The following is a 576,716-nucleotide window of genomic DNA, read 5'->3' as shown; positions in this document are numbered from 1 at the left end:
ACCTTATGCATGGTGCAATTACTGCAATGCCCAGTACTCAAACAGTCATACAGCCATAAACATTCCATCCCAGCAGCAGTCATGGATATCAAAGTGTGTAAGTGTGTGTGTGTGTGTGGAGGGGGGGGGGGGGGGGGTAAGTGATGCTGTTATTGCCTTTAATGCTGGCAGCATTGGTAGGATGAAAGTGCTACACCATATCAGAATTAATCCTGGAGCAAAATGCATCAGAGTACTAGAAGGCATGGACAAGGTTCGCATTAATAAAGTAGTGTATGCAGCACAGTTGGCCAATAAGGAGCCCAGAAAGAAGAAAAGAAGAAAAAACTTGGAAAGGGTTCAAAAGGATTATATACAGAATGGTGCAGGGTCCTTCTGAGTGACTAAATATAAAAAATTAAGCATATATTGAGTTACACTCTTTTGAAACATTAGAAGCCATTCCTGAAAATTTACATTTCTTGTTACGTTTTTCCTAAATCTCAGAAACCACTTCGAGCTGAATATTCAGATTTTCAGGGAGTGATACCATACATATCCTGAGTCTGCTGAACTAAAAGAAGAACGTAATGTTATATATAATTAACATTATTTAGGATAAAGTACAAAAAGGTACACAATTTTAACTGTGTAGTTAAAAATTTTATTTCAGACAGCAATGGCTGAAATGCAATTATTGTAGTTCAGTAGACTCAGAACATAATGTTTAATGTCCTGTTAAATTTTCATGCCAATGGCTACAATGGTTCCTGAAATACAGGGAAGCCAAGACACTAAATTTAACATTGTCAGCATATGGCGTTCCAACTCCCCTTAAAATTTTTTCAGTATCTGAAACTGTTATTCTCAAATCTGAGATTTTGTTCTTACACTCGCCTACTATTTCAGTTTTCAGAGAAAAAGTGTTTTCATCCACCTTCGTCACTACCAAAGGTTCTCTTTCTTCCTGCATTTTAATGATTTCAACATCGAACCTTTCATTAATATCATTAATTTCTCCGTGCATATTAGCCATGTTTTCATTTATGGAATTAATTTCATTTTTCATTTCAGTGACAGTAGAATTTAAAGTACCCACTTTTTGATCTACCTGTTCAATCTGTTGACTTAATTTTCTGTTATGAGGCTTCGATTGACTTTAGAGATCGCTAATCCGTGTTTTAACTATTTCAAGAGTAGTAATTTATGTTTTAAGCGGACGTTCAAAATGGCTACCTTGGGTGTGAAGCTGGCTTTTGAGATTGCTACCTCGTTTTTGATTTAATCATACGACATTTTTAAATAGTCAGTCACACTCAACGGTTGTCTAGTTTCTTGTTCTACCGAACTTTCGTACTCTGATTCTACCTCATACACTTATTTCAGTTCTTTCTCTATTTGTGTCGAATCAAACATGTCAAATGATTTGTTCACATAACTGCTATCGTATACAAAGTCCCCATCGTTTGGATCCTCTATTTTTTCTTCTTTGATTTAGGACACTCGCATCATCTCAATCTGTCCATTTACCTTTTTGTGATATTGTGTGTAGGCGAGCAGCCTATCACTTGCACCATCTGTTACATGCTCACGTGAGCTATTGATTCTACCGGTAGAATTGCCCATGACCGCTGACACTATTTCTTTTCGTTCACTCGCTTTAGTTACTGCTCTCACACCTTTGTCCATTCTCATTGTATATTACAATTTACTTTCGTACGCAACGTCTACTGTTGTTCACTCTACAGGACTTTATTGCACCCTCGCGCTACCGGATATTATTCAGCCATCGAACCACACCAGTTTTTCGCTAGCTCCTTATTGTATTTTATTATAGAGAACAATAAAGGTCCTGTGATGTGGCGCCAAGTATAACGTTACCACCGACGACCTTAAAACGGCAGTCGATGCTGACAGTATAGCTCTGCGAGGAATTTTTGAAAGTTGTGACCATGAGATAACCTAATGGGAACAGAACAATCAAACTAAGATTCGTTTCCGAAGCACTCCCGTGAGACCCACATTCCCAACTGTCCACAATCTACATACGTAATGTACCTAATAGATATTTGCCCATCCAGTCATTACTCGCGCAAACTAAGGTGACGCCTCCCGTAAGAGTTCGGGCAACCTGTGTACATTCGCACAGACGAAGGTCAATGGATGGGTAGCCTTTAACTACATGTATGAAGATACTAACTGTTCTGAATGAACAGATACCATTGCTGACTGTGCAGCTTCTCTACAATAAACGATAATTAATTGAAACCCTCCGCTGCCGACCGGTGTTGTTGATATACCTCGATGGGTATAGCTGAAAGTGTGTGCCCCGCCCGGGACTCGAACCCGGAACCTCCTGTTTACGTGGCAGACGCTCTATCCATCTGGGCCACCGAGGACACAGATGAACAGCACGACTGCTGGGACTTATCCCTTGAAGGCTTCCCGTGAGACCCACATTCCCAACTGCCCACAATCTACATACAATAATGTACCTAATAGATCACAGTTTATCCAAATTTACAGAACAGATAAGTTTCCGAACCACATGTTATGTGAAGAGTCGTGGACGTCCAACCATTTAGCGCCTAGTGGTGGTTTCACTGTTCTTCTAGCTCTTTCGTAGATGTTCAGGACTGTAGCTCTCGAACATTCGACCGGCTTCGCCGTTTCCGAGATACTCATTCACAGGCTCTGCGTAATAATAACCTGTCATTTGTCAAAGTCCATCTGCAGCCCTATCCTCTCTGGGCTGATCCCCAGTCCATGACTGCTCCGCTTACATGCTTTTGTTACCACGTCACGTGTCCGCAACCCCACGAGGCGAAGTACAACGTCCCCGTGGGCACTGGTATTAGGAAACGGGATTCAGGAAAACTGTCAAATAAAGCAGTAGCAGTTCGTGAAGTTTAAAATAATTTCCACTGTCAGATATGAACGACAGATCGAACAAAAAACAACATTTATGGGACCAAAACCTTTCGTTAAAGCTATAGTGGATCAGCATGGTGTTGAAACTGAGGACAACGCCGTAATGAATTTGAGATCTAATTTGAAATCCGTCGGGCCGGGTGCATTCTTCACTTTGTATAATCTTAGTAATTTTGAATACAGCTGGTCACTACATGAACAACACTGAAGTGAATGTATCCCAATGCGCGTGGTATTTTTTAATGCAATATTTAATATTTCTACGTTCTGTCTGCTTTTTCAGTCTCAACAGCACTTCTAATCTGGAAGAGCTTGTGGGGTCCAAAGACACATATTAAACTTGTAGAACTTGCAGGTTTATTTTTCTTCAGTAACACAGTGTGCTTCTTTGCTATAGCTAGTACCATTCTAGAGGTAAGCGTCCCTGCTTATTTTCATGTTTTGTTGTATGATCGTCACTTAACGATTTAGAATAGGTCACTATTCGCATTCCCATATATGGTAGTTGTTGCTAAAATGTCGGAACCACCCTCACGCTGGAGCTGCCAAAACTCTAGCCCGGTTTAAATCCTGGCTGCTCGTTTTCGGGGAACTCGATGTTAATTAACACTTCTTTTAACTACAATTGTTTGAATGCGTGAAAATTAGGGAAATAGCGGGCGTTATTACGGAGCTTTGAAGCCAAATCAAACACAGATGCACATTTCGTGTGGGAAATATTCCGCATTTCACCCGCATGGTTCCAGCCTGCTTGTTGTCAACACGAGTAACATGATTCCATATTTCAATTTGGTGACACACGCGGCTCAGCTAAGACGAAAAATACGAGAATAGAAAATCACTGCAGTTTGTGAAAGAGTCGAAGTGATAATAAATATTTGGTCCGGCAACGATTTCGTGTTTCTTTCGAAAAAATAAGAGTACTCATTTAACTATCATTGTTAATTACGATGATATTCTGACATGTTTTCTTTCTGTGTTCAATCTTTGCAAACGCTTCTCGGGAAGAAAATATCGCAGTGAATATCTAATATCGGCTTTACAGCTTATTTTTGCTGAACAAGTTTTTTCATATCGAGTGTCACAGTCACAAATCTATTCACACGGTCCTATTTTCCATTTATCTCCAGTGTGATCGTTATTATTAATTTCGCACCGTCAGGTGATTTCAGCAGTGCGTCGGTTTCAAGTGTTTGCTCATATCTTCGTAGTTTTACACAGTCATCATGTGTGTGTTGACAGTGTACTTATGTCCTTAAAGTACGTTAATGCTGTCAATAGAATAGAACAAGAAGAACGTGCCAGACAGCGTAATTAATTTGATGTGCATGTTTCGACGATTTTAGCAGACAATTTGAGGAATTTTTCCGACATATTCAAGGAATTTTTAACGTTTGTAACCAGTGAAATCAAGACTGAATGATGGAGAAAAATGCGAAGTTATCGAAAAATAATTGTCGTCGAAAGTACTGATTTATCTTCTAGAAAAGTCAAATCAACATTCGGTGACATTAAATGTAAGGGTATCAGACATTAAGAGTACAAGAGGAATTCCATTGTTAAATGCAGAGGAAAGAGCACAAAAGTGAAAGAATTACTTGAAAATAATATTCAAATGTGTGTGAACTCTTATTGAACTTAACTTCTAAGGTCATCAGTCCCTAAGCTGACACACCATTTAACCTAAATTATCCTAAGGACAAACACACACACCCATGTCCGAGGGAGGACTCGAACCTCCGCCGGGACCAGCCGCACAGTCCAGGACTGCAGCGCCTCCGACCGCTCGGATAATCCCCCGCAGCAATTACTTCAATATGGCTTCTACAAAGAGATTTGTGTGATAACGTAACAGAAGAAGAAATGGTAAGGAAGAAATATGAGATCCACTATTAAAATCTGTCTAACAGAACTTTGAAAGACTTGAGATCAAATAAAGGAACAGAGATTGATAATATTCACTCGGATTTACTAATGTGTTTGGTGGAAGTGGCAAAAAATAACTATTGGGACTGGTATACGGGATCAACGGGAACAGAGACATATCATCAAATTTTCGGAAAAATATCACCAACCAAATCCTAAATATTCAGAGGACGATACGTGTAAAAAGTATCACAGTATCAGCTTAACCTCTAATGCATCCAAGTTAATGATAAAAATTATATTCATCTCAACGGAAAAAAAGTTAGGTGATGTTAGTTGATCAGTTTAGCTTCCGAAATGATAAAAGCACCGTAGGGGCAGATTTTATGTTGCGCTTGTACTTTGATCATGACCTACTTTCGCATCAAAAGTGTTGTCCAAATCTCAGTGTAACTATTAAAAAATTGAGAAAGAGGCACTGGCTATTGTGTATAGTGTCACCAAATGGCTCCACTATTTGTAGAGCAGAAAATTGTACTTAGTAACGGATCACAAGCCTTTGAAGTCTTTCTTTCTCCCGACAAAACCGGTTCCTGTTCGAACTGGCCCAAAATTGCAAAGATGGGTTTTGTTGTTGTCTCAATACCAGTATGAGATTGTGTATTATCCGACAGCTTAACATGGTAATGTGGACGCCCTTTCAACTTTTCCGGTTGCCCTGATACAGACTTTGACGCTTCTGCTGCACCTTGTTGTCACATCGATGCTGGGGATTTTTAAATTATTCAGCCTTTTCCGCTGCATTATAGGAAAACTGCTCAGGCCACGGTAGCTGATACAGAAAGGATCATTTTGCTAACGAACATTCGCACTTCTTACCTCGTTCCTTGCGTAGCATAAAGAACTGTAAAGTGCGTCTACTCTTTGCACGTCGGCATAGCATCGCTATACAGAAGGGTGTGATTATTGTTCCAAATGACAGTGAACAGCCACGCTTGTTGATCCCGAAAGCTTCGCAAAAGGACGTGTTGCCTGGCGGGATTGTTCATACGAAACAGTTAGCGCATCGACCCTGTACTTGGCAACGTATGGACACCCTCACAGAACTGAAACGCCCGCTAGAGCCGCTGGGCAGAACACGTGATTAGGAATGTGGAAAGGTCCAAATCAGGTTCGGGTCAGTTTAACCTTAAAATTGTAATTTATTGTAATTTAATAACATATTTACAACCGAAGCGGCACATAGCCGAACTTTTAAAACTATAAGTTTCTAACTTCAAATCTTTCACGACTAAAGGCCTCCAAACAAGAGATCTTAAAGATCAATAAGGTAAATTTCGACTGGAAACCGGCAGTTACATTTACAAATAAAATACTTACTAGGCTAAAAGACTCAAGGCAAGGATGGATAGACAAACATAAACAACGTGCTGCACAATAGGACCACAATAAGGTTTTCAAGATTTTAAAGTAAATTACCATAACCTTTCAACGGCAGAAGGCCACAATGTTTAAGCTTGAAAGGTAATTTTAAGAATAACGTTCCAAGATGCAATGTTTAAGCTTGAAAGGTAATTTTAAGAATAAGGTTCCAAGGCTAAAGGCCCACAGTGAACTTCCAAAAATTTTTAAAAAAATGTAAGCATAAACTTTAAGTTTTTGGTTTGTGAAACCGGACTAAAAGAAAAGAAAACACAACGGCAATAAACTTTCAGCAAATATCCACTTTCCGCAAATTTAAACTTACATAAATAACAGTAAAATCAAGATTTTTTAATCATTGGCTATGGTAGATTGTAAACAGACAATTAAACACCAGTGAGAAAGACAGTAAAGACAACAGCACGCACAGAAGACACTTAGGTGAGACAGGTGGTGAGCCCAACTACACCTGATCCGTCGGAACCCAACCCAGGGACAGCCACGGGCAGAGGGACAAACGACTTGCTTGCCACCATTTGGTACATGAGAATTCGAACACAAAATGTTACGGGCGTGATTATCCAGAAGCAAATATGTATATGTATTAAGCTGTCAAAACTACACACCGTGTTGGACAAGGACAACAGGTGAGGAAAGGACGCTGCCTGAAAGTACGTTAGCGGCCAGGGCAGGTAACCGGAACACTAACGACCACAAGGCAGAAAATTCCGCTGGTGCACTTGAATTGTGGTCAACCAATATAGATAATTCCACCGCGTGTCTGCTAAATCGCAGCAATACAAACAGTCGGTGTTGCTCACAGGAAAACCTCTGCAACAGTGAACCACCGAAACGAACCACACAAGATGAATCGACGTGGCTTGGGTACTTAAAACACCACTCAACTTTGACGTCCTGGGACGGTAAACCACGAAGCTCGTAGTGATCGGGGAGCTCCACACACGCTCCGACACTGCGCAGGGACCGCCAGAGGACCCAGCCGATTGCACGGCGCGGAGATAACTTCTCTGGTCCGCAGCAACCGACCGACTCCTCTCAGAATGCCGACAACATCTAAAATAGTCGTCAGTGGAAATAACGCCAACTACACACACAACCTGACAAACAATTACAAGAAGACCGATACGCAGCAGTAACTAAGCACGTCTGAAGACTAATCTGGAGTCGATGCACACACACACACACACAGCCGACTGCCGAACAATCGGCAGGCCAAATCCAGCAGAACATGGCCCTGCTGAAATAATGTTTGGCGTCTACGGTTGAGTGAGCCATGTCGACGCAGACCTCATTGCTACTCCAACCCGACTGCGCTTTGCAACTCCCCGACTGGCAGGTCCGGACTGCGCAACTGACTGGCAGCCCGAACTCGCCACCCGAACTGCCTTACGACAGACAACGACCGGCAAGTAATAGCAGACGAGCAAAGCTACTGCGAGACGGGATATATCGATACACGCTTCGTAACGCCGCTCACGGTCAGGCAAAGCAGCAACTCAGTGAGAGCAGTAATTTAAATTAACGTAGTGAGGTGGAAGTACGTTAAAAGCTGGGTGTAAAATACATGATGCGGAAACATGAGCCACGCACGGCTCAAGAACAGATGACATCACAGTATAACGAATATGGGGAAAATCAACTGGCTCCACCACAAAAATTCTCTGCCTGGCCTAAGTCGCAATCACCATGGTAACGTGTGCACATGGCGTTGTGGGACCTTTTAGGGAACATTTGTTGGTTGATTGCAACTGACTCGTATAGTAAGTTTCCTTTTGCTGTGCCAATGAACTATAAAACGTCACGTAGCGCAGTTCGGGTGTTGTCTTTTATTTTTTGGAAAAAAACTGGAAATTTGTCGTAAATTTCTATGGGACCAATATGCTGAGGTCATCGGTCCCTTCTTAATCAAACTTAAACTAACGTACGTTGTGCACAACACACACACCCATGATTGAGGTAGGACTCGAACCTCCGACGTGGGGAGCCGCGCGAACCGTGGCGAGGCACGCAGACCGCGCGGCTACCCGGCGCGGCTACCCGGCGCGCCCTCTGTTTTTTGCGTCAGAGGTTTAACTGAAGTCATAGTGTCAGACAACAACCCTCAGTTCACAAATGAGTCCGAAACCTTCTGTGAACGCAATGGTATACAGCATCTTCCCAGTGAACAGTTCCATCCACAGTCAAACAGCAAATCGTAGCGTTTTTTCAGAATCTTCAAGCACTAGATGGCCTAACTTCGCTCCGCACACACCAGGGATCTAACGTTACCACTGTTTCACGCCTCCCATCGTTTTCACCAACGAGATGAACCATCGCCCGTGGAATTGCCTCACAGCCGCCGCCAACGAACTCTGCTCCACCTATTCCACCTTCTTCAGCACCCGCCGTCCAAGGAAGGCCGCAAGTATCGCAACGCGCCTCATGAAATTGTCTTCTACGGAGTTTTTAGTGACAGAGACGATAGACCGTCCGTCGACTTGGCGCTTGCAGAGGGTGTCATCTCGTCACTATGGAGAGGGAGCCTTCGCCTCGTCCGACCCCCCTGGTCCTACAGATGGAGATGGACCCGCCCACACCGCAGCAGCCGTAACCTTTTACAACTGGTCTTTGGCCTCACGAGGTGGACGCATAACCTTCTGGTCGTCTTCCGGGGAACGTTTCCGCCAGAGCAAAGGCCGAGTGGCTGGGTACGACCGGAAGCTTTACACGTCTCCTGCAGCCACAGCTTCCGGTCCAGACAGTGCAGCGTCCACACTACTGCCTTCCCCGCCGCTATCCGCCGACGATCCGTCGTTTTCGGGGGGGTGGGGGGGGTGGGGTGGGGGGGGGGGGAGTGGGGGAGGGGGGGGATGAGGCCCGACGATGAAAAACGGAAGTGTAGAGAGGGCTGTGAGACGACGTCAGTCAATAGTACTCTGACTAGGAAAATACCAAGACAGGAGCGGCCTCTACACGAAAAGAATATAAATTCAGCTCCGCCTAGCCGCGGCAGCAGAAGACGAGCCGTCATACACTCCTGGAAATTGAAATAAGAACACCGTGAATTCATTGTCCCAGAAAGGGGAAACTTTATTGACACATTCCTGGGGTCAGATACATCACATGATCACACTGACAGAACCACAGGCACATAGACACAGGCAACAGAGCATGCACAATGTCGGCACTACTACAGTGTATATCCACCTTTCGCAGCAATGCAGGCTGCTATTCTCCCATGGAGACGATCGTAGAGATGCTGGATGTAGTCTGTGGAACGGCTTGCCATGCCATTTCCACCTGGCGCCTCAGTTGGACCAGCGTTCGTTCTGGACGTGCAGACCGCGTGAGACGACGCTTCATCCAGTCCCAAACATGCTCAATGGGGGACAGATCCGGAGATCTTGCTGGCCAGGGTAGTTGACTTACACCTTCTAGAGACGTTGGGTGGCACGGGATACATGCAGACGTGCATTGTGCTGTTGGAACAGCAAGTTCCCTTGCCGGTCTAGGAATGGTAGAACGATGGGTTCGATGACGGTTTGGATGTACGGTGCACTATTCAGTGTCCCCTCGACGATCACCAGAGGTGTACAGCCAGTGTAGGAGATCGCTCCCCACACCATGATGCCGGGTGTTGGCCCTGTGTGCCTCGGTCGTATGCAGTCCTGATTGTGGCGCTCACCTGCACGGCGCCAAACACGCATACGACCATCATTGGCACCAAGGCAGAAGCGACTCTCATCGCTGAAGACAACACGTCTCCATTCGTCCTTCCATTCACGCCTGTCGCGACACTACTGGAGGCGGGCTGCACGATGTTGGGGCGTGAGCGGAAGACGGCCTAACGGTGTGCGGGACCGTTGCCCAGCTTCCTGGAGACGGTTGCGAATGGTCCTCGCCGATACCCCAGGAGCAACAGTGTCCCTAATTTGCTGGGAAGTGGCGGTGCGGGCCCCTACGGCACTGCGTAGGATCCTACGGTCTTGGCGTGCATCCGTGCGTCGCTGCGGTCCGGTCCCAGGTCGACGGGCACGTGCACCTTCCGCCGACCACTGGCGACAACATCGATTTACTGTGGAGACCTCACGCCCCACGTGTTGAGCAATTCGGCGGTACGTCCACCCGGCCTCCCGCATGCCCACTATACGCCCTCGCTCAAAGTCCGTCAACTGCACATACGGTTCACGTCCACGCTGTCGCGGCATGCTACCAGTGTTAAAGACTGCGTATGCCACGGCAAACTGGCTGACACTGACGGCGGCGGTGCACAAATGCTGCGCAGCTAGCGCCATTCGACGGCCAACACCGCGGTTCCTGGTGTGTCCGCTGCGCCGTGCGTGTGATCAATGCTTGTACAGCCCTCTCGCAGTGTCCGGAGCAAGTATGGTGGGTCTGACACACCGGTGTCAATGTGTTCTTTTTTCCATTTCCAGGAGTGTACAAGCGCTACAGCTGTGACTCATGAACTGTTTTGTTGTGCTTGCATTGGAATCGTATGTACCGAAGGACATTGATTATTTGCCCGTCGCCATTTGGTTGCGACACAACTTTGTGAAAACATAAAGTATTGTTAATTTAACTTACTGTAATAAAGTACATTAATACGAGTTGCTTGAACTGTTGTGTAGCGATCCGAGAAAACAGCTTGCTGGGCACCCTATATTAGACGAGTGGGCAGGGTACTACACTTCCAACATGATAATTCTCATTAAAGCAGACATATCGTGGGAGCATACAGTGATAAGGGTATATTTCTAGCTTATTTCTGACAAATCAGTCTCTTAAGTACCATTTCATGATATATGACTGTACTTCCTATTATAGATGCTACACAATTTGCTAGTCGTCAAATATTGCAATGAAAAACAAAGTACTGGGATGGAGGGGGGGGGGGGGGTTCGAAATAAATGGCTTTTTCAGCAAATCTGGGTGCACCGTTGTAACGTATATTAGAAACGATAGAGTTTGCTTTTAAAAAAAAATTGTACCTGTAATTGTTTCAATAGTATTCATCGAGAAAAATTAAAGTCAATATTTTTCAATGGGTTGTTTCATCCCCTTAACGGCCGTACGGGCATGTATAAAAATATGTGTCTGCTATTTTCCTCTGCACTATAACATATTCAGAGACAATCGAAACTGAAATGTATCCTTTGGGTAGGTTTACTTGTTAGTTGATCGTAGGACAGCGCTAAAGACTTGTTATAGTTATCGCTCTAGAGAGTTCAACAAAACATGACTTCGTCCACTTTTTTTCATGCTGGCTCGCATTCGAAGAGAAATGGCCTAATTTTAGTGCGATTTTTACAGTCTACTTTAGCTCATTAGCACATGATAACCGACCGCCACTGGCCGTAAGTTTCTCTGTTGAGCCTGCGTGGAAAAACTTTAGGCCCTAACAAAGAGTCACGAACAATGCCGGCCAAAACATTGAGAGAGAAATATTTGTTGATGACGCGACTGCACAATTTTGTGAGGATTCTCAATGGGGATTCTCAACAACCCTCCATGTCGTGGTTGTGAAAAAGCCTCATTTGTGAATAGCGCGTTTGCACACAATTACCGGTTGACACATTGTTGAATAAACCATTTGCAAAGGTGTACCTGTGCACGAAAATCAGTTGCTGATATGCTTGCACTCGCTGTATGTGGTGCAGGTACTGGCGGTTGTCGTACATGACTCCACAGACAGTGATTTGGTCAGCATTATTTCTGGCAGCTCAGTGTTTTGGCTGCCACTGGGGTTGTCATTGGCTGGACGAAGTGGTCCCTCCTCCAGTTGAGGTGTCCCCCTCATCTTCTACCCCCCCTTCCCCCTCATCTTCTACCCCCCCTCCCTTCCTCCTTTCCACAACACAGTCTCGCATTCGGCAGGACGACGGTTCAATCCCCAATCCCGCGTTCGGCCATCCTGATTTAAGGTTTCCGTGATTTCCCTAAATCTCTCCAGGAAATGCCGGGATGGTTCCTTTGAAATGGCACGGCCGACTTCCTTCCCCGTCCTTCCCTAACCTGATGAGACCGATGACCTCGCTGTCTGGTTTCCTAGCTCCCCCCTTCCCCCACCATAAACAACAACCGAACCCAGTCACCAACAGTTGGCATAAACGTTGGATACTCAATAAGACGGCGATCAAGAGCTTCAAATGTCCACGCGTCGGGGCTCATCGTACTGGAAATCTCTGCCAGTATAAATGTTGAACGCTGCGGCTAATCCGTAGGACAAATGGGGAGCCACCAACTACGCATTTGGATAAACATACATTGCAGTGTACAGAAAACGAAGCCTGTGATGACTACTAAACAGCTGATGGTACGTGTTTGATGTTAAGCGGCAATGATGTCGTTGCGTGCCAAAACAAGCAATGAAGTGAGTCACATGTCAACGTTACATTCGTTTAGTTGGAATAACAAACACTGGGACTGAAGCCAAGAATCACGTAACTGTGTAATCTAATCAAACTTGCCGAAGTGCGTATTTTGAATATTTTAAGTAAGAAAACGTTACATGCGATGCTCGCACGTTCTGTTTCTGCGTGTTTCTCGTAAATAATGTGGTTGTCAAGAGAAGTAGAAAATGAGCTGTAATGTGCAAATAAAGCGTTTTAAGACGCATATTCTGACAACACGTTTTATTCCCCTGTGCGTGATGAACGTTTTCTAAAAATTTGGCCACACCCTTTGGTTACGCCCTGTACGAATTATACAGGGTGAGGAAGCCGAGAGAGACCAACTCTCCCACTATAAATACAGTTAGAACGAGTGAATATATTGAGGTATGGGTGTGACTAATATGGCGGCTGCATGGCGAATGTTCTGCAATTGCGAAAGTAATTTTGGACGATTGTAGTTAAGGAACTACGACAATGACTTTTATTATTTATTTATTTGTTTTAGAAATGGAGTCATACAATTTTTTTGTGTGCCTATAAACAGGACTTAAAAGTCACAACGGCTATGGAACCTAATGAAACAGTATCAAGACAACAGCGCTTTCAAGTCATCGTCACAGCGTCAGGAGAAGAGGTCATGCAAACTTTCTCCTCACTACTGTCATAAACATAGCGAAAGGCGAAACAGCTAGACACGCTGGTCATCTTGTCGCAGAGCACAAACTGGTGGGCATGAAGGGCCCAAGTACGTACACGAACCGCACCAAAGAGTACATCCACATCATTTGATCGAACTCTACAAATTTTATGTCTTTCAAATTCTTTCCGAAGACTCTTCGCATGGCAGCAGAAAAAACGTATATGGGCCCATTAAAACTGTCGATGACACACCAATGACGGAGTGAGTAAGGAGGACATCAAAAGCAAACTAGCGATGGCAAAAAGAGCATTCTTGGTGAAGAGAGGGCTACTAGTATCAAACATAGGTCTTAGTTTGAGGAAGAAGTTTCTCAGACTGTACATCTTGAGTACAGCATTGTATGGTAGTGAAACTTGGACTGAGGGAAAACCGGAACAGAAGAGAACCGAAGCATTTCAGTTGTAGTGCTATAGACAAATGTTGAACATTAGGGGAGCTTAGAAGGTAAGGAATGAGGAGGTTCTGTGCAGAATCGGAGAGGAAAGGAATAGGTGGAAAGCACTGATAAGGATAAGGGACAAGATGATAGGACATCTGTTAAGACATGAGGGAATGTGGTTGGCACAGGAGAAGAATGCGTGGCGGATCGCATCAAACCAGTCAGAAGACTGATAACTTAAAAAAAAAGACAATCCCGAAATGACACTAAAGTTCTCGGTTATGGCCGTATTTTTGACGTTACACTGGTGGTTCGTCGTGCACGGAATGAAACGGGTCAGACGGTGGCACACTGGAAATCTTTCAGAGAGGAACACCCGTAATTTTAGCTTAAGAATCCTCGTAACTTTGCGCTGGGTGGTGACTTCAACTTAGTGTTGCATCCCTTTGACCACTCTCCTCGATTTAATTATAGTCATAATATTCATGAGCTGATTCGTACGATGCGTTTGAGGAATGCCTGAGAACGTAAATTTCCGACGTTGGTGAAATTAACGTTTTTTACTACTTCATCTGATAGCGGAACAGATAGGTTTTATTTTATGGATTGTTTGTGTCATCAGATTTTTGCAGTCGACGTAATTCCTGCGGCTTCAGTGATCACTGTGCAGTTGCAGCTATCAAAACGTATCCCAACTACCCATAAACTATTGTCGTGCATAGCGGGTGCTCAATTTTTCTATCCGTTAATGCAACTATTGGTGCTGAGTGAGAGTTTTGACTCCTCGTGACAGTGTTCCCCGTCCTTATGGGGATGGTGGTCTGAGCACGAAACGTGGAGACTCCGTAAAACGCTGATATGTCATTGCCTGTAAGAGCGAGAGACTTTCGGGACACGTATGAGTTTTATTATACCGTTCTTCGCAAATTATACGCACGAGCAGTTTATTCCCCTCTGAGGATCACTGACGTTCGGCGGATGAGGTCTAAGTTTCTGCTGGTCTAGAGGCAATAGATTGAAAGGTTAAGAGTGAAGTCTGAGCCACGTACTCTCCTCAACAACGAACTGGCATCCGTGCCCACCACGCTTCTCTGTCACACCCGTAACCTTCCCACTCCTGTTACCTCCGTCACCGCTCATAACGGCCGTCAGTTGACTACTCGAGGTGAGGTAGCTGAAGCTTCACATCTATACTGCGCACAGTTGTATGATGCGGGTGACACCGTGGATCCACCTTCCTAAGCTAATTTTACGAACCTCTGATACATGATTACTCGTGACCATAATATTGAGTGTTACCGGATTTTCAGAAGGATGAAGTGTTACATTCTATTGATAATTCCTCCTCCCATAAATCCCGTGGTACGGACGGCCTTCCGAGAGAATTGTAGTTACATTTTTGGCGTCTAATAGCTTCTACTTTTATCTTAGTTTTGAAGGAAATGGAAGTGAGCGACGAGTTGGCCGTTCCAGCCACTTAGTGATACAGATTAGCAACGTTGCTTGCAGATGAAATTGCTTCCATGTTAATAAACGTATAACTAATAGCAACCATATATTATGGCACTAGCAAGAACAGTCATCATGTGTAGCTTACTTCAGCTTTCATTATCAGTAGTTACTCCAATCAACGAGAGACAGTTATTTCCGCTATGCCCCTATAAGAGACGCACAAAACATGCGTCTTTCACAAGTCTCGTAAGTTCCTCCACTATGTTACAGACTAATGAGCCAAAACTTTATGACCACTTTAATTTTTGAAACACAGTGCAGCAGCGATTATTCGTGAAATGGATTCGACTAGTTCTTGGTAGGTTCAAGGAGTCAGGCAGACAAATGTCCATTCGCAGTTCACGGAATTTTCGTAAATTGTGGTCCAGTGTTCTGCAGGCGCAGATGTAATGTCTCGTGGCGTGGTGTCTGGTACACCAACGTGAGTTCACTGTCGTGCTTCTCAGACCACAGCAGCACGATTCTGGCATTCTGGCACTGACAGTTATCCAGCTGGAAGATGCCACCACCGTGGAGGAAAACGTGAGTCACAGTGAGATGCAGGCGGCGCACAAAAGTCTTCAAGTAATCCGCAGCTGTCGATGTGCTTTAGATTTCTACCAAATGCCATCCACTACTTAATAATCTCACATCAGTTGGCGTTTGTGACGGGGTACATGTTTCGACTAGCCGACCGCTTGGATGACACCGCATCCGGACACGAACGTCTATCTGGTGTAGTTACATACGAGTATGTGATTTTTCCGAACCGGTGACACCTTTCCATAGGTCCCAAGTCCAGTCTCGATCATCCTCTGTCCATTACAAAGGTAACTGGCGATGTCGATGGGTCGACAGCTGGTCGCTTACTCGTATTTTCAGCGCCCGTCAACCATTTTCCATAGACCTCTACGACAGCAGCCCTTGAACAGCCGACTATCTCCGACATTTCCACAGCTGTTCTATGCCAGGCGCCGGCCGATAACATTCTGTCCTTTGTCGAAGCAACTTACGTCAGTCGATTCCCCTATCAGTGGTCCGTGTCAACGTTATCCATCATCTGTTTCTGCCTCGCTTATACACTTTCCTTGCCACGTCACGTGACCGCATCCCCATGGTAATTAATCCCACTGTGGTCAGTGGTTATAATGTTTCCGCTCATCTGTGTACGTCGATATTGTTTCGTAGGCACAGCAACCTTCATAGTGTGCATGTTAAGTTTTCTTACAATTACTTAATCGTCTTTCTAGTTTGAACGCCGGCTTTCGATTTGGTAACCTAGTAAAGGCCCGCTCCTCTCACGGAGCTAGAGTTCCTTTAGGCAGTATCGGGTCACGACCTTTGCATTTGAAGAGCTTTGTCGACGTCGAGCAATCCGCTAAGGGTTCCTTCACAAGGCCGTCCCAACATACAGCTCGGTGCCTGCAGCTTTGTAGCGAGCAGAATTTTCCGTCCGGCATGCTGCAAGTTTTCCCGCGTCCACAAGAGCGAGCGTTTGCCCGTGCTTGCTACCTGCCGTCGCTACGTCTCTATTCTCTCTGTTCCACGCTTGTGAAAGACATTCTTCTGAGAACTGTGTTGTTAAAAGCTTTTCAGTTCAAACTGTTACATGTTTCCGCTCCTACATACGAGGGTTATTCGGAAAGTAAGGAACGATAGGTCCCGAAATGGAAACCACAGTGAAAATAAACTGTCTTATTTGCATCAGTTAGCTACAACTTCCAGCTACTTATCTCCATAGTCGCCGATCCGACTTAGACGTTCGTCGTAGCGATGTACCAACTTTCCAATACTCCCATTATAGAAGGCAGCCGCAATGCTTTCCGCCAATTCTCTACGCTGGCCTACTACTCGTTGTCTCTGCCAAAATACAGAATGCAAAATATACAAGCAAAATATTCATAGCCAGCGGTTCATGTGAACAGAGATGAAACTCAAAGGGAGCCATATTACAGGCTGTACTGTGGGTAATCAAACATTTCCAATTGAAAACTATGCAGGAGAATCTTCATTGCTACTGCAGAATGCGGCTGAGAATTGTCTTGAAGAAGAAAACGCACAATAGTTATGTAATGTTGGCTGCATAGCTTCAGGCGATATTTCTCACAGGCCCTCGTATTTGGCGGGTGACACTATAGTTCTAGGTATCTTTATGTACTCCCTGTGTGCCGAGAAACAAGAAGAATGACGTAATGCGATCGACGGGCATACACAGATACTACCCAACACAATCGTGCAAAACTTCATCGGATTTTCACTGTGATTTCTCGACCGATCGTTCCTTACTTTCCGAATAGCCCTCGATACAATTTTTTCACAGGTGCTGCTGTTCTTAATAAACTTCAGTATCGTTACAAAAATGTTTCTGAATAACATCAGAAGAGCAATGAAATGTCATGAACTTTCTGAACATCATTTCACACAGCCAACTGCACTTCGAAGGACGTGACGTAGGCAGTCTCTGGTAATCCAGTACAAGAGAACGACCATCTTGCAGATAAAAGGAACGGACCACTTATCGGACTAGATTACACTGTCTTCATCATGATCTCTCGGTGTCTTTGCACCGTATAATTGAAATTTTTCGATGCTAATGCGTTCTTTGTGATTGTCTGTCATACACAGCATGGGACGTTGGGATGAACGTACAGTGTTCGTTCACCTTACATTGGCCATTCACTATAAAAATGGGTTGTCCCTGCTACTTTTTGAATCCTGGAGTGATTGTTGTCACAAGTATTGCGTATATTTCTGTGACAGCTATCTCACAAGGTCATTGGTCATATTTCGTGCGTCTTTCATTCAAGTAACTTCTTGGTTGGTACTTCTGCCATCCATATCTCTGGATGCCGTTACTCTACATGGAAGTCCCCGGAATTGGGGTTCCGAATAAGTAGTCAAGGTGCCAATGTGTCGAAAACATACGTTGCACAGACTGTCGTTCACCATGATCTCAGTTTCAAGGTACGATAATGCAGCAGTGGTAAATGCCGGGAGAGATCTTAAACGTCACGTAGGAAATATGTGTAATTGCAGTCATGTTTGTTTTGTGTCTATCGAAAGTGCATGTTGCTTGTAATGTTACGATCAAATACAATGTTTATGTGACATCTTACTTCAGTGTGCCAATTACTGGGGAGCACGCCAGTGACAAGAGAGAGTAAGCGTAGTGTAACGGGACATCCTCCTCTAGGAGCAACAGTTGTTCGATATCAGTATTGTTTTTCAAATTTTCGCTGGGTCAGTGTTATCTCTGCTGCTTTTCTGAAACCTTTTATATAATTTTACACACAATACGTTACATTTAAAGGTAAAATTTATGAAAAGGAATTAATTTATTTTCGATGCAGGAATCGATAAGTGCTAGCTCTGAATGTAAAATTATTAACTACACAATCTAGTACTGTTTGTTATTTTTATTTCTAGATTCATTTATAAAAAACAATTGAATCTAATAGAAATTCATTTGTAATGGAAACTTATAAACCCTTTGGAATATTGTAGTAGTAGGCATGCCTGTCATGTGATCGGACGTATTTTTGTATTTTAGGGGAACAATGTAATCTCGGCTTTGTTAACGTGAAAACTCAAAAGCCTGTATGATATACTAGAATATGACAAAATATATTACCTCAACAACAAAGAATTGTGCAAAAACAATCTTCAAATTTATTTAGATCGATTCAACGATGAGGACCTAAAATGTGAGAATTTCAGATTCAAACATCCTTGGACAAAAAGAACTGGAGCCAACTCTGCACGGAAAGATAAGCAAACTAGAAAGTTTATTGTAATCTCTCAAATTTTCATAACAGACTATACTTATTGTGGACAATAACTGGAATTAGAAAGAAGGGGGGAGATAACAGTAGGAAAACTAAAGCGAAGTGTTTGCCGGAAAAATTTAAGACATCTGAAAGGAATGTTGGCCGAAAGGAGAGACCCAGCATACAAAAATGTCGAAGAATCATTCCTTGAAATAAAGAGTAAAAGGCTCAAAATTAAGAGTGCAGGATTCAGTACGGTCTTAGGAGGGAGAATCAATTATTAACCATGTGACAGAAAACGAAATGCGAGTCTGTATGCAATATTTAGTAGATCCAGTACTGGAGCCAGTAGAATTTAGAAGAATTGCTATCCAATAAGACAGAAGGCATGGGTAATATTCCTTCGGAACATCTAACACCATTAGGGGGATCAGCAAAACGGCTACTCAGATTAAAATGTGCAATACATACCCTCCTACTTATTGAAATATATCAACCACGTACACTCTAAGAAAAGGAAAAAAAGACGCGCTACGTGAGTTATGCAATTCGGCCACAAACTGATGTTCATAAAAGCATTGATGGAAAATGAAATATTGTAAACTTTGACAGGCGATGGATGAATCTGTGCTCCGAGTACTCAGTTGGGCAGGAATTACATCTCGCAGACAGGTACTTAGGCACAATGTAATTAGACGAGCGCATTTGCGAGAGCATGTGTAATTTGACTCAAAAAAGCTTGTTGGAGTAGTCGGCGATTCGCTAGAAATTTGAATAGGAACGGTGCCACAATTCGACGACGTTGCCAGGAATGGAGAGTCACGGCGAAACGCTGCGTCAAGAAGGATGCAGTTAACCTCCAGAGAAGACAGGACACGAGCACCGAGTAGTCGTTAGAGAGGCACTCAGAGCCTCAGCGCCCAGGATTCATTATTATCATCGCTCCGAAGTGCAACTGGCGTATCAGCCACCTCTTCCGCCGGTTACCATTGAGCTCTGTACATCAAAACCGTTTGCAGTTGTCCGGCACATTCAGCCTGGAGCCTCATTCACTAGATTTGTCTTCAGTGATGAGTTCCGCTTCGAAATGAGTCCCGATGATCAGCGAAGACGTGTCTGGAGATGCCCCCTCCAGCGGTGTGATATCAACATGACTGTCGCCCGCCATATGGCCCAATTGTCGCACTGGGTATGCCCTTGTGATGGTTTGGGGTGCCACTTCATTTCACAGCAGGATCCCTTTAGTTGTCATCCCCGGCGTGCTTACACCACAGAGGTACGTCGACGATCGATATTCTACGCACCGTTCTGTTGGCCTTCATGCCAACCCAACCTGGGCTTACTCTTCAGCAAGATAATGTCCGCCCGCACACGGCGAGAGTTTCACTCCCCAACTAGGAACATTTGGAGCATTATGGGCAAGGCACTACAACCAGTTAGAGATTTTTTCGATGTAACGTTCCAGTCGGACAGAATTTGGCACGACATACCTCAGGAAGACATCCAACAACTCTATCAACCAATGCCAAAACGAATAATTGCTTGCATAAGAGGCAAAAGTGCACCAAGGGGTTATTGACTTGCTCAATCTGTGAAACTCTTTCTCTTGGATAAAGCATGCAGTTTTTCTTCAATTGTAATCATTTATTTGTCCCTACATGTACATCACATCTGCCAACTTCGGCGCCATTTTGATCATTTATTCCATCCAATCGACCTCGTAAAAATCGCAATGTCTTTGCTCTGTTTAGCAAATGAATTTCTATAGTGGCTTCCCTGCAGAGTCTCTAGAAAACTTCCTTTGTTTTATTTTTTTACATGGGCTGCTCGTCGGCTCACAGGCCGGAGCTTTCATCATTTTCCTGTTATTCGGCGTTATTTCTTGGATGGACATATTCAGCCCTCTGTTTGCCTGCCATTGTTTCTTCTGCGTAGTAATTATAGTGCAGTGCTTTCTGTTGCGCAGTGTTGAACGCAAGTTTTCTTACAACCGTCATGCTTAAACTGGACTTCATTTCCTCAAATGTGAGAATATTTCTTGTAATGGGTTTTCAACTTCGTTGGAAAACTGTTTATATAGCCAAAAATTTATTTACTGGTAGGTTATTTTGTTTTTATTTTCAGCCACATTTTATACTCGTTCGGATTCATTCAATCCACTTAGATCATACTGTTATAGCTAAATGCAATTTATCTGTGCTTCACTTTCCATAACACTTTACTGCATCATACTGCAATATAAAACAATTATTTAATTAATAATTTAGGAAAAGGTAAGCATTAGAAAATTACACACATCATTTGAAAACATTATGTTCTTCTAACAACGCTAAAAACATTTTAAAAGCTCATTTAACTTATTACTGTAATTCGCTTCGGCATATACACAATAATTTATATGAAAACTACAACAAGATGAAAGCTGTCCTCGGCCGGTATGTATCTCAACAGACAAAAGTCATACCTGACAATATCGCTGCATGATGACTCCTATAAACGTCGGATGGTACAAATTTTATACAAAATATATGGAACTCTCTCCTAGTCTCCACTAACAACGTTACTACCCTCAGTGAAAGACAAAACAATTATCTGCAGGGACCTGTTGATTCAAACTGGGATAGAAAGTCAACCGCAGAGAGACAAAAGTAGTGTAGTGAAGCAAAAATGAGAGTAACGACAAACTTAAAACCAAAATGGGTGAACACAAAGCAAAATAAGCAATTCTGCCAACATCGAAACAAAACAACACATGACAGACGAAGACATTGGGACATAAAAAGTAGACTAGCCAGGCAAAGATGGTACTGAAGTCCAAAAGAAATCTTCTAATATCATATGGTTCAAATGGCTCTGAGCACTATTCGACTTAACAGCTGAGGTCATCAGTGCCCTAGAACTTAGAACTACTTAAACCTAACTAACCTAAGGACATCAGACACATACATGCCCGAGGCAGGATTCGAACCTGCAATCGAAGCGGACGTGCGATCCCTGACTGAAGTGCCTAGAACCGCTTGGTCACAACGGCCGGCTACTAATATCAAACCTAGGGCTCAATTTGAGGAAGAACTTTCTGAGAATGCCTTTGGAACACAACAGTGTATGGTAGAGAATCGTGAGCTATGGAAAAACTAGGAGTGATGAGAAGTGAAGTCCTTGAGATGTGCTATAGAAGGATGTAGAAAAGAGGTTGACAGAAAACGGAAAGAGTGACGGAGTTCTCCGAAAAAGCTGTGACTAAAGGAATGTATGTGGAACAACTTCAAGAAGTGGGAAAAGTTTATGAGACTTGTGTTAACATTATGGTACTAGACGGAGTTGTAGCAGGTGAGAACTGTTGAGAAAGGCAGAGATTGGAATGCGTGTAATAAATAATCAATTACTTTCGCTGCAGGTGCTAATCTGAGAAGCACGGATTCGCACAGACGAGGGAGGCGTTGGTCATCGTATCAGGTGGACCAGAAATGGACCAGAAAACTGATGGCCCGAAAAAATAGTTGATAGTAATGTTTGAACTGAAACCGTCCTTAAACCTACAACTGTAAACCTCTGCCAGCGCAGGATCAGATATCGTTTCGAGATTCCAGTTTAACCGGCCGGTTAACGAGGGTAATCACTGCATTGTGTTGCACTGTTCTCTGTTTGGTTAAGCCTTCATGATAATTAAGTTTTGTGTACATGCAAGAATCTTCACGAAATCTTGCAGGACCATTAGCCGGGCGGTGGCTTTTATTGAAGCAACGTGCACCTGTCTCACGTGTTTCCTACTCTTTACTCCAGCGCAGGAGTCACGTTCCTTTGAATACGTCCTATTTTCGCTTCTGGAGTGAAGCCTACCTACCGACGGAGTATCGATCGGGCCAGTCACGTGCGCCCGAAAGAGAAAAGGTGCCGTTCCGTGTAACAGCAGTGCACTGGCGTAGTAGTGGGGGTCGAGCGTTTCCCAGTCCTGTTGCAAGTCCACCCAATCCGTTCGCTGTCCCACTCTCAGATTCTTCAGGAATTTGGGCTAACGCTGCGTCCCGTGTGGAAATGACGAGAAAAAGAGTCTCTCCGTTGACAAAATCACAACTTTCTGCAGATCATCTTTCGAGTTCGTATTACCACGACAAAGCGCCTTTATTCAAAACAGCGCATGATTCTTTGATTGACGCTGCACTCCGACACAGTGAGCTAGTCTTCCCGAGGCGAATACATCTCACGCGAAAATCATTTTATTTAGCAGCTCTGCTGCGGACACATTCAGTCAGTTCTCTACATGTCTGTGTAGGAATGGCAGCCCATTCTTCCTGAAGAGCCGAAACCAGAGAAATTAATGGTTGTCGACGCTGGATTCTGGAGCGAACTCGCTATCTGAATTCATTCCAGATCTGTTCTATCGGGTGAGCTAGGGACTCTCGATAGGCCAGTCCATTTCAGGTGTGTTAATGTCCATAATCCACAGTCTCATACTAGCTACATTATGACAGTGTGCATCTGCATGCTAGTACAATCATTGTATACGAAGTCTACTACGTTCACTACATAGCTGTAAAATGTGTTCGTAACCTTCTTTACTCAGCGTTTTCTTTAAATCGATAAAATGACGGCTTCCTAACCGCAAAGCCGCCCCCACCCCCATACCGTAGCACCATCGTTTGCGTACATTGGCATTACACATGATGACAGATGAAGTTCTCCAGTCACGCACTATATCCAAACCTTTCCACTGGCCTACCACATGCCATATGGAAATTAATCTTTCACCAGGCACCCAGTGTCCAATGGCGGCACTCTTTATACCATTTCTGACTACGTAAGTGAGTGGTGTCTGGGGAGATGCTCGACAATTGCACCAAAAACTTTGTAGCTCCCTGGAGTGCTGGTCGCAGCTTGGAACTTACAAGTGGTTTCCTTTCACTGATTTCGTGCTATTTCTTACAGTGTGTAGTAAAGCGTCGTGCCCGTCGGTCCCTCTCCGTCTACACACGAGGTCTGTCAGGTTGCGGTTTAACTGTGTCTGTTCCTTCACATCACCAACAGTCAACCTTTATAAGGGTTCAAATACCTCTAATCAATTTGTTACTCGGTGACATCCAATGACTAGTACACGGTGGTGGTAAGTTCCTATGGGACAAAAATGTCTACTATACGTTCAAAGTCACTGAGCTCTGTTGAACAACCATTTGTCTGTTACTGCTTCTCTCCTCATAACACCCTCTTTTATGTTGGTGGGTTCGCCTCTTGCGACATTTGATTGTCAAGTACACTTTACATAGGGGTTACCCGGCACTTTTAATCAGATAGTGTACACTTTACTTCCCGATGCTGTGTAAAGCGTATATGAAAAATGCACTGAAGCGCCAAAGAAACTGCTACAGGCATGCTTACTCAAATATAGAGATTTGTATAGAGGGCACAATATGGTGCTGCGGTCGGCAACGCATATATAACACAACAAGTGCCTGGTGCAGTTGTTGGATCGGTTGTAGCTGCTACAACGGCAGGTTATCAAGATTTAAGAGAGTGTGAACATGGTGTTATAGTCGGCTCACGAGAGATGGGACACAACATCTCCGAGGTAGCGACGAAGTGGGGTTTGTCCTGTAAACGACCATTTCACGAGTGTACCGTGAAGATAAGAAAACCAGCCAAACATCAAATCTCGGACATCACTGCAGGCGCAAAAAGATCCTGCAGTAACGGGGCCAGCGACGACTGAGGAGCATCGTTCATGGAGACAGAAGTGCAACCCTTCCGCAAATGCTGCAGATTTCAATGCTGGGCCATGAACAAGTGTCAGCGTCCGAACCATTCGACGAAACATCTCCGATATGAGCTGATTATAATAAAATATCAACAAAATTATCTAAAGAGCTTTTTGAGTTTTAGTAATATATTACTTTTCATATGCAATCACTCACCCATCGCTGAAGCGTTTCTCGATTCTCAAAAAAATTCTGAAATGAAACGTCTGTGCCAGGAAAGAGATACTTTGAAACTTTTTTACTTCTGAAATACTTCTTTTGAGGTGTAACAGTGAAGTGTTTCAAACGAGGAAGATTTTTCCCATACTATTCTCCGAATTTTTCGAAGGACGATTTTATACGTATAAAACGTGAGGAACACCTCAATGCTAGAGCTGACACTATACGTCAGCTGGGGGAAAGTTTGAGCTATGGCTGTGATTTCGCACCTGTCAAACCACCTCTTGAGTACTGATACCTATTTGTTCTTCCGATGTTCAGCAGTTTGATGGAGCTGTACTAATAAAAGTGACGTATTTATGTGATATGACATGGCACATAAATAATATATGAGCATGCATTTTGTGCAAATGTTTAGTAATAGAAAATGATAGTGACATTCAAGGATGTGTGGACAGCTGATGAAATAGTTCATAAAATGCACAAAAAATATTTAAAAAGGAAATGTTGATACATTAAAACACATTATCTTGACAAGTTTGAACTACGGTACATAATTTCTTAAGTAGCGTAATCAGATTGTGTGTTATCAAATAACATTTAACTTCATAACTTAGTGGTGTGACTTTAACATTCGATCCCAAGGTAATAGTCCTTAAATTCTGCGATAATACTTAACCTCAGTACTTCATTGAATATCGCTTCTGCTTCACAATTGTTTCCAAATGTTTTTCTTTGTTGCTAAAGTATTTCGTTGCAATTCGAGTACAGGCCAAATATCCACATTTTTGTACTGCTGTTCAAATTTTGGTACAGGGTATTAAAATATTTTTCCTTATCTAATGTCCTTTAAATGGGAGCAATCTCTCTCACACCAGGTGACGAAATACCATCCCACACCAAAAACACCTGCCCGCCATGTTTTACGGTAGATTGCAAATAGTTAGCCTACCGCTCGACAGTTTGATTTCGCTATACCATAGTTCTTCCACCAGTGAAAAAGGAGAATTTGGTCTCATCAGTAAACAGAACGTAATTCCACCCCACACACCCTTTTTAATGTGGATCCATGCGAACTGGAACCTACCGATTTTCCTTACCACTCTTCATCCTTCATCATTTCAGTCCTCTGGACAGCTGATTCACTTACTTTCTCACTAAATTCTTGTAGCAGATGGACTGTAGATTTAGGAGCGCCATGTCGAGATTTCAGCTTAACTTTTGTTGTTATTGATGCCCTTCCTCTTTCATTTAGACTCCTCAAACGTTCTTTATGAGGACCACATTTATGCGATCGTCCTCCTCGGATTGTCATAAGACTCTCAAAGGTACTTCGGCGAAGGCCCAGCACACTAAAAATTTCTGGGTGAATGGAAACCTTCAGTCGGTGAAAGATGCTGTCCGACCGTTGTGCTGGTTCCCTTACGTCCGACTGCGGTGTTTAATATCACGCGGAGCAAATTATAGAAACGGAGAAAGAGGCTGTATATTAACGTACACAATGCGCATCATTTATGCTAGCAGCATTCCCGCATGAGTTACTTTTTTTAAAAAAAATGTTATTAACCAATTAATGCGCTACACGCCACTTCGTTATTTAACAGCTATCTATTAGTCCGAAGCATTTCTTCCATGATTCATAGTTACTCACAAAGAAAACTTCGTTAAAATCATTGCCTTCCCTAATACTAATGACGGCGTATCTATGTACTTTTCATTACTTCTTTGTCATCCAGTTACATGGTCGTCAATCTGTTCATTATTTACGAAATGATCCTCGTATCACCACATTCCAGATCACTTGCAATAATAACGTTTCGATCAATAACAGTCAACTCCTTTTACCTAGAATTTAAAATCACTTCCTTTTCGCAAATAACTTTAAATCAAATACAAACTTTTCTGGTGGGGAGGACCTGGATTCCTTCCTCTCCTTGTTAGTCGTTTACTTCAAGGAAATTTTCAGTAAATGATAGCAGGCACTTTGCTGGACGTTTCCTGCAGCTGCGGTCTGAGTAGAGTTGTCACGTGACGGTAACACGACATTTGTGCGTCAGAGGTCTTTTGTCAGCTTGCGCTGCCAAAATCCTGTTCGCTAGGGGAATATTACGCCGTATTCCTAACTTTTCTTCTTCCTTTTCATGAAACGCAAAAAGTCAAACATTCTCACTTCGAGGGAAGCACCATTAGAAATTTCTTCTAATATAGCAGACTAAGTACCGACCCATTCTAAAGTGGCCAACAGCAGACAGTATTCGTCGCTTATCAGTATCGAAACTAATGCTTATAACCCGGGAAATGGATTAAGGACATTTTCTTCTTTGTCATTTCTCTGTCGCACACTTGCAATGGACAGAGGATCAAGCAATTAGTGCTCGCAAAAGTTATGTATAGCTATTATATCTTTCAGTTCCAAGCACGATTAGGATTCACGTAAATATGAGAGGAAATGTTTTGAGGTACTAATTTTTACAATGTACTCCAAATCCTGAACCATAAGTAACGTGTCAGAGAGATTTTCATGTTACCGACATGAGAAAAATATTAAATTTTTACAAAATTCCCTTTTGTTCTTTAATGAAATGTGCCTACATAGAAAAGAAAATTGAAGATTTGCTAGATGATGATCGATTTGGCTTTGCCAAAAGTAAGGACACAGAGAGGCAAATCTTACGTTACGAACGATAATGGAAGAAACAATTCAGAAACATCAGGACTTAGGACTATAGTTGTAAAAAGCTTCCGCAAAAGTATAGTGTTCGAAGATGTACGAATTTGTGATAAAAATCGGAGTAAGCAACAGCTGTGATGGAACAACAAGAATTTCCAGACCAAAGAACCACCACTCGGATTAAAAAGTTTGTAATCCAGGAGTGTATACTTTTGCCATTACGGTTCAATCTATACATCGCAGAAGAAATGATGGACATAAAAGGAACGTTCAAGCGTGGGATTAAAATCAGGGTGAAAGGATATGAATGGTAAGATTCGCTGATTACGTTGCAATCTTCAGTCAAGGCGATGAAGAACTGCAGGACGTATTGAACGGAAAGAGCAGTCTCATATGTATAGAATATCGCTAGAGAGTAAACTTAAGGAAAAGCAAATTAATGGGTAGTAGCAGACATGAGCCGCGCGGGATTAGTCGAGCGGTATAAGGCATTGCAGTCATGGACTGTGCGAGTCCTCCCTCGGGCATGGGTGTGTGTGGTTGTCCTTAGGATAATTTAGGTTCAGTAGTGTGTAAGCTTAGGGACTGATAACCTTAGCAGTTGAGTCTCATAAGATTTGACACACATTTAATTTGATTTGAGTAGCATACATGAGAATACCGAGAAACTTGACATCAGAATTAGTGATCACGAAGTAGGTGAAGTTAAGGTATTATGCTACCTACGCAGCAAAACAACCCAAACGAACGGAGCCAGAGGGACATAAAAAAGCAGAATGGCACTGGCAAAAAAGGCATTCCTGGCGAAGAGAAGCCTGGTAATAGCAAATATCGGTAGTAATCTGAACAAGAAGTTGTCGACAATTTCCGTTTGTTAGTGAATCATGAACTGTGGGAAAACCGGGAAAGTAGCGAACCGAAGAGTTTGAGATGTGGTGCTAAAGAAGGATGTTGACTGGTAAGACAAGGAATGAAAAGGTTGTCTTCAGAATCGGCAAAAGCAGGAACAAATGCAAAACACAGGTAAGAAGAACGAACAGGGTGATAGGACAGCTATTAAAACATTAGGGAATAGCTTTAGTGGTACTAGTGAGAGTTGTGGAGAGTGAAAACTATAGGGAAGGCAGAGAATGGGATACATCGAGCAAACAAATGAGGATAGTGGTTAAAGGTGCGACTGTGAGATCAAGAGGATGGCGCAGGAGAGGAATTTAAGGCGGGTCACATCGAATCAGTAAGATAATTTAAGCCAAAGTCAGGTTACAGTTTCACAATGGCGGTTTCAGCTTCGTTCTATGGTGATAAACAGATCAAAAGAGTCACTGTGGCAGGAGGGCCCTTGTGTGCCTACACTGATCGGAAGATGGTCGTTGTTCGTGTCTGTCACCGACATTATGAAAATAAAGCAAATAATTATAGTGAGATATAGCGAAAGTAGGAACAGAATCTTTTTCAGTCAACGCCTTTTATAAAACAAGAAGTAGCATTCGAAAACGACCTGTTTGTATTTACTTCCTGCATTTAGGTGAGATGAAATATTTTTAAAGTATATAGTGCAGTCTGTCTCTTTTCCCGTGCAATCATTTCAACAGTGTACCGTGAGTAGCAGGAATCCGGTAAAACGTCACATCGCTGAGGCCGGAAAAAGATCCTGCAAAAACTGTACCAACGACGACTGAAATGGAATGATCACATAAAGTTGATCGTCGGTAAAGCAGATGCCAGACTGAGATTCATTGGAAGAATCCTAAGGAAATGCAATCCGAAAACAAAGGAAGTAGGTTACAGTACGCTTGTTCGCCCACTGCTTGAATACTGCTCAACAGTGTGGGATCCGTACCAGATGGCGTTGATAGAAGAGATAGAGAAGATCCAACGGAGAGCAGCGCGCTTCGTTACAGGATCATTTAGTAATCGCGAAAGCGTTACGGAGATGATAGATAAACTCCAGTGGAAGACTCTGCACGAGAGACGCTCAGTAGCTCGCTACAGGCTTTTGTTAAAGTTTCGAGAACATACCTTCACCGAAGAGTCAAGCAGTATATTGCTCCCTCCTACGTATATCTCGCGAAGAGACTGTGAGGATAAAATCAAAGAGATTAGAGCCCACACAGTAGCATACCAACAATCCTTCTTTCCACGAACAATACGAGACTGGAATAGAAGGGAGAACCGATAGAGGTACTCAGGGTACCCTCCGCCACACACCGTCAGGTGGCTTGCGGAGTATGGATGTAGATGTAGATGTAGAAGAGAATCGCTCAACGTGACACAGATGCAACCGTTCCGCAAATTGCTGCAGATTTCAATGCTGGGCCGTCAACAAGTGTCAGCGTGCGAACCATTCAACGAAACATCGTCATTATGGGCTTTCGGAGGCAACTCGCGTTTAAAATTGTATCGAGCGGATGGACGTGTACGGGCACGAAAACAACCTCACGAATACATGGACACTGCGTGTGAGCAGGTAACTGTTCAAGCTAGTGGAAGCTCTGTAATGGTGTGAGGTGTGTACAGTTGGAGTGATATGAAATCCCTGATACAAGAATCCATTCTTGTCTATTGTGCATTCCGATGGAGAATTATAGCAGGACAATGAGACACCTCACACGTCAACAGTCTCCTCAGACCTGAATATTATTGAGTATATCTGGGATGCCTTGCGACGTGCTGTTCGGAAGACATCTCTCGTACTCTTATGGATTTGTGGACAACCCTGCATAATTCATGGTGTCAATTCGCTCCCACACACACACACACACACACGAGTACTTCAGCATGGGTATATATGGTACCTCGAAAGAACTTGTGCTACTGATCTCTAAAAGCAATAATTTCAGCCGGCCGGTGTGGCCGAGTGGTTCTAGGCGCTTCACTTTGGAACCACGTGACCGCTACGGTCGCAGGTTTGAATCGTGCCTCGGGCATGGCTGTGTGTGATGTCCTTAGGTTAGTTACGTTTCAGTAGTTCTAGGGGACTGATGACCTCAGGTGTTGTCCTATAGTGCTCAGAGCCAGCCATAATCATTTCATGTACTCCATATCACTGTTTCAACAATAAATCTGGAGTTCATTATAAGTATCTAAAGGGGTGTGCTATTTATTACAAAAGTATGTACAGGGTGAACATTAATAAAACTGACAAACCGCAGGGACGGATTCCTGGTTACAAAGGATGGAAAAAGTTTCTAAGAACATGTGTCCGGAGGTTCATCGTTGCCATGGCAGATGATGCTGACGTACGGCAGTTCCTCTGACCGAATGCTGTGTGCTCCTTGTGCGTTGCAGGCTGTGTGATTGACTGTAACCAGCAGAATGGTGGAACAAGCGGAGATGGTTTTTGTGTATGGCCAAGCAGGTGGAAATGGCAGAGGCAGCACGCTTATACAAAGCCAAGTACCGAAAAAGGCACGAGCCACATCAGACGACGTTTCAAGCTCTTTCTGCTCTTGTATGTGTGATCACGGGTCCTTTCAGACTGACGAACGTCAAGGGAGACGGAGGGCTGTGTGTATACGAGATATGGAGGACCAGGTTCTACGGATATTAACTCTAGTACGAGCTCCAGGCAAGTGGCCTATCAACATAGCGTAAGCCAAAGTGCGATTATCCCTATTATCTGCTATTCTATGGAGCCCACTTTGAACACCTGTTGTGATGTGCATGCGATGCAGTTCTGTAGTATGTTCCACTTCCAGGATGAAATGATGTCACTGTATGCACACCATTCATAGCTGGACACATGTTCACAGGCCTTTTTTCCTACATTTCCAGTCAGGAAACAGCCCTTGAAGTTTGTCAGTATTATAAATGTTTCAATCAACATTCTCAGTGAGAGGATAATTAGACCATACATTCTTCCATTCCACCTCGATGGACAGAGATATCGCATCTTTGTGGAATATGTGTTTACCAGAACTAATGGAAAATGTACCTCTGAATGATACATAAAGGATGAAGTTCCAATACTATGGGGAACCAGTTCATTTTGGCATTTCTATGAGAAATCATGTGAGAGCCACCTTCCACAGGTCAACCAAGATGTCCTTGTGGCCTGGCCACCAAGATCACGTGACTTCACATGTCAGGATTTGTTCCTCTGATATGCCAAGAATCATCGAACGGATACCACAATCAATGGCGTAACGATATACTGCGTGTATGCAAGTCAATGGTCACGCATTCACCCAGTTCCTTTGAGTGCCACTGTTGCAAGTAGCATGCTAAATTACCTTCTGTATAAATCGTTCTAGCATCAGTAATTGCTGTGGCTCTCTACCTCCTGTGTTACTTTCAATGAATAGTTTCGCAACACCTTGTATCTGATATATGAGTACGTGAGTGAAGCCACGTGATAGAAATTGCACAGCAAAAATAAATAAAACATAACCTAAATTGTCCTCGTGCTGATGTCAACAAGGCTAGCGTCCGACGAGCAGCTGGTGTGCAGCAGTGTCGGCGTAATCATTCTCCTCTCCAGCTCATTTTTCTTTCTCCTGATGCAGTCATATTTATAAGGGGCGCGAACTTTAGCCTTTTTGTCTCGGTTACGGTGAGCCAAAGGCAGACGTCAAGGCCACGCGAGGGCCATTTTTGTGTCGAGGGGACTCCTCGGCCATCGATCCGAGGCAAGTGGGCTCCGGCACGTAGCTGGAGAAAGGGCTTCTGCTAGGTTGGCAGGCCTGCTGGTGGGAAGAATGGATGAAAGGCAGGCGAAGGAGGAGGCACGCGGTCTGCTTGCTCCTCCAGTGACTCGGCAAGAGACATTTATCTCTCAATGAATATCATCTGGGCTTCTTTGGGAATGCGGCAGTTCAAGAATTGCTGCACTGTATATATGAAAGTCATAATTAAGCTGGATATGGATTAAATGAAGACTAATTTTAGGTTGGAACTCTTGCTTCTAGATTTGCCAGGCTGATATGTGATATATTAGTGGCCATCGAAGTTGGTGAGGAAAAAATGGAGGAAGGGGGTTGGTAGTCATGCAAGAATACAAAGTAACATGAAAACTAAGCATGTACAAAATACGAAGCATTGTAGAAAATTACGAGGGGTATTTAACAGAGAACACTGGGACTAAGCAAAAACATAGAAGCACCACGATAAATCCATGGCTGGACTTAAATGCAATTGCTAGCCGAACCAGCAGGTTGTGCCGTCGTATTGGACCACGAACGGCAACTGGGCAATGTCTGAAATACGCTGCGAGTCAGTCGTGGTCCAAACAGCGTTCTGTATAGTTTTGATTGTATTACGTCGGAGTAAATTTGATCTTGGAAAAATTGTTGATGCTCTATCGTGGGTGCATCCGTAACCATTAAAAAAAAGTTCAAATGTGTGTGAAATCTTATGGGACTTAACTGCTAAGGTCATCAGTCCCTAAGATTACAGACTACTTAACCTATATTATCCTAAGGACAAACACACACACCCATGCCCGAGGGAGTACTCGAAACTTGACCGGGTTCAGCGGCACAGTCCATGACTGCAGCGCCTGAGACCGCTCCCATAATCGCGCGCGGCTGCATCCGTAACCAAAGTAGCCGAAGTGTTTTGTGTTTGAAGAGCCACCGTACCGAGGATTTATATCACACATAACGAAAGGGAAAAACATTATCCTCTAAGTCACGACACGGAGAAAAGTGTGAATTGAGTGATCGTGACACTGCGGAGGTTTGTGATGAAGAATAACAGAACGACAGCTGACAAACTCACTGCATAACTGAATGTCGCTAAAGCAAAGAGAAGCAAAAAGCAAAGAGAAGCACCAAAAGAGAATATGAAGAGAGTTCGATGAGCTGGGAATCGCAGGGCGAGTTGGAGTTCCAAAATCATTCATCAGTCATGCAAATTACCGTAACAGGAAGATGTAGTGTTGAAGTCATTTGGGTAATGGATCAATGGGAAAAAAATTATTTAGTCAGATGAGCTTTGTTTCACACAGTTTCCAGTTTCAGGTCGCTTTAAGGTCCGAAAATGAAACATGGCATGTATTCGTTTATAATTTGGACAGCCATATCGTGGTATTCTATTGGTCCCCCGTTTACTCTGTGGGATCGGAATACTGTCAAAGATTATGTGACAGTTTTAGCTGATGAGCTCAATCCCATTTTCAATGTTTGTTCCCTTATGGTGATGCTGTGTTCCAAGGAGATAGGGCCCTGTTCACGCTGCTGCCATTCCCCAGGATTGGTTTTGTGAGAACCAGCATGACTGACGCATCTCTCCGCCGACCACGGCCACCAGGACGTAATATTATTGAGCATCTGTTGTTTGATTTTGACAGAACGCTGCACGCACGTCCAAAGAAACTTCACATCTCAATCAGAATAACACAGGCTCTGCAATATCGTATTTATCTGTCGATACCAATCAAGTAACTTTCAGGTAGGACGCGTGATCCGCCCAGGAGTGTACATAATGGATGTACTCGTGCGAATACAGGCCTTTGACGCGTGGGTGATGACGTATGGAACTTTTGGTCTGGCCGTGACTCGCGCGCGGATAGCCAGCGGGTGAGGCGACCGCTCAATATAAGCGTCAAATGCTGTATCGAGTCCCGGTCCTTAACAAATGTTCATTGCCGTCATTTCAGTCTTCAGTTGACTATTGTCCTTATGCATGCTTGTCCGCATAATCAGAATAACACAGGCACTGTAATATCGTATTCTCAAATTTGTTTTTGGTGTGCTGTAATTATTATGCAGTGGGATTCTTAGTTTTTGATATTACAGGAAAATGGTCAGTACTAACACTATATCCTGTGTAGACTCTGCTGTTTTCTGTTAATGGCATGGCTTTCTCATTTGCAATAAGGTAGTCTAATATAGATCTAGTACCCCTAGCAGTCCACGTAAATTTATAAATATCTTTATGGGGAAAAACTATTTGCTTTCCTTAAGCAGCTGAAGGCAGAAAAATATTCTAACTGATCACCACTATAGTTTTTAGTATGTTCTCCATGTAGCCCCACTATTCCGTTAATGGTAGCGTTAGCTATCCTTACATTGAAGTCTCCTGCAATTATTAAATATACTGCTTTTGGTACTCTGTTAATCGTAGTCAGCATGCTTTCCTGGGATGCATGTGTTTTCTCTCTCTTTCCCAGCTCTGACACATGAACAGCAATTATATTCAGCAGCTTCTCCAATATCTCTAGCCTTAAATGTATCAGTCCTTCATTAATGAACCTTTATGATTGCAACTAATTTCATAACTGCAGCTCCAGGGCTTGCTGACTCAGATCTGCTTACTCCGCTGTATGTCATAAATTACCATTAACTTACTTAAAGCCTTGTAGTTTCTTCTTTTTGTTTCTGATATTACACCCGTATCAGTTTCTACAGTATTCAACCCCTTTGTTGGTAGTTCTTGTTTAGTGCTCATTCCTCCCACCTTTCATGTGACTACGTGTTTTCAACGTTACAAGATCAGCCCGTTTTTCTACTTGATTTTTGTGTGCAGTATTCCTATGACCCCATTACAAGACACCGACCTGCAGCCAGGATAGCGAGGTGGTGGGGATGCCACCTTCAGCTGTCTCAAGATACCTTTTTTCTGTAGACGGTGTCTCCCCTTAGATGGATGCCTTCACTAAGGCTATGGATACATGACTGCAGGTTTCGTAGAGCCTCCTTCCCTATTTCAAATAGAGGTTTTCTTCTCTAGGAGGGTCGGCTTGCCTATGCCTAAGAGCACACCCTCCCTCCCCCCCCCCCCCCACCCTTCTTCCCCTTAAGACCTCTCTGGCTAGGGTGACCCTGCCAGGAACATGCACTCCTCGCAGCATAGCCGTCCGAGTCACAGCAGAGTGCACAAACCTCTTCGCCGTGGTATGGCTGCAGTCTCAGCAGAAAATAAACAAACAAACAACAAGAAGACTGATTTCTAGAATGTATTCGGGAATGGCCGAAATGGACAGTATTATCTTCATTTCCACCGTTTCCACACTCGTACAGCCGTGGTCTGCACCATGTCTGTGGTCACAATGTAGCACCTAGTGAAGTACTGGTAATGGTGAACGCGAGTTTTTGTTTTACACTTCTTGAACTTTGATGTTGTCAAAGTTGCAGAAATGATTCATGAACCCCTAATAATTTCGGCGAAATGTTTTTCAAATACGGTAGTTTATTTCTCTGGTTTGCGACATGTTGGTACTTGCGCTATATTACATTTTTTTACAATCGTATTGACCAACTAGGATCACATTAACCACCTCAGTTCCTCATCTTCCTTTGCTGTTGTTTCCTATTTTTCCAGTATTCCCTCATGTTCTCCCCAAGAAGTCTCTTCCTTTCGTCTGTCCATGTTGTTCCCGATTTTTTATTTTTTCTGCTTTGAAAGCCTTCAAAATTTAGTATTTTGTTTTTCACACGATTTCCTTCTGCTGTTTCTGATTCTTTGATGTTGTTTCTTCAACATCTTTTATTACTTCTGTAATCCATGCTATTGTCGATTTCTTCTTCCAGAAATATAGGAGTATTTGTTTTGTTAGTCTATTTCCATTCATTCGGTAGAGATGTCCAAAAAAAGTTAATCTTCGTTTGGCCATTACTTCAGATATTTTCTCTATATTTTTGTAGATGTCCTCATTACTTCTTATTTTCCAACCATCTGCAGTTTTCATTGCACCCATTATTTTTCTAATAATCCTTCTTTCCAGTCCTCTAGTTTGTCCATCTTATAGTTCATCGTTAGGCATTCAGATCCATATAAACATTCTCGTCGTACCACTGTGGTCTAGTGTTTCAGTTTTTTTTCTAGATATTCATTTCTTGTTGTAAATATTTATAGCCAAACCATATGCTCTTTCCATTTTGTTAATTCTTACATCTATTGCAGATTTTTCTAGTCCATTTTGTTGTATAGTTTCTCCAAGATATTTAAATTTATTTACTCGCCCTATTTTACCTATTTGTGTTTCTATGTATTTTGGTGCATTTTTTATATTTGTCATGAATTTTGTTTTTTTCAGCTGAAATTTTGAGACCAGTTCTGTTTGCTAATTTTTCCAGAATGTTTATTTGAGTAACTGCTTCTGTCAGGTTTTCTGAAAGTATTGCGAAATCATCCGCAAAAGCCAAGAAGTTTACCTTAATTCCATTTGTTTTCCTTCCCAGAGTTATTGGTTCAATTTTGTGATTTTTAGCTCCGAATTCCAGATCCTTACAATTTTTCCTAAAACACAGTTAAATAGTAAAGGTGATAAACGATCACCTTGTCTAACACCAGCTTTATTTCAAAAGGCTGAGATACTTCTCCCATAAATTTGACTTTAGATACTGTACCTCTTAGTGTTTCACGAGTTATGTTTACTAGTTTTAACACCGAATTCTCTAATGACCTTCGTTTCTCTGTCTATACAATCAAGTGCTTTCTTGAAATCTCTAAATGACACTAGTATTGGTTTGCTGGTTAACATTCTATGGCGAACTATTGACTTTAAATTAAAAATTTGGTCTGCACAGGATCTTCCCTTTCGAAAACAATTCCTATATTCTTCTAGTTGTTTGTCTAAAGTATCTACCACTCTGTTGAAGAGAATTTTTGATAATATTTTGTATGCCACTGGCAGATGTGACACTCCTCTGTACTTACTGACATTTTGTTTGCCTTCCTTTTTATGTAGCAGGTGGATTAATGCTGTTTTCCATTCAACTTTAATCTTTTCAGTTTTCCAAATATTCTCAAAAAGCAGCTGTAGATCGTTAATGATTTTTGGTTCTGACCACTTCAATAATTCTGCTGTAATGGAGTCTTCACCACTTGCTTTATTGTTTTTGAGTGTATTGGTGGCTTCATGAATTTCTAGCCCTGTTGGCGGGAAATCTTCCTCTTGATTTTGAGGTGTCACTGGAAATTCTAATTTATCTGTTGTAACTGGACAGTTTAACAATTTTTCAAAACAATTTGAAAAAATTTCAAAATTTTCTTTATTATTTAATCCTATTTTGCCATTTTCATGTTTGAAACAAATATTTGGTGCCTGATATCCTTTAAGTATGTGTTTAAAGGTTTGATGACAATTCATAGAATTATTTTTCGTGAAATTTTCTTTTATTTCAATAAGCTGACAATTTTCTAAGTCCCTTTTGCTTTACCGGATTATTTTTGTTGTCTGAATTGTTCAAGGTCTTCTTGTTTTTTTGAACATCTCCATTTTCTCCATTTTTGAGCTCTTTGTAATATTAGCTGTAGTGGAGTTGTATCTGATCACTTTCTTGGTCGCCGTTTATGGTTTAGATGGGAGAAATTTTATTTTAATCTTAGAGAGATGATGATCTAAATCGAATTCCCCATTTCTGACTATTTTAACATTCATAATTTCTACATCTACATCTACATTTATACTCCGCAAGCCACCCAACGGTATGTGGTGGAGAGCACTTTACGTGCCACTGTCATTACCTCCCTTTCCTGTTCCAGTCGCGTATGGTTCGCGGGAATAACGACTGTCTGAGAGCCTCCGTGCGCGCTCGAATCTCTCCAATTTTACATTCGTAATCTCCTCGGGAGGTATAAGCACGGCGAAGCAATATATTCGATACCTCATCCAGAAACGCACCCTCTCGAAACCTGGCGAGCAAGCTACACCGCGATGCAGAGCGCCTCTCTTGCAGAGTCTGCCACTTGAGTTTGCTAAACATCTCCGTGACGCTATCACGGTTACCAAATAACCCTGTGACGAAACGCGCCGCTCTTCTTTGGATCATCTTTATCTCCTCCGTCAACCCAATCTGGTACGGATCCCACACTGATGAGCAATACTCAACTATAGGTCGAACGAGTGTTTTGTAAGCCACCTCCTTTGTTGATGGACTACATTTTCTAAGGTCTCTCCCAATGAATCTCAACCTGGTACCCGCCTTACCAACAATTAATTTTATATGATCATTCCACTTCAAATCGTTCCGCACGCATACTCCCAGATATTTTACAGAAGTAACTGCTACCAGTGTTTGTTCCGCTATCATATAATCGTACAGTAAAGGATCCTTCTTTCTATGTATTCGCAATACATTACATTTGTCTATGTTAAGGGTCAGTTTCCACTCCGGGCACCAAGTGCCTATCCGCTGCAGATCTTCCTGCATTTCACTACAATTTTCTTGTGTTGCAACTTCTCTGTATACTACAGCATCATCCGCTAAAAGCCGCATGGAACTTCCGACGCTATCTACTAGGTCATTTATATATATTGTGAAAAGCAATGGTCCCATAACACTCCCCTGTGGCACGCCAGAGGTTACTTTAACGTCTGTAGACGCCTCTCCATTGATAACAACATGCTGTGTTCTGTTTGCTAAAAACTCTTTAATCCAGCCACACAGCTGGTCTGATATTCCGTAGGCTCTTACTTTGTTTATCAGGTGACAGTGCGGAACTGTCTCGAACGCCTTCCGGAAGTAAAGGAAAATAGCATCTACCTGGGAGCCTGTATCTAATATTCTCTGGGTCTCATGAACAGATAAAGGAAGTTGGGGCTCACACGATCGCTGTTTCCGGAATCCATGTTGATTCCTACAGAGTAGATTCCGGGTTTCCAAAAACGACATGATACGCAAGCAAAAAACATGCTCTAAAATTCTACAACGGATCGACGCCAGAGATATAGGTCTTTAGTTTTGCGCATCTGCTAGACGACCCATCTAGAAAAGTGGGACTACCTGTGCTCTTTTCCAATCATTTGGAACCTTCCGTTCCTCTAGAGACTTGGGGTACACGGCTGTTAGAAGGGGGCAAGTTCTTTCGCATACTCTGTGTAGAATCGAATTGGTATCCCGTCAGGTCCAGTGGACTTTCCTCTGCTGAGTGATCCCAGTTGCTTTTCTATTCCTTGGACACTTATTTCGATGTCAGCCATTTTTTCGTTTGTGCGAGGATATATAGAGGGAACTGCAGTGCAGTCTTCCTCTGTGAAACAGCTTTGGAAAAAGGTGTTTAGTATTTCAGTTTTACGCGTGTCATCCTCTGTTTCAATACTATCATCATCCCGGAGTGTTTGGAGCTGCTGTTTAGAGCCACTTACTGATTTAACCTAAGACCAGAACTTCCTAGGATTTTTTGTCAAGTCGGTACATAGAATTTTACTTTCGAATTCACTGAACGCTTCACGCATAACCCTCTTTACGCTACCTTTGAGATCGTTTAGCTTCAGTTCGTCTGAGAGGTTTTGGCTGCGTTTACACTTTGAGTGAAGCTCTCTTTGCTTTCGCAGTAGTTTCCTAACTTTGTTGTTGAACCGCGGTGGGTTTTTCCCGTCCCTCACAGTTTTAATCGGTACGTACCTGTCAAAACGCATTTTACGATTGCCTTGAAATTTTTGATAAACATGCGACATTGTCAGTGTCGGAACAGAAATTTTCGTTTTGATCTGTTAGGTAGTCTGAAATCTGCCTTCTATTACTCTTGCTAAACAGATAAACTTTCCTGCCTTTTTTTATATTCCTATTAACTTCCATATTCAGGGATGCTGCAACGGACTTATGATCACTGATTCCCTGTTCTGCACTTACAGAGTCGAAAAGTTCGGGTCTGTTTGTTATCAGTAGGTCGAAGACGTTATCTCCACGAGTCGGTTCTCTGTTTAATTGCTCGAGGTAATTTTCGGACAGTGCACTCAGTATAATGTCACTCGATGCTCTGTCCCTAACACTCGTCCTAAACATCTGAATGTCCCAGTCTATATCTGGTAAATTGAATTTCCTTGATGTACCTTTTAGATATGGCTATGCGAACCAGTTGAAATTCGCCTAGGTTTGGATTTGGATGTCTCCAGGTTTTGGCTTTTCTTGGCAGTTTGCGGAAATGTGTGGACATGAGTTTTAAGTAGAACATTTTACACATGTTGATCAGTCTTTCACCATTTCTTTTTGTTCTTGAATGTGCTGGATATTCACCAACAATAGTTCTAAATTTCTTTTCCCTCACAGTTTGCGCATTGAAGTCACCAAGAAGTATTTTAACGTTCTTTTTAGGTATGATAGAAATTTCAGATTCTATCTGAATTTATTTACTTTCTCCAGATTTCTTCTGTTGTCAACATTTATAGGTGCATGACAGTTTATGAAGGTGTAACTTTTATTCTTGCACTTCATTGTTAATATGGATATCCTTTCTGAATTCGATCTAAATTCTGTAACACTATCTACGATTTTTTTGTTTACATAAAATGCCGTTCCAAACATCGGCATGTTTTACGTTATTCTCACTGCTGGTTTCCCTTTATAAATTCTGTAATGTTCTGTATCAACTACATCCTCATCTAAAAATTGTGTTTCCTTAACTGCTATAATCTGTTATTATTATTATACGTATTAGTGTACTGAAATTACGATTCGTATCTTTATTTTATTTCTTCTCTGATGAACCAAGGACCACCTACCAGCTCCAGTTACATTCGTTCCCGTTTTCTTTCACCTGTGCACTATTTTTTCTTTCTTCCTGTCTTCTGACCATTTCAGAGCACTTCAGTCTCCTATCTTTGAACCCTTCCATATTCAATGTTTTTCCTACAAAAGTTTCTCTGTCAGTGATTTCTTGACCTTTTTTTTTCTAAATCCGTTTATACTTTTTGAATCCAACTTGTTGTTGACTTTTCATCCCAGAAATATTTGAAGACCTTTTAAGTTGATCGGCTGCGTTGCATTCGAAATAAATTTTCAAAAAAATTATGCTTTCTCTTATTATCTTGGTAAGTTTTCTGTGCTTCGACACATTTCATTCTTACTTCGTAATTTGCAACTTCCACAATTGTATATGGATCTAATATGTTCCTTGTGATTCGCGATCTACTGTTTCTAATTTATCTACATTATAGTGTAATACTAGAAACTCGCTTGCATCACGGGTTCACTACTGTACCGTACTACCTTATATTTGCATTTTAAGGCCAGGGAGTTTCTACTGTCAAGGACTTCAGTTACACCAAATGTCCTTCATCTTCTGTTCTATAGAACCTTTTACTTGGATTGTCCCACCAAAGTTTTTAAATTATTCTATTTGAACAGTACCTGTTTCCAGAAATTTCGGTGAATTTTTAATGTTAGCTAAAAGTTGTTTTCTTTTTGCCGTATCCTAATGTACGTCCTTTAGGCTGTTTCTTCCACAAAGATTAAACTGTTTTAAAGCATTTGTCGTAGTGTAAGAATCTATAGTGAAGTCATTTGCAAATGCGAGACAGGGTATTTCAGTGTCTTTGTTTCTTCTTCCCAACTTTATGTTAGTAAAATATTATATTCATTCAGTTTTTTATTCAAATTTATCATTGTTTTTTTCCTAGAACACAATTAAAAGACATTACTATCTTTTTTTAATAGTACAAAACAGCCCACACGGTAACAAAACAAGTTCGTATTTTTCTTAAATTTCGGCAATCTGTTTCCGTCCTTACTATCATCATCAGACCAGAGGCTCTAATGTTGTGAGGAGCCGATGCACAAAGCTGCTGTTAGTACTAGCTGGAACCCGTGACCAACGAATGAACAGTTGGTTCTTAGTACCTGTGTATAGTAACAGCAGCTCCGTGAACCGACTCATCGCGCCTTCTGATCCTCTGGTCTATGGTGGTCGTATGGACCGAAACCGATTACCGGAATTAAAATTAAAAGATCTACTTACATCTGGACAATTTTGTGCTGTTGAAATTTATTATTATTATTATTATTATTATTATTATTATTATTATCATGCATTTTCAAAGATTAGCAGCAATGGCGGGTAGGAAACTGTAACTAGATGTAACCTCGCTAGATCTGAATCCTGGTTTCATGCATGGTGTAGTGGCAAGTTTCTCAGCAGACCAAAGGGTGAACTACACTCGGCGAAAACTGGGGATAACATCTCAACTGCACACTAATTTTAAAACTTCGAAGTATTGCAACACCTGTACTACCTGGATGTTGAAGATCTTGATATGTTATTGGGAATTGCACCCGGAATTACGTATTTCATGGGCGATGCCCTCATCGACAGTACACTCCCCGGGAGGCACACGACCAGCCGTTGAACTTTTCACTGTCCTAGTTCACTCTTTTTTGTTATAGTATTGGTTTCAGGCAAAGCCCATTTCAACAGACAAAGTTACTTCACGTAATGATAGAAACAGTTCTTTGGCATTCCATTACAAAATATAAAACGCCTTTGAACGAGGTAACTAGTCTAAAATGTTCGTAGAATGTTAATTAGTCTGACTTCACCACAACAACAAAAAGATCGAGACTTTGGAATGAAATACAATTATGCAGGTACTGGGTGAGTAATGTAAGACGTGGCACCCCATTTATTTCGTGAGCAGTTCTAGATATCAATGCAAATCACAGTACGCTAAGGGGTATGAACGTTGGTAGTGAAGAGTGGTTTCTTACGATGACAGTCGAAGGAAAAACCTTAAATCCCTTGGCACAAGATACACTAGGAAGATTTACCAGAGCGAAGGAGATGCGTATAATAACTCATGTACAAAGGATACCACGACATGTTATTACGGACAAGTAACATGGAAGATCAGGTGGTGAAAATGGTACAGCACTGACTTCCCACCGTACTGTGATTCTCGCAGTTGACTCGCCATTCAAGAAAAAGCGTAACGGACAATAATATTGGATGTCGACCGTAACATGAAAGGAATGTAATATTGGGCGATTCTGCAACAGATTCGATGCCAGTCTTTGTTCTCAGCTCGGCTCTCTCGGGAAATTTTTACTGTTAATAGATCAAGCGCTAAAAAACTCGAAATCACAGATTATTTTGAAGGACAATGTGGGCAATGAAGGAAACCAATTGATCCGGCTTCTGTAGAAGATGTGGCCACAACATTGCAGGGGAGGTGGAGCCGTGGTTTGCAATCTGCCGTACACCAGAAACTGAGCGAAAGTTGGACATGCCTGCGAGCACGATGCTTAAAGTCCTACGAAACGTCCTGCATTCCTATCCGTACAAAAAAACCGATGTTCACGAGTTTCTCCCTGCTGACTTGTTAGCAAGGCAAACACTCGATCTGAATTTCTTGTTCGCATGGAAGTGGACAATGAATTGTCACGGAGCATTCTGTGGACCAAGCCGATTTCCATCTCTAAGAATATATCAATACGCAGAACTGCAGAATATGGGCAAAGGAAATCTGCACACACGTCAATCGTTACCACTTCAGTCTGAAAACGTGACTACGTGGTGTGGGGTGGTACCATCGTTTATCGTTTATCGTATTTTTTCGAGGAGGTGAGTTGTGAGAGTCGTGTCACATGTATCCTGTTACCTGTACGGTCAGTGCTGAACGCTATGTGAGTCTTTTGTGCAACAACGTCATTCGAACCCTTAAACAGCGTGAACACGTTGGTATGGAAGATGGCGCTCCTCCGCACATTGGCCACCTAGTGGGGCGGCTGCCGCACAGAGATTTCAGATATCCTAGAATTAGGAGCAGTCATTTCCCTTCAGCCTGGGCGTCCAGGTCACCCGATCTCAATCCACTTTACTTCTTGCTCCAGGATTATCTGAAAGATATATTCATTTCTCCACATACGAACGTAGATTAACTGAAGGCATCCATTGTGCAACGCATTTTGAACATGGCCCTTGAGACACTCAAATCTGCTGAAGAACATTCTGCTTCCCGATTTCGACATGTAGCGGAACACGGTGAATAGCACACTGAACATGCCTTGCACCAGTCTCACGACGATTTTAAACAGATGTCATTTAGATTTTTATGCGCTTTTTGACCCCTCGCAATTAAAAAGCGATTTCATTTTGCTTTTGATGAGATTTTTGGCCCCAGAAAATTAGAAAGCGATGTCATTTTGCTTGTAATGTAACTTTTTGCCGCAGGAAAATTGAAAATGATTTCTCCCATCCGAATGTGGTACGACCTTGTCATAATGGATGGGATTCTGTTGAGTACCGTACTTGTGCAGTCAAGTACACAGAACAGTAAGAATGGTGTAACGTGCAACTCAAACCGTAGCTGACGTATTGCAATTGACCTTCCATTTGTAGCTGATGTCGTTTGCGTTAAGACGATTACAGTGCTATGTATAGCAAAATTTTCATTAGTTGTTTTTCTTCCATGGCATTTTACCGTGAGGCAATAATACGCTCTTTAAATTTGACGTCATCTGCGCAGCGGTTCTCTTTCTCCGGCGTTTTGAAACAGGAATTTCAATTAAGGACACCATTTGCCAGTTTATTACAGCGGACAAACAGCGATTCTTTGCTTCTCTTATTACATTGACAGAGCTCTATCCCACAAGATGTTGATAGTCGAAGTATGCTGTTTCAAGTACAATTCAGGGTTTCTCTGTGCCTTTGTCGTAAGGATATATCGGCTCTCCTTTCTTTGTCCTCTCTCGCTTCTCTAATCTCTCAAATCTACACAATACTTTTCTCTCCACCTCCCCTTCGTTCCTTTGGACGCTGTTGTCCCTGGACGGGACTTACCTATGTTACTGGAAACATTTGCTCTTCTTGACCATTCAAGGAAATTGTTATCAATAGTGGGTGTAGGGCTAGGCGTAAAGGAAACATTTGTAGCAAATATATCGCACGCAATGAAGTGTTAGGAGCACCAGTTGCTCAATCGGTATGTACAGTGTCTGGTATTTTTGTTCACTACAATTTTATTTTGGCTGGATAACGCTCGAAATGGCTGGTGGTGCAGTTTTCCAGTAATGTGTAAACAATGTCTGAGGAAAAAAGGCTGTTGGCATTACTAATAATCTGCACGTCGTGGTTAATTACTGGATAACTGATTTTCGACCATGAAAAGTGTGCTTACGCTGTGTCGTTACGTCAGCATCTTTCTACTTATCGAAATTGAACAACCAAATTACAACATGAATCTACTTGTTTCCATTCTGCCGAACAACGAAAACAGCGCATTAAAGGACAATGTTTCATTGCCATAAGTCAAAGGCGATCGTACACATAGATTGCAAATATTCGGTTTCAGATACATTCGTGATTTGAAAGTATTTACTTGTTGAAAGCAGATGAACAGAGGAAAGAAAACCTGTAAATGTTATATAACGTACGCTGCCGAAAAAGAAATGCACCACCCTCTGGTACGAGGTCATTTCACTGACAGGCTAGGTGACAGGTAGTTCATCATTGTAGGAGCATGTCATAACAAATTCAGACCAAAAGAGACACACATGTCACAGTAAATGGTCCCCAAATAGTCGCATCACTACAGAATTTTCAGTATTCCGGCGGGAACGGGATCTTGTATACTCACAAGCAAGCGAACACAAAGGTACCTAGTGGAATACTCCTCCTTTTTTTTTTTTTTAAAAAAAAAAGGTCCTGGAGAACGCAGAAGTTCCAGGTTCATCACGTGCCAGATATGTTCATTTGATGAGAGAGTTGACGATCTTTCTGGCCAGGCCAACTGTACGCGATGAACAGCACGCTGCGTCGCAGCGGCGATGTGTGGAAGCGCATTGTCTTGCTGAAAAAGCACATCACCTTCCTGTCGAAGAAACGATAGTGGCCGAGGATAACAGTTGGTGAAGTGTAGCGGGCGCTTGTTACTTTGCGATGCAAAAACACCAAATGTGACTACGAGTTGCAGCAGGTGGTGCTCCACAGTATAAGGCCAGTGATGGAGCTTGTGTGTCTTAGACGAGTTAACTCTGGAGCAGGTAGTTCACCAGGTCTACACGATTAACGTGTGCTTCCACCACTCGTATACAGACGGAACCTACTCTCACCACTGAAAGCAACAGAACGCCACACCACTCTCCAGACGACTGTCACAACACCAGATCAGCCGTGTTTGGCGGCTTCGTGGTGTCGGTGGTGGCTGAACGAACACGTGGTCTTAATCCTGCTGCAGGCAGACAGTTCCCAATGGCCCCAGCAGGTGCAACATGTGTCCGTATCTCGTCCCTGGGGTGGCTGAACGAACACATGGTCTTAATCCTGCTGCAGGCAGACAGTTCCCAATGGCCCCAGCAGGTGCAACACGTGTCTGGATGCTGTTCTGTCGACCATCGCTACTCGCACAACGCGTCCAATATGACTTGTGTCTGTACTACGCAGACATTCAGAAATTGGTCTACAGGTGTGAGAAAGTTACACAGACCACTGCTGATAGCAGCGATACACCATCCATACATTATGCCTAGCACGTGCGGCAATGCGTCGATATATCCATTAGTCTTCCCGCATTCCCACAATACCAATCTGTTCAAATGAAGCTGTTCAATAGAAATAAGGGCATGGTTGTACCCTAGAATTAATATTGCAAATAGTGTTCACCTGTAAATTGAGCATAGTGGTAGCTCGCAGAGGATGCAGAGACAAGATTGCTGAGTACCATTTGATCACCGATGACAGTGAAAAATGAATCACTAACACTAAAATCTCTCAACACCCATGCGTTAGACCCTGGTGCCACTCAACGTAGTCCTTGAGAGTGATCCTTTTTTCCAGCAGTGTATAAAAAGGGTAATTGTGGAAATCAGTTGATATATCCGCAGATTTATTATAAGATAAAACTAAACTAAAAGTAGAGTCCTCCCGAACAGGCTATGAAGGTCCAAAGGCACCGACCGGCCGCCGTGTCATCCTCAGGCCACAGGCGTGAGTGGAATCGGATATGGAGGGGCATGTAGTCAGCACACGGCTCTTTGTATCTAATTAAATTTTACATACACTGAAGAGCCAAAGAAATTGGTACACCTGCGTAATATCGTGTAGGGACCCCGCAAACACGCAGAGATTCCGCAACATGACGTGGCATTGACGCAACTTATGTCGAAAGTACTGCTGGTGGTGGTAGCTGACACCATGAAACCTGGAGGGCTGTTCATAAATCCGTAAGAGTACGATGGGTGGAGATCTGTTCTCAACAACACGTTGTAAGGCATCCAAGATATGATCAATAATATTCATATCTGAGGAGTTTGGTGGCCAGCGGATACTTTTAAACTCATAAGAGTGTTCCTGGAGCCACTCTGTATCAATTCTGGACGTGTGGGGTATCACATTGTCCTGCCGCAGATCATCGCAGTTTCGAGCCGCACCGCTGGGTGCAACTCCGCTGTCGTGGTGTGCTGAAGTTGTTTCTTTATTTTGGCTTTGGGTTACATGGGCCATACAGCCAACAACAGTTATTATAAAGTGCCCAAGAAAGATAGTCGCAAAAAATCAGAATAACACAAAATTACGAAGTTAGCATACAAACACACTGTTAATGTGAAATAAAAGCGGACTTAAACACCAGGCAGCCGGCGGCTGTGGTGACAATGACATTAGAGCAAAATTACACACAGCACTGTAAAGCAACATTATGACAAACACAAAGTAAAAGATTCAACATTTAAGGGCAAAGCTGACACTTCAAACGCGGCCGCTGCTTGCTGCTGCCGCACGTGTGGCAACCTCACGCTGCTCTGCACGCAGAGGCATGTCGTAGCAGGAAGATTCTTGAAGTGGCGACTTACAGCGTAATACCAAGGATCTTCATTCTCTTCAGCACTTCAGAAGCTGCTTCCCGCTTTGTAACGATACAACTTTCACCGTAGCAAAAAATGTGATATTATGGCATTATTATTAGCCTTATTGTTAGCATTATTATTATTAAAGTTCAACAAAAGTTCAAAAACATTTCAAACACAGTTCTAAACCTAATTATCACAGTTACTCGTATTACACAGTGCTCTCGTCATACACAGCTTACTGAACTCTGTCCTTACACAGTATCCTGGACGATTACAGTTGACAGTTTTCGCTAATAAAACTTCGCCTCACAATTCGATACCACTTCGACTTTCAGGATATTCCCGGCAGGGATGACATATGAAGAAAGAAAGAAAGAAAGAAAGAAAGAAAGAAAGAAAGAGAGAGATTTTTGTGTACATGATAAATACCTTTCCTCGAAAATTTGCTTCCTTCGCACGTCCTCTGTGTTAGCATAGATAACTTGTCAAAGATATTATTTGCATGAAGACAAATACACGCTAGGTTCCTAGTTGCTTCCACGCACTGACTGGAAACCGTATGTTCTGAGCCATGTTCACCAACCTACAGTCTCCTATAGTTATTGTCACTTGCGCGGAAACAGCACGGAGGTCATGAGTGCATTATCTTGAGGGTGCAATAAGCTTTTATTAAGGAAGTGGTATTGTAAAAAAATTAATAAATTTTGAAGCGATTTACTTAAATGGGATGCCACACGCTTTTTTATTAGCAGAATAGGAAGAACTGCACAATTACAGTCCACCTAACAAATCACAAATAATTTCCATTCTTCCCATTTTCACAGAGAATAAACAAAATAATAAATTGTGGCTCTGCGTAATTACTAAAACCATATCTCAATTACATGTCCAGCCGCTGTGACCGAGCTGTTCTAGGCGATTCAGTCCGGAATCGCGCTGCTGCTACGGTCTCAGGTTCGAATCCAGCCTCGGGGATCGATGTGTGTGATGTCCTTAAATAAGGTTAGTTAGGTTTAAGTAGCTCTAAGTTTAGGGGACTGGTGGCCTCAGATGTTAAGCCCCATAGTGCTTAGAGCCATTTGAACCATTCAGTTACATGTTGAAAACATCAGGTATTGCTAATTAAGTTCTGAACCAAAACCGATAAAAGCAGAAAACATGTCTCTCCTCTGGGACTGCCAATCGAGTTGCCACATTTAAAAGGTAGAAATTGCAAGTTAAATCTCAACTGATACTGACCGCTGGAGACAACATGTCTGCCCATAGAATTCTGATTTTACAGCCGAACCACCTCGCCTGCCATTCAAGTTAGGTGAGACCCGAAGATCTCCGAAGTGTTTCGTCTGCCTTTTCGTGTAGCAATTGTTTGTTATTCTGCTGGTAATTAACATTTTTGAAATAATGGAATGATAGTCTGCTATTGAGACATGCTCGTATATAAAAAGCAAGTACACTATTGGCCATTAATATTAGTACACCAAGAAGAAATGCAGATGACAAACGGGTATCCATTGGACATATATATTATACTAGAACTGAATGTGATTAAAATTTTACGCAATTTGGGTTCACAGATCCTGAGAAAAAAAATGTTTAAATGTGTGTGAAATCTTATAGGATTTAACTACTAAGGTCACACACTACTTACACACTACTTAAGCTAAATTATCCTAAGGACAAACACACACACCCATGCACAAGGGAGGACTCGAATCTCCGCCGGGACCAGCCGCAGAGTCCATGACTGCTGCGCCTTAGACCACCTTTCTTTTGGTTCAAATGGTTCTGAGTACTACGGGACTTAACAGCTATGGTCATCAGTCGCCTAGAACTTAGAACTACTTAAACCTAACTAACCTAAGGACATAACACAACACCCAGTCATCAAGAGGCAGAGAAAATCCCTGACTCCGCCGGGAATCGAACCCGGGAAGCCGGGCGTGGGAAGCGAGAGCCTTTTTTTTTTAATCTCATTCTGTTCGCTTTACTTCGTTGAATCTGCTCGGGGAGGACGTCGTAAGACATCCGTTTAAGTACGTTGTTGACCGATAAACGCAGTTTTTTAATTTTTTTAAATTTTTAATTTATTTTTTATTACAGAGGGCAGCTAACCCTCTGACCGAGCACGCTGAGCTACCGTGCCGGCGTACTCGGCTGATCCCGCGCGGCAGGTCCTGAGAAACCAGTACCAACGCCTCTGGGCATGATAATGGCCTTGATACGCCTGGGCATTGAGTCAAACTGAGCATGGAGGCGTGTACAGGTAGAGCTGCCCATGCAGCGTCCACTCGACACCACACTTCATCAAGAGTAGTGACTGGCGTATTGTGACGAGACAGTTGCTCGGACACCATTGTCGAGACGTTTTCAATTGGTGAGAGATCTGGAGAATGTGCTGGCCAGGGCAGCAGTCGAACATTTCCTGTATCCAGAAAGGCCTGCACAGGACCTGCAACATGCGGTCGTGCATTATCCTGCTGAAATGTAGGGTTTCGCAGGGATCGAATGAAAGATAGAGCCACGGGTCGTAACACATCTGAAATGTAACGTCCACTGTTCAAAGTGCCGTCAGTGCGAACAAGAAGTTACCCAGACGTGTAACCAATGGCACCCCATGCCATGACGTCGGATGATACGCCAGTATGGCGATGACGAGTACACGCTTCCAATTTGCGTTCACTGCGATGTCGCCAAACATGAATGCGACCATCATGATGCTGTAAACAAAACCTGGATTCTTCCGAAAAAATGACGTTTTGCCATTCGTCCACCCAGGTTTGTCGTTGGGTACACCATCGCAGGCACCCCTGTCTGTGATGCAGCGTCAAGGGTAACCGCAGCCATGGTCTCACAACTGATAGTCCATGATGCTGCGAACGTCGTCGAACTGTTCGTGCACATGGTTGTTGTCTTGCAAACGTCTCCGTCTGTTGACTCAGGGATCGAGACGTGGCTGCACGATCCGTTACAGCCATGCAGGTAAGATGCCTGTCATCTCGACTGATAGTGATATGAGGCCGTTGGGATCCAGCACGGCGTTCCGTACTGCCTTCCTGAACCCACCGATTCCATATTCTGCTTACAGTCGGAAACATGGTGGTACGCATTTCTCCTCCTTACAAGAGGCTTCACAACAGCGTTCACCAAGCAACGCCGGTCAACTTCTGTTTGTGTATGAGAAATCGGTTGGAAACTTTCCTCATGTCAGCACGTTGTAGGTGTCACCAGCGGCGCCAACCTTGTGTGAATGCTCTGAAAAGCTAATCATTTGCATATCACAGCATCTTCTTCCTGTCGGGTAAATTTCGCGTCTGTAGCAGGTCATCTTCATGGTGTAGCAATTTTAATGGCCAGTAGTGTAAATTAACTGTTTATTTTTTCCCATACTAATAACATAAGTTTGTAGTTTTGGTTTACACACCCGAACACTTCAGGCAATCGTGCATTATCACAATCTAGGCGATCTTTCTCGCGATACATGTACCATATAAACATGTCACTGGTATCTTAAACCACATTACGTCCACTTCCCACTGTTACCTTCTCGATTGTTCTAAGAAGAGCTTCTTCTAGCTGAATATGAATGCTGTAAAATCAAAAATATTATAACTGTTGTCGAGTTAATTAAGAAAGGCATAACACCCAGGACAGAATTCTAATAGTTACGATCAGATTGTCTGAATGAAAAGATATTATTTATTTTCCGAATGGATTGTGATAAAATCAGGTATCATTTATAGTTAACTTTATTACGGTTACCTGACATGATTATTCAGTGCAGGAAGAGATCTGTAATTTTGTCTTGTAGTCGTCTTTTGAAAACTAGTATATTTGTTATGATCGCTACGTTAAAACAATTACTGGATTACTAGCTTTGGCAGTAAATGCAGATCTATAAAAAGAAAATATTTTTAAGTACAGGCGTACAGTCAAAACTAAAAATGTAGTAAGCCATACATAACATCTTAATGACGAAAATTATATAACCATAAAACTGGACACTAGTAATTACACCACACGCCATGCTTACACCACCTCGTCATATGAAGACTACACAGTATGCTATAAAATGACAACCGTCACAAAATTCTGCTGTTATGGACGCGTATAATCCATTTCAACGTGTAATAACACCTTGTTGCATTGCAGTGCGTCCATTTTTATGGCATGTTTTCATTGTTGTAAGTTGATTTTGTCACTGTATCCGACCCTAGGAGCAGAATTTTATGAGAATTGTTATTTTACAGTATATTGTATAGTCCTCATGTGACAGAGTGCTATAAACATTGTGTGATGTAACTACTACTGCCCAGTTTTAAGAGTTTTCGTAATTGAGCTGTTGTGTACGCCGTACTACAGGCCGAAACCGGTACTCCAGTAACTCTGTTATCATAGCGCCTTTGTAAATAAATTTGTTTTCAAAAGAAGACTACGATACTTAATTTTATTGTTGAATAATTATTTTCATTGTTCTTCGTCGCAAATAGCAAACCGACAACATTCATGTGTGACATCCAAACTATTCGTCAGAATATATTCACCTTTGTTTACAGTCATGAACCTACTCTAACTTCAAGATTACTTTGTAACAAATTATTTCAACAAAAATTTACAACTTCAACCAACAGTCAGAAACTAACCGGAACTGTAACGATCTGGTACTCCTGCGTAAGTAGCCACCGTTGTATAAATAAAGACGTAACAATAGACAATTGCAAAAGTATTATTGAAACAGTTACTTTAGTTAATTTACTATGAGAAATTATGTGGTAACCAATTTCCAAATGTCATATAATGGTTCCACAAAAAGAGAAATAACAGCCTAACATAAACTGAACTTTAAAAAGATTTTAATTTCTGTGTAAAATTTCGTAAAAGAATTTTCGTAAAAAAAATTCTTAACAGTTACTGTACAAATGTAAAAATTACATTTAAGATACTTTTTTTTGTTACAATCTAGAGTAGTCTGAATGCTGGAGCCATATTATTTGCTTCATCTAAATGTTTTATGAATCATGTTCAAGATCAATACAGACAGGACTATTTACAATTTCAGTATTAGATTCTATGTTGCTGAAAGTTTTATTTTTCAGAGCTTTCCATTCGTTAATGTGACATGGAATCAACTAGTCCAGATAAAACTAGTCAGTACTCCTCCAGATCTGACGCCCTTTATTCACCCAATCAAAAACTCATATTCAGGTTATTCCATATTAATCTTTTGTTTTTTTGTAATTTTCATATTGACACATTGAGCTACACGTCAAGGGGCATATAATTCAAAATTCTTCCAGGTAATGTTCAGTAATGTAAGTCTGACATGTGGTCACCAAATAATAATAACAATAATAATATAAACATCGCAATGGAATGTATCGTGTTATCCATTAGCCAGATGTACTGCGCAGTATAATAATAGTTTTAGTCTGTTATATTGCACCACACTGCAGCACTACATTCTGATTCTGTTGCTTGTTTATTGACACTGTGGACTACCGTTTTTTTCTAGGAACCAAATTAAGACTGATGTCCAGTCTTATGCAAAATTGTAGAATGTTCCATGTAATAAAGATTCCTGCTATCGGCATAATGTACCGCAATGAGTGTCCCAAACACAAGAAAATTAATTCCATTTTGAATTGTTGTTTCTCTGAATCCAAATCGTAAACGTGGACATAGCTTTATTTTTTACTAGAGTATGTTGCTACAGTCTTAAACACGACCCATAAAAACAAGGGTAACACAAATAATGTCCAATAACTGTCTACATTACATGTTTATACCTCTTTATAAACTACTTTTACCAGAGAATATTATGGAAATAGAAGAGGATGTAGATGAAGACGAAATGGGAGATACGATACTGCGTGAAGAGTTTGACAGAGCACTGAAAGACCTGAGTCGAAACAAGGCCCCCGGAGTAGACAACATTCCATTAGAACTATTGACGGCCTTGGGAGAGCCAGTCATGACAAAACTCTACCAGCTGGTGAGCAAGATGTATGAGACAGGCGAAATACCCTCAGACTTCAAGAAGAATATAATAATTCCAATCCCAAAGAAAGCAGGTGCTGACAGATGTGAAAATTACCGAACTATCAGTTTAATAAGCCACGGCTGCAAAATACTAACGCGAATTCTTTACAGACGAGTGGAAAAACTGGTAGATGCAGACCTCGGGGAGGATCAGTTTGGATTCCGTCGAAATGTTGGAACACGTGAGGCAATACTGACCTTACGACTTATCTTAGAAGAAAGATTAAGAAAAGGCAAACCTACGTTTCTAGCATTTGTAGACTTAGAGAAAGCTTTTGACAATGTTGACTGGAGTACTCTTTTTCAAATTCTAAAGGTGGCAGGGGTAAAATACAGGGAGCGAAAGGCTATTTATAATTTGTACAGAAACCAGATGGCAGTAATAAGAGTCGAGGGGCATGAAAGGGAAGCAGTGGTTGGGAAAGGAGTGAGACAGGGTTGTAGCCTCTCCCCGATGTTATTCAATCTGTATATTGAGCAAGCAGTAAAGGAAACAAAAGAAAAATTTGGAGTAGGTATTAAAATTCATGGAGACGAAGTAAAAACCTTGAGGTTCGCCGATGACATTGTAATTCTGTCAGAGACGGCAAAGGACTTGGAAGAGCAGTTGAACGGAATGGACAGTGTCTTGAAAGGAGGATATAAGATGAACATTAACAAAAGCAAAACGAGGATAATGGAATGCAGTCAAATTAAATCGGGTGATGCTGAGGGAATTAGATTAGGAAATGAGACACTTAAAGTAGTAAAGGAGTTTTGCTATTTAGGAAGTAAAATAACTGATGATGGTCGAAGTAGAGAGGATATAAAATGTAGACTGGCAATGGCAAGGAAAGCGTTTCTGAAGAAGAGAAATTTGTTAACATCGAATATAGATTTATGTATCAGGAAGTCGTTTCTGAAAGTATTTGTTTGGAGTGTAGCCATGTATGGAAGTGAAACATGGACGATAACTAGTTTGGACAAGAAGAGAATAGAAGCTTTCGAAATGTGGTGCTACAGAAGAATACTGAAGATAAGGTGGATAGATCACGTAACTAATGAGGAGGTATTGAATAGGATTGGGGAGAAGAGAAGTTTGTGGCACAGCTTGACTAGAAGAAGGGATCGGTTGGTAGGACATGTTTTGAGGCATCAAGGGATCACAAATTTAGCATTGGAGGGCAGCGTGGAGGGTAAAAATCGTAGAGGGAGACCGAGAGATGAGTACACTAAGCAGATTCAGAAGGATGTAGGTTGCAGTAGATACTGGGGGATGAAGCAGCTTGCACAGGATAGAGTAGCATGGAGAGCTGCATCAAACCAGTCTCAGGACTGAAGACAACAACAACAACAACAACCAGTGAATATTTCAACCACTCACGGATCTGACCAAACTGGTAACATATATTTCGCAGGTGACAGAATACTTAATCCTGTTATTCTCATTCTTCAGCGACTTATTATTTGACTCATTTCCCTCTTGCTTCGGGCGATGATTAATGTGTCAGTATAACAGCTTTAAAATGACCTCCATGCTTTTTCCCACTAACATCACTCTGAATTAACCTGCCAAACATCGTTTTCATTGTTTACTCTCTCTGAATATGACGGAATTAAAGAGCCCTAAAATGCAAATCGAGAGAGCAAGAAACAGCCGAGTGAAAAATAAGTTCACTCAACATTTTGTATAACTTGAAGAAAGTCGTTCCAGCCAGCATATATCTAGAGTACAGCTTTCAGCTGAAATGAGGTGACGGTGAACTCAAATATGGTTCAAATGGCTCTGAGCACTATGAAACGTAACTTCTGAGGTCATCAGTCGCCTAGAACTTAGAACTACTTAAACCTAACTAACCTAAGGATATCACACACATCCATGCCTGACGCAGGATTCGAACCTGCGACCGTAGCTCGGTTCCAGACTGTAGCGCCTAGAACCGCATGGCCACTCCGGCCGGCGACGGTGAACTATGAACGGTATAGGCAAGAAGAGAACACTTAATATCGACATCAAAAGAAGTTTTCCTTCATCCCAGTTCCCAGAACTCCTGAAGATAGACGATGACTGTGGATACCGTATCACAGACATAGTCCCTCTGACTGTTCAGAGATGTCACTAAAACCGCCCAAAGATGTAAACAACCATGCATGTTGAACTCCTATTAGACGGCGGGGGTTTCAGTCGTTCCACCAGAAAGGAGATGCATGTTGCGTGTTGTCTGTAGTTCAACCGTGTCTAGACGGTCAATACTGTGGACCGATCGCGTCCTCATTGTTACGCTGTGCCAGGAAGGGCATTCAACATGGGAAGTGACCAGAATTCTCAGTGAGAGCCAAAGTAATGTTGTTCGGACATGGAGGAGATACAGATATAAAGGAACTGTCAATGACATACCTCGCTCAGGCCGCCCGTGGCTACTACTACAGTGGATGACCGCTACATACGGATTATTGCGCGGAGGAACCCTGGCAGCAACGCCACCATGTGGAATAATGCTTTTCGTGTAGCCACAGCACTTCGTGTTACGATTCAAACTGTGCGCAACAGGCTGGATGATGCGCAACTTCACTCCCGACGTCCACGGCGAGGTCCATCTTTCCAACCTCGACACCATGCAGGGCGTCACAGCAACATGCCGAATGAACCGCTCTGGATTGGCATCAATTTCTCCACCGATGAGTGTTGCATATGTCTACAACCAGACAATCTTCGGAGACGTGTTTGGACGTGACCCGGTCAGGCTGATTACCTTAGACACACTGTCCAGCGAGTGCAACAAGGTGGAGGTTCACTGCTTTTTTGTGGTGGCATTATGTGGAGCCGACGTTCACTGCTGATGGTCATGGAAGGCGCCATAACGGCTGTACGATATGTGAATGTCATCCACCGACCAATAGTGTAACCATATAGGCAGCATATTGGCGACTTATTCGTCTTCATGGACTACAATTCGCGGTCCTGTCGTGCACACCTTGTGAATGACTTCCTTGAGGATAACGACATCGCTCGACTACAGTGGCCAACATATTCTCCAAACATGAACCCTATCCAACATGCCTGGCATAGATAGAAAAGGGCTGTTTATGGACGACGTGACCTAGCAACTACTCCAAGGGATCTACGCCGAATCGCCGTTGAGGAGTGGGACAATCTGGACCAAGAGCGCCTTGATGAATTTGTGGATAGTATGCCACCACGAACACAGGCATGCATCAGTGCAAGAGGATGTGCTCCTGGGTATTAGAGGTACTTGTGTTTACAGCAATCTGGATCACCACCTCTGAAGGTTTCGCTGTGTCGTGGTACAACATGCAATGTGTGGTTTTCATGAGCAATAAAAAGGGCGAAAATCATGTCTATGTTGGTCTATATTCCAGTTTTTTTGTAAATGTTTCGGAACTCTCGGAACTGAGACGATGCAAACCTTCTTTGATGTGTGTACTACAGAAAAATGAAGGTTAAAGGGTTGATCATATGATCAATGAAGAGGTTGTCAATAGAATGGGTAAACGAGAGGCAAATGATACTGTCTAAAAGAGAAAAATACGAAGGGAGGGCATGTTCTGAGGTATGAAGCAATAGGTAATTAGATACTGGAGTATGAGAGTAAAGTCTGTGGATATCGAGATTCATTACCGCAAACAGGTTTAGACAGATGTGGGTTGAACAAGATCATCAGAGAAAAAATGACACATTCCTAGAGAAATCATTTCAAGCATCATTGAATACCGTTTAACCCACTGTCCCAACAAGTTCCACATATTTTATGGTGTTCAAGTCAGGTAACTTTAAGGCCAATCGCCGCATCTCGTGGTCGTGCGGTAGCGTTCTCACTTCCCACGCCCGGGTTCCCGGGTTCGATTCCCGGCGGGATCAGGGATTTTCTCTGCCTCGTGATGCCTGGGTGTTGTGTGATGTCCTTAGGTTGGTTAGGTTTAAGTAGTTCTAAGTTGTAGGGGACTGATGACCATAGATGTTAAGTCCCATAGTGGTCAGAGCCATTTGAACCATTTTTTTGGCTAATCGAAATGTAAAAGGGTGGAGGAATGTTCAAAAAAACTAGTTAAATACACTTCCGTTAAATAAACTTCGCGGTTGTCGCCATGAAAATTTGGGGTATTGACAACATTCTCATCACACTTATGTTGACTGAAAGACAAATCTGATCGTTCAGAATGGTTAAATAATCATCCTGTTTCATGTTAATGGTCACCTCAGAGAATGGGTCCAATTCATCATAAGAAAAATACCCATAAAACCGCCACAGACCCCGGCTTGCACCTGACCTTGCACACATTCAAGATGAAATGCATCATTTATCATTCCGTTTACTGGACGACGTGCACCATTTAAGTGTAGGCAAAAACGTCATTCTTCAGCTCACATTACGTTTCGCCAATCAGCTACTGCTAACGTTCGATGATTTCTAGTCCATTAAAGCTTCATATTTTCATTTTCCTGTGTGAGCATTGGGATCACATTCACGGTCTAGATGTTTTAATGAAAACGTCCTCGGACCCGTGTTCAAATCCCTCCTCAGCTTAAAATCTGATTAAAAATCATGACTAATGGCGGTCGAAGACTTCCAGCATAAGCAGGTCACTCCCGTTCTGTCAATGGCCTTGCCAATGACGGCCGAGGACGGGACAGAGGTTCAGGGCACCCTTTCGCTCTTGGGGTGAGAAAATTCTCCTAAAAGGCGGAAGAAACAACAACAATCAACGGCATTGGTATGCATTAAAGTTACATAATGTGTACCCAAAGGTGATATGACCTTTAACTGAAAAAGTGTGATGATGATTTCTCCGTTGGCAGAAGATTCCTGAAGCAACACCAATTTGTATCTCTGTGACGGGACTGCAATGGAGAGGGAGGGGACCATAAGAACGAGACTGAATAAAGGATAACGTTCTACGTGTTGGAACGGGAAATGTCAGAAGCCTTAACCTGGTAGGGTAGCCGGGAAAACTGAAAAGGGAAATCGTAAGTTCAATATATATATAGTTGGGGTCAGCGAAATGAAATGAATGAAGACAGGGATTTCTGGTCGACTGAAAAGGGAAATATCAGCAGGAACAGAAAATGATGTAATGGAAGTAGGATTTGCTACGAATAGGAAAGGAGGGCAGAGAGTGAGTTACTGTGAACAGTTGAGTGTTAGGGTTGTTCTCATTAGAATCGACAGCAAACCACCACCGAAAATAATAGCTTAGATATACATGCTGACGTCATAAACAGAAGGTTAAGATTATATTGAACGGGTGATTCAGTACGTAAAGAGAGATGAAAATATAATAATCACAGGGGATTGGAATGGGGCTGCAATATATTTCAGATGATAATAGAGGATATTCTGTTCGAGAACCACTAGAGGAGGAGACACACATGGGAAAGACACAGAGGTATGGGAAGAATTCCGTTAGATTATATCATAGTGACATAGAGATATCGAAATAGCAACTATATTCAAATCACAATTTAGTAATGATGAAGAGCAGACTGAATTTTTAGAGACTACTCAGGAAGAATCAGTGCGCAAGTAGCAGGATACGGAAGTACCAATAACCAAATTTCTTTGAGGCTATAGATACTGCGACAAGTAATAAATCAGTAGGCAGTTCAGTTGGAGAGGAATGAACATCCCTGAAAAGGGCAGTAGCGGAAGTTGAAAAGCAAAACATAGGTACAATGAGGATAACTGCAAAGAAACCATGGGTGACAGAAGAAATACTCTAGCTGATCGATGAGACGAGAAATTTTTTTTACAGAAATTTAGGAATACAGACGCACATGTCTCTTAGAGATGAAATAAGAAGGAAATGCATGGAGGCTTAGGCGGAATGGTTGCACGAAAAATGTGAAGAAACCGAATAAGAATTGATTGTCAGAAGGACTGACTCATCTTTTTAAAAGTCAAAACAGCCCTTTGTGAAACTAAAAGCAAAGGTGGTAACATTAAGAGTGCAATGGGAATTCCGCTGTTAAAAGCAGAGGAGGAAGTGGATAGATGTAAATAGTACATTGACAGCCCCTATGATGGGGAGGCCCTGTCTGTTGACGTGGTGGAAGAAGAAACAGGAGTCGATGGAAAAGAAATAAGAGAGTCAGTATTAGAATTAGAATTAGTCTTCTTAAGATAAAATAAGGCAGAAGGGATAGATAACATTCCATTAGATCTTCTAAAATAAGTGGTGGATGTGACGATTATTCATATAGGTATTTAGAATATATGAGACCGGCGATATATCACCAGACTTAGGGGGAAAATCATCCATCAAATTCTGAAGATAGCAACTGCAACAAGTGCGAGAATTATCCCAAAACCATCTTAAGAGCTAATGCATCCAAGTTGTTGACAAGGATAATATACAGACATTGGAAAAGAAAACTGAGAGTCAGGTGACGATCAGTTTCGCGTTAGGTAAGGTAAAGGCACCAGAGGAAGATAAGACTAAGGAAAAATAAAGATACTTTCAAATGATTTTTTCGATGTGAAGGAAGAGTTGCACGATGTTAAATGGTGCTAGATGTTCGAAATTCTGAGAAAAATGTGAATAAGCTACAGGGAAATACGGATAATATACACTGAAGGGCCAAACACACTGATATGGGCATACGCATTCAACGATTCATGTTTGCGTGTGCATTGATGTGACGAATTTCTTGTCTGGTGAGCGTTGTTATCCTGAGATGAAGAAACTTTCCAATCTACCTTCAGACTGAAGACAACACCACCAACAACTCCTACCTCTTGCTTTCATAGGAAACTATTTTGAGAATGCGAATTTGCTCTCAGTTGGGAGTAGTCTAGGAGATTATAGTGAGATACAGTGAACATTAAGTACACTGGAGTCAGTAAGCTGAAATCTGGGACCACAAATCCTGATTTAGGCTCCTATGGATCTATCTATCTTTCTCATCGTGGCTGCAGTATGTAGGATTCATTTTTGAGACAGCAATTTACGTCCGTAACGCTGCCCTACAGACCGATGGTATTTATTATGTCTGCGCGACTGTTTGGATTGATCTGTGCAGCAATCTCTGTCAACACATAAATTGCATTCGCTACTTTCTGTTTTAATTAACAGTGCACTGGCTGTTACGACCGCGTCCTGTATCACGCCTGTGGTTATTGTCAGATTTTCTTTCACCTCTTGATTTCAATGCCCAGAACGGAATTAATTAGTCCGATTACACGCTACTTGTTTACATCGAAGTTCCATTCATTATTTCACAAAATAACAAATCAGGCATCGCCGAACCACTGCGTAACAGGCAGCTGGGCGTTATCGACGTCTGCTGTACCTTAATCTGGGGTGGGCACAAACATTTGAAACGGGTGACAAGTTTGGCGCAGTTGTTTAATTTCCCACACGATGCGAAACTTTCTGGGTATTGTGCAACGGCATATACCAAGGTGAAAGTGGCACATTGTGAATTCACTCTCTATCAGTTTCGAATTATGTTATAACCACATTTCCCTCCGACAGAAATTTTTGTTGTGTCGCATACTACCGTATTTTATGGTAAAATATTTAATACGAATACTCTTATCAGTTTCTGTCAGAGGAGTGTATCTGTGAGGGTTTTTTGTGCGTAGACAAAACTACGTATCAACTAAAATAATCGTTTTGAGTGTTATTGCTGAAACAGCAGGCTCTTAGAGACGTGGCGCTTTAACCAGATTCAGTTTCTCTTGGTTAATGTGAAAGATCCGCCACATAAATCTGACCTCCCCCACACCTTAACAAGTATAATTTAGAAATATCCAAGACGAACAACAAAAGAGTTTCAAACTATTGTAGAAAATACCAATAGAAAAAAAGAATCCGTGTATACATAATTTACCTTCATTCCTACCCAGATGGACCACCCTTAATAATAATAAAAAAAAAGTTCCGTTCAAATTGGCTCTTGTATGTGAGACGCCGTATCATCCTCAGCCGATAGGCATCACTGGTGGTGGCTGCGGTTGCGGAGGGGGGGGGGGGGGGGGGGAGGGGGGCATGTAGTGAGAAAAACAGTCTCCCAGCCGTTGTTAGCTCCGCTGACTGGAACCTGTACCGGTACATCTTAATCAAGAAGCTCTTCAGTTGGCCTCACGCGAAATGAGTGCACCCCGCTTACCAGCGGCTCTCGGATACGGACGGTGACCGTCCAACTGCCAACCGAGCCGGACAGCGCTGAACTTCGATGATCTGACCAGAGCAGGTGTTACCAATGCGGCAGGGCTATTGGATTGGATTTGCCCTAAATAGACCTCTAAATTAAAGTAAGACGGAACTTAATAAGCAATAGCTGAATCCTAATTTCTGTTTCACAATCTCTGTCCATAGAGGACGACTGCTCCATAAAAGCAGAGAAATAAATAAAATATAAAATATGAGGTAGCTTCATATATTCTCTAATGTATAACAAATTTCTCCTGCTGGCCATTTTCGCAGCAGCTGTACATAAATTATAATAATGAAAAGAAAAACGCATTTTGCGTATTACACAGGAAATTACACTCCTGGAAATGGAAAAAAGAACACATTGACACCGGTGTGTCAGACCCACCATACTTGCTCCGGACACTGCGAGAGGGCTGTACAAGCAATGATCACACGCACGGCACAGCGGACACACCAGGAACCGCGGTGTTGGCCGTCGAATGGCGCTAGCTGCGCAGCATTTGTGCACCGCCGCCGTCAGTGTCAGCCAGTTTGCCGTGGCATACGGAGCTCCATCGCAGTCTTTAACACTGGTAGCATGCCGCGACAGCGTGGATGTGAACCGTATGTGCAGTTGACGGACTTTGAGCGAGGGCGTATAGTGGGCATGCTGGAGGCCGGGTGGACGTACCGCCGAATTGCTCAACACGTGGGGCGTGAGGTCTCCACAGTACGTCGACGTTGTCGCCAGTGGTCGGCGGAAGGTGCACGTGCCCGTCGACCTGGGACCGGACCGCAGCGACGCACGGATGCACGCCAAGACCGTAGGATCCTACGCAGTGCCGTAGGGGAACGCACCGCCACTTCCCAGCAAATTAGGGACACTATTGGTCCTGGGGTATCGGCGAGGACCATTCGCAACCGTCTCCATGAAGCTGGGCTACGGTCCCGCACACCGTTAGGCCGTCTTCCGCTCACGCCCCAACATCGTGCAGCCCGCCTCCAGTGGTGTCGCGACAGGCGTGAATGGAGGGACGAATGGAGACGTGTCGTCTTCAGCGATGAGAGTCGATTCTGCCTTGGTGCCAATGATGGTCGTATGCGTTTTTGACGCCGTGCAAGTGAGCGCCACAATCAGGACTGCATACGACCGAGGCACACAGGGCCAACACCCGGCATCATGGTGTGGGGAGCGATCTCCTACACTGGCCGTACACCTCTGGTGATCGTCGAGGGGACACTGAATAGTGCACGTTACATCCAAACCGTCATCGAACCCATTGTTCTACCATTCCTAGATCGGCAAGGGAACTTGCTGTTCCAACAGGACAATGCACGTCCGCATGTATCCCGTGTCACCCAACGTGCTCTAGAAGGTGTAAGTCAACTACCCTGTCCAGCAAGATCTCCGGATCTGTCCCCCATTGAGCATGTTTGGGACTGGATGAAGCGTCGTCTCACGCGGTCTGCACGTCCAGCACGAACGCTGGTCCAACTGAGGCGCCAGGTGGAAATGGCATGGCAAGCCGTTCCACAGGACTACATCCAGCATATCTACGATCGTCTCCATGGGAGAATAGCAGCCTGCATTGCTGCGAACGGTGGATATACACTGTACTAGTGCCGACATTGTGCATGCTCTGTTGCCTGTGCCTAAGTGCCTGTGGTTCTGTAAGTGTGATCATGTGATGTATCTGACCCCAGGAATGTGTTAATAAAGTTTCCCCTTCCTGGGACAATGAATTCACGGTGTTCTTATTTCAATTTCCAGGAGTGTATCTTATCTTGTGGGCCCAGATTAGTTTTGCCTTAGTTACAAAGTGTCTTCAGGGGACGTCAGATTCATCATTCCTAAACCAAACACCTTCCGGCAGGTGGCAAACTTGTTGAAAGTTTGCACTTTTCCTTTTAGTCACTGTTTTCAACATACATCAGTTTAATTGTTATTTTCTTTGAGTCACTTTTAATTATTATAATTTATCTCTAGAATATACACTCCTGGAAATGGAAAAAAGAACACATTGACACTGGTGTGTCAGACCCACCATACTTGCTCCGGACACTGCGAGAGGGCTGTACAAGCGATGATCACACGCCAACGCACAGCGGACACACCAGGAACCGCGGTGTTGGCCGTCGAATGGCGCTAGCTGCGCAGCATTTGTGCACCGCCGCAGTCAGTGTCAGCCAGTTTGCCGTGGCATACGGAGCTCCATCGCAGTCTTTAACACTGGTAGCATGCTGCGACAGCGTGGACGTGAACCGTATGTGCAGTTGACGGACTTTGAGCGAGGGCGTATAGTGGGCATGCGGGAGGCCGGGTGGACGTACCGCCGAACTGCTCAACACGTGGAGCGTGAGGTCTCCACAGTACATCGATGTTGTCGCCAGAGGTCGGCGGAAGGTGCATGTGCCCGTCGCCCTGTGACCGGACCGCAGCGACGCACGGATGCACGCCAAGACCGTAGAATCCTACGCAGTGCCGTAGGGGACCGCACCGCCACTTCCCAGCAAATTAGGGACACTGTTGGTCCTGGGGTATCGGCGAGGACCATTCGCAACCGTCTCCATGAAGCTGGGCTACGGTCCCGCACACCGTTAGGCCGTCTTCCGCTCACGCCCCAACATCGTGCAGCCCGCCTCCAGTAGTGTCGCGACAGGTGTGAATGGAGGGACGAATGGAGACGTGTCGTCTTCAGCGATGAGAGTCGCTTCTGCCTTGGTGCCAATGATGGTCGTATGCGTGTTTGGCGCCGTGCAGGTGAGCGCCACAATCAGGACTGCATACGACCGAGGCACACAGGGCCAACACCCGGCATCATGGTGTGGAGAGCGATCTCCTACACTGGCCGTACACCTCTGGTGATCGTCGAGGGGACACTGAATAGTGCACGGTACATCCAAACCGTCATCGGACCCATCGTTCTACCATTCCAAGACCGGCAAGGGAACTTGCTGTTCCAACAGGACAATGCTCGCCCGCATGTATCCCGTGCCACCCAACGTGCTCTAGAAGGTGTAAGTCAACTACCCTGGCCAGCAAGATCTTCGGATCTGTCCCCCATTCAGCATGTTTGGGACTGGATGAAGCGTCGTCTCACGCGGTCTGCACGTCCAGCACGAACGCTGGTCCAACTGAGGCGCCAGGTGGAAATGGCATGGCAAGCCGTTCCACAGGACTACATCCAGCATCTCTACAATCGTCTCCATGGGAGAATAGCAGCCTGCATTGCTGTGAAAGGTGGATATACACTGTACTAGTGCCGACATTGTGCATGCTGTGTTGCCTGTGTCTATGTGCCTGTGGTTCTGTCAGTGTGATCATGTGAAGTATCTGACCCCAGGAATGTGTCAATAAAGTTTCCCCTTCCTGGGACAATGAATTCACGGTGTTCTTATTTCAATTTCCAGGAGTGTATATACCGACCTGAACGTGGTCTGGCAGTTCGAAATTCAGCTGCCTCAGGAGATGCAAAGAACAAGCGTAACGCGTCTAGTAATTTGTGTATTTATGCTTCAGATCATACAAAAGACTGTTGTGTCAGTTATCTGTGAGAGCTAACTTAGACCACAAAGGTCCCGTGTACATAAGTTCTTGCTTCATTATTATTGGAACGAGAAGTCATTACAACCAATTATATTACAGCACATTAGGAATATTAAGGGGATAAGGCAAAAATGAGACGTTGTTCTCATATATCAAGGTATACAATATAAATTTGTATTTAACTGCATTTCATCAATGTTAGTGTAGATGTGTTCTTTTATGCTACACTTTCAATATGACATTATATAAAATATTTAGCTCATAATGTTAAAGCTGACTGTCACAAATGATCCTGTGGCATATTACTTTAGCGTACATTCTGTTAAGCTTAAAAGAAGTTTTCGAATGGTGGTCTACCAAAGGTCTACCATTACACATGAAATGAAGTGGACTGGGAGCGCCATCATATATAAACAACACAATGTGCTGCATTTTTCACTAGAGTCACTGGTACAAGTAGTGTAGGTCTCACGGCGGTGGTCCATTCAGTCACTGATGCTACGTCCGTCAGCCGATGACGCAGTTAATGATATTACCACACCCATATAAAGCCGGCCGCTGTGGCCGAGCTGTTCTAGGCGCTTCAGTTCGGAACCGCGCTGCTGCTACGGTCGCAGGTTCGAATCCTGACTTGGGCGTGTGTGTGTGTGTGTGTGTGTGATGTCCTTAGGTTAGTTATGCTTAAATAGTTCTAGGTCTAGGGGACTAATGACCTCAGATGTTAAGTCCCATAGTGCTTTGAGCCATTTGAACCATATGAACACCTACACAAGATCGCGGTTGATCAGCGAACACCATGTCAATGGGATTGAAATCAGTCATTGTATAACTGTATTGGGTTGAGTCACCTCATCTAACTGTGGTCTTGTGAGTGAGCAAAGCGTTCTCAGCTGACATATTTGATATCACATTTGTGCTATTTAAAAGTGACTTTGAGCGAGTTCATTTTTTGTGCGTTCTTTGTCGGGCCTGCAAACTCAGTATACAAACAAATTTTGTCGTTTAACGAGCAATGGAAGCAGATTCTCTGGAAGTACTGTTTTGGTTGAATCTGCCATTATGATACGATAACAAGTGAATTCAGTTATACGATTTTCCCCAAATCCTCTAAATTACACTAATAATATTCATCATCGATGTAGCGATAATGTTTATTGGCTCAAGTAGTTTTAGGTGTGCATGTGTGCATCAGCAAGGTCTGTTGTTGAAGAAAAAAGCTTTGGTTTCTAACTGACACAGTGAACATTTCTTCGTGTCATCCTATAGTACAATTAGTGACGCTAAGTCCCCTCATATGCTCACAGGCGTGATGATTACCATTTTTAACGTAAACCTATTACCTCTTTGGTAAATCTGAATTGAATATCAGTAATTCATGTGTTGATCGTCATCGTTCTTCCTACGCATAACGTCCATAAAACTATTGCAGTGAAAAGAATCTTCTACACTCTCGAAAAAAATCGTACGCCTGGAAACACGACGTCTATTTCTATACGATGGCGCCACATGCCACCTGGGGGTTAGGAGACGTACTGATAACGGTTTCAACGTCCTCAGCCAACACATAGCGTAGTTCATAGTCATCAGAGCGCCATCTGTGTCTACCCTGCTCACAGGCAGATGGCTCAGTGTGGTGCCGACGTGTGGAACAAGCAGGCAACTATACCACGGTGACGTACTCGTGCTGCCTACTGTCAACTGAGGGAGTTTGGAAGGGGTCAAATTATGGCCTCCCAAGTGGCAGGATGGTCGTTTCGGAGAACTGCCTCAGGAGGTGGACGGGCTGGGACCGTTGTGTCACGATGCTGGTATCAGTGGCCACGTGAACATTCTCGCACTCGTAGATCAGGATCTGAACGTCGACACAGCTCAGATGCCCGCCAGGACCGTCGTACTTTAAGGGCATAAGTGGCAGACCTTACAGCTACCACAGCACAGATAAGAGGGCTTTTGAGCCCAGACATGCCTGCGCGCACTTTCGAACAGGATATTAGCAGCTGGACTGCGCCCACTCACATCTCTAGCTTGTCTTCCACTCGAAGTGGACAGTTCGACTTGTGCCTTCTGAAGATCACATGGAGGATGGGCGCCTTAGTCTCCGGGGATGAAAGTGAATTCTTCCTGCACGCAAGTGATGGTGGTCTGTGCGTTCCACGTAGATGTAGTGAGCGCTATCTCGTAAAGTGTATTCGTCCAAGACCAAGTGGTCTCAGCCCAGGTCTTATGGTCTGGGGTACGAGAAGCTACAACTCTCGTTTATCTTTGGTGCTTCTTGAGAGAGCGCTAATCCACGCCCAGTACGTACGGGTTGTTTTTAGGGTCACTCTTTCACCGTTCTTGCAGCACTAACATGATGTGGTTTTCCAACAGGTTAATTCTCGCCCACCACTGACAGTAAAACACAACGTGCTCTGCAAGTTGTGCAGCAACATCCCTGGCCAGCTTGATCTCTGGACTTCAGTAGAACTGTCAAGTCCCCAGAGGATTTAATTAACAAAATGACATAGCTATTCTTAGCAACACATAATGTAAAGGTTCTGCCAGTATTTCTTACGCGGACGCCGCGCAGTGAAACCCAAAGTTCCGCAGACAAGGAAGGGAAAGTGTCACACAGTACAAATAGCCTGAGCTATGTCGAGGATACGAACAGCGCATCTCTCGGACCTTAGAGGGCGAGAAGGAACTTTCCGCCCCGGACATATCGAAACCAATGTAGGTCCACAGCGACGAAATGTCCGGGAAGACCGAAAAATAAGTTAGAGAAAGTGGACGGGAGGGCTGCATCCGAGCAGGGCAGACCTTCAAAATGGGTATTTAAGGGCATCCACGAGCAGCAAGAGAGAGAGTCGTCGCAGAAGTTGAACAGGACACAAGCAGACGAGGCCCGGCAGCGTCGAGAAGTTAGCAGCCGCTATTGATGAGTCTGTAGGAACCGCAACTACGAGAAGATGGTGTTGCTCTGGTGGAAGTAAACACAACTATCAGTTAAGTAGAAGTTATGCATTGGAATAGTTTTGAACAGGGACACCTTGTCTCTGTCTCAAGTAGCCTCTACAGTTAGTTTCCGCAATAGAAGGAACAAGCCACTGGCTGGTGCTTGCCTCCTGTGGGATAGGACAAGGGTCCATTATTTGAACTAAGAGTGCATTCAAAGGTGGTAGTTCTCGTGAGTAGTGGAGATTTTGCCTGAATCTATAGAAGTATACAGAGTAAGGGGAAGGGTCTGACCCCTCACATGTCCTTTGTGATTCTAGTTCAATAAATTGCGTTAAAGGAGAAATTTCATCTTACTGTTTTGACAGATCAGTGCTGCCAATTCCCCCCTTGTACCCGCTATCTGTTCAAAGTATTGTCTAATATATCTACACCTCCTACACGCCCTTAGACAGTCCAGAAGATTCTACTCCCTCTAACCTCCTTCTTAAAGGCTAGTTAAAGGGAACCACAAACCCATAATTGTCGTCAACTTTCCGATTGCACCACGCAGTCTCGATCAGCTCGATATTGGTATCCGGATCTGTGCCGGGACGCGACAGAGCACATGTGGGATATGAAGGGAGAAGAATAGATTCGTGCGACTTGCAAATCCACAACTCTTAGAGAACTACGTGAATAGGTCGAGCAGGCGTTGCATAAGTATCCAAGGACAATACTCGTCATTTGTACGACCGACTGGATGCCAAAGTCAGCGACTGCATTGCCGCCCATGAAGGCTACACCACGTACTATCATGGGTGTTGCAGTAAGGGGCGGTACCTGGTACCACAGAACCGCCTGTGCTGTTCATCTGTAAGTACAATCATTTCATTTACTCCATATGCACTGTTGCAACAAAAACTCTTTCCAAGCGTTGTATCTCTTCCTGTTCTATTGTCTTTCCTATACTACGTCAGTAAAACCAAGTACGTTCTTTGGGAACGGTTTGACGATATTGCCGGGACGTCATTGACAATTCCTATTAATCCAATCACTCAGAAAAAAGTGAATTCTCGCCGGATACTGTGTGTTACAGATTTAAAATAACTCTCCAAACATCACGTTTCTGACACTGCGCAACGTCGTGCGTCACCCGCGCACTCCATTGAGAGTAGCTGGCAGACCTCAACCGGGCAACACGTGAGGCGAGCGCGTGACGGCGTAATCCCGCCTTTGTGGAGGTGGACCACGTGTCGGCGCCCCGAAGCGTGCGCCGGCTGCACGCGCTCCGCCCGTCATCCACGTGATCCGCGGAGCCACCTGGCGGCGCTCCGCATTACGCGGACTACCTGCCTCTTGTGGGAACAGCGACAGGTGCCAAAGCTGGGGCCGCAGGCAGCCAGCCCACACGTGACGCGGGCACAACACCCCCGTCTCCGCCATCGAGCAGTGCTGGTACCTAGCAGTACGTAATTCAGAATGGCGAGTGAGGGGACCTGTTCTTTTAGCGAACAAGTCTCTCATCACATTATCACCTTACCCATGGCGATGCATGGTCTGTTAACGATTCAGTTTTCTACTCACTGATAGCAGGCCACCGTTTTTCAGTCATCCCTCACAACTACACAGCTTTTTTTTTGTTTTTGTTTCTTGAGTCATTACGTTCGTCCCACGCAGCCCACTACGGATTTCCCTCCTGCAGTAGGATCTTTACCTCAGAGTAGCACTTTTACCCTAAGTGCTCAGTTAGCTGTTCGAAAATGGTTCGAATGGCTCTGAGCACTATGGGACTTAACAGCTGAGGTCATCAGTCCTCTAGAACTTAGATGTGGATGTAGATGTAGAACTACTTAAACCTAACTAACCTAAGGATACCACACACATCCATGCCCGTGGCAGGATTCGAACCTGCGACTGTAGCGGTCGCGCAGTTCCAAACTGACTCGTCTAGAACCGCCTGGCCACTCCGGCCGGCTCAGTTACTTCTTCCGTACATCACACACTCTGCCTCTGCAGCTCCCTATAATATTGTGGAAGTTACTCCCTGGTGCGTCCTGACATTCTGTCCCTTCCTCTCGTAAGAGTTCTCCATACATCATTCCTTTATCTATTCTGTGGAGAATCTCTTCATTCTTTCTCTTAGCAGGGCACCTAACTTCCAGCGTTCTGCACCACCACATCTTCGATTCCCTCTGCTGTTCACCAAATTTTCGTAGCCCGACGCAGTAGGGACGTACCAACTTAAGAAGAAGTGGTGCCGACTTAAGGTTATCCGATTCTTGGTACACGAGCAGCTGTGTGTAGGAGTCAACCGCCGACGGGTCAAGTTGAGATTTTTTAGGTCTCTGTGCTTGGAGACAGTACAGAAACCCTTGGTTGTTCGGCAAAGGAGCTAGATGTGGATATGAGAGTGAAAAGAGACTCTGTGTTTACTTACTGATCTGATTTTCATTGATTTTTCACATGTTAACAACGGAAATTCAGAAGAGAAAAGACACTGGTTTACAAAAATATATTTACCAAAAAAATGTAATATTTGTTACCACCGATCACGATCCGTCGAAGTGTCAGATTATATTGTTCTAATTTAACCCGTAGGCTCAAGTACTCTTCACAATGAAAGTGACACAGACACACTGGCACCTGTAGACCAGTGTTCCGAAGAAACCAATAACCCTAATCCTGAAGTACTCACAACGAAGCATTTGCAAGTCCTTCTTAGGGTGCAAAGTTACTTGAGTTTGACACTAACTTAAATGGTATCTGCTGTACGTCTCAATGTAAGTTACAAGGCTTACAACTTTGACGATTTTCTTTTTGACATCCCCTCATGACTCAGTCATGACACAGGTCATATATGATATCACTAGACCTCTTTTTCAGGAATACTTACTTCACCTGCGTTAATCTTCTGTTAATGGCTTCCTTGCTTCGTCCGTCAAAGCCAGCAGAATTGCTTAATCTACATTCTCGGCAAAAATTATGGTGATTAGCATACCGATAACCACATTTCTCTTTTTCCTCATAACTTCCGTCTCTTTCTTAAGTTTAGCCTCAGTCCATATTATGCACTCATCAGACGATTCCTTCCAGTTAACACATGCTCCACTGTTCTTTACTTTCACTAAGGGTAGAGTATCGTATGCCTTGTGCTCTCTTGTCCATGTGTGAGAAGACGTGAATTGTTTTCACCGTGGCGCCAGACATGTCATCTGACGTCCTTTCCTTCAGATCGGCAGCATCTGTTACTTTTTCCCTCTTGTGTGCACAGCGGAAGTCTGCGAAGTCATACGCATCAGTGCATGGCAGCATAAACTGATCGCCAGCAGACTGCGTCTGTTAATCTGATCCACTACTCTAAAAATGATGGCCAGGATAATGTAATTATTAAATACTTGCATTTAATTCTGTTATTTATTTCACCGACTAGCGTAATTCACCAGTCGTAAAAGCTTAATCATAACTTAGCACATACACATAACTCTTACTTAAGAACTGAAGCTGCAGTACCTGCAGAAAATTAAATGAGCTCATCCTACGTGCAACCCAGATGGTCAGCCTCTTGCCAGCACTAGTGCCACAAAGAGTAGGGGAGAGTGCTGCACCTAGAATATAGTACACTTTGGAGCCCATAATCTGTTCTAGTCGGTGTTGGAATCTAATGATTTTTGGTGGTGCGAGACGTGAGATTGTACTTGTGCAGTGTTTGTAAATGTTACGGGCTCTACCTATGTAAGCGCTGCTTATGATATTAAATCTATTTGAAGCATTTTGTTACTTCTTCAGAAGCAGAATTTTATGGCGAGTAAAAGTCAGTATATTTTTAAAACTAGTTGCGTGACATGTGGACAGTTATGTCATACTTCATCATTCGTGCACCATCTGGCACCTTGAAATGAAGACGTTGTTCTACCACCGAATATGTGATACTAGCAAGTGGACTCAGTTTCTTCAACGACTCAACAACTTCCGGTGTCCCGAAAATGGAAACTTGGGTTGTTGTCCATTCTATTTCACAATGTTTTCAGATTTAACGCGTTTTTCACAAGACTTCCCCTTAATTTGATTTCTTACTGATTACTGGTGTGCAGTAGTAAAATAACACATAAATTATTAAATACAGTACTGGCAAGATTTTGTCGTTAGCAACACTTTTAAATTTGAACAGAATACTTGTTACTAGTTACACGACCAAGATGTACCTTGCACAGTTTTTGACACTTGAAAAAACCCTGTATTACCAGATTAATATTTGTAATTTCAGAAAAAAGTCTGTAGCACACATAAAGTGAATGCTGTCGTTGAAATGGAATACAGTGAGGTGACAAAAGTCCTGGGATTCCTTCTGATATCTTGTCGGACCTCCTGTAGTCCGGCATAGCGCTGGAACTCGACATGAAACGGACTCGACAGGTCGCTCGATGTCCCCAGCACAAATATTCAGCCACGCTACCTCTACAGCCGTCCATAGTTGCGAAAGTTTCACTGGTGAAAGATATTGCGTACGAATTGACCTCTCGATTTTGTCCCATGCATCTTTTATTGGATTCATGTCGGCCTATCTGGGTGGCTAAATCATTCGCTTGGATTCCCCAGAATGTTCGTCAAACCAATCGTGAATAACTGTGTCCGATGGCAGGGTGCACTGTCATCCTTAAAAATCCCATCGTTGCTTGGGAACATGAAGTCCATGAATAGCTGCAAATGATCTCCATGTGGCCGAACATAAACATTTCCATTTAATGATCGCTTCAGTTGTATCAGAGGACCCAGACCATGTAAACACAGACCACACCATTGTGGAGCCACCACCATCTTGCACAGTACCTTGTTGACCGATTAGGTCCATGGATTCGTGGGATCTGCGCCACACTCGAACCCTAACATCAGCTCTTACCAACTGAAAGTGGGACTCATCTTACCAGGCCACGATTTTTCGCTGTGTAGGGTCCAACCAATGTGGTCACAAACCCAGGGAAGGCGCAGTGCATATCGGAATATTGAATTCTCTAACGATTTCAGAAATGGAATGGCCCGTAGCTCCAACTAACATTCCGAGTGCAAAGTCTGTTAATTCCAGTCTTGCGGCCATAATCTCGGCGTAAACCGTATCCCATGAATCTCCTGAGTGCAAATGACAGACCCGCCAACGCACATTATTTTATACCTTGTGTACGCGGTATTATCCCCATCTATGTGTGTGACTATCGCTATCCCATGACTTTCACCCCCCCCATTGGAAGAAAATATATTAAACCTCTACTGCATGGGTGGCTAGAGGCGAAAGTATGAAAGGTGTTCCAAGGTAATACACTCTGCCCTACAATTAAAAGTACGTCTGCTCTCCAGCCTGGTCTGTAACGACGAGGCCGAGCTGTGCCTCGTCTCTACACTTAGCTGCCTGTTTTGCAAATTGAGATTCAGGGCAATGATCGGCCTGACTTCTGTTGCTTGTTTGTATTTTGACAGAGGTACCTAATCACTGCCACAGAGATTACAGTCCATACGTTTGAGTTCCAAGTTCACTTGAGTCTAAGTAAGTATAAGCTTCGCACCTCAGCGTCCTTTATCAAAGCCGGTCGTCTGCTTTGTCTTGGTGTAAGGGATGGGTGAGCTAGGCTTTACTCCAACCGTCAGCTACACCTGGCCCTTTCAATGTGTTTTCCTTCCGACTGTGCGGTATCATGCCGACAAATATTCGTAGACTCAAAGCTTTCTCGCCTCTAGCAATTAGATTACATTTTTCTGGTACCATCTCTATCCACAATTTTATTACGTGTTCCATCTATATTGACTACTGTCAACTTAATGAAACAGCAAACTACGTGTTTTCTCTGAATAGCAATTTCGTCAGCGAATCTTATTACTGATACCTTTTCATCCTGAGTTTTAAATCCCCCTTTCTTTTCCCGGCATAGTTCCTTCCGTGTCCAATTTGAACAGTAGCGGTGAAACCCTAAATCCTAGCTTCCATTCTTCTTAATCTTAGAGCTTTGTTCTTGGTCTTTCATTTTTATAGTTTCCCATTGGTTGTTGCTGACATGGTATATTTTCCAGATTTCATTCATTACTATTCATGTGACGCACGTTTTCAAACATTACACCCGAAGAAAGATTCGCACATGAAATACTGACAATTATGGATAAAGGAGGAACAGGCAGATTCCATATTCCTACACTATGTGATCAAAAGTATCCGGACACCTGGCTGAAAATGACTTACAAATTACTGGCGCCCTCCATCGGTAATGCTGGAATGCAATATGGTGTTGGCCCACTCTTTGCCTTGATGACACCTTCCACTCCCGCAGGCAAACGTTCAGTCAGATGCTGGAAGATTTTTTGGGGAATGGCAGCCCATTCTTCACGGAGTGCTGCACTTAGGACAGTTATCGATGTCGGTCGGTGAGGGCTGGCGCGAAGTCGGCGTTCCAAAACATCCCAAAGGTTTGCAAGGTAGGAGACGAGGTACTGGAGGAATTAAAGCTGTGACGACGGGGAGTGAGTCATGCTTGGTTAGCTCAGTGGGTAGAACAGTTGTCCGCGAAAGGCAAAGGTCCCGTCTTCGAGTCTCAGTCCGGCACACAGTTTTAATCTGTCAGGAAGTTTCATCCCATAGCTGTTCTATTGGATTCAGGCCAGGACTCTCTGCAGGCCATTCCATTACAGGGATGTTATTGTCGTGTAACCTCTCCGCCACAGGGCGTCTATTATGTATAGGAGCTCGATCGTGTTGAAGTATGCAATCGTCATCCCCGAATTACTCTTCAACAGTGGGAAGGAAGGTGGTGCTTAAAACGTCAACGTAGGCCTGTGCTGTGATAGTGTTCATCATAGACAAGGGTATTGTCAGGAGTGACCCAAGGAAGTGTCATCGGACCACTGTTCTCCCCTATATGTATAAATGAGTTGGAGGACAGAGTGGGCAGCAATCTGCGGTTGTTTGCTGATGGTGCTGAGGTGTACGGTGCGGCGTCAAAGTTGACTGACTTTAGGAAGATACAAAAGCCGAAATTTCCATCTGGTGTGACGAATCTAAGTCGATGTAGATGATCGGATAACGGTCTGATACAGTGTTACTAGTGTCCTGCTTGACACAGTCCAGTCGTTTAAACATCTGGGCGTGACGTTGCAAAGCAAACATATGAGGACTGTGGAAGGGAATGGGAATGATCGACTTCAGTTTATTGGTAGGATTTTAGGAAAGAGTGGTTCCCCTCTAAAGGGGACCACATATAGGACGCTGGTGCGACCTGTTCTCTAATACTGCTCCAGTGTTTGGGATCCGAACCAGGTCGGATTGAAAGAAGACATCGAAGCTTTTCAGAGACGGGTAGGTTCAAACAGCACGTGTTACGGAGATGCTTCGGGAAGCGGAATCCCTGGAGGATAGCGACGTTGTTTTCGAGAAACACTATTGTGAGTGGATCAGGAAAGGAAATAACTAGTGGTGGTACAGGGAACCCGTCTGTAGGCAGTGTACGGTGACTTGAAGAGTGTCTGTGTGGATGTGGATGTAGAAATACGGGGTTGGGGATAGTCATTAGGTTTAAATTATTACGATCGAAAAATTGAAGCTGCACCGATGAAAGTTGGTGCTAGCCCTTCTCTACATATTGAACCTTCAACGCCATGCACTGTTGTGAACAGTGGTTAAGCTGTCTGAGATCTCATTAGAAGTTCTCCTTTAATTTCGATTACTTTTCGAATTTCCCTTAAAGACACTGGAGTCATCGCCTAATGACTGAATGTTTGTGCTACTGATTTTCACATACATTGCAATGCTTCCGCGCTTCAGCTGAACATACTCAATTCCTCATTTCCGTTCAGAGAGTAATAACTAATGAGTCTTGCTTTTAGTTTGCTATCAGCTTGCATATAGGTTACACGTTGGTTAGAAAAAAAAGAAAAAAGCGACATTACTGTCACATATCCCAATACAATCAAGCTAACACTTGGTTCAAGAATCATAAAAGAAGGCTGTATACATGGAAGAAGCCTGGAGACACTGACAGGTTTCAGATAGATTATATAATGGTAAGACAGAGATTTAGGAACCAGGTTTTAAATTGTAAGACGTTTCCAGGGGCAGATGTGGACTCTGACCACAATCTATAGGTTATGATCTGTAGATTAAAACTGAAGAAACTGCAAAAGGTGGGCATTTAAGGAGATGGGACCTGCATAAACTGACTAAACCAGAGGTTGTACACAGTTTCAGGGAGACCAACTGACAAGAATGGGGGAAAGAAATATAGTAGAAGAAGAATGGGTAGCTCTGAGGGATGAATTAGTGAAGGGAGCATAGGACCAAGTAGGTAAAAAGACGAGGGCTAGTACAAATCCTTGGGTAACAGAAGATATATTGTATTTAATTGATGAAAAGAGAAAAATATAGAAATGTAGTAAATGAAGCACACAAAAAGGAATACAAACGTTTCAAAAAGGGATCGACAGGAAGTGCAAAATGGCTAAACAGGGATGGCTAGAGGACAAATGTAAGGATGTAGAGGCTTATCTCACTAGGGGTAAGATAGATACTGCCTACAGGAAAATTAAAGAGACCTTTGGAGATAAGAGAAGTACTTGCATGAACATCAAGTACTCAGATGGAAACCTAGTTCTAAGCAAAGAAAAGAAAGCAGAAAAGTGGAAGGAGTATATAGCGGGTCTGTACAAGGGCGATGTACTTCAGGACAATATTATGGAAGTGGAAGAGGATGTATATGAAAATGAAATGGGAGATACGATACTGCGTGAAGAGTTTGACAGAGCACTGAAAGACCTGAGTCGAAACAAGGCCCCCGGAGTAGACAACATTCCATTAGAACTACTGACGGCCTTGGGAGAGTCAGTTCTGACAAAACTCTACCATCTGGTGAGCAAGATGTATGAAACAGGCGAAATACCCTCAGACTTCAAGCAGAATATAATAATTCCAGTCCCAAAGGAAGCAGATGTTGACAGCTGTGAAAATTACCGAACTGTCAGTTTAATAAGTCACAGCTGCCAGATACTAACGCTACTTCTTTACAGACGAAAAACTAGTAGAAGCCGACCTCGGGGAAGATCAATTTGGATTCCGTAGAAATGTCTGAACACGCGAGGCAATACTGACTCTACAACTTATCTTAGAAGCCAGATTAAGGAAGGGCAAACCTACGTTTCTAGCATTTTAGACTTAGAGAAAGCCTTTGACAATGTTGACTGGAATACCCTATTTCAAATTCTGAAGGTGGAATGGGTAAAATACAGGGAGCGAAAGGCTATTTACAATTTGTACAGAAAGCAGATGGCAGTTATAAGAGTCGATGGACATGAAAGGGAAGCAGTGGTTGGAAAGGGAGTGAGACAGGGTTGTAGCCTCTCCCCGATGTTATTCAATCTGTATATTGAGCAAGCGGTAAAGGATACAAGAGAAAATTTCGGAGTGGGTATTGGAATCCATGGAAAAGAAATAAAAACTTTGAGGTTCGCCGATGACATTGTAATTCTGTCAGAGACAACAAAGGCTTGGAAGAGCAATTGAAGGCAGTGGATAGTGTCTTGAAAGGAGGATATAAGATGACATCAACAGAAGCAGAATGGGGATAATGGAATGTGGTTGAATTAAGTCGGGTGATGCTGAGGGAATTAGATTACGAAATGAGACACTTAAAGTAGTAAAGCAGTATTGCTATTTGGGGAGGAAAGTAACTGATTATGGTCGAAATAGAGAGGATATAAAATGTAGACTGGCAATAGCAAGGAAAGCGTTTCTGAAGAAGAGAAATTTGTTTACATCGAGTATAGATTTAAGTGTCAGGAAGTCGTTTCTGAAAGTATTTGTATGGAGTGTAGCCTTGTATGGAAGTGAAACATGGACGATAAATAGTTTGGACAAGAAGAGAATAGAAGCTTTCGAAATGTGGTGCTACAGAAGAATGCTGAAGATCAAATGGGTAGATCACATAACTAATGAGGAAGTATTCAATAGGATTGGGGAGAAGAGAAGTTTGTGGCACAGCTTGACTAGAAGAAGAGATAGGTTGGTAGGACATGTTCTGAAGCATCAAGGGATCACCAATTTAGTATTGGAGGGCAGCGTGGAGGGTAAAAATCGTGGAGGGAGACCAAGAGATGAATACACTAAACAGATTCAGAAGGATGTAGGTTGCGGTAGGTACTGGGAGATGAAGAAGCTTGCACAGGATAGAGTAGCATGGAGAGCTGCATCAAACCAGTCTCGGGACTGAAGACCACAACAACTACAACATCCCAATACAATATCAGTTCTTTTTTAGCCACTATTTTGCAGTCTTATTTGCCAACACTGGAACAGTATACTCGGAGAGGAAGCTTCGCATCCTCCTAGTGGTACAGACGCGCCCCGTACGATCCCGGGACACCTTTGTTCGCAGAGGGCAGTCTGTGAATCTCATTAGGTGAAGCAGGTCTCCATGGAGTTTTGGGCTACTGTCGCAGAAGTCAGGCTGTGGCCTGCCCCGCTGCGATTGTGTGAACGCGACCGACGCCGTTCTGAGTGCTGGACAGTGAAGGTCGCGCCCATCTTGTCGTCCTCTGCAGTTAATATCTCTCGCTGCTTGGCATACTTTGCAGGTGTTGAGGAAATACAAGTTTTCGATCTTCACAGAAGTTCGATCTGCAATCTGAGCAGCCTGCTTCACATATGTTTGTGAAATGCTATTTGTGCTGCAGTTTTAAGTCGAATTTGTGTTTTATTTCGATACAGTCGGATCTGCGTGCTGCACATATAAGAGTATCTGGGTGCTCTATTCTCCATTAAGTCTTTCATTAGTGTTACTTATTATACTAACGTATCGCCTTGGGAATTTTATTTGTAACTCAGTTAACCTTGTTTCTCTGACAGCTGTTAATAAACATTAGTGGAACTGAGTAAGTGAATCTCCGTTAAAGACAGACTTAACTTCTATTACAAGATCCCAAACCTTTCTTACACATTTCCAAGTTAGGATTCCTTGTAATCAATATAGTTATAAAAGTAAGGGTACACAGTGAATGCCACTACAACGCACAAACCAGTCCTATTACAATCAGAGGAGTTATGTGGTATGGTAGCCCTCTATCCCCCAGGAACAAGGCTCCGATTTTTACCTGAAGGACGTGCTTTTGAATATGTAAGGGCTGGGAAGTTTCGCCCTCTAGAAATTTTTAGGACGTTCCAGAACATTAGAGAGTATTCGGGAACATTCCATAACATTCTATAGTATTCGAGAGCATTCTACAACATTCCAGAAAGCTCCGGAATGTTCCACAATGATCTGGAATGCTCTGGATTGTTCGGGAATAGTCTCGAACATTTGACAAGATACCAAAGTATTCGGGAGCACCCCAGATTATTGTGGAACATTCCAGAACGCTCTCGAAAGTTGTGAAATGTTCTGGAACACTGCGGACCAATCGAAGTCTTTTTGGTATGTTCTGGAATTCGTCACTGGGGGGGGGGGATCCATTGGCAGAAGTATTTTATAGCAAGACCGGTCGTGAATTCGAACGTCAGTTTCTTATTAGTGACGGAGAGAGGTGCCGAAAAGGCAGTACAGGATTGAGTAAAAACAAACAGTGAAGTGTGAGCAGTCAAAGTGATACAGTGGCTGAATATAAATCAAAAATAAAGTGTGAAAAGTGTGTAAAGTTTAATTAGTGTATTTGTTAATGAGAAGCTGATTTGGTTTATTGGCTGAAGCGCCAAAGAAACCGGCACCGGCATGAGTATTCAAATACAGAGATATGCAAACAGGCAGAATACGGCGCTGCGGTCGGCCACGCCTATATTTGACAACACGTGTCTGGCGCAGTTGTTTGATCGATAACTGATGCTACAATGGCAGGTTATTAAGATTTAAGTGAGTTTGTACGTGGTGTTATAACCGACGCACAAGCGATGGGACAGAGCATATCGGAGGTAGCAATTAAGTGGGGAATTTCCCATACGACCATTTCACGAGTGTGTCATGATACCCGGTAAAACATCAAATCTCCGACATCGCTGCGGCCGGAAAAAGATCCTGCGAGAACGGGACCAACGACAACTGAAGAGAATCGTTCAACGTGACGTAAGGGCAACCTTTCCACAGAGTGCTGTCGATTTCAAAGCTGGGCCCTCAACAAGTCTCAGCGTGCGAACTATTCAACGAATCTTCACCGATACGGGCTTTCGGAGACCAAAGCCCATTCGTGTACTGTTGATGACTGCACGACGCAAAGCTTTATGCCACGCCGGGGTCTGTCAACATAAATATTGAGCTGTTAATGACTGGAAACCTGTCGCCTGGTCGGACGAGTCTCGTTTCAGATTGTACGAGCGGATGAACGTGCAAGGGTATGAAGACAGTCACATGAATCCATGGACCCTGCATGTCAGTAGGGAAGTATTTAAGGTGGTGGAGGCTCTGTAATGGTGTGGGGTGTGTGCAATTAGAGTGACATGGAACCCCTGATACGTCTAGGTACGACTCTAACAGGTGACACGTACCTAAGCATCCTATCTGATCACTTGCACCCATTCACGTCCATTGTGCATTCCGACAGACCTGAGCAACTTCAACAGGACGTTGCGACACCCTACACGTCCAGAATTGCTACAGAGTGCCTCCAGAAACACTCTTCTGAATTTAAACGCTTTCGCTGGCTACCAAACCCCTCTGACACGCACATCATTGAGCATATCTCGGATGCCTTGCAATGTACTGTTCTCATTCCCCCCGTACTCTTGTGGATTTATGGACAGATCCTGCAGGATACATGGTGTCAGTTCCGTCCAGCACTACTTCAGACATTAGTGGAGCTATGCCACCCTTCTGCGTTCTCAATATTACGCAGGTGTACCAGTCTCTTTGACTCTTCAGCAAATTTTAGACAATGTCTAAACGTAAAAGAGGAGGAGATCTGGCGTGTTCGGAAGCAAAAAGATAAAAACAAAAAGAACGTTGGAGGAAAGAAATAGGCGAAGAGCACGAACAGCGTGTTAGTTCCCAACGGACGACAATGAGCACCGTGAGAAGCAGAGACACACAAGAACAACGAAATGAACGAACTTGAGCATCAATAGCTGCGACACACTCTAACAATAAAAGGTTCATACTTAAAGCCACCCATGGAAATTGGATGAACAGCAAAAGCCAACAAATGATGCATTCCACTGCTATCCGAGGAAAGAAGATAACAAACACAAACACATCGTAATCGGAAAAATGAATAAAATCTGCCAATTTTGGAACTTGAAAAAATTTAGTCGCGAAAACACGAGGACGTCGTTGCATGAACGGAAAAATTCGATTAGCGTCACTGGAAGAACCTCCTCTCGCATTTTTACAACACGTGATCGGAGAAACTACACAATCAAAACAGATTCTTAAAAATATAAAAGCGTACTACGCTTGCTCCCAAATGATTTCGTTCCGTGTCACTTCGAACAACACTAACAGAGATGAAATCGATTATATTTCTTCCGTCCAAGGACAAATCTATCACAAAATGGGATCATAACTACCACAACAATCCGAAGACCATAATTTTCTACAATTATATTTAATAGGAAATAAGAAAAAAACAGAAATTGACCAGCGAAGCACAAATATCAATGGACTGAGATGAGAGGTAATTCAAGATGTACAGAGGATCTTACCCTAATACTCACACGAAAAAGAGTTTTGCGTCGACCCGTTTCCTAGACCTCCTAATGACAGATATTTTCTGTCGATATTGTATCACAGACACCGTCGCTTTGACTGTTCAGATATGTCACTAAACCTGTCCAAAGATGTAAACAACCATGCATGAGCAGCGCATATTAGACGGAAGAGGTCCAAGAGGCGATACTCCTGTCATTCCACTAGGCAGGAGGTACAAGGAGCGTGTTCTCTGAAGCGAAACCATACCTAGACGGGCAATACCACTATTCGATGGCGCTTGCTTTGTTATTTTGTACCAGGAAGGGCTCTCACCAATGAAAGTGCCCAGAAATCTCGGAATGAAGCAAAGCGATATTTTTCGGACACGGAGGAGATACAGAGAGAGAGGAACTATCAATGACATGCCTCGCTCAGACCGCCCAAGTGCTACTAATGTTGTGGATGTCTGCTACCTTCGGATTATGGCTAGAAGAAACCATGATAGCAACGCCACCATTTTGAATAATGCTTTTGGTGCAGCCACAGGACGTCGTGTTACGACTCAAACTGTGCGCAATAGGCTGCATGATGCACGACTTCACTCCGGACGTCCACGGCGAGGTCCATCTTTGCAACCACGACACCATGTAGCGCGGTGCAGATGGACCCAACAACATGCCGAATGGACCGCTCAGGGTTGGCATCATGTTCTCTTCACCGATGAATGTCGCATATGCCTTCAACCAGATAATCGTCGGAGACGTGTTTGGAGGCAACCCGGTCAGGCTGAACGCCTAAGACACACTGTGCAGCGACTGCAGCAAGGTGGAGGTTCCCTGTTGTTTCGGGGAGGCATTATGTGGGGCCGACATACGCCGCTGGTGGTCATGGAAGGCGCCGTAACGGCTGTACGATACGTGGATGCCATCCTACGACCGATAGTGCAACCACACCGGCAGCATATTAGGGAGGCATTCATCTTCATGGACGACTACTCGCGCTCTCATCGTTCACATCTTGTGAATGACTTTCCTTCAGGTTAACGACATCAAAAACGGCTCTGAGAACTATGCGACGTAACTTCTAAGGTCATCAGTCGCCTAGAGCTTAGACCTAATTAAACCTAACTAACCTAGGGACATCACACACATCCATGCCCGAGGCAGGATTCGAACCTGCGACCGTAGCGGTCGCTCGGCTCCAGACGGTAGCGCCCAGAACCGCACGGCCACTCCCGCCGGCGATAACGACATTACTAGACAAGAGTGACCAGTATGTTCTACAGACATAAACGCTATCTAACATGCCTGGGATAGATAGAAAAGGGCTGTTTATGGGCTATTTGACCCAACAACCCCTCTGAGTGATCGAATCGCCGTTGTGGAGTGGGAGAATCTGGATCAACAGCGCCTTGATGAACTTGTGGATAGTATACCACCACGAATACAGGCGCGCATCAATGCAAGAGGATGTGCTCCTGGGCATTAGAGTTATCACCACCTCTGAAGGTATCGCTGTGTGGTGGTACAACATGCAATGTGTGGTTTTGATGAGCAGTAAAAATGGCGGAAATCATGTTTATGTTGTTCTCTATTCTAGTCTTCTGTAAAGGTTTCGGAACTCTCGGAACCAAGATCATGCATAACTTTTTTGATGTGTGTACTATCAGCTGACTCACATATTCAAAACAGCTCTAGACCAAATGATTTCTGATGACTACAAAGCTATAATTAGAGCCGATAAAAGACCACCAGGAGAACACGAACGTCGATTTAATGTGGTTCAGATAGACGAAGTCACCATCGTAATTGTGGACAATGAAACACTAACAAGTTCAAGATAGAGAAAAACAAAATATATCTAACTGTTGCATTGGGTTATGCCTATAGTGAGGAATGTGTTTCATTATGGGAACAGGTAGCATCCATAAGCATGCAGCAAACATATCTGAAATTATATCTCCTGTACCTGAGGAGAACGACAGACGTGATATCTGGGTAAACGTACGTACTAAGAAAGGGTTCTGAGGTAAAAATTCATTTATTTTTCATCCAACTTAAAAGTAATTTTACATTTTCATAAGAAGACACAACACTATTTTCACGCATCTTCTACTTATTGAGTCGATGGAAAGCAGGACACTCATTGAGTTCCTAGTCTTGAATGCCAGCAGACTTGAAGGTTCGACGAATCTAAGTGATCTCATCCTCACCTTTGTCAAGATGAAGATATCTGTGTGGTCGAATAATCAAAGTGATGTCACCATATCTTTATAGTGTATGTATCATCGCTGTCAATCCTATGGTAAAAATGTGTTTCCACTTAGCACTCCTCCATATTTTAGCACATTTCACATCCTTGAAATACCTCAGCAATCCAATGCTTGCTGAGAATGTCTCTATTTTACAAGCATCTTCTGTGTATGCTATGAATGCAGTACTTTCGAATGTGAACTGCCTGCGCTCATTACCATAAAAACTCTGAGCGGCTGCAAATGATGTTTACGCCCTGAGACGCCATTGAGAAATACTCTGGGTATCATTGAGCACTTGTTCATTTATACAGCCTGTTGCACAACACCTGTGAGTGGGCAATCGTTAATCACACAATCACGTAGAACTAAGGCATATTCTGCAGTGTGTTCTGGAAAATTTGCTGAAGATGCAAATTCACTTAGTACATCTATACGTCCATATTTAAGTATCTCATTAAATTTTGAGCCGCCTATTACAATGACCTGCGCCAGACATTTGAATTTCTGTAGGCTTAGTGGACATTATTCAACTTCATAATAAGAAGCATGGAAGTTTTGCTGAAATACACACATAAAAAAGAGTTTAGCATCACCCAGCACACAGACCTCCTGAAGATAGGAGTTGACGGTGGATATTGTGTCACAGACACAGTCCCTTTGACCTTTCAGGGATTTCACTAAATCTTCCCAAAGATGCAAACAATCATTCATGAGCAGTGCCTAGTACACGGAGGATGTCCGACAGCCGATGAGTTCCAGTCATTCCACCTGGAAGGAGGTACATGGCGCGTGTTGTCTGTAGTTCAACCATGCCTACACGATCAATACTGCGGTTCGATCGCGTCCGAAATGTAACTTTGTGCCAGGAAGGGTCCTCAGCAAGGAAAGCGTCGAGGCGTCTCGCAGTGAACCAAAGCGGTGTTGTTTATACATGGACGAGATACTGAGAGACAGGAACTACCAATGACATGCCTCGCTAAGGCAGCCCAAGGGCTACTACAGCAGTAGATGACCGATACCGACGGATTGTGGCTAGGAGGAACCATGACAGCAACGCCACCATGTTGAATAATGCTGTTCGTGCAGCCACAGGACGTCGTGTTACGATTCAACCTGTGCCCAATAGGCTGCATGGTGCACAACTCCACTCCCGACATCCATAGCGAGGGCCATCTTTGCAAACACGACACCATGCAGCTCTGTACAGATGGCCCCAACAACATGCAGAATGTACCGCTCAGCATTGGCGTCATGTTCTCTTCACCGATAAATGTCGCATATGCCTTCAGTAAGACAATCGTCGAAGAGGTGTTTGGAGGCAACCCTGTCAGGCTGATCGCCTTAGAAAGAGTGTCCATTGAGTACAGAAAGGTGTAGACACAGTGTCCAGCGAGTGCAGCAAGGTGGAGGTTCCCTGCTGTTTTGAGGAGGCATTATGTGGGGTCGACGTACGTCGCTGGTGGTCATGGAATGCTCCATAACGGCTGTACGATACGTGATTGCCGTCCTCCGACAGATAGTGCAACCATATCGGCAGCATATTGGCAAGGCATTCGTCTTCATGGACGACAAATGGCGCTAACATCGTGCACATCTTGTGAATGACTTCCTTCAGGGTAACAACATCGCTCGACTAGAGTGGCCAGTATGTTCTCCAGACATGAACCCTACCGAACATGCCTGGGATAGATCGAAAAGGGCTGTTTATGGACGACGTGACCCACAAAACTCTCTGAGGGATCTCGCCGAATCGCCGTTAAGGAGTGGGACAACCTGGACCGGCATTGCCTTGATGAATTTGTGGACAGTAGGCCACGACGAATACAGGCATACCTCAATGCAAGAGGACGTGCTAGTGGGTAGTAGAAGTACCGGTGTGTACAGCAATCTGAACAACCACCACTGAAGGTTTCGCTGTATGGTGGTACAACATGAAAAGTGTGTTTTTCATGAGCAATAAAAAGGGCGGGAATTATGTTTATGTTAATCCATATTCCAATTTTCTGTGCAGGTTCCAGAACTCTCGGAATCGAGAGTGATGCAAAACTTGTTTTGATGTGTATATTTACTATTCTACCTGGGAGAGACTGTATTGTGTTTCAACCTAGATCCTAACGTATTCATGACTTGGTTTTGTGTCTGAAAAGATCCAGGACAAGTTTTTAAAAAATACAAAATTGTACTGATCCGACCTCCTATCGAAACAGTCCCAGTGGATACCTATAAACAGTTGCCAACTTTCCTGCAGCTTTTGAATGCAAGCAGGAAAATTTGCCACTGCAGTGCTTGTAAGCTCATAGCTCAGAGCACGCTGTGTATCTGCTATATCTTGAAGCATTGCTTTCAGTCACCTTTTCACCTGTGAAAACAAGAAAATATCGCAAAGTGAGATGACGGGCGAATATGGCGGATGTGGGATGGCAATAACGGAATGTCTGGCCAGATACTCGGCAACAGATAAAGCAGTGCGGGATCTTGCATTCTCATTCAGTATGATCCAGTCCTGGAAATTCCGCAAATCAGGGTGGCCACGTCAAATTGCTTGTCGGAAACGTTTCAAGACTTCGATGTAAAGAGTTTGGTTCACTGCTTAACCTACAGGTACATACTCACATTGAACTAATCCTTTACTAGCAAAAAATGAGATGGTCATCGTCTTTGCCCTCGAAGGTGATTGCCTGACTTTTTTTGAGCCTGGAGACCCAGGACCCCACCATTCAGCACAGTGACGCGTCATGTAGGGGTCATACGGGCAACACCAGCTTTCGTCTCCAGCAGTAATCTTTGACAGAAATGTGGGATCACGATTTTCTCTATCCAGTAGTACAGCAGAAATTGTTTGCCCTTCATCGGTCTGTTCGCCCCTTAGCATGTGAGGGACCACATTTGCGTTTACTTTCCATTTCCCTAAATCTTCGCATAAAGTCTTACGACACATATCACGATTCGGTTATATTATTCTGATATCGCACGCCTAGTTACATGACGGCATTACTGCAAATAACTGCCTTTCGCACTCCATTTTTGTGTATGCTCTACACGGTCGACCAGCTCTGGGATTATCTTACTCTGAATCTCTGCCTTCACAAAACCTTCTGTACCACTCAAAAACACGACTTCTTGAAACTGCCACTCCTGCATATGCTTGCTTATCCATCGTCCACGTTGCACTTGTGGTTTCCCCGAGCGTAACGCAGAGGCTAGTGTTCACTCTTTGTTGACAATCAGCATCATTGCGTCACCGTAACTAATGCGTCAAGAACCCAAACAGTGAGTTTCTAAGCACAACCCTACCATCTAGCGAGTTTGCGCGGAAATATGACCAAGACATGTCAAGGACGCACACATACCAGGTAATGTAAAAACGACATTTTTTCCTTTTTAGTACTGCGAACTCAGAAATAAAAAAATCGTGTCCTGTAACTTTTCTGACAAGGCGAGTAGATTTATCTTGTGTTTGTACATCCATTGCGTCATTTTGCCAGTGAGCATTGGCAAGTTGACATCTTGCCGAGTTCTGGCATGCAGGAACTGTGGTGTTTCACAGCCCACTTGTGGCTGTTTGGCTGTTCGGGGGCGCTGTCTATACTGGATCTGCGGCAGAACAGCAGAACAGCGGTCGCGACTGTTATTATCGACTGGCCGGCATTCACGCGCGGCGCGACAATTGATCAGCAGGCGTAAATCCTCGCTCCAGGGCTGATTGTGAAGCGGAAGGGAACCGCCGGCTGTGGCAGCGGCAGTGTTAACGGGCAGTGTTAACTGGCTTATTAAGCGGGGCGGAAGCCTCGGCTTGCGGCCTGCGAAACCAGCGCCTGCGCAAACTGTCTGCTGAGAGGTAAATACGCTATCTGATCAGAAACATCTGGACACGCGCACGTAATCTAGAAATGCCACTAGCTGGCACGACAGACTGGCCCTCCCGTATGAAATGACTCTGGAAGTATAGTGTGTCCCTTCCAAGCCTCCTACATTTCAAAGGCCCAAGAAAAACCCTACAGTAGACATGTTAAACAAATTGAACCATTACTAGATCACTGAATTATTTCCACCTCTAAGAATATCGAGTCGGTATTCAGTTTCTTACCATGTTCTTCGTAACATGCCTTCTGTCGCTGTTGAAATCGCATCAGTGGTACGACTTTTTAACATAGGAATACCGTCCGCTTTCATCACATACACGCGCTCCTTCGCGAATTCTCACATGTAGAAATCCACCTGGGGCAATATCAGGGAAACGTGGTGGGCAGGCAGCGGGCCACCTGCATCCGATCCAGCGATTGGGAAATTTGGTATCCAGGAACTTGCGACCAGCGTTTGGTTCAAATGGCTCTGAGCACTATGGGACTCAACTGCTCTGGTCATCAGTCCCCTAGAACTTAGAACTACTGAAACCTAAGTAACCTAAGGACATCACACACATGCATGCCCGAGGCAGATTCGAACCTGCGACCGTAGCAGTCGCACGGTTCCGGACTGCGCGCCTAAAACCGCGAGACCACCGCGGCCGGCACCAGCCTTTGTTCCATGCGGCTGAACACTTTGTTGAATGATGATCTTGGGTTGCATGTCTTTCATCAGGGTACACGAACAGCTCCGTTATATCCAGATACACTGACGAACTCATTGCGTGTTCTGCAAAGAAGTACACTCCAACAATCCTATCGTGTTTTAGCTCACGCCGCACTTTAAGTTTAGGGCTATCACGATCTCGTTCAGTGATAGTGTGCGGAGATTGCAAGCCTAAAATCCGAACATTATGTCGATTAACCATTCCTCACGGGTGTAAAGTTGCGTCATCTTAGAGTAAACATCTATCAAGGAAGCTAGCATTCAAGCCAACACGCTGGTGGAAATCGGTACCATATGGCTCGGAGGAACACTGAGAGCTACGCCATCATGTTGAATAATGCTTTTCGTGCAGCCACAAGACGTCTTGTTACAACTGTGCGCAATAGGCTGTATGATGCCGAACTTAACTCCCAACGTTCATGGCGAGGTCCATCTTTGAAACCACGACACCATGCAGCGCAGTACAGATGGCCCCAACAACATGCCGAATGGATCGCTCGGGACTGTAATCACGCTCTCTTCACCGATGGGTGTCGCATATGCCTTCAACGAGACAATCGTCGGAGACTTGTTTGGAGGCAATCTAGTCAGTCTCAACGCCTTACGAACACTGTTCAGCGAGTGCAGTAAGGTTGAGGTTCCCTGCTGTTTTGGGGTGGCATTATGTGGGGCCGACGTACGCCGCTGGTGGTCATGGAAGGCGCCGAATTGGCTGTAAGATACGTGAATGCCATGCTCCGACCGATAGTGCAACCATTTCGGCGAGGCATTCGTCTTCATGGACGACAATTGGCGCCCCCATCGTGCACATCTTGTTAATGACTTCCTGCAGGATTACGACATATCTCGGCTAGAGTGGCCAGCGTGTTCTCCAGACATGAACCCTATCGAACATGCGTGGGATGGATTGAAAAGGGCTCTTTATGGACGACGTGACTCACCAAAGACTCTGAATGATCTACGCCGAATCTCCGTTGAGGAGTAGGATAATCTGGACCACAGTGCCTTCATGAACTTGGGGATAGTATACGACAACGAATACAGGCTTGCATCAGTGCAAGAGTACGTGCTACTGAGTATTAGAGGTACTTGTGTATACAGCAATCTGGACCAGCACCTCTGAATGTCTCGCTGTATGGTGGTACAACATGCAATGTGTGTTCCTCATGACCAATAAGCAGGGTGGAAATGATGTTATGTTGACCTCTATTCTAGTTTTCTATATAGGTTTCGGAACACTTGGAACAGAGGTGTTGCAAAACTTGGCTGTATATGCGACCTTCACAGACCTCGAATATTCCATTGACAGGGTGCAGGTGAATACTCTGGTGGGTACCTCGAACAGGAAGGTGGACGAGAAGACTAATTGTCAACCTATGCTTCAATGCGACAGCAAGGATACGAATAGAAAATGAGACCTCGGATGGCAATAAGGTCGGGAGGTGAATCAGACAGGGTTGCTGCCCTTCCCCGATATTATTTAACGTTTATTTGGAGGAAATAAAGTAGTTTTGATAGGCAGAAGGGTTCAAGATATGCGGCTGAAAAATGTAGTGCATACGATTCACATGTTGCGATATTTGCAAAAAATATGCTATGTGACATGACTGTAACCTGTTACCGTACAGAAATAAAAATAAATAAAAAGGAAACCAATGCTTGGTTATAGGCTTAAAGAAGATTAAAGCGAAGTTTAAGTTTGGGTCAGAAACCATAGAGCAGGCGAGAAATCGGATTAGGGAACAGGACGTCAAAAATTGCGATGGCGAAAAAGACATTTCGAAAGCAAAAAAGAGTCTTAGCTAGTGATTTGGACACGTAATTAAGGAAGGGAGTAGTGAACTGCGTGATAACAAGGGTAGCCAAGTAAACAGGAGAACGACGGACGTTCAGAAACAGTAAGAGAGGAGAACTGAAGCTTCTTAGATGTGGATATGGTGCAGAATGGAGATCATCAGCTGTACTGAAAACGTCAGGAATGTGGAGTTACTGAGAAAAGTTGGAAAAGTTCAGAGAATGTTGCCGACAGTGAGGAATAGGAAGCTAACTGGATAGGACGAAATTTGAGACGAGATTGTCTTCTAGTAAAGGGAATTGGAAATTTCATTCTGAATAAGACAGGGAACGGCGGAAGAATATACCAGATACTGGATGACGTCATTAGATCGCAAGCAACGTACCAAAGAATGAAGAGTTAAGAACAGGACGGCTATGAAGTCCAAACCTGCCACAAGGCAGGTATTCCAACGATGATGAGTCAAGAAGCAGTAACTGTAGAGCTTACTCCTCAGGACAGATCAGTGTCTTCAAACGCGGACTACACGTTTGGTATCACCTGAGTTACAAGCCTAACAGGGACGTATCATTCTAAAGTAAGTACACTTAGGTGATCTGACTGGGGAGTGAAAACGCGAAGGAACAACCGAAGCGAAACCAGTATTGGACAGACCTCGTGTACTGACGGTCAGAGACCGTCGAGCATGTGGAAGGCAGCTGTACTAAAATCGCATGAAATCAGCGGAAGGAACAACTCGTAAGTTCCAGAGTGCTGCCAGCAGTCCATCTGGATTAGGGAGCTGAAGAGAATGGGGTGCAATGGTGGAACAGCTCCTGGTATGATACACACTTCTATAGTGAATGATGCTAAGTGACGCTTGAGGTGGTGTAGAGAGCAATACTACTGCACAGTAGATTACTGGAAACCAGGTAATTCGAGAGGTGAATTACGCTGTGCCCTGCCACTATCCGATGGAAAAGTGTGGATTTAGTGAATGCCTGGAGAACATTACTTGCATGGTGTAGCACTGACAGTGAAACATGGAGAAGGTGGTGTTGTGGTGTGGGCGTGGTTTTCAGGGTCTAGTCCCTTTATTGTGCTAATTGCTGAAGGATATGAACACATTTTACAGCACTGACACGGTGAATATTTGTTTTGGCATGACAATGCACTCTGTAATAAAGGGGCATCTGTGAGACAGTGGTTTGTGTAGAATCACTCTCCCTCTATCTCTCTCCTCTTTAGTGCTCAGCCCTAAGGTTTGTTTGTTGCTGTACGTTAATTCCATCTTCTGTGTGCCCTCCACTTCCACTTGAGTCCAAAAGTAGAGCAAAAAACAGAAATTGTGCTAGATTGCGGTTACTTTGTCACAAAGCAGTATAATCAGGTGATAGTAAAGTGGAAACAGTATAAAGAACACGAAACGTAAACAACTGTAACATGCAAAAATGTTCCTCGTTTCTTCCAACTTAACGGATTTACACACAGCTGTGAATGCTGCCCTTCAGTCTCATATTGTGACAATAACTCCCCATTCTTCCTACACCGCTGCTCGCAAGTTTTGGAGAATGGTTGGTGGATGCTGTTTGATGCAACACATATACCTAGTGCATCCCAGACGTGCTCTATGGGATTCAAATCGACAGACCGAGCAGGCCACGCCATGCGTGCAATATCTTCCCTTTACAGGGAAACATCAACCAGCTGTGCTCTATGAGGTCGAGCTTTATCGTCGAGCAGTAAGAAGACTCGGCCCACGGTACTTCTAAGCAACCGCACATGAGGTTCCAAGATCTCGTCACGATACCTGACAGCAGTTAAACATTACGGATTTGACAGCACAAATTCATGAAGAGAAGTTCGAGTGGTCAACATAATCAATGCCCGCACCATTGGGGACCATCCTCTATATCAGTCTCATTCCACAATGGCTGGGTCCCGAAATCGTTCTCTCCAGAAGCGAATCCGTCGAGAGTCACTGCCCAGACCATATCTAGAATCATCTGTGAAAAGAACATTGGCCCACTGATGCCATGTTGGCGGCTCCACTCTAGACGTTCTCTTCCGTGAAGACGCGTCAGAGGCACACATACAGCAGGTCTCCGACAGTGAAGGCCACTCTGCCCAAGCCTTCTGTACACGGTTTACCTCGATACAACACGTCCAGTGGATGTTGCGAAGTCAGATGCCAGTTGCTGTGCAGTGCTAAGGCGCTACCTTCGTGCCCTTAGGGCCAAACAACGGTCATCTCATTCCGATGTTACATGTGCTCGGCCATGCCCTGGTCTTTGGGATACAGTATAGATCTCTATAAACTGCCGCCACATTCGAAAAACATCGGAACGATTCACATTAAGCCCTCGAACCATATCAATTTCCGACTTTCCTGCTTCCGTTCTTCCCGTGGACCTCCATTGCAGAGAGCCTCGCAGGCGTCTTCTCTGTGCCATACTGCACCGTCTGTGAGTGTGTACACAGCGATTGTGGATGTGGGACTACCCAGCCCACACCATCCCGTTAGAAAGGTGCCCTGACGTCATTACGGTCGTGGTTGTCCATTGACCAGAATGCGATCTATCATGCAGGACCCGATCACACGGACATCTGCTGACAATTTGTATGATTATATCGTGAATCAGGACGGAGAAATAGTGGTTTGTTGGTTTAATTTTGGACACTAGTGTAATTTACACGTATGATGTGCATCCCACGTAATGAATATTCGGCTGCAGGTATGACGTTTTACGTTGTCCCCGGCGATCCTTTCCCTCAGTAGCTCCTTCAGCTATTTTTCCAGTGACGCCATGTCTTAGAAAGTGTCCTACGAGTCTGACCCTTTTTGTTTGAACGCGCCTCCGAAGAGATCTGGTTTCCTGTGATCCTTCCAGCACCTCTTTATTGGTAACCCTGTATTTCCAGTTGATCGTCACGCATCTGTAGAGCCAAATCTATAGGGCTTCTCTTGTTTTCTATTTTCCAAATTTCACACCCGTGTAGAGCCACACTCCAGACAAGTGCCTTAATGATCCGTTTTCCTATTTTCAAACAGGTGATTCTGCTCTCAATTTCTTTTAAGCTTCTATCATCCCTTGTAATCCTACTCCCCATATATGTAAATTCCCTTATCATCTGTAACTTCTCTTTTCCAATTCTTGTTCTTAAAGGTTCATACACTTTTTCATTTCTGTGTAATGTCATTTTAGTCTCTCCTTGTTCATTCTCATATCGTATTGGTTACAGGAAATCGTTTCCATTGAGCTGAGGACCTCCTCTAGATCTTCTTTCGTCTCCGTCACCACAGCAATAGCGTCTGCTTTACGCAGCACGTCTATTTTCTGCTCATGAATACTGATCCTTAGTTCAATAATTATATGGGCAATAACATTCCTGAAGTGAACTGATCTGACCAAGTCACTACCAGAATCTAACGGAATAGCTTTGGGATGGGTTACAACGTGGAATTCTCTCAAGATTCTATCGTCCAAGACCACTACGTTCTCTGCGTTTGGTTCTAAAGGAAGGATGGTCTGCAATTCGTTTATAGATATGGAAACCCTTCACTGAAAGTGTTCCGAGTTGCGTTCAACCGTTATAAAGTCTAAGGGTGAACAAAACTCTCAATAATGCGCCCAACATCTGTCCGGATACTTTCGACCAGAAAGCGTATTTGTTTATAGGTAACTTTTGAGATTAATTCCTGCTATATCTGTTGCCTATACATACTGCTCAAAAGAAGTTTTTCACCACTCTTATAACCTCCGTAGCTTGTGTTTCTTTGATCGTACATCTCTTTATCAGCACGCTTCTAATCACAGGTATTCACTATACCATTTGGAAACTGGGTGTAAAAGAAAGCATGAATTTGTGAAAAGGTGAAACAGCGTGTACTTGTCCTGACCGTGCCTTAAGCATCGGATTCATCTCCCAATACAGGCGTGACCCGGCGTTGTTCCAGTCCCACAAACAGGGAGTACACCAGGAGTGAAAAGAGGCTGAGGGTCGAAGGCAGTAGCACAGATCTAATTAAATTACAGTCGTCTCAGATTCTGTTAAGTACGAATATTTAGGAACCTCCAGAATGATGCAAGAAAACGGGCCGGCAACTAATTTTTCTTAAATCTACTATTTGTAATACTGTCGGAGTTACAATGAGAAATATCTGTAATTTAAAGGCACGGCTTCCATTTTCAAGCCATCGCCTATAAAGAAATTGGCGCAGTTCTTATAAACTTTCCTTAAAATGAACATTTTCACATACACTTGCTTTTACAAACAATCACTTACATTCTTTTATCGTAAGTCTTGAATTATAATACAACCTCTACATTTGCAAAGAGCCAGAAAGGGTAGTCACGAGTAACATCTACAACATATTATCAGTGCTTCTTGCTCACAGCGCTAAGAAAACTGATATAAAAGGTTACAGCAGTTCAAAGGTAACCTAGCCAGAGGCCGTTGGTAGTAGCATGAGAACATATCGGGCAATTACCTATAAAATGTTATTACTACATACCATCAACTTAGTAATACACTTAGTTCTCAAAACCTACACCTAATTACAGTCTACTAATAAGTCATAAAATGGCTATCACGCGTAGTGTCATGAAAACAACAACCGGATCAAATGTATAACGCCATACTCGGCGCAGCTGTAGTCCCATATCAGTACTCTTGAAACAGCCAGACATGCATCTTACAGTAAAGCAAAAAGCTTATTTTCAAACATGTTATAAGAAACGAGAAATGATTATGGAACGCCACATTATGGCATAATCTATCGCTTATTAAAATCTGTAGTTAATTGTCATTTATAGTTTACTTTAAAGACAAAAGGATAGTTGGTGGGACACATGTCGCCAATTTTTCATACGCACAGATGTACAGTAACGAGGGAACATTCCCTATAGACAGTCGATTTTATTTATGTAACATATAAAATGACGTCATGTTCCAGTTTGTAAGACAGAAGTAAAGTTAGAAAACAAAGTTTCTAACCACTGTTATACAATTGTATTACAGCTATTGCGTATACTGCAGAAAATTTTGTTTTGTGGGTATCCACAGTTGTAGGCTTGTCTCACAATGGAAACGACCGCTTCAGCTATAAGATAAATATCGTCCACCAAACTAGTTGGATCTTAAATAAATATTTACCATATAGCTGAAGCGATCGTTTCCATTGTGAGACAACCCTACAAGTGTAGATGCCCACAATACAAAATTTGTGCAAACTGGACTACTGATCGCTTGACGGTTGAAAATTCTTCATGGCTAATTGGACAGAGAAGGTTGGGTCATCTACTGGTTATCGTTTGTACTAACGCCACGAAACTAGTTGGGTCACAAATAAATGCTTATCATGCAGGAGAAGGGGTCTTTTTCATTGTAAAATATGTATATCTTGATAAATATCGACAAATGCTTTAATGATACAGTTCACATCTTTGTACTAGGTACAAAACAGTATAATGGATGACAAGAGTACGTGGCTACGAGGCATTTATTACCTGGACCATGAGACAACTGTCAGTCAGTCAGTCAAGAAATATCACAGGTGTAAGTACTCAGCCGACAAGAAAAGAATAAATGATACACGAGAAAAGACGAGTGTTTGCCTAATAATGCCACGCGTTAGCAGAACGTGGCAGAGTACCTCAGCGATGGCACGGAGGAGTCGTATTTGTCAGTTTCCATCTTAATTCTGGATGATCCGACTATCTCAGCTATACAGCAACAAACCAATATCTGTTTCTCCAACTGATCCACTATCTTCGGTTGATCCTTCTGCTGCCCTTAGGACGCAGTTAAATTGTCTCAGTATGGTGCCAAAATGGTAGGTCACTTCTTGTGGCATTAATTCTACCAGGCACAGAAACTCATCCTGATGGTAGAACCCCAATTTCCAGGGAAATGGAGCTCTTATTGTGGCGGTCTTTTAAAACCTCAAGGAGCTAAGAAAACGGCCGACTGAGCAGAGAGCTCCGCTTTTGATAGCCAGCCATACAGTATTCATTTCGACAATTTTGAATAGACTGGCGAGTCACGTTAGATTGCTAGACACTGTTCCTGTAACAGCCAACACTGTTTCTTTGGCTTCTCTCCGGTGTATTCATGAGGGAAGGACCGTTCAGATTTTTCCCAAAGTTCTCTCTTACAACGGAAAACACCATATAGGCAAAAACTATTAATTAATTGCAATTACGATCAGCCAAAATCATTGACGATAGGGGCACCATTACTCTCGTGTAGTCATTCCAGTCTCAAAACGCCTGAAAGGAAATCCCTGAATGATCATTTTAAAAAATCCAAAGAACAGAGTCCAGTAGGCCGTACGAACACCAAAGGAGCATCATCTTCTCATGTCCAAGACCAAACGCCAAGTACTAATTCGATTAAATTATCGTGTCCTTTCCTCTGACGTGCCCACTCTCCTTTTGGGTTATCCCTTGCGTGTTCAAAATATTAGTCAGTAAATCTTACTATTAACTATTAAATTAAAACTGTCGTAGATTTCTTTGTTTATATCTGTGGGCCTCTTTTTTTCTACTGAGATCATATGGGGATACCCAGACGGGGAAGGGCGAGCCTGTTACAAAGAAAGGTTTTTTACGATTTCCCCAGGGCAGGTCAAAGAATGTTTGAAGGAGAATTAAAAAAATAACACAATTTAATAATGTGCCACCGTGTCTCAATGAGTAATCGGTGTGTTACAAGTTAAGTTGTCAGTCAGGTTCGGGAAACGTTTACCATGGGTCTACGGTCGGTTTCTGTGAAGATTGCTCGTATTTTAATGTACCGAGCAAATTTCAAGGAAAAGATAATCGAGCAGTTAAAAGCTGCCTAGGAAATAATTTTTGGGTGGTCTCGTGTAAACTGCGAGGTCGTGTGTGTCATTTTGTAGAGACTTCTTGCGGTGGTCTAAATTTAAATAGATCCTGGAAACTTTGCAGTGAATAACAATGAGACTCGCTCTCAGGACAGTTTCTCGTTTTTTGATTGCATGAATAGAAATAAAATCAAGTGACATCCCTATATTTATCAAATTTAATCCAACACCACTGAATTCTGTTCCATTTCCCATTTCGCTATGTACCTCATACTGCTTGCCTGCGGCCAGCGGAGAAGAAACTAATCGGGATATCAGATACGAGACATCTTTCGAGGACATGAGGTAAGAAGTTGCCTCCAGCTGTGCTACAGATAGTGATAGCGGGTATTATTTACTAAAATTCACCTTTTTTTTAAATCGCCGAATAACTTTATGGTGGGAAGCGTCCGACTGTTCAGTTTACGGTGAGTCATTTACTAGTTTAGCATGAGAATATATTTTTCTAAATCACCCACCGACCCTCATATTCGTTACACTTGGCTCCCCTGTTCGTAGATTTGTATTTAATACGGCGGAAAAAATTATTGACAAGTGCAATCCCCAAAGTAAGTATTCCTTACAACAGAAGAAAGTTGATTGTGCACAATGTACAATATCTGTCTTCCACCGTCACTTACTTCGAAGTTTATTATAGTTAATTCAGTCACTCTCCACCTTAGTTAGGCTTACAAAATGAAGTGTGGCGTTAGGAAATTTTTTTCATATGATTAGTACGTGTTTGTATTTTACCTGACATATGCATTTGTGCTCTAAGCCGGCGTATCATTCTATTCATCTTATTTCATACGTCAATTTCATGAAGCAATATCTAAATGTTCTCTTTTACTTAGATTTCCCTTATCATTTACTTGTTATTTAAATGTATTAGCGTGACCGACATTGTGCAGCCATTGTATGATCGTGTAATGCAATACGCAGCCTGTGGATGTACAAATGGACATGTTTTATGCTTTCATATAATATCTCACACCAAATATAGCTTTCAGTATCATTAATTTTACATATCCCGGTTTATCCCTGCATTATTCTGTAAATAAAGCAAGTGTGAGGCTGTTGCAACTGAGAGGGACGCTGTGCTTGGTTCTATGGATGTGTGTAAGTTCACTGTCTCATGTTTGAGTGCTATTACAGGTAGGGGTTGACATGCCCACGGTGCACTAACTGACTATAAATGAAGTTACTAAAACCTTTTCATTATTGCTCAAATCTTAGGGACGAGTGTCAATATCGACTTCAGTTCAAGTTCCATTTGCTATGCCTACTATTAACTGTAGCACTCCTAAAGTAAGTGTGAACTACTTACACTACTTTCCCTTTTCTACTGTAGTTACATAGCGTTCGTAAATAAACTGAATGTGTCGTAGCTGTAATATGATACGGCATAGATTTCCATATCATGGCGTTTTAGGATTTACTTACCCTAGTAATCCAATTTAAAATCAGCAGTCACTTTACAAGTTGTGTAAAACATGTCAAGATAAATGGTATGATAACAAAAATGGCAGAAAACAGTAGCAGTATAACAAATATTTTAGCAGCTTTGTGGTGGTATACGTAATAAATGCCATATTTATTACTGTTATGTAAACAGACAAAAGTCCAATATAGTACGAATACATGACTACGGATCAGTCACTGGAATAAATCACATCCGGGAATACCTGCCCAGAGAAATTTTAAATGAAATGACTGTAAATATCTCGCCGAGGGAGTGATACATTCTTGGCTCAGAGTTTTCAAAATAACCATAAAACTGTCTAATTAACTGCTAAATGGTGTCGTTTACAGTATTTTCAACTCTACCAATTTTTGAATACTTGGATCCTTTCAAAGTTGACAAGGATATAGAGGAGATTCAAAGACGAGACGGTCGATACAATATTGGTGTGTAAGGTCGTTGTGAGAGCATCTTAAAAAATTCTCAAGGCAGTTCTCTGGATGAAGTTATGCATTATGGAGAAATTGACTTTTAAAATTTTCGAGAGCCCACTATGCAGTGTGAGTCAAGGAACTGTAATGGTGCTGCACGGTTGGATGTCATCAGACGCAAGGATGGTTTTCTCAGAATGGAAGGTGCACGGCAATGGGCTGCACATTACCAGATTTGCACTGACCATGGAATTAGAAGAGCTGAGTTAGCAACGACATTCTTTGTTCATCAAGACGCTGCTGTCGACCGTCTGTGCTACAGTTGCTGCCTCAACACAGAATACGACAGTGCGACGGTGGAAGATCAGGCGCATGCGTGCTGCCTCAAAAATGTTTGATATGGCTCTGAGCACTATGGGACTTAACGTATGAGGTCATCAGTTCCCTAGAACTTAGAACTACTTAAACCTAACTAACCTAAGGACATCACACACATCCATGCCCGAGGCAGGATTCGAACCTGCGACCGTAGCGGTAGAGCGGTTCCAGAATGAAGCGCCTAGAACCGCTCGGCCACAGCGGCCGGCACCTGCTGCCTCAGCAAAGAAGAGTGCCCGCAGAATAGAGTGGCTGGTAGGTTCGGAGACAGCAGACCAAGTGTAGGGAGAGCGGTTGTGCTGGGGGCTGCGGGCAGGCGGTCAGCGTGCTTTAGGGGAAATGCTGAGCACTGGATAGGAAGTGCTTTTCTAAACTGAAGCCTCCAGTTTTTTTGTAAATATCAAGTGGGACCCTCCAGGCCCACACCTGTGCTGTGACCACTGTTAAAGGTCTGCTGTCACCTCTGCTTTGGTAAATATCTAAAAAGAATTCCGCTGAAATTGCAGCAAAAGAAGCGATTTATATTCACCTGATTTGTTAACCATTTGGAACTTCGGAGGATCTTCATAAGTGTCGAATTGTGAGCAAAACCTACATTACTCTCGCTGCCATGTCAAAATTAGCTTCTTTCGCTTAAACACAGTGAAGTTTGCACAATGAGACACTACTAATACGTTGTGCATACGTAACTTCGAGAGAATCTGGAACAGTTGTTTATTACTCGTAAATATTTTTTAGTGACGAACTGAGCGCAAGTCATCTAAGTACATAGTTAATGAAAAAGCACTCCCTCGGTACAAAAGTAATCGTGTAATGTCTTGACTTAAGTTGCTCCAAAAGCCACGGCAATTCTAGTTTTATCGGCTATCGATGAGCATTAAAAATTACAGTATTTCGTCTAAAAAGTCTATAATTAGTGGAATAACAAGCTGCATAATGAAGTCTCTCATCATAACGACTAACAAAATACTCTCCTCTTTGTTTGCTGTCATTTACCGAAATCTTGTTTCCATATCTCAAACCATTCATGAAACTTAGGCAATGTTACGGATATTTTATTCTGGCCTTATCACTGGCGCACACGATAGCAAATGAGTTCTCTAAACATATGATCAGTTTTCTCGAGATTGGTGACAGATAGAGACCTAAACATAAATCTAAAGAAAAATTCAATGGTTAAGATAAATTTCATATGCAGCAACATATCATCTAAAATGCACCAAGCACAAAATCATAGCGACTGCAATTTGTATTACAATATTTTTCCAATTTCGTGCATTGTTTAACTTAAATACAGATAACACTGTAATTATGATCATTAATGAAATTATGAGGACGCCATCATGAATCTGAAAGCTATAACCAACGTAAAAACGAAACTTTTTTGCCAAAAAGTTTCTGGAAAATTATTTGACAATGTTTACAGTGCCTGTGCCTCGATTCTGCCACCGCGCCGGCCGCTGTGGCCGAGCGGTTCTAGGCGCTTCAGTTGGGAGCCGCGTTGCTGCTACGGTCGCAGGTTTGAATCCTGCCTTGGGCATGGATGTGTGCGATATCCTTACGTTAGTTAGGTTTAAGTAGTTCTAAGTCTAGGCGACTGATGACCTCAGATGTCAAGTCCCATAGTCCCCAGAGCCTTTTGAACCATTTGAAGTCACCCTGGACGTCTGCCGCTGTCGCTGGGGTGGCACTGTCTGGTAACCCACTACCGACAAGTCTGATAGCGGCTTGTAGAGGACCAGGTAGCAAAAGGTGCAGTTAGACATAGTCAAATCTGACCACCTGTGACCAAGGGCTTGATCGAAATATGTCTCATTGTTGGTAGAAGCAGAAGACAAGGTACTGCTACAGTCACAGTAAGGAGTATTTAAAGTTACTCTGTCCAGTTGTTTGTGACAGGGCCGACCAAACCAGGGCATCGTCGGCCAAGGCATTTGGAAATTCATCTCGCCACTGTGGCGGTGAATGCCCTCTTGAGCTTCTGATAATCTACTTTTATGTCCTCCTTGCTTTATCTGTCATGGATTATTTTGCTTCCAAGATAGCAGAATTCCTTAACTTCGTCTACTTAGTGACCACCGACCCAGGTGTTCAATTTCTCACTATCCTCATTTCTGCTACATTTCAGTACTTTTTCCTTTTTACTCTCAATCTATATTTTTTCGTCATACGACTTCACTTCATTAAACAGATCATGTACTGCTTCTTCACTATCGGTGAATACAATAATGTCATCGATGAAGCTTATCGTTCATATCCTTTCGCCCTCAACTTTAATCCGACTCTTTAATGTTTCTTTTATTCCCGTCGTTGCTTCCTCGATGTATATACCGAACAGCAGGACAATTCCTTCTCGTGGCTGGGAAGTCAGGTGACGAAACAGCGGGAAAGAAAAATGTACCTGTATTTATAGACTCTTAAGAACTGAACTTAGTCTTATCTTGGACACCAAATAAACCCTTGAGTTCTTTAACGCAGCAGACTTGTTCGTGATTTCTCCATAGAATGGCTCTGTAACTGCACAAGAAGTTCTTGCTAAATTGAAATATTCACTAAAGAAGAAAGCCACTCTTTTGAAACTGCTGTCCTCGTGTGTGTTTTTACACGTTTCAGGCAAGTTGCATCGTTCCGTAGTAGAAGAGATGAACAGAACGGAGAACAGTTTATAAGTATCCGTTAAAATGTCGTTATTCTTCATTAAGCATTTCTAACATGTTTGCGGTGTAGATCTCTCCGTACTTCCCATCGGCATACAAACTAGGGAATTCGATTTGAAGCATTATGTCTTGCAGAATACAGGCCCAAAGAAATTTTGCAATTTTACAAATATACCAAATGGAAAAGAGTGTAGTATTCATCAAATTTTATTTTATCGGAAATGGAAACAAACTGAAATTTTCGTCCGTTTCCATCAAAACGTGATCCCAATCTTCGTAATACAATGCTCGATAGAAAGTGAAAAGGAGGTTTCTGATCAAATACGCTTTACATTATAAGCAGGATTCTCATTTAAAACATAAAGATAAACGCACTGTAGATGGAATCGTGCTGTATGCACGCAACATCCACTGCCTTACATTCGTCCGTCTGTCACTGGAAGGAGCTGGGAGTAAAATTTCCATCTGCCTCACCGCCTGCCCCCTCCACAGACAGCTATACAGTTATGCTCGGCCTATGGTTCCACACACGTTGAAATACGAGTAACGGAAAGGTTTTTCGTTTTCGCATCGTCAGGATTACGCGCTTGATGCTACAAGAGAGTTCCAGGCACTACAAAACAGGAAAACGTTTGGAGTAAAAACCAGCATAAGTGATAAAATGAAAGGCTTTAAAGCTTGGTAAAGCAAAGATATTGGTGAAGTGCCACTTCACATACTACCCTCTCTAACCGCTCCTGCATTAGGCCCGAAAGACAGCACCATTTTTAATATTAGCGGTTAGTTCTTGTTTTTTCAGTCTTACTGCCCCCTCCTGTAAACATTTTTTAACCGTATTGTGCTGTATCTTATACCTGTTTTACTAAGGATTTAGAAAATCTTGCATCATTTCACATTATGGAATGCTTTTTATAATTTGACATATCCGGTGAGCATATCTTGATTTTTCTACAAGCTTGCTTCAGTTACCAAGCCCGAAGTCGTAACTGCTTCTCTGGTGCCTTTGACTTTCTCAAACTAAAAACCGATCTTCTCCAACAGATTCTCAATTTTCTTTCCTTTATGCAGCTAGATGTAGTCCAAACGGCCACGGGATAGATGGCTAGAGTAGAGTATGTCTCGGTTTTAGTAGTAACTGAAAAGTAGGTACTTCTAGGGTCTGAGAGGCGAGTTATATAGCCCAGTTGTATTGTGACAGGACGCCACCTTCGGTCAGTAAGAGTCCTCGTACTTGGGGACAAGGGTGGAGGCGTCCCCTGCCTCGGTGGTGGGTCCCCTCCCCTCAGCTCTCAGGGAAAGGAAAAAAGTGTGGCGTAGCTAGATGCTTTCCTTTCAAGAAAGTGGTTTAAAATCGGTATTACGCAGGTTTTTAATATAGTAGGAAATGTAACATTTTTAAGGCTATCTTTCCAAAAAATTAAAAATTGTGGTGTGTGTACTGAAGGTCTTACAGTACACACACCATCAGATTATTTGACTCTAACGAAGTAGACGAGTATCAGCAATATTTCTCGTGGTCTTATGGTGGCGTGTTTATCTTCTGCTGTTAGATCAGACGATAGAGATGCCACTTGCAGGCTTAGAGTAGCAGATTGACGGTGACCAACTGTAAATAGAACTTGATTAATTTTCACACACATTTATTAAAATAATAACAAGCATAAACATTACTTGACTTGGTTCGGGATGTTATTTACAATTGACAATCTGAAGTTCCTTTGGTATTGGTACGTTAATCCTATTCTCACATATATCTCTGATACTTGACAAAGTGTCTATACATTTATCTTCATGTACAGGAATATGGTAATCTTATTAGGCGCAGACTGAAACTTCAGACTAATGCAGACAAATGCAGACTGACTAAACAGAGGTCTGTACGCTCGTTATAATACCTCGCGAGGAGGAAAGGTTCTACGTCAGCATCAATCTCACTGGTTGCGTTACGTATTAATACGCGGATCGGCGGAAGCAGAATTTGGTCCGTCTCTAAGACAGCGCCGCCTCGTAGTGCGGAGACGGAGGAGCGCTGCGCCTGCGCTGTTGTGCTTAGCGGGGCGCGCTCTAGTGGGAAAGTTGTGTACGCGCTGACTACGCGGAACTATGTACACAACAAAAAATAGGGTGATCCTGTAGGTCACATACGGACGACCAAGGCTGAGCAACACTGGCCCACGGCGACGACTGAGGCACGTTACCACGCTGTGACAGCAATAATCCTGCGCTGGTGGCAGGACTTCACAGACAGCTCGCTTGCCCGTCTTCTACAGGTTGCGTTCCGCACGAGTGGTTCTGCCACAACATTCCCTCCCCTCTTAGGAAGTTTTGGTCCACCGAATCTCGGGTTGCTGCGAAACCTACTAATTACTGAAAATAATGTGACTTTTGCACTCTATTACACTCTTCTTTACAATTTCCACAGTGACTGTCATTTTCTTTGTCTGTTCCTTCACATGATGTATGGAGACTGGAATATCCACAACCGCTCAAACGTTAGGTGTGATCCAGTCAGTATTGGACAGAATTCCAGGAGGGTGACTGATTCTCTGACATTGACAGACATAGGCTATACAAGCGAGGACAAGAATTAAGGCATTATCCGACGTCGAGACGTACTAACAACACAGTAATGGGACTGTCTTGTTACCTACTATGGTACTGCAGAATGTGTTTGAGTATCTGGTCCGCCTTAATGCGCACCTTGTGTGCTGCTGTCAGCTCGTCGAGAGAGACGAGTATGGTGGCACCCAGTGTATTAATCAGGCAGATAAGGTTCATGGTTGGTGATTTTTAGAGGATTGTCGCACAAATGCAGCAGTGAATACATTAATCACAAAAAGTCGCTATACTGACTACGAACGTATAATCACATATATTGGAACTTATATGGAGAGTTAACGACAGTGATAATTTCGAGGTACGTACTGGAAGTTGGTGGGGGTGGGGGGGGGGGGGGCAGCAGCGGATGGTGGTAGGGGGTGAGTGGTGGGGAGATATTGATGATGACTGTTTCCTCCGCTACAACCTGAAGAGCTATTTTCTGAGTACATAAAACTGCAATTACAAGATCTCTGAGCCTTTTCTCCCTTTGTAGACCAGTACTTCGAGACGCAAGCAGGACAAGTTGCGGCTACACGCAACAGAGAATTCTTCAGAAAAGCACGGTGCGACTGGAGCCACGGAATCAATCTACGTTACCTCTTCAGTGGAACTGGAGCGGAAAGAGATACGTGCAACTGCAATACGGAGCCAATAATGTGTCGGCATTGCGAGGAGAAATAAGGCGACAGCTCCACTTCTAGATGAAGAGTTGCTTTGCAGTAAGCAGTATATGATGCTTGGAGGTGAGTCTTTAAGCTCGCTGATTCAATTCCAAATGCAGCGTTGTACATGAAATATTACAACAGCTATAGCTCAAGCATTAATGTGACTGACGATTATCCTTGTATTTACTAGCAAGCAGAACACAATGTGTCGCTCTTGAAAGACAACAGTCATCTAAAAGGAATTTAGGCGCTACAGCAACAAACCGTCCAGGACCATTATAGTTCATAATATGTTTCACTGGCCGAGTAAAATACCTGGAAGGCTATTTGTGTGTGGTGCTGTTGTAAACAGAGCAGCTCACAATGATAGAAAACTGTGGTGATACGCAGGAAGACCAGCGGGCGATCGCCGCTTAGTACAGCAATATGGCACGTGACCCTCAACACAAAAAACCCTTTAGCTACTGATCAAATAGTGACAGTAGTCTCATTGGTCACAAGAGTGCCAGTCAGTGGCTGCGAAAATTCGTGACCTTAAATATCCGGGAGAATTTGGACAGAGTGATTGAAAGTGGAACAATTACATTATACTAATCGAAGGAGAGATAAACACCACACAGATCTGTTAAATTCCTTAGCAAGTCTAGTACGTGAAGGAGCATTTACGTAGCTTATAAATCAAATCCTCCCCCCATGAACCATGGACCTTGCCGTTGGTGGGGAGGCTTGCGTGCCTCAGCGATACAGATGGCCGTACCGTAGGTGCAACCACAACGGAGGGGTATCTGTTGAGAGGCCAGACAAACGTGTGGTTCCTGAAGAGGGGCAGCAGCCTTTTCAGTAGTTGCAGGGGCAACAGTCTGGATGATTGACTGATCTGGCCTTGCAACATTAACCAAAACAGCCTTGCTGTGCTGGTACTGCGAACGGCTGAAAGCAAGGGGAAACTACAGCCGTAATTTTTCCCGAGGACATGCAGCTTTACTGTATGATTAAATGATGATGGCATCCTCTTGGGTAAAATATTCCGGAAGTAAAATAGTCCCCCATTCGGATCTCCGGGCGGGGGCTACTCAGGAGGATGTCGTTATCAGGAGAAAGAAAACTGGCGTTCTACGGATCGGAGCGTGGAATGTCAGATCCCTTAATCGGGCAGGTAGGTTAGAAAATTTAAAAAGGGAAATGGATAGGTTAAAGTTAGATATAGTGGGAATTAGTGAAGTTCGGTGGCAGCAGGAACAAGACTTTTCGTCAGGTGACTACAGGGTTATAAACACAAAATCAAATAGGGGTAATGCAGGAGTAGGTTTAATAATGAGTAGGAAAATAGGAATGCGGGTAAGCTACTACAAACAGCATAGTGAACGCATTATTGTGGCCAAGGTAGATACGAAGCCCACACCTACTACAGTAGTACAAGTTTATATGCCAACTAGCTCTGCAGATGATGAAGAAATTGAAGAAATGTACGATGAAATAAAAGAAATTATTCAGATAGTGAAGGGAGACGAAAATTTAATAGTAATGGGTGACTGGAATTCGAGTGTAGGAAAAGAGAGAGAAGGAAACATAGTAGGTGAATATGGATTGGGGCTAAGAAATGAAAGAGGAAGTCGCATCGTAGAATTTAGCACAGAGCACAACTTAATCATAGCTAACACTTGGTTTAAGAATCATGAAAGAAGGTTGTATACGTGGAAGAACCCTGGAGATACTAAAAGGTATCAGATAGATTATATAATGGTAAGACAGAGATTTAGGAACCAGGTTTTAAGTTGTAAGACATTTCCAGGGGCAGATGTGGACTCTGACCACAATCTATTGGTTATGACCTGTAGATTAAAACTGAAGAAACTGCAAAAATGTGAGAAATTAAGGAGATGGGACCTGGAGAAACTGAAAGAACCAGAGGTTGTACAGAGTTTCAGAGAGAGCATAAGGGAACAATTGACAGGAATAGGGGAAAGAATTACAGTAGAAGAAAAATGGGTAGCTCTGAGGGATGTAGTAGTGAAGGCAGCAGAGGATAAAGTAGGTACAAAGACGAGGGCTGCTAGAAATCCTTGGGTAACAGAAGAAATATTGAATTTAATTCATGAAAGGAGAAAATATAAAAGTGCAGTAAATGAAGCAGGTAAAAAGGAATACAAACGTCTCAAAAATGAGATCGACAGGAAGTGCAAAATGGCTAAACAGGGATGGCTAGAGGACAAATGTAAGAATGTAGAGGCTTATCTCACTAGGGGTAAGATAGATACTGCCTACAGGAAAATTAAAGAGACCTTTGGAGAGAAGAGAACCACGTGTATGAATATCAAGAGCTCAGATGGCAGCCCAGTTCTAAGCAAAGAAGGGAAGGCAGAAAGGTGGAAGGAGTATATAGAAGGTTTATACAAGGGCGATGTACTTGAGGACAATATTATGGAAATAGAAGAGGATGTAAATGAAGACGAAATGGGAGATACGATACTGCGTGAAGAGTTTGACAGAGCACTGAAAGACCTGAGTCGAAACAAGGCCCCCGGAGTAGACAACATTCCATTAGAACTACTGACGGCCTTGGGAGAGCCAGTCATGACAAAACTCTACCAGCTGGTGAGCAAGATGTATGAGACAGGCGAAATACCCTCAGACTTCAAGAAGAATATAATAATTCCAATCCCAAAGAAAGCAGGTGCTGACAGATGTGAAAATTACCGAACTATCAGTTTAATAAGCCACGGCTGCAAAATACTAACGCGAATTCTTTACAGACGAATGGAAAAACTGGTAGATGCAGACCTCGGGGAGGATCAGTTTGGATTCCGTCGAAATGTTGGAACACGTGAGGCAATACTGACCTTACGACTTATCTTAGAAGAAAGATTAAGAAAAGGCAAACCTACGTTTCTAGCATTTGTAGACTTAGAGAAAGCTTTTGACAATGTTGACTGGAATACTGTTTTTCAAATTCTAAATGTGGCAGGGGTAAAATACAGGGAGCGAAAGGCTATTTATAATTTGTACAGAAACCAGATGGCAGTAATAAGAGTCGAGGGGCATGAAAGGGAAGCAGTGGTTGGGAAAGGAGTGAGACAGGGTTGTAGCCTCTCATTAAAATTCATGGAGACGAAGTAAAAACTTTGAGGTTCGCCGATGACATTGTAATTCTGTCAGAGACGGCAAAGGACTTGGAAGAGCAGTTGAACGGAATGGACAGTGTCTTGAAAGGAGGATATAAGATGAACATTAACAAAAGCAAAACGAGGATAATGGAATGTAGTCAAATTAAATCGGGTGATGCTGAGGGAATTAGATTAGGAAATGAGACACTTAAAGTAGTAAAGGAGTTTTGCTATTTAGGAAGTAAAATAACTGATGATGGTCGAAGTAGAGAGGATATAAAATGTAGACTGGCAATGGCAAGGAAAGCGTTTCTGAAGAAGAGAAATTTGTTAACATCGAATATAGATTTATGTATCAGGAAGTCGTTTCTGAAAGTATTTGTTTGGAGTGTAGCCATGTATGGAAGTGAAACATGGACGATTACTAGTTTGGACAAGAAGAGAATAGAAGCTTTCGAAATGTGGTGCTACAGAAGAATACTGAAGATAAGGTGGATAGATAACGTAACTAATGAGGAGGTATTGAATAGGATTGGGGAGAAGAGAAGTTTGTGGCACAACTTGACTAGAAGAAGGGATCGGTTGGTAGGACATGTTCTGAAGCATCAAGGGATCACCAATTTAGTATTGGAGGGCAGCGTGGAGGGTAAAAATCGTGGAGGGAGACCAAGAGATGAGTACACTAAACAGATTCAGAAGGATGTAGGTTGCAGTAGGTACTGGGAGATGAAGCAGCTTGCACAGGATAGAGTAGCATGGAGAGCTGCATCAAACCAGTCTCAGGACTGAAGACAACAACAACATACAATCAAATACCAAATTTGGTCTATTACGTACTATGCCCCAACAGAACAACTAGCTCTGTCACGGAAAATCCACGTATAAAACTATTGTATGCTACTGCTGTACCATAACCTTAAAGTTGGAGACAGGTTGAGAAATAATCTTATTAAAACAATTTTGGTATAAAGCAACAGCGCAGTGTTACCCTCTAAGAGGAATTTTGTTAAGTTGACCATGTTGTACCTAACGGAGGTGGCTTATCGGAAGTGAAAGTCAGAATTACGTAAATGTTCAAACAGTAACATATAAGGTTTTACTTAGCTATGCAGTTTAAAGAATAAAGGAAACTGTCGCCAGTCTAATTACGCAAGAAAATGATTAACATTCTTGTTTAAGAAAACAGTTATTAGTAACTTTAACGGACAAACACAACCTATTTTACCACACGCGAGTGCTATGAACTCTGACACCTGCATATGTTCACCGTTAAGATTGGAAGCTCACAGAGCAGGAGAGACTATTTGCATAAATATAACAGATAACGAAACACACTATTACTTTCAGAGCTTATTCAAACTGCTTGGTCTTTATAACATTACCATTAATATTTACTGCAGAATCATTAATTGGACATAGTTTCAGTATTATTGTTCAAACATTTTCCTAACTGACATAAAATTATGAATGTAGTTCACTGCAAAATTATGAACTGGTCACAGGTTAAATATCTCTCAACTAAATACTATTCTATTTAGGATGAAAGTTAAATGCAATTCACTAACAAGTTACTTCTCACTGCCTTTTGAATAAAGAAATTATGGTTTTCATAAATAGTGATCTTCCCGTTACTTGTTACCTAGCATTAGCACAATAGACAAACTGTGGATCCTGTTATACTATTAATATGCACTTCCAATACGCAAGAGAGACAACCACTTAGCAATCATGAACATATAATGTTCTACTATTGCAGTTTTCCACTTTTACTACAGTGAAACACAATGTTGAAAAAATTGCAAGAAACTGATTCACCTTTTAAATTTTACTACAGGCAACAAAGTGATCATTTACTAAGCAAAACTGTATAAGCCTCGGTTTTATGAACTTTTAATCTTTAAAAGAAACAGCAAATTGTCTTTATTACCATAGTCTTCTGCTTGCAAGTAAATGATTAAATAGGTGACTTTGAAACTCCACAAAACTATAAGTTGGACTATTTCCATCACTGGGAGGCTTTCACAAAACTACATTTACTACTTCCCACAATTTCATGAAATCCACAGTAAACCTAAGTACTCTCTTATTACTAAAGATCAAAAAACATCATTTAATGTTTTGAGGCTTTCATTCTTTCCACAAACTAGGACACTCGGTAATCATAGTTTAAATGGAGAGGAACCTGAAAGGTGTTGTGATAAGAAAAATATCAAGGTAGGTACATAGATTCACTTATACCTTACCACATATTTGAGCACACTAACACATCCAATAAGCTGATCCTTCACTGTACATCATTATAGTATTCCGTTACAGTGATTGCGCAATGTGGTGGCAACTGCATGTTGGCAGGTGGATTTGGAGGCAGAATTGCTGGTATCTGTCCCTTCTGGGTGGCGATGATGGATACCAATTCCAGAATCGTTCCAGCTACTTATCCATCCATCCGAGGCATTGGAAAGTAGCAGAGAAAGCCTCTCTCAGAACCGGCACAATATGCATCTTTTACATGGCAGTGGACAGTTTGGTAGCTCGTCCCCGAATGACTCTTGTTCCTCCTTTTCTACCTAAGCCAACCACAATTTGCGTGCGCTACACAGTTCCGTTCCCGAGGGGAATCACTACACCTTTTATACACTAAAGAACTAAGAACCCTAAGTGAGGATCAGCAGTTTACATAACAGCAACCAAATACATTAAATAAAACAGAACATTTGCACATATTGACATTCAACAAAAAATTATTTACACAGAAACTACAATATATTAAGTTTTGTTCCCTCCAAATGGGACCAAGAATTAAACTGACAGATATACTAACTTGCATAGAATCAAATCATAACATCCGAAGTTTTTACAAAGAAAGGAGTATAAATTTTGTGTTATCGATTCAATCAAAAAATATTTACAGATGCTCAACGATGCAACATTAAATAAAACAAAAGCAAAATAAATCTGTACAGCAAAAGAGCTATGGTGTTACAAGTAGTTTAGATAAACTGTTTTTTTGACGGATACTGTCACGTTTTTTGTGCTGGGCCCTAACCAAATGGGACTGATCATGGAAATGGAGGAGGTGCAAAAAACGGAGAGGCACCTTTCGTGACAGGTTCGCTAATTAGAGTGAAAACATCGTAGAGATACTAATCCGACTGCAATGGCACGCACTGCGATAAAGGCGTCGTGCACCATGGCGTGGTTTAGTGGTAAAATTTTGAATGTATTGGGTTTCAGAATAGTCTATCATCATACCGATGCATCCAAAACACAATGTTATAAATTGGTTATACAAAAGCAACCTCTAATTAGGCAAAGAGCAAATATGTTACAGAAATATTTGATAGAGCACTGAATGCAGTGTGTTCAAAATGGTTCAAAAGGCTCTGAGCACAATGGGACTTAACATCTGAGATCATCAGTCCCCTAGAACGTAGAATTACTCAAACATATCTAAGGACATCACACACAGCCATGCCCGAGGCACGATTCGAACCTAGGACCGTAGTAGTCGCGCCGATTGCAGTGTGTCTTCAAGTTTTATTCCCGCCTAACACTGTTAGTTCCCGACGTTTCCATTAGGTAGAATGGGCAGATGAGTTATTCCAACAGCCAGCCATCACGGTGTCGTACAACGGTCAGAGCACGCGCAGTGTTATTTATGGTTTAACGAATCCGAATCAGATGCAGCAGTTCAGAGACAATTGAGGATCAAATATCGCAAGCCACCTCCTCAAAGGCGAACTATTAACAACTATTGCAGTAGTTCCACCGAAAGTGGCTGTTTGTCACATACTTCTAGGGCGCCGTGTCAGGATCGGCCAGTAGTATCTGGTGCAGCAATTGAACACGTCGGACATCACACACATCCATCTCCGAGGCAGGACTTGAACCTGCGACCGCAGCGTCACGCGGTTCCAGACTGTAGCGCCTAGAACCGCTCGGCCACCCGGCCGGCTGCTCTGTCTTTATCAGTCCTGAAATCTATTAGTTAACCACTCAGCAGTGTGCCCAACACCCTACGCAGTCACCTACTTCTCACAGAATGCTACAGCAACGCCAACGTAAGATAGCAGTGCGTGCACTCATAATTTCTTGGCGTAATATGATGACGATTGAAGGCTACTGTTTGAAAACTGTCCGTAGTACAGCTATGTAGTACGACACACTGAATGAAAAGTGGAGCTCACATCACATTGCTTGAATACCAACAATAAATGAGAAACCTCAGAAAAATTGTCGTCAGCTGCAGCATTGAAATAATTTATTACATTTAACCCGTTTCATTAGGTGAAACTATCATATTCAGAAGTTCAATGATGCTTAACGTCAGAAGTATCACTCATACGCTATCTTGCGTTTGTGTTTAATGGTGGCGTTTTTTGATCAAATATTTCCATTCAGAACTTAAATTGTCCCTAACGAGCTAATTCTTTGCTCCTTGTTGAAGCCCTTCTTATCTGAAGGTACAACTACGACTATCCAGTCAGTATCAACAGTTTAAAATGTATTATGTTATCTCAGCCTGTACAACGTAATAATAGCTTCACCGTACAGCAGCCGCGCTGCCTGCTTTCTGTCTACGTTCAGACTGGTCACCTTACAATCTACCCACAGCACTGCTGCGTGGTTTCGCTGGGTGTCGCCGTACGTGTGTTCTTAAATTACTTCTGACCTTGCGAGCAAGCGCTGGTGCCAGTCGCTCGTGGACATCCAGCGTTAAACTCCCAATATATCGCGCTTTACTATCGCAGTGCAGAGAGAATTATAAAGCCTAAGTGATTTTGTATTATCACATAAGAATAGTTAGTTCCAAATGTAAATGAAAAGAACAAACACGATTTAATAGATAATTTTTTTGTAATTTTTACACATATTTTCCTTTGCCTTTACGTTCTGAGTACGCATTCATCTTCCTTTACACCCCCAATCATGTGATTAAATGTTAATATTTTAGTGATTTCACCTTGTAATTTGTACACTGTAACTACGTTTTTAAAACCATGGAAGTAAATTTTCCGATGAAATGATTTCCCAGTGCCATAGGAGATTAGAATAAACGTGTAATCGTCCATTCGCTGTGATCATCTGGCAAATCACAAAACTTGTCACGTCTTTCAAAGCAACTACCTAAACTAACATCACCTGTAAAATATTTAGCACATGATAGATACTATCAGAGTACCAACAGCCTTGACACCGTGGTAACACTGGTTCGCATCATTTTACCGAAGTGAAACACTGTGGCGCTTGGGTAGCACTTGGACAGGTCACCGACTGGGTCTGCTGAGTGCTGTTGCAAGCGGATTGCACTCAGCCCTTGTGGGGTCAATTGAGGAGCTACTTGATCGGGAAGTAGCTGTTCTGGTCTTCTGGTCACGAAAACTGACAGTGGCCGGGGGGGGGGGGGGGGGGGGGCGCTGTGCTGACCACAGTCTCAGCGTATCTGCATCCTGTGATGCCTAAGCACTGAGGAAGACACGGCAGCCGGCCGTTACCGTATGCTCTTCAAGGTCTGTGCGAACGGTATTTGTTTTAGCATCTGTTAGAAACAACTTCTGCTCGTGAAATCATGCCTTTCTATTTGCAGAACTGATGTCATGTTAATCTCGCTAGATCGTGCAGTGGTCAGCGTGTACTGGACTTGCTTTCGGGAAGACGACGGTACAAATCCGCGTGCAGCTATCCTGATTGAAGTCTGCATCTGTATTCTGAAAGGTACTTTATAGTGTGTAACACTCAATTCCATAGTTCACTGATACAGTGGCTCATGGTGCGATGGTAGAACTACGGTTCTTAATCCAGCGTGTGAACTCGTATAACTGTAATTTTTCGCTGCACAGTAGTTCGGTGACATATACAGAGTGTTTATACATTAGTTACACAAAAGTAACCTTTAACTGTGGAAAAAATTAAATCACATAAATGTTTGAGACAGCACTGAATGCAGGATATCTTCAAGTCTTGTTTACAAATGTTCAATGCAGCCACCTTTAGTAACAGGAAAAATGTCCCACCTATAATGAATCTCCTGTGAAACCGTATGAAGCAAGTCTTGACGTATGGTGGCAGTTGCTTGTGTTATCCGCTGTCGCAGCTCGTCGACGTTTCCCTCTTGTGGAGGAACAAAACTGTGTCTTTAATGTAGCATCACTGAAAGAAATTCATTTAAGTTAACTCAGGCGATCATGATGGTCAGGATATTTTTGCACCAAGTCCAGTCCAAGTCAGGCACATTCCTAGGGAGATTGCGTCAAACTCACGATGATAATGTGATGGCGTGCCGGCTCGTTGCAAAATAAATTCTGTACCCACATCTCGCTGCAGTTCAGGTCCTAGATAATACTGAAGCCTATCAAGATACGATATGCCAGTTACAGCTGACGCGGAAAAAGGGAAGGACCGTAAATCTTGTTACAACTTTCAGTGCAAACACATTACACGAGTCCCGTATATGTTCGATTTGGTGACGTGTGGTTTCTGGACATCGATATCCGAACATTATGCCGACTCACTTTGCCGCAGGTATGGAAGGACCTTAGTCACTCAACACGATTTTATTAAGGAAATAATTTTCAGACTGCATTTTGTTAAACATTTCTACATAAAACTAAGCACGTTTTGCTTTTCCACTTTCTCTTAAAGCTTGCAACACTTCCAGTAATAGCGTTCGAATGACAGGCTTCCCCGTAATACCTTCTACACTGCAAGACTAGGCACATTCAAATTGAAGCTGGCATCTCTCGCCCATTTATCCGGACTGCGAATGTAAAGGCGGGTCCACGCCGTGCCGCGTCGCTCTGCGCAAAACTGCTGTGCGCGGGTGTGCGCGTCCGGTGTGGGCGGCGAACCGCGCCGCGCCGTGCCGCGCCGTGCCGCGCCGTGCAGTGTTCCGGCTGTTGTCGGTACATCAAAGGGAGTGGCGCGTGCGCGCGCTCAGTTTTGACGGGGCTTCGGCTGGCGGGCGCGGTAGTTTATTGCGTGCGTCAATTCGTGGTGACAGGTCGTGTGTTCTTGCGTATGTGTCCGCGTTATGGGCTGGGACCGGAAGCAAAGTGAGGACCCCCTGGATCTGTATTGACAAAGGTGGGAACTGTGGGACCCAAAACACAATAATTACCACGTTGTAGGGAAGCAGCCTACTCACGCCGTATAAAATTCACATCAGTCTTTCCATTGTGTGCCAGCCAGTCCGCTGTAACTATCTCTGACGTTATAAATGTTGCGCAATACTTTAAAAATCAAGTAAATAATCTGAAACGTTTCTAGCATGCCAGGAGTAATACTAAATCAATATGTGTTGAATATCAATTCAATAACTTTAACCATTTTCGAAATTTGGATGTTTTTCTGTAAAAATCATTGGCGCCACAGAAAAGAGATAGAAACTTCAAAATTTATATTTAGATTCCTTTCTCCTAATAATTTAGTAGAAACAGTATTCTGGATCACACAAAGTAAAATTTAAGTTGAAATTCATGATTTTCTGGTTTTTGTCTTAAAAATTAAGAAAACAAGACATGTTAAGTAGGCGAAAAAATAAAGGTAGGATGTTCAAATTAAAGAAGAAGGGAGATCCGCTATAATCATAAAGATGTGAGAAGTGTCAACTGAATAACTATAAAACTATAGGTATAGCGTATCTCCAAAGGGCAATTTCAGAGCTCGTTTACTGCGTATAGTGTAATTAAAATAATTCTCTCGCCCAAAATATTTGACTTAGCCACGTCAGACTTTTATTATGATTACTTATCTGTATGCTGATTGCACATTTAAATTGAGAGCTTTATCGGCCATCAGCAAAAGAAGGAATGATTTACTAGATAACTTAAAGTGGGGCATTACTAGCCCAGCAGTTAGTCGGGAGAGCGGATTTGATAAGGCGTTCCCTTAGCCGTCCGCACCGCGGCTTTATATATGTATGAACGCTGCGCGAGAAAAAAAGGCCCCAGTTCTCTCCAGACGCTGATTATTGCACCACCTGTGCCGGGAGTCGCGTCGCGTCGGTATCATTGTTACAAACAGCCTCAGATGCCGTAATAAGTTACTCGGGATACGCGTAACCATGAAATCGTTTTCGATTGGAGTGTTGCCTGTAACATTATGTGTTTACCGTCCATAGCAGCCTGGCAATGGGGGAAATTCCATGTTTTATCAAATTCCTCCGAACATCGTTTCCATTCTTCTGTAGTACTCGGCAACTGAAAAGAAAGAGTTTCAAAGAACATATCTTGTATTAAAAACTGAAAAACTGAAAAATGTCTTTGTTACATAATCGTGTAAAGTGTGGTTGAATTAAGCGTATACAATGGGCAGTTCCAGACTGAAAGCTTGCCATAACGAGAATTTCTCTTGGGAGGGGCCCACAGTGATAAATATTTTCTGAAGGAAATCATGGCGCCTTTGACTGTTGACAAATGTTTAGTATCATGTCAGAACTGCAGTTTCGGCGTTAAGCCATAGTCCTGTATTTTGCATAGAATTTTCTTTCCATATATGAAATTCTTACTGCAATATTTTATGCTCAGAACAAGTGCATGCCGGTTACAATGATATAACTTAACATATTTCGAAATTCAACTTAACGATGGCTTACGGCCGAAACTGCAGTCGTGACATTTTTCAAAGAACATATCTTGTATTAAAAACTGAAAAACTGAAAAATGTCTTTGTTACATAATCGTGTAAAGTGTGGTTGAATTAAGCGTATACAATGGTCAGTTCCAGACTGAAAGCTTGCCATAACGAGAATTTCTCTTGGGAGGGGCCCACAGTGATAAATATTTTCTGAAGGAAATCATGGCGCCTTTGACTGTTGACAAATGTTTAGTATCATGTCAGAACTGCAGTTTCGGCGTTAAGCCATAGTCCTGTATTTTGCATAGAATTTTCTTTCCATATATGAAATTCTTACTGCAATATTTTATGCTCAGAACAAGTGCATGCCGGTTACAATGATATAACTTAACATATTTCGAAATTCAACTTAACGATGGCTTACGGCCGAAACTGCAGTCGTGACATTGGAATAAGAGTTTGTTAATCAATGACATCATGTCTGCCTTCAGAAAACAGCCGATATCAATCCATCGACCATTGTTCGCAAATTTAACCGTATTTGTCACACTAGTGGAATTTCCGAGTTCGCGAAGAAATATTGCTACTTGTAGAATCGATTTAGCTTTATAAGTGAATTAAAGGAAAAGAAACTACTTCGTACTGTATCATAATGAAATAGAATTTTGGCTGTGGCATTTACCGCCAAACCTAATACATTATAGCCTAATGTTTCATTTCAGAGTTGTGGTGATGAAGAAAGCCAACAGGATTATACGGTAAATGTCGCCGAAGAAGTTTTACATCTAAATGACTAATCCGGAAAATCGTGGCGAGTCACCTCCTATTAACAAGGAATAAGGAGTGGCGTACAGGGGAAAGGTATTCCAGTCCCCCCCCCCCCCCCCCCTCCAAAAAAAAAGGGCCAGTAAACGTAAGAAGAAAGAAGATTCGATGCACATGAAGGCCAATAGCATTTCAACTTCGGGGAACATATTGCAATGAAGCTTCGCAAATTCGACACCCGCAGGCGATCAGTGCTAATGCACAGAATAAACAATTTGATGTTCGACCCCGAGACTGATTTGAATGCACATCATCTGACATCAGATAGTTCTCTCCTCCTGTCGCCTGTTCTCCCCAAAGCAGTCCTGTTCCCCACCCACCCCTCTCCAAAATGCAGTCCTGTTCCGCAACTTCTCCTACGAGTCACTCCCAGTCACCTGTGCTCGTCTCTCATAAAACGTTGGCCCTACCCAACCAAGCAGCAGCAATGAACATCATGACTATCTCGCTCCGTCTACCAGATTCAGCTCTGCTCCAAGAACCTCCATCATATACTTTTTTGTAGAGCTTCATTTGTTTAAGGACATTCTGTTAACAATATCGTGTTTCAGACATTTTTATTTGTATGTGGATATTTACGTACATTAAGTTGTAACGAATAACAAAAATGCAGCCAATAAATAATTGTTTGTAAGGAACTTTATTTGATGTAATGCCATCAGCCCTCACCCTCTTTTACCTTTTACGCATTTGACTTCGGACAGGTAACAACTTTATGCAAATAACTACAAATCCTTTGAAAAGGATGGTTTCATTTAAAGACAATGAACAATAATAACTTCTTACCTTCACAAAGGGCTTCAGTGTATTATTGAGAGCGGTGCAAACTTCGATGGCAATCGTTGATATGCTTTGTTTAGATATTTTGAACAGATTCATCAGACTTGTAAAGGAATCTCCAGTTGCCAGTCTCTCTTTGGTAGATATGGCACGTCTACAATTTGCGTCTTTCTTCATTATTTCTGGTTCGATCACTTTCAACAGATATTCGAAGTCTTCGAAAGACATTCGATAAAAGTTTTCGAACTGTCCACTGTCGCCTGCAAGTAATTCACTGAAAAGATCATTTCCACCGTACAATGCCCTACTCTTTAACACTCGTGTTATACAATGAAGACGATTCTTCCCCTTCTTCATTAACTCATGGTACAGCACAATAAATGCGGCACTCATAATCTCGGTTCGCTCTATCTTCAACGTGCGCGCGCTCCAACTGGAACCACAGTGGGCGCCTCGGAACGGCGGGGCGTGGAGCGGACGGCCTCATTCTACTGTGCCACAGCAGTGCGCTGGCTGCAGCGGCGCGGCGCAGCACGGCGCTCAGTGTGGATCCGCCTTTAGGAAGTTCTAGGGGACTCATGACCTCAGAAGTTCAGTCCTGTAGCGCTCAGAGCCATTTGAACAGAGAGTATGCTGAATTTTGGAAACATGATTAATTTGAGAAATATGAAAATTTACAGGTTATTTTGTTGTAGCATTGATTGCCAGCAGGTAATTCAGTATAATTTTGGTTAACGGAAAGTTTAGTGGGATTTTCCTTTCTTCCATCATGTTAGTTTCATTGTGAAAGGAGTGTACTGCGACACACTTGTATGTGGCATCAGAATAAGATAAGAATATTAATAAATTAAAATGAAAGTAGTGTACTATAAACAATTAATGTTTCTGCTAGACTCGATAAGGTGGATCGCTGACTGTGCGGGACCTCACAGCCAAAGATACTGTACTGCTTTTTTGGAGTAAAGGAGCGCTGGGCGCACAGTTGTAGGCAGCAATCTCTGAGGGAAAGACGATGGAGTGGCCAGCTTCTGTGGTGTGCCGTGTGAAGCCACCAAGAGTCAGATTAATGTAGGTATGTCACTATTGTTGAACCTGGAAGCAGAAGTATTCAGGCAAGTAAGGTAAAGATTTAAATAAATATGATTTCTGTTTTTTCCAGAACATTGGTATAGATGAGTTGGCTGATAATTTTTAACTGTTGAGTAACCCCATAATGTACGTAAACTGTTTTGAGAAGAAGACTAGTTAGATATTTCATTTTTGTAATGCTTTTAAAATTTGTTAACAGAGCTATGTTTAATTTGATGATTTACATTTATGTTGGACTAATGCAGTTAGATAATACTTGCTGTTTATGTCTCATTCTTTGTGAATCAATTCTGAGTAATGTAACTTCAGTTTTCAGATGTTTTTGAAAAGCCAAACAACTTGTAATATAATTTTGCCAAAAATGTCGGTACCGCCTCACAGTCCAATATTTTTCAAAGAAGTTTGAATTTCTTAAGTGTTCTACTTTATCACTCAAATGAATTTCATGAGCAGTTTAAGTATTATGGCCAGCATAGCACACTCCTGAGCCTGTAATTAGCATATTCATATTTTTATGAGAGACCAGAATATATAGCGTTGCTACATTGCTGCCCTGGAGGTAATACAATTCAAATTATTCGTTATGTGCACAGGGACTAAAGTTATCAGTTTTGAACAGGACGAGATGATCCAGTACCTAAGGAGTTGAATGTATTTTGCAGTGACTGTATTTTGTTATTTGTACTGAGAGTTGCATTGCCCAACCGATTCGTCTGAAGTTTAGCTAACAGTAACACACAGTAAGCACACCACTTGCAGTTGCAACACGCAACACTGTAATTCGTGTTTTGTATCGATTCCACAGATCAGACATTCATTCAACGTAGTCGTAAAGTTTACTATTTCATTTATAAAGGACGTTACAATTGTTCTGAAATGGTTAAACGATGTTATCTGTTCACAAGGCTTGCACTCAGAAACCACATATTTACCACTCCTTTACCATTCTATTAGCTTATTTCATGACAGTATCGTATTTTTTTTTATAAAATGAAGGAAGATGCTTGCAAGTGTTAAAGAATCAAAGTTAAAATGTTGTTTTTGAATGTTATTCTCTCTTCTACATCATTTGGTAAATGCAGTACGCTCCATCGCTTCCTCACGACAATTAGAATTTTTAATTGCCTATCGCAGGAACTGTACTTTCCAGAACACAGTGGCTAAAGTCAGAGATTAATATGGGTAGAATAGCTGCACATCCTGGCATTTGCACTGCATCAGACTTTCCTTTTTAGGCAGTTTAAAATTACAGTAACGACACATTTAACTCGTTCTCAGTCATGAGTTGCATCTCAAAATTAAAATCATCATCAGGTTCAGTTCAGGTTCAGTTTAGTGCACATGTCACGTACTTTGTCAGACTGACTGAGTCTCACATTGCAGTGTTTCAGTTGGTTTCATTGCGTTTGCAATTTTATTTACTTGAGTTTGCGTAAGTAGAATCACAGACCATTTTTGGGAAACGGGTTTGGATATTTATTCTTTTTGAAAATTCGTTTTGTAACTTCATGAACTATTGTATTTTTGTTCTGTTAGTTGTGTGTTGGTAGTGTAAGTCACGTATTCTAACGTCACGCATTATAGCACTGTCCACTGAGCTGCAAAATACAGAATACTACAGGATCGTTTCTTTAATTTGCAGGTTTGCTTTTCTGCTTAATTTGGTTGAAGTTAATGACAACATTTATACAGCTGTAGATAGTTTTGCGACTCATTTTATCAGATAGCGTCTTCGTAAGTATACCACTTGCAGAGTTACAACACAGGCACACGAGCGTACACTCTCTCTCTCTCTCTCTCTCTCTCTCTCTCTCTCTCTCTCTCTCTCACACACACACACACACACACACACACACACACACACACACACACATATACACACACGAAGTTAAATATAGGAAAGCAGTTCAGCACAGCAGAGTTATAGCTCACAATATTCAACTTATTGCATTATTTACAATAATATTCATAATTTTCGAAAAAAGATGTGCTGGCTTATATTTGCTTTTAATGTACAGAGAGAGAGAGAGAGCGCTGTGTTAAGTTTTTCAGTGAAATGTTTCGTTAACATAAATAGAAATGCATTGAAATTTGAAGTCCGTTATCACAACACAGTTTCACTATTGTTATCTGATTCATACGGTGTGATTGATACAGACTCTGTTGTGGAGGTATCTCTAATTTGAATAGTTTCTTGCTGTATGAACATTATAAAATTGATGTTCGATTTGTACACTCTGGATAAAATAAAACTGTACAGGAAAATATTTAATGCGACATAAGAAAGGCACCCCACGTGATATCATGCGCGCCCAGGACCGATGAGGTAAGTCGATTTGCTTTCCTTGAGAGTCATGAAATATTTTCCGAGTCTTTTTTATTTTTCCCACCCCGTGGCTGTCTATATTTCACGCTGTGCTATGGTAATCGATTGCTCTTAAAGCTAGCGTAAGTGCAGATATTGCAATGATACATAACTGAGTTTTGGTAGATTTAAGTGAAAAATTATATTTTTCATATTTTTAACGAGGCTGCAGTTCTCAGCACGGCATGCAGTACTTTCCACACAGCGTTCCACATCGAGGAGAGAGGCATTACATACATTATCTATAGTTTCCCTGAGATGCTGAATTATACACAAAACGTCCAATGTTCTCTGAAAATAAACGGCAGGACCTCTTACATCTCGGCAAACTGAAAAGTTCAAACGATGGATCGTGCATAAAAATACAAGTATGAAAGTAACGAAATGTTCAAGTGTGTGCGAATTTCTAAGAGACGAAACTGCTGAGGTCATCGGTCCCTAGACTTACACACTACTCAAACTAACTTAAACTAACTTATGCTAACAACAACACCCACACCGAAGCCCGAGGGAGGACTCGAACCTTCCTCGGGAGGGGCCGCGCAATCAGTGACATGGCGCCTCTAACCGCGCGGCTGGAAGTAACATCATTTCAAGTGAAACTGTGTAGTGCCCGAGACATTTTCAAGTTTAAAACATCTGTGATGTATATATGCAGACTGAAGCAATGAATGAAAACTTGTACGAAGGCCGGGTTCAAACCCTGGCCTTGGTACAAATTTTCGTTCGCCCTTTTAATCTGAATTCATCGTTTGTCCAGAATGTATCTTCTATGTATTCAATCGTTTATGAATTGTCGTAGGTGTGCAAGTACTCGAGTCACGGTTATACTACGGCAGAGCAGAGCACTTGCCCTAACTAAAACTAGGGATCACATCCTGTTCCGCAGCACCGAGCGACATACGAATTCGGCATCAGTATTGCTAATCCAATAGTATGTATGATCTACCTGATGCGATTCGTCGCCACCATTCTTCACAACAGATGATGCTACGTACGATCATCTTAGATGAAAAGAGACTTACCAAAAGGGAATAACCAGGCATGAATGTCGAGCCACATTTACATAAATGAAATTTGTCATTATTGATAATTATTTGATGCTGCCCGCCACAAATTGCTTTTCTGAGACTTCATTTTAAGGCTTCTACACACACCGCCACTGGAAACATATTTCCGTTGGAAACATGTTTCCTGCGGGTTTTCGCAAGATGTTCCGTCTTTGTTTCCTGTCACGGTCTCTCTCCACACCGACGAAAAACATTTCTGGTAGTATACTCCCACCGTCTGCAAAGCTATTCATCATCATCATCATTTAAGACTGATTATGCCTTTCAGAGTTCAGTCTGGAGCATAGCTCCCCCTTATAAAATTCCTCCATTATCCCCTATTCAGTGCTAACATTGGTGCCTCTTCTAATGTTAAACCTATTACCTCAAAATCATTCTTAACCGAATCCAGGTACCTTCTCCTTGGTCTGCTCCGACTCCTCCTACCCTCTACTGCCGAACCCATGAGTCTCTTGGGTAACCTTGCTTCTCCCATGCGTGTAACATGACCCCCACCATCTAAGCCTGTTCGCCCTGACTGCTACATATATAGAAGTCATTCCCAGTTTTTCTTTGATTTCCTCATTGTGGACACCCTCCTGCCATTGTTCCCATCTACTAGTACGTGCAATCATCCTAGCTACTTTCATATCCGTAACCTCAACCTTGTTGATAAGGTAACCTGAATCCACCCAGCTTTCGCTCCCATACAACAAAGTTGGTCGAAAGATTGCACGGTGCACAGATAACTTAGTCTTGGTACTGACTTCCTTCTCGTAGAAGAGAGTAGATCGTAGCTGAGCGCTCACTGCATTAGCTTTGCTACACCTCGCTTCCAGATCTTTCACTATGTTGCCATCCTCTGAGAATATGCATCCTAAGTACTTGAAACCGTCCACCTGTTCTAACTTTGTTCCTCCTATTTGGCATTCAATCCGTTCATATATCTTTCCCACTGACGTTACTTTCGTTTTCGAGATGCTAATCTTCATACCATAGTCTTTACATTTCTGATCTAGCTCTGAAATATTAATTTGCAATCTTTCAATCGAATCTGTCATCACAACTATGTAATGCGCATATGCAAGACTGCTTATTTTGTGTTCACATATCTTAATCTCACCCAGCCAGTCTATTGCTTTCAACATATGATCCATAAATAATATGAACAACAGTGGAGACAGGTTGCAGCCTTGTCTTACCCCTGAAACTACACTGAACCATGAACTCAATTTACCGTCAACTCTAACTGCTGCTTGACTATCCATGTAAAGACCTTTAATTGCTTGCAAACGTTTGCCTCCTAGTCCATAATCTCGTAGAACAGACAATAACTTCCTCCTAGGAACACGGTCATATGCCTTTTCTAGATCTATAAAGCATAGATACAATTCCCTGTTCCACTCATAACACTTCTCCATTATTTGCCTTAAGCTAAAGATCTGGTCCTGACAACCTCTAAGAGGCCTAAACCCACACTGATTTTCATCCAATTGGTCCTCAACTAATACTCGCACTTTCCTTTCAACAATACCTGAGAAGATTTTACTCACAACGCTGTTTCCATGTTTAAAGATTGGTGTGATTACAGCTTTTGTCCAGTCTGATGGAACCTGTCCCGACTCCCAGGCCATTTCAATTATCCTGTGTAGCCATTTAAGACCTGACATTCCACTGTATTCGATGAGTTCCGACTTAATTTCATCCACCCCAGCCGCTTTATTGCACTGCAATCTATTGACCATTTTCTCCACTTCCTCAAATGTGATCCTATTTCCATCATCATTCCTATCTCATTCTACCTCGAAATCTGAAACATTACTGATCGTATTTTCACCTACATTGGGCAACTCCTCAAAATATTCCCTCTATCTGCCAAAGGCATCCACAGGATTCACCAGCAGTTTTCCTGACCTGTTCAAAATACTTGTCATTTCCTTCTTACCTCCCTTTCGAAGACTGCTAATTACGCTCCAGAATGGTTTTCCAGCAGCTTGACCCATAGTCTCCAACCTGTTTCGTAAGTCTTCCTAAGATATCTTCTTGGATGCTGCAATTATCTGTTTGCCTTTGTTTCTCTCTTCAACATAACTTTCTCTGTCTACCTGAGTTCTAGTATGCAGCCATTTTTGATACGCCTTCTTTTTACTTTTACAGGCTGCCTTGACTGTGTCATTCCACCAAGCTGTTTGCTTCATCCTACTTTTACACACTACTGTTCCAAGACATTCTTTAGCCACTTCTAGTACTATGTCCCTGTACCTTGTCCATTCCTTTTCCAATGACTGTAGTTGACTACATTCAACTAACTTTCTGAGATCGCTGTTACGTACTTGTGCCTGATTTCCTTATTCTGAAGTTTCTCCACACTTATCCTCCTACATATGGACCTGACCTCCTGCACATTCGGCCTGACAATCCCAATTTCACTGCAGATTAAATAATGATCAGTGTCATCAAAGAATCCCCTAAATACACGTGTGTCCCTCACAGCCTTCCTGAATTCCTGATCTGTTATTATATAGTCAATGACAGATCTGGTTCCCCTGCCTTCCCAAGTATACCGGCGAATGTTCTTATGTTTAAAAAAGGAGTTTGTGATTACTAAGCCCATAGTGGCACAGAAATCCAAGAGTTGTTTCCCGTTCCTGTTGGCCTCCATATCCTCAACCAAATTTACCCGTAACCTTTTCATACCCTTCTGTTCGATTTCCAATCCTGGCGTTAAAATCACCCATGATCAGAACACTGTCCTTGCCCTTTACTCTAACAACTACATCACTGAGTGCCTCATAAAAACTATCCATCTTATCTTGATCTGTCCCTTCATAATGCGACTATCCTGACACAATCCTAATTTTCTTGCTAGACACAGTCAAATCTATCCACATCAGTCGTTCGTTTACATACCTTATTGCAACTACGCTGGGTTCCATTTCTTTCCTGATGTAAAGCCCTACACCCCATTGTGCTATTCCTACTTTGACTCCTGCCAGGTAGACCTTGTATTCTCCCACTTCCTCTTCTTTCTCACCCCTTACCCAAATGTCACTAACAGCTAAAACGTCCAGCCCCATCTTACTTGGAGCCTCTGCCAGCTCTACCTTCTTCCCACAGTAGCCCCCATTGATATTAATAGCTCCCCATCTCATTAACATTTGTTTGCCAAGTCGTATCTTAGGAGGCGCTATTTGTCGTATTTTTTCATGTCGTCTGCAACATAATATCTAGAGATGACGAAACTGTAGTATTATGCGGTGCTGCAATAATAATACTTGAATCTTCACATAAAAATATTTAAAGCCATCTGCGTCATTGGATTAACCAACATATTTTACAGAAGAATCAGCGGGAATAGCTTGCTACGGGAATGGAATATGGAAGACAGCTCTGTTTACCATAATTGCCTCGGATATCATCTACTGATTTTGAATTTCTGCATAATGTGTTAGCATATTTCGAAAAGCAATTACAGTCAATCAATGACTTGCTGGTACTCTTTGTTTCTTGGCTACGGGAGATTCGTTCAAAAGCCTTGCGTATTTATTTCACATTTCGAAGTGTTGTGTACATAGTTCCGCATAGTCAGCGCGTACACAACTGTCCCACTAGAGCGCGCGCCGCTAAGCACAACAGCACAGGCGCAGCACTCGTCCGTCTCCGCACTACGAGATGGCGCTGCCTTAGAGATGGACCAAATTCTGCTTCCGCCGATCCGTGTATTAATATATAACGCAGACAATGAGATTGCTGCTAACATAGAACCTTTTATTCTCGCGGATCACACTCGCAAAGTGATACCTGAACGCTCGAGGTATTATAACGAGTGTACAGACCTCCAATTAGTCTGCGTTAGTCTGCATTTGTCTGTATCAGTCTAAAGTCAAGTTTCAGTCTGCGCCTAATAAGATTATCATATTCCTGTACATAGCCATGAAGAGAAATGTATAGATACTTTGTCAAGTATCAGAGATATGTGAGAATAAGATTAACATACCAAGACCAAAGGAACTTCAAATCAAGTGCTGTTTAAAGTTGGTCATTTCTATCGTATGACCTAATGGCAGAAGATAAACACGCCACAATAAGACCACGAGACATATTGCTGACACTCGCCTACTTCGTTAGAGCTACAAGTCAAATAATCTGATGGTGTGTGTACCGAAGGTCTTACAGTACGCACACCACACGAAGCACGCGGCATCAAAATTTATACCTGAGTTTTGGGACACAGACGGAAGTCCTGAAGGAGTGCGAAAATCAAGTCAAATGAAAAACATCGTTAAATATACATATTATCTACTTTTTATTCACTTGCAATGATTTAACACAGTTCATCGAAAATTAGTTCAACAGTGTCGTCAGTTTCGGGGTGTTTATAAATGTGACACTACCAGACGTAACAGAAAATCTCAACATCAACGTCATTTTTCGTGCTGTTCTTGTGCTGCTTGCTTCGTACATTGCACAAGCAGTACTCAGACTGGTACAGCAACAACGGCTTGACAAACTGCTGCCTCGTCCACTTCATTTTTTTAATAAAGCAAGCGAAAAAAGAAAACCTGGAAACTCTATACAGTAAACGACACAACACAACATATAAACATACTCTAGCGCTGTGCAGCAGTGACATGTGATAACTGACCTGAAACGTGTTTTCTCTTAACTGTATCTGCACTGATACGTATACATGTTTCCGAGTTTCTAAAAACGTTTTCAGAAGCTGTCCACATGTTTTGAGAAAATGTTTCAAGCTCAGCGTGTACGCATCTTTATCACTAGCTGAAATTTATTACAGAACTCAATATTTTTCGTCTCTGCTACTACAGAACCCATTTTCCCCAATGACTCTGTATTTCTTTCCTTCCCCTGCTCCTGCGTCCAAATTACTCATGAACATTACATTTTCATCTCTCTTTACTTGTTAAATTACACGTTAAATATCCTCAGATATTTCCTCTATCTCTCCCTTATTTGGTTCTTACATGGGGATTTATTCCTGAACTATTGTTGTTGGCGTTGATTTGATGTCGATCTGATGAGAGTAAGACTGATCTGTTCCCAGCACCTCACTCTCATCCCTACCTTACCAATAATGGCACGTCCCATTCTACCATTTTCTGGTTTGTGTGACTAGAAATGCTTATCTTCTTTCCATTTATAATCCGCTCTTGCATTTCCTTTTCTAGGCTTCCTGTCACACTCATAAATCCGACATTACTCGGTCCGACCCGTAAAATGTTATCCTTTAGGTTGTCATTAAATCTTTTTCTCGTAGTCATCACCCCTTTCACAGACTATTTCAAAGATCCATATGGGGAACTAATCTGGATTACAACACTTTTTCAGACAGGGGTCACATGACCTGTGGATAAACATTGTGTGTCTTTAATGTACTAGCTTCCGTTGCCTTCTGCATCCAAATACCGTTCATCACTTCTTCCAATTTTAACGGTGATATGCCAGCCCTGGGACAAGAAGGCTGCCCTGAAACTCTGCCCTCTCCTCAGCCTTCTTTGACAAGGTCGTTGGCAGAACGAGGATGACATCTTGCACCGGAAGTCCTCCGCAGCCGTTTCTGGAGATTGGTATTCAACACTGAAGCAGTGGCTATGGTGGAATATGGGACCAAGTATACTACCCCTAGATCACCACTAGACGATCAGTTATTCATATAATTGCATTGGTTGATGCTATCAGGAATGGAGAAAGTGAGCCTTAAGTTATTTTGATTGTTTTATGTATATTTGATCTAAACATTAAGAGATTTCTTTTAGATTTTCACTAATTCGTACAAGTTGACGGTAGAGCATTTTCAAAGGTAGGAGGTAAACTGTTTTGAAGCTGACCGTCTGAACTAAAATCCTGCAACACACACAGCTGGATCTTACACCTCAGTAAGTGAGAGGCATGTCTGCCTCCGTAGCTGAGGTGTCATCGTAGATGGCTGCCAAGCGGAGATCCCGGGTTCGATTACCGGTACTGCTGAGGGTTTTTCTTGGTGGGAGGACTGTAACTGGGTGCACTCAGCCTTGTGATGACAACCGAGGACTTGCCTGACCTATCAGAAGCGCCTCCACTGTCTCTAAAGTCTGCATAAAGGTTGAGAGCGGTGTACTGATCACTCCACCCCCCCTTCTCACCCCCCCCCCCCCCCCCCACACACACACAATCACCGTATCAGCATGACGCCGCAAGGCAGTGGATGATACGGCGGCTGATAGATGTTCCTTGGACCTTCGCCCCCTGGAGAGGAACTCGATTTAAGAGAGAAGCATGGCAACAGCTCAATCTGATATAGCTCGAACGACTCCAAAACTGCTCGGTGGCGAAATACCTGAAGTCTAAACAGCGTTTCATCAACACCAAAGTCAAGGTACGACCAAGAACAACATTATCAGGTCAGTGATGAGGAGGGCGTCGAACGCCGCTCCCCCGGTATTGCGGACGTCAGTTGTGGCTCTGGGTGCATCTGCTGCAGAGTACGCTGCGCATCTATGGAGTCAATCTGCACGTTTGAAGAAGATGGACAGAGCTGGGAACGAGCTAAAGACAGGTAAAGAGAAAACTGTCGTCAACCAGAAGGACGGTTTGTTCACCGCTGAGCTTTCTAAGGGATTTTTAAACATGTCTGCTTGGTTCAGTGACCGTCTATAAATTAAAGTTTGACTAAATAAGCCCTCGGTCACAATTTTTAGTCTTTTTGACCATGTTTCAACACTGCTATGAGTGCCTTCATAACATAAATACAAATTGATGGCAATTTTTTTAAAATTCAATGTGCAAGTACTGACTAACACTACGAGAAAGAAGCAGTACTTACATGTCATGGATAAAATGGATATCAAACCAGAAAGGCTTTGGTCACAAAAATTTTAAAAAGAATACATGAAAGGCGAGCCTCTGTGGGCTGCTCATACCTATAAAGCCACAGGCAGCTAGCAGATTGAGCCTCCCGTGTTAGCTAGTGCGGGCAGGTGAACATTACACCAAGAGTGCCATCTGGTAGCCGTAAATATAAGTAGCTACTTAACACTTAAAATATAGACAGTTGAATGTTAAAATAAACAGAATTTAGTGCATGAACTCACAGGCAAAGTTTTATTTGACAACAGCAGACAGGGAAACTTTTTTCTTATGCGAAAGCATAGAAATACAGTTCGAATACTGAAAACTGATTTACAGTACAAGAAGAAGAATGTATAAAATAAATCGTGAGCGAAAAAGCTTTTAAAATGCAACACGTGGAAAGCAAGCCTCTACGTGCTGCTCGCATATCTCAAGCTACAGGTAGCATGAAATTGGGCGCCCGCGTTAACAACTTCGGGCAGGTGAACATTGCACCGAAAGTGCCGTATAGTAGGCGCAAATGCAACTTGGCTACTTAACATTTAAATACAGACAGACGAATATTATGAGGAACATTTTTCAGTACATGGTGTAAAAGGCAATATTTTGTTTAATAGTGGCAGATACAGTAACATTTTGTCTTCGTCAGAGATTAGAAGTACAGTTTAAAGTATGAAAACATCACAAAAACGACTGAATGACACAGCCTGTAGAATAGGATACAAGATGAAATACAACCATTAAATCAATTAATAAACGAAAAATTATGAGCTGACTTAGATGGAAAAAGCATTTCGGTAACTGCACGAGGAAACCCAAAATTAAATGTCAAGTAACGACTTTATACCTTTGAAGAAATTTTTATCACGCAACTACAGCTGCTCATTGAGAATGAGGCTATCATTTCGAGAAATATGTTAAAAAATCTCCGATTCTTTAAGAATATCTAATCTACGCCCTTTCTTCTCTATGTGCAAAATGTAGATATCGTGAATAGCTTTAGACACGTGACCTGTAATCAGAAGGTGGTCGGCAAAGAATAATTTTGGGTGCTAGTGCCATTTTTCCTTAAAAGACGTTCTTTATATCTGCTTGTAAAGGCACGTCCTGTTTGTCCTATGTAGTAAGACGAGCAGGTGTCGCAGAAAATCTTATAGGCCACAGAACTTTCCAGAAAGTCGATTTTAAATTATGAGTGAAGTTCTTTTTCAAATTGTTATTGGCAGAAAAGGCAACGTTGCAGTTGTATTTATTACGAAGAAGGCTTTGGATCTGATACAAGATGGGCCCCAAGTAAGGAATAGAAAAATAATTTTTTGGTTTTATTCACTGATAGAGGTGCCAAGCTTAGTAACTCTACTACCTTTTTTTCCTTTTTAAGGATGTCATCTACTACGTCAGGTTCATATTCGTTATTAACTGCTGTTCTTTTCAGTAAATTGCATCCATCATTGAATTTTTCTTTCGAGAGATGAAAAGAAGTAGGTGAATAGCAAAGAGAAAGCGTTTTTATGAGATTGTGGATGCATGGAAGACTCAGGTACTATCTGATGAGCGTACATTTCTTTACGAAAAATATTGAATGAGATTTTAGTTTCTATTACTGTAAGCGTCAAGTGAAGAAAGTTTAGGTGGCGAGCCTCGTTTCCGAGTTTGATGGTGAAAGATATTTTCTCATGAAGTTCATTGAAGAGATTGAAAATACGGTCAATGCCAACAACAGGTCCCTTATAGATGACTAAAATATCATTAACGTGTCTGAAGTGGGAGAGAATGCCTAGTGCTGTAGCGGAAAAACAGCTAATTTTTTTTTTCTTCTGGGGAGCTGATGAAAATATCAGCAAGAATAGCAGCTAAGGAACTTCACATAGCGACACCGTCGGATTGCTGGTACAATTGTTCAATGAATTCAGAATAGTTGTGTTTGACTACGACTATAATGAGATTCGTTAAGTCAGTGATTTGTTCATCTGAAAGACCTTTTTTGAAATGACGTAAATTTTTTTCTACGCTTGTAAGCGTTTCTTAGACATTTTGGATGTCTAATGAAAACAGCTTGGTATCTGAACTGCAGTCTAAATCGTTATTATACAATAACTTACAGTTCCACCACGGCGCCATTCGACATTTTTTAGGCACCAGAGTGAAAGAAGTGATAACAGATAAAATTTCAACGACTGGCTGGCCCCGGACCTTAGACCTTGGACCTGTAATCTGCCCAGAAACTTTTCTGTGTTTTATTTAACAAGCAAACAGTTTACACAATCACAACACAGTACCAGAATATCCACTCATTTCATAAATTGTGTGGATTGTAAAACATTACATTTGATTCTTCAATGTTGACAACATTTTAGTAAATTAATTCTTTCTTAATCAAGTCCTTCGATGGCGGGATCGTATGTAATGTCTCACAATGAACTAGGAAGTTTCTGCGTCCCCTAGTCATATGAATAGTTGCTCATGAAAGAATAAATCCAGTCCAGAACAGGAAATAATTCGTTCACGAATTCCTGGTCTGTGCAGTGCTTTGGGGACTTGCATGTCTAACACACATGTGATAACCAGATTTCTCATGGAACGTAGGCCATGATATGTGACCGAAGATTTTCACGATATCATCTATATAGAAATCTGTTATCAGCTTTTAGACACGGCAAGAAAACCAAAAATATTTGATATGTGATGCAGCAAATTTTGTAAATTTTCGTTGCTCAGATGAAAAATCCCGAAGATAATATACATAAGTTCTGTGAGCGCTTGGCAGCTTTGTTCAAAAATTCTGGTCATAGACACTTGTCCTTCTGCAGTTTTATTTAAATTTACCGTAAACTTTACTTTTAAACTACTTCTTTTAACATACTGCCACAATTGTTGTTCTGAACAAGTCTACTATATTCTTCAGAATTCAGACTTGATGTAAGTTTTGTATTCCTCAGTTAAGTCTGAACCTCATTTACACGTCACTTTTAATAAAATTGCCATTGAGCCACATAATAACATTACTGTTTTCTTTTGGAATTACAGGTTTATGGAAATGGAGGAAGTTTAAATCAGTAAGTTTAGTGTCAACCACTATTGACGAAATGACGCCAAGAAAATAATCTAAATGGAAGTCGAAAGCGATTCCAGCATCCAAGAGAAGAACACTCACATGGTTCATTTGTTGTTCTATAAACTTCTTCTTCAAAGAGGGACAAGAATATATAAATGACCAGAAACAGCGCTTGAAGAACGAAATACAAGAAATCATGAACAATAAAAGGCAAAGAGAAAAGTTCTTGCCATTTATACATCCAGTGTGCATGTTATATTTTAAGTCAATATAAGGGTTTTATGATAACTGTTGATAAATAAATTTATATAAATTAAAAGAAAATTGCATAGCTTAATGGTTAAGGTACTGGCTTCGCATGTAAAAGCCTCTCGCCTCGAATTTTGTTACGTGCAGTCTTAGACATAAAAACTGACCGCCACAGAGACTAAGTCCGAGGCGTTCACTTCAGGTGGCCAATAAAACTTTGACAGGTGAATAGTCTCGCACTAGACTGTGGAATAAAAAAATCTGTGGATGGACAACTGAGATGATCGCTTCTAATGGACAAAGTACATGACTCAGCAGGCGACAGCAAAGTACGGCAGCTGCACCTTCAGAACGAAGGGACGGATTCACCAAATGCTGAAATTGGGTTTATAATGTAGCGAGGGTGGCTCAGTAACCCACAGGGAGAGAACCCTAGCGATGGGGTTGACTTTTTCAAACAATCTATACAGTGCTTTTATCTTTTGTTTTATGACAGACAGATCGTCATTTTCAAATGAATTAATATAATGATATATAAATGAATGTAATGAAATTCAGATGCACAAAGATTCCAAATGGATAAAGAATAGCAGGAACAAAAAATTAGAGGAATTGAAGAAGTTAAGACACTGAAGAGATTGATGTCAAGGAATACAAGTAAAAGAAATTGCGTGTAAATTAAATACTTGAATAAAAATAGTGATCGAACTCATATCGGCAAAGATATCGAAAATAAAGAAAATCTCATTGTACAGTCTTAGACATAAAAACTGACCACCGGCCGGCCGCCACAGAGACTAAGACCGAGTCATTCACTTAAGGTGGCCAATAAAACTGACCGCCCTGACAACTCTAAGTCCGGCCATCTGCACAATCTGACAACACTGTAAGATGCGGATGTGTCAGGAGGAAGTGTTGTCTACTTCCTAGATGTTGTTGGATTGTGTGAGCCCATGGGTTAGTGGTAATTGTCGAGTACTCTAAACTTATGGTCGCCTGTTCGCGTCCGACTGAAAAGTTTTTGTTTGTTTTAAAAATCGCATTTCGGACGTGGTTTCAAGTTATGAGTCTGACTGAAACAATAAAAATCAACTTAGTGACTATTATTGAGCGACATCAGGTCGCTCATTGAGCATTCCTATGTAGTACTGTTGCTGGTGACGAGTTATGATGCCTTTGTCGTTAACGTCCTAAAAAGAAATGAATTGCTGAGCCCCACCAAAAGACAAAAACTCGAGCAAGGAGTAGTGTGAAGATAATATTTTACATCTGATAGCTCCAAAAATTTGTTTTGGGCTGGAATTTGTTGCCAACAACTGAGACACCTATAGGTCGCAGTGTAAAAAAATCGACCGACAAAACTAAATCACATGTGCTACTGCATGATAACGCACTCTGTTGATTTGAGGAACAAAACTATCCAGGAGATTGATAGGAAAATCGTCTCTCTGGCACTTGTGTAGATAGGAAAGTCTCGAGCACCTGTCTCTCTCATCATATACTCGTAAAATTTTACCTTTCCCGCTCTTGATCGATCAACCATCAAGGCAGTTCATTTCTAGACGAAAATACTCTTCTAACTACACTGGTTTAATGACATCGTTAGAACCAGTAGAAAACAAAATGTTTCAGGAGGAACAGTAATTCAAAATGTTTCATATGGTTCTGAGCACTATGGGATTAACTGCTGACGTCATCAGTCCCCTAGAACTTAGAACTACTTAAACCTAACTAACCTAAGGACAACACACACATCCATGCCCGAGGCAGGATTCGAACCTGGGACCGTAGCAGTCGCACGGTTCCGGACTGCGCGCCTAGAACCGCGAGACCACCGCGGCCGGCACACAAATAATTGTCGCATTGATTAATTTATGACATTTAGTTTGCACTCAGTGCATCGATGTATTACAGGTAATTACTCCTTAGCCCCTAAACCTAGTTACAGGGATGCGAATAAGACTGAGTGACATATAATGAGGATATTGCGACCCTTGCCACTCGCAACTTTGAGATGAAGCTAAAGTCACTTTCGAGGTCCCTCACAGAACACATCAGCTGGTATTCTTCCTGGCAGTATAACTGAAAGTTGGCAACAGCGCAGAATATGATTGGCAACTCTGTGACCGACGAGTTACTTCCTTGATGGCACAGAACTAGTCTGCTAAATTCACTTGATATTATACTGTAATTTCAATTGAATAATGTGATTTTCTCTTGAAATGTGACATAAGGATATCAGTTAATGCTTTTGAGTCAACGAAAGTCATTCCACACGGGAAATAGAAATAATCTTTTCTCTTATGTTGCCATTTATCTGCCATAGCGGCTACTGGACCAATAAGTAAGTCAAAGACACCCCACCTGTTCGCTAACTCCTAGGTAACGTGCTCACCTGTCATGTGTACGCTGCCTTTGGTCGCATTCTAGACTCGCTGATAGCCAGATTTTTAATTCTTTTCTAGCAGAGATACAAGCAGGCACATACAAACTCAATAATGGAATCCTAAGGCAACGCTCGAGCAAAATTCGTCTTGCTACTTTTAGTACCTCTTCGTGTCAGAGCGAAAACCTTACGGTACTGCAAAATTCATAATGCCATTTTTGTTTTCTGCCGACATATTTTTTGTTGTTGTGAGTACATAATTTTATATATGAACTGCCACATTTTTACAATACTTGCTAATGACACAGGACATGAAGTAATTACAGCCCTTTTCGAAGTCGAAAGTCGATAGCATCCTACTAATTCGTGTTCAAATAGGCTCAATCGTCTTACAGATACGTAATGCTTTATTAAGATAGACTGCCGTCTTGATGTTTCCGTAGTAAGCGGAATTTGATTTCTATTAGTACAGTGACTGTTTTAACTGCGTTTTCCATTAGTTTACCGAACGCAACAGTAATCATCAATGAGAAATTAATCAGCAGCACAATTTCCATATCTAAAACAAACTGACAATGATAAAGTAGTTTACAAATTCTACGCCCGTAGAAACCTAATGGTTCTAATGATGTCATTAAATCAGTTTAGTTAGAAGAGTATTTTCGTCTAGAAATGAATTGCCTTGACGGTTGATCGATCAAGAGCGGGAAAGGTAAAATTTTACGAGTATATGATGAGAGAGACAAGTGCTTGAGAGAGGACTTCCCTACCAATACACAAGTACCTGAGAGACGACTTTTCTATCAGTCTCCTGGATAGTTTCGTTTCTCAAATCAACAGAGTGCGACATCATGCAGTAGCACAGGTGATGTAGTTTTGTCGGTCGATAGGTGTCTCAGTTGTTGCCAACAAATTCCAGCTGTGATGCACACACCCCTTGGGACAGAATTCGTAGCCCGAAACACAATTTTGGAGCTATCAGATGTAAAATATACTACTGTCCATTAAAACTGCTACACCGCGAAGACGACGTGATACAGACGCGAAATTTAACGGACAGGAAGAAGATTTTCTGATATGCAAATGATTAGCTTTTCAGAGCATTCACCTACAACGCTCTGACATGAGGAAGGTTTCCAACCAATTTCTCACACACAAACACCAGTTGACTGGCGTTGCCTCGTTGTGATACCTCGTGTAAGGAAGGGGAAATGCATACTATCACGTTTCCGAGTTTGATAAAGGTCGGATTGTGGCCTATCGCGATTGCGGTTTATAGTATCGCAACATTGCCGCTCGCGTTGGTGGAGATCCAATGACTGTTAGCAGAATATGGAATCGGTGGGTTCAGGAGAGTAATACGGAACGCCGTGCTGGATCCCAACGGCCTCGTATCACTAGCAGTCGAGATGACACGCATCTTATTCGCATGGCTGCAACGGATCGTGCAGCCATGTCTCGATCCCTGAGCCAACAGATGGGGACATTTACAGGACAACAACCATCTGCACGAACAGTTCGACGACGTTTGCAGTAGCATGGACTATCAGCTCGGAGACCATGGCTGCGGTTACCCTTGATGCTGCATCACAGACAGGAGCGCCTGCGATGGTGTACTCAACGACGAAACGGGGTGCACAGCATCATGATGGTCGCATCTGTGTTTGGCGACATCACGGAGAACGCACATTGGAAGCGTGTATTCGTCATCGCCATACTAGCGTATCACCCGATGTGATGGTATGGGGTGTCATTGGTTACATATCTCAGTCACCTCTCGCTCGCATTCACGGCACTTTGAACAATGGACGCTACATTTCAGATGTGTTACGATCCGTGGCAGTACCTTTTGTTCTATCCCTGCGAAATGCTATATTTCAGCAGCATAATGCACCAGCGAATGTTGCAGGTCCGGTAAGGGTATTTATGGATACAGAAAATGTTCTACTTCTGCCGTGGCCAGAACATTCTCCAGATCTCTCACCAATTTAAAACGTCTGGTCAATGGTGGCCGAGCATCTAGCCCGTCACAATACGCCAGTCACTACACTTGATGAACTGTTGTATCATGTTGAAGCTGCATGGGCAGCAGTACCTGAACACGCCATCCAAGCTCTGTTGGACTCAATGCCCAGGCGTAAACAAGGCCATTATTACGGCCAGAGGTGGTTGTTCTGGGTGCTGATTTCTCAGGATCTATGCACCCAAATTGCGTGAAAATGTAATGACATGTCAGTCCTAGTATAATATATTTGTCCAATGAATACCCGTTTTTGATCTGCATTTCTTCTTGGTGTAACAATTTTAATGGCCAGTAGTGTATTATGCTCACACTATCCTTTGCTTGAGTTTGCCATTTGGTGGAGCTCAGCCTTTCATTTCTTCTTAGGAAGTTAACGATAAAGGCATCATAACTCGTCACCAGTAACAGTATTGCATAGTAATGCTGAATGAGCGACCTAATGACGTTCAATAATAGTCACTATTTTACTGTTTCGAATTAGAGCATGCAGTACTCCTACACCAGACTTCTGAACTTTGCCTGTTCAATGCAAACGTTGCATGATGGTTAAATGGTAAGCCATTACATATATCAGTAGTCGAGACTTCCTTAATGTGGAAAACATTCATGCCACAAAGATCTTTGTTGAAACAAGAATATTTTTTTCTGGTCTATTTTTTCCAAAAGCACTCGCTCCACACACAGTTCAAATCTTTCCAGCTAGCTCCTGTGCATTCACCCAACGGTAGTTCACGATTTTCAGGTATACAAAGTCCAATTCGAAAATGACAGTTGATACATACACTGACAGCGTTGCGCCGCGTTCACCTGGGCGGTGCCGGATTTCAAGCGGCGGGTGGCGTCTGGCCGGTGGCCGGTAGCCTCTGCAGCGCGAGGAAACGCTCGAGCGTAAGCTGTTCTGATTGCGACGCAGCCACGAGCTGTCCTGTGGAATTGTTTCTGGAAGTACTTGTTATTGCTGGTGGGTAGAATGTTAACGGAATTATCTTTAATGTTCAGTCAGACTCATAACTTTAGACCAGGGCCGAAATGTGGTAAAAAAAAAAAAAAAATCTGGTGGACGCGAACAGGCGACCATAAGTTTAGAGTACACGACAATTACCACTAACCCATGGGCTCACACAATCCAACAACATCTAGGAAGTAGACAACACTTCCTCCTGACACATCCGCATCTTACAGTGTTGTCAGATTGTGCAGATGGCCGGACTTAGAGTTGTCAGGGCGGTCAGTTTTATTGGCCACCTTAAGTGAATGACTCGGTCTTAGTCTCTGTGGCGGCCGGCCGGTGGTCAGTTTTTATGTCTAAGACTGTACAATGAGATTTTCTTTATTTTCGATATCTTTGCCGATATGAGTTCGATCACTATTTTTATTCAAGTATTTAATTTACACGCAATTTCTTTTACTTGTATTCCTTGACATCAATCTCTTCAGTGTCTTAACTTCTTCAATTCCTCTAATTTTTTGTTCCTGCTATTCTTTATCCATTTGGAATCTTTGTGCATCTGAATTTCATTACATTCATTTATATATCATTATATTAATTCATTTGAAAATGACGATCTGTCTGTCATAAAACAAAAGATAAAAGCACTGTATAGATTGTTTGAAAAAGTCAACCCCATCGCTAGGGTTCTCTCCCTGTGGGTTACTGAGCCACCCTCGCTACATTATAAACCCAATTTCAGCATTTGGTGAATCCGTCCCTTCGTTCTGAAGGTGCAGCTGCCGTACTTTGCTGTCGCCTGCTGAGTCATGTACTTTGTCCATTAGAAGCGATCATCTCAGTTGTCCATCCACAGATTTTTTTATTCCACAGTCTAGTGCGAGACTATTCACCTGTCAAATTATAATGGCAGTGGGATGATCAGTTAGTATGACCGTTCGCAGACTGGTTGGGTGTAGCTCAGAACCTATATTTGTGACCGGCCTACTGCGTATTGGTCTTTCGCAGTGGAACCCCCACCACTACCGCTATCTCCTGCCATACCACGCCGCTTGTACTTTGACAGACCAGAATTATTGCGTAAACGTTTGAATGCCTATTATTCTGTTGTAAAATTCTAATATATACCAGAATTTATATATAAATGTATTTATCAGAATTTTATATATATATATATATATATATATATATATATATATATATATATATATATATATATATAGGCCCTATATATGGAACATATGTCTGAATATTTCACTTTTTAGCCAAAACTATTCATTTGAAGGAAGAGAAGTTAATATCTGTGCGTAATAATAATGAATGTGCAAATATGTTGGAGCAAAGAGGCCCAAACCTAAAAGCATCTTTTCGCGCCCCCGTTTAGTGTCGAAAAGACGAAAGATGGCGCGCAAAAATAAGTGTTCCGATAAAATTCTCAACGAAGAAAACATAATCTAACAGAAGAGCAATGTGAAAATATTAGGGTGACAGATCGGAGAAGAACGAAGTCTAAATAGAAAAATAGGAAAAAGGTGAGGTAGCAATAAAAGTGATGAACAGAATACAGCTGGATAAATAATCTTCACTTAGGAAGTCAGGTCGCAGCACAGTCATTGAAACATCTTCAAATTATGGATACGCAAGGAGACAAGGACGTCACTGCCTTAAAAATGAGGAATTTCATTACGATCCAACCAAAAATATAATTAACATCGGAGAATAGCAATCGAGAGATATACTATGTAAATATTGTAAGGCGAAAAAATTGAAAGGAGAAACACCAAGTATATGTTGCCAAACTAAAATCACCTCCACCTGAATTCGTTGAATATATGAAAGGCGAAACACTGATATCGATTGACTTTTTGAAAAGAAAAAAAAATCACTATGAGTCACGCTTCGAAATGACATCATTTGGAGGAACGGCAGTAACATAAAGGAAGGTTCGCAAGAGAGCTTCTGTAAAGTTTGGAAGGTAGGAGACGAGATACTGGCTGAAGTACAGCTGTGAGGATCGGGCGTCAGTCGTGCTTCGGTAGCTCAGATGGTAGAGCACTTGCCCGCGAAGGCAAAGGCCCCGATTTCGAGTCTCGGTCGGGCACACAGTTTTAATATGACAGGTAGTTTCATATGAGCGCACACTCCGCTGCAGAGTGAAAATCTCATTCTGGAGGAAGGATTTAATCCGGTGTTTAGAATCGAATGACAGGTGTATCGTAAAACTGGATCATTCTTACCATTTCCAAATGAGAAGCCGAAGTTTTTACAAGTTTACTTTATAGGAAACGAAGGTGATGCAGCTCTCTTTCAACACTACTGGGTTGCATCGAGATATAATCCTGGATCTACAACGTTTGATACATAAAACAATTGGACTGGTATGAATTTTAAAAAATCAAAACTAAAAAACGGTCGCAGATAAATATAAAATAATAATTCGAGCTGATAAAAGCCCACCACGCGAGCACGAAAAACGGTTTAACGCACCTCAGTCAAACGAAGTGGCCCGAATAATTGTGAACAATGAATTTAATTATCGTGATAGTGATGTACAGCGAAGAAAACAAAATGAAAGAGTCTTTCACCACAATTTTTTTTGTCCATAATTACATTTATAAAACTAATGGCACAAAACTAAAATACCGGCTACCTAGGGAGAAACGAACGTCGTAATGAAGTCAGAGGAAGCAAAGCTTGCACGCAAAGATTTAATTATTCGTTTTTACCGTGCTATTCGTGCGTCTAACGGTAGAGAAATATTGTGAAGGTGGTTCCATCAAATTTCTACCAGGCACTTATTTGTGAATTTCAGAGTAATCACGTAGACATGGAAAACAGTTAAACAATTGTCCCCGATTTTCAGCATATTTTCAGCCGTGATTCCCTGATACTGCAGTCTGACTCGGAAATGCGAATGACAATGTTAGTTCCATTTAAAAGCTTCTGAGATGAACAGATTAATAAGTTAGAACGAGGAATGCTGCTGCAGTAATGCAGACCGGCGTAATAAGCTTCATTTAGTAGATATAACAAATGCAAGGCAAAGTGCTTTCCTCCTGCATTCTCTGCAACTAAGAACCTAGGACAAGAACTTCGAATCCTACAGAAGAAGAAATGTATGTTGAAGGGACTGATACGAGTACGGCAGTGTTGCGAAGTGAGTGCGTCAGTAAATCAAACCAGACCGACTTACTTCATAGCTGTATTCATTACGAAAGATTGCAGAGCAGTGCGCGGCGAATTGAATTACTTTCATATTGAAGCAAAACACTTGAAAGGTGCCATGTACAGTAAGGAAACACACTGTCGATACAAACATACATAGTCACGTGACTGTGTGTCCAAACCCAGGATACCTTTAAATGTAACGAAAAGCCAGCTGTAAACTGTAGCAGGAACATATTATAACGTTTCAGGTGGTTCTCTGCAGGATAGACAATCCCGTGCGGGGTGTGTACAGATTGTCTGAAACACCGCACAGTAACGATCACTAGTGTCGTTATTTAACAAGATCAAAAATAATACAATGAAATCGTTTTACCCTACTTTTAGTTGAAAGAGAGTCTGAATGCCACCAGTGTTCGTGGATGTGTTAATCGCAACTGGATAACGCTACGTACTTGGTCTCATTATTCCGAACTGATCACAAAGGAATGTTGGTTTTCATTAGTGTTGGAACACATAGGCAACGCAAGAATTTACCCTGAATATAAATGACTCAAAAGCAACAGAATCTGTAAGAAAGGAATTAATATCCCTGAAACGCATAGATTGAGAGACCAAGTCGCTCAGTTGCATGAAACAGTATTTTGAAATTGCAGACGTGCGTTATCCGTCTTAAAATTATCACCGGAGCTTCCTCACAGTACAAAAAGCAGAGACCAGAGTTGTTTCCTGTTACGACCATTGTGGCCGAGCGGTTCTAGGCCCTTCAGTCCGGAACCGCGCTGCTGCTACGGTCGCAGGTTCGAATCCTGCCTCGGGCATGGATGTGTGTGATGTCCTGAGGTTAGTTAGGCTTAAGTAGTTCCAAGTCTAGGGAACTGATCACCTCAGATGTTAAGTCCCATAGTGCTTAGGGCCACTTGAAACATTTGTTGCTACCACGTTCACTCAAAATTTTCGCGGCGAATAGCTGATTGGCTACCTCAGTGCAAAATCGTTGAACTCCGCAGGACATACAGTCCAAAGCTACACAGAAGGAACTGCGATACACGGCTATGCAGTGCAGCCTGTAACAATTATTATAGCTTGTAAGGCCACAAAATGCTGACGCGCGGTGCACTGGCGCTCTTAGGAAACAAGTCAGCGCGGATTCATGACGCCTTTGACACTCCAGCCCTGTTGTGTCTGGTGCTTAATAAACACAGTTTCGTAATAGATTTGTGTTTTATTTTGTTGGACTTGGGATGCTTTTCGTCCATCAACCCTCATTACTTGAAAGCACTCCCCATTTCTCTTATGCCACGTCAAAGGTAACTTCTTCTGCGAGGCAGACTAGCTAGCGCCCATACTCACGGGAATGTGTCGAGAGTTGGCAGCGCTTTTACATAGCTTCCAAGCTTTCCGGTAACGTTTCTCCCTGTCTTGCCCTTTAAACAAAAGCCACAGAGAGCCGATGAAAAGCAAACGGCGCGCTCTAATTGCATCCAAGTATTTCTTGTGATTTGAAAACAGACAGCAATTAGCACGGAAGACGTCTACATGTACATCTACATTTATACTCCGAAAGCCATCTTGCGGCATGCAGGGAGGAGGGAGGGGGGATCGTGGTGCCCAATTGGTGCCTGGCAAGAACGACTACCTACTCTTTCGTATGAGTTCTAATTTATACGATTTTCAGGTCATGGTAATTTTGCTAGATGAATTTAAGAGGAGATACGTTCTGCGATTCTTCTGCGAACTACACTCTCGGGATTTCAACAATAACAATGTCAGTGATGCATAACATCTCTCTTGCAGCAACCACTAGTGGAGGTTGTTGAGCATTCCCGAAACGATCTGAGGTATTGTTAGCGATCCCGTCACAGATCGTCCCACTCTCCCTTGAATCTTCTCCGCCTCTTCCGTTTAATGGGGGACGTGTGCAGCAGTGACCGAAGATTTTATTCTTCAGTTTCCTTTTTGCACTCAGTAGTAAAATCTTTTTGTTTAATTCATAGCTAAAATCGTTTGGGAAGTCATGAAAAAACTATGTTGTTCGATTTTTTTCCTGCTACACAACTGCTTGTGGGATAATTCCTACACCCACAAGTAATGCATTCTTGAATGTGTAATGAATGCTGTCAAGGCCAAATTCAGGTTCCTGGCAAATGCTGGCCAACTGAGGGAGTGGGTTCATGCCAAACCACAAAATCCAAATCACTCCCTGAATGCAGTTATCAGGAAATGTTGCCCCAAGGCGATATTTTTATCATCTACAGTTGTAAAACTTACAACCTATGATGTTGTAATTGAAGGTTGGTGATTCACTCCTTAGCGTTACTTTATCATTGTAGTGTGTCTACTCAGGAGCCAGTAGAGCAAACAAGACAAAAGAAAAGAAGTCCTGCAATATTCTGAGATGGCATAATTGAAGACATAGAATTTTATCTTTCAATTCTTTTTGTCGGAATGAATACTTTGTGACAACTACGAACCTTTTGCTGATGACATCTCCGACATAGTGCCTTGATATTTTGCCCACACGTTTCTCGTGGTGTAACAAACAAATTTCTCGTGGTGTAACAAACAAATGCACAGAGCTGATTTTTCAAATGCATTGTTTAAGCAAAGATATGTCGATGAAGTTGGTGAAATTTCTCTAATTATTACCACGAAAGATATGTAAAATGCTATAATATCTTTTTAAAATTGTTTATAAAAATTGTTTATATGGTTGTAGACATGACATAGTTTAATTTTGGTAGTGGTTTCTTTAATGCGATATGAGAATCAAGAGACAGTGATAATTACAGAAAACTGATAATTTTATAATTTCTTCATCCCAATAAAAAATTTCAAAACTGAGTTTAAAGGTGCTTTGCACCCTATTGTCCACCAAATAGATATTTAACAGGCGAACTGTTTGATAACGTGAGAAAAAGCTTTTCATGCACATCCTCCCTTAATCCTCCTACGTGAGCTCTCGAGCTAATGAACATACTTCCGGCCGATCGAACAATTTGTAACGTGGCTGTGTCATTTTTTTATTTTTGTGTGTCATCGATGAGCACTTCAGAGAGTCAGTAAGTTACGTTACTGTTAAACAGCCTTTGGTCTTGCCGTGGCATTGTGTTAGCCTCTGCGCAGTCGATACGTTTTTATTTGAAGTATGGTAGGTGATGGCCTTATTTAGTAGTGCTGTGCGGACCTCTTATTGCATCTGTTGGATAAAGAAAGGACATCAAGGATGAATGTGATATATGCAATGGAAGGTGGAATGAATACAAATTTTGAATAATGTGGTTGTTTTTGAAGCGAAGAAGTTTCAGGTAAGACAGCAACACTGCGTACCTAATTTTTTGGAATGGTTGTTGTCAACTAGTTAACTTGCTCAGAGATGAGAGAAGGATCACCTCACTTCCATGAGTCACGTAGTAACATATTAACTGATTAATCTGTTTGGCTTTTTAAATAAATTCTCTGTTAACATTGTACCCTTTATAATCAGTGTTCACTTTGTTAAGTATAGTCTTGTTCAGAATTACGTTATGTGTGAAGGTCACTCGAAGTTGTACTCTGCGTTTTTCAAGTACGTAATTTATTTCAAAATACTTGTCTTGGAGTCTCATTTCATAGGAACAGTTATTCTCAGCACTACACTGTTTATCATTACGCATTACCACATGCAACAGTTTGAATATGTATCTAGAAATAGTAATTTAGCTTAGCCGCTACCGGCCTCCTGTTTGCTGTTGTGCCTTCGACATATCTGGAACAATATTCTCAAGACGGGAATTTTGATTAGGGCCAGATAATTGTTTTACTTCTGTTGCGCATTTAATACAAAGACAATCTGCATTCAGATCAGTTACAGTCCAGTTCAAATTAGGTTATGTTTAATCAAAGGTTAGAATACGGGTGTAACTTGGACTACAGTTTGTGGATACTCAGTTTTGGTACTACATAGACTTTTAAAGAGGGGAGGTATAGTTGGGCTGAATTTCAAACAGAAAAAAAATATAGTGGGGAGGTTACGAAGTGTTTTGTGAGCCACTTCTTTTTCGATGATTTACATTTACTTAAGCTCTTTCCAACTAAACCACCTGCCATTTGCTTTTACTACAGTTATTGCAATGTCGTCATGCCACTTCAGGGAAAGAAAACGACACCCTCCCAGTTCCCACGTCACTAGGGGAGCACATCATCTTCAACCTCAATTGGCTGTCCGTGTAACAGAACAACTGCACGGTTAAACGCACCCAGTCGACTCGTAGGCGCAACTTGCGTCTACCTCCGCGACCGCTGCCTTGGTACCTGTGTCGTGAGAGTCGGGCTAGCTGCGAGTGGTAGCCGCGCGGTCTGGGTCCCCTACCACGGCCCGGGCGGCTTCCCCCCCCCCCCCCCCCCCCCCTCGCTCGGGCATAGGTGTGTCCTTAGCGTAAGGTAGTTTAAGTTAGATTAAGTAGCGACCGATGACCTCAGTAGTTTGGTCTCATAGGAACTTACCACAAGTTTCCTAGAGTAGGGATTTCGGGTATTCTGTAACAACGTTCTGTAAGTAACATATGAAGTTTACATGGAACAGATTCTATCAAGTGCATTTTTGATCGGAACTCTCTGCGTCCTACAGCTTACATTTACAGTACTTAACCAATAACTTATGGTAAGAAGCCACATATGCCCCTGGAAATGACTGAATTATGATCTGTGTCAAATTCTACAGGTTGGTTTGTTTTTCATATCTTTCCACCAGTATATCTTCTCTCGCTATTGTTTCTTCACTTCCCTTTCCTTGTATAGAATTACAGTCCTCATCAAAACTAAATTTTAATCTATTTTAATTATGTAAATAATTTCTCTACCTCATCTGTTCCGGCGTAAAGTTAAGCGCCAGCAAGCCTGTCAGGACAGTCACAGCAGAGAGGGCTGTTAGGAAGACGTCAGCCAATAGTACGCTGACCGACCCTCTCTAGGACGACAACGAGACAGCAGCGGACTCTAGGCGAAGAGGACATAAGCACCATGCCTCCTGGCCGCTTGCCAGTTCGCCGTCCTCCACAGTGGCACCAAGAATAGGCACTTGAGTAGCAGTAACTTAGAAACTGTATTACTTCACTTGTATTACGAATTTTACTTGCTGAAGAGTTTTTTGGTTTGTCTGTCGCCCTTTGCTCACGACACGTCTGTATATCATAAAGTCAACTATTATAACCATTTCCTTTTGTAATAAAATTTAGTAATACGATTTGCGTGAATTATTGTCTGGCGATCCGAGAAAGCAGGTATCCTACGCACTGCACATTTGACTAGTAGGGAAGACACATCATCATACTGAAAGACGTGTCCTGTGATAAAAATCAATGGCTACTCCCACAAGTAGGGGCAGTTAAGCACTGAAAGCTATGCAAGAGTAGAATTCGTATTCCCAATAAAATTATTTCTGAAAGTTCTCTGACTAGTAATGTTTAACAGATATAGTCTCACACACGACTTTCTTCAAACTGCGTGAATAAGAGATCAGTTTTCATAGCTAATATTTAGGTATTACAGAGTGAGTACTGATTCGTAAAGACAATGATCAAACTAAACAAATGTTAGCTTTCTACCTGTGACTTACTGGGGATATCTCCTCAGATTTCAAATAACAGATTTTTAATGCCACGAATTTTTAAATAATCTATATCAACACACAAACCATGAACATATACTTTGTGTTGTCGCAGTAATGTGCAACATCTTCTAACATTCTGCGTGGTGTCTGTTTATTCTATATAGTGTCTCCCTACCACTTTCGCGCAACGACGGTCTGAGCGTATTTTTTAGGGAATTGACTAGTTTGAACCTGGGACCTGTTGCTGGTAAGGAGACGCCAGACCACACATGACATGTAGAATTCAGAATACTTAATGATTTCAGCGTCAGCTCCACTGCACTCCCTGTAAAAGAATCTTAATACTAACTAAATTTAGTGGAAGGGGTTCAAGGCTTTCCTATTTTTAGCTAGCTGGTAAAATAACGTCGAAAAAGCTGTTAAGTTTACCACTGGAAATTTTATTCTACTCATAAAACATTGTTTATAAATTGCACTATTGATAAAAGGAAATGTTTCAATACAGGACGGTAAAAACCAACTGCGTTCAACAAAAATATGAACGAATATTGCCGGAATGGGTTTCCAAGTTCTACAATGGATCGAAGGATGACCTATGCCATATCACATCTATAATCTAGGTTTAAATTAAGTTTCACAAAAGAGAAAACTATTAAAATGGTCTAGAGTGACCCTCAATTATCTTTAATTACTTATCTAACTTGTCGTAAATTACAGTGGCTGATGTGGCTTCTCAATAACTATATAACAGAAAAATCATCGCATTTCAGATTTTTACTTCAAGCGGCAAATGTGAACACCATGAGCTTTAATTGACGATCGACACTAGTATTACGCAAAAAGGGGGTGTAACAGATGAGACTTCTGCCGTTCTGAGTGAAGCTTTATGCGCTGTTATGCGGCATGGCGTGCGTTGATTACCTTGTTGGTGTTCGTCAGGGGGCGGCGGGCAGCACAGCTCCGCTCACCTCGCTGTCTCGGAAGCAACTTTGTCCTAACTTCTCCTTACTACCATTTACCGAAGTTGGTTTAAAAAAACAATCTGGCTGTGTTTTCATCTGACCAATCACGGTCTCAATGTTAACCTTAAGCTCCGCCTACAAAAATTCTGTCTATCCAAGGATAAACGTTATACATTTCGTGGTGGGGCAATGTTTTTAAAGTATGCAACGTAACAGAGACGCGAAAAAGTCTCATGCTAAAACTTGCAGCTGGTGTGGTTCCTTAGTGTTATCGTAAGATCTATACTGTTCTTCTGGAGGGCTCTAGCTTTTAACATGGGCTGGGGGGTGGTCCTGACATAACAGAGACGCGAAAAAGTCTCACGCTAAGGCTCTATCTTTTAACATGGGCAAGTGGTGGTCCTAACGGTTAGCTGGCGACGTGGGTGTCCAGTCCGTCCCTTATCGTAGGGCCTTCTAGCTTAACACGGATCTGCTCTCGGCTTCTATTCTCGTTTCTCCCCTCGGAACTGCGTCTGTCTCATAGTGGGAAGGTATGACATGCATTTAGGCATTCTTGTGTTAGTCTGTCGTATTGCATTTGCTCACTCGTTACTCGTATTAGTTTGGTTAATTTAACGTCACCATTTATTCGGAGCTATGCGACATACTTAGCATGTCAGGGTTTTCATGGAAGGTGTTTGATTTGCCTGACACCTTACAATCTTTTAGCACAATAATTAACGAACAGCAAAGGGCGAAACAGTACGTGTAGATCTGTCTCATCTGCAATTGGAACCTGGAAGTGTGCAAAGGAAAAGTACTCAGTACTAATGTGTTCTGATTGCCAGTTACTATGCACCGGACTATTCAAGGATCGTAAGGCGAAAACAATATATAAAACCAGATAGCTACCAGGCAACGTGACTCAAGATTTTGCATTAATAATAAAGAATGACGAGGTTTGTATCGAAATAATTCTGAAAGAAATACACTGACAAGCAGTTATATTGACTATTAGGGATTCTATTTATTAATTAAACGAGACGTCAAATAGGAAGGTGAAGAATCTCTCCTCAGTGAACTCATTAAGATGTACTTATTAAAACAATTTTATTACAACATTTGTGAAATAAGAAAAAATATCAACAGCTGAATCACTTCATGCGTTATCGGGCTGTCACAAACAGTGTCCCAGAAAGTGATGCACGGCTGCTGCTGGTTGTGCGCTGCAAGACATTATTTACTCATTGTGCATGAAAAGTTTATTTGTAACGTACGTAAATATCTTGCGTGTCAACTGCAGAACGTTCATCGTTGTGGGCTTCACGACTTTGTGGACGGGGTTTCGTTGTATCCACCAATTTCAACTGCGTCACCTAACAGCTTGCCTAAGATTGCACATCCGAGTCTCGCATAGTAGCAACTCATTTGTGACAACTGTACCCAATCAAGAACCGAAGAGTCTTTTATCAGTGCACTGGATCTAACTACCTGAAGTGCAGATGACTAGTCAGCACAATTCCACCAGTCAGTGATATTTTCCAATGTGCTGTGATCCAAATGGAACCCCTACACTGACTACAATCTCAGTATAACTGAGTTCAGTACCGTAGCCATAGCGAGAGCACTTGCAAAAGCTGGTTTACCTTTAGCTTTCTGTATTAAACTGTAGTATAGACATTTTGTCTAATGAGAAGTCGTGTTTTAGAAAGTTTGCTTTAGCCTGGGGAAATGATGCTTCAGAGTATGTGACGTATGCTACTTAACTCTCACTAGCACTTGTTTTGTATATAGCTGTCTTTTAGCATATTCATCAAATTTTTGAATATTTTAGTCGCAGGTTTTCGATGAGGGCTTACAAAAAGAAGTACGACAGAGCGACGCATTCTGAACAGACATTGTAGCTGATGCATCGTTACAGTTCTTTCATTTCATTTTCCAGTGACACAATTATAGCTAGCGCACTAACAATGGGACCTCTTGAAACCGAGGTCGCAGGTTCAATCTTTAGTAAGGCTTATTTGAAATGTTGTGTTCACAATTATGACAGGAAAAATATTAGCTGCTAACGATTCACCATGTGCATCAAGAGGGGGAGAGAAAATTAGTGATTGAGAAGTGCAGAAATTAGCAATTCGTGGGGCGAATGTATTAATTTCACAATATGAACGTTATCGAAATTCAAGAAACGTTCAAATCAAACCATTAATTTAGCACCATGAACACAGAATGAAGATTGGCGTGCCATAGTGATTACAATGGTACACACCAAGATCGAAGGACAACTCCTTGGGACTTAAAGACCGCGCAGGACATTAAGCTAGATAAGCACTCTTAAAGAATGCATATAGAATCATACTGGTATAACAAGTTGAGGAAAGTGTTGGGATGTGACAAAACTGTGAAATATGAAAACCGCACTTAGATCCAATGATCGAGGTACTTTGTTGATGAACAAGAATCTGGGATTGATGTCTCCCTTATTCGATTTGATTTTTATGCATATTTTCTTTGTACGTGGTACTTCACTTTATTTGACTTCTATTTTGATAAAATAACATTATCATTACCTTTTCTGCTTTGCATATTGAAATAATAGTTTTTGTAGTTAATAATTTACGTTTATTTCTCCGATTCTGTTAACCACCAATCTGTACTAACTTACCCCAGGTATATACCTACTTGCCTGACAGATACGATGAGTTCGTACAGTTGCGTCATGATAGTACACTTTTTTATTAATTCAGAATAACATTTTAGATGATATTTTCGTCATTAATTAGTAGCCAAGGAGTAACATTGGCATCTGCAGCAGTGACGCAAGCAGTAAGTATAACAGGGAAAAACGGAAAAACAAAGAACCAAACTATGCCACCAAGACCCGGGCCCCCGTAACGCCACACGGAAGGGAAGCGTTTTATCCAACACTTCAAGAATGGCATAACTTTGATATTGCTGGCACAGAACATGGCAGGAAACTATGGGTTAAACTGAACAGAGCTCGCAGTGGGCACGCACGATGCCCAGACTCTCTTTGCAATGGAGTGCTACAGAGTCTCCAGTTCGTGACTGTGGGGCTGCGAATCACACAGTCACGCACATTACAGATGCATTCTTTTGTGTTCCTACCAGGAAAATTGGAATGACCTCATGAAAAGCTTATAATACGGCTCTGATAAGGATTAGGAACCTAGATATTGACACATAGTTTTATATATAGTTTTGTATTTTCATATTCCTATTATATATGGTATTAGTAATGTTACATGCCTGTAATTTTAAACAGCATGTGAGCCATACGAATAAATAAATAAGAATGGTATAGAAAATTTGTAGGATAAATAATGTGCACAAAAGTATCCGTTTAGTGTTGCTGTGAAGGAGGCTTTCAACAAAGTAAGAAATTCTAGGAGTGACTCTACGTAAATTGTGTGTAAAACATGAGTTTTAGCACAGAATCATATATGAGGAGTTCAATAGTCAGCTACCAGTTTCATCTTGCTACAGTTGGTACTTCCTCTTGACTCTCTTCCGTGTGTGTTAATTCATTTGTGAAAACTTTGAATTATAGAATTTTTTTTCTTTCGTTGTTCTCGATACAGTCACGTTTTGACACGTATTGTCTTCAGGGAGTTTCGTTACATTTTTTGTAAAATATGTTGTACGAAACCTTTCTTCAGGTGTCTGGTTTAAGCCTGATAGCTGTAACTCGTGCATTTTATTTTGTTGGTATTGCTACACTGAAAAAGCATTAGTGTTCAAGAACGGATTGCACAGATTGGCCACATTTTATGCTCGTTATTGCTTGATAACACCTCATCTCCAGATTAGTTGTAAAAGTATATTTTATTATACCCTGAAGTGCCAGAGAATCTCGTGTAGGCATGCTTATTCAAATACAGAGATATGTAAACAGGCAGAATACAGCGCTGCGCTCAGCGACGGCTATATAAGACAACAAGTGTCTGGCTAAGTTGTTGCTACAATGGCAGGTTATCAAGATGTGAGTATGAACGTGGTGTTATAGTCGGCGCACGAGAGTTGGGATGTGTCTCGGAGGTAACAATGAAGTGGGGATTTTCCCGTACGACCATTTCACGCCTGTATCGTGAATATCAGGACTCCGATAAAACATCAAATCTCCGACATCACTGCTGCTGGAAAAAGATCCTTCAAAAACAAGACCAACGACGACTGAAGAGGATGGTTCAAGTGACAGAAGTGAACCCTTCAGCAGATGCTGCAGAATTCAATGCTGTCCATTAAAAAGCGTCAGAATATGAACCATTCAAGGAAACATTATCGATGTCCTCTTTCCGGAGGCCCACTTGATGCGCGACACAAATCTTTACGCCTCGCCTGGGCCGTCAACACCGTCATTGAACTGTTGATTTCTGGTCGGACGAGTCTCATTTCAAATTCAATAGAGCGGATGGACATGTACGGGTATGCAGACAGGCTCATGACTCCATGGACTCTGCACGTCAGCAGGGGACTGTTCAAGCTGGTGGCGGCTCTCTAATGGTGTGGAGCATGTACAGTTGGAGTGATATGGGACGCCTGACACGTCTAGATACGATTCTGATAGGTGTCACATATGTAAGCATCTCGTCGGATCACCTCCATCGATTCCTGCATTCCGATTTGGGATATTCCAGCGGGTCAATGCGACATCCAAAACGTCCGGAATTGATACAGAGTAGCTCCAGTAACACTCTACTGAGTTTTAATACTTCCCCCGGCCACCATTCTCCCCCGATATGAACATTATTGAACATATTAGAGATGTCTGGCAACGTGCTGTTCTGAAGAGATATCCATCCCCTCGTACTGTTACGTATGTATAGACAGCCCTGCTGGATTCATTGTGTCAGTTCCCTCCAGCACTGCTTCAGACATTAGTCAAATCTACATCTACATCTACATCCATACTCCGCAAACCACCTTACGGTGTGTGGCGGAGGGTACCCTGAGTACCTCCATCGGTTCTCCCTTCTATTCCAGTCTCGTATTGTTCGCGGAAAGAAGGATTGTCGGTATGCTTCCGTGTGGGCTCTAATCTCTCTGATTTTATTCTCATGGTCTCTTCGCGAGATATACGTAGGAGGGAGCAATATACTGCTTGACTCTTTGGTGAAGTATGGTCTCGAAACTTTAACAAAAGCCCGTACCGAGCTATGGAGCGTCTCTCCAGCAGAGTCCTCCACTGGAGTTTATCATCTCAGTAACGCTTTCGCGATTACTAAATGATCCTGTAACGAAGCGCGCTCCTCTCCGTTGGTTCTTCTCTATCTCTTCTATCAACCCTATTTGGTACGGATCACACACTGCTGATTAGAATTCAAGCAGTGGGCGAACAAGCGTACTGCAACCTACTTCCTTTGTTTTCGGATTGCATTTCCTTAGGATTCTTCCAATCAATCTCGGTCTGGCATCTGCGTTACCGACGATCAACTTTATATGATCATTCCATTTTAAATCACTCCTAATGCGTACTCCCAGATAATTTATGGAATTAACTGCTCCCAGTTGTTGACCTGCTATTTTGTAGCTAAATGATAGGGGATCTATCTTTCTATGTATTCGCAGCACACTACACTTGTCTAGATTGAGGCTGAATTGCCATTCCCTGCACCATGCTTCAATTCGCTGCAGATCCTCCTGCGCTTCAGTACAATTTTCCATTTTTACAACCTCTCGATACACGACAACATCATCTGCAAAAAGCCTCAGTGAACTTCCGATCTCATCCACAGGGTCATTTATGTATATTGTGAATAGCAACGGTCCTATGACACTCCCCTGTGGCACACCTGAAATCATTCTTTCTTCGGAAGACTTCTCTCCATTGAGAATGACATGCTGCGTTCTGTTATCTAGGAACTCTTCAATACAATCACACAATTGGTCTGATAGTCCATATGCTCTTACTTTGTTCATTAAACGAATGTAGGGAACTGTATTGAATGCCTTGCGGAAGTCAAAAAACACGGCATCTACCTGGGAACCCGTGTCTGTGGCCCTCTGAGTCTTGTGGACGAATAGCGCGAGCTGGGTTTCACACGACCGTCTTTTTCGAAACCCGTGATGCTTCCTACAGAATAGATTTCTAGTCTTCAGAAAAATTATACTCGAACATAATACGTGTTCCAAAATTCTACAACTGATCGACGTCAGAGATATATGTCTATAGTTCTGCACATCTGTTCGACGTCCCTGCTTGAAAACGGGGATGACCTGTGCCCTTTTCCAATCCTTTGGAACGCTACGCTCTTCTAGAGACCTACGGTACACCGGTGCAAGAAGGGGGGCAAGTATCCCATCAGGTCCAGCGGCCTTTCCTCTTTTGAGCGATTTTAATTGTTTCTCTATTCCTCTGTCGTCTATTTTGTCATCTGTGCGACAATCTAGAGAAGGAACTACAGTGCAGTCTTCCTCTGTGAAACAGCTTTGGAAAAAGACATTTAATATTTCGGCCTTTAGTCTGTCATCCTCTGGTTCAGTACCATTTTGGTCAAAGAGTGTCTGGACATTTGGTTTTGATCCACCTACCGCTTTAATATAAGACCAAAATTTCTTACGATTTTCAGCCAAGTCAGTACATAGAACTGTACTTTCGAATTCATTGAACGCCTCTCGCATAGCCCTCCTCTCACTATATTTCGCTTCGCGTAATTTGTTTGTCTGCAAGGCTTTGGCTATGTTTATGTTTGCTGTGAAGTTGCCTTTGCTTCCGCAGCAGTTTTCTAACTCGGTTGTTGTACCACGGTGGCTCTTTTCCATCTCTTACGATCTTGCTTGGAACATACTCATCTAACGCATATTGTACGATGGTTTTTAACTTTGTCCACTGATCCTCAACCCTATTTGTACTTGAGACAAAACTTTTCTGTTGAGCCGTTAGGTAGTCTGTAATCTGCTTTTTGTCACTTTCGCTAAACAGAAAAATCTTCCTACCTTTTTTAATATTTCTATTTACGGCTCAAATCATCGATGCAGTAACTGCTTTATGATCGCTGATTCCCTGTTCTGCGTTAACTGTTTCAAATAGTTCGGGTCTGTTTGTCACCAGAAGGTCTAATAAGTTATCGCCACGAGTCGGCTCTCTGTTCAACTGCTCAAGGTAGCTTTCAGATAAAGCACTGGGTTCTTTGTCCCTGCCACCCGTTATGAACGTTTGACTCTCCCAGTCTGTATCCGGCAAATTAACATATCCACCCAGACCTATAACAATTTGGGGAAATCTGCTCGAAATATTTTCCAAATTATCCTTCAGGTGCTCCGCCACGACAGCTGCTGAGCCAGGGGGCCTATAGGGACATCCAATTACCATGTCTGAGCCTGCTTTAAGCGTGGCCTTCACCCAAATTATTTCACATTTCGGATCAGCGTCAATTTCCTTCGATACTATTGCACTTCTTATCGCTATAAACACGCCCCCCCCCCCCTTTCACTGTCCAGCCTGTCTCTGCGGTATACATTCCATTCTGATTTTAGGATTTCATTACTGTTTACGTCTGGTTTCGTCCAATTTTCTGTCCCTAGTATATAAGGGCGTTGTGACCGTTTATTAATGAGAGCAGTTCTGGAACCTTTCTATAGACGCTCCTGCAGTTTACTATTTGCACATTAATATTGTTATTCCCTGTTGCATTTTGCCTACTCCTACCTTGCCACGTCTCAGGAGGCGTCTTGTCGGGCCTAGGGAGGGAATTCTCTAACCTAAAAAAAAAAAAAAAAAAAAAAAAACCATATGCACTCCACACGTACTCCGCTACCCTTGTAGCCGCTTCCAGAGTGTAGTGCACACCTGACCTATTCAGGGGGATCCTAAATTTCTTCACCCGATAGCGGTGATCGAGAAACTTGTACCCCAGATCTCCGCAGAATCGTCTGAGCCTCTGGTTTAAGCCTTCCACTCGGCTCCAAACCAGAGGACCGCGATCGGTTCTGGGTAGGATACTACAAATAGTTAGCTCTGATTTCACCCTGCGAGCGAGGCTTTCCGCCTTCGCCAATTCCGCCAACCGCCTGTACGAACTGAGCATGACCTCTGAACCCAGACGGCGGAGTCATTGGTGCCGACATGAGCAACAATTTGCAGCCGGGTGCACCCAGTGCTCTCTGTCGCCGCCGGCCGGGTCTCTTCCGCATCTCGGATGAAACCCCCCAGTAAGCAGACAGAGTGAACACTGGCCTTCTTCCTCGACCTTTCCGCTATTTCCCTATGGGGCTGCATCACCCGCCTAACGTTGGAGCTCCCTATAACTAATAAACCCCTCCCCCCGTGTGCCTGCTCGGACCTTGCTGAAGGAGCGGCCACATGTCCACTCACAGGCAGAGCGGGTGATGCCACACGGCCAGCCTCCACATTTACCCTCCGCCTCGTGCGCGACGAACGCCGCTGAACCCGCCACTCCCCTTGGGGAGAGGGTGGCCCAAACGCGCAGATGCCTCGACAGCAGGGACAGTGGGTGAAGCATGTAACACCTGGGGTGTACCACGCGACGCACCAGACTCCCCACTGTCGCTACACTCCGAGGCAGCAGCCTGAAGACGGCTGAGCGCGGCCATCAACACTCTCGGCAGTGCGCGAAGAGTGGCCAGCTCCTCCTGCGTTCGTACACAGCAATCACACATCCTATCCATCCTAAGAAATCAATTTACTGTAGAGAGTTAATCAACTTTTAACTAGACTGCTAATTCACTAAAGGCGGCTGATTGTTGACTAAACTGTGGTTGCTGGCCACTTCTTGTAGAAAACAATGAAAATAGCACTACCTGTCTCTGGACTGTATTCAAAACAAACACTAGCACTACTGGCACTATGGCTGACTAAAGGGACTCTCTCTGACTGTATTCAAAACAAGCACGAAATCTATGGACCACTATTACTAGCACTCGACAATTAAAGCTTCCTAAAAGCAAAAACACACGGAAGAAGAAGTGACAAGTAAGAAAAATACAGTTAATGCTTAAATTAAGGTTGCTCGCTGCACAGCAGCCGTGAAGCAGGCGGCAGTTAAGACGACATTGACACTACTCAAGTCCATGCCAAGTCGTGCTGCGGCACTTCTGCGTGCTCCCGGGCTTCTACACGATATTAGGCACGTGCACCAGTTTCTTTGGCTATTCAGTGTATTTATTCAAAAAGGAATCATTTTCCCCTCTTTTTTCCGAGAGCAACAGTAGTGTATGTTCTGCAATTACGTTCCTCCGACCTACTGTGCAAATTACTTTTATTCTTGTAGTTTTTAATTACACACGTTTTTTCACACCTGTTCCCCTTCTGTTTCACATGGCATATCGTGTGTTCTTGTATAAAACGAAACTTAGGAAAGTTGTGTCTCCACACCTATCGAAAAACACTCTCGGAAAATTGCAGTATCTTCAAGGACTTTGTTCAGTGTCATCAGGTCATATGTGCATATTGAGGGGATGTAATGTTAGTGATTCATTTGTAACGGTCATTGGAGATCAAATGGCAAGCTGGTGGCGTATCTGCGCACTCTCTGATTCGGCACTGCAGGCTGAGTTTAATGGCGAATAAGTGTTTGCAACATTCATTTGAGGGTGCAACGATGCTCCACTGTCGATAATTTGGAAATTTGTCTTATGTTCCTATGGGACCAAACTGCTGAGGTCATTTGTCCCAAGTCTTTCCCACTACTTCATCTAACTTAATGTGCCTTACGCTAAGGACAACACACACAGCCATGCACGAGGCAGGACTCGAACTTCCGACGGGGGGCAGCAGCGCGAACCGTAGCAAGATGATTGAGACAGCGCGGCTACCCCTCGCGGCCCTCACTATCGATTACGTACTTCTGTCGAACAGTTTCAGCCACTTTCACGGGGTCGCATATCGGACCAGCGGTAAGTTGGATGTACGTACCGATACATTGCCGTACATGTTGGCCCAGTGTAGGGGTTATGAGCCGCTGCGTTCAGCAGTGGTCTGTGGGTCGTACCCACACCTGTAGGCCACGTTCTGGACATCCGCGTAGTGCAGAAACACATCAAGGTAGACACACTGTCGAACAGCGCAAGCCGACCAAACGTTATCCAGGGCGGAATCCGAGCACACAATGCATCTTCTATTTTGCCAGAGACCATCTACTTGCGACATAATTATGATCATGTGTGCCTCTCACCAAGCTACTGCTAACATCAGAACACCGCTGAGCGTGTCTACTCTGGCATCGTAGTAGATTTTAGTGGAGAGTGGATTGGCGCCTAATTATCTTCGGTGATGGGTTGACGAGAGTACGTTCTATATGTATGTGTATGTGGTATAATTGGTGGGATGTCTATTCGAGAGTAGATTCGCTCTACATACACCGACCCCATAGTATTCTTCATAGTGTGTGGGGTTGGTGTGAGGAAGGAGGCGGGGGGAGGGGGTGTATCATTTACAGCTCACGGTCACATTAGGAGTAGCTTCAGAGTTAACTAGTCAGTGCGACAGCAAGGTGATGTGCTTTTTCAGCAGGACAATGGACGTCCACATACGGTTGCAGCGACGCATCGTGCACATTCTTGTGTACAAATGGTTCAAATGACTGAGCACTATGCGACTTAACTTCTGAGGGCATCAGTCGCCTAGATCTTAGAACTAATTAAACCTAAGTAACCTAAGGACAGCACAGACATCCATTCCCGAGGTAGGATTCGAACTTGTGAAGGTAGCGGTCGCTCGGTTCCTGACTGTAGCGGCTAGAACCGCACGGCCACTCCGGCCGGCCCTTGTGTACAATTGCTCTGGCTAGTGAGATGAAAATGAAGTTGAAAGAATACCACACAACTCACAAAAGGTAAAATAAACTCGTACATTCCGAGTAGCGACAGAGAATGAGATATCACGTAAACCGGAGCGTCGAAAGCTCCCCGAGGTTGTTCACGGACAATGGTGTTCTCTACAGTGTGGATGCAACACCAAAAGACTGTAGCGAAATACTCGTACAACAAGACATGCCTTAGGTGTCCATTCCCCCAACTGAAGACTTGACTCAAGTACTGCTTTCCAATACAGAGATACGTAACAAGCAATAACAATGCCATGGTTGTTATTATTATTTATTTTAATGATTATGTCCTTCGAGAAGTGTTCCGTCAGTACAACTAAACACAAACTGTTAGATTTCGCAGTGGTTAGCACATTGAACTCGCGATCGGGAGGAGGACGGTTCAAACACTCGTTTATCCATCCTTATTTAGGTTTCCCGTAATATCCCTAAATCGCTTCAGGTAAATGCTGGGATGGTTCCTTTCTTCCCATCCTTCCCTAGTGCAGTAGGACCGAAGACGACGCTGTTTGGTCCCCTACCCAGAGGGAGGCCATACGTATTTCGCTTTCTTTTATCTGCGAAGAATCCTCAGTCTAACATATTACGTGCATACGTATAACAATTTGCTTGCAGTTATATTACTACGTCCCAGGTCTTCATTGCTTTTTGTTAGGTAAGAAACGAGCACTTGTTTCTCAAGGTTGAATTGCTATTTGGTTCTAATTTCGATTTTTTTGAGATCTCATCAGCACACGTGTCGCCTTGGAAAGATACCTCGTTTTCGTGTATAATCCAGGAACTCAAATTTCTCGAGTTTGCGAACACATTTCTTCAAAATATTTTACTGTTAATGTGTGTGTGTGTGTTTTTTTTTCAAATGGGTGGTGATTATGTGTGACTGTTGCTTACAGTGTTTAAACTGATGCCAAGTGTCACTGGATGTTTTTCGCTCCTTTTTGTGGAGTTTGGTGCATGAAGTAATTTTCGCATTCTTTGTCTGTCATGTATGAGAGTGAGTTCTTGAGTGCGTTTGGGGATGACCTGAACAAAAGGGAGAAATGAGTGAAGGAAATTGGATTTCCTTTTTTAGTTTACAGGTATGACGTGTCAGTGAGGGGTCATTGAGTGCATTTAACAATATGTCACACAAGTGGAGACATAACAAAATATAATCGCGAACCATACTTACGATTTGGAACGTACATCACAATTTTACCTGGAATTCCCCATGTTCTGCCTAGGATAAATAGCCAGATGCTTCCAGACCAGGCTGCAACGGGCTGATTTGACGGGTCTAGTGAAGCAGGGGATACAACATGTCGGCTTTGACCAATGACGTCAGATTTTTGCCACAGAGTATTTATGAAACAGATGGAAGAGCTGACTAGAATGTTCGGAAACCAAGGAATACGAGAGACGAAAACTATAGTTGACATACATATAAAGGCCAGTTGTATTTTCACGTTAAGCATATCGCGTGTTTGTAGCGTATTATTTCTTTGGAAAATGAAAGGGAAAAAATGGATGGAAAATGTTGGTAGCCAAGAATACATCACGTCACATATATATATATGACTTGTATCTCGAACCTCATTCTAACTGTATTGCTTAAGTGGAGTACGGGATAAAAGTTTGGCGTACGTCGAATTCTTCGTTTTCAATAGCATTAGTGTCCTGCTGTTAACTATGTACCCACTGCTTCACTAATCCCTAAATGAGGTGCGGGATACTAATTTTACATGTGTTGTTTGTTTCGCATCCGCTATCACTAAGTCTGCTCTTACGTAGATATAAGTACTATCGATGGCAGAACGAGCTACGTACATAATATTTGTATACCATACTTCCGTTGACCTCTATTTTTTTTAACCTCCCCACAATAAATTGATATGAATAATATTCACATTTAGTGTAACCTCCCAACAGAAAAGTTCCATAACCTCCCAACAGTAAAAATATAATATTTTATAGTATTCAGCGTAACCTTCCATACATAAATTCCGTAATCTTGGAACAATAAAATGTGACTAATCTCCCAATTAAAAAAATGTCACTCATAGATAACCTTTCAATAATTGACTGTGAACTTAACTGGTAAATTTTGGACGTCAGAAGTGCTGCGTCATGGCCCTGAAATATCGTACTGAATAAATTGAAAATTCTTACCTCAAAAAGTCGCCGGATAACGCATATATATCTGCACTTATAATAAATTTTTCTGGCACCGCGCCGTGCAATGCCGGCCGATAGACTTGTCATGTATAAAAGGAAACAAACGATTTTTGCCCTCCACACTGCCGTCCAATACTAAATTGGTGATCCCTTGATGCCTCAGAACATGTCCTACCAACCGATCCCTTCCTCTGGTCAAGTTGTGCCACAAACTTCTCTTCTCCCCAACCCTATTCAACATTTCCTCATTAGTTATGTGATCTTCCCATCTAATCTTCAGCATTCTTCTGTAGCACCACATTTCGAAAGCTTCTATTCTCTTCGACCATCATCAGTTATTTTGCTCCCGAAATAGCAAAACTCCTTTACTACTTTAAGCGTCTCATTTCTTAATCTAATTCCCTCAGCATCACCCGACTTAATTCGACTACATTCCATTATCCTCGTTTTGCTTTTGTTGATGTTCATGTTATATCCTCCTTTCAAGACACTGTCCATTCCATTCAACTGCTCTTCCAAGTCCTTTGCTGTCTCTGACAGAATTACAATGTCATCGGCGAACCTCAAAGTTTTTATTTCTTCTCCATGGATTTTAATACCTACTCCGAATTTTTCTTTTGGTTCCTTTACCGCTTGCTCAATATACAGATTGAATAACATCGGGGAGAGGCTACAATCCTGTCTCACTCCCTTCCCAATTACTGCTTCCCTTTCATGCCCCTCGACTCTTATAACTGCCATCTGGTTTCTGTACAAATTGTAAATAGCTTTTCGTTCTCTGTATTTTACCCCTGCCACCTTTAGAATTTGAAAGAGAGTATTCCAGTCAACATTGTCAAAAGCTTTCTCTAAGTCTACAAATGCTAGGTACGTAGGTTTGCCTTTCCTTAACCTTTCCTCTAAGATAAGTCGTAAGGTCAGTATTGCCTCACGTGTTCCATTATTTCTACGGAATCCAAACTGATCTTCCCCGAGGTCGGCTTCTACTAGTTTTTCCATTCATCTGTAAATAATTCGTGTTAGTATTTTGCAGCTGTGACTTATTAAACTGATAGTTCGGTAATTTTCACATCTGTCAACACCTGCTTTCTTTGGGATTGGAATTATTATATTCTTCTTGAAGTCTGAGGGTATTTCGCCTGTCTCATACATCTTGCTCACCAGATGGTACAGTTTTGTCAGGACTGGCTCTCCCAAGGCTGTCAGTAGTTCTAATGGAATGTTGTCTACTCCCTGGGCCTTGTTTCGACTTAGGTCTTTCAGTGCTCTGTCAAACTCCTCACGCAATATCGTATCTCCCATTTTATCTTCATCTATATCCTCTTCCATTTCCATAATACTGTCCTCAAGTACATCACCCTTGTATAGACCCTCTATATACTCCTTCCACCTTTCTGCTTTCCCTTCTTTGCTTAGGACTGGGTTTCCATCTGAGCTCTTGATGTTCATACAAGTGGTTCTCTTATCTCCAAAGGTCTCTTTAATTTTCCTGTAGGCATTATCTATCTTACCCCTAGTGAGATAAGCCTCTACATCCTTACATTTTGCATTTCCTGTCAGTCTCATTTTTGAGACCTTTGTATTCCTTTTTGCCTGCTTCATTTACTGCATTTTTATATTTTCTCCTTTCATCAAATAAATTCAATATTTCTTCTGTTACCCAAGGATTTCCACTAGTCCTCGTCTTTTTACCTACTTGATCCTCTGCTGCCTTCACTACTTCATCCCTCAGAGCTACCCATTCTTCTTCTACTGTAGTTCTTTCCCCCATTCCTGTCAATTGTTCCCTTATGCTCTCCCTGAAACTCTGTACAAAAACTGGTTGTTTCAGTTTGTCCAGGTCCCATCTCCTTAAATTGCTACCTTTTTGCAGTTTCTTCAGTTTTAATCTACAGTTCATAACCAATAGATTGTGGTCAGAGTCCACATCTGCCCCTAAAAATGTCTTACAATTTAAAACCTAGTTCCTAAATCTCTGTCTTACCATTATATAATCTATCCGATAGCTTTTAGTATCTCCAGGGTTCTTCCATGTATACAACCTTCTTTCATGGTTCTTAAAGCAAGTGTTAGCTATGACTAAGTTGTGCTCTGTGCTAAATTCTACGATGCGACTTCCTCTTTCATTTCTTAGCCCCAATCCATATTCACCTACTACGTTTCTTTCTCTCCCTTTTCCGACACTAGAATTCCAGTCGCCCATGACTATTAAATCTTCGTCTCCCTTCACTATCTGAATATTTTCTTTTATTTCATCATACATTTCTTCAATTTCTCCGCCATCTGCAGAGCTAGTTGGCATATAAACTTGTACTACTGTAGTAGGTGTGGGCTTCGTATCTATCTTGGCCACAATAATGCCTTCACTATGCTGTTTGTAGTAGCTTACCCGCATTTCTATTTTCCTATTCATTACTAAACCTACTCCTGCATTACCCCTATTTGATTTTGTGTTTATAACCCTGTATTCACCTGACCAAAAGTCTTGCTCCTCCTGCCACCGCACTAATTCCCACTATATCTAACTTTAACCTATCCATTTGCCCTTTTAAATTGTCTATCCTACCTGCCTGATTAAGGGATCTGACATTCCACGCTCCGATCCGTAGAACGCCAGTTTTCTTTCTGCTGATAACGACATCCTCTTGAGTAGTCCCCGCCCGGAGATCCGAATAGGGGACTATTTTACCTCCGGAATATTTTACCCAAGAGGATGCCATCATCATGTAATCATACAGTAAACCTGCATGCCCTCGGGAAAAATTACGGCCGTAGTTTCCCCTTGCTGTCAGCAGTTCGCAGTACCAACACAGCAAGGCCGTTTTGGTTATTGTAACAAGGCCAGATCAGTCAATCATCCACACTGTTGCCCTTGCAACTACTGAAAAGGCTGCTGCCCCTCTTCAGGAATCACACGTTCGTCTGGCCTCTCAACAGATACCCCTCCGTTGTGGTTGTACCTACGGCACGGCTATCAGTATCGCTGAGGCACGCAAGCCTCCCCACCAACGGCATGGTCCATGGTTCATTGGGGAGGGGGGGGGGGGGGCTCCATTTGATATATATTGGTAAATATATATTGATATATATTGGTATATCTCATCAATGTTACATATGTCGTTCTTTTCGAATACCTAGTGTCAGTGTAAAGGTCATCTGAAGGACGGGATACAAATTTCAGTTGGGTCGGCCGTTTCGCCTGCAATATTGCTAGTACAGATTTGAAAAAATCATACTGATACTAGTGCAGGGAAACGAAAGAAGAACGAAAGCTGCGAAATTTCTATTGCGTACTGGACTACACGAAAATATAAGTATTTGTCTAATACAACAATGAAATACGTCAAAATAGTCAAATGCAGTAAAAGAAGAAAATGGAAAAGTTAAATTTCCAGACGGGAACTTCCTCAAAGAATAGAAGCTCGCCTGGAAAGACATCAACAAAAATCACATACCCACATTCACAACAAACACAACTTTACGAAAACACACACACACACACACACACACACACACACACACACACAGACGCACGAGCGCTCTCGTACACGCACAAACACACACATTCACCCCCATCCCATTGTGAAATTAGCTAACATATTTCGGACGGTCCTTTGCCCAAAATGTTTAATGAAACATTTAAACGGGCAATATGTTCGGAGAATACTATGTCTCCGCGAATACTCGTCTAGGTCACTTTGAAGTGTAGAAATCTGGTGTTTCCCTTTCCCTAAAAAGATTTCACAGATGACCAATAACCCTCTATGCTATTTGTGCAAGCCCCTGTGGATAATGATCTAAAATCAATATTATGATTTACTACGAGGTGCTGATAACCGCTTTCCTCTAAATCCCAATATGAAGAAAACCCGCCTGAAATTACAATGGAACCCTCTGCAGCGTGATCTTCAATGAAGCTGACCAAAGCTTTCTTCTTTCTATTGGGTACTACTTTTAACACTACACCGTCACACTGCTGACCTGAGACTACTGCCCCCAAACCCATAATCCCACCGGAGGTTCCGCCTGTTGTACTTCCTTTTGCCCAAAATGTGATTCGTCAGTTTCGACCATAGCACCAGGCCCCTCCAATGGCCCCGCTATATTTCATGTACTATCCACACACTCCCCAATCCACAACTGTACGCCTACTTACACGACATTCATGCACACACAGCCACACAGGATATTTGAAACATAAACAGTAAGTGATTTTCATAATGTCTCTCAAGGCGAGCTTAGATTTTTCGAACCACGTCCCTCTTCTAATGGATCGCCACAATCTATCTCTGCTCCAGCCCCATACGAATAACTCTTGAGTACGGCGACGAGATACACTTGTGTGGTGCATATGTTCGCCGCACTCACGACAACAACATGATCAGCAATGAGCCCACACATTTGCAAAAAACAAATCGTAGCCAAAGTGTCTTCGCCCATAGCCTCTCGTAAATCATCAAGGCTCATCGCAACGGATAAAACCATACCTACAAAGGAAAATGAGACACTAAAAATTGTTCTAAGATAAGAAACTAATAGCCCAAATTACCTCAGTATCACTACGAATGAAATTAAGTATCGAATGAATTAGAAACAACCAATTAATTTAATAAATGCACACGAAGAATATTTTCAGCAATATGAGACGATCTCCTTTAGAACTACATTCAATTATTTTAATGTACAATGATAGCACTTATCCGGAACACAGAACTGTTTTACTAACTATGGCTCGAAGTGAAGACATTACTATTTATGAGTAATGTATGACGTCATTCATCAAAGGCGGCGGGTAGTATCCCCTGCTACACTAGACCCGATTTGACATACATTATTGTATTGTACATATACTGCTACTCTCGATTAGAGTCCAGAAAAAACATTAATGAAGTACGTACATATTTTTATCTCTGTAATTTTCTTCTCTGTTAACATTGATTATATTAAATTGTACCGACTTCTTGTGTACAGATGGCTGTAACGTATTATGTTAATTCAGTATTGGTATCTACTGTGTAACTTTATTTCCAGGTAAGTACGTAATTTCGCTGTAATTTTAGGATCTTTGGAAAATTAATATCTGTGAATAATATTACGAAGAGACAGTTGAGGAGCGATGGTGAGTTACGCGCAGTGACAACTGTGTGTGGAGATGAATACCACGAGTAAAAGTCGCTGTCCTTAATAGAGGCAATAAGCTGTGCATTATCTGACTGGGCTTGCTGAGAACTCGGTAATTTCCAAGAAAGATTGCCTATCGAAGTTGGAGGGGTGCAAACGATACATATCGAACGTGCGATAGTAAATCCATTATGGAAGTCTCGTGGCGTGTTATGATCAATTATTTGTGATCGTCATTTTTATCAGTTTTCCGTTGTTTCTTCAGTGCGTGTACATAACATTCCGGCCGTAATAATTTGTGATTTGAGTGGGAAACCCAAACGATTTATGTTGATAGCAAGTGTCTGCTGCTTCTCACGTCTCTTCTGCGGATTGCCTGACATGGGAAACTCTAATTCCATGCATATCCAGCATAGACAAATGTTTGACTTTTTGTCGCAAATATGGTCTTCTGCCGTACGAAGAAAGGAGGAACTGTGATGATTGCGGAGGAACTGTGATGATTGCGGTGCTGCAAAGTCTGTAAAACTACGTGGGAGGAGTGTGGACACCGCGATTCCGTTGCAGTTTCGTTGCAGACTTTGCGGAAAGCAAACCAGCATCAGGAAAAATACGTGATTCGAGTCCTCCAAATTATCGATTCAGACCAGAGTAATATTATGTCGCGCTTGATTCAAGATTACACGTTGCAAGCCATAGCAAGAGAAACTGTTATCAGCATATACCGTGTGTAACTGTTTCGGGTTTTCTGAGAACTGTGTAACGTGGTAGTGACAATTGACAGTGTGTCAATTGGTGGACCGAATAAAATAGTAGAAGTAGACGAATCTCATATTGCTAGACGAAATAACCATAGAGGACGACCTTCTAAAAGTGAAGTAGATCATATTTGGGTTTTCTGCCGGATAGAAAGAGAGTCCCGCAAGTGTTTCGTTGTGAGGGTATTGTCCTGAGAGAAGGTGATTTTAGTGCGTCTCATAAAACACTTCATATTACCTGGAACAAAAGTCATCAAAGACGGGTTTCAGTAGCACCAGATTCTGAAAGCTGAAGGGTTGGACCACGAATTCATGAACCACTCTGTGGACTTTGTCTCTTCGATGACGCCAGTGTCCACACCCAGCCTATCGGACGGCTGTGGAAGTCTGTCAAGTCTACCATAAAAAACAGAAGGAGTCCAGGACAGAGGGACGAACTGTGCTTTTCCAGTACCTGTACCTCCACAACTTGCGTTTGCAGGGGAAAGTCGACGCATGCGACTCTGGCGATATTCCTGCGCGATATTGGCAGAGTTTACTCCAGCTATGGGCAAAAAAGGAATTGCCTCTGTAGCTTATACATCACACGAACTGTCACAAGACGATAACACCGACAACGAGTAAGGTAAGCCGTCTCCTTTGAATTTCCAAGTGCTTCTCTAACGCATTTCCTTTGTTGTTGCTGTAGTTACAACTTGAAACATACTCATAACGCGCGCGATTTACTATCGCACGTTCGATATGTATCGTTTGGACCCCTCAAACTTCGATAGGCAATCATTCTTGGAAATTACCGAGAACTCAACCGGAATCGATGTGCGTACAGGGCTTGAGAACAGTTTAGTTTTGGTGATCGGCAAATAAACGGGTGGACTGCACGTCAGGGTTGATATTGAACAAGCCGTGAATTCTTGCTTCTGAAAATTTACATTCTTAATGTTCAGTTAATCGACCAACCCCGTTCCGTTTCGTTTACAGACTGTTTATTGCGGTGTATTTTGAAGGACCAGCGATCAACGACTAACGGGTCATCGGTACCAGAGATCCTACAGCAGCCTCTCAGGTAGGAAGCTGCCGCACGCACATTTCCGTAATCACACTGTCGACTGCCAACCGACATTCCATTGCTGAAGGCATATATCACTAAATTATGTTACAACCATTCAGGCCCGCGTTTAGTTTACCTTTTCTTTCTCCTCCAGTAACACCTTACATTAAAACTGCATTTGCGCTGTTACGGGGTATTTCAGAGCCAAAACTTGTCGTAGTTGTCACATGAGGAAGTTTGTTCACGTAACGGTTATTCTGAGGACACTGGTTCTCTGTTACTTTGTCAATTCGTGGTAATGCCAAAACCATAATTTAACTAAGGATATTTTGAAAACACTGGGGATAAAGATAGTGCCCTTGAAGAAATATAGGCATTTATAATCACATAGCAACGACTTGAAGTCGGAACTATCCACAGCTACTTCATTTCAAGCCAGTTCACCACTTATTCCTCAGTGATGACATTAACTTTATTCCATTCAGGGCTTGTTTAGTTGTTTGTTGATTGCACTGCTTAATGAATAAAGTTTCTCACTAAGGACGTTCTGAATACTAACAGATCAAAGTTTCTGCCAGATTATCCAGCACACGTCAGTTTATCGGCTTAGTGAAGGATATTTTCGTATAACAAAGTATCCATATGTCCACCTTCATTAGCAAACAGTAATCCGAAGTTAATTATTGCGACAGTAGCACCTACACTAATAATATTTGTGCATTTTTCGTCTGTTTACGTGTGTCACTTATGTGTATTTAATTTGCCTGTGAAAGAAGTGTACTTGTGACCCGTATCAGCGGACTCAATCTACGTACTTAGTGATTTATTCTAGCTACTACAAAATATCAGATACATATTAGTTCACAGTAGGAAAACTCTGATTACGGTTGGATTAAATGGATAGGTACATGGTGCTTTAATCGCCACGTTTTAGGAGGTGTTTTGGTGAACGTTTCGCCACAGAAACTCCGTGAGTTACGTGCAGTAAAATGCATTCAGATATTTCAAGCGAATTGTCTATGTGGAGGAAGGTACGCCACTGTGGAAATCATTATAGAACACGTAGATGAATGACAGCCTCTTCAGCTTTTCATAAAACACACTTAATGGAACAGCCGTGGTAAATCGTATTCATTCAAAGTAAAGTAGAAGTTAGGACACAGGGCATATTAAAACATAAACACACAACAGACTCACATCATCGGCAATAGCCACACGCAACACAACACAGAGCACTCATTTGGAAAAGTAGATCAAAATACCAAAGTACTTCACCGATTAAACAAAGGTCATGAAATGAATTTGTTGGAAGAACTGCAGACATAAGCACATCACAAAAAATGTAAAGACAAAATACCAAATGAAAAACTGGAAAGTGGATCAGTGAATTTCCTCAGATACTTCCATAATCAGCTGAAATAAAAATACCGATACATATAAGTAAGTACCTTTAACTATGTGACGTAACAGTACATAATATAGTGGGCGTCCTATACCGCTAACTCTGTTGACTGTAAGTAAGAAGAGGTCTACCTTTGTAACTGTTTTCTTTCTCTACGTCTGATACTGTTATTATGTGCTATGGATAGAAAAATGTGTTTGATGCTTAGTACGTGTGAGTTTCTGAACAAGTGGACGGCAAGAAAACCGTAAATAGACGTACTTTCCTGATTCTCCATAAAAATCGATCATTGATCAAAAAGTAAGCGCGTTTTTTTAGTAAAGGCAACATGAACATTGCAGTACTTTGCACATCGAAAATTTCACGAATAAACACCATCGAACACGAAAAAAGCTCTTTATAATGGGAACATTTCCCAAACACGCAGTGCAAAATATTCTTAAAAATAAAGTCATAGCTGCTAGCATAATGAGTTATTTTGTATACAAATCCATTGTTATCTTGTTCGCAACCTTTCACCAGACATCTAAAATGGATAAAATAAAAAGTTATTTAGTCTGATTTAATCCTATATTACGGATTGTCATTGTTTTTTTGGGGCAACGTGAACAGTAATTTCTTACTTATATTAAATTCTGTAATGAATACTGTAACAATGTGCTGTAGCTTCGCGCGATTTTGTATTTACTCGACAAATCAACATTGTCAGTTACGCAGCATTAGTTCTTTAAAGGCGAAATGCAGCTAGTAAATTTGACAGCTGACAGCAAATTTCAGCTTTACGTTCACCTGAAACTAGAAAGCAGGTTACCATTAGGATAATTATTGTTACTGGAAGCGGTTGCATGGGATTGTTTTCATTTCCCGACTGCCCCCCCCCCCTCCCCCTACTTTCCGCCGCGTCACATTCCCGTCTCTGGACCCTGCCTCCCTTGGCGCAGCTCGGCTAAGAGTTCCGCACCACTGCGCATGCGTACGGAGTCTGGACTGCCCCCAAGTGGGCCATCTGCCCCCACCACCGCGCTTTCGGTCGCCTACTCAACGCACGGCGCCAAATCGAATCAGTCGCTCGGCAATTGCCGCGCAGTTTAGGTGGTATTCGTGCTGCCTTCCCTCTCCACTGGCTGCGCACGCGGCTGCGGCGTCTGTCAGAAAGCGGGACACCAAGCGTCCCCGAACGCTCCACTGAAATGACAGTTTTTTTCCTTAGTTACTATTTCCGTTTTTGATTCATTTGAGCTGAGGCAAATTCTGTGGGTAAGCGATACTTCAGTACTATTGCAAATCTCAGTAGTGGCTTTTAGCTAAAACAGCAGAACGTTAGCATTGCGATTCATGTCGGTGACCAATATTTTTTGATTGTTTTGAGCGGTTTTGAATTAATGATGTTTCAGGGTGTCTTTAACATGATTAGGTGTCGACTAGTTCAATAACATTTTCCGTAAAACATTCAGTCATTAAATAACGTAATACCACCGTAACAGCTCTTACTGATCATTTTATATATACTGATCTGGAAAATAGCATGTTAGTCAAAAACAGTTGGAAAGTATGACCACTTATCTACTATTGAATGCTTCTATAGTGACTGCTCCTTACATTCGTTACATGTACCTCTGACAGAGGCATAGCCTACATTTTTTGATGACGTGGAAGACACCGCAAACAAAATATTTCTTGCCATATAATGTTTAGTGGAAAGTGTGTCGTATACGTCTATTCTCTGGTGTATTTTACATTTTCAAATGCAAGTAGCAGCTGACTTAGCATTAATGAATCCTTATTTCTTGACTATAGTTGGAATACATTTTCTTTTTAGCAAAATAGTGTTCCTCAAATTACATTGTCCAGGTTCTGTCCAATATCAACTGAAATTTCAACTCAAAATGTTACCTATATGTGTCAACGACATTTATTCATGCGGTTATTTCACGTGACAAATAATTTGATTGCTTGGGTCGGTTATATTTAATCCTTATCAGTTTAAAACTGCAGTATGCAGTGTTCATGAGTAATAAGTAATAATAATAATAATATTAATTATAATAATAATAACAATAATATAGTAATAACAAATGCAGTATGAACATATAGTATTTCAGCAATTTGTCTAATTAGGACAGTCTTAAGAGACGTCTTTTAAACTACACGTTTAATACCGCAGGTACTTTACTGTCCTCTGATATTATTCCACCGCTCCACGTTGACTGTGCACTCGTCGCGATACTGACTAATCAATTCCAGATTTTGATTTCAGCTGAATTTATTTATTTTCTATCACCTACTAACACAAAATTTCGCCCCACAAACAGTAAATTATACACCAACTTCGCGAAAAAGAAAAAACATTCCTTTCCGACTGTCCTTTCCGTGTACGCGACTTTTCTCACCTTCGTTTAGATCATTTACACCACCACTTACTGGAACAATACTTAAGCGCTGAAGGAGCGGGAAGTCAAGGATACTCCCCAAACCTATCGAACAGCTACAGAGCTTTTGCAGAACCACCCAGGAACATAGTATAGCAATATTTATAGGCTCGGCTTCGTACTGTCATTTGCGATGGTTCAGTGTTCTCTGCGTTCGTCTGTGATATGTCTCATGGCATCTTGCAGTTATGTGTAGCAGTAGCACAGAAGGAATCAAAAGTGGAGAAGAAGTTGTCTTGGCAGGGGAAGGGAAGGAAATAATAGGTCAAGATTTACAGATGTGACGCAGGAAAGGAAACAGAAATGGATAGGGAAGAAGAAGAAAGCAAAGCGTGGATAGTATAGAAATGTTGTAGGTACTTTGAGTTACTGGAGATGGTTACTAGGTTATGCCGAGAGTGAGGCTACGTAGATAATAACACCTGAAAGTATAACCTCCGTTTTAAGGCAGTGATATTTAGGGTCTGATGCAGGTCATTGGATAGTATGTTACAAAGCCGTGTGAGTGAAATTGAGATAGAGAAAGTCGAGCGAAGATACCTGAGATGTCCGATTTTATATAGCAGTTGTGGATTAATGATAGGCATCTGATAAACCTTGAGAGATCCTGTGGATGCCAGTAACCACGAAACATGTCACGTCACCTATCTCGTCACACCCAGCCTATCTGAGCACAGAGAGAATTGACGTGATCTGTCGTAAAGTAAAATGAAGATTTTCCTTGAAGAATTCATAAGGCGTTGCTGCAGTGGGATTTAGTTACTCACCTCCTTTCGAGGCCCTTCCGCACTCTCAAATCAAGCGAGTATTGTCATGCTGTGTAGCTTGCAGCGACGTACACAGCCGTCGCGTGCAATGGCGGCGTGTCTGATCTGTGAGTTAACTGCATCAACGAGGCGACACCTCCATTGGAGGGTATTGTTCCTGCGCTTGGGAAGGCACCCGCTCCAGTCTCCTTGTAGCTCTGCCCACGGGAGCGTGTACACCTTATAGGCCTACGTGGAAATTACGACTCTTAAAGAGGAATGTTCTGTGTAGCCCGCTGCTAAGAATTTGAAAAATGATGTGAATGGTTGGCGCATAACTGTTAGAAACTGACTGGACATTTTGAGACACATACCTGGTAGCAACTTAAGACGTTCTTGAAATTGTTTTTTGTGATCCGGACGCAGCAGAAGCCATGAAATTACGTTTGACTTTGCATGCCAACAGACTACTGTTGCGGGGAGGTCTCGGTTCGAGTCTTAACGTGATACAAAGTCTGGCGAAAGGAGGATGTGTTTCGTTCCAGACTAATGATATTCATTAATCTCAGAGTTTGTTACCAATAACGAGTTCGATTTACGAAGTGAGAGCCATGTTTTTTCTGAATAGTTCCTAGGTATTTTTGGGCTACGACACAGAAATTTTCCCCACTGCTAGCAACAAGAAATCCTCACAACAGCTTTCCTTTCTGTTTCACATTCTTTGTAAAATATTTAAAGTTTAAAACCGTAGGCCCACAAGGGGCTGCGTTCCTTTGTCGACAACTAAAATTTATTGGTACAGAATGGCTAGCTAGTTTCACCATTAGAGAGCAATTTCAAGTGACAATATTCTTGCTGTCATTAGGATACTCACCGTCACACGATGTGCAATTAAATTTTGGTTATAACAACAGTTTTAAGCAGCTGTGGAGCCATGGCTTGGAACTTTGTATTCTTCACATCCTTTCCCTCTCGAAAATTGGCAGCATTTATAAGAATTCAGTGTTTGTGGCTCAAATGATGCGCTGCATGTCGTTCTGGCACAGCCTGCAGCTGAGATTCTGCAACAGGCGTTTCCTCGGCCCAACAATCTGAACCTGTGATTAGTGGCGGCTTATGTAAAAATGAATGAGTAAGGAAAGAAACCCTGTGGAGGGTAAACAACAGACCACTAATTTCAACCAGACCAAACGTATCCTACGCAAATCAAATGGCTCAGAGCACTATGGGACTTAACATCTTAGGTCATCAGTCCCCTAGAACTTACAACTACTTAAACCTAACTAACCTAAGGACATCACACACATTCATGCCCGAGGCAGGATTCGAACCTGCGACCGTAGCAGTCCCGCGGTTCCGGACTGCAGCGCCTAGAACCGCACGGCCACCGCGGCCGATCCTACCCAAATATTTCGTAACTGAAATAGGGATGTTCGGAATTTTGATCTGAGATTTTAGCGCATATAGTGAACAGTAGATGCGTTCCATAACACCTTCCCCTCTTCCCTCTGACCAAATAAGGCAATATATCGGACACCACATCATGTAAATTTTGAATAATCCGCAAAGTGTATGAGTCACACTAATGTGAGAGTGGCAGAATACGAAAAGTGTCAGTGCAGTTTATGAAACTGATCTGAACTACAGCAATCACTGTCAGACTCAAGCGACTACGAATACATCTCATCTGCATCTACATACATAACTCTGCAAAACATGTGGTGCATGGTGGAGGGTACCACACACACTACTAGTCATTCCCTTCCCTGATCCATTTGTGAATGGAGATACGGGAAGCGTAAGCCCACGTAAGAGCCCTCATTTGTTTTATTAAACTGTTGCAAATGCCGGTTCTCTAAACTTCCTCAATAGCGTTTCGCAAAAGGAACGTCTTTTTCCCTTCAGGAATGCCACGAAACGTCACGGATCATTTCGGTAGTGATCGTGAATTGAACGAAAATAACTGTAGCAAATCTAGCCGTACGCGTCTCAATTGCTTCCCTGTATTGCTTTAAACTGATCTTGTTCGCATTCCAAACAGTTGAACAGCACTCAAGAAAGTATCGCTTAGGTGTACTGTATGATGTCTGTTGTGTTTTGTATGTTGCCTTCTATACACATCTACATAAACATCTACATTTATACTCCGCAAGCCACCAAATGCTGTGTGGCGGAGGGCACTTTACGTGCCACTGTCATTACCACCCTTTCCTGTTCCACTCGCGTATGGTTCGCGGGAAGAACGACTGCCGCAAAGCCTTCGTGCCCTCTCGAATCTCTCCAATTTTGCATTCGTGATCTCCTCGAGAGGTATAAGTAGAAGGAAGCAATATATTCGATACGTCATCCAGAAACGTACCCTCCCGAAACCTGGACAGCAAGATACACCGAGATGCAGAGCGCCTCTCTCGAACAGTCTGCCACATGAGTTTGCTAAACATCTCCGTAACGCTACCACGCTTACCAAATAACCCTATGACGAAACGGGCCGCTCTTCTTTGGATATTCTCTATCTCCTCTGTCAACCCGATCTGGTACGGATCACACACTGATGAGCAAAAACTCAAGTATAGGTCGAACGAGTGTTTTGTAAGCCACCTCGTTTGTTGATGGACTACATGTTCTAAGGACTCTCCCAATGAATCTCAACCTGGCACCCGATTTACCAACAATTAATTTTATATGATCATTCAGCTTCAAATTGCTCCGTACGCGTACTCCCAGATATTTTACAGAAGTAACTGCTACCAGTGTTTGTTCCGCTATCATATAATCATACAATAAAGGATCCTTCTTTCTATGTGTTCGCAGTACACTACGTTTGTCTATGTTAAGGCTCAATTGCCACTTCCTGCACCAAGTGCCTATTCGCTGCTGATCTTCTTGCATTTCGCTGCAATTTTCTAATGCTGTAACGTCTCTGTATACTGCAGCATCATCCCCGAAAAGGAGCATGCAACTTCCAACACTGTCTACTAGATCATTTATATATATTGTGGAAAGCAATGGTCCCATAACACTCCCCTGTTGTACGCCTGATTTTACTTTAACGTCTGTAGACGTCTCTCCATTGCTAAAAACTCTTCAATCCAGCCACACAGATGGTCTGATATACCGTAGGCTCTTACTTTGTTTATCAGGCGACAGTGCGGAACTGTATCGAACGCCTTTCGGAAGTCAAGAAAAATGGCACCTACCTGGGAGCCTGTATCTAATATTTTCTGGGTGTCATGAACAAATAAAGCGAGTTGGGTCTCACACGATCGCTTTTTCCGGAATCCATGTTGATCCCTACAGAGTAGATTCTGGGTTTCCAGAAATGTCATAACACGCGAGCAAAAAACATGTTCTAAAATTCTATAACAGATCGATGTCAGAGAATAGGCCTATAGTTTTGCGCATCTGCTTGACGACCCTTCTTGAAAATTAGAACTACCTGTGCTCTACTCCAATCATTTGGAACCTTCCGATCCTCTAGGGACTTACAGTGCACGGCTGTTAGAAGGGGGGCAAGTTCTTCCGCGTACTCTGTGTAGAATTGAACTGGTATCCCGTCAGGTCCAGTGGACTTTCCTCTGTTGAGTGATTTCAGTTGCTTTTCTATTCCTTGGACACTTATTTCGATGTCATCCATCTTTTCGTTCGTGCGAGGATTTAGAGAAGGAACTGCAGCTGAATTATGTTTTCTTAGAATGCTTGCAATAAACTGAAGTGGACCATTCGCCTTCCATACAACCGGCTTAATTCGAATGTCACTCCCCAGGCTACCGTATCTATTGCTTCTGGTTAACAGTAACTTCAGCTTACAGTTATTATCATTTACATGATAGTGTAAGATTAATACGATGTTGTCCGCCCCGGTAGCTGAATGGTCAGCGTGACGGATTATCAATCCTCTGGGCCCGGGTTCGATTCCAGGCTGGGTCGCGGAATTTTCTCCACCCAGGGACTGGGTGTTGTGCTGTCCTCATCATCCTATCATCCTAATCGACTGCAGGTCGCCGAAGTGTCGTAAAATTGAGAGACCGGCACCCGGCGAACCGCCTGCCTCTCGGGGGGCCCAAGCCATACTATTTCATAAATAAATACGATGTTTAATTAGAACTATTACTTTACTTCTGTTATCAGTTGTAGACTAAATGTCCATAAACGTAGATGAGTTAATGTTTCTCAGATCAAACATAAGAGGATCCGTCCATTAGTTCGGTTCAGGACTTCTTCATCGCTGCGAAACTGACCCCTCCAGATTCAGCTGCTGTTTTGGGAGAAACGTCCAGCTGTAAAAGGAAAAGCTGATGCTGTGACGCTCTGGATGCTTCTAGCTGTCTTACGTAACACGCAGCTCTAATAAGAGGAGTGGGCATTTTTCACAAGGTTATCACACTCCCGGGAAGGATATTTTAAACGACAGACGGTATCGAACTGGAGTTCGTGTCTTATTTCTGAAAAAAAGTTATCAGCTACATCAAGGTTTCACAGACGAGAATGAGTAGAAATACATGTACTAGGAAAGCGGCAGGTGGATTTATCTGTGTTACGGTAGAAAAAATGGTGCCGCTGTAATCCAGTAAGAGGCAAGAACGTTGATATTTCAATAATGTCATAAGGGGCCAATAACAACAATTGAATCTGATTCACAGGTAGAGAAAACTACTTTATTAACAGAATTAATTTTTACAGCGAAAACCTGATGATACATTTATTTTCTTTTACTTTATCGTAGGCATAGTTTGTACACCCTGAATTCACAAAATTTTAGTACGCAAGCAATGGAATATACCAAATTTCCAATGAAATACGGTTGATAAAGACCACCATCAAGAAACGTGGGGCTCTAAGGACGGATAGTCATCTTTCTCCTGAAGTAAACAATACACTCACCTGCACAACAAAGTGTGACACTATGCGCATTCATTTCGTTTGACATATGGCTATTACGTTGCACAGTATGGTCAGGATATACGAAACCTACACTCCAAAGCGCAGTTAAAAAAAAAAAAAAAGTCGGGTAAGAATGTGTTTTCTGTTGGGCAAAATATCAAAATGAGTAAAGTAAAACAAGGGTAACGAAATGCAGATGAGTTAGGTATCTGATGCACAGAATTGGATTTCAAAACGGGGCACAAATAGTCGCTATTTGAATAGCTGACCCCTATTTGAATTGCTGACTGTAGTCAAAATAGAGGATTATAAAACGTAGACATGCATTGTCAAAAAATGCATTTATGAAAATGAAGCATTTAAGGGTTAGGAAGTCAGTTCTGAGGTATTTGTCTGGAGAGAAGCCTTGCACGGAGGTGAATCAGCTGAAACGTGCTGCTACAGAAGAGTGCTGACAGTTGTATTCAAGAATTTAAATGTGCTGTAAAACTACTCATTCGATACTGGGAAACGAGGTTGCGTTTGAGACAACTTGATTAAAAGAACTGATCTATGGGTAGGACACGTACTGAACAATCAAGGAATCATTAGTTTTATTTGGCAATTGAAGGAACTGTTCGTCTGTGTGTGAGGAGAGCGGGGATGGGCTACAATTTTAGAGGGAGACTTAAGGCTTGAATGTAGTAGGCTGGTTCAGGTGGATGTAGATTGCGATAGTCATTCAGAGATGAAAAGACTGGTACGGGATGCACGAGCCTAGATAGCTGCTTCAGACCAGTCTCTGGACTGAAGACCACAACGAGAACAACACTGGTCACGAAGGATATGGCAACAGACTTGACCACCCTTGCCACATACTGGCAAGTTATGATGCATCTTGGAAGACACGGCTGCAACAAGGGAAGTAGCCACGATGTTTTAATTTTATTATCAATTTTGTTGTGCCTGGTGCATGTTCCATTTTAGCGAGTTTCAACAGGCTCTTTTACTTTTTATTATTCTGATGATGGAAGCTTGACTTCCGAAACGCGTCAATCTTAGTGTTTTACACTATAAACAAGTGGTTGAGCCGATATATTTTTAGCATTGACTTTCGCAACTACGACCTCTCATCCAGTATGGATAAGATCAAAGCAGGAAAACCAGCAGAGAATCGAAAGTGATTCCATGGACTGGCAGGTGTCCTGAATGCGATGGTTGGTTTGTGGGCCGCTCAACAGCGCGGTCATTAGTACCCGTACAAAGTCCCAATCTTTACACAGTCTAATCTGGCCCCTTTCATGAATGATGATGAAGTGTTGAGGACAACACAAACACCCAGTCCCCGTGTACAGAAAATCCCCAACCCGGCCGGGAATCGAATGCGGGACACCATGATCCTGAGGCAGCAACGCTAACCACTTTTCCTTCATTTCGATCGTTATTGTTCGTTGTATTTGGTCGTAGTGGACGTCACATGACATCTGTTCAAGTTCGTAGTTGGTCCCTTATCTCAGTTTTTCTATCACAGAAACCAGACAGCTCTTTGACCGAACACGCTGAGCTACCGTTCCGGTATCCACTAGACCATGAACTGCTGTTACCTATAGCACACAGACTTAACGAAACATCAATTACTGTTAGACTACGCTAGTGACGATGAATCACTGTAAATTGGAACTACCATAAAATATCCATGAATTATAGGAAAAAACAGGTATCAGGGTGAGGTTCGTTGGAAGACTCTTTTAAGACATTTCATCCAAGAAATAAATAGGTTACAAAACACTACTTCTACTGAAACTTGAAACTTCCTGGCAGATTAAAACTGTGTGCCCGACCTAGACTTGAACTCGGGACCTTTGCTTTTCGCGGGCAAGTGCTCTACCATCTGAGCTACCGAAGCACGACTCATGCCCAGTACTCACAGCTTTACTTGTGCCAGTCTCGGTCGGGCACACAGTTTTAATGTGCCAGGAAGTTTCATATCAGCGCATACTCCGCTGCAGAGTGAAAATCTCATTCTGGAAACATCCCCCAGGCTGTGGCTAAGCCATGTCTCCGCAGTATCCTTTCTTTCAGGAGTGCTAGTTCTGCAAGGTTCGCGGGAGAGCTTCTGTAAAGTTTGGAAGGTGGGGCACACAGTTTTAATCTGCCAGGAAGTTCCATATCAGCGCACACTCCACTGCAGAGTGAAAATCTCATTCTGGACTGCTTCTACTGATTGTTGCCTGTCAATTTGGGAACTTTGAGTTTGGATTGGTGGAAGAGCTGGAGATGATCGGACGAAAAGTGGCTTGTTTCGTCATTGGAGAGACGACGTAACGGACATGTTCAACATGAAGAATTTATTGTAGAAATTCCTCCCACATACATCCTGAGATGCGCCTCGGACCCCCCCCCCCCCCCCCAAAAAAAAAAAAAAAAAAAAAAAAAAAAAAAAAAAAAATTAAAAATTAAAGCTTAAATTAGATCACACACGGGTGTTTCCTGCGAGTCGTCCTTCCCATCCACCATTCGCTACTGTGAAACGTTTCCTTAGAAAATTTTATGAGTTACTGTTCTGGTAAACCCCTTACCTTATTTGATTTTCAAACAGCTCAGCAAAACTGAACGTACTTGGAAGGAGAGACAGCGTTGGTCGTACTTTGTTGTTTTATTAACCGCAAAATCGATTTTCGGTCACTTAGTGACCATCCTCAGTGCTATAATATACAATTTACATTGGTAGGCACTGCTGTCAACAAGCTTAGAGCGATCACGTGTTTATGTGTGTGTTGACAGCAGTGCCTACCAATGTAAATTGTATATTACAGCGCTGAGGATGGTCACTAAGTGACCGAAAATCGATTTTGCGGTTAATAAAAGAAAAAAATACGACCAACGCTGTCTCTCCTTTCAAGTGTATCCATTACCTGGTCGTGGTGCGCAGGACACTACACAGAGTCGCCAATCAATAAAACTGAACGTACTCAGAAATTTCTCTCTTTGCTTATTCTGATCATCACTAAACTGACACACAATGTTTTTAGGGCAACGCAGTCTGATTTTCAGTAATCCCTAAAAAAAGAATGGTCCTGACTAACAATAACCTAAACCTTTCATGAATCACTTACCTCACAAAAATCTTCGTTACTCGAACTACTGCAATACAGCGAGCGCCAACACTGGCAGCTAAATAAAGGATTCTAACTCCTGAAGGCACTAATTACTGATAGGCATAGTTGGAAAATGAACGATTTTGATATAGAACAAACAATGTATTTACCTTAATAATGTTCAAAAGTCACCATATATATATCAGTTCATGAAATACAGTATTATAAATTTACTCTTTGTGATGGACATACGTCCAGATCGTCCGCTCTCAAAACTCTGCCAACTCTCTTCCCATATCCGCCACTGCTGACGGTTCACCTCCAACTGCGCAACGCTACACGCTGTTCACATCCAACTGCTCAACACTACAATAGCAAATATACCAACAATGCAAACCAGCCACAGACTGCACACAATACGGTCAGTGATTCTCATACAGAGTGCTACGTGGCGTTACCAACATAAAAACCTAATTACATAGCAAATAGCCTACTTACAACTGATACGGATTCAAATGGCTCTGAGCACTATGGGACATAACATCTGAGGTCATTTCACACACATCCATGCCCGAGGCAGGATTCAAACCTATGACAGTAGCGGTCGCGCGGTTCCACACTGAAGCGGTATCCAGTACTGACGGCCACTGAGGCACGGATGAGGAGCCACAGAAACAAGCGGTGCATTTGGTTAACTGTACCGTAAAGTATACCAAAGAAAGACGAAGTTGGATGAGGACTTACAAATATTTTATTTTCCTTACGAACTATTCGTCCATATACACTCCTGGAAATTGAAATAAGAACACCGTGAATTCATTGTCCCAGGAAAGGAAAACTTTATTGACACATTCCTGGGGTCAGATACATCACATGATCACACTGACAGAACCACAGGCACATAGACACAGGCAACAGAGCATGCACAATGTCGGCACTAGTACAGTGTATATCCACCTTTCGCAGCAATGCAGGCTGCTATTCTCCCATGGAGACGATCGTAAAGATGCTGGATGTAGTCCTGTGGAACGGCTTGCCATGCCATTTCCACCTGGCGCCTCAGTTGGATCAGCGTTCGTGCTCGACGCCCAGACCGCGTGAGACGACGCTTCATCCAGTCCCAAACATGCTCAATGGGGGACAGATCCGGAGATCTTGCTGGCCAGGGTAGTTGACTTACACCTTCTAGAGCACGTTGGGTGGCACGGGATACATGCGGACGTGCATTGTCCTGTTGGAACAGCAAGTTCCTTTGCCGGTCTAGGAATCGTAGAACGATGGGTTCGATGACGGTTTGGATGTACCGTGCACTATTCAGTGTCCCCTCGACGATCACCAGAGGTGTACGGCCAGTGTAGGAGATCGCTCCCCACACCATGATGCCGGGTGTTGGCCCTGTGTTCCTCGGTCGTATGCAGTCCTGATTGTGGCGCTCACCTGCACGGCGCCAAACACGCATACGACCATCATTGGCGTCAAGGCAGAAGCGACTCTCATCGCTGAAGACGACACGTCTCCATTCGTCCCTCCATTCACGCCTGTCGCGACACCACTGGAGGCGGGCTGCACGATGTTGGGGCGTGAGCGGAAGACGGCCTAACGGTGTGCGGGACCGTAGCCCAGCTTCATGGAGACGGTTGCGAATGGTCCTCGCCGATACCCCAGGAGCAACAGTGTCCCTAATTTGCTGGGAAGTGGCGGTGCGGTCCCCTACGGCACTGCGTAGGATCCTACGGTCTTGGCGTGCATCCGTGCGTCGCTGCGGTCCGGTCCCAGGTCGACGGGCACGTGCACCTTCCGCCGACCACTGGCGACAACATCGATGTACTGTGGAGACCTCACGCCCCATGTGTTGAGCAATTCGGCGGTACGTCCACCCGGCCTCCCGCATGCCCACTATACGCCCTCGCTCAAAGTCCGTCAACTGCACATACGGTTCACGTCCACGCTGTCGCGGCATGCTACCAGTGTTAAAGACTGCGATGGAGCTCCGTATGCCACGGCAAACTGGCTGACACTGACGGCGGCGGTGCACAAATGCTGCGCAGCTAGCGCCATTCGACGGCCAACACCGCGGTTCCTGGTGTGTCCGCTGTGCCGTGCGTGTGATCATTGCTTGTACAGCCCTGTGGAAGTGTCCGGAGCAAGTATGGTGGGTCTGACACACCGGTGTCAATGTGTTCTTTTTTCCATTTCCAGGAGTGTATTTCACATTTGATAAATTACCATGCACGGTTGTTCGCTGTTGCGCTACTCAAGAACACCGATAGACTTTATGGACAGATTCCTAATACAGAAAAAAGTAAAAATAAGTCTAGTAAACATCGGCTCTAAAATGCATACCTTACAAGGTATGAACACTTGCCCATCTTAGGTATTATGAAACACATTTCCTATACCTTCAACATGTTAGCTTTCCATATTTCCGGAGGATGAAATACTGCCGAACACAAGAACAAATGTATAGTAAACATGGGGACTAAAATGCATAGTTTAAAGAGCTACGAGCATTTCTTGATCTGCAGTTGTATGAAAGACATCTCTTTTATTGAACACGAGCATTTCAGAGCCAATGTTTACTAGACATGTTATACTCTTTTTGGTCTGTACTGCATCCTCCCAAAATATGAAAAGCAAAGCATTTGCAGTAGAAGAGTTGTGTTTCACAGTATCGAAGATGAAAAAATGCTCATATATCTGAAGGTCTATGCTTTAGAGACCTCGTTTACTAGACTTCTTTCTTGTATTGGTATAAGGAACCGGTTTCTAAAGGTTATCGGCGTTTATTTAGGACACCCTGTGTAGTCGACGACATTTTGAAAACCAATCACCCCAGAATGAAAACTTGCTGCTATTTTCATAACAGCTTTTTTTATTGCAATTTTCAATACGTAAATGCAGTTTGATATCATGCTGGTACATCACCTTCATTTGAAACTGAAAGTGGCTGACAGTTGATCCTAGTATTTGCTACATGGTCGCCCCCCGGTAGCTGAGTGGCCTGCTCGACAGAATGTCAATCCTAAGGACCCCGTTTCGATTCCCGGCTGGGTCTGAGATTTTCTCCGCTCAGGGACTGGGTGTTGCGTTGTCCTAATCATCATCATTTCATCCTCATCGACGAGCAAGTCGCCGAAGTGGCGTCAACTTGAAAGACTTGCACCCGGCGAACGGTCTACCCGACGGGAGGCCTTAGTCACACGACATTAATTCATTTGCTACATTAAGGCCACGTGTTTCAACCACTCTGTAAGTGTTAATTATTGAAACAATCAATGAAATTGTATCACAATACTCCACTCCATCTCTAAACCGCTATTAACATTATCATAATCAAGGCAGACATAATCCCAGCACCCACCTATCAAAGTTCACATGCCTTCAACCGCCATATATAATGAAGAGATTGAAAGAATGTATAAGATAAAAGGAATTATTCGTATAAAGTAATGAGAGACTGGAATTTGGTAACAGGGATAGCTAGAGAAAATAGTAAGAGAACATCGCTCAGGCGAATGAATGAACGGGAAGCCGCCTGGTAGAATTTTGCACAGAGCATAATTAGATCATCGCTAACACTTTGTCTAAAAATCATGGAACAAAGATGCAAATGAAGGGTCAGAGGAAAAATCAAGTTAAGTCACTTTCTTTCCGTAACTGAATTATTGTCACTGCTCGATTTGGATAATAGGCATCTGCTGAAAGGTTGAAACCGAAAACAAGCGATTCCAGAGATATTAGCATTCAAAGTTTTGATGGAAGGTGAATGAACCAAACAAGTCAGTTTTTCAGGAGAAAGAAGCAGACTGGAGACTTATCTGGTTCCTAGATCGAAGTATAAACAAAATTCTGATACAGCCTCTGCCCCCCCCCCCCCCAAATTCCCCAGTATACCGGAGGTAACAGAAAACAAAAAGAAGGTAGCTATCTGCAAATACTGTGCAAGATACTATATTTCTCAAATATAGCGACTGATGACGTTTACTTTAAGCAGAAACTTTCCATGTATTCGTTCGACTTCTGTGTTCTTCCAACACACGAATCTTTTTTTATGTTTATCCCGAATACTTTGTGATAAAGGGCACAAGGGAAGTGATGTTATTCCTTCCTCACTTCATGACTCATGCGATGGATGAGGGCACTGAAGAGCGCTATACATGGTGTCCCAGATCAACATACAGGACGTGATAGGAAAAACCTTGCAGTAGAAGAGCTTATTTTCACAGTGTGGGAGACGAAGTGCCGATAGCTCTTAAGGTATGCATTTTAGAGCACATGTGCACTAGAATATTTTGCTTCGAATGATCTTGTCATGTCTCTGAATATTTACCAATCCTCCTGGGACGTCAGTTCCAGGTTCTGCCAGTGGTCAAAACAAAAACTTCACTGTCTTCTCCTTTACTCATTATGTAACTTTCAATCAAATTAGTGGCTTAAAGAAAATAAAAGTTATATTAATTGTAAAAACAAGAATGTCTACGAGGATAATGCAAGGTTGCTAGTTATTCCTGCTTTGCTGGTTTGCACCTGTAAAAGATAAATGGGGAGCACAGCGAAAAGAAATTATAAATAAAGTCTCTGGAACAAATGGAAGCAGATGTACGAATATGAAGAGCTCAGATAGTAAACTAGAACCAAGCAAAGGAGAAATGGCTGTAAGATGGAAGGAATATGTGGGGCAAGGGGGGTGGGGGGTGGAGGGGGAGGCGAGAGAAACTATACAAACTGTGAAATGTCTGAACAAGCGAGGCCATACTGATCTCTACAACTTGTCTTAGAAGACATACTGAAGAAAGGCCAACCTGTGTTTATAGCATACGTAGATTTAAAAAACAGCTATTGACAATCTTGACTGAAATACTCTCTTTGGGATAGAACTCTGGGACACAAGATATTGTACAACTTGTACACTCCTGGAAATTGAAATAAGAACAACGTGAATTCATTGTCCCAGGAAGGGGAAACTTTATTGACACATTCCTGGGGGCAGATACATCACATGATCACACTGACAGAACCACAGGCACATAGACACAGGCAACAGAGCATGCACAATGTCGGCACTAGTACAGTGTATATCCACCTTTCGCAGCAATGCACGCTGCTATTCTCCCATGGAGATGATCGTAGAGATGCTGGATGTAGTCCTGTGGAACGGCTTGCCATGCCACTTCCACCTGGCGCCTCAGTTGGACCAGCGTTCGTGCTGGACGTGCAAATCGCGTGAGACGACGCTTCAGCCAGTCCCAAACATGCTCAATGGGCGACAGATCCGGAGATCTTGCTGGCCAGGGTAGTTGACTTACACCTTCTAGAGCACGTTGAGTGGCACGGGATACATGCGGACGTGCACTGTCCTGTTGGAACAGCAAGTTCCCTTGCCGGTCTAGGAATGGTAGAACGATGGGTTCGATGACGGTTTGGATGTACCGTGCACTATTCAGTGTCCCCTCGACGATCACCAGAGGTGTACGGCCAGTGTAGGAGATCGCTCCCCACGCCATGATGCCGGGTGTTGGCCCTGTGTGCCTCGGTCGTATGCAGTCCTGATTGTGGCGCTCACCTGCACGGCGCCAAACACGCATACGACCATCATTGGCACCAAGGCAGAAGCGACTCTCATCGCTGAAGACGACACGTCTCCATTCGTCCCTTCATTCACGCCTGTCGCGACACCACTGGAGGCGGGCTGCACGATGTTGGGGCGTAAGCGGAAGACGGTCTAACGGTGTGCGGGACCGTAGCCCAGCTTCATGGAGACGGTTGCGAATGGTCCTCGCCGATACCCCAGGAGCAACAGTGTCCCTAATTTGCTGGGAAGTGGCGGTGCGGTCCCCTACGGCACTGCGTAGGATCCTATGGTCTTGGCGTGCATCCGTGCGTCGCTGCGGTCCGGTCCCAGGTCGACGGGCACGTGCACCTTCCGCCGACCACTGGTGACAACATCGATGTACTGTGGAGACCTCACGCCCCACGTGTTGAGCAATTCGGCGGTACGTCCACCCGGCCTCCCGCATGCCCACTATACGCCCTCGCTCAAAGTCCGTCAACTGCACATACGGTTCACGTCCACGCTGTCGCGGCATGCTACCAGTGTTAAAGACTGCGATGGAGCTCCGTATGCCACGGCAAACTGGCTGACACTGACGGCGGCGGTGCACAAATGCTGCGCAGCTAGCGCCATTCGACGGCCAACACCGCGGTTCCTGGTGTGTCCGCTGTGCCGTGCGTGTGATCATTGCTTGTACAGCCCTGTGGCAGTGTCCGGAGCAAGTATGGTGGGTTTGACACACCGGTGTCAATGTGTTCTTTTTTCCATTTCCAGGAGTGTATATTAACCATACTGTATTTCTAAGACTTCAATGACTTGAAAAGGAAGCAGTAGTCGAGGAGACCTAAGTAGAGAAGATGTAAAATGAAAATAGGCAGTAGAAAAAAAAAATTTAAAAAAAAATAAAAAAAATTCTCAGGCACCAAGAAATAGTCAGTTTAGTAATGGAGGCAAAATTAGAGAGAGACAAAGGTTTAACAACGGTGAGTGCAGGTTGCAGTGGTTATCCAGAGGTGTGGAGGCTTACACAGGATAGACTTCTGTGGAGCGATCTGTCAACATAGGATTCAGGCTCAAGACTACAACAAGCAAAATGGTGAGAGGAGTTTCTTTTTGTTGACGCAGACCAGCAACAACTAGGCACAAACAACAAAGAAAATTGTGAGACGAATTGCTTTTTGTTGACGCAGGCCAGCAACAACTAGACACAAACAACAAAGAAAGTAGTGAGACGAATTGCTTTTCGTTGACGCACACCAGCAACAACTAGCCAGCTTTGATTAACTAGGTCAGTGATGTGTTAATTGCCAGAAAATTTATTTAATGTAGAATTTAGTACGTACCACTTGTGATGTACTTCAAAATACATTTCTATTACTCACTGCAAATACCTTTATATTAGGATAAAGTTGCGACTTGTGATGTAGTTTCCTTATAGCGTCAGTCAGAAAATTATACTGTTGAACTACTGTGTTTGGCACTTTGCAATATGTGTCATTTTGGGTAAGATATAAATTCCTTCAGGAAATAAAAACCAATGAGTATTTCCATGATTCAACGCATTGGGGGTTTTCAAACTGTGAAGGAGTCATCGATGACAAACATATCATAACGCAGTTCTGCAACTGCATTACGTATTTGGTGCAGGGGAGCCTTTTCCGCTGACTTTAGATACCAGATGGACATTCTGGGGCCTATTAAAGGATGCACCAGCGCAGCTTGCAAATAAACAAAATGCCTTACGCAAAGACAAGTAAAAAATACTTGTAGATACTTAGATCATCCACCAAATTGGTTTTGATTTAAGCTCTGTAGGTGTGTATGGAATATTGTAAATATTAACGTGCTCCATGTTACTGGGATTCTCGTTTCTGCAACGGTCGCAGGTTCGAATCCTGCCTCGGGCATGGATGTGTGTGATATACCGTTCATAGTTCACCGTCGCCGGCCGGAGTGGCCGTGCGGTTCTAGGCTCTACAGTCTGGAACTGAGCTACGGTCGCAGGTTCGAATCCTGCGTCAGGCATGGATGTGTGTGATATCCTTAGGTTAGTTAGGTTTAAGTAGTTCTAAGTTTTAGGGGACTGATGACCTCAGATGTTAAGTCCCATAGCGCTCAGAGCCATTTTTCTCTCGTTTCTCGTGTTGTCAAATCCACTTAAAAAGTAGGTATATCCATAGTAGAAAGCTATAGGTACTTCCATATCTTGAGAGATAAAAAAGTTACCCATATTTATCACGTGACAAAATGCGTGACTATTTTTATTTTTCATGAGTTATCATTTGCAAAAAACCTCGTTTCGGTATCTTGAACTTTTTACGAAATTTTGTGACTGTTGCGACCGCATGACTGCCGACGGACGGGGAAGGAACTCGTCACGCCGCTCGTGACCCACCCGTGCACATCCACCGACATATGGTTCAATATATCGAGAACTGTTGTTATACTCTCACCGGTAAACACAATTTCGTCATCTTAGCTACATGTCATATGCAATAATGTATCAGCTAAAATAAGCCGTAAGCGCAGTGTACGAAGTGCGATTTTAGCTCTGCAAAGTCAATGAAACATCCTGTAATTGATTACTAAAAAAAGAGCTACAGCTAGTAAAAATGATGAATAGTGAAAGAAATTCTTTGTTTTATTGAGCAGATATATCAGGTTGTAAAATATAGAGCAATCAAACTTCTTTCACAAATAATTTCCTTGAAATTGTGTGGTACGTATTTCACACCGTCTGACTGATTGCGCCAGCGCTACGTCGACAGTTCCGTGTGCCCCAGGTTCTAAAGCTGACATCTCAGTGCGGTGCGCGGCAGCGGCAACGGTTCCACAGCTACGAACTGCGATGCTAAGCCTGCTATACTGCTTTGCTGAGGAAGTTTCCATGGCAACTTGACGTTGCCGCAGGGTTTCGACGCGTGGCAGTTCCTAATGGTACCCGGACCTTATATCATTCATAAAGCACTGTCTCAAAGATGCTGCTGCATTACGACAGGGAGCAATGTCACGTTAACACAATCATTGTCTCCAAACAGTTCCATTATTCAGTACCCAATACTGTAAAACATATTCGTTTCCATCCGAATATAGTTTAGTCTTAAGCACAATAAGGGGATCACAGGATGGCCATGAAATACATGCTCACACCTTTATGCAACCTCTTCGTTGCTTCAGTCTTGCCATTGCACCTTCCATGGGTTGCCACCGGCTATAGCTTGCTTCATAACTCCAAATCACTCATAACGTCATTCACTGTCCAGTGGCATCACTCTTTGTAGCATCTCAAGAATCACTTGCCACTGAGTTCAGAAATGTAAGGTTTATTGTGAGCTACCCATCCTTTACACTCCTTTTGATTTAAAAGCCTATGGATACTGATTGGACTAGCTTGACTCTTTGTAGCTCTTTGGAACTCATGAGCATTTCCTCATGCTGGCTTTAAGCGATTTTTAGAGCTACACTTCACAATGCTTGATGGTCTCTGGTCTCTGTCCATCATTATGTGAGGTTTGCCGTGGTCTTGGTCTCACTGTGGCTGATTCTTTGCATTTACACTTCACAGTTATATCACCAACAGGCGACGTGCAGCTTTAGAAATACCACTGATGGGTTTGTGATTTACGTCACTTCCAGTAATTATTCCATGTTGACTGAGCTGTCCTTACTGACCTACTCCGCTGTTTCTGCTTCTTTGCTGAAAACACAGTACTGGCCATCTCCTTTTATGCTTGTATGTCGGCCTGTCGTGAGATCTAGTGTTCAGTTCCGCACTATTTAGGGGTTTGTGAATACTTTTGTTAGGATGTAGTACGTGCAGCTCTTAATGATACTGTCATTTGTAAGTATTCTTATGTATGCATAACCACTACAATCTACAGCCATTTGAATCTACTTACTGTTGTCTGGTCTTGTTTAAGCGGCATTAATTCTTCATCTGTTACAAATATAGGTCTGTATTGTTTATTGCCTATGTTTCTATTTCATGTACTGCTGTGCTACATGCGAATACCTTCAGGAGAGATACCGTAACACTTTCATTTATTTTCGATGATAACGTACTGCTCTTTTCACATAGCTTTCTCCTGTCCTTCACACTACACATTTACAACATTATGTCTGTAACGTTCCATTATTTTGTTCCCCAAATAGAAAACATACTATTCTATTGCGTCATTCCCCTACCCAGTCCCCTCTGCATCGCCTTCGTTGATTCGATTGCATTCCGCTATCCTTGTTCGACTTTCATTGATGCTCATCATATAACCTCTTTTTGAGACAGTATCCCATCCAAGTTCTCGGTCGTCTCTGAGAAAATTATGATGTCATGATCTATAGATTAAACGCAGTATTATTAGATAAACACAAGAATAATAAGGTTGTCGTAAGTTCCTATGGGACTAAACTGCTGAGATCATAGTTCCCTAGTCTTACACACTAATTAGTCTAACTTAAGCTAACTTACGCTATGGACAACACACACACCCCTGCCCGAGGAAGGACTCGAACCTCCGATGGGGGCAGCCACGCGAACCGTGGTGAGGCTACTCCGCGAGGCAACAATAAGGAACTAAACGGAATAACTCAAGCAGTAGAAAAGCACTGTGTCTCAATAATCTCTATTTACAAAATTGAATAGTAAACTCCAGAAAGACAAAAATATAACGAGCTAAATAAGTAAAGAAAAACACCATACAAATCGAAGGAGCCTCAACACTCACAACAACCACGAACACCAATACCACTAAGGACATCACACACATCCATGCCCGAGGCAGGATTCGAACCTGAGACCGTAGCAGTCCCGCGATTTCGGACTGAGCGCCTGAACCGCTAGGCCACCGCGGCCGGCCCTCTTGTTACTACTACATAAGGACGATCCAACACAAAAGGTCAAGAACAAGCTCATAAACATTGTAATATAGAAACAAACTGACACAAAGAACGAAAAACTTCTTTAAAAAGCAAGGGATAAAAATAGCATACCGAAGTAATAACTCATCACATGTATGTTTAAAAAAGGAGGATGACACTGATGTATACTAAAAGATCTGGCAATTAGCAACTTCATTGTAACAGCTGTGATACTATTTCCTTACAGAACAGCAGAACATTGGTACAAGATATAAGCAGCATAAATGAAACGGGGACAGCATCAGTCATTCAACATTTGCCAAATACCTCTGACAAGAAAACTACCTCAGCATGACAATAGAAACAAATATGAAAATAATCGTATTTAGCACCAAAAACCGTCTCCTAGCGCGACAAGAAAACTTCCGAATTTGAAAGACAATCACAGAAAATAAATACATAATTAACCGCCAAACAAGCATTAACAACCTAATCTTATTGAAACTAATAATGTAAATAGTAGACAGATCTAAATACCACTAGCCACCACAAAAACGGTGTCAAACAAGGCAGCCAACATACTCATCCATGATTACCTTCAACAATACTATAGCAAAGTTCCTTTAACGAATTTACACTTTGTCCACACAGAAGTTAGGATCTCTCTCTCTCTGTCTCTCTCTGTGTCTGTCTCTCTCTCTCTCTACCAAGCACCCCCCCTCTCCCCCCCCCCCCCCCTCTCTCTCTCTCTCTCTCTCTCTCTCTCTCTCTCTCTCTCTCTCTCTCACACACACACACACACACACACACACACACACACACACTCACCAAAGTCTCTTAATTTTTCTTTTCTGTTCTTATAGACTGCAAGGCCATGTTCAGTTCCATAGACAACAGTCTTTCAGATCATGATGGACAGCTGAGGATGATTAATTTCATGGTGAATGACATGGACAGTAATAAGTGGAAAAGTACAGAGGTAATAAATAAAAAAGATATTAAGCTATTCAAGAGTGAGTGTGATATAAAGACTGGGCTAGTGTGCATAATGCACCTGAAGTAAATGAAAAACAGAATTTTCTCGCTGCGACAGTTGTAGCAATCTATTAAGACTATTGTCCAGAAAAATTAAGCTGTCTTCATAGATTAAATATTCCTAACCTCAGTTGCAAACTACTTTAGAATATCATTCAAAACTAAGGCTAGCTATTTCCGAAACAGGAAGAGACATATACTCATATGAAGACAGGGCCACTTCTAACTTCAAACTGGGCTGAAAAAATTAAATCAGAGTTATCAAAGCGTCAATAAGATTATATGTCAGAGAAAAATAAATCCTTTATTAACAAGATATGAGTGAAAATCATTTGGAATACAGTAAAACGTGAAGCAGGGAAAACAGTCAGGAAAATTATGAAAGTTCTACAAAGTGAACATATCATCACAAAACTTCCGACACAGTTAATTTTTTTTCTTATTCATTTTTAGAGCAGATGTATATACTTTTATTTATTTAATAACCCTCCGTTCCAGCAAAAGTGTCACAAAACCAATCTTATAATATTGAACTACATCATGAGTCTCTAAAATAGTACCTCATTGTTACGAATTACCTTAGACGAAAATACTGAATTTTTAATAACAAAATTCATAGCAAGCTTATGGAATGTCCTTCAAATTTGGTTTGTAAAATATTAAATGTTTTGTTATCATGCATCATTTCATAGTGGTGTTAACCATGTCTCAAGTGTGTGGTTGTCAAGCCATGCTACAAGGAAGTAGATACTACAAGAGGTCATAATTACTCACTCGCAGCTAAAATTGTTACAAATTTTTGCCAAGATCATATAGAATACGATTTTTAAATATTAAGTACATAATAATGGTCTCCATAGCAAATATTATGTACTTTGGTAAGAAATTTCACCTGAATAGACTGGTCTTACTATGTCAAGTGGTACACTATAATCAGTGAATCAAAAATGGTTCAAATGGCTCTGAGCACTATGGGACTTAACTGCTGTGGTCATTAGTCCCCTAGAACTTAGAACTACTTAAACCTAACTAACCTAAGGACATCACACACATCCATGCCCGAGGCAGGATTCGAACCTGCGACCGTAGCAGTCACACGGTTCCGGACTGCGCGCCTAGAACCGCGAGACCACCACGGCCGGCATATAATCAGTGAATCAGAAGATGTACTAGGGAATATTTTTCTTTGGTTAAAATCTTTGGTTTCTGTTCACCATGATTTCCCAGTGTCAGTGTTAGAAAATGCTAATTTTGTTCTGTTAGGAGATAGTAATGAAAAAGGAACAGAAGTTAGTAAAGACCATCTTACTAAAGAGGTTTCTTTTGACAACGTAATTCAAGAGAATCGAATTATGATAAAATTTTGAGAAGATTCAGTATCACAGTTCTGACGAAATAAATTATGTGCAAGGCATAAAACGTTTCCAATTACAGTCAAAGCACGAAGCTAACTGGTAAATTTATTGATTCAAAATGAGATTCATTTTTACAATGAGTAATAACAATAGGTGATTTAAAAAAAGAAACTCGATTACGCTGGACATTTCCATTCATTAACGAGATAGGGAACAACATTTTGGGGCAACATAGAATACAGAAGTGTATTATACATTATGATTGGTTGCAGAACATCCAACGGAGCATTATACAAAAACCATGCCATTTGGCAACTGTTTCATAGTGCGTATATTATTTACTGAAAGAAACTGGTATTTGTCCCACCAGTACTTGGCTTTTCCGAAAAGGTACAGAAAGGAATCAGACACATGAAATCAATTATATTCCGCCATCTTCCAGAACATCTTAAATGTTTTGTAAAAAATGTGGTGTAGTTTAACACTGAAAGATCTTTCTGGGACACTTCATCGACCAGATTGAAGAGTACCTTCTAAGAAACTCTGAAAATAACTGTTTTAGGCCGTTCGTAAAGTAATGTTTTATATTTTGCCAAATAACATTTCATACTGTTGATTGGTTTCAATGTATTCCACTTCAATGAAATCACATTCCTGTCCCATGTTCGCACTTCACTCACGTTTTCCCGGAATCCACAGAAAATATATGCGTTGATTACTTGGTTGTTGATTTAAGGTGATGACAATTATTCCTCTTTACCTTAGTCTGAGATCTCTCATGGCGGAACAAGCTTGTATTGGAATGTCGTGTACCACTATCATTGTTTCCGTATCTCTTGTCCAGTGCTGCGTATTCTACTGGAAACAACGACAGCTGGTAACATCTCTGTTTGAGAGTTTTATTTGTAGGACGTGTATGCAAGTATTTTGATATCGTTTCCACAATGTCTGTCTCCATAATTTTGGGTTGGACAGGTAACTTAGTAGGAAACTAGATTTTGTTCTTTTCTAATGACTTCGTCGTTGACGGGTTGTTATATAATAATTTTCCATGGGGTTTCTGATACTGTATTTTTCTGAAGCTGTTTCAAAGAGCAGAAGAAAACAGACCGAAAACGAGCATAGTTTCATGACGCACGCTCTCTTTTCCAGGCGTCAACGCAAATGTGAGGTCACGTTTACATTCGTTTCAGGGCACGAAACACTGGTGTTTCTAGTTGGCTCTTTGTGGTGAAAATAAGAGGTTGTCGAATGAAAGGAAACTTTTATGATGCCTGTCGATGCAGAAAATTTCTCGTGCGACAAACGAGAGTATTCGTCCATGAAGGGAGGTGGTGCTTTTAATAAATTGTTCCGCTGTTTCATTTTCGCAAGTTCAAACACAGTAACAGCATTGGGTTTTCACACCGTGAATAATGTAATTGTTATTTGTATTCCCCAAAATATACGGAAAAAGCTCGTGCTTCTCACATTTGTGCTTCTATTTGTTAGGGCCGGTATTTTTACAAGCGAAGAGGTAACAAGAATCATATGCAGTAGGAGCCACAATTTGCAAAGCGAAAATATGGTCATTTATTAGAGGTTTCTAAGTAATCCATAGGACACAGATCAGCAGAGCAGACACTCGTATGGTGAGTTTCAAATGCCTTATTTCCAGATAACGTTACCCATATGTAAGTCATGACAGAGCTTAGGGACTTGATGAGTGCAAATACCTGTCAGAAAATAGCATTGGAAGCATTGGAAGCATTGGATTCAGCTTGGAAGCATTGGATTCAGCTTGAAAGTCTGCCTCTTGTTGCTCAAATGGTGCAAATGGCTCTGAGCACTATGGGACTTAACATCTGTGGTCATCAGTCCCCTAGAACTTAGAACTACTTAAACCTAACTAACCTAAGGACATCCCACACATCCATGCCCGAGGCAGGATTCGAACCTGAGACCGTAGCAGTCCCGCGGTTTCGGACTGAGCGCCTGAACCGCTAGACCACCGCGGTCGGCCCTCTTGTTACAAATTGAAACATAACGGCAGCAATGTCAATCTCAAAAGACCAGCTGGTCTTCGTGCTGTGAATGTTACTGTTGTGGCTGTGCCCTCTTGAAACTTTTGTTGTACCTGGCTTGATGAGGAGAGGGTGATATGATAGATGGATGGATGGTTAAAATAGACTTTATTATAGGAACCAATTGAGTACTTAGTTCAGTGATGGCCATTCTGAAGTTCTGTGGTTCACAACAAACAAATAACATGTACTAATCCTTGAATCTTGTCCGTTTCCATATCCCAACTATATATCGTGACTGACGTTCCCTCACAGCGAGTTAAGTTATGAGGAGACGACTGTGGTAGACTAGAGCACAGTGCGACCTATCGCGGTGCAATGCGAGCTGAGTCCCGATGCGGTGGACTGAGGTACTGAGAGTCGGAGGCGGCGGCTTGCATGCACGCTACCCAGGGGCCGTTATCAGAGAGCAGCGTGGGGGCGTGACTTCGTCTCCTCTCGTCATAGGCGCGCTTAGTTCAGCGCCTGCTACACAATGTTCCCTAGTGCCGACCTGTGCGCTGGCGAAGGCGTACGCAGCGCGATTACAATGTCTGTTCAATAAATAATGTCCCACGAAATTTTTCTTAGGAGTTTGACATTGTGACAGTATGAATGTGCTCCCTGCCGCCGTTGGATAAGCAGCTGCCAGCAGAAAGTCGTATACCCCTAGCTCACTCATTTGTTACATAGTTTAATTCTTAAATTCTTTGCGCGTTTTTCGTACTTACATTGTTTACTTCATAAATTTCGGGCGTATTTGAGAGTTGTACCATCGCGTTTTAGTACCTGAATAGTGTAAAGTCGCGTAGTCTCCTTCCGCCGCCAAGCAGTGTGTCAGCAGTGCGCAAGTAGCAGCATTACTGCATTTACTAGGCAATCTTGTATTTTAATAACTGTCAAAATTTTGTGCCGATTTGTTTGTGCTCTCTGTAGATTAATTCTGACGTTCTTTGCACAACCGTTTTTTAGCATGGATAGGGACTGCAACTGCTGTGTTCGGATGCAGGCTGAGTTGGCATCCCTTCGCTCCCAGCTTCAGACAGTGTTGGCTTCGGTCACACAGCGTGAGGCTCTTGCCAATGGGCATCACTGTGGGGGTCCGGATGGGGGTTTGTCGGGGACGGCCAGCTCGTCCCACGCATCCCCCGACTGAACTACGACTGTGGCTGCCCGGGATACTGCCCACAATGAGGCTGATCCCTCACCTGTGGTAGAGTGGGAGATCATCTCGAGGTGTGGCAGGGGGCGAAAGACATTCCGGAGGGCTCAACGGAAGGCCTCTCCAGTTTGTCTGACGAAGCGGTTTCAGGCTCTGTCTACGGCTGATACTCATGTTCAGCTGGAGATGGTTGCTTGTCCTGTTCCAGAGGTTGCCCCTCAGTCTGCAAGATCCGGGCAGTCGAAGAGGGTGGGCTCACTGGTAGTTGGGAGCTCCAACGTCGGGCGCGTAATGGGGCCCCTTAGGGATATGGCAGCAGGAGAGGGGAAGAAAACCAATGTGCACTCCGTGTGCATACCGGGGAGAGTCATTCCAGGTGTGGAAAGGGTCCTTCCGGATGCCATGAAGGGTACAGGGTGCACCCATCTGCAGGTGGTCACTCATGTCGGCACCAACGATGTGTGTCGCTATGGATCGGATGAAATCCTCTCTGGCTTCCGGCGGCTATATGATTTGGTGAAGACTGCCAGTCTCGCTAGCGGGATGAAAGCAGCATCGTCCACAGGACTGACTGCGAACCTTTGGTACAGAGCCGAGTGGAAGGTCTGAATCAGAAGCTGAGACGGTTCTGCGACCGTGTGGGCTGCAGATTTCTCGACTTGCGCCATAGGGTGGTGGGGTTTCGGGTTCCGATGGATAGGTCAGGAGTCCACTACACGCGCAAGTGGCTACACCCGTAGCAGGGGTTGTGTGGCGTGGACTGTTTTTTTTTTGTGTTAGATGGCCTCGGGCAGCTACAGAAAGGGCAACAGCTTCAAAGGATGTGGGGCAAAGTCAGGTCATGCGGGGATCAAGCAACAATCGGTATTGTAATTTTAAACTGTCGAAGCTGCATTGGTAAAGTACCGTAACTTCAAGGGCTGATAGAGAGCACCGAGGCTGAAATCGTTATAGGTACAGAAACCTGGCTGAAGCCAGAGATAAATTCAGCCGAAATTTTTACGAAGGCACAGACGGTGTTTAGAAAGGATAGATTGCATGCAACCGGTGGTGGCGTGTTTGTCGCTGTTAGTAGTCGTTTCTCCTGTAGTGAAGTAGAAGTGGATAGTTCTTGTGAATTATTATGGGTGGAGGTTACACTCAACAGCCGAGCTAGGCTAATAATTGGCTCCTTTTACTGACCTCCAGACTCTGCAGAATTAGTGGCAGAACAACTGAGAGAAAATTAGGAATACATTTCACATAAATTTCCTCAGCATGTTAGTCTTAGGTGGAGATTTCAATTTACCAAATGTAGACTGGGACAATCAGATGTTTAGGACGGGTGGTAGCGACAGATCATTGAGTGACATTATACTGAGTGCACTATCCGAAAATTACCTAGAGCAATTAAACAAAGAACGGACTGGTGGAGATAACATTTTGGACCTACTGATAACAAACAGACCCGGACTTTTCGACTGTGTAAGTGCAGAACAGGGAATCAGTGATCATAAGACCGTTGCAGCATCCCTGAAGATGGAAGTTAATAGGAATATAAAAAAGGGTGGAAGGTTTATCTGTTTAGCAAGAGTAATAGAAGGCAGGTTTCAGACTACCTAACAGATCAAAACGAAAATTTCTGTTCCGACACTGACGAGGTTGAGTGTTTATGGAAAACGTTTAAGGCAATTTAAAATGCGTTTTAGACAGGTGCGTGACGAGTAAAGCTGTGAGGGACAGGAAAAACCCACCGTGGTTCAACAACAAAGTTAGGAAACTACTGCGAAAGCAAAGAGAGCTACACTCAAAGTGTAAACGCAGCCAAAACCTCTTAGACAAACTGAAGCTAAACGATGTCAAAGGTAGCGTACGGAGGGCTATGCGTGAAGCGTTCATTGAATTCGAAAGTAAAATTCTATGTACCGACTTGACAGAAAATCCTAGGAAGTTCTGGTCTTACGTTAAATCAGTAAGTGGCCTGAAACTGCATATCCAGACACTCCGGGATGATGCCATTGAAACTGAGGATGACACGCGTAAAGCTGAAATACTAAACACCTTTTTCCAAAGCTGATTCACAGAGGAAGAACGCACTACACTTCCTTCTCTAAACCCTCGCACAAACGGAAAAATGGCTGACATCGAAATAAGTGTCCAAGGAATAGAAAAGCAACTGGAATCATTCAACAGAGGAAAGTCCACTGGACCTGACGGGATACCATTTCGTTTGTACACAGAGTACGCGAAAGAACTTGCCCCTTTCTAACAGCCGTGTACCGCAAGTCTCTAGAGGAACGGAAGGTTCCAAATAATTGGAAAAGAGCAAAGGTAGCCCCAGTCTTCAAGAAGGGTCGTCGAGCAGATGCGCAAAACTATAGACCTATATCTCTGACGTCGATCTGTTGTAGAATTTTAGAACATGTTTTTTGCTCGAATATCATGTCGTTTTTGGAAACCCAGAATGTACTCTGTAGGAATCAACATGGATTCCGGAAACAGCGATCGTGTGAGACCCAACTCGCTTTATTTGTTCACGAGACCCAGAAAATATTAGATACAGGCTGCCAGGTAGATGCTATTTTACTTGACTTCCGGAAGGCGTTCGATACAGTTCCGCACTGTCGCCTGAAAAACAAAGTAAGAGCCTACCGAATATCAGACCAGCTGTGTGGCTGGATTGAAGAGTTTTTAGCAAACAGAACACAGCATGTTGTTATCAATGGAGAGACGTCTACAGACGTTAAAGTAACCTCTGGCGTGCCACAGGGGAGTGTTATGGGACCATTGCTTTCCACAATAAATATAAATGACCTAGTAGCTAGTAGATAGCGTCGGAAGTTCCATGCGGCTTTTCGCGGATGATGGTGTAGTATACAGAGATGTTGCAGCATTAGAAAATTGTAGCAAAATGCAGGAAGATCTGCAGCGGATAGGCACTTGGTGCAGGGTGTGGCAACTGACCCTTAACATAGACAAATGTAATGTATTGCGAATACATAGAAAGAAGGATCGTTTATTGTATGATTATAGGGTAGCGGAACAAACACTGGTAGCAGTTACTTCTGTAAAATATCTGGGAGTATGCGTGCGGAACGATTTGAAGTGGAATGATCATATAAAATTAATTGTTGGTAAGGCGGGTACCAGGTTGAGATTCATTGGGAGAGTCCTTAGAAAATGTAGTCCATCAACAAAGGAGGTGGCTTACAAAACACTCGTTCGACCTATACTTGAGTATTGCTCATCAGTGTGGGATCCGTACCAGATCGGGTTGACGGAGGAGATAGAGAAGATCCAAAGAAGAGCGGCTCGTTTCGTCACAGGATTATTTGGTAAGTGTGATAGCGTTACGGAGATGTTTAGCAAACTCAAGTGGCAGACTCTGCAAGAGAGGCGCTCTGCATCGCGGCGTAGCTTGCTATCCAGGTTTCGAGAGGGTGCGTTTCTGGATGAGGTATCGAATATATCGCTTCCTCCTACTTATACCTCCCGAGGAGATCACGAATGTAAAATTAGAGAGATTTAAACGCTCACGGAGGCTTTCAGACAGTCGTTCTTCCCGCGAACCATACGCGATTGGAACAGAAAAGAGAGGTAATCATAGTGGCACGTAAAGTGCCCTCCGCCACACACCGTTGGGTGGCTTGCGGAGTATAAATGTAGATGTAGATGTAGATGAATTGCACATTTCATTTACATGTACTGTTTTTCTACAGAATCTATACGCGTTCTATGGAGTTAAGCTAACGTTGTGTAAAAGTATACATTCGCTGTTGGTAAAAGCTGTAAGTGATGCGCCCACATTTCACCACGTATAACTATTCATGGCAGAAGGATTTCTGATTAGGCCTCTAACTCCTCCAACAGCTGAGACAAAATGGTTTTTTTCTTTGAAAGTTGTGACCTGTTGTAATATCGTTGAAACCATATTAAGCACACGTTTGAATATCCAATGGTCTCCATCAACACACATGCATTCTAATGCTTGCCAGTAACTGTAGCTATAATTTTCTAGTTGCGATGCTTCCGTCTGCCTGAATAATGGCATCCGCTCGTTTCGCCACGTATGTAGAAGGGGCTGTGATAGGAGGTCACTTACGTGACCGATCATAGAGCTCATTTTCTGTGCTTCCTGAGGATTTAACTGTGTTTACTCATGTCCAACAATAATCTTGTCGAATGCTTCATTACCACACACTGCAAGCACACGTTTATGTATTTTAGCCACGGTATTTTTTTCCGCATTCAAGAATTCAATTAGGGCACGTTGCTTATGTAGACGCCATTTTGGTCACAACGACTCTGCCACCAACGGGAATTGTTCGCACCTTTCCACAACTGCAGAAAACATCGGATTTAAGTCACCTAAAAGCGTGTTTTCTATGTACAACAGGTGATCAGAAAATTTCCATTCAAAGGCCGTACAGTCCACAATCGGTATGCCAGCAAGCAAAATCGCCGTCAGCACTGAGCCAGTCATCCCACCGACGCACCATTAGACTTCTGGGTGAAGAAGTCCATAACTGACTTCTACACACCCTCGGCCCACAAGAACGATCGACCGTCCAGGCCATTTTTCAGTGACCAAAGGTGTTATACTTTCATGGGGAGGGATCAGGACTGTAGGACAGGTGTTCGAGTGTCTCCCACTTAACTTCTGCGGTGTCATATTTGCGACATGGCGTTACCTTGAAGCTGCAGCACCCCCCGGCATGCACCTTTCAACTATGGTGGCGCTCGACAGACATGCTGTCCCATACAAGCTCTTTATTCTCCGATGGTTGCCTACCGGTGTTTGTAATTTGGCAACCAAGAAAAGAAAAGCATCACGATTGTCCTGTTTGGACGCATTTGTAACAATGCTAATATCTCGGTGAATAGACGAGAATATCCGCATCAGAGTCGTGCTGCAGCTAAGTCCCCTAACGGATACCTTTTGATCGCCACTTATATATTAAAGGATGTAAAGCAAATGCGGCGTCATTTATCTAATTACCCTCGTAAATGAAGCTGAGCTTAAACCAATTTGAACATCACTTATGTGACTTATAATCCATAGGCAGTTGAGTCCTTGATTCCGAACATCATCATCATAGCTTACTACTAGAAGATGCCCTCACATGCAGTGATTTTAATTTTTGTTTTCAATTCTGTCCGCTTGCTTAACTGATTGATAACGTGCTTGCTTCCCATGCAGCGGGGCCGGGTTCGATTCCCGCCCGGGTTGAAGATTTTTCTCCACTCTGTGGCTGGGTGTTGTGTTATCCTCATCACCAGCAACTGAGTCGTCCAATGTGCCGTCGACTGGAATAAGAATTGCTAGCCGAACTTCCCCGCCATACTATAATTTTATTTATTTTCCTATGCCATGAGGCTCCATAAATAGTGGGATGGCATCAATGTGTATTCAGTTTATTCATCGGTATTTACTGATTCGAAGAAAGAAGAGAGAATTAGCTCGAGTTTCTCAATGAAGGAGTGTGTGTGTCATTAATTCTACATTTATTGCCGGCCGGAGTGGCCGTACGGATCTTGGCGCTGCAGTCTGGAACCGAGCGACCGCTACGGTCGCAGGTTCGAATCCGGCGTCGGGCATGGATGTGTGTGATGTCCTTAGGTTAGTTAGGTTTTATTAGTTCTAAGTTCTAGGCGACTGATGGCCTCAGAAGTTAAGTCGCATAGTGCTCAGAGCCATTTGAACCATTTTTTCTACATTTATTCAAAAGTTTGGCAGACGTACTAGGTTTTGCTGATAGGATTACCATTCGGAGGTTGTACAATTACTCATTACTCTGCATTAGTCAATCCTAATTTCTGCTACAGAAGACCTCAAAATACAAAAGTGTCGTTGCATGACCCAAACGTTTGTGGAAATTATAGAGAAATGACCGCTCTGAACATGTTGAGTAGATAAAGGAAGTTTGCGATACGAATAGCGATACGCTACAGGCAATAGATCGACTGAGAGCCTACGTATATCATTTGATGGTTTGATGGTTCGACACACAACAGCAACACCACGAGAAAAGTATCAAACTCAGTCGCTACCGGTTGGCGAGTGGTTGGCAATGCAGTCATGACAAAATTAAGAACTGAAACAAACACAAGAAGGCACTACCCATACGGCACGTAACAAGCATCAGACCACGTCGGTTGTTTACCAAAAGAGAGTCTTCGGTTGGAACTGGTTCCCGAGAAAGAGCGGGAAACAACTTACGTCTCGGTTTGATTCAGATTAATTAACAGTATAACGTCCCACAGAACCTACTCGACGTCACGAACGACGTAGGACACGTGCAGTTAGTCACAAGGAGGGAACAGTTAATTACGAAAAATTACTTCTCTGACTCAATGACAAGGTAAAAGAACTTCATTGGCATGATTAATCTGAAAGAGGAAACACTGTGGGTTCATTTAAAGCTAGGAGTTACACGGATCACTGATTAGGAGCACGTGGAGGGAGTCCACGTAGAATTCTCGGCCAGAACTCTTAAATTCGGGAACGCGAACATTATGAATGTTGCACCGTGCTAACCTGACTGATACTACAAGCCATCACAAAAACGCACATAATCACTTGTGGTAACGCGAAACTCATCTACAGATTAAAAATCACAAAACGAGAAATAAATAACGTAATCCTGCAAACATAAAAACCACAGGAAGAGAAAAAGAAATCTTGTAGCAAATTCATATTTCCACTCCATGAATACACAGTGAGCCTCAAGGGAGACTGGAGTGGTTTCTTTGTAACCGCTGACGCCGACGCTCTCGCAGCACGTCAAAAATGTCGGCGGTCGCTCTGTCCCATGTGACACTCACCTACCTCTGCTGTTCAGCAGAAAACTTTTGACTTCTCAGGCCAACGATCTGCCTGTGTACAGAACCAAAGATCTTCCATTTCGGAAGCCAAGTGCAAAGTGGTGGCAGCTTGATTGCCACATTACTGCCACATCTTACGTACATAAAAACCTGGGAGTATCATGCCATCTACTTACATATACCAGTCTTTTCTTTCATTCGCAGAAACTCCCACGTTATCAGAAGCAATTCGCTGATTAATCTATCACCTAACGAAATTATTTTGCTCAAGTCTTAGCAGGAATCCACCAATACTGCATAAATAGCAGAGACACGCTGGTACTCCGATGACAGGTGGTTAAGTCACTCATTTCGTTTATTGTATTTTCCCAGCTTCGGATACACACACAGTACGATAACCAGTGTCGACCTCTAAGAAATTCACGATCAGACAATCTGTTTAAAAACAAAGATAGAAGGTGATTAACAAAATACTGAACTTTGAACTCAAATCAATTGCTGAGCACAGTTACTTGAGGAAAGAGACATGCTTACGTCAGCTGCAGGGTGCCATTGAAACAATTCAGTGGCGACAAGTGAAAAATTGTGCCGGTCCAGGCCTCGAACCCGAATTTTCCACTTGGCATGAGCGGTCACTTTAAGATGTTCCCGTCCAATCTCAGTTTCCGACTTGTCGCATATTACTTCGTAGCGCCACGACGCCGCTCTCTTCGCGTTCTCTCTCCCCACCCCCCTTCCCTCCCCTTCTAGCCAGTACACCATCCACATTGTTAGCGTCATTTAGCGTGTTGCCCGCAAGAGGTCGGACCTAGGGGACATCCATACATCCAGACTGAAGATATCATGAAATTTCGTCAGTGCTTGTTTATCAATACTATAAGTGCGGTGCCTGTTCTTTTGGACATTTCCAAAGGAATAGCCACCATGCTTAAAGTAGTAATAGCTGAAGTTAGTCTGCCTTCAGTACGTTGCATTGTTACTCGTCAGAATACAACTGAAAAGTTCCTCTCATCGCCGGTCTTGCAGGGTACTGCCTCAATGGAAGCAAAACTGCACACCGACTGGCGAAGCTGAAAGCCACAGTTAACTGCGTAATAGTGCTTCGAGTGCTCATACACTGCGTAAAGAGACAAATGAAAGCTGCTGTCGTTGACTAAACACTGATTTTCAAGGCTCTGTGACATTAGTAATCACGAAATCAGCTATGTTTTTCAATGATTTAGGTGTTCCTTTTAGTTTTCGATCATCAATCTTCTTACTGGTTTAAAACTCTTCTCCAGCGCCAATCTCTTCATCTCAGATTAACAATTGCGCCCAACACCAGCAATTGCTTATCTCTGTCTCCCTATACAGATTTTACTCTCTACAGTTCCTTCATATTACGTTGATGTTTTAAGACATGTCCTATCATCCCGTCACATAATTTTACTTCACATGTTCCTCTCCTCGCCGGTCTTGCAGGGTACTGCCTCAATTCTCATCAGTCGAACTGATTTTCAGTATCTTCTGTAGCCCCAAGTGTCAAAAACATCGAGTGTCACCGTCTCCTATTTTCCCAGAGTTCATGGTCCCCTTTCACACAACGCTGCGCTCCAAAGGTTGTTTTCATCGATTTAAAGCTCATATTTGACAGCAGTAAGTTCCCCTTATTGATCAGGTTTTCAATGACTGTAAGTGATAGTTTGCATCGCTCTGATGTATTAACTTCCTCTCGAGATAACAAGAAAATTGAAAGTTAATCTCATTTCTGTTTTACATGTGCCTGAACACTTCCTGTTTCCTTAAGTAACGTAACTATCCGGCGAACGGTCCGGACACTTGGATGATGTCGTCCAGGATACCGAGCAGCATACATAGCACACGCCCGTTGCGCATTTTGATCACAATAGCCATACATCAACACGATATCGACCTTTTCCGCAATTGGTAAACGGTCCGTTTTAACACGGTTAGTGTATCACGAAGCAAATACCGTCCGCACTGGCGGAATGTTACGTGATACCACGTACTTATACGTTTGTGACTATCACAGCGCCATCTATCACAAAGCGAAAGAAGTGGTCCAAATACAACATTCATATTTCTTTACGCACTACACGAATATGTAATAAAAATGGGGGTTCTTATTTTTAAAAAAAACCTGTTGATACTCGTTTGACCTATGGGAGCGCCATCTAGCGCGCCAACCATAGCGCCATCTGGTTTCCCCCTTCAAGCTATAGAAGTTTTTTTCTTTGTAGTTTTTTCGTTTGACGCTTATTAGTCCCGGTCACGATCAATGGACCACCCTGTACACTTATGGTCCCAACTATTGTTCCACTAGGACGCCGGATACCAAGGACGTACAGCGTAAGCACCACACGGAATTGTGATCTGCTTCACTAACATGTGATTCCAACTCTGTCGGAGGTAGATGCTCGCGAGGTCACTTGGTTACTCTGTAACACATTTGAAGAAAACCGAATCAATGGCAGAGTCTTGCAGTCTGCTCGGCCACCGAAATCGCGAGATTTGAACCCGTGTGATCTCTGGCTTTGGCGTTACCTGAACGACAGGGGCTATGACCCCGACTCTAACATACTTCGGAGGCTGCAGATGAACGTGTCTAGGGAGGTAAACAACTTCCGACCTGAGAAGATTCGCGCAGCAGCAGATATCCCTAGTGCGGTTTGAGGCTGTCGTGAATGTACGTGGTCTTCACACAAAGCAACGTTTGTAACCTGGCACGCAATCAAGAAATTCGGTTTTTCCACTACCCATTAACTTCTAGGAACCTCTGCAGTTTTTCCAATCTGTTCTAGGCAATCTCGTTCCTATCTCACTGAGTCCTTTGACACAAATGAGTATTGAACACTTTATAAAATTTTGGCACAGCATTCGTTTTTAGTGTGATTTGCGGTTTGTAATTTTTAACGCTAGTTCTTCATTCACAAAAAATGGTGTCATTTTTTCAGTAGTAATGTAAGTATTAGTACGATTGCCCCTTCGTGGATTGGGAAGCGCAGCTGACTGAATAAATGAGAGTCCAATATATATTTGTTCCTTTGTGTGAAATTATTACTATAATTCTAGACTTTTATGTAAACTACTTGCGCGTAACATCCGTTGTTAAATGGACCGGTATTTTCTGCGACAGTAGTTAAATAGTAAATTTTGACATTCGTATGCCTTTGGTGATACCAGATCAATTTGAAATTTCAGTGGCACTTTATTTACTCAGCCCCAGAGAAAGCCTTGTCATTAGCTGCCAAAATCACAGTAACCCTATTTTATTTCATTAAATGTTATTCCGGTTCCCATATTCCTGTAGGACTTCATTTGTATTACTAATAGTCTTATAACGAATCAATTTGCAGTAGCGTATATCTTTTCTTTCTGCAAATAACAAATCCAGCAACGATTAGCTGATCAGTGCGAGATTGTAAAACTAAATTTTGTCATTTTTGCCCTCATGTTATTGAGCTGGATCTTATCCTTTGTGAATGGATGAGAATTTTAGATCTTCTGTTAATTAGGAACAATCTAAGAATGTAGGCCAAAATATGTCATCCATGTCCTTATAGGGGGCAGCTAATCGCAAAGACCTGTTGTCGACTTATGACAAGAAATGTTTCGCTAGATAGAGGAACGAGAAATCACAACATGCCCGAAGCCACATACAGTGATCAAGACGAACATGAAAATCAGAACAAATATGTTTCGAAAACCATGTCAGAAAAAATAAATAATCAATTATTGTTACAACTATTACATAATGTACCGAAACTAACGCTGTAAATTGATTTTTATCAAAAATATCGAGGATACCTTAGGACGTTGATGTACAGCATGAGCAAAATAAAACTGGCCGTGAAAATACACTCCTGGAAATTGAAATAAGAACACCGTGAATTCATTGTCCCAGGAAGGGGAAACTTTATTGACACATTCCTTGGGTCAGATGCAACACATGATCACACTGACAGAACCACAGGCACATGGACGCAGGCAACAGAGCATGCACAATGTCGGCACTAGTACAGTGTATATCCACCTTTCGCAGCAATGCAGGCTGCTATTCTCCCATGGAGACGATCGTAGAGATGCTGGATGTGGTCCTGTGGAACGACTTGCCATGCCATTTCCACCTGGCGCCTCAGTTGGACCAGCGTTCGTGCTGGACGTGCAGACCGCGTGAGATGACGCTTCATCCAGTCCCAAACATGCTCAATGGGGGACAGATCCGGAGATCTTGCTGGCCAGGGTAGTTGACTTACACCTTTTAGAGCACGTTGGGTGGCACGGGATACATGCGGACGTGCATTGTCCTGTTGGAACAGCAAGTTCACTTGCCGATTTAGAAATGGTAGAACGATGGGTTCGATGACGGTTTGGATGTACCGTGCACTATTCAGTGTCCCCTCGACGATCACCAGAGGTGTACGGCCAGTGTAGGAGATCGCTCCCCACACCATGATGCCGGGTGTTGGCCCTGTGTGCCTCGGTCGTATGCAGTCCTGATTGTGGCGCTCACCTGCAGGGCGCCAAACACGCATACGACCATCATTGGCACCAAGGCAGAAGCGACTCTCATCGCTGATGACGACACGTCTCCATTCGTCCCTCCATTCACGCTTGTCGCGACACCACTGGAGGCGGGCTGCACGATGTTGGGGCGTGAGCGGAAGACGGCCTAACGGTGTTCGGGACCGTAGCCCGGCTTCATGGAGACGGTTGCGAATGGTCCTCGCAGATACCCCAGGAGCAACAGTGTCCCTAATTTGATGGGAAGTGGCGGTGCAGTCCCCTACGGCACTGCGTAGGATCCTACGGTCTTGGCGTGCATCCGTGCGTCGCTGCGGTCCGGTCCCAGGTCGACGGGCACGTGCACCTTCCGCCGACCACTGGCGACAACATCGATGTACTGTGGAGACGTCACGCCCAACATGTTGAGCAATTCGGCGGTACGTCCACCCGGCCTCCCGCATGCCCACTATACGCCCTCGCTCAAAGTCCGTCAACTGCACATACGGTTCATGTCCACGCTGTCGCGGCATGCTACCAGTGTTAAAGACTGCGATGGAGCTCCGTATGCCACGGCAAACTGTCTGACACTGACGGCGGCGGTGCACAAATGCTGCGCAGCTAGCGCCATTCGACGGCCAACAACGCGGTTCCTGGTGTGTCCGCTGTGCCGTGCGTGTGATCATTGCTTGTGCAACCCTATCGCAGTATCCGGAGCAAGTATGGTGGGTCTGACACACCGGTGTCAATGTGTTCTTTTTTCCATTTCCAGGAGTGTATTTATAAAATTGACGCGGAAGTGACATTCGTTAATGAGCAGCACAACTGTCCATCACAGAAAACGCTGTATAGCATGAATTCGATGCCTCAGTCAATCGGTTGCTGTCACATGTCTGCGCATGCGCATCTCCCCGTTCCCTGTCCCAATTACTTATCTGTGTCATCATGTTTGATTGAGTGACCAGGTGTGTTTAGAGACCAGTGGAACATAATAAAAAAGTGCGATCGTGATGAAATGGCACGTGTTCATTGTCGAGTGTCATTCCAAGTGCAATTGATGGAACACGTGTACGAAGTTGTTTGTACAGGGCTTAAGACTGCAAATGTCTTGCCAAAATATTAGCAAAATCTGCAATACAGACTGGACAAAATTACGCTAAACAAGCTCCGTAAGGAATAGAAACATTTACTATCTGAAAACATTGTTCCAGAGAAGGAAATCCTGGAACAGTGCTCGACGAAATCTGAACGCCGTCCATTTCTGCAAGTGGGAATTAAGAGATCTTCGTGTAGAAAAATTGTCTGATGGCCTGCACCTGTTTGCTTACAGATGAACTGTTATGCGTTAGTTAAATTGTCCAGACGAATTTTGTGTGTTGAGCTCTACCGGTGGTTTGTTAGTGACGTGGAATGAGGACGTTTGGATTCTTAGTTTTTCGTATCTTCGGTTGAGACCTGGTTCAGCCTGTCAGTGTATATGAACTTACAGAGCATGCGCCATTAGGCCGCAGAAAATCCCCGTCATTAATTTAAAGAGCTATTTCGTAATCAAAATATTGGTGTTCGGTGCGCAGTGCCTGGTGCCGGTTTCGTGAAACGATTCTTTTACCAAACTTTTTATGCCGACTTGGCCGCACAGTGTGGCCGAGCGGTTCCAGGCGCTACAGTCTGGCACTGCGCAACCACTACGGTCGCAGGTTTGAATCCTGCCTCCGGCATGGATGTGTGTGATGTCCTTAGGTTGGTTAGGTTTAAGTAGTTCTATGTTCTATCGGACGTGACCTCCGCAGTTAAGTCCGTAATGGTGCTCAGAGCCATATGAACCATATGGCGACCAGTGTGACCGGAAACTTGTTTCAGCCGCTCCCTCTCCCCCACGGTCTCAGGGATTGTAAAATATGAGAACGGGCGAATGTATGATTTGGGAGAGAGAGATGACTCGCATCGAAGCGTGCAAATAGGTGCCGGCCAGTGAGTCTCAGACTTTATTGCATTGAAGGTATACAGCCGGCTGACTCCTTGCAGGCTCCGCGCAGCGCCAATGCCAACGCCGGAATCTGCTGCGTCGGCGTCCGGTCGCCCAGCCCAGCCTTGCAGACGTAGCGCTCCTGATCACGCCACGGGTGAGAAGCCGCCGCGTGTGTTGTACGCGCCAATAGCCCGGAACACGTCTGTCTGCTCCCTCAAGCGCGACTCCTGAATGCTATGTAGAGCACCGAAGGCAAACAGCCGACCGCCGTCGTTGCTGTGAGCCTTAGCAGCTCCGACCGTCCATCCGTGGCAGCTCGATCAGTGACAGCAGACGGCTCTGCGAGCTCGGGTCCCCACCCTGCCTCTGCAGACGGAAGCTTCCAGTCCACCGGACGAGGTCACCGAGAGAGCGGAGGCCGACAGCCCTCTTGCTCCCGCGCCAGTTTAACTCCTAGGTGCGCTCTCCGTTCACGCAGCCGAGATTGGCGGCAGGTTCATAAGGCCGGTTGTCCGCCGATATCCATAAGAGGTCGTCGTAGATGGCCGATAACTTGAACAATCGTCGTTTTCTCCTGTTCTAAATGCGAACAGAATGACGAAACGACTGCCTCCTTTGAACCTTCGGGCTCGTATATTATACCTCTTTTCCCTACGCCTCTGCGTAGTTCATCTGGTGGGGACAAGTGGAAGTGTTTCTTAATAATTATACTTGCAGACAGTGCCCGCCGGGGCGTGCCCTCCCAGCTGCGAGCGGTGTTGTAAACCTGTCTGGCATAATCGGTTGCTAAATATCAACATCGCCTCATCCGATGTGCCAATGTGCCCCTTAACTACCACCTTCCAGCCACAGCTGCGCAAAAATGATAAGAGTTCCCCAAATCCACGCCTGTACTTATTCGTGTCGCAGCAAACTGCTGAATCTACACTGCTGTTCAAAATTAAAGCAGCCAACTGCCATTTCCGCACCCTGTGGCTAATTCACGACATAATCATACAAGCGGTCAACAGATTTTACGATAGCGTTCTGCACAGAAATGACAACCATGCCTCCAATCACGTCAGGGCACCAATCAAGGGGGGGGGGGGGGGGATAGTGTTTACAGGGTAGTCCCACAAACGCAACCGCTGTGTACACGGTCACATGCGGTGCTGTATGCCACAGAGAAAAGCCTACGGACTCTCCACCGTGGAGGGCAACAGGAAGAATGGAAGCAGGACTGTCGCAAACTCACGTGGCCCAGTGGCTTAATGTGAATCTTTCTATTGTTTCTCTGATGAGGCGACAGTTTATTTGCGTATCCCGTAAGCCAGGGCAGAGCCGACCACGTGTGACATCAGAAAGAATGGACCGTTATTGGCTGTAAGGGCACTACAGTACCGCCTTAGTGCTGCGCTGCAACTGGAATCTGATCTTACAGCATACCCTGGACTTGTTGTATGGAGGCAAACGGTCTACAGAAGGCTTCAACAGAGTGGCCTTTAATGTTGGAGACCTGCTGTCTGTTTACCGCTGGCGCATCTTCACAGCAGGTAACATCTAGATTGGAGCCGTCAGCGTCCACCTGGACGCTCAAAGAGTGGGCCTGTGTTTTTTTCACAGATGAGTCCTGATTTTATCTGGAGAGTGATTCTCGACTGATTCGCATCTGAGGGGCACGTGGAACATGATTTCGGGACCCAAACATTGAGGGAAGAAACCGATGTCCACAAGGATCCCTAATGGTGTCTGAAGGGATTATTTTGACCACTCGAACGCCTCTTCATGAAATGGTACGGATGAATAATCAAGATGAGGAGATCTTGGGATTTTATGCGCGGTTGTTGCGAAGTGCTGAGGGCCCAGACGTCGTTGTGATGGACGATAATCCTCGACCTCACAAAGCACAGGTAGTTGATGTTTTTTTGGAAATGTGGCCTGCTCGCTCTCCCTATTTGAATCCTATAGAGCAAGTCTGGCATGAATTAGGCAAACGGGTTGCATCACATCAGCATCCGCCAGCCAGTCTCCAAGACTTGTGAGCAGCTCTGCAGGAAAAATTGGGCGTCATTGACTCAACATGAGATTGACATCGTTTACAGCATGTCAGGCCTGTATTGGCGCCAGAGGTGGTCACACCCCATACTGAACACATTAACCAGTTTTCAGAGCGTGTGTGCAAATCCGTTAAGTTGAAAAGAAAACGAAGAACACTTTTGTCTACCGTTATGCATGTTGCAGTTGATTACGTTCTGTATTCTTTATATAGGTTCTATTTTACTGTTTATACTTCTTTCTGGCAAAATAAACGCAACATTGCAAAATTTCCGTATCCTGCTTTAATTTTTGACAACAGCGTGTAAGCTGATCAATAAAACGAAGATGAACGACTGTATACAACCCTTCATCAACTCAGAGCGTCTGAAAAAACTGCCTTTGCAACCTCACCACGTGTGCGTGTGGTGTTTGGTGAGGCGAGGACGATCAAAATAGTCAGTGCAGTTTCCTAGCCACCTCAATCGCCAGATCTCCCTTATTGAGTTTTTTACCTGTGGGATAAATTGGTGGGCTAGGTGCACTCAGCTAATCCCAACCAACTCGAAGAACTACAGGGGAACACTGAAAATGTTTTTGCTGCTCACTCTCAGGCGGAGCTGTTAGACGTATCTCACAGTTTGATGGATTGAGCCCGGAGCTGAATTAATGTCAACGGTACCCATTTCCAGCATCAAGTGTGATGTTTATTAACAAGGGGCAATCTCACGTGAGTCTTATTGTAAACATTTTCCGAACCAATTTGATCTTTTCCGCTCTGTTATATTCCCAGTTTTTGAGATGAGGTCCGCTTTGTTTTTACGTAACGCAGCTGCTGAATATGCGCACGTGTCGTGGGGTTTCCCCAGCGCTAGGCGTAGCCTGCTCGGGAGTCAGACGAGCGGGGTGGCTGGAGACTGCTTTGCTAATGGCGGCAAATGGGGCAGTTAAGTTGTTAAGGACTCCCGCACTGCATTACTATTGAGGCCCGTCACTCGGGGAGCACGACAGCCGCAGCGTGCTGACTCATATCATTTAGGCAGCAACCGCCAGAGTCCTCGATCCGAGTTGAACGGCCAGTCACCAATTCCCGTCGATCAGTCTCACCTGGCGTACACTGCCTAGTAATGGTTTGAAATCGGTTTATTCGTATTTGGTAATTCCTCGTCTAGGAGAGGTAACTGGAAAGACACAGTTCGCGCGGGCTCTCCTGTCGGAGGTTTCCAGTCCTCCCTCTGGCAAGGGTATGCGTGTTGTCCTTAAAGTAAGTTAAAGTTAGCTTAAGTAGTGTGTAAGCCTAGGGATCGATGACCTCAGCAGTAACTTACCACATATTTCCAAAAACTTAACTGGAAAGAGTACACTGAAGGAGTGGACTTGTCTGATGGCGTGATTGAGAAAGAAGTGGGATTCGATGCGGAAGGTACATTAGAGGTTGACAGAGCTTTCGAACACTTGTGGTCAAGTAAGGCATAATAAGCTCATAACATTCCTTCTGAAGCTTTGAAATTATTGGAGGGGAGGGAGTACTGCCTATTAAGCGATTATTAAGTTGATATCTAGATTCTATTAGTCTCGAGAGTCTCGAGACACACCGTCAGACTTCTGGAAAATTGTCATCCACACAATCTCGAAGAAAGGAAGGGCATATATTGTACGTTAACATTGATTTCTTAGAAATATGCTTTTGCAGTATATGACTTCAACAAAGCTAAAGATGATCGTGACGTTTAATAACTTATTAATTAGTACGTAAGTAGGAAGCATCCACTGTGCGCGCTACAATTTATGAATTATGCAGCAGGCATACACTTAGAAGAACTAAAAACTACAGTTACTCAGATCGCCTCTTTTCTTACAGAATTACTGAATGAAGCATCGCTGCTAGGTAGTGCTAGGTAGGGTCCCAGACATGTCCGAAACTGCGAACGTAGTAGTAGTAGTAGTAGTAGTAGTAGTAGTAGTTGTTGTGGTCTTCAGTCCTGAGACTGGATTTATGCAGCTCTCGATGCTACCCATACAGTAAAGTTGCATGCCCTCGGGAAAAAATTACGGCTGTAGTTTCCCCTTGCTTTCAGCCATTCGCAGTACCAGCATAGCAAGGCCGTTTTGGTTATTGGTACAAGGCCAGATGAGTCAATCATCCAGACTATTACCCCTGCAACTACTGAAGAGGCTGCTGCCCTCTTCAGGAATCACACGTTTGTCTGCCCTCTCAACAGATACCCCTCCATTGTGGTTGAAGCTACGGTACGGCATCTGTATCGCCGAGACACGCAAGCCTCCCCACCAACGGCAAGGTCCATGGTTCATTGGGGGGGGGGGGGGAAGGTAGTAATCAGGAAAAGAAATCGGAGTATCGGAATCCAAAAGACTTAGAGACGTACAGGCCCATCTGCCACATGAACACAACGGCTAAGATTCAGGAAAGGCTCCTCTGTAATCGACTAGGCACACAGCAGGCTCTTCGGCGTTAGTCTTTAGACCTAGAAGTTCAATAGACGGTTCAGTTAAGCGAGTGCTGGAAACAATTCAGGGTACACTAGAAAAATTCGCAATAACAACAGGAATACACATACCCGGTGCCTTGTTCGCGAGGCTACGAGAGATGCGGAAATAAACAGTACTATACAATTTACTCGATTCCTTCAAAGATAGGATGGCTTAATGTCAAGAACGAAAAGAGAAGGTTACCAAGAAAACAGCTGAAGGATGCCTACAAGGAAACATATGAAGGCCAATTTTCTGGGATATTGCCACAGAACCACGACTAAACAATCTGGACGAAGATGATAGGGTTAACGGTATAGTAGCATACGCCGACGACTTACTAGTGGTAGCAACTGCAAACTCGAGAGCGCAACTTGAAAGCAAGGCTGCACAACTCTTTGTAAAAATAAGTAACTGGTGCAGCCACAACAAGCTCACAATCGTGCCAAACAAGACAACATATTTACTCATGAAAGGGCCACTACGGAGAAAAGATACCCCGCCGTAAGACTGATCAGTACTAGCATAATGAGAAAAAATATAAAAAGATACCACGGCATATACCTCGACGAACGATAACATTCAACGCGCACGTAAGAATTCTTAAAGCGACAAGAACACTGCATAAACTTGCCCCGCTAAACTCAGTTCACTACAGACTGACACTACAGACGCTAAGAATGTATCAAACATCCCTCATTGAGTCCATTACGTGCTTTGCAGCAAATACCTGGCCACATCGACCGTCAGTCACGTCCCACAAAATTGCTGTGAGACGTGGACAAAGACGTTTATTGCTCAGGATGTTAGGGGCATTTGGTACCACGTCCATGGAAACCTAAGCGTTGTACTTGCAAGGTACCCCGTTGACATAACCATTAAAAACAGATCAGCAGCATACTGGCTCAAACAGGGAAGACTGGGTGCTGTACATGAGATAACTGAGGAGCGTATTACAGAAAAACATCAGTTAAATTTTAGGAGAGTTGAGACATGGGAAAGAGAATGGGAAGCGTATGACAAAGTTTGTCCGGTCTTCTTCTTTCCGATCATCTGGGAACGCTTAAGGCTCAGACATGTTTATCCGAGTCGCGATATGTTACACTCCCTGACGGGCCATCACGCCATGACGCTTGCCCTACACACCTGCATCGCTTTGGCCAAACATAAAGTGATACATGTAAATATGTGAAACAGCGAACCCTCGAACACATAACACTAAAATACGACACACTCCCACACCTAAGGACAGTGAGAGAAATCGAAGACAAAGGGCAGGCTTTAAGAGGACCTGATAAATGGAGCATGTCTAACCGGATCACTGATGGAGTGCTGCACTAGATTTATAAGCAGCAAATACCATATACAAAACCACGACAACCCACAAACCATTCACCACAGCATGATACACGGGACAACAGAGATTCAAACAATGAATCACTTCGAGTGATAGTATTACCGGATACAGGTACATAACCGGCATAGTAGCAGATCACACGACTGCAACTATACCACAGTTTATATATGAACCAAATTTAGAGATAAGTTAGTAACAAGAAACAAAAGAATGAATTTTCATGTTTGTACAAAGACAACAAATAATTATTTAGTTTTTTCGATTAGTATTTTCAAAGGTGTAACTGTGCAATATGTAAACTGTATAAGATACAAAATTTAAAACATAAATATACGTATGCAGTATCGTAAGACTGAACTACACAAACATGAACGCAAAAGATAGGTAAGAAATGCCTTTCTGGAAGGCGACGTCACCCTGCCAAGGCTCGTCTTCCGCTTATGGCGCGGGTAAAATGAGGAAGCAATTGTAGCAGTTAACAGTACTGCTCAACGTCATACACAAACTACGCCGAGTAAACCTCACGACGTGCGTGCACGCAAGAGTGAGCATAGTGGAATGGAATATGCTAGTCCAGGTGAGACAGGCTCCAAGTGTTTACCGAAGCCCTTCCACTTGAAATATTCAGGTAAAGGGGCCTCTTTAGGTATCTAAATCGTTCCTTTTCCTATTATTTCTTCTTAAGAATATAAAAAAAATTTTCTTTCCCAAAACGTACTGTGTGTATCACATGTTTTATAATTAACAATGTAATTACGTAATCATCATCATCATTTAAGACTGACGATGCCTTTCAGCGTTTAGTCTGGAGCATAGCCCCCTTATAAAATTCCTCCACGATCCCCTATTCAGTGCTAACATTGGTGCCTCTTCTGATTTTAAACCTATTACTTCAAAATCATTCTTAACCGTATCCAGGTACCTTCTCCTTGGTCTGCCACGACTCCTCTTGGGTCTCTTGGGTAACCTTGCTTCTCCCATGCGTGTAACATGACCCCACCATCTAAGCCTGTTCGCCCTGACTGCTACATCTATAGAGTTCATTCCCAGTTTTTCTTTGATTTCCTCATTGTGGACACCCTCCTGCCATTGTTCCCATCTACTAGTACCTTCAATCATCCTAGCTACTTTCATATCCGTAACCACAACCTTGTTGATAAGGTAACCTGAATTCACCCAGCTTTCGCTTCCATACAACAAAATTGGTCGAAAGATTGAACGGTGCACAGATAACTTAGTCTTGGTACTGACTTCCCTCTTGCAGAAGAGAGTAGATCGTAGCTGAGCGCTCACTGTATTAGCTTTGCTACACCTCGCTTCCAGTTCGTTCACTATGTTGCCATCCTGTGAGAATATGCATCCTAAGTACTTGAAACTGTCCACCTGTTCTAACTTTGTTCCTCCTATTTGGCACTCAATCCGTTTATATTTCTTTCCCACTGACATTACTTTCGTTTTGGAGATGCTAATCTTCATACCATAGTCCTTACATTTCTGATCTAGCTCTGAAATATTACTTTGGAAACTTTCAATCGAATCTGCCATCACAGCTAAGTAATCCGCATATGCAAGACTGCTTATTATGTGTTCACATATTTTAATCTCAGCATATTTTAATCTCAGCCAGCCAGTCTATTGTTTTCAACATATGATCCATAAATAATATGAACAACAGTGGCGACAGGTTGCAGCCTTGTCTTACCCCTGAAACTACTCTGAACCATGAACTCAATTTACCGTCAACTATAACTGCTGCCTGACTGTCCATGTCAAGACCTTTAATTGCTTGCAAAAGTTTGCCTCCTATTCCATAATCTCGTAGAACGGACAATAACTTCCTCCTAGGAACCCGGTAATATGCCTTTCCTAGATCTATAAAGCATAGATACAATTCCCTGTTCCACACATAACACCTCTCCATCATTTGCCGTAAGCTAAAGATCTGGTCCTGACAACCTCTAAGAGGCCAAAACCCACACTGATTTTCATCCAATTGGTCCTCAACTAATACTCGCACTTTCCTTTCAACAATATCTGATTAAAGAAATACCTCTGTAGTTGTTACAATCTTTTCTGTTTCCATGTTTAAAGATTGGTGTGATTACTGCTTTTGTCCAGTCTGATGGAACCTTTCCTGACTCCCAGGCCATTTCAATTATCCTGTGTAGCCATTTAAGACCTGACATTCCACTGTATTTGATGAGTTCCGACTTAATTTCATCCACCCCAGCTGCTTTATTGCACTGCAATCTATTGACCATTTTCTCCACTTCCTCAAATGTGATCCTATTTCCGTTATCATTCCTATCCCATTCTACCTCGAAATCTGAAACATTACTGATTGTATTTTCTCCTACATTGAGCAACTCTTCAAAATATTCCCTCCATCTGCCCAAGGCATCCACAGGATTCACCAGCAGTTTTCCTGACCTGTCCAAAATACTTTTCATTTCCTTCTTACCTCTCTTTCGAAGACTGCTAATTACACTCCAGAATGGTTTTCCAGCATCTTGATCCATAGTCTCCAACCTGTTTCCAAAGTCTTCCAAGGTTTCTTCTTGGATACTGCAATTATCTGTTTGGCTTTGTTTCTTTCTTCAACATAACTTTCTCTGTCTACCTGACTTCTAGTATGTAGCCATTTTTGATACGCCTTCTTTTTCCTTTTACAAGCTGCTTTGACAGTGTCATTCCACCAAGCTGTTTGCTTCTTCCTGCTTTTACACACTACTGTTCCAAGACATTCTTTAGCCACTTCTAGTACTGTGTCCCTGTACCTTGTCCATTCCTTTTCCAATGACTGTAATTGACTACATTCAACTACCTGGTACCTTTCTGAGATCGCTGTTACGTACTTGTGCCTGATTTCCTTATCCTGAAGTTTCTCCACTCTTATCCTCCTACATATGGACCTGACCACTTGCACTTTCGGCCTCACAACCCCAATTTCACTGCAGATTAAATAATGATCAGTGTCATCAAAGAATCCTCTGAACACACGTGTGTCCCTCACAGCCTTCCTGAATTCCTGATCTGTTATTATGTAGTCAATGACAGATCTGGTTCCCCTGCCTTCCCAAATATACCAGTGAATGTTCTTATGTTTAAAAAAGGAGTTTGTGATTACTAAGCCCATACCGGCACAGAAATCCAAGACTTGTTTCCCGTTCCTGTTGGCCTCCGTATCCTCTCCAAATTTACCCATTACTTTTTCGTACCCTTTTGTTCGATTTCCAATCCTGGCGTTAAAATCACCCATGAGCAGGACACTGTCCTTGTCCTTTATTCTAACAACTACATCACTGAGTGCGTCATAAAAACTATCCATCCTATCTTGATTTGTCCCTTCATAATGCGAATATCCTGACACAATCCTAATTTTCTTGCTAGACACTGTCAAATCTATCAACATCAGTCGTTCGTTTACATACGCTGGGTTCCATTTCTTTCCTGATGTAAAGCCCTACACCCCATTGTGCTATTCCTACTTTGACTCCTGCCAGGTAGACCTTGTATTCTCCCACTTCCTCTTCTTTCTCACCCCTTACCCAAATGTCACTAACAGCTAAAACGTCCAGCCCCATCTTACTTGCAGCCTCTGCCAGCTCTACCTTCTTCCCAGAGTAGCCCCCATTGATATTAATAGCTCCCCATCTCGTTACCATTTGTTTGGCAAGTCGTATCTTAGGAGTCCCTGGTTTGTCAGTTAGAGGTGGGACTCGGTCACCTACAAAGGTCCGAGGCATTTTGCTCTGATTGTTGCCAGCATCATATTTAAAGTACCAGGGAAGCAGGTTGCTAGCCTTACTGGCCCCGAGTCCCATTGGGTATTACCCCTAACGGTTGAGGGACTAACCGGTGGATTTGGTAGTCTTTGTCGTATGAGCACAAAGGTGACCACGACTCAGAATATGCCCGAGATGCCCAGCCTTATTCCAAAGTAACTGGTATCCCGACTGTCGGGACCACTTACTTGGCCACTCATACGTTGCCCGTGGTTCATGAACTAGGACATGACAACAGGAACCCATACCATTTATTACAGTATTGTGTAAAAATCTGAAGAACTCATTCATGAACTTTTTGAGCCACGTTTACCCTTTATGTACAATATATATATATATATATACATTTACATACTACATACATAAAAAGAATACATAGCCTATGTCCAACCAAAAGAATATTAGACTGTCAGTAAAAACTTGACTCAGTCAGACAAGAAATTCAAGGTTTTTGCTAATATATTTTCCTCTTTTTGTATTATATACATATTTACATATCTTATATATTAAAAGAACATGTAGCCTTATTTATTAGAGCATTGTGTAAAAGTTTGAAGTAAATTAGTCAAAAACTTTTCATGGTTATGTAAAGCTACAACTTGTCTTTATATGGTAGTATTAGATTTTCTTGGAGATATCATTCGTCTACGCAACTAAAAAAAGGTAGTTTGTTTTTATTCTACATACATTTCACTTCTATTTATGAAGCATCATCAGTGGTGTGTAATACATGACATTTCATAAATGAATTCGGTTGTTCAGTTAAAACTCTTCTGAATTTAACTTTTCAACTCAGTAACAGACACGTACAGACAGATCCCAAAACACGTAGCTCTAAGAAAACTTCATAAATCAACGTCAGCATAACATACACCCGTACATCTTCCGACGTAAGTACGTAAAAGACAAGAAAATAACAGTGCCGAGAGAAGCTGTGTAAAAGATGAAGAGCCTGTCACTGCAGCTTGTTACCAATTCGTATTAGCAAACGACCTTGTTATCAAGGTGGTGGTTCACTCAGTAACATAAGTAAATAAAAAATAAATTTGTGTGGATGGTGCGTGAGCAAAGAGCAGCAGCATGCACTGACGTGAGGTAGAAGGGGTCATTTGCTGTACGGTCCCATTTATGCTTTGGGGCAAAGACTTTGTTCTATCCTGCCGGAATGGTGGAGTTATCACCTCGATGAATTACGTGGTAGTCGGAAGACGCACGGGTATATGTTATACTGACGTTAATTTATAAAGTTTTCTTAGAGCTACGTATTTTGGGATCTGTCTTTACGTGTCTGTTACTGAGTTGAAAAGTTAAATTCAGAAGAGTTTTAACTGAACAACCGAATTCATTTAGTGCATGGAATAGTTAATACTTTCCTACAGCACCACCCCGTCACTAAACGAAGTCCACAAGAAGCAGTTCGAACACGGCTATGGGACGGATTAGTCGTAGCACAAGAGTAATGCACAAAAGTAACCATATGTTCACAAGATTTATTAAAAGTCACGTAATTGAGGGAGTGACAGATACAACGCGAACGTATCACAGATACCTGTGTAACTTGCGTTCCACCGTAATACATGTGTCAATTGTCGCACCATCACCGTAATAGCTAATGCATACAAACTGGTCAGAATAGTGATAAACAGCAGAATGAAAAATTAAATTACACGGCGATCACTTAGGCATCCGGAAAGCGAGGCAGTTCTACCGTTGTGATTGATAAATGAAGTTAAGTCAAGACACGTGGAACTAGGGAAAGCTTTACACGATTTAAAGTGTTTCAAGATGTACGAAAACCTAAGAAAGCCGTAGGAAATGATAGATAATTTTGTGCAGTAACGAAGAGGGATCGATAAGAATGGAGGACCAAGAAGAAAGTGATCATAGTAAAAAGGGTGTAAGAAATGGACGTAGTCTTTCTCCCCTGTTGTTCAATCTATACGTCGAAAATGAAATGACAGTGATAAAAGAGTACTTCATGACTGGGAATAAAATTGTGTGAAAGGATATCACTGGCCAGATCCTCAGATGACATTGTCGTCTTGAGTGGAAGTGAGTATGAAATATAGCTCGTGTTGAATGGAATGAACAGTTTAATTTATAGAGAGTATGGGCTGATAGTAACCCGAACAAACACGAAAGTAACGAGAAGAGGGAGAAACATTGTTAGCAATAAACTTAACATGAGAATTAGGGATCACGAAGTAGTAGAATCGAAGGAATTTTGGTATCGAGGAAGCAATTTAATCCAGGAACAAATTAATCATCCGAAATTAATTCGCTAAAGGCAAATCAGCTGCATTAAGTATACATCTGCCACCCGATTGTAACGTACTGAAATTGGTGCCAGGCCGGGACTCGAATACGGACCGATCCAAACTTCCATATGCCATTTTTGTCTACAACCTTATACTATGATCCACTGACGCTGGTGTCAAGGCATTTGCTTTCAACGAATTATTTCGCACAGCTGTGGATCGTCAACGTGTTTGTTCTCTCAGATATTGAAGTACGTAAACTAACATATGACGGACGAGACAAGGAGGACCTAAAAGGCGTATTAGCGAAGGAAAATAGTGCATTCCTAGCTAAGATGTGTCTCCTTAATACAAAACATCATCCTTAACCTGAGGAAGAAATTCCTAATAACATACGTTTGGAGATGGATGTTGAAAGTGTAGTGACCTGGTAAGTTGAAGAATGAGGAGATGCTCCGCAAAATCAGCGAAAGAAGGAAGTATGGAAAACAATGTCGAGAAAAAGTAACAGGATGATTGTACACGTGCTAAGACATCAGGGAATAACTTCCATGGTACAACAGAGAGCTGTAGCGGGTAAAACCTGTAAAGGAAAGAGCTGTTGAAATACATCCGACAAAGTGTAGTAACAGCTCTTGTCCGGTAAGTTCCGCTGTCTTATACCACCCGTCCTTCCACGTGCTGAATAACAAACAGATAAAATAGCTAGCACAGGAAACGTACATTGCAACAAATACGAACGAGACTCCAAGGGGAGAATACGGTGTCCTCTCATTTGCTGTGAACTCCGACTGCCGCAGAGAATTTCTGTTGGAGAAACCTTTCAACGTATCACTGTGCTGCTGCTTTGCCCCTGCCGTCAACTTTGCCGTAGGAAGCAGCACGACGGTTATTTAGTTGCCTGTGCACTGGTACAAGCCGTAATGCTGTGAACAACGTCACGGCAGTGGTACACAGCAAAGCTACCCAATTACCTAACGACTCGCTAGAGCTTTTGCTCTATCACTGACACTACCAAAGTCACCGAGGGAGGTGCAGGAGACGTTGGCACGCTGGCCTCACATTCGGGAGTACGACGGTTCAGATCCATGCCTGGTCATACTGGTTATCCGTGATTTCCATAAATATCCTAAGGTAAATGCCGGAATGGGTCCTGTGAAAGGATACTGCAGGTTTCATTCTCCATCTTTCTATAATCCGAGCTTTTTCTCCGACTCTTTGGCAACGAGAGGTGAACCTCTAATCATCCTCCAACTTCTTCACTACCGAGTCCAGAATATTAAAAGCTGTTTATACCTATAATACCCGTACTAAAAAAAGAGGCGTTCAATAAGTAATGCAACACTTCTGTTTTTCTCTGCCATTTTTGGTTGAAAACATGCGGATTGTTGTAGGGCTTCGTAAAATATTCCCGCTTGAGTGCCTAAAGTTCCATAATGTTTTGATTGGCGGCGACGCCATTCGTAGCCTTCAAAATGCCTTCTGTAACGGAATGTGTTCCACACAGTGAGCTGTCATTGAGTTTCTTCTGACGGGAAACCAGAACATCGCAGATATTCATAGGCGCTCACAGCATGTCTCTAGAGGCTTGGCAAGTGAAAAAAGCAGGGTGAGTCGCTGGGAGAGGCGTCTGTCGTCATCGCTACAAAGTCGTGCAAATCTATCTGATCTCCCACGTGCCACTCTGCCGCAGACATCTGTGACTCCTGCAATGCTGCAACGTGCCGACACTCTCATTCAACGTGACCGACAGATCAGAATCAAACACCTCGCTGCTCAACTGGACGTCGTAGTTGGTACTTCTGACACACTCGTTCACCAACTGGGGTAGTTGTGTGCCCGGTGGGTTTTTCACCACCTTACAGAAGACCATAAAGTACAACGAAGGAATATCTGTGCGGAATTACTTCCGCGTTCCGAGGTTGATCATCACTTGTTTTCCGTCGAACTTCGTCACAGTCGATGAAAGATGGGTTCATCACTTAGAACCGGAAACAGAAATGTAATGCATGGAGTGGCGTCAAACTACCTCTCCTCCGAAGAATAAGCTCAAAGCCCCATCCGCAGTGGGTAAAAGTAAGACGACGGAGTTCTGGAATTCTGAAGGGGTTATTCTGTTTGTTGTCCTCGTTCAAAGTGCCACGATCAGCTCTGAAGTGTGTTAGTCGCCACAAAAATGTAAACGAATTTCTTCATCTCCATGATAACGCAAGGTCTCAAACAAGTCTACGTGCCCGAGAGTAGCTCACAAAACTTCAGTGGACAGTTCTTTCCCATCCTCCCTGCAGCCCGGATCGCCCATCTTCCACATTCCATCTGTCTGACCCAACGATGGCTGCCCTCCACAGGGCGCTTATTGGTGCAGCAAGACGTTGGCTGAGACGTTCACCAGCACAGTGACACCACGGGGTCATACAGGTCCCCCACAGTAAGGTGCCGTATGGTCGTCACATTCTAAGGAGATTGTATTAAAAGATATGTATCTGTAGCCAAACGAGTGTGGAATAATATGTTGTATGGGAAACCTGAATAACACCAAACTGCCTTAAGAAATGTGATGCATTATTTATTGTACGCTCCTCGTGCATTCTGCAGATCATAAACACGTTCAGGAATTACCCTCCTTGTGGAATACCTCCTACAAGAAATATATCTAATCAGTTGTTTGGTCCTCCCTCACCTGAACACAAACGGAAACAAATACATTAGTGACGCTGTGAACAATTCCGCGATGACAATGAAATCGTATCAAACAATGCAGTTATATGACGGAGAAATGGCTGTGGCAACGTTTCGAAGAGAAACCGCAACAGCAACAAAAAAATTGAGAGAATCTGCTTAATTCTACGTCTGACAAGGGTCATATAATGAAACTGTCGATTTTTATAGGAACGCTGGTGAATCCGGCAATGCTTCAAAATTGGTAAATACGTATGGGAACTGGATGTGGGGAATAATCTGCGGTATCCCTGAGAATTGTCCCACGACACAAATTTTTGGCTCCTCGTTGCTATATTGAAATCAAAATTATATTTAGCACATATAATATGATTGAAAAAGACTCCATTGTTTCCGTTTTTATTATTATTGTTTTAAGTTCTTTTTAATTTTTTGTGCGCAATACAATTACAAAACTTCAGAATACACAACATTTTTGTTCTTTCGATAATCTGAGGTAAGAATACGAACTGGTTTTATGAATTACCAATTCGTGAAAGGGCAATATGTCAGCCGAAAAATTTGTCTAATTGTTTAATTGTCATGCTATCGTAGTTAAAAAGCCGGCTGCTAGATATAAGAAAGAAACGCACTTCTATACTGCATATCTCTCCCATTATTTATGCATAAAATTTTTGCCGAAAAATATAGCATGTGTTCTGATACTAAATGGTATAGTTTCCGTTTTAGGGGTACAGTGTGGTAAAATTCAAACCATCCTCCCGAATACAATGAAAGACTGCTTAGAACAGCTCTACATCATTCGGTTTATCCCCGGTTTATCCCTCAAGTGCAATATTGCTTCATAAAAAAATTATTTAGTACAAACTGAGGTATCCGGCTTCGCTCAAGGTGTTTATATGAGATTGTGTCATAACTGGGATACAAGGATAAACTTTAAAACTGTAAGAAATAACAAGAATTTTATTGAAAGCATATTCTAACTATTTACAATACTTGATATTAACAACATTTTTCGGTTTGTTGTCCGAGGTACATGTAGTTGACCGTGAGAGAAGCAGGAGTATTTTAGGTTGATGCGGCAGCATGTTAAAGTTTCTCCTTCCACTTTGTTGAATGTACAATTGTAGGCTGATTTGACTGGAAATTGAAGTCTTTTAAATTGGGTTCTCCGCGGTGGCCGTGCGCTTCTAGGCGCTGCAGTCCGGAACCGGGGGACCGCTACGGCCGCAGGTTAGAATCCTGCCTCGGGCATGGATGTGTGTGATGTCCTTAGGTTAGTTAGGTTTAAGTAGTTCTAAGTTATAGGTGACTGATGACCTCAGATGTTAAGTCCCGTAGTGCTCAGAGCAATTTGAACCATTTTCTTAAAAAATTGGAAATTATGGTTCAGTAGAGATCAGTGGTATTCTGGGGATAAATAGTGTGTGTCCTTGGTATTTTCCAGTCATAAATTCGGCTTCCATGATGTTATTAGATGGCTGTTTGACAATCACTCTTGTGCCAGCACACGGTTTTGGTGAGTTGATATTTGTGAGTAGTAAGGTCTGATATCCAGTTTTAAGTCGGAGACACTGTAATGGCATTCCTGTTACTTGCAAAGAGTTTAGAAATTCTGTAGGGAAGTTCACACTTTCTTCAGCCTTTAGCAACGTGTTGATCGTCTGTGTATTCTCTCTTCACCGGGAATTTTCTTCTGAATACTAAAGTTTATATCGTCGACAATATTATTTTTACTTGCCAAAATAGCCTTTCAGATAGCCTGTCCGGATTGGTATAGTTGTGAAGATTGTTTGGATAAATTTGGGCGATGAGTTCGATTTCAACAGTGACTGTGTTGCAGAAATCACAGTTGAGTTTAATGAAGCCAAAATTTGCTCCTGCTTCGTTTTTCGACAATGCAACTCTCATATTTTTTGTTAGTCGTAGTATTTGTAAGTGTGGACAAGGATTTGAATCTTTTAAGCGTTTATTGATCTTGTGTGCTGATGTTGACTTGGGGATAAGTGGTTGTCGAAAATCTCCTGAGAGTATGAATAGAGTTCTTCCCATCACATCAGAGTTTCTTCGCAAGTCATGTAATGTTCGGTCCATGGATTTGAATGATTTTTGTATGTGCCATCATGCATTCATCCCAGTTCATAATTTTAGCTGAAGATGCTCTTGAGATTTTACAAACCGGGAATTTTTCTTCGGCTGTATTCAATGTAGCTGAAATGCCGGATGACGCCTGTGCACCTGCGGTGTGTTGTTTGTCACGTACTCCCACCAGTAGTAGATTTATTAGAAACGCTTTATCGGTGCCACCTGGTGCGTCCAAGTAAATAATCCCACCAGTGTTGTTGTCAGTCCACTCCATGATAACTTTGTAAATTCACTTTTGACTACCATTGAGGAGTGGTTTGTTGTGAGCGATGTATTGAACTAGTTCGTTGAAGTTGCAGCTTTATTCCTTTGTAATTTCGCAGTTTAGCTCACTGATAGCATCTTTTCGTGGTGCTTGCATCCCATGTTGTGCAAAGGTATAGGTGTTCAATGCTAAACTTTTTTTTCTGGACGGATCAGTTTTTCATTGAAGATGTTGTTGTTGAATTCGACGGTCAGTTCAGGATGAGCTTGTCAGATTTGGTGCAGTATGTAATCGGTCACTCTCTCTTTGAAGGAGTCCATAGCTGTTTTGGATTTGATGGGCTACATGTTGTTAGAATTATGACGATCAAATCTCTCATCTGTTGAGGTGAGGATGTTGTGTGGCTTCATGTAGTGTTAATTCCCAATGGTTGTCGTTTTGGTGCAATACTAAGCGTTGGCATGCTCCTCTGTACGCCAGTGATAGGTAACCGTTGACAGTCTTGAGGTTTGTGAAAGTTGTTGGTTCCCGTATTGCATATACCAACATTCGGTGTTGTTCGGATGTACGGTATAGTATCGGCCTAGTGCGTCAGTTTTCATGATTCCTCGGTGATCTTCTACTGGAGTGCCTTGTTTTCGTGGCTGAAAGATTTTTCTTGTTGCTTTCCACGTGCAATTGCTAGAGACGCCGAATTACAGTAATGTCTCCGCTAATGGATCCGTTTGGTGTAGCTGGTAAAAAGCTGTTAATGTTGTGTTCTGAGGTGATTTGCTTTTAATTTTTCTGGCGGTGTCTTTTGTGGAATAAACTCTCTGTCCATTCTTAAAATGTACTTTTAAATGCTGCACAGCAGGTTAGCGTTCCAGCATGTGACAACAAAATCCGCCACACTGCTTCGTTACTGTCGGTGTATCTACCCGTTTGGTACGTGAGGATGTCGTCGTTTCTGTTTCGTTGTTTGCTGTTATTTGAAGTACTGCCATTTCACTACATTTGTTCACATACAGGGTGAAAATTATTGAACTATATGAAATATAATCGTCATAACTTCTGAACGGTTTGCTTTAGAATGTCCAAACTGCACGGTTGGCCGCGGGACGCGATGGTAATTAGTATGGTTTGGTTTAGCGATGAAACCAATTTACATTTAGTTGGGTTCGACATTGAGCAAAATTGGCACAATTTGATGACTGAGTACCGCTTTTCGCGATCGAGAAGTCTCTTCAACCTCAACAGGTGATTGTGTAGTGTCAAATGTCCAATCACGAAATAGTTGGTGCGATATTCCTTGATGGCGCTGTGACTACCGAACGGTACGTGAAGATTTTGGAAGATGATTTCGTCCCCCACTGTCCAAAATGAGCCTGATTTCGACAAGACGTGGTTCATGCAAGACGGAGGTCGACCCAAAGAAGCAGGAGAATGTTTGATGTTCTGGAGGAGCACTTTGGGGACCGCATTCTGGCTCTGGGGTACCCAGAGGTCACTGGCCGTGGTCCTCCATTGGCCACCATATTCTCCAGATCCGAACACATACGACTCCTTCTTGTGGGGCTACATTAAAGGAAAGGTGTACAGCAATAATCCCAAAACCATTGCTGGACGGAAAACAGCCATTCAGGAGGTAATCGAGAGCACTTTTTTTCCGACAGTTTGGCGGCTCATGCAGAATTTCCCTATTCATCCGCGCCGCACCATCGCCAGTGATGGCAGGCATATCGAACATGTCGTAACCTAAATCCTAATATCTGAAGTGACGTTTAGGTGTTGAATAAAGTGGGTGCACGACGTAGTAATTAACGTTTCTTTTCATATTTTAATAACTGTCACCTTTTACTTACAGAATATTTGATGGGTTTCACTGAATTGCAGTATTCTACGTTTATGCGTGCTTGGCACAGTTTCTAAAGCAGTGTCTTATAATGGCCTACGTACTGATTATCTCTTTCTAGTTGGTCGCTTCCACGTATTCGTATTTTAGCTGTGACGCCACGGTTTTGAGTGATCGTATTACGTATTTGGGTCAGAAATCGAAACTCGTTTGGGTGTCGTCCAAGTATGATCACTCATACATGGCTAATCGGGATTTAATTGCTCGCTTGGTCCGTGAATCGTTGTTCTCTCTTATGTCGTACAGTTACGGATCTTCTTGTGGATTGGGAAGTCGTGCTTGGATGTTTTTGGTCGATTTGCATGGGATGAATCCTGTAATGTAGACATATGAGACATAAGACATTGTATCAGTGAGGCAATTCTCGTTTTTGCCGTTCGACTGCGTACATCCAGGAGCTAACGGTTCCAGAGATGTGGTGTTTCGTGATGACTTCAGTACGTATCGATGCATGGGAGCTTGTCCGTATCTTAGTTGTTCTTTGATTACTGGCCACGACGAGTTGCATGTGAACATAATAAAGAGGTCAAGTTGTCCATATTTTGTTATGTAGGCCTTGGCATCTTGAGCAAGTTCGCGCATGTGTCTCTGACTTCCTATATATTATTAGGGTAAGATTACCATTGTTCCAGTGTCGTCAATGTTTCCGCAATTTGTGACTGCGTCTCGAAGGTGGATGCGTTCCTCAGTGCGTGGTTTCTTCTGATTCAGTCTTCTGTAAAACATCCGTTCCGATTGTATTTGTGCATGTATGTCTACCACTAACTGTTGGAATAAACGGCGAGTGTTTGCGATGTGGTTCCATGTTTCATTCTCTCTGATCATCAGCCTGTGCATAGAACTCCTTCCAAGTGAGTTACTTGTTTGTTTCTACACCTGATTCAGGTTGGATTTGTTTGACATTAAAATGATATCCGTCCTCTCAGGGATGAGATTTGAAAAGATACTGAAGGGCATCATATTAACTGTGTGTCTCTGGGATGCGTAGTAGTCGTTCTCCTCTTCGTTGTACAAGTACGTCACAGCTTGTATTCTCATTGTCGCAATTACGATGGCGACTTTGTCTATCTGAGGTGCATTAAATTCACGTCGTGTTCTCCAGACAGTCTTTTGTGGACTCGAATGACTTTATAGTCATCAGAAATCACTCGGTTTAGTGCTGTTTTGAATATGTGAATCAGATGATTGCATTTGTGTAAGATCCTCTGTACGTTTGGGACTACTTCTCAACTCAGTCCACTGATATTTTTGCATCGTTAATCAATTTCTGTTTCTTCATTTCCGGTTATATAAACTTATAGAAATTTATGATCTTCGTCGGATAGCGGCAGTAATGATACAATTTGTGATAGGTTTGACTTTCGACGGAAAACGCATGATCGATTTCAACTCTGTTAGTGTTGATTGAAGTGACACTGAAAGAGGTCATTTGGAAGCAGACGTTGTACGCATTTACATTTTGAAGAAAGTGTTCTGATTCTACAGTTTCCCCGGTCATGTAATGTAAAAATTCCAGCAGATGCGCTTCCAGTGGGGGTAATTGCATTTTTCCATGCATGCAAAAGAATCCTGATGTTTCTCTACTGAATTTTTTTTCGCGTTGCCGAATTGGTAGTTGTTATTAATTTTTACGATGACGACGTATTTGTGTTTGTGATATTCTGTCATCAGGTCGTAGTGGAATGCCTCACTTGTTACATTGTACTGTTTTCTTGTCCCCGTCCGCGCTTACCGTAACGTGTTATTTTCATGGCTGGCTTCAGTTCAAATTCTTTCATTATAGGAATCGTACCGAAATTCTTGGATTCGAAATAATTTCACTTCCTTGTTCGTCGGTTTCTCTGTTTCTCACGGCGCTCACTACGGTTTGCTGGAAACGTAAACTCTTCGTTCGTTTCGTGTTTCGCTGTTCTTTTTGCTTTCGCTGTTTTGCTTCAACACTGATAAGATCTCCTCCTCTTTTACGAGTGGACATTATCTTTAATATAAACCAAATCAACTTTTTAGTAACAAAATACACTACGTACGCGTTACACAATTTTCACACTTTATTTTCGATTTATATGCTGTAACTGTATCACTTTGACTATCACACTTCACTGATTGTTTTTATTCGCTCATTGCATTACTTTTTCGGTTCCTTCCTCCGTCACTGATTAGAAACTGATGTATGAAACCAAGACGGGCCTTGTTTTATATACTCCTACCACTGGGTAGCCTCACAAGTAGCGAATTTCATAACACACAAAAAGGGCTTGGAATGGCCCACATTGTTCCAGAATACTCCACAACATCAGTGTGTCTTGATCTGCGATGTTCCTGGATGTTCCCGAAGATTCTTGAATCTGCCCGAATGTTCCAGATTATTCTTGAGCATTCCAGAACATCTCGAACTTTCTGGAATGTTGTGGAATGCTGTCGTGCGCTCTAGAATGTTGTGCAATGTTCTCGAACACTATCAAATATTCTGGAATGTAGTAGAAAGTTCTAGAGGTGGAAACTTCCCAAACCACATATCTTCAGGTAATGACGGGAATCTTCTCCATGGGTGGGGGATAGAGGGCTGGCTACTACACCATATAACTCCGTTGATCGTACCAGGATTCGTTTCTGAGTTTTTGCGGCAGGCACGTTGAACACTTGCTTTTATAATACGTACATTTTATACAAGGCTGTTTCATTCATTTCTCTCTTCCAGCCACTGTGCTCACTACAGACACGCCATAAGGGAGACTCATGCCTAGATCGTAGTGTACGCAGGAACATGTGATGGTTCTCTATTTTTTAATTAATTAATTTTTTATTAGTGTCTCAGTCGAGTGACAGATTCAAGAGTCACAGGAAGATATGCGCACTAGAGCCCCTCATAAGTACTTTCCGACATTTCCTGCACTTTGTTGCATGACTATTTTGTTGTTATTGTTGTTAGACGCTTCAGTCTCAGGTTAGAATCCTGCCTAGGGCATGGATGTGTGTGATGTCTTTAGGTTAGTTAGGTTTAATTAGTTCTAAGTTCTAGGAGACTGATGACCACAGATGTTAAGTCCCGTAGTGCTCAGAGCCATTTGAACCATTAGTTGTTAGACGTGAGGTTCTGTCCTGTGCACCATTTCTAAATGTTTCGCATTTTACACGTTTACGTGCTATGTATCATAGGGTATAACGGGTATAAGTGCACATATTTCTGTCTGTGGCACTTCAATACGTACAAAAATAATTACTGCAGCCTACACGGAGGTAACAAAAGTCATGGGATACCTCCCAATATCGCATCGGGCGTACTTCCCCCGGCGTGGTGCAGTATTTCTGTGTGGTATGGGCTTAGCAACTGGTTGATAGTCCCCTGCAGTCCCACCTGTCCATAATTTCGAAAATGTCAGCAGTGTAGGATTTTGTGCGCTAACTGACCTCTCTATTATGTCCCATAAATGTTGTATGGGGTTCATGTCGGACGATCTGAGTAGCCAAACCATTTTCTCAAAATATCCAGAATGTCCTCGAAACAAATCGCAAACAATAGTGGCTCGGTGACGTAGCACACTAGCAACCATAAAAATTCCATTGGGAATATGAAGTCCACGAATTGCTGCAAATGGTCTCCAAGTAGGGCAAGATAACCATTTACCGTCAGTGATCGGTTCAGTTGGACATTCCACACCGGTGGGGATCCACCACCAACTTGCACCATGCCTTGTTGACAACTTGGGTATATGGCTTCGTGGAGTCTGTACCACACTCGAACCACACTGTCATCTGTTAGCAACAAAAATCAGAACTCACCCGACCAGGCCACGGTCTTCCAGTCGCCTACGGTCCAACCGATATGGTCACAAGGCCAGGAGAGGCGGAGCAGGCGATGTCGTGCTGTTGGCAAAGGCACTCTCGCCGGTCGTTTCTTGTCATAGCCCATTTACTACATATTTCGCCGCGCTGTCCCAAGGGATGCATTACACAGGCATTCATAACCAGTTCCAGGCACCATTATCTTTCCCCAGAAAAGCCTTGCGCGATACCATCGTTGTAGTCCATAATTGGAAATATGAATGTTTTTACAAGTAAAACGCGTAATAGCAATGAAATCGAACAACTTTGCCAACGTAAAAATTACGCAATATAAAATAGAAGTGAGAGCTCATTTTTAACAGTATTTGTACTGTAATTTTCAACGTAAATCCGCAGATTATTTCAATGCGAACATGCACCCGAAGGAAGGGGTTTTTTCATACGCTTCCGCCTGGGTTCAGGAAGTCAGCATTTGTCTAACACGTTTCTTATTGGAGGGTCCTTCTCTTTCTGTCTCGCGTTCCTGTAGCTTATCAGTCCTACCTTAGGTTCACAAACAGTGCCGGGTTTGTTGTTAACAGCGAGTCCGCCCAGCCTGTGGGTGATGTTTTCCACAGCCGGTCACGTTGCAAGTCCAGCCACACACACCACTCCTAAGACAAGCAACTCAAAAGTGTCCTATGCAAAACACAGCCTATAATTTTCCAGGATTTATTACCATTTTAGAGGTCTTTGCTTTTCATTTTACCTTATTCTCCAAAATGTAAGTGAGGAATTTGGGAATTTACGAATTTAAAAATATAAATGCTTCTGGTAAAGTGTTCTTGCATAGAAGGGAGGAGGGGCAGAATATAATCCACTTGCTTCCATCAGTGGGTCTGGCAATTAGTTTTATGCCTGCAGACAAAAAACGTTTAGGGCTCTAACGGTATAAAGAAATTAATTTTAAAACGAATACAATTACAAACTGGCAAAAAGTTATCAATTGTGTTAAGGAGCTGGTTTTGCTTTTAAACCACTGGGACAAACAGTTTTCAACCATCCATGATTTCATGAGATATATTTAGGCTGTTTCGAATGTTTCCTAGACACAATCACACATCTTGAAACTTTAGTGAATTCATAAAGCCTAAAACAAATTATAGTACTAAGTAAGAAGGAAAACTGAGCCTCAAATTTAATAAATTTATATCAAGCTTACGTACTGCTCAAGTAATTTCATGTCAAAATCACTCATAAAAGCTGTAGAACAAGCTTAAATTTACGTTACAATACCTCTGGGTATACTCACTGTCAATAATCTCCTCAATACCATTACTATAAAAAAAAAAACACACGTGACGATCTCCTGCAATCACACAGCACAATCTCTGGCTGACTGTTGCATTGCACGTTGTACATGACTGCCACAACTGTTGTAACGCATTACGTTCGTAGAAATACCTCAATATACCACTTGGCACTGATACTTAAAAAAAAAAGAAAGCTCTCTCTCTTTCTGTCTGTCTGTCTGTATCTCTCTCTCTCTCTCTCTCTCTCTCTCTCTCTCTCTCTCTTTTTCTGACCACCCCCCCCCCCCCCACACACACAACACACACACACACACACACACACACACACACACACACACAGTGATGGAAATTGCCCTAGTACGTTGTCCTCAACAGCACAGTCATTTTAAATGTAGTTACTGACAAACAGAAACCATGCGAAATGAAAGCAGCTGTTGAAAGGTCAATGAGAGATTCTTTTAACGAATTTGAGAGCAATATTTTATCTGTAGATTATGAAAATAACACCAAAAAATTTTTGTTGTACATAAAATCTATGAAAGCTACCAATAATTCAATTACCTTCTCTTGCTGACAGTACGGGTAATGTAACGGATGAAGATAAACAGAAGGCCGAAATTCTAAACCTAGCTTTCAAAAACTCGTTTACGGTAGAGTACTACAGCACGATCCCCACTTTCTATTCTCGAACAAACGCAAGGATAGCTCACGTGGTGTTTAGTGTAACTGGGACTGTAAATTAGTCAAGATCCTTAGACGCCAGGGAGGCATTTGGCACAGACGGTATCCGAGTAAGATTATATGTTGACTATGCTATAAATATAGCGCCATTCTTATCCATCATCTATCAGAGATAACTGTAACAGCGGAAAGTTCCACGGGACTGGAAGAAGACCCAGGTCACAGCAATCTACAAAAAGGGTAGAAAATCGGATACACATAATTACCGACCAATTTCACTCACATCGATTAGTTGTAGAATTATGGAACATATTTTGTGTTCAGTCATAATGACCTTTCTAGATGTTGAGAAGCTCATCTGCAGAAACCAGCACTATTTTAGGAAACATCAGTCATGCAAGAGACAGCTGGCCCTCTTTGTGCATGATATACAACAGGTTCTAGATACCGGCTCCCAGGCTGATGCCATATTTCTCTACTTTCGAAAGGCGTTCGACTCAGTTCCGCACTGTCGCTAGATCCAAAAAGTGCGCGCTTACGGTCTATGCGATGACATATGCGGATGGATAGAAAGTTTTCTAACAGACGGAGAGTAGTATGTCGTCCTGTATGGGGTGACTTCAACAGAAACAAGCGTAACCTCACGTGTGCCCCAGGGCAGCATAATAGGTCCACTACTTTTTACGATTTACTTAAACGATCTGGTTGATGGTATTGACAGTGGCATTAGACTGTTTGCAAATGATGCTTTAGTCTACAGGAAAGTAGTGTCACACGAAAGTTTTGAACAAATCAATGACAATTTGCAGAAAATAAATGCGTGGTGTAATGACTGGCAGTTATCTCTCAATATTAGTAAGTGATACCTACAGCGTATAACAAGTGGAAAATCCCCATTAATGTACAAGAACAAAATAAATTCCCAGTCTGTGGAAGCGGTAACATCCGTCAAGCACCTGTGTTTGACTATTCTAAATGATCTCAAATGGAATGATCAGATTACACAAGTAAAGGGCAAGTCGAACTCTATATTGCGGTTTATTGGTAGAATCCTGAAGCGATGCAGTCCTTCAACACAGGAAACTGCTTACAATACGTTAGTTGGTCCAGTCTTAGACTGTTGTTCGTTTGTATGGGACACATACCAGTTTTGTCTCATTCATGAGATTGAGAAGGTGCAAAGAAAAGAGGCAAGATTCGTGACTGGTACGTACAGCCACCGCGAGAGCGCTACAAACGTCATAGATAGTGTGAAGTGGGATACACTTGACGCTAAACGGAAGAGGTTGCTCACTGAATTCCGAAATCGGATCTTCGCCGAGGATACAGAGCATATATTATTATCAAAAACTTCCAAATCGAGCAATGATCACAATTCAAAGATAAGTGAAATTAGAGCTCGTACTGAGGCGTTCATACAGTCGATTTTCCGTCTTGGGATCCGCGAATGGAACACAGTGGTGGGGGGGGGGGGGGCGGTACGGGGGGGGGGGGGGATAATATGACTTTGGAGCGAATTGTGCCCTCCGACACACACCGCTTGGTGGCTAGCAGAGTATGTATGTAGGTGTAGGAGGGCATTCATCAGAGACAAGTATAAGGTAAGGAGTGCTCCAGGGAAATTTGACAGGACGACCATTGCTTTCTGTATACGTAAATAACCTGGCGGCCGGGGTGGGCAGCAATTTGCAGTTGTTGGCTGATGGTGCTGTAATGTAGAGGAAGATGTCGATATAGAGTAACTCTCGCGGGATGGCGATGATTTAGAATTCCTAGTTGGTGTGATGAGTGCCATATGGCTCTAAATGTAGGACAATGTAAGTAAATGAGGATGAGTAGGAAAAGCAAACCCACGAAATTCAGATGGAGCATTTATAGTGCCCTGTTTGCTACAATTGCGTAGTTTAAAAATGTGGGCGGAACGTTGCAAAACTTTGTGAAATCGGGCCACGCTGTGTTTACGGTGGGAGGGAAGGTGAATTGTCGGTTTCGGTTTACTGAGACTGTAAGAAAGTGTGGTTGATGTAAAGCAGACCCCATGCAGGATACCGATGCGATCTGTTCTTGAGTACTGCTCGAATTTATGGGACCCATACGCAGGTTGCATTAAAGGAAGACACCGAAGAAAATCAGAGACGGGATTTCAGGATGTGTTACCGGTAGGTTTAGAACGACACACAGCTTCGGAAGCTCAAACAGTAATCCCCGAAGGTAAAGAAACGCTCTTTTCGAGAAATACTATTGAGTAAATATAGAGAAATGGAATTTGAAGCTGCTAGCAGAATTATTCTACAGCAGCCAACATAGATTTCGCGAGGATATGAGAAACTCGAGCTCACACAGAGTCATATATACTCCGGGAAATGGAAAAAAGAACACATTGACACCGGTGTGTCAGACCCACCATACTTGCTCAGGACACTGCGAGAGTTCTGTACAAGCAATGATCACACGAACGGCACAGCGGACACACCAGGAACCGCGGTGTTGGCCGTCGAATGGCGCTAGCTGCGCAGCATTTGTGCACCGCCGCCGTCAGTGTCAGCCAGTTTGCCGTGGCATACGGAGCTCCATCGCAGTCTTTAACACTGGTAGCATGCCGCGACAGCGTGGACGTGAACCGTATGTGCAGTTGACGGACTTTGAGCGAGGGCGTAAAGTGGGCATGCGGGAGGCCGGGTGGACGTACCGCCGAATTGCTCAACACGTGGGGCGTGAGGTCTCCACAGTACATCGATGTTGTCGCCAGTGGTCGGCGGAAGGTGCACGTGCCCGTCGACCTGGGACCGGACCGCAGCGACGCACGGATGCACGCCAAGACCGTAGGATCCTACGCAGTGCCGTAGGGGACCGCACCGCCACTTCCCAGCAAATTAGGGACACTGTTGCTCGTGGGGTATCGGCGAGGACCATTCGCAACCGTCTCCATGAAGCTGGGCTACGGTCCCGCACACTGTTAGGCCGTCTTCCGCTCACGCCCCAACATCGTGCAGCCCGCCTCCAGTGGTGTCGCGACAGGCGTGAATGGAGGGACGAATGGAGACGAGTCGTCTTCAGCGATGAGAGTCGCTTCTGCCTTGGTGCCAATGATGGTCGTATGCGTGTTTGGCGCCGTGCATGTGAGCGCCACAATCAGGACTGCATACGACCGAGGCACACAGGGCCAACACCCGGCATCATGGTGTGGGGAGCGATCTCCTACACTGGCCGTACACCTCTGGTGATCGTCGAGGGGACACTGAATAGTGCACGGTACATCCAAACCATCATCGAACCCATCGTTCTACCATTCCTAGACCGGCAAGGGAACTTGCTGATCCAACAGGACAATGCACGTCCGCATGTATCCCGTGCCACCCAACGTGCTCTAGAAGGTGTAAGTCAACTACCCTGGCCAGCAAGATCTCCGGATCTGTCCCCCATTGAGCATGTTTGGGACTGGATGAAGCGTCGTTTCACGCGGTCTGCACGTCCAGCACGAACGCTGGTCCAACTGAGGCGCCAGGTGGAAATGGCATGGCAAGCCGTTCCACAGGACTACATCCAGCATCTCTACGATCGTCTCCATGGGAGAATAGCAGCCTGTATTGCTGCGAAAGATGGATATACACTGTACTAGTGCTTACATTGTGCATGCTCTGTTGCCTGTGTCTATGTGCCTGTGGTTCTGTCAGTGTGATCATGTGATGTATCTGACCCCAGGAATGTGTCAATAAAGTTTCCCCTTCCTGGGACAATTAATTCACGGTGTTCTCATTTCAATTTCCAGGAGTGTAGATAAACATTATAGTCGTTTTTCCTCACTCTGTTTGCGAGTCGAACAGGAAAGGAAATGAATATAGTGCTACAGAGTACCTTCCACCACGCACCATACGGTGGCTTGCGAAGTATGTATGTAGATGTAGATGTATAAATAGGACCGCAGAAAGAGTAGTGCATTTAAGTACCCTGGGCCAGATACTCTCCAACACACTTAATCCTCCAAATTAAAAGCGTATGCTGCGTAGTATGGATAGCCTCAAGAAAGAAATGAAAGGAATTATCATACCCATTGGAAACTTCCTGGCAAATTAAAACTGGGTGCCGGCGTGGGATTCGATCTTCGGATCCTCCTCTTTCGCGGGCAATTGCTCACCGACTGAACTACCCGATCACGACTCACAACCCGCCCTCAGAACTTCTGTTCAACCAGTATGGTGCCTTTCTATTTTGGATCTCATTCGTTTGTTTCAAGAAACCTTTCAACTCTACAAGCACGATGACACCAATGCATGAAAATGGAGAGCATCGGGTTAGGTGGATGCTGGATTCGTGCCTTACGGAAAACGAAGACCACAGTTACCTAATGGCAAGGCACAACAGTAATGGTCACGGAAAATCCCAACTGACTGAGTTAGTAACGTATAAACTACTCCACCAGCAAGAATGGAGGATACATAATTCTTGAAAGATCACATATACCAGTGGTGGTGAAACGTCAGAGCCGGCCGGTGTGGCCGAGCGGTTCAAGGCGCTTTAGTATGGAACCGCGCGACCGGTCGCAGGTTGGAATACTGCCTCGGGTATGGATGTGTGTGATGTCCTTAGCTTGGTTAATTTAAGTAGTTCTAAGTTCAAGGGGGCTGATGACCTCAGATGATAAGTCCCATAGCGCTCAGAGCCATTTGAACCACTTTTGAAACGTCAGAAACTATCTGATCAAAAGTAACCGACCATGCATATGTTACGCGTAATTGTCCCCAAGACGTTGTGGAAGGCGGAACCACCTGTGTTAAAAGAGACGGACGGTATTCTGTTGTCAGTGGAGACGTAGTAACAGCAGAGTGTGTCAGCCAGGAGAGGGTCAGTGCCTTCTTCCATTGACTAGTCGTTAGATGTCACTTGAGTAACAGAGCCCTCCTAAACCTGCCCATTCGACTGCTAGTGATGTGATTGTGAAGCAGAAACGCGAATTCAAGTCTAAACAGAGACCAGGCAGGCTTCAAGTACAGAAGGATAGGAGCAGTACACCGTTGCGGAAGGTGGCTGTAATAATAGTATTAAATCAGGGCAAGGAAATACTCGTGAGTTACAAAGTGCTCTCAGCATTCCAGCTAGTTTAGTGACTGTGGGTAGGGAGTGGTACAATAGGTCCAATGATCGAGCAGCTCCTCATAAGCCATAAATTACTAAATGGCACTTGGCGTGGTGTAGAAACCGATGCCACTCATCACTGAATCACTAGGCACTAGAGATTGGATTGGGATTCAAAAATCACGCTTTACCCTGTGGCAATCCGATGGAGAGTTTAGGTTTGGCGAGTCCTGGGAGAACATTGTCTGCCACCATGTGCACTGACGACAGTGAAGTACAGAGGAGATGGTGTTATGCTTTGGAGATCTTTTTCATAGTTAGGGTGTGGACCGTGCGTTTAGGAAGAGGCTAAGTAGGGAAGGATATGAACACATTTTATGTCATTATGTTCTGCGTACAGTAGAGGAACGGTTTGCAGATGATGATTCTACCAGCATAATAATGCATCTTGTCAAAAAGCAGCGTCTGTGAGACAATGCTCTGTGGGTAGTAACGTTCCTGAAATGGACTTTCCTGCCCAGAGTGTCAACCTGAACATAGTAGAATACCTCTGCGACCTCGACGACGCTGCAGACGCCCGCGTCCAACACCACGACCTTCTCAGGTCTCGGTCTAAATCGCAGACATTCAGACAGATACTTGAAAATGTCCCTAGCAGTGTTAAAGGTGTCAAGAAGGCAAGGGGTAGACACACACCACATTAAGGTTCCTGACGTGACCATCAGAATGGAAGTTATTATAACGAAGAAGGGCAGGCCTGCTGCTCACTACAAAGGTTACGCGTATCTTAAACAGAGGGAATCTAAAGAAGGTGTTGTTACATGGCGGATTATTGCTTTCGAGGACCGGAGAAGTGTTGAACGTATTAGAACATCTCTGTGGACTACCAGACGGTGCGGCTCTGAAAGTGAGAAAGAAGGGGAAAGGCCGAAGGGAAGGTTTCGAGAAGAAACTACACAGTTGTCTGAGATATACGCGGATGAAATGGGAAATTTACATAATAGAGTTTATGACTTTGTTACAGTGATGCCTAGTTCAGAATCTATGAAGAGAACCATGCGACGTCGACTCTTATGAAATTGATCTTCATGAAGATCTATTAAAAATGGGAGATGGCAGTAGTTTTCTTCTGGAAGACGATAGATAAGAGTTGAGAATATTGATTTTTAGTGGACGCAAAGGAAAAGAAAGTTTAAAAACATGGTGCCATTTTTTATGGATGGAACATTGAAGAGATGCAGCAAGCAGTTTGCACAGATCTACACCATACATGTAGACTTCGGAGGCCCGATTAAAGAAACAAACATTCTTCCTATTGCATTTGCTCCCTAATAAGAAGAAAGACACATATGTTCGTCTGTTTCGTCTGATGAAACAGGCATTCACTGAGTGGCGTCCTAAACAAGCAAAGGTGGACTTTGAGGCAGCTGCGATATCGGCCATTCGTCAAGTTTTTCCCGCAACTGAAATAAATGGATTCTATTTCCACATGAAGAACAGTTTATTTAAACAATTAAAGAACAGTTTATTTAAACAAGCAAAGGTGGACTTTGAGGCAGCTGCGATATCGGCCATTCGTCAAGTTTTTCCCACAACTGAAATAAATAGATTCTATTTCCATATGAAGAACAGTTTATGGAGAAGAATTCGAGTTCTCGGTCTAACTGAGGATTACCGCTAGAACGAGGATTTAAGGCTTCACGTCAGCAAGTGTGCAGCGCTTCCTGTTGTACAACCGGAGGACGTAAGCTTGGATTGAGATTCATGCAGAAGCTCCTGATAACGGAAGGTTCTCTCAATTTTTTGACTACTTTGTGGATAACTGGCCAGAGAATGAGGATATCGCAATAGAAATGTGGGACCGTTACGGAACAAGGCACTGAACGACCAATGCTGTTGAAGGGTGGCACAACAAAATAAATAGTACCATTGGAAACCCTCGCCCTAGAATCAACTATTTGGTGGAGTGCTTGAAAAAGAGAGCAGAGCTCACAAGCTGGATGTACATGAAATTGGAAGCGAATCTTGAAGGTAAGAAGAGGAAGAAGAAGTACTTGAAGCTGGACGACAGGATAGAGAGAATCGTAAGGAATTATGGAGAGGCTGGCAACATTAGGCCTTGCTTGAAATCCATTGCCCATATTCAGAAACTGTACTAAAATATTTTAAAAATAATGTATTAAAAAACTATGAAGACCACTGAGTCCTCGCAGATTACTGAGATAAAATTATTAAAACATTGAAGTAGCATTATCGGCGATAGTATTAAGTTGTAATTGTAAATAGAGTGTACATTAGTTCAGTGTGTTTAGTCTGATTTTACAAACGCCAGAATGGTAAATGGTCATTTATCATTTTCACAGTCCAAAGCCTGTGCAAAGTGTGATGCGAATTAGACTTTAATGGAAAAATTAAAAAGTGTTTCAAGCCTCACAAAAGTATCTCTATTATCTTCTGGTAAACCTTCCGATATGTAAGGTCGTGGTCCATGAAACTCTTCAGCTCCTAACGTTTTGTCCAGAGCTGCGCTGGACATCTTGGCGACCCGTGAGTCGGCAAGACTCACCGGAGGAGAAACACCCCTCTGAAGATGTCCAGCGCAGCCCTGGACGAAACGTTAGGAGCTGAAGAGTTTCATGGACCACGACCTTACATCCAGGACGGTTTACCAGAAGATATGTCATCCGGTTGTGAAAGCCTTCATACTAGTATCTCTATTGCTGTCACGTTAAGATAACTTGTTTCTACCTTCCAATATTATGGCCGTACTCCTAAATAATTGTGAGTTCCAAAATTGTTTTCTGAAGCTTCAGAATCGCAACTACCACCTAAAATTTCATGGTTTGTTAAACTGATAGTATACGCTTTTGTAAAAGAAAATGGGAATTGAACCTTTGAATTGCAGCTAAAAGTGACATCCCAAAACTGATCTGATCCTAATGTTGACAATTTTGGCATCTCAAATATTTTTTATTTAAGTTTAGCTGCAAACATTTATAGTAGATGTAAATCTACTTAAGTGCTTTTAGATATAGTCCTTTAAAAAATAAAATTTCATACTAAATTGTTGATTATCATTAAACAGTTTAGTAAAAGCAAGGAGCTTACTACTGAAAATTAATTGTTACTAAAGAACAACAGAAACAAATATATGAGACCTACTTTTCTTATACATTAGAGACTTTCTGAAAAGATATTTGATCATTTCTCCTGTCACTGACGGTGTAATTTCCGTTGCTTTGCAACACCAGGAATATCTACTTCTAAATTATGTTTGCAGCTGTTCTCATTTGGAATTCTGGAATATTTACTTCGTCTTCTTTGGAGAAGTAAATTAGGAAAATGCATTTACTAACTCCACTTCAGTGACACTGTCATCAGTAACATTACCGTCGCTGTCGCGCAGTAAAGGTACTTACTGAGCCTTTCCGCTGGTTTACTTAACATGGACCAGTATCTCTATTTGATTTACTGCCACATTTCTAGAGCGAGTTTCGTTGTGGAAACTATTAAATGCATCTCGAATTAAAATCCGCACCAAATTTCGAGCCTCAGTAAAACTTCACCAATCTTCGAGATTTTGCGTTCGTCTAAATTATACGTGCCTTTTGCGGTGCTCCTGCAACAGCTTTCTGTTGTGTTTTGTGTACCATGGGGGATCAGTTCCGTTTCTTATTAATTTATTTGCTTTGAATATCTCGAGTGCTGTTGATACTATTTCTTTGAACTCAAGCCACGTATGGCCTTCATTTACATAGTTTGGAAGGATTGGAGACAATCTGTTAGAAAGACGTCACCCGAATTTTTAGCTGCTTTTATAAATTTTCTATTTTGCGTTTAGTTTTGGTGAATTTCTTTGTTACGGAGGGGACACTCACTACGACTGCGTGTTCACTAATCCCTGTATTCGTCGTGGTGCTCGGATTATTTGTGGCCAAGAGGTCAAGTTTGTTTTCGTAACCATTTACAGTTTGAATGGCTTCGTCAACTAATTGTTAAAAATAATTTAAAAAAAGCGTTTTGAACAATTACGGAAGTTGTTTTCTATTTACATTAGGGTATGAAAATGTATTTTTGTCAACATGGCGGAAGGTAGATTGAAGTAACTGCCAACTAATTGTATGAGTAGGGTACCTATTTGTGATGAGACTCAAGTTTTCTTTGAACTGTTGAGCAACTGTTTCATCTGATAAAGGGGGTCGGTAAAAGAAGCCAGCTCTTAATTTATTCCGGTTGTCGAACATACCCTCTGCCCATACTAAGTCACAGGAACTAAGTGCTTCAAAGTCGATTGTGAGCTTACATTTTTTCCTTAAGTTGTCGTTCTTTGTATCTGTTGTAGTGCAGATAATTACAATTGCGGCTTTTCCCTCCAGAACCCAAGATGCTTTCCCTGTGATCCTGTAAATACCAGAGCTAAACAATATGGAACAACAACATACGTCAACAAGCGTAGCATTCTGTATTGCTTCATTTCCTTATTTCTAACATTTTAAAATTGTAAGTCGACTTTAGATGACATGTCATTCATACATGTTCTTAACTCTAATTAGAGAACGTGTCTTAAGTTATGTTTTGAACATTGTCCCGCTCCACTTTATTAAGTAATGTTTTTAGAGAGTAAATTAATATGGTGTACGTTCTCTTTTCAAACATTCACATACAATTTATTCTTCCCCTGTTGTCTTTTGGGTATGCAGTTGTAGTAATTAAAGTAGGCACAAATGCAGTGATCAAAAAGAAATGATTAGCGTACATTCGCATTCTCGTTACATCGTTCCATTCTTATTGCTCCCATGCCGATGGACTGTTTCTATCGCAATCATTAAGCGTGAAAGGAAGCTACCGTACAGACAGATTAATCTATATTTATACTTGTCAGAACTAATTACATACTGACACAATCGTCCGTATTGCTTTCGTTTCCATAAAGTTATAAATATTTCGATTTCTGAAAACAAGCTCTGTATTTGGCCAAGAGGTCGAAGAATAAGGTCCCTTACGTAATGGTTGTAGCGAGTAAGAAGTGGAGACGGCGGTTTGAAAGCGGACAGAGGTAGTACGGGGAAGGGCGTCCCTTACCTGAGGGATCGCTACTCAAGCTACCTGGCGAAGGGGCAAGAGTGGCAAATGTCCGGCATTCATTCTTGATCACAAACCGTATCATCAAACAACCGTTGGCGAAAGAACTCCATACAGACGCCTGGAGGCAATATGCGTTCATCCATATTTATTCTTGCCCTTCTTGGAGTAACTAAAAATTATGAAAGTATTCTAGACCAGTATTAAAATTATATATTTAGTAAAGTTGTAAAAGATTTTACATTATAATTTGTATACTACAGATCTACTGCTAGATATGTAAATAAAATAATCTTTTCCGCATGATAATTTTACATTTCGAATGTCCTTTTATTCCAGTTTCTTGATTGCTGCAATTTTGCTCCTCTATCCATTTCCTAGTGATTCTGTTGCTATGGTAATTAGTAACATGATAAGCAACATCTGGCAATGCTAAGTGCATATTTCATCGCTGACCGAAATGTAAAGCCCCATTTGTCATTGGACGAAACACATATATGGCATTAACATGATGTCCGCTGTATGATCAGATGTCGCATATGTGTTCTTCTGAACATATATAACGGTCTTTAGTGAAACTGTCGTAGGATAATATACACACCTGGAAATTGAAATAAGAACACCGTGAATTCATTGTCCCAGGAAGGGGAAACTTTATTGACACATTCCTGGGGTCAGATACATCACATGATCACACTGACAGAACTACAGGCACATAGACACAGGCAACAGAGCATGCACAATGTCGGCACTAGCACAGTGTATATCCACCTTTCGCAGCAATGCAGGATGCTATTCTCCCATGGAGTCGATCGTAGAGATGCTGGATGTAGTCCTGTGGAACGGCTTGCCATGCCATTTCCACCTGGCGCCTCAGTTGGACCAGCGTTCGTGCTGGACGTGCAGACCGTGTGAGACGACGCTTCATCCAGTCCCAAACATGCTCAATGGGGGACAGATCCGGAGATCTTGCTGGCCAGGGTAGTTGACTTACACCTTCTACAGCACGTTGGGTGGCACGGGATACATGCGGACGTGCATCGTCCTGTTGGAACAGCAAGTTCCCTTGCCGGTCTAGGAATGGTAGAACGATGGGTTCGATGACGGTTTGGATGTACCGTGCACTATTCAGTGTCCCCTCGACCATCACCAGAGGTGTACGGCCAGTGTAGGAGATCGCTCCCCACACCATGATGCCGGGTGTTGGCCCTGTGTGCCTCGGTCGTATGCAGTCCTGATTACGGCGCTCACCTGCACGGCGCCAAACACGCATACGACCATCATTGGCACCAAGGCAGAAGCGACTCTCATCGCTGAAGACGACAGGTCTCCATTCGTCCCTCCATTGACGCCTGTCGCGACACCACTGGAGGCGGGCTGCACGATGTTGGGGTGTGAGCGGAAGACGGCCTAACGGTGTGCGGGACCGTAGCCCAGCTTCATGGAGACGTTTGCGAATGGTCCTCGCCGATACCCCACGAGCAACAGTATCCCTAATTTGCTGGGAAGTGGCGGTGCGGTCCCCTACGGCACTGCGTAGGATCCTACGGTCTTGGCGTGCATCCGTGCGTCGCTGCGGTCCGGTCCCAGGTCGACGTTCACGTGCACCTTCCGCCGACCACTGGCGACAACATCGATATACTGTGGAGACCTCACGCCCCACGTGTTGAGCAATTCGGCGGTACGTCCACCCGGCCTCCCGCATGCCCACTATACGCCCTCGCTCAAAGTCCGTCAACTGCACATACGGTTCACGTCCACGCTGTCGCGGCATGCTACCAGTGTTAAAGACTGCGATGGAGCTCCGTATGCCACGGCAAACTGGCTGACACTGACGGCGGCGGTGCACAAATGCTGCGCAGCTAGCGCCATTCGACGGCCAACACCGCGGTTCCTGGTGTGTCCCGTTGTGCCGTGCGTGTGATCATTGCTTGTACAGCCCTCTCGCAGTGTCCTGAGCAAGTATGGTGGGTCTGACACACCGGTGTCAATGTGTTCTTTTTTCCATTTCCAGGAGTGTAACATCACCTTAAAATGTCAAGAGAGCCATAATTGCTGTAATGTCCAAGGGAAATAAAACCATCAAACATCGAAAGTGTTTTCGTGTGTACACTTTTATTTGACCTTCATTTTTCAAAACAGAAATGTTTCATTTTACACTATAAGTACGAATCACAGCTTTTTGTGCCTAAGGATTGTTTAAGGTACTGGGCAGTGCCAAGTAATCAAGTTGTGTTCATGCAAAAAACTTATTGTTCAACTGCCATATGTAATTTCATAGCCGGCCAGGGTGGCCGAGCGGTTCTAGGCGCTACAGTCCGGAACCGCGCAACCGCTACGGTCGCAGGTTCGAATCCTGCCTCGGGCATGGATGTGTGTGATGTCCTTAGGTTAATTAGGTTTAAGTAGTTCTAAGTTCTAGGAGACTGATGACAGATGTTGAGTCCCATAGTGCTCAGAGCCATTTGAACCATTTTGTAATTTCATGCTAATATTCGTTTCTTCTTTCTCTTTTCACCTGTGCTTTTCCTGACTGCTTTTTCTCTGATTTATTGCAGACAGCCAACGATGAAGAACGCACTTAATGGCTTAAAACGGCAGAGAAAGCGTTACAAGTACGCTAGCACAAAAGAAACAAACCAGCAGTCCCAACTGAAACTCTTCAAATGAGTAGTGGAGCTGCTCAAAATAATACCAAGGAGTCATGTACATCAAGATGGTGCTGACTTTCCGTGACAGAAGGTAGAATAATGCAGCATTCGCTCTTACTTGTCAGGCTGAGAATAAGACATTCGTCACAATGCGAGTCTGATAGAGTGGAGTTCATAGAGCTGTGACAAGAGGTGTGGTGACTATCCCATCCGATGGATAGTGCTGCGAGGACTGGGAGAGTCACCAGTTTCGACCTGCTGCCTCCTGGTGACTGCAAATGATGGAGAAGGCGGGAGGCGCCTCCTCTGAGACTGTGCTCAACACCAGCCTAGAGAGCTGCATCCGCAAGTACCAGGACTTCGTGTCGCCCAATGGTGAGTCCGGCAAAGCGCACTGCTCTTAGAGCTGCTCGTGATTCTGCGATTCTGTTGAATATCTAACTCACTTCTTCAGTTTTTTATGTTTATTAACAGTTTTTTTACAAAAACACATTTCTACATTTGAATTTTCAGTATTTTGTATTGCGTCCTTAATTACGAAGATATTCTTCAGTTCTTCTGGCAAAACTCTCCGCAAGCAGTGCTGTCTCTTCAGAAGCGATTGAGTTCCATTCCTTACAAATATGCAATATGCTGGTCCTTACTACGTGTACGAGATTCTACGAAGACTGCACCATGTAGCCTGGCCCACCCAGTCGTCCCAAACTATAGCGAGTGTTCTCTTCAGGAGTACCGTTGTCTGTTTGGTTGTGGGCGTGGTGCTCCACCTTGCATAAGAACAGCACTGTCTGAGTTTGGGAAAACACCGTTCAGGAATACTTGAGCACAGAAAGAAACAATCTTACCCTATAATAATCACAACTTATGTTCTTTTTGCGTGCCAGTGGACTGGGGAAATTTTTTATAATTCAGTTGAACCGTCCAACACGTTGGTCACGGTGCGACCGATGTCCTTCTTCATTGTTATGGTGGTATGAAGGAGATTAGTACCTACTCTGCACGTATAATGAAAAAAAAACGTGGCGAGTACTTTTTACTCTTTTCCCGGTTACTGGAATAACGAGACAATTTTTACGAATCTATGAGAAGAAGAGGGAAACGTTCTATTACACACTCCAGATAATTTATGCTGTCAATGAAAAGAAAGATAACAAACACACTGGACAGTTTCGAATAGCTACAGTAAAACATACATTTGTCAGTTGATTGTAAAATTAATATCGTGCAGTGAAAAAGACAAACATTAATTTTGGAATAAGACACTCTGAGAACTCAGTCCATTGACCAGTAAAAAGACGTACACCACCTCATGTCAGAGAATCACCACACCACTGCCATGAAACACCGGTAAGCTATAATAATAATTCGTGAGCAGCTAATTCCCACCAACCTACAACTAAAAGTGATCGACTATGGTAAAGTTAAGATTGAGAATTGATTAAACCTCCTTCCTAAGTTGAACACACAATTTTTTGATGTTTTAATCTAGGACTAAGATTTACTACACAAATATTATGTGTATTGCATACGGCATAGTGCAAGCACGAAAGCACATGGCCGGACGGTGTGGCCGAGCGGTTTTAGGCGGTTCAGTCTGGAACCGCCCGACCGCTACGGTCGCAGGTTCGAAACCTGCCTTGGGCATGGGTGTGTGTGATGTCCTTATGTTAGGTTGAAGTACTTCTAAGTTCTAGTAGACTGATGACCTCAGATGTAAAGTCCCATAGTGCTCAGAGCCATTTGAACCATTTGAACCAAAGCATATGCATGAGGCTGAAATGGCCATAGAGCCACAGACGTACACAATATAATATAAAGCAATGTTCAATTAGCTATTAGTAATCTTTTAAGTTGTTCAAACATGTTTGCAAGAAGTTGGTGATTTCAAACGGTAGATTGCGAGACTGATCACTGTTATTAGGACTGATTCCGTGGTGACGATACAAACTTTCAGGTGAAATGCAGAAGGATAAACGTGGCAATCTGAAGAAAGGGACCCAGGTACTTAAACGTCCGAGTGCACTGTTACAAGAGTAAATGTCTCTGATATCTCTGACAGTGGATCTCTTCTACAGTACGCACTTTGCTCTCCATATTTTAGGAGGCGGTACCATGGACCAAAACAAGAAAAAAAGATATTGAGTAGCTTCGGCTGTGAAGTGCATACCTTAAGAGCCAGGAGCACTTGTTGATCTTTGCTTGTAATTACTGCGCAAGTTGCAGTACGTCGTAGCTGGAAGTATGAAGCCTGTAGAATGAGTTTTGAATAACACAAAACATGGTCAGAAACACACTCGAGTCATTTAACATATTCAGCTGTACATGAAAAATCGAGTACTGTTCGTCTGTATAGCTGATCACACTTGTGTGACCAAAGCAGTCCATTAATCGGCAAACGTCGAACACACAAACCGTGGACAATGTCGCAACGTAGTACCGAAAATAAAAATTGTAAATACGGGATGTGTACTGTTAGCTAAGCCATCTTTAGGCCAGATTCACAGCACAGTATGGTAATACTGCGAGGTCTTGCTGAAACGTAACGCCTCCGGATTTTTTTGTGTGAAAATACTTACATATTTATTAATAAAACAAACTTCATTAAACTTTTACATCTTCATTCTTCCAGGCTGCATACAGTATATGTTCAAGAAACATATTCACCGTGGCGACGAACACATTTCTCCCTATGAGAAATCAGTTTGCTGATAGCATCACTGAAAAGTGAATTTGACGGTGACATAACCTCAGTTGTTATAGCATCGCTTCATCAATATGATAGTGAAATCCTCGAAGGTGTTCTTCAAGCTACAGAAACAGATGAAGAGGGAAAGTCGTCCTGGTTGTATGGATACATGTAATGAGTTAACCGATAGTGACAAAGGAATAAAATTTCGGAAACGTTACTAATCAGCATTCTCTGGTCCAAGCCCATGTATCGAAAATGATTCGTGTATAATTGTACGTTATTATTGCAGATGACAGCGGGTTTCAGTTATAATCAGAGTCACCTCACTTCCATAACGATACTTTCACACAACTGATATGACCCGTTACGACTTCAGAGCGGGACTTTCACGCCTCGTCCTCAATATGAAACACTGTGTCCTGAAGAACTCCGTGTCTGCTGAACAACCTCGTCCGACCGCAATCGCCTACCCTTCACGGCGTGTTTTTAAGGCCCCGAAAGCGTGATAATCGCATGGGGACAGATCAGGTCTGTAGGGCGGCTGCAGGAAAGTCTCCCACTTGAGTTCGCGGAACTTCAAGTCGCTTAAATTCTGGTTAAGTATCAGTATAGGTGCCGAAGACTTCAAGCATAAGAATTCTTCCTCATTCTGCCTGCTTATGGTGCTGCACACTTCTACAAGAATGCCAAGTACAAGCAGAAACAAAAACGGCAATTTTAAGCAAAACACAAATTTTCTGTACTTAGGTACATGTAACATCCAAGAGAAATATCCTATTGCTTTCAATCTTGGTATGCTTATTGAAAACGAACTCCTTAATGCAAAACTCTAGAATTTTCCAAATCTATTAAAAACTTTGTTAAAATGGAGATAATTAACTATAAAATTTGAGTTTTTTGTAAACTGAAGTTTAAAATGAAATAACTCATTCATTGTTTCGTAAATGAAATGAGTTGAAACCCGTGTAGGTATGGTTTGTATGCTGTACTAAATTCATCGAAGGATCTCTCTTACTTATGAAGAAAAGTATACCTATAGCATCAAGCCAACGGTATGCGAAAAAATGATGAAGTTCCACATGGAAAAAAAAATATTTTATTAATTTTTTGAACTTCCTCTGCTATGAGTATGGATCCTAAATCTTTCCTGATCACACTGACATAGTTTTATGAATTTATTTGTAAAAGTATAGACAGTGGAAATTAAAATGTCCATCAGAATTTCGAACATCGTTGAGGGAAGTGCCAACAAACCGACTATTTAAGTTGGTGTGTAGACTGTATGTGACTGGCGACATACCATCAGAGTTTCGAAAATATATCATCCACACAATTCCGAAGACTGCAAGAGCTGAAGAGCTGACAAGTGCGAGATCTATCTCACAATCTGCTTAACAGCTCATGCATCTAAGTTGCTCCTAAGAATAATATACGGAAGAATGGAGAAGAAAACTGAGAATGTGTTAGATGGCGATCAGTTTGGCTGTAAGAAAGATAAAGACGCCAGAGAGTCAGCTCTCATGCTGCTATTGATAGTGGTAGCATGACTAAAGATAAATCAAGAAACGTTCATAGAATTTGTCGACCTAGAAAAGACATTCGGCAATGTAAAATGGAGCAAGATGTTAGAAACCCTGAGAAAAATACGTGTAAGCTATAGGGAGAAACGGGTAATATAAAACATGTACAAGAACCAAGAGGGAATTATAAGAGTGGACGGCGAAGAACGAAGTGCTCAGATTAAAAAGGACAGAAGACAGGGATGTAGCCTTTCACCCCTGCTAATCAATCTGTTCACTGAGGAATGAATGATGGAAATAAATGAAAGGTCGTTGAGTGGAAATAAAACTCAAGGTGAAGGGATATCAATGATACGAGTAGCTGATGACACTGCTGTCATGAGTGAAAGTGAAAAAGTGTTATATGATCCTGTGAATGGAATGAACAGTCTAATTAGTACTGTATATGGATTAACAATAATTCGAAGAGAGTTAAAAGTAATCAGAGGTAGTAGAAGTGAGAACAGCGAGAAACTTAACATCAGGATTGATTGTCACGAGGTAGATGAAGTTGAGGAATTCTGCTACCTAGACAGCAAAATAATCAATGACGGAAACAGCGAGGAGGACATCAGAGCAGACCAGCACTGGCAATAAGGGCATTCGTTGACAAGAGATGTCTACTGATATCAAACATAGGCCTTGACTTGAGGAAGAAATTTCTGAGAATATAGGTTTTGGACGGTTTCTTAGTGGGACAGGAACTGTGGGATAACCGGAAGAGAAAAGAATCGAAGCATTTGAGATGTGGTGCTACAGATATTGAAAATTAGATGTATTGATAAAGTAAGGAATGAGGAAGTCGTGCGCACAATCCAAGAGGAAATGAATAACATGGAAAACACTGAAAAGAAGATGCGACAGGATGGTAGGACATATGTTAATACCTCAGGGGATGACTTCAATGGTAATAGAGGGAGCTGTAGAGAGGAAAAAACTGCAGAGAAAGCCAGAGATTGGAATACGTCCAGCAAACACTGTAGAACGTAGGTTGCAAGTGCTACTCTGAGATGAAGAGGTTGGCACAGGGGAGGGATTCGGGACAGATCGTAACAAACAAAGCAGTCAAAAAAACCAGTCAAAAAAACCAGTAAAAAAAACCCCTGCGTCACAACATGTCCGTTACAGGGACGTGCGGTATCATAAAGCACCAACACATCTTGCAGTAATTTTCTCTTACGTTTGTCCTTAATTGAACGCCGTTATTTCTCCATCGTTGCGCAGTACCGTTCCACGGTGATGGAGACACCAGCTCCTTGAAAGCAACAACCATTGTGCTCCGGTACTCAAAGAACGTGGTGAGCAGGGATGATACCACGACATCGTCGAAACTGTTGCTGACCAGCTTTCACCTTCTGCAACGCTGCGCTGAAGAAACGTGTAGCCTTCGGCACTGCCTTCTGTTCAACATTCAACACCCGGGGTATCCATTGGCTCCAAAGCTCTTGGTAGCCCAACTACTGCTGCGTAATGTGTTAAACGCTGTCGAAACTGAATCGAGATCCTTTGATAGCACACGAATGCCTCTGCGCCGGTCCGCTCTAATTCAATCATCGACAGCCCGCTGGTTGTTGTCCGTAGTGGATGAAGCTGGCATCACAGATGGACCGGTGCCTCGTATCGAACCGTTACTAGCACGCAACTTGGCGCACCATTTCAAGCGGGGTTTCCGAAAGAAGTGTTGGCCCATACACGTGCATCGTTCTCCGGTGGATATCTACCCTTGTTTGTTCTTCAGCAGCCATGAAAAGAATAGCAGCTCGTCGGCCTCGTTTGGAAACATGTGGTAATAACGCCACCATATTTTATGTTTCTGCACTAACTGCATGAGCAATGGAAAGACACGAATGCCACACTAATCCATTTCCTACATGTCGGTAGTTATATACCCTGATTGGAGTCGCTCTACATTGCAGATATGGTGCTGAACGCATTAAAACGGAAACTTTATATCCTCCCTTACATTATAGTCTATGTCTTGTTCTACGGTTATGGTCCTCCACTGCTGGCTGCAGTAGCAAAGACCTTACCCGCTGATGATGTAACACAAGTTCTGTTCCTTCATCCAGTCATTCTTTTCCTCACATCCTTTCCTCTTTGGATCCACAGATGACCTACTAATTTCTTAATTCTTTCAGCATTCTTCCCTAACACTACAGTTCAAACACTTGTCCAGTGCCTGTGTCTGCACAATTTTTTTTTCTGGTCATCAGTCTACTGACTGGTTTGATGCGGCCCGCCACGAATTCCTTTCCTGTGCTAACCTCTTCATTTCAGAGTAGCACTTGCAACCTACGTCCTCAATTATTTGCTAGACGTATTCCAATCTCTGTCTTCCTCTACAGTTTTTGCCCTCTATAGCTCCCTCTAGTACCATGGAAGTCATTCCCTCATCTCTTAGCATATATCCTATCATTCTGTCCCTTCTCCTTATCAGTGTTTTCCACATATTCCTTTCCTCTCCGATTCTGCGTAGAACCTCCTCATTCCTTACCTTATCAGTACACCTAATTTTCAACATTCGTCTATAGCACCACATCTCAAATGCTTCGATTCTCTTCTGTTCCGGTTTCCCCACAGTCCATGTTTCACTCCATGCTGTACTCCAGACGTACATCCTCAGAAATTTCTTCCTCAAATTAAGTCCGGTATTTGAAATGCCTTTTTTGCCAAAGCGAGTCTGCTTTTGATGTCCTCCTTGCTCTGTCCGTCATTGGTTATTGTACTGCCTAGGTAGCAGAATTCCTTAACTTCATTGACTTCGTGACCATCAATCCTGATGTTAAGTTTCTCGCTGTTCTCATTTCTACTACTTCTCATTACCTTCGTCTTTCTCCGATTTACTCTCAAACCATGCTGTGTACTCATCAGACTGTTCATTCCGTTCAGCAGATCATTTAATTCTTCTTCACTTTCACTCACGATAGCAATGTCATCAGCAAATCGTATCATTGATATCCTTTCACTTTGTATTTTAATTCCACTCCTGAACCTTTCTTCTATTTCCATCATTGCTTCCTCGATGTACAGATTGAAGAGTAGGGGCGAAAGGCTACAGCCTTGTCTTACTCCCTTCTTAATACGAGCACTTCGTTCTTTAGCGTCCACTCTTATTATTCCCTCTTGGTTGTTGTACATATAGTATATGACCTGTCTCTCCCTATAGCTTACGTCAACTTTTTTCAGAATCTCGAACAGCTTGCACCATTTTATATTGTCGAACGCTTTTTCTAGGTCGACAAATCCTATGAACGTGTCTTGATTTTTCTTTAGCCTTGCTTCCATTATTAGCCGTAACGTCACAATTGCCTCTCTCGTGCCTTTACTTTTCCTAAAGCCAAACTGATCGTCACCTAGCGCATTATCAATTTTCTTTTCCATTCTTCTGTATATTATTCTTGTAAGCAGTTTCGATGGATGAGCTGTTAAGCTGATTGTGCGATAATTCTCGCACTTGTCAGCTCTTGCCGTCTTCGGAATTGTGTGGATGATGCTTTTCCGAAAGTCAGATGGTATGTCGCCAGACTCATATATTCTACACACCAACGTCAATAGTCGTTTTGTTGCCACTTCCCCTAATGTTTTTCGAAATTCTGAATGAATGTTATCTATCCCTTCTGCCTTATTTGAACGTAAGTCCTCCAAAGCTCTTTTAAATTCCGATTCTAATTCTGGATCCCCAATCTTTTCTAAATCGACTCCTGTTTCTTCTTCTATCACATCAGACAAATCTTCACCCTCATAGAGGCTTTCAATGTATTCTTTCCACCTATCTGCTCTCTCCTCTGCATTTAACAGTGGAATTCCCGTTGCACTCTTAGTGTTACCACCGTTGCTTTTAATGTCACCAAAGGTTGTTTTGACTTTCCTGTATGCTGAGTCTGTCCTTCCGACAGTCATATCTTTTTCGATGTCTTCACATTTTTCCTGCAGCCATTTCGTCTTAGCTTCTCTGCACTTCCTATTTATTTCATTCCTAACCGACTTGTATTTCTGTATTCCTGTTTTTCCCGGAACATGTTTGTACTTCCTCCTTTCATCAATCAACTGAAGTATTTCTTCTGTTACCCATGGTTTCTTCGCAGCTACCTTCTTTGTACCTATGTTTTCCTTCCCAACTTCTGTGAAGGCCCTTTTTAGAGATGCCCATTCCTCTTCAACTGTGCTGCCTAATGCGCTATTCCTTATTGCTGTATCTATAGCGTTAGAGAACTTCAAACGTATCTCGTCATTCCTTAGAACTTCCGTATCCCACTTCATTGCGTATTGATTCTTCCTGACTCATGTCTTGAACTTCAGGCTACTCTTCATCACTACTATATTGTGATCTGAGTCTATATCTGCTCCTGGGTACGCCTTACAATCCAGTATCTGATTTCGGAATCTCTGTCTCACCATGATGTAATCTAATTGAAATCTTCCCGTATCTCCCGGCTTTTTCCAAGTATACCTCCTCCTCTTGTGATTCTTGAACAGGGTATTCGCTATTACTAGCTGAAACTTGTTAAAGAACTCAATTAGTCTTTCCCCTCTTTCATTCCTTGTCGCAAGCCCATATTCTCCTGTAACGTTTTCTTCTACTCCTTCCCCTACAACTGCATTCCAGTCGCCCATGACTATTAGATTTTCGTCCCCCTTTACAGACTGCATTACCCTTTCAATATCCTCATACACTTTCTCTGTCTGTTCATCTTCAGCTTGCGACGTCGGCATGTATACCTGAACTACCGTGTCGGTATTGGTCTGCTGTCGATTCTGATTAGAACAACCCGGTCACTGAACTGTTCACAGTAACACACCCTCTGCCCTACCTTCCTATTCATAACGAATCCTACACCTGTTATACCATTTTGTGCTGCTGTTGATATTACCCGATACTCATCTGACCAGAAATCCTTGTCTTCCTCCCACTTCACTTCACTGACCCCTACTATATCTAGATTGAGCCTTTGCATTTCCCTTTTCAGATTTTCTAGCTCCCCTACCACGTTCAAGCTTCTGACATTCCACGCCCCGACTCGTAGAACATTATCCTTCCGTTGATTATTCAATCTTTTTCTCATGGTAACCTCCCCCTTGGCGGTCCCCTCCCGGAGATCCGAATGGGGGACTATTCCGGAATCTTTTGCCAATGGAGAGATCATCATGACTCTTCTTCAACTACAGGCCACATGTCCTGTGGATACACGTAACGTGTCTTTAATGCAGTGATTTCCATTGCCTTCTGCATCCTCATGTCGTTGATCATTGCAGATTCTTCCGCCTTTAGGGGCAATTTCCCTCCCCTAGGACAAGAGAGTACCCTGAACCTCTATCCGCTCCTCCACCCTCTTTGAAAAGGCCGTTGGCAGAATGAGGCTGACTTCTTATGCCGGAAGTCTTCGGCCGCCAATGTTGATTATTTATCAAAGTTTAGGCAGTGGCGGGGATCGAACCCAAGACCGACTATTTTTTGATTGTGAATCAAAGACGCTACCCCTAGACCACGGTACCACTAATACTGCACCTTATATCCACCCCATGTTGTCTGTCAGGCGTCGTTCTTCTTCCAAGGTAGCAGAAAATACTTCGTCTACTGCATGCTACCCAAAATTGGTAAGTAAATCGCTAATGTAATTTCCATTACTCCAAACTACTTTATTATTTCTACACATTTTTCTCTCTTAATTTTTTCGCACATTATACTGTTCATGAGAGCAACTTGTATTATAACTCGTTCTCATTTTCATTGGGGCCAGCAAAACGTTTAACGTGGTAAATCACTGATAGCCTTCCATACTTAATTTTAATTTAATTTTACAAATTTACATTTAATTATAGAAACCTACTTTTATTTCCGTCATTGGTTGTTCGATATGCAGAATGCACAGTAGGTGACAAACTGTGCATACCTACACTCCGTGATCAAAAGTATCCAGACAAATCAAAAAACATACGATTTTCGCAGTAGTCATTAGATATCCTCAGAGAGCAGAATGGGGGACTCCGCGGAACTCACGGACTTCGAACGTGGTCAGGTGTTTGGGTGTCACTTGTGTGATACGTCTGTACACTAATAAACATCCCTAGGTCCACTGTTTCCGATGTGGTAGTGAAGTGCAAACGTGAAGGGGCACATATAGTACAAAAGCGTACAGGTCGACCTCGTCTGTTGACTGACAGAGACCGCTGCGTAATGTGTAAAAGGCAGACATCTATCCAGGCCATCACCCAGGAATTCGAAACTGCATCAGGATCCACTGCAAGTACTATGACAGTTAGGGGGGAGGTGAGAAAACTTTGATTTCGTTGTCGAGCGGCTGCTCATAAGCCACACATCACGCCGGTAAATACCATATGACGCCTCGCTTGGTGTAATTGCGACTGAACAGTGGAAAAACATAGTGTGGTGGGACGAATCATGGTACACAATGTGGCGATCCGATGGCAGGGCGTGGGTATGGCGAATGCCCGGTGAACATCATCCGCCAGACTGTGTAGTGCCAGCAGTAAAATTCGGAGGCGGTTGTGTTATGGTGTAGTCGCGTTTTTCATGGAGGGGGATTGCACACCTTGTTGCTTTGCACGGTACTATCACAACACAGGCCTACGTTCATGTTTTAAGCATTTTCTTGCTTCCCACTGTTGAAGAGCAATTCGGGGATGGTGATTGCATGTTTCAACACGATCAAGTAGCTGTCCATAATGCACTGCCCTTGGCGGAGTGGTTACACGACAGTAACTTCCCTGTGATGGACTGGCCCGCACAGAGTACTGACCTGAATACTACAGAACACCTTTGGGATGTTTTGGAACGCCGACTTCATGTCAGGCCTTACCGACCGACATCGATATTTCTCGTCAGTGGAGCACTCCGTGAAGAATGTGATTCCATTCCTCAAGAAACCTTCCAGCACCTGATGGAATGTAAGCCTGTGAGAGTGGAAGCTGTCATCGAGTCTCAGGGTGGACCAACTCCGTATTGAATTCCGAAATTAACGATGGTGGGCACCACGAACTTGTAAGTCATTTTCCGCCAAGTGTCCGGATACTTTTGATCAAATAGTGTATCTTACACCCTTTTTAATTCAAAAAATTCTCTCTTGGTCTTCCATTGTTATTCCTTGCTTTGGTTTTTGTGCGTATTGTAGATTACCCTGTTTTTCTATAGCTTACATTATTTCAAACATCGTGTTCCATCTGTATAACACATTTTTGAGGTCAGAATATCCTATGAAGATGGCGTGATATTTCTGGCCTCTATTATCAACAGCAACGCCAAAACTGTTTGTCTGATACCTTTACCATCCAAACAGAGCGTCGTGTAACAGCTTCGAGATTTTCTTTTCTTACATTGTTATTGTAAGCATCGTGGATGCATACTCTGTTAAGCTGATTGTACAATCGCGCATTTGTCCCTCCTTGACATCCTCAAAATTATGGGAATATAATCTTTCGAAAAGTCCTATGATATTACTCCAGTCTCAAGCTCTACAGTCTAACCCTAATAATCACTTGAGTGTCACTGTCAGTAATACACGCCTGGAAATTGAAATAAGAACACCGTGAATTCAATGTCCCAGGAAGGGGAAACTTTATTGACACATTCCTGGGGTCAGATACATCACATGATCACACTGACAGAACCACAGGCACATAGACACAGGCAACAGAGCATGCACAATGTAAGCACTAGTACAGTGTATATCCATCTTTCGCAGCAATACAGGCTGCTATTCTCCCATGGAGACGATCGTAGAGATGCTGGATGTAGTCCTGTGGAACGGCTTGCCATGCCATTTCCACCTGGCGCCCCAGTTGGACCAGCGTTCGTGCTGGACGTGCAGACCGCGTGAGACGACGCTTCATCCAGTCCCAAACATGCTCAATGGGGGACAGATCCGGAGATCTTGCTGGCCAGGGTAGTTGACTTACACCTTCTAGAGCACGTTGGGTGGCACGGGATACATGCGGACGTGCATTGTCCTGTTGGAACAGCAAGTTCCCTTGCCGGTCTAGGAATGGTAGAACGATGGGTTCGATGACGGTTTGGATGTACCGTGCACTATTCAGTGTCCCCTCGACGATCACCAGAGGTGTACGGCCAGTGTAGGAGATCGATCCCCACACCATGATGCCGGGTGTTGGCCCTGTGTGCCTCGGTCGTATGCAGTCCTGATTGTGGCGCTCACATGCACGGCGCCAAACACGCATACGACCATCATTGGCACCAAGGCAGAAGCGACTCTCATCGCTGAAGACGACACGTCTCCATTCGTCCCTCCATTCACGCCTGTCGCGACACCACTGGAGGCGGGCTGCACGATGTTGGGGCGTGAGCGGAAGACGGCCTAACGGTGTGCGGGACCGTAGCCCAGCTTCATGGAGACGGTTGCGAATGGGCCTCGCCGATACCCCAGGAGAAACAGTGTCCCTAATTTGCAGGGAAGTGGCGGTGCGGTCCCCTACGGCACTGCGTAGGATCCTACGGTCTTGGCGTGCATCCGTGCGTCGCTGCGGTCCGGTCCCATGTCGACGGGGACGTGCACCTTCCGCCGACCACTGGCGACAACATCGATGTACTGTGGAGACCTCACGCCCCACGTGTTGAGCAATTCGGCGGTATGTCCACCCGGCCTCCCGCATGCCCACTATACGCCCTCGCTCAAAGTCCGTCAACTGCACATACGGTTCACGTCCACGCTGTCGCGGCATGTTACCAGTGTTAAAGACTGCGATGGAGCTCCGTATGCCACGGCAAACTGGCTGACACTGACGGCGGCGGTGCACAAATGCTGCGCAGCTAGCGCCATTCGACGGCCAACACCGCGGTTCCTGGTGTGTCCGCTGGGCCGTGCGTGTGATCATTGCCCCTCTCGCAGTGGGTCTGACACACCGGTGTCAATGTGTTATTTTTTCCATTTCCAGTAGTGTATTAGAGCTTCTGATGGAGTCTATCCCTTTAGATTTGTTCGACTGCATGTAATTTAAGGCCATTCCACACCTCGATGTTGGAGCCCTAATGTCATCCAAATCGACACCCACGGCAAGCTCCACCATCCCTTATTGATCCTCACTGCACTGTCGTAATGTATTCGCTCTGATTTGTGCTTAACCGTGAAATTATTGTCGTACTCCCAATGTTGATATCCATGTTGTTGATTCATCGAGCATTATTTTCACGTTTCTACATGCCTGTCTCTCCTTTCGACGACCATTTCCGTTTCGAGTTTTCTGTATGCATTTCATTCTTGCCTCCCTGCCAATCCTCTTGATTTTTTTTTAAATTCACGTGGTGAGAAAACCTGTAACATCAGCAGAATCTGTGTGACGTTCCATGTACAGTGTTCCACATTTCGAGCCGGTACTGTCTCTTTACAGGCTCAGATTTTAGTTGACTATCTGGCTCCTGTCACGTCTGGCTATGAAGACTCACTCGTGCAACAATACCTCACGCTCGTTGCATTAAATGTTCAAATACTGTTTAAGATGGAAACACAGTACGATCACAAGGAAGTGTTGCAGATAATCTAAATTACTTTGGAAATGTCTCGCTAATAAGTAACTGGAATGGTGGCGAACCTTAGCAATAATATAGCATTCTGTATTCGGTAGTATAAATACTCCGAACTGTTGCAAAATACTGGTTTCTCGCACAGACTTCTGGGTAAGTACAAATCATTGCTTCGTCTCTGTTTATTGTTTCAGTTAATCTTCAGGCCCACGTTTACGAAGGATAGTGATTTGCTTAAAGAAGTGTGAGTTAAACACAATATGGCTCTCGTACGGATAGAAGTACTTAAGACACAGCGCGACTGCTACGGTCGCAGGTTCGAATCCTGCCTCGGGCATGGATGTGTGTGATGTCCTTAAGTTAGTTAGGTTTAAGTAGTTCTAAGTTCTAGGGGACTGATTACCTCAGCTGTTAAGTCCCATAGTGCTCAGAGCCATTTGAACCATTTGAACTTAAGACAATTTCACATCCCTAGCACTGGACACTGAAAAAATGGATGTGTTGAAGGGTACCAGACAGCTTTGCTTGTAGGTTTGTCGATAGCTAGTGATAATGCTTGGTAACGTGCCAATTAAAAAAAAAACATGTACATGTCTCGGAACAAGATTATCGAATTATGTATAGTTTGCTTAGATGCATATTATACATCCAGATCAAGATAAGACTTTAAATGGCGCTCTCATAGCCAACACATAAGGTCTTCTGCAGGTCTGTGTGTTGGAGATACAGACATTACATGCAGTCGCAGTATCAACGTCCTTCAGTATATAGACGAAGTTTGTATATGCTACCAGTCACCACGTTTTAGGATAACAAAGTTATGGCTAAACAGACCCTGTGAAATGCTTTTCAAATGAGAGTAGAGCAAAGGACTTACTCTGTCGCCAGAAAAATCCGTAGTGCCACACGATTTAAAAATGGGATGGGCATAAACGACGGACTATCGAATGACATTGGCTGGAATGCGCTTGAATACAGGGTAGTCAGAAACCGTCTGAAAAACTTTTCAGGGTGCTGCAGGGTAGCTTCTGCTGAGAAGTAATTGTTAAGAACAAAGTTCGATACGTTGCGCCGTTTCGAGTCACTTACCACTGAAGTTAGCCAATCAGGCAGTTGCGCTCACAAATTCATGCAGCCCGCCAGAGAAGATGTCACCAGGCGTGTTTTTGCGTTTCCTTTCAAAAACCCGAACAAGAAAGCGGTACAAAAATAGAACCTGGGGCGGCACTAAGGATCGAATCCGAGGGAAGCTAAGCAGTCTCGTGCGCTACCATCTATCCTATGAGAAAAGCTGATGCTAATTGTAACAGGCGCGCCCCCTGAATTCGCGCTCGCGTCGGCCAGATTGGCTAACTTTAATGGTAATCAAAGTTTTTTCTTAACAATTTTTCTCAGCACACGCTACCCTGGAACAGACCGACAAGCTTTTCCGGCTGTTTCCAGCCAGCCTGTATCCACAAAACAGAACACGGCATGAGAAGCGCCTTCTTTATCTCCTCTAACTTACGTATCAAATGATAGCACTTCCACATGAAACTTCTATCAATGCACCATAGCTTCTGGCCATGAGCGAGGACATTTATTACGGCGCACGGAAATTTAAACTTGATATGGTAGCCATGGACTCCCAAAGCGATATGCAGAAAGTGTAGAATCCAAAATTCCACTGGCGATTGAACAAATGTTGGATACCATCAGAGAAGTCTACTTGTTACGGATAACGGAACATCACAGAATTTCACATAACGAAATAGTCGCAAACCTGACAAAGAGAAGCATTACCGAACTTCGTTTAACATCAATCCCTAGCACTGGTTTGCATCCTACGACCAAGAAAGCAGCTTACCATCACTGAAAGAGTGAGTGGTGTGCGTCTCAGCGACACGCTCAGCGGCCGCACAGTCGAACATCTCTCCTCGATCGTGGTTCGGCAGTGGGAAGCGGAGTAAACGTCGTGTGACGGCCATCGTTTGCAAGATACCAAGATGAGAATGTTACCCTGGATAATTGCATTTTTAGACATTGTTATCGGTCTCAAACTAGGGATCAGCTTTGAATATTGTAAAAATGGCATTCTCTGACTACGAGGAAGTCAAAGAAGTACAGTTCAGGAAAGTGGTTGCAAGGGGTTTTCCGCTACCTACAAGTGTCACCTTCTCAAACTATAGACTCGAAGTAAATGAGTACAGTTTGATAACGATATGCTAAAAGAAAGTTGAATACATGTTTCAGTTTTGAACTGCAAGACTGCGCGTCTCAAGTAACCTTTAGGAGCTTGGTTCGAACAATGCACAATATTTATGGATGAAGTCTTAAATTATCGTTCCTTAGTGTTTTTTTTTTAAATTAAGAACTTGCACATGGTAACTGTCTTTCATAGGATACTTCATATGGTATCAGTGTAAGAACACATAACATGTATTTCCAAACGCGACTGTGAACCACCATGAGCTGTATAATGGAATGAGCACATGAAAAGGTCTCGAACCCACTTGTCGCCAGCGGTCGCCTTATCTGCAGGCTGTCAGGCATGTCCGAAGGAACATTGTGTAGTACTTCTGAACAACACAGGCAGTGCAATAGCCCCTAGTGTAAGAATAGACTTACGAGTATAGTATTTAGTATACTCTACTATCCACAACGCTAAGCTTGTTCTGTCATTCTACTTTTACTCAAACACTGTGTAGTAGTTAAGTCTGTTCGATGTATGTCAGTGTTTCCTAAATCCCAATTTAAATAAAAAAAGTATAAAACAACGTTACACAAGTGTAGAAAACAGATTAGGAACCACACTGGGGATAACTGATGATCACGCTAATGGTAGTCAATCAGGCGCCTCAATTGGTTCAGTGTGTCCTTTACAGGAATATCAGAAGCTGTAGAGCCGTTTTATGAATGATAACGATTCACTGGCCAGCAGTACAACGCCGTTGGCCCAGAAGCTTTACTGCTTTGGATATATTTTATACTTTAACATAACATTGCAGATTTCCTAGTTCATAATTTTCACATTTTATGTCGCGAATGAATATTTATATATGCTAATAATCTTCATTTAGATCTTAATATAAATAAATACGGGGATACGTAACTCATAAATCACACACGCCTCGCACGCTGGTTAAGAGAAACACAGCTACCGTTCAGTACACGAAAAGTCCCGTGTTGTTTTATTCCACCTTCTGGTCAAATAAATGGTCTCGCATTAGGTTCGATTTCTCAGACAGCGGTCACCTAACAATATGAACCAACCCATTGTAATTCGCCAGAGTATAAAAATGGTTCAAATGGCTCTGAGCACTATGGGACTTAACATTTGAATCATCAGTCCCGTCCCCTAGAACTTAGAACTACTTAAACCTAACTAACCTAAGAACATCACACACATCCATGCCCGTAGCAGGTTTCGAACCTCGGACCGTAGCGGTCGCGCAGTTCCAGACTTTGAAGCGCCTAGAACCGCTCGGCCACAATAGCCGGCTCGCCCAAGTATAACTGAAAAAATATGTGACGGGTGTGAAATGTAATAAAAGAATATACTCATAAGTCTTCACAAATTATTTTCCCAGTTTTAATTAACCATTAAGGTAAACGTCTTTGCCCGTCTTATTAAAAACCGTGTTAAATTAATTATGTGCTCCTATTAATACAGGCGACAAAATTTTCTCGACTAATCGGTAGTGGCAATAGCACACCTAAATTACTCGTAAACCAATTACTTTGTATGCACAGACTGTCGGAATGAAAAGTTGATTGAATGAAGAAAACAGAGAGGAACCAATTTGTTTCTAATTAAATTTTGCGTCGAAGTAAAACTTTTTGTTTTCGGGTATACAAACGGTATATTGAAAACACTAAGAAGGAGGGAGTGAAGTTTCCCATTACGGAGTCTTTTTTTTTCCCACTTCACCAGTTTTGTACGTCCTTCACCTTTGGGTATAGCGATAGAATTCGCTGCAAAATGTGAAACTTTCTTCCTTAAATTGAGATGATCCCGATGTTTGGTCCGCTCCACCGAATCAACCAACCAGCCACCAAACTGAGCAGTGTGATTGTTTCATGGTTTTATCTGAGATATCTAGCACATACAGAAAATCGTAACAGTCGAGAATGAGCACGAAAGAACGGAAAGTGCCCAAGCACTTCATAAATACAACGTATTAGCCATGGGTGCATTAATGCCTTAGTTACTGACGAAATTGAGTCAGCTCCATTTGTCGATATGATAAAAAAGTTGTCCATTTCTTTATTGCTTTTTGCTCTGACGAATGTTTGGAGCCTGTAGGAACTGGTGGGATGTTATAATTTAACATATCACAAATTATAAGACTTTCATGGTAGAGCACTAAGTTAAAAGAACTTGTGAAGAAGCACCGTCTCCGCCTTAATGAAATAATCATTGGCCTCAAATCTTAATACTGTAGCCTCATGGACAAGTAAATTATTCCTGTCATATACGAATTCAGTGTTTTAACCACTGCGCAGTAAGCTACAGTTTTCAGGCTTTCTGGATAGAGCGTGGACAGTCTGCACCTGTTACAACCGTTTTATTGTGTGCACAAGTACCTATACAGAATTTCAATGCGAAAAGGGAAATGCGTCTTCGCTTCCAATCGACAGCGAGCCGATTGTGAATCATTAAGATTACTGAATAAAAACTGTTTTCTTACGACTCAGTTGATCGAACATTGATGAGTCGTTGTAGTACATCTTCATTCTTTAATTCTGCACGAATAAATTATCAAATTTTAGATTTTATCTGGAACTTACGTGGGACAAGGGAGTACGTGAAGGCAAAATTTACAGCCTAGAAATGGTCACACACGTAGCAACGACAACCGATTACGCTGTCTTTTTGAATGCACGTAAAAGGCTGTGTCGATACTGACAGATGCGACCGGCGCCACACGATCAACATTGACTCTAAACGTCCACTTCGAACAAATATAAAACCATCCCCTTTTCCCTCAACGCAGTTGTGCAAGACGAATGTGTGTAACACCTGCAAGGGAGCCTAGGTCAGTGGCATTAGGCTCTCTTACCGATGAAGACACAATTCCTTTGATCCCTGTCGGTCTCCTCAGAAGATCGTGGCGGTGTTTAGGTACCAATAGATGCCTCAGATATATAGCCCTACGGGTTCAGTGGGGACGTGGCTTAGTCGTCTTGTATGGCGGTATCATGTATGGCTGTCGCGGTCTTGTCGTAGCTATCGAGGGCAGTTTCCAGTGTGGGGAGATTATCATTCGACCTTTCATGCAACTATACAGCCAGAGTTTCGTCCACTGGTTCATCTTTCAAGACTACAGTTCGGTGGCGTACCGCGCCTACATCCTGAACACGTTCCATCGGAAGGCAGTATTCAACAGAATTGAGTGACTTTCCGTATCTGTTAGAAAGCAGACTACAAAGTAACTGAGCAACCATTATTAGTACAAACCATTACGTCCAGATGTATTATAACTATGCAGTTATAGTCAAATTGATGAGCCAATATATCAATTTTGTAACGGCATATAATTTTAATAATGGCGAACGAAATTAAAGGAGTAGCTCACACTTGCATAAATCGCGCAACGCAGCGTATGGGCAGCCGTATTACGAACAACTGAACATCAGTGAGTGTAAAAATCACTCGTAAGAGCCCGTCAGGGTCACTAAAGCGTAGTAATGACCAACGTACAATCGACTACTGCGCAGTGCGGAACGAGGCTCCTTTATGAAGCTACAGTAATCGATTTTGAAAAGTGACTAACTGATGGTAATACGTCTCAAAATAATGTGCGTAGTGTGCAGTTCGAAATATTTGAAAATTATTAATATTATAATTTAGTAATATTTGACACATCGACATAACAATCCCTAAACAGGCGAAGCTATTCGAGATCTGAGCTACTTCGTTAACTGTTTCATGTACGGCATTTCGACAGGCAGAAGGTGGCACCTCGCATCCCGTGAACACGAAACGGCGGTGGACAAAGAACACACACGTAAGTAGCTAAATATTCAATAAATGATTAAGGAAAGTGAAATTGAAACAGAATATGCCGTTCGATCCTGTAATTGTTTTCAAAATCATGTTAGCATCGGACACAAGACATGTGATATCAGAAGATCACGTGTACCTGAATTAAAAGCACACGGAGACTCAGATGTCTATATACAACATCAAGAAACCATAGAAGACTGAAACTGAAGCAGACAGTGACTGAACTGAACGCACAAGTCAAATTCCATAACCGACTTCAAGCTTGCTAAATTCATTACAAGTTCAACGCTGAAAGTTAATGAAAAATAGCCGTGGGATGCGAACACCACGCGAATGAATGAATGGGAAAACTTGTATATGAACAACCACATAGAATAATCTCAAATAGGTGAAACGTTCTCACCAGAACAGCACACACGCTGCCACAGCATCGAAAACCACGTCCAGCCATAATAATAAGGTCAATTTATGATCAACAGAGCCCCTACCGGGAAAGCTGTAGGTTAGTTTCGATTTCTTCCATTATAGACTATGTCAGGATGCTGTATGTCACTCCGAGATTTCTCAACAAAATTTCAGTTTTTAATTATAAATCCGAAACTATCAGCGTTAAGTAAATAGCTTCCCTATCCCAAAATGGCAGTAGATAAAATGTCAAAATATCAAAATATCTCACTATTTAGATTTTCATCTTAAACGAGGCGTTGGAACGAAAGCGCTAGTTGAAAAACTCCGTATTTCCACTGTCTTCGCATAAAACCATTTTTCAAACTATAATCTCTAATTTGATATTAAAGGCTGTAAAATAGTGAGCTCTTCCTAGTTTTAAGTTGCATACAATGTAGACTGGTTTCATCTGCTAAGCTAGGTTCAGTACAAAAAAGAAAAAAAAGGATTTCTAGATATTGAAAAGGCTTTGCGCACAGTTCCATACTGCGGCTTCTAATTAAATTCTTTTTCTTTGCAGTATAGTCTCAGTTGTGCAACTGGGTTCATGAAATCCTGTAAGGAAGTTCACAGTTCTCAGTAATTGACGGAAAGTCATCGATTAAAGCAGAAGTGATATCTGCAATTTACGTTAAGTCCCATAAGATTTCACACACATTTGAACTTTTTTTTTCGCGTCACTCTAATGTTGAAGTCCGGTTACTCTTTGACTTTGGATAATGTCGTCGTTTATCACGAGTGTCATTTGTTACTCTCCTTAATAGAGCTGACCATGGTGCCCTTTGTTTGGGTGCGTCGCGTGCTGCAAGGTGTTGCTGCAGCTTGTGCTCTCTGTAAGACGTCTGTAAGAACGTGAGCTCTGTGATCTATGACTCCTTGGGTAACACATAGAGGAAACTCTTCAGTCACTTGTCTTAGTGTTTGCCAGTTTGCTTGCGCAGCAGCAACCTTGGGTGCTGCAATGTGTATGTGACAGTGTCTATGTTTGTTTGTTTTAGTGTATAAAATTATTGCGTTTTGATCACTGAGTGTTCTCTTGTCGTCCACCTGCCAGTTCTATACCCGTTTGTCAACGAAATGTCTACGTTGCTGCCTGCTTTATTATTTCCGTGGTAAGTTGGTGGCTGAACTTGTTTGTTCAAAACGAAAAGATTATATTCGTTTACAACGTCGATTTTTATGTGTCGTCTGGCGTCCGTTCTGTGAGAGTGCCACAGGATTGACCTAGCATTTATGTCCGCTAGGGTAAGTAGTCGTCTGCCATTTGCAAATCGAGCAATATCTGTTATTATTTCACCAAAAGGCTCTATATCAAATGAGTACTGGGCGTTTATCGACGAGATGATCCATGTTTCCCTGCCTACAGTTATTTGACTGTAACCGTATGCTGTGGGCATTATAGAGTAATTTGTGTAATTGTAATGTTGTTGTTTACTACAATGACTGCAGCCTTGGACTTGTTCGTGGCTGTGATTCGCATGTACTGCCTCGGGAGGCGTGGAATTCTTCCATATCGTGTGTACGGATCTTACAGACACATTATGTCCGCGCATAACCCGTTCGCCGCCTACCAAGCTCTGCGGCCACCGTCATGTTACCCATAGTTTGGCTGCAAGAATTTCGCTATGGAAACAAAGAACTTCGACCTGCTCTGGCTAAAATCGAGGTACACGCGTCCATGCGCTCTTATCAGGTCCTTGTGGACGTTGTAAAGGTTAAAGTCTTTATTTCTTCTTTCACATGACTTACGTAAGAGATTGCAGAGCTTATTTGTTGGTAGGGTTTCGTCTCGTAGAATCATTGTGTCCGTTTCATAGTCGTGGGGTTGCATATACTGTGGCCCAATGGGTGATTCAGTCTTGTTACTAGTGCTAGTGCAGTTTGAAAAACTCATTTCTTTTCCAGTACACTTAGGCGCAAGTTATCTTCGATGTCATCGTGGTCTATTTTGTATCATACTTCATGGTTTTGTAGCTCTGTTTGATCTACTGACTCGTTTTGTTTGTCGCTTCTGGTTTTGACTGATGTGATGTGTTGTCAGTCGAAGTTATTGTGATTTTTTAGTGTGGCCTCCTGTGTGCAATGTTGTTTTTATAATCCATATGGTGTGTGGTCTCTTTTTGTTGTTTCAAGTTTTCTCCTTGCGTTTGTTTCTCATTGATATCAGCCTCTTGCACCAGAGTTGTCTCTTCGTGCGTATTACCACCTTAGAAGAAACGTGTAATTTGCACATATTGTTTACATTTTGATGTATCATATTCACACTTTTCTGAAGTAGTTGTTCATTATACGGTAACCCATGCTACGGCGAGGGAAGAATTAATTTAGGTTGATGTTGTTTCGGTGTGTCCAGATGTACTGGTGTTGTGCCTGTGTCATTATTCTGTTGTGGATGGGCTAGACAGTGTCTCGGACGTCTGTTGTCATTGTTATGTACTTCTGTTAGGTGTGGTGTGTTGTGTTTAACGACTGTGTAATGGTCCTGTTCTTGGGACATGCCCGTATCTTGGATGTCTATCGTCATTTTTATGTGCTTTTGTTGTGTGCAGTGTGTTGTTTCTAAAGACTTCTTCACTCAGGGCTTCCTCTTCCAGCTCTTCTACTCTAAGAAAAGTCGCCGTTGGGAGTGTTGCCCACTGGAAAAGTTAGCGTTTAGTCTACCTCGCAACATTGTAGTCCATGGCAATGTAGAAACACACATCTTCGATCTAAACTTTTAGGCTAAAATCTTTTTCTTGCACAGTGTGGCAGCTATTGAAGGGATTCGTGTCTGTTGGAGAGTCTGTTGCCAGCATCAACCCAAGTTAATGATTCCAGGCTACTACACATCGCAACGCTCTTGTTTTGGTTGCTGGTGATTTGTGTTTGCTTCTGCGAGGTGCGATGCTGGTGTTCATATCCGTGTTTTGTTGAGAGGAATCCGTAGCTCGTGGTCGTGCGGAACCGTTTTCGCTTCTCGCGCCGGGGTTCCCGGGTTCGATTCCCGGAGAGGTCAAGGATTTTTCTTTGCCTCGCGATGACTGGGTGTTGTGTGACGTCCTTAGGTTAGTTCGGCTTAAGTAGTTCTAAGTTCTAGGGGACTGATGACCATAGATGTTAAGTCCCATAGTGCTCAGTGCCATTGTATATTTTCGCAGTTGATGCTTGTATTCACATCTCTACCTAGATATCCAAAAAGTGTTGTCTCCTGCTTTTGTTTTTGTGTGTGCTAGTTGACATTGTTGTTTTTTCTGTTTGTCTAACCTGTTGTTGTTGTTGTGGTCTTCAGTCCTGAGACTGGTTTGATGCAGCTCTCCGTGCTACTCTATCCTGTGAAAGCTTCTTCATCTCCCAGAACCCACTGCAACCCACATCCTTCTGAATCGGCTTAGTGTAGTCATCTCTTGGTCTCCCTCTACGATTTTAAGCCTCTACGCTGCCCTCCAATACTAAATTGGTGATCCAGTGATGCCTCAGAACATGTCCTACCAACCGATCCCTTCTTCTGGTCAAGTTGTGCCACAAACTTCTCTTTTCCCCAATGCTATTCAATACTTCCTCATTAGTTATGTGATCTACCCATCTAATCTTCAGTATTCTTCTGCAGCACCACATTTCGAAACCTCAAAGTTTTTATTTCTTCTCCTATTCCAAATTTTTCTTTTGTGTCCTTTACTGCTTGCTCAATATACAGATTGAATAACATCGGGGAGAGACTACAACCCTGTCTCACTCCCTTCCCAACCAGTGCTTCCCTTTCATGTCCCTCGACTCTTATGACTGCCATCTGGTTTCTGTACAAATTGTAAATAGCCTTTCGCTCCCAATATTTTACCCTTGCCACCTTCATAATTTGAAAGAGAGTATTCCGGTCAACATTGTCAAAAGCTTTCTCTAAGTCTACAAATGCTAGAAACGTAGGTTTGCCCTTCATTAATCTAGCTTCTAAGATACGTCGTAGGGTCAGTATTGCCTCACGTGTTCCAACATTTCTACGGAATCCCAACTGATCATCCCCGTGGTCGGCTTCTACTAGTTTTTCCATTCGTCTGTAAAGAATTCGTGTTAGTATTTTGCAGCTGTGACTTATTGAATTGATAGTTCGGTACTTTTCACATCTGTCAACACCTGCTTTCTTTGGGATTGGAATTATTATATTCTTCTTGAAGTCTGAGGGTATTTCGCCTGTCTCATACATCTTTCTCACCAGATGGTAGAGTTTTGTCAGGCCTGGCTCTCCCAGGGCCGTCAGTAGTTCTAATGGAATGTTGTCTACTCTGGGGGCCTTGTTTCGACTCAGGTCTTTCAGTTCTCTGTCAAACTCTACACGCAGTATCGTATCTCCCATTTTGTCTTCATCTACATCCTCTTCCTTTTCCATAATATTGTCCTCATGTACATCACCCTTGTATAGACCCTCTATATACTCCTTCCACCTTTCTGCTTTCCCTTCTTTGCTTAGAACTGGGTTTCCATATGAGCTCTTGATGTTCATACAAGTGGTTCTCTTATCTCCAAAGGTCTCTTTAATTTGCTGTAGGCAGTATCTATCTTACCCCTAGTGAGATAAGCCTCTACATCCTTACATTTGTCCTCTAGCCATCCCTGCTTCGCCATTTTGCACTTCCTGTCGATCTCATTTTTGAGACGTCTGTATTCCTTTTTGCCTGCTTCATTTACTGCATTTTTATATTTTCTCCTTTCATCAATTAAATTCAATATTTCTTCTGTTACCCAAGGATTTCTAGCAGCCCTCGTCTTTTTACCTACTTTATCCTCTGCTTCCTTCACTACTTCATCCCTCAAAGCTACCCATTCTTCTTCTACTGTATTTCTTTCCCCCATTCCTGTCAATTGCTCCCTTATGCTCTCCCTGAAACTCTGTACAACCTCCGGTTCTTTTAGTTTATCCATGTCCTATCTCCTTAAATTCCCACCTTTTTGCAGTTTCTTCAGTTTTAATATACAGATCATAACCAATAGATTGTGGTCAGAGTACACATCTGCCCCTGGAAATGTCTTACAATTTAAAACCTGGTTCCTAAATCTCTGTCTTACCATTATATATTCTATCTGATACCTTTTAGTATCTCCAGGTTTCTTCCATGTATACTGCCTTCTTTTATGATTCTTGAACCAAGTGTGAGGTATGATTAAGTTATGCTCTGTGCAAAATTCTACCAGACGGCTTCCTCTTTCATTTCTTAGCCCCAATCCATAATCACCTTCTATGTTTCCTTCTCTCCCTTTTCCCACTGACGAATTCGAGTCACCCATGACTATTAAATCTTCGTCTCCCTTCACTACCTGAATAATTTCTTTTATCTCATCATACATTTCTTCAATGTCTTCCTCATCTGCAGAGCTAGTTGGCATATAAACTTGTACTATGGTAGTAGGTGTGGGCTTCGTATCTATCTTGGCCACAATAATGCGTTCACTATGCTGTTTGTAGTAGCTTACCCGCATTCCTATTCTCCTATTCATTATTAAACCTACGCCTGCATTACCCCTATTTGATTTTGTGTTTATAACCCTGTAGTTACCTGACCAAAAGTCTTGTTCCTCCTGCCACCGAACTTCACTAATTCCCACTATATCTAAGTTTAACCTATCCATTTCCCTTTTCAAATTTTCTAACCTACCTGCCCGATTAAGGGATCTGACATTCCACGCTCCGATCCGTAGAAAGCCAGTTTTCTTTCTCCTGATCACCTATAGAACATTAATTACCGTTCTTCTCCCTTTCGTACTTGTTTTGAAATGTATTTTGACTACTTGTTGAAATTCCTCTTTGGTGATGAGGTCGCTGAGATTTATTTCAAAGAGTTCTTCTAGAAAGTCTTGATCCGTGAGTGTTGTTGGAACGCTGTGTACTGCCAGTAGCGGCCTTAGTTTTCTAGGTTCTTCGCATCGAATGTCCTTTAAGTTTGGTGTTTTGCAGTAATCTTCCTCTTGTCTCTTTGTGTCTCAGTTTCAAAAATTACTGTGTTTACTGTATTTGTTAATACTTTTACTTTTATTTTGTGAATTCTAGGGTTCATTGCTTTATTTCAGGGTTCCGTTGTGGCTTTCTCATCGTGGTTGTTCTCTGATTTAATAAAAGAGGGCAGTTGCCTGTTTATTTTTTGCCAATCCAATTTGTTATTGAACCCTAGATTTTGGCTTGGTGACAGAAGAACTACCTGCCGCGACTGCAGTAAAGGTCAGTAGCTTTTGCCTCGTTTCACTAAGTAATTTTTTAGTTTCTTCCTTTACGGATGCGATCTCCGCTTCCAAACGCCGAATTCTGTCTATTGCGTCAGGGACATTTGCCACCGCTTACTCATTACGCAGTCTTTCGTTTTTAGTTCTTAGTTCGTCACTTTTTCCACGATGTCTGATTGGCTTAGTGCTAATGCCCATATTTTGTTCCTGCCTGGCGCAGTAACTGTTGTGGACACCATTTTCTGCTTTATCTTCACTTGAAAATCCGCCAGAATTTCGCCTACACATGCTATAATTTTCGATTCCGTGTGTGTGCGTCTAAATGTTATGTCCCCTGTTGAGCTTGTTCGTCTGATCGCTCCTTGTTCCCGTGCTGCTGTGTTATCATTCCAGTTTCCTGCTGGGTTTACTGTAATGGTGTGAACTTGTTACAGACAGTCAGTAACATTGTATAATTAGTGCCTGGATCTTAAATACGGACTTGATAGTCTTTTCCTTGTTTTAGAGGCAATAAAACAACTAAAATTTTAGACATTTTTTTCCAGTTAGTCATGGAAGAATCCCGAACACTCCATAGTTTCAATAACTCTCAGCTACTACCCATGGACTGGGGTTCTGTGGTCTTTGCGTGGTACGTATTTAGTAGAATTTTTGTCCAGACTGATTTTGTCGGTTAACATCGGAGACTACCTGAAGCTTATGCAGGTAGGTGGACAACTTGTTTATAGGATAGTGAGAGACCAACCCGCCCCGCCACAAACAATGACGAACATGTTTCGAATAAGTCCGCAGCAACATGATGGTGTAAGGAATAAGAAAAGCTATGGATATCGAACGGAGGGCAAGGCGCACTTGTTACAAAAACTGGTTTTTCCGCTTTTCAAGGATGTTCGATACGATTTACAGGATATGCAAGATTGTGACGAACTACGTGATGCCCTTCAAATCGCGAGCTACATACATTATAGTGATTTCAAGGGAAGCAGTGGATGGTTGTATAACTTCAAAACAGTGTTACAGTGTTGGAAGACGTAAGAGAACGAAATTTCAAACAAAGCGTGAACTTGACGATGGACAGCAAAATGCGCAATCCACCCGAAAATTTGTAGGTGAGACAAACAAACTTATTCCATCGTTCAGGAAGGACTTTGTTTTCCACTGCGAGTAATCAGGATTTGAAGAAGAAATGCATATGAAAGAAACTCTGGAAATGAGATGTAGCAAGAGTTTCGTATCAAGATTAACTGAATTCAATACCTCAACGCATTTGTATACAATTATGCCGACTGTTAATACGGATGGTAAATTGGCTGGAAAGTTATTCAGTGTGCTGCGAGAAGTTGGAGGTGCTTTGCCCTTCCTCCCCCCCCCCCCCCCCCCCGCCCCCCCAGTAATTCTCTGTCCTGTCTGCGATCCTATAAGGGAGTAGCGATTATTTGATTATTTAATTCACAGTATGCAAGAGCGTGAAACAGGGCATAGGAGAACTGCTGTTGTATTATGAGCACTGATTTTGCCAATACTGGTCAAAATAACTTGCTTTTGCCTGATTCCTGGTCTGAGTATAAACATCATACTCCTTTAGAGCAAACCATCCACCCTGAAAAGTGTGTGACATTGCAGTTCGAATCACCAGGAACCAATGAACAAATTTAGCCTCTGTATATATATTTTTGTCCGTGCCTATAAAACATATAATCGCTTCTTCTGCAGCTACGCCTTTAAGAACAGCCACTTTCACGACAGGCTCAGTGACGTACTGATCCGCATTCGGTTGCATGCCAACTCATTCCATCAGTTCCCATCACCCTGTTACACCAATATTGTTCTACATCGATTCCTTAAGAGTGAGTACCTAGCTGACTGTACTGCACAGTTTGTAGCTCCCGAGGAATTCGCCTTCGATGTTGATGGTGCATACCTTTGTGATCACAGCGGCGCGCCAGTCTTCATCCGGTGTTTATGGTGCAGGTTACTGGGCTGTTTTGAACGGCGATATCCATGCCGTGCGATAGAAGGCTGATCTCTACACCTCCCGGACGCTCATTATCGGTCGCACTCCTGATATCTTAAAGTCTTACTAAAGGTTGAACTTGCTATATCGCACTCAAGCGGTTCGTCGCCAGTTTTCTGCATGTCGGCCAGTGTCTTGTCGTTCTCGCCTAGAGGACTTTGTTGTTGGTTTCTTCTCTGGCGGCGGCGTTCTCTGCCCGCACCATGATGTCTTTCGAGTCTCTAGTCATGTTGAAACAGGCTCTTTAGAAACTAACGGCTGACTGTTCACACTATTCAAGTTACATCTGATCAGGTAAATGCTGCTTTCTTTGATTTTGTTTTGCGTGCATTTTTGCGAAGTTGAAGATCCCTCGCATATAGTCTCTCGGCTTGGGTCCCCGGTGGCGTATAAACATCGTGGTAGTTCCCATAGTCCAGCCTTTCTTGCGAATGCGAGGATCGAGTATACTCCGTTTAAAGTTCCCAATCTTCCACCCGAATCGGACGACTCGTTTCATAAGGCGGTGTGGCTTCCTTTTCGAATCGTTCGATGTATCCGGCGCGAATGCCGGTTTACACAACATCACCTGAAACGCCACAGTGGCATACGAATCGTAGAAATGTTTCTGATGGAATGTCAACTTCGGCAACTGTTGTTGTAGATATAATGCAGTGTTTGCTTTATTGAACGTTTCTATTGCTCTGCTTTGTGTGTGTAAGAGAGGGGGGAGGGGGGGGGGGGGGGGGAAGAAAATCTAAGCGTGCTTGCCGCTGGGTTTTAGGGTTCTGTAGCCCAGTTGGTAAAAACTAAATCCTTATATGGTAGATCCGACTGTCTGTCCATTTGTTAAGACCTATATTTTTCAGAAGATATCAAGGTGGAATTTATGTCTGTGGTTCCTTGGCGGTGTAAAAAGTTTAAGCTTCTAACTCAGTGCAATCAAAAGGTACAGTCATCTATGTCACATATTTTGATAACTGTAAACTAAAAACCTGTCGGGTACTTCCCGTTGACCTACAATCATAAAATTTGACAAGAAGCAAGGTTCGACGGTACAAGCGAAGGAGAAGAACTGCAAATTTTTAATTTGTAATTATATCAAGTAAAATGACTTTTTGTTTTATTTTGACGTTACTTGTTCGTCTATCTATCTCTCCTTTTGTTGAGACAGATTTTCTCAAAAACGGGTAGAGGCGTCTAGATGAAATTTATGCCATATAGTAAGGTCTACAGTTTCTTGGAGTAGCAAGAAATTTAAGGTGCTAACTCAAAGAAATCAAAACACACGTCATCTGTAAACCCCTTTTTTCTGAAAAGGGAAAAGATTTCAAGACGAAACTGCTGTTACATACTGAGGTCTCGGTCTTGACAATGTAAATAATTCAAGCTTATAAGTCAGTGCAGTTAAAATATATGACCATTTGTGTCACATGTTTTGATAATCGCAAAGTCACTCAAAACTCTATGTGTATTAAATAGTGAGGTATATATCGGCAAGGTCGTCAAGCGTAAAAGCGCGTGCCTGGAACCCGTGAAGTCGCAGGATCAAATCTCGGCCGGAGCTCCCATTTTTCAGTTTTTCAGTTTTAACCTGGCCTTCAGCTCTCAGCGTTGTGATAGAAAGACTTGGACCAGGCCAAACGAAATTGTTATCAATATTTATACAGGATGCTCGGAAATTCCCGTTAAAAACTTGTAGCACTTGTGTAGGGGAGAGAATGGGGATCATTAGTAAGTTGCGTGCTATATTTGGTGTGGGGTTCCCCAAAATACGCGCAAAGATAATTAGAATCTACGCTAGAACTCGCACATTGATTCGTTTCCGCTGGTTTTCATTAAAAGTCAGGGAAATAATATCTGAAACAGCTTGTTCAAAAACCGGGAGAAAATGGCATATGTGATCACAATAATTAATTCAGTACGTAGTCCAACTGTCTTCTCAATGTTTGTATCTAGGTACGTACATTTTTGAGGTAAAGACGCGCGCCGTGTCATTTGCTTTTGAGCGGCAGCTTCCATCCTGAAGTCTCAAAGTCAGCCAATGGCAGAGCAGAGCGCTACCTGCCAACCTTATTAATTATTATCCTTGCTCGTAATTACACTATATCAAAGACACACACACACACACACACACACACACACACACACACACACATACATACATACATACATACGCACACACTCACACACACGTGCATACACTCAACAATACTTACAATAGAAGTATGACGTTGAACGAGTTGTCAAGAATTTGGTCGTGTTGTTTGCATATACCAATGAACTCACAAATCAACATTATTTATACTGGCATTGTACTTACAATAATTGTGTATACGGTTCCTTCGCGGTGTAAAAAAGCGGGGGATTTTGTCGCTTGGCCGTAAACTGGCCAAGTATCTCAGGCACGAAGAGAGCAAACGGACGTCTTTCGAACTGCCATATTTGACATTCAAAGCGTCAACAGCATGGCGTATGCGCCAGAACATAATGCTACAGAACCTACAGTATTTCTGTGCAGTTAACATACTAGAATTGTGTGAAACATTTAGGTACAGAATAAGAAAGCTAAACTCTTTAGCACTTCAAAGCTGTAGGAACAAATTCACGTTATCAGCACTCAACAGCATGTGACTGTGTACAGATCAATACGCAGTTATTTTAAAATTGTAATTTCTAAGTCAATGTAATCAAATGTAAGGCTTACAACCGCATAAGGTAGATAAAATGCTTTCAGCATTAGATCAAGTGCCGGCCGGAGTCGCCGTGCGGTTCTAGGAGCTACACTCTGGAGCCGCGCCACCGCTACGGTCGCAGGTTCGAATCCTGCCTCGGACATGGATGTGTGAGATGTCCTTAGGTCCTTAACTATATTTGCCGGCTGCGACGTCTAAGGCGCTCGCGCTACCGCCACATACGAGCTTGCGTCTGCTCCGAATAAGATGCGACAGGCTATAAAATGTACTACGCTCCTTCCTGCTATGTTCTACAGTGGGCACTGTTCGTCCTCCAGAAGAGTCTCCGCACCTTCAGAGTAACTTGTAAATCAGGGTCTTCTGAGACCTGGCCCCTTTTCTACTCGTCTCACTAGTTTTTCACAGACGCCCAAAGATAGATTTCATTTGGTTCACTTCAGCAGTCCGCACAGCTTACATAACACGAAGCGACAGAACGCCAATAATGCAAACTCCCTGCTCCTGGTCCTGTCGTTGGTGTTATTGCGATTCTTTCCTCATTTGGCGATAGCCGCACAATTTCTCCATAAAAACTTCACTTTAGGCGGCACACTTCATGGGACAGGTCTGATATTTATCTTTCATGTTGTAACAAAGATTGCTTTATCAAGGGGCGTTTCTTTGCAGGATGATATACATTTCGGTGTGCGCCGATGTGGACGCAGTGAACAACGCATCTATCATGTTTTCAGCGAACAAGGACGTCAGGGAAGTCTGAAGAAATATCATCGACTGGTCTGATGCAGCCCGCGACGAATTCCTCTCTTGAGCCAACCTCTTCATCTCACAGGAGCCCTTCCAAACTTACGTCTTCAATTATTTCGTGTAGAGGTTTTGCCCTGTGCAGCCCCCCAATAGTAACATGGAAGCCACACCATGATGTCTTAACAGATGTCCTACCAGCATTCCCCCCTCTTTGTCAGTGGTACCCAGCTATATCTTTCCTCTCCGATTCTGGACAGAACCTCCTCATTCCTTTCCTTATCAGTCCATGTGACTTTCAACATTTGTCTGTTGCACCACATCTCAAATAGCAGCAGAGCTCAAATATTTATTCTCTTCTTTTCCGCTTTCCCCACAGCCCCTGTTCCACTACCATACAATTCTGTGCTCAGAACACATTCACAGAAATTTCTTTCTCAGTTTAAGGCGTACGTTTGATATTATCAGACTTCTCTTGGCCAGGAACTCCATTTTTTGCCAGTACTAGTCTGTTTTTGATGTCCTCCTTGCTCCATACGCGAGTAGTTATTTTGCTGCCAAGGTACGTAACTTCATCTACTTTGTGACCATCAATCCTGATATCAAGTTTCTCACTGTTTTCATTTCTACTAGTTCTCATTACTTTCTTTTCTTTTTCGATTTACTCTCAAGCCATATTCTGTATTCGTTACATTATTCATTCCATTCAATATATCATGTAATTTTTGTTCACATTCACTCAGGGTAGCAATGTCATCAGCGAGTCGTACCATTCATATTCTTTCACCTTGAATTGTAATTCTATTCTAAAGCTTCCTTTTATTTCCGTTTTTGCTTCTTTGATGATGCGCAGATCGAACAGTAGCGGAAGGAGGGATTGGTGGGGGGGGGGGGGGGGAGGGGGGGAGGACGAAAGACTACATCCCTGTCTTACATTCTTTTTAATCCGAGCACTGCTTTCTTGGTCGTCCACTCTTATTATTATTTCTTGGCTCTTGTACATTCTCAGAATTTCGAACATCTTGCACCATTTTACACTGCCGAACGCTCTTTGCCGGTTGACAAATCATATGAACGTGTCTCGATTTTTCTTAGTCTTTCTTCCATTATCAACCGCAACGTCAGAATTGCTCTCGGGTGCCTTTACCTTTTCTAAAGCCAAACTGATCCTCATCTGGGAAATCCTCAATTTCCTTTCCCATTCTTCTGTATATTATTATTGTCAGATACTTAGATGCATGAGTTGTTAAGACGATAATTCTCGCATTTGTCCGCTCTTCCAGCCTTCGGAATTGTGTGGATGATATCTTTCCGAAAGTCAGATGGTATGTCGCCAGACTCATACATTCTATATACTAACGTGAATAGTCGTTTTTAGAAATTATGATGGAATGTTATCTATCCCTTCTGGTTTATTTGATCATACGTCTTCCAAAGCTCTCCTAAATTGTGATTCTCATATATATCCCCATCTTTTCTAAATCGACTTCCGTCCCTTTTTCTATCACATCTGACAAATCTTCCCTCTCATAGAGGTCTTTATTGTAGTTTTTCCACCTATCCGCTCTGAATTTAACAGTGCAGTTCCCGTTGCATCCTTAATGTTGCCACCCTTGCTTTATGTTCCATCGAATTTTGTTTTGACTTTGCTGTATGCTGAGTCAGTTCTTTGACAGTCATTTTTTTTCGATATCTTAACATTTTTCATGCAGCAATTTTGTCTTAGCTTCCTTGCCTTTGCTATTTATTTCCTTTCTCAACGACATGTATTTCTGTATTGCTTACCTGAATTTCTTTGTATTTACTTCTTTCATCGATTAACTGAAGTGTTTCTTCTGTTACCCATGGTTTCTTCTCATTTAACTTCATTGTACCTATGTTTTCCTTTCCAACTTCTGTGGCTGCCGTTTTTAGATATGTCCTTTCTTCTTCAACTGTACTGCTTACTGAGTTATTCCCTGCTGCTGTATCTGTAGCCCTACAGAACTTCAACCATGTCTCATCATTCCTTAGTACTTCTGTATCCCACTTCCTTGCTTATTGATTCTTGCTGACTAATCTCTTGAACCTCAGAAACTCTTCATCACTACTGCATTGTGATCTAAATCTGTGTCTTGGTACGCCTTACAATCCACTATCCCATTTCGGAATCTCTGACCATGATGTAATCTAACTGAAATCTTTCCATATCATCTGGTCTTTTACAAGTACATCTCCTCCTCTTGTGATTTTTGAACAGTGAACAGACCAACTGCTGTTACTAGCTAAAATTTATTATAGAACTCAATTAGTCCTTCTGCTCTCTCATTAGTTGTCCCAAGCCCATATTCTCCGTTAACCTTTTCTTCTAGTCCTTCCCCTACAACTGCACTCCAGTCCCTCATGACTATTACATTTTCATCTGCCTTTATCTACTGTACTACCCTTCCATTATCCTTATATACGTTCTCTACCTCTTCATCTTCAGCTTGAGACTCGGCATCTATACCTGAACTATCGTTGTCCGTGTTGGTTTTGCTAACGATTCTGGTGAGAACAACTCTATCACTTATCCGTTCACTGTGTTACACTCTCTACCCTACTATCCTATTCATAACGAATCCTACTCCCGTTATACCTTTTTCTGCTGCTGCTGATGTTACCCTATACTCATCGGACCAGAAATCCTAGTCTTCTTTACATTTCACTTCACTGACCCCTACTATAACTAGATGGAGCGTTGGCATTCCCCTTTTCAGATTTTCTAGCTTCCTTACCATTTTAGACCTTCTGACATTCCACGCCCCTACTCGTAGAACGTTATCCTTTCATTAATTATTCAATCTTTTTCTATTGGTCAACTCCCCCTTTGACGCTTCTTCAATTACATGTCGCATGTCCTGTGGATACGCGTTATGTGTCTTCAGTGCACTGGTTTCCATTTCGTTCTGCATCCTCATGCCGTTGATCATTGCTGATTCTTCCAGTTTCCCATACGATGGACATGAGGGTGCCCCAACCCTCTTTCCTGTCCTCCGCCCCCTTTGACAAGGCCGTTGTCAGAACGAGGGTACTTTGATGAAAAAAAAGCACAAAAGAAATATTTTTATTATGTAAAAAATGAAAATGGGAGAAAATAAAAATGGGGGAGAAATGACTTTAAATATTTATGTTATTTACTCTTTCAGTACGAACTTTGTTGTACAATCCCTTATTTACGTGTGGTAATAAAAATTCATTTAGACAGAATTAAGCACATTTAAAATTACGTGAACCTTAGAAACCCTTTCATGCTGATAAATTCAAACTAACTGATTAATAACATTTATGACTTTGAAAATTATTTAAATTAAATTTTTTTACGTAATTCGGCCTTGGCACACATTTTCTAGATGCAGTGGGTTTTTAAATATTTACTGTATTCTTTCCCGGCGTTAGCTATAGAACACAAGACTGTCTCTGTTAGCATAAAATGGTTAAATATTGCCAAGCCGACCTGAAAGTTTAATTATCATTGACAAAACACACTTCACTATACGTTTAAGTTATTTGCTTTAGAAATGGAAAGAACCAACAGATTAACAACTTCAACGTTAATTATCCGCCTATGAACGCACAAATGTACAACCAGTAATAAATTCAGTCAGCCTCAGGATCGCTGAAAAAGAAAAATATTTCGTAATTCAATGCTAATTTTACCTGCTCCCGATTTACGGGTTTGGTTAATTTTATAGCGGAACAATTTTTTAAATGTGCCGCCGCTGCAAATCGTTCGGTCGCGGCACAGCCCAGCAACACCAACGATAATCGCTAAAAGTGCTGAAAATTCTTTAAAGAAATATTATAGACGACATGGGCAAGCTAATTTACATCAGTAATAAACAGTTTTTATAAATTATAATGTATTTAGACCATAACAATAATTGAAATAACACACCTGTACAATTTCTCCTCTAATGGCGGCTAAAGATAGATACAGACAAACGAAGTCTACTCATTCATATAATGCTCCGTCACGGAATCATCTCTCTCTCCGCTCTAGAGGAAGACGACCAAGAATACACATTATGTAGCGCTTTTTATACTACTGATGATTCTGAATATCTCTTTGTAATTTTACAACATTATTTTCATCTGTGGCTATATTTTACATTTTTTCATCTCAGATATTAACATATTTCGTAATTACATTATGAGTATAGAGATAGTACAATCATAAATACATCGAGAATATTATTACAGAAAATATTACCATAATAACCAACGTCCTTTAAACAAAATTAAGTAACATTTTTTGTTAAACAATTACAGTACATTCGAATTGCTTCATAGCGGCGTACATAGTACAATTAAATGTCATTTCATTTTATTAATATTGTATGTGCTGCCAGGGAACGTTACAGTACCTTATGCTGGATGTCTTCGGCCGCCAAATGCTGATTATTAATCAAAATGTAAGCGATTGTCGAACACGGGACCATTGATGTTTAGATTACTAATCAAAGACGGTAGATCTAGACCTTCTTTTATTTAAAACAAAAAATTACCTTTTTGTTGGTATTACAAAATGAGATAAAAAATTTCTTTATATATATATATATATATATATATATATATATATATAAGCTGAAAGGACAACTAAAACCAGACTCACGTAAAATTAACATTGTGATAAGTAGTAAGCTTTGGAAGGTAATCATACTTCAGAAACATAAAACACAATAAGAAATACTTCTCCAACTGAGCTTCAAATTTCAGTAAATATCTTTCACAAATTAAAGCAAATCCTAGTTAACATATAACATTTAAGTGAAGTTAAATTTCGGTAACAACCACTACCTTGTCATACCACAAATAATATTCCTGTATTGTTTAAAGCTAGTAAACTGAAGATTATTCAAGCATTCCAGAAAGAAAAAAAACACATTCGCAATGGACAATCCTATTTCCAATCCCGCCCCCCCCCCCCCCCCCGCTGTTCTGTCACCCGTGTATGTCATCTCGTAAGTACAATGTGTCCACCGATGCGCCCTGATCGCCGTTCCTTAGAGGTGGCGTCGCATGACGGATATAATTTTGGTCTTTGCCCGTTGTACCGCCTCTTGCCGCTCCGAGGAAGGCACTCGTTCGGCGCATTCCCGTAAGACCGTGAAATAGAAGTCCATCGTCTGACGTCACCAAACTGCCAGCTCACGACCATATGACATCACTGCACGACGCAGCACAGCGCCGGTTTGGCGCAACCCATCCACCAACCTGGAGCCGTGGGATACGACTGAATTCGTCGTTCGCAAGAGTCCCGAAGGTGGGCGGCGTTCATTTTCCAAGGATCACCGCTACGCCACACTCTCTGCCGCCGGAGGGAGATTGTACATAAGAGTACTGCATGGTCGGCATAGGCTGCACGCCACAGGTTTGCTTCCAGGACGTCAACGTCACATAATTTGTGACATACACTCCTGGAAATTGAAATAAGAACACCGTGAATTCACTGTCCCAGGAAGGGGAAACTTTATTGACACATTCCTGGGGTCAGATACATCACATGATCACACTGACAGAACCACAGGCACATAGACACAGGCAACAGAGCATGCACAATGTCGGCACTAGTACAGTGTATATCCACCTTTCGCAGCAATGCAGGCTGGTATTCTCCCATGGAGACGATCGTAGAGATGCTGGATGTAGTCCTCTGGAACGGCTTGCCATGCCATTTCCACCTGGGGCCTCACTTGGACCAGCGTTCGTGATGGACGTGCAGACCGCGTAAGACGACGCTTCATCCAGTCCCAAACATGCTCAATGGAGGACAGATCCGGAGATTTTGCTGGCCAGGGTACTTGACTTACACCTTCTAGAGCACGTTGGGTGGCACGTGATGCATGCGGAAGTGCATTGTCCTGTTGGAACAGGTCTAGGAATGGTAAAACGATGGGTTCGATGACGGTTTGGATGTACCGTGCACTATTCAGTGTCCCCTCGACGATCACCAGAGGTGTACGGCCAGTGTAGGAGATCGCTCCCCACACCATGATGCCGGATGTTGGCCCTGTGTGCCTCGGTCGTATGCAGTCCTGATGTGGCGCTCACCTGCACGGCGCCAAACACGCATACGACCATCATTGGCACCAAGGCAGAAGCGACTCTCATCGCTGAAGACGACACGTCTCCATTCGTCCCTCCATTCACGCCTGTCGCGACACCACTGGAGGCGGGCTGCACAATGTTGGGGCGTGAGCGGAAGACGGCCTAACGGTGTGCGGGACCGTAGCCCAGCTTCATGGAGACGGTTGCGAATGGTCCTCGCCGATACCCCAGGAGCAACAGTGTCCCTAATTTGCTGGGAAGTGGCGGTGCGGTCCCCTACGGCATTGCGTAGGATCCTACGGTCTTGGCGTGCATCCGTGCGTCGCTGCGGTCCGGTCCCATGTCGACGGGGACGTGCACCTTCCGCCGACCACTGGCGACAACATCGATGTACTGTGGAGACCTCACGCCCCACGTGTTGAGCAATTCGGCGGTACGTCCACCCGGCCTCCCGGATGCCCACTATACGCCCTCGCTCAAAGTCCGTGAACTGCACATACGGTTCACGTCCACGCTGTCGCGGCATGGTACCAGTATTAAAGACTGCGATGGAGCTCCGTATGCCACGGCAAACTGGCTGACACTGACGGCGGCGGTGCACAAATGCTGCGCAGCTAGCGCAATTCGACGGCCAACACCGCGGTTAGTGGTGTGTCCGCTGTGCCGTGCATGTGATCATTGCTTGTACAGCCCTCTCGCAGTGTCCGGAGCAAGTATGGTGGGTCTGACACACCGGTGTCAATGTGTTCTTTTTTCCATTTCCAGGAGTGTATATTCGGGCGAGACGACTAGTGTAATGGGTCGTATGAGTGTATTCAGGACGAAGGCCACGGACATGCTACCAGCGGTCAACCAGATGGATGCTCTGAACTAACTTTCGTAATTCTGGGCACGGGGTATATCGAGGAAATTGGCCGCCTAGTATTAACCGGCCGTGTCGACCTTGGAAGAGCGGGTCAATTTCGTCTGCGAAGAAGCAGGAACGCTCTCGCCTCCTGTTTGTACCGGGTGGTGCATGGATACTGATGAGTCGTACAACAAGTGCTGTCATTGCTAATCCCCATGCCGTGATGCCTTCTTGAAGAAGTGTTGCTATGCCGCTGCCAGTTTCGGAGGCGTGTGATACGTACATGTACAAGACAGGAAATTCATCGACGTATACTTGTACGAGGACGATGTCGATGTCCGCTGCTTGGAGGATGTCTTTGAGTAAGGACGTCTTACTCTGCGACCGTGTGTTCTTGATATTGACAGAAACAAGCCGATATGCTTGTCTTCGTTCCGAAGCATATATATTGGCCATGGGAGCTTACGCCGTTTGCTGTTGCGTTGCTACGTTACGTGACCCCGTTCTGCCCGCCATGTAATCAGCTGCGACTGTTGGTGGGTTTCCTTCGCAGTCATCAACCCAGTCTCCTTGGTACAAGTTTTCCGTGGACCGGGGCTCGCCAGCCCCGTCTCCCTGTGGCTACTCTTTTATACTTGGGAGTGGCAGTGATCTGCAGGTTGCCGTGAGTTGTCAAGTTCTTCAGGTCGCTCTTGACGTATGCTGCTGTCGAGACGGTGGATGAGGAGCTTCGCGACCCTCTGTAAGTTGGCGTCTTCCACGGTCGTTTCTTGATCGTCGTCCTGCATTCGTAGTAACGAGTCGTCCGACGGGGTTAGATGTCGTTTCCTGCGCCGTTTCGGAGACGGTTGCTTATGCGTGTGCGCTTCCGTATCAGAATGTGGGCGAGTGTCTCCGTCACCACTGCAGGCGGACACGAAAGCAGCCGTTGGCACTATTCCACTGTCGACGACCTTTTGCTAATCCGAGCTCTGTGCTGGTGGTATCGGTCGGTGTTGCTCGGTCACCATCACCATGCTCGTGTCATCATCCGCCGTCGTCGGCTTTTCGACTGGCCTGTCCAGCTGTTGGGCGCTGTCACTGTTCAGTGGGGCGTCCTTCCGGAACGCGTCCGCATATGTGAGGGAGAGACGTCGCGTAGGTGTTACTGAAGTTTCACCTGTCGGTATGTGAGCAATTCTTCGTTGAAGACACGCTGAGCGAACGTGGCCTTCTTGTCCACAACCTGAGCAACTTCTTGATTGACCGTCGTAAATGATTGTCGCCCTGCAGCCTCCAGTTCTGAGATAAGACGGCACATGTTTTGATAACTCGACCCGTATTTGTCAGATACCATTGAGTACCGGGTACATGGTAAAGGTTGTCCATATTTCTGCTATGTGGTTAAGTACCCATCCGTAGGGTTGTTGCGCATTAACCAAGATCTTAGCCGGAACCTCAAATGGTAGCTCAAATACAGTTCTCAGTCCAAGTCCTGCATGATGATTTGCTACCGTTCCGACATCGCCGTCTGACTGTTTAAATTTAGGTCCATTGAAATCTGGTAGTCAAGGGAATGCAGGATTCGGTTACGATTGTGGACGGGGCCGTAATCAGACACTATTGGTTGCATTTTATTGTTTCGCACAATTTATTTTAACCAGTAATTCCAGACTGACAATAAATAAAAATACCACACGATATTAATTAAGGAATAATCAGCTGTGTAAATAATGGAGTTTTCAGTGAGTTATAATTTAGCAAATCATCATTAAATACAGATACAGCAGATAATGTTTTAAAAGCAAGCCACTGTGATCTGGGAAGAAGGCATTACTCGCCAGGTATGACAATAGATTAAGAATCTCTGCAACTTAGTAATTACTGGTACTGAAATATTAAAGGTAAGTCGCCACGAACACAGCAGAAGGAATCCGACGCCAGGAATCGCGGTAAATAAGGTTTAAAAGGCTTACTGCGTAAACACAAATACTAAATTAGAATTTTAAGCAACTGACCAAAATCATGGCTGAAGGCCTTACACGCCTACACTCCAGGAACGGCAATAACATAAAACATTTAGAAGCCTGCTGTAAAACAGCAAATACAATAACAAAGGTTAATTAAAAAACAAGCAACTGATCACCAAATGGATTAAATAAGATGATGGTAAACTTTGTAACCAACCCTTAACATATACTGAACGCTACACTGCTACATTTATTTGAGAAGGCGACCATAACTATTAACCAGACATACATAATATTTACTATAGGCATTACAAGGTAATGAAGGTAATAAATAGTACAATAATAAAACACAAGTACCAGACCCTTAAAGGGTACTGAGGCAGATTATACCCGCGGAAGGTCTGGGCTGAAGGAGCGTTACTCTGAACTACTGGCCATTAGACCTCTTTTTAGAACACACATATCTTACAACAATCAAAGGGGCCCCAGACGGTGCTCCAGGAATTGACCTCTGAGATGATCCGGCAACAAACACTTTCGCGGCCGATGAGATGGGCTGCCATGAGTTGCTTTCACTTCACAAGATGGTAACTCAGACTAGTGGCAGTCTAACAATGAGTAATGATAATCTTGCTGAAGCCACCTGACGTGCGATAAACCAAACGCAACGATGGAACAATACGCCAAAAGTGGAACCGGTGGTCTCCACTACGTCTCCAAAATACTATGTTTAGAGCTACCGGAACGAGAACGGAATCACTACGACCAGGGTAAAAGAATCACCAGCCGGCCTACAGTCAAGGATGCTGTCAAAACTACACGCCTTACCGGACAGCAGCGGCAAGGCGAGGAAAAATACACTGTCCTTACACACTCTAATCCCCAGGGCAGGTAACTGGGGCGTCAGCGGCCACCAGGCAAGAAAAATTACCGCTGGTTGAACTTAACAAATTGTCACAAGTTGAACGCAGTAAATAGCAATAAGAAGTCGAGGAAAGAAAATCAGATCCTCCTTCCCCAATACCTCAACTCGCTGCTCTTAGCCTCGGCGACACTACGAACAGCAACACGGACCCAAGTCACTGGAGAATCGCGAGATACCAGTGGTGAATGTTTCTCTACTTGGATTGAAATGCACTCATCTTAAAGCTAGCTGGATCCTCGTGACCACAGCCCTTCCATCCGGCAGCTCATGCGTGCCGCCAATGTCCCGGCGTGTTCTGGCACTGCGCGGACTTGGCTCCTCCTGAGTCTTCAACCGAAATGGCCCACTGACAGAACCAGGAAAGCCTCGCGGGAGTAGCCGAGCGCTCTTAGGCGCTGCAGTCATGGACTTTGTGGCTGGTCCCGGCGGAGGTTCGAGTACTCCCTCGGGCATGGGTGTGGGTGTTTGTCCTTAGGATAATTTAGGTTAAATAGTGTGTAAGCTTAGGTACTGATGACCTTAGCAGTTATGGCCCATAAGATTTCACACACATTTGAACATTTTTTTCGACCCGGAGAAACAACGACGTCTCACAAAGATAGACCAACAGTTAGTACATATGGATAGCCGCCGCTGCTGCCACTACTGGACAGATAACGCTTGTGAAACCGAGTGGTGCCTGTCAACACGAGGAAAAAAACACCTCAACCATGCCAACTAAACGATACCGTGTGGCCTGTATCAGAGGGCGGAAACCTACAAACAGCACCAACGCGGGCCGCAGCACGGCTCATCCATCTTTATGGTCGCGTACCATCTTGCCATATACAGTGTCGTTGATCAGTTTGACGTAGACCACACTACTTGTGATAGAGAAGTGGATGCAAGCCATGTTTTGTGGTTGAATTTTAATTTCTTCAAATGCCTTCAGTCTTGCAAATTCATTATTGAAGCTGATCTTGATAGTAGATTGTCGGTACAAGTGAGCCATTCTAGTTCGAAAGTGGAAGCACTAGCGAAGGCTAATACGAAGGAAACAACCGCGTACGCGCTAAGCACCGCGACAGGGAAGTAAACAGACGTCCACGCCGCACGACTGCGGAAAGCAGACTGACCCTGATTGATTGCTTAACGTCTGCAGACACGTCTTATCTCTATGTCCCTTCTATTTCTAGTGGTTTCTACATGTTCCTCTCACTACCAGTTTTACAGACAACTTTCTCAATTCTTACATTACCAGTCCACATGATTTTCTACATCCTTCTCTAGCAGCATTTCTCAAACGCTGCAGTTTTCGTCTTCTACGGTAGTCCCACAGTTACTAATTGACTACCATACAATGCTGTGCTCCAAACAATCATTAAAGTAGATGTCTGTTGTATCAGTAGACGAGATGGCAATAAATACAGTCAGTTACCTACAAAAAGGTAACATATTAATAAATGTATTTACTCAATCTATGTTTAATAATTGAGTTATAAATAACTTTGGACGCTGTAGGTTCTTTAGTGGTGCAGAATTATAAGCAAATGATGGCAGTGATCTGGAGAGAACCAACTAGAATGCTGAGTCGTGCCGGCCGAAGTGGCCTAGTGGTTCTAGGCGCTACAGTTTGGAACCGCGCGACCGCTACGGTCGCAGGTTCGAATCCTGCCTCGGCCATGGATGTGTGTGATGTCCTTAGGTTAGTTAGGTTTAAGTAGTTCTAAGTTCTAAGGGACTCCCATAGTGCTCAGACCCATTTTTTGCTGATTCACATGCGTAAGATGCTGAACGTTAGTACAATACAGTAGAATAATGTTACGTTGATATACGGTTACTCTCTGCAGTCTTCACAGGCCTGTAGGTGCACGTGATATGGGGAATATCTGAATTGCGGCTGCTTAAAAGGATGCATCGGCCATTCAGAGTCGTGTGCTCTGAGATCATGTCGTTTGATCGTCCTCTGTCGGCGCGTTGCGTGGACACGCCACGGAGAACAGCGAGCAATGGAGGAAGCTCGCCCGGCGCTCACAGGCCCCCAACGAACTTGTGACGTCATACTAATCGCCTTGCCTGCCATATTTCGCGAACACTCGACTCCGTGCAGGGCCAAAGGCAAATAAATATGAAAATAAAAAGGTACCCACTGCAGACCTTAACTTTGTGTTATGTTATCGAGAGCTTGCTTGTATTTAAACACACAGTTAACACTTATTAAACTCGTCTGAAACATTCACTCGCTCCCCGCCAGAGATGAACACTGGCAGTGTGCTGCGGATAGTTCAAAGATGGTGTCACTAGTGTAGCTGTGAGATGCGCGGTCGATGGATATTTTGTCGATACCGCAGTGTCTGATTACAGCAGACTTCATTTTCCCAGGAATATCCTGTTTCCCTGTTCCTTTCTACTTTTTCCATTCTATTTACTTCGTCTACCTTGAGTCATTTTGCTTCCAAAGTACCAGAATTCTTCCACTTCGCGTACTTTATGATACCAGTTTACTTTTTAATTTTATCGCTAATCATTTCTGTACTTTTCATTACCTTCGTATTCACTGAGTTCACTCTCGATTAGTTTTGTTTACTCGTCAGACTATTCATTCCATTCAAAATGTCATGCATTTCCCATTCAGTTTCACTGCTTCACACAAATTTTCATCAACTTTGACCCTGAACGTCAATCCCACTCATGTTTTCTTTATTTCTCTCACTGCGTCTTTGATGTATGTATTGAACATTATTACCGAAAGACTACATTCCTATTTTATATGCTTTGTAACGAAAGTACTTTGTTTTTTCTTTTCTTTTTTTATCCTCTTGGTTCTCGTACATGATGTATGTTATCTTTTTTCCCAGTCTTACGTTTAATCTGTGTGTCAGCATCGAGTGTGTCCAGAACTTTTCCGTATATACTGCCATCTTTCTTAGAGCTTAGACCATTTGTTGGCAATGATTAAATTTCATTTCTTTTCCCAATTTATATTCTCCAAATTCCTTTTTCCTCTCTTTCTGTACTATCGAACTGAGCTCCCTGACCATAATTACATTTCTGTCTGTCTTGAATGTATGAACAATTTCTTTTTTTTCATCACACATTTCTCGAATATTTTCACCATCTCTGACATCCAGCTAATCAAAATCACTCACTGAGTAGTATTCATTACTTCCTTGTTCCACTCTGTTCACTGTAACATGCTTTGGTCCTCACTGGCGTCTTATCCACTCATTTATAGTTTTAGATCACTTTTTATCTTGGCGTACAAAATATGTTCTTCCAACATAACAAGACACGCATTGCTGCGCTTCTTCTTCATCATACAAACAATATACTCAGTCTGTAATGACATCCTCGTTGATGGAACGTTAAGCGATAATTCGGTGCTCCACTACTAAAAGTAGAATCTACCTGGAGCTGGTTTTTCATAGTCTGCATCAAATGGTGACCATTACTTTGTTATTTCTGCCTACTGTTCACTGAACGCTTCTTTTAACTCACCAGTTCCTTCACATACCCAAAATCAACCTACCATATGTTCTCCTTTCTTTTGTTTTTAGGGTCATCTTCTTTTGACAGGTTCTATGTGGCCTACCGTGACATCCTCCTCTGTGGCAACCTATTCATCTCAGTGTGGCTCTTAGACCCAATCTCATCTATTATTTGCTGGAAACATTCCATTCTTGGTCTCCCCTTACCGTTCTCTCTGGTCTAACAGAAGATACACCTTGATGTCTTAAACTCCTGTCTTTCAATCCTGTCCATTCTTGTAGCGTGTTTGCCATATATTCATCGACAATTCTGCGGAGGACGTCCTCATTTCTTGTTTCACCAATCAGCTTCATTTTCAGCATTCTTCATGGCACCACATATCATACGCTTCGATTATCTTCTTCTTGCAGTCTCCCCAAAGTCTATGATTCTTGTCCATACTATGATGTGCTCCAGATATACTCCCAGAAATTTCTTCCTTGAAAACCCAGGAATGCCCTCATTGTTTGCTCGATTCTGCTTCTCACAGCCTCCTTTATTTTGTCCATCGCGTATTATTTTGTATCTTACGCCTTTATCTACTTCGTTGTTCGTAGTTTTCGTGTTACGTGCATCGCTAATCTCAGTTCTGATATTCCTTATTTCTTTCGTTATTCACTCGTCAATTTAGAGTGCATGTTTTGTGCTCAGTATACCGTTAATTCCACTGATCAGGTCTTGTACTTCTTCCTCACTTACAGTCATATTGCACCTATACTGCGGGTGACAGATATGTGATAGGCATTTTGTAAACGAACAAAGCATCTAACCAACTTATTGACATGTCAGTTCTCTGTGAAATATTGTGTAAACGGGAAGCTCTACACCTGATGTTTTGTTCATCAAACGCTTATGACACCTTGAATTGTTTCACGGGTAAGTGCCTGTTTAATTTGATTCTCGATGTGGTAATATATATCGGTGTGTGCTGTGATTGCAGGCGGCCTGTACTGCAACTGGACGTGGGACCAGGTCCTCTGCTGGCCGCCAACCAGGGCGGGCACCACGGCCAAGCAGCGCTGTCCCAGCTTCAACGGGCTCGACCAGACCAGTGAGTGTGACCGTAGTATACACAGCAGCACAGTACGACAGCAGGAAATCTTACTCGATTACCTCATCAGACGATCAAAAGTAAGAAACCGTCGGTGACAGGAATTGACGTTTAGAATATTACGAATCCCGCAAAATTTGAATAAAGTTAAAACGCAATACGAATGAGCGTATGCTCACAAAAGGATTCTCCACTGTCATTTCTTAACATTTTGTAACACACTGGCTTTGGCCCGAAAATAACTGGATTATGGATATACCTTCTTCACAACTTTTGCATTGTGCCGTTCAAAATACTGCCCTCTATGATCACTACAACCTGATGTGAAGACCTGTACAGGTGTTTCTTTGTCGATTCTTACAATATGGGCCAACTCACAAATATGCGACATGCGGACTTTCCTGATCAAATCTCCGTTATTTTTTCGGTGTTTTTGTCCGTTGTTGACGTGGCTGCCGCAAGAGATGACACATCTTCAATCGCTTTTTGTCCGTCTTTGAACGCTTACACTACTCTAAAGCTTGAGTGCGTAGAAGATATTGCTCATCGTCCCTTGTGGCACACTTTCCACTTTTCACGAAAAATTTCACATTAATCTATAATTGTTTGAAAACTCTAATCAATTTTTAACTGGCTGTAGATACACAATTTGACACAAACAAATGCAAGGGCCCGATTGAGGTGTTGGCAGTGAACGGATAACGGGAATAGAGAGGAGAGATGTTTCGTATTCGGCAATGTAACGTTTGACCTTAAAGCCTACCCTGTCTGTCGGTAAAAAAATTGGCCAAACGTCATTTACTTCATTGAAGTACAGTCAAGTGAAAGTATACCACCAGAATTAATCCTTTGGTAGTATGCTCATACGAAGAAATGTAGTCATGAGGAGGAAACGGTTTGCTGATTAGAAAGGAGAGATCAGACCCTGCAGTCCATGGATTCAGACTTGTTTCGCCCTAATAACAGTTTGAGATCTCTCGTAAGTTACTCTTGCGAAAGGGTGCAGGTCAATACGCTTTTATTTACGAAAAAACTAACGTTCAATTCTCGCGACGAAAGATCCGTTTCGGTTGAGATGAAATCGTCACAGCGCTCGAAAAGAAATAAATGTAATCGTATGTATAAGACACGATAGTTTCACACATTGAAGGATTAGTGGCTCAGATCTATTGCTATATCTGACGAAGAAAGTGATTGCTAACCGGAGTGTGGCCAACTTGTGAATTTCCTCCCTTCGCGTGAGCTGGAGTAATCCACAGCTGCTGAGCACAGGCTGACAAACAGGCATCAGTGAGAAAACCTTCAACCATGACGGCGGATACAATCTTAACGGCGAATGGAGGTGAGCTCTCGATGCAGGGAAGACTCGTAGATATTGGTCGCAATGTTAACGCTAAGTGCGAGTAGTGGCGCCACCGTCGCAGACGTTGGCACCATCTGCGATAGCATGACGTAACTACCGACGAATCAGAAGCCGTCTCTGTGCTACATATGGTCACCACAGCAGCGATGTCGACATTGAATTGCTCCTGAAGGTGACGATGGTGGAAATCGTCGAAATCTCCAGGCTATACCCTGAACTGACGTGGCAATAAGTCCGGGAATGTTTTGTACATACATATCGTAACTTAGTTATGTGTTTCCTTACATTTGGGGTAGTAGGCTAGATGTTTGTAACTTCTTTTCCTGGTTCATCAGTGGTTTGCAGCGCTGTTCCCTGACTAGTATACCAAGAAATAACGCACTTATTACATCGCGGAAACACTCTTCGAAAGCTCTTTCCAATATCAATGCCAAAGGGAAAACGTAAAGTTTCAGTAAATATTAAAAACCACATGCCTGTATGCGAAATTATCACATTCTCCGGTGTAACTCAGCAAATATCAGAGTTCCACATCTTTACTCAGTCTACATATATACCGTGTGTGGCCTGTCTTAATTTCGTCGACATTTTGTGTGTAGAAAATACCATTACGTTTCCTATATAAAGTCCTGTTTAGAAACCAGACTAGCGACCCACACGGATAGCACCAAGTATCCATGGCGGGACGGTTTTTCTGGCGTAGCATTAACGTGCTGCATACGCAAACATTGCTTGTGAATTAGCCAATCATTAGGGAAGACATCCCCTACAGTAGTTCCTGAGATTAGCTTTCAGATCCAGACAGAAAAATTCATCACCGTTTAGCCACTTTGCACCAAATGTTTGGAAATTAAGTATACGAACCTTTCTCATGATAAGAATATCTATTAGCCTAAGCTGTACGAAAATCCCTGCAATGGTTCCCGAGATTAGCGCGAACGCTCAGATATAAAAACGCGGTGCAGCCCTTTAAATTGGTAATTTTTAGCAATAGCTAGCAAGAATGACTCAGAACTGTAAGATAAAGCACGTATTTGAGTAAAGTATGAATGCATTCTCTCTGGGCAATATTAAATACTAAAATCTTCTTCGACTTCCAGATATGTAACTTGGTTAAAATCCTACGAGCTTTCGACTGAGCCCTCCACGGCCATTCTCAAGAGGTAAGTGACTGCCGTGTCGCCGCTGCCTCACCGTTGCTCACTGTGACGTCACTGGTTCTCTCCTCCTCGCGATCTGTGGTAATGTTTACGTCCGGTGTCTACCGCGAGCCGCCTCGACCTCGCGATGGCCCAACCTATACTGAGCTGCAAGCCCCAGTCCTTACTGATGATGTTTCCAGATATTTTAGTTTTAATGGCCGAGGAGAGCTCGGTCGAAAGCTCGTCATATTTTAAACACCTGACGGAGCTGGAAGCCCTAAGTAATTCACATCGCTGCAAGACCGTCAATTCATACATTATGTACGTGCATGGGGAGGAAACGTGGTGCAACATTAAATGCCGGGGGCGCGGGGTGGAGCTTCGTGTTAAGGAGGCTAACCTATTACGCTCTCTAGTCTTCCCTGCTACGCTGCCGAGATGGGAACACAATTCCACGATTTGCCATCGTGAGCCATCACATTACCACTTCGGAAGCCAGAAGTATCCATCGTGGTTCCAGCTGTGCCCCGCTGCTGGTAAGGTTACATTTCACAGGATATCCACCTGCAGTTGACAGAGGTGCTCTCTTGACTAGACTGGGAGTGGGTGGACGCTGCCACTATGCACAAGAGGAGTCACCCCAAAAGAAGACCACGATGCACAATGAAAATCACACAACTAACTGTGATGAATACGATGGAGAGACTTATCATCGCGGTTGCTATTTCGGCACTTACAAAAGCTCTTAATTTCATACCAGCGCCTCGGAGTATTACTGTCTGTGATATTGTTGGGTCTTACCCACTCGTATATGGTGCCTAAGGAATGCACCGTTCTCGCAATGTTATACATCAATTCAAGTAAATAAGATCAATAGTTTTATTTCTATAAGGCAGATTGGCAGTACTTAACTTGAATGTACAAAGTGTTGCCGCAAGCGAGGGGCGACATGCACTGTAATTCAGAGACCTTTATTATATGCAGTTTTCCTGAAAGTTGACACACGTCACTGATACTGTTCTGTGCATCCTCTCCACTAATGTCCGGCCGAGGCTGCCTGGAGTGGCGCTTATATTCTCCTTTTCTAGAGGTCGCTCCTGTTGTGGTGCGGTCCTAATCAGCGCACCATCGGCCGACGTCGTTTCACCGCCTTCCCTGGTCTTGCGTTCTTCATCTTCGTTCCGGTGCTTGTGGTAATGCCAAAGCACATATTATCAGTTGAGCAGATCAAGCATTCCGCAAAATGCCTAGTAATAGCGCAGTCGAAATTCGTCGCGAAGCGTGCCGGATTATTTCACAACCTTGGTTAGGGATGGACGCAACTGACTTCACACAGTGTGCAACGACCCCCTCATCGTGGTTCTGCAAGCTGACAAGAGCAGTGCCTCCGTCGTACTGAATGAAGCTGACTACGACGCTAAAACTCAGTTAGTTAAGGAGGAGGATACCTACTGGAAACTGTGACGGGACCCAACGTCGAGATTAACGATGAAGACATCAGAGATCCTAAAACAGACATTACTCGAAGAGGCCGTTATTAGGAGTCTGCTCCCACAGGCGCCGAGACTGGCTACGCGACGGCCGCGGTGGTCTCGCGGTTCTAGGCGCACAGTCCGGAACTGTGCGACTGTTACGGTCGCAGGTTCGAATCCTGCCTCGGGCATGGATGTGTGTGTGTCCTTAGGTTAGTTAGGTTTAAGTAGTTCTAAGTTCTAGGGGACTGATGACCACGCAGTTGAGTCCCATAGTGCTCAGAGCCATTTGAATTGTCTACGCTTTGTGCGCTACTGAAGACCCACAAAACGGATTCTCCTCTTCGCCCCAGTGTCCGCACCATCGACTTGCCAGCTTACAGACTACCTAAACATTTGGCCAGACTCCGTTCACCAAGTTTAGATCACTGTGTGCATCACATTAATAAGACCAATGATTTTGTCAAGCGAATTAATCGTCTGCGTCTTGGGCAAGGCGATATACTGGTCAGTCTTCCTATTTGCAAACAATTACGAGCAGCAGGTTAACAAATTACAAGCAGCAGGCATTTTCGGAGATTTTTCACAGGCATTTGATTGTGCGAACCACAACAACCTTTTAAATGAATTAGAATTTCATGGGGCCACAGGCAGTGCTGCTAAATGGTTAACGTCATACCTCGCTAACAGAAAACAAAGGGTGTCAGTGCAAGAGACTAGTGAATTAAGTCATCAATCATCATTGGAATGGGAAGAAATTACATGTGGTGTCCCACAAGGATCCACCTTAGGGCCATTGCTTTTTCTTGTGCACATTAATGATCTTTCATCAGTTACACTGCCAGAAGCAGAAATCGTTTTGTTTGCAGATGACGCAAGTATTGCAATAAATATGATGTCTAGTGTAGTTCTAGAAAGATATGCTAATGATATTTTCATGGATATTTATAAATGGTTTAAAGCCAACTCACTGACATTAAACTTCCAAAAGACTCACTACGTGCAATTCACTATATGTAAGAGGTTTACACCCAGCATATGCATAAAGTATGAAGAAGAGCAGATAGAAGAGGCTGACAGTCTTAAATTCCTGGGATTACAACTAGATAATAAATTCAGTTGAGACGAGCACATTACATCTACATCTACATCTACATCTACATCCGTACTCCGCAAGCCACCTGATGGTGTGTGGCGGAGGGTACCCTGAGTACCTCTATCGGTTCTCCCTTCTATTCCAGTCTCGTATTGTACGTGGAAAGAAGGATTGTCGGTATGCTTCTGTGTGGGCTCTAATCTCTCTGATTTTATCCTCATGGTCTCTTCGCGAGGTATATGTAGGAGGGAGCAATATACTGCTTGACTCTTCGGTGAAGGTATGTTCTCGAAACTTCAACAAAAGCCCGTACCGAGCTACTGAGCGTCTCTCCTGCAGAGTCTTCCACTGGAGTTTATCTATCATCTCCGTAACGCTTTCGCAATTACTAAATGATCCTGTAACGAAGCGCGCTGCTCTCCGTTGGATCTTCTCTATCTCTTGTATCAACCCTACCTGGTGCGGATCCCACACTGCTGAGCAGTATTCAAGCATTGGGCGAACAAGCGTACTGTAACCTACTTCCTTTGTTGTCGGATTGCATTTCCTTAGGATTCTTCCAATGAATCTCAGTCTGGCATCTGCTTTACCGACGATCAACTTTATATGATCATTCCATTTTAAATCACTCCTAATGCGTACTCCCAGATAATTTATGGAATTAACTGCTTCCAGTTGCTGACCTGCTATTTTGTAGCTAAATGATAAGGGACCTATCTTTCTATGTATTCGCATCACATTACACTTCGCTACATTGAGATTCAATTGCCATTCCGTGCACCATGCGTCAATTCGCTGCAGATCCTCCTGCATTTCAGTACAATTTTCCATTGTTGCAACCTCTCGATACACCACAGCATCATCTGCAAAAAGCCTCAGTGAACTTCCGATGTCATCCACCAGGTCATTTATGTATATTGTGAATAGCAACGGTCCTATGACACTCCCCTGCGGCACACCTGAAATCACTCTTACTTCGGAAGACTTCTCTCCATTGAGAATGACGTGCTGCGTTCTGTTATCTAGGAACTCCTCAATCCAATCACACAATTGATCTGATAGTCCGTATGCTCTTACTTTGTTCATTAAACGACTATGGGGAACTGTGTCAAACGCCTTGCGGAAGTCAAGAAACACGGCATCTACCTGTGAACCCGTGTCTAAGGCCCTCTGAGTCTCGTGGACGAATAGCGCGAGCTGGGTTTCACACGATCGTCTTTTTCGAAACCCATGCTGATTCCTACAGAGTAGATTTCTAGTCTCCAGAAAAGACATTATACTCGAACATAATACGTGTTCCAAAATTCTACAACTGATCGACGTTAGAGATATAGGTCTATAGTTCTGCACATCTGTTCGACGTCCCTTCTTGAGAACGGGGATGACCTGTGCCCTTTTCCAATCCTTTGGAACGCTTCGCTCTTCTAGAGACCTACGGTACACCGCTGCAAGAAGGGGGGCAAGTTCCTTCGCGTACTCTGTGTAAAATCGAACTGGTATCCCATCAGGACCAGCGGCCTTTCCTCTTTTGAGCGATTTTAATTGTTTCTCTATCCCTCTGTCGTCTACTTCGATATCTACCATTTTGTCAACTGTGCGACAATCTAGAGAAGGAAGCACAGTGCAGTCTTCCTCTGTGAAACAGCTTTGGAAGAAGACATTTAGTAATTCGGCCTTTAGTCTGTCATCCTCTGTTTCAGTACCATTTTGGTCACAGAGTGTCTGGACATTTTGTTTTGATCCACCTACCGCTTTGACATAGGACCAAAATTTCTTAGGATTTTCTGCCAAGTCAGTACATAGAACTTTACTTTCGAATTCATTGAAAGCCTCTCGCATAGCCCTCCTCACACTACATTTCGCTTCGCGTAATTTTTGTTTGTCTGCAACGCTTTGGCTATGTTTATGTTTGCTGTGAAGTTCCCTTTGCTTCCGCAGCAGTTTTCTAACTCGGTTGTTGTACCACGGTGGCTCTTTTCCATCTCTTACGATCTTGCTTGGCACATACTCATCTAACGCATATTGTACCATGGTTTTGAACTTTGTCCACTGATCCTCAACACTATCTGCACTTGAGACAAAACTTTTGTGTTGAGCTGTCAGGTACTCTGTAATCTGCTTTTTGTCACTTTTGCTAAACAGAAAAATCTTCCTACCTTTTTTAATATTTCTATTTACGGCTGAATTCATCGACGCAGTAACCGCTTTATGATCGCTGATTCCCTGTTCTGCATTAACTGATTCAAATAGTTCGGGTCTGTTTGCACCAGAAGGTCTAATATATTATCGCCACGAGTCGGTTTTCTGTTTAACTGCTCAAGGTAGTTTTCAGATAAAGCACTTAAAAATATTTCACTGGATTCTTTGTCCCTGCCACCCGTTATGAACGTTTGAGTCTCCCAGTCTATATCCGGCAAATTAAAATCTCCACCCAGAACTATAACATGGTGGGGAAATCTACTCGAAATATTTTCCAAATTATTCTTCAGGTGCTGAGCCACAACAGCTGCTGAGCCCGGGGGCCTATAGAGACATCCAATTACCATGTCTGAGCCTGCTTTTACCGTGACCTTCACCCAAATCATTTCACAATTCGAATCTCCGTCAATTTCCTTCGATACTATTGCACTTCTTATCGCTATAAACACGCCTCCCCCTTCACTGTCCAGCCTATCTCTGCGGTATACATTCCAATCAGAGTTTAGGATTTCATTACTGTTTACGTCTGGTTTCAGCCAACTTTCTGTTCCTAGTACTATATGGGCGTTGTGACCGTTTATTAATGAGAGCAGTTCTGGGACCTTTCTATAGACGCTTCTGCAGTTTACTATTAGCACATTAATATTGTTATTCCTTGTTGCATTTTGCCTACTCCTGCTTTGCCGCGTCTCAGGAGGCGTCTTGTCGGGCCTAGGGAGGGAATTCTCTAACCTAAAAAAACCCCATGTGCACTCCACACGTACTCCGCTACCCTCGTAGCCGCTTCCGGCGTGTAGTGCACGCCTGACCTATTCAGGGGGACCCTACATTTCTCCACCCGATAGCGGAGGTCGAGAAATTACACAACTGCCGAAACGCCTTAACAAATCTGTATTTGTAATTCGAGTGTTAGCAGACAAAGTCGGCTTAAAAATGAAAGATCTTGCATACTATCCCTACTTTCATTCCATAATGTCCTATGGTATAATATTTTGGGGTAACTCTTGAAGTCAAACAAAAGTTTTCAGAGTCCAAAAGCGTGTAATACGTATTATTTGTGGATTAAATTCACGGACGTCCTGTAGAAACCTCTTCAAAGAACTGGGTAAACTAATTCAGTATATTTACTCCTTAATGAAATTAGTCCTAAATAATACACTCCTGGAAATGGAAAAAAGAACACATTGACACCGGTGTGTCAGACCCATCATACTTGCTCCGGACACTGCGAGAGGGCTGTACAAGCAATGATCACACGCACGGCACAGCGAACTCACCAGGAACCGCGGTGTTGGCTGTCGAATGGCGCTAGCTGCGCAGCATTTGTGCACCGCCGCCGTCAGTGTCAGCCAGTTTGCCGTGGCATACGGAGCTCCATCGCAGTCTTTAACACTGGTAGTATGCCGCGACAGCATGGACGTGAACCGTATGTGCAGTTGACGGACCTTGAGCGAGAGCCTATAGTGGGCATGTGGGAGGCCGGGTGGACGTACCGCCGAATTGCTCAACATGTGGGGCGTGAGGTCTCCACAGTATATGTTGTCGCCAGTGGTCGGCGGAAGGTGCACGTGCCCATCGACCTGGGACCGGACCGAAGCGACGCACGGATGCACGCCAAGACCGTAGGATCCTACGCAGTGCCGTAGGGGACCGCACCGCCACTTCCCAGCAAATTAGGGACACTGTTGCTCCTGGGGTATCGGCGAGGACCATTCGCAACCGTCTCCATGAAGCTGGGCTACGGTCCCGCACACCGTTAGGCCGTCTTCCGCTCACACCCCAACATCGTGCAGCCCACCTCCAGTGGTGTCGCGACAGGCGTGAATGGAGGGACGAATGGAGACGTGTCGTCTTCAGCGATGAGAGTCGCTTCTGCCTTGGTGCCAATGATGGTCGTATGTGTGTTTGGCGCCGTGCAGGTGAGCGCCACAATCAGGACTGCATACGACCGAGGCACACAGGGCCAACACCCGGCATCATGGTGTGGGGAGCGATCTCCTACACTGGCCGTACACCTCTAGTGATCGTCGAGGGGACACTGAATAGTGCACGGTACATCCAAACCGTCATCGAACCCATCGTTCTACCATTCCTAGACCGGCAAGGGAACTTGCTGTTCCAACAGGACAATGTACGTCCGCATGTATCCCGCGCCACCCAACGTGCTCTAGAAGGTGTAAGTCAACTACCCTGGCCAGCAAGATCTCCGGATCTGTCCCCCATTGAGCATGTTTGGGACTGGATGAAGCGTCGTCTGACGCGGTCTGCACGTCCAGCACGAACGCTGGTCCAACTGAGGCGCCAGGTGGAAATGGCATGACAATCCGTTCCACAGGACTACATCCAGCATCTCTACGATCGTCTCCATGGGAGAATAGCAGCCTGCATTGCTGCGAAAGGTGGATATACACTGTACTAGTGCCGACATTGTGCATGCTCTGTTGCCTGTGTCTATGTGCCTGTGGTTCTGTCAGTGTGATCATGTGATGTATCTGACCCCAGGAATGTGTCAATAAAGTTTCCCCTTCCTGGGACAATGAATTCAGGGTGTTCTTATTTCAATTTCCAGGAGTGTATATCTCTTTTTCCAACCAACAGCCCAGTTCATACATACAATACCAGGAACAAAACTGATCTGCACAAGGACTTAAAAGCACTTACTTTAGTTCAAAAAGGGGTCCACTACTCAGGAACTCTCATCTTCAAAATTTGCCAACAAACATAAAAAATTTAGTTACACATAAAGATCGATTTAAAAGGAGCCTGAGAAACTTACTAGTGTCCAAGTCCTTCGACTCCATTGACGAATTTTTTAATAGAAACAAAATTATATTGCATATAATCATACTATTAGTATTGTTATTTCAGCTTTAAGAAAAATTATTTATTGTATATACTCATATTATTAGTACTGTTATTTCAGCTTAAAAAAATGACATGTTCCACATCCATGAGGATCTCCTGAGCACGGATCTATGGAACGAAAAACTAATCTAATCTAACTAGCAGATTTGAAACTTCATTCACGGGTCTGTTTAAGCACACGTTGAAATGGTCGTATTTCCTACATGACGGCCAGTATTTCGACCTCTTGGGTTGCGTGGCGATGTTAAATGTGTTAGCTCTGTCCTTAGCCAATCTGTTTATGAGGAAATTGAAGTAGCTTTCGACACGGCTTGAGCTGAGCCAATTTCTTCTATCGTTACATCGATGACTCCTTAACAATGGGACACATGGGCGTGATAAAATCGGATAATGCTTAAAACACTGGAAAGGCATTCACGACCACATTAGGTTTACGGCGGAAGTAGAGATGGATGGTGCATTCTCATCCCTTGACAGCGAAAAGCCAAGGGCACCTCAGTCACAGTGTCTACAGAAAACCAAGGGCACTTCAGTCACAGTGTGTACAGAAAACCAAGGGCACCTCAGTCACAGTGTGTACAGAAAACCTGCATACGTGGATCAGTAACTGCACGCTCTCAACCAGCATTATCCGGCGCAAAAACGTGGCTGTCTGAATACCCTTGTCCACGGACTCAGCCACTTTCGAAAAGTCTTGAGGGACAATGGATACAATCAACCCCATTTATCACAGAACTATTTCTGGTGAGACATACAGGCGAAACACCACCGAAGAAGAGATCAACGAACTTGCGTTTTTGCCTTTCTGTGGAACAGTGTCGGAAAAGTTTTGGGGGCTCTTGATGAGACAAAGCTTTTCATCATTCTTCAGGCCCTCAGCAAAAATACGACAGCCCATCAGGCACGTGAAGGACGATCAAGGGCTTAGTGTACAAAACACCATGCCAGTGTGGCCGCTACTACGGAGCTAGACAGTGTCCACTGTGGAGCAACGCCGGGGGCAGGGCGGAAAACGAGAGGTGCTTACGCCAACATTATCAGGAAAAATAACCGTCGCGGAACGGGCTTTAGAAAACAGACACCGAATACTATTCGAAGAAACATCTGTCATTATTAGGACGAAGGGATTTTGGGATTGCGTTGTAGAAGAATACAGAGAAATAAAAAAATCTGAAAACAGAATCAGTGAGGATGTCGATTTGCTCCTCTGCACAGCCTGGGAACCGGCCATCGGGAGGAGAAAACGGCTGCGATGGATGTCGGACGCAAACATAACCACATTAGGCAAAGAAGAAGCGTCAGTGATGTCACAGCGGGCAGCGCGGGTATATAGCGGTGAGCCCACTGCGACACAGCAGTCATTTACCTCGCGATAGTGGCAGAGGAGAACTCGGTCGAAAGTTCTTGAGATATTAACCACCTGTCGCGGCTGGAAACTTCACTGAATACAGATTGAATAATGGGAGTTATGGTTCAAATGGCTCTGAGCACTATGGGTCTTACCTTCTGATGTCATCAGTCCGCTAGAACTTAGAACTACTTAAACCTAACTAACCTAAGGACATCACACACATCCATGCCCGAGGCAGGATTGGAATCTGCGACCGTAGCGGTCGCGCTGTTCCAGACTGTAGCGCCTAGAACCGCTTGGCCACATCCCGGCCGGCAATGGGAGTTAATCACATCAATAAATGTAAACACAAAAACGCAAATTAAATGCAGCGAATTGTCTCCGTGATCGAGGAACTGCGTATTACGTACTAAGAATATTGTATTTGTTGCGTGTCTTGTGCTTACAACGCTAGGAAGCAACAGCAACGAAGAACTGGGGCTTGTCACAATCAACCCATGTGACAACGTACCCAGGTCTCTCCTAACACCGACATGCTGCTTGTCCATTACCGCAACGCAACTGCAATGGAATTACAATGCGACTGCAACGTAACTTTGTGGCTGCAGTTGGATGAAAGTGGCTTTGCACGTTCTCCGTCTACATATGAATATTTTGCGACAGACGGTCGACTCAGAAGCGTGGTTTTTGTCAGCTGGCTTCAGAGTGGCAAGGCACACACTCCATAATATTCTCGTTTTGTACCGGTATGCATGTGACAGCAGGCGTACCTAAAACCTATCTTCCAAAATCCGTTTATAAAAACTAGATTTCCCGTTTCTCATAAAAAAAGTTGGGTCAAATGTCATGGATAACCCTTGGGCTAAGGACCGGATGTCTACACAACAGAAGTATCGTCCTAGCGTCACTAACCTACAGTACAGGGTCAAAGGACGGAATATTACACACTTCCACCTGCTTACGCAAATGGAGTAAGTCGGTTGCTTCTTCTAGCGTTTGATATGGTCTCTGGTGGGCTTGATGAGACTCATGGGGGAACGTCAGTTCATGTGCCATTCCTTTAAACCCCTCAAAAAGGTTTGTTTCACTATATTTTTGCCGTCACTAGCAGACTAAAACCCACACGAGGATCCCAAAATTTTTATTCACAGTAAATGGCTCGAACAGCCTTGAAACGTTTCTTCACAACTTTGTCAGTTTCCAAGATACAGAACTTCAATGTTACTTTATTTCTGCGCATAAAATTCCATGTCAGGTAAAAATCAAACAATAAATAACCACAGAATGTTGCTCAAATTTTAACCATACATTCTCTAGACATATTTCTGGAAGTGCTATCTCCCAGTTATCAAAAATCTTTATTCTTTATCGGGAAACACCGCAAATATCTTTTTAGGTACCAATCTCAGCCGCGGATTCCAAGACGGCTATGCACAGTAAAATACAGAGGACCAACGTTACCTTACTTGCACACGTAAAATATGCACATACCGTCACATGTGAGGCAAAAACAAAGCTTATGGGGTGACATGGAACGGAGAAATATACCGGAAAGTGTCCCCGTTATGATCTGGAAACTCCATGTTGTAGAACTGAAGCAGTTTTTTTTTTGCACACATAATCCAGTCTGATGTGTAAAATTAGTTTTACATTCTTTCAATTCTCTGCGTTCTTCCAATTTTATGTAAATACACTATCCAGATTTTACTGACCAGTACATTTGTATTCATATGAGTTACATGCCTTATTGCCTCAGGGAATGAGGAATAAAGAGAAAGAGGAGAGTTGTTCTGAGCCAGTAATAATTAGAGAGAGAATATACGTCATTGACAACGAGGAAGAGAGAGATAGTGACAGCGAAACGAGACAGTAGCAGCAGGAAGAAAATAATGAAATATTAGCATCAAGAGAGAGCAAGAGGGAGCCAGTGAGAGCGAGAATAGGCTGCCGTAGCATGGCAGAACGAGAGGGTCATTCTGGGTATTATTAAACTTGTTCAGTTGTACTTATTCCTGTATTACTAGGTCTAATAGTAAAAGAATAAAAACAGCTGAACCGATTTATTAATACTCAAGACGAATACTCACAGCTGTGGTTGCCCTGCCAACATGGTTGTCTGCAAAAGATGGGATATCTTGTCTGTGACGCACGACACAATGACAGAGAGACAAAGAGGTAATGACAATGAGCAGGGCTGAATGAATGAGAAAGGACAACTGGGAGTGGATGGGTATGAGTGATTTACAGCAGTGGACTAGTGGGTGTGACTGAGTTACCGTTAGGGGAGCTTTTGGGCTTGATATGAGTTGCAAGTAAAAAAAAAAAAATTAAAACCGCGATTAGGGACATTTTCCTCTTGGTTACTTGAGTAATGTTTAAAGAAAAGCGGAAATTTTTCACTAATGTTCTCATTCACGATAATCAGAGGCGTTCAGATTTTCTATTAGCACTACAATTTTTTTAAAAAAAGACAACTTGTAAGGAATTTTTAGGATGTCGAAGAGATTGTTTGAGAAGTTGGCTCGAAATTTTCATCGAACCATTACAGTAAAGGACAGAGAAACCAGAGGAAGAGCAACTCAGTTGAAGAAAAAGTAGCATATTTCTACTTACTACGAGGTAAGTTGCTTTCTGCTAGTCATAATAATGTGTAGCAGAAATAGTGAAAAACATATGAACCATAGAAATTTATTATGAACCAAATTAAACACATTACGGTATGATACCACTCTATTTCAACAATTTCTTAAATATAAAGGAATGTACGAGTCAAATATCGATTTGAGTTCTCAGACCTAAAAGCCTGGGCTGTCAGCATCACAGTGCGAGCAATTAACTGATGGATGCTGGTAATCCTGGTTAGCGGAATGTGACATTGGTAACTCTGATTACACGTATGTATGTATTATACCGAAGAGGTGATGCATATGCAGTCATCTTCTCGCGTCCGTCAGCTGTCGTAATTTAATTTATTGTTCACCCCACAAATTGATTGGTAATGGTGATTGTTGGCGACTTACGTGGTGGGCCTTAATCAAAATGATATTTCATTCAATTTTGATTTACAATTAAATGCTTTTGTAAAGTTCTCTTTTTTCGCAATATTAATCTTCAGTGGAAAGTATTTGTTACGTTAATAAACGTTAGACTCGCTGAATCTTTAAACATGAGCATATAAGTTTAACAATTGAGTAAACTTTTCATATTAATTTCCTCGGCTAGTCAGTTCATTTTAAAGCAAAAAATCATTAGTTATTAATTACAATTGCGGCCCACACACAAGCAAGCGTATTTTTTCTTACGTCCGTGAATCATTGGATTGTAATCGGAATCCTGTCTCTGGCTCTCGGCTGTTGTGCCGAAAATAAGAATCTTAACGTATTTTCTGCAACTTCAGGCGGCTGTGGAGAAAAATGTATATTAGGTTACTAGCGGGCGAATCTTTCGCTTCCGCTAATTTTTATAAGTTAATATCGCCACGTAATGGCGTCGTTGGCTGCATCGGCAGCTGCGATTGTTGCACTGTAAATTACTAGAATACAGCTTAATTCAAGGAAGGCGGACATGAAATCAGGATCACCTCCTACAAATTAAAGGTGAACAATAATATTACATCAATATATTATCTGCTTAGTTAGTACAAATATGCTTACATTTCCCAACACTTGTAAGATGTCCGCCTACACGCAACCAAGACAAGAGAAGAAGTAGAAGATGACTAAAAAATTAATATATTTCTTTGCCCTCGAATCTTACACAGAGAAATTATTATAATGCATATACATGAGAAAAATGTATGTCCGCCTGAGCGGCTGGTGTACACTTATTATTCAATTTTTAAAGGTCTCTTCTTTATAAATACCGTTTTAAGTCTTTTCTTTGTGTTTCACTGGGGACGGTACAATATACAGGAATCGTGATGATCACCGTGATGAGTCTGAGAGGTCTGGAAGCCTGTCAGCCAATTCTAGCACTAAGATTCTGAAGCTGTTTTCTTCGCAGAGTGTTTGGCGTCAGTTCAGATAGAACAAGTTGAAGCTGAAGCTTTTTGTGTCGTGGTGGCTAGGTTGCAGCTGTGTTGTTTGATGAAGCATGTTCGTTTGAAAACTACTCACCAACTTCTCCATCTGCGTGGGGAATCGCACCAGAGTCGCTCTAGAGTCTCGACGCAGTAGCCATAGTAGCTGCATCGGAGCTGGTTGCTTTGCATGTTCGCTGCAGCTACGCGAATGGACGAGTTACAATACCGGGTCAGACTCTGAGGTGTCTGGTGGCGGACGCTCGCGCGTCATTGCGTCGCAGCTGGATGGCGCCTCTGGACGGACGGCAGTGGTGGTACGTATGTTGGATCCTGGGGTGTAGTTGAGGCGCCGGTGCCGGCGCTGGCGGCTCGCAGTAACCCCCGGCCGGCGGCACGTGGCCGGGCTGACCAGCCGCCCCTCTCCCTGGTGTGGTGGGCCTCACGCCTCCCGCATTCCTGCCGGCGGCCGCTTTCTCGAGAGGGCGCCTCCTCCCAGCAGGGCCCTCGAGGTCTCTCTATTCTCTACCGCAAGGCGCGCCGCGGTGCCCTATCTACATCGGCCTGGCCTGCTGGCGGTCAGTGCCGGCGGCGGGGGCCACTCCGTGTAAAGCTGACGTGCTCGGCGCTCCCAAGATTCCGCCTCTGCTAATTTGAGTTGAACAGGTAGCACTCCAGCCCGCGGGGTACGGTTCTTCCTCAGACACCGTAAGAGGAGAGAACGGGTTTGCTAACATCATTCTGCCATCATTGCACAGTGATTTCGATGGAACTTCACAGTGGACTGAAATTTGAGGCTAATTAATAGCATGCTGCAGACACTTTCTCGTTAAAAGCAGCAACAACATGAAAAGAAATAGCTGAAAAACTGTCTACCTGCAGGATTTTTTCTGGCTCCCACTTCACTCAATTATCTGCCTAACACTGCTGCAAGGAAATTTCGGTATGCTGATGACATAGGTTGGTTTAGCTGTCCAGTAAAAAAACTGTGAAATCACCCACACAATTTTAACAGTAGATTTGTCCAATCTGAATGAGTACTTTAAGTAATGGAGCTTCATCCCAAATCTTAACACCGAAGGTAGTTACTTTCACCTAAGTAAATTGTCAAACGCAAACCTCTTTTAATAACTGAGTGCTTAAGCTTCAAAAACTCCTTAAATGTCTAGGACTGACTAGACAGAAGCTACATACTGTTAGTACTACACACAATAAAAAAGGACCTAGTAACAGAAACTTAGAGGCCCCACTTGCGGAGCTCCAGCAAACACATTACTAACCGCAGCACTATGCCTTACAGGGTATACCACTCCCAGTGACTACTGCTCACTCCAAAGCAATACACTTTCAGTTAGATACGACAATCAGCTTGGTTACTGGCTCCAACTCGATTCCACTACATTGGCTCCCACTACTACAGTGGCGGATACACAATTTTATTCCGTGAAAGGTGGGTCGGCCGAAGTGGCCGAGCCGTTCTAGGCGTACAGTCTGGAACCGCTCCACCGCTACGGTCGCAGGTTCGAATCCTGCTTCGGAAATGGATGTGTGTGATGTCCTTAGGTTAGCTAGGTTTAAGTAGTTCTAAGTTCTAGGGACCCCAGAAGTTAAGTCCCATTGTGCTCAGAGCCATTTGAACCATTTCTGTGAAAGGTGGGGAGGGTGTGTGTGGGGGGTGGGGTCGTCCACATGGATTAGAATTAATGATGAACCTTTACTTAAGGGTTTTGCGAGACTAATTTTAAGATATATATACACACACATGTCGCTTCTATGAGTCGTCAGGCGATTTTTTTTTCTGGTGTTTCGGCCGTTATTTGCAGTTTCATTCCTGCGGCATGTGGCTGGAGCTAGCCCAAACAGAAACTACTCATCACGTCCTTCATGTGGCGCCCAACATCAATAGAAAGCGTCGGTTTGATTCCAGTTACAAATAAACGATTTTCTAAATGGAAGCTGATTGATTGGAGAAGAACTCTTCAGTGATGATTCCCGCGTGTAACTGATCCCAATGACGAGAGAAGACGTGTCTGGAGAAGCCTCGGACTACATACAGTGGGATATCAGTCTGTATTTCGTCATACAGCCCGACAACCAGGAGTGATGGCCTGGGGTGCCACTTCATTTCACGCCAACCCTCAGTCAGTCATCCGCGGCGTCCTTATAGATCAGCGGTACGTCGACGATATTCTGTAATCCCGTTTTGCTGCCCTACATGACAAGCCATCGTGGGCTTATATATTAGCTGGCTTGGCCAGAATCTCTCACCAGATATGAATATTTACAGAATCATAGGCAGAACCCGCCAACCATTTCGATATTTTTGCGACCTAACGCACCAGTTGGACAGATTTGGCACGATGCCCTTCACGATAACACCCAACATCTCTGTGAATCAACACCAATCCAAATAACTACGTAAGGACAGATAGTGAACCAATGCGTTATTGACTTGCTCAACGTGTGAAGCCTTTTTTCTTGAATATTCATCCAATATTCCAAAAATTGTAATTATAAATTGTAATCATTTGCGTCTTGTCACATGTACATTACATCTACTGCTTTCCGTTCCATCCCGATTAATTACTTCGTAGTGCGTCGTTTTTTGTCTTATTGTGTATTATAAATTAGTTTTATTGAACGTTGTGAAATAATTTTAATGCTGTCATTATTGCATGTAATGTGATGAAAGTTTCATCTTGTGTTGCCTACAGAAAATATCTCAGTGTTCATCGTTGATGCAAGATCTTGATGGACATACATGAGTCTTCATTTAAACTGCCTTCGTCATCCTGCTGCGAAGATACGTGTCCATCCGGGGTGAGAGTGAACATCTCTCCGCACTGCTGGTTGTTAAAGGAAACGGACACAACAACTGGAACAAGATACTAATATTTGGCAGCACTGTCGTTCTTTTATAGGCTACCGGAGTTTTTGCCATCTTGTCGTCCATTTGTTGCCAAACTTGTAGCTCTTACTTCAAAGCTACAAAACGAGGGATATCGTTTGTGTATGCTTAAGCAGTTTCCAGAACATGCTCTATATATTTTTTACTAAATGTCCTAGACAGCAATTCACAGTATTTGAGTTGTAGGGATTCTTAATGACATCGAGAGAGGGTATGAACATTCACAGACGGTTGTACTCTTTTACAGACTGTATGTGAAAACTGAACCTGTTGGTTTGGCAGTTCGCTAGCGTGCGGACTGTGATACCTGTGCCAATGTCATCTGCATTTTAAATGAATCTGTGCTAATTACGTGCTACTTTCGGAGGCTTTTGTGGTTGCGTTGACAAGCTTCGTTGCCGGAAGTCAAACAATTTCCAAAGCTTATAACGATAAAGAAATACTTATTCCCAAAACGTCATCGAAGATAACAAACGTCTCAATGAATTCCGGAGAGATTATAGCCAGGAGCAGTGGACATGCAAGTGTAACACGTTTTTCTCCTTCACCAGCCACTTGTATAATTTACAGGGAGAACTGGAAAGAAGTATAAAGATGTTAAAATCGCCTCATGTATTTCCACCTACCTTATCTCACCTATTCTTTAGAATTCTTCTTTGACGACATGCATTCTTCCAGTTGACTCATGTAGAAAGGTTGCCACAACTGAAATAACTCCCACAGCATTTTTTGTGCTAGCTACTGTGCATGCAGTGCTGATGGGTAAGTTAAGTTGGTGCCTTGCACAATAAGTATAGAATGCGGAAGGTAAAATACTGGATATGCACAACTGAATACCTTTCGTTTTACCACTCAAATTGATGGCGCCATCGAATGCGTACGACTGGCACGGTGAAATGTCAAGGTTCAGTTGTTACAATTGTATTGTATTGCAAGGTATGTTTTCACCAGTAAAAAAAAAAAAAAAAAAAAAAAAAAAAAAAAAAAAAAAAAAAAAAAAAAAAAAAAAAAAAAAGAAGGCTCTGAGCACTATGCGACTTATCTTCTGAGGTCATCAATCGCCTAGAACTTAGAACTAATTAAACCTAACTAACCTAAGGACATCACGCACATCCATGCCCGAGGCAGGATTCGAACTTGGGACCGTAGCGGTCGCTCGGCTCCAGACTGTAGAGCCTAGAACCGCACGGCCACTCCGGCCGGCTTTCACCAGAAAGATCCACAGTCCGGATACACTTCACACATAATAAAATCTTCTTTGATTTCATTCATATCCACATTGAAATACCGAATACAAATGGAGAGATGCTGACTCACAGAAACATCAGTAATCTCATCAGCTGTAGTAGAAAAACATTTACACTGATGAGTCAGAACATTATGACCACCGACCCACTATCGATATAAGACCGTCCATGCACGGTGCATGTAGTATCAGTGAGCCTGCTGTCAGTATGTACGATGCCAAAGTCAACGCAACATCGGCGACTATGACAAAAATGAGTACTTGATCATTGGCATTGGACGTTGCGCAGTACCAGGGCGTTGCATGGTCCGATGAAATGTCATACCATCTTCATTATGTAGATGGGACGGTGCGAATCCGTCGTCTTGCAGGGAGCAGCTCCTCGCCACCTGTACTGTGGGATGAGGAAAGCTGACGGCGGCTCCAGTATCCTGTGGGGAACATTCAAAATGGTTCAAATGGCTCTGAGCACTAAACATCGGAGGTTATCAGTCCCCTAGACTTAGAACTGCTTAAACCCAACTAACCTAGGGACATCACACACATCCATGCCCGAAGCAGGATTCGAACCTGCGACTGTAGAGGTCGCGCGGTTCCAGACTGAAGCCCCTAGAACCGCTCTGTCACACCGGCCGGCGGGGAACATTCAGTTGGGCGTCTATGGGTCGCGTTGAGCTCGTGCAAGACGCCAAGACGGACAAGAAGTATTGTCCACTGGTTGCAGATCACGTACGCCCTCATGTTTCCTCCATGTCACAAGGCCACGAATGTGATGGAGTGGTTCGAGGAACACAGTGAAAAGGTCCATTTGATTTATTGGCCCCCACAACTCGTCTGGTCATAACCCGACTGAACGTATCTGAGGTATGATTGAATATTACGTTAGAGCTCATCGCTCTCCTCCCAGGAATTTACGGGAATTTGGTGACTCATGTTTTCAGATGTGGTGCCTAATCCCTCGAGCGAGAGTTCGAGGTCTAAATGCTTCCATGCTAAGAACCGTCGTCGCTGTTAATTGTGTCAGAGGTGGACATACCGGCTGTTGGTTTGGTTATGATATTCTTAATGATCAGCGTACATCTTTTAACTTCGGCTACTTCTTTTTTATGCATTGACCGCAGCTCTCAATTAATTTATTTTGCCTCGATGTGCTGATGTTTTCACGTGTTCGAGTAGTATTTCATCTCCAACATATATTCGGAAATTCGACAAAGCTATGAAGTTGACTTCTCCAGGAGATCTTCCTGATTCTAAATCACCATCACTTTTGCATCCTTGTAATGGAATGTTCTGCATTCCACAAAATTTAATCGTTTCATAATGGGTTAAGATTGTTTACGACGCTTTTCTATAACCTTGTTCTTCAGGGATCTCATTTGGGCAAAGAGCATTGACTTCCCTTCTATTATCATAAGGAAATTGTGTGAGGCTTGTGGTATTTGGTGTTGTCTTTATTTTTCTGCCCAAGTTTATCTGTGGGGCAGGTGTCCTGGTGATTCCGTCCCCCTCCCCAATGAATCCGCCCTTGGCCTTGTATCTCCACCCCATCTGCGTCACTTGTAAAAGAATACTAGAAAATTATCAATAATTCTGAAATAACCACACACGAGGACAGCCTTCGGTCAAGAAATTGGCTACAACCTCGATACCACACACAGTTTTCTCGCTCAACAGTTCAATTTCAGTCTCGACGTCATTTGGCTAGAACTGTGGATTCAAAACTCTCTCTGCTACCTACATTGGGTAATAATTCCATTGGAAACGGCGAGAGGTCTCAAACTCCTCGACATATGTGTAGAAGTTGAAATAGAATATTTATTTTGGTTTCTCTCTTTAAATGTCTCATAATACTATTGCGCCAGACTCTAAATATACAAATCGTAAGTGGACTGAAAGATCACTCGTTCTGATCCAAGTGTGTATTGTCTTAATTTGAAAATTTACAATTACACTTATACAAAGATTAAGCTCTTCTAAGTTTTCAATTTTTTTCTCTGACCATAATGCTGAGTTTCATTTGCTCATGCTGTTGGTCTAGTGACCATACACTTATCTATGTAATCACCGAAAATACGGGCTACTATAAATGGTTCCTTCGTTTCCAAAGGTCTATATTTTCCAAGGTAAGAGTGATACTTGAGTAGAAGCATAATTTCACCAAGTTCACGTTTTACACTCTTCAGAATATGTCCTATGTGTGCCTCTCTGGTTACGCGACGCGCGTCCAAGTGGTAGTCAAGTTAGTTTCATGTTTTATATAGAACCATACTATCAGTGCCATCACAGCGGCATAGATGGATTCCCTGAGCTCTTCCAGTGTTCTTGGCAGTGGCTGTACGTAAACGCGGCCCAGAAAAGAAAAAAAACATCACAAGACGTAGGATCTGGTGAATGACCACATATCGCACAGCGGACAACTGCGAGACGTGCAAGAGGAGATTTAGTCACGTTCTGGAAACTACCGTCAGGATTTTGGAGCAACACTGACTCCAGTGTCTCGGCCAGCTGGGCTAGTTGTCTCGCTTGAGGATTCATGGCGCGAACAGCACGATCGAGGTGGTCACACAGAATCCCGATTGGGCTAAGATGAGGGGAGTCTGGTGGTTAGAGGACCACAGTAAACTCAGCCTGGTGCTCTTCGAAACAAGCTCGTACGCTGCGAGCTGTGTGACACGTGGCATTGTCCTGCTGGTATGTGGCACCGCGCCTAGGAAAAACAAAATACGTGTAATGGTTGACGTGGTCCCCAGGGATAGATTCATACTTACGTTGAACAACTGTGTTTTCCAGGATAACGAGATCTAACAGGCAAGGCCACGAAAACATTTCTCTGACGACAACACTCCCTTCTCCCGCCTGGAGCCTTCCGGCGATTGTTTCAGGGTGTTCACTTTCAGACGTTTCACTACGTACACGCCAACGGCCAGTTGTGAGATGGAATATAAAATTTGATTCATCTGAAAAGGCTACTTGTCACCACTCAGTGGACGTTCAATTTCCTTCGCCTCCGATCAACAAGAGTTAGCATGAACCACGCGCCTGTTGCGGCGGACCGGACCGTACGCAGCAACGTGTTCGATGAACGTTCGTTGACGACACACTGGGATATCATTGACTGGAATACAGTTTTCTACAGTGTTGAGTCCCGCTTCGAAGTGAGACTGACGACCAACGAAGACGTGTCTGTAGCTACCCAGGCAACGTTGGGATACCACTCTCACCGTGGCCCGGCGTACCGCCTGACAGCGAGGAGTGTCGGGGGTGCCACTACATCTCATAGCACGACTCTTATGCTGGTCACTCGGGTATCCCTACAGCGCAGCAGTACGTCGACGACTTTCTGTTCCCTGTTTTGTTGCCCTTCACGACAAGCTTACATTTCAGGTAGGTAATACACTCCCACACAAGGCGAAAATTTTACTGCTTGACTTCGTGCTTGCCAAACCCGCCTTTGCCAGCAAGGTCGGCGGATCTCACCTCAGTAGAGAAAGATTGGAGCACTATCTATGGACGTTGGTGATTCAATGCGCCAGTTGGACAGATTATGGATGGCATCCTATAAACCTATTAATCTGTGCTTACCCGAACAGCCGGCCGGGGTGGCTGAGCGTTTCTAGGCGCTACAGTCTGGAACCTAGCGACCGCTACGGTCACAGGTTTGAATCCTGCTTCGGTCATGGATGTGTGTGATGTCCTTAGGTTAGTTAGGTTTAAGTAGTTCTGAATTCTAGGCGACTAATGACCAGAGCAGTTGAATCCCAAAGTGCTCAGAGCCATTTGAGCCTTACCTGAATAACTGCTTGCATAAGGGCCAGAGCTGGACCAACGAGTTGTTTACCTGCTCAATTTGTGAATCTTTTTATTTTGAATAAGTGATCCAGTTTTTCTAAAATAGTAATCTGATCTCTGTCTGTACATGTACATCACATTTACTAGTTTCCATTCCATTCGCGTAATTGCTTCTTTGTGGGTCTTTTTTTTCTTGGATTCTACTAACAGAAATAAATATTATTTGTATAAGTGCACACAAAAGAGAAATATCATTTATGTCACCCTCCAATAGTACACGGAAACGTAGCATAAAAAGCTGCTATGCGCAAAATGCAGAAGTCGCTCAAACTGGAAGATCGTGTGGTTGTAACGCAAGTGTTCCTATTGTTAATACAAGCTACGAAGTGACAGTGACATACTCCCCAATATCGTGTCGGACCTCCTTTCCCGCTGTAGTGCAGCAACTTGGTGTGCCATTGACTCAACAAGTCGTTGGAACTCGCCTGCAGAAAAACTGAGCCATGATGTCTGTATAGCCGTCGATATCTGTGAAAAAGTCACCGGTGCAGGATTATGTACACGAACTGACCTCTCGATTATGTCCCATAAACGTTCGATGTGATTGACGTTCGGCGAACTGGGAAGCCACATCATTCACCCGAATTATCCAGAACGTTCTTCAAAATCAATCGTGGATATTTGTGGCCCGGGTGACATGGGACATTGCCATGCATTATAAATTCCATCGTTGTTGTGGAATATAAAGTGCACGAATAGCTGCAAATGGCTTCTAGTTTGTCGGAAATGGCCATTTCCAGTCAGTGATGGGTTCGGCTGGAAGAAGAGCACACTCTATTTTGGAGCCACGAGTATCTTGCACAGTGCGTTGATTGTAGCTCGCATACATGGCTTCGTGGCTCTGCGCCAGACACGAGCCCTACCATCACGTCCGAACATCTGACATCAGCACTTATCCGACCGGGCCACGATTTTCCAGTCGCCTAGGGTCCAGGCGACATGGCCACTAACCTAGGAGAGGCGCTGCAGGCGATGTGGAGCTGTATGCAAAGGTACTTGCGTCGGTCGTCTGCTGCCCTAGTCCATAATCGCCAAATTCCTGTACTAATCAATATGTTAGTTTTATGCCCCACATTCATTTCTGCTGTTATTTCAGGCAGTGTTGCTTGTTTGTTAGCACTGACAACTCTACTCAAATGTTGCTGCTCTCAGTCATTATGTGAAGGTGCTGTCCGTGGTGAGAGGTAATGCCTGAAGTATGGCACACTGTTGACACTGTGGACCTTGGAGTTATGATTTCTCTAACGATTTTCGAAATGGAATGTCCCACACATCTTCCTCGAACTGGCATTTCGCCTAAAAGTCTGTTAATTCCCGACGTGAGGCCATAATGACGTCGGAATCATCTGAATACAGACGACAGCTCTGCCAACACACAGCCCTTTTATAAGTTCTGCACACGATGTTATCGCTATCTCTATATGTGCGTATTGCTGTCCCATGAGCTGTTACATCAGTGTATTTGTCGATGCTTCTAACAAAAAGATTTCGGTAAATCACATAGGAACATCTAAGCTACAATGGACTATGTATGTGTCTGTGTTAAGTGTCAGAATAGTGTAAATTAATATACGATTACAGACTGAAACCAAAACATTAAAACAGCAAGAACACTGTGAAGGAAACAAAATAAGTTGCAAGAAACATTTCATAATATAAGTAAAATTTGGAGGCTTCCTCATGAAGATCGAGAGGTAAAATCAAAACTCATTTTTTAGCATATTATGCCTTGCACATAATTTTCACAACACATTAAATATTCGCGTTGACTATGGAGATACGTTTTCTGGTGCGCCGCTATGGTGAACCTGCTTCTCACGTGACTGTGACATCGTTGTGTGAAATAATCTGACTTGCTATATGCCACCTACACGTCTGTTGTCTGTCGTCCTTGCCTGGTGTGTGCCACAAACCATGTCCCTGATACCGTGTGTCGAACGTAGACTCGCAGACGCCACAGCGTCCTGCTGTCCTCTGGCCCCATGCGAAGGCTGGTCTGCGGTACGCCAGACGTGTAGCCGCTGCTGCCGCCGCTGAGCCTTACTCCCCTCCTCCCCTCCACCCCCGCCGGCTCAAGAGCGGGCCAAGGCCGCAGCCGTGGCCGCTGTCCCAGTTCTCGGAGCGATCTCGGCCAGCATTGCCGATAATGGACTCTGCTGCTCCTACAAGCTTCTTTCTACACTGTCTGTACTACAGCTGAGACGGGTAGTCGTGTGGTCAGACATAAGATGTCGGTTTTCGGTCATCTTACAGGGTGCCCCATGAGAAGCGGTCAACTTCCAGGCATAAGGCAGGAACGCTGATTTAAGGTAGAAAATTTCATGTGGGCTTGTGCCCTATTCCAAATAGTTTACGAGGTAGGACACATTCAATCTGTATTTTGCTTCTGGCCTAGTCGCCCGCAAGTATGTGTCTCGCTCGCCAAACCTCTTTGACGATTTAATCCTGCCAGGCTACCTTGTTGCTTTCAACCAGTTTGCTCGGGATATCTTTCTGACATAAGAATAGCAGTGGACTAAAAACTGAACCATGTGGATTCTGTTTGTTGTTTCTCCCCAGTCAATAAAATTTTCTGTCATTCCGTCATCGTTTGAATGATTCAGCACAAATTTTTACATTCAGTTTGTTAAGTATGATTCAAACCACTTGTGTGTAAGCTGAGCCATAAATAACAATGTACATTAAATACTTACTATCTCGGAAGCCATTACGAACAGGGTGTATACCAATATGAAGTTTTTCATTCAAGTGAGGGTACCTGTCATACGAGTATCCCAGAGTGTTGACCGTTCGTCTTGGGACGACCTACATAAACCTGATATCCGGAAGCCGGATAGTCGTCCGAACGTTGCCACGGAGAAAACGTCTGAAAGAGACCGCGGAGGACTCGGCTAACGGTAGGAGCGGATTCGGATAGATTCGGTGAAGTGAGCAAATGACATATAGATTCACTCAAGGGTGGACTGACACCGAGAGAATAAAAAGACAGAGAAAAGAGAGAAAAAGTGATATAAAGAGAGAAAGACAGTGAATCTCGGCATAAACACAATTTTTACTTAGGGGCAGCATGTAATTGGCAGTTTAGAAATGCAGTAAGTCTGGAATTAATGGAACGTAAGTGTGACTTTTTGTCTTTAAGATTTCTTATTTCTTTCTTCGACAGAATTTACGATACAACTACAATAAAACGTTACGTCATTTATCGTTTCGTGAGTGTGTAAGAGAAGTATTGTGTTGGTTTTTACAGGTTATAGAACTTAAGTTAAACCTTTCACTTTGTGAAAAAAATTTACATTTCTAGGATTGCTTTCAAGTTCACACATTCAAATAAATATTTGATCGCTGGGGATTCTTTTCCTACTCTGTAGGAAACACCACTGCCACATTTGATTTTCCGTAATCGTCATGCTTCTTACAGTCAGTACATTTGTTGTTCTAGGCATTTACGCAAAGTCCTGTTGTTGGAAAATGGCACCCTGTGTCCTGTTTGGCGCTCTCCTCTGAGGCAAGTACCGAGCCTGCGAGACCCTCCCGGGAAAGTAGCTTCGCCTGCCACCAAGCGAGGTGGCGCAGTGGTTAACACACTGGACTCACAATTGGCAGGACGATGGTTCACACTAGCGTCCGGCCATCCCGATTTAGGTTTTCCGCGATTTCTCGAAACCGCTTCAAGCAGATGCCGGGACGGTTCCTTCGAAAGGGCACGGCCGACTTCCTCCCCCACCCTTCCCTAAGCCGATGGTACCCATGACCTCGCTGTCTGGTCCCCTCCCCCAAATCAACCATAGAACCTCGGCTGCCGGCTAGTGCCGACTCGTGCCGCCCGGTCAGCCGTTCGAGCCGCTGTGGAGCCCTCTGGGCAGAGCGCTACCGCGCCCGTGCACCCGTGAGGCTCAGCTACTCGTCCAGCCGTGCCTCCCGGTCGCAGCGCTATGGCGGACGCGATGGAAATCTCTGAGGCCCGTTTCCAAGAAGTTCCTTACTTCTCACAGTATTTACCGACACTGTACATCACCTCCGGGCTTATACGAGGGTCATTCAATATTTAAAGAGACAGATTGGTCTGGAGGAAGGAAGTATTTATTTTTACAAAAAAATACTTTTCCAACTTTTCAATACAATCCCCTTGAACATTTATGTACTTGATCCAACGGGCTACAAGCTTTTTTATTCCGGCTGCAATGCACTCTTTATCTTGATGTTAGAAGCAATTTCCCACAAACTTTTTCACGTACTCGTCGGGGAGCCTCTTCCCATTCAATGCCTCCTTCAGTGGGCCAAACAAATGAATATCACTAAGTACTAAATGAGGACTGTAAGTGGGATGAGGCACTAGTTCTCAGCCTATTTTGTCGTTGGTTTCACAGGTTATTTGAGCAATAGGAGGACGTGCTTTGTCTTGCTGGAGAATAACACCTCGCCTCTCAGATCCACGACATCTCTTTCTCACTGCTGGCTTCACCTTGTTAAAAGCAGATCCGAGACATATTGGCTGTCCATTGTATACGCTCTTCGAGATAATCACAAAAAACTGGACCTTCAGCATCCCAAAACACCGTCAACATGACTTTTCTTCCTGATGCTTGGGTTCTGAATTTTTTCTTGACAAGTGAGTTGGTGTGCTTCCACTCTATGTTTTGTCTTTTTGATTCTGGTTCATAATAGTGAACCCAGATTTCATCATAAGTTAAAATTTTGTTTAGGAACTCCTCACCTTCTCTCTCATAACGTTCCTTTAACTCTATGATTACTCACAAACTTATTTCCTTATGTAGCTACATCAACTCCATTGGGACCAACTTTGCACATGGTTTGGTGTACATTAGCTTGTTACAGACAATGTTATGAACTGTACCAGTACTAATTTGCTAACTTGAACTTTATCAACTATCGCACACTTATCATTCACAAGGAGGGAGCCACGAATATTGTCATCAATTCGACTTTCAAGTGAGGCAGTTGAAACTGCAACTGATCGGCGAGAACGATGTTCAATAGTAACTGAGTCGCGACCATTTTTGAACTGCACTACCGACTTGTTTGCACGAGTCATACAACCTTTGCCATAAACTACAGACATTCCAAAGTATATATTCACTGGTTTCTCGCCTCCAGCAACTAAAAAAACGAATAACAAGACGTTGTTCAACTAATGTGAACGTTTCAAGCGGAATCGCCATGAAGCGTATTCGCTATCAGACCAACTTAAAGCTATAAAAGTACCAAACTTGCCCTACGAACATCTTTTTTTCCCTAGACCAATATAATTATCGAATGACCCTCGTATTAAAATAACCGATGGTTTAGCATCAGCAAGAAGATGGTTTCTTAAATACCTACCTTTACTTGTAACTGTTAAATGAACTTATAATTACATGCTTGTGAAATACCTCTGTACCTTACGGTGCGAAGAAAACAGTTAACTTTACTAATGGTTGTTAGACTAATTAGCAAATTTAAGTAACAGTCATGTAAATATTTAAAAGTTTTTATAGACTCACATGAATGGAAGTTGGTTGTATTATGGCAACTATTCACATATCCTATGACGTTTATCTCCTTCTGACCAGGTACACCTTTCCTTAGGCATAGCCTAACTTCCGACTGAACCTTATTTGACAGAAATTTATTGAAAATCAACAGTTTGAATTTATTACATCAGGGATCAGGAAGATCTGCAGCGGATAGGCACTTGGTGTAGGGAGTGGCAACTGACCCTTAACATAGACAAATGTAATGTATTGCGAATATATAGAAAGAAGGATCCTTTATTGTATGATTATATGACAGCGGAACAAACACTGGTAGCAGTTACTTCTGTTAAATATCTAGGAGTATGCGTGCGGAACGATTTTAAGTGGAATGATATTATAAAATTAATTGTTGGTAAGGCGGGTACCAGGTTGAGATTCATTGGGAAAGTCCTTAGAAAATGTAGTCCATCAACAAAGGAGGTGGCTTACAAAACACTCGTTCGACCTATAGTTGAGTATTGCTCATCAGTGTGGGATCCGTACCAGATCGAGTTGACGGAGGAGATAGAGAAGTTCCAAAGAAGAGCGGCGCGTTTCGTCACAGGATTATTTGGTAAGTGTGATAGCATTACGGAGATGTTTAGCAAACTCAAGTGGCAGACTCTGCAAGAGAGGTGCTCTGCATCGCGGTGTAGCTTGCTATCCAGGTTTCGAGAGAGTGCGTTTCTGCATGAGGTATCGAATATACTGCTTCCTCCTACTTATACCTCCCGAGGAGATCACAAATGTAAAATTAGTGAGATTTAAACGCGCACGGAGGCTTTCAGACAGTCGTTCTTCCCGCTAACCATACGCGACTGGAATAGAAAAGGGAGGTAATGACAGTGGCACGTAAAGTGCCCTCCGCCACACACTGTTGGGTGGCTTGCGGAGTATGAATGTAGATGTAGATGTAGACCAAATACATAATGCTATGGAATCTCTCGAATAATTCATTGAAAGCCTTGTAGTTTGGGAAAATATGCCTAAATTTCAATCGAATTGATACTCTTCAGGATTTCCTAGTGAAAATGTCAAGAAGAAAATTATGCAACATCTGAAGCGATTCGGAAAAAGTTTTAAAGAGTATTTCCCCCCCTATCTAATAATAACAATGGGATTCGCAATCGATTGTAAAAGACAATAAATTTGAATCCATATGTAGTGTAAAGTCAGATCCACCTCAGTGAATTCAGAGGAAGGGCTGAGCCACTTAATACCGTAATGAAAACTTGTAGATTAACTGAGAAGCGTTAATTAAGTTAATGTTGCATACTACATCTTTCCACTGCGCAAAAGCTTAACCAGCCCTTCTGATGTAGTTACAGGTCGGATGTAAAGCATTATAAAAGCATTACTGCTATTAAGCTAGTTTAAATGAATTATGAATTTAGTTTATTCCCATGTCCACGGTGCACACTCTGTTATGTTACATCGTGTTTTTTTTATGTTACGCTCTATTTTCCCTTGTGAAGGATCGAGAGCGACCTGTTGCTGGCCCTGTTCCGCACTTTCCGCCTTCCCAACGCTGTCTGTTCCCCAGGTGCAACGAGCCCTGCTAGGGCGGCTTCCCTAAAGCCCATCGCGACTCACGCACTCCGTCCCTCGCACAGGACCGAGCGGTCGGCCGCAGCCGGTTTCGCACTGGTAAACGAGACGCGATGCACGGTTCTGGTTTTCGTCGGGAACCTGCGAATTTCAGTCGCGACGTATCACTTCACTTCCTGCTGAAAGGCAGCAACATTATAACCGTGAAAGTAACTCTGTCATCTTTTCGCGGCAGAACCACTGAATCAAGGGAAGGCAGAAAGGTGGAAGGAGTATATAGAAGGTTTACACAAGGGCGATGTACTTGAGGACAATATTATGGAAATAGAAGAGGATGTAGATGAAGATGAAATGGGAGATACGATACTGCGTGAAGAGTTTGACAGAGCACTGAAAGACCTGAGTCGAAACAAGGCCCTCGGAGTAGACAACATTCCATTAGAACTACTGACGGCCTTGGGAGAGCCAGTCATGACAAAACTCTACCAGCTGGTGAGCAAGATGTATGAGACAGGCGAAATACCCTCAGACTTCAAGAAGAATATAATAATTCCAATCCCAAAGAAAGCAGGTGCTGACAGATGTGAAAATTACCGTACTATCAGTTTAATAAGCCACGGCTGCAAAATACTAACGCGAATTCTTTACAGACGAATGGAAAAACTGGTAGATGCAGACCTCGGGGAGGATCAGTTTGGATTCCGTCGAAATGTTGGAACACGTGAGGCAATACTGACCTTACGACTTATCTTAGAAGAAAGATTAAGAAAAGGCAAACCTACGTTTCTAGCATTTGTAGACTTAGAGAAAGCTTTTGACAATGTTGACTGGAATACTCTCTTTCAAATTCTAAAGGTGGCAGGGGTAAAATACAGGGAGCGAAAGGCTATTTATAATTTGTACAGAAACCAGATGGCAGTAATAAGAGTCGAGGGGCATGAAAGGGAAGCAGTGGTTGGGAAAGGAGTGAGACAGGGTTGTAGCCTCTCCCCGATGTTATTCAATCTGTATATTGAGCAAGCAGTAAAGGAAACAAAAGAAAAATTCGGAGTAGGTATTAAAATTCATGGAGAAGAAGTAAAAACTTTGAGGTTCGCCGATGACATTGTAATTCTGTCAGAGACAGCAAAGGACCTGGAAGAGCAGTTGAACGGAATGGACAGTGTCTTGAAAGAAGGATATAAGATGAACATTAACAAAAGCAAAACGAGGATAATGGAATGTAGTCAAATTAAATCGGGTGATGCTGAGGGAATTAGATTAGGAAATGAGACACTTAAAGTAGTAAAGGAGTTTTGCTATTTAGGAAGTAAAATAACTGATGATGGTCGAAGTAGAGAGGATATAAAATGTAGACTGGCAATGGCAAGGAAAGCGTTTCTGAAGAAGAGAAATTTGTTAACATCGAATATAGATTTATGTATCAGGAAGTCGTTTCTGAAAGTATTTGTTTGGAGTGTAGCCATGTATGGAAGTGAAACATGGACGATAACTAGTTTGGACAAGAAGAGAATAGAAGCTTTCGAAATGTGGTGCTACAGAAGAATACTGAAGATAAGGTGGATAGATCACGTAACTAATGAGGAGGTATGAATAGGATTGGGGAGAAGAGAAGTTTGTGGCACAACTTGACTAGAAGAAGGGATCAGTTGGTAGGACATGTTTTGAGGCATCAAGGGATCACAAATTTAGCATTGGAGGGCAGCGTGGAGGGTAAAAATCGTAGAGGGAGACCGAGAGATGAGTACACTAAGCAGATTCAGAAGGATGTAGGTTGCAGTAGGTACTGGGAGATGAAGCAGCTTGCACAGGATAGAGTAGCATGGAGAGCTGCATCAAACCAGTCTCAGGACTGAAGACAACAACAACAACAACAACAACAACAACACCACTGAATCGAATTTGATGAAGTTTGGTATGGAGATAGCTTCTATCCTGCTTGAAAACAAACTGCTTACAGAAATTAAGTCGGTAGCCAGAGGTGACAATAGTCGCTAATGGTGGATCAAGACAGCAAAATCCTTAATGGCAATGCACTCTTGTGTGCAATACATTGCGTAGACGATAACAACTTTGTCAGATTATTAAGTACGAAATTATAAGTCCACGAGAGCATATGCTTAGCTTTTACAGGCCATCCATAATAATTTTGGTGTTCTCATGGCACCTGGCCGGCCGGGTTGGCCGAGCGGTTCTAGGCGCTACAGTCTCGAGCCGCCCGACCGCTACGGTCGCAGGTTCGAATCCTGCCTCGGGAATGGATGTGTGTGATGTCCTTAGGTAAGTTAGGTTTAAGTAGTTCTCACTTGTACGGGACTGATGGCCTCAGAAGTTAAGTCCCATAGTGCTCAAAGCCATTTGAAGCATTTTTTATGGCACCTGGCGCAGGGAATCCTGAAGACATAACAAAAATGATTTTGGGCGAAACATAAAAGTTAACGTACAGTATGTTCTCAAGGAATTATTTAGTAGAGATTTGCCATGTTTATGTTTGATATATGGCACCAAATTATGTACCACGTATTGATCAGGCATCATGTGCTGCCGGCAAAAATAGGGAAACTGATAGAAACTTCAAAACTAGATATAAAGAGCACACCCGAGAAAGTGAAAACAACTCATCCATATTGTTTCAACATTTACAAGCAGAGAAACACGACGTAAAACCCATAATCGAAGCACTAGAAATTCTCCATATTACGCAGAAAGGTACATTCATTACGTTCCGTGAGGAAATAGAGAGATATTAATATGCATACAGCATCCCAACAAATTTTGCAGCAAAGAACCTCAAGTTCCACATGAAAATGTCAAGTGTCGTTTTGGTTCGATGTGACTACCTTTTGTGATTCGACGAACATCCCACCGCTAGTAAATTTCTGCACACACTCATTACAGCAAATCGGGCTAAGTTGTGTAGTGGCACTGTAGATTCGATTGTTCAATAAGGGAGAAACATGCGCACGGTCTCTAATGAAACCCCAGAGAAATAAATCCAGTGGCGTCAAGTCTGGGTACGAGGTGGCCATGCGACTGGCTCTTCGCGGGCAATCCACCGACGTGAGAAGAGAGTATCTAGAAAACCGCAAACTTCGGTGAGGAAACGAGGTGGTGCACCGTCTTGCTGGGAGTAAACCATTCCATTTTGGTCACCTTCATCGATCAGTGGAATTAGAAAATTTCAAAGTTAACCACGTACCGCGACCATGCTCGGGACCAGTGAAATGAGCCGTTTTAACTTCCCCAGAAGCTGGCGTTGCTGGTGGCGGGCGCTTCACACAAGTGCCGGGATGCTTTATCTGAAAGGCCACTGTCGTTCCCCACCCTTCCCTACTCCGAACTTGTGCTCCGTCTATAGTGTTCTCGCTCTCGACGGGACGTTAAATACTAATTCCCTCTCCCCCCCCCCCCCCCTCCCACTACCGCCCCCTTAGTGGTGGGCTGGGATACTAATGGACTACGTGAACAGAACTTGAAGTTGTTTGCTACAAAATGTCACATATACCGATTATGTAAGTTACCTCGATTAGCTGCTATATCAGTTCAAAGATGGAAGGTCCTTCTTGACTCACTCTGTATGTATGCGAGCTATAGATTGCACATGCTGTCTGTTCTTTCGGACAATTACGTTTTACCTCCTGCGGGAATCTCAAAGTGACGTGCATGCAATACATGGATGTGGACTGCGGATGGGTGACGCTCGGCGGCTGGTTAGGTCGGGAAGGAGGCGTGTCGATATAGTGCGCGTGGTTACGACCGACAGTGCGCCCGTTCAGCGAAGTGCTTCAGGCCATTGGCTGGTATGCAGAAGATCTCGTGTTCGAATTCCCGTCTGGTTTGCGTTTTCATTTATCGCCGCTGATTTCGCATATATTCCCTATGTAGCTGACACGGTGTCAGCTAAAAGAAGAAGACGATACGAAAACGAATCAAAGTGTCTCACAAACCTAACGGCAAGATATGGATTGCTTTAACGAGATGACAAAATAATTACATTCAATATGACGGACTAAAACCGAGGATGACTACTATCCGAAGAGAGTGAGAATCGATGATAACGGCGACTCTTATTGTGTGTGCTGATCTAATGCGAGGCAGTACCCGAATCTGACTAAGGATGCCGGAATTTATATTGCAGCACCTTCCTTCAGTGTGTATAGAGACTTTTCTCTGCAACTGGTCCTGTTTACCAAGACAACTGGAATCGATTAGTACTTCTTAATGCAGAGTAACTGATGTCCATTCACCATAATTTACCTTTTTCAGTACAACTACTGATTTACTCTTTCGTTATAACCAATAATGAATAGTATTTTTAGTATTTTTATATAATGATTTTTCTGTCTTACAAGTGTTTACATGGCACTAAATAAACTTGATTTAACGAATTTTTCATAATTTACTGAAGATTCGGTATCTGTCAAATATTTATGTGCTGATGGTATCTGACGAGATAATAAAATTTGGCCGGATGCGGGATAATTGCCGAAAATGTCTTTCGTCTGCAGTGTCTACCGAAGTGAACTTACCGGCACGCGACGCGTTCGACAGAAGAAAAATAAAATTTCTACTCCCTTTGTTAATGTACCATACATACAAGTTGCCCTTATCTCAAAATTGATGGTTTCAGTGTCTATTCTTTCTATTTTTGTCCTCCTCATGTTCTCTCTCATTACCTCAGCTTCGACTCGAAGCACTCTATTCTTCATCTCACCGGCGTACTACTCGCTACGTCTTTGTTATTGTTTGGCAACACCGCTGAGACGACAGCGGTTTTTTCCTTTCGTCTTACTAAGTCCATTGCATTTCATTTTTTTGTTCATTGTGCTCTTTCCATCAGTTGCACTGACCTAGCAGTTTGGTGACACATTCATTTTTGCAATTTTCTTACGTATTAAGTTACAAATCTTCTTCTGTCGCCTTTCTAAGTGTTCGTTAACATAGCTTTTTTGATGCATACTACTTCTGCGGTGTTTGAATGCTCCGTTCTTTCAATTTCGTATTACTTCTTCATATTCTGTGTGGAGCTGCTTCGTTGTTTGACTTAGGTGTCTCGTGCCCAGGAATATTACGCACACGTTCAGCTATATCAGATTTTGGTATATTTTCACAGCGTATCTCCTTTGTTTTTGCCTCAATTACTTCTTACCTCTTTTTCAGTATCATCTTCAAGGTGTTGAATTTAATCTGCTCCGAGCTGTTTGTTGAAACCTGCACATCTGCTTGTGAAGCTCTCTTATGTTCCTCTTGAATATTATGCTTTACGTTTTCTGTACGTTTGCTATACTTACCGAATGTTGTGCCATACTATTAGTTCTTGTTTTAATTCCCTGATTATACTTCCCTTGATTTTTTCTTTTAATTCTTCTGGATCCCTTAGGGACTCTAAAATATTTCTGTGTCGAACGGCCTGCCTCTTCTGGCCTACTGCGGCAATCCCCCCTTTTCTGTCGCTTTTTTTCTTCTCTTGCTGCTGCTGTCTCTTTCTGTACGCCGGATCTGGCGTACTGCAATGCTCTGCTCAGAAGGTGTTGTTCAATGTTTCCTGTCTCTATTTATTGCTCCCTACAACCAGAAATCTTTTCATTCATCTTCGAAATCTATCTTCAACTCCTGTAACTGGTCGGCTCTGCCACTAACAACGCCCCTCTCTTGCTTCACATTGTTAGCCATCATACGTCCTACACACAAATCCCAGGTTCATCACGCGCCTAACATCACACTAAAGCACCCACACTACTGACATAGTAAGAAAGAACGCTATTCAAAAAGTTCTACATCTGCTGCTACTATGCCAAAAGGATTTCGACTACGGTGACACTTACTTTTTGTCGAATTTAAGACTGTAGTACGGTGTGGTGTTTTCTGTGTCGTGGCTAGCTGTTGGCCAGAAATCTTGCCTATTGCTCCTCTGTTCGGGACTGTTCACCAACTAGGTACACGTGACGTGCTTCCTGTTGCATGACTGACATTGTTTGCGAGGCTGTATTGTTCTCTAGCAAAGTTTAATCTGCTAAAAGCTCTGTCGTGAAGACTGACACTATTTTCATTTAACCGTAGACCCCTTGCTTTCTGCTTTTACTAATAGCTCATTCACATAAGAACAAGAGTTCTGTCACCACAAAGCACATGTGAACTCTTTACTAGTAAACTGTTATCACCACTTAATTAATTTTCATCGATTGGACTTTCTAATTAGTAGGGGCACTCATATCCTGTGGACGTGATTGCGTGTTCTAACAAATAGCAACACGGTTAACGTCGTTATAACGAGTATGTACTGTTAATGACTGGGAGGTACTCAAAAATAACGGCTGAAGTCAAATTTTTCAGCTGACGGACTTTGTATGCATAAACTTTTGAAATTTAATTTCATGGAATGAAGATTGCTGTGATTTTAGAAGTTTCTGGTGATGAGTGCATGTAGCATCGAAAGGCACTAAATTAGTGTTTTTGCATTGAGCACGGCTGAGCACTCATTTTAGCTTTTAAATTACACACAAAATTGGACAGTAGAACGAGTAACTAATAAAGGGATGCTAAATCGAATTTAGAAAAGTATTTAATCAGTTTCGACCCCACACAGGTGACCGTGCTGTCTGACTGGCAGGCAATCGACGCGGTCTCCTGCCTTTCGAACGATCTCCGTCTAAATGAGTGGTTCCCATGAGCAGGGCAGCGGACAGCCCCAGCGGCAACCAAATAAGTGGAAAGATCGTTTAACTCGTTCTACAACAATGACAGCATACGTGCGCGGATTGTAGGCACCCAAGTGAATGTTTAAGAATTGCTGAGAAATGTTAGTACGTTCCATGAAAGTTCGGGAAACATTTCTGCCTCCAACATTCCTCTCTAGCAACGACAACCGTAAAAAAAATGGGAGAAATTAGAACTAATAGACAGGTTTAGCGACAACCATTCTTCCCTCGCGCCATCCGTGAATTGAACAGAGTGTGGGGAAGGGGGTGCTGGGGAAAATCAGATAGTGACACCAGAAATATGCTATGCCTAACACTTTCAGATAGCTTGTAGAGTTTTAATGTAGGTATAGAAGAAGAGGAATGTATGAACCATCCATGACATCACCGCGTTTAAGCAGAGGGATAGAAGAAAATTTCTCAGCGATGCTACAAAAAGTGGGAGAGTTGTTGTCTGAGAGAGTATAGAAGAGGGGTGAATAGAGAAGCAAAAACGTTTCGGACAGTGGAAGAAGTGCCTGTTCATTGCAGAGCTTTCTTATTACGTGTCAAAGTGAACTGAAAATCTGACCAGGATGGAAACGCTATCATGTCTGCGCCTCCAGTGTTACTACAAACGGAGTGCTGTTGCAAGCTATACGCCTGTACGCCAGTGCCTTGCCCGGTTGAAGAATCAATCGCTGACCGGCACTTGCTGACAAGACAGGCAGAAAACGTTTATTCATAATCTAACGAGAGTGACACTGCATTTCATTTGAATAAATTACTGTCTGCCTTAGTTATTACATGGATACTTTCATAGTCCATTATTTTCACACATTTCTTGCCAGCTTTGCAGTCCTGTTTTGAGATACGAAGACTGAAGTTTTGTTCTGTGTAGTATTTCTTTGAAGTGCCCCTAATGTCGTAGAAATTCCTGCTTAGTCACACTTTTATGCAAATCGTCAGTGGGACATCTCTTATGTGCACTTGGTTGAAATGGCTCTGAGCACTATAGGACTTAACATCAAGGAGGTAGTCCGGAACCGCGAGACCGCTAAGGTCGCAGGTTCGAATCCTGGCTCGGGCATGGATGGGTTGATGTCCTTCGGTTAGTTAAGTTTAAGTAGTTCTAAGTCTAGGGGACTGATGATCTTAGATGTTAAGTCCCATAGTGCTCAGAGCAATTTGAATTTTAGCACTTAGTGCCCTTAGGGTATTAATACTTTCAAATTCTTTTCTGCTGAGCGCCGAGTTGGAAACCAAGTGTGGCGTAGAATCTGTAGTTGAATCGCCCGATTCTAGGTGCCTTTGTGTTACGGTCCATATATTTCCAGAAGCTGGTGTCCATCATCTCGTTGATATTAGTAAAAAACCACATTATCACTCCTTCAGCTGCTGATAAAATTTTTATTTAAAGAACCAGTTTAGGTCGAAAGATCATCAACAGGAAAACAGTGATCAGCTGTGCAGTCTCTTTGGTATGAATCTGTTCAGAGCTGTTGAAGCACATTGCTGAGGTAACATCACTGCCTATCAGAGTTTATATACGCGATTACTATATGACAACAATGACAAATTCTAGATTTTTGTGTGATGCTAGTGATTACCTTCGCCTAACATGATACTGAAAATTAGTTTAAGAACTTGAAGATGGCCAGTCGATCGAAACCGGTTGTTTAAATAAAGATTTACCAGCATCTTAAGGCGCTAATCATGACAGTTTTCAAAGTTACGGTCCATGCCCACTAGCCTTGTCCATTCTGTTTTTGCCTCTTTTACGAATCTGCTATGAAAGTCACTTTGTGCTTTTTGTAAGTCAGTGGGTACGGGATGCTGCACTATTTTCGCCAGTTGATCTGCAGTTTCGTTGTCCGCAATAGCAACATGTCCCAGTTTCCGGTGTAGACGAATGAGTCGACGCAGTTCCTCCGTTCGACTGAGATTCGTATCATATTGTGTGACAAGGTATTTACAGTTTTTCTCCCGCTGCCCTTAGGAGACTGCAGGTCACTTGTCGAGTCAGTATTAGAATTTTGTCGACTTTAAGTAGACTATGAAAAGAGTAGCTTGGTGAATAGCATAGATCTCTGTGGTTAATGTCGACGCTTCTTTTCGCAACCAGAACGATTTTCTCCGCTCTGTTGTGTCATTTACAAGTGAGACTCACGGAGAGACAATTCGTTTCTACGTCTACATAGATACTTCGCAAGCCACCGTACGGTGCTTGGCAAAGGGTATCCTGTTCCACTGCCTGCACCACTACTTATCATTTCCTTTCCTCTTACACTCGCAAGTAGAGCCTGTATGGCTCCGAGTGAGCCTTGATCTTTCGTATCTTTTATTCATGGTCCTTGCGCTCAGTGCCTGTAGCCAGCAATAGAATTGTTTTTCAGTCAGCTTCAAATGGCGGTTTTCTAAATTTTCTAAATAGTGTTTTACGAAAAGAACGCCGCCTTCCTCCAGCGATTTTTATTTGAGTTCCCGAAGCATCTCCGTAACACTTAAGTGTTGTTCGAACCTGTCGATAACAAATCTAGCAGCTCGCCTCTGAACTGCTTGGATGTCTTCGTTCAATCCCACCTTACACTGATCCCAAACTCTCGAGCAGTGCTCAAGAACAGGTTGCACCAGCGTCCTGTATGTGGTATCTTTTACAGGTAAGCCACACTTTCCTAAAAGTCTCCCAAATAAACCGAAGTCGACAATTCGTCTTCCCTTGCACATTTCTCACAAATCGTTGCACCTCATACTGCATTGAAAAGTTACCCACAAATTTCTAAACGACTTTATTGTGCCAAGCAGGACACTTCTAATATTGTATCCGAACATTGCAGGTTTTCTCTTCGTACTTACATGCATTCACTTACATTTTCCCACATTTAGGGCTAGCTGCCATTCATCACACAAACTGGAAGTTCTGTCTAAGTCGTCTGTTATCTTCCTGTAGTCACCCAACTTCGACGCCTTGCCGGCCGGAGTGGCCAACTAGTTCTAGGCGCTTCAGTCTGAAACTGCGCGACCGCTACGGTCGCAGGTTCGAATCCTGCCTCGGGCATGGAAGTGTGTGATGTCCTTAGGTTAGTTAGGTTTAAGTAGTTCCAAGTGTAGGGGACTCATGACCACAGCAGTTAAGTCCCATAGAGTTCAGAGCCATTTCAACCAATTTCGACACCTTACCGCACACCACAGTATCATCAGCAAACAATTGCAGATTGCTTCCCACCCTGTCCGCCAAGTCATTGGTGTATATAGAGAACAGCAGCGGTCCTGTCACACTTCTCTGGGGCGCTTCTGATAAAGACTCGCCGTCGAGGACACCATACTGGGTTCCATTATTTAAGAAATCTTCGAGGCACTCACGTATCTATGAACTTACTCCATATGCTTGTACCTTAGTTAACAGCTTGCAATGGGGAACCGTGTAAAATTGTTTCCGATGGTTTTGGAGCCATCTGTACAATTTGTTCCAGTAATGCCAGTTGCAATCCAATCTCAGCATTGTGGAGGCTCTCAGTTGACTCTGCAAAATTGATTCTTTAGTTATATGATCCTAATACAAAGCAAGGTGAATTTCTGGAGAGACATCGATTGATTGACACCACATATACCGCTGTATCCGGGTCTGGTATTCGCATTGACAAGTGATATTGTATTGGTAGAGGGCTTTCAGTTTCGTGTTGGGCGATGTGGCCAGAGCCGCCTGACTGGATAAGCACCAGCTGTTGTGGTTGGCAGGAGAGCCAACAACGTGTTACTAGAGGAGGCCGAAATGCACGCATTTTAGCTCACGCAGGCTGACTTGAGGTCGGGAAAAGGACCAGGAAATTAGAATTTAGAAAAACGGGCGTAGCTGGTGGAATACTTAACTTTAATCCATTAATGATGAACGTCGGTCTTGACGGTACATGATTCACAATATCAATAGTAACTGATAATGGCGCCTTGCTAGATCGTAGCAAATGACGTAGCTGAAGCCTATGCTAAACTATCGTCTCGGCAAATGAGAGCGTAGAAATCAGTGAACCATCGCTAGCAAAGTCGTCTGTACAACTGGAGCGAGTGCTAAGAAGTCTCTCGACCTGCCGTGTGGCGGCGCTCAGTCTGCAATCACTGATAGCGGCGACACGCGGGTCCGGCGTATACTAACGGACCGCGGTCGATTTAAAGGCTACCACCTAGCAAGTGTGGTGTCTGGCGGTGACACCACATTCCTCCCCCGCAAATCGGCGTACGGTTGTGGCATAAGGCTTCCGTCCGCCGTGGGGAGGACCCCATGTTGACGTATGCGACGAGGTGGGGGCGCCCGTTGAGGGACAGAAGGGGCCGAAGGGTCGACCTCCATCGGGCCGGGGTACTCGACGGGCGAAGACGATATATGGGTCGGTGCGGGCAAGAGTTCCATGTCGGAGGACAACTGGTCACGGGAAGCGATCGGCGGCGCGTGACCCAGGGAGGTGACCAACGGCTGTAGCGACGCGTCCACTGCGGGCGTCGCCGGCGGGAGAACAGGCGGCGGCGACGGCGGCGGCGTCGGCGCGTTGCCATGGGGCAAAATGGAAGGCAGCGTCGGTAACACCTGGGGCTGAGGCGAGCCAGTAGATGGGTCCCCAGGGCGCTGACCGGACGGCAGGGTCGCTGAAAGTAGACGGGGAGCGGCAGAACCCGTGCGACGACGGAGGCGCAGCTGATTGAGATGCCGACGCACCTCACCAGAGGCCCCCAAAACCAGATACATAGCGCGGCAGAGGCAGGAAGAATGCGCCCTTTAAGCCAACGCCGTGAACCACGATAGTGGCGATAGTAGACAACGTCGCCTGGAGCAAAACCAGGTGTCTGCCGCTGCATAGGAACCTGATGCGGCGGATGTAACTAAGACATCAAGGTTCGATGAGGACGACCGTGGAGCAACTCAGCCGGCGAGCGACCATCTCGGGACTGAGAGCGATATGAGGACAAAAAGAGCAATAAAGTGTCCTCCCGAGAATGGGACTCTTTTAACTTCAACATCTGTGACTTGAAAGTCCTGACCAATCGTTCAGCGGCACCGTTTGACCGTGGCGAAAATGGCGCGGATGTCAGATGCTGAATACCATTGGCCTTGCAGAATGACTGAAATTCTGCGGACATGAGTAGTGGGCCATTGTCGGAAACAATAGTCTGTGGAAGACTTTCAATGCAAAAGATATAACGCTTGGATGGTGGCAGATGACGTTGTGGAAGACATTCAGACAACAAAAGGAAAATTACTGTATGAATCTACCACAACCGACCATCGAGCACACCAGAATGGACCAGAAAAATCGATGTTTAAGCGTTGCCAAGGGGAAGTTGGCACACACCATGCAAGAAGAGCACATATTCGTAATCGCGGCATCGATTCCGAACCAAGTACAGTGCTGACGAGCAAGTTGTTTCGTTCTCACTAAACCCCAATGTCGTTGGTGGAGAAGCTTTAAGGCAGACGGCAGTAACGAACGTGGTACCACGACCCTGGACTGATCATTATCAGAACGCAAGAGCAAAACACCACGTCGAACAAAAAGTCTCTCCTTGTGAGCAAAAAATCTGCGAACCAACGGGTCCCCGATCCGTGACTTTGACAAGGGCCAATGCGTAGCAACAAAACGCAGAACGGTAGCAAGGACAGGGTCGGCAGCTGTGGCTGTATCTACACGACGAAAATCAATCGGAAACGATTCGACTACGTCATCGGTTTCCGAATCAATGAACATGCAAGCAAGTTCGGAGGAATCGAATGCTCTATCCTCAGCAACAGGCAAACGGGACAACGCATCGGCGTTTCCGTGCTTAGCAGTGGACCGATACAAAATATCGTAGCGGTACTACGAGAGGAAAATAGACCAGCGAATGAATTTCTGCGATGTACGTGGAAGTAGAGGCTTGTTCGGATGAAAAAGCGATGTGAAAGGTCTGTTGTCTGTGACCATAGTAAACTGACGACCATACAAGAAATCATGAAACATCGTAACACCAAATACGACAGCCAATGCTTCTTCCTCGATCTGTGAATAATGTCTTCGCGCAGACGAGAGCAATTTGGACGCAAAGGCAATAGGGCGATCGTGCGATCCATCTTTGTGCGCAAGCACAGCAGCGATCCCGAAATCCGATGCATCGATCATCAACAAAAGGGGCTCCTGGGGATCGAATGGCGTAAGGCAAGTATTGGAAAGAAACGCCGATTTCAACCGGCGAAAGGCGCGTTCGCATTCCGTCGCCCAGACGAACGGTACACCTTTGCGGCGTAAGCGATAAAGCGGAGCTGAAATGGAAGAGGCATGTGGCACATATCTGTCATAGTAATTTATTTTTCACAGCACACTCTCTAGATGCTTCAAATTCTGCGGCGAAGGCAAGCCTTGTATGGAATGAAGGTGCGTGGGACTGGGATGTATGCCTTGGGCATTGAGTACATGTCCCAGGTATTGCAAGTCATGAGCAAAAAACACACATTTGTCCTTCTGCAAGCGAAGACCATTTTGTCGCAAGACCTGAAATAATGTTCTGAGATTGGCTAGATGTTCTTCTTCCGTCTTTCCTGAGATAACAATATCGTCCAGATAATTTGCTGCAGTAGGGGCCGACGCACAAACAGTTTGTAGATATTGCTGAAACAATGCAGGGGCGGATGCACATCCGACTGGCAGTCGTTTGAATTGATACAAACCAAGATGCATGTTAACCACCAAAACGCGCTGGGATTCTTCGTCCACCAGTATTTGCAAGTACGCATCTGTGTGGTCCAACTTCGAAAAATATTTATCCGGGCACAGTTTGTCAAAACGATTTTCCTTGCGGGGTAAAGGAAAAGTTGCAATCACTAATTGTGGATTCACTGATGCCTGAAAGTCCACACAAAGTCTCCATTTTCCCAAAGGTTTTGACAAAATTACTAGGCGTGATGCCCAGAGAGAAGCCTGCACACGTTCTGTTACACTTTGTGATTCCAAATTGTGTAATGTTTTTGCGACCTCATCACGCAATGCGTGGGCAACATTGCGCGATCTGAAAAATTTCGGTTGCATGTTTACTTTCAGTTCCAAATGTGCTTTATAGTCCTTAGCGCAACTGAGGCCCGGTGCAAAAATGTCTGCAAATTCTTCACTTAGACGAGAAACACTGTCTGAAGGCACAGTTTGGTTCACTGATAGGATCTGATTTACTATAGATAAGTTAAACAACTGAAATAAATCGAAACCAAACAAGTTCACTGCAGAAGAAGAACGAAGGACGTAAAATGACACAAGTTTTGTTTGTCCTTTGTATGTTGCAAGAAGGCTGCACTGTCCTAACACAGGGATCTCTTGACCTGAATAGCTAGTTAACTTAACATTTGCGGCACGCAACGGAGGTGTGCCCAGCAGTTTGTAAGTGTCTTGATTGATCAGTGAAACTGCAGCCCCGGTATCGAGCTGGAATGGTATCACTTTGTCGTCAATGTCCAAGTCTACAAAAAGTTTATTGTCCTGCTGACGACAAGAGCGACTGTCTTGTGCAACGTGAACTGACACTGGTACAAAGTCACTTGTTACTTGACGGCAGTTCCGGCGGTGTCGACGCACACTATTTTTGGGACGAACACAGTCACTGTTAGAGAGAGTGGCACTGGGCGGAGTGGAATGAACTACATGAATTTCCATGGGCGAAGTATCGCGAGCCCGAGTATCCTTGGTTCGATTCCGATTCTGGAGCGAAGCAAAGGGCCTGGAATGGTTTTGAGCTTCCGATCTGGGTTTTTTCTGGCAAACGCTCTGAACATGTCCTTCTTTATTACAATAAAAGCAAATAGTTTGATGTGACGGGCAATTCTCACGCGAATGTCTACTAGCGCACTGCGGGCATGATTTGATCACTGCATTTGCTTGCCGGAGCGGCACACGTGGCTGAGAGCCTGGCGGCAGCGGCGCGGCCGGGCGCGAGGGCTGTTTACTGCTGCGTGCAGCTCGCCCGGCGGGCCGGTTAACCTGACACACTGCTGGCGAAGTTTCAAATGATTCCTGAGCAAAGTCAAGTGTGTCCTGCTGATCCAATATGTCCATCACTTGTTGAAGGGAGGGACTGACTAGTTTCAAAAACTGTTCCCTTATACGAACATCAGAAACGTTCTGTGCCATTGCATCACGTACCATAGTATCTGAATAAGGGAGTCCACATTGACACTCAAAAGCACAATCCCTAGTAAGGCGTTGCAAGGTTGCAACCCACTCCCGATTAGTCTGACCTGCCGCACGCTTCGTACGAAAGAAGGTATATCTTTTCGCAACTACTCTGACTGATTCTTTGAAATATGCCTCTAATGCAGACAAAATTTCTTCATCAGTCAGAGTTGCTACGTCGCGACGGGGAATTAATTTGACTATCACACGGTACGTTTGTACGCCGGCCGATGATAAGAGATAAGGCTGCCGCTCGTTATCTTGAATTCTGTAGGCAGCGAAATGGAATCCAAATTGGCGTGACCACTCCGCCCAGCTTTCCAGTGCAGCATCGAAAGGTCAAAAAGTTGGTGCAACAGCGTGTTGTGGCTGCGTTAGCAGTGGAGCGGCAGCTGCCGCATCGTTTTGCATTGCACGTTGGCCCTGGACGAGCTGTCCAAGGGCATCCAGTAATACCTGCGTCTGCTGATTCTGTAAGCGATACAATTCGGACATTACATCTGGAGATTGTGGCGAAGCCATTACACAAGTAAATCAGGGCAGTATATATAAGAACGAGGATTTTCCACGTCGCCAATGATGTGGCTGGCAGGAGAGCCAACACCGTGTTACTAGAGGAGGCCGAAATGCACGTATTTTAGCTCACGGAGGCTGGCTTGAGGTCTGGAACAGGGCAAGGAAATTAGAATTTAGAAAAACGGACGTAGCTGGTGGAATACTTAACTTTAATACATTAATTATGAACGTCTGTCTTGACGGTACATGAGTCACAATATCAATAGTAACTGATAATGGCGCCTTGTTAGGTTGTAGCAAATGACGTAGCCGAAGGCTGTGCTAAACTGTTGTCTCTGCAAATGAGAGAGTATATAGACAGTGAACCATTGCTAGCAAAGTCGGCTGTACAACTGGGGCGAGTGCTAGGAAGTCTCTCTAGACCTGCCGTGTGGCGGCGCTCGGGCTGCAATCACTGATAGTGGCGACACGCGGGACCGACGTATACTACCGGACCGCTGCCGATTTAAAGGCTACCACCTAGCAAGTGTGGTGTTTGGCGGTGACACCACACCAGCGATACCCAGAGATTCCGGAAGCCTTCTTCACTTAGTAACGTTTGACGTATACCAGTGCTCCGCTGCAAACAAGCAAATGCAGCCGCTAAGTGCTTATGTGTAGGAGCCGTCGTCAATTAGATAAGCGGTACCGTGGGCCCGATTAGCGCCCTGAGGCTGACAGCGTCTCGTGGCACTAAAAGTTGCAGCATAGTCTATTGCGGCAGGCAGTATGCAGCAGTTGTCGCAGGTGGTACCGATTCGTGCCTCTCTGTCCACTGGTATGAGAAATGCTACTTTCAGCGATCCTACATGCGCAAATAAGTTGTCACTCATATCGAGCACCTTGCAGTTATATTCATGCTCCGTCGGCGAATGAAAAATAGCTCTCTTTTCAAGCTATAGAGGTGGGGTCCAATTATGTATGTAGTTTCCTCAAATGTTTAAGCTTGGATTCACTCGTTTTTAAACGTTTTCACTAGCCGTTCCTCCATGCACACCAATATTCCTTCACCGTCCTGCTTGCAAATGAGTTACAGAACCTGTGTAATTCCTTATTAGACACTTCCAACACTATCCTGTAGGTATCAGATGCCTGAAAATATATATGCTTTCTTGACTAATATTGTAATTTTATCAACACTGTTTTAAGTTTTCTGGTGTCACTTACAGTTTTTTAATAATGGAATAGAGTATATTTTAATTCTTAGCTATTAAATTTTATCAGGACAGCAAGCTCGGGGAACGAAGACTACCCTGCATCTTATTTGAATAGGGTAGTTGGCCAATGCAACAGCATAGGAGTGCAAGGGTTACTCCAAGTTGGAGATATTATACGCCAAGAATTAAAAACATTTTGAATGAAAAAAATTTGAATCTTCAGGGTTGTGTAAATATCACGAACGTCTTCTATATTGTGGTGTCTATTCCCAAGGAATTCTACAGCGGTCTGCCGCTCCACTAATAAGAGAAGATAGTGCGAATCTGTGTGAGCAAGATTTTGCTCCAATGTGGATCGATGGCTAAATGGGTAAGTTCTAGGGTGCATATCCCTTGGCTTGGTGTATCCTTTGTAGATACTGACTCCCAGTAAACACCGTAACGATACTGAACAATAAATATCATACTTGTACAACAAGTCACATCACTGATGCCCATTTGCCCCAGAACTAGAAGTAAGCAATGGAAATAATATACTTTGATTTTCTTCGATATACACTATGTTGACATATACACTTCTCTAGTTAAACCACAGTTATGGGACGTAAAATAAGCAGCAATTGGAAATCGACGGGAATGTATGTCGTGTCCGAGTAACCATACGAGTCCGGGATACAGTCAAGTATTTTTCCTTGGAGCAGATGTATTTTGTATTCCCTTAGACTAGTAAACATTTCATAGGAATTGGATGTAGAACACATAGTGGCCCCACAGGTCGGCGCAGGCGCTTGGAAGTATGCTCGCTGGACGCAAGGTAGTTCCCTGTTTACGGTGACAACATACCAGCCGATGTGGTTGCACTGTTTCAGCTGCATTTTTGTGTTCCCTGAACAGTCAATAATTGTAGCCGCAATGTTCCTGAATATTGCCATGAAACAATAAAAAACCAAATACCAAAGAGAGGAGATTATTTATTGATGTTACGGTTTCAGGTACTTAACATAAAGCTAAATCCTATTACTGAGGTGCTACGATTTATGATTAAAGTATTTTGATTAAGAATGGAGAGAGTACTTGATAGCTCCATGAAAATCATACTAAGAAACAGTGGTAGCTGTTAAAAGCACCGCTGCTCAGGCGTAAGAGTAACTTGGACCTCCGCCGCAATAGAGCACGAAAAGAAATGCGTGACTACAAGTGAGAATATGTGCCAGACCAGGAATCGATACTATACTTCGCGCTATACGCGAGCCGTCACCGTAAACTTTTCGTCTATCGAAGCTCAGATTATCAACTTGTCGCTAGCTGCGCATGTAGCGTCCACTGTCCTCTGTCATCGCTGCTCGCAGCTTTACCTGATTACCACAGGAGTTCGGATGTGGAGTGCATCCTTACTGACGGTATCATTATTCGCCACCAGGCGCATTTATTATTATGTGTGTGATATCTGTTCTTTTGGACAAGTCAGAAGAAACAGATACTATACATTTAATAATGATGATTGCTTTCGGTTAATCATGAAGGAAAAAAGCAATGTATAGCAGAAATATTTTAATTTCTTCCAAGTGAAATGGATACGTAATCAATACTAGTATTGTAAATGCTAGTGTGTCCGTCCGTTACCTTTTCCGGACTGAACCACTGAACCGATTTTGATCAGATTTGGAGATACCTTGATCGCTGAGCGAGAGTATAGGCTACTTGAGAATTGTGTAATAGAAGACATTAATTGACCTGCAGCATGTTAGAAGAATAAAGGAAAAAAATTTTGCTCTTTCAAAAAGCCATTTCCTGTTTCACTTTTTAACTTTACGGCGTTTATCAAAAGGCCTTTTATTGGCTGATGTCTTCTGCATAACAGGATCCAACCTAATGAGTACAAACGTTGCCGTATCCTCAACTTAATCAATTCATTAACTGCGACACTAGCTCTCTGTTATGCTAAGGATAAAAACGTTTAGTTCATCGCTAAACCGAATTCCATGAAATTTGGTATGGAGGTTCTTACATAGTGTTCCCAGAGTACGGATTTAACGCTCTTGTGGGTTCCAAAGTAGATACAGTTCATTAAAAGCAGAAACGCCGCAATTTGTTCTCAATGAATAAGACCGTGTTGTGGCCCCTTCCACACCGGTGCACTCCATTTCTCTAGAGATAAAACATTCCCTTTAATTCGATTAAGGATTCTTTTTATAAGAGAATCTACACAGCTATGTATGAAGATGGTGGTGGTGTGGTGGTGGTTAGTGTTTAACGTCCCGTCGACAACGAGGTCATTAGCGACAGAGCGCAAGCTCGGGTTGGGGAAGGATTGGGAAGGAAATCGGCCGTGCCCTTTCAAAGGAACCATCCCGGCATTTGCCTGAAACGATTTAGGGAAATCACGGAAAACCTAAATCAGGATGGCTGGAGACAGGATTGAACCGTCGTCCTCCCGAATGCGATTCCAGTTTGCTAACCACTGCGCCACCTCGCTCGGTACTACGTATGAAGAGTGCAACAGTAGGAACTCTTAGCATATAACTAAATTTCACTTATTGTGTATACATAGTATACCACACAGAATACATGATTAAATTTATTGGTGGTTTGGAGGTACTAAGCGCGAAAATTAGCATACAGAGCTGCCGCCTATGACAGGAACGATGACTTCAACCCAACTAGGTGTGGAGTCTTAAGTGCGGTAGGGTGGCAGGCACGGGTACGGTTTCTCATGCATCTTCAACACCATGCTGACGTTCATCAATCGTAGTGGCTGCCGAATGGTTGCATTCCAGTCTCTTGGCAACCCATCACCACGGGGGATGAGAGAACGGGAGAATGTGCTAGCCAGGTCAACAGCTGAACATGCTCTGTACGTAGATGTACAAGCAGGTGTCTAGTAGAACATGACAGCACGAGCAGCATGTGGACTTCATTACCTTGATACACCTGGAAGAAGGCGAATGACCAACGTTCAAATATGTTAATAGCTGCAGACCAAATTACTAAACATGGAAACCGGAGGTAATAGTGGTCATCGGCCTGGGTTTCTAAGCCGTACATCGACTGAATTTTGAATAAAAGTCATCAGAAATGACCACCTAAGGCTTCCGACTTAAGAGGTTACCGCCATTCAGCCAACGGTCTTGTGAATGGAGACGGAGAAGTGGACAGAGGTTCAGGGCGCTCTCTTGTCCTTTGGATAGGAAACTAAACGGCACTCCAATTATTGTGTTTTTACAATAGTCACTTATCTTCGAGAACTAATCGTCACTCCTGTTATTTTATTATACAATACATTATTTTATTTTACAATATACACTGATCAGCCAGAACATTATCACCACCTACTTACTGTCAATATAAACCCGTGCAGGCGAAAGCAGTGTCACCTGGCGAGGAATGACTGCTAGTCAGACACACGCACTGTGCATGTAGTATCAGCGGGCTTGATGTCGGTGTGTAGAATGGAGAAGGCACGCGGTTTATCTGAGTCTGATATAGGGCTGATGGTGATGGCCTGGAGGCTCGGACGACTTGTCGAATGTTCGAAGGGTGCTGTGGTGAGTGTCTTCAACATGCGGCGAAACCAAGGTGACACCATGTCCTGACGTCTTTGGGTTGGGTGTCCACCCCTCATTACAGATGTTGGATGTCGTAGGCTGGGCAGACGAGTTAAAACAGGAGTGGCGGCGAGCTCTCTCAGAGCTAATATCAGACTTTGATACTGGGTAGAGTATAACACACAGTACAGTCCACACTCCTAACGTCGGGCATCCACAACCGACGACCCCTGTATGTGCCAATGTTAACACCACATCATCGTCAAGTACGACTGATATGGGCAGATGACCGTTGGCACTGGACGTTGGTGAAGTGGCAGAGCATTGCATGGTCCGATGAATTCTGATACCTTTTTCATAATACCGATGCAGGGCACGAGTCCAACGTCTTCCAGAAGAACAGCTCCTTGACACCTGTACTGCTGGGTGGAGACAGCTGGCGGCCTCCCCATTATGCTCTGGGTAGCATTTACGTCGTCACCAGTGGGTCCAGTGGATCTCGTGCAAGGCACCGTGACGGCTAAGGAGTATCGTACACTGGTTGCAGACCACGTACACCAGCTCATGGTAGTCATTTGTCCCTACGGCAGTGGCATATTTCAATAAGATAATGCACCATGTCACAAGGCCAGGAGAATGAAGGGATGGTTTGAGAAACACAACTGTAATTTCAGTTTATGTGCTGTCCCCAAAACTCACCAGATCTGAACCAGATTGAACACATCTTGGATGTGATTAATCAAGTAGTCTTAGCTCGTCGTCCCGGCCCCGGAATTCACGGGAATTGGGTGTTTTGTGTGTGCAGATGTGGTGCCCACTCACCTTTGCAGCAGTCCACCAAGGCCTCATTGCTTCACCCCCACAACGCGTCGCGAAGGTGGACATAATGGCTATGAAGTAGGTGGTCATAATGTTCTGGCTGGTCAGTGTATGACGACCCCTTGTCTTGCCGACAACGACCCCATTTCGTGCCACTTTTCTTGAGCGAGAAACGGGACGTGTAATTTTCCATTGTGTTGAGGATGTAGTAACGTCACACTTACCTGCTTTGTGCGGCTGGTGTGAAATGCTAACCAATTTCCATATCAAAGGCTGCAGTACTCTTCATGCCAGTTTGACGTTTGCTGCATGCCGCCTTCATAGAGCTGAAAATTTAAAGATGAGGAGTGTCAATTATATAGAAATATCTTTGTCAAAGAAGAGCACGCATAATCTTTAATTTTTCGTAACATCGTCACTCTGTATTTACATAGATTCACTGATCATTTTAAGAAGAACCATGTATGAGCAGTGAGCTCATTACTGACAGAACGTATACAAGGATTGAGGAACGATTAGGAAATAAATCGGTCTTGTCTTTCTCAAGGGACTCATCCCGGGATTTGCATTAAGCGATAGAGAAACATAAACACCACAACATTGACTGCTTGACGGCGTTGGAAACGCCCTTCGGACCGTCGTCCCAGTAGCTTAACCGACCCATCTATTTTCGTAACTGAAAAAAACCTGACAGTGGTGTCTGCGGCCACAACAGAAATAACGCTGGTGGTCCTGCAAGTATGTTGTTGTTGTTGTCTTCAGTCCTGAGACTGGTTTGATGCAGCTCTCCATGCTACTCTATCCTGTGCAAGCTTCTTCATCTCCCAGTACCTACTGCAACCTACATCCTTCTGAATCTGCTTAGTGTATCCATCTCTTGGTCTCCCTCTACGATTTTTACCCTCCACGCTGCCCTCCAATACTAAATTGGTGATCCCTTGATGCCTCAGAACATGTCCTACCAACCGATCCCTTCTTCTGGTCAAGTTGGGCCACAAACTTCTCTTCTCCCCAATCCTATTCAATACTTCCTCATTAGTTATGTGAGCTACCCATCTAATCTTCAGCATTCTTCTGTAGCACCACATTTCGGAAGCTTCTATTCTCTTCTTGTCTAAACTATTTATCGTCCATGTTTCACTTCCATACATGGCTACAACTCCATACAAATACTTTCAGAAATGACTTCCTGACACTTAAATCTATACTCGATGTTAACATATTTCTCTTCTTCAGAAACGCTTTCCTTGCCATTGACAGTCTACATTTTATATCCTCTCTACTTCGACCATCATCAGTTATTTTGCTCCCCAAATAGCAAAACTCCATTACTACTTTAAGAGTCTCATTTCCTAATCTAATTCCCTCAGCATCACCCGACTTAATTCGACTACATTCCATTATTCTCGTTTTGCTTTTGTTGATGTTCATCTTATATCCTCCTTTCAAGACACTGTCCATTCCATTCAACTGCTCTTCCAGGTCCTTTGCTGTCTCTGACAGAATTACAATGTCATCGGCGAACCTCAAAGTTTTTATTTCTTCTCCATGGATTTTAATACCTACTCCGAATTTTTCTTTTGTTTCCTTTACTGCTTGCTCAATATACAGATTGAATAACATCAGGGAAAGGCTGCAACCCTGTCTTACTCCTTTCCCAACCACTGCTTCCCTTTCGTGTCCCTCGACTCTTATAACTGCCATCTGGTTTATGTACAAATTGTAAATAGCCTTTCGCTCCCTGTATTTTACCCCTGCCACCTTTAGAATTTGAAATAGGGTATTCCATTCAACATTGTCAAAAGCTTTCTCTAAGTCTACAAATGATGGAAACATAGGTTTGCCTTTCCTTAATCTTTCTTCTAAGCTAAGTCGCAAGGTCAGTATTGCCTCACGTGTTCCAGTATTTCTACGGAATCCAAACTGATCTTCCCCGAGGTCGGCTTCCACTAGTTTTTCCATTCGTCTGTAAAAAATTCGAGTCAGTATTTTGCAGCAGTGGCTTATTAAATTGATAGTTCGGTAATTTTCACATCTGTCAACCCCTGCTTTCTTTGGCATTGGAATTATTATATTCTTCTTGAAGTCTGAAGGTATTTCGCCTGTTTCATACATCTTGCTCACCAGATGGTACAGTTTTGTCAGGACTGGCTCTCCCAAGGCAGTCAGTAGGTCCAATGGAATGTTGTCTACTCCTGGGGCCTTGTTCGACTCATGTCTTTCAGTGCTCTGTCAAACTCTTCACGCAGTATCGTATCTCCCATTTCATCTTCATCTACATCCTCTTCCATTTCCATAATATTGTCCAGAAGTACATCGCCCTTTTATAGACCCTCTATATACTCCTTCCACCTTTCTACTTTCCCTTCTTTGCTTAGAACTGGGTTTCCATCTGAACTCTTGATATTCATACAAGTGGTTCTCTTTTCTCCAAAGGTCTCTTTAATTTTCCTGTAGCCTGTATCTATCTTACCCATAGTGAGATAAGCCTCTACATCCTTACATTTGTCCTCTAGCCATCCCTGCTTCGCCATTTTGCACTTCCTGTCGATCTCATTTTTGAGACGTCTGTATTCCTTTTTGCCTGCTTCATTTACTGCATTTTTATATTTTCTCCTTTCATCAATTAAATTCAATATTTCCTCTGTTACCCAAGGAGTTCTACTAGCGCTCGTCTTTTTACCTACTTGATCCTCTGCTGCCTTCACTACTTCATCCCTCAAAGCTACCCATTCTTCTTCTACTGTATTTCTTTCCCCTGTTTCTGTCAATTGTTCGCTTATGCTCTCCCTGAAACTCTGTACAACTTCTGGTTCTTTCAGTTTATCCAGGTCCCATCTCTTTAAATTCCCACCTTTTTGCAGTTTCTTCAGTTTTAATCTACAGTTCATAACCAATACATTGTGCTCAGAGTCCACATCTGCCCCTGGAAATGTCTTACAACTTAAAACCTGGTTCCTAAATCTCTGTCTTACCATTATATAATCTATCTGATACCTTTTAGTATCTCCAGGGTTCTTCCATGTATACAACCTCCTGCAAGTATATCTCCATTAAATCTGCGACATTTAGTTTCACTTTCATCTGATTTCCAAACTATTCGGGTTATTCTTTATTGACTGTTTCGGTTTTCACAAGTGGATAAATTGCAGGAGAGACCGGATCAAGTAGACGATGCTGAATGGTAGCCATCTTTAATAAACTGACTTATGGCACCTTATTGTATTGCATCAGATTGTGTAAAGTTTATTTTGAATGCCACTACAATTATTTTTCCAATTTTGGAAGTCGATTCGACGAAATCATCTAGGCTCAGTAGTAGGGTAAAATGTCTTTGTCAACATGGTAAGATGTCAGTAGCGATAAAAATTTAAAACCACTTTATTGTTGTAATTGACGAGAGAGTACATGAAGTAATTAAATATTACTGAATGAATCTTATGGAGTAGTATTAAATGAAATGGTTATTGTGTTGAAGATTAATATAACTCTAGATGAGTGTGTTTCATCAACAATAATCAGGCACTAATTCTCTTCGGTCTAAATTTGGGTTGCCTTCGTATTACCATACATAGTATTTCAAGATTCTATCATGTCCTCTATTACATACTCGGTGTAGATCTCATCAAATGCTGGCCGAGGCACTGTACTTTTTGAAAGTTTTCCTTCGTTGCTTTAAACGTTCTTATGCCACCCTTATATGCTCCCTCATCAACCGATATCGATTTTATACGAGACGTTGTTTTTCTGTCGCGTGGCCTTTCATTAGACAAATGTTCAAAGTGGAAATTACTTCCACAGCGTTGCGGCTAAAAGAAGAATCATTTGTTGGAGACCCCAGTTCCTCAATACACCTGAAGTTCATCGGAGGAATAAATAGGGGTTTCTATGGGTTGGCCTTTAGGTTTCCAGTTTCGGTGTGATTTGTAACAAGAACACTATGTGTGGTTTTGGCCAAAACAGACTGATGCTCATTAAACATAACGCGATAGTAAGTTACCATCTCCAATTCGTTCCACCATTAACTGCATTAGCAGTTGTAAGTACTCTGAAATAAGAAGTTCTTGCGCCAGTCAACATGCCTCAGTGGGCAGACTATTTTAAGTTTTTTTGTTTTTGATGATCAATGGAGGAATATACGACACGAAAAAACAGTAACTGTCAAAATCATAGTGTATTTCTGTCAGTTATAATAAAAGATAAGCAAATGTCTTACCATTTATTCCACAAGACCACATGCTGAATGTCTTGAAAATTATAACACGTAAGCAGCTGTCTTAGGCGCACACTGCACTGGCGGCAGCGTGTCCACTGTGCCACTTTTCAGTGCATCACTGTGTAAAGAGTTAGTAGCCGACACGACGGATTTACCAGACATACTAAGTGATGGAAGCAATTCGGTCTTCGAGCGTTGCCACCACAGGCGAACTCCGGTCTAGAGTCCCTGCCATGACCACAGGCGAGGAGGCGGTGGGTCATGGCGCACTATGCCACCGGTCAGCTGCCTCCCAACAGTTTGCAGAGATGGAGCGAGAATCGCGCGACGAGCTGTACGACGGACATCGCAGAGGCTGATTAGCTCAAAAAAACGCCGCTGGCGGAGAACGTTGCGTCACGAAGTCAATAGCTGGTCGACGTCGACCTTCATCAGCAACCGTGGGTGTGAACGAGGCGGCAGTGTTCCTCAGGCAAGTCAACGCCATCCTGAACTAAGCTACGGCAAGATGCATTCATTACGAGAGTTTAGTACAAAAATGGGTCTGAGCACTATGGGACCTCAGAAGTTGATGAGTTCATCAGTCCCCTAGAACGTAGAACTAGTTAAACCTAACTAAACTAAGGACATCACACACATCCATGCACGAGGCAGGATTCGAACCTGCGACCGTAGCGGTCTCGCGGTTCCAGACTGCAGCGCCTAGAACCGCACGGCCACTCCTGCCGGCCGAGCGTTTAGTATTTGCAGACAGTTTCTATCGCACAGCCAGGCATCCATACAACACACCCAGCTACCAACATTATAATGGTATCAACAAATTGAAAACAATGGCAATGGAAATTATTCGATTTAAATCTGACGATGCTCATAGAATTAGATGGAAATGACGCACTAAAACAAATGAGCTTAGGTATTTGGACAAAAAATAATTAATGACGGCCAAGGCAGAGAGGATATCAAATGCAGGTTGGCGGTAGTAAGAACAGCATTTCTGAAATAAAGGAATTTCTTAACATCTGATGCAAATTTAAATTTTAGGCACTGTTTGCTGAAAGTGTTTGTCTAGAATACAGCCTATCATGAAAATCATATGTGGACTAACTGTATTTGAGAGAACAGAAGCTTGAAATATGTGATACTACAGAAAAATTCTGGGGTGGGACGAATATCTACTTAGGAGGTACTGAATCGAGTTATGGAGGAAAGAAATGGGTGTAAAAATTTAACTAAAAAAAAGGAATTCTTAATGGGGCACACCCTGAAGCATCAAGAAGTACCTAATTTGGTAATGGACGGACACATAGGCCGGAATGAAATGTGCACCTTTAAACTGATGTCGGGTGCAGCATTTATACAGAGATGAAGATGGCTGCACGGGATAAAGTACTGTGCAGAGCTGCAGCAAACCACAAATGTCACACATGACGTTGCTGAGACCAAGGGTGCTTCACAAGCTGGGCAAGTTGCTATACCTATTGACGACTACATTAAATAATTTGACGGTCATCGGTGTGGAAAGGCTCGTAACACCTTGCTGCTTGATTACTGCTGCATCACTGTCTCCATACACGTCACAACATTGACCGATATGACGTGACGAAAGTCACGGGATACAGATACGCATATATACACACGGGGGTAGTATCGAATACGCAAGGTATAAAAAGGCAGTGCAATGGCCGAGGTCTTACCACGCACGCACGCAAGTGACGCACGCACGTACGGACGCCGAGTGCTGCTCGAGATGTCGACGAGAGAGGTGTCTTTCCATGTGAAGGGTGTGGCGGATCGCCGCCCGTCGGGGCCATTTCGGGCGACTGAGCTGATCCACGTGGCGGCCCCATTCGGCCCCCCACTTATGACGACCCGGCTACCGACTGCTGACTATGGTTCAAACGGCTCTGAGCACTATGCGACTTAACTTCTGAGGTCTTCAGTCGCTTATAACCTAGGACTAATTTAAACTAACTAACCTAATGACATCACACACATCCATGCCCGAGGCAGGATTCGAACCTGCGACCGGAGCGGTCGCTCGGTTCCAGACTGTAGCACCTAGAACCGCACGGACACTCCGGCCGGCTCCTGACTATGACAAGGGTGATTCTTTTACTTCTGTTTGCATTCTTGTGACCGAGCGTTCATTATTATGAACAAGTTTGCTCACGGGGGCTCCTACCTTGGCAGAGAAGACGATCAAGCGGCCATACTCGCCTTCTGTAATATTCGGAAGGCTGCTGCACTGCCGCACACGAGACAGCAAGAGTCGGTTGTGCCACCGAGAGCCTTCCCGGTCGCACTGCAAGAGTTTGCGGGCCCAGCGGCGGCGGCGGCGGCGGCGGCGGGTGTTGCGCCGCTGGACTCGACCAGTCCCGGTTGCCCCTATTCCCCAGAGACACAGGAAGAGCCCGTGCCTGAGGTAGTTGAAGCCCCATCCTGTGCTAAGGGAAACCCCTTGTCTGGAGGCCACCGAGATGGAAGCCATGCAACTGCCGGACGCAAATCTTGCTGAGGTGATTTCCAAGGCAGAGGGTCGCGACGTCCACCCTGACGATGCTCGCGCCCCCAGAAAGCGCCGTGCTGTGACGCACGACGTTCAGACAACTCCTCTCTGACACCGCGAGGGCGCGGAAGAAGGCATCTAGGGCCTCCCGCGCCTCCACCACAGAGGCTGTGAACACGGTCGCGGGCTCCTCCCGGAGCACCGCCAAGTCGACACCGACAACGAAGATGCAGCGACCCCCTCGTTCGCCTGCTGTCTCCAGGCACCGTGATGCAGACGGCTTTGTTGCCCCATCCAGGCGGCACACCGCCAGGGCTGCTGCGCTGCAGGAAACGCAGCCGCTGTCGACCGCCAACACGTTTGCGAGCGCCAGCGTAGACACTCCGGGGGACAGGGACAAGCCTCTGGCGCAGCCCCAGACGAAGCCCACGTCCCCGCCGCCTATCGTCGTCTAATGGGACGGCGTCTACAAAGATTTCCAGCAGAAACTTGACAAGGTGGCCACGACCACAACTGTCAAGGCTGCCGGCCGTGAACTCTACAAGGTCACAGTGACGTCCAATGAAGAGCACCGCGCGGTGACGGACACCATCTGCACGGATGGCCTCCCGTGCCACACGCACCCCTCCGAGCCTCTCAAACTTCTGAAGGTGGTATTCCGCCACCTTCTCCTCAAGTTTGGCTCGGATTACCTCAGAGAGGAGCTCCAGGACATGGGCTTTGGCATCCGGTGCACCGGCCTCATTAAGTCCCCTCGAAATCACCGAGACATGCCACTGTACCAGGTTGTCCTCGTTGACAACTTGGAAAACAGGAAGATTTTCCATGTGTAGCGGGTCGGCCGTGTCAGTCTCGAGGTGGAACCGCTCCGGGCCAAAGACAGGAGGACCAGTGCTACTCATTCTAGAGGCTGCACCACGTCTACCGCTACTGATCCATGCTGCCCCGCTGCGTAAAGTGCACAAGAGAGCACGAGAGCAAATCCTGCGGGCTCACCCGAGAAAAAAAGCGGACGTACTGCAACTGCAGCGGGCCGCACGTTGCCAGTTACAGAGGCTGTTCGGCCTCCAAACGGGGCCGAAACCAGCAACGGGGCCGAAACCAGCAACGGGGCCGGGCTGTCCCTTCTCGTAAAGTGCACCCATCCAGAAGCTTTGCTGCTGCCACCAAGGGCTGCGTCCTCCACCCAGTGATCGGAACAGGCCGTTGGCTACAGGCAGCAGCCGACTGCGCCGTCCACGGTTTCGCCCGGGGTGGTAGCAACGCTGCACCCACACCTGGCGGGAGGGATGCCGCCATACGCAGGCGTCGCCGGCGCGCGGGCCGGGCCACCCATGCTGCTGCGTAACGGACTGCCGCCGACAATCTGTTGCGCCGTCGCTTCAACTAGCTGCCGATGTTCCACGGCAGTCGTCTTCTACGGAGCTGTTGCAACAAGCCGCTCTCGTATCGGAGGCCGCCCCAGCGGGCCCCGCCGCCCCCTCGGCTCCGGACGCCGTCGTTGAGCCAGCTGCTTCAGCAACTGTCGGTGCTCGTCATCGCGGCCACGACGGTCCTCCAGGCCGGCGTTGCTACTTCTACGCGCCATAGATAATCGCCACATCCGTGGCCTCACCGTTTGCACCTTCAACGCGAACAGCTTGATTCCCAAACAAGGGGAATTCAGGGCGTTCTTGCGCAACGAGGCAATTGATATTTGCCTCGTGTGCGAGACATTCCTGAAGCCGGGAATTCATGTCAAGGCGGCCAACTATCGTTGCTACCGGACCGACACGCTGACCCACGGTGGTGGGCTTGCTAAATATGGTAAGGCGTCCCTAAAGCATCACCAAGTCCAGCTACCGCCCTTCGCTGCGATGGAGGACACTGAAGTGGCTGTCACCACTGCCGCGGGGATGCAGCCTACAGGCCGCCGAGGGGACCTCTCCAGGAGGCTGATTTCGACGCCCTGCTGGTGTTGCCGTGGAAGATCTTCATTGCGGGTGACTTTAACGCCAAGCACACGCAATGGAACTCACGCGTCACCAACGCCAGCGGCCGTTGCCTCCTTCGCGCCACACAACGGCATGGCGCGATAGTATTGGGGCCCTGCGACCACACCGTCTTCCCCGATCGTGGCCGGTCTGATGTGCTCGACGTCACCGTAATGAAAGGTATCGGGCACTTCACGTCTGCCGCCGTTAGATGCGCCATGTCGTCCGACGTCATCGGTGCCTCCATGCCGACTGACCGTCGTAACTTCCGCGGCATACATGAGGCCACATTTCGTCCCGAGATCTGCTTTTTATACCTTTGTACCAACTCATTCTCAAACTTAGGAAATGTTTCTGCTCCTTAGGCCCTTCTATATATCCCAGTTAAGCCTTTGCTTCTCCTGTTAACGTTAACTTCCCCACTTTTAAAAGTTCCACGCCTGTCCAGTCTTCCAATTCTTAAAATGCCCAAAAAATGCTTGCACATCCTCAGTCGATTTGCCTAGATACGTGGCTGACAAACCTACACCTCGCTGTGGCGGATGCACTTGTAATTAACAGTGAATCTTCGTGTAATCTGCCGTTAATTGAGCTACCTTATCCAACAATATACACACTGCCTCTGGCTTTGACACGCCATGCGTCTTCGACTCTGCCCTGTCATTGCATTTACCTTTACTCATTTTGGAACATCAATAAATCATAAATACAACAGAACAAGTCATACCAACTTAATTCTTTGTATAATCATTAACCACTTCAATTCCTGCCAGTGTCTAGCCATGTGCACAGAAGTCTTGCTTGTGAAACGTACCACTACTACTGACTCCGCACAAGGTGTTGAATGCGCGGTAGCATGGTAGTTAAGCTTTCCTCTCCATAACAAACAAGTTCTCGGCAATAAACCATCAAATCTCTTGACTTACCGCACCGTAGGCTGTAAGTTCGGACGTCGTCCTGAAAAGAAGATGAAAGCAACATTTACGCCACTTGTAGGTATCAGGAGCTTGGTATGTTGGGTGGACGCCAGGCACCACCAGGAAACAGTCTGCAAATATTTAATGCTTTTAATTAATGCGTCTTGCCGCATACCAGTACAGGACAGCAGCGACTTGGTCGAGGAATTCTGCTGGCTCGGGTCTTGTAGAGGCCCTGGATTGCTGATGGAGTGCAGTATCCGGTAGGTGAGGCCTTCGTGATACAACCCTCTTCCCAGCGGCTTTGCTTCGTGCTCAGCAGCCCCTGCTGGCCGCGCGATCCTTGCCTCGCCTCTAGAAAGTGTTCGGCGCCGGCTGACCGCCCCCGTGCTGGTGGTCGCGGCTGCGGCCCTAGACCTTCGTTGGCTCCTGGTGGCAGCCCTCCCGGCGTTGATGTGAACTGAACTGAGATTCTCGACCAGCGTCCCGCAAGATGCCCAGGTGACAAAGGTCCAGGGGTGGCAGATCTGTGGTACTGACAGAAGTGTGGGACTATGCTACGCCTCTTACTGTGTACTTTAAACGCCTCGCCGGCCGTCAGTGTGGAAAGGATTGTGACACTTTGCTGTTTGTGTACGTGCAGCTGCGTTAACTATTTACACGCAGTAGCAGGCTGATCTGCCTATCCTTATTGTTATGGCTGTGTTATGTTTCATAAGGCGTAACACTAGCTTGCGGCTCGTGCCGCTACAGTACTCTTTCTAACATTGCGCATTTATCACCAAATATGGTTGGTGTGCTACAATACTCATCTTATAATCTCGTTCCAATACACTATCCATTCCATTAAATTGCTCACCCAGGTACTTTACATCCCTGACAGAATTACAATGTCGTCGGCTAACCTCAAACTTATTACATCTCTTCTCGGAAATTTACTCCCCTTTCCAAATTAAAAAAAAAAAAAAATAGTTCAAATGGCTCTAAGCACGATGGGACTTACCATTTGAGGTCATCAGTCTCCTAGAACTTAGAACTACTTAAACCTAACTAAGGACATCACACACATCCATGCCCGAGACAGGATTCGAACCTGCGGCCGTAGTAGCAGCGCGGTTCCGGACTGAAGTGCCGAATTTTTTCTTTGCTTCATTTAATGCTTGTTCAATACATCCTCTCTACTAGTGGCTTCCATTTTATGTCTTTCTGGTTTCTGTAGAAGTTGTAAATCACCTTTCGCTTCCTTTCTTTATCTCTGCTACCATTAAAATTTCAGAGGCTGTAGTCAGGTGGACACTGTCAAAAATATTCTCTACATGTACAACTGCTATAAGCATTTGCCTTTCATCATCTATCTTCTAAGATAAGGCGTACGGTTAGCTTTCCCTCGGGTGATCCTAAATTTCACCGATCCCCTCCCCTTCTTCTAGTTTCTACACTGATCTGTAAATATCTGTGTCTATATTTTGCTAAATCAACGTATTAACTGATGATCCGGTAGTATTCAGAACTGTCAGCACCAGCCTGCCCTCGGGTTGGCTTTATTGCACTCCGTTTGAAGCCTGACGTTATTTGCCCTAGGCGCTCAACATTGTACAAAGCGGTTATTGTCTACCTTTTGTTTTAAGAGAGTAAACCCACAGAAAACAAAGAGAAATCTATACCTATTTAAACCACTCTGTTACCTGATAATAAGTAGCGTACGTTAACACATACGATAAACTGCAGTCACTTAAATATCCGCATTAGCAGCATGGCATAGTACCTGAAGACCTAGGAACTCTTGGTTCTATGTGCACACTGTGCCAAAGTTGTAATTTCCGCTTGAATAAGGGATTGTATAATACTTGACTCAATTATTCGTCGGTTACTGCATTGAGAATAACCAAAGCGATTTGTTAAATTAAAAAAAGGCTTCGACCTGCAGCTCAATAAGATAGACTTATACATTTTTCCTGTTCTTATTATTAAGCGACTTCACTGACCTAAATAAATTGCACATTTTTACGCTGCATGTTTTGTTTATTACTTCTGTGCTGAAAGTAATGAAATACAAGCTATGGCTGCTTTTCTATAGCTGACCTTCGAGAACTCATATTATCGAATGTAAAATGATGCCACTGTGTCAAAAAATGCAACAAAACTATCCATAGTGAACCAAACAGGAGAGGGTAGTAACTTCGTAAGCACTGTAGGCGTACTTACCTGCAGGCATGACCTTGGAGGCCTATTTGGGGAAGGGAGCCGAGGAATTGTGCCACAGTTACCTCGTGCGTATCCACCGTAACCTGCCAACATGAGCCAGATACTCCCCCACACAGGCTCATGTTCCGACACCCACATGTGGTCGTGTGTTCCGGACACAGGCGGACTCTGAAGGTCATTGCCATCAATAAAAACTTTGATGTTAAGTATTGACCACATCGTTGGTCAAACAATTGTCGTCTGCTAATTATGTCTGTTTTCTACAGGTGACGTTTTTGTACGCATCGAAAAGTGTCTTTTTGCTTTGTGTTGGAGGCGGTCTAGGCGCGCATGAAGTTCGCTCGTTACTCGTGGTCTTGGCAGGGGTGCTCGGTGAGCGGGGGGGAGAGGGGGGGGGAGGGGGGTCTGCCAGTAACTCGAGGTTCGAGAGCGGGAGCCCGCGAGCGGAAGGGAAATGGGCGAACTGTGATATCGAATGACCCGCAGTGAAAACTACACACGTTTAATTAGTACGTTGCTTCATCACAATATTTCAATGTTTGCTCTTTCTGCAGCTCCTGATCACAAACATCGTCGTACATCATAAAAGAGCCACACACTTTGTTCGTTGAGCTGTTATGTGCAATCAAAATTTCTGTCTGTTACAATCATACTCTGTTTATGAAGCCATTTCCTGACTGTCCAGTGGCAGAAATTATGTTCTGTGAGATGTGAGGTACGAGTAACACTTCGCGCCTCTCTGTTTGGCACTGGAGAACTACAAGTATTGCTTTCATACCAGATCCGAAATTAAAAATAGTATTGATAATAATGTGATCTGTCGAACGCAGCTCCCTTTTCACTTTAAAATAATAATTTTTTTTTCCAAATTAGAGGGCACGAAAGGAGCAATAACGGCCCTCAACTGAAACTTGGTGGACATCTAATTCGGTAAATAAGGAATATTATTCCAATTTTTTGGTGAAATCAAAGAAAAGATGTTTTTAAGTCTGTTACCAAAATTTCTTTTACGTTTAAGCTTTCCTTTTAACTTTCTTCAATGCGACGTCCAGCGTCGTTTCTTTAACGTTTGTTCAAAAATGAGCTTTTTAGCTTTTTGTGCAACCGAGATCAGTTAACTGAAATAAGACGATGAGCTACGGAAATACCACGTGACTGTCAAGAAACAATAAGAGGTATGAAATTAACTTTCGGTCCCTCATTGTTAGAGCATTCTTTCTGGAAAATTCAGTAACATAGGGTTAACTATTTCGTTCATCTGACATTAACTGACGCAGATTCGTAAGAAAATTAAACAACTAGGAAGTTTAAATTATCCCAGCTGGAACTACCTCGACTTATTTCGGAACTCTACAGTAGAATGTACGTCCCGTCCGTTAACTTCCATACAACATCCTCCTTATGGCGGCCCGGGCCTCTGGTCCTGAAAGGGCTCCAAATTTCCAGGTCCTCGACGGCCTAGGATCAGACCATTAAAAAATTCACAGACAAGACCAACACATGTACAGAAAATAAGAGACAGTTTGGAGGGTCCTTACAATTTCAAAATATAAACATGGGTACTTAACTTACCTATTAGCAGGTCATGACAATTTTCACTGTGTGTGTAAAGAATGTGTGGGACTTTTGTAAAACGTTGCATGAAACTTTGAACTTCACAATAATTAACTGTGGTCTGCAGAACGCATTTGTTTTTCTTTGGCTCCAGTTCTCTGACCGGTTTGATGCGACCCGTCACAAATTCCTCTCCTGTGCCACCTTTACCTTCCAATGCCCTCAAGTATTTGCTGGATGTTTTCCGATCGCTGTCTTCCTCTACAGACTTTCATCCTCTACAGCCCCGTCTAGTACCATCGAAGATATTACCATCTCACCACAGAACGCCTATCAACCACTCACTTCTTCTTGTCAGTGTTTTCCATTCTTTCATTTCCTTCTCCGATTCTGCGGAGAACCTTCTTAATCCTTACATTATCAGTTCTCTTAATTTTCAAGATACTCTGTAGCACCATAAGTCAAATGCTTCTATTCTCTTATGTTTCTTTTTTCCCGTTGTCCATGTTCTATTACCATACGAAGCTGTTCTCCAAACGTACATTTTCATGATTTGTTTCCTCAAATTAAGGCGAATGAAAAGATGTCCTCTTTACCAGAGCTACTCTGCTTTTTATATCCTCCTGGCATCATCTGGCATGATTTATTTTGCTGTCTAGGTAGCAGTATTCCTTAACGTCTTCATTCTGATGTTAAATTTCTCACTGTTCTACTACTACTCATTACTTTCGTCTCTCTTCGATTCACTCTGTATTATCTACCCAGAATACTGTTCACTTGATTCAGCAGATCCAGTAATGCCTCTTCACTTTCACTGAGGATAGCTGTGCCATCAGCGAACATTGTCACTGATACCCTTTCACCTTGAATTCTAATCCCACCCTAGAACTTCTCTCAGTTCCGTCATTGCTTCTCCCACGTATAGACCGAACAGTAGCGGAGAGATATTAAATCTTCCTTTTACACAATTTTCAATTAGAGAACCACCTTCTTGGTCTTCCAGTCTTATTGGTCCTTCCTGGTTCTTGTACTTACTGTACATTAGCCGCCATTTCCTACGGCTTATTCCTACTTTTCTCAAAATTTCAAACATCTTACATTATTTTACATTCTCGAACACCTTTCCCAGGTCGTCAGATCCTATGAGCATGTCTTGAATTTTCTTTAGCCTTGCTCCCATTATAAACCGCAACGTGAAAATTGCCCTTCTTATGCCTTTACCTTTCCTAACGCCAAATCCATTGGCATCGGATATATTCTCAATTTTATCTTCCATTCTTCTGTACATTATTCCTGGCAGCAAGTTGGATGCATGAGCTATTAAGCTCTCTGTCCAATAATTCTAGCACTTTTTAGCGTAATTTATCTTCGGAATTTTGAAGTAATGTTTTTCCGAATGTTGGACGGCATATCGCCTTTCTCATACGTCCTACACATCTCCGAGAATAGCCGTTTTGTTGCCACTTCCGTTCCATTATTTTAGAAATTCCCATGGAATGTTATCTATCCCTTTTGCCGTATTTGATATTAAGTCATCCCAAGTTCTTTTGAATTCCGACTCTCACATTGGGCCCCTATCTCTTCCCTGTCGACTTCTGTTTATTCTTCTATCATATGGTCCTCGTCATCAGAAGTTCTTCCCCTCATAGAGACCTTCAAATATTCTTTCCACCTATCCGCTCTGTCTTCTCCATTTAACAGTAGAATTCACACTGTACTCTTTATGTTATCGCTCTTTTTTTTCATTTCAGGGAAGTTTGTTTTGACTTTTCTATATGCTAAGTCAATACTTTTAACAATCATTTATTTTTCGTTTTCTTCATATTTTGCATGTAGCTTCCGTGCACTTCCTATTTACTTTGTTCCTAGGTAACTTTTATTTCTGTATTCCTGAGTTCCCCAGAACATTTTTGAATTTACTACTTCCGTCGATCAACTAAAGTATTTCTTACGTTATCTATGGTTTCTTCGCAGTTGCCTGCCTAGATGTATGTTTTTCCTTCCAATTTTGTGTCTGCACATTTTAGAGATGTCCATTTCTCTTCAACTTAACTACCTTGTGAGCAAGTCATTATCGCGGTATCTGGAACCTCATAGCATTTCAAACTTATCTCTTCATTCTTTAGTAGTTCCGTGCTTCTCTTCTTTGTGCATTGATTCTTCCTGACTAGTCTCTTAAACTTCAGACTACTCTTCATCATTACTAAATTATGGTATGAGTCTGTATCTGCTCCTAGGTACGCTTACACTCCAGTATTTGATTTGGGACTCTCTGCCTGACCGCGATATGGTGTAACTGGAATCTTCTCATATCTATCGGCCTTCTCCAAGTATACTTCCTCCTCTTGTGATTCTTAAGCAAAGCATTCTTTATTACCAAATTATGTTACTGCTGAACTCAATCTGTATTCCCTCTCATTGCTACTTCCAAGTCCCTTACAACAGCTTCCCAATCTGCCGCCACTATTAGATTTCCATTTCCTTTTTACGTACTGAATTATCCTCAGATTCTTTCTCTACCCCTTCATGTTCTGCTTCAGGCGTCGGAGTGCATACCCGAATTATTGCAGTCGGTGTTGCTTTGCTGCTGATTCTGATGGGAACATCTGCATCAGTGACCACTTTACAGTAACTCTCTGTCGTACTTCCGAATTTGTAACGAATCCTAGCCCCGTTATGCCACTTTCTGCCTCTGTTCATATTACCCCTATACTCGTTCGACCAGTCTTCTTTCCATTTAATTTCACTGACCGCACTACATGTAGTTTAAGCCTTGCATTTCCGTTTTCAGAGGTCCTAACTTCTCTACCGCGCTCGAACTTCTGATATTCCACGCTCTTATTCGTGAACGTTATTCTGTTGATAGTACGCCAATATTTTTACTGTGTTCACCTCCCGGAGATCTGATTGGGGGACTAGTTCGGAATGTTTGGCCAATGGAGAATTCATCATGACACACTTGCAGTTACAGACTATATGTCCTGAGGATACACATAATGTGTGAATAATGCAGTGGTTTCCATTGCCTTCTGTATTCTCGTGCTGTTGATTATGGCAGATTTTCCGCCTTTTAGGCGCAGTCTCCCACACCAGGGGTAAGGGAGTGCCCTGAATGTCTATCAGCTCCTCATCCCTCTTTGACAGGTCCGTTGGAAGAACGTTGGTGACTTCTTATGTTAGAAGTCTTCAGCTGCCATTGTCGATGGCGTTTTATTCAAAATTTAAGTAGTGACGAGGTTCGAACCCGTCAGCTCAGGACTTTGTGGTTACTAGTTAAACGCCCTACCACCCTTTTTTTAAGCACATGATTGTAATTAGTAAATGTGTGCAAATTGAAGTCCTATAGAGCATAATGTTACGAAAAAATGTTACTCAGAGGATAAAAGATGATAAATTTTGTGTATTACTTATACTACTTCAGCTAAAAGAATCTTTCGTCAAGAAATGGTGCAGTTGGATTTTTCTTGTCCTCTACTATTGGCATTTTCTATTTCGAAGAATGCTGTATAAATATATTTGCAGGAGACTCATTCAGTTTAGCTAATGCCTCAATGAATCAACCAATCTCTTTCCTTCTTCACGTCCTACAACTTACGTCATTCTGTCATCAGTGTGTTGCTGCGTGTAATGTCAAACTGAGCCTCACGATCCTCAACAAGGGGGACGGAGTTAACGAAAACCCTGCGTAAATAATTTACGAATAGCGTACGGTACCTCGGCGTGCGTTCGAGGGCTTTGTGAGCGTCTTGCCATTGCCACTAGTAATGAAGCTTTCTCCCTTCCGCCGAAGACATAGTCGATGGTCGCTCCCTTGAATCACGTAACAGCATGATATTTTGCAGCAGGTGTGGGAGGGGTGGAAGGGGTGAAGTACTTGTCACTATTCATTTCTCTGATATTTTATAACATGTCGTACATATTACAGTTTTCGTTTGTCAGCTTCTTTGTATTTATCTCCAAAATTTCACAAAGAATATTATTGTTTTAAAATACTATTAATATGAACTTAAAATCTAAATAACATTTTGTTGTTTTAAGAAGAATGTATAATGATGGTAGGATGGAGGAGAGATTTGTCAGTGCCACCCCCGACTGTGACTGGTGGTGAATACGTCGAAATGATTTCTTCGACAGTCACAACAAAGTAGTCTATAGTAAGAAGTTGTATTGTTAATCTTATGCATTAACACAACGCACGTCGGCCGGGTTGGCCGAGCGGTTCTAGGCACTACAGTCTGGAATGCGCGACCGCTACGGTCGCAGGTTCGAATCCTGCCTTGGGCATGGATGTGTGTGATGTCCTTAGGTTAGTTACGTTTAAGTAGTTCTTAGCCCTAGGGGACTGATGACCTCAGAAGTTAAGTCCCATAGTGCTCAGAGCCATTCCAACCGACACAAGGCACTCATCCGAGTACAACACGGAGTGCTTTACTGGATAGATTGCCAGTTCCTTACACTACAATTACTCTAGTATTCGCTATCCTGAACTATTATTTAACTCATATGTCCTATTTGTCAGTGTTTTTGGGCATGTTATGTCCGATTCGGTTTCGGCGTCACAACGTATGTCGCTGTCCACCTTCTGGGGATTGTTGTTACGTTGCATATAGGCACGTCTCTTATGTCCCGTCCGCCGGTTCTCTTCAGGAGTTGCTTTTCATCCTGAACGAAAGCAGAGGTGCGTTGTAAGTTTAACGTATGTGTCTGTGGCATCGTAGCTCCCGAACGAAAGGACCGATTTCTATCCCGTTTTTTAATTTTTTTAATTTCATTACTTTTTTTTTGGTCATCAGTCTACTGACTGGTTTGATGCGGCCCGCCACGAATTCCTTTCCTGTGCTAACCTCTTCATCTCAGAGTAGCACTTGCTACCTACGTCCTCAATTATTTGCTAGACGTATTCCAATCTCTGTCTTCCTCTACAGTTTTTGCCCTCTATAGCTCCCTCTAGTACCATGGAAGTCATTCCCTCATCTCTTAGCAGATGTCCTATCATTCTGTCCCTTCTCCTGATCAGTGTTTTCCACATATTCCTTTCCTCTCCGATTCTGCGTAGAACCTCCTCATTCCTTACCTTATCAGTCCACCTAATTTTCAACATTCGCCTATGGCACCACATCTCAAATGCTTCGATTCTCTTCTGTTCCGGTTTTCCCACAGTCCATGTTTCACTACCATACAATGCTGTACTCCAGACGTACATCCTCAGAAATTTCTTCCTCAAATTAAGGCGGTATTTGATATTAGTAGACTTCCCTTGGCCAGAAATGCCTTTTTGCCATAGCGAGTCTGCTTTTGATGTCCTCCTTGCTCCGTCCGTCATGGGTTATTTTACTGCCTAGGTAGCAGAATTCCTTAACTTCATTGACTTCGTGGCCATCAATCCCGATGTTAAGTTTCTCCCTGTTCTCATTTCTACTACTTCTCATTACCTTTGTCTTTCTCCGATTTACTCTCAAACCATACTGTGTACTCACTAGACTGTTCATTCCGTTCAGCAGATCATTTAATTCTTCTTCACTTTCACTCAGGATAGTAATGTCATCAGCGAATCGTATCATTGATATCCTTTCACTTTGTATTTTAATTCCACTCCTGAACCTTTCTTTTATTTCCATCATTGCTTCCTCGATGTACTGATTGAAGAGTAGGGGCGATAGGCTACAGCCTTGTCTTACTCCCTTCTTAATACGAGAACTTCGTTCTTGATCGTCCACTCTTATTATATCCTCTTGGTTGTTGTACATATTGTATATGACCCGTCTCTCCCTATAGCTTACCCCTACTTTTTTTCAGAATCTTGAACAGATTGCACCATTTTATATTGTCGAACGCTTTTTCCAGGTCACCAAATCCTATGAACGTGTCTTGATTTTTCTTTTGCCTTGCTTCCATTATTAGCCGTAACGTCAGAATTGCCTCTCTCGTGCCTTTACTTTTCCTAAAGCCAAACTGATTGTCACCTAGCGCATTCTCAATTTTCTTTTCCATTCTTCTGTATATTATTCTTGTAAGCAGCTTCGATGCATGACCTGTTAAGCAGATTGTGCGATAATTCTCGCACTTGTCAGCTCATGCCGTCTTCGGAATTGTGTGGATGATGCTTTCCCGAAAGTCAGATGGTATGTCACCAGACTCATATATTCTACACACCAACGTGAATAGTCGTTTTATTGTCACTTCCCCTAATGATTTTAGAAATTCTGATGGAATGTTATCTATCCCTTCTGCCTTATTTGACCGTAAGTCCTCTAAAGCTCTATTAAATTCCGATTCTAATACTGGATCCCCTATCTCTTCTAAATCGGCTCCTGTTTCTTCTTCTAACACATCAGACAAATCTTCACCCTCAAAGAGGCTTTCAATGTATTCTTTCCACCTATCTGCTCTCTCCTCTGCATTTAACAGTGGAATTCCCGTTGTACTCTTAATGTTACCACCGTTGCTTTTAATGTCACCAAAGGTTGTTTTGACTTTCGTGTATGCTGTCTTTCCGACAATCATATCTTTTTCGATGTCTTCACATTTTTCCTGCAGCCATTTCGTCTTAGCTTCCCTCCACTTCCTATTTATTTCATTCTTCAGCGACTTGTATTTCTGTATTCCTGATTTTCCCGGAACATGTTTGTTCTTCCTCCTTTCATCAATCAACTGAATTATTTCTTCTGTTACCCATGGTTTCTTCGCAGCTACCTTCTTTGTACCTATGTTTTCCTTCCGAACTTCTGTAATGGCCCTTTTTAGAGACGTCCATTCCTCTTCAACTGTGTCGCCTACTGTGATATTCCTTATTGCTGTATCTATAGCGTTACAGAACTTCAAACGTATCTCGTCATTACTTAGAACTTCCGTATCCCACTTCTTAGCGTTTGACTCTTCTTGACTAATGTCTTGAACTTCAGCCTACTCTTCATCACTACTATATTGTGATCAGAGTCTATATCTGCTCCTGGGTACGCCTTACAATCCAGTATCTGATTTCGGAATTTCTGTCTGACCATGATGTAATGTTATTGATATCTTCCCGTATCTCCCGGCCTTTTCCAAGTATACCTCCTCCTCTTGTGATTCTTTAACAGGGTATTCGCTATTACCAGCTGAAACTTGTTACAGAACTCAATTAGTCTTTCTCCTCTTTCATTCCTTGTCCCAAGCTCATATTCTCCTGTAACCTTTTCTTCTACTCCTTCCCCTACAACTGCATTCCAGTCACCCATGACTATTAGATTTTCGTCCCCCTTTACATACTGCATTACCCTTTCAATATCCTCATACACTTTCTCTATCTGTTCATCTTCAGCTTGCGACGTCGTCATGTAATCCTGAACTATCGTTGTCGGTGTTGGTCTGCTGTCGATTCTGATTAGAACAACCCGGTCACTGAACTGTTCACAGTAACACACCCTCTGCCCTACCTTCCTATTCATAACGAATCCTACACCTGTTATACCATTTTCTGCTACTGTTGATATTACCCTATACTCATCTGACCAGAAATCCTTGTCTTCCTTCCACTTCACTTCACCGACCCCTACAATATCTAGATTGAGCCTTTGCATTTCCCTTTTCAGATTTTCTAGTTTCCCCAACCACGTTCAAGCTTCTGACATTCTACGCCCCGACTCGTAGAACGTTATCCTTTCGTTGATTATTCAATCTTTTTCTCGCGGTAACCTCCCCCTTGGCAGTCCCCTCCCGGAGATCCGAATGGGGGACTATTCCGGAATCTTTTGCCAATGGAGAGATCATCATGACACTTCTTCAACTACAGGCCACATGTCCTGTGGATACACGTAACGTGTCTTTAATGCAGTGGTTTCCATTGCCTTCTGCATCCTCATGTCCTTGATCATCGCTGATTCTTCCGCCTTTGGGGTCAATTTTCCACCCCTAGGACAAGAGAGTGGCCTGAACCTCTATCCGCTCCTCCGCCCTCTTTGACAAGGCCGTTGGCAGAATGAGGCTGACTTCATACGCCGGAAGTCTTCGGCCGCCAATGCTGATTATTTATCAAAATTTAGGCAGTGGCGGGGATCGAACCTGGGACCGAAACTATACACTACAAATTCGTCAATTTCGAAGAATGCTGGAGGCCTCGTGTAGTTCCGCAGCCAAGGGGCCTCCGGTGGACATAGTCCGCCACTACGTCGTCCTTCGTCGCCGACAAACAGCACCCGCTTGTCACCGAGTCTTACGAGTAGCGAGGGTACAGTGGGAACCCACTGCGCCAGCGGTGTGCCGCAGGCTGCGGCTTCGTTGAGCATCGTGTCTGTGAGACACGACAAGGCGCCACGAGCTGGTGATGGAATATGGTGAAGAAACAGAAAAGTCCCTAATATTACTGCTTCAATATACGACCACGCCCATTTAAATCTTCTGTTGATAAAAGTAAGTGAGCTATCATAATGGACAAGATTTTATCCACAAACCGTATTAACGGAGGAGGAAACCTGATGAAATAATACCTGCAGCGTCTAGTATTTGAAGAAGTATAAACGTAAAATGTTGAATTTTCCTAGAATTCAATGAATATCACATTCATTCTGACTAAAACAATTACTAACTTTCACCAGGAGAAGAAAGCATGGACCAACAATGGCTCTAGGATACAGCAGTTCTGATATGTAAACACCCGACAACGAACACACATCCGTCAGACATATAGTTTTCACGCGGTCTAAATGCTCCTCCGGTAAAAATCCATCTCTCGTTATCTGATTGATAGTAGCCAATTGGCATAAAGGCGGACACTGTAGGACGCACGTATTTTACAAGCACACTGCGTTAAACAACACATAATGAGATATTCAGTATGCATAAACACGCGAAAGAAAGCAGTAACACAAACACTGCTAATGCATATTTAAATTAAATAAATGGTGAAGAAAAAATAAAATGAAATATCCTGTATCACTGGATATGAATGTACAATAAAGCAAACTTAAAAAAAATGATAGAATGTTAAACAATGTCAAAAGAGAAAAGTATTCGTGAACATATAAGATTTAGCTAAGAAAAAACATTTTATAAAAGAAGTTAATTTCAATTTAACCTTCTTAATTTAATGACAGTATAATTTAAAGTGCGTTGGAGTTTTGGTTGTGAGATAGGTGGCAATAATCAGACCCTATTCGAATCCTGCCTCGGGAATGGATGTGTATGACGTCCTTCTAAGTCTAGGGGACTGATGACCTTAGATGTTAAGTCCCATAGTGCTCAGAGACATTTGAACCATTTTTGATAAACTTGCCGCAGTTCGTAGTATCTGGGAGAAGTGGTTAGAAGTCCCTGCTAAACTGTATAATTCAGGGGAAAATGTGACCACCGACGAGGAGCTGGTAGCATTTAGAGGTTAGAGTCCATTGTCCATTCAAGCAGTACGTCCCAAGCAAACCCGCAAAATATGGCATCAAGACAATGTGACAGCAAATCTTCATATGCACTGAAAGTCCAAATTGATACAGGAAAGGAGAGTGGAGCGACACAAAAAAAAAAAAAAAAAAAATCATGGATTGAGTGTAGTTTCTGAACTTGCTTCTGCTTTTCGAGGTCAGAATGTAACATGTGACGTTTCCTTTACAATTTGGGACAGCTGCTCCTGAAAAGGAAACCTACAATGTTACGAATCATAAATGGAAATAAGGGAGTACTTCCACAAAATATGATCGTCAAGGAGATTCATAGCTCTTCATTTCACTACAGAAATGACACTAGGGTGGTCAATTATATTCCTTAGAGAAATAAGAATGTTGTAATGAGCACTCTCCACTATGATGTGCAAATAAGTGAAAGGGCTGATAAGAAGCCAAAAATAGTTGTAGATTATAATTCAACCAAAGGTTCTGTAGACACTATCATGTAACAAGTACATATATACGCAAACGAAAAACCAGTAGACGGCCCATGATAATTTTCGATAAGATTCTTCATGCTGCTGTTTATAACGCATATGTCTTGTAGACTTTGATTGACCATAAGTATAATGCAAGAAAATTGACTAGATGGAAAATATTTCTGGAAGAACTTAGAAAGTCATTGGTTGCAGAGCACATTGCATCAAGCGAGGTATTTCCAAGGACAGAATATTCTTTAAGAATGGTGATGAGCATCGAAGACCTTGAAGGAGTGGCACGTGTGGCTAAATTAGTAACAAGGAATTCTACTAAACGAGCACACTGTAAGTTTGTTCTTCAAGCAGTGCCAATAAAGCAGACGTGTTGTGTGGAAAGACTAATAAACAAGTATGCAAAACACGGTTCACTTACTTATGACCAAATTGCAGTGAGTAAGAAGACAAGAAAGTAATATGGGCAGATGGAGAGCTGGTTGTTGAGAATGACTTATTATTATTATTACTATTATTATTATCGCTGTGATCATTAAAAATGTACTATAACATAATAACAAAGTCGATGGCTTGCATACGAAAAATACGTAAGCGTATGAGTAGAAATCTTTTTCACCATTTTATTATGTTGGGTCTTATTGACCCGAGCGGTACATTTGCATAGTGAAAGTGAACTGAACAGTAGAGTTAAAGTGAACGTGATTTGCGTCCTCATAGAATAGAGATTATCTTCCAGATGCAGAAGCGTACCTACCAACTTTCTATTATGTCTGACAACCCCTACTTCTTTTCCACCTGAGTATCTCACAGTCTGTGCTCTGCATCGAGAAATAGCTTTAAGATTATTATTTTGTATAATGTTAGTCCATGACAAGATGCATATTTTGTACTTCAACTTCACAGACTGCGCTGTGCATTGCAAGCAGTCAAATCGGCAAACAATATTTTCACTGCCTTGATTTCGTAGCTTTCACATTATTATGGGGTGATGCAATACTTTATAACGAGAATGACAATGATCCATTAGTCCATTACGTTCACAGTTACTCAACTCTCATTACATAGTAACTTCCAAGTTACTTTGTGAGCTGATAGTCCACGAGAGGAAGCAGTCTTATATATTTCTATTTTAAGTTTACCGTCCGCAATATGAATAGAAAACAATCCCCTTTATACAGAAAAATCATAATTTAAAGCTGCTACTATGAACACGTCGCACCCTCACTCACGTACGACTATAATGTCACTGCACTCTCCCAATAGTCCTTAGTTACAGTTTTACGAAACGACCTCTTGATATATTTCAAAGAGAGTCCCTCTCAAAGAATATTGAATAGATTACATTCTTTTAAACATTTAGCGAAATCATCATGTCATGCACGTGGAAATATTTTAAGCACAGAAAAGCATCAAATGAAAAACAGCAAAACGCAAAACTGCACTATTGCAGATCTGTTTGATGTGAAGAAACAGATAAAGGAAAAACAGATGAGAAAAGTTCCGCTCGTTGCAGTCGCTTGACGGCCTGGAGGCCGAGGTGAATGGCTCTGCGTTCTATATTGAGATTTTTATTTGCAATATCTTGCAGAGCTTTCCTTTGTTAAAGGCCACAGTTCAGATAAATCAGTAGCGGCTTCAGTTAGCGCATTGAATGTGATGTGTCTCGATAATGAACTAGTTGCCAAATTCTGCAGTTCATCGGGCACGGAATTTGCCTGACACGTCAGAGCAGCCAGCTGAGAAATAGCCAGCAAGAGTCTTACATCAACACATTCACAGAAGGTGGCTATGAATAAAGCTCTAACTAATTGGAGGACCTTTATCCCGGCACAGCAGAGAACTGTATTCCTACGGAGAGCTATTTCGACGCCTGGACGTGACCTTCCGGCAGGGCGCTTACAAAACGCTACCCAATCAGCACTCGAATTATCTCAGGCTAGTTTCGTAAGCCTTACGTACACAAACGCATTTAATGCAGACGTTATTCATAAAGCTAATAAAAGCGTCTGTCTCACTATAAGCATTTCTTTTTACGTAGATTTTAGGTACTGTCGTATTTCAATCTGTAAGAGCTTATAGAACATTTTCTTTCTCATAGTGCGCGATTCCTTTATTTAAGGCGTCTTTTCTCATTTACTTGATGCTACAAGGGTATAATGTCTGCCGTCATATCCACAGGAGACTCCTATTTGACACTGGTTTGCGTGTAGTTTCTATATATTTAAAGTTCGAACAGCAGAATATTCCAAGTGACGCATATATATACGTGACGTTCACACGGATGCTTTCTTTTCCTCTTGTTAATTGGATTTACTATTGTTTAATAATTTACAAGTAATTTTCATGCATGTTTTGTCCCTTAAATATGTCTTTACGTACATCAGTGTAATGTTTGTCTGTGAGTGTGGATGAAAGAGCTGAGACACCATCTGGTCTGCAAGGGTTTGGAGTGGGGAGTGGGGGAGATCAGATGAATAGATAGGTGGAAGGCAGAGAATGCATAGTGCAAGTATGAACAAAAAAAAACAGCAAGGAATTTCTATACGGTAATATAAACGGTAAAGAAAAATTTGCGCAGCCCGACTTCGCACCGCGATTCCTCACACACTGGCAATACAAAAATGTCTGTCACAAAATTTGGTCCAGCACATATTTCGGGCAGTAAATGGACGCTAAAGACCGCCAGTCTGGCAACACTGTAATCACGTGAAGGCTAACTACTTTTGTCATCAGACGCATCAGTGTTGTGCAGTTGGTGCAGTGGATAGTGTTCTAGGTTTGCATACAGGAGGTCGAGGGTTCATTTCTGGGTTGAGGGTGTTTGTTTTCGTTTGCTAAAAGTAGTCTGCGTGGTGCGGTCATGATACACCGATTACAGTGGGTCTCCTATAAAACATTAGCAATTAAGTATTACGAACTCAGAAATGGTAGTATGTTTTCATTTGTCAGCTTTTAAAGAAGCCTCTTGCACGTCGTGGTCGCAAACTGTTTCGCGCCACTGCATCTACTGGATTCCCAACTTGTTTTCTGTGTATCCTCCCCCGATGGTCCCGTTGAAATAATTTGCAAAGCTCGTTGGTAGTCCTACTGGTAAGATAAGGCCCTAAAAATGTAAAGGGCCTCAAGGTGACAAGAACAATATTTGGTGTTAATCGATGAGACCATTGGGGGAGGAGACACAGTAAACATCTTTAGAATCTAGTAGACGCAGTGGAGCGAAACAATTTGTGTGCACGACATGCTTGAAAGCTGGCCAATCAAAACGATTGTATTTTCATTCCTGTGTTCGTATTACGTAACTGCAAATGTTTTGTAGTAGACCGACTGTAATCGCTGTGTGACGATTAAATACCATACCAAGCAGACTACTTTTAGCAAATAAAGACATATAATTCACGTCGCAGAATCGAACCCTCGACCTCCTGCGTGCTAACCCAAAACGCCATTTACTGCACCAACTGCACATCTCTACTGCCTTATCCTGACAGAGATAGTTTGTCTACACGTGATTGCAGTGCTGCCAGATTGCCGATCTTTAACGTCCACCTACCTCCCGAAATATACGCAGGACGAAATTTGCTGACAGACATTTTTGTTTTGACAGTGTTTGAGGAATCGTGCTGCGAAGTCCGAGTACGCGAATTTTTCTTCTCCTTGTGTATACAGGGTGTTCATCTTAACTGAGTCGCGCGGGGTAGCCGCGCGGTCTTGAGCACCTTGCACGATCCGCGCGGCTTCCTCCGCCGGAGGTTAGAGTCCTCACCCGGCCATAGGTGTTTGCTGTCCTTAGGGTAAGTTAGTTTAAGTTGGATTAAGTAGTGTGTAAGCTCAGGGACCGATGACCTCAGCAGTTTGGTCCCATAAGATCTTGCCACAAATTTACAATTTTTTTTTCTTAACTGAAGACACTGAAATATCACGAGAATTACACTTCGGATCACAAAAAGTTGTAATTCCACTTTGTTTGTCTCGGAGGAGGCATCAAACGATATCACATTCCACCTGGCAGTCGACGCCACGCGTGGGTGGCGGGCGGGGGGGGGGGGGGGGGGGCAACTTTTATTCCTAATGCAGATTACGATTCTTCTACGAAATCTACATACGTTTTGTCTAAAGAATTATCTGCGATTATCCGCAGATGGGGCTGTGGTCGGAGTAACAGAAATGGGCACACAGTACTAATTCTTAAATTACTACTACGTACTAATTCGTAAATTAGTACTACGCTACTCAATGGTCCTTGAATATCCAGTGGCACGTGGGACATCACCTCGTTCCTGCGAGGATAGGACAGGCCAGTATTTCATAATATCTAATTCGAAATCCCATTCACAACGTTGTGTTTCTCCGGCATATCAAACAGGAGCTGCTAGATGCGGCACCGTGGCCTTGGCTATAGGCGACCACTACTATAGTCTTCCAATTATAGTAGGCGTCCAAACGTAGCACCGCCAACTTCAGTAAACTTTGTCATCCGGTTTTCAAATGACCGTACACAGGACGGAAGTGTTTGCGCGGCAATGTCAGCTCAGGCCTCTCTGATTGCGGTGGACCATAGCTTCACGTGCTTTGGCACTTCCTGGTACACCTTATCCTTCAAATATCTCCGCAGCAAGAACTGTGGCAACGTCAATTCCGGCGGCCTAGCGGGCCACCTCTGCCGATGCACCAACCAGTGTAAGCACAGTCCAATACCTCCCATGCTTCGATTGCGAAACGGGGCTGGGCAATCGTAGTGCGAAACCACATACGTTGTCTAAAGTCCAGGGCAACATCCTACAATACCACCGGTAGTTCCTGTTCCGAAAACTTTCGATATTTCCGTCCATTCAACGTGCCGTACATAAAATAAGGATAAGTGAGTTTTTTTGCCTATGAGGTCACACCATATATTAACAGCAAAGGTTCTCTGCAACAATCTCAAAAGGTTATTGATTGATGTACTTCAAAATTTTAGTTGATACTCTAAGTAATATCCGGAGGGGCACAGGTTGTATATGTTTGTAGACAATGACCTACAAGTTTCCTGTCCAACTTATGTAACCAGTTGGGATGGCCTACACTCCAGTATTTCATGGTATGCTGGTTAAGACTGCCATGGATTGCGAATGTACGTAGATTCATCGGAAAATAGTACCTTTGCAAAGAAAATGGGGGTCGTTTGGATTTGTTAACGCGCCCATTCACAAAACACTGGCCGGTGATGGAAATCGACACCAAGAAGTTTTATTCGCAGTGACACGTGGAATGGATGATACCTATGATGACGCAGTATTGTGACAATACTAACTGCGGACATATCGAAATCGCGGTATAACTGCCGGGTTCTTATCCGTGGGTTGTGGTGTACTGCCACTGGTACAGCTATTTCATTAGCTTCCACTGTAACACGTTTGCTGCCTTTTCTTTTGAATATCTGTAAGCTGCTATCACACATAAAAGCGTTAACAACCTTGTATAAGAACGAACGAATGAGAGCGAGCTTTCTCTGGAAAAAGCTCTCCATACAAGGCAATAGCAGCCACAACGTTTCTCCTACATTTTTTCTTCCGTAGGTGCAACTTTCATCTTTCACGTTCACATCAGTTCGGCAAATGAGAGGTAGGTGTGCAAGCAATAAACTCTGCACAAGTATTGTAGTGTTTAGAGCCGGTGTCTGTTCTACGTCGGCACGATACATGAGCTCCGGTCACAGTGTACTACCTGTTATGATACGTCGTAGTTGGCTGCACGGCCACGGAGAAACGCCGAGTAGTCCTCTGTGCGATATGTCGAAGAAATGCAAAGTTGTGAATGGAGTTTTCAGTTAGAAGCTATGAAACACTGCTCTCTCCTACCCCTCGCACCGTCGAGGTGATGTCCCAAGTGGCATCCGGTATTCAAGAGCCATTGAAAAGTAAGTCGTAAATTATGGTTGTGTACCCATTCCTATTCCTATGATTACAGCGTCATTTTTGGTGAAAGGAAGAAAATGCTTCAGACAAAACGTATGTAGATTTCACTGTAGAATCGTAATCTACAGTGAAAAACGGGAGATCCAAAATGAAGATTTCAAAGTTGTCCCTCGCCATCCACGCACGAGGTGAGCTGGCGGGTCGGGACTAGTATCTACACCTACATCTACATGGATACTCTGCAAATCACATTTAAGTGCCTGGCAGAGGGTTCACCGAATCACCTTCACAATTCTCTATCATTCAAATGTCGTATAGCGCCCGAAAAAAAAAACGAATTTCCATATATTTCCAGTTCTCATTTCCCTTATTTTATTATGGTGATCGTTTCACCCTATGTGGACCGGTGTCAAAAAAATATTTTCCCATTCGGAGGAGAAACGGGTCGATTGAAATTTCGTGAGAAGGTTCTGCCGCAACAAAAAAACTCCTTTGTTTTAATCCTGTCCACCCCAAATCCTGTATCATTTCAGTGACACTTTCTCCCCTATTTCTCGATGATACAAAACGTGCTGCATTTCTTTGAACGTTTTCGATGTACTGTGTCAATCCTGTCTGGTAAGGATCCCACACAGTGCAGCAATATTATAAAAGAGGACGGACAGGCGTAGTGTACTCAGTCTCAAATGGCTCTGAGCACTATATGACTTAACTTCTGAGGTCATCAGTCCCCTAGAACTCAGAACTACTTAAACCTACTTAACCTAATGACATCACACACATCCATGCCAGACGCAGGATTCGAACCTGCGACCGTAGCGGTCGCGCGGTTCCAGACTGTAGCGCCTAGAGGCGCTCGGCCACCCCGGCCGGCTCCGCAGTCTCCTTAGTAGATCTGTTACATATTCTAAGACCTGCTAGTAAAACGCAGTGGTTGCTTAGCCTTCCTCACAACATTTTCTACGTGTTCTTTCCAATTTAACTTGTTCCTAATTGCAATTCCTAGGTATTTTGTTGAATTTACGGCCTTTAGATTAGACTGACTTATCGTGTAACCGAAGTCAAACGGATTCCTTCCAGCACCCATGTGGATGACCTCAATCTTTTAGTTACTTAGGAACAACTGCCAATTTTGGTACCATACAGATAGCTTTTCTGAGTCATTTTGTAATTCGTTTTCATATTCTGATGACTTTACTAGTCTATAAAACACAGGGTCATCAGCAAAAACACCTAACATGACTGCTTAGATTCCCTCTCAAATCGTTCATATAGATAAGGAACAGCAAAGAGCCTATAATACTACCTTGGTGAACGACAGAAAACACTTCTGTTGACTTTCCGTCAGTTACTACGACCTGCGGTCTCTCTGACTGGAAATCACGAATCCAGTCACATAAATGAGACGATATTCCACAAGAAAGCAATTTCACTGCATGCTGCTTGTGTTGTACAGTCCCAAAAGCCTTTCGACAATCCAGGAATACGGAACCAATTTGAAATACTTGTCAATATCGCTCAACACTTCATCTGAGTAAATAGCTAATTGTGTTTCGCAAGAACGATGTCTTCTAAATCCGTGTTGACTGTGTGTCAACAGACCGTTTTTCTTCAAGGTATTTCGTAATGTTCGAACACAATATATGTTCCTAAATCCTGATGCATATCGATGTTTATTTAATTTTGTGGATTACTCCTACTACCTTTCTCGAACGTTGGTGTGACCTGTGCAACTTCCCAGTCTCTGGGTACGGAGCCTTCGTCGAGCGAACGGTTGGAAATGAGTGTTAGTTAAGTTAGGAGTTACGGTATCGGCGCAACGAAGCTAACTGTTATACAGTCTATACTGGAAGACTTGCTTTTGTTAACTGATTTCAGTTGCTTCGCTACTCCCAGTTGTTTCCACGTTACTCATGTTGGCAGGTGCTTTTGATTCGAATTCTGGTATATTTACTTCGCCTTCTGTGGTAAAGGAATTTCGAAAGGCTGTGTTTAGTAACTCTGCTTTGGCAACACTGTCTTCGATAGTAACTCCATTGTTATCGCATAGAGAAGGCATTGATTGTGTCTTGCCGCTAGCATAATTAACATACTACCAGAATCTCCTCAGATCTTCTGCCAGGTTTCGAAACAAAGTTTCGTTGTGGAAAATATTGTAACCATCTCGCATTGAAGTCTACGCTGAAATTCTAGCTTCTGTAAAAGATCACCAAACTTTAGATTTTTGAGTCCCTTTAAATGTGGTACGTTTTTTTCGTTGTTTCCGCAACAGTGTTCTGACCCATTTCGTATACCAAGGAGGATAAGCTTCGTCGTTTGTTAATCTATTTGGTATAAGTCTTTCAATTTCTGCCGATACTATTTTTTTGAATTCAAGACTTACATTGTTAATTTAGGAGGAATGGAGATTGTCTCTCAGGGAGGCGTCAAGTGAATTTTTATCTGCTTTTTTGAACAGGTGTACTTTTCATTCACTTTTGGAGTATTTGGGGGTTACAATATTGAATCTCGCTATGACAGCCCTGTGGTCACTATATCCTATATCCGCTTTGGTGCATTGGATATCCCCCCACCGAGACAAAAAAAAACTGAATTTACAACATTTTTTGATCAGATGTGTAATTTCCTAGTGTCATCATTAAAAGCAAACACAGTGTATGTACTTTCGTCCAAGCTGAATACTTTTTAAATATTTTTTGTGTAAATAGTTTCGATCGCACTCGATTATATTTAGCTCTCTGTAGTTGCGTAAGCAACCCGTCGTGTCTATATGGTAACTATACACTATAGACACGAGCGCTTGCCTGAAAAAAAAAAAAATAATAAAAAAATTAAAAAAACATATACATGTGTTTTTGTTGTTGCTGTTGTTGTTGTTGTGGTCTTCAGTCCGAAGACTGGTTTGATGTAGACTTCCATGTCACTCTATCCTATGCGAGTCTCTTCATCTCCGAATAAATGCTAAATACTAGATCCTTCTAAATTTTTATACTGTATTCATCTTTTTGTCACTCTCTGTGATTCTTACACGTACACTTCTCTCCAATAGTAAACTGGTTATCCCATCATCTCAGAATGTGTCCTATCAACTGTTCCCTTCTTCTAATCAAGTTGTGCCACTAATTTTTCTTCTCACGAATTCTATGCAGTACTTCCTCATTAGTTTTGTGATCTAGCCATCTAATCCTCAGAATTCTTCTGCACTACCACATTTTGGAAGCTTCTATTCTCTTCTCGACTAAACTGTTTATCTTCCATGTTTCACTTCCATACATGGCTACACTCCATACATATACTTTCAGAAAAGATATTCTAACACTTACAACTATATTCGATGCTAACAAATTTCAAGTTATCAGAAAAGTTTTTCTTGCCTTTGCCAGTCTACATTTTATATTCTCTGTCCTTCGGCCATCATGAGTTACTTTGCTTCCCAGATAGGAAAACTTATCTACTTCCGTAAGTATCTCGTTCCCTAATCTAATTCCCTCAGCATCATCTTTTGTTCATGTTAATCTTGTACTTACCTTTCAAGACACTGTTCAGCTGCTCTTACCAAGTCGTTTGCCTTCTCTTATATAATTACACTGTCATAGGCAAACCTTCGAAACTTTTTATTGGCTCTCGCTGCACTTCTCCAAATTTTCCTTTGCTTTACGTTACTGGTTGCTCAAAGTAAAGACTGAATAACAATGGGGATACGTACACTTTTGCCCCACTCCCTCTGAATCACTGCTTCATTTTCATGACCCTCGACTCGTATAACTTTTATCTGGTTTCTGTACAAGGTGCAAATAGCGGTTCGCTTTCTCTATTTTATCCCGGCTACCTTCAGACAGTAAACACTGTTAAAAGCTCTCTGTAAGTATACAAACGCTTTAAACGTTAGTTTGTCTGTCCTCAAGCTATCTTCTAAGATAACTCATACTGTCAGTATTACCTCGGATGTGCACACATTTCTCTGGAATCCAAACTGATCTTCCCCAAGACTTGTTCCACCACTTTTTCCATTCTTCTGTATAGATTTCGTGTTAATATTTTGCAACCATGACTAATTAAACTCCTAGTTCGTTAATATTCGCACCTGTCAGCACTTGCCTTCTTTTAAATTGTAAATACTGCATTCTTCTTGATGTCTGAGGGCATTTCGTTTGTCTCAAATGTCTTACAGTAGGACTGACAGAAGTCTGCCCCCGGCGTCTTGTTTCGACTTAGGTCTTTCAGTGCTTTTCAAATTCTTCTTGCAGTATTATATCTCCCACTTCTCATCACCTACGCTCTTCTACATTTCTATATTATTACCCGCTAGTTTATCTCGCTTGTACAGACCCTCTATATACTACTTCCACTTTTCTGCCTTAGGACTGATTTTCCTTCTCTTTTTACCGAAGGCCTCTTTAATTTTCCTGTAGGCAGCATCTGTCTTTCGCCTTTTCATTTGCTGCATTTTCATATTTTCTCCCTTCATCAATATCTCGTGTGTTATACAAGGGTTCGCCTAGGTAGTATTTGTTTACCTATTTGATTCACTACTGCCTTCACTATTTCATCTGTTAAGGCTACCCTTTCATCTTTTGCTGCATTTCTTTCCTCCCTCCTAGTCAGTCGTTGGTTAATTCTCCCTCTGTATCTCTCAACAACTTCTGACTTTTTCTAATTATCCAAGTACCACCTCCTTAATTTTCTGCCTTTCTGCAATTTAGTTTTAATCTACCGTTTATATATAGTGACAAACGTATGTAGCACTGACACCCAATTGTCACTAGAGGCGGACACGCCAGTACAAAACAAAATGGGGAGTACTGTGTTGTCAGTAATGGCGATTGGGGTGGGGGTTGAAAAATCGTGTGAAAAAATAAATCAGTGAATCACTTGTAATTTGCAGAATTCAAGAAGCCGCCCACCTAGCAGAATGACTGAGCGTAGAGACTAAAAGAAAAAAAAAGAAAAAGAAAAAAAAAGAGAGAGTGGTGGAGCCACACATTTTCGTAGTCAGTGCTAAGCTACTCATGAGGTGGTGTAAAGAGCAAGGCCATTGGACAATCCACGAATAGAGACGAGTAATTTGAGTGATGAATAAAGCTGTATCCTACGGCAGTCCAAGACAAAAGTTTTCGTTTGGTGAATAACTGTAGAATGTTATCTGCCGCCATCTGTAATGCCGAGAGTTAAGTATGGAGGAGGTGATCTTACCGTATGGATTGTTTTTCGTGGTCAGGGTGTTGTTCCCTTATCGTGCTGAAGAAAACGTTAAATGCTGAAATATGAGCACACTACACAGCACTGTGTACTCTATACAGTGGAGTAACACTTCAGAGGCGATGATGTTTTTCATCAGCTTGACATCGTACCTTGACGTAAGGCACCATGAGTGGGACAGTGGTTTGTGGACAAGTTCTTGAAATGGTCTGGCCTGCACAGAATCCCAGCCTGAACCAAATGAAACATCTTTGGGACGAGTTAGAACGTCGACATTCCTCCAGATTCCAGTGTCCAACATCACTAGCTTCTCTTGCTTCAAAGACGACATTGACTTATAATGTTCATCTTGCACATCTTGTGAAGCCAGCCTATGTGACGACTTTGCTAGCAACGCATTTGTGGTCTGCTCTTTATTGTGTCACTGTAAAGATCCATACATACCCAATCGCAAAGGGAAGGTGGCATGCAACAAAAATCACAATGCCGTGGATGCACAAATTACTTGGAAATTCAAATGATTAGCCTTGCATCGCAACTACAAAGCATATAGGAGTACCACCATCCACATTCTGTACATGAGAAAACATTCCGCAGTGGGTTTCTGATTCAGATAAAGCATTATCTATTTATTTTTTGAAGATTATGCAGGACCTTATTAACAAAGGAAATAAATTTACGGTATGAGTCGCGATCGTCTGAATCACTTGAAATATATTTTATTTATAACACTGTTTCGGCTACTGCCATCATCAGGTGAAAACTTAGAACTTTTAAAACAAGATTCTGTACAAGTACTGATAAAACCTCTGTCTAATCGGGGCGTCAAATGTCCTGCTACAGTTGACATAAAAGATTCGCCATATGTTTTATTGATACCGATGCAGCAGCTTGTTTCACAAGTTCTTAGACTCCGACTAATGGTGGCAGTAATTCAAACGACTTTATAAATCAGGGCATACTTTAAGCGAGGTAGGAGTTTCAATGCACAAAATTTGCTGGATCTCGTAAGGAATCGAGACTGTGGTATAGCGTTCCGCAGTATAGCTACTCGCGTTGGTGCGGATCGCACAACTCTCACATGAATGGGAATGTATTCAAACGCCCTCCTCTCCACCCTCCCCACTGTCCACCCCTCGCAACAAGTGTCCGAGTGGACAGGCAAATTGCTCGTTCGCCCGTGCACGTTCGTATAGCCACGTCACATACATCGTGTCAGTTACTGAACTTGTTTGTAACGAGGCATGTATCTAAGACCCCTGGAGAATCACCGAAACACGGCGACCACCACTGCGGATAACCTCGAGGCCGCAGCAGATAGAGCGGCTTGTGGATCCTCGGAGGAGAACACTTGGTGCCAGGTAACATTCGTCGTTGTCATACTGGCGCAGCGAATGCACAGGTTGTATGGGGTGCCACTGGGTGCACGACACGAACAGCTCTGGGCCGTAACTTTAACCACGGGATGCATGAGTGGCTGGACTAACGAAAGTGCAGGAACGCCTTCTGCAAGACTCCTAATTTAAAAAGAAGCACTTATGTTGTTATTAAAAGTAATATTACGAAGTCCAGAGAGAGCTGTTGACACAGAATGAATAAGGAAGCAGTAATCATGATACTGTGACTTTCATTTAACTATAATATGTGCTATAATATTAAAAATTGCATTAAAATTTCCCTGCATTGAATAACTAATTATTATTTTTCTGATCCACACCATAAGATTAGCCCATTGAAAGTAACACTCTTCACATAAAATTCCAATATGTTCTTTGCATATAATTTTTGTAAACGTGCAAAATGACTGACCATTTTTTCTGTCTAAACGAGGGGGTCACATTAAGCACCTTCCTTTTTGGTACTCTTCCACTTTCCGCAATAATCGTCCGCACGCGAATGTCTTCACAAAGTGCGGTACCTTGTAGAACTTTATTTTAGAGCTCTGGGTTGTTCGTTTTTATCAGATCTTCCTTGCAATGGTTCTGTGAAAATAAGCACAAAATATTGATTCCTGCTATAATTGCATATCTATCCATAAAACAAAATACCACCTTCATGTATGTTTCTTCAACTGTATGTACTGCAGCTTCTGGTGAAGAGACTCAACTATTTTATTTTTGTTTCTTAAGTTGTTGGTATTAATCTGACTAGTTTGATGCGGGCCACCACCACTTCATCTCCTTTGTGAATCTTTTCGTCTCAGTTCTGTCTTCCTGTATAGTTTTTACCTTTTACAGCTTCCTGTAATACCATGGAAGTTATTCCTTGATGCCTTAACAGACGTCCTATCATCCTCTTTCATCTTCTTGTCTCTCCGAATCAGCGGAAAATCTGCTAATCCCTTACATGCTCAGTTCACCTAATTTTCAACGTTCTTCTGCAGCACCACATCTGAAAGGCTTCGATTCTCTTCTGTTCTGGTTTTCCCATAGCTCCCATGGCTCCCTACCATACAAAACTCTGCTCCAAACTTAAATTCTCAGAAATTTCTTTTTCGTGTTAAGACCTATGTTTGATACTACCATACTTTCTTGGCCAGGAACGCCTTTTTCGTCAATCCTAGTGTGTATTTATGTCCTCCTTGCTCCATCTATCATAACTTATTCTTCTGTCTAGGTGGAAGAATTTCTTACCATCATCTACTTGATGACCATCAATCCTGATGTTCCGTTTATAGCTGTTTTCATTTCTGCTTATTCTCATTACTTATGTCTTTCTTCGATTTACTCTCAGTCCCTATTCTGTACTCATTAGTATACTTTCACCTTGAATTTTAATTAAAGTCTTGAACTTTCTTTCATTTCCATCATTGCTATTTCGATGTACTGACTGAACTAGGAGCTTAGGACTACACCTCTGTCTTACGCCTTTCTTAATCCGAGCACTTCGTTCTGAGTCTTCCACTCTATTATTCCCTGTTGGCTCTTGTACATGTTGTATATCACCTATCTCTCCCTATAACTTATCCCTCAGCTTATTCCTTAGAATATCAAACATGTTGTTCCATTTGGCGTTGTCATGCGCTTTTTCCAGATCGACAAATCCGATGCATTTGTCTTAATTTGTCTTTAGTCTGGCTTCCATTGTCGACCGCAACGCCAGTATTGACTCTCTGGAATCTTTACCTTTGCTAAAAGGAAGACCGTAGTCCAACTTGCCAACAATTTCCTTTTTCCAGTCTTCCCTGTATTATGCTTGTCATTAACTTGGATGCAGCAACTGTTAACATGATTAAACTATCATTCTCGCACTTTTGACCTCTTGCTGGCTTCGGCGTTGTGAGAATCATATTTTTTCGAAGGTCTGATGGCATGCTGTTAGTATCACACTTTCTACTGACCCACGTGAACAGTCGTTATTTTCTCACTTACCAAAAGATTTTAGAAATTCTCTGCTCGTTCTGCTTTATTTTATCTTAAGTCTTTCAAGACTCTTTTACATTCTGATTCTAACACATGGTCCTCTATCTCTTCCCTGTCGACTCCTGTTTGCTCTTCTATCACGTCATCAGACAAGACTTGCCTTGTATGCTCTCTTTCCATCTATACGCCCTAGCATCTGCATACAACAGTGGAATTTCCAATGAACTGTTAACGTTTCCACCCTTGCTTTTAATTTCACCGAAAGTTTTTTTGTTTTCTCTATATGCAGTAGCTGTTGTTCCGACGATCATTTCTTTTTCGATTTCTTCTCGTTCCTCATGGGGACATTAGGCCTTAGCTTACCTGCACTTCCTATTTATTCCGTTCCTAATTGACTTCTATTTCTGTCTTCCTGAATTTCCCTGAACATTTATCTACTTCCTTCTTTCGTCGATCAAAGATATTCAAATGTGTGTGAATTTCTAAGGGATCAAACTGCTCAGTTCATTGATCCCCATTTTTATACACTACTTAAACTAGCTTATGCTAAGAACAACACACAGACCCATGCCCGAGGGAGGACTCGAGCCTTTCGCGGGAGGAGCCGCGCAGTCTGTGACATGGCGATTCAAACCGTGCGGCCACTCCGCGTAACTTTCGTCGATCAGGTGAAGTACTTCATTTGTTATACATGGTTTCTTCACATTTGCCTTACTTGTACCTACGGTTTTCTTTCCAACATCCGTGATTGTCCTCTTTAAAGACTTTCATTCGTCTTCAAATGCACTGCATACTGAGCTGTTCGTTACCACAGTGTCTGCAGCCTCATTGAATTTCAAGCGTGTCTCTTCATTCTTTAGTACTTCCGTACCCGACTTCTTTACTTACTAATCCTTTCTTTAACTTCAGCCTACTCTCCATCATTACTAAACTGTGGCCCCAGAGTATATCTACTCCTGGGTACGCCTAACAATCCAATATCTCATTTCGGAATCTCTTCCTGAAATCTTGCCGTGTGTTCTAACCGTTTCTAGGTATATCACTCTTGTGATTCTTGGATAAAGTATCTAGCTGAAATTTATTGCAGAACTCAATTAGCCTTTCTGGTCCCTCGTTTCTATTACCAAGCACATATTCTACTGTAAATATTGACGGTATTGTTGTCGATATTGGTATGCTGCCGAATCTGATGAGAACAACCCTATCACTGGAATGTTCACAGTAACTCACTCTCTGTCGCACTCCCGAATCTTACTCCCGTCATACCATTTTCTGCAGTTGTTGATATCATCCTATACTCTTTTGATTGGTTAGTTGATTTGGGGAGGGACCAAACAGCAAGGTCATCGGTCCCATAGGATTAGGGAAGGATGGGGAAGGAAGACGACCGTGCCCTTTCAAAGGAACCATCCCGGCATTTGCTTGAAGCGGTTGGCCGGAGGCGGGTTTGAACAGTCGTTCTCCAGAACGAGAGTCCAGGGTGTATAACCACTCCGCCACATCACTCGGTCGTTTGACCAGAATCCGACATCCGAATGGAGGACTAGACCAAAATCTATTGCCGTTGGAGAGATCATCATGACACTTTATCCATTACAGGTCACATGTCCTGTGGATACACGTAATTTGTCTTTAATGAAGTGGTTTCCGTTGTCTTCTGTATACTCATGCCGTTGATCAATGCTGATTCTTCCGCCTTTAGGGACAGTTTCCCATCCTGAGGACAAGAGGGTACCCTGAACCTCTATTCGCCCTTCCACCGTCTTTGACAAGGGCGTTGGCTGAATGAGGGTGATTTCTTAAGGGTGAGGTCTTCGGCCGCCTTTGTTGGTGATTTTTATTCAAAATTTTAGCGCTGGCGGGGCTCTAACCGGGCACTAGGACGTTTTGATTAGTAATGAATGACGGTACCATAGACCAAGGTTTCATGTTAACTTACAATTGCCAAATTGTCTTTCAGACGAAACTGATGATTCCAAAATGTCTCTGGATGTGGAAAACTTCATTTCGAGTGGAATTCAATTTTTGGTTTGTTATACTATTTGTTACTGGACCAAGTGGAATTTTCATGATGTTATGTACTCTTTTTCTTCTTATTGAAAGCAATAATTTATTCAATTGAGTAACAATATGTCCATTAAGGAAATCAGCAGTTCTGTAGTGTGTATCATGTAATGCTTCACTGCTTATTTCATTTGGGATGCTAGAGGATATGGGTTTGTTATCTTGGCGCCCATCAGTGTCTGAATCTGTGCTACTTTCTTGATCAGAGAGGGCTTCGTCTTCAAGACATTCAGCTGCTTCCAAATTTCGGCCACTTTCGGGGACACCAGATGAAGTTCTTTTGTTCGTTACCTGTAGCATGGTATCTTACGTACTTATTTTAGTTATGAAACAAAACAAATTCACCTGGTATCATTCTGGCATTGAGAAATTCACGAACTTTTAACTGAGTGCTCTAACTTCTAACTTTCATAGTACTTCTGACCCCTCATGAAAGTATGTATTTATACTAAACTGAAAATTGTTTTCAGTAACTAGTTTCTTTAAAACGCTGGTGAAGTAAAGGTTAAATAAACTGCTGGAAAGATTGCTGATTCACTAAAGATTCTAAACTACCCCTGTCATGTGTTACACCTTTGAGATTACAAAATTGAAAATAAAAAATAATTTATTTGACTTGCTACAAATAAGGTTTTTTCCGAAGTAAGTCAATTGTTTTCCCAAGGATTACAAAGCACATCAAATGAAACAAACAAATTTTAACACGATTTAGTGAGAAAATGAAAGATTGCCGGGTCTAAAAGACCCTTTTTATGCATCACAGGGTTAACAGCAGCCGTTAAGCTTTTGATGTGTCAAGTGTGGTTGCTGTACTGCATCTTGACGTCACCGCGACGTTGTTTTCCAGCAAGTAAATGGATGACCGTAAGCCGACCGTGCTGTCCTGACGTATCTCGATACAGAGAATTGCTGCACCTGCCACAGGTCCTCCAGATATCTGATTCACTGGAAACATCTGGAGACTGGGACTCCGCTACTCGCCAGACAACACACAGAAGTAGCAGCATGGAGTGACGTGCCCGTATCGGTCATCCAAGCTCAGAAACTAGTTCGACTCGATGCACGGGCGGGTTAGAGCCGCCGCTGCTGCCACAGGTGACACCTCTGCGTACTAAATGCCGTACCCTCTACACCAGGCATGGGCAGCTTTCGGGGACCCGTGGACCTGATTGACTTGCGGGCTGTTAGTCACGTGAAGCGAGCGCGGCGCGCATGGTGCATCAAGTCAGAACCATAGCGCCCGTAACGTTACTGTATATGGTATAGCGCATCGATACAATTGGCCCTCCTTTTCGGAAGTGCCAAGCCAATAAATTATATCTCAAATCTCGCGTTTTTCAGTTTACTTTCAATTTATATTCACTCCATCTACGGATGTTTCCATTGATTATTTACTTACGTCATTTTTGTTGAAACATTCCATTGCAAAATTATGCAACGTTGTCAGTAAAGAAACAATGGTGACGACCCGTAAATAAAGGTAAACATCTGAAGACGAGTTGCTAAGCATCTTGAAATGTCATCATGGAAAAGTAAGGGACTATAAAAGTAACTAGTTGTAGCTCATTGTTTTTATAATACCTGTAAATGCAAAAGGTGCAATTTTCTAATACGTATATAACGGGGAAGAAACATTTATTTTTGTTAATAGGAGAAAGAACAAGAAAAAAATCAGCAATGAGACAGACAACTCCTAGTCAACAAGCAGTTGGCAGTAGTTTGAAATTTTTAACCAGAGCCAGCTCATTACAGCGATTGAAATTTAGTGGTTTAATATCCACAAACACTATTAGCAAGCATTGGTTAGAAATATTGGTCCAAAAGTACTTTTAATGAGTGGTCGCATAGCCATGGGTTGTTTCTGTAATACAAAATAAATGAATCATCATTTCTTTGTTTATTTTAAGGCGTTTAAACGTCTAGAATGCTTGAACTTAACGTATATAGGCTGTATTATTCAGAAGATAAACTGAAGTAGTATACACAGTAGAATGGCAAGTACCCGAAAATGCGTCACAGGTGCAGTACAACACGAGTACCACGCTCTCCCACGAGCTTCTTCCTGTGGTCGGACTCAAATGAATGGCACCGCCGGTTGTCTACAGGTGCTCTACACCTTGCACCACCTACAAACTGAATCACGTATTCTTCATGCTACCAGTAACCCCCACCCTCTACTCTTTAAGCAATCGGACGGCTTCAAACTTCTGATTTCTTTACAGATGAGTTACTTTTTAAGACCGTAAAACCTTTAAGGTAGACGACGTGAAACCATAATTATATTCTTTTTGTTAGATTCGGAGAATTGACCCATAGAGTAACGAAAAGTCAAAACCAGAACTGGTAAACCAAGAAAGTGATAATATCTTTATATTTTCTAAATACTTGCTATTGCTCTCATTATCAGACATGTGATGAGTAAAGTCTGGGTAATTTGCGTTCCATTTTAAGAAAAGCTACACTTTCACACATCACAATAATTATGACATCGTATTTCATTAAATATCTGTCACAGGAATATATTGTTTTACAGATCATTCAGTGGATTGTGATGATACTGTGTGCTAAACATACGGCGAATAGGGCTAGTAGTCAATAAGTAATAAATGAAGAACTTCATGCGTGATGATGAACTTCTCCGGCATGAAGAGCAAAAGTTAGTAAGCCGTAAACTTCCATCATTTCATAATTTTATGCGAACACAGTAGGCAAATCTTTCGCAAAATATTTGAAACAATGTGTACAAAGTGTTAGAAGTCTCTTAGTGTACACGTTCTCAAATACTTGATGAATGTAGTCTGGGTAATTTCCACGCAGTGAATTGCACTGTCATAAAAGACATACGCAGTATCAACTTTAAGAACGGACTTCATGTGTTAAACCTTTATCTCTTTTAAGTAGATTAATATTAGATTTAAAAAATTTTAATTCGCCATTAACTATATGAAATATGTGCAACTATTTCGGTCGTTTAGTAATACACAGCTTTTCCCGGGAAGAATGCTAAGTATGGCTGGTTCAAATGGCTCTGAGCACTATGCAACTTAGCTTCTGAGGTCATCAGTCGTCTAGAACTTAGAACTAATTAAATCTAACTGACCTAAGGACATCACACACATCCATGCCCGAGGCAGGATTCGAACCTGCGACAGTATCGGTCACACGGCTCCAGACTGTAGCGCCTAGAACCGCACGGCCACTCCGGCCGGCTAAATGCTTAGTATTCAGGGATATCTCAGGAATGATCTTCAAACCAAAAATGTTAGTAAATATGGGCTTTGAAATACATACCGTAAGAGCTATGGACACTTCTTTATCTGCGATACTGTGAAACGAATGTCATCTATAGCAAGCTCTTTGGTTTACTTTTTTAAGACTAGGTAATACAACCGAAAATTAAAAAAAATGATTGTCTGGTAAACTGACTTGCATGGTTTACTTTAGCAGACATTCCCACTCACCCGTAATTCCCTGTCCTCAGATTCCACAAACTTCCATGACGACAAACTTCACTGTCCTCAGATGCCACAGACTTCTACCCCGCCAGTCTTCTTCCGCCAGACCTTTCCCATCCATGACTTTGACTACAGTTCCCTCCAAATTCTCTTCGGCCTCCAATAGCTTCTTCTCCTTGGCGGAAACCAACTGAGCGACCAACGCTATCATTGTTTGTCCCTCCATCCGTCCTTGTCTATAACATCTCAGTGCTCGAGTGTCAGTCCTCTACGTAATTGGTTTCACCGCATCCATTCATTACTCAGTTGATCCAAGGAGGTCGCCCTAGTGCTACGCGGTAACTCATCCACTTGGGTAGCTTCAATTCCTCCCTTTGTCTCTCGTTCAGTGTCCAAAAATTGAACCCATATGTTAGAATGCTTTCAATCACAGCATATAACACTATTTACTTTGTTCGGCTGGATATGTGCAAAGTCGAAAAGACACCATTTAATTATGTAAGACCTACCCTCGATTGACTTATCCTTTGGGAGACGTCTACTTCGCATTGACCAATGAACACACATAATTCAACACTTCCACATTTCTTACCTGGCGAAACTCAAAAGTGAAAAATCATACTTTACGAACTCCAGCAGCAAGATATTCTGTTTTACCTATTTGTCTGTGAGCTGTGAGCACTTGTTTGGTACAAGAGAAGTGTTTCACTGCAATGAAGATGAACAAGAACTCATCGGCCTTAAAGCATGAGCATTACAGCCCATGTTTACTGTATTTCTTTTTCTTCTTTTGGCCCGTCCTAGCAACTGTTACAGTATGGAAAGCAAAGAGCATGTCATAGAATGGAAGTGCTTCACAGCACCGAAGATAAACAAGTGGCCATAACTGCTAACGTATGCATTTTAGAGCTCAACGTTTCTGTCATATCCCTGAATATTGACCTTTCCTCTTGGGACACCCTACGCGGGTACTGCTCATTTGGTAAAATTTCGTTATTTACTATCCTTTCTGGTGTAATTTTAATGGCCGGCAGTGTAGTAAGCGCTTGCCACAAGTGAATCAAATGTGTATTTTATACGAGGGAATTACTTGGCACAAGTTAAAGGTCAATAAATAAAATAAAAAAAGTGTAATAGTCGTAGCAAGTCATACAGGAAGGAAACTTTTATTAATACTGATGGGTAATGTTGCAGACGCTTCGCTTGTGCCCTCGCTAATTAATGTCTCTTGTGACCTTTCCATTCGCAGTGCAATGTTTCCGTTGCAGAGTTCGCCGTGCGGCGGTGCTCGCTGGAAGGGCGGTGGGAGGGCCGCGACCCTTCGTCCCCTCAGGGCTGGACCAACTACACGCCCTGCTACCTGCCGGAGACCCTGCAGCTCATGCGGAGGCTCTACGCCGGCTCTGAGGCCGCCGCCAAGGTAAGCCAACTGATGATTCCGCAAAAGGAGCCACAGAGACATATGCAGGCTCGCATGGGACTACGCACCCCCTGAATTATCACAAGTAAGCGCACTCAGTCAAACACGCACAAAGAGCGTTCAGTAAAACACCACTTTGCAACAATGTCAGTGCCAATACGAGGACACTTCGGAAGACTTCCATTATAGCCTACGCATTTCAAGATATTTTTTCCTTCCGGAATGTCAATTAGAGAAGTACTGCAAAGTAGACTGTACCAAAGAGGCTTATCCTTTTTCACAATATTCGATGCTAATGAACGGAATGTCAAATGTTCAAATACACCAAACCAGGGTGTACCAAAGAGGCTTATCCCTTTTGACAATACTCGATACTGATGAACGGAAAGTCAAATGTGGAAATATAGCAAAGAAGGGTGTACCAAAAAGGCGTATCTTTTCGCAGTAGTCGATTCTGATGAATGCAATGTCAAATGTGGTAATACAGCAAATCAGGGTGTACCAAACAGGCCTATCGTTTTCGCAATACTCGATACTGATGAGCCAAACCTTTGAGATTCTCTGCTTGATAGTGTGCTAGTTCATTTTTTGGAAGACAATATAGTAGTGATTCTGCGAGACTTGAATTCCAAACGCTCTGCTACATCTACATTTACAGCCACATATATATACCACAAACAATCGTACGGCGCACCGCAGAGGGTACCCGGGAGCACCACTAGTCATTTCCTGAAACTTCCTGGAGGATTAAAACTGTGTGCCGGACCGAGACTCAAACTCGGAACCTTTGCCTTTAACAGAAGCTCTCCTTTGGAAAATAGGAGACAAGGGACTGGTAGAAGTAAAGCTGTGAGGACGGGGCGTAACTCGTGCTTGGGTGCTCAGTTGGTAGAGCACTTGTCCGCGAAAGGCAAAGCTCCCGAGTTCGGGTCTCGGTCCGGCACACAGTTTTAATCTGCCAGAAAGTTTCATATCAGCGCACACTCCACTGCAGAGTGAAAATCTCATTCTGAGAACATCCCCCAGGCTGTGGCTGAGCCATATCTCCGCAATATCCTTTATTTCAGGAGTGCTAGTTCTGCAAGGTTCGCGGGAGAACTTTTGTTAAGTTTGGAAGGTAGGAGACGAGGTACTGGCAGAAGTAAAGCTGTGCTTGGGTAAGTAAGTCGTGCTTGGGTAGCTCAGTTGGTAGATCACTTGCCCGCGAAAGGCAAAGGTCCCGAGTTCAAGTCTCGGTCCGGCACACAGTTTTAATCTGCCAGAAAGTTTCATATCAGCGCACACTCCACTGCAGAGTGAAAATCTCATTCTGAGAACATCCCCCAGGCTGTGGCTGAGCCATATCTCCGCAATATCCTTTATTTCAGGAGTGCTAGTTCTGCAAGGTTCGCGGGAGAACTTTTGTTAAGTTTGGAAGGTAGGAGACGAGGTACTGGCAGAAGTAAAGCTGTGCTTGGGTAAGTAAGTCGTGCTTGGGTAGCTCAGTTGGTAGATCACTTGCCCGCGAAAGGCAAAGGTCCCGAGTTCAAGTCTCGGTCCGGCACACAGTTTTAATCTGCCAGAAAGTTTCATATCAGCGCACACTCCGCTGCAGAGTGAAAATCTCATTTTAGTCATTTCCTTCTCTATTCCACTCGAAAATTGAGCGAGGGTACCACTGCCGTTGTATCGCTCTATACAATCCCTGATTTCTCATGTTTTATCTTAGCGGCCGCTAAGCGAAATGTACGTTAGCGACAGTATAATCGTTTTCCACTCAGCTTCTCAAGTTCTCTAAGTTTTTTCGAACGAAAGTGTTCCGCGAAAAGGAAGTTGTTTTCCACCCAGGGATTCCCATTTAAGTTGCTGAAGCATATCCGTAGCAATTGCTTGTTGGTCATGCCTACTACTATCAAATTTAGAAGCCCTCCTCTGAATAGGCTTCATGTCTTTCTTTAACCCGACCGGGTGTGGATCCCAAACACACAAACAATACTCGACAGTGGGTCGCACTATCATGATATACGCGGTCTCCTTTACCAGTGAACCACACTTTCCTAAATTACTCCCAACAAATTCAAGTCTATCTTTTGTCTTCGCTACTACGGTTCTTACGCTTAATGACGTTACTGTGTCAAAAAGCACACTACTGATGCTGCATTCGATCACTAAGCGATCGTTTTTGCTATTCATGTGCATTAAGTTACATTTAGAGCTAGCTGACATTCATTACACCCATTAGAAATTTTGTCTAAATGATCTTGTATGATTCTACACTTATTCAAGTATTACACCGTCCCGTAAAACACAGCTTCTTCAGCAAACAGCGACAGATCGCTGCTTACCCTTTCAGATCATTTTTGTATTCAGAAAATCAGAGAGGTACCATTACAAATCCCTGGGTCGTTCCTGACGATGCTCTAATCTCTGACAAACTCCCGCCGTCGGACACAAAATACTGCGTTGTATTACTAAAGTAGTCTTCGCGCCTCTCATACATCTGTCATCCACCTCCGTATTCTCGCGCCTTCGTTAATAGTTTGTATTGCTGCACGCTGTCAAACGCATTTCGGAAATCTAGGAATGCGTACCTGTTGCCCTTCATTCATGATTCGGAGGATATCACGTCAGAAAAGAGCAAGAGATGTTTCGCAGAGGGATGCTTTCTAAATCCGCACTGATTTGTGGACGGAAGGTTTTCCGTCTGAAGAAATTTATTATGTCCGAAGTGAGAATACGTTCTGGAATTCTGCAGCAAACCGATGTTACGAATATTGATCTGGAATTTTTCGTGTTTATTCTTTTACCCTCCTTAAGTACACGAGTCACCCTAATGGGTTTCCATAGTAATGTGGCAACACATGTCTACGTACTGGTCATCCAGTTCCCACGGCGTTACGTGGTGATGACTCGATGGTAGTGAGCTGGCTCTTGATATCCTCACGGATGTGGGCTCATACCAGGCGAATACGGTGTCCAACACACGGATCTGTAGTACTGTAGTTTTAGTCTGGCCTTAAGACATGGAGTATTATCCTGCTGGATTATGCCAGCGCCGTCGGGGCATATGGTCCGCTTTAACGCCCACGTAGCTCACAGCTGTCGTGTTGCGTTCAGTTACTACCACAGCTCGCTTGGAAGCCTAGGTGAAGTCCTTTATGTCTGATGTTGCCCCTATCGGCCTGCGTGCGTAGCGCAGTACGTATTTGGAGTAGTCGTTCGGGTGGATGGCCACGGCTATCGATCCGGTGTAGCAGGAAAGTGATTCATCCGACCAGATAACGTGTTACGATCTCAACTATCTTGTGCCAAATGCAGCGGAAAGTGACGATATCATTAGGTTCGTCTACTTCAGTGACCCGATGTTCAACAAAGTGTGGTGAATGTTGTGTTCCGGAACATTGGTGCCTGCGCCAGCACTGGAGGCTGTCGTCAGATCTGCTGCAAGTGGCTGCCTGTCCTGTTTTACAGAGCGGACCAGCCGCAGACCACCGTGTTCTGTGATGAATCGCGGACGTCCAACACCTTGTCGCCTGGTGATGGTTTCAGCTTTCTTCAACCATTTCTCATAGAGTCTGGAGGCAGTAGTACACCAGCAGGGACCAGCTTCCGAAATAATCGTTCCCAGGAGGCGAAGCGTAACAGCCAGTCCTATCAAATACCTTTACCTTAGTGGGTTCCCCCATTTTCGGTCCATATTGCCTCTAGAATGATCCCTCATTCGCTTGTACTTCGGTTATATATTTCCCGTACCACCTCATGTGGGCTCGGCACCCTTAGATAGCTTTCAACCTATCGGCAGGCAGCGGTCATAACGTTTTGGCTTATCAATGTATTTTGTAAATGAACGAAGATGCATCGCAGTAATTTTTTCTTACACAAAGTACTACAAAATTGTTATAATCATGAGAACCATCCGATTTTGCAAGGGTATGTTCTCGACATGTACTCACATACAATATTAGAATACACTGACGCTTAGCCCCAAAGTTTCCATGTACCAGTGTTCAACGCTCTCTTCACGGGACGGACGACAAACAGCCAGACAACCGTCAAATTCATCCCGCACTTTTACGAATTTGTCTGGATTTATAGCATTCAATGCTAATGGTGTACGGCGTCGTTTTCCGCCGGAAGTTGTTGGAATAGGAAGCACGCACAGGGAGTCTTTCCCGGCCCATAATTAAACAAAAAAATCAGATACCGTAACATCAGGCGACTCTGGAGGTTAACAATACAACTCGACAACAGCACGGGCCTGCCGTTGTAGGAGAGGCAGATCTAACATCAAGCAGCACGGCTATAGCTGGGTTGCACCTATTCGAACGAAGAATCAGAAACGCCTTGTTGTCATCTCGATTCGACGGTCATCAGGTAATGAGCTAGTTGAGCCAGGGAGAGCCCTAACAGCAACCAACTATTCCGGAAGTAGAGTACTCTCGATGTTTTGGCTACAATTTATCCTAAGTTCTTATCTTCATTCATGTAAAACATACAGTCTGGCGAAATCGAATCAATTTTTCTGATACACACTCTCGTTTCATTTCAAGATACTTTTGACTCGATTACAATTTTGTAGCTGCAGCTGTTTCCACGATAGTCACGAAACAAAGCAATGTGCAGTGAGTATCAATGGAATCCTGTCCGCCTTTTCCAACTGCCTCTACTTACACAGTCTCCCCCGATAAATTTCCTCTGCTGTTACTCTTGACAATGGAGTTTTCAGATTCCAGGAAATCGAACAGCAGAGGAAGGTCATACGCCTTGCATCTGAACAGTGCTGTGCTTTTTTCCATGAAACAAAACGTAGTGGAAAACACACACTTAATAGTCTTGGGCATGTAGCTAAAGATTTCACATAATATAAACTACCATTTGATAACTGCTGCGTAACACTGGTAATTTTGTATCAGCTACTATGTTTATTTCTTACTCAAAGCGTTTAGACGGTTAAACGACCGTCACCTAGAAGTCATCTCTAACATAATTCTACTTTGGCAGTATCTGTGGCATTTTAATGGCTCTCGTGGTTTTTTATGCTAATGTGTAGAAGTAGATGAATTTTATGTTCCAATCCTTGTTAAGTAAGTAAAGTTCATTGTCATTCATTTAAATATCGGTCTCTTCTTGAGAAAAAGAAAATATAAGTCCTACGTCTGCCACAACAACAGTGCAAAATGCATATTGTCATCTTATTTATCGTTTGTTGGCTGTAAATAAATGATGTAAGTAGATAGTTTTAAATCTTTCAATGAAATTTAATTTCATTGCATCGCGGTCACAACATTATGTTATTGTGGGACACTGGACGAAAAAATGGATTTACCGCGTCACAGTGCAGCACACTTGGCGTTCTTCTTGTGACGTAGGACCTTTTTGTACTTTCAAACTACTTGGCACGGAAACATCGTATTCGCTCTAGGTGATTTAACTAGCGCAAAATGGTAAGCTAATCGCACAGCTATATCGCATTCTACTGGAGGAAATCGCCACCTCTTACCATAAAAAACAGTTAAAAAATTATTCAGATGGCTCTGAGCACTATGGGACGTAACCTCTGAGGCCATTAGTCCCCTAGAACGTAGAACTACTTAAACCTAACTAACATATGGACGTCACACACATCCATGCCCGAGGCAGGATTCCAACTTGCGACCATAGCAATCGCGCGGTTCCGGACTGAAGCGCCTAGAACTGCTCTGCCACAGCGGCTGGCAAAAAAAGGCAGTCTGTAAGAGATTTCTTCCCCCTCATGATGTTGAATTCACTGTCGAAACTCGCAGGGGATGAAATTAAAACCTGCACTGACGCAGAATTACACTTTCTTCATTTTTGCCAAAGTATATACAGTTTTAGGCCAGTCAGCATAGATGAGATTTCGATGCTATCGTAGCACTGATGTCACTCGTCATCTAATGTCTGGTGATACGTGATGCAGACAGAACGATCTACACTGCGAATATTATGGTTACCGTCAGACTTTATTGCTAACTGATAGATCTGTATTTCACTCCTCTGTAATGTTGTTTATTTTCATTTAGAAAACATGGATATCTATCACACGAATCAGACTAACCAACAGTTTTCAAGCATGGAGCCTTATACTCATGACTCAATGTGCGCGGCAGAAATGGGTAAAACATCTTCCACTCTCCTGAGTCCTTTCTGTACGATGGGATAAACACTGTTTTTAATTTATTCATTTCAGTCTCCCCACGTAAAGGAGAGGGAAGAGGCTGTCGCTGTATTGTTGGGGTGCTCTTAAGCTAAGATATGTTAAAATATAAACATGAATTTTTTTCTTAGTAAAACAATTAAAATACAATGAAAAGTATATCTTTAGTTGATTACTACGAAACACAGACGGGTCTGGTGTAGCTGGTCCTGAGAAGATGATAATGATTGTGGTGATGATAACGATGTGGTGATGATAACGATGTTGCGTCCGTGCAGTCTGTCCAAAGGTGCACCTTTCTGTGTGCACTAGCTACTTGCGGCCGTTGCAAGAAGGTGTAAGGGGGCGGACAGATCAGTGCAAAGTCAGGTATACCGTGCGCAGGAATCACTTATTCTAGTCGGAAAGAAATGCACTTATCCTCCGTTATTTTCATTTGGTGCTTTGCTTACGACATCTCACTGTCCAAAGTTTCAGTTTTTCGCTTTCATTCAAGTTTGTCGTTGCGTTAGGAGTACGGCCGAGTGGCCTAACGAAAAAGACATAAATGTAAAGAATATATAACATAGGCAGCAGAGATGATAGTCCTAAAATCAGTAGCCTCTTTCAAACACAGGAATCAGAAAAAGAAAGTGAAAATAACAATGAGATGGATGTCAAAAGCATATTTCAGATAACAGAGGAGTACAGAAAGAAATGGCATGAATACTTTCAAAGGATAGCAGATGATCTAATACCTAAATTAATATACTATTACACATGAAGGGAAAGAAATATTAGGCGTCCTCAGAAGACATGGAAAGATCATTGCAGTATGGTTGAAATTAGAGCAGGCAAGCATACCTACCAAAACTGAATATGATGCCACTTACCTTACAATTTCTAGTGGCTGGCTAATACTGCGGACTGTAAAGACATAGTGAAACGAAATAACTGTAAAACGTCCCTCACAAATACTCACAAGCCGTAGTCATCAGAAGATCAAAACCCATTGGAAAACGGTTTAGATAACATACCTGTATGACGTGAAAATTGGCAACTGACCGTAAATAACGAAAAGTGTGAAGTCATCTACATGAGTGCTAAAATGAATCCGTCAAACTTCTGTTACACGATAAATCAATCAAATCTAAAGGCAGTAAATTAAACTAAATACCTAGTAATTACAGTTTCGAACAGCTTAATTTGCTCTGAACACATAGAAAACGTTGAGGGGAAGGAGAAGCAAGGTCTGCGTCTTATTGGCAGAACACTTAGAAGATTTAACAGATCTACTAAAGAGACTGCCTACACTACGCTTGTTCATCCGCTTTTAGTATACTGCTACGAGATGTGGGATCCATACCAGATAGGATTAACGGAGTACGTCGAGAAAGTACAAAGAAGGGCAGCACGATTTGTGTTATCGAGCCAAATTGGAGAGCGTGCCACGTACATGATACATTTTTTGAAGTGGACATAATTAAATCAAAGGCATTTCTCGTTGCGGCGGGATCTTATCACAAAATTTCGATCACCAACTACCGCTCCAAATGCGAAAATATTTTGTTGGCACAGACCTACATAAGGAGAAACTATAATTATAATAAAATTAGGGAAATCAGAGTTCGCACATCAATACGTAAGTGTTAGCTTTCTCAGGGTGCTGTTCGAGAGTGGAATAACGCAGCATTATTATGAAGGTGGTTCGATGAACCCTCTGCCCAGCATATAAACTTGAATTGCAGAATAGCCGTGTAGATGTGGATGAACTGCTTACAGTGCTGTGTAGACAGTGTAGAACCAGAAGTTCTTCTTCCAAAATCAACAAATTATGTGGGAAAATAAAGCTCATTACGAAAATTCTCGCGGCATCCAAACACTCGTCCCTAGAGTTTGTAGGTTGAAGGTAAAGACTTCCAGTATACCTCTAGAGTGTTATGTGTTGAAACATGAACATATATTCTTCGATTATTGGTAATAAGCGTCAACCTACTATTTTGTTTTCCAGGAAATTAAACCTTTAATAGCCATGACGTTGCTTGACATAGTTTTCCAGGGATTTCACCAAAGTCTGGAAATATTTATGCATCGTCATAGGAATCTATGCACCTTCCACTGAAACTTGTGTCACTACAATTTAAAGTGTCAGTGCTAAACTTTTTGCCAGTGGCGTCTGTATGTTCGATATTTGCCTTCGTTGTTAGTGGCCCAACAGGATATACTGCAACTTCGAAATCATGTGACAAGTTTTTAAACAGAATACTATTTGCCATCTTTAAGTCTGTGACCACGCTCACAAACGCATTAAGCGAAAGATATTCATTATCGCAGTACGCATTATTCTTTCAACGATTCCGTCTTCATCTCATCATAATTACGGCTGTGGTGGCAACAGCTGCTGGCATAGCTGACATCTTGTAGATAAATTTCCACCTATCTTGCTCACTGCTATAGCGTGCGTTCTGCTCCAAGATGTTTGTCCATTATGGGCACAGCTAGAGGGGTGAGTAGAGGGCAGTGAAAGAAGTGAACAATCATAGGAAACGTAGGTTAGGAAATAGGTGGGTACCTGACAAAATAGCTTAAATAACCAGCTCCTGAAATAACCGATTCTCGGCATTTTATTCCAATTATTTCCTCTAATAAAATTAGAAATCGAACAAAGAGTGTAAAATTTAATCTCTCCCTGTTTCAAGACACATAGATGGTTCAAATGTCTCTAAGCGCTATGGGACCTAACATCTGCGGTCATCAGTCCCTTAGACTTAGACTACTTAAACCTAAGTAACCTAAGGACATCAGACACATCCATACCCGAGGCAGGATTCCAACTTGCGACCATAGCAGCAGCGCGGTTCCGGACTGAAGCGCCTAGAACCGCTCACCCACAGCGGCCGGCCAGATACATAGACTCAAGATATTTAGTGAAATAGACAAATAAAAGAAAACGTAGTCTTTTCTGGGAAAGTGGTGAGTGGTTGTATACGACCAAAAAAATCAGCGTTCTTCTATTGCGTCTAATAATACGAACAGTCGATGCTAAGTGGTGAATACTGGGTCTGAAGAACTCTGTTTTTCGTGTTAATTTGTCCGTTTTCAAGGGCAACAAGCATACAATGTCAGCAGATCAGCTATTTTCTATTTTTATTGCATACTGTGAATGAAATGTTGTTAACAATGTAATGCATTACTATTAACGCAATTTCCTTTCCCTTTTAGTATTTCATGGTGAGAGACAAATCTTTCCGTATTCAAAGCAAATTAAGCGTTGCACTTCATTACTACGTCACTTCGTAAGATTATTTTCAGACTAGGGTTGGTACAATTCAGCAATACAACGGATTTCCGATGACGACACTGAGAATCCACTGTACAGAACAGGTCGGGGCAAGGATTGTGCACTAAAAGTGCACGCCTATCTTAAGCCGCAACACATGGCTACACGGACACTACAGTCTAAGCAATGCTGTACCAATTCCTATACTACGTGCTTGTTGCTCGTTTCTTTCGGATTTATTATTAAAGTAGCAATGGTTGCTTTTCCAATTTTCTATTATATCGCGATATTCAAAACCAATGAATATTTTACGAAAAATGCCCCATTTTAGAAAAGGTTTATTTAAAACCCAAAAAATTGAGCACTGCTGCTATGGCTATACTCCGAAAAATTACGGAGCGCCACGTGCCCGCCGTAATGCCTGTTTTGTAGACACGTGCAGTGCTTGGTGACGCATGGTTGGCTGCATGCCGACGATATTTCTTCCCGCCACTGCAATCTGTCGGTCACAAAGTAATTTTCATCCAAATATAATCGAGATTTAGTTTTTTAACTCGGTTATTAGAAAAAAAGCACATTTGTTATACTCGAGAACAAATACAGAAATACCGGTTATTCAAAACTAAAATACCCGTATCGGTTCTTCCCATCCCTAAAGTGGCATATTACGACTGAGTCGATGAACGTCTTATATCAGAGAGAACTCGATGATCTAAACTGCAGATACCCACTTCAGGGCAAACACATGACAACAAATGTTCCACGTGACCATCGTTCGTGTGAAGGCTTCAATACGTTACCTCATCCACGCTCAAACACGTTCAAAAATCCCAGTTGTGTTCCCAATCCACTGACAAGCATCCACAACGTACTGCTGAAGTTCATCGAAACTATCAACAGAACTGTAATATATGCCAAGATAAAAAAAAGTCAGCTGGTTTAAGTCGGAGGGGGGGGGGGGGGGGGAGGGTTCAAATGGGTCTGAGCACTATGGGACTTAACTTCTGAGGTCATGAGCCCCCTTAGAACTACTTAAACCTAACTAACCTAAGGATATCACACACATCCATGTCCGAGGCAGGATTCGAACCTGCCACCGTAGCGGTCGTGCGGTTCCAGACTGTAGCGCCTAGAACCGCTAGGCCACTTCGGCCGGCCGGGGGGTTGGCGGGGGGGGGGGGGGGGGGGTGGGGCGGCTGGTGGGGAGAGGGAGCGAGGGGCTGGGACCCCATGATAAGGCAACCTGTGACGGAAAAACTCGTTGTCTTTGATATGAGCTACGTTGTGCGGACAGTTGCTACGCTGGAAATTTGTCATGAGTTTACCTGCTCCGAAGGGTTGGGTCCCTTGTCTCCCTTTCCTCCTCCTCCTCACCCGCCCGCCCCGATTGCTTTCGAAGTTCCTCATGTGACCATCAGTATGGACGTTATTACAACGAACAAGTGCAGGCCTGCTGCTCATTACAAAGGTCACGCGTATCTTAAACAGAGGGAATCTAAAGAAGGGGTTGTTACGTGGATGTGCTTACCCCGAAAAGTGGATCATTGCAAGGGAAAGCTGCTTTCGAGGAACGGAGAAGTGTTGAACTTATTAGAACATCTCTGTGGATCACCTGATGATGCGGCTCTGACAGTGAGAAAGCAAGATGAAAGGACGAAGAGAAGGTCTCGAGAAGAAACTACACAGTTGTAGGAGATATACGAGGATGAAATGGGAAATTGTTACAGTGATGCCTAGTTCAGAATCTATGAAGAGAACCATGCGTCGTCGATGGAGTCAAGCGCGGGAGAACCAACAACAGCCTAAGAGCTCTTATGAAATTGATCTTCTTCAAGATGTATTAAAAATGGGAGATGGCAGTAGTTTTCTTCTGGAAGACGATACATTAGAGGAGAGAATAATGATTTTTAGTGGAAGCAAAAGAAATGAAAGTTTAAAAAGATGTTCCCATTTTTTTATGGATGGAACATTTAAGAGCTGCACCAAGCAGTTTGCGCAAATCTACACCATACACGTAGACTAAGGAGGCCAAATTAATGAAACAAACATTCTTCCTACTGTATCTGCACTACTCCCTAATAAGAAGAAAGACACATATGTTCGTCTGTTTCGTCTGATGAAACAGGCAGTCCTTGAGTGGTGTTCTAAACAAGTAAAGGCAGCTGCGATATCGGGCATTCCTCAAGATTTTCCCACAGTTGAAATAAATGGATTCTACTTCCATATGAAGAATAGTTTATGGAGAAGAAGTCGAGTTCTAGGTCTAACTGAGGAGTACCGTCAGAACGAGGATTTAAGACGTCACGTCAGCATGTGTGCAGCGCTGGTATTTGTAAGACCGGAGGACGTATGCAATGGGTGGATTGAGATTCATGCATAAGTTCCTCATAACGGAAGGTTCAATTTTGTGACTACTTTGTGAATAATTGGCTAGAGAATAAGGATATCGCAATAGAAATATGGGACTGTTACGGAAAAAGGCACCGAACGACGAATGTTCTTGAAGGGTGGCACAACGAAATAAATAGTATTATTGGAAACCCTCACCCTAGAATCCACTATTTGGTGGAGTGCTTGAGAAACGGAGCAGAGCTCACAAGCTGCATGCACATGAAATTGGAAGTGAATCTTGAAGGTAAGAAGAAAAAGAAGAAGTACTTGAAGCTGGATGACAGGATAGACAGAATCGTAAAGAATTATGAAGAGACTGGCAACATTAGGCCTTGTTTGAACGCTATTGCCCATATTCAGAAACTGGACTAAAATGCGTTAAAATAATCTATTAACGAACTATGAGGCCACTGAGACCTCGCAGATTACTGAGTTAAAATTATTAAAACACTGAAGCAGCATTATCTGAGCTAATATTATGTTGTAAATAGAGTGTACATTAGTTCAACGTGTTTAGGCTGATTTTACACACGCCAGAATGTAAATGGTCGTTTATCATTTTGACGGTCCAAAGCCAGTGAGAGAGAGATGGGTATCAGCCATTAATGTAAAAATTGAAAAGTGTTTCAAGACTCACAAAAGTATCCCTATTGTTGTCACGTCAAGATTACTTTTTTATACCTTCCAATATTATGTCCATACTATTAAATAACTGAGAGTTCTAAAATAATTTTCTGAAGCTTCCGAGTCGCAAGTATCACCTAAAATACGGTTTGTTAAACTGATAGTATACGCTTTTGTAAAAGAAAATGGGAACTGAACCATGAATTGCAGCTAAAATTGACATCCCAAAACTGATCTGATCCTAAGGTTAACACTTTTGGCAACTCAAAAAGTATTTTAGTACATGCAAATCTACTGAAGCACGTTTAGATATGTTGTTGTTGTGGTCTTCAGTCCTGATACTGGTTAGATGCAGCTCTCCGTGCTACTCTATCTTGTGCAATTTACTTCATCTCCCAGTACCTACTGCAATCTACATCCTTCTGAATCTGCTTAGTGTAGTCATCTCTTGGTCTCCCTCTACGATTTTTACCCTCCACGCTGCCCTCCAATACTAAATTGGTGATTCCTTGATGCCTCAGAACATGTCCTTCCAACCTATCGCTTCTTGTGGTCAAGTTGTGCCACAAACTTCTCTTCTCCCCAATCCTGTTCAATACTTCCTCATTTGTTATGTGATCTACCCATCTAATCTTCAGCATTCTTTTGTAACACCACATTTCGAAATCTTCTATTCTCTTCTTGTCCAAACTATTTATCGTCCATGTTTCACTTCCATACATGGCTACACTCCATACAAATACTTTCAGAAATGACTTCCTGACACTTAAATCTATACTCGATGTTAACAAATTTCTCTTCTTCAGAAACGCTTTCCTTGCCATTGCCAGTCTACATTTTATATCCTCTCTACTTCGACCATCATCAGTGACTTTGCTCCCCAAATAGCAAATCTCCTTTACTACTTTAAGTGTCTCATTTCCTAATCTAATTCCCTCAGCATCACCCAACTTAATTCGACTACATTCCATTATCCTCGTTTTGCTTTTGTTGATGTTCATCTTATATCCTCCTTTAAAGACAGCATCCATTCCGTTCAACTGCTCTTCCAAGTCCTTTGCTGTCTCTGACAGAATTACGATGTCATCGGCGAACCTCAACACTTCTATTTCTTCTCCATGGATTTGAATATCTACTCAGAATTTTTCTTTTGTTTCCTTCACTGCTTGCTCAATATACACTTTGAACAACATCGGGGAGAGACTACAACCCTGTCTCACTCCCTTCCCAACCACTGCTTCCCTGTCATGCCCCTCGACCCTTATAACTGCCATCTGGTTTCTGTACAAACTGTAAATAGCCTTTCGCTCCCTATGTTTTACCTCTGCTACCTTCAGAATTTGAAAGAGAGTATTCCAATCAAAATTGTCAAAAGCTTTCTCCAAGTCTACAAATGCTAGAAACGTAGGTTTGTCCTTCCTTAATGTAGCTTCTAAGGTAAGTCGTAGGGACAGTATTGCCTCACGTGTTCCATTTAGATATAGTCCTTTAAAAATTAAAATTTCTTACTAAATTGTTGATTATCTTTAAACAGGTCAGTAAAAGCAAGGAACTTACTACTGAAAATTAATTGTTACTAAAGAACATCAGAAACAAATGTATCAGACCTACTTTTCTTATACATTAGAGACTTTTTGAAAAGATATTTGATCATTTCCTCTGTCACTGGCAGTTCAGGTACCTCTGCAACATTAGTTATTTGATAGTGCAATTTGAGTTGCTTTGCAATACTAGGGATACCTACTTCTAAATTATGTTTGCAGCTGTTCTGATTTAGAATTCTGTAAAATTTACTTCGTATTCTTTGGTGAAGGAATTTCGGAAAATTCATTTAGTAACTCCACTTTAGTGGTACTGTCATCAGTAACATTACCTTCGCTATCGCGGAGAAAAGGTACTTACTACAACCTTTCCGCTGGTTTATTTAACATGGGACAAGAATGTCTTTAGATTTTCCTCCACATTTTTGGAGCGAGATTTTTGTGCAAACTATTAAATGCAACTCGCATTGAAATCCGCACAAAATTTCGAGCCTCAGTAAAACTTCACTAATTTTGGAGATTTTGCGTTCTTCTAAATTATACGTGCCTTTTGCGGTACTCCTGCAGCAGCTTTCTGTCGTGTTTTGTGTACCATGAGTGATCAGTTCCGTCTCTTATTAATTTATTTGCTTTGAATATCTCGAGTGCTGTCGATACTATTTCTTTGAACGTAAGCCACAAATGGACTTCATTTACATACTTTGGAAGGATTGGAGACTATCTCTTTGAAAGACGTCAACCGACTTTTTAGTTGCTTTTATAAATAGATATATTTCGCGTTTAGTTTTGGTGAATTTCTTTGTTACGGAAGTGAGCCTCTCTACGACTGCATGTTCACTAATCCCTGTATCCGTTGTGATGGCTAAGAGGTCCATTGTGTTTTCGTAACCATTTACAATTTGAATGGCCTCGTCAACTAATTGTTAAAAATAATTTTAAAAAAGCATTTAGAACAATTACGGAAGTGGTTTTCTATTTGCAATAGGGTATGAAAATGTATTTTTGCCAACATACGGTAGGTAGATTGAAGTCATTGCCAACTATAATTGTGTGAGTAGGGTACCTATTTGTGATGAGACTCAAGTTTTCTTTGAACTGTTCAGCAACAGTTTCATCTGAGACAGGGGGTCGGTAAAAGGAGCTAGTTATTAATTTATTCCGGTTGTCGAATATAACCTCTGCCCATACTAAGTTACAGGAACTATCTGCTTCAATGTCGATTTGAGCTTGAACACACATTACATTATTTTTCCTTAAATTGTGCTTCTTGTTAGTGTTGTAGTGCAGATAATTACAATTACTGTTTTTCCCTTCAAAACCTAGGATGCTTCCTCTGTAACCCTGTAAATACGAGAGCTAAACAATGTAGAACACTAACGTACGTTACAAGTGTAGCATTTTGTATTAATTCATTTCCTGATTTCTAAGATTTTAAAATTGTACGTCGACTTTAGATGACATGTCAGTCATAGATATTATTATCTCTGTTTAGTGAACGTGTTTTCACTTATGTTTTGAACATTGTCCCGCCACACTTTATTAACTAATGTTTTTAGAGAGTAAATTAATATGGAGTATATCCTTCTTCTTTTCAGACAGTCACATACGCATTTATTCTTTCATTATTGTCTTTTGGGTATGCAGATGTAGTAATTGAAGCAGGCACAAAAGCAGTGATCAAAAAGAAATGATTAGCGTACATTTGAATTCTCGTTACATGTTCCTTTCTTGTTGCTCCCATGGCGATAGACTGTTACTATCGGAATCGGTAAGCGTGAAAGGAAGCTACCGTACAGACAGAGGGAGCTATATTTATACTCGGCAGAACTAATAACATATTGACAAAAACGTCGGTATTGCTTTCGTTTCCCAGAAGTTATAAATATTTCGATTTCGGAAAAGAAGCCCTGTATTTGGCCAAGATGTCGAAGAAGAAGGTCCCTTACGTACTGGTTGTATCGAGTAAGATGTGGAGACGGCGGTTTAAAAGCGGACAGAAGAAGTACGAAGGGCGTCCCTTACTTTAGAGATCGCTACCTGGCGAAGAGGCAAGTGTGGCAAATGTCCGGCGTGGCAAATGTCCGGCATTCATGAGCTACGTATTCGCGAACAGCCACACGAAACTGATCTGATACACGATTATTCATGTACCACATGTACATTACACAAGAAACATCATGCGACAGCTTTGGAACAGTGGAATGACTGCACTTGTGCGTATGTCATATCGGGTAAGTCATTCCTTTCCTGACCCATGCCTAACAGCATTATCTGCTTTTATCTCACAGACCTCTACTCGCTCATTTCGATTGAATCTCTAGTAGAGAAACAAACAGTATTTACGTCTGAAGAGAATCACGTACGCGCACATGTTGAGAAAGAGTCGTGCTCCTACAGTGCTACATCAACTGTAGGCAGCCGTGTGAGGCGAACGTTGGCGCACAGCTACTAGGGGCAAGGAGCAGAGGTGTGGGCGCGCCTTAGCCCTTTCAGACCGCGTGGTTCCGCTTGAAGCCACCTAGGACTCCCTCGTTTTGTGGCATATCCACAGCAGCTACACGTGTAGCGACTCTTTCCGCCTCAAGTAGGTGCTGCTCTGTAGCGGCTACTGCTTGAAATACTCCACGTATTTCTCATCTTAGCAGTTAAATGAGCAAACGTAGGAGCTGTTTCTGTATACGGTCCACGATTGTCTTCGTTTTGAAACTGTGACTGAATTTGTCTCTGTAAGGCACGTTTTGCGCATGGATTAGGTACAATAAACTGTCCTGTTCAGATTTGTACTCTGCGTCCTCGCGACTTTGAAACCACTGCAGTTCTACGGGAAACAGGTTGTTACATTTCCAGTTTCATTCTCGGAGAATACAGGTAGAGCAAACTGTGGTGCGCCTTTCGGAACGGATTTCTTCCGATGCCGACTCAGACTGAGAAGAACAGTGAAAGTAGAGATGATGTGTTAGCTGAAAACAGTAGTCTAGAATTTCGAAGTCAGCGTTGTCTTGCATTACTTTAGAGAGAGAGAGCATTAGCAAAAAGATGTGTAACAGTTGTTGCATTTGCGAAACATACATTGGAAGCAAAACGTTTGCTTAAGGCAGAATGTGCGCTGCAGCACAAAGAAGAACCTCAGGGAAGCAAATGGAAGTGTGATCTCTGCTAGCTGGCCCTGCGCCTGACTCCAGACAGGGCCTGTCTGTCACCTTACCGCCAAAAGTAACGAATGTCGTATGCAGCGGCTGCATTTGAAAACGACCGATATTTGTTCAATTGATGCATGAAACACTTCTTTTCTACTTTGTTCTGTCTCAATGTGTGTCTAATAATCTAATAAAAACTAGAAAATTTTAGAAAAATAAATTTTAAGTTTTTGAGTCCGAATCTGTTAAAGTCAGCACCCAGTAAGCGCTCTGCGATAGGTACGATGGAACGCTGGAGGGATGAGTTGCAATAGGACAAAGCAGGTAGGTTAGTCGCTAAGCCTCAGGTATATGTGTAAATCACAACAGTTTCCTGACAACGCCGAAGACCCTTAAAACACACACACGCACACACACACACACACACACACACACACACACACACACACACACACACAAATACCTTGGAGCGGCAGACGTAGTCACTCATCTCCTACGTTTGCCCGTGTCCGCAGGTGAAGCTGGAAATCGCGGAGCGCACGCGCGCCCTCGAGATCATCGGCTTCAGCGTCTCGCTGGCTGCCCTGCTGGTGGCGCTCGCCATCTTCTGCAGGTTCAGGTGGGTCGCCGCACGCTCTCAACACGTCTGACTCCTCACTAAAATACCACGGGTAAGCCATAAAGTTCTACAACGACCGAGAAATGGCGCTACAAGTAATGAAATATGAAGAATTTCCCAACATATCATTTGAACATCTCCTCCCAACTGCTCTGAGACGAAATTTGGAAAACACAACTCACACTTTTCTGATTAAACAGCAGAATGGTTGTGTACTGGGATGATCATGTATGTATTGAATTTTGTCTAAAACCAGGCAGTAGAAAGACATGGAGAATATAATATCGTTTCTGAATTATGGAACGCCCTTCGACTGGATGGTCAGATCAGAGTTGTGGAAAATTTTAGGAAAGTATGCGATCCCTCAGCATTTAATAAGATCAGTTCACAGTCCGAATGCTGTTAACAATATGGAGATACGCGTCATCTGAAGCAGTAGTTCAGTGTTCGAAAGAATCAAAAAATGGTTCAAATGGCTCTGAGCACTATAGGACTTGACATCGGAGGTCATCAGTCCCCTAGAACTTGCAACTACTTAAACCTAACCAACCTAAGAACATCACACACATCCATGCCCGAGGCAGGATTCGAACCTGCGACCGTAGCAGCAGCGTGGTTCCGGACTGAAGGGCCTAGGACCGCTCGGTCACAATGACCGGCTTGGAAAGGATCATATAAGAAGGTAAGCAAGAGTGTCCTTTATCGCCCCATATAAACAACTTGCGTGATTGTTTCCAATATACATAAAACCAATAAATGGCAAAAGAAAATGGAAGATTCCTACACACCACGGCGGACAGTTTTTAACGCACTCGTTTTTTGCAGAGGAGCACGTTCTCTTAGTCAATATGGAAAACAACATACCGAATGGTTATAATTAAAGGGTAGCTACTCACAGAGGTCCACTATGGGCTGTAATTACTGATTGGTAGCAAAACTTGGTAGATATGACAATGCGTTAATACGGAACCAATTTACGCTGAGAAAATTGGTTCCAATTTTGGCCATCAGGTGCAACTCTGGCGCTGTGAATGCAAGAAAGAGTATAGAAATGTTTCCGCGTGTAATGAATTAGGAACGGGACGTCAAACGAAGTCAGAAGGCCTAATGCTGATTTTATTGCTGACAGCTGCTTTCAGCATTTGATCTATATGAGCATCGCAGACATCAACCAGATGCTGCACAGCACCAAAGTTGCACCTAGTGGCCAAAATTGGAACTAACTTTTTCCAGTGTAATCAGTTCCTCTTTATCTTCTCAGCATGTCTATCATGTTTCTCTCCCATGCGATAATTACAGACCACAGTGGCCGTTTTATATAGTGGCACAACAATATAATTTAATCATATCCACAAAGAAAATATAACCTTTTATGGAAAGGAACATCTCACAGCGAAGATTGTAAGCGAGAATATCATACCGGAACAAGCTCATATATTTGATTACCTGGGTTCTGATATCACCAATATTTATGATAATGATCCCGAAAAGAAAGTACAAAGTTATACATGTTAGGTACGGTTAAGAAAACGGTCCTGAACAAAACTAGGAAAGAGACAGTGCTTAAATACTAGGTAAAATGTAATACTATGACTGTATGGACCCGAAGTATGGACTTCAACGACCAAACAATTACAGTGAACTGAAGAAGTAAAAGTCAGACTTCGAAGATCTCCAACGTAAACAAAGATTTATAAAATCAACAGAGAGATAAGAGAAGAGTTCCATGTTCTAGGCATAGTGCAAACGGTCCAGCAGTGTATAAAGAAATGGTATGACCATCAACCACATATGGATCAAAGACGTATATCACAGACTCGAGGATAGGAGAAAGCTAGGATGACCACGAAGGAGACAATGATACCAGCTTCAATGTGCTTGGTTTTGGAACAGGTGAAGATATCTACCCCCAAAATGTATACGATGGTGATGATAACTGAAACGTATGAACTCTTCAATAAATACAAATCAGCAAAAGACAGAATTGCCTTGACTGAACTAGTAACTCATGGAAAACTGTTAAGGCCTGTAAGAACGGCAATGAACGAGATACAGAGAAGTGCAAGATCGGAAGGAATGGTGTGCAATCCACTAGCTATTGAAGATGGTGTAACGTAAGGAGATGCGTGTCTCCAATTTAATTTTGCATTGGAGGAGGTTATGAGGGATGAATATCTGCTGAGCAGTATAACGACCTTTTATACATCAGTGCAGATAAACGTTTATGCCTATGGCGTGGATATGGTAAGCAACTGAAGATGACGTCTCTTTGAGACATTGTGCAACTTTTAGAACGTTATTTGACTCGACGCCAGTGAACCATTGAAGTGGCATAGATGCAGCTGCAAAAACTCGAAAAATAGGGGAGGGTACATTCATCCCAATTCAACAGGCCAGTAACGACGTAGGGTTCACAACCATCAGAAAACATGTTACATGGATTCTGCAAGAAATGCAGCAGGAAAACAAGCAAAGCTTTGGGCGGTTATACTTTCGAGAGAGATGATTAAAACATCCTATATCGGAAGTCACCCACTCAAGTTAACCCTCCTTTATTATGGAACAGGAGTAATAGCAGCCAGCAGAGCCTGTTTTACATTAAAAAACTATTTTCTTCGAGATTCGTATCTCGCTTCGGCAGATTAACCACTTATCAGACACTTAGGAAACGTTAAACAGCCATGCTTTGAGCAACATTTTGCCGTTGACATGCAATAGTGCCAGGCGCTGTCCTGGGAGATTGCAAGAAACGCTTCCACGAATTCTCCAACGGTATGCAAGTGGTGAAGACATGCAGACTTGCCACCCCAGATTAAGAATAATGACATTATTACCCCGTGAAACAAAAGAGTAGATGAGAAGTTTCGACTGAGTCGCATGGGCCACGCTAATTAAATATTCTGAAATATGCAGACGCCTAGTGCACCTGTTTATGGCTAGAGAATTCAATAATTCAATTATCGGGGATCTTGTTTCACAGTAAAAAGTGTTTGATCCGGTAAACAGTTGAACTTTATTTAAGAATTTCAAACGGAAAGAAAACACGAGAATGCCATTTGAAGCAGAAAAAGTACACGCACATTACTGTTATGCCGTAAATATATAGCTGACACCGTCATGTGTTAAGTAAGACGTGAATGGTTAAACTGCGGGCGGCAACAGTATAAATAGTTTTCCTCGCTTAGGAAGAAGGAGCCGCGCAACGTTACGACTGTTACAGTAGTGTATGAGAACACTACCTGCAGTTACCGTCAGCGGTTAAACCTCCCTTGTTGTTCCCTAGCGCATGCCCTGAAAGGACGGAAATACGCTGCTAGTGTCGCCGTATCTTCTCAGCAGTGATCGAAGCCGAACAGACTGCCGCCGACCGCAGAGCCAGAAAGATGGTTAACTGCAGGCGCTGTTGGCTGGAGTGCGCTGGCTACATGAGCTCCTCCTCGCTTACTTCACAAGGAAACTGCCACGGATAAGTCACTGTCGCGTCAGAAATAAATCCACCACTGTCTGTGACTATACATTTGGGCTGTTGATAAAATATCGATATATTTTCCAAAATCTACTAAATAGCAGCAACGTTTTCCTCCCGATATATCTTCATCAAAATGGTAATATCAAATGCCGATATTTTTATATTATATTTTTTCACAATTTACGGTAAACGTTTTACGTTTTTCTTTTGAAATTATAGTAGAACATAATTTGTGAAGGAGTCTTATTACTTTTTGAGCCTTCACCATGTTCAGTCTTTCACTCTGATTGTGTGAAGCAAGTGACAATAAAAGAAGTAGTCCGATTGCACAGCGGGAAGAGGAGTGGCTGTGAGAATGGAAAAACAAGATTTACGATGTGAATAACAAGCACATCAGTGGAGTTAGAAAACAATTTTTAACTCAACTAGTGTGCTGTTTCATGACATCGGTATTCTTCAAAAAATGTCCCGGTGGGTGGAGACGTGTAATGGAATTGCTGACGTAATTAGCGTTCGGCGCTACCAATACAAATAGCAAGGTTTAGCTTCACCACGCAATTTTGACACTACAACTGCTAATGGTTCAAATGGCTGTAAGCACTATGGGACTTAACATCTGAGGTCATCAGTCCCCTAGAACGTAGAACTACTTAAACCTAACTAACCTAAGGACATCACACACATCAATGCCCGAGGCTGGATTCGAACCTGCGACCATAGCGGTAGCGCGGCTTTAGGCTGTATTGCCTAGAACAGCTCCCGCATGGTTCGTAGGAGAACTTCTGTGAGGTTTGTAAGGTAAGAGAGAGGTAATGTCGGAAATAAAGCTGTGACGACGGTTCGTGAGTCGTCCTGGAGTAGCTTCGTGGATAAAGCACTTGCCCGCGAAAGGCAAAATTCGCGAGTTCAGATCTCTGTCAAACACACAGTTTTAATCCGCCAGGAAGTTTCATATTAGCGCACAGTCCACTGCCGAGTGAAAATCTCGTGCGGGGGTATAATAACAGTCAAGTACACGCATAAAGAGTATTAAGCAACACCTAGTGACATGACGAAGTTCTCGGCCACTCCGGCATGGTTTCGTCGACCTCGATTCCAGTAAAACAGGTCTTAAAATTCGTCTTAAGGAAAAACAAAAAAAGACTTCGAGGTGTGCGTGAAGAAACACGAAATTCCGAAAAATAAGGATCACGTTAATATTGCGTCATATATGTGAGTCGTTCGAAAACTTGTCAAGAAGTAGCACCCAGTACATGGCCCTGAATGACGTGTTTTCATCAGAGATAAAAGAGTAGTCAGCAGTGCGCTAGGACGTCTCTTGTTCTGTATACACATCAACGCCAATCTGACGGATAGGGTGAACAGTAGTCTGCGCCAGTTTGATGGTGACGCTACAGTGTGCGATAAAGTACCGACGTTATGTTACTGTAAGAGGATACATGATCACTGTGACGGAATTGCAATAGTCTGAAGTTTAAGCTATCGATGAAAAATGCAACGCTGTAAACTCTGACCGCCGATGCATGAATGTGCGACACTGCAGTGCAATTACACGGCGCAGCTGGATCGTAAACAGGGGCATAATGCATAATGCATAATGCATAAAGCCTTTGTGAATTTCATTCCGTCTATTTAGTTGGATAATAACGATGTCTCGCAAAGAGGCGTGTGAGCAATGTACGCAGAAGTCAGCATTTGAGAGACAACGTGTAGTTGGGCCCAAAGAATCCGGTTGAAGTAATCGGCACATAGTTCAACATTTGGACTGGAGCGAAGCGATTATTCGACGATGCTGGCAGGAATGGGTGAACGACGGTCGAAGGCAGCGTCAAGAAGGAAGCGGTCAACCTAGAGATGTGACTGGCCTGAGGACCGAGCAATGGTCAAGAGGCACTTAGAGCCCCGGATTGGTCATCATCGACATGACGTGCAACTGATATTTCAGTGACTTGAAGTACCATTAACAGGCGGCCCACAGAAAGGGGGCTAAGTTCAAGGCGGCCCTTGCGCCGGTTACCATTGACCTCTGCACACCAACAAGCCCGCTCTAAGTGACCTTCGGTACATTTGACATGGAATCTCATTAAGTGGAGTAGAATCGTCTCCAGTAATGTGTCCCGCATGAAACTGAATCCCGATGTCCAGTGAAGATGTCTGGAAACGCTCCAGACAGAGGTGGGATACTAACCTGTCACCCACTAGACAGCCCGACAACCAAGAACGACGGTCTGGGGAGCCATTCCATTTCGTAACAGGATTCCTTCGGTTGGTATCAGCGGCACATGTGAAGCACAGCGGTACATGAATGACAGTAACCGTTTTGTTGACTTTCATGGCAAGCCACCTTGGATTGACATTTCAGCAAGATTATGGTCACCCAGACATCGTGAGAGTAACTGCTGCTTGTCTTATTGCATTCAAAACCGTACTTTGGCAAGCAAGATCGCGGAATGTCCCGTAAAATGAGAGCTTATGAAGCATTGCGGGTAGGGCCCTCAAACCAACTCTGTATTTTGATGATCCAACATGACAGTTGGACATGATTTGACATGATATTCCCCGGGAGTACATCGAGCAACTCTGTCAATCAGTGACAAGCCTAATACTCGCTTGAATAATGGCCGGACGTGCAATAACGCTTGATTGACTTGCTAAGTTTCTGAAGTTCTTTATTTTGAAAGAATCGCCGAATTTTTGTGAAATTGATGTGATTTATTTATTTATTTTTTTTTGTTCTTGTGCATGATGTCCACCGATTTCCGTTGCGTTTGGATAATTCATTTGTGCAACAGGAAAGTGAATTACTAACAGTGGTGTGAGGTGCGCTTCGACATGCATTTAGATGTCTACCTGAGCATGTGTTTCAATACAAAAGTATATTTCTTTAAAAGTAAATCTCTATAGCTGACGTATTTTATTTCACTTTATCTCCTAGAAATTTTTGTGGTTGCTTGTATTCGACCGCAGTGCGTTACGTTGCAGGAGCCTGCGCAACAACCGGACACGCATCCACCGGAACCTGTTCGTGGCGATGGTGGTGCAGGTGGTGATCCGGCTGACGCTGTACGCCGACCAGGCGGTGGTGCGCGGGGGCGGAGGAGGCGGCGTCCAGGAGCAGGCGGCGGCGGCGGCGGGAGCGGCGCCCCCTGGGGGCGGCGGCGACACCGGGGGCGGCGTCGCGGCGCTGCCCGCCGCCGCGGCGCTCACGGCCGAGCACCGCCAGGGCATCGACAACACGGTGCGTACGTCACGCTTTCACTCCCGGTGGGCATGGCACACCGCTGCATTATACACAGGGAATCATGCATATTCACGCATACAGACAAAGGCTGCGGAGTAGCCGCCGCACGCATACGAACTCAGAAATTACGGGTTGAGCGTTTAATATTTTATAGTGGACAGCACATGCAAAACGGTTGTAAAATATGTGTGCGCTTGATAAGGTATCTTTATGATGTACCATCCAGCAGTGATACTGAAATACTATGCTGGCTTTTGATACTTTATGTGCATAAATTAATAATTGCTGTTTTATTTTCGCAAAATGTACGTGGTTAAAATTTGTGGTGAACTGAAGCCATCATAGCAGATGTAAGGTCTTACTTTATGAAGCATATGTGTGTGTGTTAGCAGTGGTCTCTACAAATGAGAAATATTACTCAGATTGTAGTGCATTGTAAAATACCTGTTCGACATCAAAATTGGAATCTGGAGCTTCGTTTATTTTCTCTACGCTATTGACTACTCGTATTAGCTCGTACGTTTCATTCTGTGCTTGCGAAAATCGGCTCGCTGTGCCAGGGTATTTATAAGGCAAAGGCTATATACTATCTGGTCGGTAGTATCTTGACACCTTTATGTAAAGCGGAATTGACCATTAGAAGTCACCCGCCAATGTAAGACGAGATGACAGGTTTTATGTTGTCAGCAGAGAAGCAGAAAGAGTAAAATTGGTGAGTCAGGAGGGGTCAGTGACTTCAAACGTGAACTTGTCTATGGATGTCGCGTGGGTAACGAAACCATCAGGGAAATTTCAACCCTTCTGAAGCTGCCCAAGTCTGCTGCTGGTAATGTGACTGTGTTGTGGAAACGCGAAGGAATAACCACACCTCAATCAAATTCAGAATCAGGTATTAGAATTTGTGAACAACAAAAATAGCGTGCACTAAGAGTATCCGGTAAAGCCCTCGTACTGCATAAAAGATCGCTAGATGTCACGGGAGGCTGAGCCGTAATTGTAAACGGAGGCGGGAAGTACTGTGTTCTCAGTACAGGGGCAGCAACAACAGAATGTGTCGGTCAGGAGGTATAGGTAACGTCGAACGTGGACCAGTCAAGGGATGCCACCTGAATAACAAGGCCATCAGAGACATTTCAGTCCTCCTTAATCTACACAAGTCGAGTTCTGGCGGCGTCTCTGTGAAGTGGAAACGTGAAGGAAGAACCACAGCTCAATCACTACCTAGCAGACATCACGTACTGACGGACAGGGACCATGGAGCACTGCAGGCAGTGGTTCCGAAAAATCGACTGGCATCAAGGACGTAGCCAGAATCTTTTAAAAGGAGGGAGGGATCAGATTTGTCACAGAGGACCGTAAAAAAACTCATTTTTTCATTTGGTCTCAAAATTTACATAGAGAATGGTAAACCATTTCATTCGAAACGACTTTCAAGTTGTCACCAGCCGGAAATATGATCTCGTTACTTAGGAGTGCTGTATTTTGGTTAACTGCTAACAATCAGAGATGCTCCAATCTCTCTTCATCCTCCAAGGTCATTTTATACTCTTCTTCTTTCAGTGTGGATGTGAGCTGAGAAAGTGGTCAGCAATGTGCGAACGCCAATTTTTGGAGCATTCTGTTTATTAGTGACAGGGCTTTTGGAATAAAGTGATTTCTGTTCGACAGAGAAGCTAGACTACTTTTAGTTGGTGGGAATTCAAGGAGTCTGCAATTATTCAATGTTACACTTTCCCAAATTTCCTCATTTAAGTATGCATCTGTCACTTGTTGCTACGCAAGAAAGATCATTTTCTACATTAAAGAATATGCCAGCATCTCAATGCATGAGCGTAAATTACCATTTATATTTATTTATGATATGACTTTTAGCACGGAGAATCCCTCAAGACAATTTGAATGTGACAGGAAAGAACGGTATTCGAGAGAAGTTGGCTGTGGTCTTTAGTAAGGGACAAACCCTGGCATATGCCGAAACTGAAAATGGGAAACCACAGAAAACCATTTTCAAGGTTGTTGGCAGATGCATTCGAACCACCTAGCACTTCGAATCCCGAGATCGATAACTCAGTGGTCTAACATGCAGAGCTACCTCAAGTAGGTACAGAATTTGGAAAATAATGATTTTGTATATTATTTTAAAATGAAATAAAATGCGCCAGAACAAGAGATTGAATTCTGAAACTGGATATTTTTCCTTTGATGTTGCATGTTCAGTCATTTGATAGTGCATAAAGTCATGTATATTTTGACATTTAATTGTGGTTCAGTATTTTAAGATTTAATTGTGCTTCAGTTATTGTACTACTGCAAGAGCGTAAATACATTTTGCACGGAAGGGAGAGGGAGGGATACAGCCTGCTGAAAAAATCTTTGAGAAACAGACGAACTATATATGATGTCTTCACATACCCCGTAAGCTTAGAGACGTCGGTTATCGCTGAAACAACTGGTTTTCGGTTATACCGAGTTTTTCAAGCCCAGCTTAACCAGACTCTTAAAACCGCTCAAAATAATCGGTGTCTGAAATAACCGACTTTTGGTTATTTATTCATATTATTTTCTATAATAAAGTATAAATAGAACCTACATTGAAATATTTTGAGTCCCTCAAGTTCAAACTATACTGAATTAAAATATTAAATTAAACAAACAATTAAAAGGAAACTTAGCCCGTCCTCCATCCTTTGCTTTCCTCGAAAAGTGTTTGACTACCACAAAAAAGTCAGGAATATTCTTCTACTGATTATAATTTTTTGAAATTGTACCCACGAAACATCTTGTAATGAGGTACCACACCACTATTTGGACGACGTTACTAATTTTCACTGCTAAAGGGTAAAAATTGCTGTTGAATAACTCTATTATTCTTGTTAATTTGTCGCTTTTCAAAGGCTGAAAGCATATAAAAGCACGTTACATAGACACAGCATGCTCTCAATTTTTATTGTAAGCTATGACGGAACTGTTAACTTTTAAGGTTTCTCGTTATATTATGTTCCAAGTTTGTAGTGGCTACTAACATTTCTAATATTTTAAAGCAAACTGTCACCGCGATTCGTAAGACACTTAGAGATTAGGGATGGCGCCATTCTGTAATTCAGCTCATGCCCTGCGAGAACAGTGAGAATCTGCCGTACAGGCCAGGTGAGGCAAGCCTGCACACTGCTTGTACACGTGTGCCGAGTAGTAGGCGACCGCACGTGGTAAGAGGTTCGTCATTGTCTCAGTAGTGCTGTACCAGTCAACATGCCACGCATTTCTTGCTCTTTCATCTACATTTATACTCCGCAAGCTACCCAACGGTGTGTAGCGGAGGCCACATTGTTATTAAGACAGCACTGATCACTTTTCCCACTTTCTAGAATAACGCAGTACTTCAAACCAATGTTAATATATCGAGTAAACATTGCACTTCCTTTAAAAATGTTTCTTTAAAATGGGAAAATTTTACACTGCTCCTATAGCTAACTTACGTGTCGGCTTTATACCTGGTTATGAGCAAAAATAAAAACACCTATATTAACCGAGTCCAAACAAATAACGAGAAACACCTGTTATTCAGAAATGAAACACCAAATCGGTTCTAACCGTCTGTTTTCCCCATCCCCACTTCTGCTCACCACAAACCGCTCCCTATCTTTCGGCATCGGAGCAGGTTTACCAAAGTGAGTACCGACCGTGATACCAGACTGGGCGATATTTTGCCATTTGGGCTACTAATGATAGAATATTCAGCAATTTTATTAAAGAAATGCAACCATCGCCATTTGGGTGGCATTTGTGTTGGTTTTTTGATCAACACGGACAAATCCAGGTCCATCACTAGGCATTTATTTTAATTTCATGTTATTGGTAAAGATATTTACCGTTACGCTGCCTTGTGAAATATTTAATTCCAAAGTAATACCAGTCTTCAAACAAACGACTCCAGTACTAACATTAAAATGCTGTACATAGGTAATTCGCCTATTATAGTATTACGTATAAATTTTTAACTTATCCTAACGCTAGCGGAAAAATCAAAGTTGGTTTCTTCTTCTTTCTTGTAACAAACTTATCCATAATTAGAAACTATGACAGCAGCATAGAGTACAAAAATAATAAACGACAGCATTTACGTTACATTCAGTTGCAAATAAGAGCTGAGCTGATTAACAACAACTGAATTTAAGCAAAGTCACCAACTGATCTTGGCTAAAACAAAGATGGGCAATAGCCGACAGTGTTGTGGATTTATAGGTATAAATCTATAGTTGGCTTTGCTGACTATGAGTAGTGCGTATTCCTTTTTTGTCGTGTGAGTGAAAATCAAAATATCTTTCTATTTCAATACACGGCAACTAGGACGTGCGTAGCTGTAGTTGATAGGGGGCGAGGGGTGTGTGGAACTTCTGGATACAGCCCCTGCTCCCCCCCCCCCCCCCCCTCATGGCTACGCTACGTCGCTGATGGGATGCGAATATACCGGGACTGCTCTCTAGGCTAATGTGTAGGACCAGTCGGGAAATTCAGCGGGCGGCGACATTGATCTTGGTCAAAATGTCGTGCAGAATGTTGGCAATTAAACCATGACAAATTTTCTGTTTTCCACTATCCCCTCGATTATGATACGTTGGTCTACGATCATCGGGGTCTCAGTAATTTCTCTTGCGTTGCCCTGTTCTTCACACAGAGACAGTCTTCTTTGGCATTCAGGGACAGGGATGTCTTGTCCGAAACTAAATTTGAGCAGATAATTTGATAACGAGCTCGAGAAGCAAAAACACCTGGAACTATCAAATCAGTTAAAGTAGAGTGTCATAAGGCTGTGATAGCAGTTATGAGTACACGTATTACAAGGAACAGTGATATAGGTAGGAAAATATTTTCCCTTAGCAACAACATAAATTACAGAATATCTAAATAATGAAGATCCTGTGTTGGGATCGAAGTTGTGTAGCATAAACTGAAAAATTCAAAATCATCGTTCAATATGTCTTAGACAAATATGTTCCGATCAAGGTATTACGGTATTGGAAAAAAGCCACGTTTGAAAACTACTACTTAAACAGAGAGAGCGTCATCACAGATTCAAGAGAAGTAAATACCTAGCTGCCAAACAAAATCTGAATGAAGCGAAAATGAGCATAAGGAAATCGATGAGGCAAGCTTTTCATGACTTTGAAACTAAAGTTTTCTCGACCGATCATAGTAGAAGAGCAACTACAATCGCTTATTAAAGGAAAGACATCACGACCAGAGGACATATCTCCAAGAGTGTTCATAGATTATGGGAAAGAATGTGCTCCTTCTCAAAAGAGCTGCTTGTTGTAGATCGCTGGAGCTACGAGTGACACCTAGAAACTGTCATTCCCTCTTTCCAGAAGGGCCGCAGGACAGATGCATTTAGTTACAGGCCCATGTCGCTGACGCGAATCAGTTTCAGTATTATGCAGCATGTTTTGTGCTCAAGAATTATAACGTTTTAGGACAATGAAAATCAACAAGAATTTCACGCAAACAGAGATCGTTCTGTTCCTCCATGAGATCCATAACGGTGTAGATAACGGCGCTCAGGTTGATGCCTTTTTCCTTGATTTCAGAAAACGTGTGTGAAGTCCTAACGGACCTAACCGTTGTGGTCATCGGTCCCTAACCTTACACACTACTTAAACTCACTTAGGCTAAGAACAATGCACTCAGCCATGCTCGAGAGAGGAGTCAAATCTCAGGTGGGAGGGGTCGCGCAATCTGTGGCATGGCGCCTCTAACCGCGCGGCCACTCCGCGTGGCCTTTGATTTCAGGAAGGCATTTGTTACCATACCGCACTGCCGTTTAGTAAAAAACATTAAAACAAAAAATACTAGATTACCGAGTGTTCCGACTTGAATCTAACTTCAGATAGTACTCAACGTGTCATTCTTAACGGAACCAAATCGGCAGATGTGAAAGTAATTTCGGGGTACCACTAGCAAGTCTGACACGACCTTCACTGTTTAGAACGTATATGAATGATCGGAAATTCTTTGATACTGTTGGCAGATGATGTGGTTGGTCATATGAAAGTAGCCATGCCAGACGGCAGGATCGATTCGCAGACTGACTTAGAGAGCATTGAGGAATAATGCTGGCTTAAACAGTAACAGCCGAAAAATATCCAGGACCGACCATAAGTGGAGTCACCATGTGAAACAAATAGTAGGAGAGCAGATGGCACATTGAGATTCATAAGAAGAATCTGAAGTAATGTTATTCATCTACGAAGGAAGTTCGACCGATTCATGAGTATTGATCGTCTGTCTGAGGTCCCTGCCAGATAGGAGTGATAGAAGAGATAGAGAAAATCCAACGAAGAGCCGCGCGTTTTGTCGCTGAGAGAGAGGCGTTGTGCATCACGGAGAGGTCTACTATTGAAATTTTGAGAGGGCAATTCCCAGAAATAGTCTGACAACGTATTACGTCCCACAACATACATCTGGTGAAATGAAAACGGCGAGAAAATTCTTTGCCATTGGAAAGTAGAAAAGGGGGGGGGGGGGGTTGGAGGCGGCAGATCATTGGAACCAGAATTACCTTCTGCCACACACTGTCAACTATAGATCTGGATACAACTTACTTGACCACAGAGAAAGCATTTGCTTCACCTGCCTAGTATGTCAAGGTTATTTACTGTTGCTGTCACTTCAGCCAACTGAACATGGCTTCTTGAAGCTTTATTGTCGTTGGGATGCAGTAAATGAATTATTGCTAGATAGCCCTCTTCATCAGTGGTTTGCTGAATTTGATTTTGGCTGTTTCAACGACTTGTTACGGTACAACACCAATGGCATAGCACACTCAAGTTCAGCAAATAAGAACACCTCCAACGACTGGAGATAGAATATTCATATTGACAGGATATGTACATCAGTAATGTATATTCTGCAGAAATGATTAGCATTTCAACCACCACAATTCAGAACATCCCTCGAGAAAAACAATACCTTATCAGAATGGCATTGTAGGACAGATCTGCGTCCTAGTTTCTGGCGCAACACTGGAGTAATGTAACACATCGTAAGCTATAAAGGTTGAGAGTGCGTCACCGTTTATTACGGCATGGGTTACGCGCGCGTCGTCTCCATATCTCTGCCTACCTTTTACGATTGTTTAGAAACATGCTGGATTGCAATGTTGTAGGGGACGACGTCACTGTGGACAGGAATCTATCACATAGTGTTGTGTTTGTTTGAAACTGACGGCTGCATTTTGACTCGTCTCAGACAGATCGAGCAACATCACAGTGACTGTAGTCACACTAGGTATGTAGCGCCAACTAAAGGTTTCATGGTGTGGGGTGCTATTGAGTACAATCACGAATTACAGCTGTTTCGTGGCTAGGGCACTGTGACCAGAGTGACGTACGTGAATGGCACATGCGGCCGGTAGCCACAGCCTTTCTGCAGGCGCCATTTTTCAGAAAGACAATGCACGACAACGTATTGCTGGACGGAGGAGTGCCTTCTTGGTGCCACAGGATGTCAACCTATTTCCCTGGCCCTCCAGATCGCCAAACTAGTTACCAATCTAAAATATGTGGGTTATAGTGAAACCACGGGTGCACTGCTCTTACCCAGTGTCAACCACCTCAGATGGACTTTAGAACCAGGTGAATGCAGCGTGGATGCCGATATCACAGGACGCGATTTGTGCCTTATACGCGTACGATGCCATCACTCATGGAACAAGTTCTCAGGGCCCGCGGCGGACCCTGTGCCGACTTGGCAACAGGACACATGCTGAACCGAGGTGACTGAAATGTTAATCATTCCTGCAAAACATACTAATGTACATGTCCTGTGAATATGAACGTCCTATCTTTAGTCGTTAAAGGTGTTCTGTTTTTTCTGAACATGAGTGAATTAACAGGGCTAGTGCGAGACTATTATCCACACAAGCAACCAATCATTTGGGGTCCCACCCACTTCTACCACATACAGTTTAATCTCCGTCACTCTTCGTTACTAAGTGTGATATACACTGAAGCGCCAAAGAAACTCGTATTCAAATACAGAGATATATGCAGGTAGAGTACGACGCCGCAGTCGGCAACGCCTATATAAGGCAATAAGTGGTTGGTGCAGTTAATTAGATCGGTTACTGCTGCTACAATGGCAGGTTACCAAGATTTAAGTGAGTTTGAACATGGTGTTGTAGTCGGCCCACGAGCGATGGGACACAGCATCTCTGTGGTAGCGATGAATTGGGGATTTTCCCGTACGACCATTTCGCGAGTCTACGTGAATATAACGAGTCCGGTAAAACATCAAATATCTGACGTCGCTGCGGCGGGTAAAAGATCCTGCATGAACGGGGCCAACGACGACTGAAGAGAATCGTTCAACGTGACAAAAGTGCAACCCTCCAGCAAATTGCTGCAGATTGCAATGCTGGGCCATCTACAAGTGTCAGCGTGCGAACCATTCAACGAAACATCATTGATATGGGCTTTCAGAGCCGATGGACAACTCGTGCACCCTTGATGGCTGCACGTCACAAAGCTTTACTCCTCGTTTGGGCCCGGCGACACTCACATTGGACTGTTGATGACTGGAAACATGTTCCACGATCGGAGGAGTCTCGTTTGAAATTGTATCCAGCTAATGGACGTGTACGGGCATGGAGACAACCTCACGAATCTATGGACCCTGCGTGTCAGCAGGGGACTGTTCAAGCTGGTGACGGCTCCATAATATGTGGGTCGTATGCAGTTTGAGTTATATGGGTCCCCTGATACGTCTAGATAAGACTCTGACAGGTGGCAAAGCGTCCTGTCTTGTCACCTGCATCCTTTCATGAACGCATGCGCATTCCGACGAATCAGGGCAATTCCACCAGTACAATGTGAGACCCCACACGTCCACAACTGCTGCGGAGTGGCTCCAGGAACACTTTCATGAGTTAAAACACTTCCGCTGACCACCAGACTCACCAGAAATGAACATTATTGAGCATATCTGGGGTGCCTTGCAAAGTGCTGTTCAGAAGTGATGTTCAGCCTCTCGTACTCATTCATGGCGTCAGTTCCCTCCAGCACTACTTCAGACGTTAGTAGAGTGAATGCTACGTGGCACTGTGGCACTTCTGCGTGCTCGCTGGAGCCCTAGACGACATTAGCACGTGTACCAGTTTGTTGGGCTCCTCAGTGTATGAATTTTTCAGTTGGTGCTCTTCTCACCTTTGTGCCCCAAGCAGCGGCGTGTGACGCCTGTTCTTTAAACCTGCCCTTTGCACGAGGAGGGTGACTGTTTCTGCGTATAAGCTTTAACGTGTTTTATTCTATTGTTCCCAGTCCACTTCTCATCATAAACCCTCAGAACTGTGCCCTTTCCGGATAAGGCATTTCCATGCGTTCGCTATCCATTTCAAACTGGATATTACATAAGCGTGCCGTTTGCGTATATAAGCTACTGTAATTATTTGACACATCGCTTATTTCCCCATTCACTCGTGCAATTAGCGTTGCGTTCCGATTTCAATATCACATCTACTCACGTTTGATCTACTCTTAACATATAAATCCCATTCGCAAACTGATGGACCATAAATGCCAACTTCAAACAATATTTCTGTAATGTTACCACGCCGGAATATTTTCTGTGCTCACATTTAACAGCTAGGTCGCGTTGAGCAGGCCAGTAGGCTGCTGCGATTGCTGATTTGAGAATCGCCAGACCGGTAATTGCCACTTTTGCACTGTTTGCAGTATCAGTCTTGGTAGACCTAATCTGAGACGTAGAGTCATCCGTTTTCATAAGACTATATCTTATAAATCAATGAAGACAGAAACCTGCGGTAAATTTTAAATGACGTAGAGGATTATATAGTTCTTATTTTCAAAAGAACCGTCCAACTTTGCAATGGTCTATCTTTTATGTAAAGTCACATACGAGTACTTTTTGCACCCTTCTTTAGGAGCAAAGTTTACCTTTTAAGAACGTTAAGTACTCCGTTCACTGGACCCACGATAAACTGTTCCGGCGTAAAGTCGAGAGCCGGCACACCGCACGGGAACGTTAGAGCAGAGAGGGCTGTTAAGAAGTCGTCAGCCAAGTGCACGCTAACCGACCCCTCTCCAGGACGACAATGCGCACCAGCGCCCTCTATACGAAGGTGACATAAGCGCCACCTGGTCGCGGCCAGTTATACCGAGTTCTACAGAAGCGTCAAAACCAGCGACCTGCATAGAAGCATCCAGTGTATTGCTTAAATTGTATAGGAATTCTATATATCGAAGAGATTTCTTATTTGTATGTCGCCTTTGCTTACAATACTCCTGCGTTACTGTCAAAATTAAGTATGGCCAACGATTCATTTCGTAATAAAACCCTTTAATCCGATTTACTTGGACTGTGGTCTAGCGATCCGAGAAGCAGGTTTCCTAGGCACCCCATGTTCGACAACTAGGCAGTGTACAACATAAACAGTCAAAAGACAGTATAAATCGCCCACACTTTTACGACCACATCCGGAGTTACTGCGTCCATTACTGTTGCTATGCAGACTATGCAGTTCATTGGTCTTTTGTAAAGAGAGGGAACTTGAGGGTAAACTACCATAATGTAAAAAATAAAAGCCAACTGGAGACAGTGGAAGCAATTGGTGCGGTGCAATATTGCAATAAACGTCCGACCCTTCGTTGAGATAACTCATTTTTGAGAGACGCACCTACATGTAGGTGGCAGTTTGGCTGCTGTTCTCTCCCCTGTTTTGGCTCATGTTCTCCAAATTTAGAGGAAAGCAAGATCTACGATGTAGCAACGTACATGATTGCTGTTACCATGTTTTTTTTTTTATCAAAGAGGAGAGGATTGTTAATAGTTCCTCGAGAAACGGTGCAGAACACATGAAGCTTTCTAGTTTATATCGTGCGCTGTGGCACTTCACTTTCCCACTTACGTGGAATGTAGCTTCATCACAGACTACTAAACATAAAAGGAAATTGTCTCCATCTGCACGCCCAGAATGAAATCACAAAACTATGCTGTGTGTATTAGCATAATGAAAGCCATGTAGAAACTGACTCCTGTGTGTTTTGAAACACGAGCGTCGTTCAAAACACGCCAGAGATATGTACGAGGTACGGCTCACTCTCGGCTGACACCACGAATACACATCTACATCTGCACCCACACTCTGAAAATCACGGCAAAGTGCGTAATACGACGTACGCCCCATTGTACCGTTTACTGGGACTTCTTACTCGTTTCATTAATATATGAACCGCGGGAAGAAGCAGTGCTTAAGCACCTTTGTGCGCGTGCCATATTACTCTAATTTTGTACTCGCGATCGCTACGGGACCGTTACGCAAGAGGCTGAAGTGTGTTCCTAGGTTCGTCACTTAATGCTGGTTGTTGAAGCTTTGTAAATGCGCTTTCTCGGGGCAGATACCGTCTACCTTCAAGCGCCTCCATCGTATCCGCGACATTGCCACGTTGATCAAACATGTGGTCATTGAGACCGACTATCTTTTTATAGATTCATTATGCCCCTGCAGTTTTATCTGTCATGAGTCGCACAGCTTTGTGACCAGTCTCCATTAAAGACTGAATGCATTTCCCCAGTATTCTACCACCGAACCTACGTCTGCCACGTGATCTACGTCATAGCATGTCCGATCGTTCAGTTTCATATTTCTACAAGTTTTTATTCCCTCTCAATTCTGTGAGTCGACCGATTCCAACTGTGATTCGCTGATGTTATACAAACATGGTATTAAGTGATTTCGTGTTGTGAACTCTGCTGTTTAACATTTGAAGTAAAATGCGAATACATGCACCGTTTTGAAATTTTATCAAGATCTGACCGAATATTTGGGCAACATTCTTCATACAGTAGTTCACTGGACGGAACTGCACCATCTGCGAAAAGGCAGCTTGCTGTGAGTGTTGTCTGCAAGGCCATCAATATACAACAGCAGCGCTCACAACACATGTATCAGGAAACATTAAGTCACTTGTGCTTCTGGGTTCGACCATCCAAGAATCAGATGCTGCACCCTCCTTAAGAAGACGCCTTCTATCCTCTACTCCTTTAGATAGTAAGCACAGGTATGGTACTGAGTCTAATGCTTTTAGGAAGTTAAGAAGTACCAGATGTCCCTGACTGTCTTGAGCCATCTCTTTCATGACTTGTGTGAACTAATCGAAAATGTCTTCTGAATGCGTTCTGCGTCTTGAGTGAACACACTTTGGCGCCTTGTGGATTTCCCCATACATAAGCAACTAATGTATGGAAACGGCTTGTGTCATCTTGGAATGCTTTGAGCCGTGCGAAGTGCAGCGCCGTCCCCTGTATGTAAAACTCACAGCGAAGTTGTAAAAGAACTGCTCGTGTCGAAATGAACAACACAAAACGCCTTTTGTTGCAGTGTTGTCGTCATCTGGACAGGACGCATATTGAGTGGTGTATATTTAGTAGCATCTGCTCCATGTTATCCCCTACTGACAATCACATGAACCAGAAACTAACAGCGGGCGTCAGAGTAAAATCTTACTTTAGATGTATGGCGTTAAAATTCATAGCAAGCGTTTACCTTTATTCTTGAATAACATGTAATCTCTTTCAAACACACCATAATCCGAAGAGTAATGGTCTGATTTCACTACCCGGTGGTACGGCGCACTCCAGTTTCACCTACAGAGTGTCCTAAACATTAAAAATGACGTATTGATCTCTGTTTCTTAACAAGTCTTCAGTTCGCATACTTATCTTTTCAAAAATGTCCTTCGCACTTGTTTGTGTACTAGTCGACGATACACCACTACATCTACTGAATGCTGGAAGTTAGGGAAAGTAGAATCGACTGTGGCATTGTTTCCAGTGTTCCCGGGAAGATACGTGAAGCAGTATCAATTGTTTCGGTGTCAACGGCAAGGCAAATAACAATGACAGATTCTTTTTTGCGATTCTACTTCCCAGCTCTTCAACTGCTGAACACTGCATATGAGCTGGTCAGTGGACAGGAGCCTAAATAAAAGCTTGTGCTAGAAGCGCTGTGGTAAGCGTGAGAAGCTACGTCGTGTTTTCACGTAATAAAGCTACAAATTAGTGTCAGGTTTTGCTTAAAACTGATATTAAGTGACGGATCCGCTTGCTAGCGAAAACGTATGCGATATTGTTGGAAGTGTATACGAGGGTTCAAAAATTTTTTGGTAAATGGCTGTGCTACACACATTCAGTGACCGTCATCAGTCATAAAATAAGACCTTATCATGCTAGAATGATTTCCTGGCACAGAGAAAACAACTGCCTCAGGGCTTATAATGAGTATCAATCATTAATGTAATATCTACCATGTTTTTGTCTCTCTTTCTGCAATAGAAGAATAACGTAGAGTGAGAAGGATAACTAAAAAACGTTAAGTGATCATAAAATAATGTCGTCAATTATTTTCACATAGTAAAGTTGTGTTTATTTATTTATTTAAAGTGTCCGTGTCATGAAATTACTGCAATACTGGTAGATCATGAATACCATACACAGCTTAATTAGGTACAAAATATCCCTTTCAGAGATAATTTAGTCAACTGAAGACTTGAAGTAATCACAAAAAATACAGTGATTTAAATGTACAACATGAACGTATGAGATACTAATGGGAAAATGAAGAAAAACGAATGGAAAAACTAACAGCGAGATAATTCTGTTCATATTTTGTTGAGAGACCAGTATACGGCTGTTTTGACCGCTGTTTCGTTAGCTGCGGCGAGATCTCCAATAGAACGGCTGTGTGGCAGGTTTCTGCAGAGCAGCGGATGCTGTTAGTCCTGCAGCAGGTCACGACTGCTGAAGCCCCATTTCCTGAGGTTGGCTTTGCTTCGTGACACCCCGGTCCTCAGTCTGCTCGCCACCTTCCATGTCCCGTAAGGCTGAAGTGAGCCACTGGATTGTTTCTCTCTGACATACGATCCGTGTGTCTCAGGCAAAGAATGTCGGCAAGAGTTCCGCTCTGCGAATTCCAGGAGATAATGGAATTGCTGTAGTTATCTGCATGAAGTTCTTTCTTAATCTCAGGTCGCTAAGGGGCGTGTTGAAACAAAGAATGTCTGGTGTCAGTTCACTGTTTCTTGTTCTCCGCTTCTGAAGCTGCTTTCCTGTGAATACTTCGTGGTGCTGTACCCACAATTTGGTACAGTTTACTCACAGTGTAACTTTCTTTAAAAATGACAACTTGACGATTACGTTGAATGAATGTCTTATCTGTGGAATGAGTACTGAATTAGGATAGTAGTGTTGCATGTTGTAAGTGCAAGTTGTGTGCATACGCTTTGTTATTGGTAGCAAAACTTTACGAATCGAATGGGCAATGCAACTCCCAGTATCAATAAAGAAATATAGTCACTGCAAAATACATTCAGCCCCTTAAGCACTGAATCCTAAGGCCCTGTTCAAAACTAATAACTTTGCTACCTATGCACATAATAAACAAATGAAATAGTCTTACCTCTAGACCAGCAGCGGTCGAACGCCATATTTCCCGGACTCTCATAAAAATATAAATATGCCAATTACAGGCTCAGCAGTGAGCAATGCTAACCATAATGCTTGAAATGCACGTGAAATTCATTTGGCTGATAAACGAGAACATGAAAATTCAATTTGTTTCAAAAATATGTGATCTGGACTGGGAGGCGGTATTGATTATGGTGAATTAACTAGCAATCAGGTTTTCTTAGGAAAATTATATTTGAAGTTAAGTTTCTCTTTAAATAAAACCATCTGACGATTGGAAATACATTACTCACAATTGATTCACAAACAATGAGATTTAAACAGGAAGTGTTATCTAACTTCATTAGTCCAACAGAAAAGCAGATCATCAAATTACACATAGCTTTGTTAACAAATCTTAAAAACATTACAAAAGTGAAATATCTAACTAGCCTTTTTATCAAAATCGCTTACATACATTCTGAGGTTACTCAATAATTACACATTATCAGCCAACGCATCTATACTAACGCGCTGGCAAAAACAGAAATCATAATTAATGAACATCTTCACCAAATTTGCCTGAAGACTACTGCTTCCATGTTAAACAATACTGAAATACCTACATTAATCTAACTCTTGGCGGCTTCACACAGGACACCACAGAAACTGCCTACTCCATCGTCTTTCCGTCACAGACAGCTACCTACAACTGTGCGCCAAGTGATCTCTTGCTCCAACACTAGCAGTATCTTTGGCTCTGCGGTCGCGCAGCCAGCGATCCGCATTATAGAGCGTATCAGAGAATTCACTGTTTATACTATACTAGTTTCATTTTCATTTATTAATATTTTTATCTTATTCTGGCGCCACACACAACCGTGCCCCAGTATACTCCTTTCAACAGGAGTTGGTAGTAGACAGCCTGCCACAATGCGTCCAGACTTGTTCAGAGCTGTCTCAACCTATTTGTAATTTACAGACTTTTGCCTCACTGATGGAGAGTATTTCTGCAGTGAAGAAAGTAGTGCCAGGGCAGATGTTGGAAGTATTTTGCTTGAGCCTCTCAAGTGGTTCCTGTAAGTTTACGGATGTTATTGTTCCTATCAGATACTTTGAGCTCTACTTTTTCGAGGTAGGCTTTGAATGTATGGCAGATAAAGAAAAAGTAATTTTGTTTGCTCGTCAACCACTTTCGTAAAAGCTTCTTATCACTGATGACAGGCGACTGAAAATTAAAAATAGTCCCTCCTAAGCCGAAACAAATGTTAGCTAAAGTGAAAGATTGGAATTGCTATAAAATTTGAGCTTAAATCTCCTCTCGGGAATTATCTCGTAAGATGTATTGCATTTTCTGATCCCAGTAAAGGAAAAAGATAAATAAAATAAAATAGCTACTGAAGATGGCAGACCGTGCCTAAAATTGTTTGAGGAATAATATTTTTTGATTCCCATGATCAGGTGGAGTTTTGTTCCAATAGCTCACCAGGGATGCCATCATTAACAAATAGTAGGATAAGTGGACGATTTGTGCCCCATTAGTGCTGCACGAACTGACTTAGGACCAGACAGGAACATGGATGGAAACCCCTGGAGCTTCCACTGAGACGTGTAAGTAGCTCTGGTGTTACGAGACCGGTTGGGAGCAGGGCGAGATAAATGCTGGAAACTGAACTTCGTGTCGTTCACCCGCACCATCACTTTTTCATTACTGCACTACTCTGTCTCATATTCTTAATTTTCAAGTGAACCTAACCTTGAAAAGAAAGAACACAGTGTTCGTTTATGCAAACGGAATCATCACAGAATAAGTCATACATTTGTGTATATGAGATCAGTTTGGATTCCGTAGAAATGTTCGAACACGTGAGGCAATACTGACCCTACGACTTAAGCTAGATTAAGGAAAGGCAAACCTACGTTTCTAGCATTTGTAGACTTAGAGAAAGCTTTTGACAATGTTGCCTGGAATACCCTCTTTCAAATTCTGAAGGTGGCAGGGGTAAAATACAGGGAACGAAAGGCTTTTTACAATTTGTACAGAACGCCAGGCCTAACAAAACTCTACTATCTAGTGAGCAAGATGTTTGAAACAGCGAAATACCATCAGATTCCAACAAGAATATAATAATTCCAATCGCAAAGAAAGCAGGTGTTGACAGGTGTGAAAATTACCGAACTATCAGTTTAATATGGCACGGCTGCAAAATACTAACACGAATTCTTTACAGACGCATGGAAAAACTGGTAGAAGCCGATCTCGGGGAAGATCAGTTTGGATTCCGTAGAAATGTTGGAACACATGAGGCAATACTGAACCTACGACTTATCTTAGAAAATAGATTATGGAAAGGCAAACCTAAGTTTCTAGCATTTGTAGACTTAGCTTTTAACAATGTTGACTGGAATACTCTCTTTCAAATTCTGAAGGTGGCAGGGGTAAAATACAGGGAGCGAAAGGCTTTTTACAATTTGTACAGAAAGCAGATGGCAGTTATAAGAGGCGAGGGACATGAAAGGGAATCAGTGCTTGGGAAGGGAGTGAAACAGGATTGTAGCCTCTCCCCAATGTTATTCAATCTGTATATTGAGCGAGCAGTGAAGGAAACAAAAGAAAAATATCAGTAGATATTAAAATCCATGGAGAAGAAATAAAAACTTTGAGGTTCGCCGATGACATTGTAATTCTGTCAGAGACAGCAAAGGATTTGGAAGAGCAGTTGAGCGCAATGGACAGTGTCTTGTTAGGAGGGTATAAGATGAACATCAACAAAAGCAAAACGAGGATGATGGAATGTAGTCGAAATAAATCGGGTGACACCGAGTGAATTAGATTAGGAAATGAGACACTTAAAGTAGTAAAGGAGTTTTGCTATTTGGGGAGCAAAATAACTGATGATGGTTGAGGTACGAGGTGCATTCAAGTTCTAAGGCCTCCGATTTTTTTTCTAATGAACTACTCACCCGAAATCGATGAAACTGGCCTTACTTCTCGACGTAATCGCCCTGCAGACGTACACATTTTTCACAACGCTGACACCATGATTCGATGGCAGCGGTGAAGGCTTCTTTAGGAGTCTGATTTGACCACTGGAAAATCGCTGAGGCAATAGCAGCACGGCTGGTGAATGTGCGGCCACGGAGAGTGTCTTTCATTGTTGGAAAAAGCCAAAAGTTACTAGGAGCCAGGTCAGATGAGTAGGGAGCTCGAGGAATCACTCCAAAGTTGTTATCACGAAGAAACTGTTGCGTAACTGTAGCTCGATGTGCGGGTGCGTTGTCTTGGTGAAACAGCACACGCGCAGCCCTTCCCGGACGTTTTTGTTGCAGTGCAGGCAGTAATTTGTTCTTCAAAACATTTTCGTAGGATGCATCTGTTACCGCAGTGCCCTTTGGAACGCAATGGGTTAGGATTACGCCCTCGCTGTCCCAGCACATGGACACCATAATTTTTTTTAACACTGGCGGTTACTCGAAATTTTTTTGGTGGCGGTGAATCTGTGTGCTTCCATTGAGCTGGCTGGCGCTTTGTTTCTGGATTGAAAAATGGCATCCGCGTCTCATCCACTGTTACAACCGACGAAAAGAAAGTCCCATTCATGCTGTCGTTGCGCGTCAGCATTGCTTGGCAACATGCCACACGGGCAGCCATGTGGTCGTCCGTCAGCATTCGTGGCACCCAACTGGATGACACTTTTCGCATTTTCAGGTCGTCATGCAGGATTGTGTGCACAGAACCCACAGAAATGCCAACTCTGGAGGCAATCTGTTCAACAGTCACTCGGCGATCTCCACTCTCTCGATCATGTCGTCAGACCGGCTTGTGCGAGCCCGAGGTTAATTCGGTTTCTTATCACACTATGTTCTGCCTTCATTAAATTGTCGCACCCACGAACGCACTTTCGACACATCCATAACTCCATCACCACATGTCTCCTTCAACTGTCGATGAATTTCAATTGGTTTTACAACACGCATCTGCCGTACGGTGCTGCCATCTCTGGGACCTATTGACAATGAACGCTGCCTCATTTTAAAACAATGCGCATGTTTCTATCTCTTTCCAGTCCAGTGAAAAAAAAAAATTCGGAGGCCTTAGAACTTGAATGCATCTCGTAGAGAGGATATAAAATGTAGACTGGCAATGGCAAGGAGAGCGTTTATGAATAAGAGAAATTTATTAACATCGAGTATAGATTTAAGTGTCAGGAGGTCGTTTCTGAAAGTATTTGTATGGAGTGTAGCCATGTATGGAAGTGAAACATGGACGATAAATAGTTTACACAAAAAGAGAATAGAAGCTTTAGAAATGTGCTGCTACAGAAGAATGCTGAAGATTAGATGGGTAGATCACATAACTAATGAGGAAGTACTGTACAGGATAGGGGAGAAGAAAAATTTGTGGCACAGCGTGACTAGAAGAAGCGATCGGTTGGTAGGACATGTTCTGAGGCATCAAGGGATCACCCATTTAGTATTGGAGGGCAGCATGGAGGGTAAAAATCGTAGAGGGAGACCAAGAGGTGAATACACTAAGCAGATTCAGAAGGATGTAGGCTGCAGTAAGTACTGGGAGGTGAAGAAGCTTGCACACGATAGAGTAGCATGGACTCAGGACTGAAGACCACAACAACAACAACAACGAGAATAATGAACATAAAGACAAAAATTCTTATACTTTAACTCTATTTAACAAAAACCTCCGTCTAATTAGCGCTTTCGCCTCTTTTTATCACAAACCACCATTATAACTTCCCTACCTCTTCTAATTATTTGTTATTAGTAGAAACTATTAGTTATTGCCAAGAGAAGAGAGTTAAGTTTGTGGTTTCCTTCCACTTCTTTTCAGTTAGTGTTAACTTCATCTGCGGTATTGCTCTCACTGTTCTATGTTCGTTGTTAACTAACTTTTTTAAGTTGTACTGATAGGCTAAAACTTAAGTTTTGTGTGGGTGAGATGAGTTTTCAGTTTAACTAACGGAAAGGGTGAGTTGCAGTTTATAAAGCACGTTCTACAATGAAGAGAAATGAAGCATCTGAATGCAAACCCCTGTATTTCCATATCTATTCGAAACTAGAATATTTATGCTAACGATATTTCCATAAAAGGTATTTTCCATAAATTAGCGATTCGATGCTAAGCGATGAAACCTGCGCGCAGTTTCATGAAACGGCAAATAAAAAGTGTTGATATCTGGCCGCTATCGTTACATGCAGCAACGAAATGAATACGCAGAACTTCAGGATAAATTTTCATATCATGTTACAGCTACTAATGCGCTGCTATTTAATGGACAGAACTGCAGCGCTATCTACATAAAATTTCGTTGAAGCAAAAAAGAAGTTTTCTATAACCATCTATATACCAATGCAAAGGCCTACAGCCCAAGGTTTTTGAGATTTGTTGACAAGACATAAACTAATTAACTAGCTAACTAGACTTTTTGAAGTAGCACTGGAGGCTAACGATAAAATATTGATTTTAGTGTGTGTCTGTCAGTCTGTGGCGAAGTAACTGATCTGCTGTAATTAGTGCGTCTCAAGATTACGAATTGTAAACGGTAGTGAAAGGTCCAATCGTTTTAGGTGTGTAGGATCTGTCGATTTCTACAGAAACACTACAGGTAGTCGTTATTTAGCTGGTAGGAACTCTGATGGAATAGATAATTACCAAAAATCAGCGCTGAGGGTGAGAAGAAGGAATATGTCTGAAGGAATCAAAAGGAAAATAATTTTCATCCGAAGTACAAACGCTGTAAGCCTTAGACTAACCGAAAATATTTCTAGATGTAATTACAATAAGTAAGTCTTTCTCTGTATGCATTCATTTGTGCCGTCCAGGCAACTTGAAGGAATCAAGTAACATATTCCGCCTTCAAACTGCACGTAAGCGGCTTGTTCCCAATGAATCTGTCCTGGTAGCGATACGTGATAACACCAGGTGAATTGTACACATATTTACGTGAAACAGTGCGTAGCATGCTATCAGGCACATTTGTCAAATTACGAGGATATTGGGTAAAAGGGTATGGAAAGAAAACTTATATTTTACTACACAACGGTTGTTTATAGGAAAGTGGAAGCGATGGGTTGCATTTTGGCACATTCACCGCGTAATGCAGATATCCACCCAACTACACCATATAATGCATAGCTGCATGCACTATTTTCACTATCCTTGACGGTCGATTTCATACCTTATGAAAAACGTACAGAGTTGCTATGTATTCTATATCTGCACTAACCAACCATTTAGGAAATGTTATGTTTCAGTAGGGAGTGGGCAAAATAAGACTTGGCGGAGAAATGCTTCATTATCTTTAAGATAAGCATCCAGCTTACAACAACTACTCAAAGTGCAGAAAACTGTGCCGAGTTGACTATCTTCCAGTGCATGAAATGTCTTACAGCCCAATTTTATTTTTCCCGTGTGTTATAACAAACACGTCCTTCGTTTTTTTCTGTCTTTATATGTCTACATTGCAAGACAGAGTACTTATTTGTTATAATACATATTATACTTAAATACGTTTAAAAATAGTTACTCTACTTTTGCGATACAAAGTTGAATACGATTTTTATGGCCGGAAAGTGATCCGAATTTGACAGACATCGATATTCAAAATGAAATAATATGAACAGCTTTGTAATGTATGAAGCAGTTCTCAACATTTATGAAAGCTGCCCATCGTCGCCTGCATAAACTACACTCTATAAGAAAAAAAAAGGGGAAAAAACACGACACACAAAGAAGAAATTATCCGAATATTAGTATATGTGATGAGTATGTACAGACAAACAAATGATTACAGTTTCAGAAAAGCTGAATTTTTTACTCAAGAAAAATAGCTTCACAAATCGAGTAAGTCAGCAACGCGTTGGTCCACCTCAGGCCCTCATACAAGCAGTTATTTGGCTTGGCTTTGATTGAGAGAGTTGGTGGATATGAGAATTCAGGCTTTCTCGGCGAATATCGATGAGAAAATCTTCTCGGGTTGGCAGCCAATTCAATGTGCGGTGGAAATTGACTCGGTTGTCAACCCGAAAAGATTTTATCATAGAATTGGTGGATGTCCTCCTGAGGAAGATCGTGCCAAACTCTGTCCTAGTGGCCCGTTATATCGTCAGAATCTCGAGATGTTTGGAGGTCCGCACCCCTAATGCACCAAACGTTCACAATTAGGGTGAGATCCAGCTACCGTGGTTTGACAAACACGAAGATAAGCAGCGGAAACTCTTGCCGTGAGCGGTCGGAAATTTAAGCCCAGGGTGGCTTCCCATGAAGGGCGACAAGACGTGACGTAGAAAGTCGTCGACGTATCAGTGTGTTATTAGGGGGCCGCGGATGACAACTAAAGGGCTCCTGATGTGAGATAAAACGGCACTCCATCAGTGCTGGTTGTAGGGCCGTGTAGTGGGCGACAGTCAACTTGCTGTCCCATCGCTGTTCGAGGCATCTCCAGCCACATGTTCGGCCTGGAATCTCACTGATTGGACAAGAATTGTCTTCAGTGACGAGTCCGGCTCCAACTGAGCTCCGATGACCAGCGAAGAATTAGGAATGAAATAAATAGGAAGTGCAGGAAATTCAAGGCGGTATGGTTGCAGGACAAATGTCAAGTAATCCAAAAACAAGTGATAATCGGAAGGTATGATTCAACATGCAGGACAGTCATAACAACCTTCGGTGAAATTAAAAGCAAGGACGACAAATTAAGAGCCATAGGGAATCGCACAGTTTTTTTATTTAATCTCATTTTTTTCGATATTGTCCGTTACATTTGTTCGGGTCGGATGTCCAAGATCGATGATCCATTTACTCAGTTTTTTGTTGCAGAAGACAGCTAACCCTCCGACCGGACAGGACTCGCTGAGCTACCGTGCCAGCATACAGTTTAACGCAGAGGAGGGAGCGGTGGATACATGGGGAGAGGCTTCTGTCAGGGGGAGGAATTGTCTGATGTGATAGAAGAATTTGGAGTGGATGTGGAAGAGGTAGAGTATCCACAATTTGATTCAGAATTTAAAAGAATTTGGGACTACTTGAAATCGTACTAGGCAGGAGGGATTCCATCGGAATTTCTAAAATCATTGGGCGAAGCCGGAACCAAACAACTATTAAAATAGGTCTATAAGTCTCTGAGACTGACAGTGTACCACCACACTTTCGGAAGGTATATCACTCACACAGTTCCAAAGATAACCAGCACTGGTAGTCAGAAAACTATCGCATAATCAGCTTAAAAACTCGTCCATCCAATTTGCTGACAACAAGGAGATGCAGAAGAATGTAAAAGAAAAATGAAGGGTTGTTAGATGATGATTAGTTTTCTTTTATGAAGCGTGAGGGCTACAGAGGCAGTTCTTATTTTGTGCTTGGTACTGGAAGCAGGACAAAAGAAAAATCGAGACACCGTTATGGCTTTGTCGACCTTCAAAATACGTTAGACAGTATAAAATGGTACAAGGTGTTAGAAATTCTGAGAAACATGGATGTAAGCAATAGGGAAGTGCAGTTAGTATAGAATAAGTACGGCAACCAAGAGGAAACAATAACAAGGGAATACCAAGAACGAAGGACTCGGATTAGAAACGGTGAAGATCGGGATGAAGTCTTTCGCCTATACTGTTCAAACTATACACAGATGAAGCAATGACAGAAATAAATGTACAACACAGGGGTTAAAATTCGGGTTGAAAGTGTATTAATTATAAGCACTGGTGAAGACATTTCTATCCTCACTGATGGTGAAGAAGATTTACAGGATATGTTGAAAGGAACGGACAGTCTAGGGTTACAGAATACGAAAGTAATGAGAAGTAGGAGAAATGAGAATATCGATGTTATTGAAGTGATCATAGTTAACGTAAAAACTGGCGATCATGAAGTAAGCAAAGTTGCGGAATCCTGCAAAATTGTAAGCAACATAAAACCATGACGGTCGAAGTAAGGACATAAAAAACAAACCAGCACAGACAAAGAAGGCGTTTCTGGCCGTAAGAAATCCACTAATGTAAAACATAGACCTTAATTTGAGGAATAAAATTTTGAGGATGTACGTTTGAAGCACTGCATTGAATGGTATGGAATCGTGGGCTGTATGGAAGTCGGAACACAAGAGAATTGAAGCATTTGCGATGAGGTGCTACAGAAGAACGTTGAAATTTAGGTGGACTGCTAAGGTAAGGAATGAGTTAGTTTTCCACAGAATTGCAGAAGAAATTATCTTTTGGGAAATACTGTGAAGAAGAAAGGATAGACTGATAGGGACATATATTAAGACATCATGATATATCTTACACGATAGTAGAGAGAGCTGGACAGGGTAATAACTGTATAGGAAAACTGATTTATCCAATAACTAATTCAGGAATTAGGGCGTAAATGCTACACTGAGATGAAGAGTCTGGCACAGCAGAGGATTTAGTGGCCGCCAGCATCACAGCATTCAGAATACTGATAATCCAAAACTGTCCATTCGATGTATTTGGCTCGGGTCGTTCAAAAGCAAAATGCAAAGTGATTAATACCGTACGTAATTCCCATACGTAAGAGCAGATGAAATTGTATTATTATAATTACTACAGGTCTATATTTTTGTATGTATTTTACAAAGCGATTCATAGAAGAATATTTGGCACATTCAATTTCATCTGAGCTTCACGCAACAAAGTCCGTATTCTACTAAATCGTAAGTCTCCCAGGAGTAGTCGGTGCTTCCTTGTATACTTTGCAGAAGCGCTGTCAGTAAAGTTCCAGAAGGACTGTGATTGGTGAGTGTGAACTTTGTGTTTGCTGAACGATCGATCCAAGGATCTGTAAATGTTCTATAAAGAAGGGCGCTAATTGTCTACGTTGAGTATGCGCGACTTTCGGCTTGTTGCTACCACAGGGACTCCCTCATGTCCAGTGGGATGCCTTTAAATATCTGCAGCAGCATAGCTGTTACTCTTCATAGCTCCAAGTATATGCTTGGAGCTATGAAGAGTCCATCAATAAGAAAGGGACAAATCGTCTGATTCTTGTAAAATCCATACCATACGATGTCGAACCTAGGTCGCAGTTTATCAGTTCTCTTAGGCATCGTGTGTAATATTCCGTCATCTACGAACTGCTATAGAGTGTTAAAAAGCATTGTCCACCAAGCTGCTTACGTTTTCCTGACAAGTACCAACACTACCGCAATTCCTTGCAGTACACCCTTCTGACTATGTGTCGCCCCAGTACCCTCATGAACAGCGACTTTCTGGGATCTGTTTGCCTGGAAGAATTCAATACATTCGCATGTCGGCCTGGAAGCACTGATTTCCTATAGTGTGTGACAAAATGTATGAGTAACGAATGTGGTCCGGAAGTCAAGAAACGCGGTACCAATGTGACCCCGCTATCTGAAGTCTTCTGTATCTCGTGAACGAAAGCAGGAGGTTTTCATTTCCGTACAGAACTTTTCAGTCGCTAAACGGCCACTAAAATCGAGCGCTAAACGTGTTTCATGCATTCACAACAAATATTTAAGCATAATGCATTTTTAAAACTTCTGCAAACACGGTAACTTATAACCGTTACTGCGGCGCAATTTACGGCACTTGATACTAAAAAAAACAATTTAAATTTTTCATTAACGTGGGTGCGTCGTTCGTAACTGCTGGATAATTACTTAAAGTATTTCATATCCATCTATACAACTACAAAATATGGTAGATATTTTGCTACATATGTTCTGGTTGTTTACGTTTACCGGTAGTGTGATATAACAGCGGCAAGAATTTGTCCGCTTGTTGACTTCACATCCTAATATCCGGCGGGAGCTTAGTGTGGCACCTAGTGCACGAAATGAGAGTGCCTTTCCGTGTTTTGCACGCCATGTTTCCAGATAACCAACTACCGCTTGCAGAAAGCTTAGGCCACGGGAAATAAAGTCTCGCATCGTACTGACTTTTTCTTTGTATCTCAAGCCCTCAATTATGAGGCTAACGGCATAGGTCGGAAATCGCATAATTTGCATAATGGTATGTGATGCCTAGAGCGCAGTTGCGAAGTTTTTTAGTATTAGTGGGGATTTTCATATTGGGCTTAATTTTGAAGAAGACGCAATATTTTGGTGGGATTCTCTAGTTGCAGGGAAATATCGAAACTGGCCGACACTGCCTCTTAATTTTGCGATTGGCAACTGGCTCTGTGTTGTGAGAAAGAATTAGCGGGGCGTTAAGTGAGCGTCACAAGAGAGGTACTTGAGGTTAGCACGCTGATATGTCCGCATCTACGATGCGTAGCTGTCTCTATAGAGATAGGCTTAGGACACAGAGGTGTCTGCATCGGATCTAGATACCGTAGCGGTACAGAACGGTTCAGCCCACAGTATCTCGTCCTTATAAGACATAGAGTCAGGAAACTGCTGTATCCGGTGGCGGACGCTCGCTACTACGAGCTAGAGTTACAAAACTGCTTAAAACGAAGAGATTTCCAGTTGCACGTGTTTAGCGTTTATTAGCTGTGTACGGGCAATTTTAAAACGGAATTATTTTGGATGAAATAATTTATGTTTCATGTCGAAATATTTAAGGTATTTGATCAACCTCATTTCATCTAAATTCGTTGCCCTACGAATGCTTAACTTTTCAGTTGATTCCATGGTGCTGTAAAGAGTGAGATATCTAGTCACCAGGTTTCACACTTTTTATGTGACCCTCAACTTTCTAGGTAAACAAGAGCCGACGGGCAACTTCAATATCCTCGAATGGAAGTCGATGTGTGCAGTAAATACCTTGAAAGAATTATTAACACTTTCCAATAAACTCCGCGATGGAATGAAATTATAATTACGGCTTTCCACTCAGTCAGATCTGTCTACAAGCGCCGTAATATATAAAAGAGCAGTTTGTTTTAACAATTAAATCTCGATAATTCGCATATGAATGTTGTGATAGCCTAGTGGTGTCGTTAGGTTGGAACAACCGAGAAACGGACCGCAGACAAAAGCCGCTAACTACGAGAAGTTTCATAAAAATTCCATTACAGACTGACCTAAGGTAAGCTATTATTGTTACTTTTGTTAAGCTATCAGAAAAATGGAAAGCTCTTTCATCAGGCACTTTTCGTACTGCTTGAGCTTTCACCTTACCAGACTCTGTAACCGAACTTGGACTGCAATGAGTTGAACGTTTGTAATAAGTGATTCTCCTTTCATGTTATCAGAAATTGGAACCGAACTTGTACTGCAGTGATTCACACGCTACATTGTCTTCGCACCTTTTGAGTCTTGTTTTTTTGGTAATTGGGAAAAATTATCTTGGACGGTTTGCTTTCGAGATCTGAAACTACAAGTTCATATTTTTCGCTACTCATGAAATTTGATTACAGAAAGGGAGCATCCACAAGTAAGAGGATGGTCTTTTCATTTGTGTTATTATATACCGCACGTGATGCCAGTACAATCATTCATAAGCAAAACCGTTTTCAAGCGTATATTATTAAAATGAATGTTATTTACTAGCAGCCTGTATAGCATCTGCTGACGCTGAAAAGCGAATTTCTTCCGGTGAATGAAATTTTTAATCTGCAGTTTGCTTCAAGCAGAAAAACTAAAATAACTACAACAACTACAAAAGAGGAGAACCGTTGAATAATTTTCACTACTCTGTATTTATGATGTTCGATTTGTAGTCGGTGCAAGTAGAACTTAATCGTAAAAATTCTTTAGACCAAAATTATAGTTACAGACACGACAGTAAAACTCTTTGGTCTATACTAGGTTCAAATGGTTCAAATGGCTCTGAGCACTATGGGACTCAACTGCTGTGGTCATTAGTCCCCTAGAACTTAGAACTACTTAAACCTAACTAACCCAAGGACATCACACACATCCATGCCCGAGGCAGGATTCGAACCTGCGACCGTAGCAGTCGCACGATTCCGGACTGCGCGCCTAGAACCGCGAGACCACCGCGGCCGGCTCTATACTAGGTGTTTCTGCTGCCAGTCAGCGCGACATTGCGCATCTTCGAAAGACGAGATTCCCTGGAGTCAGTCAGATCAAGGTTCACATCGGCTGAGCAGCCGTACGCTGCCTCTCGTTGGACTAATGGAGAATTGGCAACTTTGTAGAATACGTTTGTCAGCTATGTGAACATCGGTTTACTTCCTGTTTTGGTACAGAACTACCGTGGTAAATTCATTGCATATTTTGTTGTCATTTAGGTTAAACACTATAAATTATATTCACTTAAGGGTATTCAGTCCAGGAAACTTGTTCCATTAGAAATTGCAGCTTACATCGCCATTTGCCATTTGCCACCATTGGGGCAACAAAAGAGTGCCCCTTGAGGCAGTTATATGGTGGCTTTGCAGTAAGATGTTCGCCATTCAAGCGAAATATTGTTTTAGTTTTCAGTTCTGCTATCGCTGGAGACAATATTTTTACCTCTTATTTGAAACACTCACTACGACCACGCAGATCGACTGTCAGTAACGAAATCCCAAGATAACTCCAACCCCCCCCTTCCCCCGCTCTTTACTTTTGTCGCTCCAATGAACCTATTTCCTGTTGACCTACAGGTGAAAAACTAACTGAATTGTACTCTTGTAAGTGCTTCCTCTCCTTCTTCTGTCAATTGTATTGCCAAATTGTGGCGCTGAATGATTTGTCAACTAAGTATTCTTATGTATCTACTTCCAGCGCAAAGTTTGCCGACATCTGTGGTACTCATGCAAGACTGCATCGGTGTGACTCAGGACTAATGTTAGAGACACGCCTTTTCTAAGACGAAACTTCCAGTTATACTGCTACTTCGTGGCAATTTTGGACACCAGAACAAGTGACATATGCTATTCAGAAAATAATAGTGTTTTTATTAATGTGATGTTTCATCTGTGTTCATAGCACACACTATAGCTAATGAGGTATTTGGCAGTAACTGCGCGTTTCTTAGTCTGATTCAGTCACAGATTAATTTAATATATTAGACGTGTTAACGCATTAAAGATTTGTAGCAAACTAGTATTGTAAGTATATGACACACATATAAAACACATCAAAAAATTATTTTCTCTGTCAGGCACTATGACACAAATTTGCTTCAATTCTTCTTTTATATTCTAAACAATTGCAGTTTCCATATCGCAGTCCAACATAGACGAAATAGTCCGCTCCTCGTGGTGTGAAAGGTTGGCGACGCTGCTTCCAGATTCCCGGCCGTGTCGTGGATTTTCTTCACTCAGAGACGTGGTTCTTGATTTTTCCCCTTAAATCCATCACATCTCTATGAAGCGCAGATGGCCAAAGTCGTGTAACGTAGAAAGTCTTGCAATAGGCGGCCAAAGTATCCCAATCGGTGTTTCCCGGCCTATAATGGCATACGCTAATTGCATTTCATTCGGTTTTATAGACGAAATAAGGATAGTCGTATACCTGCTGTAGAAGGGTGAGGAGTAAAACGTATACCACAGCAAAAGACATATCATTAAAGCACAGGAATTTGTGGGTAGCTAGCAACGCTGCTACAAAGTAGCGTCAGCTGTGCAGCAAGTACATGTACAGAATCTAGAAAAAATACCACTATACAGGAGGTACACATACTTAAATGATATGAAGAGATCCCCACTGTAAAACAACCAGTAGTACCTATCACTATTATAGTCATGTGCAAAGCTTAGGGAGGAAAGTAAACTGATGAGCGAAAACATTATGACCACCTGCTTAACTGTTCGTTTGCCTTTCTTTGGAAAGAAATACGATTCTGCGTAGCAAGGATCTGACAGACTGTTGGTAGGTTTGTGGAGGTATGTAGCATTAGATGTCTACTCACGGTTCATGTAATTCACGTAAATAACGGGCCGCTGATTCGTGTACGCGGTGAAGGCGACCCAGATGGGTTGCATAGGATTTACATCAGACGAATTTTCTCGCCGAGACAGCAATGTAGGTTCACTATAATGCTCCTCAAACCAGTGTAGCACGGTTTGGCTTCGAGACACGGCCAATTATACTGCTGGCTGAAAGATGACATACCGTCGAGGAAGACATAAGGCTTGAAGGGAAGGAGGTAGTTCGCAGCTGTCTGCGAGTATTCTACCACAGGCCCCATGAGAGGGCTGCTTTACCACCCTGGGTCCATGGCGCGCTCCACATTTCCAACCACCGTCCACCTCGATGACGTCGTTTGTGGACACGACCATTGACCTTGCGCAGGAAAATGTGGTTCACCGAAAGAGCTGCCATGTTGCCACTGACCGACGGTCGAATCCCAACGGTTGCGTGCCCACTGCAATCGAAATTCACGATGCAGTTGATCAACGTGTGAACAAGGATCATGGGGTCCCCGCTTCGATTCCCGGCCGGTTTGGGGACTTTTCTCTGCCCGGCGACTAGGTGTTTGTGTTGTCCTGATAATTCCATCATCATTATTCTTGACAATGGCTAGATTGGACTGTGATTGGACAGTGAAAAACAAATTTGGACTTTGACCGCGCAGGTGACCGCCTCACAAACCAAACGTGATCATCAAACACGTGAAAATGTAGGGGATGTCTGTTGCGGAGCTCCGTGTTCAACAATGTACGATGAAGGATGTGCTGCAGTACTGTGCTCTTTCGGCAGAAATGCCACAGATCACCATCTGTTCTACTTTACAGTGCAGGCAAGCCTCCGAAACCCATGTGCTGTGGAGAGTCGTGCACGTCCAACTATATAGTGCCTAGTGGTAGTTTGACCATCCTACCTCTTCCTGTAGATGCTTACAACACTAACACGTGAACATTCTACCAAATTTGCCGTTTCGGAGATACTAGTTCACAGATTGTGCGTGATAATCTGCTCTTCGTCAGATCGCTAATTTCGAGGGATTTTCCCATTTGCAGCTCATATCTTCGCTAGGGTGATTCACCGTGTGTCTGCTTCGCTTACACACTTTTGTTAACACGCCAGTGCCCGCAACGCCAGCAGGCGGCATCCAACGTCACGGTTGGGAGTGCCCAAAGTGTTTTGGCTGATGAGAGAAAGTTTCGAATGATACGTGTCTTACAAGGAACACAGCTCGGCGAAACTTCGACCATGCATTGAAACAACTGATACAGTATACTTTGAAAGGTAACTGCAAGAAATACGCAATGCGACGAAGAAAAGACACTACTATTCAATGAAAAGAATTACTCAGAAGTCATTGGGATTTATGATGGTCCCCTGGATATTGAAAATGTGCAAAGTGGACCTTAATAGGGTGTGTGAACACGGCGGACGGCAATGCAACGTGCTCCCATGCTGACCACAAGACTGGTAACGTGTTCTTGTGGTAGGAGGGCCCATTCCTCCACCAGTTCCACTGAACGCGCATGGATGGCCTTTGGGGTTATGTCTCCCCCAACGCATCTCACTCGTGCGTCTTGTGAATTAAACATTGAAATAGATCTTTTTAAACGCATCTGTAGCCAGATGGGTTCTTTTCCAACGATTTCATCTCTAAGCTATCACCTGTTTCGGGAAAATTTTTAAATTTCGCTCTTGCTCCATTTAGCTGTAGGTAAAATTTTTTCTGTCCTTTCAGCAATAACTAACATAAATGTCTGCGTGATGATAAAGCTGCTTTCGTTTCATTTCGACCTAAATTAACGCTGGTATTAAATAATTTATGCCTTTCACCAAGCATTTTATTTCATTTCCCAGCTCTATAATTAAAACTGAATCATCCTGGAAGGTGGGAGTGTTTTAACAGACACGCTGTTACTCTCATCAGTTTTCAAGCAACACGCATTTCAGAACACGTTCTGAAATTCGCAGCTGTGCGCATCAGCCAATTAAAGCCATTAAAGTGATTAGATTCGGCGGAGCGCGGAGGCAGCACAACAGTACCGTGCGTGGCAGTAATTGGCTGCCCCAGCGGTCCACGCTTATGCACCAGGGGAGGGCGGGGTGTTTTCTGCCGCCGGTGCTGCACTCAGCGCGTGCTTTCAGCTCCTGTGCGGAGCGACCCATTAGCACATGCAATTCGACGCACTGTTCCAAGAGTTGTGACCTGCGTCACCTTTAAGTAGTCTACACGTTAGTGTGGTGTTTATCAGATCAGATGTGGGGACGAGTGCATCGCATATACCCCCTCCCCTCCCCCTCAACAGTTTCACTGAGCACAGAAAGACCTAAGTCGAAACAACGCCCCGGGAGTAGACAGCAATCCATTAGAAGTACTGACAGCCTTGTGAGAGCCAGGCCTAACAAAACTCTACTATCTAGTGAGCAAGATGTTTGAAACAGGCGAAATACCCTCAGACTTCAACAAGAATATAATAATTCCGATCCCAAACAAAGCAGGTGTTGACAGGTGTGAAAATTACCGAACTATCAGTTTAATATGTCACGGCTGCAAAATACTAACACGAATTATTTTCAGACGAATGGAAGAACTGATAGAAGCCGATCTCGGGGAAGATCAGTTTGGATTCTGTAGGAATGTTGGAACACATGAGGCAATACTGAACCTACGACTTATCTTAGAAAATAGATTAAGGAAAGGCAAACCTAAGTTTCTAGCATTTGTAGACTTAGAGAACGATTTTGACAATGTTGACTGGAATACTCTCTTTCAAATTCTGAAGGTGACAGGGGCAAAATACAGGGAGCGAAAGGCTATTTATAATTCAGATAGAAACAAGATGGCAGTTATAAGAATCGAGGGACATGAAAGGGAAGCAGTGCTTGGGAAGGGAGTGAGACAGGATTGTAGCCTCTCCCCGATGTTATTCTATATTGAGCGAGCAGTGAAGGAAACAAAAGAAAAATATCAGTAGATATTAAAATCCATGGAGAAGAAATAAAAACTTTGAGGTACATCGATGACATTGTAATTCTGTCAGAGACAGAAAAGGACTTGGAAGAGCAGTTGAACGGAATGGATAGTGTCTTGAAAGATGATCACCAACAAAAGCAAAACGACGATAATGGAATGTAGTCTAATTAAATCTGGTGATGCTGAATGAATTAGATTAGGTAATGAGAGGCTTAAAGTAGTAAAGGAGTTTTACTATTTGGGGAGCAAAATAAATGATGATGGTCGAAGTAGAGAGGATACAAAATGTGGACTGTCAATGGAAAGTAAAGCATTTCTGAAGAAGAGAAATTCGTTAACATCGAGTATTGATTTAAGTGTCAGAAAGTCGTTTCTGAAAGTATTTGTATGGAGTGCAGCCATGTGTGGAAGTGAAACGTGGACAATAAATAGTTTAGACAAGAAGAGAACAGAAGCTTTTGAGATGTGATGCTGCAGAAGAATGCTGAAGATTAGATGGGTAGATCACATAACTAATGAGGAATTATTGAACAGAATTGGAGAGAAGAGAAATTTGTGGCACAACTTGGGTAGAAGAAGGGATCGGTTGGTAAGACGCGTTCTGAGGGATCGAAGGATCACCAATTTAGTACTGCAGGGCAGCGTGGAGGGTAAAAATCGTAGAGGGAGACCAAGAGATGAATAGAATAAACAGATTCAGAACGATGTAGGTTGCAGTACGTGCTGGGAGATGAAGAAGCTTGCACAGGATAGAGTAGCATGGAGAGCTGCATCTAACCAGTATCAGGACTGAAGACCACAACAACATAACACACACACACACACAAACACACACACACACACACACACACACACACATACATACATGCGCTCACAAACTGACTCACCCATTGTTTTCCCTTTTGTTGTATACAAATTATGGTTCTTACATTTCCGTAAAGCAGCATGTACCAACAATCTTTTACAGGATGATTTTACTAAACGTGGACGAATTGCGGGAAACAATCCCTCAGTGGGTAATCAACCAGAATTGTCATATGGTCATTTAGCTAGGAATGAGCTCTAAGCGCGATACACACACTAGAAGGTGGAGATACAACATCGGTGACGGTGACACTGGTATGATCACCAGTAAGCTGACCCCCGCAGCAGGGGATGAGACAGACGCTCGTGTGGAACAGTCTCTACTGCTGCCTTCCCAGATGCGTGTCGCTTACAATGAGTGTAGGCCTCACTACTTACGGACTGCCCTCTGCGGCGACGGATTTGTCACTGGTTCGTTGCTCATGCCACCAGTGAGCTGTGATTTCCATATCTATCTTATTTACTGATGGACCTACCTCTGCAAATGGCGGTACCGTCACTCTTCACAGCACTCATTTGTGGACTGTTGGGTAGCCCAATGGTAGGGTGACAGCAAACCATGAGCATCGCTCAAGCCTCGCGTGGGCGAGGATTATTGATTACTGCCTCGTGGGAGCAGACATCCTTCCACAACACTTTACTGGCGAGACAGACCTGCACTCACTACGGACGGCCCTGTCTCCAGTGCTGGAAGACGTGCATTTGGTGGTTTGAAGCAGCATGTGGCTACATCGTGTTGCTGATCGCGATGAGTGCCCTCTTGAGTATAGAGTTAAAACTGCTACAGATAGAACATTCGCAATCGGGTTCTTAGTTTGTCTTTCAACCATTAAAACATACACTTTCAGAGATATTTTATTTACACCTTCAAATGGTTATACCTCCCTTTCAACGCGTTTCCAACCATTTTCTGCTCCTTATCCTCCAATGCTAGTTACCTCAAATTGGTCCCCATTTACAAAAATCATCTTCTATTCTACATGCTACATTCAATTGAAAATATTGCAGTCATGAAGTATCACACACGATGGTTAGTCTAAATGTAAAGAAGTTTTAATTCAGTGGACAGTTTTAGACAAGATAGTGAAAGAAACCTTTTTTATAACATATTTTGATATTTTAGGTCTACTTCTACTAGTCGTAGATCCAGTGTAAACGTTTGTCGTAGCGCTCGTCATTCTCGTGACTTCTGCGAACTTAGCTGCAGCCAAGTTTCTGAACCATTCCCTTAACGTCTTCTTTCAGTTTGGTGACTTTTTCATACAGGTTTCCACGCAGAAAAATCAACAGTTTTGAAAAGATGTTACCACACATAGCCAAGTCTGAAGCTCCACTGACAGGAGACTTGCTTCTGCACCTTTATGTGAAACCCTGCTATCGCCGTCAGGAACAGTGTGGTCAGCAAGCTACTCTCCACCCTCGTCCAGCCGAGTGAGAAAAGTCAATGCGGTTCCCATTCACAGTTTCTCTGTTTCATCCACCAAATGTCGAGGAACCAGTTTGGCAAATATTCTCCTTTAGTCCAAATCACCACTGACAGTTTTATAAAGACAGTTCATAAAGTCAAGCAAAAGCACAAGCTCAGCACATCACGCGCGAAATGTCTGGCCATTTTAATTTGTTTGTCCTCAATCTTAAATTCAAATCCATCAGTTACAACTGAACGCCGAACTGATTATTCTTCTCTATGTAAATTCTTTTTCTTTATCAAAACTAGATATGATTGTCTTAGTGGGATAGATGCGATCTTCTTTAAATAAAAATGTCATTTCAGTCGTTGATCGCTGTTTCTTATTTCCAATGACCGGTTTCAGGGTAGCTGCCCATCTTCAAATCTGTTAGGCAAGTTAAAAATATAACTAACAAGAGAGATACAGTTATTGATAGAAATATCTTGGTTTATAAAAAGAAATTTTGTAACGTATTAAATGCCAACATACCATATATTGCAGTTACAGTGTATCTTGTCAGTACAGAACTATCGGTTCGCTGTCATAACTAAACTAAATTTTAATCTGTTAAAACCTTATATCGCAGTTTTGGAGAAACCTGACTGGTAACAGGAAAAAGTGCCCTCTTCCTATAACAATGTGCATGTGTTATTTTTTTTCACCGTAGATATGTATGGTAAATATACTTTTCAATAAAACAATTTTTAAAGTAATAACATATGAATAATCTTTTTTGAGTGGACCATGAACCGCTTCATCTCATAGTATATGTGAGGAGTACTTTCTGTTTTTATACACTTAATGAAGATACTTGGCATCATAGCTTATTTAGTATTAATGTAATATGCGTTGTTACTAGTGATAATGGCTTCTGTGAAATGCAGTATTCCGATATTATGTCTGTCTTGTAAGTCTTGTTTGTTACTACAGTGCGTAGACGTTTGCAGTGCAGAGTCTAGTTACGGTTGTAATTACAGTTGGTGCTTGTGTGTATAGCACTGTGCGTCTTAGACTGACATTACCGTAATTCCCGCTTTTATTTGTTAAGTGCGTGCCACTTCGTTCACTCGCTCACTCGTGCTGTCGCTAGCCCTGGCGCTGCGCAAAGAAGACGAACTACAAGCACGTCCCAGAAAAATAGCTCTGGAGGGACGTGTACACAGCATACGTTTCCAACTGGAGCACTATCTACACGACGCACTCCTCTCGTCCACGTCCTCCAGCCTACTGCCTGCCGACGCGCCCCGCCAAAAATCGTTGTCCTCGTGTGGCACGATCTTCCTGTGGTCACAGCACTTTCTCTTCTAATCCCCCGGCTTTATCTGTAATCAACAATCCGTAGTTATCCATAGCCCTCATCATGCTTATCTTGGCGGGACCCATCAACTTTCGCCCATCGCCTATTCTTAGACACAGCAAAGTAAACAGATTTCTTCAGTAATTCGGTGTAGGGAGCATGTCCCGGACGGGAACCATCCCTGGCGTTCTTCAACACGCTAAACTAATGGTTATGCTCCTTCGCCATTGTAGCCTTTCCACAACAATTGTTACGGACTGTCTATTATTGTTCACCCTTCTGGGCGTTCTCGCCGTAATCGTATCTCACCTGGTTTCTCGAGCCTTAATAGACAGCTTTCGACGGAAACCAGAGGCTTCATATCCAGACTCGTCACGTTACACAGCGAATGAATTGTGACCTATTAAGGTAGGGGCATGGAACGTCAGAAGCTTGGGCATGGTAGGGAAACTAGGAAATCTAAAAAGGGAAATGCAAAGACTCAATGTAGATATAGTATGGGGTCTGTGAAATGAAATACAAAGAAGTCAACAGCAGCAGCATAAGAATGGAGTAAGATTCGTTATGAATAGGAAGGTAGGCCAGAGACTGTGCTACTGTGAACTGTTTAGTGACAGGGTTATTCTTATCAGAATCGACAGCAAACCAACACCGACAACGATAGTTCAGATGTACATGCTACGTCGCAAGCTGTGTATGGAGAGATAGAGAACGTATATGACGATATTGAGAGGGGAATACAGTAGGTAAAGAGAGACGAAAATCTAATAGCCGTGGGGGACTGGAATTCAGTTGCAGGGGAAGCTGTAGAAGAAAAAGTTACTGGAGAATGTGGGCTTGGGACAAGGAATGAGAGAGGTGAAAGCCTTATAGAGTTCTGTAACCAGTTTCAGCTAGTAACAGAGAATACTCTGTTCAAAAATCACAAGAGGAGGATATATACTTTGAAAAATGAAGAAATGCATGCATTAAAAATGTGAAGAAATCGAAAAGTAAAAGATTGTTGGAAGGGCAGACGCAGCATACCGGAAGTCAAAACAACTTTTCGTGAGATTAAAACAAAGTGTGGTAATATTAACAGTGCAACTGGAGTTTCACTGCTAAATGCAGGAGCCATAGCAGATAGGTGGAAAGAGTACATTGAATACGTCTATGAGGGGGAAGATTTGCATGTTATGATAGAAGAGGAAGCAGGAGTCGATTTAGAAGAGGTAGGGGATCCGCTATTAGAATCAAAATTTAAAAGCGCATTGGGGGACTTAAGATCAAACGAGGCAGAAGGGATAGATAACATTCTATCATGATTTCTAAAATCACCGGGGGAAATGGCTACAAAACGACTGTTCACGTTGGTGTGTAGAATGTATGAGTTTAGCGACATACTATCTGACTTTAGGAAAAACATTATCCACACAATTTCGAAGACGGCAAGAGCGGACAAGAGCGAGAATTGACGCTCAATCAGCTTAATAGATCATGCATACAAGTTGCTGACAAGAATATTATACAGAAGAATGGAAAAGAAAATTGAGAATGTGATAGATGACCATCAGTTGGATTTAGAAAAGGTAAAGGCACGACAGAGTCAACTCTGACCTTACGGTTATAATGGATGCAGGATTAAAGAAAACTCAAGTCACGATCATAGGATTTGTCGACCTGGGAAAAGCGTTCGACAGTGTAAAATGGTGGAAGACCGTCGAAATGCTGAGAAAAATTGGGGTAATCTTCCAGGAGTGAAGGGTAATATACAGTATGTACAACAGCCAAAAGAAATAATAAGACTGGACGACCAAAAACGAAGTGCTCGAACTAAAAAGTGTGTAAGACAGGGGTGTAGGCTTTCCCCCCTACTGTTCGATCTGTACATCAAAGACACAATGATGGAAATAAAAGGAAGGTTGAGGAGTGGAATTAAAAATTAAGACGAAATGGTATCTATGATACGATTCGCTTATGAAATTGCTATCCTGAGTGAAAGTGAAGAGGAACAGCATGATCTGCTGACGGGAATGAACTATCTAATGAGTACAAAATATGAATTGAGAGTAAACAGAAGAAAGAGAATGTATTAAGAAGTAGCAGGAATGAGAACAGCGAGAAACCTTACATCAGAATTGATGATCACGAAATAGATGAAGTTAAAGAATTCAGTTACCTAGGCAGTAAAATAACCAGTGACGGATGGAGTAAGGACATCAAAAGCAGACTAGCCATGGAAAAAAGGGCATTGCCAGCCGAGAAAAGTCTACTAGTATCAAACATAGGCCTTAAATTTGAGGAAGACGTTTCTGGGAACGTACGTCTGGAGTGCAGCATTTATGATCGGCAAACATGGACTGTGGGGAAACCGGTGCTACAGACGAGTGTGAAAATTTGGTGAGTTGATAAGGTTAGGAATGAGGAAGTTCTGCACAGAATCGGCGAGGATAGGGATATGTAGAAAACACTGATAAGGAGAATGGACAGGATGATAAGACATCTGTTAAGTCATGATGGAATGACTTTCATGATGCTAGAGAAAGCTGTAGAGGGCAAAAACTGTAGAGAAAGACAGAGATTAGAGTATAACCAGATAATAATTGAGAACGTAGGAGCCGGCCGCTGTGTCCGAGCCTTTCTAGGCACTTCAGTCCGGAACCGCGTTGCTGCTACGGTCGCAGGTTCGGATCCTGCCTCGGTCATGTATGTGTGTGATGTCCTTACGTTAGGTTTGAGTAGTTCTAAGCCTAGGGGACTGATGACCTCAGATGTTCAGTCCCATAGTGCTTAGAGCCATTTGATTTGAAGGACGTAAGTTGCAAGTGCTACTCTGAGATGAAGAGGTTGGAACAGGAGAGGGATTTGTGGCGGGCGGGATCAAACCTGTCAGAAGACTGATGACCCGAAGAAAGGTGGTATACTGGTTAATGTAATCGACTCTCATTCTGAAGCAGAAGAGGTCAGATCATCGTTGGCACATTCAGATTTAGTAGTTGTTCTACACAGTTTAAGGTAAACACCAGGTTCGTACCGCTGATGCGAAGACTGCCGACTTCGTTTATCATCATTGACATCCTTTCGAATGATGTCTCCATCGATGGAACAATAAAACCTAATTTTCCATTATTCTGACCAGAAAATTGTTATGACCTTTAACAAACGTAATATGTGGTTTTCCTAGTCTATAAGCAGTTAGCGAACTCTACTACTAGCTGTGTCCTTGAAAAGGCGTTAAAGAAACTTTTTTTCCAGGACTGATACTCGAACAAAAATTAGGTGAAGTACGCTGGTCTAACGTTGTCCACATCGGTTGGGATTTGGACGAAACAGAATCAAATGACATGGGAACCATGCGGCAATTGGGTGTTTGTGTTTTGTTATATTCATGGTACACGAAGTTTGGAACTCAAAAATCCATCGACCAAAGCTCTTCAATGCAACTTACAATAATTCTCAAGGAAATCGTTTTCCGAGTGTCTTTAATATTGAAAAATAAGCTCTTTTTTATTGATACTGTGTCTCTGTGGCTGAATGCTCGCATACCGTGTGGGCGACCTGCATACACTAACAAGATGTAGTAATTATTTTTCAAAAAATATGTTTGTTTTATAATCTTTCCGTGAAGTGGAAAAAGGTAAAAATTTCCAATGTCGTTTTTTATTTAAACAGTCTTTATTAATAATCATCTATCGACAGGGAACCAACAACTTTATTAAATTTCTTAAAGCGTTTACGAACGATTCTGCCAACAGTTCCAGTACCTACATTAGGCGACTAGTTTCGAAAATTACAGTTTCATTTTCAGGCGTGGCCCGATGCTAACAAAAAAGAAGTATCCAGAATGAGATTTTCACTCTGCAGCGGAGTGTGCGCTGATATGAAACTTCCTGGCAGATTAAAACTGTGTGCCCGACCGAGACTCGAACTCGGGACCTTTGCCTTTCGCGGGCAAGTGCTCTACCAACTGAGCTACCGAAGGACGACTCACGTCCGGTACTCACAGCACTTGCCCGCGAAAGGCACAGGTCCCGAGTTCGAGTCTCGGTCGGGCACACAGTTTTAATCTGCCAGGAAGTTTCAAAAAAGAAGTACCCAATTGTCAGTGAACAGTGTCATTCACTATATTGATGTCATGCTTAATATCGCTGATTAAACCCATCCAAATTTAAAACGCAACACTCCCATTGGCTGCGGACATGCCGTTTAAAATAAGGGGTGACACCAGCGCAATCGAAAGTTTCCTGGTGCTGTAGGCTACGTTGACCTCCAATTTGATCCTGACTTACGGAGAGGCACCTGTGGATTGTGTAAGCCTCTGTGTAAACGTTTTCTAAAGCGTATGTTGCAATTTGATCCTCGTTATGAGTGCCCTATGTTTAAATTCAAATAATTAATTTTCATTATATTGGAACTGTTTCTTGTAATTCCGCTTTTGTGTTCACTGTTCGCTGACAATCATGTATGTGTTAATTTTTAATTTTATATTATTTTATTATTATTATTATTATTATTATTATTATTATTATTATTATTATTATTATTATTATTATTACTCTTCTCAGAAGGTCTGGCTCGAAAATGAACTTGTAAATTTTGAAACTAGTCCCCTAATAATATAAGCACTGCAAGTGTAGACAGTAATGTTAACAAAGGCTTTAAGAAGAACAATCTTTTCTAAAAGATCGGTAAATAAGATTATGTATTTGCAAAGGAAACAGGATTTTTGTGTTCGGTATGTAGTTTGAAGATGTACATCTTTCGTAAGAATGACAGATACATCATACTTGTTAATTAGCATATCTTTCATGAATTTTGTATTTGAATGACGTAGGACCATGAACAGAAAGGTAAAAAAGGAATCAATAAAGACCACAACAGGTTCGAACTGCGATCCAGCGATTACCAGTAGTTAATACTAGTTATTTTGTTTTCATCTTTATGTATCTTACCTTTCACGAAAGTTGTCATACAACATGCACCTTCGTTTCGAACTTACTCTCTTCTGCGAATCGAAGCTGGGCAGCATTTTATCGCACTACAAAGCTTCACGTCGAAAAATAGACTTCACGTTACGCTATTAAAAAGGCTCGCAAAACTTCAAAGACGATTTTCTCGAAAATTTTTGAGAGTTGAATTTACATTTTTTGGGTGATGTATATTTAAATCCTGAACTTTAGGTACTATAAACACATTGTTGTTGTTGTCTTCAGTCCTGAGACTGGTTTGATGCAGCTCTCCACGCTACTCTATCCTGTGCAAGCTTCTTCATCTCCCAGTACCTACTGCAACCAAACTCCTTCTGAATTTGCTTAGTGTCTTCATCTCTTGGTCTCCCTCTACGATTTTTACCCTCCACGCTGCCCTCCAATACTAAATTGGTGATCCCTTGATGCCTCAGAACATGTCCTACCAACCTATCCCTTCTTCTGGTCAAGTTGTGCCACAAACTTCTCCCCAATCCTATTCAATACTTCCACATTAGTTATGTGATCTACCCATCTGATATTCAGCATTCTTCTGTAGCACCACATTTCGAAAGCTTCTATTCTCTTCTTGTCCAAACTATTTATCGTCCATGTTTCAATTCCATACATGGCTACACTCCATACAAATACTTTCAGAAATGAGTTCCTGACACTTAAATCTATACTCGATGTTAACAAATTTCTCTTCTTCAGAAACGCCTTCCTTGCCATTGGCAGTCTACATTTTATTTCCTCTCTACTTCGACCATCATAATTTATTTTGTTCCCCATATATCAAAACTCCTTTACTACTTTAAGTGTCTCATTTCCTAATCTAATTCCCTCAGCATCACCCGACTTAATTCGACTATATTCCATTATCCTCGTTTTGCTTTTGTTGATGTTCATCTTATATCCTCCTTTCAAGACACTGTCTATTCCATTCAACTTCTCTTCCAAGTCCTTTGCTGTCTCTGACAGAATTACAATGTCATCGGCGAACCTCAAAGTTTTTATTTCTTCTCCATGGATTTTAATTCCTACTCCGAATTTTTCTTTTGTTTCCTTTACTGCTTGCTCAATATACAGATTGAATAACATCGGGGAGAGGCTAGAACCCTGTCTTACTCCCTTCCCAACCACTGCTTCCCTTTCATGTCCCTCGACTCTTATAACTGCCACCTGGCTTCTGTACAAATTGCAAACAGCCCTTCGCTCCCTATATTTTACCCCTGCCACCTTAAGAATTTGAAAGAGAGTATTCCAGTCAACATTGTCAAAAGCTTTCTCTAAGTCTACAAATGCTAGAAACGTTGGTTTGCCCTTCCTTAATCTTTCTTCTAAAATAAGTCGAAAGGTCAGTATTGCATCACGTGTTCCAGTATTTCTACGGAATCCAAACTGATCTTCCCCGAGGTCGGCTTCTACTACTTTTTCCATTCGTCTGTAAGGAATTCGCGTTAGTATTTTGCAGCTGTGGCGTATTAAACTGATTGTTCGGTAATTTTCACATCTGTCAACACCTGCCTTCTTTGGGATTGGAATTACTATATTCTTCTAGAAATTTGAGGATATTTCGCCTGTTTCATACATCTTGCTCACTAGGTGGTAGAGTTTTTTCAGAACTGACTCTCCCAAGGCCGGCAGTAGTTCCAATGGAATGTTGTCTACTCCGTGGGCCTTGTTTCAACTCAGGTCTTTCAGTGCTCTGTCAAACTCTTCACGCAGTATCGCATCTCCCATTTCATCTTCATCTACATCCTCTTCCATTTCCATAATATTGTCCTCAAGTACATAGCCCTTGTATAGACCCTCTATATACTCCTTCCACCTTTCTGCTGTCCCTTCTTTGCTTAGAATTGGGTTTCCATATGAGCTCTTGATGTTCATACAAGTGGTTCTCTTTTCTTCAAAGGTCTCTTTAATTTTCCTGTAGGCAGTATCTATCTTACCCCTAGTGAGATAAGCCTCTACATCCTTACATTTGTCCTCTAGCCATCCCTGCTCAGCCATTTTGCACTTCCTGTCGATCTCATTTTTGAGACTTTTGTATTCCTGTTTGGCTGCTTCATTTACTGCATTTTTATATTTTCTCCTTTCATCAATTAATTTCAATATTTCTTCTGTTACCCAAGGATTTCTACTAGCCCTCGTTTTTTTACCTACTTGACCCTCTGCTGCCTTCACTACTTCATCGCTCAAAGCTACCCATTCTTCTTCTACTGTATTTCTTTCCCCTATTCCTGTCAATTGTTCCCTTATGCTCTCCCTGAAACTCTGTACAACCTCTGGTTCTTTCAGTTTATCCAGGTCCCATCTCCTTAAATTCCCACCTTTTTGCAGTTTCTTCAGTTTTAATCTACAGTTCATAACCAATAGATTGTGGTCAGAGTCCACATCTGCCCCTGGAAATGTCTACAATTTAAAACCTTGTTCCTAAATCTCTGTCTTACCATTATATAATCTATCTGATATTCTCCAGGATTCTTCCATGTATACAACCTTCTTTCATCATTCTTAAGCCAAGTGATAGCTATGATTAAGTTGTGCTCTGTGCAAAATTCTACCAGGCGGCTTCCTCTTTCGTTTCTTAGCCAGATTCCATATTCACCTACTACGTTTCCTTCTCTCCCTTTTCCCACACTCGAATTCCCGTCACCCATGACTATTAAATTTTCGTCTCCCTTCAGTATCTGAATAATTTTGTTTTTTATTTCATCATACATTTCTTCAATTTCTTCGTCATCAGCAGAGTTAGTTGGCATATAAACTTGTACTACTGTAGTAGGTGTGGGCTTCGTATGTATCTTGGCCACAATAATGCGTTCACTATGCTGTTTGTAAGAGCTTACCCGCATTCCTATTTTCCTATTCATTATTAAACCTACTCCTGCATTACCCCAATTTGATTTTGTGTTTATAACCCTGTAGTCGCCTGAGCAGAAGTCTTGTTCCTCCTCCCACCTAACGTCACTAATTCCCACTATATCTAACTTTAACCTATCCATTTCCCTTTTTAAATTTACTAACCTACCTGCTCTATTAAGGGATCTGACATTCCACGCTCCGATCCGTAGAACGCCAGTTTTCTTTCTCCTGATAACGGCATGCTCTTGAGTAGTCCCCGCCCGGAGATCCGAATGGGGGACTATTTTACCTCCGGAATATTTTACCCAAGAGGACGCCATCATCATATAATCATACAGTAAAGCTGCATGCCCTCGGGAAAGATTACGGCCGTAGTTTCACCTTGCTTTCAGCCGCTCGCAGTACCAGCAGAGCAAGACTGTTTTGGTTATTGTTACTAGGCCAGATCAGTCTATCATCCAGACTGTTGCCCTTGCAACTACTGAAAAGGCTGCTGTCCATCTTCAGGAACCACACGTTTGTCTGGCCTCTCAACAGATACCCCTCCGTTGTGGTTGTACCTACGGTACAGCTATCTTTATCGCTGAGATACGCAAGCCTCCCCACCAACGGATAGGTCCATAGTTCATTGGGGGTTGTGGTTGGGGGGTGGGGGTATAAACACATAAAATTACAAAAACCTGATTGCTGGTTTTCTTGTAAGAACGAAGGAAAGACGCTGACGGTACACTCTCCAATGATGTCCCGTCTCTTCTATATTACGTAACATACAGTTACGACAAAATATCACAGTTTGATTCCAGTTTTAGGATTCAGAAGTTTATTATGTCGTTCATGTTGGACTTTGCTTTTTATTTATTCCCACGACGTGTTTTGAGACCTTACACATCATCTTCCCGTGGATCAGTTGATTGAGTCTCACTTCGCTACAAATATGTAGTTGATATGACGAAAGGCAGTTAGCTCTAAACAAGCAAAAACTTAAGTTAATACGGATGAATAGGAAGAACAAACCTGTAGTATACAGTATTACTAATCTCCTGCTTAACACAGTCAAGTCCTTAAAATATCTGGGCGTAACGTTGCAAACCGATATGAAATGAAACGAGAAGGTGAGAACTGTGGCAGGGAATGCGAATAGTCGATTTTGGTTCATTGGGAGAATATTGCGAAAGAGTTGTCCACCTATATAGGAGACCACGTGTAGAAAGTGCTGCGACCTATTCTTCAGTATTGCTCGAGTCTTTGGAACTCGTAACAATCACATTGAATGAAGACATCGAAGCAATTCAGAGGCGGGCTCTTAGGTTTGTTATCGGTATGTTTGAACAACACATAGTGTTACGGAGATGCTTCAGGAATTGAAATGGGAATCGCTGGAGTGAAGGCGATGTTCTTTTCGACAAACACCATTCAGAAAATTTAGAGAACCGGGATTTGAAGCTGATTGCCAAACGATTCTACTGACGCCAACGTACACTGCGCGTAAGAACCACAAAGATAAGATACAATAAATTAGGGCTTATCCGGAGGCATATAGATAGTCTTTTTTCCCTCGCTCTGTTTGCGAATGGAAACGGAGAGGAAATGACTTGTAGTGATAGATGCCTTGCGGAGTATCTGTTTAGATGAAGACGTGGATGAATTAACCATTGTTAACGTAATACGGCACTATAATTACAAATTTTAGACAGTAATAAAGCTACTTACACTACGCTGAATCAGAAAGAAACCGGAGGTTCGCACTTCTTTAGATGTCACACCGGCAAAAACAATCAACATAAAAATCCGGTTTCTATAAGAAGGTATATACAAAGTGCCTTTTAAGCGAAAGGGCATTCATTTCTAACTTACACTGTGAATAGAAGATACCGATAAGTAACATATAAATGTTTAATATTTTACAATATTTTTGCTTGAGAATATGATTATAGTGAAAGATAAAAATACGAAAATTAAACAACTTGTGAACCTAATTTAAGTACATTTCTATGTTATGGTTCAGTTTGATAATATAAGTCAGTCAAAAATGGATATAAGGAAAATTTACTGTCTAGTATGCTAGAGAAGTGTTAAAAATATTCGTTGCCATTGTCTCAGTTTTGTTACTGAATTTGTTCTGGCCATGTTTTCTCATGTGAATAAAAACGTCTAGTTGTTCATCGAGTTTCAGCGATTAGTCTTTGCTTAGTATTATTAGATTATTATCTGCGTTGTTGAAAGAAAGTCCTGCGTCGTTTATGTGAGTAGCTATGACAGATTACTTTGGAAATTTGTGGTACGTTCCTATGGGACCAAACTTCCGAGGTCATCGGTTCCTAGCCTTACACACTACTTAATCTGACTTAAATTTACGCCAAGGACAACACACACCCCTGCCCGAGGAGGGACTCGAACCTCGGACGGGGGGAACTGCGCGAACCCTGGTAAGGCGCCTCGGACGGCGCGTCTACCCCGCGCTGTTACACATTTATTTGGGGCGGTTGTACCTCAGTGTATTTATATGTTCTTCACACCTAGATTGAAGCTTCGTCTCCTACGACCCACATGCTGTTCTGGGTATTCATTGAACTTCGTCTGATGAAAGTTGCGTCGGAGAATTTACCTTTGTTACATTTTATGTTCTGTGGCAGTCTGTTACATTATTGTTGGTGGATAACGCAACTCTTACATTATAGGGTCTATTTAATTAGCATTTTCTGTGAAACTGAACGAAAGTAGAGAAGGTCCTGATATCTGTCTAATCGTGATTCTTATTTTCGTTTCTACATTTCCCTTCCCTAGCTTTATTAGACATTTTGTCCAAGAGATTGAAGACTATTTGTAGCTCCTATTTGTTTAATTATTGCAATTTCTTTTTGAAGAATTCATTGCTCAGCGGAATGTTGTGAGCTCTGCGTGTTCCGCTAATCTGTGTGCTTTAAAGTGGCATGAAGAAGCATGGACGTTTATATCAGTAACAGTAGGTGTACTGTAAATACTAAACACACGTTTACTGTATTTTATGATGAAGTTTACGATCAAAATGATTATTAAATTTTGGCATTCGTATTAGCGTGTAGACTGAAATGTTGTTATGGATGCTGCTGAATGCTTGTGTGTGTGTGTGTGTGTGTGTGTGTGTGTGTGTGTGTGTGTGTGAAATCTTATGGGACTAAACTGCTAAGGTCATCAGTCCCTGAGCTTACACACTACTTAACCTAAATTATCCTAAGGACAAACACACACACCCATGCCCGAGGGAGGACTCGAACCTCTGTCGGGACCAGCCGTACAGCCCATGACTTCTTGGCTAAACCCGCGCGGGGCTGAGTTCTTCAATTAGTGCATCACCTTCTTGCCTGTTTTGCCCCTTTATTACTTATAACTAAGTACCTGGAATTGCCTGGGTATGTATTTATTACGTTCTTATATAAGTCCATCTACTCTTTCATCCTCTGTCTGTTACTCTACACCTTTCCCCATACCATTCCCGTCTCCTACCTTCCCCCTCTCTGCCCATCTATCTACCCTGTTTCTGTCCACCTCCACCACCCCCTACTCTCTGCCTGTTGCCTCTAAACCCTCTCTCTGCCCTTCTCCTCCTTTCCCTTTCTCTGTCCATCTCCTCCCTGTCTTCTCTGCCCATATGTTGCCTCTCTTTCTTTTTCCACCTCCTCCTCCCCTTCTCGTTGTTCATCTCATCCTCCCCCTCTGCCTATCTCCTTCCTTTCTATGTCCACCTCCACCTCTTACTCCTCTGTATCCATTTCTTCCTCATCCTTCCCCTGTTTATGCCCTCCGCCTCTATTTGTGTCCATCCCCTCCTTCCCCATGATCTCTCCATAACCTTCTCCCCTTTCTCTCTCCGCGCTATCACCGCAACCCCAATAGGAGGCTGATGGTTCTTCCCCCCTCCAACCTCCCCTCTCCCTCTCACACACACAATATTCCCTCCAGATTGAAACCCAGGCCATCCAGGGATTTAGAATGACCTTTTTACCCGTGCCTTTGCTAACGTACACACCTTTCACATATATTTCAGTTATATTTAAGTTAATTCACACAAATTTGTACACATATTTCACATGTACCGCTAACGAATTTCGCGAGTTACTGTGAGGGTTACTGTGAGGGTTACTGTGAGGGGATCTTGTTGGAGTGAGAGGTGAGTTGCATATTAAAAAGCACGCGAATATGCCCCCATGCCAAATTTTGGAGAAAGTTTTTAAAGAGGCTGAGTAAGATAGAATGAGGCAGCTGGTATCCTACTTTTCAGTCAGAGTCTTATAAACAGGAGCATATTCGTCTATTTTGTATTCCGATAGGGACATTTTTCGCTGGCTTATTTTGCTTCGGATCCTGGAGCATAGGACCATTGGATGATAAGGTAAGAATGGTTTTAATAACCGCCAAGCGAGTTATTAAAAATGCACGAAATAGAGTTGGCTGCTAAAGGAAAATAAAGTGGTTGAGCAAAAACTGCCTTACTGGCCACGCTGTCTCAGAAGTAGTGTCCTCAAGTGGCACAACTTCAGAGTGCACAACTTAAGAGCCTGAAAGTCTCTTCCGCCCCTCCGCATACCAAGCGGTGGAAGAGAACAGCGCAATCTTCCCTGAAAAACTGGCAGCAGGGTCCGTGGTGGAGGCAAATCAGCTAAGGCAGTGGTCCCCACCCTTGCTTAGAGCTTTACCACCGAGTGCTACCAGACATTAGCTACTACCCCCGCCATCGCCTGCCCCCCCTCCCCGTCGTGCTGTCTATATTCACCGTTCCCCCACATTATCACGAACTTTACCAACTGTCGAATGAAAGACTTTTCTTGGAACACTTTTATTTTTAAAATGAAAGATATATTACATTTAGTTTGTGTGTGTGTGTGTGTGTGTGTGTGTGTGTGTGTGTGTGTCTTTGCGGCACTTGCTGACCTGCACACTGCAACCCCACTTACAATCAACCAAGTTAAAGTCTGTGCGCAGTACTTACTGTTCACTTGACTGCAGCACTACTTACTTAGCAGAAACTGGAAGACTTGAGTCTGTTAATGCTTTCACTATGATCACAGCCATTTATAGTAACAGTAATAAAATATTAATAATACTAATAACACTGTGTACAGCACTTCAGTAGCCCATTGAAGTTACTCCTGTGTCGTGCTGTCGATTTAGTAATTTATGTGTTTCGAAGCGAGTAATGAAGCCATTTCTGGAATACTGCAGTTGGTAGCTACAAGCTGGAGTAGCCATTCTCTTAAGATATTTAGCATTTATTACGTATTTTTATCATTAGCGATGTACAGGAGAAAGCACAGCATATGTGTGTTATTGGTGGATTATGTGAGGCACCCGTAACTTCCATCGCGTTAATGCTACTAATTCAGAAAAAGTAGTGATTGATAACTTATGAAATCAGTATTAAAGTATTACGAAATTGTGATAATAGCAATGATGTTTTGAAAATAATTTACTTTCGTGATTGAAACAGAATGAAATGGTTTACTTTTTATCCCTTAGAAAATTTCATTTTACCCCTCAAGGTGTAATTAAACCCACATTGGAAACCGCTAACCGAAGCAATGACACCAAAGGAGACAAGTTCTGCAGCCCACTGTGTCGCAGACTCTAGACGCCGCAGTTTGGTCTTGCATCATTCGTCATCATTGGCACGAAAGTCTGCCACAATCATAGGTAAAAGCATGCTGTGGCTCCGCTACCTTGGAGTAAGACGAGTATAGACAATAACGGCATGGATCTGTTTGCGTAGGGAGATGGAGCAAACGGGTACTGTGATAGATGAAATTACGTGCGCTCGCGGTATGCTCCCCGAGCCGACTGCACACCAAACGCCGATATTATTTTCTTAAGGGTTGCCAAATATGCTGCCCTTTATATTCGAATCTCATTTACCCTCATTGCCAAACAAAGCCTCCCCTCTAGCTCTCACAGTTCATTCCCGTACATTGACAAATTATAACTCGATGGGGGATGGACAAACTGTTTTTTCATGTTTTGTGTTCTTCTTTTGTAAAGTCATAATCGCGTCCAGGAAACGTTATTACTACGGACAGTCCGGCATTGTGGCCTAGTGCTGTCCCAGTCTGTGAAGGCTGACTCGCATTTATTTTTCTTTTATGCCACAATATATACAAAAATTAATTGACTTTTGGCCTCTTTGCCGTTTGTGGCCTTCTCCCTGTCCGTAATTCTGCAACGCTTTTCGGTTGAAACACCTGCTGAACCCCCACCACCCACCCCCCACCCCCCACCCCCACTCGCCCCTGCCCACGATGCTCCGAAGTTCAAGGAGGCAGAAAGATTTTTCAGATGAACTGTTGATAGTGGAAAAGTTGGAGTTAGGTCAGCAGGTCTGACAGTCACCACCAATTAATTTTCCACCATTTTATTTTGCTTTATCTTTGACGTAAATCTATTTAGACTGACGTACCAACCCTTCATTTAATATTCTCTCCATGAGTCGTCGACTCAGTTGTGAACCACTTCTAAATTTCGCAACGTTATATGTAAATAAACAAACAAGGCAGCCACAGTCTACTGGATTTTCAAGAAAGTGCCATGCAGTCTCCACATCCCATTACGTGGCACCTAGGCTTTAAACGTCAACTCTTAAGTCAGTAAGTGGTCTGTTAGTGCGACGTCTGTCTGCCCAGTGACCGTACTCTACTGGTCAGTGGGTGATCTCCATGGCGATCATGATTCGGAAGCTGCAAAAGTGAAAAAGCACCACTGACACGTCGAGGACTCCGCACATCACCCCACGTGGTGGCGTTGATTGTCGTCTCCCCCGGACTGGTACTGAGTAGTGATGTCGGTAGTGATCTGTCAACCGTGAGCTACAGCAGAACTAAACTGGAATCTCCCTCTTCTCCCTGCAGTGGTGGCCTTTATCTCGGTCTTGACAACACTATGCAGGACGAAATGCTCATCCCGTTGCTCCACCTCCTCGTTCTAACTGTGCTGCGAGTGCCCAATTTAAGCTCCGCATTAACAGTTGAGGTCAACTGAATGACTTGGTAAGAACCTTAGTACCGCGTGTAGAATTTCGTCGTGTTACCCTTAGCGGTATACAGCCCACAAAGTGCTTAACACAGTGCGGCTTTACAATGTAAATTACTCTGTAGCCGCTCTAGGGCTTTCATGTTGGATTCCTAGACTTTAGATCGTACTGCTTTCTTAGTTCTGGTACAATTTTGCGCTGTTGCAATACGTTCGCCGGCCTGTCATTAGACGGTTTCGAAAGGAGAGGGCATCTTATGATCACAGGCCATTCCACATCTCGTGAGACCTGTATTCTCGTGCGTTTTGGAGCTACAGTCAGCCATTAGCAGACACATTTTACCGAGAAATACCGTCTTTGTGTGGAATAGTCTGTTTGCTATGGTCTCTTTGATTCGTCTTTCATGCATTATTTTGCTTCCAAGATAGAAGAACTCACATTTTCTGTTACTTGGGCCTCACGTTTGATGCTGAGTTTAATGCTAGTCTCATCTCTGCCACCCTCTTTACATTCCTCCTCCTCGGTTTATATTCAAACCACAGTGTTTGGTTGTTAGACTGTTCATTCCCTTCAACAGTCCCTGCAGTTCCAACTGAATCTCAGAAGGAACAGCAATGCAGCCAGCGAATTTTATCAGTGATATAAATTCACTCTGATTTTTGATGGCACTCTTTGATCTTTCTTTTATTTCCGTCATTGCTTCTTCGATGTACACAGGTTGTCCCAGGAACGTACCGACAAATTCCGAGCGTGTCTTGAGGGGCAAATCGAGGATAAGAATCCGTGGCCGGTATCGTGATCCAGGGACGCTACAGAGCGAATAAGTTGTAGACTCCGGCATCGACCACTAGGTCACACTCTCGACAACAAACCTGACTTTGTACGCTGACGGACCGTAGGCGGAAAGTCTCGCTGTGTTCGTTATTCAGTGATCGATTGCCACGAAAGCCATAGGACAAGATGGGGCCACATGTTGGTTAGACAGGTCATGTTTTCTATAAATACAAAGCAAGGCTGCTTTGGTGGATGACGATTTCGGACACGCATTTACCATTATTAGTTTCCTTTTCTCCTATGTACCGAAATGATAGTAGATTTTTGAGCGGTCCACGAGAAAAATAAACAGCTAATGGAGAAACGTGCCCCAAACTATCATTTGTCAAGCAAGAGATCACCTCACTCACAGGAGACAAGGCCTGTCTACACTTCCACCTTCGGTCCAACAGCCTACAAAGTCACGTTTGCTGCCGAAAGGGTAGATTAGTGGCAGACGCGTGGGTCTTCGACCCTCTGTAGTGCCGCTGGATGACGTTTGCTGGCAGGGGTTCGTATCCTTGATTTGTTCCTCAAGAGATCTTCTAAAGCTCCTCGTAGTTTGTCGTAACATTTCTGGGACATCCTGTACACTAAAAGTGTCTGGGTGAGAGACTACATCGCTGTCTTGTAAGCTTTCTAATCTAAGCCCTTGACTCTTGGGTCTCCATTCTAGTTTTACCCTGTTCCTCTTCCCTTACATCTTACAAACGTACAAACACGTAATAGGCAAATAAAAAAGCAACCATTTTCTAGATTTTTCTAATTGTATGTTATGAGAACCGGATACTCAATTGCTCACAGGTTTATTAAATTAATCACTGTTCTTGTTCTTCCAGCCTGTGTTATGCGAGGCGTCATATGTGCTCCTGGAGTACGCCCGCACGTCCATGTTCATGTGGATGTTCGTCGAGGGGCTCTACCTCCACAACGCAGTCACAGGTCTGTGAAGCTCCTATTTCTATACGTAATTGTGTTTAAAATGTGTAATTATTTCCTCTATAATATCTTCACCCATGTCAATTGTAACTGTTATACACCATGTATATGCGCTCAGCACCAACAGTCATCAGTCATTATGGGTACACATTTTCCATAGTAATTTTCAATACGTTCCAACCTTACTGATGATCAGTCGAGGTTTGCGTCAAGACAGGAAGCGAAGCATTCACCGTGTAGAACATGAGAGAAGCCTCTAACCGGCAACAGCTCAGACCTAGCTGCTGATTCTCACTGCGACATTTACCGTAGAAAACCGGTGTTTGCGCGTAGAGGTATATTTTGCCTGAGTTCAAGCCAGCTCAGTTTCGTAATTCTGAAATGAAACTTCCACTCTGCAGATGTGTGCGATTTGCTCTGAAATTTCGTGGGAGACTATAAATGTGAACCCGCACGGGAGTCGAACCCGCGAACTCGTGTGCCGTTTGGACTATCCTCGCCGACGTAGGTATCCAGATGTGATTCACATCCGCTCCCATGCCTGGAGGAGCAAATCGCTGAGGGAAGATCATGAATCGTACGTGGATAGCTCATTTGGTGAGAGAATTCCACTCGAAAGCCGAGGTTACTTGTTCGTCTCCCTGTCAGATACATATTTTTAACTGCCAGGAAGAATAACTGTTTTGAAACACACTGCCTGAAGACAACGGTCAGGTATCTAGAAAAAGGTGAGGAAACTAAAAAAGACTTCAGGGGATCTGAGGGTATGTGATGAAACCACAGTGATTACAGAGACAAATCAGATTTATAAGAAATTGGCAGTGCCATCCCATGTATCATTGTGACGTTGCAACCCGTCTACGCTCGATCCAAACACTGATTCGGTTGGGAAGGTCGGCAAAAGGCCATTGTATCCTTTTCTCAGGCAAGCTTTCTTAGATCTTTTGTAACAGATCCTTGGTATCTTCGATACTGACTCTGGAACAGAGTTAACATACGAGCTGGTCTAATACATCTTCCATCGGGAATAGTTCTGGGGCTCTTGCTGGCTGCAGAATTCCTCAAAATCAAGCAAACAGTCCATAGACACGCATATGGCACTTGAGGACGAGAATTGTTCTGCTGAAGAAAGAAAAAAAACTGTAGGGTAACACATGAGGACTACGGAATTGCGTGACGTTTCGTTGCGCCATCAAGATTTCCCACGATCACTAAGAGCCCGATGACGCGAAGAGAAACACTGCTCTGCCCTCCAAAACATTGTAACAATTCGTCGACGATGGTCATCTGTGCGAGTCCAGAACTACGATACACAAGTGAATACAATATGACGCCCACCATGATCACTCCAAGCATCCCAGTCAACAAACAACTACAAACGAATCTATTCGTGTTGTGGTGTTACGAGAAGGCAACACCTGGGCGGTGATTCCCTGGTTGAGGTGCTGCTAGTTTCCGACTAATAGTGCAAGATGACACATAATGTTCCAGGGAGTACATAACCTGTTCCCTGAAGGCAGACGCTGATGTGAGGGAGTTACGATGTGCTTCGTGTACAATGCGGCGTTCCTGGCTTCTGTAGGCCAGACATTATCGACGGTAACCTCGACGACGACCATGTCTGCCGTCATGTTCCCATGTAGTGAGATTTCGAGATACTATCACCTCAAAATGCCCCTCTACACAGGACATAACACGACTCGACTCGAACAGTTGACCCAATATGTGGCTCATTTCAAATTGGATCAGGTGCCAATAACGCTGTCTAATAAAAACACGTGCCGTCTCCGTATCCTTCACAGTGATTATTCAAAACCTGAGGGTGTCAAGCTCTTTATATACCCAACTCGGCATGGTAAGAGTACTAAACAAGAACAACACTAGCTCGCTCTGGTGGAATTTCTGCCTGACACAGGAAATTGCTACTCTAATTAATTATACACCAGTGTGAAGCACCGGATTTCAGTGCCCAACTGGCACAATATTTCGGTAGACGATCACGTTGCCATATTCGGATGCACTGACGAATTGTATGCCTCGGAGCTGGCGCTGGACTTATGTCTCCTCCCCCCCTCCCTCCCCTCCTCTCCTAGTAAAGGACACCGTGTCCGTTTTCCGAATTCTGCGTGTCAGAGAACTAACACTTGTTTGGTAGGCTTGTGGTGGTATGTGGCATTAGAAATCTAGGCACAGCTATGTAATTCGCTTAAATAGTGGACCACTGATTTGAGTTTGCTGTAATGGCGCCCGATAGCGATCCTGATGGGTTCCATAATATTTAAATCAGGTGATTTTGGTCGCCGAGAGATCAACGTGAGATCACTATAACGCTCCTCAAGATCCCTGAAGCATGGTTCTGGCGCCGAGACACGAACAATTATGCTGCTGAAATACGACATCGTCGTCGGGGAATACATCAATCACGTAGGGTTACCTGTGCTTCGCTGCTGTCAGTACGTTTTCAATTACCAAGACAGGTCCCAAGGAAGCGCAGAAGAATGTCTGCCATAGGTCATTGCTGCTCCCAACAGCCTGTGTCCGTGGTGCGCAGCACGTTTAGAGCCATCGTTCACCTCGATGATTGACTTTGTGGAGACGACCATCGACATATTGTAGCAAAGACCTGACTCATCCGACACCTGCTTTCTATGTGGCGCTCACATTCCGCAAGTACCAGGGTTATCGCCTGCTAGTTAGACAGCCAGCTACACCCGCCAGCTCCTATCTTGTATGATGAGGGGCCCTGTAGTCTGCAGGTTGACAGAGACTGTTCCGTCAGTGGAGGCGCGCCTATTTGGTAAAACATCCACACCACGTCTCCGTACGAATTATCGCCTGCCTCGGTTTGGTCTTGAACCTGTCCTGGAGAGTGGTGGCGTCTTTCAGCCCGAATTAGACGAGCGCTCTGTTAGTTCAGAGAAAAGTCTCCGTGCCGGCGCTGGCTTAACGGTGGGGTAGGAGGTCCAAAAAACCTCAGGCGTGGTGGGGATGTTTTGGACTTTGCGACAGCAATAAGGAATCCACTTTTACACTAGTATGGCCAGTGTAGCGGGCTGTGTGTAGCCTTCTTTAGAAACTGCATCTCCATTGGAATTTTCTGAAGAATCCTTAGATACTGCTGCAGAACTGATGTTTTCGTGTTTATTAGTGGAGGACTGCGCTACTGTTACTACGCATGCGGGCGCGCGACGTACTTTGTACGGATGTAGCTTTATCAAACAACGAAAAATTAAACCTATATTATATGGACTAAATCACTGTTTAATTAAACAACAATAAAGTACCCAGTATCGTTCTGGAAATATTCCCCAGGTTGTGCCTCTGAAATATCCTTTCTTCCAGGAGTGCCAGTTCTGCAAGGCTCGCAGAAGAGCTTCGGTGAAGTTTGGAAGGTAGGAGACGAGTTACTGGCACAATTGAAGCTGTGAGGATGGGTCGTGAGTCGTGCTGGGGTAGCTCAGATGGTAGAGCTCGCCGCGAGGCAAAGATCTCTAGTTCGAGTCTTTGTTTGGCACACAGTTTTAATCTGCCAGGAAGTGCCACTAATAATGTAAACTTTAATTACATCAGATTGTTGCTGCGTCCAAGTGTTACTCCATAGTAATGGCCCATACGAAAGAATAAACACCGTAGCTGGAACTGATACCAACCACCAGCTTATTCGATTACTAATTATCTCATGAAAGCTGCCTCATTGTGGGATTGTGCTTCTGGCTTGGAACCTGGGTCATTTTTTCTTGCACGTATCGCAAGTTTTCCTCATCCAGTTCGTTGCCTGGGTCAGAATGTATGGCATGGGGCCAGCCATGCTTAGCGTTCTGGATATGAGATGCATACAGACGTATATCTAATATCTCATCCAGAGGCGGGATGTTTCCCTTGATCGACGGTCGAATAGTGACCGTCCCGTGCCCGCTCACTCACAACTGACGATATCGTTGGGTCAACGTTTGAACACGTAGAAGTGATCTGCTGCCGAGGTCCATCTTCAACAATGTACGATGAACGGTTTGCTCCGAAACGCTGGTGCGGGCACCAATGTTGTGCCCTTTCGGCAGAGATGCCACAGATCACCCTCTATCCTACTTTACAGAGTAGATAAGCCTCCGAACCCGATGTTCTGTGATGAGCCATGGACGTCCAATTATGTAGCGGCTAGTGGTAGTTTGACTGTACTTCTGCCACTTTCCGTAGATGCTTACCACAGTAGCACGTGCACATTAGAACAGTTTCGCCATTTTCGAGATACTTGTCCGCAGTCTCTTCTGAATAATGATCTACCCTTTGTCAGATTCACTAATCTCAAGGGATTTCCTCATTTGCGGTAAAAAAAAAAGAATAGTTCAAATGGCTCTGAGCACTTAACTGCTGTGGTCATCAGTCCGCTAGAACTTAGAACTACTTAAACCTAACTAACCTAAGGACATCAGACACATCCATGCCCGAGGCAGGATTCGAACCTGCGACCGTAGCAGTCGCGCCATTTGCGGTCCATATCTTCTCTAGTCAGAACCTCCTTCCGTATCTATTCCGCTCAACTGCTTTCGTTACCGCATCATGTGCCCGTAACGACACCAGGCCGCATCCAATGTCGCGGTGGCAGTGGTGCAATGTTTTGGCTCATGAGCGTGTTTCGTATTCAGCTACGCCAGGAGAATTTGAAGAATCACATTTGTCTACCCCCCGATGGTGGGCACCTATAAGAAAATAATACTGATAGTCGGCCATTGCGTTTGGATGCTTTACTTATTTTTGTCAAACGAGATACTTATGATTATTTAGGAAAGAATTAGGTTTTACATGTAGCGGTTTTAATGCTTTCGAGTGATTTTATATGTGAGTATCGCTGCTAAGGCCGCAGTTATGTGGCGCTGTTCCAGTGACGGTCTTCCAGGAGAGCTCGTTCCTGCTGGTGTACTCTCTGCTGGGCTGGGGGGTGCCCGTGCTGATGACCGCAGCCTGGGCCGCCACCACCGCGGTCATGTTCGGAGGCTCCAACAGGTGAGGCCTCGTCTTCAGAAAAGTGGTTCAAATGGCTCTGAGCACTATGGGACTTCTGAGGGCATCAGTCTCCTAGACTTAGAACTACTTAAACCTAACTAACCTTTGGACATCACACACATCCATGCCCGAGGGAGGATTCGAATCTGCGACCGTAGCAGCAGCGCGGTTCCGGACTGAAGTACCTATAACAGCTCGGCCACAGCGGCCGGGCCTTGTCTTCAATGCCATCATCATCATCATCATCATCATCATCATCATTGTCATGATCATAATTATCATCGTCATCATCATTTTCATCATCATCATCATTGTCATCATCATTGTCGTCATCTGCTAACTGCACTCCTCCTTATATGGCGTACAATGGTAATTATCCCAGATTGTGCACAATTCCAGGTTAATGTCGATTCAATGTTGGATCCACTGCTTTTGGTACTTGAAAACTTTTCTCTAGATTTCCGAACCGCAGAATATTACAATACAAACTCAGTGACCAAAAGTCACAGGGTTTGTTGTCCTGCATGTAGATATGTCGCGAATGGTGCGGTTAGGTCTGTGTGTTGACACAGTATCTGTGCAGTCTGTAACAGAAAGGTGTGTCGCAAACAAGGCAGCACTGCTTCTGTTACTCTTACGGTTGAGACAACCACATCCGTGAATTTATTGGGCTCGCTTGATTAGGTCTAATGCAGCCTCAGGGGACTAACATATATTACATGTAGAGCTTCCTTACATGGTTGTTCTTCATCATTCACTTACCTCCCCTCGCCCTTAAATATGGGTCAGTTATTCGATATTATATTAGTACGAAACTTTCAATCTTCGATTTAAAGGCCGCAAAACAGAAAACAAATGAGAGCGATGTTCATTCTCAAAAATAAATCGATTGTCGGTTCGAAATAAAGCTCCTCTTACTAGGATTGTCATTTTATCTGGAAGCAAAAACAAAACACTCAACTTCGATAAATGTACTAAGTTTGCCGCAGTAACAGTATGACGGTATATGTGAGAAGTGGTTTTGAAGAGAAATGAAAAATATTTATCTTTTATATGTGCTATGTAGCCGTCCAGAAACGTTTTTTGACAATTTAACCTTAGGTCATTTGACTATGAATGGTTACAGTAGTAAAACTATTCAACGTAGCACTTCCTTATAACTTCCATCTGTAGCCTGCCACATATGGGTTACAGACGTTACGTCGGGCGCATGTGAGTACTCTGCAAACCATCCGGAATCGTATTCCAATTTTCTCAACTACCCTCTGGAAAAAAAATGGACAAGTTACATCGGCCAAAAGTTGAATGCCATTTACAGGCGTTTCCCACTCCATTTGGCTGCCTGGTACAGCTACCGTATATATATTATCTTTGAATAAAAGTGTCTTACTTGCTAAAATATTACTTTAAAGAACTTCCCGACTTTGCAGGGCTCCATCAGATTGTTATGGACTAGCTCAGCACCTGCTGCTTAGCTCACGTAGTCTATATGGTTTGCATAGATTTTTTTTCCTTTAGTCAGATTTTGAAGTTATTCACAAATTGCAACACCTTCTAAACTTTTAACGCTAATTAAGGTCGTAGAAGCATGGTCTTTTTCAAATTTAATTTCTTACCAAAAAGAGATTCTTGTAACTGGAGCTCAACGTTATTGTTAAGCATACCTTTTGCGTTCTTGTGGTGACATTTCCATAAGAATTTCCATCCTTTTAAGAAATATTTCCTTATATCGAACCGAAAAGTGAAATATCATTTTCCCTAGATTAACTTTAACATGTAAATAAATATTTTCTTAACAATTTTCACCCCCTATTTCACCCCGTCTGAGGTTAAATTTACAACAAAGAAGCCAAATACTAGCTTCGGTAGATTTAGCTTTGAAAATGTCTCGTGATGAAATAATTTCATAGCGCTTTTCATTCCCTATTTCACTCCTTTACGTGGCTAATATCCGAAAGCACTGAAACATGTATTTTTTGTTATTTCTGATAGAGAAGTGAAATACCTGTTTTCATATACGTAGCTCTAGAAATGCTTTAGTAGTTCATTAATAACGATTCATTTCCAAAACGACTTTCACCCGCTATTTAAACCTTAAGTGGGTGAATTTCCAAAAATGCTGGAACACGTATATTTTTTTAATTTTTGATTGAGTAACCAAACACTAGTTTCCGTAATTCTATCTCTGAAATTTGCTTAATAGCGACATATTTTCAAAAAAACTCTTATCCCCTATTTCATCTCCTTGGGAGTGGAATATCGAACTATCCCTTCTTAAACGATGCCTACACTGTAATTTCCGAATCCACTCCAAATTTCAAACTTCTGTCCTTAGGTGTTTGGGTTGCGAGATGGTGAGTCAGTGAATCACTCTGGCCCTATTTCACTCCCATAGAGGCTGCATTTTCACAAACAGTGAAACGGGTATTTTGTTTATTTGTAACCGAGAAACCAATTACCTATTTTCATAGATGTAGCTTTAAAAATACTTCAGTAGACATTTAATAATAATTTAGTTTCAAAAACCGTTCAACCTCTGTTTCACCCACACAGGGTCAAATTTCCAAAAATGCTGTACAACGTGTTTCTTTATTTCTGAACGACAAAGTAAATACGTTTTCCTAGATCTGCCCTCAAAACTGCCCTAATACTAACAGTTTTGAAAAACATTTCATCCCCTATTTCAAGCACATGGGGATGGAATTTCAAAAAACCTCAGTCAGTTGGGACTTTTCCCTTTATACATAGAGACTGAAAGAACTATTATGCTGTGGAATAAGCACACGTCCAGATCAAGCTAACCTGGGTATCTGCCTCCGATACAGTAATGACGGCAGGTGAAGTTGTGTAACGAGAGGACAACATTTACATATTTGCAAGCATCTTGCTTCACTAAACATAGCACAGTGAAAACCACCTATGACAGATTCTTTTATTTAAAAACAAAATATGTATTAGGTGCTGTGAGATATGGTTTCACTGTGTGTCTCTTTTCTAGATGTTGGTGGGGATACAATTTAACACCGTACTTTTGGATACTGGAGGGTCCGCGGTTGGGAGTTATCCTGGTGAGTACATAATATTAACTTAGGCGTTCCTTTATAAACCACAAATTCATTAAAACACTTACTACCCCTAGTACTTTTGCTTTCATATTATACTAACTTGTTTCTCATATGAAACAATGGTGAAATCCGTATATAGATGTTATTTCACTTGAGTAATATTGGAAACTCTTGCTTAGTCAAGCTACATTTAACGTCTGGCAACAAAAATTCAAACTTTACACAGTGTGGGATTACGAAGAACTTAACGTAGGGAAGATAAGTAGCAGAAAAGTGACTTTCTAAACACTCCAATACGATTACTTTGAAAAACATTTCTAAAATCAGCAGTTAGGAATTTCTTAAATATTGTAGTATTAATTCAGCATTTTTTTTAGTAAAAAAATATACAGACGTGTTCCATCAGGTATTTCCACTGCATTCCTCCACTAAACTGTCTCCTGACAGAGAATGGATTTGATTTGACAAACAGCACAGTGATCTGTATCCGGAAATACATTTATGCGTAAAAGCTAGGTCGTTACTCATTTCTGGAAATCATTATTTCGAAGACAGATGCTCGTTCAAAGTGTTAGTACGATACTTGTCATTATTTTGAACCCAGGCGTATAAGTTTCAAGGGGCAGATGACTCTATTATTATGGTATATCCTTCAATTTTGAACAATATCTCATGCACTGTGACGTACTCTACCATGGATCAGACCAAGATGTGGTGAGTTGCGTACCTCTACGATCAAAGAGACGTACAGCTGGCGCAGCCTCAACGGAAGGGTATTTGTGGAGACACCAGACAAACCTGTGGTCCCTGAAAGAGAGCAGTGTTTTCAGCAGCTGCAGGGGCAACAGGCAGAAATTTCATCCATATACGCACCTCTGCTCTATGGCTTAATGATGATGGCATCCCCTTGGATATAATGTTTCTGAGGTAACGTAATTCCCCATTCGGATCTCCGGACGGGGACTACCTAAAAGGACGATGTCATTAGGAAAAGAGAAACTGGCACTGAAAAGTTCGGAACATTTAACGTTAGGCCCCTTAATCCGGTCCGTAGGTTAGAGAATTTAAAAGGGGAATCAATAGGTTGAAATTAAATATAGTGGAAGTTAGTGAAGTTTGATGACAGAATGGACAGCAGTTCTCGTGAACTGAGTGCTCGGATATAAATACAAAATCTAACGGTGTCTCGGCGCAGGTAGGCTAATACTGAATGTTGTTGTTGTTGTGGTCTTCAGTCCTGAAACTGGTTTGATGCAGCTCTCCATGCTACTCTATCCTGTGCAAGCTTCTACATCTCCCAGTACCTACTGCTACATACATCCTTCTGAATCTGCTTAGTGTATTCATCTCTTGGTCTCCCTCTACGATTTTTACCCTCCACGCTGTCCTCCAATGCTAAATTTGTGATCCCTTGATGCCTCAGGACATGTCCTATCAACCTATCCATTCTTCTAGTCAAGTTGTGCCACAAACTTCTCTTCTCCCCAATTCTATACAAAACCTCCTCATTAGTTACGTGATGTACCCACATAATCAACATTCTTCTGTAACACCACATTTCGAAAGCTTCGTTTCTCTTTTTGTCCAAACTATGTATTGTCCATTTTCACTTCCATACGCGGCTACACTCCATACGAATACCTTTTAAATCAATACTCGATGTTAAAAAATTTCTCTTCTTCAGAAACGTTTTCCTTGCCATTGCCAGTCTACATTTTATATCCTCTCTAAATCGACCATCATAATTTATTTTTCTCCCCAAATAGCAAAACTCATTTACTACTTTAAGTGACTCATTTCCTAATCTAATTCTCTCAGCATCACCCGACTTAATTCGACTACATTCCGTTATCCTCGTTTTGCTTTTGTTGATGTTCATCTTATATCCTCCTTTCAAGACACTGTCTATTCCATTCAACTACTCTTCCAAGTCCTTTGCTGTCTCTGACAGAATTACAATGTCATCGGCGAACCTCAAAGTTTTTATTTCTTCTCCCTGGATTTTAATACCTACTCCGAATTTTTCTTTTGTTTCCTTTACTGCTTGCTCAATATACAGATTGAATAACATCGGGGAGAGGCTAGAACCCTGTCTTACTCCCTTCCCAACCACTGCTTCCCTTTCATGTCCCTCGACTCTTATAACTGCCATCTGGTTTCTGTACAAATTGTAAATAGCCTTTCGCTCCCTGTATTTTACCCCTGCCACCTTTAGAATTTGCAAGAGAGTATTCCAGTCAATATTGTGAAAAGCTTTGTCTAAGTGTACAAATGCTAGAAATATAGGTTTGTCTTTCCTTAATCTTTCTTCTTAGATAAGTCGTAAGGTCAGTATTGCCTCACGTGTTCCAACATTTCTACGGAATCCAAACTGATCTTCCCCGAGGTCGGCTTCTACCAGTTTTTCCATTCGTCTGTAAGTAATTCGCGTTACTATTTTGCATCTATGGTTTATTAAACTGTCAACACCTCCTTTCTTTGGAATTGGAATTCTTAAATTCTTCTCGAAGTCTGGGGGCATTTCGCCTTTCTCGTACATCTTGCTCACCAGATGGTAGAGTTTTTTCAGAACTGGCACTCCCAAGGCCGTCAGTAGTTCTAATGGTATGTTGTCTACTCCCGGCGTCTTAATTCGAATCAGGTCTTTCAGTGCTGTGTCAAACTCTTCGCGCAGTGTCGTATCTCCCATATCATCTTCTTCTACATCCTCTTCCATTTCCATAATATTGTCCTCAAGTACATCGCCCTTGTATAGACCCTCAATCTACTCCAGCCACCTTTCTGCTTTCCCTTCTTTGCTCAGAACTGGGTTTCCATCTGAGCTCTTGATACTCATACATGTGGCTCTCTTTTCTCCAAAGGTCTCTTTAATTTTCCTGTAGGCTGTATCTATCTTACCCCTAGTGAGATAAGCCTCAACATCTTTACATTTGTCCTCTAGCCAGGCCTGCTTAGCCATTTTGCACTTCCTGTCGATCTCATTTTTGAGACGTTTGTATTCCTTTTTGGCTGCTTCATTTACTGCATTTTTATATTTTCTCCTTTTATCAGTTAAATTCAATATTTCTTCTGTTACCCAAGGATTCCTACTAGACCTCGTCTTTTTGCCTACTGTCTTCACTACTTCATCCATCACAGCTACCCATTCGCCTTCTACTGTATTTCTTTCCCCCATTCCTGTCAATTGTTCCCTTATGCTCTCCCTGAAACTCTAGAGTTTTAATCTACAGTTCATAAACAATAGATTGTGGTCAGAGTTCACATCTGCCCCTGGAAATGTCTTACAATTTGAAACCTGGTTCCTAAATCTCTGTCTTACCATTATATAATCTATCTGATACCTTTTTGTATCTCCAGGATTCTTCCATGTATACAACCTTCTTTTATGATTCTTGAACCAAGTGTTAGCTATGATTAAGTTATGCTCTGTGCAAAATTCTACCAGACGGCTTCCTCTTTCATTTCTTAGCCCTATCCATATTGACCTACTATGTTTCCTTCTCTTCCTTTTCCTACTGTCGAATTCCAATCACCCATGACTATTAAATTTTCGCCTCCCTTCACTACCTGAATAATTTCTTTTATCCCATCATACCTTTCATCAATTTCTTCGTCATCTGCAGAGCTAGTTGGCATATAAACTTGAACTACTGTACTAGGCATGGGCTTCGTGTCTATCTTGGCCACTATAATTCCTTGACTGTACTGTTTGTAGTAGCTTACACGCACTCCTATTTTTTTATTCATTATTAAACCTACTCCTGCATTACCCCTATTTGATTTTGTATTTATAACCCTGTATACACCTGACCAGAAGTTTTGTTCATCCTGCCACCGAACTTCACTAATTCCCACTATATCTAACTTTATCCATTTCCCTTTTTAAATTTTCTAACCTACCTGCCCCATTAAGGGATCTGACGTTCCACGCTCTGATCCGTAGAATGCCAGTTTTCTTTCTCCTGATAACGACGTCCTCTTGCGTAGTCCCCGCCTGGAGATCCGAATGGGGGCTATTTTACCTTCGGAATATTTTACCCAAGAGGACGCCAGCATCATTTAACCATACAGTAAAGCTGCATGCCCTCGGGAAGAATTACGGCTGTAGTTTCCCCTTGCTTTCAGCCGTTCACAATACCACAACAGCAAGGTCGTTTTGGTTAGTGTTACAAGGACAGATCAGTCAATCATCCAGACTGTTGCCCCTGCAAGTACTGAAAAGGCTGCTGCCCCTCTTCAGGAACTGAATAAAAAATAAAAATGGATTGTGAAAGCGTTATCATATCCAAGGAAGACACGAGACCAGCACCCACTTCAATAGCGAAAGTTGTATGTGCCTGTTGGCTCTGCAAGTGATGAGATGAAGTAAATAATCAAGATAAACTAGATGAAAATTTCATTGTGATTCGAAATCGATAGGGGGCAAGGGAAGAGAAGGAATGGTAGTGGGAGAACTAGGGGAAAGAAAGGATAGCGTAAGTAGACGGGTAGAATTTTGCACATAAAGTATTTACTCATTGCCAACACTTGCCTCACAGAAGGTTTTCTAGGCGGCATATACAGGAAGACACCAGGTTTCAGATGCGTTATATGAAGATAAGAGATAAATTTCATAACCCGATCATATAAGAAGCAGTCAAAGAAAAACGAGACAGATGAAAAAGCCGTATAAATTGTTTCTTATTTCAAAAGGAATCGCTTCTGAGGGAGAAGACGGTCAGTGCTTAATGAAAAATTGTTTGCTGCTGCCTACGGAACTATGATTCTACCCCCGCGTGCCCCGTCGGAAGGAAATCGACGACCGCGACTGTCTTGTTTAAGGGCCCCAAAATATGGAAATATCATTGTGAAAGGTCGGGACACTATGAAGGATGTGTAACGGTTTCCCAGAGACACTTCTAAAAGTATCCGCTACAACACTGCCAAAAATGGTTCAAATGGCTCTGAGCACTATGGGACTTAACTTATGTGGTCACCAGTCCCCTAGAACTTAGAACTACCTAAACCTAACTAACCTAAGTACATCACACACATCCATGCAGGATTAGAACCTGCGACCGTAGCGGTCACGCGGTTCCAGACTGTAGCGCCTAGAACCGCTCAGCGACCCTGGCCGACTACAACACTGCCAACACATGGGCTCGCCCACATGTGTATAGAAAAGAATATGTCTGTATGGATATAAAGCGCTTGCCTGGCATTAGTGCGCAAAGAATGGATGGCTGAAAGGCGGGCGGGATATATACTAGTCAAACGAACATGAAGATAATATTATAGAAACGGAATACTAAGGAGATGCTATCCTGAGTGAAAGTGAAGAAGAATTACATGATCTTCGGAATGAAATGAATCGTCTAGTGTGTACAAAATATGGATAGAGAATAAATCGGAGAAAGACGAAAGTAATGAGTAGTAGCAGAAATGAGGGCAAAGAGCAACTTAACATCAGGATTCGTGGTCACGAAGTAAATGAGGTTAAGGAATTCTGCTACCTAGGCAGCAAAATAACACATGACGGATGGAAAAAGGAGGATATCAAAAGCAGCCTAGCACTGGAGAAAAGGGCATTCCTGGCCAAGACAAGTCTACTGCCCTCAAACATAGGCCTTAATTTGAGGAAGAAACTTATGAGAATATAAATTTGAAGCATAGCATTGTATGGTAGTGAAACATGGACTGTGGGTAAACTGGAACAGAAGAGAATCGAAGCATTTGAGATGTGGTGCCAGAGACAAATGTTGAAAATTTGGTGGACTGATAATGTAAGGAATGAGGAGGTTCTGCACAGAATCGGATAGGAAACGAATATGTGGATACCACTGGCAAGGAGAAGGGACAGTATTGTAGGACATGAGTTAAGACATCAGGGACTGTCTTCTGTGCTACTAGAGGGAGCTGCAGAGGAGGGCAAAAACCGTCGAGGAAGACAGTGCCTGGAATACATCCAGCAGATTATTGATGACGTAGATTGCAAGTGCTACTTTTGAAAGGAAGAGGTTGGCACAGGAAAGAAATTCGTGGCGGACCGCATCAAAACAGTCGGAAGACTGATGACTCAAAAAAAAAAAAAAAATAGTTGGTGAAGGTAACGTGAGAGGTATAAGGCACTGAAACCCTTAAGTCGATACACGTCCTCTGGAGTAGACAACGTCCTCTCAGAATTATTGAGATACTCAAGAGAGCCAACTGTGTCAAAACTACTTCGCCTGGTGTGCAAGATATATGAGGCAGACGAATCACCGATAGACTTAAATTAGTACGTAGTAATATCGATTCAGAAAACGACAGGCGATGACAGGTGGGAATATTTCAGGATCACAAGTAATAGTTCGAAAATAATAGCATGCCTTGTCTATACAGTAAAGAAAACTGTGATAGAAACTGACGTTTTGGGAGATTGGTTTTGTTGTAGAGAAGTATGGGAACACGCCAGACAATACTTAGCCTACAGCGCATCGTAGAAAATAGAATGGATGAAGACAAGTACACATTTATAGCATCTGTCGATTTAAAGATAGTTTTTTCCAAAAATAAATGGAGTATATTCTTTCATATTATGAAAGTGGAAGGAATAAAGCAATGTGAGCGAAAGATAACCAGCAACTTCTACAGAAATCAGACAGCGATTATAAATGTTGGAGAAATGATAGGGAATCAGTAGATGAGGAGAAAGTGGTAAGAGTTGTGACGTATCCTAGGTCTGATTCTGTGCGTACAATGGACAAGCAGTAAAAGAAAATAATGAGAAATTATGAAAGGTAATCAAAGCGCAAGCACAAGAAATACAAATTTTGTAGTCTGGCCATAACTTAATTCTACCAGAGACGGCAAAGAACTTGCAGGATCAGTGGACCGGAATGGATAATTTCTAGACAAATTTTATAAGATGATTATGCATAAAAATTGATTAAGAGTAACGGAATGTAGTCGAATAAAATCAAGTGATCCTGAGGGAATTACATTGGGAAACGAGACACTAAACGGAGTCGATGAATTATGCTATCAGGAAAACAAACAACTATGGTTGAAGTAGAGAGCAAATAAAACGCAGACTAACAACCACAAGAAAAATATTTCTGAAAACAGAAATTTCATAACATCGAATACAAATATAGATCTAAGATGTCGTTTCTGAAGGTATTTGTATGAATCTACCCATGTAAAGAAGCGATACGTGATCAATAAATCGTTCACCAGAAAATTTTTGATGGGAAGATCGAAGAACTGATTAGGAGGTAGTGAATGTAACTGGAGACAATAGAAATTTATGGCTCTTCTTGATTAAAGGATGAAATCTGTTGACTGGACACTCCCTGAGGCATCAGTGAATCGTCAGTGTGGTAATGGAATGAAGTATGTGGAGTAAAAATTGTACAGGGGGACCAAGGCTTGAATTAAGTGAACAGATATAAATAAATGTGCTTTGCAGTAGTTATGCAGAGATGAATAGGCTTGAGCAAGATAGACGAGCGTGGAGAGTTTTAAGCCAGTCCTCCGACAGAAGAAACCAAATCAAACAGCGTTTTGCCCTTCCCCATCGCAACCCAGCTATCGTCCTGGTTGTGATACTACTGACGATGCGATGGGACTCCACATCATGTTCCAATTGTATGATGTCTGAGGCTTTGGTATGTAACCACACTTACTTGCGGTTCAGCTGCTTATGCCACAAATAGTAGAGCGCGTTGTGCGATTGCTAACTTGAATCCCAAAACTTTGCACATAGTTTCCTCCGGATTATGTAAGCAACAATAAGAACAGATGACGTTGAGTCTTAAGAATTATCGATGCTACTTGAATGTTACTTTGTTTACTGTCCCTTATGAGGATCGTATATTCGGGATGACTGACACTGAAAAGGATCCGGTTAGCCTGCAAGTACTTTTTGGCTTCCGTATACAGCCTGCCTCTACTGCTTCTGTATAAAGCTATGCATTCGTAAAAGATATTTTATTACATAATTTTTAAAGAGTGAATGTAGACTAACAAAGCAGCCAAGTTCTTTCATACTATACTAAATCAAACATTAGCTTTCAGGGATCGAAACGATATGGTACAATGGTAAGCCACTACATCGCGTTTGGGAGGATGGACGTTCGTGTACCCATTCGGGCGTCCAGGTGTAGGTTTTCCTTATACCACTTGAGGCAAATGCTGGGACGCTTCCTATGGAAAGAACAAGGTTGATTTCCTTCCACATCCTTCGCAAGTCTGAGCTACTATCCGCCGCTGTTAACCCTGTGACAGATGGGGGACCTGTTTCTCATCCCTTTCCTGACTTTAGCTGTAAGAAAAAGAAAATTTTAATATACTCCCCGCCGACTGGCATTACGTGATTTTAAAAATAATAATAGCAGATTTCTTATCTGTGTCTATTGTCCTCGAAAACCAGTTTACGGACGTCAACCAAGAAACCGTTGTCTCTTAAGCCTGATTTTCACAAGCAACTAATATGACAGTAGTCGACTGCCACTCAAATGGTGTCACCGAAGTTGTATATGTAACGCCGAGATTCTAGTTTGTCAGGGATTAGCATCATTCGACTGTCAACTTGTGGTTGAATTTCGATGCATCATCGCCGTATACTGGTTTTGGTGCTAACGACTATCCAGTGAATCTGAGGGAGGAAGCAACAAGGTTTCTGGTGCCAGTACTCGTATAATTTCAGCTTCACGGTCGTTTTCAATAAACGAATATGAATATCTATTCACCAAGTACTGGGTGATCAAAAAGTCAGTATAAAGTTGAAAACCTAATAAACCACGGAATAATGGAGATAGAGAGGTAAAAATTGACGGACATGCATGGAATGACATGGGGTTTTATTAGAACTGAAAAGAAAACAAAGTACACAAAATGTCCGACAGACGGCGCTTGACAGCAAAACGTCAGTGACTGCGCATGACAATCGTATATAAAAGGAGCTGTAATGAAAGAGAGAATGGATCTCCGCCCCCCCCCCCCCCTACAATTTTATAAATCCCTTCAGATCCTTGCACGCCATGCTCTCCGCCTTGCCTAATGCATCCGTCTCCCCTCCCCCACGCGGATCCTGTATGATCTCATTCCTTGCCCCCACCTCTTCCTTTTCCTTGAAAGGATACAGACCCTGTACACCTCCCGCAAACTCGACCCTCCTCACCCGCTTGTCTCGCCCATCATCTCCCACCCCCTCCCACTGCCACGCCTGTATTCCCACGCCCACCCGGTCTCCATTTCTCCACCCTCCTTACCCTCTCCTAAGGTGGTTTCCACCAGCTCCCCCTCCCTGATGATGTCCTCCTCCCCTCCATCTATCCCTCCTATCAACTTTGATCCTTTTCGCCCCCACTTCCTGTGTCCTTTCCTTTTGGCCCCCTCCTTTCCTTCTCTTTCCTTTTCCCCCATCCCATTCCTCCGCCCCTCTTCCCCCGCGCTGTCCCCCCTTCCACCCCTCCCACTATCCCCCTTGCACATGGCATCGGGCCCCCCTCTCCCTCTCCCGTTCCCTTTCCTCCTCCTCCTCTCTTGGCAGGTCCCTGGACTCGCACACGCTCAGTGAACATTCGCCATCAGTGTCTCGCGTATGTGCCTTCGTTTGTGTTTTGTGTTCTTCGCCGTCACGCCGCCACTGTTCACGTGTGTCGTCCCCGTCATCCATGTTATGTGCGCCGTGACATCTAGTGTCAGTGATATTTCTCGTCCAGCGTGAATGGCTCCATGTTTTTTGTTGTTTAGTATCTAGTATTTTTGCCCGCCGTTTTGATTGTTTTTCTCTGTGCCTCCTATATATACTACTTTTTGTCACACTCAAGGCTGAAGAGCGGCGTACTCTGCTGCTGACAGCCCGCCTTGTATAAGGTGATAAAAATAACAATAAAAAAAGAGAGATGTTACCTGAAAAGGCGTTTTTAGTGAAGGTGTATTATCAGAATGGGGAACGTGCTAGTTCAGCATTACGATCCTATCGCCATAGGAAGAGGATTCGAACGGGTAAAGGTCGGTTGACAATTGCAGCTGAGGCGAGAATGATTTCGAAGTTCGAAGCCACGGGTTGTTTAGACGATAGACCCCATAGTGGCCGAGCTAGCACAAGGCGTAGTGCTGCTGAGGCAGTTCAGGAAGAAATGGAAACTGTAGTGGGTTCGTCTATGAACGGGGAATTCAGCGCTCGTGCAGTAGCACGTCGCACCGTCATTCCATACACTACTGTTTGGTTGGCACTGAGGCGTACCCTCCGATGCTATCCGTACAAAATCCATCGGCATAATGAACTGTTTCCTGGAGATTTAGTGAAGCGGAGGGCATTTGCAGTGATGGAAGATGACGATTTGTTGAGTAACGTGTTGCGGACAGACGAAGTTCATTTCACGCTCCGAGGGTCTGTCAACGCTCACAACTGTAGAATTTGGGCTATCGAAAATCCTAGAACTGTCGTGAAAACTCCATTGCACAACGAGAAAGTCACGGTATGGGTTGGATTTACCACATCTACCGTTATCGGCCCTTTTTTCTTCGAGGAAATGCGTGATTCTAGTTTTGTAAGTGCTATCGTGACGGGTGAGAGGTACGCCGATATGTTACAGAATCACATCATCCCCAGCCTGGCTGATAAACACCTGCTGGAGCGTAGGATGTTTATGCAGAATGGCGCTCCACCCTATATTGCTAGACGCGTGAAAGAACTCTTGCGCGCGTAGTTTGGTAATGATCATGTGCTCAACCGCCACTTTCGTCATGCTAGGCCTCCCAGGTCCCCAGACCTCAGTCCGTGCCATTATTGGCTTTGGGATTACCTGAAGTGTACCGTGATCGACCGACATCTCCAGGGATGCTGAAAGACAACATCCGACGCCAGTGTCTCACCATAACTCCGGACATGCTTTACAGTGCTGTTTACAACATTATTCCTCGACCACAGCTATTGTTGAGGAATGATGGTGGACATATTGAGCACTTCCTGTAAAGAACATCATCTTTGCTTTGTCTTAATTTGTTATGCTAATTATTGCTATTCTGATCAGATGAAGTGCCATGTGTAAGACATTTCTTGAACTTTTTTATTTTTTTGGGGGTTTAATGCAACGCCACGTCATTCCAAGCATGTGTGTCAATTTGCACCTCTCTATCTACATTATTCCGTGATTTATTCAGTTTTTAAATTTATACTGGCTTTTTGATCACCCTGTATATTACTGTATCTTTTACTGCTCTTACACAGAGAGTAGCTAGAAAATTTGAAAGAGGACGTTCTACGTAGTGTAGAAGAGAACCCAACGCTGAGTATTTGAGACATTGTGTATGCCATGGGCTCACGTAGGGCACAAAAGTCAGAACTCGTTGTCTCCACTGTGTGCGTACTGTGAAGCAAGAGACTTTAAACTGATCCGATCTCCAAACTTATTTCACATTAAAATTGTATAATCCAAACATAGGTTCCTTATTAAAGCTTTATCTACTAAGTCCCCTCTCCAACCTCTATAAGCGAGTAATAGCAATTGTGAAACACATTCCATTCTGGAAAGGTGACATGGAATCGCCAGATGTTGAATATGTTACTTGTAGTGGCATTCAAGGTAGTACTGCCTCCACGCTGCTTGAAAATGATTAACGAACAGAGACATTGTTGGACAGGAATAATTACAGACAGTTATGGACGAAATGAAACACAGTACGTACGTAATAGAGATGGAGTGGTATGTGATTCTTCCCACCGTATTCGTTGATCAAAGAGTCCACTGGAGTACTGCCGCTTCGTAGTGTCCAATGCGCGTTCGTCAGGGCGTCTCCTGGCCAACCCTTAAAATCACCATGCCAAAAATCGTTAAACAAGCTACGCTCCACCGACACACAAGAAAAAGAAGAACAAGATGCTCTTTTAAGTACGGCTTAGTTACCTGGTAACTGTCTGTTACACTGTTCGGTTAACCTTTCCTCCTGTTGCTGACTCAGACCGTACAACTGAATAATCCATTATGTCGCCCGAGTACCAATGTGATATCCTTGTCGAAGCAGAGTCAAAGAGCACTCTATGTGCACCATTACAGAACATAACGACTGACATAAACTTGGCACAAACTCCCGTTTTATATATTATGGAGATTTACTAATTACGTTTCAGGTCACTGCGGATCGAAGTTACGATCGAGGGAAATTTAGTTTTGACGTACCGGTATGTAATCCCTAAATGCCATGTTTGGTAATATCGTAAATCAGTGCGGGCATTATTACGCACCAGTTGGCGAAAATGTGTGATTTATATAATGTAACATGCTTTGGGACTTCATTATCCCATTTTCAAATACCTTGTTTTAAAGAAAATGCCAAAATGCGGTGCTCCGCACCCGAAACATGTTGTGTTAAATAAATCGCACATTTTATACAGCTGGTGCGAAACACTCTCCGTGCTAATATCGACATACAATTGTACTATTGCTTCAGAATAGATACTAAAAAGTATCAACATATCAGCACAAACTTGATCTGACGCTTCATTTTTAATTTTCACATGTTACTATACACACAGTATCTTGTATATTCGGCACAACTATTAAAATATTAAATACAAAATACAGACATAAGTAGGAAAATTCTTAATTTCAAACACGTGACTCGATAAAAAGGAACTGTCTCCTAAGATTACGACACAGGTCTTCCAGGTTTCTGTTGTTGAGGCACTGATCATATGCTTCTCTTTCAGAATTCGTGTCTCAAGTTGCCTTCTGTTTTCCCCATCATTCAGTTCAGTTCGTTGTGTTAATTAATTTTGTGTCATTTTTACTATAAAGGTGATAGCATTATTCTGTTTCAGGAAGTGCTCAAATCATAGAGCTGTTTTCAACCACAGATAACCATTAAAATTTTTGCTTTTCCCCAGCTGAACTTCCTCTTTCTGCTGAACATCATACGTGTGCTGGTAGTCAAGTTGAGGCAAAGTCACACGAGTGAAATAGAGCAGGTCAGGTGAGTAAAACTCTTCGGCTAGAGCTCTTCATTGGGCATTTTGATTTCTCTTCCTAGTATTAACCGAAGTGTATTTCTGTCCTTAATGTTGTTCTAACTTATAAATAGGAGTAATTTAAAGAAAAGTTGTTGGTGATCAGACATTAACCAGCCACAAATGTTTCTGTTCCTTTATTCAAAGGGTACCGTTACGTTTCGAATCGTTATGATTCATCATCAGACGGTTTTTATGGTTTCATTACATGTGGTGCGTTTTTTACAGATTATATTCGTCCAACAGAAGTGAATTCATTACCACTGCATTCTTATCAATGCACACGTAAATTTTTCTCACGTGAAAACCATCTGAAGCTGATTCATAACGATTCGAAAACGATAATGGTACCCTTTGAATAAAGGAACAGAAAATATATTTGTGGCTGGTTGCTGTCTCAGCACCACCAACATTTGTCTTTGTAAAACAGCCACAGTCTCCAATCATGTCATCATATGACAAAATTACATTAAAGAAAAGTAATAGCTGTGAACTGTTCGAGTGGAATCTAGCTGTGGAACACTAATCGGTTTCTTCAAGAATTATCTTGGTATCCACAAATGAATTGAAGGCTCTTTAATCGAATAAATGGTTGTAACTGATTATGTTGGCCTAGAATTAGTGATGAGTATACCACTCAATTCATATTTGATATCTCGAAACTGAGTGCAAAAGTTGAGGTAGAAGCTTTTATTTTCTTAACTCGTTCATATGGTTGGAAATTTAGAAAACGAAGCTTTGCCAAGAAACTTTATTTTGACTAAAGGTAAAACTGCGGACTTTTTCAGTTTTTTTTCAAAACATAAGAGGTTTTTTATCTTAGCGCTTTGGCACCTATTTACTTTTTAAAAGAGCAGAACATTTTCTACAAATTTCATCAGTACAACTTTTTTCCGCCCCGAATACCAAAGGTACAACAGTATGTAAAAAAAATAAACATTTTTACAATTTTGAGTAAAAGGCAAAATATCAAGTTTTCGAGCACTTTTATTTCAGTTTATATTTATACAGTAGACTAACATTTGAGAAGAAACTTAATCACACTACGAAGTGAATTGTGTAACATCAGAACAGCATGTAGATGCAAGAAGCTGTTGCGTCCATCGGGATGTTAAGGACTTGCGTAAGCTGCGTGACTGATTTTCAGTGCATCCCGCCTTCCCTGAAAATTACTTCTGCCATCAGCGGTGTTGTCTGAGAATTTCAATTGTCATACGTGTCCCTGAAGTTACTCCTACTTATCCTTTAATTCTTTTTCAAATTATTTGTTTAATGACACTAAGTGAAGAAGAATTAAAAGCCTTTCTGAGATATGAATTAACTCCTTACGCATTTTCTCTATTCTCAGAGAAAGGGATGCGAAAAGGAACAAAATCTACGTTTAACAACGGCTTTACTCCAGTGAAGGGTGTGATCCCAACCGCTCAGAGTAAATTTTTTGTTGTTGGTGAAGGGTACCTTTTATACACAAGAACCTGATATAGAAATGTACACTTGAAATCAGTATCTGAAAGGCTTGCTTCTCAACGTCTCATTTAGAATTCATGTCGATGTTTTATTTGATGACTATCCACGCGGGACAAAGTGATGTAGCATGAAGAGTGTTGTGGAATTTGTAGGACCACTAAACGTTCTTCAGTTGTACTCGGATCAGATGTGCTACACCATGTATCTAAGGACAAGGTTTTGTACAACAAACGAAACAAAGCTCACACTATCACAGTTCTTAATAAGAAATTTCGTGAGTGTACCATTGAGCTGGACCGAGCACAAGCAGATGCTAATGTGATGATTGTAGCGTCTGCCGTTTCACGAACCTACGATTATGGAAGCGTGGTAATACAATGAGACGATGTTGACCATCCCGAACTCAAGATAAATTTTCGAAAATCATTCAAAATATTTTTTTTGAAGCCAAAAGAGGAAGTCAAGTTGCTTTGCGGTGTTATGACAAAGTCTCATAACAATATATTCATTGTCAAAGTCACTTATATCGGTGGACTTCTCATTTGTTGCCCATGTAGGAGCTAGAATGATTCCTCATTCGCCCCTTCTCCACTTAAAACCTTAACTTGTCGCACAATGTGCCCATAACGTCAACAGGTAACATTCAGTTTCGCAGTGAGTAGTAGGCATAACTTTTTGGTCCATTAGTATGTGTGTGTGTGTGTGTGTGTGTGTGTGTGTGTGTGTGTGTGTGTGTGTGTATGTTTGTGTGTCTGTTTTGTATAGAGAGTTCCTGCAAATTAATTGGAGTGAAAAGAACTCAAAAAGGACATTCATACAGGAAGTGATTTGGGAAACATTTAAAGAGCAAGGTACAGCTTTCGTAATACTAGTGGGTGTCAAAGAAGACACAAGTAGTGGGAGTAGGTGGCGATTGGAATGTTTACTACAAATAATTGAGCCCGTTACTTAAAAGTGCTGTTTTGAGATGACGAGATTGGCACAATAGAAAACATTGTATCAGTGTGCATCGAGCCAATGAGAAACTTGATAACGCAAAATAACAGGTATTAATTTTAAATAACTAACTTAAAGTAATGTTACTCTTACTTACTGTAGTCAGCAAGTAAACAAGTAGTGTGTGCTGTTGTTTCTCGCACCGCTGTTAGTTGTTGATCCTGCAGTCACTGTCCCACTGTTGTCACCAGGAAGGCGGTGCGGGCGGCGGTTGTGCTGCTGCCGCTGCTGGGGATCACCAACCTGGTCAACATGGCGGACGCCCCGCTGGACAGGGCCGCCTGGGAGTTCGCGCTCTGGTCCTACGCCACGCACTTCCTCGTCTCCTTCCAGGGCTTCTTCATTGCCTGCCTCTACTGCTTCATCAATGGGGAGGTGCGTCAATCCCACAAAATTCCACACATTAAGCACTCACACAGTATACGGTACTCAGACTTGTCACTTTAGTTGTTAAAGATAGGGTCACTATGTATGTATTAACTGCATTGCCAACATTACAATCAACCAACGTTCATGGATAATTTCACAAACTCCTCTCCAAAGTAATATTACCATCAAAAATTAACATTCAGAAATTTGACACTGGAATTCAGCCTTGTACTGTATTTGAGTTTCTTACATAATATGAGTGCAAGGAATCCATTTTTTGTAAACTTGTGATGAAGTAGATGATAGTAAGAATCTGAAGAACATGATCACACATTTCTTGTAACTAGCAGGGACTAGAAACGGTTACTACATGGGCCCTTCTTTCTTTTTTTACCTCTTTCTATCGACATGTGATAATTATGCTCATCATGCCGTCAAACAATTCTTCATAATTCTCATGGAACCTTTTTGTTTAGTACTCTATTTCTGTGCATAGGTAATAATCACTGGAAATGGATGATCGATTGTAATTATGTACATTGCCATGTGTCCAGTGATCTATTTTGTTGTATTCATTGGGATCATGCATGAGAGAACTTTTACGTCCTCAATAGTCATATGACGTCGATGCTGTAATGGGGTTGTTCGATCTGTCACTGAAAGTATACTTTGGATGTAAGAATAGGTATCATATGCGGTGCACCTTCGAATTGAAATATTGACAACACGTGTCATATAATAAAATTGTGCTGAGGTGAATGTTGTATTATTTTTCGTTAGTTGACGTTTTTCCAATGGCGGTCGTCATGTAACACATGGTTTTAACATTAGACAGTAATACTTTACTGTATAGGTTCCTCCTGATGTATGGGCTGCGGGTGTGCTAGGTGATTTTGTTTGAGGTTCATCGATAAAAAACCACATCGGTTTCTTTTCTATCCTTTTTTTGGTAAGATATACTGTGCATTGTGGTTCTTGTACACGTAGCTGAACTCGAAATTATGTGACCTAATAGTTCTTCAAGCTTTTGGTATCCCTGTTATATCGACCGCTAACTCCGTGAGTAGAGGATCCCATGTCTTGGTAAGGGTTTCAGATACTCTTATTCCCATTTCCCATACTTTTGAGCATACGATTGATACGAAGATATTTGAAATTTTACCCTGCGTGAAGTCTAGGCTACTCGTCGTTGTTTGCACTGTTAAGATGTCGTAAAATATTTGAAAATATTTCTCCTCGTGAAAACCCATAGTAGTCCTAGTTGGCTGTCATCTATTATGAGAAGAGGCGCTGGAGGCATCTGCACCAGGTAACTCAGTTCATAAGTTACCGAGGTTCTGAGTGTTTGTACCTTTTGTACCAAGTTCAAGGTTTGGCGTTCTGGTCATTTAATAAAATTCGAGCTGCCGGTTACGTTGTTACGTTGTAACATTTCATCACTAACACTGTTTAGGCCTTTGTTGCCATGAGAATGTCACACAGAAAGCAGAAATCTTGTAAAATGACCACAGTTGAGTTACTTGTATATTTTTAGTAAAAAGAGTTGTCAGGAGCGTTAAATATCCAATAAAATAGTCTATTTCGATGTATGATTTATTACCCCAATTGTCATGTTGTTAAATTCCCAATGCTTCTCTGCAGAAGAGCAATTCGTATTGTTTTGTTTTTCACTGATGATCATACCTTGAACTACGCAGTAGCTATAGTCGGCGATATCGTGGCCTCTCGCAGCGCAGCTCCAACGCCACCTAGAGACAAGGACAAAAACAGTATCATGACGTCATAGCCGAGCGGCAAACGTAATATGCACAACCAGCTCCAAAAGAACTGTATGGATAGTAGAATGAGCGGTTTTTGAGTTCATACTTGAATGAGACTAGTTAACAGAGAAAACAGACAGGTATATAGTTGTTTATGTGGAACGGAGGCAAAAGTTAATAAGAGCGCGTCACTTCGATTAATTTCGTGCTTAGCTTAGGACATGACAGGAACTTTTTTAGACAAAACTACTGACTTCTTGGAAAAAATTCGTTACTTTCCTGCGTATGAGCTGTTAGCGACATTTGCAATATCTTTAAATGTACAGTATTTGTTTCTTAAAACATTCTCACACTTCTAACTAATAATTGTGTACAGTAACACGGAGACATCCACATCAGTTGTATTCACACAGTTTTCTGTTAGCAATACAACTTCAAGTACAAATTCAGGGACTAGAATTTCGTTTAATGGAACTTCTTTCGAATAGATACACACTTTGAAATGATTATCAGTTACAATATACACTACGTAATACGACTGCACAGATAAATCGATACCTATACACAAAAATAATACACTCTTCTTCAGCTATTTTCCCGAATTCTTCTGCAAAGATATCACATTAACTTTGTCTTTCAGTTCGTCAAAGCTATTACATGAAATTCTTTTTAAATGCTCATTATGGCTGGCAACACTGATCTTGATGCTTTTCTACAATACTGCTGCCTCCAAAGTGCTTTTTCTTCTGGTTCCTCCCTGGGTACTCCTGCAGATGAAGATAAGTAGTTTGGACATATCGCAAAAATACGTGACACGGCATTAGAATCAAGCTGTGGTTTTGTTGTCTGTTTGCTTGATAACGTTCCTGGCTTCGAAATGCTTGTGACGCACCTGAAAAATGGGCAGTGAAGTACATTAGTCGTATTGGATACCAGCCAAGTGTTCTGGCAAACAATAGTTTACTCTAATCGAAAACAAGTATTACTAAATTACATCCAAAACAAAACTTAAACTTAATAATTAATAACAGTGAAATCCTGCTTTACAACTGAATGGAGCCCTTTCTGACGTATTGCATTTTCTTTAGCGAACCTGTATACATGAACCTCGTTTCTGCCTGTGTAACTGCAATTAATTTTCCGTTCGCTGTTCTTAATAACCGTAGTGAAGGTGAAACTGCATAAACATATGTTAAGTCAAATTCACACAAGTACAACGTAGTAACAAGCAGTATGATTTCTGTGTGCTTAAATAACAATCTCATAACAATGACATAGCACAACGAGTTTTCTATACTCAACGTATTATAGCTGCAATATAGCTACTGAAGACTAGTTCGAGATTCCTAGCTTTGACTTATGATGCGTTACTACGATTAAGTGCGCCCCCCCCTCCCCCAGTACGACAAAACGGTAGCTAACTTCATAGATGAACGGTAATAAACTGGGCCCTTCAATTGCTAATAAGAGTAAATAACATAGGAAAACAATACAAATTATTTGAGAAAATCAGCAGTTATTTCAAAGTGAATACGCCATTCACCTTTCATAGTGCTATCTCTCACGTCCAGTGCCAATTTTAAATCGTCGCACACCGACCATACGGTACACGCCGTGAAAACTTTTATTGCTGGCTACACACATTTTACAAGCAACTTCCTGCCATCTGCAAAACAGAGTTTTATCAGTCACACAGGAGTTACAAAACCGCTAAGTAAATCTACCGGCCGTTCAAGTTATTTCGCTTGCGGGAATCGTTCTAAAATGACTTGTTTCATTGAACATAAGGGGGGAGATGTCAATATTGGTTCCAATATATTAATGCCTGCCACACAATGAATGCAGACGTGGCTAAGTTTCTTTTTTGTCTGCTTCTACACTTTACGTTTTCTGCGATCAAAGATGAATGCCCATTAAGTAGCGCCCATCTCTTGGCGTATGAATACAGCGAGTGTTGCTGCAATCTCTGAAGTTCTATATATTGCTGGGACTCCGCCTTCTGGAATATTACGTAATACGTCGTTAAAATGACTGATTAATCTACATTACTCATGGGTCGCTGGAATACTGGTATAGCAATATCTGGAAGTAGTCAAGGGGCCGATCAAATGTTTCCCTTTGAGAGCGTTGCTGCAGCAGATATGAAAGCCAGACGCTGCTCCTATGTGGAAAGGTAGCAACGACATGTAGGCAGTTGATTAGTGTGGCTCTCGAATGGAAACTTTTTGATCGGACCTTGCATCTAAAACGGTTTATGGTGGGATGTCCAGACTAGATGGAGATGAAACGCTCACAGACATCCGTTTAATTTGTTCACGTTCCCAACATCAGTTTATATTTAGGCAAATGTGCGGTCGTGTATTGATTACAATCTAGATGTAATTAGCCATATTACACCCTCATACTGTCATCAGTCATATCTTCTTCCTTCCACGACATTATTTATGTTAAGGTCCTACCAAACCGTAACACTCTTTCGCTGAATAAGTGTATCACACCACAAATACGCTCTATAGCGTTTTCCCTTAAACATTGCAACTCCATCGCCAATATCTGTCGGTCAGTTAATCGGTTTGTCCTTACCGAGAATCAATTATCAGTGTCCTTCACCTTAACTTTTGTGCCTCTCGGAAATCCTGCTATTAAGAAGAGAAGTAAACGCCAATACTTCATCTCTGTTCTTCAATGCTCCCCATATTCCCATTCTGACGGAGGTACACAAAGGATGAATGGCGCTACAGAATAACGCTTACATTGATTCGAAGCCACCATGTTGGCTGCTCCAGAAGATTAACGGACTACTCGTTACGATTTCTTTTAGTTCTTAACTTCTGTCGTGTGCACGCAACGGTTGTTATCAGCAGAAAATATCAAAGTGCTTTCACGAGTAACACGTAGTCAAGAAGGCATTGTCAAGCACTTTCTCTTCATAAATGCATCCTTGATTCCTTAACACGACACATTACGAACCTCGTTAGCGTAACTTTTTTTATTACAGGTTTCGAATAATGAATAAGATAAGAACGTCGAGTGGAAAGGTGGCTTTCGTCATCCAGCATTTTCCTGAATAAGGACTGACGAAACTGATTTTTGACCAATGCCGTCTTCCCGAAAATCCTGAGGGCACATGTTGTTAGGTTTGGTCGGTTTCCCACCTTTTATTCTCATGGTGTTCACCGGATTCTACCGTTTGGGGCAACTAATATTGTGGACGTCGGCTTCTAGTTTGTGGCGTTGTCACATGTCCCCTCATTATACTTCCATGTCTATTCCTGTGGTCTCACTTTCATTTTAATTTCTCTAAACGTAGAACTATTACAATAGAGAGTATAAATGCACACTGTTTTATTTACAAAATTCACGTGTTTTATATAAAATTGCTGACATAAATGAAAGAGACAAGAAACATAATTCACCACAGAAAATTCCATCACCCCATATCTCATGGCAATATCCGCCTGCTTCTGATTCTAATTTGGGCTCACAATCGTCGCACCTTCAGACAGATATTCGTAGTCATCGCACTGCAGCAGTTGCATTCTACAGCAGGTGTACCTCAGTTCAATAGAGAAGAATCGTCGTAATTGGTTTTATCACCGTATTTTGTGTGTGTTTCAGGTTTTAGGGCACTCATCGCCAAGCTTATTGTCAGAGTACTGTATTTTCAAAACAGCCAGAAGTAAGTATTGAATGTAGTATGAAAGCCTTCAAAACTTGGTCTTCGTAACTGTAATCAGATTTGAGGGCTGTGTGAAATGTAAAACTGGGTCCAAATGGGATCTAAGCAAAAAATAATCATCCGATCTGACATGGCTATATGTACTTGAGGAATGAAAATAGAAAGTGGAGTAAATTTTAAATTACTCATCGAAACTAACATGTTATCTTGTCCGGAGTTGGAAGATGATGATCATTTTGTGCCGATACGTTCCTTGCTAATACAGCTAGTTCCCTGGTTCGTTTATAACCTAACGTACGCCGAGCCGAGACGGCGATAACACAGCAGCAAAAGTCGTTTTGCGTACTCAGTTTCAAAAGGTGCACATCAGTTGACAACGCTGAATCGTGATGTTCGTCGAGAGAGCGAAGCGTCCAAGTCTTGCACTGCACCAGTCGTCCTGAATTTCTCCTGGCCTCCAATTATTTTATTTTTATTTTTTGAGGTGATTTCTGAATTACCTCACCAATGTGGTTACCCTTGCAACAGATTTGGGTGATCTGCCACACTACGTAGCAACAGCAATGAAGTCAGTAACTCGTGTTACCGGGTATGCTAACACAATTTTCGGATGAGTTTGAATATCGTCTAGATGTGCGTCATGTGGAGGAGACGCCGAACATGTGTCGAAGGTAAATGAAAGATCTGACTCTAAACGCAATTCTAAAAATCAACCCAAAGCTGTTTGTGTATGCACGTAGGAGATTATATTTGTAGGAGATTATAGTCTTGTAAAATTCCTGGTATAGATGCAATTTTTCTAAACATTGTCCGTAGTAAGCTGTGTAGTTATCCTTTATTAGCAATGCAGTAGGTCACTTTCGATTCTAAGTCATTTTCCGGCACCAACGAAAATACATCAACATGCATCTGCAGCAAGAGTCAAAGAAAACTTGACTCTAATTTCAAACACGTACTAGACTAATACAATTATAGTTGGCGGTGACGCCAGTTTACCCTCGATATGTTGGCGAAAATACATGATGAAATCCGGAGGTATGTCTTATATGAAACACCCTTCGAAATTGTGCTAAAACCATCCCCTGTCAGTTACCTCGAGCAATTAGTTTGAGCCACTCGAATCGTAAATTGTAGTGAAAACGGAATTGACATCTTGGATACAAATAATCCTGAGCTGATAACGACCATAAAACTGGATACAGGAATTTGTAGCGGGACTGATTACCGTAACAACCACATCCACCAAAAATAAACGAAAAATGTGTCTCCTCCAAAAAGCACATAAAAATTCGCTTGTCGCCTTCCTGAGATGCAATCTGCACTCGTTCCAAATTAGCAGCGTAGTGTAGACCAGGTGTGGCTTCAATCCAAAGAAACGGCATCGTCAGCAATTGACAGATTTATACCAAATAAATTAATAAAGCACGGAGCTGATCCCCCTTGGAGCACAAAACAGATCAGAACTCTGTCGCAGAATCACCAAAACAAGCATGCAAAATTTAAACAATCGCTGAATCTCCAACATTTTTATAGAGGCATGAAATTTAGGGCGAACTTCAACGCGAGATGCTTATAATAGTCTCCGCAAAGAACATTGTCTCGAACCTGGCACAAAAAACAAATACATTCTGGTCCTATGCATAGAATACTAGCACAATCAGTGCCTTGTGTGTGCCATAGAAATGGAAAAGTATCGACTTCAGTCCTGATAAAGCTGAGTTACTAAGCATTGTCTTCGGAAATTCCTTCAGCAAAGAAGACAAAGAAAATATTCCAGAATTCGAATCAAGAGCATCTGCCAACAAAGTAACTTAGAAGTAGATATTTTAGGAGTTGTCCGAGACAACGTAAATAATAAAAACAAGTCTTTGAGTCCAGTTCGTATGCCAGTTGGATTCCTTGTAGAGTATGCTGATGCAACAGCTCCATGCTTAACAATCGTATACAACCGCTCGCACGACGAAAGATCCATACCCAAAGACAGAAAACTTTCTCAGGTCGCACCAATAATCAAGAAAGGCAATACCAGTAATCAACTAAATTAAATGCTTATATTATTAACGTTGATATTCAATAGGATTTTAGAACATAAATTGTATTACAATATCATGAATTAAATCGAAGAGAATGGTCTACTGACAGACAGTCAGCACGGATTTACAGTTCTTCTGAAACACGAGTAGCTCTTAACTCAGACGAAGCGTTGACTGCTATCAATAAAGGATTTAAGATTGGTTTCGTATTTCTACGTTTCCAGAACGCATTTGACACCATACCTAACAAGCGGCTTGTAATCAATTTGAATGCTTATAGGATATCGCCACAGTTATGCTACTGGATTCGTGTTTCCCTGTCAGGGAGGTCACAGTTCGTAGTAATTGACGAAAAGTCATCGATTAAAACAGATTTGGTTTTTTGAGCTCCCCAAGATACCTTAACAGGCCCTCTGCTGTTCCTTATCTATATAAATGATTTAATGGACACTCTGAACAACGGGCTTAGGTTTTTGCAGATGACGCTGTCGTTTATCGTCTTGTAAAGTAATCAGAAGATGAAAACAAATTGCTAAACGATTTAGAAAATATGTCTGTACTGCGCGAAAATTAACAATTGACCATAAATAACTAAAAGTGTGAGGTCACCACATGAGTGGTAGAACAAATCCGGTAACCTTTGGTTACACGATAAATCATTTAAACGTAAAGGCCGAATTCAACTAAATAGCAAGGAATTTCAATTACAAACAACTGAAACTGGAAAGAATACGAAGAAAATGTTGTGGGAAAGGCCAAACAAAGGCTGCGTTTTATTGGCAGAACACTGAGAAATGCTACAAATCCTCAAAAGAGGCTGCCTACACTACGCTTGTCCATCGTCTGTTGGAGTACTGTTGTGCGGTGTGGGATCCTTACCAGGCAGGATAAACGTAGTAAATCTGGAAAGTACAGGATCCTCATTGTAATAGATTGTCAAGGAAAAACTGAATATGATAGAGAACAATAATTTTTTAATGAAAAATACCTACTTTGGCATTTTGGATTATTTGTTTCTAAAAATTATATCTGCAAAATAACGTCCTCCATTGTTGACACATTGACGAAGTCTATCCCGTAAGTTCTCCATAAATCTTCTTGTTATTTCTCTTGGAATGGCTGCCACTTTTTCCGTAATGGCCTCTTTAAGTGCCTGCTGTGTTGTGGGACGATGTTTGTACACTAGAGCCTTTAAGTGCTTCCAAAGAAAAACAAGCACAAGGCTATAAATCAAGCGAACTTGAGGACCACGCGATGTCTTCTCGCAAAGAGACAAGATGACCAGGAACTAACTCGCGCAGGATTTCCATAGAGTGACGAGAAGTGTGGCATGCTACTCCGTCTTGATCTGCAATAAACTGGCTTAGCATAGGCTGGAGGAAGTTTCTAGCATGTTAAAATAACGGTTTGAATTAACCGTTACCGTATGGCCACCTTCTTCCAAAAAATACGTCCGTGTAGTGGTCGCTGATGGACTTCAAGGTGGTTTTCTGGACCCCATTAGCGGAAATTATGTTCGTTTACAGTTCCTAATAAGTGTGAATGGGCCTCATCCGAAGAAGCAAACAAAGCTCGAGGTGGAATGTTTTGAAGAATTTCCTCACACGCAGCTCTACGAGTTTCGAAATTTCTTTCACTTACTGCCTTGGTAATCATCATATTGAAGGGTTGCTTATGAAATTCTCTATGAAGAATTCATCTTACACTTCTGTCAGATAATCCCAGGGCAGCTGCATGTTTAAGTGATGAACGCAATGGTCATGACCACGCTGTTTAGCGCCCGATAACCTCAAACCACACACACACACACACACACACACACACACACTCACTCACACACTCACACGCGCCAAGTTTTCCTACGTTGTTGCATTCCGGGGACAGCCACTAGGTTTTCTTTTCAGTGCTGAACCTGTCTCTTTAAAGTTGTATAGGTTTTTTATCCAGGACACCATCATGTCGGCCAAGTTCGAATCGTCTCCGAAACGCTCGCTGAACTTTACTCACAAAACCAGCGTTATGAATAAATTCCTTCCACAACAAATGCACGGTGCTCACCAAGCGCACACTGAAAATGGCACGTACACCGCTTTCAAACAAAACTCCCTCCACGTCAGTATCCTCACCACAACTCGCACGCCGGCTACGTTAGACGCGGGAAGTTTTATTGTCGGACCCTTTAGAAAGAAGGGTAGCACGTATCGAGAAATAAGGGCGAGAATGGCACGGATATGATACAGGATTTGGGTGGAAATCGTTAAGACAACGGCGTTTTTCTTTGCGGCGCAATCTTCAAACGAAATCTCAATGAGTCACAGGAGGAAAATACACCATAATACATAAGGGCTATCAGAGATCGCACGGTAAAAGATAGGTGTGTGTGTGTGTGTTTTTTTTTTTTCGTGGACTGTTCGAAAGTGAAATAGTAGAGAATTAGTGTGAAGATTGCTCGATGAACCGTTTGTCATGAACTTAAATGTGATTTGCAGAATAGCCATGTAGATGTAGATGGAAGAGTAGGCCTATTAGATTAAAGTATATACGCGCTGGAATATCAGTAACCGTAACTGTAATTCTGTTTTATTTCCATACAGGCAGTGCTAGACAGTTATTCATAGTTAGTCCCATATATGCCCTACGTTTTGTCTCATACAACTGTAAAAAGAAAAACATTCCGTTTGTTCATCTATACGTGGAGGAATACAGCTTAATTGCAATCTGACAGCGGGAACACCGTGCTAGAAGCAAAAACCCTCTTCATCTCGTGAGTAAAAATCACAAGACTTCGACATTCAGACTGTGGAAAAAATCGGCTCTTCTGATTTCTGGCAAAAAATACACTCAATGATAACATAAACGATTATCTATAAAGTATTTCTTTGTACATTACGTATTTTTCTGGCGTGCCACAAAGTGCAATTTAATCTTATATCAAAGACAGATTTTGTGAAACGTAAGTAAAAACGTGAATTTAAATTAATGAACAACGTACTACAACATCAAAATGGTGTGCACACATTATAAAACAGTGTTGGAACATATTGAAGTAGAAATCTAAGTATGCATTTTAAGTGACAAATTTTACGAACAGTTATAAAAATGATATCGGTGGCAATAAACTAATATGCATAATATTAGTTCTGTCAATGGCAATAGGGATCAGAAACAGATTAAATCGTCACATTCTTTATCTAAAAAGCAATACATATACCCATGGGAAAGAAATACATTAGCATTACACTTATACATATATCTGTTACTTGTCATTGTAGTATAAATGTAGGAGGAACCTATAATTGAACTAAAGTAATGTAAATTTCTTTATTTAAGAAAAATGTAAGAGACGCAACCGGTGAAGCAAATTTAGGTACGACTGACACGTAACCACAGTGTACATGCATTCATTAAAAATTGCAATGTGAGGCATAAAGTCATTGTATATTAAATAATATTCTTCGTTCACCGGTATGCAATTCCTATGGCCTATAAACATGCAAATATTGTTCCAAATCGATACATAAAGCATAACTGTGAATCACGTACCTAATACATACATGTTAAAAATTGAGTGCTCTGTCATCAGAGATTATTGAAGTCGAACGTTAACGTATGAAACAACTACTGTTGCCAGTAGCTAAATTATAGGTGATAGCAAACGATATAAATCGTAAACAAACTTTTGTGCAGGAACTGACCTCTCGATTGTGTACCATAAATGTTCGATGGTATTTACGTCAGGCAATCATGGAGGCCAAATCATTCGCTCGAATTGTTCAAAAAATTCTTCAAATCAATCGCAAAGTACTGTGGACCAATGAAATGGCGCATTCTCACCCGCAAACATTCTCTCGTCGTTTGGGGACGTGAAGTCCAAAATTGCTCCAAATGGTCTCCAAGTAGCCGAACACAACCATTTTCAGTCAATGATCGTTTCAGTTGTACCAGAGGATCCCAGTGCGTTCCATTATGGAGCCACCAACAGCTTGCACAGTGCCTTGTTGACAACTTGGATCTCTGGGTTCATAGGGTCTTGCGCCATACTCGAACCCCACCATCAGCTTTTACAAACTGAATTCTGGACTCATCTCACCACGCCTCGGTTTTCAAGTATTATAGGATCCAACCGCTATGTTTAGAAGTCAAGAAGAAGCGCTGCAAGCAATGTCGCAATCTTACAAAGGTGATCGCTATCATAGCCCATTAATGCCGAATTTTTCCCCACTGTGCTAACGGATATGTTCGTTGTACGTCCGACATTGACTGCTGACGAGCACTTGAATTACCGAATATTGTGGGCACGTTGGGTACCGAAAATGTTGACGGATGTGCACAAAACCAAACGTTTAGACTGTGCATTGACATTCCTTGAGCAGTACCACAACGACGGTGATGATTTCTTAAGCCAAACAGTTACGGGCGATGAAACATGGGTGGCCTAAGTCACACCAGAATCAAAGCAACAGTCCATGGAAGTTGAGCGAGGGCATCGTTTTGCTGCAAGACAATGCCCGACCGCATGTGTCGAATCAGACCAAAGATCTCATCACATCTTTTCGATGGGAAACCCTAGATCATCCTCCGTACAGCCTCGATCTTGCGCCCAGTGACTACCATCTGTTCCTGCACTTGAAGAAACACCGGGGCGGTCAAAACAGTGGTGATGCAGTGGTTAACAAGTCAGGCGGCAGGCTTCTATGAGGAGGGTATTCAAAAACTGGTACAACGTTACAAAAAGCGCCTCAGTATTGACGGAAATTATGTAGAAATTTAGATTAAGGTACACGCTTTCATGTAGTAATTATTGAGATATCTTAGCACGTCTTTTTTTTTATTTTAAAACGGTTCTTACTTAAAAAGCACACCTCGTATTAACTCGGATCGAGAACATCTATCAATCACTCTTCCACAGAAATTGCGTTATTAATGAGCCGAAACTTGATTCGTTTTACTATTTCTGGTTCAATAACATTTAAAATAAACTGGAATATTTGTTGCGATATGTATTACTGTCTGAAGAAGTACCGGATAAATTTTGAACTGTTGTCAGAACAGGTGAACGTATGTACACAGTAATCGTTATGTATTCAGACTGTGCTTCCTCCATGCCAATGAGAACATTTATGGTATGAACGAATCATTGTTGACTGTCATCAGATGGTGAGGAAACTGTCGTTTTGCGCTTTACAGCACTGCCAGTAACGCACTCAGCTAGCAACGTGATGAACTGCATGGTAAAAGCTCCCAGCGAGCAGCGAGTAGCGATGTGACAGCAGCCGACGTTGTCCGTTTTCTGCTACCTGGGCGCACCTCCAGGACCGGAGCGGTGTGCACTGAGTACATTTCACCTCGCTCCTTCTTCGTTTACTTTCTCCCCATACATGCATTCGTTCTATTTCAGTGCATTTGATTCATTTCGTAAATGGGAAGCACTGTGACCAAAGTAAATTCCGTATCTTGTTTGTAGTTATGTAGGCAACTGTCATAAACGGAGATGGTATAATCCTCTTTCGAAGAGGTTCAGGACTCGGAAAAAACAGGATGTTTTTCGCGAAATAGCGTAATGGATAGAAGAGTGGCCGATGGAGAGGGATGGGGTGGAAGTGCTATTGACGTCTTGAGGGACATAAAACGGAAGTGGCCAATTTTGGTAGACCTTCGGTTTCATAAGACATACCCATGCACAGGATCTAGCACAGTTACATAGTACATAAGTAGTATTTACATAGGCCACCCGCTTAGTCGAGACGTTTTTATTGCTGCTGTGGCTGCCGGAGGGCCTGATTTCGATTCTCGCTACGCATTCAGATTTTTTTTTCAGGTCTTCAGCGGTTGTCCACTCAGCCTTCGTGAGATCAAATGAGGAGCTATTTGAATAAAGAAGCAGCAACATCATTAGGATTCATCTCTCGACAGTAATGACTGGAAGGTTTGGCGACATACTCGTCACATGTTCCACGTTCATGCACTGTTGTCTACACGAGATGCAACATCCTGAAGGAAGCACCCAAATCTGGTGAAATTTGCAGAATGCATCTGCACCGATGAGGGATGCATATGATTAGCATATCAGAGCAGGCGCCGACCTGCAAGCGCTATGTAAAGGAAGAACAGACCGCCATGTGGACGTACTGGAATTCTCTAGTCGTGTCCGCGTAGTTGGCTGAGAAGTAACGTGTTTGTGCCATGTAGCGAGCCCGGGTACGATTCCCTACTGGGTTCGAGATTATCTCCGCTAGTGGACTGAGTGTTGTGCTATCCCAATCATACTTTCATCATTACCGACGCGGTGCCACTTGAAATAAGTGTTGCACCAAGAGCCCAAATTTCCCCCAATGAGCCCACCCGTCCATCAATGCCGCACGATTTTTTTATTTCGTTTACTTTCTTCTTTCGAGCGGGTGGTTTGCTTAAGGACGTTGCCTGTAGGGAATGTGGATTATCCTTCGGAGAAATCGGTGATCGTGTCGGGCGGAAACAAGCGGCTGTGATGCGGATCTGTTATCGCTGGATGGAGGAGGGAACGACGTCCGGACGGGACTGGTTGTACCCACCCCGTTGCACCACTATGCTTGATGACAGGCGTATTGTGTCCACGGCAGTGATTGTTCACCCTGCCACTTCACAACAAATTCGGACTGTTGATCTACAAGCAGTGTCCGTGCGTAGCCCATTCGACATCGTTTGTAGGAGAGTGGACTGTCACAAGGCTGTGTTTACCACTGAATCAATACCACAGGCGTCTGCCCCTTTTTTTTTTTTTTTAATTTGTGGAAGGTTCGTGTGGGAACAAACTGCTGAAGTCATCGGTCCCTAGGCCTACACACCACTTAAGCTAACTTAAACTAACGTACGCTAAGGACAACACACACACCCATGCCCGAGGGAGAACTCGAACCTCCGACGGGGGGAGCTCCGCGAACCGTCGCAAGGGGCCCAAGACCACGCGGCTACACCGCGCTACGCCGGTAATGATGCGATGAACAACGGACATGGTCAATCGATCTGAACGACATTTTTTGTGCCGACGAATTCCAATTTGCGTACGCCACAACGATGGTCGGAATAGAGTCTGGTGATACCTTGGTGCGAGAGTTGAACTGTTGCCTCATACATAGGTATTTTGACCCTGTACCCAGTATTGTGGTTTAGGGTGGTATTGAATTCCACTTTCGCACCTCCTAGTACTTACTGACGCTCCACTGACGAGCTAGCGTTAGGTCTGTCAAATGTTCTAGCCTGTTGACCTTCCATAGATTCGGAGCTCCCCGCTGGCCACATTACAGCATGAGAGCGCACGGCCATAAGTGATAGGCAGCGATCAAGACTTCGTCCTCAATCGGATTATTTTTGTGCCTTGGCCTTCCTGTTCGTCCGATCTCTCGCCTTTCGAAAACGTCTGGTCGATAGTTGCGGAACGACTGGCACGGGATTCACCAGATCAACTCCGGCAACATGTGGAAGAAGCGTGGACTGCTGCACCTCAGCAACAGATCCAGAGCCTCTCTGATAAAATGCTGAGGGCTGTAGCAACCGTTGTAGCCAGAAATGCCACCAACATCATCTACTTCACTTGATATAGCACTGTAATTTCAATCATTTGTTCTTTGTACAACGTATTATCTCAAAAATCAATTTAGGTGTGATACCCCCGGCCCTACATGGTGCTGCGTTTGGATGGCCAGCATTGTAGATCGCTCATCGTTCTACCTCGTAGGCAACAGCCCGAGCAGACTGATGTCCTAATCTGTGAATGGTGTTCCGGTTTTACGCCTATGAAACACCTTTTATTTTTGGGTAGAAAGTTTTGTTGCCAGTTTAGAGAACGCAAGTGTGGTTATGTTCGGTTCACATGTTTTCCATCATTTGTCAGAATTTGGTTTGTCTATTTTGGACTATGGAGCAAATAATTACATGGAAAGGTGTTCGCCGAAGAAGCGAGCTGGATCGGACATGTTAAAGTGAAAAAAATACGTTTTTGATTCAGATATTATTAGAATGCTAGGGAAGGCTTTGAAGGCTACGTGGGTTCTGTAAGATTCATTGTCATAGATACATTGGTCGAATTCTTTAAAATATATGCTTGCAGTAAGATTCCATACAGGACACATACCAATGTCGTATGATCCAAGGGCACACCAGTACAGGGCCTTGCAAGAGCAACTGGCCCTCTCCCAAGATAGTCACGGCCACACATGTTGGCCGACTCGTGTACTTTGTCAGTGTTTCGACAGCTCCACGATAAAAGCAACTGACAGCACATTGAAGTACTGTGGCTTTATGACATACATACGTTACACGACAGTTTACAGAACCTTGGTATCTACAAGAAACATTCCTCGTACAGTCTTACGTCAACGTTATTTCTTAAAAAATTCGGTTTAATCAGGTTACATTCATTAACTTTGTTTCTTGTTTCCACCTAAGACCGTGTCTTTATCATGTGCATTGCACTCATAAAATACTTGATTATTTACCAATATCTGGTTACCAGCGGAAACATTCACTGTACACTCCTATGACAAATTCAGTTTCATTGGATTATCTGTTACTTTTATTGCCTTTGGTGTATGTTTGGGTCAATATAATCTCCATATTCATGTATTTCTTCTTTCCTTTTCACCGAATGACTGAGTCTTCCTTACAGTGATGGCAACCTTTTGAGCAACAAATAACGAATTAGTCTGATACATCAATCTTCGCGATATGAAGTTCTTCGAAAACGTAAGGAGGAAAAAAGGACTGACAAATCTCTCCCTCTTCGACCCCCTCCCTCTCCCTCTCCTTCCCTCCCGCCATCCCTTCCTCCGTCTCCCCCCCTCTCTCTCTGTCTGTCTCCCCCCTCTCTTTCTCTCTCTCTCTCACTCACTTACACACACACACACACACACACACACACACACACACACATATTATATAATTACACATACGGATGCATGTATTAACAAAGAGAAAAATATTCATACATCTGTTTCACACAGTATGAATATTTATTCTGCTGGAAATAACGAATTTATAGCGCTCTCTCGTATCGAACTGCCAAAAATCAGAGAAGAAAGTTGATGTAATATAGGGCAGCATTTATATGCCACCAACCAATAGGAATTTCACAGTTGTTACGTGATATTAGTTGTACGTATTGCTGACCACGGCTAGTATTGATCTGCGCTGAGTATGGCGTTTGTTTACTTACTTTTAAGAAAAATCTGTTAAAACCCTAATACATGTATCACTACAATCGATAATAACTGCTGTCATCTTCCATCATTTATTCAAAATACCGCTGCAGTTTCCGAAATTTACTGATCTATCCTCCATAAGGCAAAACCTTCTTACGGAAGAGGCAATCAAACTTTAATGACCATGCGCTAAATTTCTAGATGTCAGTTACCCTAAAATTCTGAATAAATATCAATGTTGTATTTAATATTGTTAAATGCTGGTAATTCGTCGAATGAACCGCAGTTCTTCAAGCTCACAAATAATTCCATAAGACGGAGTGCATTGTGTTAGGTTTCATATTTTTGTCGCGTTATGCCAGATTTCTATAGTCCTGAATTAATGCTTTTGCTGTATTTGGCCCTCCTGTACGAAAATCTCTAGCTACTGATATATAATCGGCAGTATTTTTGAATAATGCTTACTGTGTGGAGAACTCGACTATTTAAATGTAAATATGAGGATGGTATTTACCAGATGACGAGGGCATACTCGGCATATTCGACATTCCCGTGCGATAAGAAACGAAAATCAATCTATTTAGTAAATAGTACCAAGTATCGTTCATCATTACATACAGGGTGTTTCAAAAATGACCGGTATATTTGAAACGGCAATACAAACTAAACGAGCAGCGACAGAAATACACCGTTTGTTGCAATATGCTTGGGACAACAGTACATTTTCAGGCAGACAAACTTTCGAAATAACAGTAGTTACAATTGTCAACAACAGATGGCGCTGCGGTCTGGGCAACTCTATAGTATGATATTTTCCACATATCCACCATGCGTAGCAATAATATGGCGTAGTCTCTGAATGAAGCTGGTTACTGTATTCTTGTTTAGGTCTCCCTCCGCATTTTTACTCCTTGCACTTCCCTACATCACGAAAAAATACCCGTTCTATTTCGGCTGTCGTCAGTTACTTTGCTATACAAATAGCATAACTCGTTCGTATGTTTAGGGTCTCACTTCGTTACCTGATTCCCTCAGCGTTGCCTGATTCAAGGTAACTACTTTTCAACATCCATGTTTTACTTTTTCGATATTCACCTTTGCGGCATCGTCCGGAGATCGCGGTGGCCAGCTGAAGTCCGAAACGCGAATCGATTCCAGAGACAGTAGCTAGGGTTCGCTGCAATCTGGAACGACGTAAGGGCGGTGCTCCAGAAGACCACACCCTCCACTCAGCAAAGCAGAACCCTCACACTTACGTCAATATAGTGTCGCACACGCAAGACCTCGGCCTCAGTTTGAGACCACTGCTTCAGCAGTCAACAACGTCGTGATGAAAGAGTGTTTGTGGTGTTTCATATAAATAGGTACTTTAGTTAATCCTGAACATTGTCCTTCGACTGAGGGCTTCATAGTCAATGGCCGATGTAAATATTTTATAGTCTAAAATTAAGGAAATGTTGCTATTCATTCATGTAATAAAGTAAACTAATATTTTATCTGTTGTTAAAAAATAGATGATGTCCCATAGCAGTCAAAGAACCGACAGTTGTAGTTTCGCCTGGTGAAGACGTTGTTATAAGTTCTTTTCAGGACACTATCCATTCCGTTGAGGTGCGCTTCCAGGTACTTTGCCGTGTGTGATAGAATTACAGTGTAAGTGGCAAACTTCAGAGGTTGTAGTTCATCTTCTTGAAATTTGATTGCCTTTCCCGTTTTGCCATGTGTTTAATCTCATGATGGCTCAATGTACAGATTGAATAACATCGGGGATAGATAACAGTTCTGCCCTATCATGCTCTTCGACTCTTAGAACAGTAGTCAGATAATAGATACAGAATTTAAATAAAATCAAGGAAAAAAGTTACAACTATTGAGATTCGGATTTCAAGACTTATACGCTAAGCACTTCTTTCAACATTGTCAGAATATTTTGTTTTGGTTTTTGTGTCATCAGTCATCTGATTGGTTCAAGAGAATAGCACTCGCACTAAGTTCCCTCGAATTATTTGTTGCATTATCCAAACCTCTGCAGCTTCCTCCACTACCAATGAAGTTATTCCCCGACGTCTTACCTCACAAATGACCTACCATTCTGTCCCTTCTTCGTGTCAGCGTTTTCCATATGCACTCTCTGCCGATACTGGAGAGAACCTCACCGTTCCTTATCAGCCACCTAGTTTCAACAACTTCGTACAGCCCCACATCTCAAACACTTCTATGAGGGACGTTAACTAAGTAACACATTTTCCCGAAAGCGGGTTGGTTTGCTTCAGGGTTCTATTGTACCACAATATTCCCCACTCTTCTGGCTACAAAACCCTATTTTTAACATAATCTACGTTCAATACGATGGCCTTACACCACCATACATGTGGGACCAGTATGCTCGCATATTGGTGCTCTACGGTGGGCGTCAAAGCGAACATCTTGGCACATCGGTAACCTCCCCGCCATCCACTTACTGCCGCCCGCAGAGTACACCCTTCACTGGGCTAAACACATGATTCGTGTTCCGGGCTGTGACGTGGATCAGATAGGACATTCCAATAAAGATTTGTGAACTCTTTTCGGGTGCGCAGACTTCTGTGAGGCCTGACGTTGTCATGGAAAACGAGAAGTTGTTTTGCATTTTTGTGGCAACGGAAACGCTGACATCGTTTCTTGAGTATCGTGGGAGTAGAACAGTACACTTGAGAGTTGATCGTTGCACCATGAGGGAGGGTATCAAACAGAATAACCCCTTCAAAATCCCAGAAGACCGTCGCCACGACTTTACCGAGCAATCCAGCGGGCGCCCACCTATGAGTTCCCCAACGGGCGGACGATGTGCCAGCACTACCAGCAGACACGCCCAGATCAACAGCGAGGTGTCTGTGATCCGTCGATCATCTCGAACGGGATTGTCCGCTCGTTCCAAAATTGCAAGAGTCAAGCTGAGTGTGACCGGCCGGCAAGCGCCAGGTCGGACAGGTTTGGATGACATTATTGCTATGATGACAGACCCTTCGCCCGAAGATTCAGTGCTTTTCTTCACTCTCTGGTCTCCTTAGACGTTTGAGAGCGCATACGAATACGTACGAATATCTCCTATGCTCTTGTTTTCCAAAAAACGAAACTCTCTGACAAGTCTCTGCTCGAAACGCACTTGCATTACATCCGCCAGTTTGAAGGCTACATATAGCGCCGCTACCAATCAGAACTTCGTGAAATTCTAGGCACTGAAGCGGGATTATTCCATAATGTCCAACAACAAATTACTCAGTTTCTCGACCGACGCTGAATATGTGTTGCATACTTTTTGAACGTCCCTGGTAGTTTGTTCTGCCCCTGTTTTTCCAAAGCTCGTGATTTGCTATCGTACTTTGCTGTAAGAGCGTACGTTTTCACAAATTTCTTCCTCAGTTGTTTGACACTGACAGCCTTCTCTTGACCAGCAATGCGTTGTCTCCTTGTGCTGATCCGCATCTCATGTACTCGTTGCTTGATCCGTCATGTGTCATTTTGCTTCCAACGTAGCATAATTATATAGCTTCGTCTACTTCACGCTTAACGGCACTGGAAACCTTGTAATGTATTGTTTCTTAAATTGTTTCGTATTGCTTTAGGAAATTGATGTCTGGCGACGAAGTTGCACATCTAGTAAATGGGGAGCCAGTCGGTATGGCCCCTTGTTGGGTAACCAGGGGCGAGCGCTTGGGCGCTAGCAGCTTTCGGCCTGGATGGTGAGTGGTGTGACGTGCCGCAGGTGCGGGCGGCCATCGTGAAGAGCGTGTCGGTGTACCTGCTGCTGCGGCGCCACCACCAGGCGTCGGCGGGGCGCCGCATGTCCGTCTTCTCCGGCGTCTACGTGGCGGCGAGCGCACGCCAGCCGCCCCCCGTAGCCTGCACCGCCCTGGTCGGCGCAGCTGGCGCCGGCGGCGGCGTCGCCACGCCCACATCCAAGAAGCGCAAAAGGTCCGTATCCCGCTCGTCAGCGTAAGTCCTGGTAGACTGACGTTCTATCACCTTATGCCGTAGGGAAGTCATCCGCATAGTCATCGAACGACATCCCCATTCACTGTCACTCAGCACACATAAATACCTTCACTTTACTTTTTTTTTCTTCGCTTTTGACTGGTTTGATGCTGCCCACCAGTAACTGCCTTCCAGTGACAGGTGGTTTATCTCGGAGAACCACTTGCACCCTATGTGCTAAATTATTTGCTGCTTTTATCCTTATATACGTCGTCCTTCATAATTTTTATCCTCTATGTCCCCCTTTAGTACCACGGAAGCTAATCCCTGATATTTTACCATATGTCTTATCACCCTGTCCATTCCTCTTGTCAGAATTTTCAATATATTCTTTCCTCCACCCAATATTCGACATTGTTATGTGGCACCACATCTAAAATGGTTCGATTCAATTCTGTCCCGGTTTTCCCACGGTAATGTTTCAGTACCATACAATGCTCTGCTTCAAACGTAAACTCTCAGAATTTTTTTTCCTCCAATTAAGGTCTGTTGTCTTTGATACTAGCAGACTTCTCTTGGCCAGAAGTGCCCCATTGCCATTTCTAGTATGCATGTGATGTCCCTCCACCGTCCACCGTATGTTATTTCGCTGCCTTCGTAACACAATTCCGTAACTTCATGTACCTTGGGCTCCCCACTTCTGATGTGAAGTTTCTAGGTATTCTCATTTCTGCTACCTTTCAATCTTTCGTCTTTCTTATATGTACTGTAAATCCATATTCTGTATTAATTCATCCCGTTTTTTTAAATTTCACTGACGATAGAAATGTCTTCAGCGACTCTTATCATTCACCTTTATTTTATTTCCGTTATTAATTCTTTGCTATTCGTATAGATTGAACAGTACGAGCGAAAGACTACATCCCTGCATAACACCCTTTATAATCCGACCACTTCGTTCTTGGTCTTCCTTTCTCAGCCTTCCCTCTACTCTCATGTATATTACCCGTCTTACCATATAGCTTATCCCTATTTTTCGGAGCTTCGAACATCTTGCGCCATTTTACATCCCTGAATGCTTCTTCAAGGTCGACAAAAACTATGAATGTGTCTTCAGTCTTAATTCCATTATCAGCCTCAATGTCATAATTGTCTCTCTGGTGCCTTTACCTTCCCAAAACCCAAGCTGATCGTCATGTAATACACCCTCAATTTTCTTTCCCATCTTCTGTATATTATTCTCGTCATCGTCTTGGACGGATGAGTTTTCAGGTTGATTGTCCAATAATTCTCGCACATGTCGTCTTTTGCTATCTTCAGAATTCTGTGGGCGACGTTTTTGCGACAATCTGATGGTGTATTGCAAGCCTCTTACACTCTACACAGCAAAGTGAATAGTCGAATTGTTGGCACTTCCGTCAATCAGTTTTGGAAATTCCAACGGAATGTTATCTAACCCCTGCGCCTTGTTCGATCTTAACGCTTCTTGAGGTTTTTCATATTCTGATTCTAATAACGGACCCCCTATCTCATTCCTATGGACTTCCCTTTCTTCTTCTGTCACGTCGTCAGACAATTCCTCCCTCTCTTGGAGATCCTCAGTGCACCCTTTCCAACTATCTGCACTCTCCTCCGTGTTGTACAGTGGAAGTCACATGTTACCGCCTTTGCTTTAAATTTCAGCAAAGTATGTTTTGATTTTTCTCTACGCTGATTCAGTATTTCCGACAATCATTCGTTTTTCGATTTCTTCATATTTGTCATGCAGTCATTATGACATACTTCCCTGAACTTCCAATTTGTGTCATTCCTAAGTGACTTACAATTCTGTATTCCTGAATCGCCCTGAACACTATTGTACTTTCATCTTTCGTCGAACAGCTGAAGTATTTCTTTTGTTGCCAATAGTTTCGTGTCAATTACCTTTCTCCTACAAATTTCTTTACAAACTATTTGACTGCCATATTTAGATACGTCCATTTGTCTTCAAGTGAGTTGCCTATGAGTTATTCATTATCACAGAATCTGTGGCCTCAGAGAAATTCAAATGCGTCTCTTCATTCCCAGGAACTTCCGTATCCCACTTCTTTGCGCGCTTCACTGTTACTAAATTGAATAAGGTTATATCGGCTGCTCGGTTCGCCATGCAATCCAATAACTGATTTCGCATTCTCTGCCTGAACGTAATGTAATCTAACTGGAATCTTCCTCTGTCTCCCGGCCTTTCACGTGTATACAGCCACCTCTTGTGACATTTTAACCGATTATTCATTACCAGTAGCTGACATTTATTGCAGAACATAGTTAGTATAGCTACTTTTTCATTCCCACAACCTTTCTCCTGCAACTCTTTCTTCTACTCCTTTCCATCTAATAGCGTTCCAGTCTCGCATGATTATTAGAATTCTATCTTACTTTACCTACTGAATTACCTTTTTCAGTGTCCTAAAATAGTTTATCTATAGCTCAACTTCTGCTTGCGACGTCGGCTCGCAGCCTATATGGGAGCTATTGTTGTCGGTTTTGTTGTGCTGTTGATTCAAACTGTTCACTGGAAGTCACTCTCTGCGCTACCTTACTATTCATAAGGAAATATATTCCCGTTATAACATGTTCTGCTGCTCCAGATATTATGCGATAATTTTCTGACCAGAAATCCTTATCTTCTTTCTCTTTCACTGCACCGAGCGCTGCTATATCTATACTGAGCCCTAGCGTTTCTCCTTTTCATATTTTCTAGCTTCCCTGCCTGTTCAAGCTTCTGCCATTCCACACACCGATTCCTAGAACTTTAGCGTTTTGTTGATTGTTCAGTCTTATAGTCATGGTCAACCTTCCCTTGGTAGTGGCCTCCCTGGGATCCGAATGTGGGACTAGTGCTGAATCTATTGCCAACGGAGAGATTACGTTTTACAGTTACAAGCCATATATCATGCGGATACAAATTTCAGTCCTTAAGGCAATGTTTTCCATTGGCTTCTGCATCCTCATGTCGTTAAACATTGAGGATTATTCTACCTTTTATGGGCAGTGTCTCACCCCACGAGCAGGAGAGTGTCCTGAACATCTGTCTGATCCTGCGCCATCTTTCACAAGGCTTTTAGCACGGGTGTGACTTGTTATACCGGAGATCTTAGGTCGCCATTGCTGACAATTTTTTTCCAAAATTTAAGAAGTTTCGAGATTTGAACCCCGATCCCTGGACGTTTTAATCACTTTGAATACTAATCAAACACGCTACACTTCAACAACAGGATTCTTTTTTATTTAATCGTATGGTTAGTACTCCTCGTTGGGCAGGCCGTTCGCCGGGTGCCTATCTTTCAATTTGACGCCACTTCGGCGACCTGGAGTCGATGAGAATGGTAGGATGATGATAAGGACAGCGCAGTACCCAGTCCCTGGACAGAGAAATTCTCCGACACAGCAGGGAACCGAACTCGGGTCCTGAGGATTGACAATCCATGACGCTGACCATTCAGCTACCGGGGGCTAACAACAACAGGATAACAACTGTCGAGACCCGAGCTTCCAATTGCTGAACTAAGAAGTAGTCTAGCATGGGATATGATTTTCTGAATTCTTTTCAGTGTCAACTTGTGTGTGGTTTCAACCGAGTACATCCGCCTAATGATATCTCTAAATTCTCGTTGTCCCGCCATTCAGGTATACCCCAAGATTCTCTAATGCTGCAGTTTCATTGTTTCCTAGACGCAACCAACGTCACAAGACCACCAATTCCTTAGTACCTACATCTTTATGTTAACAACCATGCCTAGTCCGTAGCTAGGAAGAAAGCACCTGTTCAAAAAAAGAGTTTCTTGAAAGCTGCTATGTGAAATGACAGACACGAGGTGGTCCGAGCGACGTAAATATAGTAAACTGTCACATATTTTTAGTGCATACACACTTCCGAAATATTATCTGTCAGATTCTCCATTTGTGTGCATGGTACAAGTACCTACTGTACCAATAATTGATTAAACTGCTACTGTAGAAGCAGCTACTGAAGTGGCACACGATTCGTTTCAGCCGGCCGTAGTGGCTGAGCAGTTCTAGGCGCTACAGTCTGGAACCGCGCTACCGCTACGGTCGGAGGTTCGAATCCTGCCTTGGACATGGATTTTTGTGATGTCCTTAGATTACTTAGCTTTAAGTAGTTTTAAGTTCTAGGGGACTGATAAGCTCAGCAGTTAAGTCTCATAGTTCTCAGAGCCATTTGAGTTGATTCGTTTCATTCAGTTAAAGTATCGTCAATGGAGGAACATTCGCGTTTGTTTCTGACTTTTAATACAGATGCCACATCTGCACTCACGTCTGATTTGAATTTGCCCTTTGGCAGTGGAGCCGTCAATAAAAACCTGAAAGAAAACGTGAGACAGGAACCGTTTGACAGTGACACACAAGACAGCTAACTATATTTTTCGGTAGGCCAATAAAACAGAGGAAGAGAGTAAACTGAACGAGTATTTCCCCATCTACCACCTAACTCATCGTACATCTTTCAGCTACACCTCTGTAGCTACACCATGTATTGTAATACTGCGAATGACAACCTAAATACTTACCACGAATACAAGAGTGACATAAGTATATTGCTAGTGGATAACATCCTTAATTTAGTTACAACAAATATATGATATGTACTTGTATATGTGGTATAGGAGATATGCAATTACCTTTTATACAGGCGTCTTGTACCAGGGTTTTGCTATTAAAATACACTTGCTATTACACACAATTTTATCTCTGTATAATTTGATATTTATGGATGAATTCACGCATCTGAAGATGGTAAACAGCTAATCCACAGTGCAGATCGTTTACAAGTGATTTTGGCTAAGACGTTCTAAAGATCGCCTCTTACCCCTCAAGCTGAGTAAACTAATCTGCGTTTATAGTACTTTTAAATTTTGGGGAAGCTTTTGACAATGTTGTTTCGTTTGCATTGTCTTGGAATTTTGAAGGTTGCAGAGATAAAATGCAGGGAGTCAAAGATTGTTTACAACTTGTGCAGACTGCAGTTACAGATTCGAAGTATATGGAGGAAAAACCGTAGTTGAGATGGAACTGAGACAAGGTTGTGGCCCACTCCCTATATTATTCAATCTGTAATGGCGTGTGTTGTAACTGGAGGGTAGCGTACCTAGGAACACATGATGTTTTGTGGTCGCTGTTACAGTATATTGCTTGATTGTAGAATGTCATGAAGGAAACAGCACTACAGACCGCCACAAGCAGTTTCTGGATTTTTCAACTTTTTTTGTTTCTGTGACACATGAACTTGAGTGTCGTGCATTGTTCGTAACTTTTACTAGATGTAGCATACTAAAGCTATTTTTAGAATATTGTTAATTCTTTAGTTGCAGAGTTTTTTTGATAAGTAAAATTCTGTATATTTTCACGTCGATCCTCGCTAACACGTGTGTTTCAGATACACTGACGTCGCTATTGAATATGATGTGAGCCAGTCATCAGAGAGTATGTTTGCTATTCATTTCTCTGTGTTACCACAAATGACACTACCTCTCTCCGTCTTTAATGATGTAGCGTGACTTATAAGGAGCCTAGTTGCGTCTTGCTGCACCGAAGCAAAACTCACAATTTCTAAAATCATCCACCAGCCTAGCGTCTGAAAGTGACGTTCACGTACCATCAGAAAGGTAAATGTGCATTACGGGTCCATAGCTCTTGCTATTGGGCCGTACTGTAACTACTAACAAACTGGGTAAGGCTGACTTTTACTGAACTGATAAGTTCTGAGGCTTATTTGAATGCCATTTGTTTTCACGATTATACCCGTTCTATCACACAGGACAGAAAGGTTCACAAAGAAATTGCGTGACATAAAAAGTACTCGTCATACTTATTATTTACATACAGTAATCCCTACACACTGTTAAAGATGGTAGAAAATACGGTAAACGTTTCACAAATCAGATGACATATACTAAGCTCAATTAATGTCTTCATTATATGCAGAGTTTCGTTCTTGAAAGCCCACTGTTATCCGTTCAACCTTATTGTTCGGCATTTCCTCTAACGACTGATTGTTTGGTCGTACTAAATACTGAACTGACTAGCGCGAACCGCTTTGCAAGGCAGTCGTGCAGAGAGAATCCGATGGCACACTAGATGATTTGGCTGTTTCTCGTTGCTCAGATATTCCCACAAATATTGACACTAAATTGAAGTTTTGACTATGTTGTGATCGTAAAAAAGTGTGTGAAATCTTATGGGACTTAACTGCTAAGGTCATCAGTGCCTAAGCTTACACACTACTTAACCTAAATTATCCTAAGGGCAAACACACACACCCATGCTCGAGGGAGGACTCGAACCTCAACCGGGACCAGCAGCACAGTCCATGACTGCAGCGTCTGAGATCGCGCGGCTGTGATCGCATATTATTAAGAGATTTTTCACTATTATTCTACACCAAATCTGAATGAAGCTTTAGCAATAATTAATAAATCAAAATATGGGATTGGCAAGCTAACCAGAGAGTAATTGATTCTTCTTTTATAATAGCAACCACTTACATCAGAACAGCGTATAGGTGGCGCAATTTTTCAGGATGGGTATACTTGTAGTACCATTTGTTTTCTGTAACTTGCTTCACTTTACATAATCGAGCATCATCTATTGCATCTTCACTCAGTTGAGATATGAAATGAGGAAACGAAGAGTGTGGCTCTCAAAGCCAAAAATGTCACTGCTTTGACTCATTGCAGTAGATTTGATTTCTGTAGGAATAATGATATTTTACCACTTTCTACTAGCTCACTTCTTTGTTGTACGTTTCTGTTCAGAACAAATTTTGCAGTTGAGTTTCAACGAACTTCTCTTAAGCTAGACACCTGAAATTTTAAACTGAGGTCGGAACTAAATGATAATGCAACATTGACAAGTTTTTTCTTCAGGTCTGTTATCAAGGGTTGAGGGTGAAAAAGGCTGGTAGTGCCCTGCACAGCCACTGTGTTGTGCGGTTAGTAGTGTAACGCATTTGAGGGGTATATCTGTGGATGCGCAGAACTGAGCAAAGTGTGGTAGGGGGGCAGCAGGACATGGACAGTAGGGCAAGGGAAGATGAGAAGGGCAAACACAGGAGGATGAAGAGACTGAAAGAGAGGGATGATGGAGGAGGGGATGGACAGACAGAGAAGAGGAGTAGGAAATGTACAGAGGGGGAGGGGGGGAGAGGAGGAGATGGGCACTGAGAGGGAGGAGGAAGAGACAGGGAGAGGGGGAGAAGGGGAGACACATGTACAAGAGCAAAGCCATTGGCGTAAAGATAGTTCTGAGACAAAAATGTAATTGAGAATCATATAAAATAAATTTTGCTTGCCTGTTACTTTATGTTTTAGGAAAATAGCAATTAAGCAGGTTAATGTATTATTAGTGTGTAGGTATAACACTGTTCTATTTAATTCAATATCAGGTGAAAAGACAATGAAATAAACATGAAATTTAACATAATGTTTCTTATAATCTCATCAGTATGTTTAATATCTGTTGAAATTATGACACACAAGACTAAAAAGCTGAAAATTATTATTTAATAATAATACATTTTTAATACAGCACGCTTTTTTGAAATGGAATAAGCAGAGTAATAGTAGTCCTGAGAATGTCTGGTTGTCAGTTTTAAATAGCTATAAAACTACTTGTAAGATTTAAATTGAATATTACTGTGTGCATGCAGTACCTTATTGATGCATGAATATTTTACTTCCTCACCATTATATGTTGGGATTAGGGATCTGAATGAAACTACGAGACATTATTTTAAACCTTTTATGCCCAATTCGAAAATGTAGTATATTAAAATTTTATATTCATTTAAATAAATATTTTTAAATACAATGTCACTTTCAGTTTCATTTTGCATGGTTTTAGAGAGTGGCAAATGCATTGTAAATTGTCAGTGTAGATGTCTTGGTACTGCTATAAAAAAGCCAGTCTACTGTGGTGTTGGCTGTATTCTTAAGCCCTTGGTAATTGTGTTAAATTAACTGTAAAATTGAAATTCTGGTGATATTTTCAGGAAGAGAAAGTGTCGCGCTGACGAGAAAAGAGACGGCGAGGACTGTGAGGACGAGATGGAGAAAGAGCAGGTGGTGGTGGGGTCTGTGGCGGGGCCGGTGGTGGAAGCACGGCGCATCAGCAGCATCACGACGAGGCCCTCCACCGGTAAGTGCCGCCTGGCTGTCAGCACGTACACCACGTAGCTGCCAGCGCATATCTTACGCTTGTGACAACTTACAATCCCCCAACAACTCAGTCTTATCTCAGAGCTGGTCACATAGTGTGGTTAGCGGCATGGCATGGAAAGAGTAGTAAAAAGAGTTTCGGACTCATAATGGTTCCTGAGCTAAGGTATTAAGACCCTGAGAAATCGAGACTTGGTTCTGGTCACTGTGGTCTTCAGTCCGAAGACAGTTTCGAGGCAACTGCCTACGATACGCTTTCCAGACCGATTCTCTTCATACATGCACAACTACCACAACGTGACCGTCTGATCAAATACAGCCAGACATCCTTATGTAGTGTTGAATTGACCACTGGATGTCACAGGAGGCAGACCGCCAGTGTAAAAGGTGGTGGAGAGCATAGTCTTGTCAGTAGAGACGCTGTAGCAGCAGAAATAGCCGGTGACGAGAGCTCACTGATTTCGAATGTAAACTAGACACTGGATGTCACCAAAGTAAAAACCCTATCAGGAACATTTCTACAACTGTTGATGTGATTGTGAAGCGGGAAAATTAAGAAACAAACACGTGTAAATCAAGATCAGGCAGAGCCCACGTACCAATGAGCAGGACTGTCCCGCATTGCATACGTCGGTTGTAAAAAATCGCATTAAATCAGCAGAAGAAATCACTCGGGAGTTCGAAGGTACCACTAGCAATCTTGTTACCACAATGATTGTTTGTAGAAAGTTAAAAATAATGGCGTAAAAAGGTCGACCAACTCCCCATAACCTGCGTACTTCTGTAGTCAGTAGTAAACTACACATAAGATAGTCTAAAGAGTGACGCCACGCGGCAGTTGATGACTTGGAATGAGTGATTTGAGTTGATGAATAACGGTGTAATATTTGATAGTATGATGCAAGGATTTGGGTTTGGCAAGTGGCAGAAGAATTTTTCTGCTATCGTGTGTATTGCAAACCATGAAATTCGGAGAATGTGACATTATGGGTGTGCTGTCCTTATTGTCCTTACGAAACTGATAAAAATGGAAGGAACTGACATTTGTTACTGCCTAGTGTCTTGCGTGCTATAAAGGAAATGTTTGGAGATGATGACTTTTTTGTGTAATCATGAAAATGCATGCTGTCGTAAAGCAGTACCTGTCAGGCAATAATTTGTGCACAGGAAATTACGAAAATGGACTGTATGAGAGGACGATTCACTCTCTCACTACTTTTCATATTCAAAGGTACTCTTTAATGTTGATTTTACACCCAAGACATCAATGATGTGAGACTACAGCAAGTTTTCAACAACAGCAGGCATGTTGTTAATACATGTGAGATATTTGTGGCGGCTCTCCTTTGAATAGTATTTTATGGAGTTGAGAACAAGCTAGGAGTTCGGACGTTTAACAGTAAATCCTGCAATGGACGTTTTGGGCCTGGGAGCAACATGCAGCTATGGGAGGAAGGAACTTCTCGAAGCACTTACTGAGGACAGAACGATGGTCCCAAGAACTTAATACGCAGGAGTGCTTTCAGCCAAAGAGATGGAAAAACTGCATACCTGAATCTACCTGTTAGGCGCATCTAGCCATGACTGGGGTAGGGATGCAGGAAAATGTATATCGGTCGGCCAAGGCGTTTCGACAGTTTTGTGAACACCCTCTGTGAACAGCGAAGGTGTCCATAAAAATTCGTGAGATTCCATGTCCACCATGGGCTGGGCACTATTGAGGAAGCTACCAAATTGTGGTGTCGCCCTTGTGTCTGCTAAATTTTAAGGGAAGCCAGAGACCTTTGAAAGAACATTAGAGTGGAACACATCGTTTATGGTGGCTCTGAAATGGTTTGTGTTGTGACACAAAAGCACTTCTCTTAGTGTATCCAAGACCCCAGTCAGACGTGCTATAACGTTCAACGTGTACATTTAATGATCTCTGTGATAAACGTATTGTATACTTTAGACGTAAATGGAAACTCGATACACACTGCCTAAACTGGCCAGGATGACTCAGAATGCAACGTATTCTGCTCTCTGTACGGGAATTTTCAAGTCAGGAATTGGTTGTTTCTCCATAAATATTGTTAACCTTGGTTTAGCTTGGCCGATAGGGAAGAGCAGACGAGTTAGATGATAAATATGGAGCTCATGGAGTTGAGATTGGCACAAAACCATTGTGGGGGTTGTTGCGTGAGTGCTTTGTGGGAGTTTATTGAGGTCTGATGGAAAGGGAGGAGTGGAGAACATTGGTCTTCTGATTCAGGCTCTAGTTTGAGGAGGACTCTGGTCTTCACTCTTGTTATGAGTGGGTTCCCCTTTGGACACTTATCCTATGAGTGTCTTCATACTGTCATTGGTCTTGACTGGAGAGTCTTTGCTGAGGCCTTAGCTGCACCAACAGTTTAGACCTGAGTCATCTCAGACAACTCACTGTGCCGAGGACATTCTTATTCCTGTCAGATCTGTCACCTTCACGTTTGGTCACCTTGTGGATCCTGCCATAAGGTGAGTCAAACTGTTCAATGGATTGACCAGCGAACAGCAGTGCTACACACTGGAAGCTACCGAGAGTTCAGGGGTCCTTTAGTGAGCAATTGCGATCCATCTAACAGATAACTAGCTGTGACTTTGCTTATTTCGTGCGTGCGGTAATGAAGAACTACAAGCAGTGCACATTGCTACTCTGCCAACGCTTGGACCATGAGTGTCGCATGAGACAGTGCTACACATAGAGAAAGGGGGATGGTATTGCTGCCGCAGCTTCTTAGAGTAAACAGAATCACTGTCTCTCCACTTGTTCTCATCTGCACCAAAATAGTATAACTTCTGTGTAGAAGAAATCCATCAGCATCTATTCAGGGTCAGATAATTTCAGATTACATTATCCATGTTTGGAGCCAGAGTAAACAGATAAATCAGACAAACTTAAGTCTTTGTCAACTAATCCCCACCCAGTGGAATTTTTGGCATCAGTTTGTGTTGTCCAAAGTTCGTGATTTGTTTGTCATCTCAATTAACTTGAATTGTTTGTCAAATTTCATTATCAATAAATTTTTGCCAGAATTCTTTTTTATAAAAGATCAGTCCCACGTTAATACATTAATCACTCACGAATAACTGACTACACTGAAAACAGGACCACCATTTAATTAGATTATTGCAGAATTCATATTCATGTAGAGTCTGATAGAAGTGATAACCTCTAATTGAGTCTATCAACAACAACCACTGACAAAGGGCAAAATCAGTTTAGCAGAAGCATCGGCCAGATATTCGAGTGGAAGGCTTACTATTTAAGGTGAGTGGTGTCAGGGCGTAAACTCACAGCAGCCTCTAGCCTTTCAGATTATACTGCAAGACCAGTGTAGTCTTGCAACTGTTATGGACAGAGTCCCGATTTGAACCCAATGCAAACACTCTGAAATGAGTTAGAGCTTCGGTTTCGCTCCAAACCCGTTTCTAATGTCACTACTTTCTCCAATTTCCGCTGTTTAGGAAGTACTGGCTACAATTCCTCCACAGGGACTCTGACACCTGATTGAATCTATCAGCAGAGGTAAGGTTGTCAAAAAACGAAGGGTGGAAACAACCTATTTTAATGTCCACTGATAGGTGTGTCCATATAGTTTTTATCACTTAGTGTACACACAACTGAACCTCCTTACAGATTATAAGATTTCGCCTCCCTCTCCAATTCCACCACTCCCTCCCCCCAACCCCCTCTCACGTGCAGACATGCTCTTCCTTCTACATATTAGTAAACTAACAATTTCCTCAGTTCCTTGATACATCACAATCCATCCCGTAAACCAATCCCTTGTATTAGTCAAGTTGTACCATCAATTTCATTTTTATGGAGTTTGATTCAATACCTCCCCATTTGTTATTCGACCTACCCAACTAATCTTAAGCTTCCTTCTACAGTAGTGCATTACAGTAGCTTCTATTCTCTTCTTCTTCGCACTGCTTATTTAAGACATTTCACAACTTCAGTTAAGATTTTCTAAGTCTTGTATTTATACTACGTGCCTGTTTTCCAGAAATACTTTTCATCCTATAGCCAGCCTGCATGTTATAACTCACCCTCGTCCACTATCTATTTTACATGTGTCCTCTCTGAAACACACTTTTGTTTTGGCTCAGAATCATTAAGAGGTCATTTTCCTTCATAGTTCGCACAGTTGCTGCCTCTAGTTGTACAGTTTACAAACAGCGCGTACCGCTCCTGTTGGCAGACGCTGTGAGCCTGGCCAGCAGCGAGTCCGGCGCGGGGGCGGGCGCCTGCTGCGGGCTGCTGGGGGCAGCGCCGTCGGTGGCGGGGCGGCGCCGGTCCACGCTGCCGCTGGAGCTGCTGGCCGCCGACGGCGAGGCCGAGGGCGCGCCCATCGCCGCCATCTCGCCCTCCAAGCTGCCGCTGGGGCCCTTGCAGTGAGTACCCTCTCTGTCTGGCCACTTAGTCATTCTTCTTCAGGCAGCAGTTGAGGACTGAACACGCCAAACCCAGCTACGAAATGATTCATTTCTTAAACGTCCATGAGCCAGATCTTAAGCATTTTTGGCAGGTGACTAAATGTGCGTGTGGAGCAAGAGAAAGGCGCCCACAACATGTAAATCTGTACTATGAACAGTGGTCGCTGGAAAGACGACTAACACACGACAACATGATACACTCAGTTGCTGTAAATACCTTGTAGACCAAACACAGCCACTGTGCAGATAGATTATCTAGACCGCTGCGCTTGAGCATTTTGCTGGCCCCTGTGGACGAGCGGTTCTAGGCGCTTCAGTCCGGAACCGCGCTGCTGCTACGGTTGCAGCTTCGAATCCTGTCTCGGGCATGGATGTGTGAAATGTCCTTAGGTTACTTAGGTTTAAGTAAGTCTAAGTCCAGGACACATATGACTGCAGATGTTAAGTCCCATAGTGCTTAGAGCCATTTGAAATTTTTGCTGCGCTTGAGGAATACTAGCAGCGAGGAGAATACATGCGCAAGTAGTACAAGCGACGAAGAACTTCACAGACAATACTACCGAAGCAGATGACAGAAGTAGTGGTAACAGGTCAGACGACAAAGGAACAGGCGAAGAGACCCTGTAGAACTGTGATTAAGTGTACACTCTTGAGGCTGAGAAATGAAGATCCAAGAAGGAATTATCCAAGTGGGATAGAATTCTATATTTACTGGATGACTTTTCATGTGAAAGAGCTTCACAAATTGAGCAAGTCAGTAACACGTGGGTCCATCTCTGGTCCTCAGGTAAGCTGATATTCTGCTTAGGTGTGATTACTGTCCACCTGAGGGCTATCGTTCCAAATTCTGCCCAATTAGCACTTTAGATATCCAAATTACCGAACTGGTTGGAGGGCCCTGCTTATAATGCCCCAAACCATCGCAACTGGGAAGAGATCTGGCGACCTTTCTGTCTAAGGCAGGTTTTGGCAAGTACGAAGAAAGTAGAAACTCTCGCCGTTTGGAGGCAGGTACTATCTTGCTGGAATGAAAACCAAAGATAGCTTGCCATGAACGGAAACCAAGCTGGTCATCTAATCTCGTCGGCGAACCGCAGTGCTGTAAGTGTGCTGCAGATGAGAGCCAATGGAATCTTCGATGATGAGTTCCACTTTATTCTGAGCCACGATGACCTGCGAATACGTGTCTGGAGACGCCCCAGACAGCAGTGGGATGTCGGTCGCCATTGGCCCGACAATCAGGAGTAATGTTCTGGGGTGGCTGCCTTTTCATTTCATAGCAGGACCGGTTTGGTTGTCATCTGAGGCAGCCGTACAGCACAGTGGCCAGCAGACGACATTCTACGCCCCGTTTTGTTGCCCTTAATGGCAAGTCATCTGGGGTCACATTGAAGCAAGATAATATCTGCCCACACATGGGGAAGAATTCTGATGCCTGTGTTAATGCTTGCCTAAGCCTATCTTGGCCAACAAGGTCAGCAGATCTGTTCTCAGTTGAGAAAATTTTGAGCCTTATGGGCAGCGCCGTCGAACCCACTCACGATTTTGATGAGATATTTAGAAATTTGTGGTAAGTTCCTGTGGAACCAAACTGCTCAGGTCACCGTTCTCTAGGCATATACACTACTAAATCAAACTAACTAACGCATAACACACACATCCATGCCCGAGGGAGGACTCAACCTCCGACGGGGGGCGAACCGTGGCAACGAACCCAAGACCGAGCGGCTACCCCGAGAGGCATTTTGATGATCCAACGCCTCACTTTGACAGACTTTGAGACAATGTCGCTCAGCAGAACATCGATGCCAAGCTGAATTACTGCTTGCGTAAGGGCCAAAAGTTGTCTAATTCTCTAAGGTCTTTCTCTTTAATAAGTCACCCAATTTTTCTGATATAGTGATCATCTGCTTTCTGTGTGTGCAGATCGCATCGACAGATTTCCATCCGATTTGGATGAACTTTTCGCCATACGTCGATTTCTTTGTGTTAGGGTATATATTGACTGGAGTGTCTCGAAAACAAGTATTTGTTAGACAGTTCATGTACGCAGGGTCGTTATTCAATCATATGACAGGAACAGTCATTCGAAGCAAAACAGCCAATTAAACATGGGTCAAAATTACATACTTAAAGCGCTATGAGCACTTGTTCATCTTCCATATCCTGAAACACATTTCTTCAATTGAGGAAGTGTTCATAGCTCTTATGGTATGCACTTTACAGTCCGTAAATTCTAAATTTTTTTGGTTCCTGTTTGCCCCTGGATATTCAACACTGAAAGAGAAATACAGAAATTAGCACACTGCTGTGTGGGTCACCTAGCCTAGATTTATCTGACGGCGAGACGCTCAGAGTATTTCTGACGTTGTCGCCCATGGTTGGCGAGTAGTAGTAGATAAAGTGGTGGCTGCTTAATAGCGGGAGGATGAGTGTCTTTGAGGTACTCCCTTCTGGACACCCACGCTGGCGACATTCTATAAATCTAAACTCTTTCCACTTTTCCTTTCTCTTAATGCATGAGTACTAAGCAGTTTTTAAGGATTGTCACTTCCAAATTTATACATGTTTAAAGCTGTATCATTGTTAAAACTTTATTAAACACGAAATCAATAGTGTGAAAACACGACCTGTCGTAGTTACTAGGTGATAGCTCATTTGTAAATGGCTGCAAATAATATAAAAATGACAACTTAGCCACCCAGCGACTGACATGTTCGCGTGAAAAGCTTCCTGATACTGTTTGACTCAATGGTTTCACCAATGTGATCACAAAAGTCGAACTGAGAAATACGTGTACAAGGAAGGCAATTTCGGAAAAATTCTGTACAGCACTAGACATACTTCATTTGATCGACTAGCGAAGGTAGCACACAAATGGCCAAGAAGAGCAGTATAATTTCCCTTGGAATCACATAAACTGTAAGTCTAAGGAAGCCAGGTTGTATGATAAATATGAAGAAATTTGGTAAGTAATAATCATCGGAAGGACTAATTCAACATGTAGAAAAATCTTCTGTGACGTTAAAAGCATTGGCATCGGCGTTATAGAGTGGAAGAGGAAACTAACTGTTCTACACAATGGAGAGAGTGTATACGTGTAAGGTGAGCACTGAAGGCTTCCACAAGAGGGATAAACTCTCAGATAACTTGACAGAAAACGAAACGTTAGTCGATACGGAAGACAAAGGCGATAAAGTATTAGAGTCCGAGCTTTCGAAGTGTTGCTATCCCTGAAGGCTTAAGGCGTAGATAACATTCCACTGGAAATTCTAAAATCATTGACTGAATGGCAATCAAACGACTATTTAAAGTTTCCAGAATCTACCTGTATGAGCCTCGAGGTACACAATTAGACATTTGGGAAACCATCATCCACAGACTCCGAAGGTAGTAAGGGCAGATAAGTGCCAGAACTGTCGCACAGTGAGCTTAACACGTCATGCATTCAAGTTGTTGACAAGAATAATATACAGTAGAATTTAAAACAGAGTTCAGAATCTGTTCGATGACATTCTGGAAAAGATGTAGGCACTACATAGACAGTTCCGACGCTGCACTTGCTAATGGAAGCTAGATAAGAAAAATCAAGACAAGTTCATAGGATTTTAGAACTTACAAAAAGCATTTGACAATGTAATATGGTGCAATATGTGGTATCGCCCAAAGAGAGCAGTGACACATCAAAGTGGCAGCGGTATTCGATAGCACAGGCACTGACGAGGGCTCGCTGCAACTCGCAACGACGTACGGGAGGCGCTCCTGAACGCCACGCCTCCCCTCTCAGCTCAGCAGCGCCCTCACATTGTGGTCAACATATATTCGAGCTAGCAATTTAGAGCTTAACATTCATGCAGCTTATAGTTAGACGTTCTATATTTAATGATAACGTCTGCCTCAGCTACAGCAGTTAACATCATCGAGTGGGGCAGTGACAGTAAAAGTTTCTGATAAAATGTACTTCTTTAATTTTTAACATAGAGAACAGTTTGTTAATTAGTGCATCAGGTGATCCTTTGCTAGTCAGTGACAGTTGTAATTTATCTCTCAATTCTGTGCCGAAGATTTGTTTCAAAGTTTGGTAAATCTTTCGTTCATTTGTGTAGTGAAGTGAATTAATATTACATGTGCTCTAGTTTGATGTGCCATCTGACCGTGCAATCAAAGAACCCACAGTTGTGGCCCGCCGAAACTCATGACACAATATGTCTCAAATTCTCCGAAAGTAGGTGTAATGGTCTAATCAGCACACGCAATGCACTGAAAGTAAACCGAAAAAGAGAAAGGTAATGGGGATTAACTGAATTGAGATTAGTGTTAAACTTAAAGGTTAGTGTTGTGGAACACAATGTTGTCAATGTAAAGGAATTCTGACATAAGAAACAAAATAACACAACACAGACGAAACCAAGAACAAATAAAAAACTGACTGTCACAGGTAAATTACGGCATTCCTTGACAAGAGAAGTCTACTAAACTTAAACATCGGCCTCGGTTGGAGGTACAATTTTCTAACAGCGTACATTTGAAGGAGAGCACGGTACATTAGTGCATCATGGACTGTGTAAAAACCAGAAAAAGAGAGAATCGAATTTCCAGTGTGAATCCTCTACTAACTCCTCAACTTCCCATCCCTTCTAGCCCACATCGAAAATCTTGACATAGCGTACAGTAATACCCTAACACGATTCGAATAATCCTCTTGCTTCCCCTGTAGTCACCAGACTCAATAAGTGGCACGCATTTAAAAATACTTCTCATCATCCATACACCTACACACACTCCACATCCTATCCCAACACAGTTTCATCCGGACCCTTCTCCCAGACAGTGAGATCCGCCCCGATGTTTATCCCTCCCACCAAACATAATTCCCCACCCATCCCACTACACATCATGGCTGTTCCTGTCTCATTCCCCCTCTCCACCCCCGTCCCTTCCTGGTACGGGCCCGCCCAACCACCAGACTCATCCTCACCTTCTGTCGCCCAATTATCCACACCAACACCCATAGAGTCTCCTATCTTAACGACTCTATATTTTTCTACCCACAACCCTCATACCTACAGAACACATTTTCTCCTCCTTAAATCCGTTTGTCACAGTTTATGCACTTCAGCTGTTAAGTCAGAGTGCAGTGATGTTTCATAAAGTAATCTCTGTTATGTGTTTTTAACAGTATAAAAATGTCCAATGACTTTAATTTAAAACAAAAGTCAACAATCTTACTTCGTTTATGCAAACGCCAACAAAATTCAATCTTTTATAATTTTTAAAACCCATGGTAATATTTTTGTCTTTTAATACTATTTCTTTTCGTCTCAGTTATATTTTTTAAAAAGTTATTGGCTGAAGAGTGGAACGTTGTGCCGCTGACAGCCCACCTGCTGCCCATATGGGCGAGGCGGATGAAATAAACATACAGAAAAATGAGGCACTTCGTAATGCAATTTTGTACACTTTATTGTATAAAGTAGATGTGTACATTCTGATAAAATTTCTATTGCAAACGTTTTATTTAAGTACGTCAATAGCAACTAAATAGTTAGGGGACTACTGTCTATAAAGAGCGATTTTGCTAAGTGGCAACAAACAGCAGTAACCGATTCCTGAGAAGATAAGGAGCAGAATAGTTCAAGACCTACATATTGCTGAATTTGCGTTCCAAGGGTGATACGTCCACTTAAAGGTGAATGTAACAGAGATCAGAGAGCACACATGGCCGCGCGGGATTAGTTGAGCGGTCTAAGGCGCTAGAGTCCCGGCGGAGGTTCGAGTCCTCCCTCGGGGATGGGTGTGTGTGTTTGTTCTTAGGATAATTTAGGTTAAGTAGTGTGTAAGCTTATGGACTGATTAACTTAACAGTTAAGAGTCATTACATTTCTCACACACACACACACAGAGCACACACGAGAAAATACCACGGAAGGTGCAATGTTCTGCAAATACTAGTGTTTCAGCTTTACACTTAAGAGGGCATAGTTAATGTATAATGGTAAAGCGTTTCCAGTAACATTAAAATTTCTGCACGACCGGTTTGAGCTAGTAGGCCACTTTCAGATGTTGACAGCTGCTCTGCAGAGTCCCTGTGAGAGTTTGAGTGCAATAGAGTGGGACGCTAAGTTAAGGAATTATGCACTCTTAAAAGCAAAATGGCACATGACGAATGATGAACGAGGTCATAACAAGCTGATTAGCACAAATGAAGAGGGCATTCCTGCCAGTCTCATAGGCCTTAATCTAACGAGGAAATTTCTGAGAATCTACGTTCGGAATACAGCACTGTACGGTAGTGAATAACGGAGTCTTGGAACACTGGAAAACAGGAGAATTGAAGCTGTTGACATGTGGTGGTATTGAGGGATTATGAAAATTTGGTGGACAGATAAGACAAGAAATGAGGCAGTTCATCACAGAATCGGTGATGAAAGGAACATACGAGAACCACGAGCCAGAAGAGAGGACAGTGAGATAGGACATGTACTGAGACACAAGCGAACAACTTTCACAATATTGGGGGTAGCTGGAGTGGGGAAAACTGTAGGGGAAGACAGAGACAGGAGTACATGTAACAAATAATTGAGGAGTAGGGTGGAAGTGCTATTCTGGGGTGAGAAGGATGAAGAAAGGAGTTCGTGAAAATAAGGGGGAAGGTGTATCAATTACAAGTTAGGAATTCCATTTGATTTCTTATATTTTTATAAAGTTGTAAGAATGTTGCAGTCTCAGTCACTTGTAAATGTAAAACTTACTAGGTATCAAAAAGCATACAATCAACACTTTACGTTATAAGGAAACAGCAAAGTTTTTGCTGGCGACCGTGCTCTGCTAGTACTGGAACACGCACAGAGCGTGAGATGGGGTAGTGGACAACTTCGTGTTTGTGACTGAGGGTAGTCAAGACTGACAATAAATTTTTAGTTGTAAATTTTCTTTTTCATATCGTTCCTTTTTTCTAAAAGACACCTTGCTTGATGCGGCACATATTTAGACCCCAATTTCGCTCAGTGACCCAGGTGCCAGAAGCAAGAACCGATACCTGCAGTACCGGCTCGATAGGGGTGGCAAGGAGGGCGCTCACCCCTTCGAGTGCCGGAAGAGCAGTACACAAGGAAAGCGGAACTCTCCTCTGTAACAGAGAACTGAAGAAGTGACCAGGTTACACTGGAAGGACATAAAAATCAACAGTCGAGATCGCAATAATAATTGTTTACTTACAGGTTTCGGCTTACGTTAAAGCCATCTTCAGAATTTTTGGCCCCTATGGCGGCTCCCCCCATGAACCATGGACCTTGCCGTTGGTGGGGAGGCTTGCGTGCCTCAGCGATACAGATGGCCGTACCGTAGGTGCAACCACAACGGAGGGGTATCTGTTGAGAGGCCAGACAGACGTGTGGTTCCTGAAGAGGGGCAGCAGCCTTTTCAGTAGTTGCAGGGGCAACAGTCTGGATGATTGACTGATCTGGCCTTGCAACATTAACCAAAACGGCCTTGCTGTGCTGGTACTGCGAACGGCTGAAAGCAAGGGGAAACTACAGCCGTAATTTTTCCCGAGGACATGCAGCTTTACTGTATGATTAAATGATGATGGCATCCTCTTGGGTAAAATATTCCGGAGGTAAAATAGTCCCCCATTCGTATCTCCGGGCGGGGACTACTCAGGAGGATGTCGTTATCAGGAGAAAGAAAACTGGCGTTCTACGGATCGGAGCGTGGAATGTCAGATCCCTTAATCGGGCAGGTAGGTTAGAAAATTTAAAAATGGAAATGGATAGGTTATAGTTAGATATAGTGGGAATTAGTGAAGTTCCGTGGCAGGAGGAACAAGACTTCTGGTCAGGTGACTACAGGGTTATAAACACAAAATCAAATAGAGGTAATGCAGGGGTAGGTTTAATAATGAATAGGAAAATAGGAATGCGGGTAAGCTACTACAAACAGCATAGTGAACGCATTATAGTGGCCAAGATAGATACGAAGCCCACACCTACTACAGTAGTACAAGTTTATATGCCAACTAGCTCTGCAGATGATGAAGAAATTGAAGAAATGTACGATGAAATAAAAGAAATCATTCAGATAGTGAAGGGAGACGAAAATTTAATAGTAATGGCTGACTGAAATTCGAGTGTAGGAAAAGGGAGAGAAGGAAACATAGTAGGTGAATATGGATTGGGGCTAAGAAATGAAAGAGGAAGCCGCCTAGTAGAATTTTGCACAGAGCACAACTTAATCATAGCTAACACTTGGTTCAAGAATCATGAAAGAAGGTTGTATACGTGGAAGAACCCTGGAGATACTAAAAGGTATCAGATAGATTATATAATGGTAAGACAGAGATTTAGGAACCAGGTTTTAAGTTGTAAGACATTTCCAGGGGCAGATGTGGACTCTGACCACAATCTATTGGTTATGACCTGTAGAGTAAAACTGAAGAAACTGCAAAAATTTGGGAAATTAAGGAGATGGGACCTGGATAAACTGAAAGAACCAGAGGTTGTACAGAGTTTCAGAGAGAGCATAAGGGAACAATTGACAGGAATAGGGGAAAGAAATACAGTAGAAGAAGAATGGGTAGCTCTGAGGGAAGTAGTAGTGAAGGCAGCAGAGGATAAAGTAGGTACAAAGATGATGGCTGCTAGAAATCCTTGGGTAACAGAAGAAATATTGAATTTAATTGATGAAAGGAGAAAATATAAAAATGCAGTAAATGAAGCAGGCAAAAAGGAATACAAACGTCTCAAAAATGAGATCGACAGGAAGTGCAAAATGGCTAAACAGGGATGGCTAGAGGACAAATGTATGGATGTAGAAGCTTATCTCACTAGGGGTAAGATAGATACTGCCTACAGGAAAATTAGAGAGACCTTTGGAGAGAAGAGAACCACTTGTATGAATATCAAGAGCTCAGATGGCAGCCCAGTTCTAAGCAAAAAAGGGAAGGCAGAAAGGTGGAAGGAGTATATAGAAGGTTTATACAAGGGCGATGTACTTGAGGACAATATTATGGAAATAGAAGAGGATGTAGATGAAGACGAAATGGGAGATACGATACTGCGTGAAGAGTTTGACAGAGCACTGAAAGACCTGAGTCGAAACAAGGCCCCCGGAGTAGACAACATTCCATTAGAACTACTGACGGCCTTGGGAGAGCCAGTCATGACAAAACTCTACCAGATGGTGAGCAAGATGTATGAGACAGGCGAAATACCCTCAGACTTCAAGAAGAATATAATAATTCCAATCCCAAAGAAAGCAGGTGCTGACAGATGTGAAAATTACCGAACTATCAGTTTAATAAGCCACGGCTGCAAAATACTAACGCGAATTCTTTACACACGAATGGAAAAACTGGTAGATGCAGACCTCGGGGAGGATCGGTTTGGATTCCGTCGAAATGTTGGAACACGTGAGGCAATACTGACCTTACGACTTATCTTAGAAGAAAGATTAAGAAAAGGCAAACCTACGTTTCTAGCATTTGTAGACTTAGAGAAAGCTTTTGACAATGTTGACTGGAATACTCTTTTTGAAATTCTAAAGGTGGCAGGGGTAAAATACAGGGAGCGAAAGGCTATTTATAATTTGTACAGAAACCAGATGGCAGTAATAAGAGTCGAGGGGCATGAAAGGGAAGCAGTGGTTGGGAAAGGAGTGAGACAGGATTGTAGCCTCTCCCCGATGTTATTCAATCTGTATATTGAGCAAGCAGTAAAGGAAACAAAAGAAAAATTTGGAGTAGGTATTAAAATTCATGGAGACGAAGTAAAAACTTCGAGGTTCGCCGATGACATCGTAATTCTGTCAGAGACGGCAAAGGACTTGGAAGAGCAGTTGAAAGGAATGGACAGTGTCTTGAAAGGAGGATATAAGATGAACATTAACAAAAGCAAAACGAGGATAATGGAATGAAGTCAAATTAAATCGGGTGATGCTGAGGGAATTAGATTAGGAAATGAGACACTTAAAGTAGTAAAGGAGTTTTGCTATTTAGGAAGTAAAATAATTGATGATGGTCGAAGTAGAGAGGATATAAAATGTAGACTGGCAATGCAAGGAAAGCGTTTCTGAAGAAGAGAAATTTGTTAATATCGAGTATAGATTTAAGTGTCTGGAAGACATTTCTGCAAGTATTTGTATGGAAGTGAAACATGGACGATAAATAGTTTGGACAAGAAGAGAATAGAAGCTTTCGAAATGTGGTGCTACAGAAGAATACTGAAGATAAGGTGGATAGATCACGTAACTAATGAGGAGGTATTGAATAGGATTGGGGAGAAGAGAAGTTTGTGGCACAACTTGACTACAAGAAGGGATCGGTTGGTAGGACATGTTTTGAGGCATCAAGGGATCACAAATTTAGCATTGGAGGTCAGCGTGGAGGGTAAAAATCGTAGAGGGAGACCGAGAGATGAGTACACTAAGCAGATTCAGAAGGATGTAGGTTGCAGTAGGTACTGGGAGATGAAGCAGCTTGCACAGGATAGAGTAGCATGGAGAGCTGCATCAAACCAGTCTCAGGACTGAAGGCAACAACAACAACAACAACAACATGGCGGCTCCTCGGTTTTCTCGAAAACCGAGTAGCCGCCAGCACGAGCCATAGGAGGCCAAAAATTCTGAAGATGGCTTTAAAGTAAGCCCAAACCTGTAAGTAAACAAATATTATTGTGATCCCGATTGTTCATTTTAATCTAAATACAGCACCAAATCGCTGCATACCGTAGACAATGTTGTCGTAATTTGTGGACACTGCAAGGAACACCACCATTTTCCAAAGACATTTACAAAAAAACAGAGCCAAAGAAGGAAACATTACTTATGCATTACCATAAAATTTAATCGGAAAACCTTGATAAATTCTGAGTTCCTCATATTTGTTATTGAACATTTATTACGAGTTGCCAAAAAAGTGAAACAGAAATACATTACTGAAAATCAAGTCACAGTGAACTCCGAACAGAAAAAAAAAAAAAACAATACACAGAATCGACACAAACGATCACTCACCATCGTACTTAATGTTCCTCTATGTGTGCAATTAGTAATTCAAATTGGTACACGTACTAAGCAAACAGCAGCCGCTCTAAGCTACAGCCGATGTTACTGAAACTATGGAACTCACAGTTGCCAGCCGTTGTGGCCGAGTGGTTCTAGGCGCTTCAGTCTGGAAACGCGTGACCGCTACGGTCGCAGGTTCGAATCCAGCCTCGGGCATGGATGTGTTTGTTGTCCTTAGGTTAGTTAGGTATAAGGAGTTCTAAGTTCTAGGGGACTGATGTGAAGTCCCATAGGGCTTAGAGACATTTGAACCATTTGAACTGTCAGTTCCTTAATTAGCTTGCCACCACTTAGTACTATGTCAGCAGACACTTAATGCAAACTATGACTGTTGTTACAGGCACTAGCCTAGCTTCAGTTCAGAGTGGGGCTTACTGTTTTTGAAATTAAACAGGTACTAGCAATAACTTAAAATCAAACTCGAGGTACGACTTTACAAAAGACACGTTAGGACCGCCACTGCAGTCCAGAAAGAGGTTTAGCCTCTCGCTCCTGGATAGCCAACATCCTATCTACTACTACCCTCCATGCAGTGGCGAGAATCTCAGTCACGCTTTGAGCCTCTCGCCCTCAGGTGGCGTCATCCAGCATCTAGGTTAGATCACACCACACAACAGCAAGTGCTCTCTTCAGTTAATACACTTCTCTTATCATCTGATATTACTGTCTAATGAACATTTGTTTTGATGACACTTCTGTGACTTTACATTTAGTCATTCCATTTTTTTCTGTGTTCTCCTGAATGACTTCGTCTTACATGCTACCACTGCTACTGTCGTCTGTCTCGCTATTTATGTGCATCGTCAGCTACGTTTCTCACCGTATGTAACCGTGGTCTGCTGGTATCCCTTCCTACAGCGCTCCAGATCATCTGGGTGAGTCCGTTTCACAACGTATGCTACCTTACTGATTGCGTTGTCTCGTGTGTGCAAATCGTTTTTCCTGCGAGCATTAATGGTCGCAATATAGAGGTGTGTAGTGGGGCCCCTCTCCCCGTCCCCTCCCTCCCTTTCTCTCTGTCTCTCTAACTCTCTCTCCACAGCCGGAATCAGTTTGCTGACGAAGGTTTACACGCAATAGCTGGGACCTGTTTATTCGTAACCTAACTACAGAGAAGAAAATTACAGCTTAACGTGTAATCCGAAACGCTTGTCGTTACTGGTAAATCTTCACATGAATAAAAGGTGTGAAGCTTCGACGAGAGTGAAATATTCCGCAGTCCGACAAGGTTTCGATCCCACTATCTTCTGGAGAGCACGTTGAACAAATACACCAGTAGGTCCGGCACCAATACTTGTACTGAAATTGCGGGCGTATGGAATATCGTCTCAGTAATGTCAGAGGATTCGTGATTTCCGGTTTGAGCGGTCACAGCTCGTAGCAACTGACGGAAAGTGATTTCTGGCGTTCGCCATGGTGGTATTATAGGTCTTCTGCTATTTCTTATGTATATAAACGAATTAGGAGATAATCTGAGCCGCCATCTTTTTGGTAGATGGTACTATCATTTATCTTCTACTAATGTCATCAGTAGATCAAAAATTGCAAAACGATTTAGAAAAGATATCTGAATGGTGCATTAACTGGCAGTTCACCCTAATAACGAAAAGTGTGAGTTCATCCACATGAATGCTACAAAGAATCCGTTAAAGTTCGGCTACAAGAGAAATCAGTCAAATCTAAAGGCCGTAAATTCAACTAAATTCCTAGGAATTACAATTACGGACAACTAAATAAGAGAAAAGACTTAGAAAATATTGTGGGGAGTGCTAACCAAAGACTGCGTTTTATTTGCAGGAGACTTGGAAAATGTAACAGATCTAGTAAAGAGACTGCCTACGCTCCGTCCTCTTTTGGAGTACTGCTTTGTGGTCTGGGATCCTCACCAGATAGGATTAACCCTAGGACGCCCAAGCATTTTTTCTATCTTGGATGCCTAAAGGGGGGGGGGGGGGGGTCGTTGGCGAGTCCACAGTTATTAAATAAGTTTACAACTTTCAAAATGGTTTATGTATTTTAACTAAGGCGTCGGTTTATAAATGTTATTAATTGTTATAAATTTCGGATTGAGTGAACAAGAAATTGACATATTACATTAGAAAATACAGATGTGTTCATATACAATAGACTACTCGGAGTCCTCAACTTCAAGGCAAGAGACCCACTTCACAATATTTTCTGAATGTGTGTTACACACATGTTTATGACACTGTCCAGAGTACTGTTTTGGTTTTGCTTAGATTGTTGTACTTCTGCCTCTTTGTTTTAGCTTCCCTTACACAAATATGGCACCGTCCCTTCCTTGCAGGAGGCTGACGTGCTTCTGTTGTCACTTCTTTGATTTTCTTTTGTAGAACAGTCTCCATTGATTGAACTGTTTGGTTAGATAACCCTCTTGCATTTGCACTTCTTTCTTCTACCTGCAATTTCACTAGTTCCATCCCAGCTTGCAGAAGATAAAGTTTCCGTTTCTTGTGTTTCTTTTTATTCCATCTTGGATGTTGCTGGTTGAATATGGTGGTTACATTGATAACACAAATCTCGATGAGAGAGTAAAATACAGATAGAGGCCATTGCTTTGTTCCCCTCTTGCAGGTGTACATACGCGCCATTTGATCAATGGTATCAATTCCACCTTCAGTGTAATTATAATATGCAATTACCTTGTTTTTTTTTTCTTCTCTCCTCCAACAGAGCCGTTATCTTGGCGCACTGTTGACAAAATCAGTAAGTTTTTACTTGGTTTATTTTTTGCTTTGTAGGCCACCAGAATTACTGGGGGCCTACCTTTTGATGGGTCTGTGAACAAGAACATTGATGAATATAGCTCTCGATTTGATGTGTTCTTCATTATGACTGGAATATGCTTCTTGTTTGACTGGAGAGTTCCTATTGTAGTAACTTTTTAGTCTTGGTATAACTCTTCCGCCAAATCCACTGATGTGTAGTATCGGTCTGTAGCAATATTTCGACCAGTATTTTTCACAGGTGCTACCAGACGTTTGACGACAGCTGCTGAATCCCGTTCTTCGTTCGACAAATTCTGCAAATTACCTGCATAGGGTTCCATATTCAAGATGTATCTGTCAACTGCATCAGACTTCATGCATATAAGGATGCCATACTTCCTCGGTTTATCCTTCATAAATACATTGAAGGGGCAGTGCCCTCTAAACAAACATTGTTGTAGAGATGAGAAATAAGAAATCCTACTAAGGGATATTTTTTATAGCATGAAAGGCCAAGGGGGTTTGTTGGACCCATAATAAGATTTTTTTTTTAAAGCAGGAATTTTGTATGAAATATATTGACTCTAATGTTTCATAAAATAGCCAACAAACAATAACTCAAAGGGAATATGTAGTATGAAAGTTACTTGGTCAAAAGCAGGCGACATATAAAAATTGTGGGTTCAACGAACACCCCCCCCCCCCTTAGGCGTCCTAGGGTTAACAGAGTACATAGACATAGTTTAAAGAAGGCAACATGTATTGCATGATCGAGAAATAGGGGATTTGGGTGGAAATCATTAAAATAACGGTGTTTTTCGTTCGGTGGAATCTTCTGACAAAATTTCAATCACGGAATTTCTTCTCCGACTGCGAAAATATTTTATTGACGCAGACCTACAAAGGGAGGAACGATCATCATAATAAAATAAGGGAAATCATAGCTCGCTCGGAAATATGTAGGTGTTCATTTTTTCCGCGCGGTATTCGAGATTGGAATGATAGAAAATCGTTGTGAAGGTCGTTTCATGAATCGTTTGTCAGGAACTTGAATGTGATCTGCAAAGTATCCATGTAGATGTCGGGTACTGTAAAAAAGCCAGATTCGTGCCCTATCAATATACAAGTAGAACGATTTGTCCAAAAATATATATTTTGTAATTTCTTGTGAAATGTTGATCGGCGGGCGCCACACAACAGTGGGTGATGTGTGTGCAGCGGCAGCCCCCTCTCGGTAGCCGGGGTTCCCGACGCGGTGTGAGGGCGGCGCTCCTGCCGGCCGCTCCTCCAGCGGCAGCTCGACGCCGCAGCGAGGGGGCGCCGACTGTCCCCTGCCCTGCGCGGTGAGTAGTACAGCCACCCAGTACTACACTTGTACCGTCTTAGAAACCAACATGTAGCGTGGTATTAAAAAGGGCCCCTTGTATCAGGTTCATATTTTGCGTAGATCTATTGGTTTCTTAACGTTAACCTTTACTAGGCCTGAACTTGTGTTCAAACATTTCCACTCTGCCGGGCCCTTCTACTGCATTCACCCGAAGCCCATAGCAACGCACGAGCACCGCATTTCTCTCATTCTGTGATTTGTGATGCATTTACCTCCACCCACTTACCCACTTACTACTGTAATTATTTTGGAGAAGAGGATTTGGGACCGGATTCTTCTCTATTGACAACTAATGAGGAACAACCGACATTTGCTAAGGAACAACTGCCAACTGCTACCGAACAACCGACAACTGCTTCGGAACACGCGACCATGGTAGTAAAAGGAAATGTACAGGGCGGGACGTCTTAATTACGACGAAGCCTGTCCACGAACGCTCTGGCACACATTTGACAGTTCACGCAGAGCGGTATTTTACCAAGGATGTTGGGGAGCTGTTCAGTGAAACAATCCGTATCGTACGGCAACATCTCTGCAAGACACCAATTGAGTGCTTTTTTTTTTGTTAATCTCATTTTCCTCTATATTGTTCGTTGAATTCGTTTGGGGCGGACGTCCGATGGCACCCGTTCAGGGTCTTCGTTGATTCGTTTACTCAGTTTTTTTGTTTTTATTTTGATTTTTTTTATTACTGAGGGCAGCTAAACCTCTGACCGAACACACTGAGGTACCGTCGCAGCATTATCTCTGTCACGCTCCCAATGAGACCCACCTTACCAATTCATTGTCCATACAACATATTTGTAGTGCCATGACCACTAGACTCATTACTGACAGCAGTCAACCTACTGATTCCCGTAAGAGTTTGAGCAATGTGAGTGCATCCACACAGAATAAGATCATGTCCGGAAGAACAGATACCATCTTCTTACAGATAAGGCTTGCAAGTCATTGATCTTCTTCAGTACGGATGAACTCACATTGGTCAAACTCTTACGCGAATCGGTGGATTGACTGCCGAGAGTAATGAGTATAGTGGGCAGGGCACTACAAATGTCGTGGACAGTAAGTTGGAAATGTGATTCTCACGGGGAGGGTGCTACAGATAAGTCCCTGCAGTCGCACTATCCTCCGTGTCCTCGATGTCTCAGCCAGATAGAGCGTCTGCCATGTGAGGAGAACATCTTGGGGTCGAGTGCCGGTCGGGGCACACATTTTCAACAGTCCACGTTATCATATCACCAATGGCATCTGTTCTTTAGGACATGTCCGAAAGAACAGATACCATTTTCATATGATCATATATTCACAGCAAGGAGCTTCCCAAATGTAACAAGGCAATGACGAGTTTACCCACCTCTCGCCCTCATGCAAACAGTTATTCGGGTGGTCACTCATTGAAAGAATTATTGAGTGTCCTCTTGAGGGATATGATCCCGAGAGCGTCCTGCCAACAGTGCTCCAAGCGTTCTCATTTCTCAGATGGGGCGAGTTCAGACCAACTTTCCGGCCGACATTGGGTTTGGCAAGCACGAAGACAAGCAGTAGGAAACCTAACCGTTTTTGGGTGCGTGTTATCTTGCTGAAATGAACGCCCTTCCAGGAACGACAATACCGTCAACGTGTCGCCGTACTGTAAGTGTGCCGCGGATGACAACCAAAGCTGTCCTGCTATGAAAATAAATGGGATGCCAGACCGTCACTGCTGGTTGTCGGGTCGTAGTGCAAGCGACAACGGTCATCCCACCGCCGTCTGGGCCATCTCCAGAGTCGTCTCGTCTCCACTGGTTATAGGGGCGCGAAGCGGGGTTATCACTGGAAACAATTCTGCACCATTGAATGGATTCCAGACCGAGACGCCCCAGAGAGTGGTGGGATGGAAACCTGACTGTCGCGCGACGTACGACGCGACAGCGAGGAGTGATGGTCTGCTATGCCTCTTCATTCCATAGCAGAAACCCTTTGAGTGTAATGTGCGGAACTCTTAGAACACAAAGGTACAACGATGATGTTCTATGGCCACTTTTGTTGCTCTTCATGGCAAGCCATCCTGTGGAAGATAATTCCCGCCTGCACAATGCGAGAGTTTCTGTTGATTGCCTCCGTGCTTACCAAACCCTACCTTGATCAGCAAGGTCGTCGGATCTATCCGCAAATGAGTTCTGAAGAAAAAAAGAAAAAAGAAGATTACTTGTGAGTGAGATTACCTGTAAGTGAGCGGGGTACGTAAGAGAGAAAGTTATTAACAGAGTTTACAGAACTGGACTTGGTCTCGGAGAGAGAGAAGGAGGGGGGGGGGGGGGTTTGGCACAAGTTTTTCGGAGCGGAAAAATCACAACTTTTAATATAGCTCCAAAACGTTGAGCTAAACAGGACAATGAAAGTTTTGCATTAATGGAGAACAGTGAGAAGAATTTGGAAATATAAATCATTCATAAAATCTGTTGTCTTACTGCAAATTATCTACGATGTTGTGAAACAAATGGCAAATGAAGCCCTGGAGTTGCAAATTCAAAATAGCAAAGCTTCCAAGTAGCAGTCTTGCCAACTCAATTTCTACCATGCACCTATGCAATACTTAAAATGTACCTACTTCAGCTTGTAAGCACCCATACAAACGGAAACTTTATAATATAGAAATAAAGATAAATGGAAGCATATGATGGCGTAACAGTTGCTATACAGCAACATTAGTCATAGCAGTATCGCTGAGAAAAACACTTCGTAACAAAAAATAAGTAAAATATGAACACCCTATCACGTTCCATAGGTCTGTCGGTCCCAGAATGATTTATTTTATGCTTCCTCCAACACTCCCTCTCCTTTTGATTAGCCATTAATATCATTGACATTCTTCTTCTTCTTGTCACGTTCGTCTAAATTATTTTTTTCTGCTTTATCTCTAGCTTCCTTTTACGTCTTCCATTGTTTCCTGTTCTTTTCCGGTGTAGAAGCCATAACCAATACACATTAATATTGAGATCATACGGAGAAACCTTTCAAACTTGGTTTTGGAGCTGAAGGAGCTAACCTGCGCTTCACGCACCGTTAATCCAGTTTCGTCGTATTTCAAACTGTTTGTGATCCAACAACTTTATTAAGGATTTTACTGTCATTTTTCTCTATAATAAAGGGAAGTGCTTTCAGAATTGCTGGTATTGGGCCGTAAATCGAGGTCGTGGCATGACGGACGCCTCTATATCCGTCCACAGGCGTTTTTCCTTTATCTACTACGGCCACACTAAATAGGCGATGGCAATTTACACACTTTTTCCCTCAAATAAACTATTTATATGTAAGTTACTCGCTACCGTAGAACTTTCCACTTTGTACATTAGAAGCGCCAACGGTACCGCCGGCAGCGTTGTACGTAACTGTGCCGGTTGGTACAGGTCGCGCGTCACACCTGTTGTTTCGGTACTGTCATGCGGTCTCCACAGCCAGCTGTTGACACTTCCATTGTAGAGAAACAGTGTTGGCTTGCTTTGTTTATTAATGGACTGCAATTAATAATTCAGCAGCGAGTGAAGTGTGACACAGTGGTAGAACTATGGTTTGTGTGATTGATAAAGGTCTGTACGTGCGGCGCTTCTTGGAGACATATTTCATTTGCCATACACAATTTATTTCTACCTGTCAACTTCAAACAATAATCATCTAGCTGAAAACATTCTGCCAATGCTCTTAGCACTCGTTTTAGACTTTCCGGTGAAGACCACAGCAGAGCAACGACCGTGTTGGAAGTTAATATTTGTTCATTCATCTGTCATTGTGCACGGATTAGTAGTTTAATGTGGAAAGGTTTTCTGATTGTGACGTGACTTGTTTTTATCAGGGAACGTGCAGATGTAAACACTTACAATGTCTGACGGCAGGAAGCTTCTATCGAGAAGTCAGTACAGGAACAGACGAGATGAAGAAGAAAATGTAGATAAAAATAATATTTTTCGTTGGATAATTTTTTTCAAACTAAGGAAGGTTCTGGTCAAAATTATTCAGCCGCGAATGCAGTTGCTGAAATGAATCAGGGGAAGCTTTCGGTAGTTGAAGACGGACCTTCATCGTCACTTGGTAAGTCGGATATGGTGTGCGACCTCTCTAAGGAATCCGGAACTGTTTCAGCTCAGAGTAAAACTGCACATCTCTCAGTCAGATACTACAAAACGGCCAGAGAAAACACGATTTTGTTGATACAGCCTTTGTTATAAGAGTTCCTCCAAAACAAATAACGGAATTTTGGAGTTAGAAAAGACTTTGCAGCAGAAACAAAACCCGACATGTGCACTTTTTGAATACGTTAGTTACTTTCAGTGAACAATTTCATCATTGCAAAAAAGTTAATTTCTATTTGTGGTAGTAAACTAACGAAAAAGATTCATCCTTAGTTAGTAGCTTCAGGTGGTAACAGTACGCGGTGCTACATTTCTGAGAATTTACCTAGCCACGGTACGTCCCAAGTTATTAATTGGAAAATGTGATTCAGTTCACGTAGAAAAAATTAAGAGAAAAATGAAAGTATTCACGTGCTCCAACAATAATTTATAAATAAATATCATCTTTACTGAAAGCAACTAACTACTGCTGCATACTTTGGCACTTTACCCCAGATATTCGTGGTGTAAGGAAATAACAATCATAGTGTGCCTACGTCAAAGTGATTTTTACTGATGTTGACACTTCTTATACAAATATTAGTGAACATTTTCTGGGCTTTGTTTCTCTAAGAGATACACAGGTTTCGGGCCCACAGAACAATTAGAGGAAATTAAAATATCTTTAGACAACATAAGACGGGAAGGATATGATAATAGTTCTAATATGATAGACGAGAACGTACGAATACAAAAGTAGATGTTACATATGAATCATAAGGCATTTTATGTTCCCTACAGTAGTCATTCCCTTAGTTGTGAATGATGGTGCTAACGTGTCCAAATACACAGTTTCTTTCATTTGTTTGGCGAGAAAATTCTGATTTATTTTCTGCTTGTATTCTACGCTCGGCGCCTTGAATGGTCATATATCTGCCCTAATGTTGAAGCCATAGAGTTGGGAAAGTAAGACTGACTCAGTCGCCATTCTTAAGTATAACGTAGGAGAGGTCTATGACGCACTGGTTGAAATGAACTAACACGACGGGAACACGGACAGAATGTTGGCACATCCGGCTGGCAGTGTGGCAAAACTGATCCGGGATTTGGTGCCCCTTTGGTCAGTTGCATATTAATGTTGTCAGCAAAAATCTATAAAGTTTTACCATAGTCCTGCATGTTTCCACAGGTATTACGAAAACTATTGACAGAGTGCTGTAACTGCTACGGGGGGGGGGGGGGGGATATAAAATTCATACATTAGCTGCTACGCGTTGGAGAACTGGTAAACGAACTAGAAATGGGAAACTAGGTAATACAACACAGATAAGAAAGAGACGGATGAACGAACAGTCCCAGCCTCAGCCAGAAGATAATGAAACTGAAGGTCCAGAAATACATTACAAAATAGATTTTTACTTACAAGTCCTAGATCTTAAATACATTCTCTCAGTGTCTTATACAGAGTCAGTAACAGAGCACCTCATGTTCCTGCTGCTAAGAAGGCGTGGACGCCGTTCATTTGTTGTATATTTTTACGAGCTTCCAGCACAAGCGACGTATTTATTTACAGATACCTGTCTAGTCGGTTCTGTGACTGTGTAGGCTGTAGATTCCTTGACTGGCGTCATCGGGTGGTGGGTTTCCGGGTTCCGCTAAATAGGTGAGCAGTCCACTACACACAGTAAGTAGTTGTAAATTCTCGTAGCAGTGTTGGGAAAGAACCAAAGCTCCAAGCCCTAATTGAAAGCACTGAAGCTCAAATAGTTACATTAGCAGGTACAGAAAGCTGGCTAAAGCTGGAAATAAGTTCAGCAGAATTTTTTTCTGACGAGATAACAGTGTTCAGAAAGGATAGATTTAATGTAATTGGTAGTGGAGTACTTATTGCTGTCAGAAGTAGTTTCCCTTATAGTGAAACTGAAGTAGACAGTTCTTGCCAAATAGTGCAGTTAGAGGTTATATTTGACATTCGGGCTAAAATATTAATTGGGTCGTGTTACCGACCCCCCGACTTAGAATATATAGTCGCTGAACAGTTAGAAAAAAACTTGACTCTCGTTTCAGATGTGTACCCCAAGTCATACAATTATAGTCGGTGGTGACTTTAATCTACCCTCGATATATTTAAAATTATAAAATTATACGTTTAAAGCCGGAGGCAGGCATAAAACATCATCCGAAATTGTACTGAATGCTTTCTCAGAAAATTATTTTTAGCAGTTTGTTGATGAGCCCACTCGAAGCGTAAGTGGTAGCCAAAGCATACTTGATCTATTAGCAACAAATAATGCTGGACAAATAGTGAGTATCGTGACGAATACAGGGATTAGCGACCACAAGGCAGTAGCTGCTAGGCTGAATACCGTAACTCTTACAACCATCAAAAAGAAACGCAAATTATATCCATTTAGTATCGACAGCAATTGAGAGATACATATCACATAAATTAATAAGTGATGGTACTGATCCCCCATGGTACACAAAACGGGTCAGATCACTGTTGCAGAAGCAGCGAAAACAGCATGCCAAATTTAAAAGAACCCAAAATCCCCAAGACTTAAAAAGTTTTGCGGAAGTTTGAAATATAGCACGTACTTCAGTCCGAGAAGTTTTCAATAATTTCCGCAACGAAACTCTGTCTCGAAATCTGGAAGAAAGCACACCAGTGGCAAGACCCAATCAATACCTTCACTGCGCGATACAAACTTTGAAGTCACTGATGACAGTGCCACTAAAGCAGAGTTATTGAACTCGATTTTCCGAAACTCCTTCACGAAAGACGACGAAGCAAATGTTCCTGAATTCCCATCAAGAACATGGAAATAGGTATCCTCGGTGTCTCAAGGCAGCTTAAATCACTTACTAAAGACAAGGATTCCAGTCCAGATTGTGTACCAGTCAGGTTCCTCTCAGAGTATGCTGATAAAATAACTCCATATTTAGCAATTATGTACAGCCGCTCACTCACAGAAAGACCTGCACCTAAAGACTGGAAAATAGCTCGAGTCACACCAATAAGCAAAAAGGGAAGTAGGAGTAATTCGTTGAATTACAGGTCTATATCACTAACGTTGATTTTCAGTGGGGTTTTGGAAAAAATGTTCAAATGTGTGTGAAATCTTATGGGACTTAACTGCTAAAGTCACCAGTCGCTAAGCTTACACTCTAATTAAGCTAAATTATCCTAAGGACAAACACACAAACCCATGCCCGAAGGAGGACTCGAACCTCCTCCGGGACCGGGGGTTTTGGAACATATACTGTATTTGAACATTATGAAGTACCTCGAAGAAAACGATTTAATGACACGTAGACAGCACGGATTCAGAAAATATCGGTCTTGTGAAACACAGCTCTTTATACTCATGTAGTAGTAAGTTCTATCGACAGGGGATGTCAAATTGATTCCATGTTCTTAGATTTACAGAAGACTTTCGACTCCGTTCCTCACAAGCTTCTTCTAACCAATGGAATATCGCCTCAGTTCTGAGACTGGATTAGTGACTTCCTGTCAGAAAGGTCACAGTTTGTAGTAATAGACAGAAAGTCATTGAATAAAACAGAAATAAAATAATATCCAGCGTTCCCCAAGGAAGTGTTATAGGCCCTCTATCGTTCCTTACCTACATTAACGACGTAGGAGACATTCTCAGTAGCCGTCTTAGATTGTTTGCAGATGATGCTGTCATTTACAGTCTTGTAAAGTCATCAGATGACCAAAACGAATTGCAAAATGATTTAAATAAGATATCTGTATGGTGTGAAAAATGGCAAAAGATCCTGAATGAAGAAAAGTGGGGAGATATTCACATGAGTATTAAAAGAAATCCGCTAAAATTCGATTACGCGGTAAGTCACATAAATCTGAAGGCTGTAAATTCCACTACATACTTAGCGATTACAGTTGCAATTACCCTAAATTGGAATGATAACATATATAATGTTGCGGATAGAGTCAATGGCAGAACACTTAGAAGGTGCGACAGGTTTGCTAAAGAGACTGCTTACACTACGCTTGTCCGCCCTATTCTGGAGTGCTGTAGTACAGTGTGGAATCCGCATCAGGTGGGACTGACGGATGGCATCGAAAAAGTACAAAGAAGGGCAGCTTGTTTCGTATTATCGTAAAATAGAGGAGATAGTTTCAAAGACATGATACGTGAACTGGAGTAGCAATCATTAAAACAAAGGCGTTTTTCGGTGCGACTGGATCTTCTCATGAAATTTCAGTCACCAGTTTTCTCCTCCGACGGCGAAAACATTCTGTTCTCTCCCACCTACATGGGGAGAAATGATCATCACGATAAAATAATAGAAATTAGGGGTCTCTCTCTCTCTCTCTCTCTCTCTCTCTCTCTCTCTCTCTCTCTCTCCTGAGCGATCACAGGCCCTGTAGACCACAAGCTGCATCAACGATGTGCTTCCACCGCCTACAAGTAAAGATAGAAGTTTTTCGAAGCTCCAACTGACTACAACGTACCTGATGTCAGCAATGTGTCAAGCGCAAGTTTTGGGCTGTCATTGGTGTCGGTTGAACAAGAGCTAGCTAAATGTCCAAATTTTAACAAAGTCATACAGGAGTTTGCTGATGCCGAAGCAGGAAAAATATCTGTAATGTAAGGAAAAGAGATGTCAGTTAAGTGAGGGTCTTCTTTTAATCTGGCCCCCCTCCCATTGCTCAGGTGTGGGGGGACCATCTTCATTGCGTGAGGTTTACCACGAAATCGGGTAAAAGTACGTAAAAATGAAAATATTTTGTTTTAAACATTGATTAAAACACCTAAATAAAACATGTTTATTTAGAAAGTGTATTAAACATTGTTTTTAAAGAGCGATTGAAATGCTTTGTTTTAAACCTGGCATCTCTGATAGATAGACAGAGACAGGACAAAGCGCTCCACGAAACTAGTATGAGACTTTTGAGGTATCTCCGAAACAACAGACCTTTTGTTGTTATATTATATACGTTAGTTGTCTCTGAACCTTTACTTACTTTGCAGACGAAAGACAGCATTATTTGTATCTTCCTTTGAACCGTACTGTTACGAAGCTTTGAACCTCTTATACGGTCACTAAGAGAGTTCTTGTCGATGAACTTCAGATTAGTTTCCTTCTACAAACGATTAACTTATTACTCGTATGTGTTTCGACTTTTCGGCATGCCGTTTAAGAAATGCGTTGTAAGAGTTTTGATACAAATTCATGTTGAACATAATATCGTCAGCTTTATGAGTTGCAGAACATCATGACTGACAAGCAACGATTTGGACCAGCGTGGCAGGGACTCTGCAAATGAGTTCTGGCGCTTGCGCAGCGAATTTCTGATAGCGAAATCCTGGACGTACACGTGTTCAAAGAATACTGCTCAGTTCAGATTCTCTATGAAGACTTGTGGCCTCCTTAATATCGTTAAGGCTCGGGACTATTTTTATGACATAAAATGTTGTATTACATCTACATCTACATCTACATTTATAATGTATATTCTACTAGAAATTATGAGATTCTCATTTACACCCCCCCCCCCCTCCCACCACACTTTCCTTTAAATGACATTTCGTTCAAAACGAAATGCCAATTTATTTAGATAAGAAAATGGTTCAAATGGCTCTGAGCAGTATGGGACTTAACATCTATGGTCATCAGTCCCCTAGAACTTAGAACTACTTAAACCTAACTAACCTAAGGACAACACACAACACCCAGTCATCACGAGGCAGAGAAAATTCCTGATCGAGCCGGGAATCGAACCCGGGGACCCGGGCGCGGGAAGCGAGAACGCTACTGCACTGATATTTCGTGTGATTTTCCCGGGCCCTTCCCCATTTTGGTCTCACGTAATTAAGGGACGCCCACTAAGTGAGTAATCGTTTGTTAATCGTTAATTTTAGTTTTGATTTCTTTACATATATCGTGCATTTTCGTTAATTTACTTAATACAGACCTGCTGTATGGCAGGCCTACATTTGCTTTGTCTGATAGATGCCCATTGTTAAAGATGCTGTTTTACATACTATAGTCTGGTTAATTTTTCCTGTTCCCTCAGACTAGGCCAACAACTCTACTCGTAATTCGTTGTCATTATTGGAATCGTTTCTTCCCTTTTTAACTTCTGCAGCGTATACGACCATCCGTTGATCAACACTGCAGTAATAGTCGTCCAGTAGGCACTGAACAGGGGTGCGTTTGTTTCTTTCTCTCTGTGGTGTGCTACGACTAAGTATCGCATGTGAGAATAAACCTTTATGTAAATACGAGTTCTCACGGAACGTGTCTCTCTCGCACGTTGTTTACGCCAGAACAAGCAATCGATGTTTTTCTTTTTACACCATCAGTCATTTGACTGATTTGGTGTGGCTCACCTTGTATTTCTGTCCTGTACCAACACCTTCATCTCAGAGTTGCACTGCAACACACGTCCGACATTATTTACTGGATATATCCCTCCATCAGTTCTTATGTTAAGTTGTCGCTCTTATCATTTCTGCTACTTCCCATAACTCTTGTGTTTCTTCCACTTACTCTCAATCAGTATTCTGCACTCATTAGACTCTTCATTCGCCGGCCGCGGTGGTCAAGCGGTTCTAGGCGCAGTAGTCCGGAACCGCGCGACTGCTGCAGTCGCAGGTTCGAATCCTTCCTAGGGCATGGATGTGTGTGATGTTCTTAGGTTAGCTGGGTTTAAGTAGTTCTAAGTTCTAGGGGACTGATGACCCCCGATGTTAAGTCCCATAGTGCTCAGAGCCATTTGAACATTTTTTTGAACTGTTCATTCCATTCACCAGATCATGTAATTCTTCTTCACTTTCACTCACAGTAGCAATGTCATCATCGAATCGTATCATTGATATCCTTTTACCATGAATTTTAATCCCACTCCTGAATCTTTCTTTTATTTTTATCATGTCTTCTTAGATGTATTGATTGAACAGTAGGGGGAAAGACTACAACTCTGTCCAACACCCTTTTTAATCCTAGCAGTTCTTCCAGAATGAGATTATCACTCTGCACCGGAATGTGCGCTGAAATGAATCTTCCTGGCAGATTAAAACTGTGTGCCCGACCTAGACTCGAACTCGGGACCTTTGCCTTTCGCGGGCCAGTGCTCTACCATCTGAGCTACCGAAGCACGACTCACGCCCGGTACTCACAGCTGTACTTCTGCCAGTATCCCGTCTCCGACCTTCCAAACTTTACAGAAGCTCTTCTGCGAACCTTGCAGAACTAGCACTCCTGAAAGAATGGATACTGCGGAGACATGGCTTAGCCACAGCCTGGGGGATGTTTCCAGAATGAGATTCTCCGATGCAGAGTGAGAATCTCATTCTGGAAACAGAAGAGCTTCTGTAAAGTTTGGAAGGTCGGAGACGAGATACTGGCAGAAGTAAAGCTGTGAGTACCGGGACTGAGTCGTGCTTCGGCAGCTCAGGTGGTAGAGCACTTGCCCGCGAAAGGCAAAGGTCCCCAGTTCGAGTCTCGGTCGGGCACACAGTTTTAATCTGCCAGGAAGTTTCACTAGCAGTTCTTTCTTGGTAGTCCACTTTTATCATCTCTTCTTGGCTCTTGTATATATTGTATGTTACCCGTCTCTCGCTATAGCTTTCGCCTTTTTTTTCTCAGGATTTCGAACATCTTGCACCATTTTACATTGTCGTACGCTTTTTCCAGAACGAAAAATCCTATGAATGTGTCTTGATTTTTCTTTAGTCTTGTTTCCATTATCAACCTCAGCGTCAGAATAGCTTCTCCTGTGCATGTACCTTTCTAAAGCCAAACTGATCGTCATCTAGGACATCCTCAACTTTCTTTTCCATTTTTCTGTAAATTGTTCTTGTCAGCAATTTGGACGCATGATCTGTTAAGCTGATTGTGCGTCGCACTTGTCAGCTCTTGCAGTCTTCCCAGTTGTGTGGATGATATTTTTACGGAAGTCAGATGGTATGTCGCCATACTCATACATTCTATACATCAATGTGTTAGTCATTTTGCTACCACTTCCTCCAATGATTTGAGAAATTCTGATGGTATGTTAGCTATCCCTTCTGCCTTCTTTGATCCTAAGTCCTCCAAATTTGTCTTAACTCCTGATTCTATTACTGGATCCCCCATCCCTTCTAAATCGACTCCTGTTTCTTTTTCTATCTCTCATAGAGACCTTCAGTGTACTTATTTCACCCATCCGCTGTCTCCTCTGCATTTAACAGTGGAGTTCTCGTTGCTCTCTTAATTTTACCACCCTTGCTTTTAATTTCAACAAAGGTTGTTTTGACTTTCCTGCACGCTGAGTCAGTTCTTCCGACAGTCACATCTTTTTCGCTTTCTTCACATTTTCCATTCGGCAATTTCGTCTTAGCTTCCCTGCAGATCCTATCTGTTTCATTCCTCAGCGACAGGTATTCCTGTGCTCCTGAATATCCTTAATAAAGGGAAACGCATAGTCTCAATATAGATGTAGTAGGGACCAGTGAAGTGAAATGGAAAGAAGACAAGGATTTATGTTCAGATGAGTATAGGGTAATATCAACAGCAGCAGAAAATGGTACAACGGGAGTAGGATTCGTTATGAATAGGAAGGTAAGGCAGGGGGTGTGTTACTGTGAACAGTTCAGTGATAGGGTTGTTCTTACGAGAATTGACAGCAAACCAACACCGACAACGATAGTTCAGGTGTACTTGCCGACGTCGCAAGCTACAGATGAAGAGATAGGAAAAGTATATGAAGGTATTGTGAGGGTAATGCAGTACGTAAAGGGGAAGGAAAATCTAATAGCCATGGTGGACTGGACTGAGGTTGTAGGGAAAGGAGCAGAAGAGGCTATCCATATGAAGAGGAAACGTTGAGCGTTGGAAGTACTACCAGGGCCGTACTCGCCATTGCTCTCCCCGTGGTGGTCATGGTGGTTGTACCTCCGCATCGCACACTCGTCTCTGCTCAGAGAACTAGAAAAACTGAACAGGTTTTAGTCATGTATACGGTGAGACACAAAATTTAATTTTGGAGCTACAATTTAATATGTATTACACTATAAACGTTTCCCTTCTGTTGTACCGAATGATGCCCTATACCAGGCTCTGATCTTAAGTGGGTACTCGAGTCAGAAAACGTATGAGTAAGAGTGATACCTAAAAATAAGACATTATGGATGGATAACATTGTGAAAAAGGCTGACTGTATCCGAAAACAAAGGATGGTGCGGAAGGTGAGGCACGGGTTTGGAAGGGAGGCGCTTAAAATTTTCTTACGGGGCATCAAAGTCCCTGGAGCCGAACCTCATCTCGTTTTTCTTCATTTCCCACTCATAGGGCCGACTGCATCGCTGTTATGTCGGAATTTAATCCTAGTCAACACAAAAATTGACTACAGTAACCTCAGTTAAAGTTAAACGAGGAAATTTGTCATGGTTAAGGTTGACCGAGGTCGGAATTGCTTATGGTCAACGTTTCATTTCCTTAAAAGCGAACACTACAGGCAAATACCTTCAGCAAATGCTTCCTAACAGGTAAATGTATATTATAACTTCAGAAATTAGAATTTCTCATAAATCATTTTCATGATATCGCTAGTCTGCATTTAGCATCCTCAGAACTTCTGTCATCATCACTGCGAGACTAGAAATGGAATTTTGAATGATGTCATATGGGCTGACGAATTTATCACTATCGTCATATAATTCTATTCGAAACAGTAGTTTTCTTTAGCATTTATAATGTGAATGACTTTAGCTAAGAGCAGATAGAAACGTAGACGTTCTGCACTCTCATTTACTTTGATCACTTTTAGTGATATAAAACTATAATATGCTTCCATATACTATCATAAATAAGCACAGGGTACGGTAGTTTTTCTTGTAGTCTTGATCAGTTAATATTTTAACCGTGTTACTTGTACATTGGATGTGTTGCATACCTGCAGGGCGATGCCTAGTTTCCATCGCTTTATTTGCATATGCAATCTCTCTCTTACTACTGTTCATTCTCTGAGAATCGGTGAGCCGTTTATGAACACAGAATATATGAAGGACTGTGTAACCTATGAGAAATTTCGATTCCACATAATTGACTTGTCTGTTAATTAAAAATAAACAGTATTTACAGAAAAATTCTAATTTTATTCGAAAAATGCTGATGTATAACGTGAGAAATAAGGAAGGTGGAGTTCAAATAAAACAACTGCAACTGAAAATAGAAATGCAAAACAAAAACATATAAGACATCGCTACAATACTTTGTTGAGATTATGTGAAACATATTTGTGTTATTCCTAAAAACTTTCACACTTATCAATAATAGCAGGAAACTCTTCCATTTGATCATGATGAAGAGTTGTGTACTGAGTAAAAATAGCATCAATAATTAAATAGATTTTATTTTTTGTGCATGTAAGACGTACGTGCATCAAAAGTAATTATTTATATGGCTATCGAACTATAGTTTTGGTAGAGAGCAGCTCTAGTCACTGAATATACATTTGTTTCATAAATAATAAAAAACAGTACACACCTGACATATTCTTCGTTTCATTTTAGTTTAGTGTTTGTAACGTGTTATCAATCACATATAAAATGATTTAAACATATTTCTCGATCACTTGACACGTTTTCTAACTATGTTGTTCTTTTTATACTTTCAGAAAACCTGTCATACGAGGCGTTACGACAGAGGCCACGGCAGCGCATGCAACAAGCTGACTTCTTCTCGTGCAAGGAGAGGTCTTCTACATCCATGTATACAGGCTCAACTCCGCTTACACGCCACGTTGCCGTCGGCTGCAAGAACATAAGAAACTGCGGCAGTGACATACTTAACATTACCGGTATCTGTGAAAGATACTGCATGATATAACCCCATTGCTGACGTATTGACGCTGAAGGGCATAATAGTTACTTTAAAACATACTATTCTTCATTTTACTCAGAGTGACTGAAATTATAGCTACAGAAAATATCTAAAAGATTTCTAAAACTAGCAAGAAGATATACAGTACACCAAATAAGAAAATTAAAATTTTCTTAGCTCTAGGGAACAGGGTCTATAGGAGCGTCTATTTTTGATGACTGCCTAATTTGTAAATATACTCTTATCAGAATTTTGTTTGAGTATTTATGTAAACAAAGCAACTATAAATGAATAAATTATTTTTCTCTTTTGAAGTGAATAGACTGAAAACAATCTTTTATTCACATTTCTAAGTGTCCCTTGTATAAAAACTATGGCTTAAACTTACTTTACATAACTCACTAGTATAACTGGCAGTTGTTTTACAAGTTTTAAAATATTCCTTAGACTTTTTTTCCTACTGTGATATCTGAAGATGGTCAATTTAGGCCGAAACCGGTTACGATGATGTCATACCCTGTGACTGTCTGGGGTAGAAGGAAAACTACAATAAGTCATTCACTAATCACCTTGTACGGAATGTCGTTTTTTCCCAACCCATTCTCTTACTCAGGGTACTTGGAATGGTAGTACGATTCTGCACGGCCGAGCAAACGAAATGTCGAGCCTCTCGGGCGCTATTTATGTGGGACTGTTAATATGCTGCATGGCGTTGAGAATGGGCCTCCCACACCCAGCAAACCCATCCATCTCACGATAGTCGTCGGATCGAGAGAGCGTGAAGAGCAAACTTCGTAACGATAGGCCACGATCCCTTCGATGATGACTCCCAATCGTCGTTTCTCCTTTTTGAACGAAGCATTACGCGTTCTTCTCACAAATAACCAACATTCACATTCGATCTCTGAACCAGAAACCGGTTGCGTAATCTTTGCTTATATACAGAACACAGATGGCGTAGTTAACCAACACCGTTGGTGGAGCAAGGGTTTGCGCGTTACCTGGGTGACAGTGCCGTTGCCCAGCGTGATGTTTCGGTAGGCAGTCTTGGCGACGATGGCGACGCTGAGGCAGACGCGCAGCGCCTACACGTCGAAGAAGACGAGGAAGGCGAGCAGCGGGAGCAGGTAGGGCCGCCGGAACCACACCTTCCACACGGGGCCACCCCCGTCCGCGCACACGTCGCTGTAACACACAACACCGACACACCTCACAAGGGAACCTCCCCATCGCATCCCCCTCAGACTTAGTTAAAAGTTGGCACAGTGGACAGACCTTGAAAAACTGAACACAGATCAATCGAGAAACCAGGAAGAAGTTGCGTGGAACTATGAAAAAAATAAGCAAAATATACAAACTGAGTTGTCCATGGCAACATAGGCAACATTAAGGGCAGTGTAAGGTTTGGTGGCGCGCCGTGGTCCCGTGAGCAGCTGCGGAACGAGAGCTCCTTGGTTCAAGTCTTCCCTCGAGTGAATAATTTTTTATTTTCAGACAATTATTATCTGATAAACTCTTATCTTTTCATCGCTTTTTTAGGAGTGATTATCACATCCACAAGAAAACCTAAATCTGGCAAGGCAGCAGAATCTTTTTACCCATTCGCCAAGTGTTCGAGATACGTGGGTTCAAGTGGCTCTGAGCACTATGCGACTTAACTTCTAAGGTCATCAGTTGCCTAGAACTAATTAAACCTAACTAACGTAAGGACATCACACACATCCACGACAGATCATAACTTTGCGAAAATAAAAAAAGTTAACTTTTCACTCGAGGGAAGACTTGAACTAAGGACCTCTTGTCCCGCAGCTGCTAACGCTAACCACGGAACCACAGCGCTCCTGAGCTTACATTATCGATGATATTGCCCATCTTGCACATGGCCTACTCAGTTTGTATATTTTGCTTATTTTGTTTCATAGCTCCACACAACTTCATCTTATTTTCTCGATTTATCTGTGTTCAGTTTTTCAAGGCCTATCCACTGTGCCAACTTATAGCTAAATCTGGAAGGGGGGGGGGGGGGGGAATGCGATGGGGAGGTTCCCTTGTTAGTAAACTGTCCCAGCACGAGTCAAACGTTTATCTGACAATAATGCCAGTACCAATACAAGATGATTATGACATGTTGCTATAGTACTAAAGGCATCTACAACCCCTTTCTGCAACTCGTCTTCTAGTGGTAACCACGACCAGGCTCGTCTCGTCTTCACTAGGACACTTTGTAAGCCGTGATGACGTCTTCAAAGTGAAGTGTGACACTTTGACACTCCCTAAGAAACACGGCGGCTTAAATCTCATAAATCTCAGCAAAACACACAACTTTACATCTTTCCAGTGAGTGCAATCAATGGAAAAAAGGGAACAGTAATTCTAAGCACATATATTGAATAGTCAAAGAAACTGATACACCTGTCTAATATCGTGTAGGGCCCCTGCGACCACGTACAAGCACCTCAATACGACGTGGCATGCCCTCGACGAATATGTTCCGTAGTGCTGAACGGAATTGCTACCATGAATCCTGCAGGGGTGTCCATAACTGTAAGAGTAAGAGGAGGTGGAGATCTCTTCTGAATAGCACTCTGCAAGGCATTTCAGATATGCTCAATAATGTTCATGTCTGGGGAGTTTGGTGGCCAGCGGAAGTGTTTAAACTCAGAAGAGTGTTCCTGGAACCGCTCTGTAACAATTGTTGACGTGTGGGATATAGCATTATCCTGCTGGAATTGCCCAAATCCGTCGGAATGCACAATGGACATGAATGGATGCAGGTAATCAGATAGGATGCTTACGTATGTGTCACATGACAAAGTTGTATCTGGACGTATCAGGAATCCACCTCCAACTTTACATGTACCACAACATTACTGACACTCCACCACCTTGAACAGTCCCTTACTGACACTCAGGGTGCACGGATGCATGAGGTTGTCTCCATACACTTACACGTCTATCCACGTGATGCAATCTGAGATGAGACTCGTCCGATCAGGCAACTTGTTTCCAGCCCTCAACAGTTCAATGTCGCTGTTTACGTGCCCAGGCGAGGCGTAACGCTTAGTGGCGTGTAGTCACCAAGGAGACACGAACGACCGTAGAACGCTACATCTTCACCAAGTTGAGATCTAATATCCATCAAGTTGTCATTTTGGTCGTTTGTATTTGGGGTTACCATTTTTATTACCAGGACAATAAGTATCCACTGTCGCGATAAAAATCAAATTAGTTCTACCAAAGATCTACGGAACAGTAGCGCTGACGGATAAGTGTAGAATGTATCACAGTTAAAATTAGTTTGTGTAACTGTCTTCAAATGATACCCCTCTGTCGTGTAACGTAGCTTGCCGAAGTCTGTGTTCTGTGCATTGAAAGTGAAAGACAATTATATTTTAACATAACTGAATCAATTGTAGATCAGGGTTTTCAGTGACAGAAGCGCACATTTTTAACTTCAGTGTTGAAGTGATATATGTATGGTAGATTTAGAAACTAACGACGTACGTTCCGGATATTAAATTTACAAACTATGGGTGAGCATAATGGTACCCTCGGAGAAGAATAAAATATTTTACACAACTGAGCTAGACACGTGATAATAAAATGAAAGATTACAAAAACTTTGTAACAAACAATTATGTTTTTTGAAACGACTTTACAGTCGAACAGAAGACTGACAGTAACTGTTTATTTTAAAAGTGGTTTAGTATGCTGCAGTCAAAAAATTTCAGAATGAAATTACCGGTTTTGGCTTTCATCGTCTATTCTTAGACTATATAAAGTATGCCTTGGTTCACCTCACCGCCATGGAAATAACACTTACAGTATACTGTTTTTTTTAATAACCTGTATTTGAAGCACAACATACAGAAATTAAATTGTGAGTCTTATGAAAGTACAGTAAAATATTTTGATGTCAGACCTACACACATAACGCACTACAGCGAAGTGAGGCGGCGCAACAAAAAGGAATTTAATGTTCGTATTGGCGGTTGTAAATAGTGAGCCGAGCGAAATATCTGTAGAGTAACGGGTAGAACAGGTATGAATCATAGCTGAAGACTGGGATGTTTAAAGCTGAGGAAAAATCATGGGCAATAATGAGAAAATCATGGAACCTGCTGTTTAAACACGAGTACCACGCTGAAGATATTTAGTGCACCGACAGAAATACAAATAATAACGTTATTGACTGCATATTTAACTTTTTGACCGATACTAACGTTCACCATTGTCGAGGTACATGTCGCAGAATATTTGTACATCCTCATCGGAGATGTTTACTTCATATGTACCTTCATTTTAGGCAAACTGTGTCACAAAATTTCATTCTTCCAAAGGTACGTTTATTAGTTATCCAATCCTATCTTGAATCTTTACCACATTTTGAAAACTTCTGTCCTCTATTTGTGTGATTAGTTGTTCGTCGTTTGTATGTGGCTACACTCCAAATACTTTCACAAAAGACATCATAACATTTAACATTTCTATTCGATGTTAACAAAATCTCTTTCTTGTAAACCCTTTCCTTGCTATTTGGATTTCGCGTGTAATACCCTCTACTCCCGTCATCATTCGTTACTTTTCTGTCCAACAGGGAAAACTCTCCTTCTGATTCTAGTGTCTTATTTCCTAATCTAGTTCACTTATCGTATCTTGATTCATATCGGCTACATTCCACCACCCACGTTTTACTATTGTTGGTATTCATCCTATGACAAATAAAAGCACAATAAAATTCTGTGTGCTAATAATCTTTGTCCATACGTCGGTTTCTTGTTATATGCGTATCGCAATACATATTTTATTACTTGTCGCCTGGTAGCTATAATACTCCTGAAATTTGTGTGTCCTAATTCCAATCTAGTTTTGCTCTCTCGCCAGTTCAATTTTGACACGCTAGACTGTATACGCCTCCTAATGAGCGAGCAGAACGTCAAACAAAAGCTAAAAACCAGCCTTTATTCTGTCGGTTGGTACCACTGTCAAAAGGCTGAAAAACTTTCCGGGCTATGATAAAACACTGTGCGAGGATGTCAAAGTAAGCAAAGTTTGCCCCAGTTAAAGGCACAAAGTATATGTGCACGTAAATCGTCTTTTCAACAACTGAATGGTTATCTCTACCAACGTTTCGGAAGTTTGACTGCTGATCCATTCGCATGTAAAGGGAAGAGGTTGTGGAGCTGTATTTAAACCTTGCTAATCTCATTATCATAGAAAAAATCTGTCAATAAGAAGCCTAAAGTAGGCCAGAGGTGGAATGACGGTAGGATGGCGATGGCATTAGACAAGCTGTAACTAAACGGAAATTTTCTTTTACGAGCCATGTAGGGTCTATTTTAGCAGCAAATTGTAAATGTGTAAATTGTAAATCATTACATCTCCTGATACCAGTTTTACGAGTAGTTTTTTGCGGCCCTCCATCAATTCTTTTCCTGTGCCAACCTTTTCATCTCGGAGAAGCGGTTGCAACCTACGTCCTCAACTATTTGCTGGAGGTATTCGAATCTCAGTCTTCCTTTACAGTTTGTACCCTCTACTGCTTTATCTAGTTCCATCAAAGCTATTTCCTCATGTCGTAAAGCATGTCCTATCATTCTGTCATTTCTTATTGTCAGCGTTTTCCGTATATTCCATTATTTGCCTTTTCTGCGGAGAATCCCTTACAAGTTCCCTTAATTTTCAACATTATTCTGTAGCAGAACATCACAAATGCTTCGGGTCTGTCGTGTTCCGGTTTCCGCATAGTCCACGTTTCACTACCATACAATGCTAGGCTGCAAAACAAAAGTTTCATCTTCAAATTAAGACCTATGTTAGATACTGTTAGACTTCTCTTGGCCAAGAACGTCGTTTTTTTCCAGTGCTACTTGCCTTTTTACCTCCTTTTTGCTCCGTTCATCATAGATTACTTTGCTGCCTACGTAGAACTTCTCAACTTCATCTGCTTCGTAATCGCCAATTCTGATGTGAAGTTTCCCGCCCTTCTCATTTTTGCTATTTCTCATTATTTTCGTCCTTCTTCGATTCGTTCTCAATCCGTATTGTGTTCTCATTAGATTGTACATTCTATTCGATAGATCCTGCAATACTCTTTCGCTTTCGCTGAAAATAGCAGAGACATCAGCAATTCTTATCATCCATATCACTTCACCTTTATTTCAACGCTAACCTTGAACTTTCATTTCCGTCATTGCTTCTTCAATGAATAGAGTACATTCCTGTCTCATTCTCATAATCAAGCACTTGCGCTCTACTGCTGCATATTCGTTCTTGTAGATATTCTATATTTCTCGTCTTTTCCTACAGTTTACCTCTAATTATCTAAGAATTTCGCACTTTTGCACCAGACGACGGAGACACATTGTGTAGAGTGAAATGAGACACTGAGTGGCATTCTGTGATCTACAGCGACGAGTCTCGCTTCTCTTCAGAGATTCCGAAAGCAGATATTAGATTTTAAGGCCTACCCGGTACAGACATAGACTCAGATCACAATTTTATAGTAATAGTAAAGCTGAAACTACAGAAGCTAGTTAGGAAAAATCATTGTCTAAAGAAGTCGAATACAGAAGTACTAAGGAATGAGGAGATACGCGTCAAATTCTCTTAGGCTGTAGACATTGCGATAGGAATGATAGTTTAGTTGAAGAGGAATGGACATATTTAAAGGGCAGTCACAGAAGGTGGAAAGAAACGTATACTTACAAAGAACGTAACTGCGAAGAAACCAAGGGTGACGCAAGAAATACTCCAAGTGATCGATGAAAGAAGGACGTTCAAAATTGTTCACGGAAATTCAGGAATACCGACATATAAGTCACTTAGGAATGAAATAAATAGGAACTGCATGGAAGCTAAGGTGAAATGGCTACAAGAAAAATGTGAAGAAATAAATAAAAGATTGTCGGAAGAACTGACCCAACATGTAGGGAAGTCAAATCAATCTTCGGTGAAATTAAAAGCGAGTGTGGTGACATTAACAGTATAAAGGGAATTCCCCTGACAAATGCAGAAGAGATGGCAGATAGATGGACAGAGTACATTGAAGGACTCTACGAGGAAGAAGACTTGTCTAGTGACGTGAGAGGCGAAGTGTCGATGTAGAAGGTACAGGGGCTCCTGTGTTAGAATCAGAATTTAAAAGACCTTTCGAAGACTTAAGATCGGATAAGGGAGAAGAGGTTGATATCATTAGATTACAATCTATAAACATTCTGCGAAGTGGCAAAAAGAGAGTATTCATGTTGGTGTGTAGAATGTATGAAGATGTCTATATACCATCAGACTTTCGGAAATACATCGTCCACACAATTTCGGAGATAAAAAGAGCCGGCAAGTGCGAGAAAGATCGCACAGTCAGTTTAACATCTCGTGCATCCACGTTTCTTACAAAAAAAAAAGTGAACGTCTTTAGGATGACAATTAGTTTGGCTTCAGGAAGCTAAAAGGCACCAGAGACGCCATTCTGACGTTGCAGTTGATAATGGTAGCAAGACAAGAGAAAAATCGAGACACGTAATAGGATTTGTCGACCTAGAAAAAGCATACGACCATGTAAAATGGCGCAAAGTTTTCGAAATCCTAAGAACGGCAGGGGTAAGCTTATAGTGAAAGGCGGCTGATATACAATATGTACAGGAACCAAGAAGGAACAATAAGAGTAGGAGAAGAAGAAGTGCACATAATTAAAAAAGGTGTAAGACAGGGGAGTAGACTTTCGCCGATATTGTTCAATCTGTACACCGGAGAAGCAATGCGGAAATAAAAGAAACGTTCAAGGGCGGAATTAAAATTCAAGCTGAAACGATATCAATTATAAGATTCGCTGAATTCATTGTTATCCTCAGTGAAAATGCAAAAGAATTACATGATCTGCTGAATGGAATGAACACAATGAGTACACAATATGAATAGAGAATAGATCCATGGAAGACGACAGTAACGAGAAGTGATAGAAATGAGAACAGCGAGAAACTTAACATCAAGGTTGATGATCACCGAGTTGATTAAATTAAGGAATTCTGCTACCTAGGCAGCAAAATAACTCATGACGGAGCAACGAGAGCATAAGAAGCGGACTAGCACTTGCGAAGAGGACATTCCTTGACAAGGAATTCTACAAGTGTCAATTATATGACTAATGTGAGGAAGAAATTTCGAAGAATGTACGTTTGGAGCAGAACATTGTACTGTACTGAAAGATGGGCTGTGGGAAACCTGAAAAGAAAAGACTCGAAGTATTTGAGATGTGGTGTTACAAAAGGAAGTTGGAAATTAGATGGACTGAATGGAATAGGACAGAAATTTATGGAAAACAGTGGCAAGAGGATACAGGAGGGTAGGACATCTGTTAAGATACCAGGGAATAACTTGCATGATACTAGAGGGAGCTGTGGAGGGTGAAAGCTTTAGAGGAATAAAGAAACTAGAATACATCCAGACGCCACGGACAGCGGTGGGATAACAGTCCAGTCTGTAGCATCCTTACAGCCCAGAGGTGCCTCCAAGACATTCGACTTCTATTGTTGTAGGCAAGCCATCGTCTCTTACATTTCAGAAAGGTGGCAAGAGTTTTTACTGCTTTTCTTCATGTTTGCCAATTCCCACCTAGCCTCGTAAGAGTGTCGGACCTCTCTGCATTAAAGAACGTCTGGAGCATTAGGGTCAGGAACCTTTTTCCAGAACGGGATTCTCGCGCCAGTTGGACAGAATTTATCGCGATGTAATTCAGTATGACGTCAAACAATTCTTATCAATTACTGCCACGCCGAAGAACTACTTTCATAATGATCAGAGGTGGACAAACGTGTTACTGACCTGCTCAGTATGTGAAGCTCTGTCTCTTGAATAAATGATCCAATTTATCCGAAACTATAATCATTTCTCTGTCTGTACATGTACATCACATTTACCGATTTCGTCCCATTCGGATGATTCCTTCGTAGTGCGTCTCTTTCGCTTTTTTGTATTAGAATGGTTTTAAATAATTGTGTCTTGCTTCCATCAACGTTTATAAGATACCACAAAGACTGATACAGTCCTGAATTTTGTTTTGTAGCTTATGAAATATTTTACTAGTTCGTTACTGCTAAATGTAAAACATATTTCTTCAAAAGGATATTATAACAAGCTAGTATGGAATATTTAATTGATACGTACATACAATGTGTCCCTTAAACAGTCAGTACGACATTATATGCCTTGTACAACAGTGAGATGCCAATAAAGGGCCGGCCGCAGTGACTTAGCGGTTCTAGGCGCTTCAGTCTGGAACCGCGCTGCTGCTCCGGTCGCAGGTTCGATTCCTGTCTCGGGTATGGATGTGTGTGATGTACTTAGGTTAGTTAGGTTTAAGTAGTTCTAAATCTAGGGAACTGAAGTCCCATAGTGCTTAGAGCCATTTGAAACATTTGAGCCAACAGATGTAGTGACTATTGGCAGCTATCATGGTCTGTAGCCGTTGGGACAACTGAGATGGCTCCCCATGAGAAAAAATACAGAATTGAATCTGTTGTGCAATGGATTAAACGACATGGATATAGAGACTCTCGTAAATGCTTTCAAGATATTGTTTCATACTGCACAAGGTTTAAAAATTAGAAGGGTAGTCATCTGGCTACTGAATGAAAAACCTTGGACCTAAGTAACACCAGTTTATTACAACAATTCCTTGTTTAAGGGCACATATAATCAAGAATATGTTGTGCAACGGATTGAACGACATCAATATAGAGACTCTCGTAAATGAATTCAAGGTATTGTTTCATACTGCACAAGGTTTAAAAATTAGAAGGGTAGTTATCTGGCTACTGAATGAGAAACCTTGGACCTATTAATCCCCAGTTTATTACAACTATTCTTTGTTTAAGGGTACATATAATCAAAAAAGCAATAACTACACATTAAGATGAGCAGTAACTACGTAGTTATAAACATTGAAACAAACTTAAATCAGACGGAAGTCGTTTGACTTCACTCTCAAAATTGCCTAATCGCAGATGGGTCTGCAATGACTGAACTGCCAGTACCAGAAAGATGTATGAAATCCTCGAGTATATGACGAATCGGCTAGGTCATGGATGAGGCCTCGAATCCCTAAACAGCATTGAACTTAATGAAGTCCAGAAGCCGTTTACCGAATGGAGCCTAAATGCTTGCCTTCTCGTTTAGCGTGCACTACAAAGTAATCTCACCGTAGATGATGAGTCAGTGTGTCGAGTCCCGCCTACTGCAGAGCCTGCTGCCATCCCCCAGTCATTAGCCGCCGTGTGCTCGGATGACCTCCAGAAACCAAATTCCGGTCTCCGCCATGCAATAACAGCGTCCACGTTCCCATATCTTGAAGCCCTATTTCCGTGTCTCCATCCAAAATGTCCTAAAATGCTGTCTTTCCTCTTTGCACCACACTAAAATTTTAATAATAATGAACAGTTGAGCTTCCCACAAAAAAAGAGATGAATACGTACCGTCCAACGTACCTTTTGACTGAAGCGTTTCAGTACTACATGACAATCATTATTAACTTTACGAAATTTCAAATGTTCATTTCGCGTCTTAAAATAATGACAAGAAACTTTTGAGAGATATAATGAATTTAAAGCATTGAGAAATACATGTGTTTTTATTTTGAAGTAGTTTACCGCTGAAGACATTCCTATCTTGGAGCTCTCACTTCTCAATCAGGCACATTATCAGTCGGCATCACGAAACTGAGTGCACCGTAGTCCATCCTCCCGCCTACGAAAGATCCCTGGCAGTACCAGGAATCGAACGTGGGTCGCCAGCATTTGGTTCTGTTGCACTGACATCTTAGCTATGGAGGCGGACTAAGCTTACAGTTTTGATGTTTCATTCTGGGCTTGGAGATACTTTAGCGTTTTCTGTTCTGTGATTGGGATGTATTGCATGTAAAATAAGAAGTAAACTGCTACTGTGTAAAAATACGGGGAACACCACACCCACATGCCATAGTCGAGTTTGAAAGAACTCTCCAATGTTCATATGTTTCCCCCCATTTACCGAGAAAAGAATTATTTTTAAACAAATAACATCGTCACAGTAATTACAAATCTGCGTATGTTTAAAGCATGCGCTTTTTCGACGAATGTGAGAACGAGCTAAAATTCTGATTTTTCAGTAGCGCAGAGAACAAAAAAATGGTTCAAATGGCTCTGAGCACTATGGGACTCAACTGCTGTGGTCATTAGTCCCCTATAACTTAGAACTACTTAAGCCTAACTAACTTAAGGACATCACACACATCCATGCCCGAGGCAGGATTCGAACCTGCGACCGTAGCAGTCGCACGGTTCCGGACTGCGCGTCTAGAACCGCGAGACCTAGCGCAGAGAACAACAGCAGTGGTAGACATACTTGCGTATAAGAATCTCTTTAATGGGGTTTGTCAAACCCCAGTTTACGTCCGTCCTCTTCAAACAAGTTTGGCTTAACTGCAGCATCACAGAGCTAAAGTGGTGAATCCACTAAGTCACATTAAGCTTGGAAAGTGAAGCCACTCTCGTATTTTCGTCATTTGTAGGCGACTTATTTTAATCCGGCTTTATTATGTTGTTAAGTAGTAAAATGAAAAACTTATGTTCAATATTATTTAAATACAAAGTAGTCTCTAAGACTACTAAGCAACGGAATAGAAGAATGTTACATCATAGATTCTTTAGGTCTATACACGCTACTACACGACATTATTACCTCACTTTTTCTCGCTTGCTGCACCTTTTGCTTGCTCTTGTTGCTAATGGTTATTTGCTATGGTCATTTGTGCAATTTCTGACGTTTTGACAGCCGGTGTGGCCGTGCTGTTCTAGGCGCTTCAGTCTGGAACCGCGTGACCGCTACGGTCGCAGGTTCGAATCCTGCCTCGGGCATGGATGTGTGTGATGTCCTTAGGTTTGTTAGGTTTAAATAGAAACTGATTTTGTTTACGTAAAGGGATTGCTGGGTGTTGTGTGATGTCCTTAGTTAGTTAGGTTTAAGTAGTTCTAAGTTCTAGGGAACTGAATAACACAGATCTTAAGGCCCATAGCGCTCAGAACCATTTTTCTGGAGTTTTAACTGAGAATGCAATAAACATTTTATTTATCTTTGCTGTGTAAAGAACATATTGAATACACACAACAAAGTTTATTTTAAACAGCACAAGTCCTTCAACTATCCCTGCGTCAAATGGGCGCCTATTTCATCTTACGATGTAATTACTTCTCAGAGTTGAAACTATAGAGAAAGAGAGAGAAATATTAATTAGCTGTTTATTAAATGAGAATTCATTGAGAATTAACTTTAAACTAAATGAGCTGTGAGGCTTTCAAAAGTATTTTAATCAGAATTTTTTAACGTAAACAGTTTGCTATGAGCCACAAACACAATAAAATTGACAGCCGTATGTCAATTTTCAAGTTCAGCACGACGCAGATAATGAAGTCTCTGGTCAAATTTTACTTGATGTAGCTGGGAGCTGCATGTTAGGAAAGTCTACTATCATAAAATTATTTAACTGAATCTTTATGCAAGCCATCTCACACGCAATACACATTAAAAACTTTTAAACCAATATATAAAAACGAACTGTGTTGCATAGGGCGAGGGTGTGTATCTTGTCAATTTCTAAATAAAACGATGCTATTTACAAAATAGCATCGTCGTTACAAGGTAAACTTATAGCAATATCTACCAAAGCGACGAATCAAGATCGCTGCACCCGGAGACACTACTGATACGAAAAGAACCCCGAAAATCGCTATAAATAAATTGCAATGTTCATTACCGAGTACGATAAGACAAGAGAAAACGAACCTGCTTCACAAGGTATCGGAAGAATCTGCGGGGGGCGGGGACACGGACAATGAACATTTATGAAAGGCAAATTCAATGTAGAAAGGTATACAGTTGTAACAACAGATACTTCTTTTGGAAGTGAAATTCTTGTAGACCCATCTAAGATGAAAATCAGACCACGTTTCTATTGCAGTACCTCCCCCCCCCCCCCCCCCCCCCCCCCCCCCCAGGGGCCACTTTCGCCCCGGACAGTGCCAGCGGCCCAGAATGAAGGAAAAACCAGACCTTGTGGCGGTACGCGAATGAACGTGATAAAAATGATATTGACTAACGTCGCAAGTATACCAAAATTGACGTCGTCACGAAATAAATATTATCGCAGGAAAAATAAGAAAGACTCTGTAATCAATTAATATGATTTGCGAATGTAATTGCTATCTCTGTTCTTTTGCGAAAGATCACTCTCTTCCCTTTTGTTTCTTAGTAGTTTGAGAAGCCATTTTGTGACGAGGCATGAAAATGTGTAAGTTTCATGTAATATTTAGGCCAAATATTACATGTGCCAGCTCCTATATCCATTATGCGGCAAAATTGATGTGTTTATGCAAATTTTATAGGGGAACATTGGTGCAAAGGTCAGCGCCATTGTTCTAAATAATAACGGCCCAGAGTTGTAAGAAATACCTTAATATTTGCTAAGTATTACATATAAAAATAAAGGTAAATGTGAGAAATTTCTCTTCCTTTGAAACAGTAGAAGTTATCAGTTTTCCCACCATTTAAACATATTTGAGTGACTTAATTAAATAACATATGACCCTCGCTTAACGAAATTACGAGAATCTCCTTAGCCCTGCAATCACACCAAATCCTCAAAAAGTGTGCCTGACCGAGACTCGAACCCGAGACCTTTGCCTTTCGCGGGCAAGTGCTCTACCATCTGAGCTACCGAAGCACCACTCATGGCCACTACTCACAGCTTTACTTCTGCCAGTACCTCGTCTCTTACCTTCCAAACTTTACAGAAGCTCTCCTGCAAACCTTGCAGAACTACCACTCATGAAAGAACGGATATTGTGGAGACATGGCTTAGCCATAGCCTGGGGGATGTTTCCAGAATGAGATTTTCACTGTGCAGCGAAATGTGCGCTGATATGAAACTTCCTGGCAGTACCGAGCGTGAGTCGTGCTTCGGTAGCTCGGATGGTAGAGCACTTGCCCGCGAAAGGCAAAGGTCCCGAGTTCGAGTCTCGGTATGGCACACAGTTTTAATCTGCAGTATGCTCCTAATGCGATATGAATATTGCTGACACAGGTTGCTGACACGGCCTAAGCATCTCTGATCAGTGTGGACTGCTTTCCTGATAGTGGTATGGAGATGCATGCAGAGGATGTGGGTGGTGTTGTAGTTGGTGTTGAGGTGTATGAGTAGGCGAATGTCCTGCCATCTACAACCACCATTCGGTTTGGATAACAGAAGCTATCCGTGAATTCAGTATGGACAGTGAAAACACTGCAGATCAGTTCTTGAAACGTCTGGAGCTACTTGTCGTCCATAAGGTCATAAAAAGTGCGATAGAATTCCTGTGGTAAGCCATCTGGCCCTGGAGATTTGTTCGATGTGCCAAGGCTCATATCAGTGCATTGGATGTGATGGGCAACAGCAGGGTATCATCAGGTGGGACATCCCTTGAGGTGGGCAAATCGTGCAACTATTAATAATAATGTACATTCTGCAGATCATTGAATTACAAGGTCCATAGATTTCTGTTTGTAATACAATGCGTCCACCTGCCTCTTTGTTTATCGCTGTTATGAGCTGACATTTGCGGTGGCGCTTTTCACACACAGTTTGTAACCACTGTACAGCCAACAGACATTCGGCCTCTGCTGCTTTGAGTGAGCTGACACGCAGGGTGACAGTACAGTACATATGAAATGATCGATGATGGCCTTTGGCCAGATTTCTGCAACACTAGTTGCTGCAAAGAGGCTGCACAAGTCATGTATCCAATCCAATCGACTGTCAGAGTGCCTGGTCAAGCGCATATCCACAATGATTCCCTAAATGTAAGATTCATGTGTCATGGAGTGCTATGTTACATACCATAGCTGGGCAAGGGGTGTAATCCAGTAACTAGTCATTGCGCTGTAGTACACTGGTAAAAGCGGGGTTACCTCCTCTGAAGAGAAGACGTGCCTGTCACCACAGTGTGAAGCACCAGAGGGTCGTTAGAAGTTAATGTGGTGGACCTTGCAAAGCATGAGTGCTTTTCCTAGTGCATTCGGCAGATACATCACGTCCATCGCTTCTACGCCATCTCACAAGAGGATAGCCGTTTCTCCTGTGCCCACCAGATGGTAGGCTGCCGTTATTGTAGCCATAAAGGTCTGACCACAGCTCCAGATGGACCTCCTCGATAAGGGCAATGCCAATTTCATCATGTTGTGTACCATGCAAGTCTTCATGGTGGAGTGGATACCATTGACATTGACTGTCCCCATGTCATGCGGTCAGAGGAGCATCAGAAGAGCTATCTATCGATGTGTGCTACACATCATCCATCTCCACGTCATATGTCCAGTGCCCAGTCGCCAGTACAGGTTATGGAGACCACTGTTGGCCAGTCACCTTCACAAGAGCACACATTCTGGAGGTCCAGCTGATGCACCTTGTTTTCAAAACAGCCAGGAGGAAGTGAGCTTTACGTACCGTCTGGTACCTGCTGAAACCCAGGTCGTCCAGGTGCTCCCCACTGAACTTCGCCAGTAGTGCACGATGACTTCCCGCCAGATTACGTATGTGGAGGGGACATGAGATGGTGTGCTGGATGATCAGAGCCCTCGTTCTGTCAATGGCCTTGCCAAAGTGGGAAGAGAGACATAGGGAAATTCAGGGCAATTTCTTGCCCATGGGGTGGAAAACTACTGCTGGGCTTCAGCCGTGACACACTGTGGATGGGCTCTGCAAGCTGAGCATGCTTGTCTACCTTCTAGTACGCAGTCATGCATCATTGTACCGACGCACCATGGTATCACCGTATCGGCAAGCTACAATCAAACTCAAATTCAATGCATAGTACACAAGACCGAAGGCCCAAGAAATAAAACGGTTTCTCCGAGGTGTGATGCACATGGGACTGCAAAAGCAATAGGCATTCTATTGTCTGTTATATCCATCACATTATACCTCAAATTAATTGGTGAAGTGGCCTGTGACACACTCTTACAGTGATCTACCAACGGATTCCGCTTCTGCCACGGTGAAGGTAATTTGAAAGTCATATCAGGTGACCATGCTGACCTGGGAGTGTGTATCATATACATGTTTGGGCAGCCATGCGAAATCCTCGCCAGACTCGTCACTGAGGCATTGTGGCTGTACTCCCCAGTTCTGAGCCACATATAAGAGAAATGGAATACCTTTGAAATGTACCCTGTACTTCATAAGTAGGTATAGAACTTCAGAAGCAAGTTTCATCGTACGTTTTCGTTGGCCGCTGGCACGGAATTATACATGATGTACAACCGAGGATCTGCTCGGGTTGTGGTCAGGGTGCAATTATTTTATCTTAGTGTCTGCAGTGATACCTCCTCCAGGTGCCCCACACTGACCTTTCCCAGTGATCCATGATGACTTCCCTCCCACTAACTAAGATGCCTATCTTAGGCTGCAGGACAAGTCAGGTAGTTTTAATTGTGGAAAGGGGCCAAAACAAGGGGATCAGTTACACTCAAACATACAACTTTATTATTATTTGATCAAACATTACAAGAGAACCAAAAACAATTATTTTTAAACACACAGCTCTAATCTTTGGGACTTAATTACCGGCTGAAAGCCACTAATTTAAAACGGCTGAAGGCCAATAACTTATAACGCGCGAGTAATCACAAATTTAAGAGGCAAGCCTTATCTTAAAACAGTTCTTTAGTTAGGCTGAAGGCTCAAAGAATCAGACACTTATAAGAGCAAACAAGTTAAATTCAAATCGACTGAAGGCCTAACACTTAAAACTCCATTTTTTTTTTTAAATACCAAAAGCCTTTCGTGATACAGTTCTTTAATTTAGACTGAAGGCCTTAAGAGCAAAACAACTGGAACTCAAAATAGGCTGAAGGCAAAATACTCAAAATTCAACAACATTAAAACCTATAAAATGCCAAAGGTCTTACGTGAAACAGTTCTTCAAATTAGGCTGAAGGCCTACCGAATCTTACACCTTAATGGCAAAACAACCTTAATATTAAAAAAAAAATTGGCTAGAAGCCATACAAGTACAATCAACAAATTAGAAAGAAGGCAGTGCACACAAGGGCGCTCAGACGTTCGAGGGTCGGCGTGGAATTCAAAGACTAACGCTCGTTTACGTGAGACAGTCGGGCCAACCACTCACGATCCGACGACAACCCAACTGACAGACAGTCAACGGACAGAGCGACAGCATGTCTTAACAGCCCACGACGAAATTCATACGACACAATGTGAACATTTGGGGCTGGCTGGTAGATTAAGTAAAGATTTAACTTTCGTGTCCGGGATCGGTGAGCCACGGGCCTCGTAGCAATGGGAACAGCCCCTCACACAACGACGGCGCGTGGATCCCGGCAGCGGCACCGGCCAGACACGCGCCACGGAGACTTCCTCGCTGCTCCACGACAACCGATCAACAGCCCAGACCCGAAAATGGTGACAGGACCAAATATACGTCGGCCGATGAAACGAACAACTGAACGACCAACCGAACGACCAACCGAACGATCAACCGAACGACGAACCAACGGTTGTTCCGCTCCAATCTCCTTCCGTCGGACAGTTCATATCTGTCGCCAGCGGTCGGCAATCTCATGCTGTCGGTGCCTCGCCGGTGCTCCGTCCCCAACTTCACTACTGCTGCGACCCGACTGCACTGCTGATCCGTCCCTAACTGGCTGCCAGACAGACCGCTACGGTCTATGGTTCGAATCCTGCCTCGGCCATGGATGTGTGTGATGTCCTTAGGTTAGTTAGGTTTAAGTAGTTCTAAGTTATAGGGGACTGATGACCACCGCAGTTAAGTCCCATAGTGCTCAGAGCCATTTGAACTTCCAGACACAGGACGATCCGAAATACTATCGGTCGCTCCAGAGACGGTGCGACAGTGCACTTATCGATACGAGCTGCTACTGCCGCTCATGGGCAAGAAAGGCAGGAAGTTAGTGACACCGGTAAATGGAATAAGAAAACGAGCAGGCAGTACCGTAATAGAAGATGACAAACAATAATTGGGTCAAAGGCGAGCGGTGCATGGGTCACTAACGTAGGTAGAGATGGAGCGAGATGATATGGTGCATGATCAAAACCTGATACTACACCAAGCCACTACGAGTTCCGTTGCTGAGAGAGCATCTACGGCGACGACGCCACGGCCCCTGGAGAGCGCGACGGTTCTTGCAGCCTTTTCATACCGTGGTGTCGGGGGCTCTCGGTCGCCGTCACAAACAGGATAGGGAACAGGGATTCCCGAGGACCGTGCCGAGCCCCGCTTTCTAGTGGATGTCGAGTCGCGGGCCCGAGAGCAAAAATCACCAAGTGACACAAAAAGAGACGATTGTCAGTATTATGTTCTCCAACAGCTTGTTGAACGTAACTTCTTCCACAATACAATAGCTGGCTGTACAATAGATGTAGACGTCCGTCGGCTGGTACTTCGATCGGCGGTGCAGTACAGCGCCTTCTCGGAGACTCTGCTATAGTGACTGCAATTAGCAGCGGACGAACACTGGCCTGCCCTTTTTTTTCCCTTTATTGTAATTTTAATCACCTCAATACAAGGTGGGCTAGCAGCAGCATATTACCCAGCTCTTCAGCCTTGAGTGGTACAATAACATGACATATAGGTGGCACAGACAATACAATAAAAAAGGCGGGCAATAAAATGTAGATAAAAAAAACAGTAAACATGAAGCCGTTCACGCTGGATGAGAAAAACACTGACACTTGGTGACACAGCGCACATGACACGGATGACTGCGACGGCTCACGTGAACGATGGTGGCGTGGCGGCGAAAGGACACTGAACACAAAACGAAGGCACACACACGAGACACTGATGGCGATGATCTCCGGCGCGCGAATGTTCACTGAGCGTGTGCGAGTCCGGGGACCTGCCAAGGGAGGGCGAGGAGGAAGGAGAGTTGGACAGGGAGAGTGGAGGGTAGATGCCATGGGCAAGGGAGACAGGTGGAGGGGAGGAAAAAAAAGGGGGAGCCCGGGGGAAGACTGGTGGAGGAATGGGACGGGGGGAAAGGAAAGAGAAGGGGAGGGAGGGTGCCAAGTGGAGAGGCCACAGGAAATGGGGGCGGGTAGGATCAAAGTTGATAGGAGGGGTAGATGGAGGGGAGGAGGACTTCATCAGGGAGGGGGAGCTGCCGGAAACCACCTTGGGAGAGGGTAAGGAGGGTGGAGAGATGGAGACCGGGTGGGACGTGGGAATACAGGCGCGGCAGCGGGCGGGGGTGGGAGAGGATGGGCGAGACAAGAGGTTGAGGAGGGTCGAGTTTGCGCGAGGTGTACAGGATCCATATCCTTTCAAGGAAAAGGAGGAGGTGGGGGAAAGGAATGAGATCGTACAGGATCCGCGTGGGGGAGGGGAGACGGATGCGATAGGTGAGGCGGAGAGCATGGCGTTCAAGGATCTGAAGGGATTTATAAAAGGTAGGTGGGGCGGAGATCCACGCCGTATGGGCATAGCAGAGGATAGGGCGGATGAGGGATTTATAGGTGTGGAGGATGGTGGAGGGGTCCAGACCCTACATACGGCCTGAGAGGAGCTTGAGGAGGCGGAGTCGGGAGTGTGCCTTGACTTGGACTGTCCGGAGATGGGGGGTCCAGGAGAGGCGACGGTCGAGGGTGACGCCAAGGTACTTGAGGGTGGGGGTGAGGGCGATAGGACGGCCATAGCAGTGAGATAGAAATCAAGGAGGCTGAAAGAAGGGGTGGTTTTGCCTACAATGATTGCCTGGGTTCTGGAGGGATTGACCTTGAGCAATCACTGGTTGCACCAAGCGGTGAACCGGTCAAGATGGGATTGGAGAAGGTGTTGGGAGCGCTGCAGGTTGGGGGCAAGAGCAAGGAAGGCGGTGTCATCGGCAAACAGGAGAAGGTGGACGGGGGGTGACGGCGGCGGCATGTCCACCGTATACAAAAGGTACAGAAGGGGGGAGAGGACGGAGCCTTGGGGCACACCGGTGGAGGGAAAAAAGGTGTAGGAATCTGTGTAATGGATGGTGACGTAGGTAGGACGGTGTGAGAGAAAGGAGCCGATCAGACGGACGTAATTAATGGGAAGGGCGAAGGTTTGGAGCTTGAAGAGGAGACCAGAATGCCATACGTTGTCATAAGTACGTTCGAGATCCAGGGAGAGGAAGATTGCAGAGCGACCGGAATTAAGCTGTTCAGAAAGGAGATGAGTGAGGTGAAGGAGAAGGTCATCGGAAGAGAAGGATGGCCGAAAGCCACACCGGGTGATGGGAAGGAGGCGGTGCTGGCAGAGATGCTGGTGGATGCGGCGGGTGACGATAGATTCCAGGACCTTGCTGAAGAGGTAAGGCTGATGGGACGGTAGGAAGAGATGGCAGACGGCGGTTTGCCAGGTTTATGGAACATCAGGATACAGAAGGTTTTCCACAGGTCGGGGTAGTAACCGGTGGACAGGACTACATTGTAGAGCCTGGCCAAGGGGAGAGGAAAGAGGCAGTAGCTTCGCGAAGGTGACGATTGGTGACACGATTGTGACCAGGAGCGGTGTTGCATTTCGTGCGGAGTGTAGCGATGAGATCCTGTGTAGTGATTGGGGCATTGAGTTCCGTGTGTGTGATGTTGTCCAAGTACTGGAAACCAGGTGCGAGGGGAGGGATAGAGGTGTCAGTTCGATCCCAGACTTCCGGGAAGAGGGAGTAATCGAACTGGGGATCATCGGGGATGGAAAAGACATCAGACAGGTAGGAGGCAAAGTGATTCGCCTTACTAAGGGTGTCAGGGAAGGGGTGATCATCATGGAGAAGAGGATAGTAGGGGGAGGGTTTAGTTCCGGTAAGGCGATGGAAGGCGGACCAGAACTTGGATGAGTTGATAGGGAGGGTAGCATTTAAACGGGTGCATGTCTGTCGCCAGTCCCGGCGTTTCTTGGCCGCGAGCAAATTACGAATGTGTCGTTGGAGTTGCCGGTGGCGTCGTAGTGTGTCCGGGTCATGCGTGTGGAGGAAGGCACTGTAGAGACGGCGGGATTCACGGAGGAGGAGGACGGCCTGAGGGGTAAGGTAGGATGGTGGGGTGGTTAGCGACAGTAGGGATGTGGGCCTCCACGGCCTCAGACAAGGTCTGCTGGAGAAAGGTGGCGGCATGGGTTACATCGTGAGGGTGGCGGTAGGTGAAGGGGTTGCTATCGACCTGGGTGGAGAGGGTATCCCGGTAGGCATTCCAGTTGGCACGGGAATAGTTATGGACATACTTAGGGGGAGGGTCATGATGAGGGTTTGGACGGGGGCGACGACCATCTGAAACGGTGAGGAGAACAGGGAGATGGTCGCTACCAATAGAGTCCAGGACAATCACCGTTATGCAGCCAAGGAGGTTGGCGGAGGAAAGGACAACATCAGGAGTGGAGTTGGATTCGGGATGGGTTTGCTGGGGGATGGGGATGAGGTCGCCTTGGAGGAAAGGAACTGATGCCACCGCCGTAGCTGGGCGGCGGAACGACTGTCGATGTTGAGGTCGGCGGTGATCACGTAGGAGGAGAAGGTACGGTGTACGTGGGAGAGGAAGTCGAAGGGAATAGGGGCGTTAGGGCGGACATAGAAGGTGGCGCAGGTAATGATAAGACTGGGGAAGAAGAGACTAAGGATCAGGTATTCGGTGGGGTCGGGACAGAGAGGTTGGAGCCGAACAGGGATCTGGCAGTGGTGACCAATGGCAACTCATTATCAGAACGTTGAAGGAGGTATGGCGACGTGTGGACGGTGTGGTGGGGTTGGAGGAAGGTTTCATTGAGGAGGAAGGCGTCCACGAAGTGGGTGGCAAGGGTGTGCAGGAAGAGGTTCTTGTTGGCAGGAAGGTAGCGGATGTTGTTGAAAAGGATATGGTATTGTTGCGCCATGATAGGGATTTAGATAAGGGTGTCAAGGTGGGAGAAGGTGAAATGGGCCTGGTTGTTGGAGTAGGTGGCGTACATTTTCAGGTGGAAAACGGAACGGGCGGCGAGGGATACCTGTTGCAGGGTGCGGGGGCGCTGAAAAGGATGAACATTCTGAAGGACTATGGTGAGGAATCTGATGATTTCCTCAGCGGAAGGGGTGGACGAAGGGAATTGCCGGGAGGGGTGGGGGCGTCCAGAGGGCGGACAGGAACGGTGAGCTCAGGAGTGGTAAGAGGGGGTTGGGCTTCACATTTCTGGGAGTAAGTGGGGTGAGGTAGGTTACAGGTATTACAGGAGGGGGAGGGGACTGGAGATTGGGGCACTGCCTGAGAAAGTGGGCTTGCCTACAGTGCGGGCAGGTGGGGGCCTCGTGGCACTCAGATGTAGGGTGCGCATTATACCGCAAGCACCTCTGGCAGCGGAAGGATTGA

General features: G+C 42.8%; 1 protein-coding gene across 1 annotated transcript; it reads left to right on the top strand.

Moving 5' to 3' along the window:
* The first annotated feature begins 171,257 nt into the window (after positions 1–171,257).
* Positions 171,258–554,591, top strand: LOC126335601 (PDF receptor-like). Its single transcript, XM_049999054.1, has 17 exons — positions 171,258–171,426; positions 247,873–248,340; positions 293,996–294,106; positions 390,070–390,221; positions 407,843–407,946; positions 414,398–414,533; positions 414,630–414,653; positions 466,961–467,063; positions 471,941–472,061; positions 475,060–475,129; positions 487,983–488,068; positions 490,757–490,940; positions 511,328–511,536; positions 519,584–519,729; positions 523,973–524,165; positions 539,216–539,340; positions 554,109–554,591. Exons 2-16 carry the CDS (start codon positions 248,244–248,246, stop codon positions 539,256–539,258), a joined length of 1,779 nt encoding a protein of 592 aa, XP_049855011.1. The 5' UTR covers positions 171,258–171,426; positions 247,873–248,243; the 3' UTR covers positions 539,259–539,340; positions 554,109–554,591.
* Positions 554,592–576,716: the final 22,125 nt, after the last annotated feature.

Source organism: Schistocerca gregaria, chromosome 2 (genome assembly GCF_023897955.1).
Source record: "Schistocerca gregaria isolate iqSchGreg1 chromosome 2, iqSchGreg1.2, whole genome shotgun sequence".
Classification (NCBI taxonomy): domain Eukaryota; kingdom Metazoa; phylum Arthropoda; class Insecta; order Orthoptera; family Acrididae; genus Schistocerca; species Schistocerca gregaria.
This window is presented reverse-complemented; position numbering and strand designations above follow the sequence as displayed.

What these genes read in the sequence shown, in the direction of transcription:
- LOC126335601 (XM_049999054.1), top strand. Translation starts at nt 248,244, where the DNA reads ATGATGGAGAAGGCGGGAGGCGCCTCCTCTGAGACTGTGCTCAACACC. An exon ending in GCCAGGGCATCGACAACACG is followed by an intron (nt 414,654 to 466,960) that starts GTGCGTACGTCA and finishes TTGTTCTTCCAG; the next exon opens with CCTGTGTTATGCGAGGCGTC. An exon ending in ACATCCAAGAAGCGCAAAAG is followed by an intron (nt 511,537 to 519,583) that starts GTCCGTATCCCG and finishes TGATATTTTCAG; the next exon opens with GAAGAGAAAGTGTCGCGCTG.